The sequence below is a fragment of the Caretta caretta genome, chromosome 10 (assembly GCF_965140235.1).
Source record: "Caretta caretta isolate rCarCar2 chromosome 10, rCarCar1.hap1, whole genome shotgun sequence".
NCBI classification, from domain to species: Eukaryota; Metazoa; Chordata; order Testudines; family Cheloniidae; genus Caretta; species Caretta caretta.
In genome coordinates, this window is record NC_134215.1 from 8,301,862 (window position 1) to 8,878,577 (window position 576,716).

Below are 576,716 nucleotides of genomic sequence, written 5' to 3' on the forward strand. Positions count from 1 at the left end.
GGGGGAAGATGCCTGTAGTTGCATCCTCCAGCCGGTCTGATTGCAACTGTTTCCATGTGGGCACATCCCCTTCCCGGAAGGAGCTGGAGGGTTTCTCCTGAGCTGGCTGGATTGGGATTGGTTTGCAATGGGTGCCTGCTCTGGGTTGTGTTTCCCACCTCCCTCCCCCGGTACAGGCCGCTCACCTCCTTGCAAAGTGCGTTCGCAGAGGGGCGGGATTTATTATTATCATTCGTTGTTTGCAAAGGTTGAAGTTGCAGCCGGTTACAGCTCTCCTGGCCCCCCATCCTTATGGGATGTCTGGATAATGACCATTATTAGTTCCTGGCTGCAACCTGCTTAAACCCCCAGGCCAAAAACTCCAGCAGCTGCGGGGAATCTTTATAGAATAACATGATGGGTTTGCCCCAGGGGTCCTTGGTCAAAATTACCCCTCCTCCCCACACACTGAGTTTTGTGAAATTTGTTACTTAGCTGCTGCCCTGCCCTCCACCCCAGAGGTGGCTGCATGTCAGTGGTCTTTGGGGCCCAATCCTACACCCCTAATTCCTGGTCCAGTCAATGAGAATAATCATGGGAGGAAAGGCGGGAAGGTTGCAGGGTCAGGCCGATTGTCTGCAAAGCACTTAGGAATGAAATGTGGTATTCACATTTCAAGTACCATCATTTATTACTGTTTGGACTGTTTTTATTGTCCACTCTATAACATCACAGCTGGGAGCCATTTTTTAATAGTTCCTGTACTTCAAAAATAGGAAATGGATCCAGGTTTCATCATAGAAAATTACAGCCAGATCCAGCCCTGGTGTTAGGGGGAGAGGAGGCTGCGCAATGAATGCAGGAAAGGGCCTTGTGTTCTGTTTGATACTTCTCTGCACAAACTCCAGAGTCCACCATGAGCTGCACTGGGTCACTGCAGAACGGCTACCAGATGGCATCGTACAGTATAGGTCAAAATGTGTTTTGGTAAGAGAAAAAAATATGCAGGGCTAAGCAATAATAATATAGAAATAAAATTGTTTTGTGAGTCTGACGGTCAGGAGCCGCGCGTGAGCCAGAGAACCCCCAGGCATGCCTGACAGAGACAGAAGACCCTGCTTTTAAAAACAGAGATGAAATCTACGGGTTCCTGCCGCAGATTCATACTGGAGCCAAAAGACTGTGTTTGCGGATATACCGACAGGAACCACAGTACCAAATAACAAAATCACCTACTTAGGAAGGTGGTATAGCCTAATGAATAGAGTATTGGACTGGACCTTAGGAGAGCTCGGTTCTGTTCCCAAATCTGCTACTGGCTTGCTAGGTGACCTTGAACAAGTCACTTTGGCCCACATTGTCAAGTAAACCATTGAAATCAGTGGAAGTTAGGAGCCCTGATACCTTTGAGGATCTGGGCCGTTCTCTCTCTGCATCTCAGTTTGCCCATTTGTAAAATGGGGATAATGCTACTGCCCTCCTCTGTGAAGTGTTTTGCCCACTCCTGATTAAAAGTGCCACATAACAGCTAGGTATAATTATTAGGAAGATGTTTGTGAACACAACAGATTCAGTCCACAAGATGTTATCTTGTACTTTGCAATACTAAACATTAATATAATGTTCATGCACCCCAGTCATTCCCTCAGTCTTTGCTTTGTTACACTGCTATTTAGTCTATCTTGAATTCTGTTCTTTACAAAGGTGAGGGTGTTTCTACCAACTTGATAGTGTTCTGACTGTTTGCAGTACATCGATGTGCACACCCATTTGGCTTATTAATTAGAACAGATATTTAGGTGCCATGGGTCACAGTATGTATTGCAGAGTCCAAGAAGGACACAACCAGAAAAACAGAGAAACATTCCAGCTTTAAAGTCCACACCCACCCTGTGTTTGTTCCATACTGTATTATAACCCCTCTGGACTTAGACTATAAACTCCTTGGGGGAGAAAATCTTTTTGTTTGTTCAGCACATTTTTACCCTGTGGAAAGCACCAAATGTATCTACAGAGTAAATATAATCTACAGGCGGTACCATAAATCTACAGTAGACGTAATAATGAATATAAAGATTGGGTTATTGAGGGCCCCACCCCCACCCCAAAAAACTACAGGGTTCTTATTATTTATATTACATTAGCAGTTAAAAGTCCCAACCTGAGATCAGGGCCCCATTGTTTTAGGTGCTATACAAACACAGTGGGAGAAGCAGTCCCTACCCTGAAGAGCTGTCAATCTAAACAGAAAGGTGAAGGGACTTGCCCAGGGTCCCACAACAGGGTTGGTGGCAAAGCCATGAATAGAACCCAGATGCCATGGCGCCCAGGCAACTGGGACATCCGCCCCCCTCAGTGGGATAAGGCTTCTAAAGAGGTGATTTTTCCAAGCCCAAACATTCATCTTCTTCACACAAGTTCTGTGGTGTGCCCACCCCAGCCCCGCCCAGATCAATGGAGGTAGCCGTTGACTGATTAGTTCAACAAAAGGGAAAGGTACATTAAATGACTGTCTAAGGCACAGGAGCCAACTGACTAAACTATGGCCAAGTTCATCCAGGTTAGGGATCTGCGTGTTGGTCAACACTCCCCCACCATGAGAAGCAATGGTATCGTCTCCAGAAGGTCCTTCTTGGAAATCACAGCTGTGGTGATGAGACAGCCCTCATTGGCCTGCTGTCGCCCTGGAGAAGTGGAGCAGGATGCACGAGCCTGTTGTCTGCAATGGACAAATTCCACATATGATTATTGTCATTTCCTTGGGCTATTGCTATGTATATGGAGAATCTTAGGGCTTGTCTACACCACGCAGCTTTTAGCGGCAAGGCTGTGTCGACACAGCCCTGTCGACACAGCCTTGCAGCTCAAAGTCAGCGTGTGTAAACACTCTTTTGCTGACAAATTACTTCCCGCCCCTTGAGCGGCGTTAGCTTTGTCAGCAGGAGAGCGCTCCTGCCGGCAAAGCCAGGCTCACACTGCCGCTTGCCCCGGCAGAACTTTTGTCTTTCACAGGGGGGGCTTTTCGAAGTACCTGTGAAAGACAGAAGTTTTGTCGACAACTTCGCAGCGTTGACATACCCTTAGAGGCACCAATCCGGCTGTGGCACCATTAACACAATAGGAAGTGACAGGACCCAGAAATATCCCTTGCCCCTTTGAATAGTCACATGCAAACACCTCCTGCTTTACTAGAGCAGAGGTAGGGGATTTGGATACCATTAATTTTAAAATGAGCTGGATGCTTAAAACCCTTAGGCAGCTCAGGGAAGCTTAGTCTAGCCATTCAGCTGATCCCATAAAATACTGGCAAAACTCTGATTTGACCTCTAACCTTATAGATTGGATTTACAGCCTTGAACGACGAACAGAAACTCTTCCCAGGTGTTCAGGGTCCTGCCACATGTCCAAAGAGAGGAAACATGCCCTATCTCTCAGCAGCCAGCTGTCTAACCCATAGGGCCCTGCTATTAGGAGAATCTGTGTGTTCCTTCATTGGTTTATTCTGCCTGGTAAAGAACCAGTTTCCTTGAATTAAAAATAGCGCAAAGAAGTTGAGTCAGGTTTGAAAGGGAAATGAATCGAAAACAGAAGGAGTAGCCGAGCAGTGCAGGCTCGTGGATCTGTTTTGTTTCATTCATAACAAAAGCTCACAAGCTGATAGGCAGCACCTGGGAAGAGAGCACCTCATCTGCCCATCAACTGCTAGAGGAAAGAACAAACTGGACAGACAGGCCACATCCTCTAAGGTATATTGACCCTAATTGCCTGGGAGGATCTGAGCCCTAGATCCTACAGCTCAGCCACAGCATCTCTCCACACCATCTCTCCACTCTCACTTGACTTCCAGTCATCCAGCCCTGCTGTCCTCTTTGATGTAGGGCCCAGATCTTGCCAGACTGGCCAATCCATCTCCAAATTGTCCTCCTGCTAATAAATAAATAGTGCTGTGATGGCTGTTTGTTCCCGGGAGAGGAGTTTTACCACAGCCAAGCCTGTCTGAGCACCTCACGGATGCAGCCGCCGCTTGAAAAATGAACATCAGGCTCATAGATTCAAAACAAATCTCTTTATTGAAAGAAAAGCAGGCCTGCAAAGGGACACATGCTGCCACCCCTCCTGAGTCTGTCTCACCTGAGCCAGACTCCCACTGGAGCTGAGGGGTGAACACAAGAGACAGGCCCCGAAAGAACAGCGTCCTGGGAAATGCACTGACTGGGGCATTAGGGGAAGCAGCCTGTTGGGATGTCCCAGGTTCCAAGACAATTGGCAGCTTTCATCCCAGGATCTCAAAGAGCCTCAGAGACACTGGGGGCCCATGGCAGAGCCTATGACTCCCCGCTGGGTGCGAGTATCTCTCTGAATGCTGGAGCAGACAGGAATCTTTCCACACGGACACCTGACGGCTCTGTGGCTAATGTGCTCCTCCTCCCTGGGAGAGACAGCCCTGTGGATCAACACAGCCTCCGCGATGCTCCTTGCCCCATGTTACAGGGGAAACTGAGACAGGGAGAGGTGAAGGGACTTGCCCAAGATCCCACAGCAAGTCAGTGGCACAGCCAGCAGGAGAACTTAGGAATCCTGGCACCCACTCACACTGCTACCACCACTGTGCACCCCACTTGTCCACAGAGCTTGGGCTAGAACCCAGGCATCCTGACTCATGGGAGTGTGGTATCCCTTGAAAGGTGTTCTGCCGATCAGCTGGGCACATGCTGCCCTTGCGTTTGGACCAGGCTATTACCAAGTCACAGGGTTTCGCAAGCCTCCTGCCTTTTATTTCCTGAATGGTCTGGGCTGTAATTATGGGTAATGTGGGGGATGTTGGCCCTCGAGCAGATCCCTGTCTGGGTGAGCGACGGGCAGGGCAAGCCGGCCAGCGTCAGACACGCTGAGCTGCAGGCTCTGGAGCCATAAGCCAAAGTCAGGAGTTGGTCAGGAGAAAAGGCAAAGATGGCTGCTGCTGCCACCTGCGTGCAGGAAGTAAGGAATGTTCCATGGGGTGAGCCCATCCGGAGCCAGGGTCCAGATACCAAGGGGCAGGGGAGCCCCGGCTCGTTCCCGCCCCGCACGCCTGGCACCGGGCAGGGGAGCCCCGGCTCATTCCCCACTCTACATGCCTGCAGCAAGAGCTGGGGTTTCTGCAGAGGTGGTTTGCTCATGCTCCCTAAGGAACAAACAAAATGGCTTCCTTTGACTCTGGAGCGCTACTCACTCCCTTACAGTGACAGGCCTTGCAGCCGTGAAGCAGGTGGCTCAGCCAGGTCTGGCCCACCCAGTCCAGATATCCTACTGCTGCAGGAGCACATTGCTCCTGGCCTAAGGGCCCTTTCAGAGAACTGGGCCAGCTCCCCTCGCCTGCACCTGCCCGTCTCCTCCTGGCAGCTCTGGAACACGACCTGGGGCCATCTCTGCTCTCGGGCACTGCGAGTCAGTGACACACAGCGGCCCATCGCAGGGCCCAGTGACAGGGCTCTGAATCAGAGGCTTCCAAGCAGCAAACGAGCTGGACGCCGCCCGCTGCTTCCTCCTTTGGGGCTACGGGCTCTGATCTGGGGATGTCAGCCTCAGACACCCCTGAGCCCCCACGGACACCAAGCCTTTCTGTAGGGACGTCTGATTCTGCAGCCCTTTATAAACAGGGAGTTCACGCCCCAGCGGGGCAGGTGTGGTCCCTGCCGCGGGGAAGGGGGGTAGCTTTAGTTTATAACGGGGCACAGCAGCTCCCCCCACCCCTTACACACACCCAGACCAGCAGCTGCTGGGTGATGCACTCAGTCACTGTATACCTTAAGATCCCTGCTCCCAGCCCCTCCAGTCTCTACTGCTCCCCATCAGCCTGCCCAGCTGACGGCAAGCTGCGAACACCTTCTAGTGCCTCGGCTCCAGGGGAATATTAACCTCAGGATCCCCCTGCCAGTGTTTATGATGGCATAAAGCATGGGTGAGTCCCCCCCAACCCTTCAGCCCCATTTCACAGCTAGGGAAACCGAGGCACAAACCAGGGCAGCATCACACAGCACATCAGCGGCAGCACTGGGATTAAAACTCAAGTGTTCCTGGCTCCCTGCCCACACTTCTGCCTGGGGAGACCAGTGAAAGTTCCAGATTGTGCCATATTCCCCTGGGAGGGCAGCAAGGTCTCAGGTGTGACACAGGGCCTTGGCTTTCTCTCTATGCCCACTGCAGAGCAAGGCACTGCTATCCTGTCAGCGATACAGTTGCTGTACAGTCAGCAGTTCCCCATGTGGGTAAAAGGGGAGAGATCTGTATGGCAACGGCTGCCATTTCCCTGTCTTCTTGGTGGGTCCCACAGCGCCGCCCCACAGCCTAGGCCCCCGAGTTTGACTAGCCCATCCGGATTAGGCCAGACCAAGCCAGCTCCAGGTCCAAACAGCTGTGGCTTATTTGCCACAAACAGATACTTTTGTGGGGTTGGGAGGAGCAGCCGGCCTGTGCTGCATTACATCGAGATTTCCTGCGCCCCCCGCAGCGATCACTAAAGCTGTGTCTCACTTTCTTCACTAGACTAAGACTGTCCAGGTTGTTTTTACTTAGCTGCCTGCCACAGACTCTTCTCCACCATCTCTCCCTCCTGCCTTCCTCAGTGAAACAATTGGTGTTCCTTCTTGGGGGTTGATCCACACATCCAGACCGAACTGCGGGCTCATGAAAAGGTCAAGGTTGCTCGGTGGTAAGTAATCCCTAAAGGCTATGAGACATATTCTGCTTTTAGTGGCACCGATGTAAAGCCAGTGGATCTCCATTGTTACTCCAGATTCACAGCGGCCTGACATCTGGACCGGTGTTTGGGGCCCTATTCCCCATAATCTGCTCATCTGTTTCCTTCTCCTAGCAGAAACATGCACACGAATTTTGCTCTCAAGGGAATATTTCATGCTGAGAGCATTGTGTTGATCTCTGCCCCCACAGGACTCACCTACTCCTAGCAACAGGCTTTGGATTTCAGGCACCCCTGTTTCACTCTTTTCCCATTGTAAAGCTCTAACCCTCTAACCAGCAGCAAATATCGCCTGTTAGCAGAGCTTGGCAGGTAGCTGTCTCCAGCAAAGGTGCCCAGCCACCCCTCCACCACCTCAATGAGGTGAGCGCACCTGGCAGCCCCCTTTCATTCATTTGGCTTCGGAGCCTAATGGAGCCATTGAAATGCGCTGGTGGTGAAAGCAAGAGCCAGCCTAGTTACAAAAACCAAACAAAGGCAGTAAATGCCAGAACAGCTGTTGCTTCAACAGGAAGGTGGCACAGCTGTCATAAAACACACGAAATGCAAGAGTTCCTACCGGGAGCTTAACTCCACTGCACTGCACATCCTGGGAGTTGGGGGGGGGGGAGGCTGTACTTTAAAACCTAAAGGACCTGTTTACACTAGACTGTTTTACCTTGATTGCCAATTAACTTAAAAGTTAACACACCCTTGTCAAGGCTGAGTTGAAGCTCCCTATGTAAGTGATCAAGGCTACAAACCTTAGGGCTCAGGCTAGGAGACAAAAGGCCATACATTTGGTTGTATGTTTAGGGCCAGATTCTGCCCTCCCTAAGTCTGGATTAATTTTCATGTGTATACAAGCCCTGGCTCTGAATAGTATTTACGCTGTACATAGTGCCACTGGAATGAAAAAGACTATGTGAGGAGTAAGGCACTATTCAGACCAATTTCAGAGTAGCAGCCGTGTTAGTCTGTATTCGCAAAAAGAAAAGGAGGACTTGTGGCACCTTAGAGACTAACCAATTTATTTGAGCATAAGCTTTCATGAGCTACAGCCCACAGTCCTCCTTTTCTTTTATTCAGACCAAGGAAAAGTGCCGGAGTCCAGCCCTAAAAGAAACAGGAAGAGCATAAGTGCAACAGGGCAGCCCCCTGCAATTGTGACTGGCTTCTTAAAATAATGAATGTGGGGTTCTTTTTATTTGCTTCCTGGTGTTTCCACCTTTTTTGAGGGGAGGTCATATGAGAGGCAGCTTTGCCTTATGGATAGAGCACTGGAATAGGCCTCAGGAGATCAGGGTTCTATTCCTGGCTCTCCCACTGGCTTGCTGGGTGATTGTGGGTAAGTCACATCACTGTGTTGTGCCTCAGTTTCCCTGTCTAAAATGGGGGTAATGACACCCTACTTTTTGTATAGCACTTTGAGCTCTACTGATGCTAGGTAGTAGCCAGGTGTTCTTACTATTATTTTCAAGTTTTTTCCACAACCATGAGGGCTAGAAACATAATTATTTTTAAAGTGACAGTTGAGTTTCTCTCATAATCACAGGAGTCCAGGAGCTGGCGCTTTAAGAAAAAAAACACCAAATGCCACAGAATTGGGCAGTGCTGCCCTAGGAGCCTTTGTGTTTGCCGTCGCGTCTCAGAACGGCACCACCTGAATGTTGCAGCAGCATAGTTTTCTGCATGTAATTACGGACACGTATTTATCCAGCGTAACTCACTGGAGACAAGGCCGGAGGGAAGAGGAATACACCCAGAGGCCTGGGCGCGCCAAGCCTGCTCCCTCCCCTCAGTCGCAGAGGGAATTTAAATTGAGAACTTGCCAGCTAAGGGGCTCTGGGGCTAGGCATCCTCAGCTGAACCCCCCGCAACGGCTGCAGGACTACCGAGAACGGCCAACCACGGTGCAACCCTGCACAGCACATCCCACCTCTCCCTGCGAGACACTGCACTTCTTATGTGGTCACCTCTGAAATATCCTTCCACCAAGCAAAGTAGTCCTTCTTTCTCTTTGGCATTGGAGTCAAGGTGTCTTAGAAGCTGGGTGGCAAAGGGCTGGGGTTTGACTGTGTTTCTATGAACAAAGGAAGAGTTGGTTTAGATCATAAACATTTACTGGGGAGGGGGAATTATTCCAATGACCACGATTTGCTATAGCCCAGCTAGCCTTGTCCAGAGCACACAGGTCTTGCACGGACATCTGGATGTGGTGGGGGGCAAGGGGTGGGGCCTTCAGGCTGGGACTGAGGTGCAATCCCTGGCCCCTAACCCAGGCGTGCAGCTTTGAATGACAAAAGACTGGGTCCCTCCAGAGGGCAGGGCCTGGGCTCTTGACTCAGATGCGGGTCTGGGCGGGAACCTCTCTGGTCTCCCTCTCATCCCCAGGAGACCCAGTCAGGGAGGGAAAGCTCCCAGTTTATCACAGGCCTCCCCGCCCGGGCCCGAGGCAGGGCGCAGCTGACAGCTCTGGCAGTTTCAGTGGCACGGCTGAATGCAACCCAGCAGGTTTGCAGCGAGGCTCTTCCTGTCCAGCTGGATTGCTGAGAGAGTGCGGGCTGAATTCTGCACCGATCCACACCCCGGGAGAGACCACTGGCTCCGGCTGGGTCACTGTCTCTCTGCTGAAAGCACCAGGGTGCTTGCTCAGCCACACGGGGCAGGAACGGCTGGCAGAGTGGGAGACACACAATGAAGTTATATGCACTCACACTGCCCCACTGGCCTCTAGCCAAGGGCACTGGGGCAAGCCAGGCATATCCTGTGCTCAGCTCCAAGCCCATTCCAAACCCAAGTCTTTTAAGCAGCATTAAACCCAAAGTGCTGTATGCAATCAGTGCAGCACTCTCCGGGTTAATGATCTGAAGGACAAACTCAGTTAATTTCACGCTGCCCTCAGGTACTCTAGTTGTAATGCATTGACAGCTCATAGCTGCATGGAAAGTTACCAAGGGGCAGCTGGGGGGTGATTCAGCAGCCAAGAGATTGGAGTCACCGAAGGTTTTTTTTACTAATTGCTCCCCCACCCGCCCCTGAATGCTCCTGCTCATTGATGTCACAGCATCCTCCGGAGAGGTGTGACATCTGGGAATGGAAGAGGAATCGCTGGCCCGCCTGGCTGTAACTCCTCTATGCATGATCACTGCCACTGTATGGGAACCGGATGCTTCCAATGGCATCCAGTCTCCCTGCCTCACTCATACAGGGGACTGGGGGCCGAGCAGGGTGTTAGCACACAGGGTTTCCATTGCAAGCCCCATTGGGGGGATGCTGGCTGAGGTCACACCTGACACCCAGGTCTCATAGGCTCTCGACATAAGCCCTGTGTGGGGGATGCTGGCTGCAGTGCAGAGGCTGGGTTGGGAGTGGGTGACTCCAGCTAGGGAGAAGTTAGGTCTGCTGATGGAGCTCTGACCCAGCCTGGGATGACTCGTCCTGGGAGAAGCTGGATGTCACACATCAGACTCCTGGCTCCCCCGGGGCAGGGGGCAGCAGTGGCGGGGGCAGGAAATCAGCCGCAGGGCTGCCTGGGCCTTATGCCAGCCACAGGAGAGACTGAACGGGGTTGAGCAGCACCCCAGGCCCGAGGGAGATGCCCTGCTGCAGCTGGTGGTCATTGGCAGTGCTCGCTCCAGCCCATGCTGAGCTTCCTTCTAGCAAGCAACAGGACCCTCCGCACCATGGATCTGCTGCTGGAGTCACTCCTCAGGCATGAGGCAGGGCAGATCCCCGGGCACTAACTCAGCCTGTACTCAAGGGAAATCAATAGTTTCTCCCAGGTAAGGGCTGAGCAAGGAGCCTGGGATTTGGCCCTAGATAATCAGGAAAGATCCATTGCCACAGGATTGTTTATCTACCATAGCACCCACATGGAAGGGGGCTGCTGCTGCTGGAAGCACCCCAGGGACAGACAGAAGGTGGGGGAACATGCATTGTGTCCATCTCAGCTGGGCTTCACCAGGGCTCTCTGCTGAATTTTCTTTTGCAAACAAGAGGGATGCCCATTGAGCTTCTGGTCCTTGTCACTGGACCTGCACAGCCATCAGCCTAGGACAGCAGATTCTCTGGCCTTCCGCTAAGGCACAGAGCCAAGGTCTGGAATCCCTGTGGCACTAACCCTGGGCAAATCTCTGCAAGGTCGGTTAGATCCTGCCTCCCCATATTACCTCTGGAGCTAAAGAAGGACACAGCGGTTGGCTCCATTGCCTGCCCTGCTGTGTGGTGTGAAGCCTCCACCCTGTTCCACTCCAGCTTTGCTTCAAGACATAGGTAGAAGCTCAGGACAGTTTGGTCACCCACTAGGGAGTCTTTCCCTGGTTTGATGTACCAGCTGGGGCAGGGGGTGGCAGTTTTGGAAAGACGTTCATACAGAGCAGGCTGGAATCTGATGAGTCTCTTCAGCTCATACCTAGTGCTGCGCAGTTTTCTGTAATTAGGGCAATTACAGTAATGGAAGAACATCAGGTATTTGATGACGACGGGCAAGAACACGACGACAGGCAAGATGATTCAGCAAACCACCCAAAGCCAAAACACCCGGTAAACAACCTCCAATTCCAGAGCGTTAGGCATCAGGGTTCCAATGTCAGGGAATGCTCTGCTGAGGCAGGGGATGAAATCCTTCCCTGCTCCAGGAGTGGGAGAAGTGCACCGTCAGGGAGGCCCCACCCCAGCTACATTCACCGGCTGGGGAAGAGGATCAAAAGTGCTAAAGTGAAGAGGTAACAGAGAAGCAGGGACTCCCCCGGTCATTGCTAGTGCCTCTTAAGCACAGGCTTTGAAAGACAGCTCCAAAGCAGGCAGGAGACACAGGTAAGAAAGGCCAACATAGGGATGTGACATGAATAGACAGGTGCCGAGGTCTGAGCCCGGGGCACGAGAGTGGATGCAGCGAGAGATCAGCCAGGACCAGGGTGCCTTTGGTTTTACTCCTCTCCATCCGTTCAGACTTTGAATAGAAATAGGTCCATGTGTCGGACAGCCCAGACCAGCTGGGTGCGTGGAGCTGGGTCTGGGTCAGGCCCGGCCGAGTCCAATCTCTATTTTACGTGAACCCCCAAAGGTTTGGGGAGGAGGCTCCGTTAAAGGGTTCTGAGTTCGCCCTGACACTAACACAAAAAGACAAGGGGCTAGGTGGATGCAGAAGTCCAGGTTGGCCTAGAGCACGGCAGAAGCCCCCCAGGGGAAGTCTGCACCGCAAAGGGATGTGGGGGTTTTCCACTCCCTTATACCAGGGGCCCCAGGGAGCCAGGGCTGCCCAAGAAGTGGGTGGAGCTGAGTGGGGAGGAGGCGGAGCTAGGGTGCCGGAGGAGCACCCTGATTTATCATCTCCTGATGAGGAGGCCCCTGACAGAAGTCCAAGAGGTGCCCTGGTGGAAACCCCATCCTCACGGTGCTAGACCCTTAGCTGGCCCAGGCTGGAGTCTCTTACACCTCCCCACAACAGCCTATCAGAGCCCGGCCTGATGGGCCAACATCCAATCCAAAGGGAGGGATGTTTTGCTCCAAAGCCTCTAAGGGTTTGTCTACACTGCACAAAAACCACTGCGGCAACGAGTCTCAGAGCCCCAGACTACAGACTCGGGCTCGCACTATGGTGCTGAAAAGAGCAGTGTAGACGTTCCCCCTTGGGCTGGAGCCCGGGCTCTGAAGCCCAGCGAGGGGGGCGGGGCTCAGAGCCTGAGTGGGAACGTCTACACTGCTCTTTTCAGTGCTGGAGCATGAGCCCCGCAAGCCCCAGTCTGTCCCCCCCGACTCCAACTCGCTGTTTTTTGCAGTGTAGACGCACCCTCGGAGGACATTGCAAAGAGGGAGAGCAGAAGCCAAACAGGGGGGCCTCTCCATCAAAGTCCATGAGAACAGCATCACTGCGAGCCCACTGCCGGCCGAGACAGCATGGCCCTTTGGGAGAGGGTTCTCAGCCCTCCATGGCGCCCTGGCTGGGGCCAGTGTTTGAGTCGCCCACCTGAAATACCCTGGTGGGGAGCTGATCAGAACGCAGAGGGGGCTTGTGTGTTTGTCTGGGGCCTGGAGGGTGCCAGGTCAGCTAGGATCACAAGTCCTTGCCAGCAGAGAGGAGGCTGCAGTCTCGTCCAGAGGTGGTGCGGTGCTGTTCGGGATGCTAATTAATTAGCGGCTGTAAGGCCCCCGCCCAGCTCCTTGCAGATCTAGCTAGCAGCGTGTTATTTCCAGTGGCTTTCCCCTAGCTAGCAGCAGACAGAGCTGCTTTCAATGGCCCCACTTCTCCCCTAAAGATTTTAGTTGGCTGGGGGCTGGTCACATTGCGACCCCTTCCTGCCTTTCTCCGCTCCTTCCCCTCCTGTCACCCGCAGAGTGTTGTGGAAGCGTTTCTCCCTGCTGTGCACCTGAGAGTCATTGGAGGAGACATCTGCCACCGGAGTGTCCGGCCGACAGGGAGATAATGCACTAAGGCTGGCCCCGAAGTCCCTGGTGGGGGAGCCAGGAGCCAGTGCTCGGGGATGGCTTTGAAAGGCACAAGTAGCAGCGAATACAGGGCCAAGCTGCGTCTCCCCTGGCACCAATCAGCCCATCGCTGGCCAGCACTGCCAGGTTGGCCCATCTCTGATACGCGGGGTTTATCTCACACTGCTGCATTACTCTGCTTCACATTTACAGCCCTTGCATTGGATCCAAACTCCAAAGAGCTCAGCTTGGCAGGATGATACCCCCAGCTCAGCACCAGACAACACCCGCACCATCACACAGCCTCCTCGGTCAGCTTCTCCTATGTGACCCCCCACTGGGAATACCCTGAAAGGGATACACAGGCCCAGTCCTGCAGCCAGCTTCAAGTCTGCGTCTGTCTCCGCATGTACAATTTGGGGCACCCCCATCTTGTGCACTGCATAGGTGGGCTCCCAGCCTCTGGATGAGCCAGTACAAATCACTTTGCTGGTGCCAACCTGGCAGAGCCAGTCATAGCTCTCTACCCAGAAGGTAGAAGAGCAGCTTTAATAGGACAAGGGAGTCTCACAGAAGTGTTCATTGCAGGCTGCAGGGACTTAGAGGTTGGCACATGCCTGGTGGGTACATTGCTGCAAATGGGCGTGGCAACAGCTGATTTTGCAAGCTTCATGGAGAAGGCATCTTCCTTCTGTCTCTGTGCTGAGAGGGGAGCTCTGGCCAAAACCCGCCACAAACCAGTGAGAAGATCAGGGTTTAAAGGGAAGGCTGAGTGAAGGGGGAATCTGTTCTCCTACCGTGCATAAGTCCGAAGATCCCAGCTCCAGCCTCTGGCTCCCAGCTCCCCAGACTGGGAGCAGGAAGCACAGGTGAAGTGCTGCAGTGCAGGTCAGTTGTACCACAGCCCAGCAGTGGATAGAGCCCTCCCCTCATCCACCCAGGTCACCTGGCAGCCACCCCAGGAACCTTCCCTTCCTGTTGACCCAAGGGGCGTGGGCCATTCTGGAAAGCCAAGAGGCCGGCACGCAAGGAACCGGGAATCTAGATGTTCAGGCCCAAAGCCACTGAGCCTTCCCACTGCAGGCTCCCTGCTGAATGGGGATCATGACTCCAAAGTGTCTCCCAAGGAGCCTGCTGAATCTGGCCTCACTGCTTTGGATTTTGTTCTTTTCCGCTGAAAGGCCAAGGAAGCAGAATCTTTTCCATTTCCATGTGTTTGCACAGGCTAAGCCTGGCTTGGAGCTCCTGCCTGCAGGCTGGGGCACAGCAAGCTTCTGGCAGAGCTGCAAAGATCAGTGCATTGGACGAGCTGCAGCCCTGGGCTCCCAGGGCTCTAAGCCCCGATACCTAACGAAAGAGAATCCCAGCCCTCAGGGCCAGGTCTGCCTATTCCCTTGCAGCCAGGCCAGGGGTGTAAGCAGAGGCTGCCTTAGTCAATGGTGCCACCTGCTGGTGAGAACGAAGAACAACCAATCCCTAGGGCGGTAGACCAGGAGGCCGCTGGCAGGGAGCTGTTCTTTCTCCCTGAATGCACCAGACAGCCGCATCTCCCAGGGCCAGCCTAGCCTCTCAGCACAACCCTGCTTTTGTAACTAGTCTGGGACACTCTCAGCCTGGCCCAGACATGCTGAGTTGCATCCCTCCAGCAGCTTTTCCACAACACCATCTCCACCTGGCACGGTACAGGCTGGGGAGAAACTGGGTAGCTCCCCCGTACAGCCTCAGCATAGGGCCAGGTGCCCAGAGGGCATGCGCACAGAGTGGCACTCTCAGCTACACACTCCAGGATGTCCTACCATGCAGAGAGCTGGGAGGAAGGAACCAAGCAGAGCACAGAACGAGACACCGTCCTGGCCCACAGCGCTTGCAATTGTTAAAGAACAGAGACCTGGAAGGGCACTGGGGGCAGAGAGAGATGGTCGCAGCACGGCAAGCGACTTCTTTCTCGGATGCACACTAGCCTGTCTTAGTTGGGTTGGTCAGCAGGGGTAGGGCTGGCTGCAGCAGTGTGAATTAAAGAATTGAATTAAATTAAAATTAAAAAATTTAAAATTTAAAATTCATAGGTCCCCAGAAGGGACCACTGTGATCACCTAGTCTGACCTCCAGGATAACACAGGCCATGTGACTTCCTTGAATTACTTCCTGTTTGATCAAGAGCAGATCTTTTAGAAAACATCCAGGCTTGATTTCAAAATCGCCAGTGAGGGACCAGCCCCCATGACCCTGGGTAAGTAGTTAATCAGCCTCACTGAACCTCCATTTCAATCTGAAATTAGCCCCGCGCCCACGTCTGGAAAAATGAAGCTGAAATCCTCAACTGCTCGTGCCCGCCCAGAGTTTTTATGCTGTGCAAATTCCCGTTAGTGTGTGGCGAGAACGTGTGTCCCCGGGACCTGGCGGGCAGGACATTGGAAATAGCAAACCGGTTCCTGTCCCCCTTCCAGGAGGGCCCAGCCTGCAGCAAAGCAGAGAACGTTGCTGTTTCCTGTTGGAAGCAAGTATTTCCTGTTTGAACATGACAGTTCTTCTGCTGCATCATCTTCTGAGCACCCAGCCACCCCACGTGTGCGTGTGTGCTGGGAGGAGGTAGCGTGTTTAAAAAATGACTCTTCAGCCGTGGTGGTTTGGAGCCAGCTGTGCCGTCGCCCCCTCCTTACAGTTGCTAGTTTCAACCAAAAGCCCAACCCCCTACCCTCCCTCAGTGTCTGTTCACACTGCCAAGTGAGCGCATCTTGCCCTGGAGTGCAGTGTCCCCGGGTCGGCCCCAGATCGCAAATGGACGGGGGGTCTGGAGCTGAGGCGAGAAGAAAAATATCACTGGAGAGCTGGGCATTTCGACTAAGGCTGCGAGGCGCCCAGAGGAAAGCACCCAGGGCCTGCATGGAGACAGCATGTGTCCACAACACGCCTCGGGGTGGGAGCCGAGCCCGAGAGCCCCAAGTCCCTCATTCAGAGCATCACGGACTGCAAAACCCGTGTTTGGCCTGCCCTGGCTTTTGATGCTCCTGGTTCTCCCTGGCCCAGCCTGCCCGACTCGCCTACACGCGGAAGTCATGCCTGTAGACGACCTAGGTGGTTAGTTACGTTGACACTAAGCCTTTGGCTCTGCGTGTCACACTCTTGAACTGGCACAAGCAACATCGCCAGTGTCCCCACAGAGTAAGCATGTGCCTCTGGCCCAGCGGCATTCTGGGTAGTGTTTACAGCTCATTGCGGGATACCGGCTGCCATCCAAGGGAGCAACACCCATCACCCCCTCTGCCGTACCCCAGAATTCCCCAGGGTACCAGGAGAAGTGCAGGCGTCCAGCCCGTAGTTTGATGGGAAAGCAGATTCCGTGACACCAGAGAGGCCATGGCACAGCCCCTGTGATGCCGGCCGAAGCTGCAGGCGCAAGGAGTTGCCAGAGGACAGTCGGTGCGTTGATCGGCTCTCGGAGCAGCTGCACTCCGCGGCCTGGCCCGCCGGCACAGAATGGCGGAGCCGATCGTTCTGGGGAGCTGGGGTGACCACGCTCCTGGAGCCACAGGCCTGCTCGCACCAGCCCTGCAGCACCAGGCCAGGAGACAGGTGGTGGGGAGCCACCTGGGGCTGGCTCAGATTGCTACCGCTCAGCGGGGGCTGGGGGGGGGGGGGGGACACCAGCCTGCAGAGGGGGTTGTTTGGATGCACGCAGGGCTGGAGTGCTGCTGGGAAGGTGGGGCTTCAATTAGATACACACATGTAGCTGGGGGCAGGGCTGCTATACTGGGTGCCTGGATGGCGGGGGGGGGGGGGGGGGGCGTGTGTGTCAGGCAGTGCTGGGGGCCTGTGTGGCTGGGGAGGGGCTCGGGGCAGTGCTGGGGGCCTGCATGGCTGGGGGGGGGGAGGTCGGGGGCAGTGCTGGGTGTGTGCTTGGCTGGGGCTGCTGCGCTGGCTGAGAGTTGACATGCCGGTAGTTGAAGCTACAGTCAAATCACCAGATCTCAGCTCAGCCAGGAGGAGCAAACCTGCCCAAAGTGCTTCTCACTTCCTTGTTAAGGGCGCGAGAAGGCGGCTCCACAAATCACCAGCTGCTATTTACAGAGGCAGGTTTCCCCTGCCAAGCCCCGAGTCAGAGGGTGGGTGGAACAGAGCGTGTGCTCCTGGCCACACGCCCTCCCCCAGTTCATTCCGCAGTGCTGGTGCCCCAGCAGCTCACCCAGCCTCACTGCAACAGCTGCAGTCAGGCCCCAACCTTCATGAGACCGGCTGGCAAACCATGAGGCCTGAAAACCCAGCGGCTGGGTTCTGTGTAGTCACTTCCTGCTCTCTGCGCCGCCAGGGTCACGTTTGCAAACTTCTCTCTGCACCAGGGAGGGTTGGCAACTCCCTTTTATGGGTAAGGAAAGCCGAGAGTCCCCCAAAATCCCCTGCCTCCAGGAGGTAGGGATTGAGGAAACTCCCCAAAGATTGCCAGAACTGTGCTGAAATCCTGAGAGGTGGGCAGCACTGCACAGCTGGTGTCAGGCCCGCGTTAACCCCTGGCTGACAGGCTGAGCCCATAGCCAGCCCTTCCACAGGTGTGGGACGGGGACTCCGAATTTCACACAGCATCCACCCCACCCCACACCCCCCCGCAGCCACAGTGCACCCTGGTCTCCCGCCCTATGTGCTGTCCAACCCCCCATACATACAGTGCACCACCCACACTCCTGCAATACCCCCCTGACACACACTCACCCCCACACCCCGCTCCCCCTCCACCACTGAATGTATCTGGGATCTCTGAGCTGGGGAGTTCTGCTGCCCACTGGGATGCTGGGCAAGGGAAGCCGGGCTGGGTCCCTTCGATGTGCTGCGGTACAGAAACCAGCCTCCTGCATGGCACTCCTGGTCAGCAGGCAGCCTGAGGAGGCTTCAGGACTGAGCTCTGCTCTCGCCTGCCCCTTGTCCCTTCTGGCTCTGCAGGAGACGCCCTGGAAGGGCAATGCAGAGACGCTTGCCCCCCCCGCCGTGCTGCACCAGGTCCAGGGCACCTTGGCCAGCACTGGCCTGCCTTTCACTGGAGGGCTTTGCTCACGCACCCCCGCTGCCTGGACCTCCCAGGGGAAGCTGGGGCTGTTCAGCAGGGTCCCCCCGGCTCTTGTATGACGTTCTCTCCAAGGACTGGTGGGGTGATTTCTTCAAGCTCTGCCTGAGCTTGTCTCGGATGGGGGAAGGGGGTCTCTTCTAGCCCATGAGCCCCTCGGGCAGGAATCTCTCACCGTCCACAGCGCTGGCAATGATGCAGAACGGGGGCGGGGGGAAGGTGAAGAAAGCTCACGCACTGCGGTGAGGGAAATACTGACTTTACAAAGCCACTTGAGCTGGACTTCCCCACAAACACCCAACCAAAGCAGCAGCGCCAGGTTCATAGTCTAAGTCAAGGGCAGGCCAAGGACCTCTAAGAAAGTTCCAGAGTGAGCTCCATGGCGGCCCTGCTCTTCATTGCAGACATGTGGACCCAGTTCCGAGTGACTCCAGTGCATCCTGGGGCCTTGCGTGTCCCTAGAGGCACGCGCTCTATTTTATCCCTGGCTAGATGAAGGCGTAGCCTATAGGCCATAGGCCCAGCTCATGAAGTCATGGATCATGCCCAGGGCCCAGCTCGTGAAGTCATGGATCAGGATCTCCGCTTTCATTCAAAGTAAATTGTTACTTGCCCTCATGGGTGCACAGATAAGCTTGGAAATGGGATAGGAGTAACTGATGCTGCCGAAGTCTGCAGGGAGCCTAAAACTGTAGCTCCAAGAGGAATGAACTGCCCCATTCATCTGAACTGTGAAACCCACTGCCACTCCAAGGAGGGTGGATGGGACACTGGCATGGAGTTGGGGCCTCATGCGGGCCATTGTCTTAATATGGACTAGTTTTCTCCAAAGGAGGTGCCACCTCCAAGCTCCTGGCACATTGACAGTTCAGCCCCCACTGACTTGGACAATGCAGGAGGCCAAGGCCGAAACCCCTCGCTCCCTAGAGCAGGGGCTGAGTAAGAAGTGGCGCTGAGGGATCCTGGGCAGGAAAGGTAGAGGTTGTGAAGAAGGGCTGAGGGGAAAACCTGCCATAGAGAATGTTCCAGAGGCTCCACTTTGAGCCCCCGAATACCAAACCCTCTATGGCTGAGTGGCCTCGGGTTGGAGCCGACGCTCCTTCCCATCAGTCACTGCAGGAGCCTGAGCAATATTTGCCAGGTCTTTTACCCCTGTGGGGCTGGTGGTGGCAGACTCTGGGCTCTGCCGTGCAGCCAGGAGCAGGTTTCTAAGCTTTGTGGCTTTGTTTCCGTTGAGCAGGTTTAGCTTCAGACCTCCTTGCAACTGAGGAAAAAATAAAGATTTCTCTTTTCAGTTGAGTCAGAAAATGTAAATCTTCCGCCAAGGAGCTTGCAGGTCCCTGGGGAGAACAGTGCAGCTCTCCGGTGGGGCCACGTGGCTCATCCTTTGAAATCCCCTGCCCCCAACACAGGGCCTGGGGAATGGGCTGCATGGACAAAGCTGTCTCTTGAAGCTCCCGCTCCAAAGCAAGGGGGGATTGCAAGTGGCCCCAGCTTCTGCTCCCCAGCGGCTAGAACTGCCTCACCCTGCAGACCCCCCCGCGTGTTCTAGGGGGTCTCCCGTGGACCTCCAAGGGGAGTTGGATCATGCCCCAAGTTCACAAAGAGCCACCACAGAGCAGCCTCTCTACAGCCACCCTCACAGAGAAGTCCGCGTTCGCCAACACCTGACTCCCTCCCCCCACCCCCCGCCCACGCCCACCAGGATTTGCAAGGGAACAGACAGGAGCAGAGTGTTGCCTCTCAACCCCAGGCCTATGATGGCCTCTCCTGGTTGCCATGGAACCTGGCTGCCTGCCTCCACCCTGGACAACCAACACTGGCAGTGTGCCTTGGTCACAATAAGGGACTCAGTGACTCTTTGCTCCGTTCAAATCAGTGACTGGATGGTGCCTCGTTCCACCCCAGCAACAGAGCAACCGCCACAAAGGGAACAAGAGTCCTGGTGGCAGATACCTGTTTGAGCCCAGACCATGTGGCTGGATAGCTCACCACCAGTGCCTTGAACTACACCTGGAAATGAACAGCCGGCCAGCACACAGCTCTGGGGTGAGGAGCCACCTGAGACCAGTCACTGCAGCCGCCGAAACCTCATGTTCTTTCTAAGTGGGAAGTATTGCTGGAATGTAGCTTCATATATATGGCTGCCTGTCTCGCTCACTCTCCTCTCCTATTCCCTGCAACCTCTTGGCGATGGTAGCCAAACATTTCATGTGGCTTATTGCAAACCCACGTCACCACTTCAACCCCGGGGTATCACTGGTAGACACATGCATGAGAACTATACCTACAGCAGGAACCTAGCGAAACGAAAACTTTCCTCCATTCAGTTCTGCCCAGTACACTACCCTCCTGGCTGGAAGCGGACTCTCCGAGCTGCAATGGCTACATTTTAACCCCACCGGTGGTGCCTGCCCTAGGGAGAGGCACTTTGGTAAGGGCGTTTCGGGGGGGGGGGGGGGGCGGCGCTCCGGCCACCACTACCTGCCCTGTTCATGGCCCTGACCAGCTGAAAGAATTAACTCCCAGCGCAAGGGGGGAGGGATAGCTCAGTGATTTGAGCATTGGCCTGCTAAACCCAGGGTTGTGAGTTCAATCCTTGAGGGGGCCATTTAGGGATCTGGGGCAAAAATTGGGGATTGGTCCTGCTTTGAGCAGGGGGTGGGACTAGATGACCTCCTGAGGTCCCTTCCAACCCTGAGATTCTATGATTCTATGGACCAGTGGGATGCAGCCATGACGCGAAGGCTAGCCCTGTGCTGCAAAGCAGCATTCAAGCCACCAAGTCCTGCTCCCAGAATCAAGGGCTGGTGCAAAAAGTTACTTGCCCGGCACCAGCTGTGCCATGCAAGATTCAACAGGTCAGACTCTGGGGCGGGAGAGAAACAGGCACTGACAACCTAAGGGTTCAGAAATGAAACTCAAGGCTGAAATGAGCCTTAGGATTCGTGGTGTATTCCCCAAATGAGAAGTGGGTAAACTCCACTTACCTGTGTTTACCCTCAACTATACTACTGCCAGGAATGCCAGCTTAGCTGATGTTAAACACACTTCACAAAGGTTATGTGCAGAGAGGGAGTTTTGAAGCGAGTGGGGAAAATACCTTCACTCTCCCTAGAGATGCAGCTTCTCCCACACACACCCTGCAGAAACTGTCCCCCCCACACCACTCACTGAACTGCAGCCCGGCTGAGTCATCCTCCAAGTCACTGGTTTCTAAGAGCCCCCTGCTGCCTCACAAGGAAACTCGACACATCACTGCACCTTTCCCCAGCTGATTAGCTGGGCTGGAGGGGTTGAATTATTCACGTAACAATACAGCCAGCACAAACAAGAGTGGAAAGCTAGATGGTTTGTTTCTAGTCTCGCGTAGACTTGTCACAATCACTTGTCATTAACACAACACAAGTCCTGTGTGGGGTGATTTCAGGGGGTGAAGCATTCAGCAGCGTAGTGAGTGAAAAACACCTCTGCATCGAGCTCCGTATTCACACATTGCATTAGCACATCTAATGCCGAAGCTGCCCGGCTCTCTTGCCCAGGCAGTATTAAGGAAGGAGTTTTAAACCTAGTCACGGCCTGAAAAACCCCTCTGTGAAAATGGCCTCATGGGGTTCCACATTTACACTCTTTCGGCAACTTGCTGATCAAACTCACTCCATTTACAAGGCCAAGTAAGATTGTTCAGGCTGCCAGCAGTGCTAGTCGACCTTGCTCTGAAAAATCAAGCTGTGTTCTTTGTGCTTTGTACATCACCAGCCATCAGCAACCCTGGAATCAGGGCCGGGCAGCTAATTTTGCTGAGACAACAAAGCAGAGCAGAACCCAGCTTGCCTTCCTGCAGCTGCTCTGGCTCTGCAGACCTGTCAGTGACGACGAAGGAGACAAGAAGCGCTGTCTCAGGGTTAAAGCAGGAGGCTTGGCCCCAAGGGAGATGGCTGCGTGGCTTGCGCAAGTCACCCCCTTTCTGTGCTGCAGTACTATTGGGAGTCTCTACTAGTGGCCGATTCAGAAGTGAGTGACTCACCGGCTGGCGTGCCTCCTTGTGGCCAGGCGTGGCATAGCAGGCTCCCCTCATCTGGTGCCCCCTGGCAACAGCTGCGCTGGCGGATGGTCCACCTCTCGTGACTCAGCCCTCCGGCCAGGTCACATATAGATCCCCCACTTCCCGGGTAGTAAAGTCCCATGCCCAAAATAGATGCATCAGCATCCGCATTCACACTAGTTTCAGGCCCTCAGGACTTCCCCTGGGGTCCCCACAACAAACTCATCCCAACACATCCCACTCAGGCTGATGTCCCACCAAAGCCCTGTTGCAGGCTCCCCCAAGCAACAGCCTCTTGGCTCCTTGCTGGCTCTCTTGGGCTCAGCCGCAGGTCTTCCTCCTGGCCTCTCTCAGGCTTTGCAGGTTTTCCAGCCTCCTTCAGGTTTCCTGCTGACTCTGGGGCCTCCACCTCCTGCCATCCAGGCCAGGCTGGGCTGTGCCGTGCCAGGCTTCCTCACCCACCAACACTACTCTGAGGCCTTCCTTCTCTTTGGGCCCGCCCTCACAGACACACTCCTCCCCAGGTGTACCTAGGCTGTCCCAATTAAGCCCCTTTTCATTTCATTAACTCTTTCCTGGCTTCTGTTCCTTTTTACCTAAACTCCCTGGGGAGGAAAGAGTGTTCACAGGTTCTGCCCATGCAGAGAAACAAAAGCATTACATGTACCTCAGCTTCCCCAGCTTCCGAGAGGTGCTGCGTGGCTCACGGTTTGTAAAGCACCTGGAGCTCAGCAGGTGGACTGTGCTAGAGAAGGAGAATGATGTTTGTGGCTATCTAACAGTACATGGTACAAACATGGTCTCATCCTTTTCTCACCTTCTTTCAGTCCAGTCAGGAATTCAGAAGGGAATGCGACTTCCTGGCCTGATCCTCGGCAGGGTCCTCGCCTGCCTATAGAACTGGAGTCGTGATGAGCCCCCAGAATTCAGCCCATGTTCAACACAAGAGCGTGCGGTCGGTCACTTCAGGTGAACGCGCAGCACGCTCGGTATAGGCGGTAACCCGGTGAGGTCTTAATACTGAGCCTTACGGGGTGTTTATATGTTTACACGAGGACTTTTGCTTTCCTGCCCCCCATATTAAACCAGCCTTGGGTGAAACTCGGGGAGTTCTCCACTAAAACTGAAAAAAAGACTCTTCTGCTCCTGATAAATTACCCCAACCTCAGGAACGTCCCTAGAGAGTTATAACCACCAAGTCTGCACAGTAGAGACGTCCAGGCACTGGGAAATTAGGAGGACACAGAAAGAGAGTCAATAAACGGTAAGATAAGCTCTGACCAGCGTTTTAATGCTGACCATCTGCATGAGCAGAGAAGGTCACAACTAAGTTACAATTTGGGCATGAAAGATAAAATGTAAAAAATGTGGGCAGGAAGGAGTGTTATACCAATAAAATAAAAACCAGCAGGATCTTATTAAAGGGGAAAAGGCAAAATGCCACATTTATTGTGAATACAGAAAGAATCCTAGTAAGCAGTTAGTTATAGCTATAACATTCCATTCAATTTCATATTTATTCACACATTCATTCATACACACACACACACACACAGGTTCTGCAAGGTTGTTATCATAGTTACCAGCCTTAAAAGTTGCTCATGACAAGCCACTGGCCAGGTGGCCTGGACATGAGGAGGGAGCAGGGCCTCGTCAGATGCTCATCTGATGCTCCTGGAAGTTGGTTTGCAGAATCAGACCCCAAAGTTCTCACTTTCTAGAGTCCATTTTTATAGGAATTTCTTCCTATGCCAGTCTATGGGAATTGCTTCATCATGCTGTTGCTGAATCAATCAGCAGATAGCACATTCCTGACGGCTCCGTGCTGCCAGATGTTATCTTGTTCTTTGGTTCTCCCATTCTTGAGGCTGTTGGGTGGATTCCAGTCTGTCCTCTGGGGGGGTCCTCTGGTTATTTCCACTTGACACCTTCTTCAGCTGATGGACACTGGATTCTTAGGCTGGCACCTCCCTGATCATTCAGTTATTATCCACACCCAGCATCCATCCACATACATCCTCTATCTCTATTTTAATCACAATTGTTAACAAAGCGAGATGAATACGACAAAAGGGCGGGGAGTCTCTGGGTGCTGTTTCTGTTGTTACAGAGAATTGCTTTGAGTCTCTCTCTGTGTGAGTAGTTGTTGTTACAAAGAATTGCTCTGAGAACAGACTCTGTCTTAGAGTGTACTAACACAATTAGCAGCTTGCAAGTTTCACACATAGAGGGAGAGAAACAGTACCAAAAACCAAGAGACCTCTTAATTAGTAATATCCTGGAATTTAAACTATGGGGAATCAAACTCATTTGTGATTTTAATACAGAACTTCTTTAATATGACAGGAGGACACAGAGGTGCCAGTGTGTAACTGGTTAAATGTTTGTTATTGGGGCTTATGGGATAATGTGATCAGGTTAGTACATTTGAAGAAGGGAGCTAGTTTTATCTATATAATGTAAATGAAAAACAATGCTCTTTGGGAACCATTTCCGTCCTGCAGTGCAACATCAAGCTGCTGGAACTCTGACCCCTCTGCCCTACCGTGAGGTGCAGAGGCAGTGCCGGAAACCTCCAGATGAATGAACCCCTCACTGCCCATTGGGTGAAATTTGTCTGTATATTGGGAGTGGTGAGCAGAAGAGATTTACTTGGTATCCGTATTCTGTGTGTGTTTCTAATTAATAGATGTTTAGCGGACAACTGTGTAAGGCTCTTTCACTAGGAAAAGGTTCCGCAGACCCATAGAGCCCTGAGCCCCGAGGGACAGGGCATGTACTTAAATTGACCAGGTTTCTTGTGAGCCCCATGGGTAAGGATAGGTGCCTTACTCCCTGAGCCCTTGGAAGGGAAAGGGTGGAGGTGCCTAAATTGATTGGGTCATGCCTTGAGCCCTTGGTAGGATGCCCTGTTGAGTGAGCAACACAGGGCATAGCTAGCATAAATACCCCTTCACGTAGCCCTTCTCTATGTTAGATGACACAGTTTTCACCTTACGGTGGAGGGATTCTCCCCAACCTGTTTGGTTTTGTTTGACCTTCTTCCTCTGCAGCATCAGGGCTGGCCATGGCTGGAGATGGGTCTTTGGGTGGAGAGGGCCGGGGCTCTGAGGTGGCCCTGAGGACTCTCTGTCTCAATTGCTTGGCTGGCTGGTTCTTGCTCACATGCTTAGGGTCTAACTGTTTGCCCTACTTGGAGACAGCCTGGAATTTCCCCCAGCTCATATTGGTCTTGAACTTGGGGTTTTTTTTGTGTGGGTCACTTGCTGGGATTAGCTAGGTATATCTCACTTCATCATTTCCCTGACATTGTGGGGGCCTCGGTCCCTCCTATTCTCTGCTGGTGGCATATAATAATCTAGTCTCCTGCTCACTGAAATACTTTGGTCTAATTTCAGCTGCTGGGTTTAGTGGGCAGATAGTGGCAATGGCCAATGTTATATTTCTGGCATTACGCTCTGTAACCGCTATCATGTTGGTGGTGGCTGGCACCTCGTCTACATTATGGGCCAGATTTTCACCAGAACTCAGCATCCACAATCGGGGCTTGTTAGGGGAGTGCCTTGCATCTGCACAGAGGGAAATTGTGAATTACTAACGTGCCAGGAATTGGTGCTCAGGTGCACGTAGCATCATTCCTGAATTCTGTAGGACCAGTAAAACTTCTTGTGCATTGCAAATGGCTTCCCCTGGCAGCTGTTTCCATCCTGGCTTCACAGGCTAGATTGTCGAAAAAGCTCAGCTCCCATTTAGGCTCCAAATTCAGTGGCCCGGTAGATGCTGAGCTCTGCTGAAAATCTGGTTGCAAATGGGGGCATGGAGCACTGGAAAAATCTGATGCCCGCGGGTGGAGCTGGACCAGAGGTAGCAAACACAGGAGATTGTAGAGAAACATTCCCAGCACTCACAAGGCCTCAGCGTACCCATTCACTTCACTGGAATACAACCCGATCCCCACCAACTACATAGACCTGCTGCAAAGTGTGCTTTATGTAGCAAGACTTTCCCCCTTTTGTTGTCTTTTAAAGATGCACTATTCTGCAGTAATTTTAGTCTGAGACATTTTTTCTTGTACTGTGGGGGGAAGAAACCTCTCCCCCCTATTCTCACCCATCCCTGGGGGGAAAAAAGTCTCCTAAAGGAAAAAAAAAAACACTTGTTTTCTCTTAGTTGCATGTTTGGTTCCTGACCTAGGGGGAGCAGAGCATGGACAGGCAGACACCCACAGAGACGCCATAGTAGTGTGATGTGCCTCCCACAGAAGTCCCCTGCAGGTTCAGCTGAGCTGTTTTCCATGAATTAGCGACTCTGGGGTACCACCAAGCCCCTGTGCTGGAGGCGTCTTGCGGCAGAATTCCATTGATGAAATTTTGGCTGCTACAGCTGCTCTCTTCCTGGCGTCTTCGCAGCCACCACAACACGGCACCAAGCCTGCCGGGGTTCTGTGGCCGCTGCACATCTGGCCCAGGGATGCCCCACCGGAGTCAACTCAGTCATTCGCATGTCAGGTTAATTTGCGTAGAAAGAATGTGGGGGGAAACCCCAGGAAACACACGGCCCAGGCTCTAATCAAATCTAACTCTAATAATAAACCTCTTGGGTAATGAGCAGGCTCAGGGGCTGGAGCTCACAGTGAGATGGCAGGAGCTGGGGGAGACTAGATTTGACCTGAGACGAGACTGAGGGTGAGTATCCTGCCCACTCTTTTATTAGGCAGCAAGGGCTGGTGAGGGGAGTGGGCTGGGATTGGAGTAGGCAGAGGACAGCAGCGTCTGGTGCCATGGGGCGGCCGGGGAGGTACGTGGCTGGTAAGATCTCCTGCAAGGAGGGGAAGGCAGCCTCATTTGCTTGTTAGCCTTTAATTTACCTGCGTGCACACACCACTGCCATTTTGAAAACCCACCTACTGCTCCCTCGGGAGGCCGGGGGAGAGTGCACCCAGCCTGAGCGTCCATACAAGAGATGGGAGGGGAACGTAGCCCCTGCTCGTCCACAGCGGGGAGATGAAACTGGGGCCACTGCTCTGCTCTTTAATGTCTCTTCCTCAAGAGAGGGCAGGACGGTGTTACCCTGCTGCACGTGGCTAGGCTAGATCGGGCTCAGTGCCTGCGGCGAGGGGTTGCTAACAGTGCTAAGGTCCACGTGCTGTGCGTGCCTTTTTCAAACCATCGAGTACCTAGCACCCAGTGAGCTTGAAAAGATTTGGACCCTTGCCGACTGGATGATAGAGCAGGAGGCGAGGAGTCAGGCGTCCTGGGTTCCACCCGCAGCTCGGCTACTAGAGAAAGGCAGAGCATTAGGGCCCCAGAGACGGTGTTCGTTACCGGGGTGCAGATCCCCAGTCAAAGGCCACCCTTGGGCGACAAGAACTCAGCAGGTTTCTAGAGTTGTGTGTTACGAGCAGCTGTTTGCACACTGGGTGTTGTGAATGCTGGAAGCCATAGTCCCAGCCCAGGAAGGGAGGAGGTGCTGAGCTCTGCTGTGTGGCTGCAGCACTGAAAACCCCAGCTGTGCTGCCAGACAAGAAGCCGCACTTTTGTTATTGCTGAAGACCTGCCTGGGTGAGAAAAGATCAAAGAGATTGTCCAGGACGGGCAATAGAACAGCAGCTATGGGCCAAACCCACAGCCTCAGAACCAAACCCTTTCCAAATATCCAGGGGGTTTGGGATCAGATTGTAATTACCCAGGTGGTTTTGTCTTCATGTTCCGGTTGGGGCCTAGGTTCTGGTTTGGACCCCGCCATGATCTCGCAAGCACATGTTCATGGGCAATCTCAGGCCCACGTGGCACCGTCCAGCCCTCGTCACTGTCACATTCAAGATGGCAGCATTCTCCTCAAACCACAAGCGTCTGCTCTTGGGTAGCAGCTTCTTGCCAGAAGAGCTGATGAGACCAGAGGCCCCCTGAGCCCAAGCCTGCTCTGGATAGCAGCTCCTTGGCCATTCTCTATTTAAGTAGAAACAATTTCCGACATGAATGTGAACAACTGTGTTTGCCATTGCAGACTATCTGGTCAGATTCTCTACTGCCTTTCACCTTGTGTGGTTATTTATAGTCATGCAAAGCAGGGGTAATACTCCACCCTGTCAGAATGGGAGCATTTTACATCCGCTTGGCTCTGATATAATGGGCACCCCAAGGCACATGGTGTGGAGAATCAGGCCTCAGGCACCTTAGAAGGGGAAGCTCCCGGAAATCGCAGGGCACGCTAGCAAGTTCTTTGCCCTCAGCCTTAGGTCTGTTCCCTTTACAGGTAAGCAGACACTTTGATCTAGGTCCAGGGCCCCACTTCTCAGCTAGCTGACCCTGGATGTGATTAAAACCCAGTTCTGTTTGGCAGCACTGCTGGGAACTCGTTAGTCAGATCCACAGCCCTGGTTCTGCCCTTTGTTGGGTTCCCTGGAAGCAGCTGCATTTGCAGTACAGACCAAGGCCTCCTGCATTAGAGTAGCTTGATGGGGGCCCAGTTGATACAAAAGTGCATGGCTGGTTGTGTCTCACTGGAACACGGTTGTCTGCCAAGCCCTTCCTATTTGTAAATTTCACATCTTCATCATGCCTGACCTTTTCTTCTGTCAGCTTAGCCCTTACTGCATTTGTTCAATCATATCTGACGAAAAGCCATTCTCTCTCACACACACACAGACAGAACATGCAACTTGCTCACACAAACACAGGGAACATGCAGCTCACACACACACACATGGAATGTGCAGCTCACAAAGTGGAGCAAGGGAGGCCTGGCACCATGCCACTGAAATAAATGGAAGTTAGGTACCTAACTACTTTTGTGATGCTGGGCCCTTCTCATCTAAATCCCGAGGAGGATGGGAATAGGAAGGGGTTGCCATGGGAATCAGGACGTTCTCCCCAGGGTCACAGCCTGGACTGTCCTTGGAAGAATAAGCAAAGGCTGGGGACGGGTGGTTGCAGCTCCAGGCCCTCAGTTGATCCGACTCTGGAACAACTCCCCAGGAATACTCCTTTTGTCCAGTCTTGCAGCCTTGACAAACGCCCGGCTGGCGGCTCAGGGTACGCAAGGGACGGGCACATGTTCATCCCTAAGGCCCGTGCAGGAGAATATGTCCACCGCTCAAGCACGCTCCGTGCTAATTAACCAGGTGGCTCCTCTCCAGCCCTCAAGGCTGCCAGGTTTGGGGTGTCTCCAGATCTCCCCCCATCCCCTTCTGTTTTGCAGACATGCTTTCAATGTGCCCAAGGTGGAAGCCCATGACCAACTGCACAGAGCAGCAGTACTGGGACAATCTCCTGTGTCAATGCATCTCCTGCAGAGTTGCATGTAATCGGCCTATTGTGGAGAGATGCACTACCTTCTGCGGTGAGTGCCTAGGGAGCTGGCTAGCCGGCCGGCCAGCCATGCACGCATACTGGGCACAAGTGGCTGGTACTGCACCACGTTTGGCATGTGGGTGCATTTGTCTTCAGAAGTTTGTATTATCCCACTGGGCTGCAACAGGGAAGTGATTTGGCTGAAGGAATTTACCAGAGCGACACTGCAAGGGGCTGGGTGTAAAGGCTTTTGGATAACACAGAGGAACTCAGCCCCCACCCCTTGGGGCCAGTGCCTTCCCGCTGTAGGAATCAGGGAGGCTGGGGGCTAATCCCTGGTAGGAAGCACGGCAGTTCTGAAGGAGCAGCTAGCAACGGGGGCGATAGTGAAATCCAGCTTCTAACTGGCACTTGGAAAAAACTCAGTCAAAGCTCTGCATTGGCTTCAACGGCGTAGTTGTCATACAAGTATCTGAAGCCAGAATGGTTGGGGAAATGCAACCCCCTCTTCCCTGCCCCCATGGCACGGCTGGCTCAGCCACTCTTCCTTGGGGCCAGTCCCAGCATGCACCAGGAGCCAGTTTGTAGGAGCTCTGCTCTTTCTCCCACAGCTCCAGCTGATTCCCCTTCTCAGGGCCAGTTCATTGCAGACCCCTGCAGCTGCTCACCCCTCCTCCGTGCAGGGAAGAGGCTCTCTCTGTGAGATCTGCATCTTAAAACTAGAATGATAATCAGCAGCCCACAGGTTCCAGTGAGGGGGAAGGGGGCCCTGAGCTCACCAGCACCTGCATCTGGATGGGCCACCCCCGGGGCAGATTTCCCATTCTGCAGCCGGTGATAGCACCCGGTTATTAACTAAACAGCGACGTCGCACACGGGGCTCTCCTCAGCTCCTCCCATTCTCTGCCTGTGGCACAGAAGAGTTTATGTTGCTGAGGACTGTAATACTTAGGTCTAATTCTGGTGTGGGGTTTAGTGTGTAGGTGCTGGAGGGGATTGGTGCCCTCTGATATATAGGATGATGTGGTAGACCCTTCTGGCCTTAAACTCTAGGACTCTAAAAACAAAACTTTTGGAAGACTTTTCTTCTGCCTTCAGGTTTTTAATCTCTGAGGTCATCCTGGGCTCATAGTTTCAGCCTAGGCCTTTACTTTATTAGATATTCTTGTCTTCCTATGCTCAGGCTTTAAGAAAACCACCAAATATTGCAAGACTCCTGACAAAACTGGCAGCACTGGGCCCGCTCTGATAACAAGGCTACCCCGGCCCCTGTAAGCAGGCCCCAGGGCATAGATCTAGACTCTCCCACAGCAGTAGCTCCTCTTGTGACATATTGAGCAGGATGTATTTCTCTGTCCCCTCCACTCTCCAGCATCAATGGAATGCAGCAAGCAAGCCGGCTTCTACTACGACGAGCTCTTGAGAAGATGCATCAACTGCTCGGGCATCTGTGGGCAGCACCCAAGCCAGTGTCTCCAGTTTTGTGAGAGTAAGGCTGCAGGATGCACCTGACAAAGCGCCCTGGCAAATGCTCTCAGGGAGGGTGGGATCCAGGCTCCATGCTCATGCAAGCTTTGCTTTGGGGACATTCAAACCTGAGGGCCAAGGTAGGAGGACGCGTAGGTGCAACTTCTCTCCCTTGCTCTGGGCAGGTATCAGCTAACCCCAAGCCCTCTTAGGAGCCTTTGATTAGACTGTATTAGCTTCTCTAGGAAGGTGGGGAAGGAAATATTGGGGCATGCTCTTCCTCCAGCCCATGCTATCTGCCCTTGGCTCGCCATCTCCTGCCAAGAAGTGTGTGTTTCCCTTTCTTCCTTTGTGTATGTTTCTTTGATTTGCACTATTGTTTGCTGGATCGATCATGCCGTGGTGCTTCTCACATCGCTGTGCTGCCTTGGGGTGGGGAACTTCTCCATATTCTTGAGACTTGCATGCTGGGGGGGAAGGAGGGAGGAAGAACCTTGCCAAGGTGCTTATGTAGATAGGGGGTGAAGCTGAACAGGACAAGGCCTGCTCCACTTGCCCTATGGGAGGGGACACCCCTGCAGATAAGGGGATGCTTCCAAGGGAGGTAAAGGTCTTCTTCTGACTGCTGTATCCCCAGGGCAATGAACCCCTTCCTGCCCTGCACTGGACTACATGAATGTGGTTGTGTTTGACTTTCAGATAAACTAGTAACTACCTCATCCCAAATGGCTGCTCTGGAGCAGAAGCTAGGCAGTGATCAGGACCAATGGTTGGTTGTCTACCTGCTGCTGGCACTCTGCCTTTGCACCGTGATCTTCTCTTTGCTGGTGGGCTGGACCCACTTCAAAAGGAGGGGGGCAGAGGTCTCCTGCCAGCCCACCCCTGGGACCTGCCACAAGAGAGAGGATTCCTCAAAAGGTAAGTACCAGCTGCTGGAGAAAAGAGGTTATGGGATAAAGAGTCAAAGGGGGAGATCATGAATGGCTAGAAGCACCCACTACCGCACCTGAGCTGGGAGATAGATTCAGACAGCAAAGAACATGCTGTCGCAGTCTCTCTGGCTGGGAAGAGGACAGTGTTCCACACCTGCTACAGGCCAGGGGAATGGTTATAGGACAAACTGGTGCTCTCTGGCTGCTACCCCATGCCCCAAAGGGAGGAAAGAAGTGACTGAGCTCTTGGTCACGTACCCTAGAGGAAAGGAGCAGGAGGGTACCCAGGGAAGAGCACTGTCCTTCCTAGGGCACAGCCCTGATTTCTTGTGCCCATCTCAGTACATCACACAGTTGCAAACCAGGCAGGCCACTGAAGGGGGTGTGCTGCTTTTCAGGAGCAGAGAATGTTTCTGGGCATGGGTCAGTCCTGAAAGCCTAATGCTGAGTTCTCTCATCCATCCCTTAAGTGCATCTCTTCGTGAGCCTCTGAAAAGATTTTGTTCACAGAGGGGAAGGCCAGAAGGGACCATTCTGATCATCTGATCATCAGTCTGACGTGCTGAGCACAGGCCACAGAATTGCACCCAGAACTACGTTCCCGAATGTTCACTGGCAGAGCAGGCCAATGGATTAGTTGTGAACCCAAGAGCCTAGAGATCAGGGAAGAGGGTCTGTGGTTAAAGTAATGGACCGAGACCAGCAACTGTCTCTCAATTCATGACTCTGCCGCAGAGTTCCTATGTGAATTTAGGCAGGTCCCAGTCTCAGGGTCCTAGAGCCCTACCCGTAAAACTTACCTGCCTCAGACTGGCTGTTATACAGATACATTTATCAATGGCTGTGAGGTGCTCAGACACCACAGCTCTGCGGGCCACGCCGGTATAGAGATCTAGGCCTAATCCTGGTTCTGCCATTGGCTTGGTGCATGATCTGAGCCAAGATGCAGACTTTCTGCATCTCCGTTCTTGCTGTACCCACCTTGGTAAAAGCTTTGAGATCTTGGGCGTTTAATCCAAGCTTCTCTCTGGAGCCCTTTGAATGCTTATTAAAGAGGCCATTAGCACAAGACATGATCCCATCACCAGTGTTCAGCTCCCAAAGTGCAACCCCAGGTAAAGAGAAGACTCTTCAGAATGGGAACAAGGTGGTTTGTGGCACCCCTTGGACAGCTGCCACAGAAATGCTTGTCAGCTGAACCATATGAGCCTAGCCCGTCACTGTTTCAGGCTCCCCAGGCCTGCAGCTACCGTACAATCCTTACGCAATCCTCTCGTTCCACAGCAGCTCGCTGCTTGCAGCTATATTTTAAATTGTACAACAGCAGGCATGAAAGCAAGAATTGGCATCTAAAGCTTAGCCTGCTGTCTAGGAATAATCAAGCTAATACAGTGCTTTGCTCTTCTAAAGCACCATGCATCTGACGATCTCAAAGCACTTAATGAACATTAATTAATTAAATATCATTTATCTGAGGTTCATTTTACAGCTGGAGAAACAAGATCCAGAGAGCTTTAAGTCAATGGCAGAGGTGGGACTAGAACCCCAACGGCCAGGCTGTGCTGTGCATTGCCATTCCAAGGAGCAGAGCTGTGTAGCCACTGACTAGCAGTCTTGGGCTCTCCCTCCTCAGGCTGGCAAGGGCTAGGAGGCAGCTGGTGAAATTCCAGGAAGGAGAGGTAGTAAAGAATAAGTGTCTCTAATTATTCAGCCAGCCAATCAAGGAACAGGACTGACTGTCCTTTAATAATGATCACAGGTCTGTGCGCCTTTGGTCAGGGCGGCAATTTGGCTGTCCTGGGGCTAATTTAACAGTGGCTTCCCACTTGCTCATTAAGGGCTGGCTGGACCAGCCACTCCACAGGCTGAATTCTCAGGGACTTCAAAGGCAGATTGAGGCCCAGGGCAGCTGCAGTCTCAGGCCCTAAACACTTGCATGTAGCTTTGGCTGAGCAGTGAGCCAGCTTGTTTACAGGCCGGTGGGCCCTTGCTTTGAAAAACAGGTCCCTGACCTGGGGAGTAAGCAGCTGAACGAGAGAGAGAAAAAGACTAGGAAGAGCCACCCCTGAAGGCAAGGAAAGGAAAAGAGAATTGAAAACAGTTCTCCTCCGGTACCAGATTGATGGTAATTTAGGATCCATGCTAGCATGGGACTCAGGAGACCCAGTTCCATTCCCTGCTGTGCCACAGATTTCTTGTGTGACCTTGGGCCAGTCACTTAGGCCCAGATTTTTTAAAGCTATTTAGGTGTTGTGCTCAGCAACAGCCAATGGGATTTAGACCTCTCAGTGCCTAAATTCCTTTTTAAAATGAGATTTAGGCTCTTAAATCAGCTAGGTGTTGCGATAATGAGTGCTGACATTTACAGAACTGGGCCCTAACTCCGACTGATTGCAATGTGAGTTAGGTGTCTAAATACCTTAGATCAGGAGTTCTCAAACTTCTTTGCACCGTGACCCCCTTCTGACAACAGAACTACACAACCTCAGGAGGGGGGACTGAAGTCTGAGCCCACTTGAGCCCTGCTGCCCCAGGCAGGGGGGCCAAAGCCCGAATCCCACTTCCCCGGGCAGGGGAAGAGGGAAAGGGGGGAAAGCCTGAGCCCCACTTCCCCGTGTGTGTGTGTGTGGGGGGGTGCGCAAAGTTGACGCCCAAGGGCTTCAGCCCCAGACAGGTGGCCTGTAACGTGAGTCCCACCGCCCAAGGCTGAAGCCCTCAGGCTTTGGCCCCAGGAGGTGGGGCTCAGACTTCAGCTTTGGGCCCAGGCCCCAGCAAGTCTAGGCCAGCCCTGGCGACCCCATTAAAATGGAGTCACGACACACTTTGGTGTCCTGACCCATCGTTTGAAAACCACTGCCTTAAGACAATCTGGGCCCTGTTCTCTCTGTGCCTCAGTTGCCCATCTGTACAATGGGGATAACAGCTCTGCCCTGCCTCACAGGGGTGTTGTGAGGATACATTCCTTAAAAAGACTCTGATGTCCTCAGATGCACTAGTGATGGGGGCCAGAGAAGAACCTATGATTGATGGTCTCTCCCTTCCATCTCATCAATATGGAAAATCAGACAAACATGCAACATAATGGGTCACTTTTACAGTCACTTTTCAGTGCAGAAACGTAACTTAAAAAACTGTTCCTATCAGCATTTGTCTGAGGACACTGTGGCACCGGGGATTGATTTTAAAGGGCCTCCCTCAGGTTGGAAATGATTTATTGTGTTTTCAGAACAACTCCTCTTATTCCCCTTTGGCCTAAGAAGATCCTAGATGACGAAAACGGAACGCTCTACCAGTCTCATTTTTAGACATCTTTTAACTGTGGGGCGGTTTTTTGTGTTTCACTCCATTTGGACAGTGGACGTAGAGGCCAGTCACTTTCACTTTTGGGATCTAGTCCGGTTTCTCACAACGCTGCAGTTTTCAAGCTGCACACTCAGCAGCGGGAATGGCCAATCAAAGGGCAGTACAACTGGTTTGGTTTTTTTTAAGTCTCAAAGTTATTTCTATTCATAGTAGGATTGTAATAACTCCCATCACCACTGCCACCCACCTGTATTTGGGGACTATACTACTTGTTTCAGCCCCCTCAGCAGAGAGCTGGCTTTCCTTGAGTTCTACATCTCTACACAAAGTCAAGGTGCTGGGGTTAGACCTATGCAGCTACACAGCCCTTAGTTTGTTCAAAGGCAACAGGACACATACCATGCAACAGGCTTTGGCTCAGGCAGGGCAGGAATGGATGTCCTCTCCAGTCCTAAGACGAGCCTTGTAATTCTCCCATCCATTGGTGTTCTATAGAGCATCACATGGCACTGGCTGTCCTTGCTCCTAGCTGTTAAATCTCATTTAAAGAAGTCAATAGTACGTGGCCTTTTCCTACTGCTGCTCTTCCACCTCAGCAGTTGCTGTAGTCACAGGGCTGTTGTGTGGTCATGAAGGAGGTGGTTCTCCATCCAGGATCACACATGGACGGGGAGGAAGACATAAGCCAGCCTCCTACAAGATGTGGCACCTGCCCCATGGGAACCTTCGCTCTAATACAGGTTGTGTCTTTACAGATCACTTAGTGGAAGTGGGGAGCGTTGGAGGTGGATCCACTGGGAGCAGACTACCAGAGCCTGTGGAAACCTGTGGCTTCTGCTTCCCTGAACAAGGGCCTGCCATGCAGGAGACCAAAGCATGTCACAGCTCCTTCTATCATCCTGGAGCAAGGGCTACTGCCTTGCAGGCTGGGATATCCAGCACAGGAAGTGCTGGGGCTATCCCTGCCCCTGAGGATGGCCATTTCAAAATCATATGCTCTCCATCACAAGAGAAGACACCGATGACATGAACTCATTGAGCAATGTGGTGGTGATCAAGGAGAGAGGTAACACTCCCTGCACTCAGAATAAAGCTGCTTGCATTTGATCCTTGCTGTCCATCTTCAGTAAAACACAACTGTACCTTGCCTGCCAGTCACGATAGAAGCTACCTTCACACCATGGAAACAGACTGTGGACAGTCACTATTTTCCTCTACTATGGAAATAAAATTCTCATGATTGTTATGCACTCACCATAAAGTCTCTTGCATCCTTTCCAATGTAGCATCACACACATCCTCTAACCTGGCCTCTCCAGGTTCTTCTAAGACTCTAGCATCAGTGGAACCAAAAATTAAATCAGGCCTTTTCATGCTGGCACCTGCATCGCTGTTACTGGCTTTGTAAATGGGTTTGATGCACAACCTGGGACACGGCACTGCAGAGTGCAAGTCTCCTCTTTGGAGGACTCTGCCTGTAAACCAAGCAATTCTCAAGCAACAGTGAGTCAGTGACATGTATTTTATAGAGGTGACAGATGCAGAGAAACTGGATCCACTGCAGCTAGTCAGTGCTCGCCCTAATCCACCAGAGCACCAATAGTAAGTTCTTCATCCCCATATTTCATAAACCCCAGAGATATTGTGGATCTTGACACTTCACTCTCAGATTCACAGAAATGTAGGACTGGAAGGGACCTCAACAGGTCCTCTGCTCCATCTCACCACTGAAGCAGGAACCAAGTAGATGTACTCCATCCCGGTCAGGAATTTGTCTAAACTCTTCTTATAAGCCTCCAATGGTGGGGATCCTACAACCTCCCTTGGTAACTTATTCCAGTGCTTAACTAGCCTTAAAGTTAGAAAGCTTTTCCTAATATCTAACCTAAATCTTCCTGACTGCAAACTAAGCTGATTACTTCTTGTCCTACCCTCACTGGACGTGGAGAATAATTGATCACTGTCCTCTTTCTAAACAACCTTTTACATATCTGAAGAGGTTACCATGCCCCCCTACCCCAGCCTTCTCTTCTCTAAACATGCCCCGTTCTTTCAATCATCCTTCTGGGTTTCAGCCAGGAAACCCACCTTCTCCCAAAATTCTTTTCCTAATGATTAAAACAAACAGGGATTTTAAAGAGCTATTTTAAAAATTGTTTTAAATGTCTTGGACCAATATCTTCTAGTTACAGATAACGTTTGGCCTTAATTCTCTTCCTGCTGCCTACCATGAATCATAGAATCTCAGGGTTGGAAGAGACCTCAGGAGGTCATCTAGTCCAACCCCAGCTCAAAGCAGGACCAATCCCCAATTTTTGCCCCAGATCCCTAAATGGCCCCCTCAAGGATTGAACTCACAACCCTGGGTTTAGCAGGCCAATGCTCAAACCACTGAGCTATCCCTCCCTGCAAACTGAGCTCAGATCCAAGCTTCAGTAGCAGCCACTGCTGGCTAAGGAAGATGAAACAATACTAGCCTTGCGATGGGTTAGCTGTGCTGCCTGGCTGGCCCCTGCTGCCTTGAGAAGTCACCAATGGCTACGTGTTATGGTGACAATAGGAATTTTTCAGCTTCCACAAAAGATTCCTTGAAGCAGAGAAAGTTCCGCAAGGAGTTTGCGGGGAGCCAGATTGCCCCTTGCATTTCTGAGCTGCTAAAAATGGGCCGCTCGGGTGGGTGGGGAGGTGACTGGCTGACTGGTCCATGACACCGCACAGGTGGCAGCTAGAACAGGCACTAAACCCAGTTCTGACTAAAATCACCAGATTTGCAAATCTGGGAGCCAGAGACTCCAAAATGCCTCAACCCATTTTGTAAAAGTGTATTTTAGACATACCTAAAATCAGTCACTTCTGAAAAGCCAGGGCCCCTATACTTTAAAAAAATCCCTCACGTTGACTAATGATGAGTTTTAAGCTATGTGAAGTTTTGCTTTGATGAGGAGTCACGTGCCTTGAAGAAATCAGGTTTTCTGAGCTGCTGCTGGGGTCCTACAGAGAGGAACCAGCCAGACTCCAGCCGGGAAGAGGAGCTGGAGAAGTAGGGACTGCTGCGCTTGGGGATGGGGTTGTGGTAAAATCAGGCCCAGCAGGTCCACCCTCCCCCCAGAACTTTGCAAACTTCCCTCATTCTGGGGGAATGAAGACCGAGGTGGTGCCCCCCCCATGTGACCTTGGGGGGAATATGCTAAGAGAAGCCAGGCAGAGACTCCGGCTAGTAGGGGAAGAAGCAGCCAAAGCAGGGACCTTTAGCGATTCAGAGTGTTTTGTAGAGTTTTGACTGGACTTTCTGTGCCCTCTGCTGATCAGCTGTTTCCTCTAACCCCCAGCCTCTACGCCTCAGTTTCACTTCACACTTGCCCCTCCTACCCTTTTCTCCCCTGCCCCGTCCCCCTCACTGTCCTTCCCCTTCCTTTCCCTTTAGCTGATTCCCTCCTTACTCCTCCCCCCAAAATAAATACAGATAAATGGTGGCACCAACGTGCCATTTGCTGCCATCACACTGTTCACTCTGCTTGAGCATTCTACCCCACCAGTGACTGTTCCTACTCTGTCTGTACAGGGCCTGCACACTAAAACCCCATCCTGGACTGGTTCTTAGCACTACCATTAAACACTACAGAATGAGGGAAAACATAAAAAAGGAAAGAAAGCTAAGGAGATTTGAAAAACCCAACTGGTCATGAGACTGTATGCATAGTTTTACACAACTAAAGGAAAACGCTAGTGATTGGTTAGAATAGACCCAAGGAACACTTCTTTTGACATACAAAGCATTTCTAAAAATTATTTTGAAAACCTTCCCCATTTGAGTGGCTCCATTACTGTATGGGGCTCTTGTCTCTGTGGGGGCTACCATTTCAAAGACCCAGCAGCAAATAGACATGTCTGGTAGCACCTTAAGTCACAAAGAGGAGAAAATTCAGGACCCAACAGAAACCAATTAAAAATTGTTTTAAGTGAGTACTGTAACTACACACAGTTTGGTTTGAATTAACTGTTTCTATTTGGTCATGAATGTCCATTGTCTTAATCTGCCTTATGAGGTTCAAGAGACAAGGTGGCCCAACTTCTTTGGGTGACAGAGACAAGCTTTCGAGCTATACAGAGCTCTTCTTCATGAGATTCCTCCAGGTAGCAATTTTCTCTCTCGTTATTCTTGTGTGTTGTATTTTTGGCCCTTATATTGGTTAGGCATGTTCTCTTTATAGTGTAGTGACTGGGACATCTTTGAGATTGCATGGCATTTACATGTAGAAAAAGAAACCTTTCCAAACTTTTACTTAAAATCTTATTTTATCCTGCTGGCTTTCTCAAACACGAGTGGAGGCTGAAATGTTGCCAGCCTAGGCATAAAGTCTGCTTACCATGATGTTGAAACAAATTAACAAGATATTATCACCTGTTAAGAATATATATAAGTCACTTGTTCCAGGCATGAAGTCGTTGAACCACTGCAGTAACTATGTGATAGGTGCAATACAGAGCACTAGATCTTTTGTCACTGAGGTTTAGAATAGATAACCGGAGGATATTTCCTATCATATTAAGCAATTTCCAGCGTTCCATGCTTAATACACTCTCAATTTTAGTGCGAGGACAGTTTGCTTCCCCGCCCTCAGCTCGGAACTCAAGGTCCTTTTAGAAAGGAGGATATTTGTTCTTGATCGAGTTCCTTGAATAGCACAAGCCCACGGTATCCACTGGAGAGGGTGGGGGTGAAAGTATCACAGCCAGCACGAACACCATTTAAGGTCCAAGCGGTTTTAAACCAAGCAACTGTGGTTGAAGGAGAAGGCTTTTTCCTGACAACTGATGACCAGCTGGGGGAGTGGAGGGAATTGATACAAAATCAGCCCGTCAGGAGATGCCAGGAAAAGCCTGACCCGAAGGTCATTATTGGTGTTTCTAAACCAGGTGATGTTTTATAAACCAGGAAGATAAAACTGCAGTTTTATCCAGTTTCTTTACAGGACGGGGCTTTTGCTGGCAGCACTGGGAAAGCAGGACTATGAACTTTAAATGTCCTATTTGAACTAAGAGAAGTGACGTGAGTATCATTTGCAGTGATGCGGCACCACTGTTCTGTTTGTGGATGAATTTACTGCTGGTGAAAGTACTCCAGTGACAGCCCTGAAAAATGAAGCCCAGTATGCAGCAACAGAGCACTGTACAGGTACCATACAGCTGTGCCAGTGTGACGCAAAGCATGCAATGGACAGACTGCACTTAGGAATGAGAGGAGGCCTCAAGCGCCATAACAGTCATTTCTTGATCTCCCCATCCAGTCAGCGCCAGCTATGATGGTTGTCAGGATGTGGGTACTTGTTCATTGGAAACTCGGCTGAGACTACAGAAACTTGGTCTTACATAAGCTTCGCAGCCTTTGATGGTAATAACTTTCAGCCATCACCACCCTGGGCTGGGCTGGGCTGAATTGGCCACCTTCCGATAAAAGGCTCAATCTCCCATTACCAAACTCCCAAGATGTGGCACATGAAGTTGTAAAGATCTGACATGTGCCAGTTTAGCTCAAATGCTCTGGGTTCTCTAGTGCAGCTCTTCCCAGTGCCTGGGTGAGCATCCTAGTGATTTGGGGGCAAACTAGGGTTGCCAGTTTTGGTTGGAGATATTCCTGGAGGTTTCATCACATGACGATCTTTAATGCCTGGAGACTCCAGGACAATCCTGAAGGGTTGGCAACTCTAAGAAAAACAGCTCAGGCACCCGCTCCCCTGACTCCCAGGAAAATATCCTCATTGTTTAAAAAGAAAGGCAGAGTCCTGTGGGAAGGAACAAATATCAAAGAGCTCACTCCGCCGCTACCAACACGGTTTGAGTTGAGGCACCTGTCTCAAGGGGCCTGAAGCATTCATTAACAGTTCAGATAAAGCAAGGTTACAAACATGGTCAGAATGGCAGCACACGCCTCTTGACTCTTGTGAGCACAGGCTCCTGTTCACGAGGAGGCCAGGACACCGTTCACATTCATTCATTTGGAGTCCACTTGCCCTCTGGCAGGCCTCCTCTCTGGTTACCAGGCAACCAGAACGGCAGTGCTGTCCACTAACCACTAAGTTAAAGCAACGGAGGCAAAGAAATCAATATACTCTGCATCAAGGCTGCTGCTGCTGTCGTCTAATGACAGGTCCCATAGCTCTGACCACACAACAGAAGATACTTCCTCTTTTGAGACACTGGTTACGTTTCCCTCTATTACTAGGAATTGAGGTAGTGGATGCGAACAGTTCCTCTCACACTCCCCAATTTATAGTACAAGCCTCCACTAGGCACCACAATGAAGCGGTTGTCTCCACTAACTCCTGGTCTAGAAGCAGGGAGAGGGGGTAGGGCCAACATGCTACATTGTAAGATTCTCTGGGCTTCATTTTTCTGTCACGTGTAGAACCAAGCACACGGCGGGCACTATACACACCTCTTACACATTTTATTATGAACCTGGCTCTCCAATAGCAGTCTCAGTCATTGGTAAGTTCTTCTGATCCTTCATCAGAGCAGAACAAGCAACGCAAAGGAACAGATTAGCTGCTTAAAAAAAAGTGTTTAAGGTCAGGGGTTTAAACAACAGGATAACTAGTTGTTGAAGCAGGCAGGTTTTAGCTACTGTCTGTCAACAAGTTAGGTAGATATAACTTGATCAGTAAACTTATAAATCAGCAGTAAATATCTTATTGCATGGTAAGACTTTCTTATATAGCAGGAGCTCTGATGAAGGTGATGTGGCCCCCTCTATGAGGCATCCGGATTAGAAGTGGTGGGGCTGAAACGGGGAAGGTCATCTCCCAGTTCTACAATGTATGTAACTACAGAGTGTGATCTGCATGTCATTTATAAAGAGGTGATGAGCGAGGGTAGGGCCTATTGGTGTGTATGTAGAAAAGTGCATTCATCTGATGCAGCACTGGTTTTTAGAACAGTGGCAGGCCTTCCAATTCTAAAGGAAGAAAGATGATACCCCCTTCCCTCAATAATCAGGATTCAGTACTGTGATTTACCAACACTGAAGTATGACTTATGAGGAGAGGCTGAGGGAACTGGGATTGTTTAGTCTACGGAAGAGAAGAATGAGGGGGGATTTGATAGCTGTTTTTAACTACCTGAAATGTGGATCCAAAGAGGATGGATCTAGACTATTCTCAGTGATAGCAGATGACAAGACAAAGAGTAATGGTCTCAAGTTGCAGTGGAAGAGATTTAGGTTGGATATTAGGAAAAACTTTTTCACTAGGAGGGTGGTGAAACATTGGAATGCGTTACCTAGGGAGGTGGTGGAATCCCCTTCCTTAGAAGTTTTTAAGGTCAGGCTTGACAAAGCCCTGACTGGGATGATTTAGTTGGGGATTGGTCCTGCTCTGGGTAGGGGGTTGGACTAGATGACCTCCAGAGGTCCCTTCCAACTCTGATATTCTTAATGATTCTAAGTAGCAACAAGCCTTTCAGTACAGGATATAGAGGTGAATGTTACAGCAAAAACCTGCTTTCAATATGCCTCAAATTCTAGGCTCAAGAGCAGAAACAGAGCAGTGAAAAAGTCAGAGAAGATCCAGTAATGCAAAGGATGGTCCTTCCATAGTGCATGAGAGAAAAAGGGTAGCAGGTGGTTTGCAGGGCTGGCCTTGTCACCCAAACGCTTAGGCTGCAAACAATAAGCTCCAGTGGGCTAGTAAAAAGAGAATTAATTTGTTTGACGTCTAACAGCTCTCACTATCGCAAAGCAAATTGACTCATTGTACAATAATGCCTATACGCCACACGGTGGTGCCCCTTCTTCAGTAACATAGCAAGGTGGTGGTTTGAACTGCATCAGTAAACACAGGCTGGGGAATAGTGAAAGGCTGATTCTTGTTTTCCACTGCAAGCTTACTGCATTATTAAAAGGTAGCAGGAAGCCGCTGTCAAATGCCTACACAACAACACACAGCCCTGGCAGGGAGGGATCTTCCTTTAGAATCAGTGTGCCAGCCACCTGTATTGCTCTAGCAGGCTCTCACTTGCAACAACAACATTAATTTAAATGTTGTTATGCAGTAGCCAATTATGATCTTTACCGAATCAAGCTAGAGGTATTCTGAGTTGTTGCAGTGGAGGAGACAGGTTAAAAAACCCTAGAAAAATACTTACCATGCAGGAATAGTACTATCTAGCTGCCCAAACCCTTTAACACGAGCTTATTCTATCTCTGTGCATCTAATAGCAAGGTGCTCATTCCGGAAACAGCTTTACATGTTCTGCTCCCCCAAGTCTTCCATGAAACAGATCAACACACTCCAAGTCTGTCTTAAGCAGACAGACACCTGCAAGTTATCTCTGGGGTATACGGATTGGTCTAGCCTTTTCAAATTCTATGTTTAGCTTTGCGGCCAAGGTGTGTCTGCCTCGCCCTCCAGTCCTGACCCAGCCCCTGGAAAGGAGAGTATTTGCTACTACAATCAAAGCAGGATTGCTTTAGTATGTATGCAGAAAAAAATGACCTTTTCAGTGTGACCCTTATACAAAGAAATACAATGGCTAAATCCTTCAACAGACTAACATTTGCAAATTTTCCATGAGGAAGCAGTGGCAGCAGCCGAAAAAAACAATTTTTTTTTCTTTTTGAGCTCTACATTCTGAGCGGTTAAGAGGTGAATAAACCCTTTTCTCGTGGACTAAAATTCAATTTACAGCCCTGCTTCCTGGAAGTAAAACACACAGAGCATACAGACAGAGTTACAGCCAGTGTCTAGACAGGCAAATGGGCTGCTCTCAAGGGGCAGGGGGGAAGAGAGGAGGAACAGAAACATATTCTGTTTTGTCACAAAGTGAGCCTGCACACCAGCTGCTAAGAGTTAAGGACATACATAAGGATGGGATTCCATAAAGGGGAGAGGAGTCTTTAAGGAGTTAATAAATGTGGGAGGAGAGAAGGAACCAACAAAAACATAGCACATACCAGGAAAATGCTTTGTTTACTTTAAAGCCTAGTGTTACTGCAGAAGTGCTCAATAGCTGCAAATCTACGCCTCCATACTGGACCCAGCAGCAGCCATACCTAGCAGATGGCAGATTTGCAATACTAACATTCTGCCAAATGCTACCTCTCTTTGAGGGGACTTGGCAGAACTGGGGGAGAGAACAAAACAACCAGTAAACATCAAAACCGGTGATTTTAAGAAATCAAACTTATTGACAACGTTTAAAAAAAAGAACCAAGACCACTTTTACAGTATAAACACGCCAATTCATTCATTTTACTGATGGTTCCATTTATGAATTTCATTCTCGTGAAAAAAGGGAATAAAAGGAAAAAAAATTAAGAAAATAGCTATTTATAGAAAAAAACAAAACAAAACAAAGGGCTCAAACAGAAAAGAATCTGTGCAGATGCTTTGATGAGCAGTCTGATGGCAGATTACCACCTGTGCAGCAGGCATGCTTGAAAACCTGTCTCAGTACTGTAGCTTCAGTTCCACAATCCAGGATTTCTTTTACTTTTGTTGAAAAAAAGAGCCTAATAGTTTCATACTGTATTTATTTAATAACTAAAATTCACAAATAAAAAGATACTTGCAAAGTCCTTTAGTTGTGTCATCCCATCCTCCTCCACTTTACTGCTTTCAGACCCATATGCATCAAAAATGGGCTTGGATTTTTAATAATAACTGTTATGTGATTGGTCAGTTGGAGCTGAAGCACCAATGGAGAAGATGCTTTATGGAGATGATGGCACACCCCCTTGCCTTCCCACACACTTTTCGGAGAACATAGGAGATGTACCAGTGCCCGGACTCCTCTGCTCCCATTTCCCCCACCCAGAGCATTCCTCTCATTTTATATTTCCGCTCTTACATGACTGACTGTAGCCTCTTTTTTTCCCCCTTTCTGTCCTTGCGGGACTGCATACACGTTGGACATTGTTCATTTCTTACTCCGCCAGGCTGTGAGCCAGTGTCAAGTAGGTCCTGTTACAGCTCAGTGCTAGTTGTTGTTTAATGGGTCTTTTCATTTCAGGTAGGTTTGTGTGTCATTTCAGAAGGCTTGCTTATTTTCTTCCTTTCATTTATCTGACAAACTGCTGGATAAGGCTACTCATATTCCAGGAACTGTTTGTGATAGAACAGCAAATATCTGCAAAAAGGAAGACAAAACACAACTTTAACCTTATGCTGCACATTACAGATTTTAAATCCCAATGACCAATACAGCCAGGATAAAAACAAGGACTATTAGCACTATTTTATTTTGAAAGCTGGAACAATTCCAGGGACGTGAATTAGTTTCATAGGATAACCATGAAAAAAATCAGCATACAGAATTTGATCAGTAGCCAATATGCTCGCTGCCTGTCTGTCCTGGAGCCTGACCACTCTGTTCTGTAACCTACTGTCAAGTCTTGAAAGCTAAACAGGATTAGACCAGGTTAGTATTTGGATGGGAGACCTCCACGTAACACCTAGATGCTGGAAAAAGTGGTGATGATGATTCTGTAGATGTGTACAAGCAAGGTCTCGACCACTTACAATCATTAAAGATCTTATGCCACTTTTTTATTTTTTTGAACAAGACCATGGGTGGAAACCTTTGTGTCCCAGCCAAATCTGACATGTCTACTTATACTCCTCTTGGCAGGTTCAACTGGGTAAAATTCTTCTCCTCTTGTCCTAAACTACTGGGCAGCATTTCTGTGTACTACAACACAGCTGCTGAGTTCTATCCTGGAGGCAGCTGCATTTCAGTGGGGAGCAAAGTGATCCCTGTGCATCCCTTGCCCACTTCATATTGGCAGGGTTGCTGCAAGGCCAGTTAAAATACTTGTAAAGCACTTTTGATATCTCCACATTAAGAGGTGCTATGGAATGATTATCATCTTCCATTTCCCCACTCCACAGGGTTTCCTGAATCTTTCCTCTCCTTCTACAGGTGGAGGTCTAGTCAGAGCCATCATTATCTGAACAAGGAAAAAATGGGCAGGATTCCCTTCACAGTCAGTCAACGCTGTTTCTTAATCAGCTGGAGATGCTACTAGAGTAATACAAGTCACCTCCTATTTCGTTGGACTGGGTAACTGCCTCCACAAATCTCCCAGCCCCAGGAGCAATGCTACCTGTTTCCTAATGAAGGAAAACAAACCAATCTGGTCTACTGACCTTTTTGTTAAATGAATTAATTAAAATAATTTACACTAAAAAGTCAAATATCATAGAAGAGATGCACATTGCCCGGCTGAAAAGCAGAAAAGGAAAATATGAAAACCTATTAAAAATTCCAAACCAACTGCCTGCACTTGCAGCAATCAAAGGAAATGTCAGGTATAATTAAAAACTAGAGCAGAACAGATTTGATCTTTCCAGCACCAAATCCATGGCTGGAAATGCCAGAATGGAGGCGATTACAGATCTTAAGTGATTTTTTCTTGAAACCGAACCCTATTCCTGATACTTCTCAAATGATAAAGATGTTAACCTTGAAAAAATACTGCTCTATGTAGCATCCACAGTGCATGTTTGAAGGAAATGATTGAAGTGATACTGTCTATTTGAAATCATTATTAAGGGGGGATATGATAGAGGTCTATAAAATCTTGAATGGTGTGGAAAAGGGAATAAAGAAGTGTTATTTCCCCTTTCCCACAATACAAAAACCAGGGGTCATCCAATGAAATTAACAGGCAAGAGGCTTAATAAAAACAAGAGGCAGTACTCTTTTACACAACGCAGTCAACCTGGCTATATATATGTGTGCACAGCTAGATGCATCAAATTCCATTTCCCAAAAGAAAACAATGAAACAGAAACAAACCCTCAGAAGTGGATATCGGTAGTACTTTTTGGCTATGTATCTAACCACTGTGTTATACAGCCTGTTGAATAAACTGCCCTCAGAGGAGAAAGTCTAGTATAATATGGAATTGTGCCTTATGAAGCTTAAATAGGTGGTCCATATAGTTATGGTTGGCCAGTGGGATTACAACAAACCCTATTACAATGTGAATTCATTAATACCTGTATTTAACAATGAAAGCAACATGTGTAATAAGCTATCACACATTCGTCCCTGTGGCTAGCAGGACTGTGATGAGGCAGATATTACTGCAGCCAACTGGATTAGCCAGAAGGTGGGTGGACATACAAGAAACTAGTTATCTTGCTCAGCAGGCACAATGCACTGCAACCTTGTCCTTCCCTTTTCTCCAGTCTAAAAAACCCCAGTAGGTTAGACCAGCTTTCTGAAGCACTGATAAATGATCACTCTGGAGAGAAATTGTTCTACATGGTGAAAATCTGATAACTTGAAAGTAATAAAGGTTCACCCACCCAGAGGGGGCCCTTTATTAATGATAAACCTGCTCCCACTCTTTCCTCCCCGTATCCTTTTTGTTCACAACCTACCCTTCACTGTCTAGTACATCCTTAATGCTAGCCTTGGTGATGATGGCATCATCACATTTGAACCACTGGTCCTTGTGTTGCCGGATGAAGCTGGTATAGTGCCCACTCTCCAAGGTTCCTTGGTGATTAACTACTGCAAACAAGGAATACCTGGTGGAGAAACACAGTTAATGAACTCTTGGATCAAAAGAAAAAACTTAACATTTTTAGAGGAGTAGAAGCTTGTGATTATCTATACATTTGCAAAAAGAATGGATGCCATTTGTAAACACTGTAATTAAAACACCAGTACTCAACCACTGGTTGGGGATGGGGCATACTTTTCTCCCCACCATCTTGATATTGCCTCTAACTACTTGTTTTACTGCAACTGTTAGTTTTACAGTTGGAAGCTTTGCTCACAATTGAGTAGTTAACAGACTTTTCTTTTAAAATAAGTAGATTAATATTATGAATTCACAGATACAAGGATTATAAAGCCAGAAAGGATCCCTGTCATCACCTAGTGTGACTTGTACAACACAGGCTTCCCTGACTTAATTCCAGTTTGCTCTAGAGCAGATCTTTTTGAAAAATATTAAATTTTTGAGTTAAAAATGTCCAAAGATGGAAAATCCAGTACAGGCCCTGGTAAATTGTTCCAATAATTAATTACCCTGGCTGTTCAAAACGTGTGCCAGATTTCTGATCTGAATTTATTTAGCTTCAACTTCTAGCCACTAGATCTTGTTATATCTTTCTCTGCTAGATTGAAGAGTTCCCTATTATCGAATTTCTGTTCCCCATGAGGTATTTACAGACTACGATCAAGCCATTGCTTAACCTTCTCGTTGTTAAACTGAACAGACTGAGCTCCTTGAGTCTATCACAATAAGGCACGTTTTCTAATCCTTTCAATCATTCTTGTGGTTCTTCTCTTTCTTGAATTGTGGACACCAGAGCTGGACAGCATTCCAGCAGCAGTCGGCACTAGTGCCAAATACAGAGGTTATATAATCTCCTCAGTCCTATTCAATATTTCCCAGTTATAAATCCAAGGATCGTATTAGCCCTTTTGGCCACAACATTGCACTGGGTGCTCATGGTTTACCCATCAAGACTCCCCAAGTCTTTTTCAAAGTCATTGCTTCCCAGGATAGAGCCCTCCATTGTGTAAGTATGGCTTACGTTCTTTATTCCTAAATATATATGTTTATATTTAGCCATATTAAAAACATACTGTTGGTTTGCATCCAACTTACCAAACCATCCATGTCACTGTATTAGTGACCTGTCCTCTTTATTATTCACCACTTTCCCCATCTTTGTGTCATCTGCAAACTTTATCAGTGAGGACGTTATGATTCCTTCCAGGTCACTGATAAAAACGCTAAATAATGCACTGCCAGGAATTAATCCTCGCAAGACCCCACTAGAAACATATCAGCTCAATGATTCCCCATTTACAATCAACACTTAGCCAGTTTTTGATCCATTTAATGTGTGCCATGTTGACTATGTATTGTTCTAGTTTCTTAATCAAAATGCACGTGGTACCAAGTCAAATGACTTAAAGAAGTCTATTAGATCATCAATATTATTTTTACCAACCAAACTTTTAATCTCACCATCAATAAAAATCAACAAGTAAGGCTGATAATATCTATTGTCTATAAACCTATGTTAATTGGCATTAATTACATTACTTTCCTTAAATTCTTTATTAACCTAGTCCTGTATCAGCCATTCCATTTTTTTGCCTGGGATTGATGTTAGGTTGACAGGACTATAACTACTCGGGTTGTCCCATTTATCCTTTTTAATATTAGCACATTTGCTTATTTCCAGTCCTCTGGAACTTCCTCAGTATTGAGAGTTCCAACACTCAGTTGCAATAAATGCAGGAGTGTTTAAAGAAAAAGCCTTCCCTTTCATCCTGTACCAACGATTTTTAAATTCCTTCCCTATACTATTGCTGGTAATAACACTAGCAAGGCAATAGCTTAGTTGCTAAAAGCTATGAATGACTACGTAAACACGCAATATGATCTTTATTTTGCCAAAGAGCAGACTTGCTGTTCTGTAAAACATAGCAATGCTTTAACACTGTAGGACATAGAGCAGATTCTACTTCACCTTGCAAAAGTCAGCTACCTTTCACAATAGGAGAGTACTGGAAGGCACCACTTACTTATTATCATTGTTTAGACTATCCGTTGGCTGCTGGTACTGCCCATTCATTCTGCTCTCTTTGCTGCAATAAAAACACACAAGAATCCAGTCATTTAAAAGCAGTGGTTTCCCAAAGGGAGGCAGTGGGTCACACACGGCACAGAGAACCTGCATGCTACCTCCAGGGGCAAGTGCAATGGTGCTTAGTGGCAGAAGAAGATTGCTGACTAAGGTGTTACAGATACTATATTTGTGCCCACTGCTATGCTGTCTAGGAAGTTGATTTCTCCTCCTAACTAAGGCCCCAATCCTGCAAACACGCACATGCTTAAGTCACAACTTCCCATCCCCAAATCTTAAAAACAGATTGAGAGATTAATTTGGCTCTTAACCCTGAACAAAATATAATTACATTAACCTCTTAAACTCCTACGGATCAATCACCCTTCTTTTGAGTTGTGAGTTTACTCTGTGTTTTTGATTACAACAATAGGATTACCTTCCTGGTTTCACAGGTCGATAAAATTCTGATTACGGAGCCCCCTGCTGCAGAAAAATAATTTTCCTGATGTCATAGTGGCTATATTCCTTCATACCTGAAACCTTTCATCAGCACCCAGCTATTTTATCCACAGAGGACTCACCAGAGAATAGCAGGAAAGCCTCAAATACTCTGGAAAGTATTGATATAAACTAACCTTCTCTGATATCACACAGGCAATTTAGTGGAGGCTTGGAACTGTCCCTCTTTCTTGGCAGAAATAACTACGTTTGTCTGTAGTAAATAATTTTGAAATTGTTATTAAAACTGTATCAATATGGATCCTGAATTTAAGAGATGTGTTATTTTTGTGCTTTCGGTATTGGTTAAGATGTGATTTATGTAGTAATAATTTAATTAGAAATGATACTTAAGTATAATAATTGATAAGAATTTATTGTCTCAGGTCACTAACTGAACTTTTATGGAAGGATTTTTACACAAGGGTTTTGTTTTTGTGACTGAGATTTGAATAAAAAAATTAGTCTTACTACGTCTGGAGAACCTTACTAGCTAAACTGCTAAAAGCAGACACAACCCTAGTTGAAAGTATTTTAATTGGGCTTGAACTTTTTTGACTTTCTGTCATCTCAGGAGTGGCTGAAGAGGGCTTTACATAAAAAGAGGAAGGGAGATTTTTGCACGTTTTTCTAACATTAAAAATATTAGGAATGTTAAATTGGATCCTCCCTGATTGCGCTGAGGAACGTACTTGACTGAAAGGACAGGATGTGGGATCTCTAGCATTTTGAAGAAAGGACATCTCTGTTAATTATCTACCTTTGAAGTTAAACAGGTGTTAACAGAAAACTAAGATTTAAACAGAACCTTGTTTAAAACACAAGACCTGAATTGGTTTTACTAAAATCGATTTTGAAATAGATTTAGTTAAACCAGTGCAAACCCTTTCATGGACATATTTACATGGATATATCTGTATATACACTGCGTCACAGCCTGGTCTCAAAGGATATTCCATCTTCACAACATGCATGTGCAAGATTGGTATCCAGACTAACTTAACCTCTGTGGGATTTTTAACACTGTACATACCTGGAAGCCATAAATGGTGTCATGTCCAACTCCAGCGGAAAGGAGACATATGTAGTGATCTTTCGCCTCAGTTTGGCTGAGTGTTCAAACCGCTGAAGATAGAAAGTGGAAGTTTCTTTTAGAGAAGAGACTCCGATTTCCTTTCCTTGTACATGTCTTACACATTGGGCAAAGTGAGATGAAAGGAAAGTAGGGAGATTGTCACACAGCCACAAGAGGATGTGAATAAATTAGGTATTTTTCTGGTAGCTTTCAGGTATCAGTTAGATCAGTATATACAAGTGCTAACAAATTTTCCCTAGGAAATCCTAATTCATGAGGGAGCGGGAGTAGAGGGAAATCAAAGCTTAGAATGGTGACTGAATATCTAGGGAGATAAACTTATCCCCATTTATATTAAGATAAACGCTTATACTGTGGCCTCAAACAGTAACATCCAGCGTGATAGGCACTATACAAACATACAGCAAATGACAGTCCCTGTTCCAAAGAGCTTACATCTGCAGCAAAACTGGTGATAGACAAATGCTACCGGGGACAGATATGCCTTTAAGGATTCTGCCACCCGACTGGTGTGTTTAATCTACCAACATCAACAAGGCAAGAAATCATCTCAAGTGACTGGCACTGTTATGCCAGTTGTCTGTGTACACGAATACTAAATCAAAATAAGGAACAAACGGAAGGTAAAATTAAAAAAATAATCCGTCTCCTTTCTCCTAAAGGGAGAGATGAATTTGTGATACACGTCATACTTTCATCATCCTTTCTACAGAAGTGGAGAAAGGAAAAAATAGCAGAATGAGATGAATGAGTTTCTATTTAAAGAAAGCCCCTTTCCCCATTTCTCAGTACTCCTGTCCTATTTACACTCCTAGCTAATTATTCTCCCTTTACAATGCCATAACAATTCCCTAGCAACAGAACAGGATGTCAAAAACTCCGACTTATATCCTTTTGATTCTCTGTTCATCTTTCTAATTGCATTATTAACACTGTCAGAACATATGTCCTTTATGATGAATTTGATATTAGTTAAGCCATATTAAAATACCTTACAATTTATCATCACAACAACTTTTGGAATTGAGAGATATTGGTATCGTGCTTTGATGCATGAAATGTTATATCTTAACTTTTACCAGAGAGGACAACAAGATGAGTTCCCAAGATCACTTATTTTCAAAACCTTCAATCACCATGGCTACACAAATGCTAAATTGTACTAAAACCTCTTTTATATTGTTGCCCACACTGCCTTGCCCCTGAAGCAGTCTCACCTTCTGGGCACTCTTTCCACTTTGCTAAGGAAAACAAATAAGAAAGACACCCATGCTCTGCACTGGCTGCCTGCTTTCCAGTACGGCGTGGTCATATTACTTGCAGTTAAAGCCATAAACAATACAGGACTGGGCTGAGTGACCATCTATTACACGGTCTTCCATCACAGCATCTGCCATCAATGGTGAGTTGGAAGTTCTAAAAGCCGCCACAGTATGATCTTGAGACAAATGGTGGGGATGTTACAAGAAGCTTCTCCATTGTGGCCCTGTAACTTTGGAATGCTTTCCCTTCAAAACACAGAGTACATCTGTGGCATCCTTCCAGTTGAAGCACACAGTATTTTTATTTTCTTTCTCATTCTGTGTGGCTTGTGGGTAGTAGCTCTATTGTACAGGAGGAATAAGTGCCACTAGAGATTTGTTTTTGTTTGGTTCAGAAGTTTTTAGTACTTTTTCGTATTTTTGAAAAAAGTTCTATTTTGATAGGCACCCAGAGACATATGGGCAAGGCTGCATACATACATACAATCATAATGTCCTTAAACTAAAATCTAACTGGAAAAGCCAGCTGTCCTTTAAGTTAGTTTATGTTACAATAAATTAATTATAGTGACGTTAGAGATAGCAGAGAGATCTATAGAAACCAACTCATTGCCCGAGAGCAGAGTCTATATTCTTTCAACCACCTGTCCTTTGTGAACTTACTTTGAGATGAAAACAGGCCACAATGGGTAATTTCTTCATAGTGAGTTGTTTGGTAGATTCCTGGTAGCTATGGCAACCACTACATTTGATTTTGGCACTGCTTCCTAGATGTTCTGGCCTTGTAAACCTGAAAAATATTAAGAAGTGGAAGGATGCATAATACAGGCAAATTATTTTCAATGCATCTTGAAAACAGTTTTCATTTCCACTTGTAACCACTTAGCAGCTTGCGAGATAAACTTAAATCTTCTCTCAGGAAAGCCAGAGGTGACCTGCTGCCCCTTTCTCCACATATTTCTTAAAGTGAAAGACCCACTGAAAACCATGCACAATTTTGCACAGTGCATATTTATAATGTGTTCTAGAAAGATTAGGAAATTGGGCACAGAACAGAGTCATTAGTTATCGTTCTATTATATGAGATAAGTACAAGTCCTGTGCTGAGATAATTATACCCAGAGAGCAGATGCTAAGGAAATATGCTTTGTCTTTTTTCCTTTTTGCAAGATAAATTAGAATTTAAAAAGCTACCAATATAGGAGAGCCCTGTTTCAGATTTCCAACTCGGACATTTACATTTGCTTCCACTTGGGCAAGCTGCCCTGAAGTGCATCAGTGGCGGAGAAAGGAGAGCGAATGTTGGGTCATCCACCACAACAGAATAGCTCATTTTGAGATAGCTTGTGCAGACCTTTTGTTTTCAAAACCAAAAACGTGGACATGGGAATTCTGAAGCAAAGCCACATGCTTGCTGTGCTCAGTTACATGCCAGTCCCCAGGATGCTCTTCCAGCTCTCAGGCTGGGGTCAGAGCTCTAGAGGGAGAGAGGAAGGTATGGATGTAGAGTTCTGTTCAAGGTCAAATCATTGACAACTAAAGTTTTAAGAAATTCCAGCCTGTTACTAAAATCAGGTGGAAAGGAATGATTTATAACCACTTAATGGGGTGCAGGAAACTGTTAGAGGATGGGACAGTTCTTGAAGTAAACACTCAGCCACTGTGTAGACACTCACAGAAACACATTAAAACAAAAAATGTTCAGGCTCCGGGAATCCTGATATTAAATCTTCTGTTAAAAAAAAAAAAAAAAAAAAAAAAAGACTACGAGGACTGACTTCTAGTTTTTCTTCTAAATTTAAATGTACAAGCCGTATGCATTTTCCAGTCTCTCTACTAATGTTGGGTTTAAAGAAAAGGAGTACTTGTGGCACCTTAGAGACTAACCAATTTATTTGAGCATACGCTTTCGTGAGCTATAGCTCACTTCATCGAATACATCTGATGAAGTGAGCTGTAGCTCACGAAAGCTTATGCTCAAATAAATTGGTTAGTCTCTAAGGTGCCACAAGGACTCCTTTTCTTTTTGCGGATACAGGCTAGCACGGCTGCTACTCTGAAACCTGTCATTATGTTGGGTTTAAAGTTATTGAAGCTTCTTGTAATAATACATATTCAACTGTAATTGGACATTTTAGACTATGACAGACCTGACACATTCAAGTGCATTATGCTCTATATGAAAATTAAATGTACAACTAACTGTGCTGTGAAGCTTTGTTTAGGTGCTTGTCTAGCAGTTTTAAGCCTCAGGAGGCTGAACCAGAGCACAAATGTAATTCTATCCCAGATGCATCATTTCCCCCTGTACAAAATGGTACAAAGTCAGTAGGTCTGTTTTGTTTTTAAACAACTGTCATAAGAGTTATGAATTAAAGAGTATTCTGCAACTATTGTCTTGTCAGGCCACTGGGACAGTTTAAAAATATATATTTCTACTGCATGTTAAAACAGTAACCCACCCTTAATAGTAGCAGTTTTTTATAACTTGAGCCAACAAAGTCAAGAGATTCTGAGTTAAGGTGTCATCCTTAACCTTCACTCAACCATATCATGGTATTACAGCACAGAGCAGGCAAGATTAGTAACTATTCCAATACTGTGCAAGGCCAATCATAACAGTCTGGCTGAAGGACAACTTTACATTTTCTTATTTAATTTCTTTTCACTTATTAGGAGTGAGGTTAGTACCTGCAAGAAGTGCTGCACTGACAGCTCTTGAGACTGAAGTCCTCTATTCACATAATAAGCATTAGTAACACAGGCTCTCTCACAGTGCGCCTCAGCCAGGCCTGGAGAGCCCATCTATAAAGGTGAGTGGGAAGATAATTCTCCATGGCCCATTCAAACCATGGCTTCTCTGCAGACAGCACCAAGAAGGAGGACATTGCGTATCAATTGTGTCAGTGGTTTTTGCGATATGCATACATAGCCCCTGGGTGCTGGATTGAGAGCTAAACTAATTTCTCATAGAATACAACCAACAGATAACCAGATTGATTTTGGTCACATTTTGCTAGAGATTAAAATAAAACAAAAAACAAAAACAGCCACAACAAATTTAAGTGCATGTTATGTACTACAAGATGGCTGAGGAATACTGCTGTGGTAAAATGTTGTTAGTTTGCTTTATTAGTTGCCATTATTTCTTATTTGTGGACAGCAGAAGCGAGCAAGATTATTTCCCCTATCTACATTCTGTTTGCCATATGTTGTACCTTCGCAAGCAGTCTGTGAGCGTGGTGGTGCCCGATACATGGCTTTCCCCATTCACCACACTGCCGTCACTCCCTGGGCTCAGTGGCCAGAATGGTGTAGAGGAGCCAGGCAAATCCAAACTGATGTCCCAGAACGGGTCTATCGTTGTGGAAACACCACTAGGAAAAAGAAAGGAGTTTAGCATTTAACACAAGGAGTTAAAAGTAACAGTACAAAATGTATGATTTACTATATGGTATAAACTGGACATTTACTGGACAAGGCAACGAGTTCTACTTCATCTGTACAGGGCACTCAGACTACATAAAGTATGTATGACAAAACAGCTGTGCTCAATACTATATTTACATAGCCAATTCCTTTACTGGAGATTTATTTAAAAAGCACAAAAAGAAAAACCACAGATTTTAGGAAATTTATTGCATGTTTTGAATGCAGGATATAAATTTGCTACAGTCTACAGCTTAATGGAGTTCAGTGACTTAGAGCCAAATGGTTGGGTTGCTCTGAGATGCAGAATCTGGCCTGCATCCTGGGATGAAAGTGCTAAGGTGTTTCTATTTAGATTGTTGCACTATCTGTGTTCAGACAAAAAAAGAGAACAGAAATACTCTTGATATGCAATGGTGTGCTAGTTGGAACTTCAGAGTTCACTCTACAATCTGCCATGGCACTTGGAAATTGAGATCTTCGAGAATACCCGAATCAGAAAGTACATTATATTCCGGCTCAGGTTTCTCTACAAGACAGCTGAAGACAAACCCACTGGCTAGAGGTGACTGGAAAGCTCTAACCTCCATTCCCTTGAACCTTTCCTTCTACCATTCAGATCTGTACGTGATTCTTGCTTCCAAATGCTAACTTTTTTTGTTTATGAAAGAATGTTCTGCCTGTGCTCTTTATCTGCTCTTCTGGCCTCCTCCTTCCTCTAAATACCACTTCTTTTGGACTAAAAATCTAAGTTTACAACTTCCCACTTTCATTCAGCTTCACTAGTGCAAAATATTTGAAATGATCAAAAGAAGAAACATGCAACATTTATGGATACTAATTTCAATCTGCCAAACTTATTTTTATGCATTGAGCCTTTTTCTTTAACTCCCATCTTTCCTTGTTAATTTTCTTAAAAATTCTGACATAATATATTATTCTTAGTAGATATCAGCTGTGCTGATACCGCATCCAGTCAACCATTGTCACATACGGACTCTGTGGGGCCAAAAGACAAAGACTAACATTTCACACTTTTTTCCATGATGCTCAATCATTCCTATAGTGAGAACTCTGTAGGTCAGTCCTGAAAACTGAGTACAACAACTGATTAAATGAGCAGAGTACAACAGTCCATCTGCAAGACAGTGTAGATAGTTTGGGGAATGCAAGATAAGACCAAAAAATATGTAGTGGAGTTCCAACTCCCCGGGTGATGTCAAATAGCTTAAAGTAAGCCACCTTGCCTGATAACATAGAACAGAAAGGATTCTTCTCCTGACTCTAGCAAACCTTTATTTTCTCTTATTTAAATTTACCTAGAGCCAGACCCTAGAAACCTTTGCCACCAAAACCGAAAGCTCAGAACTGAAGAAAAATGATAATGTGGCTGCATATAAAAGAGTTCTCTTACTTCAAGTCTGGTGCACCTGCATATTCCCTATCAAAAGAAAATTTGCCTTGAAAGTTTTCTTATTATGAATTTTGAAATTAACCAAATTTTGGTAGGCCAATCAAACTCTAACCTAAAATGCAAAATCCCATAAACCTGTGATATTTTTCCAGGCAGATTTTTCAGTATATTTTGATCGATGACACTTGCCTTCTAATTGCTTGCATTTAGGTGATGCTGTAGTTAAACCATATGGTGCAAGAAAAAAGACTCAGTATGACACTGCACTGGTGGATCAGCCTCATCACAACTAAAACCTCTCCAGTGCATCAAAGATTTACAACCTATCCTGAAAAATGATTCTTCACTCTCACAGATCTTGGGAGACAGGCCAGTCCTCGCTTACAGACAGGCCCCCAACCTGAAGCAAATACTCACCAGCAACCACACACCACGCAACAAAAACACTAATCCACTAACCTATCCTTGCAACAAAGCCCGATGCCAACTCTATCCACATATTTATTCAAGTGACACCATCATAGGACCTAATCACATTAGCCACGCCATCAGGGGCTCGTTCACCTGCACATCTACCAATGTGATATGTGCCATTATGTGCCATCAATGCCCCTCTGCCATGTACATTGGCCAAACCAGACAGTCTCTACGCAAAAGAATAAAGGGACACAAATCTGACATCAGGAATCATAACGTTCAAAAACTGGTAGGAGAACACTTCAGCCTCTCTGGCCACTCAGTAAAAGACTTAAGGGTGGCAATTCTGCAACAGAAAAGCTTCAAAAACAGACTCCAACGAGAAACTGCTGAGCTTGAATTAATATGCAAACTAGATACCATTAACTTGGGTTTGAATAGAGACTGGGAGTGGCTGGGTCATTACACATATTGAATCTATTTCCCCATATTAAGTATCCTCACATCTTCTTGTCAACTGTCTAAATGGGCCATCTTGATTATCACTACAAAAGTTTTTTTCTCTCCTGCTGATAATAGCTCCTCTTAATTAATTAGCCTCTTACAGTTTGTATGGCAACTTCCACCTTCTCTGTATGTATATATTATCTTACTATATGTTCCATTCTATGCATCCGATGAAGTGGGCTGTAGCCCACAAAAGCTTATGTTCTAATAAATTTGTTAGTCTCTAAGGTGCCACAAGTACTTCTGTTCTTTTTGCGGATACAGACTAACACGGCTGCTACTCTGAATCCCATCTGAGTGCAGAATTAACCAAATTACACTTACTGGCAGACTTGACAAGTAACATCAGACTGCAGTCCGCCTGTGAAGATTTGGTCTATGATGCAGTTACAGTGGTTGGGGTTGTTGGCCTTCTTCCCATTATCGTCACCTGCAGGAAGGCAAATGAAATCTTTGTAATACATTCTTACATGTGCCCCATCAGTTCATATGGGCAGTTTGGAATCTCGTACTCATTGGATATTTCAGAAAACAAGGGATCAAGAAAATGCCTCTGGTGGAGTACAAAATATTATGGCAAAAAGTTTAAATGCAACTGAGTGTTTCAGCAGAGATGAGGCTTTAAGGTAATGTGAACAGCCAGACAATCTCAATTCTACTCTGAGATAGCCCACTCTTGCTTTGTAGAGAGATCTGCTTCGCTCTGTCACGTACGAGGGTTGATTCCAAAGGTAAAAGGTGCTGCCAAAGTGGTTAATGAAAACGACTATTTAAACCCCACTAACAGGGCCATTGAGTGGCACATGCAGTTGAATAAACGGAATGCCGTAGAAGCAGTGATTTCCACTCAGGTATAGCACATAAGTGTGTGCTATTTTCTTACATTAATTCAGAGGATAGGTTATGCAGAGATGAAGATAATGGCTATTTTTAACAGTTCTTCCTTAATCATCTTGCCAGAGCAAAAGACTAAGGTTGTGTTAAGGCTCCATTAACCTTCAGTCTGGTGCCTATACCATATCTTTTCATCATCAACACTGTCCTTGTGTTCTGAAGTTTTCATCAGTAATAAAATGAAAGACAGTCTAGCCTCCCAGAGGGCATTTATTATAAGGTAAAGCCATGTTTACGTCATGCTTATTCATGGAGACACTGAAGCTTCTCTGCTTTCCAGTAGGTGAAAGTGCATATCCACATTCTAAGCACTGCTGCCAATAATGTATGCATCGGAGGCATAGCAGTTGGCTTTATGACTGGGATCCTAATGGGATTAACTGAATGAAGCATTCATAAAGGTTTGGTCTAGCAATCACAATGCCAGTCTGATTACCAGGAACTCTAAAATACAAATCTCTGCACTGATACACATACATATTCTTTTTGCAGATTTGGGCAATTCTTAGCCTATGTGCCTCAGTTTCCCCATTGCTAAAATGAGGATAATACATTTACTTTTCTAACTTACAAGACTGTTGTGAGGATGAATCAAAGTCTTCAAAGTGCTTTCTCCTGTATCTACAGTAGGGTTTTTGTTGTTGAAACATCACATACACCTGGGTGAACCAGTTCACAACAGCTGGTAACTATTCCGGAAAGTAAGTTTTGAAAATTTTTCCAAAATCCTATTATAACAGAGGCTGCTAGCACAGCTAAAATTAGTGTTTGTCAGGTTTCCTCGTACCTATCCAGTTAAAAAAAACTGCAAACACTAAAAATTGGTTTTAGACTATATTTTAGTTTAGGAAACAAAATACTAAGGAAGCTTAGTACTCAAAAGCTCAACAAAGCTCCTTTTTTACTTACAAAAAAAAAAAGAAAAAGAAAAAGAGGCTTTTCAGTCATCAGGACAAAAGAGCAAACTAAAAGCACACAAAAGCAGAAAAAATTATAGCCACATTTCAGGTACTTTAATTTGGCTTTGGCTGTTTACAATAATCTAATAGCAACAGATTTAAAAACCGAAATTATGGAAAATTGTTGAAAATATAAATCGATTGACTCACAAAAGTTCCAACCTGTGCTAATGTGGAATAAATGAGATAAGAACGGCCACACTGGGGTCAGACCAAAGGTCCATCTAGCCCAATATCCTATCTTCCGACAGTGGCCAATGCCAGGTGCCCCAGAGGGAATGAAGAGAACAAGGAATCATCAAGCGATCCATCCCGTTTGCCCATTCCCAGCTTCTGGCAAATAGAGGCTAAGGACACCATTCCTGCCCATCCTGGCTAATAGGTGAGAATTACTTAGCCACACTGGGTTTTTTAGGTTAATTATATCCTAAATGGCTCGGAGAATATCTCAGAGATTTTGCAGCTTCTTGCCTTACAGTCAGTGATGAGCTGCCAAAATCTTAACAACCGGTTCCCTATAAAAAGTTCTGGTTTAAGGGATGTGCCACAATATGTATTTTTTGTACCAGTAGGGTTATCATACGTCCGTATTTTCCCAGGAGGGATTTTTAAAATTTAAAAATTCCTCCCGGACGGCGATTTAAGAACCAAAAAGCCTGACCTGTCTGGGACAATACGGATGTGTGTTAACCCTGCCTAAAGTTCTTTTTTAAAAAAATGGGCCTGAACTAGAAACGAGCTCCGTTTCACAGGTGTGGGTCCCCGCCACTCCCTGGGGGTGTGCTAGGGTGACCAGATGTCCCGATTTTATAGGGACAGTCCCAATTTTGGGGCCTTTTTTTTATATAGGCTCCTATTGCCCGCCACCCCCTGTCCTGATTTTTCACACTTGCTGTCTGGTTGTGCACATGCGTGGGTCCCAGCTGCTCCCTGCCCCCCTTATTGAAGCAGGTGTGCAGGGTTACTGCCCTGGGAACTGCAGGGCACCAGTGGACGTGGGGCCAGCTGAAGACGGGGGTGCGGGGCTGGCTGTGGGCAGGGCAGGGGGTGCAGAGCTGGCTGGAGACAGGAGGGTGCGGGGTTGGCTGGAGGCAAGGGGGTGTGGGGCTGGCTGGAGGCAGGGCAGGGCTGCAGGGGGTGTGGCAGGGGTCAGCTGGAGACGGGGGGTGTGGGGCTGGCTAGCTTCAGGCATGGGGGTGCGGCAGGGGCTGGCTAGAGACAGGGCAGGGGGTGCGTGCGGCAGGGGCTGGCTAGAGACAGGGCAGGGGGTGCGTGCGGCAGGGGCTGGCTAGAGACAGGGCAGGGGGTGCGTGCGGCAGGGGCTGGCTGGAGACAGGGCAGGGGGTGCGTGCGGCAGGGGCTGGCTGGAGACAGGGGCTGGTGCGGGCAGGGCAGGGCAGGGCGTGTGCGTGGCAGCGGCTGGCTGCGGGCAGGGGGTGCGGGGGTGGCTGGAGGCAGGGGCTGGCTGCGCGCAGGGTGGTGGGTGCCTACGGGGAGAGTGGCTCGGAGCAGCCCGAGCAACAGGACGCAGCCCAGGCCCAGCAGAGCAGCCGGGGACCCAGGGCCAGGGGAGCAGCAGCAGCACCATGGCTTGTGTCAGGGCCAGGCAGCAGCCCACGTGGCTCCCGCAGCGCAGCACCCCCGGCGGCCGGAGGAGGAATTACATCACTCCTCGGCCGGAGCCCATCAAAGCCTCAGCGCCCCCTGCAGGGAAGTGGGTTAACAACCGGATCTAAAACTGCTTCAAAATTTAACAACCGGTTCGTGCGAACCGGCTCCAGCTCACCACTGCTTACAGGTACTTCTGGTCACGAAAACATACTCAGGAATTGTTTGCAAGAAAGAGAAACAAATGGCTTAAGTAAACAACATTTTTTTTAAAAAAATTAGAATATATACATTGCAAGTAGATTTACAGTCTAGTTTTACAACAAAGTGCTCTCACCTGAAAGTGGCTTCAGCCCCTACCATGGGAATTTAAACTCGATAAGTTTATGGAGGAGATGGTATGATGGGATAACATGGTTTTGGTAATTAAATATTCATGGTAAATAGGCCCAATGGCCTGTGATGGGATATTAGATGGGGTGGGATCTGAGTTACCCAGGAAAGAATTTTCTGTAGTATCTGGCTGATGAATCTTGCCCATATGCTCAGGGTTTAGCTGATCGTCATATTTGGGGTCGGGAAAGAATTTTCCTCCAGGGCAGATTGGAAGAGGTTTAAAAGGTTTAAGTTATGCTCAAAGTTCAAGTCAACCTAATGAATTCTTAAAGAATATAAAACCTTGCTGTTCACCTTTATAAAAGACTATTTATAATTTGTAACAACACTACACGTGGATTTTAATAATGTTTTAAGATATTTTATCTTAGTTTTTAAATCTGCATTTCAATTCCCTTTAAAGACACTGTAGAGATAGTTACGTCATATTATCCAACCATCTGAAATTTGATTTCCCCCCCTTTTCTTGTTTTGGAGTGGGCAGAAGCAGAGAAACAGGCTCTACAGATTTTCATTGGCCTTCAGGTAACGTCCCTGCTGCATACTTTAATAGACAGCCATTTCTGCCCACAGGAGAATAAGAATAGTCCCTTTTCAATTACACAAGTCAATTAGGCTCTGTGATGAGGGGGTCTCAAAAGAATATCCTGCAAGCTTGTTCACAGCGAAACAAAGGGCATGACCACTCACATCATTTCCCATGACATCTGGTTGGAAAGAAGGAAAAAACATAATACTGCCACCTCCTCGTACTTGTCAATATTATATTATATACATATATATATAAAAATATAAAGGAACTGAGAAGAGGCAGGGAGAGGAAGCATACTATGCATCTGAATTCTAGCAGCTGCAACTGATTGTGCTGTTGTACTTAAGGTTGTATTCAGCATATTTATCATATCATACGGTAAATTCTACTTTCACAGGCTTATACAATAGTCATAGCAAATCACACCAGGTACAAAAGTAATTTCTTATAAAAGAAATCAGTCAAAGTAGGTAAGAGGTTTTTTTTATTTAAAAAACAAAACAAAACCTCACAATCGCTTGAATATTTGCATATACAAATTGCTCTGATTAAATCATAAAGGAGTCCCCCAGCCCCAGCATGTTAAACAGCTTGGATTTAGATTAAATGTAAACATTCTATAATCACTCTACTAGTGTAATCATTTCTTTAATTTGGAAAACTGAAAGAGTGGCTACAGTTCACAAGTAGTAGTTCCTTTAAGTATATTAGATGTTCCTTCATATGCATACTAGATAAGTTTATAGAAAGGCCATTAAATAATCAACAGCAAACATTATTGGTCCTGCTTTGAGCAGGGGGTTGGACTAGATGATCTTCTGGGGTCCCTTCCAACCCTGATATTCTATGATTCTATGATTATAGAAGTATTTGCATGTTCATTTCTCCAGAGTCTGGTACTTCTTGAAAAAGTATCACGACGCTTTGTTTCACAACCTCAATTTTTTATTTTTAACTAAAAAAGGGACACATCAGGAACTAATTCCCCCAGTTTAACTTTGGGGACATGTGCTATGAACACATACTTGTTCCATACCTCTGTTGAAAAGTTCCATTCTCACAAGCAGGCAATACATACTGGAATTTACAAGAAACTTAGAAGACTAGAAGTTTTGCAGATTTCTCTCCCTTACCTGCTCACAAGAACTGGGCAGTCTGGCAGAATGTGTGACAGTACAGTGCAATGTGCACACCCTTGATTCCCAAACCCAGAATTCTGGATTTGCTATATGTCATTTAGATAGAATCCAAACTTCTCAGCTATGTGGCAAACCTTGTTAGGGGTAGGTGCTGTCAGGTTCTTCAGAATCAGGAGAAAATATGTATAATGTTAGGCTCAACATCAGACCTGTCAATTTTGATAATGACCCTTTAAAATTACTGGGCTGTAAAAGCTAGCATCTAAACAGTAATGTTATTTGAACTTAATTTTTGTATGCACTATTCTACCGTATTTTGAAAATGCAATTACTGTAATGGATTACCAGCTTCTGTTCATAGTTCAATCTGCTCATCTTGTTATATGCCATCCTACAGCAATTTTTAGTGACTCAGGCATGCATCTGCTGCTACCAATTTGTGCCTGTGCTACTCTTTGCTGCTTGGTTGGGGATGTCTTTGGAACAAGAAAAGTCAGTCAGTCAGTGGGGGTTTTCATCTTTAAACTGTGGTCTTGCACATAAGGGCTGGCCTACATATGGAGCTATTCCAGTATAACTCTTCTACTGTTCCAGTATAACTCCACGAGGGGACTCTCTTATCCTGGGACTAGCAAATCCACACACGGAGTTATTCCAGACTAACTACTGTGCTTAAAATTCACACCCTACCTTAATCTGAATGAACTTTCAAGTGCAGCCAAGCCCTGAAGAAGAAAGAGAAACTAAATAGGTACAAGTATCAGAGGGGTAGCCATGTTAGTCTGGACCTGTAAAAGCGGCGAAGAGTCCTCTGGCACCTTACAGACTAACAGACGTATTGGAGCATAAGCTTTCGTGGGTAAATACCCACTTTGTAGGATGCAAGTCAGTCAGTCTATAAGGTGCCACAGGACTCTTTGCCGCTTAAATAGGTACAAATTATCCTAAATTCGGCTATACCATTTCTGGAATACATACTAGGTGGAAACAAAAAATGTTCAGATGTCATCAGCTCCATTTTTCAGGGGAGCTTGGAGGATGGGAGCTCTTAGGTGGATTTCTTTCAAAGAAGGGGTCATTAAGGTTAGACTGATGTCACCTAAAAGCTAATTTTACAATTTTCAGGCAGGGCAGCATTATGCAGTTTTACTTTTCTCTAATACAAGTTAGAGATTTGCAAATCCCAGAGAATCCCACATCAAATACTGGGATGACAAGTTGTAAACAATGCCTTTACATCTGGTCTACTGCATAACTGTATAAAAACATATGCAATAAAGATCCAGGTAACTGTTCTACACATTTTCTGTACCTTCTTCAGTTCACGTCAAGACTTCAAAGTCTGCAGATTAATTTGTCATACATGGTTATTTAGGGGTCCAAGTCTGAAATTTATGGTCTTAAGATATATGACAATGGACTGTCTAATGTCCAGTTTATTCCTCAGGCAAATAAAGTGCAAGATGGGAAAACAGAGCAAAATCTCACTGCCTGCCCAAGGCAGTCTGAGCTTTAAATCCACTTTGTCTTGTTGAGATGATAAGATCCAATAAAGAACAAAGCCTGAATTTCAACAGTCAACAAGGTGGTGGAAGTGGCCCTCAGCTACAGCATCTGCAAGTGCCCAGATACGTGGCCACCATAATAACGTAACCATTAAAATTACCCTGGCTAGTGATGCAGATACAAAGCACGTTGCCATTTAACAACCTGCATGATCTGGCTGAAAATGCTTAAGAGCCCAAATAAGGGTTTTTTAAAACCAGAGGCAGAAGACAGCAATGCACCATTCAAACTTCAGGTAAGGATTGGGTGCCACCATGAAGCTACTGGATTACCTGTTTTCAAGGACAGAGCAGTATGCATTTGGGAGAAGAGAAAGGGAAGAGTAGTAATCCACAATTCACCATTTTTGTCTTCCCAGAGGCTCTCTCTCTTTTGCTAATCCATCCTTTCGGCTGGCGAGAGCTCAATCTAGCTCCCTTTCCAACACGTCAACGCTGCTTTTTGGATTGGCCCATTGGAAAGGAATGGTGTACAAGGCACAGCTGCTAAACAAGTGGACCTGATTCTCAGTTACTCTAAGATACTTTTATGCTATTCTAGCAGCAGCAAGGGGGGTTTAAAGTGGGGGAAAAAACAGACCCCTGAGAATACCCCTGCTTAGAGGCCCTTCCTGGCCAGTGTAGAGTTGACATAAAGGCTCTCTACCAGCCCTGCTCCCTGGCAGAGGGGGTGAATCAGGAGAATGGTTGGAGTGACCTGGTGTACGATTATTCTGTGTTTCAGCTTCAGAGCTTTTCTGACTTATGTCAGGGGTCAGGCAGGCTCCTGCATGGCCTGAGAATACATGGCTTTTAGCCACCTTAACTACACACTTCCATGATTCCCCTTTCCACTTGACATAGAGAAAAGGAGTAACTCAAAATCAGTGCCGCTCTCTCCAGCTTGGGGCCCAAACAAATCCACACCAGCTAACAGATTATTCTCCTGAAGACCATCAGGCCGGCCTAGATATGGACCTTTAGCTGCTTAGGTGTGTACTGGGTTTGAAACAGAGCTGTAAAGTTTAATTTTTACTTCCACTAAATATTGGTGGCCTTTCAAAATGGATTGTGCACATAAGATACTCCAAACCTCCCTCTGTTCTCAGGGTGAAACCGACGGTGCTTTAAGAAGCTGGGGAGAGAGAGAAAAGATTAATCTACACCAAATAGCTCCACTACCCCTCATTATAGTAGTTGGGCAATTATGCAGTTTTCAGCATAAAGGCACCATAAAATTTGGGGGATTCCAAATTGATGGTCAGTAGTGACAGAGCGATGCCCAGCAGCAGGGGCTCTTGAACAAAGAAGTGTTGTTTGTGATATCAGATGTATATTGCTATGGAACTGCAAGCCTCAAAAGCTCTGTCTATCTAATCTGAATGTACACTACTGGCACAGGAGGAATATCTGATTAGTGCAGCAACAGTATGCATAATCTCACTAGCAGCAGTATCTTATGAGTACATAAATATATGTAACCAGGAAGGTTTTCACATTATATAGCTAAACCACCCATTTCCTCCTGAAACAGTTTAACGTGTGTCCACACTAGCCTCCTGGTTTGTGCAGGACTCAAACAGTTCAACAACTATCTGATTGTACCGTTTACCTTGCAATGACGCAGTCTGCAAACCTACACCATGCCCTAAGGCTGCCTCCATTTCTTCAGAAATTGAGCTTTAAAAAACCTTCTGAATGCATAGAGGTCATGGTTCTGGCATCTACACTTCACCATTTACAGTATTATAATACAGTTTGATCTACCTACAAGGATGTAACCAAACCTTGGTGTAACTGTTGCAGAGCACTGACCTAAAGCTAGCATTGGACAACATGGTAAAATATATAGTATAGTTAGAACCTTACTGACAGCTTGAAAAAGCATCTGAATGAAGTATTAGCTCTGAAGCCTAATGACAATTTGAATGTTCTCTGTTACCACTGAGCATTTTAACAGAGCTATGCAGCCACTATATTTCACTGCTTGGTTGAAAAGGGAAAACTTTCTCCTAGGCCTGTGGCGTATAACACCCTTGAGGGTTTAGCAGTGGCAGTGGAATCTTGGGGAAGGCTCATTCTAGAGTTAGTTCTGTAAGGTTTCTCACATAGGTATGTTACCTAGAGCTACTACTTGACTCTCCGTTGACAAAATATTTTCAGATACTTCAATATTAAACTTCAAAAGAGTATGGCAGCTGCAAGCTCTCTCATTACAGTTTCAGGGAGAAAGTTACTGTTCTCACTTAGACTTATCAATAAAAGCCCAAGAAATATGAAGGGGCTCATAGCTAACAGATGAAGAAGTGTCAAGATTTGTAAGATCAATGATTCAGAGCCTTTAAAAAGTTCAAAAGAAAAGAAAAATGTTCAAGTTTACAGCCTGCTTCTTCAGGATCAGCAGAAAACAAGAGGCCGAAGTCCAGATAGAATCTATTACTTACGTACACAGACACCCACCCCCTCTCTTTGGGAAGATATCTTGTCTATTATTAATCTGAACAAATACATTCACTGTAATTACCCAGTATATTCAAACTTGCATTCCATAACGTACAAGGGTATTTCAAAGATAAAAGCCAGACATCAAGACATTTCAGGGAAGCACTGGTGTTCTTCCCTCTGATAGTCCTCCTCTTGTAAACCTCAAAACTCATTTTTAGGTGTTTTGTAAAAGTACTGTGTACGCCTACAGTGCTCTACAACTTCAAAAATAACAGCATCTAACATTGAAAGCAGCAGATTCTTTTAAGTACAACACCACCTCATGTATCTAAATAAAATGAGTGACAAGATAATAAATATAGACTTATGGAGTATCAATTCCCTTTATGCACATCAAATAACTAGTTCAGCTAACCGTGGGTCAGACAAACAAGGTTACATATACAGTATATTCTCTTCAATTCATAGATTCTGTACCTTAAACCTTTCTTAAAATCTTGTTAGTTCAGCTTTAAAAATGTGCTAATGAACACTTCTACTGTAAATAGAATTGGCTACTTTATAACAATATTATTAAGGCTGAGAGACAAGGTCTCAAGACTGAATGGATTTTGAGGTAAGGGTTCCATTTGGTCTTTCATTCATAGTGCTGTTAAGATGTTGTGTATCACAAATACAGTACTGTAATATTTAAGCAAAACAGTCTTGGACACTTACTTTGCCTCCTTTTGTGTGTTTAGTCAGTACCTTACTGATGCATTGAATAAGAATTTAAAATACCTCAAATATAAATAGAATTTGGATGGCAATTTAAATTACAAGATACTGACTCACATAACCAATAAGAAAAGGGCAAGCTCGTGACTCAAACCAATACGTACTCTCTCTCTCTCTAAATGTGGGTATTTTGGCAGGAGGAAGTGTCTGTTTGATAGATGTATGAGAGAAAGGCAAAAACACATTTAAAAAGGAACTTGCTAAATAGGGAGAATACTGTATTGGAAGCCCATTTGCCCCACTTAAGAAGAGATCTCTAACTTTTTTTGATTCACTATTCCTTGCTCATGGACATGCCAGTACAAGCCTTACCTTTGCAGTGTCTGTGTAGCACATCTAATGCAGCAATGAGGAACTCGTGTGCATCCTGTTGCTCGTACCCTGCTAAATGCCGTGCGTGCGTCCATACCAGGTGCAATAACCTATATGGAATGTGAGGAGATCGGTGCCCAGAGTAAAACTGCTCAAAGCAAAGAAAAGGACATGATGGTTAACGTGATACATGGTCTCTGTGCATTCAGCCATAAAAGAAGTTAGTGACTGGAATTAGAGAACTGAAGTTATACGCCACAGTTTTGACAGTCTTACACTGAGATGTTCAGGTTTGTTTGTTTTTTGTTTTTTTAAACAGATCCTCCAAGTGAGTGGTTTGGGAACAGAACACACTGGACACATTTATTTAAGTTATAGGCACCTTTTATAGTTTTCATTCTTGCAGCTTCCTGGTTTTGTGGTGATCAGCCTGCATTATGAGTAATGTCATATTGAGGACAGAAATGAGCAGTACTCAAATCTGCTTACTCTGGACAGCATGCTGGAATCTCTAAAAATGTATTTGCTCTAGATTGAAGACATACCCACACATTTAAGGAGTCAACAAGCATATTTGTACATTATACACTTATACAGAATTAGGAAAAACAACAACAGTAGAGGCCACTGGGAAAAAAAAATATCAATGTTTACTATTAACTACCCCTAGACACCAATATATGGTAATTGCTGGTGAGTAGTGGCCACCACACACTAAAGGTTTGTACATATGGGGAAATTTACTGGGATATACATACCAGTATGTCACAGCAACATAAGCTAAACCAGAAAAGGGCATTTTTATTCCTGAGTAACAGTGTCCACATGGGAAGTTACACCGGTATAACTATACTGCTAATTATAGCGGCATAGTTGTGCTGGTAAATTTCCCCATGTAGACAATCTCTGTGTCAAGAGTTCCTCCTGTAAATATAAAAGTTCAATTTCAAATTTACTAACTGAAGTGACATTTCATTTCAAACAAGTGAAAAATATATCATTGGACCTCCCCTGCCCTTTGATGAAACGTTCTCCAGCAAGGGTGCCCTGCTAGGCCATGCTAACTGTTGACAAGACCTCATAAGTGACACTACTGTTTATGTTTGAGGTATATTTTCCAATAAAACTCTTCCATCACATAGAAAAGAATATGCAGCGGATTGAAAAAAAAAAAGTAGCAATGTGGGTTACTTCACTAGAAAAGTTTTTTTTAATCATTATTTCTGGGTTTCTCTTTGCGCTTTTCCTGTGAGCTTTTTCACACCAGTAAAATTGCAAAAACTCTGCTGCAAAGCTGGCTAGAGGAATTGTACAGTCTCTTTTGGGGTTAGCTGTAGGTGAAAAGTAGTCAAGATTATTTTTTCACTAATCCTCATTTCTGTATAAAGCTCTGTAGTCTTTTGTCAAATTTCTCTGCAAATAAAGTTCTCTTCTTCTATAAGCCCCTATTTTCTCAACAAGAAACTATTCTGCTGCAGCCCAACAATGCAAAAAACCCTTCTATAAATAAAAGGATCAATAGGTAACTCTGATGCCAACAAGAATGACACCAGGAGACTGGAGCGGTAATTGAAATCTGCTGATGCAGCTACTGCTCAACATTATTCAGGAAACTGCAGCAATAAAACGTCTCTGTTCTGTCACTCCTTGCAATTAGTCTCAGAGCTCTCTGGTCATTTTAACCAAGAGCACTCTCCATAATTACTCCACGGCAGATACTAGACCTGCCAGCAGATTTTACATTCTTTAGTGCTTCATTAGGATGAAAGGAATATAAAAGAAACTATCAAATTATTGGCTATTACCATATGGAAACTGGAAACACACCCAATCACAGTACTGTTAAATATACAGTACAAAAGCTTCACTCATATCATATTTAGTAATAGTCCCTATGCCTTTTTACTTAGCAAATTTTTACTACTTACAGACAAGGATGCTGGAACAATTTGTATAGTGGGGGTGCTGAAAGCTATTGAACCAAACTGTAAATCCTGTATATAATGGAAACCACTTCAAGCCAGGGTGACCAGATGTCCCATTTTTAAGCCCTCCTACAGGTGTCCTGATTTTTTCTTAAAAATGGGCAAATTGTCCCGAATTTTCTGTTGTCCTCCCCTACCATTACTAGCGGGTCCTGTTGCTGGCAAGATCCCTGCTCGCCAGCAGCCCACCCACTAGCAGTGAGTAGGGGGGCTCCAGTGGCTGACAATGGGGGTGGGTGTGCAAGGCTGGTGGCGGGGCAAAGATACAGCGTGTGGGGCTGGCCGCTCCCGCTGCTGGTCAGTCAGTGCAGCCCCTGCTGCCTGCTAGTTCTCAGCCAGCAAGGCCCCGCCCCCCATCCTGTTTCTGGCTGGCACTGGCTACATGCTGTGGTGGCTGGTGAATGCGGCCAGGCGCCAGACGGTGGCCAGTTATGTGTCGCCTCTGCTACCCACCCATCAGCCCTTTACGTGCTCCCCCTCCCGCTTTCCTCTCCCTGCTTTGCCCCTTCGCCCCCCAAGTCCTGCTGCTCCTCCATAGCCCACCCGGCGGGGCATGTCCCGCTCCCAGAGCTGTGCAGAGAACCAGCCCCTGGTTGGAGCACTCAGCTCACCAACAGCCTGGCTCACCTTCTCCTATGGCTGCGCTGGTGCCCCGGGAAAACCCTCCGGCCTGGGCGCATGTGCCTAAACCCCACACAGCCTTGGCACGGGGAACACTTCGCCCCCCAGCTAAGCTCTGGAGTGGTGGTCGGTGAGTGATTTTCAGACTGTTCCTGTCCCGAACCTGCAGGCTCCACAGCAGCCTCTGGGGCAGGGGCTTAGCACCCTCTTCACCCACCCCCACCCCCTGGGTCCTGCCTCCAGGGAGCGCGGGGCTGCTCCATCCCCTAGGCACCCTCCCCTGCTGAGCCACCTCTCTGGCGGAGTTCGCTGAAGCCCCTGCAGTCAGGTTCCCTGGGCCCTGGTGCACAACACAACCTTAGGGCTTAACCCCTTCCTGCCCACACTTGAGCTGGAGGCGGCTGGGTAATGTAGATGGCCAACAACAGCCTGGAGGTGTTAGCTGCCTTTCGGCACTGTGCGGGCAGGAAGGGACAAGCTGCTTCCAACCATATGCTGCGTGGGGGAGGAGGAATAGGAGAAAAGCTCTGAAAAGACACAAGCCAAGTCATCCCTTCCCCACCCCTCACACCCCTCCTCCCCTGCAGCTGAAAGCAGCTCCTGTCCCTTCCCTCCCACACAGTGCCAAAAGGCTGCTGCTGGCTACATTCTGGTATGAATCCTGGCAGAAATCTGGGGAGGGGGGCATGTGATCCTGCATGCTCCCCACCATGTGCTACCTCGGGAAGATGCGGCACCAGGTACCAGGAGAGGCGGGTCAGTCATGGGGGCCCAGCCAGGAATGGAGGGCGAAGAGCACCAGGCAGGGAGGGTTGGGTAGGTCTGTCACCCCCCACATGTGAGAGAAGTAGGGGAGTGCGTGTGTGTAGGGGGGTAGGAGCATGTGTGTCACCCCTCCCTGTGTGAGCCCATAAGCCTTAAAGATAAGAAGGTAAATAAAAAGAATCCATCTACGCAGTATTTCTTTTTAACAGGGACTCAGTCAACTTGATGTTAATTTGAATGTTTGTACTGCATAGTTCGGATTGATTGCTGTTGAACATGCCTGAAAATGAGTAATTTTACCAGGTGCCCCATATTCAGCACAGGGAAACATGGTCACCCTACTTCAAGCCGGGGAGTGCGGCAGCACCTCCCCGGACACCTAGTTCCAGCACCTATGCTTACAGACTACCAATGTAAGTGCAATTCTATAGGCACATTACCTTTTTGAAACAGAAACAAATCAACCAATGCCAATATAGATCCTAGAAGGATCAGACTAATTGCATCTTCAACTGTGGTAAATATATAAAATATATATTTTTCTAATTTTATAGTGTGCTTACCAAAAAAAAGTTGATGCAAGTGACAAAGTGTTGTCCCCATGTTAACTGAATCGTTCTTCAACCTACAAAGACCACTGTGTCCCGCTCCATGTTGAGAAACAGAAACACAGTTGTGCTTCTAAACCTTGAGCTCATTGGAATATAATTTGTGTGCTTATATCTAAGGACTAAAAGAATCTCACTAAGGGAAAACTACTAAAAAAAAATGTTCATCAATCAATATTTAAAGTGTTAGTACTATTGTATATTTAATACTTGGTATTTTAAAGTTTTGTCATTACTAATTTTTAATTATAACTACTGTAAGATTCTCTAGTGCTCTAAGTATTTCAGGAGACTCTACTGTAAAGCAGAACACGGAAAAGTGACTTTGCTGCATACAAACATATGCAGGCATTTAGTTCTAGAGCTCAGACACTACAAAGAGCTAACAGAGCATACCAGGTACAAGGCATGCTTATAAGCACACACTGATTTCTTCTGCACTTTTGAAGGTGACTAACAAAAATGCTAGGTTATGGCTTTTTTGCCTCTTTGTGATGTATAAAACAGCCTAAAAGATTGTACATTTTTTCCAAAAACCTTCAAAAATCTGCTCATTTATTCGCTTTGAAATATCAAGAATGTCAAGTCTGGTCTTCCCCAGTTTTATTGGCGAACACTTTGGGGGTCTCAGCGATGTGTATTGTGGGCTTTCCACAGACCTCAACTCAAGGGGTAGAAGTGCACAATCCTTAACAGAGACATCTATTTCTTCCAACTGTTCGTGGGCTGAGGTCTCCATGTTTAAATATGCCCTGCCCTAGTATTTTTATACTGGCTCATGACTACCTCTAGCAGTAATGTATATGGGATTTCTAGATTTCATCATACATGTTTTTACACAATTAGTACTCAGCAGCAACATACAGCAACCTCGACTCATCAGACAGAGCTAGAACAGGTAAGACCCCACAGGCTATACCACTGCGGGGATGCTCTTCTCCCATCAAAAATGGATGTGTGGAGGAGGTGTTCCAGCTATGGGAATAAACAAAAGTACTTGAGCAATCTTGCATATATACCAAATTAACATTCTTTCTGCAAGTAAAGAGTTCTTTTAGGCCTAATTCCTGTTTTGGACTCCATTCCAACTGGAAAAATTAAAAGTTTCACTTATGAATTATTTTTCAACTTAATAATCTTAAATAGACAGGAAGTCTACAGTGGAGGATGGGGGAAGAATATGTTTTGGCTTCTAATACAAATATCTATCCTAGGTCCCTTAACACTCAGTAATGTTTCATGTAACTTGGAAGATCCCAATTTCACAAGCACAGATATAAATTCTATACCTGTTTCAGATGCAATAATTTATTATGGTTTACTGAATGGGCACAAGTTCCATGGAACTTTACTGTGTATGGAACTTTAAGGATTGTGAGCTGTTTCTGCTGTATAAATCTACACAGATTCTTTGCTGAGCAGGTGGTATTAATTCCCACAATTTCTTCTTTCTACTTTTCTTTAACTCTTGACTTTATATAAACGTTGCCTAGACTCTCAAATAGAGGACAATACTGTATGTGCCCAGTAAAGCCTCAGTCTGTGATGTTTAGCATAAAGGCCTTCAGGTACTTTTTCTTCCCTTTGTGCAGGTTTCAGCCAAAATTTATTTACTTTTATTTTCTACGCAAACCATTTCAACAAGGCCTAACATCTTAGACATTAAAGTAATAAGTCTTCTCATTCTCCTTTTTCCTGTGCATCTCTGTTTCTAAACTCTCCCTACCTAGTTGTACTGTATTCTTTTGGAGACTCACAGGGGTGGGTGATGACAAGAGAAGGCTTTGTTCTTTACTTTGTGTGAGTGCATGCACCACAACCTGCAATATCCCCAGGTGTTCCTGCTATTCCAGTCACATAGTAGGTGGAGAGACACCGGGCTAATCATGCCATATTGTAAGGTCATTCTGTAAAGTGAATAAATATCCCTTAGAGACTAGACCATCACTGAACTCATTTTCATTGGTAAACCAAAAGTAAATAAAAGTGAAAAGCCATTAAGCTAACTAGCTCAATTAACGGATTCTATATATTTTCAGTCTTGATTTTTTTAAAATCCAGTTTCAACTATACTGACCATTCCCAAATCCTTTTTATTCTCCCTGCTATGCAGTACAACTGGCTTCATTACATTATTATTTTACTGAGAGGTAAACTGCATGAGCTAAAAAGTTAATAAATACAATTATAGATTTTAAAAACAAACACCAGAAATTTGATGCTGAAATATTTGCAAAGCTGCAACTAGTGAATTTATAGGGAAAGAACTATTCCCCTGATGTAAGCAGTGACAAACAACTGACACCTTCATTGCTCACCATCAATCTATTTCAACCAGAAGGAACCTGTCACTTCCAAACATGCAAATGCAGTGGACGTTTATCATGGAGAAACCACTGGTACAACCTACGCAACTGATCCTAAGCTGGAAAGCAGAACAACATTATTTCTTTATGGATCACAATGGGCAAAAATCACCCTGATTTTCAAATTGCAGATCTCACTTTTTTTTAAGTTTTCTAAGCTGAATTTATTTGCATGCTCTCACTAGAGTCCCTGGCATTCCATTTGGATAAGATCATGCCTTCAGGAAAGGGGGGTGGAGGAGCGATAAAATTAACCCTTGCCCTGATTATCTGACATTTAATAAGATGGCTTGAGACAACTACATCAATTAACCCCAAGGGAAAGCCAGGTAAAAACAAGATCACACTGAAAACCAGAGACAGAATTTGAACTGCAGTTGCCCTAGTAATTAAATTACAAAAGATTCCTTCATAAGAGTCACACCACTGAATCTCTATTGGTTAGCCCTCCCTGATCACTGGAAATGCAACAAGAGGGCTCCTTTCTGTATAATTAGTGAGGGGACTGGAGATAAGCAGTTTAGTGCGTAATTATAAGACATTAGATGGAAATGTGCGTGTGCAGAAATTCAAAATGCTCCCATGGGGAAAAGGGGACTTCTAACAAAAATGCTGAGAGATTTATCAAATGTAGCCAATAATATAATATTTACTATTCACAGACAGGAGGAAATATTCTGGAGTTGGGTAATCAACAGCACAGTTTTGCTTCTGAGGGACTGGGTGTTAAAATTTTTACTTCTAGGTAATTGTGGTAGTCGTGTGGTAATTCTCTCTCCCGTATCACTTACAGTATCCCTCCCTAACATTAGACTCTTACAATAAGCTAAATATCTCAACATGACGTATAAAGATGGACACAGATCACTGCAGTCCTGTCTCTACAATCTGGTATTTTAAACAGCTGCAATTCTATACTCGTTCATGGTATCGTAAGTCTCAACAGGAATTACACAAGAATCGGTGAAAACACAGGTATGGATTTTGATTGGAGGAAAATGTAGGCTGAAATTTTCAAAACTGTCTGTGGAATTTAGAAGCATAATCCAAACTGAAATTGATGCAAGTTGTGCACTTAAATCCTCTTTAGGACTGGGGACAGTTCTTTTGTTCTGGGTTTGTACAATGCCTAGCACAATGGGGTCCAGCTCCATGAATGGAGCTCCTATACACTACACCAACACAAATAATAAATCACCATCCCCCAGCTCCCCAGGCAGCTTTTGCAACCTCACCCCCAATTCATGACATGGTAGTAATTTCCCCCTTCTCCACCCACCCTTTTTTAAAAGGATGGTAGTGCTAACAGACCATCCAAATTATTACAAGCCAATGGGATGACATAACGTTTATATATCAATCTGATGAAGGCACATCGAGATGACTGTAGATGAGATCAGTACCTATATACTTGGCTTTTTACAATCAAACAGATACCAATTTCTATAGGCTATTTCCACTCAGTGCCTGGAATACTTACCTATGCAGACTGGTATCCCCTGCCCTTGCTATTCTGATTTACCACATCTAGTGTGAATTATCCTCTAGCTGCTACCTACAGGAGCACACTTCCCTTCCCTTCCTCCCCTCCCACCTCTAGTCCAGCATCCTCAGTAGTAAATAGGAAATGAACCCACATACAGGAAGTTTAATATGTAAGTAATGTTTGTAAAGCACTTTGAAAGTGTAAACTGGTGTATATAAGCGTTAAGCACTATTTCAGAAACTAATCACCCCCTAGTAGAACACTAAAAAAAAAAAAAAAAAAAAAAGGCTACTTCACTTCCCCACACAAGACTGACTGATCTACAATAAACAGGAGAGTGATCCTTGGCGAACTGAAACCTACTGAATAGCAGTAAGTAGATTTTAGGTGTGCCGGGACTTTTATGCCATGAAATATAAACAGATACTAAAATACACTCTGCCTACGGACATTATTTCGAAGCAACATGCACCTACCTTGTAACAGCATAAACTACATTTTTAACCAAGGAAAGAACAGTTATGAGCTTTTCTTTTGCTTACCATGAAGGCAGGTCTCTCATGCAGGGGTAAAAAGCACAGGGCAGATAAAGAAATTTCATCTTAAAACCTAAAATCAAAGTCACCTACAATCCTGTCATGTGGCCTTATATTTCTGAGTCAGAAATAAGACTGCAAAAGTACCTTCAACACAGTGACTCACAAAATAAAAATCTTTCAATGTCTATCATGCAGCAAAAGCCTACAGAGAAGAGGTGGAAACTTCAGAAAGGTATACTGCAAAGCCAGGTATCTTGCTGAACAAAGGGAAAGAGTAATGTACAAAAAGGGACTGGCCTTTGTTTTTGCTGCTGGGTGCTCCCTTGCGTGCCCCCCTCCCCCCATGCAAGCGGTGGGAGGGGTCTCAGGGGAAGAGGCTGGACAGAGGTGGAGCCCACAGAAGATTCATCTGGCCCTGTGGGTGCTGAGCACTGGCTATTTTTTTCGGTGGGTGCTTGAACCCCAGAGCACCCATGGAGTTGGCGCCTATGCATGTACACAGTGTACATACTGTACCAACATGGCTGCTTCCGATTATCCTCCTGCAATTATTGTGTTTTGGTATAGGAGAGGCTAGCAAATGTTTTTAAAGGAAAGAACACACACAATTAAGATCCTTACAGTATTTACACTAACTAAGGTAACCCAGTGCCTTAAACTACAATGGTACATATTGTAGTTTCGCTCACTCTCCTCTCCGCCTGTTACAGATTCCTCAGTTAGACCTTGGACCTTATAAATAAGATGCCCTCTCAGCTTTAACAGTGCTCTTACGAGGTTTCACACTGGGTCCTTACTCAGACAACTCCAGATGACTTCAGTGGCCGCTTTACCTGAATAAGGACCACAGGACTGCACTCAATTATTCGTTGACAATAAATTCACATTCCCTTTTTATTACGTATTTTGCCATCTGATAATGTCAATAGAATTTATTTATGATGCCTCTCTGCATAAGAAGAGTTGTGGAAAGTTACAGGGTGATGCTGTAGTGGTGAACAGCACTCACCTCCTGAAAAAGTGTAGACATTTCACAGACCAGACATGAGCTGGGACTTTGCATTTCACATTTGTGCCTGTCGGAGAGGAAGAAATCTCGCAGTAGTGGAGTGTGGGTAAGTGCTTGGACAATACAGTTCATAAAACATGTGTTCCCAAGATTGATTAGCCCTCGTAGACCTATAAAGACAGAAAGGGAAGGGTAAATATAAGTACTGCTGAGTTAAAAACAAAACAAAACTGAGCATTTCAGTCATTTTCATCTTTTAACATATTCAAAACGCTGCCCCCCCAACATCTTAGAAGATTTTATATCCTGTAAGAATTTATGACTAATTCAGCCAGCAGTAAACCAGAAAGTGCTACAAGTTTACAACATTTTTTTGCAATGCGGGTCTTGTGGGGCTAGGGACAAAACAAAACCCCACAAACAGAAAACTGAATTGTCGCTTGTGTTACTGATCAAAGAAGCTAATGGTTAAAGAGTATGGTAACAGGCATGCTCCGGACACCTAGAAAGACACATTTTGTCAAGATGCCATAATGTTGATCGACCGAATCAAATACAAATATTCACAGCTTAACACAAAAGGTTTTCTTCATGTAGGGCACTATGCCAAAAGATGCTTTTGTAATTTTATTATGCACCATTTTATCTTGCAATAACAATTTTCTTGTCCGAAACACATCGTAGATCACCAGAAGGTGGTTGCTTTTCCTACCCTACTGTGCAGATGAGGAGATGGTGCTGATGGTGGCAGACTGTACCCAAGCCATTAGGCCTAGTTTATAACAGTGCTGATTTTACAGAGTTTGGGTGTCTGAACACAGCACCTTTAAATTCAGTAAAAGATTCTAAGGATGTTGCTACATAACTCAGCTCAAATAAAACACAAGTGAACATTAATTAACAGCACAGAGGTCTGGGTTCAACCCCACAGAAGCCAAATGTGGTTAAGCCCTATAATGCCCAGAGATAGTATCTTGTGCATGAAAGCCGACATGCTTAAAGAAAACACCCTTTGTTGCACACCATGAAGAGGCCACAAATGGGGAACACTTTTCAGTTGTTTGCAAAGCTCACTTGAGAAGAAAATCAAGCTCAGCTCCTTGTGTTTGTCCCCAGGATTCTGACACAACCACCTCTATGAAGTAGTTGTGAGCCAGAAAGAAAAGCATCACGAGGATGAACATGATTATTTTAAATATACAATGATCCTCAAAGACACTACCACAAAACAAGAGAAAATGCACTGGTAGATCCCTCCACACTACTGATATTAGTGACAGGTAAAATGAACGCAGTTCCTCTTGTGCAATATAAATGGAGCTGTTGGAGGCACTGCAAACCCGAGAAGAAATGATCTGCCAGAACTGGAGAATTTTCCTGCCATCCCATGAAAAGACACCAGATGGCAATGCGGAGGTGATGAAAAATGCTGCAGTTCTCTTGCAGTACACCAGATAGTGCTCAAAAAGCTTTTTAGCTTCCTTCTCGAGGAGGGGCGTGTGGTCCCGTTGCTAGGTTACTGTAGACATTACTGTGTTGAACTGCATATTGAATTTAGGTGATGGATACACAGCTCTCCTAAATCATCCCTCCAGCAAGCAATATGACACTGCCCTGCCCCTCCAGCATCCTGTTGCTTCTGTTTATTCTGTAGTGCAGCGCATACAGTTTTCCATTTACATTACAGTAATTTCTGTCAGGCAGGAAGAACACTGTAATCACTTGTTTTATCATCACGCTGGGAGGCAGAGCAGCTGAATGAGCCACATTAGCAATTTGTTAAATAGTTAATTTGTCGTAGCAACACTGAAGTATAGTATGATACTGCAGACAGGACAACAACCCTCTGACTAGCTCACACGTCTCTGTGCATCATGTCGAGATACAGAGATATTCATGCTGGGGTAAAAGTAATTGTCTTTGATCAACAGTGCTTTCCTAGCCCCTCCTATTATCACTAGATTAGAACTAACTATTCGCTGTGCAATGACTGAGGCCTTGGGAAATCCCTGGTAGGGGATATTTAGCACTTGTCTGTCTGAGCAGCAGTGCTTGTCTAAGCATGAGAAAGTCTCTTTCCATTTTCCCTTTCAAACATTAGCCCCTATAATTAGTGACAGAACTGAAACTAAGTCTGTGCTGTACAGAAGACACTGACAGGATCCCCGGAGGCTCTCTCTATTTAGTAGAAAAAATGTATTGCACCTAGGTATTTATATCCTATTACTTTTGTTTCTGGTGTCTGATTTAGTGCTCCCAAATAAGGGTAAACAGTATAGACAACTTTTTTGAATTCATTTATTGAGCACTGTATATTACATGCCTCTGGCTGAACCTTGCTTTGCTATATCACAGGCAGCACCTTCTTCAAGATGGTCACCAGACGACAAGCTGCAGATTTCCCTATTCAGAAGGCTGGCTTGGTTACTCTCTACATGGTTGCACAAATTCTTTTGATGTCAGTTTTGCATACATCCGAACGTGGTGCTTCATATGGAGTCACAATAGCTTGACTGAATTGAGATATGACGACCTGTAACACACACAGATAGTGCTGAAATTTAGATACCCCGACCCTAATGAACATTCTGCAAATGGAGATTTGTAGAAAAAGATGTGAACTTACTTGGCTGGGGTGCATACTCCGTGTAGCCCTCAGGCAGCAATGAATGTAGCAGCCACAGTATGATTTGAGTTGTTTTCTGAAAATAAATAGTACAGTGCATTGAATGAGAGGTAAGATACTGCACCACAGATCAGTGTTCTCCTGTAATGATTACAGCATCCTTACCTTGGAAAAACACTATCAAATTTTATGTACATAGGGTCAACTGTAGCTGGGACTTGGTTCAAAATACTCCTGTTTGTAATTCCTGAAAAAGAAAAAATGACTTGTTGAAGATGTAACAGGTAGTGTAAAACGAAAGACTGTCTTAGTACAGAGATGCCTTATGCTGTACCCAGGCCATTTAAAAAAAAAAAAAAAAAAATCAAAGAAGGGCTTCTGCCTCTCCTTATAATCTGTCCCAAGAATTTTAGTGACTTGTTTTGTGATGTCTAAGCTGACTAAAATACATGGCAATATGTTTAGCATGCTTCATAGCGTTAGAAGAATAAATCCAGAAACCTCTACTGCATCATCCCTTCTTGCTTGGGGCAACCATTCTTCATCATCAGTGTCTGACCATAGGACAGTGCCTATAGGAAGGAGTGGATACATTTGTTAAGACTGCCCATGGTATTCAACTTTGAGCTAATATAACTGGCTGCTGTGTTGTGCAGACTCTTTGATGTATTTTACAGTACCTTAGCTTTCTGTGTTTCCATTCATGCTTGTGGTGCACTGTCTCTGGAGTGGACTTGAGAAATGCAGACACTGAAGATGTACAATACATATTATAGGCACAGACCTTTGTGTTCTGGGTGGTGAGCTCATTCTGTATAATGGCATTGATTTCCTTTTTAATCTTACTGTTGGAGAAAGGAAGAATTGGAAATAAATGAATAATACCACTGTGAAACAAGCATACCGTAATGCACGGTACAAATGCAAACACAGGAAAAAAAAGGTGTGGCCACTCTTCGGCACCATACAGCACGTGTCACTTTTTAGTGGTCCGTTACATAATGGACAGACGGGGTATGAATGAAGCTGGAAGCAGGGAGGCTAGCTCTTCAACACCTTGAGCATGGATTGTGCATCTGAGAAATGTATATCCCCCTTTTTCCTTTGTTCTCAAAATTGGGTGGCTAACCACTTGCTTTATCTGAGTAATCTGTAGTTCTTCACTCTTCTTCCATCAACATATTTTTAAAAAATTGCTTGTTGTTGAGAGACCTACAACATTGCGTTACTGTATACTTCACAAGAATGTGTGGAGAATCAGAACACTGGTTGTTCATGCCCACATATACAGGTAACATAAAACAGCAAGGGTTTCACTACTGAGAGATCAGCAACTGTGCAGATCAGCACTGGATTGATAGCATTTGAAACGAGGACCACAGCCGAAGCAATGCTATGAATCCACAAGCATTGCACATCCAATCAAGCCTTTAACATGCTTTCTGGTTAAGGTATAATTTGTGACCATCATTCTTGATACCAGTTTCTGGGCAGATATGTCAAGGCCAGAGGACAGGCCATCCTGACAAAGAGGTACCATGTTGAAACCTATAAGAAGCTCAAATTGGAGAGTCTGAAAGTGTGAAGTTTAAGTACAGGCCCCTGTGCAGTTACATTAGCATGAATAACTTAGTTCTGTGCCTGGTATCAGTGGCTTCTTGAAGCTCTTTCAAATAACTCTGGAAGCCAATACAAGTAAAGAAAGTGCCTGCAGAAATGCTCGAGAAAGTGATCCAAAGGTCATCCCTGAAAATAAACAGGAGGACTTGGCAATGAAGGTTTCCAGAAAACACAATTGGCCACCCACGATGGGCCTTCCAGACTACATCCATGCAATGACAAGTGCAATATCATTACTATACATCTTCCTGAAGCTCCATTTCAGGGACACTCTGCCCTACTACTTAGTAGCAAAGAACTCACAGGCTTTCCTCTGCCACTCCCACCTCTTCCCCACACTGTGTTTGCTTCAGGTGCAGACAATATATTACCAGACCAGATAAGCAATCACGTGGCTTGAACTGAAGTGGAGGCTGAGGCACCTGTTCCTATGTTATCTGTGCTAACGGTGGTTGATATGATTAATGGGATAAAATCATTTTCACAGAATCTGAAGAGGGAATCAGTAAACCAGTGTGTGGTGTTTAGATGCTGCTTGTAATTATTAGTATTGGGAGCACTGGCTGTTGGGAGTCTGAAAGGACAGGTTTCAGAGTAACAGCTGTGTTAGTCAGTATTCACAAAAAGAAAAGGAGTACTTGTGGCACCTTAGAGACTAACCAATTTATTTGAGCATAAGCTTTCGTGAGCTACAGCTCACTTCATCGGATGCATACTGTGGAAAATACAGAAGATGTTTGTTTTTGTACACACAAACCATGAACAAATGGGCGTTTATCACTACAAAAGGTTCTCTCCCCCCACCTCACTCTCCTGCTGGTAATAGCTTATCTAAAGTGATCACTCTCCTTACAATGTGTATGATAATCAAGGTGGGCCATTTCCAGCAGGAGGGTGGGGGAGAAAACCTGGGTTTGTGCTGGAAATGGCCCACCTTGATTATCATACACATTGTAAGGAGAGTGATCACTTTAGATAAGCTATTACCAGCAGGAGAGTGGGGTGGGGGGAGAGAAAACCTTTTGTAGTGATAAACGCCCATTTGTTCATGGTTTGTGTGTACAAAAACAAACATCTTCTGTATTTTCCACAGTATGCATCCGATGAAGTGAGCTGTAGCTCACGAAAGCTTATGCTCAAATAAACTGGTTAGTCTCTAAGGTGCCACAAGTACTCTTTTTCTTTTTGAAAGGACAAGGAACAGGAAGTGGGGGGGGAGTTGAGGAGGTGGAGTGAGAGCTACCGAGGGTGCAGCAGCAGCTTGGTAAAGAGGTTTCCACTTTAAAAATAAAGTCCTGTTGAAGTTTGTTACTACCTTGCCTGGTTACTACAACATTTTGGCGACGAGGATGGATCTTCTGCCTCAGAACCCACCTACACCCTTTCTGCAAAGCCCAGGTGAGCCTCCAATTGCTTTTACTGCCTGGAGCCATATGTTTGAGACTTATCTGTTTGCAATCACTGCTACAGAGATTTCTGAAGTAGAAAGCATGCTCTGCTAATCCACTGCCTTGGAGCAGAAGGGCAGCGTATATTTTACACTTTTCCCCTTGCAGATGATAAATATGAGACTGCACTCACTGCATTAAAAAACCTTTTTGTGCCAAAAATGAATGTAGTAGCTAATCGCTACAGATTTCGCCAGCGTGAGCAGAAAACAGGGGAGACTATAATGCAGTATACTGCTTCCCTGAGGAGTCCGACTGTAACTTGTGACTTTGGGAATATGGCAGATGAGATGATTAGAGACGAGCTCATTGAGAAAACAACCATGCTTCATTTAAGAGAACGCTTACTTCTAGAACCAAAACTTACACTAGAAAAAGGAATAACCATTGCTACTCAGATTGAGTCAGCTACAGCTGAAGCCAAAATAATGAGCATGGATACAGGAGGCACAGTCCAGGCTGCGACTCCTTTGCAGAAAAGTTCACTATCGCTGCAGACAAACGATTACAAGAGGAAAACTAATGGAAAACCACCGAATTAGCATATTCAAAATACAGTAAAAGCATGCTCTCGCTGTGGATCCTCACAACACCTTGCAAGCTATACAGGATGTCCAGCAAAAGTAGCTCAGTGCAATCATTGCAAAAATATTGGGCATTTTGCTAAAGTACGTCACAGCAGCCAGTTCAATCAACAGGTGCATGCAGTTACAATACCAGATGTTACTGTGCTGAGTGTGGACAAAAGCACTACTGCACGTATTCCAGAACAAATAAAGTGCACTGTAAATGTTTTCGCCATACCCTCAGGCAAACCACACTCTATTTAGCTAATGTTGGACACTGGCTCAGCAGTATCTATACTACCTGATTCCACCTATTTGCCTCTTACTGAATCCAAACTTCACTTGGTGTGCTATTTGAAAAACCATATTCCAGTACATGGCTGCCTGCCAGCAATAGTTACTTTTGGTGATTGCTGTGTAACTGCAGAGTTCTACATTGTCCACAAAGGCACTCCTATCCTTGGCAGAGATTTATTGGCTGCTTTAAATCTCAGGGTAGTTAATGGATGAATTGATCTTCCTCAGCAAAGCACTCTTACGGTACACACACCAGTTTCAGATGGGACCCAACACAGGTTGAGGAGAAACTCGGCTGTGCTTATGCATTTCTGCATAAAGTTAAAATTCGGAATAATGTGATGCCTGCAAGACAGAAGTTACGGCGCTTACCATTTTCAGTCCAGGGAGCTGTTTCAGAGGAACTTAGAAAACTTGTTCAAAAGGACAATATTGAAGAGATTGACTCCTCGGAATGGGTTTCACCTATAGTAGTGACACAGAAGAAGGGTGGAGGCATTCACCTTTGTGTGGACTTAAGGGAGCCAAATAAAGCTATTGTGATTGACAGCCATCCTCTTCCTCACATAGAAGTAGTATTTGCAGAACTCCGTAGAGCAAAGATGTTTTCTACTCTTTATTTGCAGACCGCATACTACCAGGTTATGTTGCATGAAGATAATAGAGACCTCACAGCATTTATTATACATGAGGGACTATTTCGTTTTAAACATGTTCCATACAGTCTCGCATCTGCCCCAAATGCCTTCCAAAAAATGATGTCATTGATTCTGAAGAATCAACATGGAGTTCAGTGCTATCTGGATGATATTATTGTGTTTGGAAATACTTCTGAGAAGCATGACAATAACCTGCAGTCTGTACTAAACTGCATCAGCAAAGCAGGCCTCAAGCTCAATAGGTCCAAATGCAAATTTAGACAAACTGAACTCTCCTTTCTGGAGCATACAATTTCACAGGCTGGACTAAAACCTGATCCAGATCATATCCTGGCAATTTCAAATGCTGCTCCTCCAACAGATTTGCAACCTCATGTTCCTTCTTGGGTCTTACCTCCTGGTATGCAAAATTCATTCCCAATTATGCTTCTGTCATTGAACCGTTACGAGAATTACTACGGAGAAGTTCAACCTTAGTGTGGACAACAGACGCACAAGCTAGCTTCAAAACGGTGAAAGACTTGATCGAACATAGTCCAGTACTTGCACTATTCACTCCTGCATTGCCCACAATTGTAACTACTGATGCTTCTGATTACGGACTTGGGGCTGTCCTCACACAACTTCATGAGGACAACACAGAGAGGACTGTTGCATTTGCTTCAAGGACACTAAGTAATGCTGAGAGGAAATATTCTACAGTTGAAAAAGAAGCACTTGCTTGTGTCTGGGCTACTGAAAAATGGAGAACTTACTTGTGGGGCTGCACGTTCAAGTTGCGCACAGACCACAGCCCTTTGACGATGTTGCTCACCATGAAAGGACTTGGAAGAGCAGGATATTGTATTGCTAGATGGTCTGCAAGACTACTCTCTTTCAATTAGGAACTGGAATATAAGCCTGGAAACCAAAATGTGGTTGCTGATTGCCTTTCTCGCCTGCCTTTGCCTTCACCAGATGGTCCACCGGAGGATGAGGATGTAGTAGTTGTGCTTATTACAAGCATCTTACTGCAGTTACAAAAGAACAAATTTCAAGCTGCTTGTTCAGCGTGTGCAATTCAACAAAAACTACGGGAATTTCTGACAAAGAGATGGCCCAGTAACCCTAAAAACCTTGACCCAATTTTGCTGCCTTATTTTAGAGTTTGGGATGAACTTTCTTTGCTTGATGGCTGTGTGCTACGAGGTACACACCAGCTACTTGTGCCAGAAGAATTACAGTCAAAACTCATAAACCTGGCACACGATACTCATGAAGGAATTGTCAGAACCAAACAATGACTACGGGATCTGTATTGGTGGCCAGGGATGGACTCTCAAACTGAAGCACTCATAAAATCCTGTGTCACTTGCCAAATGCATGATAAGACAGCAGTGACACGTACCCCTCCATTACAGCCTGTTCCTCTTCCTGAATCTGCATGGGAAAAAGTGGCGATTGACACTGTAGGACCCTTTGATACTGCTCCAAGTGACTGCCGTTATGCCATCACTTTAATAGACTATTTCAGTAAATGGCCTGAGATAGCATTTACATCACAAATCTCTTCTGCTACAGTAATTAAGTTCCTCTCTTCAGTTTTTAGCAGGAAAGGTAACCCCAAAGAACTGGTTTCAGATAATGGTAGTCAATTTACTTCCCTGGAGTTTGAAACTTTTCTAGCACAAAGAAAAGGAGTACTTGTGGCACCTTAGAGACTAACCAATTTATTTGAGCAGAGGAACATTTTACACAGAAGGTCATCCCTATATTACCTTCAAGAAAATGGGGAAATCGAACGGTTTAACAGAAGTTTGAAAGAGAGTTTGCAAACGGCTAAACTGGAAGGGCAGTTGTGGATAACCTTCACTACTGATTTTTCGTAAGCATACCGAGCTACATGACATGCCACAATGCAAAGATCACCAGCAGAGTTACTGCATGGGAAACAGATGAATACTAAACTGAACATTGCTGGATTGTTAAAGGTGCGACCTGATGCCCCAACTGAAGATGATGTGAGAAAAACAGTTGAACAGAACCAAGCAAAGTCTAAGGCTTTCACAGACAAGCGGCGGGGTGCTAAGGAACTGAAGTTTGAGTGTGGTTCCTTTGTTAGAATACTAAAACCTGGAATTTTATGCAAAGGGGACCATAAATTCACAGCTTCTCTTAAAATCATAGAGAAGAAGGGACCTTACACCTATCGACTTTCTGATGGGCGGGTATGGAATGCTTCTTATCTTGCACCTGCCTATGCACAAAGAGGAGATTATGCCAACACCCAGTCTGCATTGGATGACTTCACCGTAGTATCAACACAACAAGACATTGCACTGGAACCGGGGCTTGAGAGATGGCCTGTCAGACCCAGACGACCACCTGTCTGGACTAGAGATTATGTTATGTAGTATCTACAGTGTTTTCAGTGTAATATTTCTGCCAACAGTATAGTGTCTTGTTTCATATTTTTTCCTGTGGTTAGAACAACTATGTTTTTTTTAATTGGGAGAGTTTCTTAAGAGAGGAGGGAATGTGGTGTTTAGATGCTGCTTGTAATTATGAGAATTGGGAGCACTGGCTGTTGGGAGTCTGAAAGGACAGGAAACAGGAAAGGGGGGAGGGAGTTGAGGAGGTGGAGTGAGAGCTACCGAGGGTGCAACAGCAGCTTGGTAAAGAGGTTTCCACTTTAAAAATAAAGTCCTGTTGAAGTTTGTTAGTACCTTGCCTGGTTGCTACAACACAGTGCTCTCTGCTGGGGCATGCTACAGAAACTAGAAATTCATTGAATGACTGGCATGTAAGCCTACACCGGAAAGAGCATGACCTTTAGTGAAATTAGTGGTCATTTTGGCTGTCAAAACCTAACCAACATCATGCATTTTTGATTAATTCTGCCGCTTCTAAAACATTGTCTGGATGCTTCCACTTCTTCACTGTTTAGGCTGGTGTGTTCCTTTTGAGAGGGCCCGCTGTGGTTGTAAGTACTTACAACGTGCCAATCACAGTAGTAGTACCTGAGCACCTCCCAAGTTTTTTTTTTTTTTGTTTTTAAATTTACTGTACCCTCTCAAGACCCCTGTGAGGTAGGGAGGGTTATTATCCCCTTGTGCAAAATGGCACACAGGTCCAAATCACACAGGAAGTCTGTGGCAAAGCTGGAAATGGAACACTCTCTCCTGATCTCCAGTTCAGTGTCTTAACCATAAGAGAAGTCATCTCTCCCTCTGTGTTTAATGGTCACTTAATAAGGCCGCTGTGGGCAGAAGGAATTCTGCACACTGTGGCTAGGAGAAGAGATGCTTAGCAAAAGAAGTTGAGAATCAAGTTAGAGTAGATTTGTATCTAAGATTTCTTGTAGCATGGTTTGTGCGCAAACTAGAAGATGACTGCTGGGAATTAATTTAGTTTAACACAGAGCTATAGTAAAAATTTCACCACAGCCAAGTTTAAAAAAAAAATTCAACCACAAGCCTCTAGACTAAATCAGCGACTCACCTTCTTCTTCTAATTACTTCAAGAGAACAAACACCTTAACAGTCTGCTGTAAGGAAAAGGGGTTTCTGCATATGTCTGGTGTCTGGGAAGGTGCACTAGTTACCTTCTTTAAATGCAAATACAAATCTCTCTTATGCAGGTACGGTTAGGATGCTGAATTTGTTTATCACCACTATTTATATTACTCAGTTTATACTTCTAACAGGAGGCTTCTGCAAACAGCAGCCCACATTTTGATGTGGAAATTCCCCGCAATTAATTCTGAGATTCTACTGAGTTCTGCCAACATCGTAAGCCACCTGCTTTTGGAGAGATGAGGGAGGAAGAGTAATTTATTATTTCAGGGAAACAATAACCAGCAGGAATTATTATTAGATTTCATGCCCTCTTTACATTTCAAAATGTATTATCACCATCAAGATGGATGCTGTATTTTTTTACATCACAAAAATCAGCAGTGCCAGTAAAACTGCAAATTGACATACAATATATATTTCCAATCTTAAAAACACTCTGACTGCTTTGAGAAACTAATTCTCTCCTTCCCCTGTGTATGAAGGTAGGTAGGTAGAGTGAAATATATTGGATCTGTGCTTGTTGTAAGTTAACAGTAAGTTTAACTTCTTCATGCTTTCCCAGATGGTAGGACTAACTGTCATTGCTCCTGGTCAGGTCAGGAATTGCATAGTTAAATGGGGGCACTCTTCCAGAAGAGCCAGGTAAGAGCTGAGCTTCACTAACAACAAAAAATCCACAAAGCTTTGATGGGGGAGAGAGAAGATAGAAGACATTTGTGTGACCTGGTACGTTGCTGAACCGAAACACCAGCCAATGGACTGTACTGTGGTGCTTTACGAGGAGAAAGCCTGCATCAACCAGTAGGATACCAGAATGCTCACTGGAGGAACAGAGGTGAAATGGAAATCTGGGAGAATTCCCAGATTTCACGTATGCTTAAAAAATTTGGAGACCCCCCCCCAAAAAAATATTGTGCTGTTCTGTAGCCTGCCAGAGCAGGGGAAAAAAAAAAACAACCCACACCACCTCGAACAAGTGCCACCTTAACAGGCAAAATTGAACTGTTGGACATGCAAGCTATGTAAATTATATTTAACAACATCTGGATAACTGAACTTTTGGATTTTGTAGTTGTAAGGAATAAAATACAAGACAAATGATGTCTGTAGAATACGGGGTAGGTAATTTCCTCTTACTGGCAAATGTGCAAAAGAATTAAGTTTCAAATTGTGAGTCCACAAAGATCTACACACGAAACCTGCAACATCTGTAAATATCAGGCTGTTATTAACTGCAAGCCAATTTATCTGTACAGTGACCTGCAACCATGCAAAAATGCCCTGCAGACAGAAGGTAAGCTATAGCAGGAGGACAGTTATTTCCTATTCAGAGTAAGGTTAAAGACATCTAAAAATAATCTCAACGTGAATTTGCTGTGGCCTAGACGCAGCTTAAAGCCAGTTCCATTCTTCTGCAGACCTGGGTCCCTGGGGGACACAAACCACATTTGTCAGTCGAAGGGGCATACCCATTACCTAGTCCGCAGAACAGGCAGCCAGGAGCAGCATCATGGTTGTTGCCTAACCCCTGCTATCTTGCTGGGCCAGTCATCTACCAGCTGATCTCTCCTCCACCCACAGGTTATGTGTTGAGCTAGCTGGTGGTGGTGGTATCACAGAGAAGACAGAGAAAGGGCAGTAAACAATGCCCAAATGATCGCTCATAAAAGGCAAGTAAAGAAATTAATAAATTCTGTCAGATCAGAAACTGGTTACAATACAGAAAACTGAGTTCAGGTATAAATGGTCAATTTTCAACATGAAAGAAAGTTAACAGGGTTGCCCCAAACATTTACACTATGACTGGTGTTAGTTAGCATATTAGTGAACTCGAAGAAGAGTAGCAATGAACAATGAGATGTAAAAGTTTATAGATGTCGAAACTGTTTAGATTAGTAAGGCCTAAACGTGTCTCAAGGGAACTCCAAAAGGATCTAACAAAGATAGGTGATCTGAATGGCAGATGAAACTCAACATGGACAAGTACAAGAAAGTTTATGCCAGAAGGAACAATATGAACTACGCAGAGATGCTTATGAGTTATAAACCAACTGTGAAAGTTCAGGAAAAGATGACCGAAGCATCTTTGAGGACTGCTCTCTGAAGACATTAGATCAATGTGCAATGGCAGTCCCAAATACGAACAAGAAAAAAGGCCTAAGCAAGAAACTAAAACTAAAAATATTATACAAAACCTTGTACTCTGTTCAGTTTTGGTCATCGCATCTTTAAAAGGATACAGCACTAGATAGAAAAGGAACTAAAAAAGGGCAATGGATCTGAGTCTTGGAAATATTTCCATACAAGAGATTAAAAAGATTAAGATAATTTAGTTGGGAAGACGAGTAAGCGATGGCAAGATAGCGGTATATAAAAATAATGAACAGTCTAGAAAAAGTCAATCAGGAGCTCATATTATATCTTATATATATATATTATATCAGCTATAATACAAAAACAAGGGAATATTCAACTACATTACATGGCAACTAATTTATAACATATTTACACAATGAGTCATTAAACTGTAAATAACTCACAGCCACAAGATTATGAAGGACAGACCTTACTAGGCTTCACATAAGAATTCTCTATAAAATGTCTAGACTATCTAGAATAAAAGTTTATATGGGTATCAATCTTCATACTTCAGGATATAAAAATAAGTACTAACTGCTTGAAGTCAGGAATAATCTTTCCCACAAGCATACTATTGCCTAATCAGCTGGTATGGGGAATCTTATATTCTTCTCAGAAGTGCTTGTTATGGGCCACTGAGAGACTGCATACTAGTAACTGGACCTTTGGCCTGAAATGATATGGCACTACCTGTGTTTCTAATTCCTATTGTGCTCCAGTTGCAACAAAACATCCATCTCTCATTATCACTACTTGATTAAACCTAATCTAAGTACACTCATCTCCCATTCTTCTTACAGTGCCATGGAAGAACAATGCACATATCCAAGATAGGAAGCCAAATTAAAATTGAACAGACTTCGGCTCTTAGGATACCATGTTTTCTATTTTAGCAAGAGCAGCAGCTGTGTCCTTTGGATTGTGTGTGCTCCGATGAAGACAACTAAATGTCTCTTCATTCTTATTACGTGTCATCAAGTTAGAGGCAGCATCTACCAAGTTGTATGATTGTTAGTGTTTTGCATCACCCAAATCTATTATGATGCTGGGCTTGTGCAATGCAACTGATGAGTTTCAGTAACTTCCTTCGGCTGTTGCTACTTCCTTGGACATGCAAATTCATGAAGCGTTCCATATTTTTAGAAAAAAGAAAAAAACAGGGACTGAGTTTGATATATTGAGTTATCTGCTCAATATATCACAGTAAGGCATTCACAAGTAGTAGGCTGTTTGCAGACTGTTGCCGCTATATCTAATGGGAACAAGGTGATGAAATGTATAACAATCCTCATTGCTGGTTACGGGACACAGTTAGGCAGTTTAGGCCCAAAACTTAGTAACTCTTAACTTTTTTAAAGGGAGCAATGAAATAGTTTGGATTTAAATATCCCTTGGATGTATTTGCATTTCGCTGGAATGCCAAAAGGGTCAACTATGGTGAAGGTTTTCATCATTTTGACACTTGCCAGCTAGTAAATGAACCGAGACCACCAAATGCAGATTCGTTTTTATGAAGTCATCTCTAGTCAGTCAGAACACCTTTAACGCATACATTTTTTCATAGCCAGAAGACACATTTCTTTCACTGCTCTTCGAGAAGAGCTCCCTTAAAGTGTTATCTGAGTAAAACGTTCACATGTTGTACTCAAATATTTGATGAAGAGGCATTCAGAATGGATCTTACTTGGCTGGCAGCTGAGCTCGGACAGCCTTATAATGAAGTTTTAGGGAAGAGATAATACAGATGAGATTTCTGCCTTCCCATATTCCTTCCTTGCTTGATTTTCAACCACTTTTCCTTCCCTTCTGGCTCCTTTTCCTCTACAGTCAATTGAGCTCTTTCCCCCATCCATAGGGAGCTTTCACTCAGTCACACTGCCCTTTCTAGCTATGGCCTGTCGCGCCTACGTCCCTTCCTTCCCCTTTGACTTTCATCCAACCTCCCCAATGGGGCTCCTGCCTTCTCCCCTCCACTGAAATTACATTCCCCAAAAAGTCACTAACAGCCTCTTGCTTGTCAAGTATAAGGCTTATACTATGCTTATTCTCCCCGTTCTGCTCCCTTGATTCACTCAACTGTGGATGTTGTCATCACTCCTTATCCCTGAAATCACCTCCCTGTCCTAGGCTCCAACCATCTCAAATCCCTCCTGTAACCCTCTTCTTCTGCACAGCATTTAAGTGCAAACCCACCCGAATACACTTCTATCACCACTTCCATTTTTTAACTCAACAAACAAAACTGTTAAACCAACAAGGTAGTTCTGAAGAGCTTCACTAATTTTTCTGCTCTGAGCTGACTTGTGACTTCCAGCTGACTTCTGAAGCTTAGCTCACAAAAGAGCTCTAGAGCACTGTGGGAACTGAACAGGTAGTGTCCCTGTATTGTAATTAGATGAGTTACAGAGTAGAAAAGAGCTGGTTGGCCACTACCTGTAAAAAACATTGACCTGTTCCTAAATTTGGAATGGGTCCATTTTCCCTCTTGAATATAAGTATAAGGGCTTTAGTGAGGAAGACAACTAATGTAAGAGCTAGAAGAATTTAAAGGCAGAACAAGTCAATAGGAAGCACTATGAAGAACCAGAGCCAATAATAGATAAACTAAACTAGAGGACTATTTTAGAGCCATTACACTGCAAGCTGCATCATAAACATTACACACTTGCTCCACACTGAATATCTGCAAAGCAACTATATTAGAAAAGACACAGAGGAAAGAGTACAAATTTCAGTGTCCAAACTAAACATTTGGATTTTAAAATGAAATCCATCTATCTGAATTTTTAAACACCATGCAAAAATTTTTCTGTAACTTTTTTTTCCATTATTTGAGTTATGGTTGAAATAACTGATTGCATAATAGAAATCTTTTGCTAGTATGGGGGGAGGGAGGGAAGGATTCCGCAATGAATATATTAAGATGGTAGCTATGGAGGATCTTAAATCAAAATCCATCTAGAAAAAAAAACCACAGATATTTATAAATATACACCATGAATTGATATGTACCACCTACACACACTCCTGGCAATCTACCGCATCTGGATAGTAATAAAACATAAAGAACTCTCCCCTCCTGAAAAAATACGGGTGACTCCGGTATGCTGCTTAACCTGGAAAATACATATATCGTTAGATTCTAGAAGAAAGATTTTCCACATGGATGGACCAGTTAGCAGAATAGAAAGCTCTCAGTTGTTTTAAAAATGTCACAACCAACCAAAAACAATTGGGTTTCATTCTCATTACCAATTTGTTTACCTAATTAACATAATAAATTTTTCCTCCTGTGCCAGCTGCAGTTGACCTCAGTCAGTCCATTTAATTGAATTTACCAAATGCAACTTGTTCTGAAGCTGAGTAACTCATGGCACACACAAGCCTGGATATGTATCTTACATGGCAACTGCAAAGCTGTGACCTTACTAGCTGCAAGGAGGCAAGCTTTCAGATGCTTCACAATGTATTTATTTTTCTTAAAGAGTCATTCTTGCCCCCATGATTTTTTAAAGAAAGTAATTTCCCCACTTTTTAGATTATCAAAATACTGCACAAAAATGTTAGATGTATGTCAGGTCACATTTCTCAGTGTTTAGTCTGAAAAAGCCCATGTTAAAACGACAGTTTAAATGCACAACATTCAGGTACCTCAGTTAAGGTTCCTTTAGCAACGATAGCTTAAGCCCCTTGTATACATATAGTACTTTGTGGCATATATATGTGCCTTATGGCCGTGTTGTAGAAAACATAACTGGTTATGTCTCAATGAAGCACCCACTCATTTAAAAAAAAAAAAAAAAAAAAAAAAGTCAGTGGATGACCTGAAGAGATACAGTAGGCATAAATTTTAACTGGCTATTGCACTCCAATACAGTCGCCTTCTGACACCTACCTACTAGAACTTGGGGAAGAAACTTACTTCCACAGCCTTCGGCAGTGTTGAAAATCAATGCTGCAGAAGCTCTGCAGTGACCTTGCATCAATCTGTATCTTCAATTAAAATCAATGCCAAGGTAGTTTCACAGCACTGAACTACAGACACAGCAGGGCAAACCTGCAATGGTAGCCTAGCTAGAGAACCACAGTTTCTACTGATTACAAATAAACCTTAAAAGCAGATCTGAGATTCAAAGATTACCCTTAATATAGCCAGTTAGATACAGAAACTGATTTATTCCCAGTTATAAGTTATGTCTACACTATGAGTTGGGGGGTATGATTCTCAGCTCCTGCAGACTTACTCATACTAGCTCTCATCTGAGCTAGCATGCTAAAAATAGTGGCACAGCTCACATAGCACGAACAACAGCAGCGGCACCGGCTAGCTACGCTGAGGACAAACTCTCCTGTACCCTGTATGTATATGTATTCAGGGCAGCGAGCCCATGCCATCGCTGCCCATGCTACCGCGCCTATACGACAATTTTTAGTTTGCTAGCTCAGATAAGAGATGGCACAAGTATGTCCATAGGAACTAGGAATCACACCCCTAGCTCACAGGGCAGATGTAACCAGAGCTATGCAGGAAAAATGCATGTCTTTAACTATTATTATCAAAGAAGGCCTTCCCACAGAATTAATGTGTCTCAGTCAGGAGCTGGGATTTCCACATTGGGTACTCTGTTGTATATTAATGACAGAACCCATAGGCTGGTAACAGAAATGTTTTAATTATTTTAATTTTTTAAAATTCATTGGAGAATTGTCAACCAAAAGAAAAGCGGTTAGAAATTTTTTTATCCAATAAAGAAATGGAAAGAAGTGTGCAGTGCTAAGCAATTAAGGAATTCATCATCTGTATGTTGCAGAAGTTTACACACATTTCATATTATACATAAATAAATAAACAAACAAACATCCAGTGGTGGATTGGTGCAAGATGGATTTTGATAGGATAAGTGAATCTACTCCTTAATTTAAACAGCAGCTGATTTATTGTAGAGGTCACTATGGAGTAAATCAAAGAAATGCTGAGCAATCCTTCCCATGAGCTAGGCTGTTTCAGGGGGCAACCATGGAATACAGTTGAATGGATGCTATATTATGAGGTTTTTTCTTCTTAGGGCTGGTGTGCCAGGGGAACAGCTCATCAGTTAGTGGTAAGCTTTGCTGAAAATACAACTTGAGCAATACCACAAAGATGGCCACAATGGACACCACACGTAATAACCAATCAGATCTAAGAAATTTAACAGTACAGAATACCTCAAAGATAACCCACAAGATTAAAAAAAAATCCTAGCTTAAATTCTTAGTACTCATTATTTACTGGGGATGGGCTAAGATTTCTTCTCAGCACAGTGAACCACACTGTGTTTTTCTGAAAATGCCCCAAGTGGCTGCTACAACATGGAACTCTGAACACAAGCACACATACTAGCCCTGATCACAAATTTATGTACCAAAAATACAAAGGAAGCAGATAATGCAAATATATCTAAACTATATAACACAAGAACAGATGCCAATGTTCCTTTGCAGTTATGCAGTGTAGCTGTAGCTGTGTCGGTCCCAGGATATTAGAGAGACAAGGTGGGTGACATAATCTCTTTTTATTGGTCCAACTTCTGTTTGTGAGAGACACAAACTTTAGATTTACACAGAGCTATTCTTCAGGACAGGATTCTTTTTAAACCTTGGTTATCCAGAGAATATTAATCGATAAAACTCCCTGGAAAATTTGAAGTGGGTAGCATATTGTTCAAGGCATTACTGTTTCCCCATATTAGAAGGTTTGCACACCTGTGACATTAATATATGATGACATTCTATTCTTTACTTCACAAGAGAGAAAAATACCAATTTGAATGCACGATTCAAGCCAGAATCTCACTGACATCCACAGCAAAAATGGAAACTGAGGTAAGTCCATATTTCAATGCCAACGTCCTCACCAAACAATCCTGGGAGAATATTCTACACAGAACAAAAAAAAATCTCTAAAATACTCTTGCTATTTATTGATTCACTAAGACAGGGGCCTTCAAACAGTTTAATAGAAAGATAGTCTAACAGAGCAACTTCTCTTCCATTCATGACTGACCAATCAACCTACTTTCTTATACGCAATTATGAAACATCCCTTTGGAAAATACAGCAATTGCTTACCTGTTTAAGTAGTAATAAGAAAGTACTGAGGTATTTTACTTTTTAAAATCTATCTTTAATGCCATATGCATTTTATCCCCGGGGGGGGGGGGGGGAGGAGATGGGAGGGAAGAAAAATCATTACACTGGTACTTTTGCAATTCATTTTGTCACTCATTCTGTTCTTCTCTCCTTCTTGCACACACTTCCATGCTACTTGGGCATCTTCTTCCCTGTAAATGTTGTCCAGATTGCAGCTTTCCTTGGACCATGGGCTGGTTCTTCTCCTCATGGCAGCTCCTGTTTGCTGGCAGCCCTATTCCCTGAGTCACCACTCTACTTCCTCTCCTCTTTCTGTAGCAGTGGCCCCTAGAGAAGGCATCTATGGTGGCTCTTCCTGAGTTTCAGGAAAGGCATCTAGACACTTTTTCACCAGGAAGAACCTGGACAACTGGAAGCAGAAGAGGGAGCCAAGACCGTGTTATCTGCTAGCTCTCCATATCAGCTTCACTTTTCCCTTCTCCAAAAGCTGTTTTTTTCTTTCCCATTAGAAATGGTGGGTCTTGGCTCTGGAGGACAAGCAAACTAGTAAAATAAGAAAATAACAATAAAAGGAAACAGAAGCGGCAGTCCTCTGAGTACTCAGTTAAAGCAGGGAGGTGATATTTATTTAGACGGCCTAAAACTCAGATTTTGTCAAAACCTGTTAGTACTGCAATACTTTTTTTTTTTTAATGAAAACAAAATAATTCCGGGAAAAAAAAACTTCAAAGACATCTTTATATAGCATAAAGACACAGTTAAGACCACAAGTAAAAATAAAACCTTCCTCTGCAATGCACCTTTTGCAACCTAACCAGCTGCTAGTAGCACTGTGGTTTGGGAGTAACCACCACATTTCCAGGACAGAAGAAAAGGAACATTACAGGTGTAACAACTTCTGGGCTTCAAAGGATGAAAAATGCTCCATGAGCAACTTCTGCCGATAAGTTCTGATGCAGCATTCGTGTAGCTCTGATGATATCATGACTGCCTCATTTGCCTTCTGCCAATGAGGATTTCCCATAGTGTAAAGGGGGAAAATGGTGATTGTGTATAAACCAATGAGATCAGGTATACTACCAGTCAAAGGTTTTCTCTTTCCCACCCCCCGCTCTCCTGCTGGTAATAGCTCATCTTAAGTGATCACTCTCCTTACAGTGTGTATGATAACATCCATTTTTTCAAGTTCTGTGTGTATATAAATCTCCTCACTGTATTTTCCACTGTATGCATCCGATGAAGTTAGCTGTAGCTCACGAAAGCTTATGCTCAAATAAATTGGTTAGTCTCTAAGGTGCCACAAGTACTCCTTTTCTTTTTGTGAATACAGACTAACACGGCTGCTACTCTGAAACTAGTCTATGTTGGTTTCAGTTAGGCCAGGCAAAGAGAGAACATCTGTGCCCAGTTGCAAGGGAAGGGGACTGGCACAACAAACACAGTTATTTCTAAAGCTCACAATGTTTATTACTAATTATATAAAACCCAAGCTAAGGTCATATATTCAGTTAATTCTGCAGCTGAAAAAAGCTGTTAAATATTTATGACTGTAATAAACCGATATTGATTTACTGTGCAGTCTCCCAAACTCTAGTCTAATCAATTAGAGTTAACAAAAAAGAGCTCAAGCTAAGGATTTACACTTCAGGCAAAATTTGTTTTGAACCTTTTAGCTGTGTATATCATCTGGCAGAAGAGTGGGAAAGAGAATGGTGAAGACCCTGGTAAATTTAAAGACCACATTTTATTTAATACAAATAAAAATTAAGTTTCCTACTGTCACTTGCTGTTTCGTGCATTCTGCCCGCCTATATTTCAGACATAAAATTATTTTCTTATTTACATATACCATAGGGAAAGCTAGTTACCTGGGACTCTACTCCTTTTAAGACATTATTGAAGATTTTCATTGTCAGATCTTGTGATTCAGCGAGTATCAAATTCACAGGAACTCACCTAGCTCGTATGTGTCTGATGTTTTGATGTACCTATAACTTTGGCTCATTCACTTTTTGCTGTCACTTGGGAATGAAATTCCAAGTAAGAAACCTGAGTTCAGATGGATAGAGTTGCTGAAAAGAAAACTCATCATTTTTGGCAGGCTCTTTTATTAATGTCCAATGATTAAGGGATTTTTAAAAATAAATGGAGGCAGGGAGGGAAATCAAATGTATTTATCAAGCATATATCCAGTGCTAATGGGTCTATGTTTAAACAAACCTGACTAATCAAAAGGGTTGAACAGTTTTTCTGGGGGACATTCAAAAGGGAACCAGAAGAGCAGGATTCAGAGTAGCAGCTGTGTCAGTCTGTATCCGCAAAAAGAACAGGAGGACTTGTGGCACCTTAGAGACTAACAAATTTATTAGAGCACAAGCTTTCGTCAGCTACAGCTCACTTCATCGGATGCATAGAATGGAACATATAGTAAGTGTGTGTATACACACACACACACAGAGATAAGTTGGAAGTTACCATACAAACTGAGAGAGGCTAATTAGTTAAGATGAGCTGTTATCAGCAGGAGAAAAAAAACTTTTGTAGTTATAATCAAGATGGCCCATTTAGACAGTTGACAAGAAGGTGTGAGGATACTTAACGAAATAGATTCAATCTGTGTAATGACCCAGCCACTCCCAGTCTCTATTCAAACCCAAGTTAATGGTATCTAGTTTGCATATTAATTCAAGCTCAGCAGTTTCTCGTTGGAGTCTGTTTTTGAAGCTTTTCTGTTGCAAAATTGCCACCCTTAAATCTTTTACTGAGTGGCCACAGAGACTGAAGTGTTCTCCTACCAGTTTTTGAATGTTATGATTCTTGATGTCAGATTTGTGTCCATTTAGTCTTTTGCGTAGAGACTGTCCGGTTTGGCCAATGTACATGGCAGAGGGGCATTGATGGCACATATCACATTGGTAGATGTGCAGGTGAACGAGCCCCTGATGGCGTGGCTAATGTGATTAGGTCCTATGATGGTGTCACTTGAATAAATATATCAATATAAATATGGGGGTGGGGGGGATGTGAGAATACCTGGATCTATGCAGGAAATAGCCCGACTTGATTATGTAAAGAGTTGTCACTTTGGATGGGCTAGCACCAGCAGGAGAGTGAATTTGTGTGGGGGGGTGGAGGGTGAGAAAACCTGGATTTGTGCTGGAAATGGCCCACCTGTTGATCACTTTAGATAAGCTATTACCAGCAGGACAGTGGGGTGGGAGGAGGTATTGTTTCATATTCTCTGTGTGTATATAAAGTCTGCTGCAGTTTCCACGGTATATATCTGATGAAGTGAGCTGTAGCTCACGAAAGCTCATGCTCAAATAAATTGGTTAGTCTCTAAGGTGCCACAAGTACTCCTTTTCTTTTTGCGAATACAGACTAACACGGCTGTTCCTCTGAAACCTATGTGGACAGAGTTGGCATTGGGCTTTGTTGCAAGGATAGGTTCATGGGTTAGTGTTTTTGTTGTGTGGTTGCTGGTATTTGCTTCAGGTTGGGGGGCTGTCTGTAAGTGAGGACTGGTCTGTCTCCCAAGATCTGTGAGAGTGAGGGCAGGAGAATAAACTCTCACTTAAGTAATAAGCTCTTCTTGGAAAAGACAGACCTTCACAATATACCTACTCAAACATTATGCCTCTAGAGCACTGCCCTGAAAGGAACCAGGCTGCCAGGCAGGCGCATTCTGGGTTGCAGGGGAGCAAGAGGTCTTTGTGCTAAGTGGTCTGTGGCCAGGCTTCCCACTCGATCAGGCCAGCCACTGCCATCTCCAGCTGGGTAAACCAGCACGTCAGGATCAGTAGAGAGCTGGTAAACTAATCAATCCTTGTCTTTCCTGAAAAGGGGCAATTTGGACACTTCTTCAGTTATTAAGCAAGTCAATTCACCTCTCTGCCTCAATTTCCTTATCTGTAAAATGGGGAATAACAATACTTACCTCTTTTGTAAAGTGTTCTGAGACTGATTGAGGAAAAGCGCTATAGAAGAACTAGGTACGATTATTATTATTTGTGTTCCAAATTATTGCTCCCTTAAGAGGCAAGAAAAAACACAGTGAGGACAAAGCTTCTTATGACAGGAGTCATGACTTTGCACCTCTTGCATTTCAATAAGAACAGAGATTTCACACTTAACAAAAAAGGATAGTGGAGTCAAACCACCAAACCTACAGAGACCCGATTGCACTGACAACCCCGGTAGAGAATCCTCTTGCTTCTGTTTAAATGGCCATGCTTTAGAACACTCCTGACTGAAAATACAGAGAAGGCTGATGTCTCAAAGAGTATCCCCCTCTCACTGCACCAGAGAGACGCTTGCATTAGTAAGAAAATATATACCCATATTCTGCCTGTCCAAATGTTTAGATATCCTGAGAATCTGTCAAAATCTCAGAGAGCTCCCAAGTTCTCAGAGGCTCCTGCCTGAGTCATCAATGCACATATCAAGGTGCTGGAAGATAAACACAGACATTAAAGGGGAGGTACTGGTGTGCCAAGCTTTACTGAGTGTAACATTCCACGCTCTACACTAGAGGATGCACTAATGTGCCAACATGCAGAGAAGGAGCAGATGTGTCAAATCTCACAGCAGCAGCAGGAGGCCAGGTTCACAGGAGGCACCAATGCACTGGAGTCTCAAGAGAGGAAATTGATGCAGTGCCAAGCCCCACAGAAGGGATTCTGTCTGACTGAAAGGGCCAATTAGAGTAAAGCTGGGAGCTATAAGACACTAAGTTCCATAGTGGGAGTTCTAATGATCTCCTCTGGAAGCACTCGGCACCAAAGACATATCAATGCACAAAGATCTAAAAGAGAACCAGTCTTTTCCTATATGTTTCAGCTGGACACCAATCTATACCAACTTGATTCAGGGTCTCCCATTATTGAAAGTGGGTATGTACATCTCTGGAACTCTCAAAATCTTGTGGTGGAAAAATGTTCCATCTGCTTATGTCACTGGAACTCAATGTTTTATTGTGATGCACTATGGATCTGCTTGTCTAATCCCTAGAGCATCAAGAGATGGAGTCCACTGGAAAAGAGACAGAACAGAAGGGGCATTGCTACATTCCATGCTGCATCCGGCACCAGAGTAACAACAACAAACATCATTCAGTGTACCACAAAGGAGTGCATTGAAAGAATCACATGTAAACATTTATACTGCACGAAGCACAGAGATACGATGCAGAATGGGGCAGAAGCCTTAAGGCAATGGTGTATCTCCATTCAATCTAAGGATGGAAATGCGTAAGAGCGGATTACAAAAATGGGGGAGTTGAATAAGAGTCTGGAGAAGCTTTTAATACAGCCAAAATTACTGAAATAGGAGCTATCATGTGTCAAACACAATGTAGCCCAATGTCAAAGACATCAAAATTCCAGGAACTAGAGCATAACAATTTGGTAATGACAGGAATTCTGGGAAAAGAGACAAAAGCTATCCAACTTCAGAAAAGAGAGGTGGGGCCGAGGGAGGTGGAGCTGTGATCGTTAGAAGCCAGTTGAATAATTCAGGTCTAGTTGTTTTGCCAGTCACATTTATAAGGGCTGGCATGTTCTGGGGCCTCTGAGGTACTTTTAGATGGAAAGTGCTTAGCAAGGAAAGAGCCCTTAAACAAGTCTGTAGGTAAATCAGAGGGTAAAAAATAAAACTCCAATAACCAAACTTAAATGTTTGGAGAGTTCCTGCATGATCTACACTGGAGGCAAGAATGAAAATTCTGCGCAGATGGTATCTTTAAAGAACAAGAGTTACTCCCACTAACCTGACAAAATAAAATTTACATCCACAGCCTTCTTTTTTCTCCCCAATATCACACCATATGCTGCATACAAGTTTCTACCCCCACTCAAAACAGATTTCACGTTTTAATAACTTAAGGTGTAGGCTAACTGCCAACGGCTTCTGTACAACAGAAACTATATGCATCCAAATGAATTAATACGCACAAATTATTGCCAGTGATTTGGCACAGAGCAACAACCAATAATTCACAACACATAAGCCATTCCACATGCTGTTTATACATTTTCCTAGTTCCAGTATATGGCATGTTTACCTTCTGTCCACGAGAGGACCAATGCTAACTGCAGATTTCAAGGAATGGAACAGCAGGTCATGGTAAATAAATTCCAAGACCACTCTCCATTTCAATTTTGTCCTCACAAGAGCTACTGGTCTACTGGGAAGCTCTACTCTATATCTAATGACTAGGAACTAAGTAGGTTAAAATTAAATGGTCTAATGTTTGTTCCATTAAAAAAAAAAATCTAGGAAACTACTGACTCTCATTATAGACATTCTTCATGGTCTGGCCATGTTTGGGAGGTAGCGACAGATTTATACTAGATTCAGTGGCGGGAAAGGTTGTTTTTAAGAGGGTTACTGGAATTGGCAACAGTCGGAAAGTGATGAGAACAGACAGCAGTGTAAGTATGTATGTTTATTTACTCTGGCATATCTGATGAACACAGGCTTGGTCTACAAAAGACAACAACAATGGATGTGGGGACGTCTGCATGCTTAATGTTCATTATTTGTAATAATTCTATTATTTTAAAGCTTAAGAGGTCCAGTTAATAACCCTTTATATATGCACTTGAAAACGATCCTTCACCCTCTACATTAGACAACTTCTCAGCTGGCAGCTCTTGGGTTTTTTTTGTTTTTACAAAGTCCTCCCAACAATTAAAAAAAATAAAACAATCCAAATAATAAAGATGTCCTAACAGGACCAGAATCTAAAACACTGTCCAGGTAAAGTAGCTGAAGCTCCTCAGGTAAAAGTTCAGTGACCAAGACTCAAATTGCCTGCACTCCCTCTGGAAATTGCTCAAATAATGAGGAATGGGTAAATCCTTATAGTTCAATAAAGCTAATAACGAATACCCAAACAGATTATAGTGCAACAAAGTATTACTGTAAAAATACAACTGAACTGCTTTACCACTAAATAACCATCTAGTAGACAAATAAGTGGATCAACAAGCATTTCACTCTTAGAAGTTTTGTTGGCATCTGTGGAAAATGAGGGAGTTAGCTGTATTATTTGTTATGAAAATTATACCTGCTCAGTTTGTAGTGCTACCTGCTTGAACTCAAACTTAAGCTGTGGTCTGGCTATATGCAGGAAGTGCAGACAATGACTTTCGATAAGCCAAATCACCATATTCCAAAGACAATACACATGTGAATTTCTTTGAAACTTCACCTCCCACTGAAGTCTGGCTGACAACCCCCTCCATAGAGGAATAAACTTGTTCTGCCAGGCTCCAGACAGAGAACAAATGGACTTGGAGGGTAAGCTGTTTTGGAGTGGGGAAGGGGGAAAGACAATAAATGTTGGGCCTCTAGCACACCCAGAGCATGCTGCCAAAGAGCAGTCTTTTTTCCCCACCCCAGAGACAGAGACAACTGAGAAGGACTCACCCAAGATGGCAAAGAAAGTTAAAAGGGGAAATTTGTGTAGAAACGTATTTTGGTTTTACTTTTTGTTCCATGTGCTATGTACCTTTGGGTAAATAAATAATGCCTGGTTTTGAAGAAGCTGATTTTGAGTCATCTTGCTAATCACTGGTCCCAAGAGGAAAAGGGCTTACAGGTGCCAAACCCAGTTTGGCCCATCAGGGTAACAGTTGGTAAACAGCAAGGCTGCAACCCAGAGATTCAGTCTAATGAGTCTAAGAGTCTCATTAGACTAAGAATGGAAGGACTGCATGGTAAGAGTGGAAGGACTGAGGGGTGAAGGTAGTGAAACCTGACTCCAAAAGGGGGAACTCTAGACAGACAAAGGATTATAAAGTGCAGCCTTCCCTGTATTTGTGACAGCATCCATGAATTAAGACTGAATCTTTTGCATTATGTCAGCAGAATCCCTTAAAAGGCTTCCAGTAATGTCCCGAAATCAAGGGCCAGCAGTCATCATACAGTAGAACCTCAGCTTTCCCACGGGAAATGCTATTACAGTGTTACTTTGGAAAGACTGTCCAACATCACATTGATCAGCCAACTTGGCCTTCTACATCAGGTAATCATCATAGATCGGATCCCCAATAATACACAGCTAGGAACCCAGATGACCAATTTGGAGTTAAGCCCAAGTCCTGGACTACCAGTCTACTGCTGTACATGCTGGACAAGGCTGCCTTCCAAATCATATCCTTTATAACATACAGAGATTTGAAGATGAGAGAGGGCGAGCTAGTAACCACCTCAGGTTACAAAATTTAGAATGTTTACTATGCAAATACACCCGACAGTTTCCCAATAGAGGAAAACAGGATAATTCAACCTCAATTTCATTCATCTGGTTATTTCACATCTAAATAATTTCAAGAGGCTCAGCCTCACACAGAGCCTTCAGGAGTTTTAGTACAGGCAGAAGCCCCTGCAGCAAGATATTTTCAGTTTTACTCAATTTGCAGCTTGTAATCCCAAATTTCATGCTCTGCAATGCACTGCAATATAGTACACATAAATATGAACCAAGCCTTCTGATGTCTGTTAGTCTTTCTTTACCGGTATCATTTCTCTCTGCTAAAACACAGATAAACATACAAATACTAAAGAGAACAATCAAATAACCTGTACTAGAATTCTTTATGACTTGTATGAAAAACCACAACTCCCAGGAGAGCACTGAACATGCTTATATTTTAAAAGAGGTCCTATTAAGATTGCTGTCTTGATTTAAGCCAAACTGTTCTGTGCAGAAGAAAACTGCCTCAAAGCGAAAAACCTACAAAGCAAAGCAGCAGCCAATCAAATCTTCAAGCATGACTCAAACTAAATATTTCTTGCTAGAACCCACGTGGTTAGCAAGTCATTTCAAATATTCGTTTCAATGCCAATTTGTTGTCAAGCTCAGACATTTATCCTCAGGCGTCAAAGCTTATTACCCCCTCGAACAGCGCTCCCAGACAATTGGCGAAGTTTTACAGACAATGGACACTAGCAAGTATGTAGGTCTCTTCCTGCAGGGAGCGATTCCAAGAATGCCACCTTAAAATGTATCTCGTTTCTAGGGGCTGCTAAAAATACTCTTGACCGATGACATTTCAAGACTGCCTAGCAACCTCCTCCCCAACCCATTTGCTACGAAGGGAGATCAACAAGAAGAAAAATGACCGGCAAGATGAACACTGGCCCGACCGACTCATTTTTTTGGAGGGCTAGAAGGGAGACGATAGTACGTAAAACTCAGAACTATTACTTGATACAAGAACGGCCACACTGGTTCAGCTCAATGGTCCTTCTAGCCCAGTGTCCTGTCTCTGACAGTGGCTAGTACCAGATGTTTCAGAGGGAGCAAACAGAGCACGGTAATTTGTCAAGTGATCCATCCCCTGTCATCCAGATCCGGTTTCTAACAGTAAGAGGCTCAGAGAGCATGGGGGTTGCTCATGGTTAAGTCATTTGTAGACCTATCCTCCATGAACTTCTTCAATTTTTTTTTTTGAATCCAGTTATACTTTTGGTCTGCACAACATGCCCTGGCAATGAGTTCCACAGGTTGACTGCACGTTGTGTGAAGTAGTACTTCCTTGTGATTGTTTTAAACTTGCTGCCTATTAATTCCATTTGGTGACTCTTGGTTTGTGTTATGTGAATGGGTTAATAACACTTCCTTATTTTATAGACCTCTCATATCCCCCACCACAGTCATTTATTTTCCAAGCTGAACAGTCCCAGTCTTTTTAATCTCTCCTCAAACGGAAGCTGTTCCATGCCCCTAAACATTCTTGTTGCTCTTCTCTATACTTTTCCAAATTCTAATGCACCTTTTTTGAGATGGGACAATTGGAACGGCACGCAGTATTCAAGGTGTGGACATACCATGGATTTATATAGTGGCATTATGAAATTTACCATCTTATTTTATTATCCCCTTCCTAGTAGTTTCTAAGCTTTTTTAACTACTGCTGCACAATGAGCAGACATTTTCAGAGAACTATCCACAATGACTCTAAGATCTCATTTTTGAATGGTAACAACTAATTTAGACCCTATCATTTTGTATATATAGTTGGGATTCTGTTTTCCAATTTACATTATTTTCCATTTATTAATACTGAATTTCATCTGCCATTTTGTTAGCCAGTTTTATGAGATCCCTTTGTAAGTCTTTGCAGTTAGCTTTGGACTTAACTATCTTGGGTAATTTTGTATCATCTGCAAACTTTGCCACCTCACTGTTTACCCCTTTTCCCAGATCATTTATGAGTATGTTCAATAGCACTGGGCCACTTATTCCTACTCTGTGTCCTGTCTTTCAACCAGTTGTTGATCCATGAAGGGACCTTCCCTTTTAGCTCATGACTGCTTACTTTGCTTAAAAACCTTTGGCCAGGGACCTTGCCAAAGGCTTTCTGAAAGTCCGAGTACACTATCGATTGGATCATCCTCATCCACGTTTGTTGACCTCCTTCAATAATTCTGGTGAGGCATGATTTCCCTTTAGAAAAGCCATATTGACTCTTCCCCAACATATCATGATCATCTATTTGGTTGAAACTATAGTAAAGAAAGAATTATCAGACAATCTGGTGGTACCAAAGTTAGGCATACCAGCCTGTAGTCGCCAGGATCACCTCTGGAGCCTTTAAAAATAAAAATAAGCATCATATTAGTTACCCATTAGGAACAAAGATGATGTTGAGGTCAATTGGTTTACATTTTAATTTGTTAAAACTCAAACTCTAGAGCAAATATTGGGATAAAAACTCGGTGAAGGAATTGGTGTCCTTCCTTCAGCCGAGGCTGAAAAAGCTGCCACTCAGATTTCAGCGATAACACTAGCTCTTCAGTCCATCAAGCAAAAGCAGGGGAATAAAGATTTGATACCGTTATTTCTAAAAGAGAACAAACTTTGAGGGGGAAGAGGAGTGCAGAAAAACACATACTTTGAGGTCATCCTTAAACACCAAACAGGATCAGTAAACAGCAAAAGCATTTCACAGTTACAGTTTACTGACTGTAAAAGTAGATTCAGAAAAAAATATGTAATCATATGTCATTAGCTTAATATTTTCTTTTATCAAGCACAATGAGATACACAGAACGGAATAGAGTTATTTACTACAGCCACTAACACAAGACTCTCAAAGGATTATTTTTTCTTCCTCTTCTTTGCATTGGATAGATTAGACCCGACTTCTTAAAAAAGGTTTATATTTAAAAAAAGATTTATTTACTGCCCCCCCCCTTTTGTTTTTAAACCTATGAGCAACTGGATCATGGTCTTAGCTCTTCCCTGGTTTTGCTAGACCTAGTAGGTGTCAGAGGGATATGTACTGTTTGCTCCTACACCTTAACTGAAGGTAAGAGGGATTCAATATCAAGGCTTTCTTTCTTCAAACTATTAATAAATGAAGCCAAATACATACAATTTTTTTTAAGATGTTTTAGGTCCCAATCAAGGTGGGCCATTTCCAGCAGGAGGGTGGGGGAGAAAACCTGGGTTTGTGCTGGAAATGGCCCACCTTGATTATCATACACATTGTAAGGAGAGCGATCACTTTAGATAAGCTATTACCAGCAGGAGAGTGGGGTGGGGGGAGAGAAAACCTTTTGTAGTGATAAACGCCCATTTGTTCATGGTTTGTGTGTACAAAAACAAACATCTTCTGTATTTTCCACAGTATGCATCCGATGAAGTGAGCTGTAGCTCACGAAAGCTTATGCTCAAATAAATTGGTTAGTCTCTAAGGTGCCACAAGTACTCCTTTTCTTTTTGCGAATACAGATTAACACGGCTGTTACTCTGAATAAACAGTGAGAGTGATTCAGCAGGTACAGCAGCAAAACAAAGATGTTTAGATCCTCTGACTTTATTCCTCAGTGTCAGACTGAAATATTTATATCCAACATAAACAAATCACCAGCACCACCCCTGGCAATCCCAAATGCTCTGTTTGGACCTATCCTCAGCTCTGTAAGCAACTGGATGTGGAGTCCTGCTTGCTCCAAAGCAATCTCTCTCTTTGCCTCCCAAGCAGTCTCTCTTGTGGAACCTCACTGGTCTTCAATCTTCAGCCTTGCTTACATTTCTTCTCTTGAGAACTTACCATCATCAAGGCTGCTCAAAAAAGTCCCTTTGCCACAACAGCCACAGCCCAAGAGACAACACATTGGCTTTGTCATAGGAACTGTAGCAAGGAAGACATGTAAGCAGCCCCAGTGGTATTGGGGAAGCCTGTGCGCGTGATGCAGCAGGAACTTATGCACCTACTCACATCCCCATTTATTCTTTCAGGTAAGACTGTTGTGCAATTTCAATACTTTATCTTCCACAATCAGGTGAGAAAAACATAAGGGAACCTCAGCCAATTCCATCTACAATCCCTGTGTTCACTACTTCACCTGCTGTATGAAGACTTCTGAAGTAAGGAACAGACGCATCTTCCTCAACTGCTATCACTTATTTAACTAATTCAAAATAGCCTTCTAATTGCACCCATGCACACTAGTTATTACTTCCATTTTCTCCCCTGGAAAGTGTTGAACTGTGAAATTAAGTTTATAGAAGATTTTGCTTTAAATACATCCACTTCCACCTCACAAATACATTCCTGTGCTTCAAATTTTGGCTGTGTAGTTATTTCTTTTCTTCAACCCACCACTGTCTTGAAAGATTGGTTCTCAAATGCAAGGTGCTATTTTTCAGAGCCAAGGAACCGTAAGAAATCCATTACCAAGAATTTTGTTATGTTATGGGTTTATGGTGAAATACAAATATTGTTATTTAGAAAAAGTCATGTTCTACTTTCACAGAGTTTTATTTTATAAACTGACATGTTAAAACAACATCTACGGATTGTTTAAAGTTTGGGCATTATAGCAATGGAAGTGATTCACGATGAAAACTAATTCATATTTTCTACTAAATGGGAACGAATGAGAATACAAAATAGAAATAAGCACCCAGTTTGCAAAACAAAATTAGTTCTTTTAAAAAAAGGACACTGTCAAATAAGTAATTTGCCATTACCTGGAAAATATTATTTCTTTCCCTACCTGCATTTCTAATAGCGTGCAAGGCCACTTTTTCTGTTTATTTCTTTATTTGTACACCAATTTTGCCATCTCAAGAAACACACACAACTCTAGAGAATCATAGAATCGTAGGACTGGAAGGGACCTCAATAGGTCATCTAGTCCAGTCCCCTGCATGCATGGCAAGATTAAGTATTATAGACCATCCCTGACAGGTGTTTGTCTAATCTGCTCTTAAAAATCTCCAATGATGAAGATTCCACAACCTCCCGAGGCAATTTATTCCAGTGCTCAACTACCCCGTTAGGAAGTTTTTCCTAATGTCCAACCTAAACTGCCCTTGCTTCAAATTCAGACCTATAAGCCCAGCGAAGGTTACTGTAATCAGAAGAGGAAAACAAACACCGGTCCCTTATAGAAGTCAAGGCGTTGCGCTCATATTAGCGTGTCCAGCAAAAGCTCATGAGGTACGAAACTCTCCATTTTAATAAGCGGTGAGATCAAATATGAAGAGAAGTGCAAGTCTTGGTTTCTGCTACGAAATTCTGGATTCCCTTAAAATGCAGGAGCAAATAAATGCTCATTTGCCTTAAAAAGTGATGATGCAAAGGTGTTATCAACTGCTAGATGTAACTTCCCTGTAACAAAGTAGCACTAATAAGCTATGTCAAGAAAAGATAACCGAGTTAAACAAACTAAATATCAGCTGTTTCATTTGGGAAAAATGCTTGTTTATCTCAAAAGATTAACATCTAATTTAAAAAGATTAAAATTATTTTTTTCTTCAGCTCAATTTATAACCGTAGATGGTACTGCAGTGATTTACAAACATTCTTTATGAAAATTCAATGCAATATTTCTGATAGTCTGTAAAGGACCCATTATAGTACGGGGGCTGGCTATTTCCCTTTCCCCAGACAGTACATCATGCTTTTCTACCATTACTATTAGTTTAAGATGGGTGTGTGTGTCTCTTTCTATCTCTGCCCCCACTATGCTCGGTATACTTACAGCTGAAGAAATGGCTCACAATTCTATTTGCTTAAAAACTGTTTGTTTACATGGATCTCCCACTGGAGATTAGTAGCCTACTTAATATTTTATTTGAATGATTAAAAAATGTCCCACCAAACACTATATCCAGATGTGAGAATAGAGTTTGCAGTAAGACACGCTTCTCTAACTTCTGAAGTTTAATTTGATCGTAAACTACCATGATGGATGTCCTAATGAATTAATCTGTTTCCAAAGTTCAAATAAAAGCCTGAATTCTATAAAAGTCTTCTCCTTCACCCCTTGGGGATAAAGTTGGACTACTGTCGTTTCTCATGCTATAAATCAAATGAAGAGACAGCATTCAACATTTACCAGACACAGCAATCCTCTTCACTGAAAATAAACATTTCTCATTTCAGCAGTGAAACCATACCTTTCCTTTTGTCTCGTTGTTGGAAATCTTTTCCTACAAAAATCTCAATCACGTGGTGAAAAGAATGCTATCTTGTAGAGCTGAGTTTATGTAAAGTGCACAAAAATACTAGGCACAAGTTTTGAGACATTATGATTCCCTAGTTTTTGTTTTTTGGCACTTTCACATCACTTTTGTGCCCACATTCTATGTACAACAAATAGAACTAAAAATAATCCTGGTGATACCTCCGAATTTAATTTCTTATCATATCTTTTTTTCACTCTAAACTGAACAAGGTACATATTTACATCAGAGCTAAGTGGTATTTTGTTTGCTCTGTGCCCATTTTGTATACTGCAAAATAAGGTGAATTCTGAGGCTGACAGGGTTAACATCTAGCAGAGATTAACATAAATGCACATGAAAATATATGCTTCTCTGTAACAATATTGTCAGTTACTGTCAGATTCACTCACATGACTATAATGATCATGAAGGGAAAGTTCTCCCATAACTTTGATTTATCTGTTACTGAAACCTGTAAATAGAAATCTATAAACTGCACTGCGAACCTGTGGGATTACATCAGACACCTGAATAGTTTCTGGAGGGTCGTCAGATTTGGCAACCAAGGTGAAGTGCATTCAAATGACCAAAGAAATACAGGGATTCTGTTTAACAGGAAATCTGTGAGTTCTTCTTTTACAAACTGTTAACAAGAAAAAATGTTTCTAGAAGCAACAAAATCTTTTTGAACTTCTAAAGCAGCTACTTTGGTTCTTCCTTCACTGATGGCTGTTCAACTGGGTTTACTGCTGTAGTTTACCTTCAGAAAGCCTGTCTAGACATCATACATGTGCCTTTTTGAGTAAATAAAAACAAACATTTTTTGTTTATTTTAAACAACAGGCTTTTTTCCTTCATAGGGCAATACTCAAAAAGTTGATGGGAGGACGTAAATATTCGGGGAAAGAGAATATTGCAGCGAGTGAAACCTGCCTCCCGCCCCAAAACATAAAAATTCATTTTCTGCCTTTACACCTTTCCCTGAGGGAAAAGGAATGTTTATTGTATAAAACATTTATCACTGTATTTGGTGCTGTATCGCAGGATATTTTAGGATTGGTTAATTAACGTAGGGAATAATTAACAATTTTCCAGATGGATGGTGGATGTAGTTACAAGGTAAGATGAGTGGATAGTATTTATGCAGGAGGCATGTATTTGGGTAGCACTTAAGAGGACATTATGCACCCCATTTTGACTGATTCAAAATGTTGTTTAACCCGACAAAGCAGAGGAAAAAAAAAAGTTAAAAGTTAGAGAACTGAAATCCATTTTAAATGCATTTCATAGGTGGCCACATTTCAAATATGTGCCCACTAACGTGTCCAACTCACAATTAAAATTTAAACCAGTGTTAAAAGTTCTGTACTGTGTCAGAGTGTTTTCGCTCCCCTTTTCCATCTGTGCTAGTTTAAGAAGTCTTAGACGAAAAAGCAAGTACACCAAAAAGATAGCACATTCACAAAATACTTTAAAGTATTAATGCAGTCCACAACATCTTCAAGTCTTTTCTAGTTAGGCCCTTGTGCATGGCTACTCATGCATAGTTTATGTAACATTGAAAGATAAAGCAATGCTTCTGGTTGCTTGTCTAGAGAACCAGATATAATTTCCAGGCCACTGTTCATCTCCCTTAGCCACCTTTACACTGAAGCACTGCTGCAATATTTATTCCACTCATGCCTCTCTTTCTCACGTCATCCTGCTTGGTGTCACACAGCTGCAAAAACCACCTGCCACTGCGATGTAGCTATTGTTTTTGTCACCTCCCCCACACCCCATCATTCTTTCTGAAAAGGATTTGCTCATTCTGCTCTAAAGGCTCCCCCCTCTGCCTTTTTGAAACACTGAAAATGGGAATCCCAGGTGGCTCTAGCTAGCTAATTATCCATGTGCTTTTAGAGTCTAATTCTTTCTACTGGTAATGTAGCAGAGTCTTCAGCCACAAAGTCATTTCATATGCTAATTAGAGACAGGCTAGCTAATACCTCAGTCTGCTCAGGAGTACTAATCTTTTGTAGGGACTAATGATATGAGAAGAAGATGAGCTATGAAAATGGCCCCCAAAAGATGCTACATCTCCTTCCTACCCAGCCCACCCCCATAATAAAAACCTCTCTTGTACATCTGAATGTAGTAGTTTGATAGGTTAGCTGAGTGTAGTGCCTCCATAGAGCAACAGGAGACTGACTTAAAAATTGAGTTTTCCCTTGTATGTCTGGAAAAAAAAATCCAGTAGGGTGGCATTATCTAAATTTTATCATACACAAATTGTCCTTAAGGATTTTTGGGTGTAATTAGCACGTCAGAAATTTATCAAACCAAACCAGTACGTCTTGAATCCGAAACCAAGATGTTATTTAATTCTGCAAAGACTAAATAATGACTATCAACATTTCAAGTTTGCAAACTCACCCCATGTATTATATGCCTACTGAACTGCCTGTCTAATCTAGATTAGATCCTTAGGGCAGGGACCATGTGTCATTATTTGCATCAGCACTGAGCTCACTGTTGGCTCTTAAGCAATTTGTCCCAAAGTCACTTCACAGATAGGCAAATGTAACTGTGAGGCTGATTCTTCGGTGAACATCCAGAAAGCAAGAACCAGTAAAAGTTTAGGATTCTCCAGCCTGCACCACTGCTAGAACTATTTTAATCTGCACAATGGCACAAAAGTGATTCAGCAAAAAATTTACTGTGTGTATATTCATGGTTAGGACGCAAGTATCTGGTGAGAGAGATACAGATATCCAGTTTGAAGAAAAATCAGAGAGACTGTAGGGCCAGTGAGATCCAACAACTCTTGGAGATCAGTCTTTTCATGATGTATATAAGAGGTTCTTTACCCACTACTGGTCAAAATTTTAAAGTTACTACGTACAAGGAAATATAATTTTATTTTGACTGAAATAAAAGGTAGATGGAAGCATTCCCACTGGTGAATTATTAGTTCTTAGTGATAAAAACCTCATCTTATGGCAGTTCATTCCACATAGTTAATTTATGGTGCCAGTGCAAGACTGAGGATACTGCTGTTGTGCTGTTCAGCCAGTTCAGAAAAGCTAGTCCACAGAGCCAGCTAGCTACTAAAGAAGCCACAAAAGGTCATTTCTCAGCACTACAAGACGAGAGAAGGAAAATAACTTGCAGTGCAAAGCAGACTTTGCCAGGGAGTTAAAAATCCACATGACTCTGGAGTGATGTGTTTTAAAGACTAATGGTGTAAAACCTAATGGGAAACCACACAGATGGTTATTTTATACCTCTGAACCAGCTTCCAGTACATTACAATCCATATTAGTGAAGTTCTCACTATGGCAAACCCTCCTTTTCAAAATTCCCCCATGGATAACCCACAAACGTACATATTTTTCCAAGCTACTCCAAGTCTGTATTGTCTTGGATTCCAGGAATACCATGCCATCCTCATTAGTTACAGTACAAGTATACATCATTTAAAGCTATACAGAACCAGTATGAGAGGCTCAATAACCATTTCAACATGTCATACCTGAGAAGTTAAAAAAATCCAAAATGCAATTCCCATAATCCAGCTGGGCATACACCAGGAGGAAGGGAGAGGGGGAGAAAGCAAGCATCTGCCTTTTTTCTTTTAAATCAGCTTTACAAAAAGGTAAAAGACATTAAGTTAGTCTAAACTGGATTCTCCATGTTACCAGAATCAATCAATAGGCTTGCGACACATACAGCTGGTTATCAGCATAAGTTTCATTATCAGAGCCAATACAATCAGACATCTATGCATGTTCTCTGGCTCATTTATCTACCTCAGAAGAGGAAACAGAGGTCTATTATGGATCAATAAAGACCTGATGTCTGAAGAAATGAGCATCAGAAGAGAGAAATGGGCACGTCCAGGTAGCTGCAGCATTTCAGTCTGCACACAGGTACAGATTTAGCAATAAGCCGGGGATACAGAGAAAAAGCTTAAGGACAATGACCATTTTATTCCGTTAAACCCCTAATGTATTTTGGTGAAAGAAATCAAGTCGTTTGCTTTTAACTGTAGCCCAAAACTGCATTAAGTCTCTTGGGTGCTTTGATTTTTTTCTCTTTTTAAATCTTGGCATACGGACAGCTCCAGGGCTCAGTAGGAGAAATTATTAAAAGCATGCCTGCAGAAGTAAAGACATCAGTCATTGCCCTTATCCCCTGTGTTTCATGAGCACTTTCCCCCCCATGCTGTGTGTAAAAGATTTCATGCAGTCAGAACCATCCCTTTTAACAGACTAAAAATTAGAAGTCTTTTAAGAATGAACATCTCATTCCATCAAAATGGAAAGAGAAACATCCAAAAACGTTTCATCGTTCAGAAAGGTCAGATGCACCTTAACAGTTTATCAAATCCACTTCCATTTGTCCTGTAGAATTCATTTAGCCAAGTAATTAGTAATATAGTGCTTATACAATATATTACAGTTTCATAAAAAATCAAGTCCAAAAATGAATAAGCATTAGAGAGAACAAACCAGCTAAGTTTAGAATGCTTTCCTAGGCTGCTTGAAGTGTTCAAGGTCCAGGTGTGTTTCAACCCTTTTTTCTGCTCTACTGTTGCAAAAATAGATGTCCTTTCCTTGACATTACCGTTCTATCCCCAGATCTTGACTTCTTTTCTTGAAGTCACATTATTGCTTCTCAATCCAGAGTTTCAGGTACTGTATACATGTATTGCATTATTTATGCACTACTGTATTAGAAATATGTATATAAAACTATTATTTTATTCATCATTACCCCCAAAGAATTTTGGAGGGTGAAAAGGTATGAACATTAGATGATGCACTTTATGACAACATAGTGCTTACAGTAGTTTTGAAAAATGAGGCAAAATTTAAGGACTTCACAAACTGCTTCCTGCTTCTAGTGACTACAGCACAGATTTTTAAAGGAATCTAGTCATTGCTCCGCTGAGCATTACAACACTTAACTGACTCAGTCTCATTTCCAAAAGTGACAGGCACTTAAGAGTCTAAGTCAGATTGAAAGAAATGGAACTTAAGCTCCTAAGTCACTTTTGAAAATGAGACTTGGGCGTTGCAATGCTGAACAGAGCAATGCCTAAATACCTGTAAAAATCTGGGCCTACGGTTATCATCCTAATCTCAGAAATCTTCATACTTCAAACATTCAACTGAATGTTAGCATGCATTATACTGTAAAGAAAACACAGCCACAGGATTATTACTGACCAGTTTAGTCAACATTAGAGCTGGTCAGGAAGTTTTGATGAAAAATAGTATCTACATTTTGTGAGAACTTATGCATGTTTTCTCCTCTCTTCCCCAGCTGTTTCCCAGTCATCTCTCATTATGCCTGCATTTCAGATAGCTCTTGGCTCCAAAGTGAGTATACTAACTTTGTGCGCTACAATATTTGATTTGTACATAATGATCCATTCTCGCCTTGGAATCTGTGAATATAGGAACTGAAATCTAAAACAAACAAGCTGGAGAACAGACTATGTGATTTGGGTTCAAAATAGGAATCTGAAAGACCCCTTCTGGAGTTTTCAACATACAATTATACAAATGTAAGGCCCGAAGGGACCTCGAGAGATCATCTAGGCCATCCCCTTGTGCTGAGATAGGACCAAGTATACCTAGACCATCCCTGACAGGTATTTGTCTGGCCAGTTCTTAAACCTCCAATGATGGGGATTCCACAACCTCCCTTGGTAACCTACTCCTTAAAGTTAGGAAAAGCTTTATAATATTAACATAACCCTCTCCCGCTGCTGACTAAGCCAATTACTTCTTGTCCTACCTTCAGTGGACATGGAGAACAATTGTTTACGATCCTCTTTATAACACTACAGGAGACTATATTAAAGATGTATTAGGTCTGCCTTCAATCTTCTTTTCTCAAGACTAAACATATCCAGTTTTTTTTTTTTAAACCTTCCTTCATAGTCAGAGTTTCTAAACCTTTTATCATTTTTGTTCCTCTCTTCTGGATCCTCTAAAGTAGAAGGAAAAAGTCAAAGTTCCCATCTGGTAAAAAGACTGAAACTCCTATTTGGTAAATAAAAAAAGCTCTCAAGTGAAAGGATGATGTAATTTGGACTATGTTTGAACAAGAGAAATCCACTGGTGCAACTGCCTTGGTGGTAGCACTAATGGGAGCTCTCGTGTAGATTAGTTCTCGTAGCTCCCATTGTTTTTACCATGTCAATTAAAACTTCAGCTGAACTGGTGGTACCATCAATGGGTATTTTTTCCCCATAGAATTTCCTAGTATACACAGGGCTTAAGAGTCTCCTACTTTGAAGGTCTCCTTTGGAAATTACTATCTTCAGTATCTGAAATGACACAGCACACATCCTTCTATAGAGAAGAGAGGATGGAATTCAGTACACAGTGGTCATTCAGATGACATGACACATTTAAAAAGAAAAACAATTGTAAGAGACAACCCAAGCACATGCATTAAAACCTTGAAAGGCAAGAAGAACATCACAGGGCTTTGAAAGAGCTGTTGGTGAAGTAATCATCTGAAAAACTGTTTCCTTGACTTACCTATGGTACAATTTGTGGTTATTTTTCTCCGCTTGGGGTTGTGTCGTAGCAATTCTAACTCTCGTTTGGTTGGCTCCCATGTTGAATACTTCTCTCCAATGCCTGAGCAGATGAAAAGAAAGTTTCAGGGTGCTGTTAGCTAGAACAGCTGAAAGGATACTTTCAAGAAAAGGTTGTGATGCACTGTCCATTAGGTTGGATTCAGTATACAAAAAACGACAATAGCCAGCTTGCTTTTTATTACTGTTCAGAAAGGCAGCAATTGACCTTGACAATATGTTCCCATAAACATGGGCTAAAAGTACACAAAAGCAGTTACTTGTATAGAATTCCTATCTATCTGTTTCCAAGTAACAGTCTTTCCACCAATGGATGAAAAAACCTCCAATTAAAAAGGACCCCAGCATGAAGGCCAATCCAGTATTATCTATTGTTTCAAGTGTCCATGATTTTCTTTGGGCTCAAGGGGGTCATATTGCCAGCACAACCGCATGTCTTGGGGCTAAACAGAGATTGGCTGAGATACAGGGCAACTTAGACAATTGTCCCCATATCTCTTCAATGAAACGACAAATATGGTAAATAAGCCAAAATAGATCCAACGTACCGGACAGCTACAGCCTTACTCTTAATAGATGCAAAGCAGGTTTTAGAGGATTTGGAAAATACTTAATAGTGTATTCCCTCATCACGTATTAGGGGGTATGTTGCTATAACTCTCACTATGCCATTGTAGTATTGGGTAATAGCAAACAGAGACTCTAGTAGAATGAAGGTCGAATACCCTAACATTCCCCAGAAATATAGCTAGATGTAGTGGGGGTTTTTAATTTAACTCCCCACTACCCAGAGAAAAACTTTATTTTCTCAAGAGCTGTAGTTGAAATTTGTCATATTAATTATTTTCTTAAAATAAAAGCCCCCAATGCTATGTTTCAAAAACATTTATTTTGTTTGGGGGACTGGAGGGTAGGGGGGAGTCAGGAGAGCCAGTAATCAACAGGACAGATTAGATGTGGGCACAAAGGTGTCTACAGTATAATATGAAATATGAAAACTACAGCAACAATAAAAGACCCAAGAGCTGACCAGCTAAAGGCTGCTGCAGCATTCTATGCAGCAAAGAGAAATTGCTATGCAAGGCTAGTAAATCACAAAAGCATTTTGGCATATTAAAAAAAAAAAAAAAAAAGACAGGCAATCTATTCTAAAATTGAGGATTAAAGTCAATTAGAGTTCATCTTATTCTGTGCAGAATGCATATCGATGAAACAGTACTGTGCTAGAGAAAATAAATTATAAATCATACACATGAAAAGAAGATGAGTAGAAAATATAGCTGGAGGCTTACATATTCTGCATGGTACATGTTTCATTTTTAATAGCTCTTTGATCTTCATTTTCAGAAATAGCTCTGCCTGTCAGAAGTTACCCATCCAAAATGTTTGAGTCATAGTTACTCTTGACCCTCAAGGTTCCTGCATATGACTGAGGTCGCATTCTTGGATTCATGAAGACAACAAACTTCAAATCTACGTAGATTCATATATCTCTTTACTTTATTTGACTCAACAATTTTTAATGAAAGAGCACAAGAACTAACAAACACCCCTTCCCTTTTCCCAAGGTTCAGCATTAACGAAAAATACAAGGAAAATAAAAAGGGAAACTAATTACCATGTAACAGATTGAGGAGATTAAACAGCTGCAATGCTTTGAATACACTATACAGTATGCACAGGCAAATGCTGAATGAAGCAGCATTACAGAGACACACATATGGACAGTCCACATATGACAGAACATTGGCTTGCAACAAGCTTTTCAATAGACAGCTTCAGCAAATCTTTTCAGATTAACAATATTTCTGTATTAATTTATAACATGGTTTTGCAAGCAAACTGTCAGAATTTTATATTATTTCCAACATTTTAGTACTACCAGCTATTGGACTGGCCAGTTGCAAGCCTGGTAAGTCTAAAATTCAGTTATGCTACAATTTAAAAATGACCAATTTAGTATACATTGTCAATAGGTGTTGTACAGGACTTTGGTTAATTATTTAATGGGACTGTTCAAACAATAAACACATCCAGTATGTTCAAATATTGGGTTTACTGGATAAGAGTGAAAATATTAACACTAAAGCCCCAATCCTGCACTCAAAGGTGGTTTAACTTTATGTGTGTGAATAGTCCCACACAAGTCAATGGAACTATTTATATGCATTAAGTTAAGCATGTTGCCTGAGTGTTTGTAGGTTTGGGATCCAAACGCTTAACAGCAAATCTGAGTCCTCAAGTAATTTTAAAGAAGTCAAGGTAAATAAAAGATCTGACAGCTTTGCAGGATTCTGGGTGAAGCAATTAAGTCTTGTTTAAGTAGTAATTAAAAAAAAAACAAAACAAAACACACACACAAAGTTAAATGCCAGGACAAACATCAAGAGCAAAACAGGTGTGACATCTCTTTTACAGGAAACCTCTCACTAGAAAGGTCACAAGTTTTGTTCCGCAATAGAGTTTAAAGCAGAGATAGGGAGCTGAAGGAAGCAGATTCAAAGCCTTCCTGTTCCCTTTACACTTATTCTTTTTATAAAATGTAAGGAGAAAATCGAGTGTGCCCCCCAAAACATATGGAAAAATTGATCCCACTCTTTGGCAATGGTTCACATTTTCCCAGGAATGGCGGGGCGGGGGTATGAAAATACACAAGAGTGCACTAAAATCTGCAACATGAACAATCTTAAATAGACTGAAAATCTCAAGGCATGTACAAATTCCCACTTATGGTTAAGGGAAAGCAGTGTTACTACCGGAGAGAAAACTCACTGTTTTCAAAATGGTGTTGTAAAATAGGTATTAACAATTGCAGCTTGGCATATGAGATCTCCATTCAGAAATCGTTTTAAAGTTTATTTAGGTATTTTAATGAGTGGCCATATATCCAGGTATTTAGAGTTTTCAGAGGCTTTATTGGGTTCTAGTTTTTAAAATAAAATTAAAAAAAAACCAACAAAACTTATTTTGCAGGCACTCATTAATATAGATTAATGATTTTGGTATTCTGAAGTAAATCCAGATTTTGAACATTAGTTAGGAATTGAGACACACAGAATACCCAAATACATTTTCTTCTCCTCACCATTAAATATGCAAACATTCAATACTTGAGAAATATGGGAGAATTACAACATTAACACTGTTTTGTTGCTTATAGTTGCATCTAAGAATTGAGGATTTAATCTTGAACTATGGCTGGACTTGTGGGTCTGGCTACCCAGAACATCCTGTCTTCAACTTGTTCTGATATTATTCCAGCGTTTCCAACTCTAAACATTTTAATCACAAGTCTTGTGATATTCAGGGTTTTTCTTAAAGTCTCTTTTCCTGGAGTCATGTTATTACATTAGAATCTCAGCTGTCTTTAAAAAAAAGTTTCTAGCTCTCATGATTGTGGAGAAAAGACTGAAAATGTGAACACTAAAAGCACAAAAACCAGAAGGCAAATACTAAACCTGAATTTACTATTCTTAAACTTCTGCATTTTTAAGCCCATCTCACCATTTGAAGTGTGCAGTGGGGGATGGAGACATTCAAACAGTTTCTGAGCAGTACTGTTAACTCTAGCATCCTATTTGGAGATTATTTATAACTCTGCTGTCTTTTAAATGACATGAACCACTATACAGTGCAGGTTCTTGTGGCTGAGGAGAAGACAATTCTCTGCCGTCCCTCCAGTATGCACATGTCTCTTCAACATTCCTCAATAAAATGTCTGATAAGTAAATTGCAGCACAAAGGAAAGTTACAAAATGAAACATTTTAAATGGAGAATCCTATGCCACAGCTTTAAAGAAAATATCTATACTGCATATTCCTGTACTTTAAATTCAGGAACAGAAGTAGCTACATTTTCTATCTTAACAGTTTATTACTGTTTTGGACTCCTGCACCTGAAAATGTGGTACATAACTCTTTCGGAACTATTCTAAAAATGCTAACATCTGTTGGAAGGCACACTGGTGTGTCTTGATTCAGAAAGTACAGAGGTACTGTTCCTGGGGACAGTGAAATTAAGAAAATGCTCTTTGAATTTACTCATTAAAATGAAGGAGAGAAAAAGTCCATAAAATTCCTATTGTGTCCTGAGCAACTGTTTTGCTCTCGTAATTGATTAACTCTTGGGCTCAAGACAGCAAATTATAAACAGATTTGAGGAGTTATTAAAGATAGAGGAGCACAGACCAAATGCAAGGTTTAAAAATACTTTCCCAGATAATTGCAACAAAATACTTTGTAGGAAAGCATTTCATGCCATGATTGTCTTGTTCTAAGATCCTCTACTACCTTCCCTTCCTCTGACTGAACTGCTTCAAAATATACTAGTATGGGGCAAAAAGGAGAATTTGGGTTTTTTTAGCAGTAAGTCAATATGCAGCTATTGTTTCATGATACACCAAGAATGTTCCAGTTAAGGTCTGCTTAATATACGTACAGCTGCTACTCTTAAAAGATGTCTTAAGTTCAGGGTGGGAATAGTTTATTTGCATATCAGCCCCTGGCTAGGTCTATCACACTGGAAAGGAATGTCAGATTCATTAAGTTCAGTGTATAATTGGGTATAAACGGTCTGGTCTGCCTTCAAATATAGACTTCTCCACTTTGAGAAAAAACATTTCTAGGAACCACTGAAAATGGAAGATGTTAAGCTTCCATGAGAGATCCTTTAAAGACTACTGAGATTGGTTAAGAGAATCTCTACGTCCTCTCCCCTCCAAAAAAGGAAAATATTTGCTTTGGAGTAGCTCAATCAAGGAAAGGATATGCGAAATTAAGTACATTGTTATTACTGGACCCCTGGAACATAACCAAAATAAGAGGAAAACAATCTGCATTATAAAACTGGCATTCTTAACCATGATTCATGTCTAACATGGCAGGATAATCAGCAAAGGGACGCTTGTTAGTGAAGTGCGTCGCTAGCCCACGCCTCTTACCTGTCATTGTACACTGGTAGTGAGAAACCACTGTTGGGGTGAAGGCTAAAAAAGAAAAAATTAGGGAAAGCAAACTGAATAACAAAACAAATGTGTGTACATATATTTGTGTGTAAATATCTTTACACATATACTGTGTGTGTACAATCAGAAGATGGGTGTGTATGTAAACTGGCACATTCTATAAAAAAATCACAGACAAAGGTGGCATTTCATGTGAGGGGAACAGATTTCTTGCCTGAGATACCTAAGATAGTCTAAGAGGTAGATTGTTACATTTTCTACCTGATATAGATCTCACTCTGATGACATTAGGTAAGTTGTCCATGATCGTGATAGAGGATTTTATATTATGTTGCAATTAAAAAAATAAAATTTTGTTATAATTTAGTGTGGTGCACATATTAAACTAACCGTCTAGCTCTTGGACAGCAATATCTATAAATCTGTCTCTCCCACAATCTGCACTACTGTCCCTAAAGATCTCTCTCTTCCCCTTACTGGTTTTTGCCATTGACAAATGGGAGGGACAGGTATGATTAAAAACAAATAAGAAATTCAGGCATGAAAACCAAACCTTGTAATTTCCAAGCCTTCCGTTGTTCCTCTTTGGCAATTTGTTCCATGTCTTTGTCGTATATGTAATCTTGACACATAAAGCAGTATATACCCCCATACAAAAGGTCTATGGCTGCAAAACAGAAAGAAAAAAAAAAAAAGAGAGAAAGAGAGTGAGAGTTCAAATCTAGAATAAAGGCTTCCAGGTTTGGCATTCTATCTTCCATGTACCAATGTCCTTCACAAAAATGTCTATACACATAGAAATTGGAAAACCTGTTGGGGATTTTTCAGTTACAGTACAAGTTATCTAACTGTTAAAGCCAGAGGAAGAAGCCACCAATGATAAAAAGTGTTAGCTGGCTCAAGTTTGCCTTGTATTCTGCAATACATAAGTACAATGCAAGATTCAAGTAACCAAAAGCCATAATTAAAGCAACTGATTACTAGGCATGCAGAGTTAGTTTTATACCACAATCTGAAGAGTTGATATGCTGGGGTGAATTTACTTTTTCTTATTTCTAAAACAGAAAACGCAGGTGTTTTTGTTCAAATTCATTAAATAACTTCAAAGTGTATATTAAAACCTGAATGAAAATTCAAACAGATCAGGCACTAAACATTCAAATATATTAAAAATTTCAAGTACATTTGTTCAGGCCAATGATCTTCTGCAAAGCTGTTTACTGCAAACGTTAGTTTTTCCAAATTAAAATTGAGAGAAAAAGCTAATTATGACCAATGTTACAAAAGTCCTCTTTCTTTCAGGTCAAATAGTGGCAGGACACTAAATAACTGAAAGAACTGTAATAAAAGGAAGTGTCAGGTGACCAGGCAAAAAACATTTTATTAATACACTGGATGAGATAGAAATAAATTTAATAATTTTAATCATAGCAAGCTGTTGATTCTCAGTCATTCAAAACAGATCAAACCATAGTGTACTTAGGGAAGTGACAAAATTCAAATGGGTGCTGCCAAATGATGAATTTGCTAGCTCTGAACAGCAACAGAGCATGACTTGCATCCTTAGGACAACTGAGAAGACCACCACTGTTTCCCCTAAGATGCTGGTTCCTCCATTTTTCTGATTTTGAATTTCCTTTATTCCCAGCTTAAGGTGACAAAATTAAAATTATTTTTCTACAATGGAAACCATTATCAAATTAAGAGGATTATCAGATTTTAAAAACAAAATGCAACTGGGGTTGTGCTGCTCACTGCCCCCAGACAAAGCGGGGATCTCCTTCTGGGGTTCCCCCATGCCCAGTGCACCAGGGTTCATACAGTTAGTTCCCTGCCCTGCCCCAGCCAGTCCAGTCTGGGAGACAAACTGGGTGGAGTCAGCCTCTTGTAGTCAAGAGGCTCCATTAGCTCACCTAGAACTTAAAGTAGCATCATTACCAGAACTTTTGGAACTTCCTGACCAATTCTCCATCCTCCTCACCCCCGCTTTTTTTTAATTCTAGACATGTTTTCTTCCTTGATGATTGCAGGACATTTTCTTCAAACCACCTCAACCCTTTCCTCAGTGTCTCTCTGCTGCAACTTCACTCTTTATGCTCGTCATATTCCCCTTTAACCTTCCCTTCCTCCCCTCCCCATATTAGTCTTCCTTTTTTCACTCCTAAGCTTTATTAATTCATCCTGATCCCCGATCACACTATAACTCACTATATATACTTTTAAAAAGGGAAACTTAAAAAAAAGGAATTGACTTGGTGTTTACCAGCCATCACTCTGCTTATATGCTACATCTTTTCCCCACACTTGTCTATCTTTTCTGTTAACATTGTAAACAATTTGGGGAAGGGACTGTTATGTTGTGTATGTGCCTAGTACAATGGACTCCTGATCCTGATTTGGGGCATTTAAACACTATCAGAAAACAAATTAATAATAACGACTTTATGAGAATATCATTAAAGTGGCTGAGAGTCTAACCTGAGGTCTAACCCAGGAACGAGACAGTAAGAAATGTTAGAAGGTCATAATTAAACTGGAGAAGTAGTGGTATGAATTGTACAATATCAGTTTACACTAGGGTTGTACTTTACCAGTGTTATCTATTGTTCATTTTCTTCAGCAACAAACAAACAATTTTGAACAATGTATGCTATTAGCCATCCTCTTTCAATTAGCAATGAAGATGATTTACTTTAAACCTACAGGTTTCAGAGGAACAGCCGTGTTAGTCTGTATTCGCAAAAAGAAAAGGAGTACTTGTGGCACCTTAGAGACTAACCAATTTATTTGAGCATGAGCTTTCGTGAGCTACAGCTCACTTCATCAGATGTAGTGAGCTGTAGCTCACGAAAGCTCATGCTCAAATAAATTGGTTAGTCTCTAAGGTGCCACAAGTACTCCTTTTCTTTTTTTTTAAACCTACAGTATGGGTTCTGATGCCAAAATCAGGTAAAGTTTTACAATTATTCAGGGCACAATAACGCTACAGGACCCTTCAGATCTATTAAGCACCCTATAAACACTAGCTACAGGAAAAGCTTTGTTATCTAACATGTTGGAGGAATGAGGGGTGGTGGTTAGTCAAAAATTCCGGTTAATTAAGAGTTATACTTACCAATGCAGGGACGGAGTTTGGGTGCGGGAGGTAGCTCAGGGCTGGGGCACAGGAGATGCGGGGTGTGGGCTCTGGGAGGGAGTCTGGATGTGGGAAGGGGCTCAGGGCAGGAGACTGGGGTGCAGGAGGGGGCTCACGGTGCTGGATCTGGGCAACTCTCACCTCAGGCGGCTCCTTGCAAGTGGCAACATGTCCCTACTGCTCCTAGGTGGAGGCGAGGCCAGGCAGCTCTGTGCACTGCCTCTGACCACAGGTGCCACCCCCACAGCTCCCATTTGCCATGGTTCCAGGCCAATGGGAGCTGCAGAGCCAGTGCTCGGGGAAGGCCAGGTTAGCGCCCATAGCCCCCTTGGCCATTCCTCCTCCTAGGAGCAGCAGGGACATGTTGCTGCTTCTAGGGAGCCATGTGGAGCCAAGTACGGAGCCTGCTGGTCCCACACCAACCAGACTTTTAATGGCCTGGTTAGCGGTGCTGACCGGAGCTGCCAGGGTCCCTTTTTGATTGGGCATTCTGGTGGAAAACCGGACATCTGGCAACCCTATCTGAAGATTTGTAATGGGAGATATCAGAAATGCCGGTTTCTAGAGCTTTATGGTTGGTAAAGTGCTGGATAACACAGCTTTTACTATATATTCAAACTATCATTAGAGCCAATAATCATGTAGTGCATAGAGAGTTTGTTTGCAGTTATATATTTGTCAACAATCTGATTCTACACAGCTGGGTGCCAAAGTACCAAAGCCAGTAGGGAATCCTGCAGGAGACATCCTTACAGAGGAGTCACTCCTCATTCAGAGCAGAGAGAAGAAAATCTATGGAATAAAAAAAACAGAGGACAACAAAACCACCAGGCTGGAAGAATTTCATAATCGTTTCAACGCTTGATTAAGAGCTCTTAAAGACAAGTCCTCCTTCAGCACCCCAATGTGCACAGTACAAAGTCTGCTGTATATACTCCAATACTTTATATAATTAACAAGATTATGGTAGATTTGGGGTAAATTATCTCAAGTACCAAGAAAACAGCTCAAACATACACACTTCATTACAACAGAATGGAAGGACAGGAAATTATAATATTACTATTAAAAATAATGGACTTTATCTTCCATAAAAAGTTTTAATTGGCAAATAATTTAAGGTTAGAGCTAGAGGCTTTCAACTTAAATTAATGAGTAAAAAGAGTCATAGCAAGTATCTGCCTACCCTATCCCTATGGAAATAAAATAAGCTATTTCCATTGGAAGGAATACTTTATAGCTTCCACTGTTAAACCACGTGAGTTCTCTTGCTACACATTTCTTCAGCTGCCAGTGTACACATCAAAGGCATTGTGATATAAATGTCTCCATTACAGTTCCCAATGAGGTCAGACTACTTTTATATACATAACCAAAAACTAGCGATTAATGCTATTTTAACTGCAATGATTTCACATTCTTTGCAGCTGAAAAGTCTATTCCTTTAAAGCACACAACTCATTAATTAGCATTAGCTGAATTTATGTATGCACACCAAGAGCACAGTATTTTAGGGTTACTTTTTAGTACTTCTTTCAAGCATTTGTAAAAAGTGTGTATTAAAATTCTTTTTTTAAAATGAACAAAAAAATTGTTTTTTGTTGCATCAAATCATCATCAGGGGCCAGACTGGAAAAAATAAGTGGTTTTACTCTCAAAAGCTCTGCCCACCACCACAGCTCCACCCACAACTAAAGCACCTACATAGAATGTTTTATTTCAGTCTGGAACCTAGCTGGTTGCATCAGTGCCTCAGGTTCCTTGCTAGGGTGCACTCTACTCTTTCTGGACAGGTTATCTGCTACTACTCTGGACAGGTTTCAGAGTAACAGCCGTGTTAATCTGTATCCACAAAAAGAAAAGGAGGACTTGTGGCACCTTAGAGACTAACCAATTTATTTGAGCATAAGCTTATGCTCAAATAAATTGGTTAGTCTCTAAGGTGCCACAAGTACTCCTTTTCTTTTTACTCCGGACAGCTTCTCCTCCTGGTTATCTGTTACCTGGCTTCAGGTAATGCTCTGGTGCTTTCAAGCCACTTGCAGGCAGGCACCAAGCAATCCTGTCCTTCCTTTCCCAAACACTTTCCATTCCTCCAGTACCACCACTTCCTACTACTACTACTATTGCAACTGCAACCAGCCCTCCACTAGAGCAGAAAAAGAACGCCTGTAGCAGCTCCTAATACTGCAGCTTCCTCACAATAACCACCCACCCTTGTAAGTGGCTCTGGTGGTGATCCCTCTACTGGCAGATGCTAGTAAGAGCATGAAAGCAGTTGACCTGAGCAAGGACTTATGCACAGTCTCAGACAGCTGCAGCGTTGAAGTTTTGCCCAGTGGCCAGCTGGAACTGACAAGGGTGGGGAGACATCAGCAGGGTCAGAAAGGTGTTGGGATAATGTATGAGCACATCCCAACCGTTTCTGAACTCTGACCATTACAACAACAGGATCTGAAGCATCAAAAACATAAGTTTCAGAGGAACAGCCGTGTTAGTCTGTATTTGCAAAAAGAAAAGGAGTACTTGTGGCACCTTAGAGACTAACCAATTTATTTGAGCATGAGCTTTCGTGAGCTACAGCTCACTTCATCAGATACATCTGATGAAGTGAGCTGTAGCTCACGAAAGCTCATGCTCAAGTAAATTGGTTAGTCTCTAAGGTGCCACAAGTACTCCTTTTCTTTTATCAAAAACATAAAACACTTTAAAACTTGTTTCTTCTTAGATATCAGATAATTTGTTCTTTGGTTGCCACTTAATTTTCAAATAAAACCAATACATATTTTGTTTTCAAAAATAAAGGAAACTTTATCGATTAGTGCTTTTTGTGTTTATACTGTATACAGTTTTTGTTCATCTTTTACTCCACTATATGTGAACATTTGAACTGGCCGCAGCCCTTCCAACAGACAGGGCAGAAAATATGTGGAGCTGATTGCATGGAAACAGAAAAGAGTAATATATTGTAAATCCTATAGAGGAATATGTTTTCCCCCCTCCATATGGTTATTTTATCAGATTTGGTGGATGTAATACCCAGACTATTCTCCCATGTGTCCCATAAATAGTTATTTTTGTAGAATACAACTAAAAAAAAACCAGTAAGTATGCAAAACAAAGCCTTTGATAGTGCTATTAGATGAGTCGCAAAAGGGATAGCTACACACTTTAATTCAGTTTTACTCGGAATAGTGCAGGCAAAGTGCTGAATTTTAACATATAGGAAAGGAGGAACTTTCCAACATAATATTTTTAATATCTTCCATACTAACATTTCCCCCCTTAGAACAAAAGGCACCACTTGATACTACTACATTTGACAAGATCCTCAACTTGATCTCCTAGTTCACTTTTATGTACACAACTCATAATAGTTTAGAGAAATGGTGCCCAAACTTTTCCTGTTGCACCCCCTCTTACCAGCAATGGAATCTGTCCCCAATCCCCCATTACTGTACAGCCAAAGCTTCCTCAGCAGAGGAGTTTGGGCTGACAGTGGAGCTGGGGGAAGAACTGAGGTTAGAAGAGAAGCTGGCCTGGGGGCAGAGGGAACGAGGGCAGAGCTGGGCTGGGGGCACAGCCGGGCTTGGTGGTGCTCTCTCCCCACCCCCTGTAACATTCCTGTGTTCCCCCCAAGTTCTGGAGAGTTCTGAAGGAAAGCAGCTCAGAGGTCAGTAGGGTTGCCACTTTTGCTTGCACGTATTCCTGGAGGTTTCATCACATGACATAACCTTTAATTAAATATTAATCTTTAATTCCTGGAGACTCCAAGACAATCCTGGAGGACTGGCAACCCTAAGTATTAAATTTATGGTGATGCATGCTGCCTCCCCCATTTTCTTCTTTGGGCTAACAGAAGTGTTGCATTTAGGCATGAGTTTTTTGTTTTGCCAAATGCATCTGCTGATGGCCCCGTGACAACGCTTAAGCGGAGAAATAGAGAGACTGTGGGAGTTAGGTTGCAATATATAAAAAAGCAAAGGTGACCACTTCCGAGTCAGTGGATCTCATTCTGCTCAGTCTTTCCATGCATTCAGGTCACACGATACTTGACAGAAACTCAACAAGACTGGCTCTGTACAACTCAACATGGACTACTTCACAGAGAAGTGTGTTATCTTTTCACCAGGGGGCTGTGTAAATCTTTATCATTCCAGTTTTAGTATGTGTTCCTGCAAATCAACCGTGACCACTCAATTTTTGTTGCAAAGTATTATTTATATTCATGTACTGCATAATATACACAGCAAGATAATATTCAGGTCTATGTCAGGGAACACCTCTTGGAAAGATATTTGTTTTTAAGCAGACAGTAAAATAATTGAACACATGAGAGAAAAAATGAATATTAAAAAAAGTGTGATTTGCAAACTAATTATGAATATTGGCATATCGGGTGAAAACATGTTACTCTGGCCTTTAATGAAGAGAGCTCAGTGCGGGATCAAGCACAACAGAGATAGAATTGAAAATTTACTGACATCTTTATTTACTGACACCACACCTCTGTCCCCAATTATATGCTTTTCTCCTCCCACTATGCTTTACCATGGCCTCAAAAATGTGTTTGATACATACTCAGTTTGGTAGCTACACATCTAAGAGAGTTTTTTGCTGAGTAACTCCATAATAATCAAACTTACCTTGCAAGCAAAAAATCCCCCACAAATAAACAAACAAAGAAACCTACCACCCTAAACAGGCTTCAGGAGTGGTTTTCAACCCCAATTCACATGTATTACAAATCTATAAAATATTTCACTTTTAAACCAGGAAAATTTTCATCATTTTTCCCTAAACTTTTTGAGTCACTGTAGGCATTGCCAAAATATATCATATATATTTTATTGCATCACAGACCTCACTCGTTCTATGGATTAACTATATTCATTTTTCTTGGAAGCTGCAAATCCATTTGTATGGCATGTGCCTTTCAGACCCAAGAGGAACAAATATAGTTAAAGGAGCATTGAAACAAACCTACTCCTCCAATATCCCTGTTCAAAACACCATTATCTGCATTCTATTTCCCTCTGGTGTTTAAAATACTACATTAAAGGATAGGCATCACTAATATAGCATAAAAATATGGGGACATGCTTGTCTGATATAACCATGTAACTCTGCCTGCATGGAAAAGAAAGCTAACATTGTGAGCTTGATGTCCTTCTTAAATGTTTGGAAACTACCTAGCACAAAGCGGACACTAAAGTAAATAAATAATAAAATTTTCCCCTCAGAAAAATAATTTGAGCCCATAACAATACCTTAAAGAACTTATTTTCCTTTGCAAGTCATCGCATATATAACAGGTCCATCTTGCTAGAAGAAGTTACCAAAATTTTAATGTGGTCATGATCCATGGATCTCTCCTTTGCAAAATCTCCCCTTTATGAATTAAGTCAAGCAGCTATCAACTTTATATGTGTCTTCGTTAGTTCTAACTATGAAATACAAAAATGTAGCTCCCTCCACATCTAATGTAAGAACAAAAGCCATAATATACTCTCCTGTTCATGTTTCTGTGGTCTGAGTTCCCTTATAACATTGATAAACTTGTGAGAACACCAAAACACCACCACTAACACTAAATCAATGCCTTCTCATTCTATCGAGAGCCCTCAGTATTGTTACAGACAGGAAAGACAAAAAGGTTAATTATGGTTAATGCTGTGAGTCTTTCATGGAAGTCACGGATTCCGTGACTTTCTGTGACCTCTGTGACTTCTGCAGCTGCAGCGGCTGACCCCAGGGCTGCCTGAGGTGCTGGGGCGGCCCTGGGGCCAGCTGCACCGGCCGCTGCTCTGGCAGCCCGAGGCAACTGGTCGCAGGCGCTACACTGGAGCAGTGGCCCGGGAGCAGCAGTGGCATCCTAGGTCACCCCCGCCTGGAGGAGCAGCAGCGGTGGTGGAGCCCCAGGCTGCCCCCCCAGCCCAGAGTGGTGGCGGCGGGACCATGGGCCGTCCCCACCCGGAGCGTCACTGGCGGGGCCGCGGGGCATCCCCACCCAGGAGCAGCAGCAACCACCAGAGCACCCTCCCCCCAGCACCTAAGATTTAGTTAGGGGTATTTTTAGAAGAAGTCATGGACAGGTCACTGTCCGTGACTTTTTTGATTATTGCCTGTGACCTGTCCGTGACTTTTACTAAAAATACCTGTGACTAAATCGTAGCCTTAATTATGGTAACCTTTTTACAAAATATGCATAGTCACTTTCATCTAATAACATTCCCCAAAACTCACCAAAGGTGTTATCCTTGACCAGCCTCCTGAACGACAACGCTCTGATATCCATTGGGAAGGACATTCCAAACTTTACCCCGCATTTTGAGGATTTGGTGTATTAGCACAATGATAGGCACATACTGGCCTTCTTCCTGCTTCCCTACCCACTGCAGAGAGGCTCGGAAACACTTTGTATTATTGCTAAGAATTCTCAGGTTGACTAAGTGAACCTCAGACCTTTAGCACAGTAAGTCATAAAAGGAATCTAAGCTTGTAGACAGATCCACCTGGTCTATCAACTGAATCAGAAATCTGCTTCACGATAGTCAAAAGGTAAGTAAAACTTTTGACGGCCTTCTCTTCCACGCTCTCGCCCCACTCTAAGTGTTAGGATATGGTAGGTGTCCTGTTGGCATAGAGAGGTGAGAAGCAAGGTTTCTCACACCACCTACAGGGATAGGAAGTCGCAAATTTCCATCATCATTTGTGGGTTAACAACCTACTTGAAAGCTCAATACTGCCCCCAGGCTATTACCAGAGTGATTAAATTGACAATACTAAAATTACAATATCATCCATTCTTCAAATTCTATTAACAGGGTTTAAAATATACATCTAATTAAGGTTGCTTTGAGTTACAATGAAGCTGCAAGGTAAAAAGCAATAGGAGTTACAATAAACACGCCTCCAGCATCTTCCAAAAAAACAAAAACAAAAAAACAAACAAACCCATTAAACGTTTTTAAAGCTCTTACATGTTTTTGAAATGCTCAAACTCCCACACAAACACACACCCCATTGCTATAGCAACTGTTCACTTATGAGTATGTCAGTGCTACATAGCCATTATTGTGCAATCCTCATTTCAAACAAGCATTGTCCCTCAAGTTCTGAAAGCATTACCACAGCCTATAAAAAAAGACACATTAAAAACCTGCTTCTCTCTCTACAGATTTCAGAGAAGCAGCCGTGTTAGTCTGCATTCGCAAAAAGAAAAGGAGTACTTTTGGCACCTTAGAGACTAACCAGTTTATCTGAGCATAAGCTTTTGTGAGCTACAGCTCACTTCATCTGAAGTAGCTCATCACTTTATCTGTAGCTCACGAAAGCTTATGCTCAAATAAATTGGTTAGTCTCTAAGGTGCCACTAGTACTCCTTTTCTCTCTACAGAAAAACTCACCTTCCTCTAGTCAATCTGACTACATGAAGGATTGTGGAATTCGATGGTGGGAGCAAAATCCATTACAGCACACTGAGGCTCTCCCTAGGTCTACATCTACACGATAATGTAAACTGTGTATGAAACTTTACAACTGCTACACAGCTGACCCTGCTCACACAAGCAGGACAACTGTTTTGCTACATCATTTGAGATAGGAGCTTGGGGAACAATGTTTTTCAGCCATTGCCAAAAAACTGTCCGTCACTGAACTACAGCCTATAAAAACAACCTAAGACTTCAAACTGCTGAATCCAGGGATTGAACTATGGGTGGCGGGTATAATAGGCCAGGGAAGGCTAAGCCTTCCCTGGCACAGCCGCCCCCAAGGGACACCTGGGCCGCAGTGGCCCAGCCCCTTCCCCAAGGCCCCCTCACCCGCGCCACTTGTTCCTGCCACCACCTGCCCAGTGCATACCTGCACTCCACCTCCCCCCCCTCCTCTCCCCCCAAGTCTCCGCTGCTCCACTTCTCCTCAAGTGTGGGAGAGTGAGGAGGGACTGTGAGCAAGTAGTGGGCACGGGGCTCTGGCGGGGGAGTGAGACGGCTTGGCCAGGCACTGGGGCTGCCGGCTTGGCCCAGCGCTCAGGCGGGGGCAGCAGCGGAGCGGCTTGACTCAGCCAAGCATTGGGGCTGGCCTTTCATGGGGGCGGGGGGAAGGGAGCAGCTCAGCCTGGTGCTGCGGGGGGGGGGGGGGGTGCTGGCCCAGGGTGGGCAAGCCGGGGCTCCTCTGGTCACGTAGGGGCATCTCACGGCTTCTCCTGTTCTGGGTGGGCAGATTTTGGGGTGCTGTGTGTGGGGGGATGGGGCCTTGGGCAGAAGGGGTGGGGCTGGTGGGCTAGCCTCCCCAAAGTGGGGGTTCACCCGCCGTCCACAGATTGAACATTGATGGGTACAGACTTAATATAATCCTAGATTGTTTGGAAATTCCTGGGAAAGATGAGAAACAAAAGTTTGCTTGTGGCTTTCAGTTTAAGAGCTCTATATAGGCTCGAAAGCTTCTCTCTCTCACCAACAGAAGTTGGTCCAATAAAAGATATTACCTCACCCACCTTCTCTCTAATCCTAGGACCGACATGGCTACAACAACACTGCATACATCCAGACTGTTAACAGTCAGTGACTGATGACCATCTGCCAGATTTCTCAGTTAACTGACTGGTACAGCAGTTCACTGCCCATCCTCCCAATTTCTTTTTAATTATTTTAGAGCCAGGACTCCACCATTTATATATCTACCATTTTTCTACCATTGAAAATTTAAAAACAAACATAACTAAACTAAGCTTGTTAAAAATGCATGTTGATCCAAAATCATTAAAAAAAAATCAGAAATAAACTATATAGAGGAGAACCTAGATCCAACATTCAGATCAGTTGGCCTTTATCTTAAATATGAGATAACACTGATGACATAAAAAAGTGATACAATACCTGCTGTTTAAGGGGGATTCAAAAGTTTGACTTGGTTTAAACACACTAGAAGGTTTAATAAAGCTCAGGCTGCCAGTTATTCTGGGCCTTCAGGTAATGGTAGCAATCCATATTTTTCTCATTAAATTTTACCTATTAGTTCTGTAAAACTTGCTTTTAAAACCTAGCTTATTGACATCAATTCTGTGCTTGGTAAGGCCTAAAACAAACTTCATTTTTAAAAGGAGGAAGCCACTGAATGACAATTGGAGATACCATTCTTCTGTCAGGACCACTAGATATTTTCTGTGTCTTTCAACATTTCAACAATACAAAATGGAACCGATTGTTTAGCTTAAGTAGATAACACATATTTCAAGGGACCATTCAAGGTGAAATGGGGGTGGGGAGGAAACTGGGGGTCAGGGTTTAAGTTGTGCAGGTTTCCTTTAAGGACAAGGAGAAATAAAGTAAAATTATAGCTTGATCGCTTTGTGAAAAGTGTTCACCCACTGGTGTTTTTGTCTTTTATCATTTTTCTCTTGGTGAATTCAGCCAAGAGCCTAGTGATTGTCTTATTTCACCCACGTAGTTACTGGGGGCATTTAGTGCACTTGATGAGGTGCTAATGCAGAGGTGGGCAAACTATGGCCCGCGGGCCACATCCGGCCCGCGGGACCATCCTGCTCGGCCCCTGAGCTCCTGGCCCAGGAGGCTAGCCCCTGGCCCCTCCCCTGCTGTTCCGCCTCCCTCACAGGCTCAGCTCACTGCGCTGCCGGCGCAAGGCTCTGGGCGGCAGGGCTGTAAGCTCCTGGGGCAGCACAGGTGCAGAGCCTGGCCTGACCCGGTGCTCTGTGCTGAGTGGTGGGTCTGCCTGTCCTGGTGCAGCCACACCGCCAACCACCAGTGCTCCAGACAGCGTGGTAAGGGGACAGGGGTTGGATAGAGCAGTGGTCTCCAAACTTTTTGGCTCGCGCACCCCCAGGGCGAAGACCGGAAGACCTGCCGCAGATGCGCCGCCAGAGGGGAACACCAGCCACGGACGTGCAGAGCTGCTGCCGAAGAAAAAAAAAACAGCGGTGGGCCAACCGGCGGCGCTCCTGATGCTGCGCACCCCTTGGGATCATCTCACACACCCCAGTTTGGAGATCACTGGGATACAGGACAGGAGTTTGGGGCTGATGGTCAGGGGGTGGGGAAGTCAGAGGGCGGGGAACAGGGTGGTTGGATGTGGCAGGGTCCCAGGGGGGCCGTCAGGAAGGAGAGGGGAGGTTGGATGGGGCAGCGGGGTGCAGTTAGGGGCAGGGTCCTGCACTTAGGATGGAAGAATCCAATGCACCGCTACAGACTAGGGACTGAATGGCTAGGCAGCAGTTCTGCGGAAAAGGACCTAGGGGCGACAGTGGACGAGAAGCTGGATATGAGTCAGCAGTGTGCCCTTGTTGCCAAGAAGGCCAATGGCATTTTGGGATGTATAAGTAGGGGCATAGCGAGCAGATCGAGGGATGTGATCGTTCCCCTCTATTCGACATTGGTGAGGCCTCATCTGGAGTACTGTGTCCAGTTTTGGGCCCCACACTACAAGAAGGATGTGGATAAATTGGAGAGAGTCCAGCGAAGGGCAACAAAAATGATTAGGGGTCTAGAACACATGACTTATGAGGAGAGGCTGAGGGAGCTGGGATTGTTTAGCCTGCAGAAGAGAAGAATGAGGGGGGATTTGATAGCTGCTTTCAACTACCTGAAAGGGGGTTCCAAAGAGGATGGCTCTAGACTGTTCTCAATGGTAGCAGATGACAGAACGAGGAGTAATGGTCTCAAGTTGCAGTGGGGGAGGTTTAGATTGGATATTAGGAAAAACTTTTTCACTAAGAGGGTGGTGAAACACTGGAATGCGTTACCTAGGGAGGTGGTAGAATCTCCTTCCTTAGAGGTTTTTAAGGTCAGGCTTGACAACGCCCTGGCTGGGATGATTTAACTGGGAATTGGTCCTGCTTCGAGCAGGGGGTTGGACTAGATGACCTTCAGGGGTCCCTTCCAACCCTGATATTCTATGATTCTATAGGGGGTGGTCAGGGGACAGAGAGTAGGGGTTGGATGGGGCAGGAGTCCCGGGGGGGGCAGGGGGGGGAAGGGCTGTCAGCTGGCGAGAAGCGGGGGGAGGGAGGGGGGTCGGATAGGGGGCAGGGGCTGGGCCATGCCTGGCTGTTTGAGGAGGCAAAGCCTCCCCTAACCGGCCCTCCATACAATTTCAGAAACCCGATGCGGCCCTCAGTCCAAAAAGTTTGCCTGCCCCTGTGCTAACGGGCCACTTCACCTTAAACAGTCCCTTGAAATGTGTTAACTACTAATGCTAAACAATCTGTCCCATCTCATATTTAGCTGTGACACACGGAGTACCTTTCCCACACCTGAAGAGCTCTGTGTAAGCTCTAAAGTGGTCTAGTGGACGAGGCACTGATAAGAATCAGGAGACCTGGGTTGTGTTCCCAGCTTTGCCACTAACCTGCTCTGGGACCTTTCCATAAGTTTGTTTCTCTTACCAACAGAAGTTGATCCAATAAAATATATTACCTCACTTCCTTGTCTCTCTAATATCCTGAGAACAACACTGATATTTTCCATTGTTGTATGCAAATTTCGTCATCTGAAATGGAAACTCCACAATACAAAGAAAAAGGAAGCAAAAAACTTAACAGCAACATCTACTTTCTCAGTACATGCAAGAAACAAAACATCCGCCCCAGAAGTTTCACCATCTATAACTCTCTGGCCACTACATATACATAACTTGAAATATTCTGAACAGCTCTGCAGAAGGACTTCAGAAAAATTGAGGAACCACTTACTGCACCTCACATACTTCAGAAGGGACCATCTCAAACAAGAAATCATTCATTTCCCACTCTGGAAAAAAAAATATCAGGAAACTTACTTGGAAATCTTGCAAGAACCCAAAACAACTATAAAAGTTGGATGACAGCCATCCAACACAAAAACAAAAAGTGAACCCAACTACAATAACTACACAACCACCTCCAAGAGAAACCAGGGGACCAGGACCCATCACATGGACACTACATGACACCCCAACATCATCAATTTATCAAGACAACCCCTAACCAGAGCAGAATTATCTGTATTCTCCAAGAGAATGAACTTCCACCCCACCACAGAACCCGATACCATACTAACATGTGGAGAATTAAAAGAATTCTTCCGCTGACTCTGCCTCAAAGAATTCTTTCACAGCAAAGACAGCACCACCAACAATTACCATGTCCAAACTGACAGTCATAAGAAAAAATAATCATCGGACTGGACACCCCATAGGAGATGAAACCACACTCTTGATCATTATAATTGATTGCTTCCAGGAGAAAAAAAACTGACTGTGAAATCCTTAACACACATCACATCCAACACAATCTCTCCACCATCTAGAGAACAATTATACAGTCCCTGAAATCGAACCACCAAATGGTGACCAAACCAGTGGATAAAAGAGGTGCCATAGTAGTCTTCAGCCATGACGACTACATTAATGAGACCAATTGACAACTCTCCAACACCACCTACTACAAAGAACTCAAAAGACTCCCACACCACAATTTACCCAGGAATTTAAGGATATCATCAAATCCTTCTCCAAACATCTCCAAGAAAAACTCTACAACCTCATCCCCGAAGAACCTATCCCATGGAACTTCTACATGCCTGCCAAGATACACAAATAAAAAACCTCAGTCAGACCTATTGTGTCTTGCCATGGCAGTCTTACTGAAGGAATACTGGGACTCATTTAAACCATCCTCAAATTACTCACCACACAAAGGGCCAGCTTCCTACAGGACACAACCAGCTTCTCCAGAAACTCCACAACATTAACTACCTCCCTCAGAACACTATCCTTGCACCTCCCTATACACCAACATGCCTCACAATGACAGCATTGCTGCCTGCCTCAAACTATTTACAAGAGAAGGGACAACACTCAGATATTAACACCAAACACACTGACAAACTCATCCATTCCATCCTCACCCATAAAAACTTTATATTAAATAACAAACACCTTGTCCAAACCATGAGAAGAGCCAAAGGTATTAAGATGGGTCCCCAATCTGCCAACCTCTTCATGGGCCATCTTGAAGAAGAATTTCTGCACATATGCATCACAAAACCAATTATATACCTGAGGTACATAGATTACATTTTCATCCATTGGACAGACAGACAATCTAAACTTCCTCATGGATTTCCACCACAACTTCAACAACCACCACCCATCCATTAAACTCTTTCATAACCACTAAAACCCAAATTGTCAATATCAGGTGTCAAACAAATATATTAATTAAATATTAAAAATCGATCTCAAGTTCTCAAGTAGCATTTTTAAAATGTTTTGCCTACCTGTAAATCTCAGTGACTACTGATGACTTTGTTTGTTTGCATATGTACAGTGAAATTGAAGCTTACCAATTAAAAAATCTAATCCTTCCAAGTCTATGCACAGTGAATGAAGTGGCTGAACTCTATTGAGTTTTTATCCTCCACATTCTAGGATTGTCCCATGCACTGGTCACCATCCAACCTGTGCAGAGGTCCCAAATCTGCTCATTTATGCCCCTGTAAATATCAGACTCAGTCTATTAGTTTCAGCAGAGCTACTTCAATTTACCAGGGGGTAATTGCAAACAAGATACCAACACCATCTAATTCACTATACATCATTCAACCTAGGCATTGAATGAGGCAGCAGTTCCTGTGGAAATAATAATATATGATTATGAATATATTCTAATTCACCACAAGGGAGAAGAGATGCACGGGCATCCTAAATTCTGATATTTGTTGCTTTGGGGCGTGGGGGGAGACCTAGGGTACCCCTTACTTCCTCCATCTCAATTTTTTAATAAAATAGAAATAAGCTGTTTGAGGATTTAAGTACTTTTATGTACTGCCTTCCTCTGTGTTTTTAGGCACTTTTGGGCCTAATAGCTATTATGAGCCTGTCTACACTACAGCAGTCCAGAGATCTAGGCTAAGAATCAAGAAAACACTTAAGCACCCATTGAAATCAATCATTTAAGTATATGCTGAGATGATTTCATAACTAGGGCCACAATTCACCAATGCGTGCCATAAACTGGACCTTAACTATGTTCTACGATCAGGTTAAACTTTGAGTATTTCTGGGTATGGAATACAGTTAAGGGCCTGTCTGCACCACAGTGGCTCTGAACTCTTGTAATTATCACATAGACAGGCCTCCTAGTGCTTCTTGATTTGGGGGACACAAGCGCTTCTCTGGACAGATCTTGTCACTTTGATTACAAATAAAAGATTTAATGTTAAATAGCCAGTTTGGGTTTTGAATACTTAGATTGGGGTTGAGTATTGCTTGGGAAAAAGATGCTTATTTCAGTTCACTTCTGATAGGCACATGCATTTCAAATAGGATGAACATGACAGTAATATAATTTGGGGGGGGGGGGGGAAATCGATCAGTCTCTGCTTAACTTGGCCTTTTAATTTCCAATGCAGCAGCATGAACTGTTCTCTCTTTTCTCCCCCCCGCTCCCTCCCCTTTTTTTTTCTTTTTCTTTTTTTTTTTAAAAAGGGCACAGCAATGGCCACTGGCCAGCTGACAGACAGCAGCAAAACAAAATTTTCTTCCCTCAACTACAAAGATTTTGATCCCATAGTCTAATAAAACACCACTTTGAAATGACATTTTCTCAGAGAAAAAAGAAGAGTGCAACTTCTTAGATCGCCTTGTGAAAGAAATAATAGTTCAAAACTGTGGCTATGCGTCACTGGTTAATGACACCGTATTTTGGACAATGAATTTAATGCCATAAAAGCTAAGCTGCTTCAAAGGATTATTTCAGTATAGAACTGTAAGAACGGTTACTGTTCTAGAAGACTTCAAAACAGGCTCGACAAATATTTTATTCTGGACTAAAGGAATAAGCTACAAAAGATGTAAAGGCTTTTGAAACCAAGCCCATTAATATACTCCATTGCCTGGCAAGGGAGTACATTAAGGCCTGATTTTCAATGAGTTGGTTGCACCATTACATAAGATGAACACATACCCATGTTCTGCTTGCAATTACCATGAATGGGTGTGGAAATTAAGGGATTTGTGCACACATGTAATCATAAAGTAGCTACTCAGATTGCCCCCTTTCTAAATGTTGGTAACTGGACCACCGAGGCCTCACCCCCTTTCGCCCCTCCCAAGACCCACCCCCGTCGTCCTTCATCACTGCATAGTGCCTCAAATAAACGTGGTAAGTTCATTTTTGTCACTCTTTTCTCTCTGAGAATGTCATTTCAAAGTGATATTTTAACTAATTTGTATTTTTGGTACTTGTATTAATTTTAGGGCTGTCAAACTCAAAAAAATTAATCGTGATTAATCGCACTTATAACAACAGAATACCAACTGAAATTTATTAAATATTTTTGGATGTTTGTCTACATTTTCAATATTGATTTCAGTTACAACACAGAATACAAAGTGCACAGTGCTCACTTTATATTATAAATATTTGTAATAAAAAATAAATATAAAGTGAGCACTGTACACTTTGTATTCTGTTGTAACTGAAATTAATATATTTGAAAATGTAGTATACATCCAAAAATATTTAAAATAAATGGTATTCTATTGTTGTTTAACAGCATGATTAATCGCTTGCCAGCCCTAATTAATTTGTAAGATTACATATACTTGTTGCTATATAAACATTTATAAAACACATAACAAAACAAAAAGTAATTTGTTCCTCATTTGAACTTCTGATGCCAACTTAAATTACCACGCCACTATACATGAATCCAAGTTACTGGGTTGGCATTTTGAGAGGGGGCTAAAAACTCGGGGGAAAGGCTTTCATTCACAGGGCAGTAAGAATATACTAGTACTGATTGTAAGTAAGCCTGTCTCCGAAAGATGCTTTAAAATGTGAGTTATTTTGAGGCACCGTGGTCTCTTGAAAGGCTTTAAATAATTTATTATATTCCAGAAGAGTTAGCTCCTGACTGATAGCTCTTCTGACCTAATTTAAAATGTAATTTTATGTATGTTCATAATATATACATACATGCTACATTCACGGTGTATTCTAGGGGGAGCTTGTAGCAACCCCCATAACACCCCTATATTTAGGCTGCCTAACACTTTTCATTTTAAAATATTCTTGCTTTTTTTTAAAAAAAAATTTAAAAGGACCTCTAATAACTCCTCTGTTTGCAGCACACTTTTGAAATTCAACAGAGAAAAGGCCTTTAGGCTAGAGAAGTACCTTTTCTTTATCCAAGGACATTTCACTCAGGTTTCAGCAAAATAGTTTTTAAAAAGGTTTCAGAGTAACAGCCGTGTTAGTCTGTATTCGCAAAAAGAAAAGGAGTACTTGTGGCACCTTAGAGACTAACCAATTTATTTGAGCATGAGCTTTCGTGAGCTACAGCTCACTTCATCGGATGCATACTGTGGAAACTGCAGAAGACATTATATACACAGAGACCATGAAACAATACCTCCTCCCACCCCACTCTCCTGCTGGTAATAGCTTATCTAAATTGATCAAGATAAGCTATTACCAGCAGGAGAGTGGGGTGGGAGGAGGTACTGTTTCATGGTCTCTGTGTATATAATGTCTTCTGCAGTTTCCACAGTATGCATCCGATGAAGTGAGCTGTAGCTCACGAAAGCTCATGCTCAAATAAATTGGTTAGTCTCTAAGGTGCCACAAGTACTCCTTTTCAGTTTTTAAAAAGTCACCATTTCCTTTATCTTGTTGTAGTTCTCATGAAAATTTTAGCAGAATGCCAAAATCATAGCTGTCAAGTTTTGTGCTGCTACACATGTGACATTTTATGCAAGCTATTTAATGAGCTGTTCGCATATTTTATATAACCACACATTTAAGCTTATGGTCAACACAACCTGGCCCCAATAGCAACGGTAGGCTATTGAAGGCACAAAACATGGCAGCTGTGGCTGAGGTAGATGGGTGGGCAAGCTGTGGCTCTTATAGGGAAAAAGACCTCCACCTAGGGCAGGGGAGCTATTCAGGTGGCTGGGAACAGGTGTTGGATGATGCTAGAAGGGGCAGTTGAGTGGGCACCTGGTGCAACTGGTTGCGGGTTGGGGGGGCGAGGTAGATGGACAACGCAGCCTGGGGCTAGTATCAGCTTCTCACCTTATGTGAGTGGCAGAGTGCTGCTACAAACACACCTAATCAGCTCCAATCAAGGTGGATAGATTGGGGCTGGCTGAAAAGCTTGTACTAATTTTAGGGCTGTCAAACTCATGTGTGCTGGCGAATGGCAACACCTGCCAGCCCGATAGGCAGGAGCTACAAAGGCTGGGAAGGAGTCAGAAGGAGGGAGGCAGCCAGAGAGAGAGGTCAGTCAGTCAGTGAGGGAGGGAGGCCCAAGCCCCCTAGCTGGTTACCAACGCAGCCTGTGGTAGGCGAGAAACCTGTAAGGATTGTATATAGTTGGACACTGGTGGTGGGAAAACATTTAAAGAACAAAGGGCATGGGTGTTACACAGAACTGAAGTCTCCCTGGATTTATTTGGGAGGGCAACCAGACCCAAAAGAAGAGGGGCCAGCCGTGCACCCCATGACTCCTGGGGCTTGTCCGGGATCCTTTTGTGCCTGAGCTACAGTTTGGCAACCTGGAGATGAAGGGAGCCCTGCAATGGGCTGACTCAGCAGCTGGAGGAGATGCAGAAGATGCTGCAGGCCTTCCAGCAACCCCACCAGAGGGAGAGAAAGGCTCTACTCGCCTGGCAGGCCGAGGAGCAGAGGACTTTACAGGACTTTATTAAGGAGCAGGTGTGGGTGCAGAAACAACTCCTGCAGAAACTGATGAGTTCCTCAGGGGGAGACGGCACCTGCATTACAAGGCTGGGCCTTTGTAAAAGGGGCCCCCAACAACCCCGATGCCTTCCTCTGCACCTTTGAGTGAGTGGCCATGGGTGCTGGATGGGACAGGGTAACCTGGGCCCTATGGCTAGCCTCATCTCACACCCGCAAGGCACAAGCTGCGTATATGGCCCTGACTGATGCACAAACCAGGGAGTATGACACCGTGAAGGTGACTGTCCTAGGCTGGGTGTGGCTTTCATCTGATAAGCATAGACAGAAATTTATGTCCGCCAGGTGGATGGGGGGCGTGCGGCACTGGGCCTTCACCCAGAAATTGACAGACTGGGGCACACAGTGGTTGCGTCCTGACATCCAAACGGTGGGACAGATCATGGACCAGGTGATATTGGAACAGTTTGTGCAGGGCCTCCCAGAGCGTATGCGAGTCTGGGTCTGATGACACCAGCCAGGCACGGTACAGGCTGCAGTCAAGCTGATGGAGGAGTATGCAGAAGCAGACTTCCCTCCAAGGGAAAGTGGGATACTGCGGGACCCAGACGAAGGGAAGAAACCCTCCCCCCCACCCCAGGAAAGAGTGTGCAGAGAAGAGACAAAGGGAGCCCCTTGTCGCCCAGGACAGCTTGTATGCTGGTGTTGTGGGTGGCTGGGACATAAAAGCTGGGGTTTCCCAGTGATGGAATGTGGCGTAACTGAGTTCTGTGGCTGGACTGAGCTTGGGGGGGTGAAAGAAGAGGTGTGGTTTGGCCACCATCCCCATGAGGTTGGGGAGAAAGCCCCAGAGGCAGACACAGCCTTGGCCTGCTCACACGTGCAGTGGAGGTTGGTAAAGCCACACTGGCTTATCCCCGAAAAGAGGACAACACTCAAATGCATCCACGGGGATAGGGAGTATTGTCCCGTGCCCAGGTGCCCCTAGAGTTTGGGGCAGGTTCACCTAGAAATGGGTGGGGGTAATAGAGGGGCTACCCTACCTCGTAGTCCTGGGGATGGACTGGCCACCTGTCCCTAAAGAGAAGGAAGGCAGGGGGAAGAGACCCACTGGGAGAAAGAGGGGAACTAACCCAAAGCAGGGAAGGAGACCCCTACAGGGGTGGACCCTAGGGAGAGGGAGGACCCACAGTCCCAGGGAGAAGGGGATCTAGACCCTAGACAACATAACCAGAAAAGAGACCGCACAGGAGTAGAAGAAGGGGGACCAAAGGAGCACCCTGCACTAGAATACACAGGGGAGGAGACCCTGGGGCACAGGGGGAGTGGCCTAAGGAAGACCTGAAGGTGGGACCCCCAGACAGGGAGGACCGAACTTTGCTGGGCTGGGAACCAGGACCTAAGACACTCAGCAGCCCGGGTGAGGTCTGCCCCAGCCCTAGTCCGCACCAGAGAGGAAAGGGGAACAGCTAGGATGACACATCTGAAGCTGTGACTGGTGTGAGGACCTCTGGGCTGCCGTAGACTTCTAGGGCAGCCCATCCCCTTCCCAGTGTACCTTCTGTAGGTGGGGGATGAGTGAACCCCACAAGAATGGGCCCAGGGACCCCATGAGGTGGGCACGAGGTGCTTCCCCAGAATAACTTCCCAGGCAGAGGGAGGTGGGCTGAGCAAGGCCATGCCTGACAGGAGCTTAAGGGGAGGGAGGTGTGTGGCAGGGTGCTGCTGCTGCTGCAAACACACCTAATCAGCCCCTGCCACACCAGCCCCAATCAAGGGGGACAGATCGGAGCTGGCTGAAAAGCCTTATGTCTGCTGCCTGGCAACAACTGCCAGCCTGATAGGCAGGAGCTACAAGAGCTGGGAAGGAGCCAGAAGGAGGGAGGCAGCCAGAGAGAGAGAGAGAGAGAGAAGTCAGGCAGGGAGGGAAGCGGAAGCGGAAGCCCTCTAGTTGGTTACTGACCCAGCCTGTGGTAGGCAAGAAACCTGTAAGGATTGCATATAGTAGGACACTGGTGGTGGGAAAATGCTTAAAGAATAAAGGACAGCGGTGTTGCACAGAGCTGAAGTCTCCCTGGATTTATTTGGGAGGGCACCCAGGCCCAGAAGAAGAGGGGCCAGCTGTGCACCCCGTGACAGGCTGCCTCTGCCTCCTCCTGAGTGATCATTCCTGGCTGGGATCCAGCAAGAGAAATGGCGCCTGTCCACTTGTTCAGAGCCACAGCAGTTCCTGGTGGCAAAGAGGCACAACTGCAGACAAATGCCTGCAGCTTTCCCCACACCTTTGTCAACTGCGTAAGATTCAGTCTTCATTGCAGGAATGAGTTCCTGGGATACCAGATTGTGTTGCATAACTGTACAACACTTGGCAGTTTGCAAAATAACAACTGAACATGAATATTCTAAGAGGTGGGCTGGCCACTACAGCATCACCAACACATTGCGCTGAGAACAATTTTAATTATGGTCCCTCATGCAGCCTTGTTATACAAACTTTAATTACACTGTTAAATAGTATTGTTTCCACTAGACCCCTGCCTTATTCAGTCCACAGGTTGGATGCACAAAGGGGCAGAATTAAAGTTGCACAGGCAACCAAAAACCTGCTATTTCCTAGTTCATGACTGCAAACTACAAAAGATCTACATTAAAAGAAAATGTATGTAATATGTAGACACACAACTAGTATACCCATTTTAAGAGACAGTTGTTTTGTAAACAATGAGAATGAATCAAGACCTTTTTCTTTTGATTAAACCCTTTCAAGATTGAGCTGCCCCTCCAAACTTACAGCCCCCCTACACACATCTTCATGGGCCCCAGCCTTACGTAAGCTTATTCTACTTGCTACTCTTATTAACACTCTCAACAAAAACCATGTAACTTGTTAAATAATGAATATGTTCTAACATGACCTGATTTTCAACTCAGAAATCAAGTACGTTTGAAGTAGCATTTACTTTTTAAATGGACAGGCAATATTCAAGTGTTCCTTCTTCAACCTTTTTGCTAATGCACCACAGTCCTGACATCAAGCTTAACTCTTCAGCTATTGTCCAAGTCCTGAGCCTTTGTGTAGGCTGCCACTTGCACCAAAAATTACATTGTGGCACTTTGATATATAGAAATAGCCACAAAATAGTAAGTTGAAACCAGATTTATGTTCACATGTCATTATAGCCATGATCAGAAGGTAAAGAGTTAACCCATTATATTACTTATTACCCTCCCCGCTCTTCTTTTGATCTCTTGTAAACTTTTCCACACACTTTAAAATATAATTCTTCCCTCAAATCCATTGTTCTAGAATTCAAAACCTCTATCCCCCCAGAGGGTTAATCAGAATGCAAAAGCAACAGAAAATTCCAATTACTGCTTGAGAGAGGTACTAAGACTTAATTTGATATTTGATATTTTCAGTACTGATCAAAGAGAGTGCTAACATTAATCTCTAAATTAATTTAAATGAAAACTCTCTCTTCCTCCCCCTGTTAGAGACATTGCTGGAAATCATCTTTTGTCAGTCCTCAGACTCAGGTGTAAGTTATTACGCATTTGCCTTTAGAAATGGAAGTGAAGAGAAAAATCTTTTGTGAAATGGGATAAAACAATGTTAAAGCCAAGAATTCTAAAAGCATTAGACTGCTACCATAAAACCCCCTTTTCATTCTTCATTTCCTTCCAAAATCTTCCTGAAATAACCATGTCCAAGGAAGAAGAAATCATTTTTCTTGAACAGCTGAATTTCAATAATTAGAGATCTACTCTATTAACCTTGTTGGATTAATTTCTCAAATTCCTCAAAGAGCAAGGACAGGGTTCTGCCCCTTTTAACTATCTGACAACTCCTCAATTTTCCATGCACCATTTCTGGGGCTATCTTTGTGGTGCTACCCCAGCCACACAACCTCATGGCGATGCACTATTTAAAAAAAAAAAAAAAGTTTACATCGGAAGATCCCTATTTCATCATAAAATAGTGCTGAAATTGGTATCTTGCCTTCCACAGAAAAAAGGATAGTTAAAATACTGTCCTGAGGAACTTCAACTTCACAAGGAGGTAAGCAGTGGGTGCTCCTTATACAGCTTTTAAAGGTTGTGTATGGCACAAGTAATGCATTGACTAGTGAAAATATTACCTTATCACGTTATTATGCTATTAGTTTTCTCTGTGCTAAATATAATGCAATGCAGAAAACAATAAAAGGCAGAATTTCTTTTGCTGGGCATAGTCTTATCTCTTGTTTATCTGTGTAGAAGCAACGGACATACTTTAATACAGTCTAAGCACAGTATTGTCAAATGAGGCATTAGACTGGCAGGCAAAAGTCAGTACAGGTATCGCTGTAGCCACTGGTCAGGACTTCATAATCCACTTCACAGTGCCTGGGGAACCAGACAACAGATATAGTAAGGAATGCACTGTAAGAGTGCTAAGTTCCTGTGGGAGCCTAAAGACTGGAGGTGTACCCTGTTGACAAAAACAGCATTTTTCAGTGCTCAGATGGCTGTTGCAGCTGAAATCTACACAACTTCTTAGAACCCTGATTAAGTCTGCAATTCCTGCTAGTCTCCATGGAGACCAATGCTGGCTCAGAAAGTCACTAAGGCCTGGTCTACACTTAAAATGTAGGTTGACATAGCTAGGGAAACTCAGGGGTGTGAAAAATCCACACCTCTGAGCACCATAGTTATGCCAACCTAACCTCTGAGGTAGACAGAGCTAGGTCAGCACAAGAATGCTTCCATCAACCCAGCTACTGTGGATTGGGGACATGGTGTTCTTACAGAGACAGATAACCTCATCTGCAGCGACAGAAGGGGTTTATCCGGGCACAGCTATGGCACCACAACTATGCTGCCATAGTGTCTATGGCACAGACATGGCCTAAGTGCTTTAAAATAATTCCTGTTCATTTTGAAGTTAAGCATTTAGCCCATTTTGGCCGATCAGACACTTTTTCCCATGGAAACAGTAGCAGCAGGAACAGCCAAAAGTACGGCTATAAGAATATTTTTACATTGGATTTCATCTGTAATTGCAACACTAAACACTGAAAATGGCACTTTAAAAAAAGCAGTCTTCAGAATTTAGAAGCCAATAAGCCTGTCGTGCCCTCTGAATTTTTAACGTGTTCAAATATCTTTACGAGTAAGATGTTTGTGTATGATTGTGCCATTGTATGCAACAGAACCCTTAATGGGTTAAACTCAGCTCTCCCCATTTTGCAGACAATCTATGTCCTCTGGGCAGTGGCCTACTGAAATTATCTTTTTGGTACTGGTCTCCTACTGTATAACACCATTAGTTGCAATAACAGGTGATGAACAAGACAGTACCCTAAAAGCACCTTCTACATTTTGGGTCTAACAACACTAACAGAAGGTGTATTTAGTTATACTGGATGCCAACAACTTCAGTATTCTGCACCACAGACCTGAAAGATTTCGATTTCCAGAATAATCAGATAAATCAGCAGCAATATGTTAGACACAGTGCCTTTTAAACAGTTTAATAATATTGCTCTTCTCAAACATTAGGATATTTTCAATATAAAAGATATTTACATGGTATCTATAAAATAAGCTTAAAAAAATTCAGGGAAGTAAGTTATTGATATCATTCATTTAGCACTGTAGTTCTGAATCTTGTACACAAGAGACTTGTACAAACCTTTATATACAGATTATTACAGCAATCTGCACTGCTGCCCTGAGGGTAGTTATCTAATCCTGGGCTCACCATAGACCTTAAAATTCTCTCAGATTAAACCTTGTACACCCTGACACAGACAGATATGCTTCTCCAGGCCAACAACAGTGTCCTCAAGCACAATTCTATCCTCTCTACCTCCTCTTTTACCCTCTAAATCTGGCACCACCCTTGACTCAACCCTCTTTTCCTCTCTCATGGCAGTAAATATGCCTATCATCACTGTAGCACCATAGCCTAAAATGCTACCCAAAATGCCTTAACACACACCATTACTGCAGACTTATGTTGTTCTCCCCTCATTCTATTGCAACTCCCTTCTCTGGCGTTTTCCTATATCCCAACTCTCAATGTTTCAGTTAACACTGAACTTCCTGCACATCTTCACAGAGCATTACAACCACTTCAATCAACAAAAGACTAGCAGCATCAAATTAATCAGATACACATTTCCATATTGCCCTCATTTTAAAATTTTGTTTATAAATTTGATTGCCATTACAAAATATAATATTTACAATCAGTGCCGTTGGAACAATTTTTACAGTGGGGTGTTGAAAGCCATTGAACAAAAAACTGTACACCCTGTATATGATGGAAACCACTTGAAGCCAGAGGGTACTACCGCACCCCCCAGTATCCCTAGTTCCAGCACCCCTATTTAAAATATTCTTGGGACTTCTAGAGCCTAAATTAATCTTCCTTACAACAGCTGCGTAAAAGAAGAAATGAGACAGCTATGAATGATCCAGTATTTTAAACCAACTTTCTTCAGTAAGAAATGGTAAATCAATATGCTGATTTCTGAAGTAACCAGTACACAGAACTATTTGTCTTCAAATGTTTCCTTGTCTTCCAGGAAGCAAAATGCAATTTGTTCCATGGGCAGGTAATAGTTTCCACATAGTATATAAGTAGAGAGAGTTGCTGTGGGTTCAGTGGTTTAGAGAATGGTTTTTACAAGGTCAAGAAACTGTTACATGCTTCCATGTTTTATTAATCTGCCTATCCCATTTTACCAAGAGGCACATCAGCATCTCAAGAAATACCTACATGAAAAATAACTTCCATTACAAAACCAAACTTGAGCCAGCTTTGGTTCTGAAATCAGTGAATGTATACACAATTTGACATAACCGAATGTTCTTTTTAAATAAAAGCATAAATATTTGATATTAAAATCGTATGTCATAAAATATGGTGACACACATAATTTATGTAAGATTTCCCAGGGGCATTACCTGTCAATGCGTGAAGGTTTTTATATACCTTTGCAGAGTCCTGTGCAATTGGCAATGTTCTAGCTTTTTTCACACTTTTGGTATAGTACATGAACTATTTTTATATTTTTAATACGTTACATCATGATGAACTATAAAAACATTTTCCTGGTTTCTAATAACATGGATCAATTTTTGATTTTAAAATATTATTTCATTAAAAGTATTCTGCCTGCAAATAATAAGGGGTATGACACCTGGATATTATTGTTTTCTTTATTTTCAAAATAAATAAAGTTATTTTCTGTAAGAAAAGCTTAACAATGAAATATTTTTTGTGCCATTTTTAATATACTGAACTATTCGTTCCTCTAGGAAAATTAGGGTTATGGACTAGTGGTACACAGCCACAGTAAAGGCCATTTATTTTGCTTTATTTTCCCCCTTTAAAATACTTTTCCAGATTTGTAGAGGTTTTCTAATCCTTTCAAGATATTTGGTTGTTGCACAACATAGCAAGTTTCCTAAATAGGTTTGATATGCAAAACACTACTCAATTTGAATGAAATTATGACTATAGTATCTTATTTCCAGTTTAGTTTAATACTTTAAGTACGCTTACTAAACATAAAATTTAATGTAGGAAAAACAAATCCCCCTTGATCTCTAAGAATAAAATTTGCTATATAAAATCCTTAAATTCTATTTAATAAAAATATGTATTTAAATCTATTAGGAAACATTTGTTTATTAAAGACTCTGGGTAAATATGCCATTTTTCATAAATTTCTTCTCACAAAAGACACAAGATTGACCCATCTCATGAAATCTGCTTTTATCTGTTAAATCAGAATTTTACTACTTATGTTTTGCATTTTTAAAGTAAACTGGAATGTTAATACCGAGATAAATCTAGGTATTTACCCAAGTATGTGAAATCTTACTTAGGTAATAAGTGCTTCTAACATTATGTCAAACAGTAAAGATAAATGTGAACATTCTTGTCTTGTTCCTCTTATCAAAGTAAATGGGGGAAAACATGACATTTCTCAACTGAGAAGTCCATGGTACTGTACAGAGTATGTGCTGCCATTGTTCAAATTCTGTATCGAATTCAAATTTGTCTTTCTAGCTTTTATAAGACGTACTTGCTTCATGATAATACTGGAGTTAATTTCCTATTCTATTAGCAAAGATTGTAGTTATAATTTGTGTCCATGTGAATTAGCAAAATGGGTCAATTGGAGTTGCAGCTAGCAAGGGATTTAAAGAGTAACAAGAAGGTGGTCAGGGAAAGTGTGGGACCCTTAATGAATGGGGGAGGCAACCTAGTGACAGATGATGTGGAAAAAGCTGAAGTATTCAATGCTTTTTTGCCTCGGTCTTCACAGACCAGGTCAGCTTCCAAACTGCTGCATTGGACAGCACAGTCTGGGGAGGCGGTAAGCAGCCCTCAGTGGTGAAAGAACAGGTTAAGGACTATTTAGAAAAGCTGGACATGCACAATTCCATGGGTCTGGATCTAATGCATCCGAGGGTTCTGAGGGAGTTGGCTGATGTGATTGCAGAGCCATTGGCCATTATCTTTGAAAAGTCGTGGCAATCAGGGGAGGTCCCGGACGATTGGAAAAAGGCAAATAAATATAGTGCCCATCTTTAAAAAAGGAAAGAAGGAGAATCCGGGGAACTAAAGACCAGCCAGTCTCACCGCCGTCCCTGGGAAAAAAAAAATAATAATCAAGAAATCCATTTTGAACCACTTGGAGGAGAGAAAGGTGATCAGGAACAGTCAACACAGATTCAGCAAGGGCAAGTCATGCCTGACCAACCGGATTGCCGTCTATGATGAGATAACTGGCTCTGTGGATATGAGGAAAGCAGTGGACATGATATATCTTGACTTTAGTTTTTGATATGGGACTTTAGTTTTTGATATGGTCTCCCACAGTATTCTTGCCAGCAAGTTTAAAAGTATGGATTGGATGAATGGACTACAAGTTAGATAGAATGGACTATAAGGTGGCTAGATCGTTGGGCTCAACGGGTAGTGATCAACAGCTCAATGTCTAGTTGGCAGACAGTATCAAGCAGCATGCCCCAGGGGTCAGTCCTGGGGCCAGTTTTGTTCAACAGCCGCATTAAAATCAGTAAGTTTGCGGATGACACTAAGCCGGGGGGGGGGGGGGGGGAGGGGGGAGGAAGAGGTAGATACGCTGGAGGGTAGGGATAGGGTCCAGAATGACCGAGACCAATTGGAGGATTAGGCCAAAAGAAATCTGATGAGGTTCAACGAGGACAAATGCAGAGTCCTGCACTTCGGATGGAAGAATCCCATGCACTGCGACAGGCTGGGGACTGACTGCCTAAGCGGCAATTCTGCAGAAACGGACCTGGGGATTACAGTGAACAAGCTGGATATGAGTCAACAGTGTGTCCCTGTTGCCAAGAAGGCTAACAGCATATTGGGCTGCATTAGTAGAAGCATTGCCAGCAGATTGAGGGAAGTGATTATTTCCCTCTATTTGGCACTGGTGAGGCCACATCTGGAGTATTGCGTCCAGTTTTGGGGCCCCCCCCCCACTACAGAAAGGATGTGGACAAATTGGAGAGAGTCCAGCAGAGGGCAACGAAAATTATTAGGGAGCTGGGGAACATGACTTACGAGGAGAGGCTGAGGGAACTGGGCTTATTTAGTCTGCAGAAGAGAAGAGTGAGGGGGGATTTGATAGCAGCCTTCAACTACCTGAAGGTTTCCAAAGAGGATGGAGCTAGGCTGTTCTCAGTGGTGGCAGATGACAGAACAAGAAGCAATGGTCTCAAGTTGCAGTGGGGGAGGTCTAGGATGGATATTAGGAAAAACTATGTCTCTAGGAGGGTGGTGAAACACTGGAATGGGTTACCTAGGGAGGTGGTGTAATCTCCACGCTTAGAGGTTTTTAAGGTCCAGCTTGACAAACCCCTGGCTGGGATGATTTAGTTGGTGTTGGTCCTGCTTTGAGCAGGGGGTTGGACAGCATGTTAAGGACATGAAATTAGTTATCTTGGAATACCATTTGTAAAATTATTTTTAAGAGTTGTTCATTGATTGTGTTATAGGAAATATTCTCAATTTTAATTATTTTACACTCCTGTAATTCTACCACCAATAAAATTAAGCTGTTAGTTTAAAATCTTGAAATAGGCATATCACGCATATGAGCACAGAAAACCCTAAATCAAAAATGCTAGACATGGATCCAATGTCGGATCCATGCAGAACAAAGGTTTACAATGGATAATTCAACCACGTCGGCTTAATATTTTTACATTTGAAACCACCTCCAGTTACTCCTTTTCAACATTTACATCAATCAGACCAATAGTTTTATTAAACATACAGATAGGGCATTTGCATAAGCCATTATAAGAGAGAAAATGACACACCCTTTGCAAAATCCTCACAGGGTGAGTATTTGACAATGATGAAGGCAGGAAGGCAGCAGGTGGAAATAACTCATGTAACGAATACATGTTGCATGCTGTGTTGTTGTACTTGTGTTGGTCCCAGGATATTAGAGAGACAAGGTGGGTGAGGTAATACCGTTTATTGGACCAACTTCTGTTAGTGAAAGAGACAAGCTTTCACGCTTACACAGAGCTCCTCTTCAGGTCACCTTAAAAAGAGCTCTGTGTAAGCTCTGAAACTTGTCTCTCTCACCAACAGAAGTTGGTCCAATAAAAAGTATTTAACAGCAAATACATAACATTCAAAACATTTTTAACTCATTATTTACATGAAGAAGTTCTCCACAGCTTTATTTCCTTATAATGTCAGCTGACTCAAAACTACAGTCTCATGAGATAATTACATATATTATACATGTTTTTATGCAAGGGTGTTAGCACATTTTGCATGCCTCTACAGCTAATCTCTGCTCCCTAAATCTGCCTCCTTTCTTGAAGCACTTAAATCCTAAAGGATAAGGGCAGTTATAAAGATAATTCTACTTATGAATTTATTTTTCATTTTAAACAAAAAGCTGTGCTCTTCTGATAAATACAGAAAGGCCACTAAGGATCTAGGAGAATTCAATGTTCTTTTCCTCTTCAAAAATCAATAAAAGTTCACTGTGCAAATGGAATATGTCAGAATCAGTGAGGATTGCATCAGTTTTGCTGGTGCACAACATGAAAGTCCTAGATTCTTTTAAAAAAAAAAATCCAGATTTTTCTTACCTTTGCCCAAAAGCAGCTGGTCATGCATTGTACTAGTCTGCTGAAATCTAGATACTGAGGTTCAACACTCAGTGTCAATTAGTCAGGTTGGATCTTACAAGTTAGTTTCTTGGTCTGAATGAAGTAAGGCAAATATAAGGCAAAGGACCTCTTTTTGGGTAGTCCTGCTTCAGGAGAATAGTATGTCATTGTAATGCACACCTCCAATAGAACGACTGTAACTATGGTGCAGGAAAACCTGCAGTAACTTCACAGTCCAATATAACTAGAATCTTAGTAGTAGAGAAGACCACTAAGTCTTGAAAGAGGGCAGCAAACATTTTTTAGGGCAGTGAATGGACCCCCATGGGCTACCTGGCTTCCTTCATCCCTATAATTGGATTCCACGTGCCAGACAACACTCAAATCCGTTTGAACAAAACTTTATGAAAAAGTGAGGCAGTGGAAAACCAGTTTTTTAGAAGCTTTAACCTGAAGTCTCAGTGAATTTGGCATATTTAAGATCGGTTTGTAACCCTGTATTTTCCCCTTTTATGAACATGAGCAGAAAGAAAGTTGCAAGCATGAAAAGTTAAATTATAACAAGGAATGCATCTATGTTGCAGTGAAAACAAACAAACAATGAGAGTTTAAGCTACACTAGTACACTGAGTTTAGAATAGTGCAAAAGGTCGAGTCAATATAAACATTAGCTGGACCTTGCTGTTTAAGGAGCTAGTTACTGGTATATGCCACGCAGACTGAAGCCCAGGGGGAAACAAAACAAAACAAAAAAAACCACCAAACATTGGGTTACAAGGACTAGTGAGGGATTCCAGAAGGATGGCTCACCCAAGTTGTGTCGTTTTGTCTTCGCGTGCTCGTGAATATGTTTCTTTGTAAAACAGCCAAAGAAGACACAATAGAGGCAAGAGTGGAGTCTGTTCAGGTGGGCACCACACATGTGACAAATGCACGACTTTGCCTGAAATACAGAAATGGACAGTAATTATGAACAGGAAAAACCTGTTTACACAGGTCAGCATTCTGTTAGCTTCTTTATAAATGTAACAAATAGATTAGAGTTATCTGGAAGTAGAAATAAACTCCAAATGAGCAGTTAATTGAGTGTCTGAAGTATGTCAGACTGACAGCAGGGATAACTGAAGTTCTGTCTCTACAGACCAAGTGAAACTACAGGCAGTGACAGTACAAACTACTCCACTGCCCCAACACATTTCAAAACTCTGATGTGGAGCAAGTCACTTCTAGGAATAGCTAACATCCATACCTGTTCACAGTTGCTAGCTTCTCTATTGTGTATACCAAAGATGGTGTCAATTGCAAGATGTTTTTGACATCTTGCATTTGGAGATGGTACATCACCAACTGACTTCATATAGGCCAACCAGCCACGTAAGTCTTTTGGTCACTAACTAATCTGGGTTGGGTTTGAAGCAAGCTTTTGGAGGATTAAAAAGACTCCATTTCCCTGCGCCATCCAGTCCAGCAAGATATTTAATGACAATTGATCTGGGTCATTTGAAGCGAAGAAGCACACAAATTTAACATGATAGTTTGCTCTCCTATTGCTACGGTACATTTTAACTAACAACCCTGGGAAAGAAGTGCTCAGAAATTGGAAGGTAGATTTTTAAGTCCTGATCTGATCAGAACTCTTATTTAAAATCGATATTTTTTATTCCATTAAGTGCCCAACTCAGATATGTCAATAAATCCCTTGAGAGACTATTATTCCTAGCTGGATGCAAACAAATACAAATAATTTAGGGATCACAAGGCCAAGAAAGCACAACAAACTATTTAGCAGTAAATATTTTAAGTTTCATGTTCTACCCTTGGTTACACACTGGTAGCCAAAATTATTCAAGCTTAAATCATTCCTTCGTATCAGAATGATGGGGACAACAATTCTAGCAACAAATGAGTAAATTAATCTAGAAACCAAGAGAATGGTGTTGAAATTCAGATACCCACTTCAATACGGTGGTTTAACTATTCTGTAACAGCTCAAAGCTACAAAATCCACTTCAAGATAATAGAAGCGCCACTACAGTCAATGACTGTGGAGACAGCACTTTTTTATGCTGGAATCCAACGATAAATTTTCCAGATGTTAACTGATCAAATACAAAACTCAAGGCTAATTTTTTAAAGGCAATAATCCACTAATCTATACAGTATGTATGATCCCCAACAAATCCCAAACAGTCCACCATTAACAGTATTTGCCCAGGCTGCCATAATTGCTGCCACAACACTCGGTGTAAAAATCAGCCAAGTAGTTTACCATCTAAGGCACTGTGACTTATTTTTAGCTCTTTCAAAAGTGGTCTTAAATCTTGAATCACACATATTGTGAGTTCAAAGTTCCCAAAAGTCCTGTTAGATTAAAGTAGATCAGTTAAATCTAACAGCGCACACATACAATAAAACATTTTAAATTAGGACAAAAACCTACCACCACCACCATTTATATGTAAAAAAAAAAAAAAAAAAAATGCTGCAAATCTGTCAAACTGATATTTAAACAGTGCTCTTTGGCTGCAAAAGCTAAATATGATCGACCTATCCGTTAGAGATTGTTGCTATGACAACAGCTCAGACTCAGACTAGCAACTGGCTATTTTACTTCTTAGCAAATTGTAGATGAGAAGTCTTTTAGCATTAAATGTATTGTAAATACAAGACAGAATGAGTGTGCAGAAACTGCTGAGCATCTTACAGTTTTACTGCCTTTTAACCCATCCCATCATAAATACTCTTCAATTAAGTCATTTTAATTCAGTCAAAATTAAGCAGAACAATGAAACAGTAAATTAATCTAGTATAATTATGGAGGTAATTCACAATCTTTTTTAAAAAAATACTACAACCTATGTTAGCGTCTCAAGAGTTAGAAAGTCTTCAACATGGCTGGGCACTATTCATGTACATTATTGGTACAGAAGACAGTGGTGACTAAAAGTAAGTCCTTACTGTTAAAATATTCTTCTGCCCAGTCTCCAAAAAAGACCTACTCCACAAGGCATAGTAAGCTATGAATGCAGAGCATGGCACACATAAGGAAACTGGTAATCACAAGTTTCAGAGTAGCAGCCGTGTTAGTCTGTATCCGCAAAAAGAAAAGGAGTTCTTGTGGCACCTTAGAGACTAACAAATTTATTTGAGCATAAGCTTTTGTGAGCTACATCGGATGCATGCAGAGGAAAATAGAGTGGGGAAATAAACATGGGGAAATAGTTTTACTTTGTACACAAGGCACTTTATAAATCCTTCATTAGCCCAGGATAAATAAGCCAATTTCTCTATGGCTGCTATTTTCTACACTCGGTATTGCAACACACTCAACAGGAGTTAAAGGAAAATGGCAGGCATGACAAATGAATTGGGTTGTTGACACACACTGGTGTCTTCAACTGTTGGAAGTTTGTTATTAATTTACCACCTAAAGGATAGCAAATCATCAAAACACTGGTGCAGAAAGTTAATGTAGCAGCCTGACAGTGTCCTGAATTGACAGTCTTCCTTTGCATGCCAGTTTCTATTCCAAAATCTCTTTCTGGAGTAGCATGGGCTTCAACTGCAGTGAGAGCAGCATGTTGGGTACATGGTGAATTGGTATAGAAAGCAGTTTGTGTCATTTATCAGCGGCCCCTAAGCAATATAGAAGATTTGAACAGCAAAGTTCTGTCCATGTCCATGTGGACAGTGGCTATAATATAAAAGACAGACCACAATAAAGTTGTGCTGTTGTAAATCAGTCCTCTATATTGCCAGCTATTTGAGAAGTAGGTAAAAAACTCAATTTTCACTGAGCTGAAAGTCAGAATAAATAATATCCTTTATTTAAAAGTTTTCAGAGACAGAGATTTAAGGAATTTTGCCCTTATTTCCATGCTAAACAATAAATTGAAGCATATTCGGAAGTCAAGCTGTTTTGAGACCTGGGTTTGGAAATCACCCAAAGACTTTAGATCTCCTGTGGCCAGTGACCAATATTTCAACAGATTCATTAAATGAGAGGAAATAGATAATACAATCAAGAAGAATGGGGGCAGCTTGAGGGGTAAATGATCTCAAGCTAGACTTTTCAATACAAGTACATGGCGTAATATTTAAAGTCATTCCAAGAGTCACGGATGTGCTGGTAATATTTTAGCAAGGTCTGCCCAAAATTCTTTTGTCTTGCGATAATTCTCCATCAGTGATGTGTGCCATAGAAGACAGGGAAGAACCAGAAATCTACACTTGTTTCTCCCATTTTAAACACATTCCCAAAACCACCCAAACTAAACACCCCCCATATACACAAACACAGAATAAAAGGTGTGAGGGGATAAGAAGGGAATAGCACTTGCTTTTTTTAAATGTATGTCAAAAGCACCTAGTGCCTTTGGATGGGTGCTTTACTTCTCCAAAGAATAAAAAAAGTTATGCACACTTCTTATACCTAAGCCCAGCAGATAAAAGTACTCGTTACAAGGTGGTATTCAGTAGTTTCCAAAGAGGGGTGAACTACAGAGACAAGGAGGAGCCACATTCATTTTGGTAGCAGAATTTTGACATGGGGTTCTTCTGAGCACCCAACAAGTATTACAGTAATTATTAGGCACGAGAAAGGTGTAACTCCATAATAAAGAAGGGAAACTTTATCAATATACATTTATCAAGAAGCTAAATGGCGCCTGGCAGTAGATTTTTTTAAAAAAAAATACCAAACCAGCAAACACCATCATAATACCAGGAGGGAGAGTACGTTTAAGTTAAAAGTTCCTTTGCTCTAACATCAGAATTACTGCTACTAAGGGCTTGGCTACACTTGTGAGTTACAGCGTAATAAAGGAGCCCCGGGCACACTAGCTCACTACCTCTCCACACTGGCAAGGCACGTAGAGTGCTCTGACTCTGCGGCTACAGCACTGCTGGTACTCCACCTTGGTGAATGGAATAACATTTGCTGCGCCCCCGCTGGAGTGCCGCAATGCCAGTGTGGACAAGGTGTTGCATTACTGCGCTCTGATCAGCCTCCGGAAACGTCCCATAATCCCCTTAAGTCAAGTGGCCTCTCTGGTCATTGTTTTTGAATCACTGTAGGAATGTGGATATGCCCTTTGAAAGCTCCGTTTCTGACAGCCAGCATGCTTATCTGCTCCGAGACAAAGCAACCATTAGTGGGTGTGAGAGTGTGTGTGTGTGACAGAGAGAGAGGGGGGGGGGAGCGGGGGGGAGAAGGGGGGTCTGCTGCTGTCTGAACTTACAAGATAGCAGGCTGACATGTCTCAACCCCCAAAAACCCACTCTCTCCCCCCGCACATACACTCAACACACTCCCTGTCACACTCCACCCTACCCCACCCCATTTGAAAAGCACATTGCAGTTACTTGCATGCTGGGATAGCTGCCCATAATGCACCGCACCCAATGCCACAAATGTGGCCACACCAGTGCACTTGAAGCTGTCAGTGTTGACAGACTGCAGCGCTTTCCCTACTGCACTCTACGAAGGCTGTTTAATTCAAAGCACTCTACATCTGCAAGTAGTTTGCATTTCTCTAGCACCTTCCATCTGAAAATTTCCAAGGGCTCTACTAACAAGCAAATTCAGCCTCAACACCTTCTGAGGTGGGTAAATGTTCCCAATCCTTTCTAGCCCTAGCCCCACACCCTTGCCAATTTTCCAGATTCAAGGCATGAGTTACAGAGAGGTTAAGCATCTTGCCCCAGGTTGCAGAGGAAATCTGTGGCAGAGCCAGGAATAGAGAACTCAGGTTTCCTGAATCCCCAGTCCTGCCACTCATGTGTAAACAGAAATGAAGAGCACTGTATACCCAAGATTTTGTTTTTTTAATTGTCAAGCTATCTGGAAAACAGATTCAATCTGAGAAAATACACCTAGTATCTGAATCAAATAGAAAGACTCCCAAATTGATTTCAGTGAACCCTAGGTCAGGACCCTTGTGGGAGAAATTAAATGCTTCCTCAGCAGATAGTAAGACCTCAACTGATCATAAGAGTCACATTTACTTTAGTATATATATTTTAAATAAAATGCTCTAGGTTCATCTATACTGTTTATTATTTATAATTCTTTCACTAACCTTCAACATGTAGATTGTAGTATCTGTAAGCACTTTTTAAATTCTTTTGTAATTTCTTTAGTCATTCATATTACAATCAATATCCTTGTGTTTTGTACAAGGACAGTACACAAGATGCAGCGGGAGGCATGTGAAGCTGGATCCTTTTCCCTGTGCCTCTTTCTCAAATGACAAATACATAAATAGTCACAAAAGACTATGGTACAACAGATCATTGGCCCTTTCTACACACTTGAGATGCAGGCCGAAAAGCAATCCTAATGGTGACTTTTCTTTTGCGTTAAAGCCTTGGGGCAGGAGAAAGTCAATATTAAACCAAGGCAGGCAAGATTTATTACCCTGGAGGTGACAGGAGTATGCTGAAAATAATGAACTCAGGTCAAATCTGCCTTGTGATGTTTCTGGCCATCTTAGCAATCACCACTTTGCCTGCATTTATCACAAGACTCTTTGCATTGCTTCTTTAAAAGAGATAAACCAGAAGCCCTTTCTTTTCTTTGCCATTAACCCGTAGATTATATTTTATAGGTGGATTACATATAGCCAGGAACTGAAGAAAGATTTGAAACCTAACAATTGGCTTTTCACTTCTGAAAAGCAGAAGTAATTTTCTAACAAGGAACTGATTCTATAACTATTTTGTGATCTGACATCTCACCACTTCTAGTAAAATAAGGATGATTCAGAGCAGGTCCCGGAGACAACATGTTTTTCATGCCTCAACATTTTTTTTTCTAAACTCGATTAAAAAAAAAATTGTTCACTCACTTCCTGGGAAGAAGTTAATCACCACTATCCCTCTTCATAAGAGAAACTAATGTATATGTTTGGGGAAGACTTTTCCCCTATATGTAATGTCTAATTTTTTTATCCAGTCCTACTAGGGTTGTATATGCACTGCATGCCCGTAACAGCGTATTTCATGTGCATTTAGAAAACACACAGGAAGTCTGACTCCAAAATAACAAGATGATTCAATGAAATATAGTTACCTCCAAAATTGTCTTATTCAACAGATTTATTCAGATTTTTTTTTTTTTGCTGTAATAATGGATTAGTTATAGGTAGCAAAGGAGTTTAGCCATTTCAGTTCCACTACAAGGCAAATCTAAAACTGAATAATTTGTTCTGTACTGGTAGGTTTGTTCCCACTACTGTAACACCAGAGACAAAATACATCACGTGTATAATACACTGTCAACTTTCTGCTTATGAGGGCAGGATGGGGGCAGATGGAAAGTGCTCTTAGAACTTTCCTGTAAAGAGAACATCTGGCTCCAATCAGTTGTGCACAAGTTAGAACACCGAAATGCTGTTAAGTTTATAGTTAAAAATGAAACAGCCTACCTTGTTAAGTCACATCATATTTCTCAATTTAAGCATGAATTAAAATATACCATTTCAGCCACCAACACAGCATAGTTTGCTCTCCTGTTCCAATTTCTGGGGTCAGTGAAACAGAATATTCTGTCTACAATGAAAAGCGAAAAAAGGGAAACAAAGTGTTGCTCATCATGCTGTGAAAGAGGCTCAAGTACAATGTTCTCAGGCAACTCCTTGTCTTCACCTTACAGAGACCGTCAAAACTTCTTCCTCCAGTACACCCTCAACCTACAGAGAACGCATCTCGGCTGGGGTAGGTTGCGCCTGCCATTATAAGAGAGACAGAATTCCAATTCCTCCTGTAGAATAATACCTGAGTGAAACTTAACTATTGGAACTATTGGAGGGAGGGAGAGAGAGAGAGAGAGAGAGAGAGAGAGAGACAGACAGACAGACAGACAGACAGACAGACACTGACCGACCAAGCCAAGGGAGACCACAAGGAAGACAAAATTCATAATGCTGGATGCTACTGCTGGAACATCTTGGCGAAAAATGCCCTTAGTTCTAAAGAAAGATCTTGGGTTAGGCTACAGAACTGGGAAACATGAGAATGGCCTTCCATTATCAGTTCAAATAATAAGTCTGGCTTACTATTACAGATCTTGGGCAAGTTATTTGAGCTCTGTGACTCAATTGCCTCACCTGTAAAATGCCAGAATTCATTAGCGTTTGTGAGATGTTCTAATACCATGGTGATGTGTGCTACAGAAATACTCACAAATTAATAAAAATCAGGAAAGTGTTTTCTGTACCTGCAGTTGGTTTGTTATAATGGTAGCATTCACAGCTGGTTTTCCTTGCTCACCCGCCATCCACAAAGGCAGTTTGGTTGAATAAATCGGTTTGGTCCAGGCTCACTCCCTTTCTCCCACCCACAGCTAGAGATCTGCTGTTGACACAGAAATAAGAGCTGTCTTGAAACGATAGAGAATGGATTCCGAGTACTGAGGCTCATTCATATAAAATGTATCACAAAACTTAAGATGAAAGTTAAACACCCAGGTCAGGTGAATCCTTGTGTCTTTGGACAAAGAAGTTTTAGCTAGGTCATTCAGACAATGGTAAATGTAGATGTTTTCTCTCTCTCTTTGAAAGGTAAACTGTTCATGGGTAATGGCCAAAGACTGAAAAGGCACTGCCACTAATTGGTGGTGTTGACCCTGGATTGAAGATCCGGAAAACTCAGTGGTGGCAAGACGTAGAACATGCAGATAAACCTCTGTTAGATCTATGGAACACATGTAGTATAGAGGGGCTATTTCTTAACATGACAGTGTAAGAAAGACTGAGAATCCATCTGTTAAACTGTCTTCCATAAGGATCAGTTGAGAGCAGATAAGATTAGATCCAGTCTGGTTCTTCAATTCTAAAGGGCCACCAACACCTTTTGAACAAACACCTCTGTTTTGCCGGAGACCATGACGAATCTGGACTAGTTACTCTGGAAACCTTCACGCAAAGAAGAATTCTCCCTATGTCCAGCAAATTCTGAATGGATCGATGATCTGCTTGCTTTTCTTCACCAGACTGAGCAGGAGAATAAGAGGAAGTGAAGTGGGCTACTGGCAATTATAACCTACCTGAATGAGCCTATTGGTTGGTTGTGGTGACAGCCCAAGAGAAAGTATTTCAGCCCCTCTGAGTTGGCAAGGATTCATTGTCTATTGCTTTTATAAGGAGATTCTGGGACATCTTCACTGAATGGTAGCTGATCTAATTTCTAAATACTACCACGTAACAAACGGACAGATTGGCCTGGTTTGGAAGAAGGTAGATTATAAGATCTGGTCTACATCTAAAATTTAGCTTGACCTAGATACACTGCTCAAACGTGTAAAAAACTTCACACCCTGTGCAAAGCAGTTCAGTTGACACACAACTAGGTCAGTGGAAGAATTGTTCCGTCAACCTAGCTATTGCCTCTCAAGGGGGTGGATTTACTACAGTGACGTAAAACCCCCTTCCATCCCTGTAGTAAGTGCCTACACTACAGTGGCATAGCTTCAGCTGTGCTGCTGTTATAGTGTAGGCAACACCTCAAGTAGTCTGAGCCCAACAAAAAGAGGCTGCAACAAGGTTCCTCTTAAAAGTTTTCATGTAAAAAGCTCCACTGTCCACATGTTAGGGTATTACGAAGAAGGAACCTAGTCCTAAATTGGTACTATCACATGCAATGTCACATAATAGGGCTGTTTTGATAGATTTCATATGCTGTTTGGAATTTTCCAAAGTATTTCTTTAAAAGGATGACAGAGTTAAGAGAACACGCTCCTTGTTGTGATCAAACATGCCACAGCTTCTTTGAGGCCAATGAAGGAAATTTCAATGCCTCATTTCACAGAGCTGTCAATCTTTTTTGTCTACGAAGATCTTTGTGTGCTCTGGTCCAGCCTACATGAGTCACTAGGATCTTCCAGGAATCATTATTTTGCTTGCTTAGAGTCAGGAAGAAGAATCAGTCCTAACGACACAGGGAAATTGTTACTTTTGTCCTGATACATGTGGTACAGTGTTAGAAACATTCTATTAATGGAGCTTTCCCATTCCACATGGGACATTCCAGGTTCACCATTTCCCCCCCCCAAAGATTACTGGAATACGGATATGCCTCTCTTTTTTCCCCATTTTAAAGTGGTCATATTTAATTCAGCAAAACAAGGCCCCCAGTAATCCTCTACGCACAAAAAAATCCATTCCTCCACAATGAATATCAATTTGATCATCCAGTTCATCCCCATGAATCAGCCTCTCGTAACCACCTGAGTCAGAGTTCCTAGATTTGCGGGTAAAGGTGAAAAAGGATCAATTTATGAATTTGCCAGGGTTCCAATTAGATTTCAAAGCAGAAATCTAACAAACTATGTCTGCCAATATATTAAAAACCAATAGGCTAACCCAGTGGTCCCCAAACTTTTTCAATCGCACCCTCACCTACCCAGTCTGAACCTCTCCCCCCTGCGAGCTGGAGCAGGGTGGTGGAGGGGTGAGTGGGAGCCATGCTCAGGTTGTGTGGGGTTGAATGGGGCAGAGTTGGGGAGGAGCAGCCGCACTCAGGGCAGGAGAGGTGAGCTGCCGGTACCTCTCTTGCCGGAGCCATCCCTGAGTGCTCCTACAGGATCCAGCAACAGCTGCTACTATTCCTGCTCCCAATAGTAGAGGCTGGTTACTGATACTGGGTGACTGGAACTGGAACCAGAGCTGGAGCGGAACTGGGGGCAGAGCAGGGCTGGGTGGTGCTTCCTTCCTGCCCCGCCAGTGGCTGGCCCACCAGGCCCCACCCAGATGTTCCTCTGCACCCCCCTAATGGGGCACGCCCCACAGTTTGGGGACCATTCGTATAACCCCTTTTACTGAGTTGAGGGAGCTTTAGCAGACAAGTTTAATGCTGGATTCTTTTCAGGTCAACTTTTAACTTGAACAGTATTTCTTAAATCAGGAAATTTCCTCATTCTTAACCAACCAGCAATTTATTAATTCACCCAGAAGCACATTAGTATACAATTAACAGTTCACCACAACTATAGACATAACCAATTGTGTACACTACCCACACAATACAGTCCTGCAAGCAATTATCACAGACTAGAGTGGAGGTTCCATAGTTATATCAAAGAACAATGCCAATTAGCAAGATTTTTTATGACATTTTCTTATGATCAACGATTCTCAATTCTTTAGTACTTAACACATTTATCACGCTTCTAAGGCTGCACTGGCCTTTACGGTACTTTGAAGAATGTAATTACTTCTAAACTTGTCACTTTTGGACCAATCTAGCCAAAGAGAATATTAAAAGCAATTGCTTAAAACAATTCTGTTCAACCTCCCGTAGGCCAATTCGCTTGGATTTATGAAGGATTTAAAAATCTAAAATATGCTTACTTGAGGTCTCAGAGAGTGTAGATGCAACAAAATAACCTACAGTTATTTATGTTAAAGATCAGAAAAAGAAATACAATCTTTGAGATGAGATCTCACCACTTCTTATCCTCTTAACCCTGGGATGGGAAAGAGTCCTTTCCACATGGCTGTTCCAGGCATCAGTTGCACTTAGGATTCCGCATCTTCTTGTTTTGGGTTCAGTCAACTCTTTTGAGCTAGGGTTACCATATGTCTGGGTTTTCCCGGACAATGCCTCGTTTTTGAATTTCCGTCCTCTGTCCGTGCGGGACCGGGATTTTTTTCCAGAGCAGATGCTGCAGCTCAGAAAGAGCCCCAGTTGGTCTCTCCCCTACATCCGCAGCTGATTGGTCCATTCCCCTGCGGCCACAGGTGCCAGATCCCGTCCACCCAGGCTCCAGCTCCCAAGCCCTGGGGAGAGGGTCTTGCAGGGAGGGGCTGACAACTGTCGCTGCATCCTGGCTTGCATCAGCCATCCTGCCACCACGACAGGGAGTGACACTACCCCCCACCCATCTCCAGTGAGTAACCCCACCATGTGTACCCCCCCTCCAGCTGCTGGTCCTCCAGGCAATGTCCTCTTTTTGGAAACCTGAAATATGGTAACACTATTTTGAGAACATGGTGACCTTGGTTTATACACACTGGTTTCAGGGCTCATTGGAGGGGGCCACCTTCCAATTCCTACGGCACACATGCCAAATAGATCCTCAGATTCCAGCTCCTTTAGTTTCTTTGCTTCTTCCACTGGTGTCCAGAAGACCGTGTTGGTGTATAACAAAATTTCCTTAATCCTTTTCTTATTGGAGGCTTTTTAAGTTTGATTTCAAGGATTGTATTTCATTATTTTCCCCAACTATCAATTGGGATCCCCTTTTAAAACAATTGCTCTTAATATCCCAAAATTATACCACGGTTTACATCTTTCAACACTTCTTTCTCGTGCCATACAATTCCTAATACTTCCAGAGTGCAACAATTATTTACAATGAAAACCAACAAAATCCTTATAATCTTCTTAATTTGGAGGACATACTCCATATATTCTTTGATCATACTAAACATTTCACATTTAGGATTTAGACTAGAAGAAGAGACATTTTCCACATATAAAAAAATATATATCTGACTCATAAGGCAAACAAATATGCAAATTCTAATATACCATAAATAATCTCTCTTTAATCCCATATTTGATTTACAAGGAAACAATGTATAGTTTATAATTTGAGGTGAAAACATATGGCTTGGATTTCTAGAGGTAAAAGTTTGCCCAATTTGGCCTTCAATCTTACAGCCACCTTTCTAGTTTGTTTAACCTGCAGCTGCATTGCCCATCTCTTCTTGATCCACTGACTGTGCAATAGGCCATTTTGCAGAGGAAATCAGATTGTGACTCACTTGGTAACTTTGAATTTTTAAGCTAGGCTGGGACGGACAAAGATTTATACATATGCAAATAATAAGAGATTAATGCCTATGTCTTTAACAATACCTTCATTTAGCCATTTTAGTTTCTATAGTGGGGGAAGGGAACACCTGATCTTGGCTGATCTGGGAGTCCTTAGACAAAGTGTCTCTCACTATTTCTTATTGTCTTCATAGGGGATCTTATTTTGGGATAAAAAGTGAGATAGCTTTCCTGATTTTTGAGGGCTAGAAGGAATTATTAGTTATCATTCCAGGTATATCAATCCAATATATCCCTTACAAGAGAGATATTTCTTTCTGAAGATGAGGACTTGTCCTTTTGCTGGGGGAGTTTTAGATTTAGAATCTAAAGCTTCTGACACTGGAGTTTGATCTTGTTTGGATTTCCTTTTAGATCCTTCAACTGAAGATGCAGAAGGATTTCAGTGTCCAGATTTATCTGCTCTTTTCCTTTAGTCTTCCAGGGGAATGGAGTGGAGCTTCCTAATGGCAATGCACTGTTTACAAGCTCTGGGGTGAGGATGTAGAGACAAGAAGGACTTCCTATGTTCTCCAGTCTTGTTTCAGAGTCTGACTGCTCCCTTTCAATCCAGATGTTAGCCATACACTTGCTAGCTGCAAATAGTTCTGAAAAACAGACTTACTACCTTCTCTCTCCCAATTCTTTTCCCATTGTTTTTTATTTTCAGTTAGACATGCACTTGGGTACAGATTTTAAATCACTTGGTAGAATAATTTCAAAACTATCTACAAATAACTAGGAAGTCCAGCATAACTGAAAAATAAATCTACAGTAGATTTGTGGTTAAATCGGTCTCTCACACAAAACTGTATCTATATAGCGATTCCACCTTACTGGCGAAAACAGTACATCTAGCTCACCTGATAGTTACGCTTTACATCAGTATACCTAATTCACACTCATATTGGCTCCTGAATTTACAAACTAAATACGGAAAGGTAACGTTGCTTAATTTAATGTTAAAATCAGGTTACAATACAACAGTGAGTTAGTTTTCTTAATTTCACCACAAAATCCCAGTTGACTGCCCAATTTGGGCATTTACAGTGAAGAATATAGGGCTTGTTGCTAAAGCAAGCATTGAGACAGTTAAAGCACCAGACAAAGACTGGCATTAAGGACCGATAAAACTCAGCAATTTGCAATACCTCCTGACTGAAGAAGAGTGTTGGCAACACACTAGAGACGCACCAGAAGAATTTGTTGTAATATTAAAAATAAAAAAAAATTATACTGGATAAAGTTCTGTCCATCCTCCAACCCTCTTGAAACTTTGGTAAAACTTGCCCCCCAAAATTTGGGCCTACAGAGGATAAACTTGACAAATTTCACCTTGAAAGAAAAAACACTAACAGTTATTTGTGCCAGATATATACAATATCCAGGACAAACCTTACCGAATTAAGTTAGTTTAACATCTTTGAAGTTCATTGTATTAAAAATGAATATGTTTATGTACTATCATGGGATGGTAGGGAACTTCCTTAGCAGGAAAGAGAAGACTAATGCAATCTCTGGGATATATTAGGAACTTCAAAGGACTTTTGGGGACAATACACATGAAGGGAATTTCCTAGGAAATACTTGTGGGTGACTGAAATGCAAACGATCCTGTTCAAATCCATACTTTTGAAGCTACACCCTGGGGAGAGAAACTGAGGCTATGTCTGCAGGGGGATAAAAAACCCACAGCTGCCCAGGTCAGCTGACTTGGGCTTGTAATGCTCAGGCTCTGGAGCTGGGGTGGGGGTGAACTGCTGTGCAGATGCTTGGGCTCAGGCTAGAGCCTAAGTTCTGGGACCCTGCAAGGGCAGAGAGGTCCCAGAGCTCAGGCTAGACTGAACATCTACACATTGATTTTTAGCCCTGCAGCCCAAGCCCGGCGAGCCCATGTCATCTGACCCAGGCCAGCTGCAGGTGTACCACATGTCTTTTATCCCTGAATAGATGTACCTTGTGTCTACTGATTACCTCTTCCTGAAAGCTTGTTCAAAGACCTCCAAACTGTATAAAGGAGTGACTAAACATTTCATGAGCATGCTAGTTCTCAGCTGAGGTTTTTGTGAACTTGTGACCATAGAAGAGACCCCTTTGTGGGATATGAAGGACTAATCACCTGCCAGAGCCAATGACAGTGCTGGGATGATCTCTGGTAAGGTTTATTAGCATGTGTGTAGGTTCTTTTATTGTTTTTAATGTTTTCTCTGAAAAGCTTTTACCCTCAGAATAAATATGCTCATACAGAAAGGGATGTGTGGTAACTTATAACTGTTGGCAATCGTTCTGTTATTAGTCTCTGAAGAGGCAAGAGAAGCCTGCTTTGGTAGCCTGTCTTTTTCTGGGAATAACACAGTGAAGGCAGGGAGCCATTCAGTCTGGAGATACTCCAATCAGAAAGGAGAGAGAGGTCTCTCTCCACCCAAGAGAGATGGTGGACAGCGGTGCTGGAACCTTAGAGAGATGCCCTTGCTGTACTGTGAAGGAAAATACAGGAGCAGTTGCCCTGAACTGGGACAGTTATAAGCAGCTGAAAATGATCCCTTAGAATGGAAGTGTTTGTGCAGACTTAATGGAGTCACTATATGCTTTACCTAAAATGTGTAACAGTAGTTCTATTTTTTACACGTCCTCCATCCCTCTCACAACCCCCTTCAATCCCTCTCCCTTTCTTTTCTCTGCCTCTTCCATCTTTCATTTCTCCTGTTCCCTATCATAACAAATATAACCAACATTTACTGTCCTGGATTCTCTCCATACTATTCTCTCCCTTACCTCATCCAAATCATCACACAGTCATAGGACCCACTAACTTCCATCTTGGGTGTTAGTGGAAGGTAGCAGCAGGAGGCTCCTCAGACTTCTCCTCCTCCCCTCTTGCACAAGTTTTAGGCAGTGAAACAATGGTGCTATGGTTCAGCCTGGCAGCTCAAGGACCCCAAGTCTTATGCCACAGCTAGTTTGGGGGGTGGGGGGGAGGAAGGAGGAGGAGAAGGAGAAAAGGAATTGAGTGCATTTGTAGGATTGGTCTACACCTAAAACCTAGGCTGATTTAGCTACATTGCTCAGGACTGGAAAAAAATGTCAAGGACTGCAAAACATAGTTAGGTTGACCTTACCATTGCTGCAGAAGCACCTAGGTCGACAGAAAGGGATGAATTTACCACAGCAGTGGAAAAGCCCCTTTGGTTGCTGCAGTAAGTGTCTACAATACAGCAGCATAGCTGCAGCTACAAACTAAATATAAAAACGACACTGACTAAATATAAATTCCAGCTAATGTTATGAAGGAACTAAAATCCAGCCACAGAGAATGGGGAGAAGAGCACTTCAAAGAAATAATTTGGTTTTCAGCAGTAACAACATGAGTATTATACCTTTACTACAGACAGCAAGTAGTGATCACTGATCTTAAAGCTGAATGAGCAAGCTCAAATTCCACTATTAGCTCTCTTTTGGCAGACGGCCCAGCCAGTGCACTAGGAACTTACACTACACACCCATTATTTACAGGTGTCCATAACTTGTCATCTACTCTAGGAAGGATACATTTAAGAGCCCATGGTGCTTTGTAAGCATCCATTTAAATAATGGATATTGTTTAGGGGAAATCAAATCTTTTTATACTGAAGGAAAAATTCTCTTTACATAACAAGAGATGGGAAATATTGTATCATAGAAAGATGTATAGATGCTTTAATCTTCAAATGCAAGTCTTTCCTTTCAAAACCAAGTTTAGAGAATACATAATGAGGCATGTATATATTCGCTGTGTTGATTTTATCTATTTCCTGCAATGCACCACTGCAGTAGCCAATTTCACATGAGCACAAGATGATTGCCAATACTGCAGTAGTGTGTTCTAAGATCTAGTACAAAATCTATTACTTTACCTCACCATTCCCCTGTGTCAGCAAATCATGAAAATGTTTTTAAATGTCCTATTAGGTAATGTATTGATCTAATCTTTGACCACATGACTTGAGAAGTAATTCAGTAGGCAAGGTAAGCAGACATGCACCCTGCACAATATCATGTAGGTATTATTCAGCTCTCCCCATGTTGCAGAGATACTTTGAGCAAGGCAAGATACAGAGAGGAATTTGATTCCTCATATGAAAATAGGTAAGCTCTTGGGAAGTCTACCGTGCTACTTTGATGAGAATACTCTAGGCAGCATTTTTTCAGAAAAAGAAACTTAGGGATATATAGATCAAAGCCTACCAAGGCCTAGAGAGTCTCATTTAGACAAGCATAGATATTTCAGCTCTATTTTCTTTAACCACTCTAAACTGTCCATAAAAAATGTGAACTTAATTAGTCCACATCAAAGTCAGTGCAGTTGTGCTAGTAGGAAAGGCTGATGGGAACTGCTACAGTACAGATTCTCTGCAGCATGACTTATTTATGAGACAAATACACTCAACAAAATAAAATCAAAGGGGGGGGGGGAAGATGGAGAAAGAGAATAGAGAGGACGGAATGAGTGACATGCTGTTCCTATTAGCAGCTATTTGTTTTTATTAAAAAATAATGCTGTTTCAAGTAGGCTGGACCCAATATCTGGCCTAGCTATAAAGTGTTATTCTGATGGAGAATACCCTGCAAGTGTTTGGTTTTTAAAAAGCTGTATACAAACTATACACCACTCTATCAAGATTTTTAAAGCGTTCCCACAGGCTGCTGCCTTCGCCCCCTCACATTTACTGCTGCAGAGCAAGCTAGCGGAGGGTGCACAAATTAATCCCATTCCTAGAACTGTTCTAACAGCTGTGGACATTAGTGATACAGGTGACAAATATAAAAGTAAACAAGGTAAAAAATGATGTTGGCTTGTGCACGGTAAGAGACTGGGAAAAAAACATGTCCTTTGCTGAAAACAAGTTCTATGTCCCTCCATCCCTCAAAGAGTCTCCTAACAATGGAACAGAAAAAAAAATGAAATTAATTTTCCTTCATGAAAGCTATATTTGCACAAGAGATTCTACCATTATGAGCTGCCCCTACTTCCCGTCTCCCAACAGATTGGCCAATTTGCTGATATGGATTTGGGCATCTCACCCACTGAGCTCCCTAGGCGGATACGTCCTTAGCAATAACCTGAAATATAAACTGCTAAAACTGTTGATAATTACTGAACAGGCAGACAGTCAATCATGGGAAACCATCCTGATATCTCAATTGGATAAGCCTCCCACAAAAACACAGTTTTCAGATGGTGATATATATTTATATTTTATTCTAGGGCTCCCTAGACTGAGACCAAACGGTTTTGCTTATCCCATTACTCACACAGTGGGTCCACAACAGGTAAGCTGGAGGTCAAGGTGTTAGGATATAGATATTCAGGCCTGTCTGTAAAGGCCTGTACTTTTAGAATTTAGGTATATGTTTATCATTTAGCTAGTTACAGAAGTATAAAAGAAAGAATCTGTGTAAGGGCCTTCTCTCACTGTGACAGTCTGAGGCCCTGTTCTTAGGCTAATGCCTTTGGCCAAGCAGCAGAGGAAGCCATAAGCTGGGAAGCGTACGGTCACATCCTCACATTTCCAACTAGTCATACTGAAATAAGGCAATCTGGGGCTGTTAGAAAGGTGATCTGATCTATCACGTCCAGAGAAAGGGAAGAGCCTAGAAGATGTAAAAGGAAATTTAGTTTGATAGTTTTCTGTTTGGTAAGAACTCACTTATCAATAGACACAGCTGGGAAACCCTTATGCCTTTATAGATGTAGTTGTGAAATCCTCACTTCTGTATTGTTTTGTCATTATAGTTCCCCCTTTACTATTGTTTATTTGCATGTTCTCTGTCTGGTTCTGTAACTGTTTCTGTCTGCTGTATAATTAATTTTGCTGGGTGTAAACTAATTAAGGTGGTGGGATATAATTGGTTAGCTAATCATGTTACAATATGTTAGGATCGGTTAGGTAAATTTCAGTAGAATGACTGGTTAAGGTATAAACTATATAAATTAGGGGCAAACAGGAAAAAAGTTGGGATTCGAAAATAAGGAAAAAGGAACTTGGATTTAAGCTTGCTGGAAGTTCACCCCAATAAACATCAAATTGTTTGCACCTTCAGACTTCAGGTATTGTTGCTCTCAGTTCATGCAAGAAGGACCAGCAAAGTGGGAGAGTGAAGGAATAAGCTCTCTAACACAAGGTACCACTGTCTTGGACTATTAATGATACTTCAGCCTAATACAGCATCTGAGGAAGCACCTATACCTGCCTTGAAAGTTAAAACCTGACCACATGGCTGCTACCTGGCAAATCCATAGAGTGAAAGCAAATTCTCAAGTGGCCTGAGAAGAAGCTGTGTTCTCCGATTAGAGGATGATTTGACAACAGAGAGCCTCTGCAGCCTTGTATACCTCAATACAAGCTTTATTAATTCACGTCACTAGGGTACAGCAAGAGGCCCTTTGTTCTTTCTTCATATCTTTGAAAAATAAAAACTCATGATCCTGAAATCCTCAGTTCTCTGGAAATATCAACACCCCTTTCTTTTCAGAAGATATAAGATTAAGGCATATTGATATCCCAATCCTTACAGAACTACAAATCCACCATGGGCACCATTCTCAGAGTCACTGTGCCTGGGGAAGAGATGAAAAGGGGGGAATTTTCCAAAGGATATAGCTACCTATTACCACTTGTTGAGCCAAATAAGGAAACTGATATTAAAATGTGGGTGGATGAAGTAAAATCTTCCCAAAACAACTCAACTGATTCTCTGGGAAAGGGAAATTTCTAGTGACAAAAATTTAACTTTTCCCTCACTTAAAATCTTCACTAAGGTCACATAGTTGATGAAGAAAACTTCATTAACTTGGAATGAGGTGAAAGGAAGATGCTAGTTTCCTGTGAAACATTAACTAATACTGCAATATTGTAACACCTGATGCTGCACATTAAACATTTATTTGTTCTGTAAAGCTTGCATTTCAAAGAGAATATTTTGTAAAAAATATTAAAATCTTGAATTAGAAAGTTATTTATCCTTGGTATCAAAATGGCAACAAACAACATCAAAATATACAAGAACCCAGGCAGCTTCTATATATTTATGTTTTGGAAAATATTGCAAAATTTACTTAATTTCTCCACACCAAAAGGTTATATTTTTAAATTTAAACATGTAGCAGTAAATTCTCAGTTACAGCTTTGGTTAGCGGTCAGGCCCCAGCCCAAGGGGGTGAGTTTAGAACTGACCCCTTGTCAACTAACCCATCATCTGAAAAAATTCAGAGGTCTGAGGGCAGAATAGTTCATGGCTTTCTACCCTCTGGCATCACACCAGGGGGAAATTTCACCAAGGACATGGAGTAGATTAAATACTTCAGATGAAGGTATAAGATGCAGGCAGTGGGCAGATGTGGGATAATCTGCACCTCCACGTATATCTCATCCTGACCTCTAATAGCTTAGATTGGCTTACGTTCTGAAGCACGAGGTTTAATATCCTTTCCAAAATTCTTGTTTTGATTCATTATAGCAACTCTGATAGTCTTTATATCCATATAAATAGCCAATTCTTTTAAATTTTTTAATTTATTGGCCTCATCGACTTCCCAAAGCTGTGAGTTCCATAGTTTTGTCACTTTGGAAAGTTTAGGCTAAAGGCTCTTGGTATTCCACCCCACTTTTGAATAACGTGGGGAAGAGTGGAGTGATACTGGACTTATTTGTTGGTTCAGAAGTTTGCACTCCCTCTTCCCCCATTTCACTAATTGCACACCTCATAGACTCATAGACTATCAGAGTTGGAAGGGACCTCAGGAGATCATCTAGTCCAACCCCTGCTCAAAGCAGGCACAATCCCCTTTTTTTTTTGCCCCAGATCCCTAAATAGCCCCCTCAACGATTGAACTCACAACCCTGGGTTTAGCAGGCCAATGCTCAAACCACTGAGCTACCCCTCCCTCCACCTGCATCATATTCTTCCAATCCCTTTAAAAAAAACCCTAAATGGCATGTTTAACTTACCTAGGGAAAGTGTTGTCTCCACTACATATCTGAATCCTTAAAAGCCTAGAGAACAGAGGCCAAGGTCATCCTTGAAGTGAGGTCTCCACAAAGTTTCCTTCAATACTGATCAAGCACAGATCTGACTGATGTTTAATGAATTATAAGTGAACGGAGCTGACAGTCAGGCCCTAAATCTGTCTTCTGATATTTATATAAAAACTAGTTACACAGTAACACAGTATTTTTGAGACCTCTAGAGTCCACTGAGTAGGCTCAAGTCTTCATCTCACCAGGAAGCCACAGCAATATCTACAATGAGTACTAGAACAGAGTGAGTATACATATATGAGGGACTTGAAAATTTCACCTCACTCCCGCAAAGTAGGAAACATCTAGTGATGTCAACTACTTTAGATCCTAGGTTTTTATTTTTTATTTTTTAAATAAGAATTTAGTCCTTAAGGCTGTGAAGACAACCTTCCAAACAGGACTTAAGTTTAATCAATAGTGCTGGCTCCAGACTGTACTAATGCCTCTGCTGCTTTCTCAAGCCTTAGTGTGAACACTGACCATGGCCTTGTCAATCTTAATGGTACTACCCAGATTCCTGTGGGTGGCAGAAGAACTGAAATCAAGTCTATTTAACTATCACCTAGGAAACCTCTGAGCAGCTGTGGCAAAGGAAGGTACCTATTCACTGGGGAGGATGCCTCAAAATGTAGGGACAGAAGAAAAATAGATACCCCAAGCCACAGAGACCTGTATTAACAAGGAGGAAGGGAAAACTGTAGAGTAAGCCTGCCTCCTGGCTGCGAGGAGGGTCTGAGGTGGGAGTGAGAACACAGACAGAAAATACTCCTCTTTTCCAGTAGCCCCCACATTTAGGGGAACAATGAATTTGGGAAGAGCAAGGTTAGCTTACAACTAAGTTACTAGTGCCCAAATGATGCCTGTAAACTCTAATGTATCTAAATCCCCTTTCAAAATGGTTTTATCATGCCTCATACCTTTAGTTTTTTATTGTCCACCCATTACATGGGCCAATCAAGCCTGAAATGCAAATGGCTGGATTTTCAGAGGTTCCCAATATCTGCAACTTACACCAACTTCAATGACAACTGCAGGACCTTAGCACCTCTGAAAATTAGGCCAACAGTGCATCCCATATAAATGTGTCACAATGAAAAACAAAAAAATCACTCCTGATGTATGCAATTGTGGAGATCTGACAAGACATCTTGTGCCAAGCTACTAGACAATGTTAATTCTCCTGCACTAGTCTCCTGTATTTATGAGGTGGGGGAAGTAGTAAATAAATCTATTGTGCCAAAACCTTCAGCTGAATACAGATATTTGCTTCAACAAAGGCTGAACACTTCAGTTTTAGTATCATTTTACATCCCACTAGTATTATTTCCAAATCTTCCTTTCTACTAGGCTGTCTGATTACATAATACTACACACTGAAAACAAAATTAGTAGATTACAGTGTTTGGTTTCATTTATGGACATTGTACTTGGATTGTTATCTAATGCAGAAAGCCTAGCTTAAATTAAAAATGTTGATATAAAATTAGTTAAGACAAAACAAACACAGCCTCTGCAGCAGTCAGCTGGACTCAGTGGCTAGGAAGCTTCGGAGCCACTGCACATCATTCTTTAGCAAGGAGTTTCTACATATCTGCATTCCAAAAAGTCAGGGCAAAAACAGTAAGCTTTGCAACAGGAAATAAATAAATAAAAACCACCATGGAATAGGCCTGCACTAAGAAGAAAGCCCCAAACTAGCTTCTCATTTTCCTGTGGCTCTTATAACTAGGCTCATTTTTTGCAGTTTTATTGGCAATTGCTCAGAATTTGTTTCTACAGAAATGACAGTCTCTAAAAAAAGTTCCACCTACTCTCAACTATTCCAAGGGAAGGAGGCGCAGGGCTGAAGGAAAGAAAAAATAATGAAGTGCAGGTTATTATTTTTAGGACTAAGAGCGCATTCTCACTCCTTGGTACCAAGCAAAGAGTCTACTCAAGATCCTAAGCACCATACAATCTGCCAGCTTAACACCAGTTTCTTGCTAGATAATTAGGTTTCACACGATTCTAATGCTACTTAATACCTAAATAACAATGTGGGGAGGGGAGCGGGAAATGACATTCTGCTGAAGCGCTACCCAAGCTTGGCAAAATAAAAACTAAAACACCCTCAATAAATCAAATAAGAATGATGCTCAATTCTTCTAGAGGGGTCTACAGAGGAGGGTGAAGAGAAGAAAGCCAGGAAACAGTTAACAGCCACAGTGAAGATTGTCATCACCTGAAAGTTTAAGAACTCACTCAAAGCCATTTCAGGCAGCTAGCTTCAAATGGTCCTGTTTGAAGCACTGTTTGTTGTTTAAGTTGTTGAAAGGCATTCAAGGCTAATGACTTTAAGAACTCTTTTCCAAAACTGTTTCAAGTCTTGAAACAGTATCAATTCTCCAGTATTGACTGGGTCAAAATATCAGCTGCGCCCCCTGGGACAGGACAGAACACACTACAGTTTTATTCAGTCTATGTGTTATAGATCAGAGTATATGAATTAATGTATATCATTCTTACCACAAAAGTTTCATTGAATAATATAGAACTAGAATCCAAATCTCAAGACAGCAAAGAAAGAATCTGGGAAAAAAAAAAAAAAAAGAATACAAGAGAAGTTACTTACCTTGGACAGTAACTGGAGTTCTTCAAGGTGTGTGTTCCTATGAGTGGTCCGCGTCAGGATGCACGCATGCCTGTATACTATTGAGCAGATTTTTCTCAGCTGTGCCTGCGGATCTGCGCCTGCGCAACTTATACCTTGTGCTCCAGTATGAGGGCACACTGGGAGGGGGAAGACCTGCCGCCATTTTGTCCAACAAATGACTGAGGCAGAAGGGAAGGAGGGCAGGTAGTAGTGGAGTACCCATAGGGACACACATTTCAAAGAACTTCAGATAATGTACAAGGTAAGAAATTTCTCCTTCTCTTCAAGTAGTGTCCCTATGGGTGCTCCACATCAAGAGATTTGCGGGCATTAATGAGGAAAGGCCAAGGAGGTGGATTCAGTACAGGTCATAGAATAGTGTCACTGAAAGCTGGAACAGCTTTGGAGGCAGGCACAAGAGCATAGTGTTGGCAAAAACATGTGCACCAAAGACCAGGTGGTCACCCTGCAGATGTCTGAGGTAGGTATGTAATCTGACTGAAAAACAGAGATGGAATGAGCAGTCACTCTCAGAGGGGGCAAACCTCCAAGACTTCACAAGAGATTAAGATGTATCCTGAAATCCATTTGGACAACCTTTGGGTGGAAATCAGATGTCCTTTCATTCATTCATTCTGCCATTGAGATGAAAAGGCTCGGTAAATTCCTAAAGGGCTTAGTCCTATCTAGGTAAAAAGGTGAGAGTTCTTCTTACATCCAGTGTATGAATGCTGTTTCTTTTCTTGAAGAGTGAGGGTTGGGGTAAAAACACCAGTAGATGAATCTCCTGATTCATGTGGAATTCTGAAGGAACTCTAGGTACAAAGAAAGAGTGTGGACATATCATCCCCTTATCGTGCTGAAACACCACGTATGGTGGATCAGCCATCAAGGCTTCAAGCTATCCTACCCTCCTGGCTGAGGTGATAACTATCAGGAACAAGGTCTTAAGGGACAAATGAAGGAAGAAAAAATAGGTTCAAAAGGAGGTCTCAGTGCATTGAGGACTAAGCTGATCTCTCATAGTGGAGTTGGCTCCTTGACAGGACGGAGAGGATAAAGAAGTCTTTGATGAACCTCATAGTGGCTGGGTGGGCCAACAATGAACAGTGTGTGTGAGAGAGGGGTGGGGGGCTGCACATGCACGGCTAAGTGAAACATTAGCAGAGCTTAGCAATAAGCCTGTGGTTTTTAAATTCGGCAGGTACCAGAGAATGTGTGTCAGATAAGACCTGAGAAGGTATAGATCGGTGGCTGCACCAAGTATGGAAGCATTTCCATTTCTGCAGGTAAGTTTCCCTTGTTGTGGGTTTTCTATTATTAAGCAGTATTATTTGTACCTGTGGGGAGCAGACTTGTTCTGTACCAGAGAGCCATTTAATAGTTCTGCCCTGAGATAAAGCACCAAGAGGCTGGGGTGCATGATAGGTTCAGTTGTCAGGGGAAGCTCTGGGAACCACATCCGTCTCAGCTCCAACAGTGCTACGATTATGGTTACTAATTTTTCCTATTTGTTTTGGCTTTTGAGCAGGAAAAAAGTGTGAGGGGATAAGCGTAAGCAATATGTGAGGCCAATGAATGACTAGGACATCTCCCATTGAGTTGTGGCCGTGCCTCCACTTGAGCAGAATAGCTGCACTTTATGGTGTCATAAAGAGCTCTCTCTCTGGGTGACTCCAAGACAGACATACCTCTTGGTCAATGCAGAAATGCCTGATGAGGGAGTTTGCCACTATGTCCTATAGTCCTGGTAGATAAACTGCTGAGATCTGTATGCAATATGATATGCACCAGTTCCATAGTTTTACAGATCTGAAAAATAAGGACTAAGATCTTGCTCCTTCTTGAAGGCTGATATACACTGCTGCTCTATTGTCCAGGATTATTCTGATTGGATGGCCCCTGATATGGGGTAGGAAGTGCTCACAAGCGTAACAAACCCTTCCGACCTCTAATATGTTGATATGGAGGATCGCCTCCTGAGGGGTTCATTTGCTCTGAGCTGTGAGACTTTGGAAGTGTGTGCCTCAGGCCAATCAGGGAGGCGTCTGTAGTCATAATCCTTGTGGGAGTAAGCTGCACATTTTTTGTAGCTCCTTCCAGCAGTTTAGAGAATTGAGGACCTTTCCAGGCATGGACTCCTGCTTGGAAAGACTACTATTGTTCAGGGATTAGCCAGTTCTCAGCCAAGCTTGAAGACAGAGTATGGTCTTGCAAAGGAAGTCTCAAATGTGAAGGCTATTATATGGCCCAGATGTTACAGATAAGTCCTTGCTGTGTTTTGTGGACTCTGTTGTATTGTTGAGACAAGACTGGACATTGTGGCAAATCTGTCCTTGGGTAAGTTTGCTGTGGTGGTAGATGGGTCCACAGTGGTCCCGATTAAGTCTATGTATTGAGCAGGTTTGAGGGCAGACTTTTCCTGCATTGAGGCTGAGGCTCAGTGAGTGGAAGAGATAGGGCCATGATGGTTACCATCTGTAACTTGAGAAATGAGCAACCTTTTAGGAGCCATTTGTCTAGGTAGGGAGAAACAGTTATTCCCATTTTAAGAAGGGGGACTGCAGTGGCCAAGACAACCACTGATAACTATTCTCTGAGTATGCTTCTCCCATCAGTTGTGTACCCACCTTATAGTAAGTTCACCTAAACAAACTAGAGAAATATAGCTTATGAGAAGATCAGGTGGGGACAGTGTCAAAAGCCACATTAAAGTTGAAATATACCACATCTACTGCTTCCCCCACCGACAAGGCTTGTTACTCTGTCAAAGGAGGATATTAGGTTGATTTGACGTGATTTATTCTTGACAAATTCATGTTGACTGTTACTTACCACCTTATTATCCTCGAGGGGATGGGAGCTTCCGTGATACTCTTATCAGGACATGACACTTCCTAAGACACAGACTCAAGGGGTGACTTTCCCTTTTTCTTATCCCATTCTGGAGCAAAGTGTCATTTCTTCCTTGAGGATCTTGATAATTTTGAAGTCCTGTCAGGGGCTTTGCTTACTGTTGCAGCAGAGATGGTTACCGGAGCTCTCTCAGCAACCGGATCCAAAGTACAGGTGGGTGAATCGGATCCCAGGGGTCTCAGAGACCACTCCATCGAAAGTATGTATTGGAATTTGTATGTATGTACAGGAATTTTAGTCTGCCCACCCTCAATTTGTTAGATCTGCTTTTAAAATCTGAGCAGATCTTACATTTGGAGACGATGTGGGTCTCTCCCAGGCAGCGGAGGCAATCTGAATGTCCCTCACTAAAGTGGGGGGGAAAATCTGTGGCAATTCTGTCAATGTTTGAAGTCTGGGCTCTTGAACACAGCTTGTACTCGAGGCTGAGAATCAAGGCCCGAGGGAAAAAAAACAGAGGCTCAAATTGGGCAAAAGAAGAAAGGGGACAGGAAACCACCTCCAAGTACAAATTGTGCAAAACAATAAAAAGAAAAGACTAGTCAAGAGACATAGCAAGCTGTGTAATCAGCTAACAGACAGTCTCAACCTGCAGGTGATTGAGAAGGAAATTGAGTGGTGGCAGGTCCGTCCCCTCCCTATATACCCCTGTACCAGAGCACGAGGGTGTCTACGATGCAGACTCACAGACACTGCTAATGAAAATCTCCAATCAAGAGCACACAGGTGGTTGCACATCCTGACGTGGAGCACCAATAGGGATGTTACTTGAAGAAGAACTTATTAAAATCATACCACATTTCAGCCAATATTTCACTGGTTAATGAACCTCAACAAAAGATAAAATCTATCCTTCAAAGGGAAATGCTAATGGACTCTACTTCAGTGAAGGTATTCAGCACAGTTATAATTAATGCCATTAAGTGTTTCAGATCAGCAAAGCTTTCAAACACAATAATTCTGCCTTTCAGATGCTCTGTCAGAATCTCTGTGCCCTGTAAGGAAGTAAACTTAATATGCTGTAAACCGTTTTCTCCTTTTTGGAGAAGAATAAATGAAAGGGAGATATCTGCTTAAAACTTTAAATCTTATGTGCACAGCTAGAGATTTAGAAAGGTGGCATATCAGGAGCACAAGAGACTCTCCCTACCAAACACCTTGAGCAACTCCAGCTTTCTGAACTTAAACTAATAAAAATAGAGGATAAAGGAATCTCTCTACATAAAACAGGAAAATACTTAAAATTTTACAGACAAGATTCAGTTATTTTAATCATTATGACGTACAGGTTCTTTGGTTGCCCCACAGGGACTCCCTGAAGATAAAAGGCATCACACACAGATAATGCTCCTAAGGCAATGCCAGATTGTGGCACAGGAATAACTGGAGTTAAATCACAGCAGGTTTTCCAGAACAGGTTTTCCGATTCCACTCTAGGACTGCCAACCTGAGCACAAGGTAACTGGGAAATGCCCCGTCAGCCCTAAGTCAGTCAAGGGTAGCTAAATCTAACTTAAGCTCAGTGCCTTAAAATTCATTCTACTCTGAAAATTGGCAACTTCTCACTCCAAAGATTTATACCATGTAGATCCATTCATCTTTATGGATTTTAGTGAGTGAAAAGTTCTAGAGATTGTTTACATATTTAAAGATCTGTTTCTATTATTTTCCTCCTTCAGGTTTCACAAAAACATTTAATCTTAAATTCTATAGAAAAAAGAAGATATTGGGCCAAAATTGATCACTGTAATTTGACTCCCTTATTTGAGAAGGGCAACCCGAACGCCAAATTTCCAGGGCTACATTTTTGTAATATTAAAAGTATTGAAAGTTATTCATTCAAATCACTGCTATGTGCCTGCAACCTTAATTTCAACTTCAAAAAGTGGCATGTGTGAATTTCCTTATATTATCCTAAAGTCAGAATGTCTTCTCCAGCAGACCTTCCTTCTGCCAACCCAAAGGGTATGTCTACACTGCAATAAAGAACCCGTGGCTTGCTTGGGTCAGCTGACTTGGGCTCCAGGACTATAAAACTGCGATGTAGATATACGGGCTTGGGCTGGAGCCTGGGCTCTAGGGCACTCTCCTATCATGGGGTCTCAAAGCCTGGGCTCCAGCCAGAGCCTGAAAGTCTACATAGCAAATTTATAGTCCAGCAGCCTGAGCCCTGCAAGACCAAGTCGGCTGACCCAGGCCAGCCACGGGTGTTTTATTGCAGTGTAGACATACCTTAAGAGATTTACAGTAAGAAAAATGAGGAATGCCTCGAGTCTATTAACTACAACATAACCTACTAACTACAGTTCCCACACACTATTCTGTAGAGGGTAGTTCTTATGTGGCAGACCTCTTAACACACATTCTGCCCCCTACTTCCTGTCCACTTTCCAATGTTCAGAGAACTAGAGCTTTCCTCCCAAAGTGCCTGGGGGGAGTGTGGAAGAAGAGAAGAGAATGGCTGGCTGGTAGGAAGCATGGGAATCAGCAAAGCCACAGGAAAAGTATGCTTGCCACCACTATCCAACTCCCATGGAGTGAGTCATGAAGAGCAATGAATTCCTTCCCCACTCCATATGCTGCTCCCTGGCCCACACGTAGGAGTTTCAAAAGTAGTAACAAATCTCCCTCCTACCCAAATCCTAATGCACTAGGGCCTCCGAACAGTCACCATCACCAAGCCAAAACACCAGGCTCATCACCTCAGTTAAACTAAAACCAGGCTTTGGGATCAGGAGTGGCCCCCAACAACCTAAAGTTCAGAGGTGTTGAACATGACCCACTCAATGGGAGTTGGATAGTGGTGGTGAGAGAGTGGCAAGCATACTTTTCCTGTGACTTTGACGATTCCCATGCTTCCTACCAATAAATCTAAGTCTCTTAAGAGGCGATAAAGCATCCAGAGTACCTCAGTAGATCCATGGAGATAAGGGACAGAAGAAACTAAGAATGTCTTGGGTTTATAATGCTTGATTATGGAATAATTACAACATTCCTGAAAATGTTGTTACCCTTAAATTAGTGATACACACTCTCATCCTTAATGCCATCTCAGAAGTTTTTTGCCCATAAATACAATTACACATGCTTTAAGTCCTTGTATTTCCTGTAAAAGGTAAGAATAAGTATAAGTACTTTAAACGTATCATTTTGCAGTGACTTCAGTTTGTCCTCTGGACTGGACATGAGAATTTCCCAATCCTCTAGTTTTCGTGTCTCCATTCCAAGGGAATGAAAGATCTTCTCTATGCGATCTTTTAAAGGTACTCAGAAATTTTCTAAGCACTGAACTGTTTGTTGGGTTGACATTAAAAAAAGATGACAAAAAATTTGAATCAAAATGTCTTCCTATTCAAAGTAATGAAACCAAATCACCTAGCAGTGCGGTAGTGAAGTGAGCAAGGTTAAGCGGTAAGTTGTTCAGACATGCTAAGTTTTGTAAGTCAGCTTGAAGGAGTTTTAACATTTCAGAAAATAATACAAAAACAATCTATCCTCGTCCCTGCAAAAAAGGGATGCAAAAAAAAAAAAAAATGAACAAGAGAGATCAGAACTGTTCAGACATAACAGTAAGACAGAGGAATGAAACTTATTCTCATGTCTTCCTTTAACCATAGCATTTTTAAAAAGATATCTTTGGAAACAGGGGCCTTTCATTTCAACAGCAAGCTTTAATTGGCTATACAATGTCCATCTAAACCAAAAAATGCTTTGAGAGAAAGGCAGATAAATCATTCTATTTTGAAACAGGAGAGAGGAAAGAGAATACTTAATCTAAAATTCTGAAAAGACAATATGAGAAGATAATTAACACTGAACTCCAGGAAAGCATTTAAATTTTGAACCTAGAAAATACAATGGCTGAACATATGTGTATTTTCTACCATGGAAAAATATCTACTGCTTTAGTAGATACCATGCTCTATTTATGTCTGCTTAAATTAATGTATTAAAGTTCAAATGTGTAAAGATTATCTACTGGATTGAAGTATGTCAGCTTCTATACAGCAAAGATACTTTTAGAAGGCTAAAGAGACATCAAAAGAAACTGAGGCATTTATCAACTACACAGAGCGTTATTGAGAGTGTACACCTGACAAATTAGTAGCATGTGGTGCTTTAATACTGGCAGCATTTGCACAAATTGCTTCCAGGAGGAGGGGTAGGGGAGGAAGACAGCTTGCTGCTGTATGTGTTATGGGCAATAGCCGATAGGTGCTGGCTGCGCTGCACGTGACTGTCCACTGATTCATTCAGACAAGACAGCAACTATAGTTCTGTCACATTTGCAAAGTAGAAAAAAGAAGAACAAATTCAGATTCTATCTGACATCACTATCAGAAAGTACTGGGCCCACAGGAGCATCTTCGTTACCACTAATGACGGCCACAGAAATAGTGTTTCATTTACTACAAAAACTGCTGAATAGTAAAGCCACCAATAACTTAAAATCTTGTGTTTAGAAAAACAAATTAGCTCTAGAAAGGAATTTACTAGTTAACTGAACAAACCAATCTTGGTTAAGCCTGTGCACGTTTTTTGTTTTAATAAAGAGCCAGTAAAATTTTTCTTAAATTGTGTAATTAAAGAAAAAAAAAGTGATTGTGCAGCTTAAAGTCATCAATTCAGAAATCAAGTCTGTGGAGCGCTGAGCTGTTTGATAACTGGAAGGTGACAGAGCTAGAAGAAAACTGGAGTATTTTGGTGAAATGCACATGAACTGGGTTTTAAACTTCTGAAGCAAATTGTGATAGTTGTTTGGATACCGGTACAATTAATTACCTAAAAGTCAAGACATTTAGGTAAAACTCAGTGCAGCAAAGCAGAAACTGGGTGTATCTGGGTAGCTCTATCAGGCAATAAAGTACAAGGCCAGGTTTGAGTCTGAGTCAGTGACCTGAGAATTCTGTTTAGTGGAATTGTGCTCTGAAGAATATATTGGATGTTACTGAACATTTAGAGGCGCTTTAATTCCGATGGCCACAGGACACCAAGTTCTGTTAATATCAGATCGTATCAAAAGCTTGCTGAGGAGGAGATTGCTGATGAGAAACTGGGAAATTAGGAACAAAATTTCCTAAGGATGAAAGGTAAAAAGAAAAACCCGATGTCCTTCCAGACAGAACAGTGCAACTGTTAGTTACATTCTTACCACTATGCAGAAACTGTTCCCCGGAAAAGATTGGGGAGGGGGGTCTACTTTTTGACCCCTGTGTATCGGAGTGTAAATTGGCCAAAAGCCAATTGCCTGTACAAATAGAACTGTACATGCCATGGAATTCAGTTATGTACTATTTTCAGATTGAATACATTTTTTTCCTACATCTGTGAAATAAGAAGATTCTAACACCGGCTTGTCTTGGAGGAGACCACCCTGCCAGCATGCTGCCAGCTGGCCTAAGGCCGATACGTGGGCACAGGTATCCACCCAGAGACAGAGGTAAAAATCAAGGCCAACTGAACTTGGACCTATAAAATACTTTAGTGTAAGACTGGCTAGCTGAGAAAATGGAAGAGATGAACATCACACATGAAGTAGCAAGCAATGCTGTGAGAAGATAAACACCCAGGACAACAACAATCTGTTTTGTTCAGGGTAGAAGACTTGCCCATTTTAAGATGAGCTAGAGCAAATCTGATTCCATCCTCTGTACCCCGCTTGATGTACTCCTATTTGATAGCATGGAAACACTTCACAACTTAGTCATAAGAACAAAAACAATAACGAACCAGACAAACCATGGGACATGAAGAATAAGACCCAAAGAAGCCTGATATCTTGTCAGTGTGGAGGAAAACCAGATTCCAGCATGGCCAACCTGCTTAGGTGGAAGGAAGCGGGGTATGTAGCTTTTTACTTAAAATTTACCAATGTGAGCTGATTTTTCCAGCTTGGGGGAAGTATTCTGGGTTCTTATGAATGTCACTAACAATGGCATATGTAAAAGGACAACATACTGCCTCATGATAGCAGAAGTGTCCCCTATCTTTCTGCCCATGTGGTGCATGCAGCAGCTGCCAAGCCCATCTCCAACACTACCAGTTCCGTTCTCCTTCAATTCCCAAGTCCTGGAATCCCCTGGGATATTCCCCTTTCAGCTGCATGGCCTAGGCAGGATGAGAGTGCCCAGTTCACCATGTGCAACAGCCACATGGCTCAATTCAAAATGGCAGATTAAGGGTAAGAGAAGGGAGATAAGAGAAAAAAAAAGTTATTTTATTGCAAAAATTACATATGAAATAAAGCATTTACACTGAATCTACATTGAACCATATGTCAGAACCAGTGTGTAATTAGGTTTCTAAACCTGCAACCACGCTTCATCTACTTGAGATATGAAAAATATAAAACTAAGATTTATTTTATGTAATACCTTTTCAGCAATCTAAAGGGCATTTAGGAATCAAACTGATATGCAACTAAAACAAGTTATAAATAGCAGGGGGCAAAAAAAACAACCCTCTCCCCCTGGGCAACAGGAGCTAGCTACAGTGGCAGTTCGGAAAAGGGACAGGGAATCCCGAAAAGACCTTATTTCATTTCCTACTAAATGACCGGAGGCTTGCTGGATGCCATAGCGTAAAAAATACAACCAACAGAAAAACAACAAACTAGGTTCAGGAAAATGGTACACAGTCAGGTACTTGTGGAGGAGAAGCCCCCTAAAAAAACCTATACAAGCTGAGTGAGGGGTGGCTACCAGGGTATGGAATGGAATGCAAGAACAAGGGACCTATTAGTGTTGCCCGATGGTCTTTGCTCAACCACTAGGTTATGGAAGTCTCCAGTCTTCTTCAAAGTGCTCACCTAGAGAAGATAATGGAGGGAGAATCTGGGAAAAAAAAAAAAAAAAACCCCGAGGGAAAGAGTCCTCAGAAAGTTGCTAAGGAAACCTCTGCCCTGAGCAAGGAAGAAGCAGTACTAGGGAGCAGTGTAAGTGCAGTTTACCAAGTATACCTGGAGAGCGTGCTGACAGACTGCACTTGGGGGTAGGGAAATAAACAGAATTAAGAACAACAACTTCTAGCATACCCCAAATACTTGGCAAGGACCAACGGCTTGTCTACGCTAGAAAGTACTACTAGCCTTGTACGGACCCCCGTCATGTGAATAGTTATATCAGTATAAAGGTGTTATCACTATTGCTATTCCTATAGGGTGAAGGGAATAAGAACACTGGCATAACTGCATTCACACTAGGGCTTTTACCAGTATAACTATTTTGATGAAAAAAATATAAAAATGACATCCCTATGCAATATAGTTATACCCATAACATTTTCAAGTGTAGACCCAGGCCTGGGGGGGGGGGGGAACACGACACACCACTGCAGAGTAGCAGATTCCTATGCTGAAGAAGTACAGGTTAAAACTTACTTCACTGGTCCATTCCCAATTTCCATCATCAGTCTGGGAGTGTATGCCTGCAGCTTTTCTAATTTGGGTAACATGCTGACTACAAACTGTAAACAGCCTCAGGTTCAGCCACTTGTTTGTCTAGCTGTGCATAGGCTGATGCCAGTCTGGCTGGCTGCCTGCCTTGCCACTCTTTTGTTCACTGAAAACATCACCTTTGCTTTCACGGACTATGCAAAATGGAATACACTGATATGAACAGACACTGCATGTTAAATATCTCTCAAAAAAAGCACACACTATCACTATCCTGCACCTGCTGAATGTATTCTTAAAACTGAATCTGCATCTCTGGGTCTGTGTAATTAGGAAAAGTTCCCATTAGCGATGGCTAAAGCAGGTACACAAGTTCAACCAGCACCATGGTAGTGAGAGAAACATCTATATCCATGTAATTCAGTGGGACTGGACCTCCCATTCCTGGTAAGTATAGTTTTTTAAAATTCTAGCATAATGCACTTTTGCCGATTATCTTATATATACACACACATCCATGAATTCGCTGATTATCAAGGACTCACATCAGAACTGATCAGTATCCCTGTTAGTATACTACAGGGCTTGTTTCAGGGCCAGAGGAAAAAAGGGGAAATAGAATAGGCAAATGGATTCCATTAATGTCTCCTGTACAGCTAAGGAACTCCAACTAGCTAAAATCCCAGGGATCTCCAGCACATTGATCACATGCCCCTACAAGACAATACACAGTATTGCAAAGCCTCCACTGAACTGGTGCCCCATTGTCCAATAACTGTTTGGGGTAGACCGGTTCCACAGGGCCACTGATATGGTCTTCCATGGTGAGGAGACTGCATTTCCTTGCAGTTTGGAGCTGCACTTTCAGAGATAGCTCACTGCAGAGGTACAGAAATGTGGTATTCCTCATCCAGGAGGCTATTCAGCTATTGCTGCTCACCCCAGGCCACTGGTTTTCAAACTGTCGGGTGTGCATGAGGCTATCAGAGGGCAGGTGGTTCAGATCTTTTTCTTGTTTCTTCAAAATCGTGTTGATAAAATAAGAATTCCTCTCACTAGCTCAGTCTCCTGCTCCAGTTCCTGCTGCTGCTGCTGCCAGACTGGAAGAACAAGGAGGGGGAAGTGATGAGAAGTGAGAAAGGTAGTCTCCTCGCACGTGCGGCGGGGAGGTGGGGGGGGGCAATTCCAGTTCATTCACTTCTCCAGAGGCTGATGCACATGTGCTCCCTTGGGAGATAATTCCTCCCGATCCACGCAAGCTCTTGACCATGCGTGCTGGGGATCAGGGGAGGGTGGGAGAAGCCTGCAGCCAGAGGGATTTTGGTGGGTCCCAGTAGTGGGGGGCACGAGGAGTGGGGCTGACTGGCTATGTCCTGTTGGGGCGGCCTGGCCACAGCGTGTCTCAGGTAGAACAATGCTCGCAGGCCAGGTAGCAGTGGGGCACACTGGTCAGGATGGGCTCCCAGGCATCTGCAGAAATGGTGTTTCTTATGGGAGGGAGGACTGGCGGCAGCAGCACAGCAAAAACAAATTTGGGAACCTCTGCCCTAGGCCTTAGAACAACTGGGTCCCAGTTTGTGCTCATGGCCTGCACCCAAAATCACTGCTCCATTTGCTGAAGATCTGCCAATAGAGCACACAGCAGCCTTTTCGGTTGGTGATGGGTGCAAGATAATTACACCACAAACTCTGAATTACTGTACTTGTGGAGAGCCAGAGAATGAGTCCAACTGGACCATCTTTTACTACCTCACTACAGTCAACTCAGAGGCTTTCTAACGGTTATTCAAAAACTGTAGCTAAAACTTCTCTTGCTAATCAATAAGAGAGTGTTAACTGCTCAACCTGGCCCCTACTTTTAGAAGAGAACTAGGAAGTGGTGCTGACACCAGATTTATGGCAGTCTCCCCATGGACTTGTAGGAGTTACTCAAGGAACACTGAAATGGACCCCACGTCCTACAGTTCCCTTGGGTTCCCAGAAGGAGCTAGGGGTTAACAGAATGTGGATATGGCATATCTAATCTGCCATATTGTGCTCCAAAATCTCAGCTAGTCCTTATGGATGCAGATAATTTTCTAAATTGTGAACTATGTAGCCAAGCCAACCCAATGATGTCTGCCTGACTTTACAAGAAGTCTGACAACAGCTGAGAGGTAAGAGCTGTCCCTGTACATCTCAGTGCAAGTAAAACTCAAATGCGCGATGATAATTTAGACGTCCACATTGTTATCTCTAACTGATAGTCAAACATGTAAAAGAGGAGGAGAGGATCATATTTTGAGCATCCACACAAATTACAGCATCTCATAATGGTGTCTCATGTTGGCAGGGCTTGGGCTAGTACCACTGCCATCCCAACCTCAATTTGACCCACGGAAGTGGCTTCAAGTATATGAGAGCCATATAAGACAAATATGGAGGAAAAAACATGCGAAGATGGGGGCAAAGATACAAAGGGAGCAGTCAGTAATGCTACTTGGCTGGGGTAAACTAGGGGTAAAAAGAAATGGTAGCAAACCAGCAGACAAGCGACAGGCAACCTATTTTAACATGCCTTGTAAGCAATAAGTAGTTTAAAATGTAATGCTATAAGCAAGAAGATGACAGTGAAGAGGTTTTGAGAGGAGCTGAATATGGTCAGAACAGCAGGCAAGTTACATATCATCTGTGGCATTTGGAGTAGATTGAAAGGGTAGGGTAAAGGAAAGTAAGTCACGGAGACCGGAGAGTAGGAGCTAGCAATAGTTAGATTTAGACACAAACAGGGCTTGAATGAAGACTTTGATGGTACAAAGTGACACACGTTGAAGATGCTGTGGAGGACAAGCATGTAGGATGTAGCATTAGCAACAAATCTAGGGTGAACTGGAGCAATGTGAAGGACGGGGAAAGAGCATTTTTGTGGGCTGAGAGATTAACAGGACAGCAGCGACAAGCTGACGTCTCCAGAACAGTCTTTATAATCTCTCTCTGTGGCAGAACTACCACAAGCGGGATCCTCCTATGGCTGATAATTTAGTCAGGACATGGAATTCAGGGCCTTGGCAAAACAGGCTTTTTAGCATGACACCCACTTCCCTAAATGCCAGCCTCTACACACAGTCCTAAAACACTATAATAATGGCAGGTGACAAGCTATTACAACTGTATGTGTATTGGGCATCAGAAATACATACAATGCTTGAACTGGCATGTTTTTATTTAAGTACCATGATAACCACACATTGTCTCAGATACTGCTATTTTGGTGTCATTAATCTTACACCTAGTTCAGTTGTAACATAAGGCACTCTAAGTATGTCAATCTACTGTAACTGCACATTCTGGCATCTTATTTATTCAGTAAGCCGTGACTGTATTGTTTTAGAGAAATAGTTAATTTGTTCATCACTATCAACAAACCCTTTGTTACTATAAAATAGCATTTTCATTTCGAAATTTTGTAAGTTACCAAAGCATACTCTCAGTCTTAAATTCCAATTTAATGTAGTTTTTAATCTGGGAATTTGTAATTTAAGTGTGTAATTTAAATCAAACATTTCAAGCCAGACAGACATTCATAAATTAAAAAAAAAAAAATGCACACAAAAACAACCCCCCCACACCATTTATTAAAGAGCGTAAAAATCATTAAAAATAGAAATTAAGAGGCATTCAATTTTATCCTAATGATGTTTACGACCTCCTGACTTGATTCATCAACACACTGGACAGTGTTCAGTTAGAGCAAAATCAGTTTTACAGAAACTAATGTTTTATACTCAAAGTAGCCTGAAAGTGTGAAAATGCTATTACACGTTATGAAACTATTTTCAGCTTAGGAGACAGTCATTACTGTCACTGAAAATGCGTAATTGGAGTATTGCTTAAATTCAAATAAAAATACAAAAGAATATAACTTTAGTTAACACCACAACAGGGGTGGGAGAGTGGTGGGAGGGAGCGAGGGTTCAGAGTCAAGTCCAAAATATCGTATTTAAACCTCTCCAGGATCCTTAGTAATGGGAGGAATTGCTGAACAGAGGATGATCTTACATAAAAACACACTGTAGTATCTATGCATAATGGAGTGAAAAAAAAAGGATAGAACAGCAAATTTAACTGAAGCCTTATTTTGGTCTATTTAATTTAGACCTTTAGGTCAATTGAAATTTAAAAATTATTAGAACACATTCTCCACTGCTTTGAATATTAGATATCCATAGATTTTATTGGGTTCTTCAGTTGTGATCGCAACTGAATTCTGAGGCAGATATACATCTTGCTGTGTTTGGAAAACCCCATGCAAGTTTATGGTGTCATACAAATTAATAATCATAATGGAACCATTCCAATTCAGAGATATGACTGGCGGGAGAAGGGAGAGAAGCGCTGTCACAGAAGACTAGTTTCTGCTGGTGAGACAGATACCAAGCCAAAACAGAGACCTTTATTTTCTGAGCAAGACACACCAATCTTACAAGAATATGACAATTACTTCCTAGTTTAACAGGCTAAATGACAGATGTAGGTTTAATCATTGTATGATAGATGCTAATGCAGCAATGTAACTATTGTTCACTGTACCGTTACTAAATAGCTGTATTCTGATTAGCACAAACAGCCCTTTCATGAGAATATAGTTTTAAACCCTATTCTTTTATGATTAAGAAATGTTTGGGTAAAAGTTTTTCCCTTTTTGTCAAAATACATGGGCCAACCAACTATCTGACTGCCATGCATTCTATTTAGCATAATTGTATCCATTTTTAAAAAGTCATTATTAGTGATGTATATATAAAATACCTAGGTATCTATGATACACCAGGCTTCCTCAGAACTTTTCCCAGAAGTCTCTCACCCAGCCAGGCCAAGACTAGGATGGAGGGCCAGAGAGAACACAGCAAAAATTAAAGAGGACAGGCCCTTGGAAAAGATCAAGGAAACCTCAGCCTTCAAGCATTGAGGCAACTAACAAATTTTTTCAGTCTTCCCCTATGCCCAAGTATTTGTAAACTAAATCATATTTAGAACTGTAATAGTGTGAATTTTATTTACAAATACACCAATGTACTTTTAGCATGCGTATACATTTTTCTACTAATTTTAAAGAGAGATATACAATAATGTCCAGGTTAAGCTTCCAACACTGCCTCACAAGTGCTGACAAACATATACACTAATCCTCCCCCTTGGAAACTGCTGTTCCCTGGAAGGGTATACTCACTTGATCTTCTGATGTAAAAAAACATTATTTCTAACTGGCTTTCCATCAGTGAAACTAAGATGATATGGAGATTTCCTCTGAACAAAGGTTGGTCTTGGAAGCAAGAAGGCCTTGTCTACATGGGAAAGCGTTATACTAGTGCAAAACAGATAGTCCAGATTTACTTTACAAACTTTTTGGTCAGGGATGTGAAATGGTGTGATCACTTATTAACACAGTTGTGTCAGCACAAGCCCCTAGTGTAGACCGTTATACCAGAAAAAGCGCACTTTTGCTGGGATAACCTCACTCACTCGTAGGTGGGGAGGCTGGAATAAGTTACACTGGCAAAACACCGTTTTGTCGGTATAAGGTACGCCCATACTAGGAGTGCTTTGTCATTACAGTATGTTAGTAATAGCTATACTTCCAGTGAGCTCCTAGCCTAAACCTGGCCATGGTTAAATGGCTGCAAGCTCCTGTGTGAACACACACACAGTTTAAGAGGTTTATTTTGGTTTAAACTTTAACCTATTCCTAATCAATTTAAAATTAACAGAATTAAGCCACTCAAACCGAAACAAGAGTGTCCATAGGAGTCTGCACTAGTTTAACTAGTGGTTTAAATTCACACCTTAGGTTATACTGGAGCAGCTTTCCTGTATAGACAAGGCTTAACGCAATAGATTACAGAGTTTCAGACCAAAAGGGACCATAACACATCAAGTATGACCTGCTGCATATCACAGGCCACTAAAGTTCACCCATGTACCCCTAAGCTGAGCCCAGTGACTTTAGTTACACTAAAGCATTTCAGTCTTCAGGAAACTAAACTGACATGTGCCACAGCTAGGGAACAGGAGAGACTGAGGTTTTACGATTTTCCGAGGTCCCTGTAATGGTAGGGAACTGATTAGGCGATTAGGTCTAGATTAAATTTTTGTTGCTTGTAATTTGTGTGAGTGTGTGAGAGAGATGTGCAAGTACAGTATATTCCACTTAATACCAATTCCAATATTAACAACTTTCACTGAACCGAAACATTTTGCCAAGAATCAATTCTGTCCTATTAACTTTGATGTTAATAGGATTTGGATAATGGCTACAGGCATGCCACCTATTAGCAACTTTATCAGGAGAGAGGTCCGACCTTCACTCAATACACTGGCTCCGAGCCTGTGCAGCAAACATGTGGAGCTGTCTCCCACGGACAAAGTTAGGGTTCTGAAGTCTCTGTGTAAGCCTGGCGCTAAGCAAGTGTGAGCATCTGAGAAGTTTGGTGCATGAAACAGATTTTGAGACATTGTTAAGAATGGAAGTAACGTTTTACAGGAGCCCGAGGTCAGCGCAAACCAGGGCCAGGAGCAGCAATGTAACAGCAAGGATGGCAAAATTTTGATTTCTTTAGTTTGATTTTAAAACAAAACATTTTCTGTTCATAAAATTGTGTTCTCCTTCACTGTCAAACGTGGAACATTGACTAAGTATATATGATGCACAGTGTACCAAGATTTAAGTTTGCTCTACTTACAGTTTTCAGAGTAATAGCCGTGTTAGTCTGTATTCGCAAAAAGAAAAGGAGTACTTGTGGCACCTTAGAGACTGACCAATTTATTTCAGCATAAGCTTTCGTGAGCTACAGCTCACTTCATCGGATGCATACTGTGGAAAGTATAGAAGATCTTTTTATACACACAAAGCATGAAAAAATGGGAGTTTACCACTACAAAAGGTTTTCTCTCCCCCCACCCCACTCTCCAGCTGAAGAAGAAAGAATGAAATATGCGGCTTTCCTTTTTTTAAAACTTGTTTATGTTTAACACAGTACTGTACTTGCTCTGTGTGCGCGCATGCTGCTGCCTGACTGCATACTTCCAGTTCCAAATGAGGTGTGTGATTGACTGGTCAGTTCGTAACTGAGGTTCTACTATAGTGGTTACAGCACATGACTAGCTGTCACAAGATCTGGGTTCTTTTCTCAGACCTCACAGTGAGACTTGGACAAGTCACAATCTCTACATCTCAATTTTCCTAATCTGTAAAAACAGGACTCGCATATTGGCTAGCACACCAGGGTGTATCAAGTATTTATTATGAACATTTGTTAAGGATGGAAGGTGCAAGAGAAGTGTAAAATATAAACTTATTCTTGGAATCTTAAAATCTAGGGGTTTGCATATTTTGTTGCTTCTTTAGGCAGAGTTCATTGCACACACCAGGAGTTCCCTGCATTCCTCCATTCTCTCTCTATTTCAGGGAGTTGCTCCAGGACAGGAGGGCAACACTACTTACACAGTTTTTTTACAGGTGACCCCAAAAAGGCTGCTTTGCCTTTGAACGTTCATACCTAAATAGAGTGTTATCTTCACCTTAAGTTCTGTTTTATATCATCTGCAAACATGTACAAAGTGCACTGAAAAATAAATAAATAGGAGTTCTGTAGTAGTTGTTCAGAACCTAACGGGTTAACGATGCTGAGAATCTGTTTACAGATGAGACTGTAAGGCCCCCACCTGGGTGTTTTGATGTCTCACTTTGGGAAATATACCTCATAAAACGCTAACATAGCTGAAATCTCATGTGACTGCTCAAACTGTGAAGCAAGTATTTTTTATATTGCATTGTTTTTCCTGTAACTGACATATCAATAAATGTTCCTCCATTTCAAGGTTATTTTATTATTATTTAAAAACCACTGGATGCCACTAGCTTGACCAGGAGTGGTCAACCAAGGGATCGGAGTAGAGAATGTGAAAGGGTCCAGGAAAAGGGGGTTGGGATGCTGGCAAGGCAGAAGGCTGTGGAAAATAAATTCCTGCAGAGCTGATATTCCCAGGTGTGGAGGCCATTTTGAGCATGTGGGGAGACGAGCTGCTGGAAGCAGAGCAAGCTTGGAAAGGCTCTTACTTCACATCCGCTAAAGTGGCAGCATCCATTAGGCACTTCGAACAAAAGTTTGTTAAACCACTTGTACAGTTATATTGTAATGCACCACCATAAATACTCTCACTGGCAGAGGTTCCCTCCCATCATAATCAGGCTTGGTGTCCACCTGGATTTTGGGAGCTGTTTGTTCCCCCATGTCTGCCTTGGGCTCTTGTTTGCGGAAAAGATCCTGGCTTCAGAGGAAACTGCCTCATCCTCAGAGTCCTGACTGGGAACTGTGTTCACCGCTGTCCCTGAGGCACTGTCCACAGCATAACATGGTTCAGTGGTAGTCTCACTGGCAAAAATCCAATCCAGTTCCTCAAAGTGGGGACAGGTACTTGAGGAACTTGTCTCTCTCTCCTTGGTTTTTCATAATTCTGCTGGAGCTGTTTTCCTTTACCTTCAGCATCGAGAAATGTCCTGTGAGCGACCCCAATGGTCGTCTGCATTGCTATCCACTTGTATAGCTTCATCTTATAGTGGCTGCTGTTAAGGCAGGCCTGGACTGTCTCCTCTCCTCAAGTCCATGACTTCTTACACAGCTGCATATAAATGCATGATTCATGGCTGCTATAATACTTCAAGAGTACGGAATGACAAATAGGATGCTCCTGGCTAAGTGCCAGCATTTAAATAGGGAGGTGATATCTGGTCAACATGACCCCAGAGAAGCAGAGGGGACACTGGTAAAATAGACAGGTTGGTTCTGTTGTGAAGCAATGTAGTGTGCAATTGAGTAGTGTAGTGTGAGGGCTGAAAAGTTAATCCGAAATACAGATGTGTCCACACAAAACTTTTTTCCCCCTGCACTAATTCATTCTGAAATTAACTTCATTCACCTTGAAAATGATTATCCAATTAGCAAAAACTGGGCAGTTAGTTTGGAAGAATTATATTGTGTGGATGCAGGACACTAATTAAAAAACAATTTAGTACACAAAAACACCCATGTAGACAAGACCACCCTTTGGTATCTTCTAAATTAATCTTTGTTCACATGGTTGCCAAAAGGTCAAGCAAAAAGTCTAACATATTAGACAAGTGCTATGATAATGAGACCCAATCCTTCATTCACAGGCAGGTCAGCAAGGTCTGGAAGTAGTACAAAGACCTCAGCCTTTTGCAGTTAGCCTAGATCTAAGAGCAGCGCAAGCTACCTCCAAAGGAAAAGTAGAACTGTCTGGGTTCTGGGAGCCACCGGAGGAAGAAAAATCCAAAGGCTAATGGGACATACCCAGAGTACAATCCAGACTAATGAGTAGCTGTGTCACCCATTCCATCGGACCTGGGGGTGCCCTTTACAATGCTTTATGGCTGTATCTTTTAAATGAATACAAGTAATGAGGCATAAAAGTCAGAAATGGTTACAAGAAAAATAAAGATAAACGCAACTAATGCCTAACTTAAACTGTGTTAAATTCAAAGCAAAGTTTTTCTCACCATGTGCTCTCAAACAGTCTTACTGGTCAAACTTCTTAGGCCACGACCCCTTCCTCTGTTTAATGGCGGTTTCCTTTGTCCCTTCTTGTGCAGTGACTCAATGGAGAGAGAGAGGGAGAGAGAGAGAGAGAAGGGGCGTCTGCCCTTTCTTTTTATAATCCTGTCGTCCCCCCCAGAAGCATTTCCAGCTGAGAGTAAAGGCAACAGCCAGTCTGTGTGGAAGGGAATTCCATGCTGTTCCTTTGCTAAGATGTAGATTTTTTTTGCTCCGTCCCTTTTCCTGCCAAAGAATAGCCATTTAGCAGGTAATGACCCATTGGTCTTGTTTACACTTGGCTAAGCCATCAGCTTGCCTTTTGTCTCTGAGGAACTGGCTTGATGACTCTGTTCATTGCTTAAATGCAAATTAAGTAGAGCACACATTCTTTTGTTTGAGAAAGGCCTGTTTGCCAACTTCTGTTTGGGCAGGGCTGTGGTTTGGAACATGCACCACCACATAGTGGCCTCTTCTAACTTCATATACAATGTTGCCATACCAGGACAATAATGACCAGCAAATTATGAGTTTTCAAGTGATACCTTGTACAAAGATTATTACAATAGAAAACACAGGGGTATATTCTGTCATAGCTAGCAATAAGCCAATAGCAACACGACATCATGCAGACATGGGTATGCCATTAAAGTGTTACTGTGCAAGACAGTATGATGGTCTGTGTCCCAAATTACAGCAATCAAGATGGAAATTAAAAATGGGGGGGGAGAAAAAGGGGTGTACAAAATACTCCTGGGTGAATTCTGTGCCAGAAAACTAAAAATTCTGCATATGTTACTTGTAAAAACAATATAATCATGCCAGTTTCTCTTATTTTGGTAATTTATTTCAAAATACCTGTATGTCAGTAACAATACAAAACAAAAATTCCGGAAACATTTTTTGACAAATAGATTCCTTACTAGGCATATTAATACAGAACTTTGAATAATAATTCATTTAAACTACAATATAGAAACATATTTCCAGCACCTCTCAGAAGCAGTGCAAAGGCTTGGAAGAATCAAGGGTAATGGAGTAGCTGAGGGAGAAGGGAGCAATTGCTGGGAAGGAGCCTGGGAGTGAACCTAGAGAGCTGCTGGGTGTGGATGGGAGAAGTATGGAACAGGAGGGTTGTTTTTTTTAAGCTGCCCCTGTCCCATGTGTCCCTGCACTCCCACTCCCATTCAGCTGGGCATAGCTGCCCTGTCCCCATGTGGCGCTGTACCCCCACTCAGCCACTGCCCCTCCCCCCGTCACCAAGTGGCCCTGCACTCCCATACCTTGTTCCCATGTGGCCCTGCACCCTCACTCCCATTTGGCTCAATGCTGTCACCCCACCCGCTTCTGCACCCCCCACCCCAGTCTGTCTCCCTCCACTAGCCCTTCTGAACCCTGATCTGAGAGACCCCCAGCAGCCATGGCTGCCCTGCTCTGTCCATCCTCCCCCCCACATCTGTGCCTCCTCACCTGGGCTTGCGAGCAGGGTGCTGTGAGAAAAGCAGGCTCTGCCCCATCCCCCTCTGCAGCTGGCTGCACCAGCTGCCCTCTCTTCTGACACCACATCAGACCCTGGTGGGCAAAAGGTGTAATTACAGCTTCCCTTCACCTCCTTGTCAGGATCAATTATTCTTCAGGGGAGGGGAGGATATCTGAAGGGGACATTCATTCTGCACTTGTATAGTGGTGCAGAATTCCCCCTGGAGTAATAAAATAAGCTTCTCCACCACACCCTTTTGCCTGAACCTTGACCTAGAGGGATTACCTCCAAGTAGTGCAATGGCAATGACAGTCTCCTCAGAAATGCACACACCTGGTCCCTAAAGCATCATGGTAGTTAGGATAAAACAATATGCTTTTTCCATTTCTACCTATATGCTGCCTGACACCACAAACTTCAGTCACAGTCGCCATACTGGTGACTAAGCAGTGACATTGGTTATAGGATACAGTTTTTCCAAGAGTTATCCAGACTCTCAAAATGTATTCAAGAGGAAGTTACTTAGGGTTCTTGAGGACCCCTGCTCCAGGACAAGAATGCCACTACCCGTCTCTTCTTCAGATCTCCACTGTACACCTCTCTGCCACAATGTTCAAAAGACAATTCAGACAGCTAATGATGGCTCAAAGGGCAGTTACTAGGGTTAGCTGACAATATATAGCCAAGACCACCTTCCCTCATCCTTTGTATGTCATTTGCCTTCTTAGGGCCTGATTCTGCAAATACCGTTGTACACACTGGATTAGCCCAACATGTGAGTATTTGCAGGATTAAAGCCTTAGATTGTAAATTCCCAGGGACAGGGCATGTATTTGTGCAGCATTTAGCACAATGGAGTACCAATCCCAACTGGGAACTTTGCAATAATTACAGAATAAATTCATAGGTATCTCATGATGAAAAATATCTATGTTAATGGCCAGTGATTGGATATGCTGAGTCACTGTAAACTGAAAGTGAGAAAACTCACAAAATTGTATCCTTCTTTCATCTGGAAAAATATACAGAAGAGCCACAAGGAAAAGCAAATGAAGGTGCTGTAGACAGACTGACCACCCTGGGTATTAGTATACAAGTTAACAAAGAAAATATAACCCTTCCACAAACATTTACTGCTGCAGAAGGTACTACTAAGAAGCAGTGAAAGGGAAAAATGTTTATTCTCCTTAAATCTAAATATCTTCCTCCACCAAAATATAAATAAACTTTTCCTAGGACGACAAACCATAATTTTACATTATTCTCTCTCTCTTACTAGTACAGCAGCAGGATGTTTCACTCTAATAGTTCTTTACTAAAGCCAGAACGTTCATATTGCTTTTGATTGCACTAGTTTTACTGCTTAGCTTTCTGGCCATGGGACTCTTCAAATAATTTTCTCCAGTATAGCATATAGCTACCAAAAGGCAGGCTAAAGCACGTGCTGGTTCTGTGACAGCAATGCATTATCACTCTCATCTACAACAAGATTAACACCTACAACCGTGGAATACAGAGCAATGATCAGGCCTGAAAGGTTGGGTGAATAAATAAAGAGAAATTAAGAGGGAAGGAAGAGAGAGAGAGCGCGAGCAATGCATATATGTTTGCTAAAACCATAAGCATCACAACTAATAACCTTTAGGCAAGATGCAGTGCTATAGCTCATGCAGTAGGAACACTAACTGACATTTTAAGAAAGAAGAATATATATGAAAAATGATTATAGAGGGAACTACTGAATTTTAGGTAACAAAAGTTATCCAAATATATAGACCGGGGGGAACGACGACACACACTAAACAAAAAGTTGAGTCTTGATAAGCAATAAAAGTTTTCTACTGGCTAGTAGAGAAGCAATAAAGGCAATTGGCAAATTTTAAGTATACAGTTAGCATATTAAGACCGACAATAAAATGATCACCAAATAATTCCGACTTGAAAGGATATTGTATAGCATCATTAAAAGGAAATTCTAACTCTGTATTACTACTCACACCAAAGTGCACAGATAGCTAGTCATATAATATAAAGGATTTAGTTAAGAGTCTATTCAATAGCACTATGCACCGCTACACTGAAGAATGACCTTGGGCTGGCAGGAAGCTTTGAGATGACACTCCAGCCCATCTCTGCAAGAGAGGACAAGTGAATGGTCCCATTGCTTGATACTATCACAATATTCTGTCCCAAATGGTTCTGGGATAGTGAAATCAAACAAATGGCCCCAAAGAGAAGAAAATTGAAAATTAATCTTCATAATTTATTTTATCATCTTAGATTACATTACTGCTAAAACAAAGATTTCAGGGAAAACAAAGTATGCAGTTGAAAGAAGCAAGCACAGTGGGGCTGCCTTTCTGTTTGAGAGTCTACTTTGACTAGCACCCCTTTTCTGGGCCTCATGAACCAATTGGTTCTTTAAAATCTTATCTAGATCCTAACCCAAAAGCAAGGCTGCTGATCTATGGGATGGTTTCTTAGCAAGAGATAGAGTTTCAAAAATGCTTCAGGGTAAACAGATTCCATCAGGCATCAGCTAGTCCTTTTGTGCAAACACTGTTGTTTCATAAACCAGAAGGGACCTTTGAGGATCTACTGTTGACAACACAGAAAGCACATATTAAGTGATCCTCTTCCAAGATCTTAACTTGAAACGATGAATTTGTTCTTGTGTATGGAGTAGCTTGGAGCAATGAGGTGAGCCAACATTAGGCCTGAAATGTCATCACACTATGTAGTACGGACTGGAGTTACACTGGTCATTGATGAAACTGCTGTACAAAAGAAAAAACTGTATTCTGCTCAAATAGAAACTAAAACCTCAGTGTTTGTCAACCTGATTGATTGTATACATCAAGTACCTGTATCTTCTGGAAGAGAAGCTTCTGAAGTTTTATTTTCAGATGGTATTAAGAAAGAAAATAGACAAACTATAAATATTTTTAAAAAGTATTTGACAAAAAGCACTCCGTTGCCAGAGACAACCGCTATTTTTCAAAGCTGATCAATCTCAGTGTGGCCAATGTAGTTTTCACTGCTTAATAGTGTATCAAAAAATCAGCATATTTGCTTGGTATTCAGGCTGGGAAGTTATGTTATTGTTCTGACCCTATATGCAAGATATGGTAACAAAATCCTTTCAATAGTGCAGGGAAGTGTTAATGTTACAATTTGATTTTAAACAGAAGTATGCACAGCTTTCTGGGTAGGTCCTACATTTTACACCCTTCTCTCTAAAACAGCATGAGAGATTCTCAACCCCTGCTCTCGGGTGCTCTGCACTGCTGCAACAGCACAAAGTAACCAGAATACCAGCATAACCAGTCACCTGGGGATACCATACATGGTGTAGAGCAAGCATAGCTATCTGCTATGTAACCTCTCTTCCCAACAGTGTATGGGGGTTGTTGTTTTGCTGGAACGCTGTTGCTCTCCAGCTATCACTCTTTGGTATACTGGCCACCTGGGGACACAGCCAGCTAGAACAGTTTAGTGAAGACCGGAGACTGGGCCAGAGCAGAACCAAAGACCAGAAACAGTTATTTTACAACCCCCTGGGCACAGGTGAGAATCTGGACCAGACACTTTAAACCAAACTTTTATAAAATATCATAACTGAGTTTTATTAGCAAATATATTACTAGCATAAACAATTATTATTTAAACTTGGAGTCATGCTGATGTGAAAAGCTTTAGAGGGTAGTGTTAATAAATAATTTTTTTCTTTAAGATACTGGTCACTTTATTTGATTTACTAAAATAAAGTGCTATTTGAAATGCAGATTTTCCTCCTCCTAGTTAAATCACAGAGAACAGGCACTTTGCACTCCTGGGTTTGTTAATTTTGAAATGGAAATCCGAGTAGAGGCAGGTTGTTTGATCACACACATCTAAATATGCTCTAGTGACTACACATTGTAGAACAAGTTTTGCATATTCTGGCCTCTGCACATGAAAGTCCAGTGCATCCTAGAAAATGTGCAATATTTAAAATTGCAGGTACTATCACCCAATAAATATTACTTTGCATTTATAGAGCCTTTCAAACAAAGCTAGGTGTTGGCCTTATTTTACAAAAGGGGAAAACAGGCACATGGACAACGTTAAGTGACTTTTCCAAGATCACAGAACAAGTCAGTGGCAGAGTAAGGAATAATACTCAGGATCAGGACTCACAATCAACTTCAGTAACCTCTAGCAAGCCTGCCAGACCCGCCAGGCCCCATCCAATGTCATCTTTGACTCAGACTTTAAGGTCAGAAGGGATCATCATGATTATCTAGTCTGACCTCCTGCACATTGCAGGCCACAGAATCTATCCACCCACTCCTGTAATAGATCCCGAACCTCTGGCTGAGTTACTGAAGTGCTCAAATCATGATTTAAAGACTTCAAGCTGCAGAGAATTTACCATTTACACTAGTTTAAACCCACAAATGACCTTTGCCCCCATACTGCAGAGGAAGATGAAAACCCCCCAGAGTTTCTGCCAATCTGACCCAGGGAAAAATTCCTTCCCGACCCCCATATATGACAATTAGTTAGACCCGGAGCATTTGATGAGCAACACCCATCAGCCAAACACTAGGTAAAAGAATTCTCTGTAGCAACTCAGAGCTCTCCCTATCTAGTGTCCCATCACCAGCCTATGGAGATATTTGCTGCTAGTAGTTGGAGACTGCCTACAATAGCACATAGGCAATCTCATAATACCACCCATCCTCTGTCCACGAATGCCTCCCAGTGGCCAAACATCCCCAAACCCTCCTTATATCCTCCTGCCTGAGCCATCTGTTTGATCACCATAATCTTGTCTTGCCTTTGTTCTCCTCCCCCAGTGACAGGTAGTTAAGATCACCTGAGCCTTCATTTTCTTAAGAGTCTTCCCCAGCCTGGCATAGTGTCCCTTGATACGTTTCAGCAAGAATCTAGCTGTATCATTTGTTTCCACATGAAGGACAATCATTAGATTCTTTCCTGCTCCTGCTGACAAAGGCAGGGAGATTCAGGGGTTCATGCAGGGGAGGGAATTGTTAGTTTAATGCAGAGACTACCAGGAAATAAACACCTACTTACTTTGTAAGGTAGGCCATACTACACACTGCATGGCACTTTCCTCAAAACTGTTTTTTCAGATTTGTGTGTATCCATGTCTCATTGAGAGAGACTTACATAACCAGTTTTGAAATCTTCACTCTAAACTATTAAAAATTGTCAGACAGTATCTGAATAATTTCTGAAAATATGAAGGACATCCCCTCCCCACACCTTCATGTAACTTTAGCAGGCTTCCTCTATCCCTTTTGAAGATTATGTTTGAACCACAAGAAAGCATAGGATATTTCCCTAGTTAGGCCTAGTCTACATGCAGGTATAACTAAAGATGTGACTTTAAATAAGCTTAGTTAAACTGGTACAGCTTTGTATATAAGCACCTTTAAATAGATTTAAACCTGATTTATCGGTTTAGATTACATTTACAGGGGCAAGCTAGACCAATAAACAACAGGCTTAAACTGCTAAAAGTAGTCCACTTAAGGGACTATTTAAACTGGTTCAAGTTTGCATGCAGACAAAGCCTTAGAAGCACCTGAAAAGACAGTAGTTTATCACAAAAAAGTGTATCCTCAACCGTAACATACTACAGTATAATGCCACTACCACAACACTATAATACAAGGGGGATGGGGAGAATAAAAAGAGTTACCCAACCAATATTTTTCTTTGTTCCCTTTAACGTTGTTAGAGATATATTTGCAAGATTAATTATGACTTCTCTGCAGGATCAAATCAAACTAAAGTGAATTATTCTGAGTAAGAGTGCCCACACAGGGGTTTACTGCAGTTTAACTAAACCACTTTAAAATTCACACCTTTAGTTAATCTGGATTAATTTTCCCTGAGTATCCCCATGTAGACAAGCTCTCAGTCTACTAAATTTGGGAAGAGAACAGTACAAAACACCTGCCTGGTATTAGAGCCCTCTCTGAATCTTCGGATAAAATATAAAACTAAAGTTTAAAACTCGTGTGTTCCAGTGATGACGTGCTCTTTCTGCAGCCTCTGGCAAATTGTAACCTTATTCCCTCAGGTTTCCCCATCTGTAAAATATTTACTGCAGGGATGACTGAGGATTAGCCATTGTTATGAAGCAGTTTCATTAGAGTTCTGTTTCATCAGAGCTCCATATATTTTATTTTTAAAGTGGCAATACTTCAGTGGACATACAATCCCTCAGAAACAAAGCTACTCCACACAATCACTGAGGAATTTAAATCAGTCCAGACTTGGCACAACCATCGTCTCATTTTAGGATGCAATAAAGCAGGCAAGTGTTAAAACAGATTGCTCTGTTTGCACGAATTTGAATCTTAACCTTGCTGAGACACTTTTGAAAGTGGTATTAATGAGGTATTAAAGAGACCCTGGACTCATCTGTAATGGCAAATTTTAAAATGTTAAACATTAGCAAAAGCCTTAACAGCAAGATCTATTAGGTTGGGAAGAGCCACCAAGGGAAGTGATAGTGCCTATCACTGCATAATATAGATCTATGCTGGATAAAGCACAAGAAAGTAGGTTAGGGAACAATCCTATGGTGGCCCAAACATGATTAAGTTACCTCATAAGCCCTGTCCAGCTTTACATCCTATGATTCACAAAGAGCCTTCAAATTAGTGTCAGTCCTTGAGACTAGGATAAACGCTCATTCCTCTAAAATAAGTCTTTAAAAAACGCAGATCATTCTTGAAACCATTACCAGGGTATTTTAAGGAAGTCTGCACTTTCACATGCATTTAGTATACCAAGGTAGTAGATAAATAGATTCCTTTAATGCCTGATATCTTTGTATCAGCTCGAATATTTAAGTGACTTAAAATCCATATTAATGTCCTAATACTGTTCTAAGTATTGCTTGCATACTTGCTTGGTAGAACAGTTATATAAATGTAACTAATGACTTTTTTTCTGGGAAACAGAATGCACCCCCTGATTTAGACAGTGAAACATTGCAGTCTTAGTTTCCTCTAGCCTTGCACAACAACTCTTGGCACATGCTCTGCCTAGAGAAAAACCAATTCTTGGTGCTAAATTCATAAAAGATTTTTTTTTTAAAAAATCCTAAAATTACATACACACAGCACTATGGTCATCTTCTTAGATTCTGTCTTGCACAAACAAAACGCTCAGAACATCTCACCATTGGTATATTTTAAGTACTTATTTAATTTTATTTTTAAATTTCTTAGAAGCTCCTCCCAGCTTACAGAATCCCTCATACACATGTACTCACTTCTCAATATTCACATTGAGGAAACCGACTCAGACACTGAGGGCAGAAGTGACCATCTAGTCTGACCTTCTGCACATCACAGACCAAAGAATCTCACCTGTCTCCTGCAATAGGCCCATATCCTCTGGCTGAGTTACTGAAGTCCTCAAATCATGGATTTAAAGACTTCAAGTTACAGACAATCCACCAGCAAGCGACTCATGCCCCATGCAACAGAGGAAGGCTTAAAAACCCCAGGGTCTCTCCCAATGTCACCCAGGGGAAAATTCATTCCCAACCCCAAACATAGGAATCAGTTGAATTCTGAGCACATCAGCAAGACCCACCAGACATGCAGCTGGGAAAGAATTCTCTGTTGTAACTCGGAGCCCTCCCCACCTACTCTCCCAGCTCTGGCTGTTGGGGACTTTTGCTATTAACAATCTCATCATACCATCCTCTCCATAAACTTATTGAGACCAGTCTTGAAACAAGTTAGGTTTTTTACCCCCACTGCCTTGGAAGAAAAGGAGTACTCGTAGCACCTTAGAGACTAACCAATTTATTTGAGCATAAGCTTTCGTGAGCTACAGTTCACTTCATCAGATGCATCTGATGCTTATGCTCAAATAAACTGGTTAGTCGCTAAGGTGCAACAAGTACTCCTTTTCTTTTTGCGAATACAGACTAACACGGCTGCTACTCTGAAACCTGCTTTGGAAGGCTATTCCAGAACTTCACTCCTCAGATGGTTAGCAACCTTAGTCTAATTTCAAGCCTAAACTTGTTGATGGCCAGTTTAAGTTAAGTTAGCCCTTAATTTAAATAACTTCTCCCTTCCTGGCATTTATAGAGAGTAATCATATCTCCAGTCAACCTTCATTTGGTTAGGCTAAACAAGCCAAGCTCAGCTCCTTGCGTCTCCTCTCCTAAGGTTGATTTTCATTCCTCTGACCATCCTAGTAGCCTTTTTCTCTGCACTTCTTCCAGTTTTAAATTGATCATTCTTAAACATGGGAGACTAGAACTGCACACAGTGTTCCACATGAGGCCTCACCAGTGCCTTTTATAATGGCAATAATGCTTTATCATCTCCACTGGAAATTCCTCATCTGATGCATCGTAATATTACATTAGCCCTTTTTTTTTTTTTTTTTTTAATATAGCCACGTCACATTTGAGACTCAGTCATCCTGTGATCAACCAATATAAGCAAACCTTTCTCCTCCCCCTGTCGCTTCCAACTGATAAATCCCAAGCTTATAGCAAAAATTCTTGGTGTTACTCCTTAAGTGCATGACCTTGTACTATGCACTATTAAACTGCACCCCATTTCTATTGCTCCAGTTTTCAAGGTCAACCAAAACTTTTACGATATTTCAGTCCTCCTCCATATTGGCAATATCTCCCAACTTTGTGTCATGCACCAAATTTTATTAGCACACACACACACTTTTTGCACCAAGGTCATGAATGAAAATATTAAATAAGACTAGTCCCAAGACCAGTCCCTGAGGAACTCCACTAGTAGCCTCCCTCCAAACTTGACAGTTCACCTTTTAGTTTGATCCACTGTAGTCTCCCTTTTAACCAGTTCCTTATTAACTTTCAATTATCATATTAATCCCCATCTTCTCCAATTTAACTAATAATTTCCCATGCTGAACTGTATTAAATGCCTTACTGAAATACAGATTGATTAGATCTGCATTTCTTTTGTTTAAAAAAATTTTAAAAAATCAGTTATTCTCAAAGAAAGATCAGGTTGGTCTGCCACAATCTACCTTTTGTAAAGCCGTGTTGTATTTTGTCCCATTTGCCGTTCACCTCTATAGCCTTAACGTTCTCTTTCAAAATTTGTTCCAAGATCTTGCATATAATTAATGTCAAACTAATGAGCCTGTAGTTTCCAGGATCACTTTTCTTCCCTTTCTTAAAAATAGATATATTAGCAATTCTCCAGTCACAGGGTACAACTCTCCAGTTTAGGGATTCATTAAAAATCCTTGCTATTGGACTTGCAATTTCATGTGCCAGTTCCTTTAATATTCTTGGATGGAGATTATACAAGCACCCCAGTGAGGTCCCATTAAGCTGTTAGGCGAGACACAGCTCCAGATGCAGGTAATGAACACCATTCCTACATCAACTGAAGAGGCTGATGCAAAATACTACGTGGCACACGGATGCCTATTGAGGAAGAACATACTGGCTTTGTGATGCTCTTAGCCCCTGCTGGCCAAGAAACAAAGTACCACATTACAGAAGAACACCTATTCTACACATTAACACATTGTGCTTTTAGTATACACATCCCATTGGTTATCACGTACCATGTCAACAAAACTGTTGAACAAAGTAGTCCATGTTGCAAGTAGTGGCCCCACGTCCTGAAACACAAGTATTTAAGAGGATGTGAGCAACCCACCACTTTCTTGAATTCAAGAGAGAAGATGATCTAGGTTATCAAGATCTCCTACATTACTCAGAATGTAGAAGATATTTTGTACTCAATACAAAAAAAAAAAAATACCCTTTCTTCTCTCCACCTATTTTCTTTAATAGGATGTTTTAAAATAAAGCTGTGCCCCTATTTTGGTGCACATAAGTGACTTCCTTAGCAGCCAAATGTTGTCTGTCTCTCTCTTACAGACACACACAAAACCAACAGCGTAACCTCTTAGAACAGAGGCTGTAACGCCCTGATCCGAACTCTGAAGAGCCACAGCCAAATCCAGGAGTCTGTGCTGATGCTGCAGAAATGTCTGTTGGGAATGTCAAAAAAGATTATCATCCATCTACACAGTGCCACAGATGCATTTGGTGCTTTACAGACAGACCCCTGCCCTGAGGCATTTACAATCTAAAGTTAGACATACATAGCAAGTGATGCAAGGAATAAAAGGGAGAGATATGGGAGGACAAGGGTTGCAAGTTAGAGATCATAAGATGTGCCTAGTTTTATGTACAAATCTCACTGGCTCCTTGATCTTTTTTAGTTTGTTCTATTCAAGGTTGGACAGCATGTCCAAGATGGAGGCCAGCAATGAAAGCTAACAAAGAGCAAGAGTTGAGGATTATTTGAACAAGAGAGTTCCCTTCTAGGACTAGTTCTACTAAGAGATTGGATACAAAATTGAAAGCACAGTGTTCGTATCTGGAGATATAGGTACTACGCAGAGCTCTGGATCAGAAAATATGGGCAACTTTTAAAACCAGACACATGGCAACAAAAAAACAGAACTTCTTGGTGTAAAAGGAACTTTTTGGATCAGGGGCTGCCACTGGATGCTCAATAACAACCATGAGCAAAAGCATTTCTCCCTGCCTGCATCTGCACCTCTAAGATCAGTACAACAGTCTTTCAGATAAAGAACTTGCTACATGAAACTCCCTGAAAAAGCACAAGAACAAATCCGCACAGACACACCCCTGGAACCCCGACCTGGGGTATTCTATCTGCTACCCAAGATCCATAAACCTGGAAATCCTGGGCGCCCCATCATCTCAGGCATTGGCACCCTGACAGCAGGATTGTCTGGCTACGTAGACTCCCTCCTCAGGCCCTAAGCTTCCAGCACTCCCAGCTATCTTCGAGACACCACTGACTTCCTGAGGAAACTACAATCCATTGGTGATCTTCCTGAAAGCACCATCCTGGCCACTATGGATGTACAAGCCCTCTACACCAACATTCCACACGAAGATGGACTACAAGCCGTCAGGAACAGTATCCCCGATAATGTCACGGCTAACCTGGTGGCTGAACTTTGTGACTTTGTCCTCACCCATAACTATTTCACATTTGGGGACAATGTATACCTTCAAAATCAGCGGCACTGCTATGGGTACCCGCATGGCTCCACAGTATGCCAATATTTTTATGGCTGACTTAGAACAACGCTTCCTCAGCTCTCGTCCCCTAATGCCCCTACTCTACTTGCGCTACATTGATGTCATCTTCATCATCTGGACCCATAGAAAAGCCACCCTTGAGGAATTCCACCATGATTTCAACAATTTCCATCCCACCATCAACCTCAGCCTAGACCAGTCCACACAAGAGATCCACTTCCTGGACACTACGGTGCTAATAAGCGATGGTCACATAAACACCACCCTATAGCGGAAACCTACTGACAGCTATTCCTACCTACATGCCTCCAGCTTTCATCTAGACCACATCACACAATCCATTATCTACAGCCAAGCTCTACGATACCACCGCATTTGCTCCAACCCCTCAGACAGAGACAAACACCTACAAAATCTTTATCAAGCATTCTTAAAACTACAGTACCCACCTGCTGAAGTGAAGAAACAGACTGACAGAGCCAGAAGAGTACCCAGAAGTCACCTACTACAGGACAGGCCCAACAAAGAAAACAACAGAACGCCACTAGCCATCACCTTCAGCCCCCAACTAAAAGCTCTCCAACGCATCATCAAGGATCTACAACCTATCCTGAAGGACGACCCATCACTCTCACAAATCTTGGGAGACAGGCCAGTCCTTGCCTACAGACAGCTCCCCAACCTGAAGCAAATACTCACCAGCAACCACACAACTGAACCACTAACCCAGGAACCTATCCTTGCAACAAAGCCCATTGCCAACTGTGTCCACATATCTATTCAGGGGACACCATCATAGGGCCTAATCACATCAGCCACACGATCCGAGGCTCGTTCACCTGCACATCTACCAATGTGATATATGCCATCATGTGCCAGCAATGCCCCTCTGCCATGTACATTGGTCAAACTGGACAGTCTCTACGTAAAAGAATAAATGGACACAAATCAGACGTCAAGAATTATAACATTCAAAAATAAATTGGTTAGTCTCTAAGGTGCCACAAGTCCTCCTTTTCTTTTTGCGAATACAGACTAACACGGCTGTTACTCTGAAACCATTCAAAAACCAGTTGGAGAACATTTCAATCTCTCTGGTCACTCGATTACAGACCTAAAAGTGGCAATTCTTCAACAAAAAAACTTCAAAAACAGACTCCAATGAGAGACTGCTGAATTGGAATTAATTTGCAAACTGGATACACTTAACTTAGGCTTGAATAGAGACTGGGAGTGGATGGGTCATTACACAAAGTAAAATTATTTCCCCATGTTTATACCCCCTCCTTCCTCCCCCCCCCCCCCCCCCCACTGTTCCTCAGATGTTCTTGTGAACTGCTGGAAATGGCCCACCTTGATTATCACTACAAAAGGTTTCTTCCCCCCACTCTCCTGCTGGTACTAGCTCACCTTAAGTGATCACTCTGGTTACAGTGTGTATGGTAACACCCATCGTTTCATGTTCTCTATGTATATAAATCTCCCCACTGTATTTTCCACTGAATGCATCCGATGAAGTGAGCTGTAGCTCACGAAAGCTTATGCTCAAATAAATTGGTTAGTGTCTAAGGTGCCACAAGTACTCCTTTTCTTTTTGCGAATACAGACTAACACGGCTGCTACTCTGAAATTTACCCATGCCTGTGTTCCTTCAAGGTGACCATATTACAGTACTCCAGGAGTTCCCAAACTGTGGCACATGAGCTTGTTCAGCATCCCTCTGAAGCAGCCATTTTGTGCTTCAGAATCTCAGCTTTCATTTACAAAAGTAAGTTGCTATGGTTATTTAGGTCTAAGGTGGAAACTTTTACTGGCAATTTTGGTTAGTGGTGTGAGGTGGGGTTTTTTTTTGGGGGGGGGGGGGATGACAACGGGACACTTCTATACTGGTAAAAACCCTAGCATAGGCACAGTTCTACTAACATACTGACCCATACTACGTCCGACCAGTGGTCCACCAAGCCTAACTATCCTGTCTCCTGACAGCGACCAGTGCCAAATGCATCAGATAGAATGAACAGAACAGGGCAATCATCAGGTTGTCCATTCCCTGCTGTGCCGGAGGTTTAGGGACACCCAGAGCATAAGGTTGTGCCCCTGACTGTCTTGGTTAACAGAGGTTTATGGGCCTATCCTCCGTGAACTTATTTAATTCTTTTTTCAACTCAGTTATACTTTTGGCCTTCACAACATCCCATGAGAATGAGTTCCACAGGTTGACTGGGCATTGTGTGAAGTAGTACTTTTGTATGTTTTAAGCCAGCTACCTATTAATTTCACTGGGTGACCCCTGGTTATGATGTTACACAAAGGCATAAACAACATATCTTTATTCACTTTCTCCACACCATTCATGATTTTATAGACCTCTATCATATTCTCCCCCTTAGTTGTCTTTTTTCAAGCTGAACAGTCCCAGACTTATTAATCTCTCCTTGTACGTAAGCTGTTCCATACTCCCAATCATTTTTGTTGCCCCTTTTCTGTCCTTTTTCTAATTCTAATACATCTTCTTTGAGATGGGGTGACCACAACTGCACGGTACAGTTTATTTCACTCATCAAACTGGTATAACTTATATTGGCAAAAACACTTATGCCAGTATAAGTATTGTGTACGTAGGAAGATTTGCCAGGATAGCCCATCAGCAAAACTTTTCTAATGTAGACCTGGCTTAGGAAGACCTCAAAACTGTGAGGTCAATGCAATGCAGTTCCTTCTCCAGTCTCCAAAAAGCCCTAAACAATAGCTCTGAAATGTAAACTGCTTCGTTCATCTTGATGGGTTATAACTGTTTCCAAGTAATAATAATTTGGGAGATTTTTCAAACTCATGATTGTCATGGCAATTGGGTGCTTCACTTCCTTTTGTGCCTTAGAAAGACTCCCTCTGTTGCCATGACCAAGAGTTTGCAAAATGCCACTTATTTCTCTCTCACCCCACATTCAACAAAACCATACCCAAAAAGGCTAGTAAAACATCTGAGCCCCATCAAAGGAAAGAAAAGCTAAAGGTGCCCAGCAAAGCCCACAGGCTTATTCAAACCCCATGGAAGGGGGGAAGGGGGAGCTAAGACTCAGGACACCCAGAGAAGAATGTCATTTTGAACATCTGCACAATCTACTGGGGACAGTACCTGATCTGAGCAACTTGCATAGGCAGAACTGGGAAGAGTACCTCCACTATATCTCCCCTCATCGTACTCCCCAGTTCAAGCCCTGTCTTCAACAGAGTTGCATTTTCTTACCAGAAAGACGGGGCAATGTACATGGCAGAGGGGCATTGCTGGCACATGATGGCATATATCACATTGGTGGATGTGCAGGTGAACAAGCCTCTGATAGTGTGGCTGATGTTATTAGGCCCTGTGATGGTGTCCCCTGAATAGATATGTGGGCACAATTGGCAACGGGCTTTGTTGCAAGGATAAGTTCCTGGGTTAGTGGTTCTGTTGTGTAACATCAGCCACACTATCAGAGGCTCGTTCACCTGCACATCCACCAATGTGATATATGCCATCATGTGCCAGCAATGCTCCTCTGCCATGTACATTGGTCAAACTGGACAGTCTCTACGTAAAAGAATAAATGGACACAAATCAGATGTCAAGAATTATAACATTCATAAACCAGTCGGAGAACACTTCAATCTCTCTGGTCACGCAATCACAGACATGAAAGTCGCTATCTTAAAACAAAAAAACTTCAAATCCAGACTCCAGCGAGAAACTGCTGAATTGGAATTCATTTGCAAATTGGATACTATTAATTTAGGCTTAAATAGAGACTGGGAGTGGCTAAGTCATTATGCAAGGTAGCCTATTTCCTCTTGTTTTTTCCTACCCTCCCCCCTCCCAGATGTTCTGGTTTAACTTGGATTTAAACTTGGAGAGTGGTCAGTTTGGATGAGCTATTACCAGCAGGAGAGTGAGTTTGTGTGTGTATGGGGGTGGGGGGGATGTGAGAGAACCTGGATTTGTGCAGGAAATGGCCCAACTTGATTATCATGCACATTGTGTAAAGAGTTGTCACTTTGGATGGGCTATCACCAGCAGGAGAGTGAATTTGTGTGGGGGGGTGGAGGGTGAGAAAACCTGGATTTGTGCTGGAAATGGCCCAACCTGATGATCACTTTAGATAAGCTATTACCAGCAGGACAGTGGGGTGGGAGGAGGTATTGTTTCATATTCTCTGTGTATATATAAAGTCTGCTGCAGTTTCCACGGTATGCATCCGATGAAGTGAGCTGTAGCTCACGAAAGCTCATGCTCAAATAAATTGGTTAGTCTCTAAGGTGCCACAAGTACTCCTAGAGTTACAGTGACCAGAGTGCTGGCTCAGCTACTGTTGCCAGCACTCTGTCACACACCTGAAAAGGGCTTTATACTATCCGTATGTAGGTGAGTGTTTATGGGAGGCTGAAGTTTTGCTCATTGCATGATTTCTGTTCTTTAACATATAATTGTTTTTGAAATTTTATGGTTTTACATTTACATGGATGGCAGATCAGCTCAACATGTCTCCTTAAGAGCTGCAATATTCAACACCAGGCTAGATGATATATACAAAAAGATATATCATTAAAATACACAAAACAACAGCACACTAAAATAAATCAACTCCATGATCTTTATTTCCAAATGGAGACCACGACTCTCTGCTTAAAAGTGATACCTATATATTCTGGAGAGCTGAGTTGGGTGCATAAAGTTTCAGAGTGCAAATGCTACATAGTGTACTAGACTAGCATGCAATTAGGAGCCAAGAACTCCTAGTCCTCTTCCCAGCTCCGGAACCGAGTCACTGTGTGGACTTCAGCAAGTCAGCGCTCCGTACCGAGTATAAAATGAAGTTACTTATGTCACAGATTTATGAAGATTAGTTGGTGTTATCAAAATTGAGCACAGTACATCATGATTATTATTTGCATTAGCCCTAATACCTACACTAGCATATCTGTATTTATTTGAAGGGGTGGGAGTGAAGAGTAATGTCTGACTTACTACTGTATCTGTTACCTTTTGCCAGTTCCACCTTGCCCATCACCTGTTTTTCAATAGCACAACAAACCACAGTATTAAGCCATTCTAGCACTATAAAGTATGTGCCACAATTAGAATACTATAGACCGCAAAGGAAATATTTCTCAGAGATGTGCTGACATCACCAACGATGCTACACAAAAGGAGGTAGACAAGAAGAGTCATGTTAATTTCAAGCTCCATTAAACACAAGGAAGGTGGGAGAGGAAGAAATCAATCTCTGCCAAGTGGGAAAAGAACTGAGAAGATTGGCTAAGGAAAGAAGGTTTAAAAAAAATTTTTTTAAAGAGGATATTACTAACAATGGAAAGGTTAAAAAAACCTAGGTGGCAGACAATTTTTTGTTTGTTTTTGCAATCTGCTGTACATCCTTCTTTGTCTTTCTACACAGCAAGATGCTGGATATTTCCTATATAGCATGCAGTAAAGAATGTGTCACATCAGACTGCAGTTGCTCACTGAGAAGTCAAATCTAAGGTTCTCTGGCACCAAAGTATGCTTTGTCTGTGCTATTAAATAAACAGGTCTCTCGGCTGGATAAGGCAAAAATCTGTACTTTAAACCAATCAGAATGCAGATCTATTGTCCAATGAACAGCTGTATACAGCATCAATATTTGGTTGTAGAACTAAACTGATGTCTCAGAATTGATGCCTTCACCTCATTTTCCATAAATATTTAGAATGTATAAAATCAGAAATTCATTATTCTGTAACATTCTATTCCATTTCTGTAAATATTATGGGTGTCTCACAAGGTGAGCTGGCCTTTTAAGGGTACCTCTACATTGTGTTTTCAAACCCACAGCAGTAAGTCTCAAGAGTTTGGGTCTGTAGACCCAAACTCACACTATGGCACTAAAAACAGCTGTGTACTTTCAAGGCTGTTTTTAATACCATAACACAAGCCTGAGTCTGTAGACCAGGGCTCTGAGACTCAGTATCCTGGCTTTTAAAACAGTGTAGACATACTGGGACACCCATGGCTGGCCTGTGTCAGCTGCCTCAGGCTAAGGGGATATTTAATTTCAGTGTAAATGTTGGGGCTTGGGCTGGAGCTGCACTCTGGGACTCTACCCCCTTGCAGAGTCCTAGAGCCTGGGCTACACCCTGAGCCCAAACATCTATATCACAATTAAATAGCTCCATAGCCCAAGCCCCACGAGCCCAAGTCAGCTGAAGGGCCAGCCATGGGTGTTTAACTGCAGTGCAGACATACCCTAAGTCTTACAGCTCAGTCTTACCTGTGCCAGGTGCAGCCTGCCTCCCCAGGTGAAGGGAATGAGTCCAGGGGTCACGTGATGGTAGCATGTGGCTCAGAACCAAAACTGCTGGAGAACGTAAGAGCATCCTGAGTACAAAGAGAGACTTTCCTTAGCTCCCAGGCAGAGCCTGGAGCGAACAGGTACCAGCTAAGGCAGCTAAAGTTGGGGAGCAAGTTTGCTTCAGAAGAGAGAAAACTAAGATCACTGCACATAGGCTTTGAGGAAGTTAGTGTTTCCTTTTGAACTTGTTAATAAACCAGACACCAAGAAAGGGTACTACCTGACATACAGGAGCCCATGTGAAGTTACTAGGGAGCCCAAGAGGGAGAAGCTGAGGCACCAGACAGACCTGAAGTCAAGGCAGCTAAATCCTTGCTACAACAGGCCAAATTAATCCGGTGGGACTTCATTGACCTCAGAGAAATTACACCAAAGACGGATAGAACTAACAAATCTAGTTAAAGAGAATCTCAAATCTTGGAAGCTTCACTTACAAATGTATTCGCAGTTACATCTGTGAAGCACACATTTTTATCCAGAATCTTTCTTGTAGTGACTATATAAAGGGAAGGCCATCTGATTCACAGTTTGGACAAGAAACTTTATGAAATCCGCACAGCTGCATACAATGCACCGAATAAGAGGCATGAGCATTGAAATATTCACGTGATAATTATGAATTATGGTTTTTTAATTTGTAATTTGAGGGTAGAACGAATGGTGCTAATGTCTACTAAAGCTATCTGTGCTGGTAAATGAATGCACTATAATAAGATTCATTTTCTGTGATGGGATTTCTCTCTACTGAAATGCATTGGAAGGAAATCAGACTTCAGGAAATGTTAACTGTTCCACTGTATATTTCTCTCTCCAGATTCTAATGTGGATTATCATGTTATACAAGATCAGGGTACTACTATTCACATCCACAGCTCTTGAAACTATTGATATAGACAATTTTCAGTTTTAGGGTGAATTACTTACATTTGTTGTAAGTGAAATGAAATTTGTGGTAATTAGTAGGCTCCACTGTAATAAATGGTAATTTAAACCACCAAAATATATCAATTGCTGGAGCAATAAGCGGGAGCAAGTCTGGGCTTCTACCACCTCCACCCCACCCAGGATATGGACTTAGGCACCTGCAACCCACCCTTTGGGGAAAAGAGAGAGAGAGAGAGAGAGAGCGCGCGCACACGCACGCGCACAAGCATGCCACATGGGACACATACTCCTAGCTCCTCTCAGGGATATGCCAGAACTGGCAAGGAGAAAGACATTTTAGGGGACATCTTCACAGATCTAGAAATCTCCCACTCAGACAGAATGCTTATTTCAGTTCAGTTAAAATAAAAGAATGATCACTGAAGAGGACACCTAGGGGATGGCAACTGAATGTATGTCAGGTAGGTTATACGTAAAAGTATGCTTTAACAAAGGAAGGGAAATTTGCATTTTAGAAATTAAGATGCCCAGAGGGAACATTAAAATCCTCCTATTGACTTATGTTTGATCTGAAATAAAATAAATAAAGCATGGTCAAGAAAGACTAAACCTACCAACCTCATCACTTTGTAGGTTTTATCCCTCTGCCCCACTCCTCCCCTGGACATGTACACTGAGTGACTGAAAAATTAAGATTGTTCACCTGTAACTGGAGCTCTTAGAGATGGACTCTACCCATGAGTGAGCGCGAATGTGATGCATAGGCATTACAGTTCTGACGGTGGAACAATTCATTGCTGTGCCCATTGGGGCACTCAGACCCTTTTGACCCTCCCTCACCATTCCGAGTGCCAGGCTCTAGTGGGGGCATGGTGGTCCAGCAGCCTCAGTCCCTTCACTGCCTTATAAGTAAGGCTGCGAGTCTGCCATGGAGGTAACAGATTCCATGACTTTCCATGACCTCTGTGGTGGCTGGTGCTGGCCCAGGAGTTGCCCGCAGCTGTTTGGGTGTGTGGGAGGGGCTCAGGGATAGGGGCAGGGGTTTGGGGGGGCACTTACCTGGGGTGGGGGAGCCCCCTGCAGCTCCTAGAGGCGGAGGGGTCTCCGCACCACAGACTGGTGGCACCCACAGACCCCGCCCCTGCAGCTCCCATTGGCTGCGGTTCCCAGCCAATGGGAGCTGAGGCAGCAGGCACTTGTGGTGGGAGCAGCAGAGGAGCCCCTGCCTCGGCCTCTGCCTCAGAGCTGGAGGGATGTGGAGCCAACTTCCCCATCCCCAGTACCAGCAGGGGTCCCAGGGCACACGCCTGGCCTGCCCCCCCATTCGCTATTTTTACTAAAAATACCTGTGACTAAAACGTAGCCTTACTTATACAGTCACAGATTATAAACGGGACTTGAGGAGAAAGTGAATGAGGAGTGTGAATGTGCAAAGTCCATCTTGAAAAACTGTAGTTACAGGCAAGTAACCTTAGTTTCTTCGAGTGGCCTCTGCATATTCCCATTCAAGGGGTAGTTTGATAAACAGTACGGCCATCTGAGGAAGGTAGGACGTGGAGTCCTAATTGGACAGTGACCAAAATACTGCTCTACCAAAGTAAGCATCTGGTCAAGATGGTAGGACTCTTTTGTAAATTGCGTGACTAGAACTCCAAGCAATAGATATACAAATTTCTACAATCCGAATACGTTTGAGGCATGCCAAGGAGGCCACCTTTGCTCTTGTGGAAAGTTATCTAACCCCTAGTGGGAGACGGACAGAGGCCGATTTGCAGCTCGTGTCGATACAAAATCCAATTCATATAGTTTGAAGTAATTTCCTGTCTTTTGTTATTTAATATATGAAATTAAAATATTGTGATTTTCTACATAAACAGAACCCAAGATTTTAGAAAGCAAAAGCCCTTCTTACGTCTAACATGTGAAGCTTTGTTTGGCCTGAATGAGCATGGCGTCCTGGAAAAGAATACTGGCGGATTAATGGATTGAGATAGGTATCAATTACCACCTTGGAGCAGGGGAGAGGAGAGAACTAGGGAGAGCCACTTTGTCATTGTGGAAAACTGAAAGATCATCAGCCATCAGGGCTTCCAGTTCTCTTACTCTTATGGCAAATGTGATGGCTATAACGAATAGGTGAAACAGCAAACAGGCAGAGGCTCAAAGGGAGGCTTCCTAAACTGACTAAAGTTTCTTGATGGAGTTAGATCTTTGATTGGTGGACAGATGTTCACTAGACTTTCGTAAGTCCCTTTACTGTGTCCAAGTCCTATTTTCAGTTACTATGCAGTAAGATGAAATGGCTGCTAAATTGACTCAGCTGAAAAAGAGATTAGAAAGCTACAGGTGAAGCAAGTATTCAAGTACAGACTGATGTGATGGGGTGATGTGTCCCCTTGAGGGTAGTGGTGCCTAGGTCAGCCCATTCCAGTTATGTGACACTGCCTCTTTAAGATTCTGGGGAGGAGGAGTGGGGGTCTTGCCTTCAAATACCAGTGGAAGATTGGGAAAGAACAAAACAATCCTAAGAATAAGTAGTTTTTGGGAGGAACCCCATTACTGTCTCTTTAAGAGTCTGAGATCAAAAGCCTTGAAAAGTGGGCAGGGCAAGGCAAGGCTCCCTCTTCCCCCAGCCAATTGAGACATGCTTCAGGAAGGGAACTAGCATATATGCTGCCTCCTCCCTCATCACAGGGCAGTCATCAACAGAAGGCTGGCCTGCTGAACCCTGCAGGAAAAAGATCCATCTAAAGGTGAAGCTGGCTAAGGACCGAGAGCTGGCCTTAACCACAGCCCCAGCTTCATGGAGGAGAGCTGGTACAGGGGGACAACTCCTGCCCTAAGAAGCATACTACCTGCCTGAACCATGTTTTTAGCTCCAGGAGGAGGGCTGAAGGGAACTCCTGTCTGAAGAAGGCAGCTATCGACTGTCTTAAAGTGAGAGAAAGAGGGACTGTTGCGCAGCAGTGGACTGTATTTCAGAGGGATTTGGAGCGCCTCCATAATGGGCTAAGCAGCAGTGAAGAACCACAAATCCAAGGTGGGGACGGTGGAGTCCACAAACCTGGTAAAGATGTTGATGAGCAGGGCAAAGGTAAGGGTAGCACAGGGAAGTGGCGAAGGGGTTGAATGAACATTCCTCAGGCTTCCTAAAACAGGATCCCTGGGTTGGAAACAAAAGAAAGCAGAGCCTGGGTTCCCGAACCTATTCCCCAGTCCAGGAGTAGAAATACAGGGGTCAGGAGTGGAAGTACAAGAACTGAGTCCCAGATGGAGGCCAGGGATCGGTGTTAGAGGCCACTAGACTTTGGGTTTTCTTCTTTTTGGACTTTTCTGCTAACCCTGAAAGGTGAATGGACTGGGGGGTAACTTGGACGGAAGGCCAGACCACAGAAGCAGCTGACTTTTGGGGAACCTGGATAAGGGGGCGTTAGAGTGAAAACCCCTGCAACCTCACATCCTAGCATGAGGGGGCACTCTGGGGATGACTGCCCACCATAACTGGAGTGGAGCTGAAGTTGACGCTATGTTATTGTGTGCCCAAACTTAAAACCTTTTCCACTTGAGGTGAGCTTACTTGCAAGTGGATTGTTTCCTGGAATTTATCAAGACATCTTGCACTTCGTGAACAGGATCTCTTTAGATCTCAGTCATATGGCTCACACTGTCAAGTGCAATGACAGTCCAGGGTATAAATCCAGCAGTTCTGTGGTCAAAAGGTGAGATAGGAGGGTCTGGAAACCATTGCCCTAACATGGGCAAGAGCAGTCAGTTACTTTGGCTTGCTTTAACCTTTATTATTCTTTAGAGGAGAGAACAGGGAAAGGGCACCAGGAAGACCTATTCTTAGTCAAGTATGAATGCATCCAAAATGGACTGTCTTCTTCTGCTCTTGAGCACAACCCAGGGTACTTGACATTGTGTCTTGCTGCGAACAAATTTCCAGATATACCTGCTGTCTGGAGTGCTCATCTGTCGCTGTCTTTAGAGACCATCTGAGCAGTTCTTTTGTCCTCGTTCAGTTGATCTGCTAGGTTGTCATCTTTGCCTATTAAATTCAGGGCAATGGGGTAAGTGTGATTGAGACCAGTCCCACAGCTTCCTTCAATAGCTGATTGGAATGAAATCCTCTTTTCTTGTTCACATACTATTGTGTTGTCCATAACACTTACTCACCTACAAGACAAGGTAGTCTAAGAAATTACTTGACATCCAGCAAATTGCCCTCAAGTCTACTATGTTGTTATATAGCTTCTCTAAGTGGTTCCAATGACTGAACTGTTAGATGTCTGAAGTGGGCTGCCCACCCCAAGTTGCAAGCATCGAAGATAACTGCTGATGGAGCTGGTGGATTGGAGGCTTTCCTTTTCAGGACACTGAAACTGTGTCCATCATGACAGACAGAAGCCCTTCTCTTGGGAAAATCCATTTCAAGAACTTGTTAAATAATGCTTGCTGGACAATGTTGTACAGTTCTCATGCCGAGTACTCCTGAGGAGGTTGCATCTGTAGCTCAGGCCACAAGGCCCCATCAGTCTCAGGAAGAGTACTGTCAGGTTGACGTTCTCTTGTTATCTCATCATAATTGATACACTTCTCAGAAATTGTTCCTCTGGAAGGAAGGCTCTTCCTGCTTGAGAGTCCAGAATTGTCCAAGAGGGAATTCTTTATGTAGGAAGTGACTTTTTTCAATGTATTCTGAGTCCCAGCTCTTGAACAGGGAGCATGTAAGTCACCCTTGGACAGACTTTTTTGTGGGGCTCTCTTTACAGTTCAGTTATCTAAATAAGGTATGTATATCCCATGCCATTTTAGATGCATGGACACCACCACTAGGCACTTTGTAAATACCCAAAGGGCACCAGAAAGGCTAAAGGACCCTGTATGACAACGGTTGCCAACTCCCACACGCCCACCCCACCCCCAATACAGAATCCAAAGTATTTCCAATATGAAGGCCTGATAGCTATCTGGAAATACATATCCTGTAAATCAAGAGAAGAGAACCAATCTTGGGTGGAGGGAGGAAACATGAACTTTCTGAAAGAGTTTCACTTTCTTGGGTCTAAGATGGTATCGAAGTCTCCCTTCTTCTTTGTAATCAAAGTATCTAGAATAGAATCCCCTTGGAACTTTCTCTGTGGCTCCTGCTTCCAAGAGTGGACAAAGCTCTATTCTTAGGAGGTTCTCAGGACAGAGGTCCCTGAATAGGGAGGGGAAATGGGTGGTGTCAGATTGTATGGAATAAACTCTCTGTACTGTTTCTAGGATCCATTTGTTTGTGATGGCGGTACTCCAGTTGTTGAGAGAGAGAAAATTGGGGGGAGGGGGGGATAAATGGCTTAAATAGCTCTTTCTCCTCTACTGCAGCTGAGCAGGAGGTTGCTGGTGTTGATATTGACACAACAGGGGCACCAACCTTCTCCTTGAGGGTTGATAAATTCCTAGCAACCTACCTGTTGATCTAGTATCCTTCTTCTCTAGGATTTCATCCATCCTTACCCTTAAACTATAACCTTCACATTTGCTCTAGTCTCAGGAGAAAGACCAGACACTAAGCCATATATGTCATCTTAGTGATGACTGAAGCTTCTGTTCTTGTAGTATTTAATGAATCAAATGAGGTTCTTAGTGTTCATCTACTAGTAGTCCTTCTGCTACTAAGGCCTTAGCCAGTTTCCTTTGCTCTTCAGGAAGGTCCTTACACAAAGTGGTTTTCTCCTAGAGATGACACTAATACCGAGATATTACACCCTGGTAATTTTAAAACACCCATGTCTAGGGCAGAGAGTCTCAAAATGTGGTCTGTGGACCACCAGTAGTCAACAAGCTCCATTCAGGTGGCCCGCAGACAGTTCCCTCTAAGGTTCGCACCTGGGCAGCTGCACACAAGAGAATGAAGGGCCACCCACAAAATCAGTGGAACTGCACAGGTGTGGCTCTACTAATTAAGTGCCTGGACCCTGGAGAAGATGTACATGTAACGTGAGGTGGTTACAGGAGGAGGGGGGAAGTAGGGGGCAGTGGGGTGAGAAGAGAGGGTGGGGGAATTTGGGATGTGCAGGGCTGCAGCTGCTGGGGAGAGACCCCGCTCCTTCCCAGCCCCAGCTCGGGAGCTGCCGCAGCAGAGGAAAGAGGGCACATCCATCGCATTAGAAAGGTAAGACTACCGATGAAGTGAGCTGTAGCTCACGAAAGAGACTAATCAATTTATTTGAGCATAAGCTAAGGTGCCACAAGTACTCCTTTTCTTTTTGCGAATACAGACTAACACGGCTGTTACTCTGAAACCTAAAATAGGAGTTGTGTGCTTTTATTTGTAGAACAAAAGTATTTTTTTTAAAATATAGCACTTTTATCCAAAGCGCTTTACAATAGATGGTTAATGGTACAAACAACATTTGGAAAGATAATTAAGCGGTCCGCCGAGACCCTCAGCAATTTTCAAGTGGTCCACAAAGAAAAAAAGTTTGAGAACCACTGGTCTAGGGAGGCAGAGGAGAATCTTCGCTCAGAGTGTACACATCTTTGACCTCCCTGTCAGACTGTGCAAAATGCACTTGGCCTTTTGTCCTCTGAACTGCTGTAACCACCAGAGAGTTGAAAGTGGGCGTGCAGGGGAAATCCCTCATATGTAACCGTTAAAGCTTGTCGTATCTTCTTTAAAATGGTCTGGTTAGACTTGGCTGCTTTCAACAACTCTTCTAAAACAGAGATCGTACAGCGATCTTGCTGTTAGAAGGGGACCCCAGTGTATCAAACACCAGATTAGCTATCTCCTGACATAGATAGGATTTTTCATGAAATGGTAGTCAAAACATCTTCCACTTTAAAATGAATGGCATCTTCAGAAGAGGAAGATGCGGTTGCAACTCCTACATTAGAAGACCTCTGAACATTAGGCTCCAGATCAGTGTCCTGGTATTCAATAGCTCCCATCAGCTCTTCCTATGAGTGCTTTATACTCTGGTGATGTAGACAGAACTGGGAGCACTGTATCCAGTGTATGAGGCTTCCCCCGACTTCTAGGAAGGGATTGATCCCTGTAAGGATGAGTTTGTTCCGTGTCCACATAACATCTAGACAGGGGACAATAAGGCCATCTGGCTGAGGGAGGGAAGCTGACAAATATGCCAGGTTCCTTATCTTAGTACCGAACAAGCTAAGATTATTGTCTGTTTATATGAACAGTGTGTAGCATCTGTGTAGTGCTTGCTCTGTTTCCCACTCTTTACAAGTGATGGGAACAGAAGTTGTAAATTAACCCGTCACCATTAGATTTAATACCAGATTGTGGATCTGCTCTCAGATCTGAAGCAGTAAGTAAGGGGAAAGCTAGTGGCTTTGTCTTCCCCTTTATGTTTTAAGAATGCCAAACTTCCTGGTGAGCCTGTAGGAGTTCTAAGGAAACAGAGTGAAAGGTCTGGGGAAATCTGAATCTGCTCCACGATCTTGTGTCTTTCCACCCTTGAGGAAGCTAGAGCTGTAAGCGGCCCTGCGGCTTTTCTTTTATTCCCTTTAACTCTCTGACCATGGGATGTATGGATCTGCACAACCTCCACCTCAGATTCTAAGTGCCAATGTGAGTGATGTACCTGGACAAATATTGTTATAGATACCAATGGCACTGTATCAGAACCAACACCCACAGCCATTTTGCTGGTCACATTAGGGGAACGACCCTTCTTTAAGTATTTGCCCTGTGCCATAACCTTTAGCCTAGGTTCCGAGGGTATCTTTGGAACTGACCTCAAGGGATCTGACAGAAACCCAGAACTGTGCTTGGCCCTGCTAATAGGAGCAGTATTTTGTACCATACTCTTACCTGGAATGGGAGGAGTCTGATCCCAAACGGTGCTCCCATTAGGAATGGCTCTGCTAACAGAGGCAGACACCTGTAGGGATCTACTGTATCTGGAACTAGGATCTGATGGCTCAGGAACCCCTAATACTGGAGGTTTTGCATTCACTTCAGGAGGAGAGGATGGAAATTTTAGAGCGATCTTGGCGTTTTTATTCCTTGAGGGGCTAGGGTACAATCCAAACCTCAGTCTGACTCTTGGATCCACTGGTTACAGAACTGGAGCTTTGGCCTCCTGAAGTAGTAAGGCTTGGAGCCTGTTCTGATGCTTCTCATGAGCTCTTGGGGAGAAAGTGCCTCATTCTCTCTTTTACAGTGCACAGTGAGTCCCTTCCCCAAGCAAGCTAGACACCTCATATGGGCATTCAATGCAGGAAATATAGCAGGATAATGCACCTACCTTGAATCCTGGCCTCTTTTCCTTTGGATCAGCCATAGCATGGGCGGGGGGGGGAGGAAGAGAGGAGGAACTGCAGAGGAGCCAACCCATTGGAGCAGGAGCAGCCAAAGAAGGGACTGCTGCACTGGGATGAGGGGGATAAAACGGGGCCCAGCTTGGGCCAATCCCCCCCCAGATACACACACAGAAACAATCTGGAGGCATTACGACCTGTCCTGCCTCCACCATGCAGCTTTGGGTGGAAACCTGCAGAGAGGAAGCCAGTCCCAGATACTCCAGCCAGCAGAAGCAGCCAAACCAGGGACTTTCAGACATTCAGAGAGCTTTCTACAGTTGAGTGGACTTCCTCTGCCCAGCACTGATTACTCCAACCTTCCCCTTCCCTACCTATCCTGTCCTCCTCACATACATTCTGATCTCTCTCCAGCTAGTTTATCCTGTCTTAAGTAAATTTAGACCCCAAAATCATGGCACTCACATTATATTTGCTTCTATGGTATTAACATGATGTTTGCTTCCATCACATAGGTATAACACAGTGAACAAAGACTACGATTTTGTCAGGGACACATGACTTCAGCCCCAGCAGCTGGAAGCTGCAGGGTCCCACCGCCTTCCACAGTGGCGGGGAGCTGTGAGTTACCCCCACGGTCTGAGGCAGTAGTCCCACAAGCTCCAAGCTGCCATGGGCAACAGGGGTACCCCACAGCTCCGTGGCCGCCACAGCGAGGTAGGGGGACCACCCCGCAGTTCTGAGGCCCCACTTGTGGTATGGGCCCTGAAGCCCCCACCCACCATACAGCTGCCCAGCCCCTTCCCATTTTATCATGGATATTTTTTGTAAAAGTCAGGGACAGGTCAAAGGCTTCCATGAATTTTTCTTTATTGCCCACGACTTGTCCAAGACTTTCACTAAAAATATCCATGACAAAATCTGAGCCTTAGTTATACCCCTTCCCCCACAGTGTGCCTATGTCTATCTAGAGTGTAAGCTCTTCCATTTACTACTCTGTTTCTACAATGCCTAGCACAATGATGCCCCACTCTGGGTTAGCCCCCCAAGAACTACTGTAATAAACTTAAATAAATCATGTTTAAGATAAAATTTCTTACAATAATCCTAAAACTTCCATGGAGCTGAGTCTTCAGAGAGGTTCCTGGTCCATCTGCTGCTGTATCTGGAAAGAACTGAGATGGCTAGAACACGCATTCCCATAGCGCCTCTCTCTCTCAAAGTGTTCAGGAACGCTGACGGGAGGAGCAGTGAGTGTGCTACTCAACACCGCATCATCAGAACCACACTGCCAAAGCATGCCATGAGCGGGAATGTGCACAGACCACTCAAAGAGCAAGGATTTAATAGAAATTGAGTTGAATTGTGAACTAAAGTATCTGCTACTTTTATCTGTCAGTACATGCACAATAATTGGTTCCCTGCTCTAAGGTTATGGTTAGGGAATGGTGGGCAAACTACAGACTGGGGGCCACATCTGGCCTGCCAGACATTTTAATCCGGCCCTCGAGCTCCAGCTGGGGAGCAGGGTCTGCCCTGCTCCGTGTGTGCCGTGGCCAGGAACTGTGGCCAATGGGAGCTGCAGGGGCGGCGCCTGCGGACAGAGCCACCTGGCCACGCCTCCATGTAGGAGCCAGAGGGGGGACATGCCATTGCTTCTGTGAGTTGCTTGAAGTAAGCACTGCCTGGAGCCTGCACCCCTGCCCCCTGACCTCCTGCCCCCGCCCTGATCCCCCTCCTGCCCTCCGAAGTCCTCAGTCCCAGCCCAGAGCACCCTCCTGCACCCCCAACCCTTCATCCCCAGCCCCAACCCAGAGCCTGCACCCCCAGCCAGAGCCCTCACCCCCTCCCGCACACCAACCCGCAATTTCGTGAACATTCATGGCCCACCATACAATTTCCATATCCAGATGTGACCCTGGGGCCAAAAAGTTTGCCCATCTTTGCCTTAGAGAGGGAAAAAAGTCAATGCAGTCTTAAATACACAGGAATTAATACTCTGGGAGAGTAAAGAGAAATTATCTGAACTAGAGATATAGGGCCTGGAAACCTTTGCCAGGTGGGACGTATGTGAAAAGGACACCTTTCACAGGAGGATGCACTTAGAATGTTTCTTCTTGTTTGAGAGCTTATATTAGTTCTTCCAGTATTCCCCCCTTACATGTACAGGAAAGATCTCTCAAACCAAATGCTTTCAAAACAGGCAGAAACATTTTATATGCACTCACTGTCCACAACAGTGCCTGACCCCTGACTGCCAGTGATGCTTTGATTGATCAGCGTAAGCGTGAAACAATCATGCATTAGAGAACAAACAGGACCCTAAGTACAACAAGACTGTGGCAAAACAAACGACTACAAGCTTAATTTTTATTATACAGTATTTGCCTAAAGAATAGAGGTAGTCCGAGCCTTGCATGATGGGGTGGGGGGAAGAAAATTTACCTGCAAGATCCAGCAGTCTTGCCCAAGCAGAGCTGGGGTCCAGCTGTTCCTTGAGTTCAGAAGGCCCCTACTTAGCACACTAACTGCTCAAACCACAAACATCCAAGCATATGATTATGATGAACTGACTGCGGGCCTCCACCATAGACACTGAATTTAAAGCTCCAAGAAACATTACCGAAGTTTAAACTTATGTTTCATCATTTAGGCATTTCACTTTTATGTATTTGAGACTAGACAAATAATGGATTGGTCTGTTCACTTTTGTTTCTAGTCAGTTATTTTGTTTTTCATTCACTAACACAAAGTTAGATTTGGGGAGCAGATAACAGATCATGTCCTTTTAAAGGACCTATGTAGAGTCCCATTTAATTGTAAATATGACCATTTCCAGGTCTAAATATATTGGTGAAAATCCAGGCCTCACTGACTTGAACAGGGCCAGAATTTCACCCACTGTCACTGTGAGTGAAAAGTCACTTGGTCACATATTTGTTTATGATCTAACAATGGTTTGACAGAAGCTTGTACACCTTTCAGCATAAATTAATCTGCTATTTTTTCATCCGCAGAGCCCTAGCTCAAGTCTGATTTTCAAGACATCTTAAATTACTCTCTCATTCCTCATCAAGATCCTGTTTGAAGACAAGTGTAAAGACCTAGTTCACATGTTCAATCCCACTCACCACAACTTCAAAAAGATATTTTTCTCTGGATTTTCTCCCCACCTTTTATTTGTATTCTTCAAACCCCTGACAGCCAGGTCTGGTCTCCAGTGGAGTTTAGCCATCAGCATAGCTAAACTGATGCATCTGCACCAATGCAAACCCTTAACTCAGAAATGGTACACTGGTGTAAACTGTGATTTGCACCAATTCATCTGTCCCAGAGCAATCTTACACCAATGTACCCTGTCTACACTAGTGGTTTGCCCTGGTGCAAATGCATCAGTTAGCTATGCTAGTGGCTAAAAAACCACAGTGTAAATAAAAGCCACAAAAATATTTGAGGAGTCTGTATACAAGACGCCCTACACAAAACCTGATCGGTTTTAACTGTATGTGTTATAGCCATTGCTTGTTTCTGATTAAAAACATAACCAGGAAATACACTCAGATTCTTTAGAAAGCTACCTCTTTAAAATTCTAGCTGTTCTACTTAATATTCTGTAAATTTAGAGTGTATTGGATTAAGAGTTTAAGACCATATAAGCGTATTTGTAAAAAAAATTAGAGTAAAGACTGGAAACAAATGGCAAAAAGCAAGCAGTGTTGAAATGGTCTTTTAAAACATAATGCAGCAAGCAGTATAAGTAACCTAGTAAAACAGCAGAAATGGACAGTTTCTGCCCCCTGTAGTTTCTACTGCTATCTGGATTTTTAAGACTCAACACTCAAAAAGTAAAGGTAGTGTCCGAGAAATCTAAAGAATGACAGACTGGACTCACTGGATAACCAACTGTGCAAGACAGTTTTCATGGTAGGTTCTTATGACCAAGAGAAGGTTTATTCAATGAATCTTCATATACAACTGTAATTTTGCATGATTTCTACAGCAATAAACAAGATTTTATGATTGTTTTCTCAAATTACGTCACTGAGTTATCAGCAGAAAAAAAAAATCAAAGGTCCCGTTTTTCTGAAGTCATTTTTCTATCCACTTCTACATATTGATCAGGATTCAGAACAAGAACTCTCATTCATGGAGGAGCACATTCTTAATATCAAAGCTATACCACATTCATAGTAGCATACCACAGACGAATATGGAATTATTTTCCAATTGCTAGAATACTCATTCAAAATTAGTTTAATTATTCTTAAAAGTAATTTCTAGGTGAAGAGGCAGGAAGTATTCATGTTATTAATCAAAACAAATCAACACTCTAGCAGTAAGACTCACTATCTGATAGCGGTCAGCCTTCCTACCTCACATTTGCCTTTTGTCTTTCACAGTATACTAGACATAACTAACCACCATGAATGTATGTTTTCATTTAAGCCATTATATCCCATATAACAAGTCATGTTTTGGTCTACTTTCCTCCCTTTAACACAAAATTATTACGGGGTATGAAAAAGTTTGTTACTGAAGCATTAGGCTACATTCAATGACAAGAGGAGCATAAATATTCAAATATGCCAGTAGCTAGATTTAATAATGCTTGAACATGAAATGACTAAATAGTTTTACTAAATATATAAGTGTGGTTAAGTGTCCCATTTACTGCCCCTTTAAAAAAAAAGATCTTATAAGTTGGATAGCACACAAGTTGCACAGTCCTTTTATCAGCCCTTTTAATATATCTAATTTCTGAATGCTGTCTTTCATTCTATAACTAGCTCTATTTTTATGAGTGATTTGACCAATCGAATGAAAAGAAGTTATGATCACAAGACAGGTAATTGACTGCTTCAATATTAGGCCCTATCCTTGCTGCCTTGAAGAACAAGCTTTACTCCTTGAGTTGATGTTGCAGTCTCCTTTTCGGTCATTAACGTGATCACGGAAAAGAAATCTGCAAAGTCACTTTGAAGTAAGAACTAGTTAACTCCAAGGAAGAGAATCTGTGAACAGTTAACAGACCAACCTTGCAGAAACAGGTCTGTGTACATGACTGATATTTTAAAAAAATCAGTCAAGTAGTAACTGACTTGTTTTACACAAATGTTCTGGCCATCAGTCTTCTCCAATATATTCATTATGCTATTTGTTCAGTACATTCTCTATACATTTGCAAGAGCAAAGTACCCTCACTCTTACTGTGTATAAAATACTGATTAAATTCTTTCCCCCCTCCCCCCACCTTCTCCTCACACCAAACTAGGAATCTCTTTCTGATTCTGTTATCAGTGGATGCATTAGATCATAAAAAAGTCATTCCACAGACATAAAAATCTGCAAACGTATTTCCAGTCATTGTGTCTTTAAGCCTTTTCTAAGTACACATTATGTGCAAGCGTGATTTGCAAGCGCCTCTCTCCTTTCCCACTGCTCCATAAATTAGATGCAGGACAAGCCTCAGTCTCTGTATCCCATGCTTCCCAAACGCTGGCCTCTATCCGCTTAAGTGCCTATGCAGTAGCTACATTTAATAATTTACCAGTGGGTGACACACTGAATTAAAGATCCACTTCTCCCTCTCGGCTTCCTTATCCCAGCCTGTCACTTACTGTACAAGACCCTGATCGGAAGCAGCCTATTGACTGCAGGAGGCTGCCTCCCAGCGCTCGGCTGCAGGCCGGCCATGCCCATCTGCCCTGGGAGCTCTCCCTCCCCCGCAGAAAAGCAATGCGGTTGCCTGATTCCGGGAAACCCTCACTCCCCCCAGCACCTGGGAGGCGGAGGCGGCGGCGGCGGCGCTCGGCCCAGCCTCCCACCCCTGGACGGGAGAGGAAAGCCCTTGCGGCAGCTTCCCCCACCGGCCCAGCCCCTCCGCCCAGGGCAGGTGTCGGAGGGGATCCCCTGCGTCCCCTCCCGTGCTCCCTGGGGGGGCTGAACGGCGCTTCCCCCGCGATTGTCCCTTCACCACCTCGCCCCGCGGCGGGGCTGGGCAGCCCCTTCCCCGCCCCAGGAGGCCGGAGACGATGCCGCCCCCCCCCGGCCCGGGTGCGGCTCAGGCAGGGGCGGAGCCGCCCCCCGGGATCGGGGCCCGCTGGGTTGGGCGGGGCGGGGTGTGGCCCCGCGCGGGCTGAGGCGGAGGGACGCGCGCCGCTCCCCCCCCCCCCCCCCCAGCCCCGGTACCTTGCGCTTCCTGGTCTCGGCCGAGCCGCTCCACACGAAGCACTGGTAGATCGCCCGCAGGTTCTGCTTCCAGTTCTCCACCTTGAAGCCGGTCACATGGCAGCACCCGGCGGCCGGCGGACTCATGTCCGACCCCCCCTCATCAATCCGCCCGCCGACGGGCCGGGCCGGCGGGCAGCGAGCCGGCCCCTTCCCCCTCGCAGCCGCACGGACACGGGACGGGGCCGCCGCTCGCGCGCTCGCTCCCCGGCGCCGGCCCCCTCACGCCGCCCGCCGCTGGCTCCGGCGGCGCGGCGCGGCCTCCCCCGCCCCCGCGAGCTGCAGCGGGGCGCGGGGAGCGGCTCGCCCCGAGGGCCGGGCTCCCCCCCGGCGCCGAACAAAGCGCGGCGGCCGGGCGGCAGCGCACAAAGATGGGGCGCGCGAGGAGGCGGCGGCGGCCGCTGCCGCCCCCAGAGTGGCCGCCGCTGCCGTTAACTCATGGAGGCCGCTGGGAGGCGGTGGGGCTCGGGGAGACGCTGGCGGCGGAGGTGCTGCCGCGAGGGGGAGGGGGCTCGTCGTCCGCCGCCGCTGCTCCCCCAGCCGGCCGCCTGCTCGGCTTCTGTCTCTTTAAATCGCTCCCCCTCCCCCCGCAGCGCTTAATGGCCCTCGCTGCGAACTCAACCTAGCCCGCCAGGCCCGGAGTGGGACCGACCAACAGGGAAGGGGCAGGGGGCGGTGTTGGCCGGCCCCTCCGCCCCTCCACCATTGGGATGGGAGCCCGGGGAAGGAGCGCGACCGTTGGTCGGACGCCTGTCGCTCCAGGCTTGGGCTACGCCTCCTCCGGCGTCTCATTGGCGCGTCGCCCTATCCAACACGTCCCAGGGGGAAAAGGCGGGCACTGATAAGATGATGGACAACGCAAATACACCAATGAGGAGAGAGAGGCGGGGCCCGTGTTGCAATCAGCGCTGCCAGATTGGCCGCGGAGCGCCCGTGGCGAGGCAGAGGACTAAAGGGATTGGCTGAACGGAGCTGTCAGGGTGGAGCCGCCCACAGCATCAGGCTGCGTTGCGGGGCAGAGCTGCTGTCATATCCGCTTATCCCTGCAGCTTCTCTGTTACCCCAGTGATTTCCTGAAAGGAAGCAGGGGGAGGGGGGTAGAGGCTGGGCGCTGGAGCTGCTGCCCCCTTTCTCCTGCAGGGCAGGATACGTCCCCCCATCTACACACAGGCCATAGAGCCACTGTGCCCCACCACACCCCCATGGCGCCCACCACCGGCCTACAGCACCGCTCTGCCCCACCACGGGCCCACAACGCCCACCATGGGCCACAGAGCCGCTCTGCCCCACCATGGGCCCACAACGCCCGCCACACCCCTGCTCTGCCCCACCACGGGCCCACAATGCCCGCCACACCCCTGCTCTGCCCCACCACGGGCCCACGACGCCCGCCACGGGCCACAGAGCCGCTCTGCCCCACCATGGGCCCACAACGCCCGCCACACCCCTGCTCTGCCCCACCACGGGCCCACAATGCCCGCCACACCCCTGCTCTGCCCCACCACGGGCCCACGACGCCCGCCACGGGCCACAGAGCCGCTCTGCCCCACCATGGGCCCACAATGCCCGCCACACCCCTGCTCTGCCCCACCACGGGCCCACGACGCCCGCCACGGGCCACAGAGCCGCTCTGCCCCACCATGGGCCCACAACGCCCGCCACACCCCTGCTCTGCCCCACCACGGGCCCACGACACCCGCCATGGGCCACAGAACCGCTCTGCCCCACCACGGGCCCATGACGCTTGCCACAGCCCTGCTCTGCCCCACCACGGGCCCACAACGCCCACCACGGGCCACAGAGCCGCTCTGCCCCACCACGGGCCCACGACGCCCACCACAGCCCTGCTCTGCCCCACCACAGGCCCACAACGCCCACCACAGCCCTGCTCTGCCCCACCACGGGCCCACGACACCCACCACAGCCCTGCTCTGCCCCACCACAGGCCCACGACGCCCACCACGGGCCAACTTGATGTTCACTTTAGATAAGCTATTACCAGCAGGACAGTGGGGTGGGAGGAGGTATTGTTTCATGGTCTCTGTGTGTATATAATGTCTTCTGCAGTTTCCACAGTATGCATCCGATGAAGTGAGCTGTAGCTCACGAAAGCTCATGCTCAAATAAATTGGTTAGTCTCTAAGGTGCCACAAGTACTCCTTTTCTTTTTGCGAAGACAGACTAACACAGCTGTTACTCTGAAACCTGAAATCAGAGATGCACTGTAGCTTTTTTCACATAAGCTGCAAGTTTATGTACGCATGAGCCTTAGGAATTCACGTATCTTGATGTTCAGTGGAAACCAAAATGAGCTCAAATATTTTAGAATTTGTGTTTGTTTTCAGCCTTTAAGAACCATTTAATGGAGCCTAATACAATGAGATCTCATCATTTTATGGCACTGATATGCTAAATGCCATACCATGGCAAACCATGATATGATCAGTGCTGGTATTACTTCAGCCCCATCCTCTAAATTAATACATAAGGAAATGACACGCCAGTGAAAAAACACAAAAATATTTGGACCTATACACAGCTCTTACAGATTGTATTCGCCACACACTACAGAGTTAATATACTTACAGAGTTACATAACCGTGGAGGGAGACAACGGGCATAGATAAGAGGGGGAAACGACAGGCTTTTGGCAGAGATTTGTAGAGACAGAGGTAGAGAGATACCGGAGGCTGTTTCAGACAGCAGGTGCTGCAGAGGACATCGCTCTTGCACTAACAATTGGAAGATTGTGCAATAAGAAAGGTAGTGCTAAAGCACTTGGTTTGTCAATCTTTTTCAGTTCATGCTATTGTTTAAGCACTTTTGGTAGGGATCCCAAACATTAAACTCAGCTGAAACTGCTATATCAGGCTTTTTAATACATAAAGCACTATGAGGCTTAATTCTACTCTCAGGCCTGTGAGTTCAACTCTCATTGAAGTCAAAGAGAATTGTGACAGCATATCACAGGGCAGAATTTTGTCTAATGTTATCTGGAGTTCCCATTTGAAAAAAGAAATAAGGGATACTTAGTCACTGTTGTGTGAAAATTATTGCAAATTAATAAGCTATTTGCAAAATAATATGTATATTTCCATTTTAAAATAATTGTGGGATTTAATACTGGTGAAATGCATTGTGTTGACAGCCCCAGTGAATGAAGTTCTCTGTTTATTTACAGGCCTGCGGCAGAGCAAACTTCCCACACTCTTCCCTGCCACTGTGCCCATGATCTGGGGGTAACTTCCTGTAGGGATAACAGGAGCAGTTCATGCAGTTCTTAGCCTCTCTGCTGAAATTCCTATTCCACAAAGCCAACGGGCAGCTGAGGATGATACCAAGTCCTTCCGTTGACCCCCATATAATAACTATCACTAGAAGGCCATCACTGTGGGAGTACAGGTTATGCTTTTTAAAATAATAATAAAATAATAACAATAATAATTATAATAATAATAGCAAATAGTGCTGCTGCACATGCTTCCCCCATAATGCCCTCCATCCCTGATATAATGTTTGCTTCTGTCTTATGCAAAAACAATACTTTCAGTCACAGTTGCTTGAGCAGTACACCTCTTCCACCACCCACTTACCGTAACACACCAGAGCCCCCATGAGTCATAACTAGATTCCTAGGCCCCAATCCTGCAATGACAGCTGTGTGGGCAGTCCTCTGCATCTGTGTGGCACCCTGTTGACTTCAATGAAAACACTAATTTGATGGTCTCAATGTTAACCCATTTCACTGTATCACAAAACTACCATATAGTTTGCCAAGACATCTCACAAGGACCAGGAAGGAAAACTACAAATTCACTAATGGCCCGATCCTGCTCCCATAAAATCACTGACAAAATTCGCATTGACTTTACTGGGAGCTGAATTCTACCTTAAACACATTAACTATTGAATGTTTCTCTTACCATCACAAAGCAACACAAAACCAAAGAAATGTCTCATATTCCATGCTCAGGCATGCTGTTTAATAAGCATACTATCTTGATCTGAACAGCAAATCTGTAACAGACATATTTGAAAGAGACATTCTCACCTAAGAAATGTCAAACACAGTTTTTTAAAATAACCTTGATCTTAAGATCTATAAATCTTTAGCAATGAAAAAACAACAGAAAATATACTATACATTTATTAATCAAGCGACTAGCAACTGCCTCAAAAGAAAATTTAAGCAAGCTATGATGGCACTCAGATATCATCTGTTAAAATTAAAGAAGGAAATAAATGATAAAACTGAGTTTTCTTGGGTCTTTCTCATCCAGCTACAAAAGAGCCATCAAATAATTTTATCAATTAGTTTTAATTCAGAAGCCAATCTTTAAACTTCCAGTGGTCTCTCTCTCTCTGACAGTTCTCCGTAGCCTTAAACTAGCTAGTCATCTATCCCTAGTTCCCCTCACTGTAAATCAAACCAGTACATTACCTGTGATCATTTAGGGGGGAAAAACTACATGTTGTAGAAGCACATTCACTGGCAGAACTTACCACATGTGACATTATTTCATCGGTAGCTGTGCTTCTCATCTGTCATCATGTGGTGTCAGCCTACTGACTGCAATAAACAGTTCCCTCCTCCCTTCAGTAGGTGCTGCAAAAGGAATAGTGTATTTTGTGTGCTGGTAGAACTCGCACATCACCTTTCACTAGCAAGCTGTTCATACATGATAGCATGTGCTTCAATGTGATGGACAGGCAAACTGAATAATTAATTTGCCAAATCGTATGAATATCAGCTGCATTTAGCAAGCCAAAAACTTTCGGCAGATATCTGTGCTATTCAAATAGCAACGTTTTCAACACTGCTGATTTTGGGTGCTGAATGTGAGACACACGCTGCCCAATCTTCATTGGTACTGACAACACCAGTGATGTCAATGGGAGTTGAGGGTACTCATCATCTCTGAAAGGCAGACCTGAAGAATTTTATGTCAGGTGTCCAAAAACTGAGACACTGAAAATTAGTGAACACTTTTGAAAACGTTGGCCTATGTTTTCAAGCTTTAAATCCCCTGAAATTCTTTCTGGCACATTATTTCCTCTGCAGTGACCTCCTCCACAGAGAACAGAGTCAACCACTACCAGCTATAATAATCTGGTGTGGTACTGAGCTACTAAATCATAGAAATCACAGTAAGAATTTGTCCCAAAATTATATATAAGGACAGCTCCTCAGGCTTGTTGAGATCAAGTGCTTACTCAATGAGTGCTGCCAGAGCTTGAACAAAGATCTAGAAGAAGGGATCAGTGGTCCATCAAGTTGTTAGTCCCTGTGCTTTCTATCTTGAGAACACATCAGTAACTTTGCAGTATAAAAGTTTCTCATTCTACTAATATCTTTCAGTTGTTACAACCCACACAGTGAAGGTGGCATAACACAGCTAAATGGCAGTCAAAACAAAATAAGAGTAGAAAATGGTGACATATTTTTGTCATGTAGTAATTGTCAAATCACAACCTCCTTGCTATATACACAAGAGTTTACAAGCTTGCTCTAGTTTAAGTTACTCTTGGGCATAGCTCAGGAACATTTCTAGACTGTAACCTTTTTGGTGCAGCAGACAGATTGGGAAAAGATTTGCCCCGGGGGCAGGAAGCGGCACCAGTCACACTTAGGTCTGTCGGAGGAATTTTTAATTTTAAAGCCCTGAAGATTATGCAAATTGGTGCTTGCCCCTGAATTGTGATGGAATATAAATGTTGACAGTAGCTAAGCATATGGCAAACATGCAGTAACTTTGCCTCTAGAGAGCCACCGGTGTTACATGATATCTCAGCTGGGAAGAAGCAAAATTATTCCATATGGGAAAGAAAAGCAACTGAATCCTAGAGCCATGCCATCCCAGGGGGCAGGCTCCTGGGCTTTGCGGATCAACGAGGGACATGAAGCAGCAAGTCTTATTTTATCCCTTAGACATGCTTTTCCGCTGAGTGTTTACACAATTTTCATACACAAAAAGGATGCCCTGTTTTAATTTTCTGAGGTGAAAATTAACCCTGTCCCTTGGAGGCTCCTAGACATTTGAACAGCATCAAGGTTTTTGCTAGGACTTTTGACTGAAAACCTTAACTGAGGTTGAGAAGCGTGTGCAGTAAAGCCTGCATTTGGTCTTTTTAGGCTCCATCCTGCAAGGTGCTGAGCACTCTGGACCCAGTATTGACTTCAATGGGGCTACCAATGGACTTGTGTAATTTGCTGGCTTGAGGCTAGTGGGCTCAGCATCTTGCACAAGTCTTTTGCACGCCACTACAGGATGGTAGGACTGAGACAATGAAGCTGTTAGTTTTGTTAGGCACAGATTGTCATAAAGAAATGTTACAGAAGATTATTTTTTCCCCTGTGCCAGGGTGCTGCCGGTGAGATTAGTGGAGGCAACTGAGCAGAACCCCCTTCAATGTCAATTGGAGGGAGCCGATAATAGGACATTCTCCAGTGACAGGTGTCGGACTTTGAAACTCGCTCTCCCTTTGGTACTCTGGGACCTGGATTTGTTATGCACGCAGGAACACTGCAATGCCCATCTCTTTTCCTAGGCTTCAGGGAACAGGGTAGGCTGAGTCAGAGGCAAAGCTAGGCATAAACAGACTAAGCAATTGCTTAGGGCCCTGAGTACTCACTTTTTATTATAAGACCTGGCCTGTTTTAGTATTGTGCGGGGGAGGAAATATTCCTGCTTAGGGCCCACAATGGGCTCGCACTGTCACTGAGGGGTGAGGTTGCTTTTTGTTATTCTAATCCTATTAGATGATGGAAATTGATTTGTTGTGCTAAGCAGTCCATTCTACTGTGCTTTGTGTTGGGTATTCTAATTCATGGGACAGACACTCAGATCATTGGAAGGGGGACTAGAGATTTTGATAAATCTAACTAAATAAGCAAGTATTTTCAGTAATTGGGCTATGCACGTATCACCACAGGCATAAACAGCCTCCTTCCACAGGTAGGGGGAAAACAGACATTATCATGGATTCATATGACAAAATGTGATTAGATAGCACCCGGTATTCTATAGAAAGCACCCAATATCCTATGCCTGCAGGTCACACACAGTTCTGACAGCAACGAGCAGGCAGAATGAGCCAGTGAACAAGCCGGACGCTGCAAAGCTTGAGATCCACTGGAAGGAATAAAGGATAATCAGACCTGGCCCTGGAGATCTGCAAAGCCTGCTGCTATGGTCCCCACTTCTGATTTGGGAGATTGAGGAATGTCGGGGCTAACCACAACTGTTATTTTTCAGTTATTTTAAATAAAAACAAAGTCCCTAATTTGTTTCTGTTGGGGAGATGTCCATCAAACTATATGCCAATAGAACCCCATTGCTAGGGTTGAATATTAGTCTCTGAATTTTCACTAAGGTTCCTGATCGGGTTTTCAGTCGGGTTCCTGATCCCCATCCATCCATGAAAACCATGGCCAGAGGCTCCTCTACTTTTGGGAGGACCCCCGATGAATTCGTGGCCATTGGGGCGTTACTGATGGCACGCCCTCCAAGATGGCTGCTTGCAATTGAGCTGACTCTGCTGAGCAACCAGTTTGACTTCTGGCTACCCGGAGTGACAGCTCAATAGCTTGAAAGCATGACACTAAATAGGGGACTGAGAGCAAAGGATTTTGCATTCTAATCTCAGCTCTGACACTGACTCCCTCTGTGGCCTTTAGCAAGTCACTTCAATTCTCTGCCTCAGATTTCCCCTCTATAAATGAGATAACACTACTTACCTATCACACAAGGGCATGAGTGCTGATGTTTGTAAAGCACGGTGTAATCAATACAATTAGTCAGATCATTTCTACCAGCTGAGGATCTGGCCCCTATGAGGAACTATAGATGGGTAGCTGAGTGCAGAATTTAGCTCCTCAGAATTTAGCTGAAAGAAGGTGTACGTTGGAGTTGGCTGCATGGGAGGCATATGAACGCCTCCTTCATGGAGGCTAGCTCCCCCAGCCATGCCGCTTCTGCCCATCCTCACCTCAACCACGTCTGGAGGAGCACTGGCCAAACCGCTGGTTTTGGGCTGCTAGTGGCCCCCGAGCACCAGCCCAACCCCTGGGCCACCTTCTGGCCCCGAGTGCCAGCCCAACCCCTGGGCCGCCAGCCAGCCCCGAGCACTGGCCCAACCCCAGGGCCGCCGGCTGGCCCTGAGTGCCAGCCCACCTGACCCCTGATTGTCCCTCCAGACCCTCAAGCTGCTGACTGGCCAGCCCTGAGCCAACCCCTGGCCTGAGCTGCCCTGGGCTGCCACTGGCCGCCAGCTAGCCAAGCCCCAGCTCCAGGCCACCGACCCAAGCTGAGTCCCCGCTGGCTTAGGGGGAGAGGGGGAGCCAGAGCGTGGCCTTGGGCCGGGCTGTGGCCACAGCCTGGGTTAGGGGATGCTTAGCCTTCCCTGGCCTATGATACCTGCCACCCATGGTTGGCTGGAAGGGCTACATTCACGTATGTGTAGACAAGGCCTTATACTCAGACTCCTTTATCTTGTCAAACTAGTGTGCAATTTACACGTCACCTCTGAATTTGGCCTGTTTACAATTCTTTTGATCAATTTAACATTGAATCTTTTTAACGAGTTTCTTTACAATTATCACTTGTTTTTGTTTTTTTTAGAGTATCCTAATACTGCTAATACAAACCCATGTCTATTTAAACACAGAAAAGCTAAAGTACAGGTTGCAGGAGGGAGGAGGAGGAGGCACTAAGAAGAAAAGTCTGTGTGCACATGGCTGGAATGCTAGCCGCTGCTGCAGCATCTCTGTAAACAATTCTCTTAATAAAGAATCCATTTAGTTTTACAAACATGGAGTCCTTTCATGTTAATCCCCAGCTTGCTGAACAAGAAACACAGCTAGTCCTCCAGTGCCTTCTCACAGTTCTCCACACTTGGAAAGAAAGGACAGACAAGTTCTCTTAAAATTCACTGGGAAAGACGTCATAGAGTGGCTCAGCTTAGGCAAGCACAAAGAACCATGTGATGTGCCCCCAGAAGCCTTTGAGACACACATGAATGACTGCAGTGCCAATGTGGACACAGCAACTCAAGTGTTATTTCTAAGTGTGGCTGATCTCATTTGAGCAAGGCTATATCAAAAGAAGTAACTCAAGTGTAGATAACTTGAGTTAACTCTGCAGTGAAAACATACCCTAGGCGTTCTACATTCCTGACTGGCACATGTAGCATTTACAATCAGGATGGTGATGTGGCCATATATGACATTACTCAACTGGTTGAAATAGTTTGAATAAAAAGTTTGTGATGGAAAATGGCCTTTGTTTCTAAACAATTTTTTTGTGAAAGGTTGTTGACTTTGTTGAAATTTTTCAATTTTGGCAAAAATATGTGAGGTTTTTTATTTAAAAAATATTTATTGGAAACATGATCTGAAATGTTATTGACATGAGTATAGAATATTTCCTCTGGTTTTTGGTAAATGAGCATTAACCCAGTTACTGAGCTAAATAATCTTATACTAGTCCCAGCTTTACCTTCTTCCCATAATTAATTAATTTTTGTTTGCATTCTGATCCATTAACAGAAGCATCTGATGACCGCCAGATTTCCACGTGGCACTGTCATTGTACAAAGGGGAAGAAGAGCTGCTTTGGAAATCTACCACACAATGAGTGGGGCTCCATCCAAGCTGTACAGTCTTAGCATCATCTGCACAGGTACCACCAAGAGGATGTTATACTCTGAGGGATAGGATGGGAGGATGAGTGAAATGCTGAAGGATGTAACCAACCTAGATAAGCAGAAAGTGTTGCCCTTCTTTCTGGAACCCATTCATTAGAACCTCCTTAATGCTGTCCTGGGGTGAAATCCTGGCCCTGTCTGAACTCAGTGGGAGTTTTGCCTTTGATTTAAATGAGCCAGAATTTCACCCTGGTATTAATCAAATCAGTTACACCCAGACAATACTCCAGGATCTGGCTCCAAATGAACACAAAGTAAAGTTCACTCAGAAGACAGCACAGGGTATATGTCTAGAAGAATTAAAAAATCTGTTTCTCTGCAGGCTGTTTATATGGAGCTATGGATCCATCAGTGATATTTAAGGAAAGATGTGGACAAACTGGGAAAGGTCCAGAGAAGAGCAACAAAAATGATAAAGGTTAGAAAACATGACCTATGAGGAAAGATTGAAAAAATTGGGTTTGTTTAGTCTGGAGAAGAGAAGACTGACAGGGGACATGATAACAGTTTTCAAGTACATAAAAGGTTGTTACAAGAAGAAGAGGGAGAAAAAATGTTCTCATTAGTCTCTGAGGATAGGAGAAGACGCAATGGGCTTCAATTGCAGCAAGGGTGGTTTAGGTAGGACACTAGGAAAAACTTCCTAATTGTCAGGGTGGTTAAGCACTGGAATGAATTGCCTAGGGAGGTTGTGGAATCTCCATCACTGGATATTTTTAAGAGCAGGTTAGACAAACATCTCAGGGATGGTCGAGATCAGGGGTTGGCAAACTATGGCCCGCAGGCCAGATCCGGCCTGCAAGCTGTTTTAAGCTGGCCCACGAGCTCCTGCTGGGGAGTGGGGTCTGGGACTTGCCCCGCTCCGGCACTCCAGCCGAGGTGCCAGGTCAGGGGCCGCACCATGCGGCTCGGCCCCGCTCTGGCATGGTTGGGGGCTGCACTACGCGGCTCCCGGAAGCAGCCGCATGGCCTTCCTCCACGGGTCAGGGGCCGCTCCACGCATAGGAGTTGGAGAAGGGACATGCCACTGCTTCCAGGAGCCGCTTGAGGTAAGCGTCACTTGGAGCCTGCACCCCTGAGCCTCTCCCTATGCCCCAACCCCCTGTCCCAGCCCTGATCCCCATCCCACTCTCCAAACCCCTTGATCCCAGCATGGAGCACCCTCCTGCACCCCAAACTCCTCATCCCCAGCCCCAACCCAGAGTCTGCACCCCCAACCAGAGCCCTCACCCACTCCTGCATCCGAACCCCAATTTTGTGAGCATTCATGGCCCGCCATACAATTTCTATTCCCCGATGTGGCCCTCAGGCCAAAAAGTTTGCCCACCCCTGTTCTAGATAATACTTAGTCCTGTCATGAGTGCAGGGGACTGGACTGGAAGGGACCTCTCTAGGTCCCTTCCAGTCCTACAGTTCTATGAACAGAACTGATACCATTTTCTTTAGGATACTAATATTGACCATGACATCAGTGGATCCCCATCAGCCTTTTTTGGGGAGATTTTCAAAGGCACAAGGGAGTGTTAAGCATCCATCTCTCTTTGAAAATCGTTATGCAATAAAATGTTTGTTTAATATGATGTCACAGTCACTGTCTGTGCTTTCCCACCTGCTCCTCCTAGCATTATATCCCTGTGCATTTCCTATTTCTCAAGACAGGGGAAGATCTCTTTGCTAGATTTGCTAGCCAGCACTGCTCAACCCGAGTCCTCCTCTGAGCATAGTGATTGTCAAAGGTAATGCACCATCCCAGAACTTTGTGAGGCTGGAGGCTTGTGTATAGAACACTTGGTTCGCAGCAAGCTGGGATGTAAATCTACCTTGCACTAGCCTTCCACACACTAAGTGTCTGTGTAGACCCTACTGCCATGCACTCAAAGTTCCACAGTGCGCTTTGATCTACTCTGCTTTGAAATGGGAGGCTAGCATGTGGCAGGCTTGTGCGAGATAGATTCACACCCCAGCTTGCCATCAACTTCGTGTTTGTATAGACAAGCCCTCAGTCTTCACTGCAAAAGAGGTGGTTTTTACAGCAGCTATCCAACATGCTATGTGTCCCACTGTAAAATCACAGTAGAGATAAGGCACTGTAATTCTACCACAAGGGCACCTATGGCAGGGGTACACACACCTCTTTTTTTTTTGGGAGGGGGGGCGCTGAAGTGAAGACAGCGCCATAGGGCCCCTGATCAGCAAACAGACAAAAAGCACAGGGAAGAATGGTCACTATAACAACACAGCTACTCTATCTGGCAAGAGAAAGACATTCGAGCTTGTGACAGAGTGGAGTCTGAGGACTGCTACTCCCTTACTGCACAGTCACATGGTATCATGTTGCACACCTGTGCAAAACCAGGCTCCCTGCCCCCCGGGGGAGCAAAACCAAAATCTGTCTCCAGTATCTGATGATCTTTAATTCCCACCATTTAAATAATTAGCTTCCCAAAACTATGAAAAGAACCCTTATTTTCTGGATTAATGAAGGAAGCTGGGTTCCACCGAGTAAGCCTATTAAGAAGCTGCTAATGCACTGTTTGATTTCATTGCCTGCAACTGAGCACAGAGCAGCGTGGGGCTCCTGGGAGGACATGAATGCAAGGAGGGCAATGCTGGAGGGTTAGAGTAGAAGGCAAGCACGGAATCCCCAGCAAGAAAGTCAGGGCTTTGTGGTTTTATTCTCAGGGTGGCTTTGTTTGTGTGTCTGGAGGGTTTTCTTTGAGGTTGCTGGAAATACCACGTGGCCTGTAAGAAGGATAAAATCCTGAGATATCCTAAGGGCTGGGTAATTTACTGCAGACATTGACCAATCAAAGTCAGTTTACAAAGGGAACCCATAAAGCAGGCTAACAAACAGAATTAATAAAGAGAGACAAAGAAGCCTAGCCTTTGGGCAGGCATGCAGCAGCTTTTGCCCAGGCTTGGAAGCTAGGACAGTAGTGCTGCAAAGTGCTTTAGTACAATGGCTTTCACACTGTGGGATGCTGCAGCTGAAACATGCTTGCCCTCCCTACATTTGGCTTGCCAGCTGGTTGTAAACTGGTTCCTAGGAGCACATTGTAAGGCCTTGCTTCATGTTTCCTGCTAGCAGGTGTTGATTTAAAGGTTGTGTTGTTTAAAAACAACTCTTAATTCTTTGTTTTCTGTATACAGGGCAGTGATACGCTAGGAACTCAGTGATCCCTACAGGAGGAACTAGGGTTGGAGGGTCTGAATAGCCCTGTTCTGTGCCCCAGAAACCCCACGTAGGTTGACCAGATGTCCCGATTTATAGGGACAGTCCCGATATTTGGGGCTTTGACTTATATAGGCGCCTATTACCCCCACCCCATCATGATTTTTCACACTTACTATCTGGTCACCCTGACTCCACACCACATCACAAACAGCTCAGTACTAACAGCACCTCTGCCTTGCACCTCGTTCGAACTATTCAGTGCATTGTCTTAGGCCCCACTCCTGCAACCTCTTTTGCACGGGCAGACTCCAGGCCCACACAGAGCCCTAGTGAAATCAATAGGTCTCTACACAAGAGAGCATAAGGGCTGCAATACTGGGTTAGACCATAGTTCATCTTGCCCCAGTATCCTGTCTCCAACAGTGGCTTGTACCAGAACTTCAGGAGGAGTGTACAGCACAGGGCAATTATTGAGTGGTCCACCCCAATCTTGACCTCCTGGCTTCTGGTAGTCAGAGGGTTAGGGTCGCCCTGAGCATGGGGTTGTATGCCTGACCATCTTGATTATTAACCATTATGGACCCATCCTCCATGAACTTCTCTAGTTCTTTTTTGAACCCAGTTATACTTTGGGCCATCACAACATCCCATGGCAATTAGTTCCACAGGTTAGTTGTGCATTATGTGAAAAAGTATTTCTTGTTTGTATTAAACCTGATCCCTATTAATTTCATTAGGTGACCCCTGGCTTTTGTATAGTGTGAAAGAGTAAATAACATTTCTCTAATCACTTTTTCCTCACCATTCATGATTTTATAGACCTCTATCATATCCCCCTTTAATTTGCTCTTTTCTAAGATGAACAGCCCTAATCTTTTTAGTCTCTCCTAGTATGGAAGCGGTTAGATACCCTTGATCATCTTTATTGACCTTCTCTGACCTAACCTTGACCACTAAATCCTTTTTGAGATGGGGTGACCAAAACTGGACACAGTATTCAAGGTATGGGCGCACCATGGATGTATAGAGTGGCTTTATGATATTTTCTGTATTCTTTTCTATCCCCTTCCTAAGAGTTCCTAACATTCTGTTAGCCTTTTTGACTGCTACTGCACATTGAGAGGAAGTTCTCATCGAACTATTCACAGTTACTCCAAGATCTCTTTCTTGAGTGGTAACAGCTAATTTAGAACCCATCATTATATAGGTGTAGTTTGGATTATTTTTTCCAAATGTGCATTACTTTTCATTTATCAATGTTGAATTTCATCTGCCGTTTTGTTGCCCCAGCATCCAGTTTTGTGATATCCCTCTGTAATTCTTCACAGTCAACTTTGATCTTAACTATCTTGAATAATTTTTCATCATCTGCAAACTTTGCCACTTCACTATTCACCCCCTTTTCCGGATCATTAATTAGTATGTTGATCAGCACAGGTCCCAGTACAGATCCTGGGGGGACCTTGCTGTTCACCTATCTCCTTGGTGAAAACTGACCATTTGTTCCTACAGTTTGTTTCCTATCTTTAATCAGTTACTGATCCATGAGAGCACCTTCCGTCTTATCCCATGGCTACTTAATTTCCTTAAGAACCTTTGGTGAGGTACCTTGTCAAAGGCTTTCTGAACATCCAGGTATGCTATATCGGCTGGATAATCCTTGTCCACATGCTTGTTGACTCTCTCAAAGAATTCTAATGGGTTGGTGAGGCATGACTTCCCTTTACAAAAAAGGTATTGACTTTTCCCCAACAAATCATGTTCATCTATGTGTCTGGTAATTCTGTTCTTTACCATAGTTTCTACCAATTTGCCTGGTACTGAAATTAGGTTTACCGGCCTGTAATTGCCAGGATCTCCTGTGGAGCCCTTTTTAAAAATCGGCATTACATTAACTACCTTCAAGTCATGTGATACAGAGGCTAATTTCAGTGATAGGTTACACAGTTAAGAGTTCTGCAATTTCATATTTGAGTTCCTTCAGAAATCTTGGTTGAATACGATCTGGCCTTGGGGCCTTATTACTATTTAGTTGATCAGTTTATTCTAAAATCTTTTCTGTTGACATATCAATTTGGAACAGTACTTTAAATTTGTTGCCCAAAAAGAATAGCTCTGATGTGGGTATCTTCCCCACATTCCCTGCAGTGAAGACATACATGGGTGCAGGGATCAGGGAGCGTGGAATGACTTGCAAAATCAGGGATTTAGAGGGGAAAAAATAGTTACTAAAACAAACATCAGGTCAGGCATCTCTTGAGACTCCAGAACAGGGAATAACCAGAAGCTGTTCAGGAGGATTTCTCAATCTGTTTCTCCTCTGCCTAGTTCTGTTGGCTTCTTCTTTTGCTCTGGTCTATTTGCTTGGACTCACATTCCCTTCCCTGAGAGTGTTCTTTGCACACACTTCACTCTGTTAGCTTTTCCTCCCTGCTGACCTCTGGAAAAGTACCACTCCTTGCATACCACACCCTATCACACTCCCCTTAGCATAACTGTGGACTCTCACTGCAGCAGCGGAAATTACCTCCCTCTAATGACATTGCATTTTCCTGTCAGTGTTCTCACATGCTTCCCCTTCATCCTTTATTAACATTCCCTCCTTGTTTCTCTCCTCCCTGCAAGGTAGGGGCATGTGTCCGTGCACGGACGCTGCTGTCTGTTTTCTATACTTTCTCCAACTGCTCAGTTCATACTGCCACTCTGCAATCATCCAAATTGAACTGCCGTAGCCCACGTCCAATCACCACTACCCAACAGCCACTCCCTAACTGCCCCGTTCAAACTGCCACGTCCTGACTCACTCCCCAGCTCCAGCTAACAGGGGACCTTCTGGAACCTTCCGAATCCCAAGTTCCCCCCATTTTCCTGTCAGAGGGACATCACCCAAAACACTCTGCCTGCTGTCTGACTAGAACTGCAGAGAGAAAGAACATCAGTCTAATCTGTGACCCCTGCTGCTCTAGCTGTATGAGGGTCTCTGTCCATCATTAAATAGAGTTCACTCTCCAATTCTTCTTCTGCTCCATTGTCTCTTTAGTTTCTTCAGTCTTCAAGAGGCCTGTCAGTTTGCTTCATACTGCTTACCCATCTACTTGTTCTCCTCTGTCTCCAAATCATATGACAACAATCACAGCAAAATCTAGCAAAGAGACTCAGCACTTTTGGACTACACAGATTTTACTCAGTCATACATTACAAAGGTGAAAATCAGAGCATCCACTGCGGTTCTTAAATGGGTTCAGGACGAGCTAGCTTCTCACAATGAATTGCAGTGCCGTCAGCCTTCACTAACATCTCAATATTCATACGTACACATCATCTACCACCTGATAGCAAATTGCCATTAGAGCCCTGCAGAAAAACTGAAATTATAAGTGCAACTGTGATGGAAATGTTGGGTTACATGGAGAATCCCTGGCTCCTGCACTAAATTAGGAAAACTTTAAAGGGACACTATCACCTTGTTTAACATCCAAGTGTGACTATTTAAAAAAGGCACACCTCAAGAATCTACATCTCTACAGTATTCTTCTTTAGATATTCCACTCCCTTTAGATCCCACTGAGGTATGTGGAAAAAAAAACCCCTCAGGTCCTGTCATTATATGGTAAATGGCATGGCTTTGGAGTGGCAGCCGTGACAGAGGGAATACTGTTTCCAGAACTTCACACACTGATGAGGATATGATCAAGCATGCTGAAGCACAGAGGGAGAAGTAAACAAAAAGGAACCAACTTTGGCTTTCTGGTCCATTCGAAATCTCATGGTGGGGGGGAGGGAGGAATCAAAATGTATAAAATGAAGGACAATAACACAATAAAACTAATACTTATTATATCCATGTTTATGACTTTGCCTTCAAAGGATGACAGAGACATAGTCTTACATTTCCTTTGGGAGGATGGCCAAATTTTATTCCAATTTTCAGAAAGCAAGCATGTCTTGTTCAAAGTTGCAGAGCAAGTCAGTGGCAGAATCAGGATTAGAATTCAGGAATTCTAACATCCTGGGCTAGATTTTCAAAAGTGGCAACTAATGTTGAGTGCTTCCATTTTAGAAACCTTCGGGCACATCTTCAGCTAGTGTAAACTGCCATAGCTTCATTGGGCTACAACAATTTATATCCCTAGGGCCTGATTTTCAGAGATGTTGAACCGCTACAGCTCTCATTTTGAAAGGTAAGTGCTCAGCACCTCTGAGAATCAGTCCCTAGGTTTCTAAAGCTGACCACACAAAATTAGAGGCCACTTTTGAAAATGTAGCCCTTTCAGCTCAGTCCATTGGATCTTGCTATCTCCTGTGCTATACCAAGACATGTTGAACCATTTATTTCAGGGAAGTTACACCAGGGTGAATTTGACTATATTTGTCCAAGAATCTGAGAAATCATTACAAACAATAGAGAGCTAATACACAATTGAAGTCATTAAAAAGTCAATTCCTATTTTGGAATGATGTCTAATGTAAATGAATCACTTATTAGACAATGCAACAATCAGCTATTCAGCTGCTATTCATTATCAAAAACAATACAAGAGGATCAGCAGAGCAGAGCCGTGTACCAGAGGAAGCCCTTTAGGAAAAGCCACAGAGCCAGGACTGGCTTCCCTGTCTGCTCTTCCATTGTAATCTGACAATGGTTTGCTAATGTCCAATGTCACTTACGTTAATCAATTTTATCTTTTTTCAAACTCAGAAAGAATCAGTAGTAATATTGGCCTTCAGAAATGAGCTGAGACTCTTGCTTGTGTTAGGAAGAACTACGTGCATTAAGGCTGAGATTTTCAAAGCCCTCGGGTGATCTGAAAGTCCAATTTCAATTAGGCAACTTGACAATCTCAGGCTAGATGACATAACCAAGACCCTGGGTACAGGTGGGCACTAAGTTCTGTGGCAAAGTCCTTGGAATCTGGTAGAAATCTATTAAATTCTACGCCAACATCAGATACGTTAAAGTCTTGAAGCTTTTATTTAATTCAGTATTTAAATGAGTAATAGAATCAGTACAGCGGCCCCTGTGTTATTTAGTTTGATATTACATTGTATTTATTCTAGGCTGTCCCCACATTTTCAGTTTCCACAAGCTTTTTGCACTGGCAATGCCTAATGGCATCTTAAGAATTGTTTGGGCAGATGGATGTTTTGGGAGTTGGTTAGAGGACAGTCCAGGCTTTTGGCATCTGGAGAGGATTAGAGATCTGGGAAGCTGTTAGGAACCTGGGAATAAACATGTTAGCTAGATTCCTCTGTTACAAGGCTTGGCAGTAAAAATTTTAATGTTAGCATTTTAACTGTCATCCTTAATTTTCAGAGTCAATGACCCATTGAAAGGAATGGGGCAGTTCATACCGCTCAGAGATATTCACAGAACCATGGAAATGTAGGGTTGGCAGGTTCCTTGAGAGGTCATCAAGTCCAGCCCACTGAACTGAGGCAGGAGCAAGTAAACCTAGACCATCCCTGACCAGTGTTTATCCAACCTGTTCTTAAAAATCTCCAATGATGGGGATTCCACAACCTGCCTTTGAAGCCTATTTCAGAGTTTAACTATCCTTACTTAGGTTAGATGTTAAATTTAGGTGAGATGTTAGTTTTTTCTAACATCTCACTTAAATCTCCCTTGCTGCAGATTAAGCCAATTACTTCTTGTCCTATCTTCAGTGGACATGGAGAACAATTGACCACAGCCATCTTTACAACAGCCCTTAACATATTGTTGTCAGGTCTTCCCTCAGTCCTCCCTCCCTTTTCTCAGTGTCAAGGTTTCTAAACTTTTTATCATAAGAACATAATTATCATTTTTGTGGCTCTCCTCTGGGCTCTCTCCACATCTTTCCTAAAGCCTGGCACCCAGAATTGGACACAGTACCTCAGCTGAGGCCTCATCAGCGCCAGGTAGAGAGGGACAATTACCACCCATGTCTTACCTATGACACTCCTGTTAATACACCCCAGAATGATAGTAGCCATTTTCGCAACTACATCAGATTTTTGATTCATATTCAATTCGTGATCCACTATAACCCCAGATCTTTTTCAGCAGTACGAGCACCTAGCAAGTTATTCCCCATTTTGTAGTTGTGCATTTGAATTTTCCTTCCTAAGTGAAGTACTTTGCACTTACCTTTATCGAATTCCACCTTGTTAAATTCAGACCAATTCTCCAATTTTTCAAGGTCATTTTGAATTCTAACCCTGTCCCCCAATGTGCTTGCAAACCTCCTAGCTTGCTGTCATCCACAAATTTAATAAGAATACTCTCTGCTACATGATCCAAGTCATGAATGAAAATATTGAATAGTACCTGGCCAGATATTATTTCAGGCTGTCTGCAGAATCAGGCATGTGATACTGCACTGGTTCAAGTCCGTTCACGTTTCAAGGTTATCTTCCCAACCATGAGGGCTAGATTAAAAAAAAAAAAAAAGATTCTGGAGCAAAATTCTACAGTAAAGGATGAATTGCATGGCACAATCAGTGGCTGTGAAACATGAGGAGCTGTGGTTATGATGCTGTATAGAATCTGAACTTTAATGTACACTTTTAAAAAAACAACATCTTACTCACTCAACTATCTAGTACTAGCCTACTAGATAGAGCAGATAGCTAGATACTGCACTAAATCCCACAGCCCTTATACATGCAAAACATCCCTGGAAGTAGCTGGGAGATTTGGCTTGCCATTGGTTGTGACTGAAAGTGAGCACCATGTGACAACAGCTTGGTGGTTCTCACGAGGTGAGTTGCCAGGAGGGGATCCTGAGGGACAGTTATTCACACCACAAAATCCATCGCTGCTATTGGCTCAAATTGGCATCCTGTGGTGGAAGATAAACATCTTAAGGATCCTTTTGAAAAGAGAACAACACCAAATTAGCACAAGAGTAGTATTAATACACACTACTATATACCATTAATATATTACTATAACACTAATAATTCAGTGCAACCCGTACAAGAGACCAGTCTATTTGGCACCCCCTTTTTTACAAACTTGGCTTCAGGTATCTTGACATGAACTCAGTAAAAGGAAATGATTTTTCTTGGTCCCTTGACTGGTCTTTTTTAGGCAGGTTTCACTGTAATTAGGAACCACACAGCAGTGCAGGGAGACTTAATTATGAGAGTTACTGTGGGTGCATTGTCAGACAGCTCCAATCCAGTCCTTTTGGCTAAGACACTTGGATCTGATTGAGACGAGCCTATTGACGAGATAATTAAAGTCTGTGAAGTGTTTTAAGATCCTCATGTAAACCGCAGCATGGACACACACACCAAGCCAGGTTTATTAAAAGCCCCTTGACTCCACCAGGGAGCTTGTTTTTTTAAGTCTTGCTGTACCCCTCAGGATACACACCACAAGATTTTTTTTATTTATTAATTTTTTTAGAAAAAAGTAAGTGACTCACCAGTTTCAAACTGTGACATTTCAGTCCTGAACTATTCTCGGAGCAGCTGGCTCCATGACACAGAGACGTGGGGAAGGGGTGGCGGAGAGAGTCAGACTGAAATGTGAAAGCTACTCAATCTCTTCCCCCACACAGGTATGTTGCTTTGAGCCATGTGATTGCGGACAATCTGGTAAATTCTACAGAGGACAAAAATTAAAATCATACTTTGAAAAAATCTTTCTGAGCCAGAGATAAAAGTAAACTTTTGCTAGGCTGGTTTAGCAGCATGGTTTGATCTCTGAACCCCAACCAAGACAGGGAAATTCACTGTCCCCAAAAATCTACCCCTTGAATTTGGGCATTGTAGTTCTGGGCTGCTCTTTCAAAGAGCCATCATACGATGCAGACGTAAGGCTTAGTCCTCAGCAGCACTCAATTAATGTTGGGGGTGAAGCTTGGGTGGGGAGGCGGGGGAGTCAGAAGAAACCCATTTGCAGTTCCCCAATCCCCTGGGTCGTTCTACAACATCCCCGGTGTAGTCTGGAGCAGCCTCAGTGAAAGTGCAATATCATCATAAGCATAACACCCTGCATGTGCGCATGGTGTCTCTCAATGCACATCAGGGGTGCGGGTACATCGGTATGTACGTGACATGGCAGTCCTAGCGGCATGTTGCAGACATGGGCATCAGCATGGCTGATCATTGTCTCACCGGAGCTACGCGGATTAAATTCATTAACATTCGGGACGCCCTCGGCTATCAAGGTGATAGATGCAGAAGCGGATGCCACCGTGCTGCCACACGTGCCTCAGGGGCAGGTTTGCAAAAGTGGACACTATAGTTTCTATTGTTTTTAAGGTCAGGCTTGACAAAGCCCTGGCTGGGATGATTTAATTGGGGATCGGTCCTGCTTTGAGCAGGGGGTTGGACTAGATGACCTCCTGAGGTCCCTGCCAACCCTGATATTCTGGGATTCTATGACACACCAGCATGGCATGAGATCACAAACTGCAGACACAAGGTAGGTGGCGTGAGCATGTCAGCATGCATGCAACGTCACCGCTGTACGTGTCAGAGAGGGAAAACCTCCGGGCAGCTTCACATGGGCGGCTGCAGGATGGTTTTCTACTGGGAACATTGCACCTGTACTGATGTAGAGGGCAGGGGATGTATTTACCCTGTAAAGTGCTGTCTAGATTTACAGCAGCTAGACAAATCATTGCTCACAATGAGGCTGTAAAAGCACACGCCTTGCTGTGCCTTGTACAGTACAATCTAGTGACAGATTCTGGTGCGGGAAATAGCCATGCCGAATTGCATTCAGTCCCAGTTGCTGGTATAAACGAGAAGGTTTCTTCTGTGGCATTCTTTACACAACAGTGCCCCTGGTGCTGAGTGGCAAACTCAAGCCCATTCCAAACCCGCACCTGGAGGAAGCCTTATTAAAATCAATGCTCATTCAGGGAAGACGAGCGTGCCTGGCTGCTCTGAACAGTGAGGCATGCAGCACCGGTGACCTTGAGTAGGTATTCGCCTCATGAATACAAAGATGGATATAAAAGCCCTGGGCTCCCCCCCCCCACCCCTTTTTAAAAACAATTTCCTGCTCAAGGGAGGGAAGTGCAATGGGTTATTAAAGGAGTGGCTCCATCAGAGCTGGATTTTTTTTGTAACTTCCCTAAATGCCCTTCACCAGCAGGGAAGGGGGAGGGGATTTGCTCTTTGAAGCCATTTCCTTGTGGGAATAGAAAACATGGAAAGAATTCAATTCTCCACCACCGCCAAGCACCATTGATACATGATTCAAAAACCAGAGCCCACAAGGCAGGCAGGCTGGCTGGTGGATGGCTGCTAGATTACTGTAGCAGCAGATTGTGACGGTCCGCCATCCAGCATCATTAATCGTCCCCCTACAGTGTTAGAACAGAGAAGGGAGAGGAGGAAGAATGGAGACCGCACGAGAGAGAAAGGAAAATTAGGAAATTCAGTGCAGAAAAAGAGTTGGAGCTAGTCAAATCTTTGATCAAAAGCACCATCTAGTGGAAAAGAAGAATGCTGCAGTTTAAACCTGTCCTTGGTGAGGCTGCTTACACACATAATGAATGGAATGTGGCTTTCTACAATGCTTCTCAGATGACTTACACTATAGGTTGGCCAATAAAAATGCGCCACAGCGATGGACAAGAACAGGGGCAATAATACAAACAATAAAAAGCAGTCATAAAAGAACTCTTAATACAGTCACAAAGCTGTGTCTGTCGCTAGCACCTTCCATCAGAGGATCTCAAAGCACCTTAAAAACAATAATGAATCAAACACCCCAGGAAGGCTGATAGACTTTAAGGCCAGAAGGGACCATTGTGATCATCTAGTCTGACCTCCTGCACATCGCAGGACACAGAAACTCACTCCTGTAATAGACCCATAACCTCAGGAAGAGAAGCATCGCCATTTTATTTCATGAAACTACGGAAGAGAAAGGTTAAACAACTTGCCCAGGATCACACAGGAAGTATGAGGCATATTTGAGAACAGAACCCAGGGACTCTGACTGCTATATCTGAATCACAGATCATTCTTCCTCCGTTTTGTCAATTGTGAATGAATCTTAACCCCTTAATAGCCTGGGGGTGGGGGGGAGAGGGAGGGTATTAGTATTTATACAGTTCCATACGTATGCTTGATGCTTTTCCAGCATGCTCCTTCCTCCAAGAAGTTTTCACAATCTAATGTCTTGTCTACATGGGGAAGTTAGTTTACTGTGAACTAAGGTGTGAATTTAAAGTGAGCTAGCTATTCCTCACTAACTCCCCATCTGGACACTCTTATGGTGCACTAAGGGCTTGGCTACACTTGTGAGTTACTGTGCAATAAAGGAGCCCCGGGCGCACTAGCTCACTACCCATCCACACTGGCAAGGCATGTAGAATGCTCTGACTCCTGGCTCGGCGAGCGGAATAACGTTTGCTGTGCCCCCGCTGGAGCGCCGCAGCGCCAGTATGGACAAGGTGTTGCATTACTGCGCTCTGATCAGCCTCTGGAAACGTCCCATAATCCCCTTAAGTCAAGTGGCCACTCTGGTCATTGTTTTTGAATCACTGTAGGAATGCGGATATGCCCTTTGAAAGCTCCGTTTCTAACAGCCGGCTGCTTATCTGCTCTGAGACAAAGCAACCATTAGTGTGGAATGCTATGGGGGGGCGGGGGGGAAGAAGGGGGGTCTGCTGCTGTCTGAACTTACAAGATAGCATGCTGACATGCTCTCAGCCCCCCAAAAACCCACTCTCTCTCCCCCCACATACACACAACACACTCCCTGTCACACTCCACCCCACCCCACCCCCATTTGAAAAGCCCGTTGAAGTCACTTGCATGCTGGGATAGCTGCCCATAATGCACTGCGCCCAATGCCGCTGCAAGTGCCACAAATGTGGCCACGCCAGTGCGCTTGAAGCTGTCAGTGTGGACACTTTACAGCGCTTTCCCTACTGTGCTCTACGAAGGCTGGTTTAACTCAAAGCGCTCTACATCTGCAAATGTAGCCATGCCCTAAGAGTGCCTTCAGGAGGTTTAGCTTAGTATTAAGCTAATGCACACAAAAGGCACTCTTAGTGCGCAGTATGAGTGTCCACACAGGGAGTTAGTGCAGAATAGTTAGTTTGCACTGGCTAGTGTGCACCAGTTACTGCTGGCTTTTTTCCTTTTGTAGATAAGCCCTAAATTAGACATAACACAAAGAGAAAGGGGGGATGCAACAAAAAGTTATGTGATGTGTTTTGTGTATGTATGGCACACTGAAGTCAAAGGAGCAGTACGTGTTCAGCACCTCTACAAATCGGCCTCAAGCTGGCATTCAAACATTAAAATACCCAGAATGAGTGGGCACCTCTGAAAACATGGGCCTCAACTTTTCCATGTCTTCATTTTTTGATCTGTGCAATGGGGAAAATAATACTTCACTGGGCTATTGTGGGACTGTGAGTCTAGGTGCACACAGTTCTGCAGTATCCATGATCAGAATTCTTTTCATTCCATTCCCCAGCCCTTGGTCTCTCTCTCAGTTCTGTTTTCATTCATTCATTCCTTCTCATGAGCCCAGAGTCTATGCAGGTGGAGGGGAGGAGAAATCTCAGTTTTACAGCAGAAGCTGTGATAAGAAAAGCTCTGATCAAGCTCCAGCCCTTTGAACATTTACATTTTCTAGCCTAAGACATTGTGAAAACTGGAACTTTCAGTCCAGGCTTATTCAAGGACCCTTACCCTGAGAAAGACTTTGCTAACCTGTGAGGGATCTCTGCAAAGACTTTATCGCTTAGCAGGGTGTCATAAATATAGGGGGAAGGGTAAACACCTTTAAATCCCTCCTGGCCAGAGGAAAAACCCTTTAACCTGTAAAGGGTTAAGAAGCTAGGATAACCTCGCTGGATCCTGATCAAAATGACCAGTGAGGAGACAAGATACTTTCAAAGCTGGAGTGGGGGGGGAGAGACAAAGGTTCTCTCTGTCTGTGGGATGCTTTTGCCAGGAACAGAAAAGGAATGGAGTCTTAGAACTTAGTTCTAGTTATCTAGCTAGATATGCATTAGATTCTGTTTTGTTTAAATGGCTGATAAAATAAGCTGTGCTGAATGGAATGTATATTCCTGTTTTCATGTCTTTTTGTAACTTAAGGTTTTGCCTAGAGGGATTCTCTATGTTTTGAATCTGATTACCCTGTAAGGTATTTACCATCCTGATTTTACAGAGGTGATTCTTTTACTTTTTCTTCAATTAAAATTCTTCTTTTAAGAACCTGATTGCTTTTTCATTGTTCTTAATATCCAAGGGTTTGGGTCTGTGTTCACCTATGCAAATTGGTGAGGATTTTTATCAAGCCTTCCCCAGGAAAGGGGGGGTAGGGTTTGGGAGGATTTTGGGGGGAAAGACGTTTCCAAGTGGGCTCTTTCCTTGTTATATATTTGTTAGACACTTGGTGGTGGCAGTAATAAAGTCCAAGAGCAAAAGGTAAAATAGTTTGTACTTTGGGGAAGTTTTAACCTAAGCTGGTAAAAATAAACTTAGGGGGTTTTCATGCAGGTCCCCACATCTGTATCCTAGAGTTCAGAGTGGGGAAGGAACCTTGACACAGGGGTTCTCAAACTTCATTGCACCAACCCCTTCTGGTATAAAAAAAATTACTAAGTCCCCAGGAGGGGGAACCGAAGCCTGAGCCTGCCCGAGCCCCACCCCCGAGGTGGGGGGGCCAAAGTCAAAGGGCTTCAGTCCCAGGCAGAGGGAAGCCCTTGGCTTTCAGTTTTGTCCCCAGGTGCTGGGGCTTGGGCTTCGGCCCCAGCAAGTCTAAGCCAGCTCTGGCAACCCCATTAAAATGGGGTTGTGACCCACTTTGTGGTCCCGACCCACAGTTTGAGAACAGCTGTCTTATAGGGACAATCTCATGCTCTTAAAGGAGGCTGCCAAAACATTTCTTAAGGGAGCAGCCACATTTTAGGCTCCTGCTAAGAGAAAGATGACGAACAAGAGACTGGAAGAACTAGAGCACAAAACTGTGGCCTTAGAGAATCAGATTAAAAGACTGTGTATCCAGCTCAATGATGCTTGCAAAATGAATTAGACGTCGCTAGAACCACTTATAACTAGCTCCTTACTAAAAAAGAGTCGAGGTTGCTCTTTTGGTTTTCATAAACACTTTCTGTAAGGGGAGGAATAGAACTGGCAGAATGCTTGTCAGAGAGGCACTGAAAATATTAGAAGGCTTCCAGCTCTTCACAGTTCTGGAACAAAAAGGTTTAAAGAGAGGCTCAGAAGACAGAATAGACGGTAATAAACGTTCCTGCAGAAATTTTTAAAGAGTATACTAATTCTTGCCAAATTGCCATGTGTGTTCTCCAAAAGAGAAGCCTCGGTTACAAGAGATTGCAAGCACCAGAGATTAATGTGATGCTATCAGTGGTATTACTCCAGGGATTAATTTAACCCAATGGGTTTGATGTTTAACACTCTAGGGAATCCTGAGGCTGCTGATATCCAGAGCCTTCTGTTTCATTTTGCTGAGTTTCCATCTCTAACTGCAAACACAATCTAAAATGTAGCCTTTATTCCCTGGATTGCTACTGGCAAAGCCCCGATCAGGGCTATCCATTTTGGAAAGGTGCCCCTGGGGCGTTGTTGAGTTTCAATCCGACTTTGCCAAGCATCTGAAAGGCAGACAGGTGGTGATGCAGTGGTGACCTTGGCTTTTTCCAGTTAAATGAAATAGGGTGGCAGATGTTACGCAGGTTACCATGGAGGTTAGAAGTAATCAGCTGCTCAGTGGCCTGTGAGAATGGAACTGGGTTATGGGTGGAAAAGATGGATCAAAGGTGACCTTTGCCATCTCTGAGATCTAGGAGTCTGTAATGACCATTGCTTCCAATGGCGTTACCACGAAATAACTTGAGTTGTTTTGACTTAAGAAGTTGTCATTTGTGGGATTACATATAGAATAGTATGCTATTCTTTCCTGTCCTCCCCCCAAAGAAGGACATCCGTCACAAAAGTTTTTATAGTGAAATGAATCAACCTCAGTCCCATTCCCTTTCTCTCCAGAATTTTATTCTCTTAATTATGGACAATCCCTAATTAAAATTAATCCATGTTACCAGTGTATCTCCCATATCTGAAGAGAGGAACAATACAAAATAATCAGAACATAAACTGTCCTTCAAAGACAGAACATAAACTGTCCTTCACTGGTGGAGAGCTAGTCTACCACTTGCTGTTATCTATGGGAATACACACTTGGGATTAGCTGGCTTGGCATATGGATGGTGCTGCTATGCCTCTGGAAACCGTCTGCAAACACACTTTCCTGGCTTTAACTAGGAGAGACCAGAAATTCATGGGGTTGTTTAGTCTCCGAGGACCAGAAATAGGAAATGGCTGTTTGAGAGGAAAATGCTCTGAAGTATTTAGTAATTAAAAGTTCATTTTAAAATTGGAGCCACATTTGATGCTGTTGAAAGAGAAGGACTAATGATATGGCTGGGTAAATGAAGAGAGGCAGGCCCAGCCCAGCAAAGTGCTGTGAAAGAGGTCCCCTCCCTCCATCTCTACCACTGCATCTCAATCCTATTGCAAACCTGTCGTTATTCCAGTCACGGGCTTCTTCACAAAGCTCTGTCAAAATGTCTCAATCCTGACTCGCAACCACCCCTCCTTGCCATTCCAGCTCTGAGGCAATGCACAGCAGCTCCAAAGCAGGTCTGTTCTCTGCAGCAGCACACCTTTATATGGGTCCCGGTCTTCCTCAAACAGCTCTGCCTGTGCATCTCAGTCTACAAAACTGAAATGAATTTTTGAAGATAGCACTAAATGTAGTGCTAGTGACAAGTTATGACCTGGCAGTCTTGGAGACTGGAAGCTTCCGTTAATCCACAGAACATGTACATCATGGGCAGTAGCAGGACAAGCTTTTCACATAATGACCAACCCATGGACCTTAACCCTGAGAGAGTCCACCATTTCTGTGGTGCAAGGGCTATTCACAATACTCAGCCCATTCAGTCTGAGGGGCTGCAAGGAGTTCCAATAATGATAGGGACATTGGTGTCCCTTCAGGGTCGTACTGAGACCCTCAAATTCATTTCACATAGGACACTGGGCAACCACTAAAGACCTAGGCTGGAGTCAAACTGCTGACCTAGTGTAGAAAGGCTCCACATCCCATTACCAATACCCTGAAGTTTATTGCTGAGCAGGGAGATTTAATTAATGGAGACAAAGCTGAAAACCCACCTTTGTGTTTGCAGGCCCCATCCCGTCAAGAACAGGTTGAAACGCTAGTGCTCCAGAGTCTGGATTATGAGTTGATAAGACTACTAAGTGAGTGTAGAAGACTCTCCAAGGTACAAACACCTAGTCCTGTAGTTTAGGTAAAAATTGTCTGTGGTAGAAAACAAAGTATGGTACCTCTTTTGAAACCCACAAACCTAGCAATCTTTGGGAGTTTCTTTTCTATGCAAAGATGAAGTATGGGGTTCAAACAAGATTCTTTAAATATCAACTGGGATCAAATCCATGCAAAAATCTCTTATTCAACCCAGCTGCTCTCCTTAAGTGAAGAGAGAAGGTGTTGAAAACTGGTTAAAGATGCCTCAGCACCAGATGGTGCTCCTGAAGTTTGTCTCTGGGATGTAGTAGTCTGAGTGAAATCTGTCTATCAGGTGCCCTGTATTTAAAAATCATCTTTATATAATGCAGGACATTTGGGGCCATTTTTTAGGCCTATGTGTCATTTTGTCATTTCCAATTCAGTTGTTTTTCAAAATTCTGCTCAGGGATCATTTTGCCACACCTTGGCATTAGCCCAAGTCACATGAGCAGGAAAGTGGGAGTCAGTTTATGTAACAGTGTGTTAACTCCTGTTCAGTTCATCACATAAAAAAACCTCAGAAATTGCCTTAGAGCTCTGAAAATATACCCCATGGCTTCAGATAAGCAGTAATGTTATTTGGCTGTTAAAACAAAATAAATGCAGTGGGACAAACATATGAAACCATGTATATTACTTTTAACTTGTCTTTCCTTTACGTCCTCTTAACACTTATCATTCTAGTTATTGGGGCCTCAGAACTGACATAGACTGCAGGCTGCTCTTAAAAACTCATTTTACAGAGGGGTGCTGGAACTAGGAGTGCTGGCACACCCCCTGGCTTGAAATGGTTTCCGCCATATACAGAATTTACAGTTTAGTTCAGTGACTTTCAGTACCCCCCACTATAAAAACTGTTCCAACACCACCGGTTCGAATATCCACTGATATTCTCTACTCCATATGTAGCACTGTGATACTATCTCCATTCAATATGAGATTCTGCTCCGCCTCCAATGGCGAATCCTCCATAACAACACATACCTAATAAGTGTCAGGAGCCCACAAAGTGGGATCCGTTTGGACGCTTATTTAAACCTACAGCAGGCCCCATCCCAATGCCCCCATTACCACACCTCTCCTTCAATAGCTACTGACTTCCCCTACCTGGGCTAGCCTTTTGGGTCTGGGCGAGCCAGGCTGGTGCCCTGCTACCCTTTCGTCTGAGTGTGATTTAGGGTGAGGGGGCAGACCCAAGGCCTACTCCTCCTCTGAAGTCACTGCTGTCTTTCTCCCCCTTCTCTCTCCTCTCTCCCCACGTGCCCCATTATTTCCCTCCCTCCATTAGGGGAGGCGCCACTACTCTTTCTGGAGCCTTGGCTCCATTGCTGGCTCTGTCGCTTTTCGCGCCGGGAGGGCCCAAGGGGCCCCTAGCTGCCCGCTCCGCCCTGCCGCAGAGGGGCAGCAGCAGGAGGAAAAGGAACCGCAGGCCGGGCGGGCTCGGCGGAGGCTGCAGCTCGCAGCGCTGGGAGGGAACCCCCCGGAGCTACCAGGGGCTGCCCTGGAAATCCCAGAACACGTTTCCCGGAGATTTTCAAGCCTCCCGCCTTGTAGCACTGACACAGGCCCCGCCCTGGGCCTAGGTCATGTACGGGCAGCCGCCGAGTTTTGGGACCCCAGCGAGGCAAAGGGCCCGTCTTTTCCCGCACACGGGGCAGGGGAGTGTCTTTCTCTGCCTAGCGGAACCCCATGAAAGAGCCTATGTTTCCGGGCCGGACAGTAAGTGCGGTGGGACCCGCTGGTCCGTTCCTTCAATCATCCGCTCCGGGCCGAAGCAGGCAACATCCGCCTCTCCCCCAGCGAAGGAACCGCCTCGCTCCTGGTGACGCGAGGGGGCGGGGAGCGCGTTTATTGGTCGGCCGGCGAATGCCGGCCACTTCCCGGTGTGGCCATGGTGACCGGGATCGCCAGGTAGGGTAGGAAGTAGCGGGCGAGGGGTCCGGCCCCCGCCCCCGCAGGGCAAGGTGGGGGCCGCGGGGCTGGCCCCGGTCTCGCGGCCAGGTAGGGCTCCGTGGGGGGACCGGGCTGCGCCAAGGCTACGGAGCGAAGCGGCGCAGCCTGGGGCGAGGCGGCCCGGACCCGCGTGGGGGCCTGGCCCTGGAGAGCGGCTGGTCTGGCGGGGCGCAGCGAGCCCGGCTGAGACTCCTCGTGCAAGGCGGGGAGTTGGGGACGAGCAACGGGGCGGGGTCCTGGCTGATGTGCTGGTTCCCGTTACCTGTAGGCGCCTGTCTCCCTCCAACAGCCCCATCTCGGGGGGGCTCGTAAAAGGCCCCTGCCGAGGTTCACGACGCTGCAGCTGCAGCCTGGCCACCCCTAGGACGTTGGGCAGAGGGAGACGCGATCTTCTCCAGGGAGCTACCAGCTGTGGTCCTCCTTGCAACTTGGGGCTTGTCGGCCCTGGGGAACAGCCTGGAGTCGCTATTGTGGAGTAGATGATTCTTTACAGTCAAACCCGAGTTTCTGTGTATTTGTTTGCTTGTTTTTTTTTTTTTTTTGCAGTAGCTTCTCCCTGCAGCCAAGCCCTTCGGGTGTAACGCCTAGGTGTTACTTCTCTTCCCTGCACACTTGTTGGTCATAGGAACTGAGAGGTCGCCAGAAGGGGCAGGGAACGGAGACATTCCAGGGAAAGTAGCCCCAGAAATGAGAGGCGCCTACAGCTGTGCTGCAAAAGCAGCTTCTTGGTTTGGCAAACATCATGTGGCTCTCCCGCGAGGAACCCTGGTCTGCTTGACATTAGCAGAACAACTTCTGCTGTCAGATTAAAAGTAGGCTAAGGGACTGGTAAAGTCTGTTGTCTGGAACCTGAAAGGGAGACTGGGCATGAAGACTAGTGAGTTGCAGAGGCACCACTGGAGAATGGAGGTTGATCTCTCCAGTTTTGTTGGCTTTTCTTTGCTGAGTTAAATTTAGTTACGTCAATTAAGGGGGCTAGTTCTGTAACTAAGTGTAAAATTTGAAAAACTTAATTCTGAGATAAGCAAATTTATTAGAGCATAAGCTTTCGTGGGCTACAGCCCACTTCATCGGATGCATAGAATGGAACATATAATAAGGTATTGAAAGCTTATGCTCTAATAAATTTGTTAGTCTCTAAGGTGCCACAAGTACTCCTGTTCTTTTTGCGGATACAGACTAACACGGCTGCTACTCTGAAACCTGTAATCCTGAGATGTAACTGCAATCTATGATATGAAGAATTTGTGTGTGGTAACCAGTTCTTTAGCTACAGGAGGGTACAAAGTCAAATTACTATGAACAGACAGCTGTTAATAATTTATAGTCTTGGGTAATGGGATAATGAACATTTTGAACTCTAGGTTACACATTCAAATCCATCCCAAGACAGTAGTAGTGACCAAAAGTCATTGCTGTCTGATGGCTGTTCAATGGCCTATATGAAATAGAGCTGCATCTCAATCAGGTCTACATGAGAAACTTTTGTCAGTATAGAAATATTAGTTTGAGGGGGTGGCTATTTGCATTTGGGGTTTTTTGACATTGTATGCTGGCAAAATTCTTAGTGTAAAAGCAGTTATGCCAACACAAAAATGCTTTTGCTGATATAGTTTATTTAATTTGGGGAATAAACTAAGCTTTGCAGTAAAAGCACTCTTTCGACAGTGTCTACACTAGTATGGTTTACCAGTAAAGCTATACTGGAAAACCTTTTCTAGTGTAGGCCTGGTCTTTGTGTAGGTCCTAGTGGATACCTGTCAACATTAGAAAAATCACAGTTGGCACCTTTGTTGGTAGTGTCAGCAAAGAGGCTATGAACAGAATGAGTTGTACAAACTTGAACTACCTATAGATGTAGTCCGTAGAGGTCAGGAAGACTGGTAAGACAGTGTGTGAGGAGGGAAGGAAATTGCCTCACTGCTGTGCATACTGTATCTTAGGGCTTGTCTACATTGGCACTTTACAGCACTGCAACTCTCTCGCTCAGGGGTGTGAAAAAACACTCCCCTGAGCACAGAAAGTTTCAGCACTGTCAAGTGCCAGTGTACACAGTGCCCCAGCGCTGGGAGCGACGCCCCTCGGGGAGGTGGTCTTTTTAGAGTACTGGAAGCCTCTCTCCCAGCGCTGTGTTGCAACTACACAAGCCACGTTAAAGCGCTGCCAGCATAGACTAGCCCTGAGTCTGTGAATAAAGATAAGTGCAGGGCTCTCAAGCTAGTACCTTTCACTGCTGTTATACTCACTAATTATAACTTAAAGAAAACAGGGGAGGAGGGTGAAATTGGAGACAGGTTAATTTCCCCAAAATGTTTCAGGTGGTGTTTGGTCTGACAGAATAATTTTTAGCAAGATATTCTTCTTGGCTTTTGAATCTTTTTTTTCTGTATTTGTCGGTGTTTTAGCTCGTGCAGTACCCCAAGCACCTCAGCAGAGGGCTTAGAAAGGGGGATTTAGAAATAAAGTTGAATGATCAAGTGAAGGGGGCTTAAAAAAGGTTGCTGAGATTGGGAATGATCTGTCCTAAACTCCCAATCTGGCAGTCATGTCAAGTGCTGAAAACATTCATTTTTTTTCCTGTCTCACAAGGAGATCACTGTATTGTATAATGACCACATGTCAAATCATACACAATACCGTGAAATTTCCTATTGAAATACAGGTGTTTGTTTGACTTAAGATATGGTTTGTAGTAATGTCTACAAGATGAGCAGCTTGTAGAAATAAAGGTGCAAAAACTCAAGCCTCAAACTAAAATTAATACAACTATGTCCATTTAAAAACAAAAAGCCCCAAACTACTGATTTATTGCTTTCTATTGTGTTCCACTATGTACAACAAAATTCAAACCCAAGATCCTTTCCACTTGTGGCTCTTAGAGCATCCATGGCACTTTTTGTAAGAGTAAGAGAGTTAACCATGTTTCAGAGTAGCAGCCGTGTTAGTCTGTATTCGCAAAAAGAAAAGGAGTACTTGTGGCACCTTAGAGACTAACCAATTTATTTGAGCATAAGCTTTCGTGAGCTACAGCTCACTTCATCGGATGCATTCAGTGAAAAATACAGCGAGGAGATTTATATACACACAGAACATGAAAAAAATGGGTGTTATCATACACACTGTAAGGAGAGCGATCACTTAAGATGAGAGTTAACCATGACATCCTGGCCAAATTCCAACTTGGGTTATTGCATTCTTTCTCCCTAAATTCCCTCTGTCTTTTCAGTTGGATACAGAAGTTTTCAATTTCTGTGTCATGTTGGTGAATTCTGTGGAATGGCCACTGAGTGCCACCTTTGACGTTTTAGTGATGGCTGATTGTCTCTGACAAATGTTCACATTATTTTCAGTTCATAGAGTCCTTTGGAACAAATGGTGTTATGTAAGTGTAAACTACTGTTTTTAGGTAACTTAATTGTTCACATGTGTAGGAGTGCATGGCCATCCCTCCCTGTCAGTCTCAGAGGGAGCCCACGCCCCCTCACTCTTGGGTCCCTAGCAAGGCAAGGGTTACTGGGGAAATAGCAGTTTCTAAGGGCTTGTCTATACTACCGGCCGGATTGACCGGCAGCGATCAATCCAGTGGTGGGGGGTGTCAATTTATCATGTCTAATATAGACGCGATAAATCGACTGCTGATCGCTCTAGCATCGACTCTGGTACTCTACCCCAACGAGAAGTGCAAGGGGAATCGACGGGAGAGCGTCTCCTGTTGACACACCGCGGTAAGTAGATCTAAGTATGTCGACTTCAGCTACATTATTCACGTAGCTGAAGTTGCGTAACTTAGATTGACCCCCCCCGTAATGTAGATCAGCCCCAAGGCCCTTGCCCCCTAGGCAGGGCCAAGCTCCAGAGAGTCCAGGGGCTCAGGCCCTCAGCACCAAACAGTCTGACATCCTGGCTCTGACAGACAGCAGCCAAACACTAGTCTGTTGGCCTCAGGTGGGGAGGGTGCCACCCCAGGGGTGGGGTTGGCAGCAGGGCGTAGGGGGACCCAGGCCCACCCTACTGCACCAGGTCCCAGTCCAGGGTCCTAACAGTGGTAGTGGTTTCCACGACATGGTAGGTGGGGATCCAACTCAAACACTGACCTGGATTCAGGCAACAACGCAACCGGACTATCATCTGGTGTCCCTGGGCTACTTCCTATGCTTCCCTCATGGTATACCTGTTGTTTGGAGTTCTCCTCCAATCCCCGAGGTACACTGCTAATCGCAGCTCTTCTGGGTCCTCGTTGCTGTAGAGGTCTCCATTGGGTTCAGCCTTCAGCAGGAGTCATCTGTCTCCTCCAGCAGTTCCAGCCCAACTGAGCTGCAGGGCCTGCCTTTTATTCTTCCTGTCCTGCCCCTCTGCTTCTGGCAGGGTGGGCGTGAGTGTCCTGGCTTCGCCCACCAAGGGGCAGGCTGGGGAGGCCAAGCCCCGTTGCTACAACATAGATTTAATCACTTCACGTTACACCTATGTTTTTCTTATCAAATTCTGAATTAGTCTTTGAGCCTCAGTCTGTCATTTGCAGAGAACTCTCATGTGGTCACATGGAAATTCTGAGTTTGTTACCAACTAAAAATTGCTGTTCACTTTTCATGAGATCATCATAAAAGTTTAATAGGTGATGTTTCTACAGCAGTTTTTTAAAGTCTTAGGTGTGATTTAAATTCCTCTCCAAAGTGGTTGGCTCAATAAAGAGATTAACTGATATGAAACATAAACAGCCCTGGGCCAAGCACTTAAGATACTGGGACATCTCAAGGCTGGAGAGAAAGGAGGGGTTTGTTTTTGTTTTTCAAATGTAGTGTGATCCAGTTTCAGGGTGTCTACTCCACTGGAGAGTTGAACTACATTTGGAACATGCTCCCACTCTGCAGAGATCTCAGCTGGTCCATGAGTCTTTCCTTGCCCCTGCAAAGTACATAAAATTCATTATTCTTCCCGGTAGACGTTCTCTTCAGCCCCATCAGCACCAGCTTAAAAAATTAAGCTGCTCTCTCTTCAAAGGTTATTTTTGTTTTTTTTTTTCCTCATTCTTCTCTATATCTATATAAGCAGCGGGATCTAAATGACCCTCACATCTCCAAGGTCACAGACAGTGTTCCTGAGGTCTGTTGCTAGAGGCTGTTCTTGGCAATTTCCTGCCAGTGTTGGAGCGAGAGTGGCTGCTTGGCCCCCTGCCACTTCCCAGTTTAGATCTGTCTGCCCCGTGTCACCAGACCAGAGGGAGACACTATCCCAGAGAGCCACTGCTGGCAAGGAAGCTCTTTTCAAAGGTAGGAGATTGTACTTTCTTCAGACCAAAGACAGTAGCTCTCACAGGACAGGGCTGCACTTATTTCAGCACAGTCAGTCCCCTACATAGGGGCTCTTCTCTCTTTTTGTTTTATTTTTTAAATGAGACCCTTTGCTTTCTAAAAATACCCTCACAGTTGCTACCATTTGTCATGTAAAGGACAACGTGATTCTAGGAGGCTGGAGTTACAGGAGAATAGGTATTATGAGAGACAGTTCTTCACTGTACAACTGTCTTAGTTTTGCAGTTTTTCATAGAGCCCCTTGGTACTTTAACTTGTCTCTGTTGCTTTCATGATCTCTTGTACTTGATAGGCAAGCCCTTTCACTCCTTCTGACTTCTACAGGCTTCTATTACCTTTCGTTTGGTTTGTTTTGAGGGGAAAAATTATTTGCATGTGTGGATGTGATCTGTTTTATACTATTTAGTCTTTTTGACAAGTTCCCAATAATTTGTATTTGTTTATATTCATTACAGTTTTTATTTGCCCTCCTGTTCAAGGTCCTTTCTCTTCCCCCACAATCTGTATGTTCTTCTGTGCTTTTGGGGATCGTGAGAGATATGATCAGTGATTTGCGACAGTTATGAGCTTGGAGTCCCCTCTTTTCCAGATAATTTGGTGTCATCTTAAACCTTCCTTCTAGCTGTCAGGAAAAGGTAGTGGATCCAAGTCTTGGAATGATGATGGTGGAATCTTGAACTTTGAAGCTGGAAGTCTGGGGAGTGCCCATTACGTCTTAAATTAACCAGCAGGGTTGATATATGGGCTGCCTCCTTGTATCTCTTCCTGAGATCCCTTTTAGTTACTCTGAAATTTCATCAGGTTTTAGGCCTTCTGACCTTCTTTCCATAACCTTTTGAATATTAATTTTGTGCTGTGGATAAAATCCTTGTTGATTCCTGGCCTGTATTCCTTCCCCAGTTCACAACTACTCATTCCTTCAAACCCCCTCCACCAAGTAAATCTCAAGAAAAATGGTCAGGGCACATTCTGATACCCTGTTGTGTCAGCAAAGATGACTGAAACTGATAGTACCTTGCTTAATAAATGAGAGCACACCCTGTACTGAATTCCTTGGTTTCTGTGGCCATCCATTCCAGGTTGGGTCTGCCTCCACGCTAGCTGTACCTAAACTCTCACAGCAGGTCATTGCTGGGAGACTGGACACAAAAACTAAGGGCTAGATCTATCACCTATTAAAAGGGAATTCTGTGGACTTTAATGGGAGCTGCAGTAGTGCCCAAGGTGAGAGGTATTCTTGCCTTTCATGAACCACTGAAACCCTTTCTATCAGGAAGTTAGTCTAACTTGCAGCTATTAGGAGCTACTTCTGTCCACCCCTTTTATGCATTTAGGAACTATCAAGCAGGGTCCAGGTTCCCTCGGATACTCCACAGTACATGCCATTCCATATATAGACCAGAAAGCAAGGTAGGATAGGGTTTTCTATTCAAGCTATGACTAGTGAGCGAAACCCTCCCTGGAGTTTCCAACCCCATATGGCCAGGAGAGTAGCTCCCTCCTTGAATCAGTCTTAAAATGTGCTGAATGGTGGAGCCATCAGGCCATGCATTCTGTCCTTATTTTCATAATTCATTTCCTGGGCTACTGGGCAATTCCTTAATGGTTTTAAATTCCACTGGCGGTGTTGGTCCCTGATGATGATCTTGATTGAATGCAGGACCTTTGCTCTCCCCATAGAAAAATAGACTGTAGAACAGAATGGAATACAGCTACCTGGTGCCGTGTTTACTTGGGGCAAACTGTCCTCCAGCACCAAGAGACCCAGAGTGGACTAAGGTATTTTCTCTGTTGACCATGGAATCCAAGACGGTTGTTCCTTGGGCGCGGATGTTTACAAGATGGTTTGTAGTTTTTTACTTCTTATCCATTTTCTATGGGTGCTACCTTTTGCTTTAATTGGATTCTCAAAAACCACAAGTGAAGAAAACAGCAGATCGCTGGGAGCTTTCACCAGCCGATAGGGAGCCACGTATACACAAGTCACCTTCTTCTGCAAAGCCTTTTTACCCCAAGACATGTGACTGTGAGGAACGGGGATAGTTGCTGGTATCCATGTTATGTTTTTTCATCCTCTTGTCTGATTAATGGTTTCACCCTTGGCCACTGCTGCAACTCTTATGCCATAGTGATGCTTTCCAAAGTGCTGAAGTGTTCCAGCACTGCAGATGGGATGTACTTGGTACATAATGCAACAAAGAAAGGGCTAAAGTGTGTTTGTGAGCATAAACAAAAGCCTATGTAAACATGACGTCTTGGCATTCCTTTGCCATATTTACTGTTTCAATGACTTCTATATTAAGCGTCTTCAGTTTTACAATTCAAAGAAATGATTGGGGTTTTTTTTACGTGTAAGTTGACCCTGAAAATGGAGCAGAGCTTAGCAATCTAGGTCTGAGGTACTTTAGCAATTTTTTCCTATGCTTATACCTCTACATTAAGATCAACCCTGATCTCTGTCCTGAGGTTTCAAGCCTGACTGAGTTGGGGCTTCTTTTGTCCTGGGATTCTTTATAGAATTCCATTCCAATTCCATCCTCGGAGTCTCTCAGTGGCTGGCAAGCCTTCCTATTCAGGTAGGTATCTCTGATCATTCATATCCCCCCTATTTCACCAGTTCTTTCTTCCTCTTTTATTTTCCCCTCTCTCTGCCCTGTGTGGGAGGGAGAGTTATCCAGCGATTGGAACACTAGACTGGAAGTTGTAAAATCAAAGTCCTGCTGCTGGTTGTGCAGCTGGTTCACTGTGATCTTGAGGTGGAGATTAGGTGACTTGTCCAGTTTCCCCATTCATAAATATGGAAATAGTAGAAAAAAGGCAACAAAAATTATTAGAGGTACAGAAAGGCTTCCAGATTCCAGTTTAGAAAGGAGACGATGAATAAGAAGTGATATGATAGACAAGAATAAAAAAAGTGTGGTGTACAGAAAAGGTGAGTCAGGCACTCATTTATGCTCTTTCAGAATGTAAAAACAAGGGGATGCTCAATGAAATTAAAAAGCAGCTTATTTTTGTGGTCAGTAAACCAGATGACTGATCCCCACAACAGTCTGGTGCAGTAGGTAATTCTAATCAGTGTGAACTTGGACGCTGCAGAATTGCTATAGCTAACACGGGAATTGTCCATATGCTGTCGAACAGGGTGGTTAGCACAGTCATTGTAAAACTGGTTAAAAGGTATTCTAGCCCCACTGTACATATGGGGAAACGGAGGCAAAGAGGTAAAGGGCCAGATTTTCAGAATAGCTCAGCTCCCTTATAGGCACCTCAATTAAATGGCCAATTCCCAGTGAAAACAGCTTAGATGCCTAAATGGGAGTTGAACATCTACCTTGCCATAACTTGTTCCAAAAACAAGGGTCAGTGCCAGGGCTCTTGCCTCCCAGTTTTGCACTCAGACTCTAGAGCATGGCTTCCTCTTGTTCTCTGTGGGTATGTCTACACATTAAAGAAAAACCCGTGGCTGGCCCATGCCAGCCAACTCAGGCTCATGGGGCTCAGGCTGCGGGACTGCTGCATAGACTTCTGGGCTCAGGAGCCTTCCCACCCCACAAGGTGGACTGGTTTATATCCACCTGGAATAATGCACAGGTACTTGTCTGTTATAGTCAGCATTTCGAGACTGTGGTGATAAATGCTATAGGAAAATCTAAGATGTTTTTATAGCACCACAGATGTGCAGACACTTCCTAGCCCCAAGGAGCATGTCGTCCAACTGCTACGTGCACAAGAAAACAAATGCAGAGAGTGAAAAGAAATGTACAATGAGAGAAAAAGAGGCTGTTGGAAATGGAGTTTCTGAGCCTAACCGTGTAGCAAGGAACCTTAAGATGCCCAAAACCAAATGTCCTTGTGTGATGCTCAAATGGGCATTTAAGTATCTAAAATGGGCATTTACATGATACTACCAATTTTGTGCAGGATTTTGACATTTTCCTGAATGTGTCCACATGAAAACTGGGTCCTGTGTGCTGGAAAGGGGCCAGGGTAGGGGGCAGAGAGTGGGTACGTGTATGTTAGCTTCTTACTCTGGTCAACGTCCTAAAGGGGAAAAGGGACACCAACAGATTTCAAGCTCTTCCTAGCTTTTCTAGCTGTGAAGTGCTTGTTTGCTTTCATTTTGTTGCTCTAGGAAGAACATTCACAAAGGGAAGCTCATGGATCTCACCTTCACAGCCATTGTCCCACTGCTTCTCGGAAGCGTGGGGCTCTTCGCCCTCTTCAGGCTGCTGCAGCGAATGAGGATGCGAGCCTACCTCCAGGATGCAGTAGTGGTGATCACAGGAGCTACATCTGGCCTGGGGAAAGGTGGGTCTCCAAGTGCACTGTAAGGTGGCAGGAGGATGGGAGTCTGGGGCGCAGAGGGGTCTGAAGAGGAATTGTTTGTTCAGAGCCACACCCTTGTGAACATGTAACAGCACGGAGCAGAACGTTTCTGTGCCTTTGCACCTTGGAGAGGTAATGGGAATAGCCATACATCCAAACCAATCACAGCCGCCCAAACTATACGCTTCCATGTAGGATACCATACCTTGGCACTTACTAGTAAGGCGCCTATTGTTTGTTTATATAAACTTGAGAGCTCATTGAAGTGAATGACTGGTAGCAGAGACCCTATGCTGTCAGGGGTCTTTGCCCACCTAACATACTGGGAAAGCCAGGAGAGCAGACTGACAGATCCTACAGATACATGGAAAATTCAAAGACTCTTATGTCAACTTTATAAATGCTAGATGTATTTGTATGGGCTGGGGTTGTATTCTGGCTCCATGGGAAAGTTATAGGAGTTTTATACAGGAACTAAAATCGTTGGAGGAGGGGGGCAATTTAATGCACACCTCTAGGTTGGTAATAAGTCTGGAGAAGCCTCACATTGCATAGACTGGTTTGATGGGGAGAGAACGGCCACTCAGATCTGATCCAAGAACTTACATGGGACTGTGAGGGACAGGCCCTGCAAAAGGACCTGGCATCCTTTAAAACTTGCGAGGGTCTCTGTAAGGTAGATGGGTGACTCTTGGTAAGATAGAAGTGTGTACAGGAGTTGTTCATTGTTTTAAGATTTGTCTTCTCTGAAATGCCGTTGTTCTGAATAAATACTTTGCTTTATGAAAGCTGGCTGGTCCCTGGTTAACCCTGTCATTGTCACTGAGAGAACAGGACTGCAGGCACTGAACTAAAGTCAGACCTGCTGAAAGGATTTCAGAGAATTGCCAGAGAATTCAGAGAGTTGTGGGACTCCCTAGAAGCCTGAGACCTAAGTGGGATGCCCTCAAGGAGGACACGAAGGGCTTAAAGGTGCAGTTACTCAAGAACTGTGACACAGACCATTTCTAAAAGACCTTCTGGAGCTGGTGGTCTGGACTCGTCTCCTCTTGTACTTCCAGATTATATTTTCCGCAGTCTGTTCCTGTCCACAGTTATGGGGCATGATTCTATGCATGCTTCTCTCTCCTTGGGTGCAAATTCCAAGTGGGCAAATTTTAAGTTCAAACACTCCACCCCACCACTGTCAGTGGGAGCCAAGAACTTTAAGAAATGCAAAGGTGGTTCATTTAAACAGCCATTAAGTATGTGATCTGGTAGCTTTTGTCAGTGAGAGACTTATGAGCTGCCTGGGTGGATGTGCTCTATAATTCTTCTTCCCAGAATTGCCTTAAAAAAGCTTCTTGGGCTTACAGTGTCCTTTCTGCTGTCTTGTGACTTCTCATTGCCACTTGTACAGCTTGTGTGTGTACTACCTTTTTGTGTGGATTTGTCCTTGAGGAGCAGCAACCTCACTAGCAAAATGGTCAAAATATACTGGATGCCCATCTCAGACAGTCAGAACTGAAGACCTGCAAGTGTGAGGGGGCAGGAGGCAGGGAGGAGTATCATGTTTCATGTTTGGAAGAGAGACAGAACCAGTGTCCTGGGAGAGACCTTTGAAGTCCAAGTAGCGTATTACAATTTAAATGCCATACATTTATTGGGAGTCGCTTTCCTACTTGTTGCTTTTTCAACTAAGGAGCAAGAAGGGATCCTCCCAGCCAATGTTCCCTCTAATTTTTGACATGCCATGTGTGCAAAAAATTTCTTCTGTGCAAATTTTTGTGTGCATGGTGTTTCACCGTGTGTGCGGGGTTTAGGATCTGTGTGTGCATGCGCACACACACACACACACACACACAGCTTGGAGGGAACAGTGCTCCAAGCCCAAAGTTCTTACCCCCTTTTCAAATTTTAGTTCCACCCATTATGCAATCAGTTTTCCTCTCTTATAGGCTCTGCTGCATTAAAATGCCAAGAAGAGCTTATGCCATCTTTTTTCTCAGGGCTATTTATACATTGACACATCTAATTACCCTTGGCTACGTATTGTTCCGCACCCTTAGATGTCATCACAAAGCAGTCCAGTGTAATGAATAAGGGACTTATTTCATTAGGTCATGATCAAAGGGCATGGAAGAACATAAAGCTGCCCTAGTAGTTAAGAATTACACCAGAAATAAATAGCCCTGAGAGAGGGATAACATCACGTTATTTTTTGTTGCCTTTTCTTAAGGATTAGAATAATAGTAGCTGGGTGGATAAGAGTTATCATTAGGGCCCTACCAAATTCACGGCCATGAAAAACATGTCACAGACTGTGAAATCTGGTCTTGGGTGCTCTTACCCTATATTATACAGATTTTACAGGGGAGACCAGCATTTCTCAAATTGGGCATCCCAACCCAAAAGGGAGTTGCGGGCGGGGGGTCACAGGGTTATTGTCACCCTTACTTCTGCATTGCCTTCAGAGCTGGGTGGCTGGACAGAGGCAGCTGTTTGTGGGGCACTCAGCTCTGAAGGCAGTGTCCCGCAAACAGCAGCGCAGAAGTAAGGACGGCAATACTATACCAGGCCATCTTACTTCTGCGCTGCTGCTGCTGGCGGTGGCTCTGCCTTCAGAGCTGGGCTCCCAGCCCGCAGCTGCCGCTCTCCAGCTTCCCAGCTCTGAAGGCAGCGCCGCAGGCAGCAGCAGTTCAGAGGTAAGGGTAGAAGTACCGCAACCCTCCCTACAATAACCTTGCGACACCCCCCTGCCCCCCCTCACAACTCCTTTATGGGTTAGGACCCCTAAATTACAGCACCCTGAAATTTCAGATATAAATAGCTGAAATAATGAAATTTATTTTAAAAATCCTATTACTGTGAAATTGACCAAAATGGACTGTGAATTAGGGATGTAAAATAGTAAACTGTTAGTCAGTAAGCATTAGTCTTACCGGTTAACTGTCCTATCCATTAACCACAGCTGTGCCGACCGGCTGGTGGCCCCAGCAGTTAATCAGTTAAACAATATAATTTTAATCATTTAAACGGTTAACTTTTTTAAACAATATTTACATCCCTACCGTGAATTTGGTAGGGACCTAGTTATCTCACTGCAATGCCAGGCTGTAGTCTCCCTTCATAGAGAATGAAGCTGCCATTATTCATGACCCTAGTGCATTTGGCTAGGAATGATTTTCCAAGGCCCCTGATGTTTCAGATGCCTGAAGAGGCAGTGTGTCCATTTGTTATGTCCCTCCTCCCCATCTCTCTCCACCTTCCAATGGCATAAGGCATTTGTTTCTAGTCCAGGAATGTTAAAATACTGGACCTTAAACTACAACTTTGATTTACAGAAAAACTAGTTTAGATCCTTTTTTGAGGCAATGATTTCCATTGCACTGGCATCTAGAGGCTAAGGCCCCGGTGTGCTAGGCACTGTATATGCACAACAAAAAGATGGTCCTTGCCCAAAAGATTTTACTTTGTTTTAAGACTAGGGACAACAGGTGGACATGGGGAACGTAAGGGGACAGTAACATAGTTATGAGCAGTGGTCAGAACAGGCCAACTGCCTAACCATTGTTAAGTGTTTCTAAAAGACAGAGTTTCTCTCTTACTCCAAGGCCTTTCTGCTGGGACTCATGCTTCTGAGGCAGCCTGGCTTTTCAGACAAAAGATGAAAAATTAAGATACTACTGTAAAAATAAAAAGCTTTTATATTAGAAATGTGGTATAAAGAAAATGTGTCTTGCTATGGGTTTAAGATTCTGTTGGCGGGTTTGTGAGATGATTTCGTCACGTGATCAACATGGCCATCTCCAGCCCATACTAATGGGATCTTTAGTGCATGTCTCCAGCTATAAAATAGATACAAAATCCGTTTCCGGCATTAAAACGTCTGCTCTTCTTTTACCCCCTTCCTCCAAAGAATGTGCAAAAGCTTTCCATGCAGCTGGTTCCAGACTGGTGCTCTGTGGCAGAAATGGTGAGAGACTGCAGGACCTGGTGCAGGAGCTCTCTGCCAAGGCAAATCACGCAAAGAATGTAAGTGTAGGGAGAGAATGGGCTGTTACATCCTGGTGCTGGGTTTGCTGTTCATTCCATTACAGGATATGCAGAATTTCTTGTTGGCTGTGTTGAATGAGAGAGTTGCAATCCTGCAATTATCAGCAGTTTATGCTGCATGTATGGGAGTATAATCTAGTGATGTGTCCTGTCTTGCAGAAAATGTTCATGAGTCAACCAGCTTAAAAATGATGCATGATTTAACAAACCAAGTGTGTGCATGCAGAGTATAGACCTGTACCCCGGGCAGAGTAACTTAACTGACTTTAATTTTGTTTTTGATCTCTCCCTATGAAATTGGTTGGATAAAAGAATAGTATCTGGCCACTGAAGTTCTTCTTAGTGGTGCAGGTACAATCCCAGGATAACAGAACGGGCTGGGACTCTTTGACCATATCCGACTTATTTTATCTAACAAAGCAGTAACACACAGGAGCAAGAGAGATTCCAGGGGGATCGCACTTGCTCACTGCCTGGTGTTGGGAGCAGACCAAAGCGCAGTGCACTCCAGCTATTCTGTACTGATTTATTGGCCCACAGAGGACTGTTACATGTTGACACAACTTAGAGCTGCCGTAGGGAGGTGCAAAGGTGATTTAGAGCTGCCTTTTGATCCTCTCTCTCACCTTGTTCCTGCACCAGGTGCAGAAAAGGAGCAACATAGAACTGAGGCCCTTAGTTGTATCTCTCTCTCTGTCCTAACAACACATCCCTCCCAAACAGAACAGAACAAACTGGAGGGATGTGTGTATGGTACCTCCATGCACTCTGGCATTTACTTCCACAACTCTAACAACACAAGAATTTTCTGCTGTGCTCTTGGGCCAGATAATAATGCCATTTCTGTTTCCTCATTAAATAGCTCTTTGTCTCTGCTACTTCCACCCTTCACATTGCCACAAACCCTTCCCTAATGCAGAAGGGTGATCCATGTTTTAAAGTGTTACCAGTCTACTGCGGCTCAGATCCCCAGTAGATTGAGGATGGGACTGCTAGGAGGATGTGGGTAGGGAAGAAGAGTGGACCCTTCCCGATAGGGACTGTCCTATGGAAGTCTGACAGGATATAACAAGTAGAAGAAAATTGATCTCCGCACCACTCCATTTCATTACCCTTGTTACTTCCAGTGCTGGGAAGATCAAGAGGTGGCCCAGTTGTGAGGATCATAGAGTTCTAAGATCTGGCCAGGGGCAGCTACCCTCTCTACCAGTAATACTCAGACCTCAGTGTTTCAGGATCAGCATTACCCAAAAGAGTCACAGTAGTGTGAATTCATTGTTTCATTTACCAAGCCTCAGTCTAAAGTATCACTGCTCGATGCTATGGAAGTGTGATCTGAGATTGACATGGTCCCAGCATACGGTTCTTCAGATTAAGATGGAACATTGCATGCTGGAACCTGTGGTTTCTTGAGTCCATACCAAAGGAAATGGAAATTTTCCTCTATTGATGATTGTGGGCTCCTTCCAAGTAGCCACTGCAGCCTATGATCGGACAAAGATTGGGTGATCCTGCCTTCTCAGCTTTGAAGGTACATTCCTCTTCTTTGCACCTTCTCCCTAAGAAATGGGAATGAACGGGCAGAATGTCCAAGAGCCCAGAAGAAGCCTTTTGCTAACATGTAGTTTGTTCACAGATACACAAACCTTTCACTGTGATCTTTGACCTCTCTGATACTAAAATGGTAGTAAGTGCTGCTGAAGAGATCCTGAAGTGTGTGGGTCATGTGGACATACTGATCAACAATGCAGGGATCAGTTACCGAGGAATGATATTGGACACGGGGATGGATGTGGACAAAAAAGTGATGGAAACCAACTACTTTGGTCCTATAGCATTCACAAAAGGTACATGCTACTTCTCCCTTCCTCATGCATTCAAGTGGGGCTGTTTCTTAGCTCTTCAGATCAGGATTACCTCTGCCCCTTGTTCTAATTGCCTACCCATTGCTCTCTGCTTTACATTGCCACCCCATTCTTAATCCTAATAAGATTCTTCAGAAAAGACCTCCTGAACTCTTTGCTCTCTCAATTCTCAGAGGCCCTTGCACTAAAATAGTTTCTTCCGTAATTGTTGCGTATCCATATTATTTGTGTATCCCTGGTGACAGCCCTATTATGTTTGTCTGGTTTGGAAAAGTTTCTATATAGACAGCAAAACTGGGATCCATCTGGGGAGTAGGTACCTGACACGAGTTTAGAAATATTGAAACCAAGAGCAAAAGCACTCTTTATCACTTCCGAGAGGCATTTCCTTCTGCCAAGCCATAGAGGGTTAGAAAAAGACAGACACCTTTATTGATAGCATATCTTAATCTACACAGAAGTAATTTGCCTCTCCTCCTTTAGTAACATTTCTGTTGCTCCCTGCCACTTTTGCTGTAGAATGTAAACCGTCCAGTCCTGCCTAAAATTGCCCAGAGTTTAGATGGGCTCAGCAGAGCCGGTCTTCTGTGAACTGTGCTTAGGTGCTTTGGCTTAACTAGAATCCCAGCTGAAGCTGCAGTTAGTGTTCAGGTTTAAAATGACAATCATGGTGCACGCAACCCTTTTGACCCCAAGGAGGGTGGTTCATGAGTCATTAGGAGTGTGTAGAATAGTTCATAATGGAGGGTGCCTCTGGTATTGCAGTCTCAAGTGGAGCTGGAAGATTGGGGTTGGGGGAGAAGAACAAGGAGAGAATGGACCTTCTTGGCATTGCTTAATCTGGGGCCTAACAAGGGGCTTTCACTTCAACGTGAGCATCTTGTTAACCAGTGTCCCCTGGCCCTGCTCCTAAATTGGATCAGCAGACCTTAGATGACCCCAGGTGTCAGTGACATGGCTCTTATAAACACTGATTCTGGTTAGCAGTAACAGCAATTATTAATCTCTCTCTCTAGCTCTTCTGCCCTCCATGATCAAAAGACAACAAGGCCACATTGTGGTGATCAGCAGCGTTCAAGGCAAAATAAGCATTCCTTTCAGATCAGCATGTAAGTAGCTGTACGCAGGACAGGGAATAGGAGTCCAGGGCACTTGAGTGGAGGGCTGAATATTTGGATACTATTTCCACTGCTCCCGTCCTTGGAGGAGGCACTATGCATGGAATGCAAGAGCTGTGGAACACTCTCAGTGTGGCTCAACCCTCTGACAGTGGTCAGAAGTGTTCAAGGGAGGGGAGCCTTGATCATAAGTCTTAAAATCTTCATAGACTGAAGCGCTGGTCTAAAATTCTCATGGGAGGGCAGGTAGACCCTCCTTCCTTCCTGACAGCTTCATGGCATCGATCCATGCTAATGTCTGAGAGCCCCTGCAAACTTTAGTTACTAGGATTTAGCTCCATAATGGTATTGCCGTTTATCCATGCTCTTTTCCTGGCTGCTGCGTGACAGTTCTCCCTGGGTGTAGGGATCCTGGGAATGTACAAGCGAATCCTGTTACTTAAAGAGCACAGTATTTTTATCAAATCCATAAGCAGATAAGGTCTTTGGCATGAAGAGCCTGCAGTCGAATTTGGACATATAAGGGTAATAATTCAGACTCAAGACGAGCCATCTGTGAAAAAATTAGTGTAGGAGACCTCAAGAAAATAGAGATTTAAAAGGAGAGAGGGAGAGTGCTTGAAACATGGGAAATTGGAGACCATTTCAAGCATAGACTGCAGGATGGAAAGAAGATACAAAGCTGAGAGATAAGAGGGAACAGCAAATAAGGAGGAATGCTCAGACGGGTTGTACGATGAAACGAGTGGGACCGTAAAGAGTCTGGTAGGGGAGGAGCTTGAACTTGATATAGAAGGAGCGGGGAAGGCAGTGAAGGGTTTCAAGAAGGGGTTGTGATGTGTTCAGAGCAGCAGCAGCAGAAGATAACAGAATAGAATAGAATTAGGTTGGGGGAGAACAAGATAAGCTGAAGTAGTTGATAAAATATGCTCCAGGCCTGGACCCAGTTTTTGGAAGCTGGGATGAATGAAGAGAATATGGATTTTAGAGACCACATAAGTGACAGGACTTAATGAGAGCCTGAATGTGGGTTGGAGTAGGGAAGAAAAGAGATTCCAATTATCTAGTCTTGCAGACTCCATGATCGGGGAGAATTAGAGTGTTCCTATTGGACTGGGAAGAGAGACTTTGGGCAGTAGCTCAATTGAGGGGAGGGGGATGCATGGAAAAAAAGGTGAATAAATCCTGCCCTAGGTGGTATGACTTGTCTTTGCTCCCACCTAGTTGTATGATCAGGTTTTTAATTAAGTAAATGTATTTGAAAGAAGCCACTCCCTGAGCCTGCTCTATGCCTTGTCATATCAGGCCCTGCTGTCCTGCTATTGGGAATTATATTCCTGCTCTGCCTCAACCATGTATTTCCTCAATTGCTCTTCTATGCTGAACTCCAGCTCTCTTATCAAATGTGAGAGGCAGTATTGATTGTTCCAGGGCCTTCAGCCCACGTCCGATATTAAGCCCTGTATCCTAGCCAGCTTCCAATTTGGGTAATGACATTTTGCCTTTTGAAAATGCCTCTAACTTCCATTAAGAGTTGCTGTTCTTTGCTTCTTGTAACGAAGCAATATAGTGTTGCAGTGTGCTGTTAAATGGTGCTGTGCTCTAGTGACAAAGGGGTTGCAGGTGAAAAAATTTGCCTGAACCCTGCTCCTCCCCCGTCTGACTGCACGCCCAAGTTGTGTTTTGCAGATGCAGCGTCCAAACATGCCACCCAGGCCTTTTTTGACTGCCTGCGAGCGGAGATGGAACAGTATGAAATCGATGTGACTGTTGTGAGCCCTGGCTATATTCAGACAAACCTGTCTGTCAATGCTGTAACTGCAGATGGATCTCGCTATGGAGGTGAGGATTGGCCTTCTGCCAAATTAAATGTAAAAATTTAATAAGAGCCAAAAACTCAAAAGGTAATAACAAAATGTTTAAGTACATCAGAAGCAGGAAGCCTGCTAAACAACCAGCGGGGCCCCTGGATGATCGAGATTCAAAAGGAGCACTTAAAGATCATAAGTCATCGCAGAGAAACTAAATGAATTATTTGCTTCAGTCTTCACAGCTGAGGATGTTAGGGAGATTCCCAAACCTGAGCCGTCTTTTGTAGGTGACAAATTTTGAGGAATTGTCACAGATTGAAGTGTCACTAGAGGAGGTTTTGGAATGAATTGAGAAACTTAACAGTAACAAGTCACCGGGACCAGATGGCATTCACCCAAGAGTTCTGAAAGAACTCAAATGTGAAATTGCAGAACTATTAACTATGGTTTGTAACCTGTCCTTTAAATCAACTACTGTACCCAGTGATTGGAAGATAGCTAATGTAACACCAATATTTAAGAAGGGCTCTAGAGGTGATCCTGGCAATTACAGACAAGTAATTAGTTAATTACGGCAATTACAGTACCGGGCTAATTAGTTGAAACAATAAAATTGTCAGACGCTTAGAAGAACATAAATTGTTGCACAAAAGTCAACATGGTTTCTGTAAAGGGATATCATGTTTTACTAATTTATTAGAGTTCTTTGAGGGGGTCAACAAACATGTGGACATAGTGTACAGTAACTTCTCACTTAGTCGTCCTGGTTAACGTTGTTTCATTGTTACGTTGCTGATCAATTAGGGAACGTGTTCATTTAAAGTTGTGCAATGCTCCACTATTATGTTGTTTGGCTGCCTGCTTTATAATATACCTGTAATTAAATTGCTTGTTTAAAATGTATATAATGCCTTTTGTCTGGCAAAAAAAAATTTCCCTGGAACCTAACCCCCTCCAGTTACATTAATTCTTATGGGGAAATTGGATTCACTTAACATCATTTCATTTAAAGTCGCATTTTTCAAGAACATAACTACAACGTTAAGTGAGGAATTACTGTACTTAGATTTCCAGAAAGCCTTTGACAAGGTCCCTCACCACAGGCTCTTACGTAAATTAAGTTGTTATGGGATAAGAGGGAAGATCCTTTCTTGGATTGAGTAAAAGACAGGGAACAAAGGGTAGGAATAAATGGTAAATTTTCAGAATGGAGAGGGGTAACTAGTGGTGTTCCCCAAGGGTCAGTCCTAGGACGAATTCTATTCAACTTATTCATAAATGATCTGGAGAAAGGGGTAAACAGTGAGGTGGCCAAGTTTGCAGATGTTACTAAACTGTTCGAGATAGTTAAGATCAAAGCAGACTGTGAAGAACTTCAAAAAGGTCTCACAAAATTAAGTGATTGGGCAACAAAATGGCAAATGAAATTTAATGTGGATAAATGTAAAGTAATGCACATTGGAAAAAAATAACCCCAACTATATATACAATATGATGGGGGCTAATTTAGCTACAACTAATCAGGAGAAAGATCTTGGAGTCATCATGGATATTTCTCTGAAGACGTCCACGCAGTGTGCAGCAGCAGTCAAAAAAGCAAAGGGGATGTTAGGAATCATTTAAAAAGGGATAGAGAATAAGACGGAGAATATCTTATTACCCTTATATAAATCCATGGTACGCCCACATCTTGAATACTGCATACAGATGTGGTCCCCTCATCTCAAAAAAGATATACTGGCATTGGAAAAGGTTCAGAAAAGGGCAACTAAAATGATTAGGGGTTTGGAACGGGTCCCATATGAGGAGAGATTAAAGAGGCTAGGACTTTTCAGCTTGGAAAAGAGGAGACTAAGGGGGGATATGATAGAGGTATATAAAATCATGAATGGTGTGGAGAAAGTGAATAAGGAAAAGTTATTTACTTGTTCCCATAATAAAAACTAGGGGCCACCAAATGAAATTAATGGGTAGCAGGTTTAAAACAGATAAAAGGAAGTTCTTCTTCACTCAGCGCACAGTCAACCTGTGGAACTCCTTACCTGAGGAGGTTGTGAAGGCTAGGACTATAACAGGGTTTAAAAGAGAACTGGATAAATTCATGGACGTTAAGTCTATTAATGGCTATTAGCCAGGATGGGTAAGGAATGGTGTCCCTAGCCTCTGTTTGTCAGAGGGTGGAGATGAATGGCAGGAGAGAGATCACTTGATTATTACCTGTTAGGTTCACTGCCTCTGGGGCACCTGGCATTGGCCACTGTCCGTAGACAGGATACTGGGCTGGATGGACCTTTGGTCTGACCTAGTATGGCCATTCTTATGTACTCATAGGAAACACTATCGCTTCTCTGCTAACAAACTACTCTCAACGCCTCCACCTTGGCAATTTGCCAGATCTCTATGTTGCAGGCAAGAGAGTGATTGCATTAGCAGAGTTCTACAAAAGGGTTGCATCGGCCTCAGGAGTTTGGGGAATGGGGTTTTCCTCAAGGAATGGCTTTGATGCTGGCTGTAGGGGTGTCTCCAAGGAGTAGCACAAAAGCTGAGATCTCTCACAAAGAAGAAATTGCTATGTGGGGGTTACACAGGGACCTCAAGGGGCTTTAAATGGTACATATGAGCAGGCATTTTTAACAAGCCAATTCTGTGGCAGTCCACACCTGTTTGAAACAAGCTTAATTGACCGTATTTCTTACAGTGTTGCTGTAGCCATATTGGTCCCAGGATATTAGAGAGAAGGTGGATGAGGTAATCTTTTATTGGACCAACTTCTATTGATAAAAAAAAACATTACCTCATCCACCTGGTGTCTTTGTTTCTTACAGGGATACAAAGACTATCCAATAGAAAGGAGGCTGTTAGTTAAGAGGGAAGGAGGAAAATGAGTTCAGATTATTGAACTATAGCTCCAGCTGAGCTTTGGGGAATGTGGAAACTATCCTCGTCTCCCTCATTTCAGCCAGTCAATATGCACCTGGCATTTACACAGTAAAGTAACAGCAAGTGAAACTTGTGAGAGTGTTCAACATTGGAGCCTCCATCCATAACTGAACTAAAATGTCTAATAATGCCTCTGGTGAACCGCATGGTTCAGTGGTGGAGCAATGGCCTGGGATCTGGGAGGACCCCCTCTACTGACCCGAGCTCAGCCATCACTCCAAACTTGGACTCCCAACAAAGCCACCTGAAACTGGTTTAAAAGCAAGAATCTCACTGACAACAAAACGCTGAGCTTTCCTGGGGAAATAACCCTTCAGAAACGAGTGCTTACCTGCTGCGGTCCATGCTGATTTCCCTTTGCTCTTTACAGTTACGGACAAGAACACCAGTGAAGGCAGAACAGCTGCAGAGGTGGCTCAGGTGGTTCTTAATGCAGTGGGGCAGAAGAAGAAGGAGGTGCTCGTAGCTGGCTTACTGCCTTCCCTGGCTGTTTACCTGCGAACTCTGTCCCCCAGACTCTTCTTCACCTTTATGGCATCTAGAGCAAGAAAGGAGAGGAAAGCGAAGGACTCTTAGGCAGACCTCAGCTCCCACAGGTATTGACTAGGGAAAGGAAATGAACTCAGGCATCTTGGCGTTGTCTATGGATGTGTTACTTCAAGAAACAAATTTAAAAGGTTCCATCTTACCATTGAGTGCAGAGTTGGAAGTTCCATGCAGACCACAGGAGGCCCACGGTGCCAGAAAACAGTGCCATACCATCACCTAGAGAAGGCTTCCTCTACTACAGGTGAACTGGCTGAAGCTGCAAGGGATAATACCTGAGGAGAATCTTTCCCACTCTCCCCACCCTCATTTTGAGTTTTAGTGCTCTCCATTGAGTAGGAACCAGTGCTGGCTAAAGCCAAGCACAGGCAGACAGATGTTAGCTTTCCCCCGCAGTGCTTCCAGTGAACTTCAGTCCTCACCCAGGAGCTCTCCAGAGCAGAGTCTGCCCCCAATCTGATCCAGAACTTATCCCTTGGGTTGGAATGGTCTGTGTCCCTAGTACACAGCATCACTTGATTTAAGCCAAAATTAACGGTTCAGTGCTGCTTTTTAAACAGTTTAAAGTGTCCAGGTCCAGTCTGGGATGACACCATGGATATCTGTACTGGATGGAGCATGAGTAACCCATTAAGCCACCTAACCTTCAGATCAGCGTTTGTATTCGCTTTTTCCTAAAGTAGCTCTAGGAAGACAAGCCCTCCACTGCCGTGTTTGGCTGCAGTGCGTGTTGCTGCCAGGTAAGCACTGAACACCTGTGAAAGATGGTGGTGGCGGCAGCAGCATCAACGTGAACCTTGGACTGTAAAACGCACCCAGCATTGTTCTGCTGCGTGCCTAGAGCAAGGAATAAGCTGTGACCCCTCAAGCCTCGTGATGACAAGGGGTGGGAAGCGAACCTGTAGGTTCAGCTAATGGAGACAGACCCATATGGTTTTGGCTTTAAAACAGGTATATTAATTGGGACCTATTACCCCAAAACACAGTGTGGAAGTAGTATCCTGCTAAACAACTTCAGCACTGAGGCTCCAGGGAGAGGACACTGTATCTGTCCTCCTCCCATTTTCCCTGTGCCTAGTGGAGCGTCTCCCTCACAGAGGGAGGCAGGACCCTCATCCCTTCTCCTGAACACTGATTACTAGTGGGCAGGTTAGAATCTGTACCCTACAGGGTGGCAGTGTTGCTCAATTTTCCACTTGTTTGATAAAGCAGGCAGAAGCGGAGCTGAGTCATTCTTAGCTTCCTTATTTAAAAAAAAGACCCTGATAGCAGAAACCGAGTAAAATCCATCCACACCCAATCCCTGCACTCAGCTGTTAAGACCACATCCTGTTCTTATTCTGAGTCTCCATTTCTCCGCACTTTACCACTCTTGTGTGCGTCCTGCCTGTAAGTGCACCACAACTAATGGGAATAAAAGTTGTACTCCATGTCCCTCCAAGGTTTGAAATGAAGTGTTTTGTGCTGCAGCCCATGTTGGGCAAGGCAGCTGAAGCTAATTTGGGGGAATTCCTGTGCTGGTGCCTTGCCAAGGGGGAATCAAGATGAGATTGTAGCACATACACCTCAGTCCCAGCCTCTGCTGGCTTGGGCACAGTCTCACTTGTAGAGTAGCCCTCTCCGGCTTCTATTCAGGCAAGGGCTAGTTGTTGTGAAGGGCAGCCTTTTGCAAGGGTGAGGGGCTGGGCGGGCCTTCCCCTCAGAAACTCGCTTCAGGTTTTCACCTTAAAGTACTGAATTGCTTTGGCTCTGTGGTGACCCTTGCCCCTGAAAGCCCTAGCAAAGTATTACATTGCAGAGCTGGTAACATAGGATAAACATTACAACTCCTTGGATGGCTGACACCACAAGCTTCTTGTGCAAAATCTCAGAGCTGAAGTTGTAGCTAATGGAAGCTTTCTGATTTACTAACTAAAGCTGAAGGATCTCCCCGCTAAGACTTAAATCCAAGGCATTATTAAGTACTGTTGTCCTTAGCCTTGGAAGGGGAGCTTCCCTTCTACGAGGGGAACTTGTTCTGTGTTTGCTAGCTTAAGTTTTCACACCTTCGTACAATTGATGTGTTTTGCGTAGTTCTTGCTACACAGCCAGTATGTCATTTAACCTGCCTGGATCCTTGCAGTGTTAGTGGAATATAGCACTTCTTACTAGTCTTTCCCACCAGCACCATCTTCAGCCCCTAACAGTGGTTCTAACAGAGCCCAAATTGGCAAATTACCATTCTTGGTGCCACTTGTGATCATCACAAGGCTAGGTACACTCTGGCACATCACACCAAGGAGGGGGAAAAATGTTACCTGATGATATAGTTTTAGAACTGCACTGTACAATGAGATGAATGTATTTACAGCAAAATCATTGTAGCAGCCAGCTGGAATTTTGCACATTATTCATATTTATAAAACATTTTCTCCTCTCCCTCATGAAGTTTAAGAAGATACTTAGAGCACCCCATGGCAGCTGAGCATCTGACCTGCAGGAATGTTGGCCAGGCAGCAGTAGGGGCTGGAGTACTCCTTCTGGGGAGGAGGCTGCCCTCGGAGGATTCTAACCCCTGCAGGACAAGAGAACCTCACATGCAAGGGTTACGAGCTTTACACAAAGGCTAGTGGGTAGCTCTTGTAAGCAGGGCTGGTGCAGAGCCCTGCTGGAATGTAGTCTTAAGAGATGGCTATGGCTACCTGCACATCTCATTCCATTGTGCAGGTTACTGAACATGCTTTACACTTGTTTTAATCCCCTAACTTCCCTTGGCTGAATCATCTCTATCCTATCTCAGTTAACTGAATAAACGAATTGGGGGGGTGGAAACCAACACAGCCATCCTAAACCTCAGCTTCTGTAGTGACTCCTCGCTGTCTCCATTGTTGATAATCCCATTACAGGCAGAACTGACAGTCTCAGCACAGGTCACTGCTTCATTCATGTCTCACACTGTGGCTTTCAGATGGCACAGAATTCACTAGCAGCCAGGGGATGGTGTTACACTCTGTCAGATCAGTTCTCAGGTTATTAAACTGACACTTGAGGTAGTTCTGGGCTGTTTCTCCCTACACATACCATTGTAGAGCATTGTCTTCCCCACATCTACCCCTTCTATACAAAGAACTTAAACCCAAAGATTACTGATGCTTAGGAGGAATTTAGTACAGGAAGTCAATTTTTAAGCACACCATCCAGAATCTTCCCCTTCACCTGCCTTCACTGTTTATACCTGCACATTTCTCTTGTGTTTGAAGCACTGAATTCTTCTTGTGACTAAGGTGCAATCTCCATTTTGCTGGGACAAACATTCATGGTAGTTGCTGGCTTTCCTTGATACTGACCTCTAAAATACAGAGATGAAGTGAGGGGTGTTTCCACATGTCTTCTCAGACCTTAGCTGAGAGTGACAGCTCTCAGTTACTGTAAAAAAAATGGAACCCAATTTCTCACTCTAGCAAGTAGGTCGAGCTGTCTGTTCACATTTCAGCTCATAATACCCCACCCACCCCTGATTTTTTTTTAACTCACTAAACCTCAGCTGATCCAGATGCACTAAGGAGAGGCAGGTAGGGTTTAGTTCCAAGTCATGCTGACCCCTCGTGGGCAAGAGAAGGAGTGACACTGACAGGTACCAGCACAGAGGCTCCTTGGCAGCAAAAGGAAATGAGTGGTCTTGCCAGTCTTCCCTGTCAGGCAGGAATCTCTGCTTTGTACAGCATTGCTAAAGGAACTAGGTGCAGAAATATTTCAGCAGCAGAAGTCCATGCCAGCTAGATCGCACCTGCCAAGTGGTATGTTCCAGATGACTTTGATTAAGGCAAGACTTGAGAAATGAGAGAGAGAGTTGGAAAAGCACAACACCCAGGTTGGGCACAGACAAAGCATTTGTTTCTTCTCCCCCTACCCAAAAAAAAAAAAAAGCACAGGCAGCTGCTCATTGGTGCTATAAATAAAACAGCTCTGACATCTCAGCTACTTTTAACCTTGGATGGAGATAGCTGTATTAGCAGCTTTTGTTAACACAACAAAGGCCAGGGCTTTCACAACGGTCTTTGTCTAGTGAAGCCAGCCAAGGCAGGAAGAGTCAGAAAAGTGAATTGAGTCCTGATACCACAAGAACTCCCTTTAAAGCCTCCATTTGGCATTGTTTATCGGCATTTCTAAATCTGAGCATTGAGAGTTACTCAAAATGCTGTTTGCAGACTGTGAAATGTTAGCCTGTCATTAAGGCTAAGATTTTGTCATGGTTATTTTTAGTAAAAATCATGGACAGGTCACAGGCAAACAAAAATTCACAGAAGCCGTGACCTGTCTGACTTTTGCTAGTGCAGCTCCATGGTTTCCTGCACCACCGTGGTGGCTCGGAGCTTTGAGGTTCCCTCTCTGCCCATGGCCACTGGAAGCTGCAGGGTGACCATATTTCCCAAAGAGAAAATGGGACACCCACAGGTGTCCCGCTCCCCCTGATGCGAGGCTGTGGTCAGAACCCTGAGGAGGGCCCCCTCAGTTGTTTGTCCCCTGTCACTGGAACCCTGCCAGGGCCCCACTGGCTGTCAGCTCAAGTCCTGCAGCCCCTGGGGCTGAAGCAGAGAATGTCATGGAGGTCTCTGGAAGTCACGGGTTCCATGACTTCCATGACCTCTGTGTTATAAACATAGCCTTACTTGTATCCGTGCAGGTAGAGGACATATGCCTGGAACAAAAGCTTTGCCTTCCATACCCGATGCTTAAATGAAAACAGAAGACTACAAATCCCAGCCCTCGGCCAAAATATTCTGCTGAAATTTCAATGTGATAGGGAGTTTTCTGGCCTGCTGTGCCATATGGATAAAGGTGAGTTTAGTTTGGTCTCTGACCTTGTGTGACTCCATTCCAAGGTCAGTACCTGAGCTTTGGAGGTCAAGTTGCAACAGCTATTTAAGCAGGCAGTACACCTGTTCAGGTTACAGGGCTTTGCTCTCAAGTCCAGGACAAACACCAGAAGCAGAACTGCCTTTCTATAGCAGACCACACGTACCATCACATCTGGCAGGAAGAGATAGGAGCCTGTGTCTACTCCTCTTTAAAATGCAGTTTTGCAAGATTGGTCAGTTACAAATGCTTTTCATTCAAGCAGAAGAGGATTTTGAGTGTTTCCAGCTAGGCATTTATGCACTAGATTGAATTTTTAAATTCCAGAACAGGGCATAATTACTTAACAATTACACAGTTAAGTAGATGGCCTCTTGCATTAACGGCAAGTTCCTCTAGAAGTTACCACCAGTGCCAAAGGAAGTAAATGATCAGGGCACATGTTGCTAATACTATTCTAATTTCACATAGTGGAATTATGTGCATGACAGTAACAAATGCACATGACAGTAACAAAATATGACAAGGGTCATATGACAAGGGTGAAGTAGTCAGCTGCTCCCCTCTGGAGCCCTCAACTCCAAAGCAGTTTAAGACTTACCTACCACACCAAGAGAGCTTAATCTTACACCCAATGGAGAAGTGTCCATAGTGGAGAAGAACCTGTATGCAAGTTGAGCAGGAAGTACTTGGCACCAACAGGAAATTTAGATTAATTCCCACTGAGCTCTGGAGGAAAATGGCAGGACAGCACTGCAATCTAAGAACAGAGCATCAGTGCTCGAGACAGATCATCATAAAAACTGTCACAACTGGCACCCTTTTACCAAGAAGCAACTGGTGATGCACAGGAAGTCAAATATCCCATTGCTCACCAAAGCCATCCCTTCATCAGATTGCAAGGTCACATGGGCACTGCTGCTGTGTATATATAAAGTGTGAATTGCCATGGCTCCCGTGGCAAGATGTTAGGTCCCCTCCCCACTTGAACCGAACTCAAAAAGGAGCCACTTTAGTAGTAAAGAGCGCAAAAGCATTTGAAATTCTCATCTTTTAATGGGCAATGATAACTTTGGGCTGGTTCTGTGTATACAATTAAACAATATACTTAAAGGTTCCCCCACCCCCCAAAAAAAACTTTCACACCCCCTTTTCTTCCATCAACGTTCCACTGCTGGATTTGGCTCCCACAGCCTCGCATACAGCTCTCAAGTCACTGCAGATCCACATCTTAAGAGTAATGAAGAACTGAAAACCCTTGGTGCACCAGTGATGTGTTATTTTAAAAATAACTCTATTAAACCAAATGCCTTCCCAGTCTCCACTGCTTCTCAGAGGAAAAAAATGTTACTGTGGGAGTCTTAATACACTTGTCTTTGTGGCTTTCTCTTTTCCCTACTGAAGTCATACAACGTAGAGTTCATAGATCTTCTTTACACAGTACACCAGGGCAGCAAGTGCTATTGTGTTATGCAGTCTCTTTCTGTGCAGGTCATCCTTTCTCACCAGCACCACAGGAGTGGAGGAGGTGAGTGTATGCAGGGGCAGGCGGGAAAGTTTATAGGCATCATACTCCACTTGGTACTTGCAGCAGGGGTCGAACTGCCAGGAGATACCGTAGAGGGTGCAGCAGGCCATGCTCAGCACGCCCGCAGGCAGGGAGATGTAATGGGAATAATCTACTGGAAGTACCAGCGGGGTAAAGAGACAAGCGGTGCCTGCTAGGACAGCGGTCTTGTGCAGGCAGTTCCCAACTGTGATCCAGCGAGCAGTCTCGTCACCGATGCGAGTGGGCTCTATCACTATATATTTGTACTGTGCTTCCAGGGCCTGCTCCAGCTCGTACTCAAACTGGTCCTGAGCATTCTCCCCATTGTAGATTTCATGCACAATGTAACACTCCGTGGAGGACAAGATGATCCTGTTAACAGAAAACACAGAATTAAGCTACAGAACACAGAGACAACCCTACCCCTACATTAACCCAGTAATCTTGAAGTTTGAGAGATTGACAACTGAAACCAGGTCAGCACCTCATGGTCACTTGATCACTGCTTCTTCCCTCAACAAAGTAGTACTTTTTCTGATCAAAACTCATTTGAGAGCAGCTGATTGTTCAAGGGAAACTCGGAAAAGCTCTTTCATTTAGGCTTAACTATGCATTTTACATACAAGTGAATTTTACTTTCCTCACTTCGGGGAATTAAGAACTTTTCAAGAAAACAAGATCTTGCGATTGGTTGAATCCTCCTGAAACAGATTCCCCACCTGACTTCTGCCATCAGTGACATCACAGTCAGCTGCTGTGGAGATGGTGTCAACCAGCATTTAATTTGTAATTAAAGAGGTGCTGGGGCTCAAGCAATTTTTTTTATATTCATAACTGATGCAGCAAGCCCAGAGGTGCCAGGGCTATGAACTGCCAAGCCCAGAGTTCTCGGGAATCAACCCTGGCAAAAATTAAGCACTGGTGTCAATGTCACAAAGAGGAGACTGTCAAATGATAGAATGAGCCACCAATAGAAAAAAAAACAAAAACTATGGATACAAAAACAAGTTGTCCCCTCAACGAAGGTGTTGCAAATTTTCAAAGAGACGTGCGTTTTGGCCACCCTCTTTCCTGGCACAGATCAGAACAACCTATGCTAATCCCCACATTTCCAGATCCACACCTCAACCATGTTAGTTCTAGAACCAACAGCTATGCAACCTATACTCCAGCTTGCTAGAAGACTGGATAATTTGTGGGATCCAGCCTGTGGTGATAAGGAATGATACAAATGTGTAGCTAGAGGGAGAGGTGATAGCAGAGCATCACTCAGAATTTGTTAACACATTTGGTTCCTTCCTCTTGCAACAGGGGAAAGAGGTGGGTTTTACTGCAACATTGGTTAAATGCTAAGAAACAGCTGCTCGCATTACCCTGGAGCAGTCTCCCTATCCCTGCCACTGGACTGCATTAGGTAAGTTCTGTACACACAGACTGCATGTAAGATCTCCAGCCCTTTGTAAAATAGCTATAGGTAGCCTGGACTAGTTTCCAGCTTCCTGCCCCTCAGCTGCATCTTATCCTTTATCTTGTTACTCTAAAGTCCACAGATACGTTCGCTTATCTGTGCAGTAGCCTCACATCTGCTCTGCGCCCTCAACGCAAAAGCAGAACAGAGCAAATGGTGTTGTCTGTTACACAGGGTGGGTTTTACCTCCTTAAAAGAAACTGATTTCAATATGTTCTCTTAGAGCCCCAGTGTCCCGAGCACATACGCTCCCAAGGATATAGTTATTTGGCAAATTCCTTTAGCAGAGCAAGAGCAACCAGTACACAACTTTGTCCTACTCGCAGCAGACATCGTTCCTGATAGTACTGGGACTCACTTGGTATTAGTGATCTGGCAATGGAGAACTCTGCAACGAGACCAACACTAACCCTTCTTTCTCGCTCCATTAGTACAAAGATATAGTGGGTTCGCACTGGAAATGGCAAAGGAAGAGAGGATACATGTTTGCAAGCTCCTGTTGTACCAGCCATTACCCTTTAAATTCTGTTTTAGTCACACTGTGAAGGGTATTGTGCAGCAGCCACCTGCAATCAAGAATATTGTTAAATTACAGGCTGTTGCCTGAAGTAGCTTGTTTTCAGTGAATGGTGACCAACAATACCAAGCAGCAGTAGCTAAGACTTATCAGCCTCCTTCTTTAGGACAGAATAAGCTGTTTCTGTAAGAGTCTGGTTGGCAAGCAAGGTTTTCCGTGTAAGCTAGACATTGGGCATTCTCTGGTTACATTACATTTGCCTTGAGCATGTCTGCACTTAGAATAGGAGAGTCTGCCAATGCTGCCTAGGACAAGGACTGGTTGGCACATCTCCTATGAGATTCTATTTATTTGGTGATGGAAACAAAACATTTCACTGTGGAGCTTAAGATTTCTTTTCCAAAAAACAAAACAAAACAAATGTTCTCTAGCAGATTAACCCCTTCAGTTTGTCCATTGCTGAGCCCTGGAGCTGCAAACTTTTACTAGAAAACATTTTTGCTAATTTAAAGGGATCATGTCTAGTGAAAGTACAATATTTGCTTTAAAACATATTGAAACATGTATTTGTTTTTCATTTCAGAAAGACATTCCTAAGGTTTAAATGCCAAACAGAATTGGGTTAGCATTACAGCACCAGGAAAAGAATTTGAGCAACCTAGTTTCGCTGCCCAAATAGAGTCAAATGTAGTCATGGCATACAGGGTGAAGTTAAATCTTTTCACCAACTGTTTCCCCCTTGAGTAAGTACTGAAGACGTCTTAAGTGCTCGTGTAGCCAGGACAGAAGAATTTTCAGATCCATTTCAGAATGCATCAGGGATGGCATGATATTTACCAGAGATGGTTTTTACCTGGTAAAAACGTTTTTTAATCACCCCAGAAAAAACGAGTTAGCCACAGTTTAAGGCATTTTCTATTTTAAAAACCGTTTAGTTAATGCACACCACATTACACTTAGTTTTAGTTATATATTCAAATTGTGGTTACACAAGGGAGTAGATTAATCGATTAGGTTTGTACAATTAAAACTGCAGTGGGCAAAATACTAATATATTTAATTAGAATACTGAACATTAGAATGCCTATGCATTTTGGTTTGATATGTTCTCAAGCCAGTTATGCATGTCACGGCTCATTTCTGTTTTTAATACTCTATAAACAAAGTCAAAACCATTGGATTATATGAAAACGACAATAATACCGTTGTAGGCTTGAAGTGTTAAGCAGTCAGAGGTACACAGACTTGCAGACTACCAGGTTCATCTGGCCATGCAGCATTCTGCAGCAGAAGACCTCCTTCGATGTAGTGGACAGACTGAGCCCATTCCTCAGTTTTGAATCTATGTATCCAAAGCTTGAAAAGGATTTGTTCTATGCTTGCTGAACTAGCCGAACACTGATGCAATTATTTCCCCTGGTTTAAACCATATGTATGCCTGTATTTACCAGCGCCCTGTCCTAAACTAATTTTTTTCTGGGAAACTGCGAACCCTGAAAGGCACACTTGAGACATAGGCTTTGTGAAACAGCAAGTGGTTTCACCCAGTTGGTGCGAACACTTGACTTCAATCCAGCTTCAAGGGGAAATGCTGCTGAAAGCCATTTTCAGCAATGGTTCTGCTTCCTAGCTAAAAACAAGGCTCAAGTTTCTTACATCAGAAATGCCATGTCAACCAAGTGAAGTTACGGGAAGTGTTTATGTTGAGAGAACCACCCTACCCACTGTTAAACTTCCTATAATTTTGTTGGTTGCTCAAATTAGGTCTCTGGCAAGTTAAGAGGCAAGGGCCCATTCTCAGATTGGAACACACAAACCCAGCTCAGACCCCAACACTCTCGGGGCATGTCTACACTTACCTCTGGAGCGATCGATCCAGTGGGGGGTTGATTTATCGCATCTAGTGAAGACGCGAAAAATTGACCGCCGAGCGCTCTCCTGTTGACTCCGCTACTTCACCGGAGAGAGAAGCATAGACAGAGTTGACAGGGGAGCGTCAGCAGTCGACTTACCGCAGTGAAGACATCGCAGTAAGTAGATCTAAGTACACCAACTTCAGCTACGTTATTCATGTAGCTGAAGTTGTGTAACTTAGATCAACCCCCCCTCCCCCACGCCAGTGTAGACCAGGCCTCAGGTTTCAAGTGACTTCTTCCCTCCAGAATCCTTCTGGTCCTTGAAGGATCTTTGAATATTCCTCCTCCCCTGCCTTCCTTTCCCCACACTTTCTATACCCTCATAGACCCACTTGGTCAATAGCCTTCCAGTCAAGGAAAATAGGACAGGAACACATTAAACATGGACTGAAATTACGATTGGAAAATAAGTTTATTCAAGCCCTCCTCTCTCTTCAGAAACTTTATGCATTCTTGGGCTCTAGGCTTTTATAGGTGTGAAGTCAAAACATGATGCATGGGAGCAAAAATAAGCTCAATAAAACTGTTCCATATAAAAACAACGAGGAGTCCTTGTGGCACCTCAGAGACTAACAAATTTACTTGGACATAAGCATGGAGTGGAACATACAGTAGGGAGGTATAAATACACAGCATTTGAAAAGATGGGAGTTGCCTTACCAAGTGTGTGTGTGTGTGGGGGGGGGTCAGTGCTAATGAGCCAATGCAACTAAGGTGGAAGTGGGCTATTCTCAACAGTTGACAAGAAGTGTTTGCTGTGTGGTATACTCTTGTGGTTCCAAGCACAGCAGCTGCTGATCCCTTGACCAAATAATCCCTGTTAGAGCAACTTATTCTTCCATCAGACAGTGCTCAAGATGCAATTGTTCATCTTGGCAATTGACTAGATAATCCTAAAAACAAGGGATTGGGGGGGAGAAGAGAGGATATGAACTACTCAAACAGTAGCAGGTATGAGGAGACAGTGGAGTGAGTAGAAATTACATATGGGGCAAATGCAAGGTAAATATTACACTAAAGTTCAGGCAGGTGGGAAGTTAAATTCAGTGTGCGTCATTCCCACATTCGAGGCTGGCTGCAGCAGGTGGAAAGCCTGGGGAAGCCAATCGCACACAAAAGAAGAAAAATCCAAAGAGTGTGTAATGTCCCCCCATAGCAGAACTCTGCCTACAAGACTTACCAGAACTTGTTGACATGCAGAACAAGAAAGGGGTTCTTGCCTCAGAGACCTCAAGTACAAAGACTAACAAAACTGATTTTCCATGACATAGAGCCTTTCATTTGAACAAAACAGCACACACTGAAGCCTGTGAAGTATGCTTTTTGGAACTCACCACCACCCCTGGAAAAAACACAGCCAGGGTTTAAGCATTGTCAGTGCTATGCTTGTATGGACCTAGGTGGGGGTATTGATAACTCAGTTATTCTCAATTTTACTTGGAAGTGCGATAAGTAACTAATGTCAGAGGGAATCCATGTTCAGACAGCATGTAATGATGCCTGACAGCCAAAGGCTGGATGTGCTAGTTATGCTTAAAAGCAGGTGTTAAACTGGAAATGTTAAATGATTTTCTAGAGCCCTTCTTCCAAGAAGGAAGGGCTTTGCCACAGGAAAGTTTTATATTCATTCTGTGGTAGTTGTGTAACTTGTATCTTGAATGCTCTTTGCATATCACTAACGGATGAATCCCATTTCCTGTCATTTTTTTTTTTTTAAGTGTCTCATTCTTGATGCCTGGCTTTTCAGTGTCCTTATAAAAAAAGGCAGAGGAATGCTCTGTTCTGATGGTTCAGTAGATTAAATGGCTTTTGTCACTAGTTTTATAAGTTTCGGAGTAGCAGCCATGTTAGTCTGTATTCGCAAAAAGAAAAGGAGTACTAGTGGCACCTTAGAGACTAACCAATTTATCTGAGCATGAGCTTTCCTGAGCTACAGCTCACTTCATCCAAAAGCTCACGAAACTCTTATGCTCAAATAAATTGGTTAGTCTCTAAGGTGCCACTAGTACTCCCTTAGTTTTATACGGTAATTTACACTGATTTCTGTACTTGCAGGATTACAAACAATGCACCTCAGCAGATGATACAGCAACCACCAGCAAGAGGGGCAAAAATGCCCATGTTAACCACATGGTGAGTTTAAAATTAAATTTGAAATTTATTCCCCTACTAAAAACATCACTGAGTGCACCAAGAACACATTGCAGCTAGCTAGATGCTAGGCACTCACAAAATTTCCCGGTTAGGGTTCCAAAATCTGCCCTCTCTGTCTCCCCTAACAAGTTAAAAAGCCTCTGGTGGCCACCTAAATGTCACAGGATGCTTCTCAAGCTACCCTATGAGCAGTGCTGTCTAGCCTGTTTTCGTGGTCTCCTAGTCACAAACACACGGTCTGTTTCTTTTTCACCACACATACCTTTAATCCCCAGTTTCCAAACTCGGCAGGACATAGCACAGGTATACAGCAGGAGGAGCCTTTCACATCTTGCTCTCTTGCCAGCTCTGCTGAATTTGGGATCCAGGACAATGTCCTGGAAGAACTCTCCCAGCATCCTCCTCCAGCCAGCAGCTGGGAATGGAAAGGAGGTAAGTCTTCTCATCACTGGGGTGCCCCTGGACCTCACTGGTGGAGACCCCCTCCCTGTCCCGTCTATCATATATACTTCTGGCTAGTAGTTTTAAGTTCTGACTGGTTGGTGTCTGGAAAGCATCTCCACTCCTGATCAGAAGTATCCCCAAATTGTGCACAGTTCACGATTCCTTTCTTGCATTTATTGTTCAAGTTTCTGAACCCCTTTTATATACAACGTGTAAGCCCCAGGTTGGCCTTTTGAAATAGCAGATACAATTAGAATCATAGAATATCAGGGTTGGAAGGGACCTCAGGAGGTCATCTAGTCCAACCCCCTGCTCAAAACAGGACCAATCCCCAACTAAATCATCCCAGCCAGGGCTTTGTCAAGCCTGACCTTAAAAATATCTAAGGAAGGAGATTCCACCCCCTCCCTAGGTAACGCATTCCAGTGTTTCACTACCCTCCTAGTGAAAAAGTTTTTCCTAATATCCAACCTAAACCTCCCCCACTGCAACTTGAATCATAAAATATCAGGTTGGAAGGGACCTCAGGAGGTCATCTAATCCAACCCCCTGCTCAAAGCAGGACCAATCCCCAATTTTTGCCCCAGATCCCTAAATGGCCCCCTCAAGGGCTGAACTCACAACCTTGGGTTTAACAGGCCAATGCTCAAACCACTGAGCTATCCCTCCCCTCCGTTGCTCAGGGACAACAGAATACCTGTGGTTCCACCATTCAAAGAGGTTTGACGACTGTAGGTAAACAGTACTAGGCAGAAATTCATGAGAACTGCAAATGCAGAGAGACCTGTTTGGGTGGTGACTGAAAAAGATGGGCTTCCTATTGTGTGATAATGCTTGTGATTTGCAAAACTTGCATCACATGCAACATGCACAAAAGAAATGAGTACACCAGTGCAACTAAGGACTGAAGGCTGGCGTGTGAATGAATTCCAATAGAGCCACATCACAGATGGCCAAAAGCACACAGTGTCTAACATCGTTAGAGTCCCAGCCAAACCTGAATAAGTCAGTACTGCGTGGACAGGCCAGACTCAAGAACATTAATGCACCAATCTTTTATTTCTAGATCTGGGTTCAACTCTGGTTACTTTCAATTATGAAAAATGAGTTGTGGTCTCACCTTAATCCCCAGTGTAAAAATTCCACATCACAAAACCATCATACAATTTGACAAGTTTGTCCATTTCAGCTCAGGAAAGGTCCAGGACTGCAACAACAGGGGTACTCCACATGAGAACTGAGGTATGGCAACAGCGCCGTCCCACATTCTAGCATTCTTAACCCATTACTATCAGTATCTCAGCACAGAGATAGTGTGTTCGACCACAACCTTCAGAGAACAATAATCAATGTGGTCAGAACAAAGAGGAGAAGAAGCAACAGCACAGAGGCAAAGCAAATTTCCATTCAAGGGATGCAACTTAAATGCAATAAGATTATAGCCAAATAAGGAATTCTATATAGTTCTCTTTGGAAAGAGGACTGTGGGGAGGGAGGGGAGAACAGACCAGGGAAAATGAGTCCGAGACCCTCAGAGCTGCACCAGTGATAGAAGACAGTACCCATCACTGAAAACATTGCAATAGCATTAAGGAGACCACACTGAGCAGGAGAAGTGCCACTTTTAGTTTAACAAAAGAATTAGCTAGACTAATGGAAGCAGATCAATCACTGCTCCAAGCAAGCGGATTGCTGGAAATCCAAGCAGTACAGGTAGTGAAAGAAAAGACCTTTAAGACTGCCCAGAAACATAGCTGGGATGACATTAAAGCTGCCTTATTGCATTGTTTATTCTGAGCTGTACAAGTTGGTGAGAACATTTCCCCAGGGAACAAGTGGCATTCTGTTCTGTGCTCTGGTGGTCATCGTGCAGAATTTTAGACAAGAACTCCAAGTGCACTCAGTAGCTGTTCTCCATTATAAATTGCTTTGGGCTACGGATTAGCAATTCCCTTTAGATACTCTGCATAAAGAGTCCCTTTGGAATGAGGGAAAGCAATATTTAGTGGGTTCTCTGTAGTTTGTTTTTCAGTATTTTAACTTTTAACCACCATCATAAAACCAGCCCAGAATCGACAGCTACTATACTGTTACATCCTTAGCCATATGCCCCACGAATAAAGTATAATCTGGTAGTGACCAAAGAGACCTTCCATGTATCAATCAGATCTTTTATGGAAGGATATAGTCTTCATAGTTACAGCTGCCAATCATTTTGCTACATTTGACTAACTTTCCTAACACTGGACAGTATTTTATTCACTAGCTATTCCCTTGACGTTACCCCTCAGCATACACTCCTTTTAGACTAGCTGGCTGACAGCTACAAACTGAGCTACAGAAATACCTTAAAACAGCTCTTTGATGAGAAAACTGGATCAGTGTTCTCAGTCAGTAAGAATTTGTCTTTGAACAAGAATCATATTCATGAACATAAGAAAACTGTATTTGCTATATATAACATATACATGTCATTGTCTGATGATAACTGATCCATCACCATTGCCCTGTACACAAGCCGTGTTCCCAACACCACACAAGATGGGAAAAGACTCTTGAGAGTCTGGCAGTGGATATCTCCAATTCCACAAATGGGAGAACAACATCACTTGGCTAAGAAGATTTACACTAAAAGCAGGTGATCTTACCATACAAAGTTATTTGGAAGGGGAATTGTCTGACACCTAATAAGACTAGCCCTTTACCAGGTTTGTGTTGGGAGGGAGTGTGTAGTAGTGGTTAGAGGTACTCTAGTCACAGATATATTATCTTGCTGTGTCACCTCTGTGCCTATTTTCATGCCCAACCCCCCCCCCCCTCATTTGTAAAAGTTAGGATCATATTTAAACCTCAGAACAGGTCAGTTAGGCAAGTAACTCGTTTGTGTTTGTAAAGATTTCAAAGTATCTCTATACAACATTATCACCACCACCCCACCTAGGGCTGTCAGAGTCTTTAAATTGGGCTGTAGAACAAAGGACAATTTTGCTACTCCATAAAAAGACAGCTGCTTTCAAAGGCTGTTGGTTACACTAGCTAGCACCAGGGTGGGAAGAAGGAAGGAGATGCCAACGGAAGGGACAACAGGATTGAGCCAAAAGTTTTAAGAAAGTAAAGAATTATGCATACAGATTTTAAGGTAGTGCAAAAAGATTTCTCTCTTTCCTGTCTTTAAAGTTAGGCTTCCAAAACTTCTACAGCTACTCCGCACGTAGTTCCACCATGTCCCAGTTGCTCATCCATCCTGACAGAGGCAGAAACAAAGCTGGTGACCAAACATGCATTTTAGAAAGCTCTTTGTGAGTGCAGACACTACAAAAGCCAACAGCAGCAACCGCCACCAGAGCAGCCAGGCCAATTATACACCCTTCCCTCCCCCTAAAATTACTCTGCAGCCTCCAAATCCAGGGAGAACAGTAGTAAAATCCTAACGACACAACCCACTCAACCAGCATTAAGCCCTCTCCAAAGGGAGGTCACTCTGAAGGTCTTCTGTTGCCTCCACAGCCTTTCAACAGATTTTTAAGGCACGTCCTAGTCTCCAGAATGCTCCTACCACTGAGCAGGGTCACGAGGCATCATTCAGCCTAAGGGTTAAAGCTGCCTTTGGTAACGTGCAGTAACGTGCACTGACCTTCCCCCTAACGCTGCCTCTCCTTCCCTTTCCCTCCCCCGCCCCGTGCTCCTCACTCCCGTGGAAACTCGCCCCCAGCCAAGGCACTCCAGCTGGAGCCAGCTGCAGACCGTGCCTCCCTCGCCGCAGCTGGACTCTGCCCTGGATTTACCCGCAGGCTCGGGACTACCGCAGCTCTGTCCTGAGCTCACGCTGGCAGATGGTGGCTTGAATTCCTCCCATCACTGCCCTGTTCTCCCCCCCCCCAGCCCCACACCCCCCCTCACTGTCCCCTCCCCCACCCGTTCTTCCCCTCTCCTCCCTCCCCAGCCCCGCACCCCCCTCACTCCACCAGCTTCCCGCTCACGGTCTCCTTCTCCCCTCCCCCCACTGGTCTCCCCCTTCTCCCCGACCTGCACCCCCTCACTCCACCGGCCTCCCATCACGGTCCCCTTCTCCCCTCCCCCCACTAGTCTCCCCCTTCCCCCCGTTCTCCCCTTTTCTCGTCCCCCCCACACTGTGCCCTCCCCCCATGACCTGCAGCCCCTCACTCCACCGGCCTCCCCCTTCCCCCCCCGACCTGCACCCCTCGCGAGCCCAGCCTCCCCATCTGTGCCGTGCCCCCCGCCCCGTCCCATCCCGCCCTCGGGGAGGGGGCCCAGCCTCCGCCCAGCCCGGATCAAGCAGGATCCCGGGTCCACTCCCCATCGCCCCTGCTCAGGGCCCTCTGGCGGCGCCCCGGAGTCCCGCCCTGCCCGCTGCCCGCTCGGCCAGGCCTCACCTCTCCCTACCGCCACCGCCGCTGCTGCCGGGGCCAGCGCGCCTCCTTCCCCACGCCGCCATCTTGGAGACTCTCGGCTCGAGTCGCAAATGTCTCTCCGCCAAGGGGGCCCGGGCCCGCGCCCGAGCCTGCCGGGAAATGGAGTCCAGGCCGCGGGGCTGGCACCGCTGCGGGAGCGCGCCCTCCGCTGGAGCGGCCTACGACCCCCACCAGGCCCTGCGCCGCGCTGGGGCCCATGGGACATGTAGTCCTGCGGGCCGCAAGGCGGGGACGCTTCCCAGCTGGGGACGCGCCGGGCGGCGCTAGAGAGGCCCAGGCCCTGAGCTCAATCCCGTGGCCTCCCCCTAGCCTGCTTGTCTCCGCAGGGAAATACCCAGGGGAGTGGTTGGGGAAGTGGACTACAACTCCCACAAAGCACCGGGGCAGCCTCGTGGGAGCGGGCCACGTGGGGCTCCAAGTGGGGTCGGGAATGTGCTCTCAGCGTTGGGGGCAGGGGCCGAGCCCCTATAAAAGCCTCCTCCGCGGGCTTCCCTCCCCCACTTCTGTAGGCTTGTGAGCCGGCTGCCCCAAAGCCCAGGCTAAGGTCAGGGAGAGGCTACCCTGTGGGATACTGCTCTGGCCTCAAACAGGCCTGACCCCACCCAACCCCAAGGGCAGGGTCCAGCTCTGGGTGGAGCAGTGGGGACAGGCTGACCTGGCAGAGGGGCTGGGTAGGGCCCGACAGAGACTCCTGACTGCAGCCCCAGCACGGTACCCTCCATGTCCTGCTAGGAAGGAGCAGGAGGGGACAGCAGTGTAATAATACATGCTGTAGATTACGAGCCCCCAAGTAACCTGAACATCGCACAGCTGCAGTGCAGGTGCTAGATTTCTTTAGCTCCAGCAAGCCAGGGCTTCTGCTACTGAGCTAAAGAGAAATCTCCTTCAGCTGTAGGACTGTGGTAGCGGGTTTATGTCAGCTGTAGGCGGGTAACCAAGAAGGGGTGACATATCGCTCTCAGTTGGGCAGGTCTGAGATTCCATGCAATAGAGGCAGGTCTATTGGCATCCTGGGAAGAGAGAGTCGAAACCCACCCAGAACTAAAGACCTGCCCCATCAAGTGAGGGGGAGCAGTCACAGAGCCCAGAAAGTAACTAATTCTGGGGGGCAATGAATGACAAAACGGGGAGAGGCATGAAGGCCAAAGGTTCAAAGCAAAGGCTGCAGAAAGGGAGACTAAGCAGAGAACTCTGAACACCATCCACTGCCTCATGAAGGAGCCCCAAGAGTCAGTGGATGCCATCTGAGGAACTCTGCAATCGAGGCAGGATTGACGCTACACTGCTGGGAACCAGGCGTTGTTGGAATTCTCAAGGCTTTGGTTCAGTGCTGCATTGAAAACAGTAACGGAGCAAGAGAGCTGCAGGCTGCAGAAAAGACTGTTCCTGAGCTCAACACCCTCCATTGTGCCATCACGTAAACGCCGGGAATACATTATTTTCATGATTTTTTTTTTTTAAAAGAAATCCCTTTTTATGTCTATTTTTCTGGATCAAATCACAAGGAAAACTTTAGGGAGGGGAGAGGTGACAGCACCCAAGATGCGAGTCTCGGGGTTTCACTTGCAGACAGGTCTGATTGACACATGGAGATGGATTACCGTGTGAGGGAGAAGGATGGAGGGCACGCAGGGAGCTGGTGCCCTGGCAGGGAAGGACAAGTGGGTGACAAGAGCTAGCTGTATTGTGTATGGATACTGTCGAGATGATAATATTTGTGCCTGAACTGAATCTGAACTAAAGATTCATCCCATCTTTTGGCATGAGCATGGAATCTCTGGGAATAAGCCTGCCCTAATAAAAGGAAGTGGACTAGCTGGTTTAGCAAATTTCCGTCTCCAGTTTCTTACTATCCCAAAGCATTTTGCAGATTTAACAAACTGACATATAAACTTGGCAAAAGGATGACCTCACCCACCCCCTGAAATACAGCTTCCCACAGGGTGAAATGGGAGAAACACCACCACATAACAGATTAGGAGACTACAGGGGTGATTTTTTTTTTTTTTTTTTTTGGTTCAGATTGCCATCTGTAAATTACCTGAGATGGAATTTGGCCAGGACCTACAGAAACCAAACTCACCTCATACCTTCCAGTATGTACTTAGCGCCGATCACGTGGACAGAAACAGAATAGAACAGGAGGCCAACTGTAACAGAAAGTAGGTGGAAGGAGTACCAGTGCTTGGCCACACCCTGCCTACCCTCCAACAGGGGCCAGTACCTCTCAGGAAGTGGGTAGTGCTGGTGTGGAAGGGGCTGGGACTAGAGCAATTCGGGGATGGGTTAGATTCAGCGCATCCTCTCCGCAGCCTCCCCTAGCAGAACTCCCATGGAAATGAAAGCTGCCATCCATCCCACGGTGTAAGCACTAAGAGGAGGGCAGTTTTAGGAACAGCACCCATCCTCCCTGGGTTATAGGCCCACTGCCCTCTGAGAACAGCAGCCTTGTAGTAGGTTTGGTAAGCTACAGTTTGCAGGGGATGAATCTGGTCCACTGTATTTGTGCTAAAAAGAAGAGGATCTTTTCTATCATTGACGCTTCCCCGTCTTAGGTTACAGCAATGCAAAAGTAATCTTAAACAAGATTTTCCAATGAAACAACGTCCTTTTCCCCCAGCTACAGCAGAGTTCACAACATCCGCAGAGAGGGTGGTGAAACACTGGAATGCGTTACCTAGGGAGGTGGTGGAATCTCCTTCCCTAGAAGTTTTTAAGGTCAGGCTTGACAAAGCCCTGGCTGGGATGATTTAATTGGGGATTGGTCCTGCTTTGAGCAGGGGGTTGGACTAGATGACCTCCTGAGGTCCCTTCCAACCCTGATATTCTATGATTCTATGAGGGTGGCCAATCCCAGCTAAAGAACTTCAGTGGGGCAATACCTGCCCTACCCTGTCCTCACACTCAGTCAACGGAGGCCCCTTCCCCTCAGCAGCAGGAGCAGCAAAACTCCTGGTCCCTGCGGTCCCTTTGGAGATTGCCCAGCATTTCTCTAGTCCATTTACAGATGGCTCAAAGGGATCTGCTCTTAGCTTCTCTGATGTTACACCTCTTCTCCTTGGATCTGATGGCGCTCTCCAGGACATGCCACCTTGGAGCAGTTCGGCCAAGGTTCAGGAATAACAGCAGAGCCCTTCCAGAGAGAGGTGCTCCTTTCCTTCGCAACCATTTCCCCCTTCGGATACAGCAGCTCTCGTGTGCTGCAGCGTCCGTAACCCAGAAGTTCATTTTTACTTGCTTGGCGGCAGCAGTTCACAGTCTTTGCTGCTTCCATCACAGCATCAAAGAGAGCGACCACATCAGCTTCTGCTCCCTCCGCAGCCACCAACTGTCCTGTTCTACAGCCACAGCACCTTCTGTTCGAATGGTCCCTCTTAAAAGGGCTTTGGCCCATTCACTTTTAAAATTCCTTTCTCCTGCTGTTTCACTCGGTCTGCAGGAAGAGTCCATCACCGAACGACACCTAACTCCTACAAAAAGTGCCGCGAGACCTTTAGAGGCCACAAGAGGTCAGGGCGTTGGCTTTTGGTACATGTGTGAAGTAACTGACAGTGAATTTGAGAATAACGTAAGGAGGTCTGTATAGCTCCCTGCTAGGAAAATACCAGTGGTTATCAATAATGGTATTGATGAGCAACATAATGTAAATAAAGATAATGTAACAACTCCTTAGTCACCTACAACTTTACAGATGTTGGCACATAGGGCTTAGTTATGACGTACACAGGATAAGTTCTGATTTCTTCCAGCCGAGGGCAGTGGTGCATATACACTCTAGCCACGTCATTCCAAACAACGTGTTTAGAAAATGCCTACAGCACAGCAGAAGTCCATTCACTATGGACTGTACTGTCAAACAGCAACATTACCCTTTGTGTGATATCGGGTCAGTGGAAATACGACTTTCTGGAATGTGGAATGTAAATAGAAAGAGTGTACTAGCAACAGTCCAGCTTTTGTGTTATAAACCAAAAATGACGATACAGCTCAAAAGGTGCATCGACCAAAACCTCTGGTGCGTGCGTTTGAAATCAAAGCCTGGAACCAGACTTGAGTTTTACAAATGACCACCGGTTTTACAATGGATATAATCCAAACCCTACGACCAAACACAACCCCTCTCCCCCAGCCTGGGGCATTTGAGATCTGGCTTCAGATTCTGTGGCTTGCACCCAGCTCTTTTTGAAACAATATCATAAAAACAACTTCTCTTCGGGGGCCTGGAGACCAAGTACTTGAGCTGTGCTCCCAGGGCTTGTGAAGGCACTAGACCCCTTGATGGAATTGCCTTGTGTTTCGTGGTGGAGCCTGCCGGTTATCCTTGCTGTGTACAAAAATTGCAGGGAGTAAATCTTTTTCTCCAAGCTATTGAAATACTATTCATGCATTCTAACCCCAGAACACAAGAACGCAGACCCCCAGGTCAAGGGACAGGCTTACAATTTACCAGGCCCTTGTAGGAACCCCAGATGGAGAGAACTCATCTTGGTGGTCCTGCTGCTGGATGGCAGCGGGGGGTCAGGCTGTGACTCCAGAAGCACTGAGCTTGAAGCAGGCATTACGGCCCAGTTCCTCAGAGGTATTTAGAAGCCTCATTTACATTGAAATCAGTGGGAGTTAGGCTTCTAAATACCTTTCAGATTCTGGGCCTGGGTGTGTACAGCCAGCCTTAACTACGACCCTGAAATATTCCACAGCTTCAGTCCACAACTCCTTGAAACTGGATGGGTTAGTTGCAAAGGGGAGCCTCTCCTTCCTCCCCATTAGTTGGGTTTGGGTCCCTGTCCTCAGGGAGGGTGGTTTACCAAAGAGCTTGGGTAGCCCTTGTTATAGGAAAGGAAAAGACAAGAGCAGCCACAGAGCATCTATGACTATACCGCACCATGTTCAGGTCAGCAGCTCAGCACCGGGACCAAGCCTCACCTCTTATACGGAAGTGTCTTTCTGAATAAAAATCCAGCTATGTATTTACATGTACTTCAGTCCCATAATTTCTGAGTACCCTCCCACCCCCCATCATGGATTTATCCTCCCAACAGCGCCTGTTGGATAGGGAACTAGCACCCCCATTTTGCAGATGGGAAAATGGAGGCACAAACCGTGACCAGCCCAAAGTCACACACCAGGATTTTGTGACAGTGTCAGGGATTGAACCCGGATTTCCCAAGTCCCAGTGCAAAAATTGCAAAAATATCCATCCCTTTCCCCAAAGTAGGAGCAGCCCCCATCAATGCAGATTGGTTAAGCCACACCTTTTATTGTATTGTATTCCATGCAATATGTTCATGTTTAATAGTATGACAGATAGGGAGGGAGAATGTTAGACACAAATGAAAGCAGAAAGGTCATTTGTGTCAGGTCCTGAGTAGGAAAGGCACATAGTTACCACTTAATTCAACAGGAAAAAAAACACAACCCTAGACAGAAGGAAACACAACACTGGAGGCCATACAAGAAAGAGGGAGCTTCAAATTGGTTGACAGGGAAGTCAGTTTGACAATGTCCTATAGAGTCCTTAGGTCTTTAGTTCAAATGAGCTTTGTGATCTCAACACACACCTGAAATCACTTTCTCATTCTTGTTCTAAGAACGTCTAGGAGTCTGAGATTCCCCAAGTTCAATCAGCACCATCGAGCATCACAAGGTGTGTGTGTGTGGGGGGGACTCCTTCCCACAGGGATGAGCTAGGAAAGGATGGGTGACGGAAGCGGAGTAGGGGGAGTCTTCCATCACCAGGGACCTGCAAGTCACATCCAGCTGCCAATGATGGATTACTGTAGCACGGAGGACTGCAGCAGCACCAATGACTTGCCTTGGCTAGTAGGTATTGCTATTCCCAAACGTCAAATAATACCAGAAATGAAAGGTGGTGGATGGATACAGCAGTAGAACTGTGAGCACAAACACTGTCAAATGTCTCTATGGGATCAGAAACGGAAATGGTGACAGCACCTCAGAGTGAAGCAGCAGCAAGTCCCTGTACTGCGCTTGTTTTAAGGCAGGGGTGGCCAATCTCGATCTGATCTAGGAGGCCCAAGGTTCCCAGGGAAATAGCTCAATAGCGTAATATGTGATAATGATAACACCATAGTCCTCCAGTGGGCATTCCAGCAGGAGACATAACTTTGCATGTCTGGAAGCTGTACACCCGAGAGAAGTTAACACCAAAAGTGGGATGAGGTTTTCCATGATGGGGGTGGTCCAGCACTTTGCTTCTACGAGGCAGCCATGTGGGCGAGTCTCAAGCAACTCTGCTGGATCACTGTTACAATAGTGTCTTCTCATCTCAAGCAACAGGAGAAGGAGATGGGGATGAGCAGGGCAGTTCTACCATTCTTCAGTTTTGATGCAGCCAGATCTGCCCGTGCCCATCTTAACTAGGCCTTATCTGTATTTTGCCAAACACAACTCTAGTGTGTAGCACCTTAGATTCCGCATGAGCACTGGGCCTTTAACTCTGTACCCATGCTGCTTTTCAGATTCCCCCTATGATTTCCTAGAAGCAGCAGTCAAGACTCCCCGGCCTCTGAAGCATGGAGAAGTTCAGGGCGGTCTCTCCAACAATATACTACCACGGACAGCATGAATCAGAGGCATTTCTGTCACTGTCATCGGCCTCGTTAGACAGGACAAAGGTCCATTCACTTTGGAAGCTGGAGTTGTGACACGTTTGAGGGGTTATTCCAGCCAACGATGTTGCGGGTGGGGGGAGGGGTATGAAGCTGAGACAGTGACAAGGAAGGATGATATCGGACATTGTCAGCTAAACCAAGCCAGTTAGATTTCAACCTGTCATTTTAAGATGAGTGAAGGAAATGCTGGTGCCAGCCCTGGTGTCTGAAGTCCTAGGTCTGCAGAACAGATACAGTCTGGTTGGCAGCAAGGCCGACTACCTGCCCTGTAGCCCCCACACGGGGCCTCAACCTTGGCCTGGAGTCTAAGGAGGATAGTTCAGTCTTCATGCTGATTCAGTCACTGGATGCTCTGCTGAGACTGCTACCAAAGAGACCAGCTGAGCAGCCAGCGATGAGGACACCTGTTCTGTGCTGCTGAACCACGGTCTAGTGAAGTCAACAAGAGTCTATCCATTGACTGCAGTGGGCTTGAGCTTAGATTCCAGGAACAGAACTGGAATCCTCTCTCCACCCATCTCGTTTCTCTTAGACCCCTGAGCAGTGATCAGATTGTAACTTTCAGACACTACCAAAGTAGGGTGGATTTGAATATGGCCCAGCGGTGAAAGGCTCCGTATCACACTATCAATTGCCTGAGACACCTACCCCGTGGGTGCTCTGTCATGCAGAGAACAGCATCGACACCCCTCCTGAGTGCCATTCCCTGGTTCTCTGAAGTCTATCTAGTGTCCTGAAAGATATTTAATGAGCCCTGGCTATAGTTTGGGCCTCTCAGTGCCATGATGCTGAGTGATAATGGGACAACGTCTTGTCAATAGGGGAGGATATGGCACACAGATGCACAGTCACCAACCACTGATGCAGCAGCAGGATGTGAGGGTGCAAGCCGTGCATAGCCATGGTTCAATATCTGAACTGGGTTATTTCTTCCCCACATGCCAAACGGAAAGGGGTGGTGCCCCGGCTGTGGCCGAAGAGCCTGGGAGCAGTAGTGAGGGGCTGGTTAGCAGGAACTCTTGATCTGCTTCTTCACTGCCTCACATGCCTGTGCACAGGACAAAACAGACCTCCCTTGCTTCCTAGGTACGGCATTGCATGACGGGTGAGAGAGGGAATAATAGCATTTCAGAGAAGCTCTACTGACTGGTCTGTCTCTGCAGCAGAAGCCAGCACCAGAAGGGTTAATTTAAAAACAGAGTAACTGAAGAAAATAGCAACTCGAATTAATGCCAGAAGACATATATAATGTCCAACAAAAGCAAATGAGATCGCATAGGCCAGGCCTCCATTAGGAGTTTAGGACTTTGGCCTTCACGATCTGGCCCAGAGATAATAATAGGGTCAACTCCAAAGTGGTGTTGCAATTTCTGCTGGAGTCAACGGGTGTTGGCAATACTCAGCACCCCTCAGGATTTAGCCTAATATAAATACAGGGGCTCCTTGCAGTTCACTGCAGCCATTCTACATCAGCAGGGTGAGCTAACTGAGGGTGCTGGGGGAGAGTCTGCTACAAGTTTCACCCAGGCAACCCCAGTGACTTTCCTGATGGTGCCCCGTGTGACTTGGAGCAGAGTGTGGCCCTCCACATCCCGAGCACTGAGAGCTTCCTGAAGGGTAACCCCCCCCACACACACACCCCAAAGTCTAAATGATCAGTGTGAGACTGGGATGGAGCAGAACATGCCCCTCGCTCCCTGTCTGGCATGTCAGCCACCCGCTGCTGCGCTAAAAGGGGAGGACAAAAGTCTGACACCTTTCGCTTGGGCGGGCAGCTCTTGGATTCAGCAGCCAGGGTGCCTGGGTTCCCTAGCAGTAGGGTTTAGCGGACAATGCTGGGCAGGGGAGCAGAGAGGGAAGTGACCACTGAGTGATCCCTGGGCAAACCCCAGGCCTATGCTATTTACTGAGCAGTGGTGGGAGCAGACGCGCCGCATCTGTCTCCCTGACCCCTGCCCTGCAGGGACATTCTGCTCCTGGCCCCAGCCTCCCAAAGCCTCAGTAAGTCAGTGGAAGAGCAGAGCTTGGGCTGGGGAGGCAGCATTTGGCATTGAGTGCAACAGCCTCACCCCTGCTTCTCCACGGGGATTGGACGCATTCCCTTCTCCCTCCCCCCGGCGTGGCCTGAACACCTCAAGGATCCATGTCCTGCTTGGCTCGGCGTGGCGTGTACGTTTGTGCGGTTGGCTGGGATGGTGGAGCTTGCTTAGCTCATCCACGGGACCCCTGCCTTCCCCTTGCTGATGGTGCTTCTGTCCCTTCCTTGTCACTCACCTCCACTTGGAATCCGAAAGAGGCAGAGAGGCAAAGCCCATGGTGATGGCAGGTATTCCTAGGGTGTGCTCCAGCCACCTCTGCTTTTCTCCCAGCTGCCTGTTACTGCTCCAGCCCCAGCAGGGAAACGTCCCACCCCCCACTTCAGGCTGGAGTTGAGGATCCAGCAAAATGACAGACTGGCTCAAAACACTCCTGTCCCTGACGGAGTAACGAAGTTTATAATCTCCCTTCCCTTGCCCACACCTCAAGCCACTGGACTTCTGAAAGGAGGTCTGGGCTGAGCAACTGCTCTTCAGCACCCCTACATGATGCTGCCCGCCCCGACGGAGGCTGACCACAGACCATCTCACATTGGTCCCCTTTCTGGGACAGAAGGCATCCAGGCCCCAGTGTCTCTGGAGCATGCAGAGAGAGTCCCCTAAGACCCAATCCTCCACCCTCTGGGACTTGATGCTCATGCGCCTTGCTTTGCCCGAAGAGAGCTAACCGGCCGGAACTCGCTCCTTTCCAGCTCCAGCCCACACAGCAAATGGCACCGACTGGCTTGTCACGCTTTATCATCGGACTCTTCCATCCCCTCCATGATGAAAGGTGGGTAAGACCCTGTCCCTCTCCACAATCCCCCTTCAGCTCAGGTTGGCTTCATCTGCAGCAGCCCCGCACATTCCCGGAGGAGAGGTGGAGCCCAATGGCTACCCCAAGCCGACATCCGCCCGCCAGCTTCTTGCTTTCGACGAGGGGTGAGGACGTTGCTGAAGGAGGCCGACAGATGCCATCGCCTTCCACCCTGTGGCACGGTGACAGGGGAGCCTGCTGTCAACAGAACCCTGAGCCAGCCCAGCTGTGGAAGGGCCCGGCTGCCGTGCGTTACCAGGGCCCAGGTGCTATTTGGGAGGGTCGCAGCCCCCACGTCCGCACTTAAAAAAATAAGGATTCTGAGAGCGCGTGGGGCTTCCTGAGACCGCGCAGAAGCGAAGGCTGCATCAGACAGTCAGGGGCAGGGCGTGCTACTGCCAGAGGAGTCCGGGCTCTGCAGCCTCCTGCCTTAAGGCTGTAAGTGTTCCAGGTATTGCGGCAGGGGGTTCTCCTTGACGTATTTCTGAATGTACCAGCACGTCAGGTGAGCTCGCAGGTCCTCTTCGACCACAAAGTCCAGCGCTGCCTAGAACCACAAGAGAGGACAGATGGGTTTACAAATGCCACACTCCCCTTGGAGCGAGCTACAACGGGATCCCGGCTCACACCCGACTGACTGTGACCATGCAGGGGGGAGCGGCCCTAGCACCAGGGAAGTTACCTCAGGACTACTTGAGAGCTGGGGCCCTTCGGGCTGGTGCCATGAAGGGAAACCTGCCTGCATCTGGCCATCTCTCAATCCTGGGCGTGCCGAGCCGTTTCAATGACAGCCCCCAGTGCCAGGCAGTAGGCCACATGCTCCCCTCTGGGGTGAGGAGCAGGAGGAGCAACCTGGGGCAGAAAAGCTGGACTCTGCCCCAAGCAACTGCCCCTCAGGGCGCAGCAGAGATGGGGCTTTGGAGGTGGAGCAGCCATAATCTATGCTTCCTCAGGACTATGTGGAAATCAGCCGAACCAGCAGCCACTCCCTCCTGCGCCAGCCACTCCTGTCAGCGGAGGGGGGCCCATGTAGCCGCTGCCCGGAATGGACAGCCATCGGGGGACAGCCTGGCACTTGCGTTACGCTGCAAAGGCCCCTTACAAGGGACAGTTTGCTGGTAACTCACAGAGTCCCCCCCTCCCCCCACGTTTGGGGTCGGGGGCCCCTGCGGCGGGAACAGCCCATTGACTCTCACTGAGCCTGCTGCGTGCCTGTATGAAGCTGGCCTGTGTGTCTCACTGCCCCAGCCTTCTCCCCCTTTCCCACACATGAAGCGCTGCTGGTGGGGAGAGCCCCCCGGCATTGGAGCCCGCTCCAGGGGTAGCAGCGAAGTTGCTCTTGCAGCAGATGCTGCGGTGGCAGACAGACCCGCCGCTGCGTGCATGAGAGGAAAAAAACAAATGTGGTTTTAGCCGAGAATGGGGACGGGAATGGGCAAACTCCCCCCCCCCCCCCCCCCCAGAGCTAGGAACCCGCCTGCTGCTGCTTCCCATCAGGCTGGGAAAGTCCCTGCCCCTTTCAGAGGTAGCAGCATCCCTTCCCCTCTTCCCTGGCCTCATGCAGACAAAGGAAGCTGCTAGTTGTCCCCATCTCCCCTCTGTGTGATGCAGAGGGGAGGGAGGCAGCGGGATTACTGCTCTCTGCGCCTGCAGTCCCTGGAGGGTACAAGCAGAAAAGCAGCAAGCTAGCTGTCAGCTCTGTGCCTGGACCGTCAGTTTAACAGAGCTGGTCCCATGTGCTGGGTTCAAAGCGACCCACCCTCCATCAAAGACATATACAGAGAGAAATCCCCATCCACTGCCCCTTTGCCCCTGCCATGAAGCAGTGCTGGAGAGGGCGAGCGAACTCCCACACGGCCAGGGCAGCCAACAGCCCCTCACGTGTTCTAATCCTCTCTGTCCCGGGTTGTGGGCATGTGGGGGGAGGGGAAAGAAAGTTGACAGTTGCTCCTCCCCCCCGTTTTATTTTTGGACGTAGATTCACAGATGATGCGATTAAACCTGTCCAGCTGGAGTAGAAAGGGCACACGTTCTGAGGTGGGAAGGAAAAAGGGCTTCATCTGACCCAAGATGCGGGATCACCCCCGCAAACACCTACAGCCGAACACTGGCAGCTGTAAGAGACGTGTGTGAACTGCAGCATAAAGAAGGATTTACCCTCCCTATCTAGCAACCTCTGCAGGAGAGGCATGGATAGTGCAGGGGGCCTGATTCTATTCTTGTGCCTCTATAACTCTATTGGCTTCAAGCTTTACGACAGATCAGAATCAGGCCCGTTGCAAGGATATTGAGCTTTCATCTGCAACACTCTTTATAGGCATTTATGTAATTCACCCCGACGTACTCCTGTAGATCGGTAGGCCCTTTTTACAGGGGGAAACTGAGGCACGGAAGTAAAGGGCCTTGCTCAAGGCCACTCACCCAATCAGGTCAAAGCCGGAATTAGGGCTCAGGATAGGAGTTATGGCTCCTGAAGGTCAAAGGGAGTAACTTGTATGCTGCAGTGGGAGAATGGAGCCCTTAGTTCCTGGCTGCTAGTCCCATACTCATACCATCCCTCCCGCGTCCGCTCTCTGGGGCCAATCTGAGCTGCTGGGATAGAAGCAGGGTATTTTTATTTTCAGATGGAAAGAGGAGGCGGCTGGATTAGTAGCTGGCTGTGATGGGACTTGCCCAACAGCATTTGGAGGCCAGAAATAGGAACCCCTGAATGCAGATTTCCATACCTATAGCCAGTGCCCGAGAAGGACGAGAACTCGGCTGGCTGGTCACAGAGTCATCAGTCACTCATCACAGAAACCAGCTGCTGAGAGCCCCCTGTGCCTGAAGTGGAGCATGTGGAGTGAACTGTCTCCCAGCCAACAGAGCAAGAGTTAAGTCCCTGCTTCCATTACATGGCTGTGATTCTACAGGGACCCTCTTCCCGGCCTGGCTAGGGGACAATCATGCCAAGCTGTCAGATGCCAGGAACAAAACAGGGCTTCCAACAGTGCCAAGGAGGGTAAAAGGGGCATCTCTCTGCTGATGGAGCAGTGGTGCAGTGTCACTTAAGAAGCTCATGTGGGGGTGTTTCTGGGGCAGCCTGCTTATCTCTGAAGGATACATCTCACCTCGTTCCCCGAGCTTGGAAAACCCGGTGGGAAGCCAAGTGAACATAAAAACGGCCATACTGGCCATCCAGCCCAGTAATCTAGCTTCTGACAGTGGCCAATGCCAGGTGCTTCTGAGGGAATGAACAGAACAGACAATCGTCAAGTGATCCATCCCCTGTCGCTCATTCCCAGCTTCTGGCAAACAGAGGCTAGCGACAAGTGCCTCAGTAATGAGTACTAGACACGTCAGGGAAGTGCTGCTCAGAGACTCCAAACTAGCGCCCCTCCGCCTTTGCAATTTGAGAAGCCTCCCAAAAGCCAAAGAGACACCCACTTGCTGGGCGCCAGCTCCATCTGCATCCAAGGTGGGGCAGGCTGTTCTCAACATGCGCGAGGCTTTACAATATCTACTGGAAGAGGAGAGTTGTCCTGCAAAACTGCTCCCCTGTCTTACTGTCCCTGCCAGCAGCTCTCCCCCAGGGCAGGAGCCACACGCTCCAGGAGCCAAGCAGTGGGTGGGAGAGGTACAGCTTTACGGGAGAAACAATAAATGACTAACAACGATCACGAGCTGGCTGAGCATCTCAGTCGTTCAGCAGCAGGCAGGGGACGAGCAAGGGGCACGTACAGCAGGGAGTATGGGGAATGCAGCAGGGCGGGTGTGAATGGGCAAGCGCGGCAGGAGGGGAGAGTGGGCACGGCAGGAATTAGGAACGTATGCAGCAGGCCACGTTCCCCGCCACACAGAGCCCGGGCCTTGCAAACAGGTTTGCCTCATGGAGGAGGAGTGGATGGGTCAGGGGAAGCAGAGCAGGGAGCAAGCTCCGGAATCACCAGGCTAACACTCCCCACTCGCAGAGGGGAGCGTGCTCTAGGACTGGGAAGAGCGGGTGGAAGCAGTGAGGGACCCACCCCAAAGAGAAGGTTGGTGGTAACACAGTCTGTAGCCAGGGCGATCCTAGGTTTGTAACGGGGCTGGCTGGTACCCACCAGGGACAGAGCCCAGCAGTGATATCTAGCAGGGCCCAATGTTTCTTGCTCACTCTGCAGCTAACCTAGAGAACGTACCCCCACCCTGCGTCCATGGAGCGCTCGAGCGCAGCTGGCCACGCTGCTGCAGACATGCCATTTGTCTGTACTTGTGCCTTTAGACACCAAGTGCTGTGGGGCAGGCACAGACTTACTTCAGGGCTTCATCCTGTAGATTTACAGCAGTGCGGAAAGCAACTCTTTATTAGGGCCAATGCGATAAGGAGGAGCCACTTAACCCTGCCCTGCACTGCAGGCTGAAAGGCCTGGTAGGAAAGGCCAGGCACAGAACTTCTAGGGATTATGTTCCTAACTGGGATGCTGCAGTATTGGTGCCTTGCCTGGAAGAAAGAGGGTTCAACGTCTGGAGGCCTGGTTGGAGCAGGGAGAGTGGGACTCCTTAAGCAGTGCTGGTGACGTGGCTCATTACTCCTGCAGCAGGCAATCCAGATAAAAGACAAGTCACCGGTGGCCTTGGAGGGAGAATCGATGTAGCAGTAAGGAGTGGGAAAGCAGAGGCTGCCAGGAGGGGGAGAACGTAGGGTAGGACAATAAGCAGAAGGAACGCACGGAGGTGTATGAGTGATTGAGTTAGGCCTCAAGAAACCAGCACAGAGGCAGGCAGGCTGGGGTGCAGGGAACTTAATATCCAGGAAATTTAGTTTGAGGGCAGAGCATTCCTGAAATAGCTGAAGACGAGGAGTTTAGCAGAGAATGTCTATCAAGCTGCTTGAAGCCATCAAAGGGGAAAGTAAATCATGAGCATAAATCCAGAATGGGTGGAGGCAGGAGAGAGTAACACCGACAGACCCCAGTTGTTGGCGGTCGGGATCGAACCTGGGACCTCAGTGCATGAGCCCCTACTGCATGAGCTAAAAGCTGGCTGGTTGTTAGCTAAGGCTGTGGAGCAGAGTCATTAATCTCTTTCTCTCTAAGTGGTCCACAGTGCCACTGGCTGGGATAGAACACCACACCCGGGAGGTGTGTGGGTTACAAGAGGATGGGGGTGAGAGGATTTCTAATAGAGAGGCAGGCTTGTGCCACTGAACGTGGAGCCCTGCTTGTAACAGAGGAGCTGGTAACCCCTGGACGGCAGGGGGAGGAGGAAAAAAGTATGAGAAAATGGTAAGAGATCATTTCCAAGGTCACTGTTGTGAGAGAACATGCTCGAGGGTCCCCCGGCCTAGAACATGGAGCATGAACAGACTGGGCAAATGCACACAGACAGTCTGGAGGAAGGGAGAGGAGACTGTGACATGGAAGAGTAAGCTTGGAGGTGTACACGCAAATCAAACTCAGCTTGGGCATCAGCCAAGGAGGAAGTGAGGAACACCAGCTGGGATTTGTGCCGGGGGAAACCAGGGCGTGGAGGCAGCCGAGAACATCCCTGGCATTGCAGCCTGGAGAGAATGGGGCAGACAGGAGGACGCTCTGCAGAGCGGCCATCACAGTCCCATTCAAATCAGACATTGGGGGAAGAGCCACCTTCGCAAAGCTTTTCTTCTGTTAAGGACGGGGTGATAGGCTCTGGACTCCTCCAACCCCCAGCAATGCTGAAAACCCCCCACTCCAAATCCCACAACACCAGATCCCCCCAAAGTTATCATCTCCCCAGCTTGCTGCCTACACAAAACTCCCCGTCCTCCTTCCCACAACACACACAGGCAAGAGGCAAAACACTTGCCAGCCACTTTTGAGAGTCCGTGATGACACAGGAAGGACACCAGTGAGAACGGAACATGCCCCCAGCTACATTATTGCATCAGGCAACAGAAGGAACAGCTGAGCCACGAGCACGGCCCCTAGAGACTCCGTCCCGCAGAAGGCCCACAAGAAAGGAGTTTATCATCAAAAATCCATTCATTCCCCATGCCTGTGCATTCCCAGCACGTCCCATCCTCCATGGGAACCTTCGATTGCAAGCTGGTTGGCTGATTTGTTTTTGTTTTTTTCTTCTTGGTACCTTAAAGGGGAAGAATCAGCGAAATGAACAAAGAACGCCAAGATTAGGGGCAAGGAGGAGAGGTTAACGTGAGGGTCGCAGCGCCTGTAATTTGGGGTGGTTTGGCTCTGCTCCCACAAAAACGTCACTTTGACAAAGGGTGTTGTTCCAAAGCTTTGTTGACATGTTAGAAAATACAGCGCATGGGGAAGATACAGCGATCAGACACAGAATGCTTTGGATCCATTGCGCTGCAGAGTGGCTCATTAGCGTGACAGAATAATGAAGCAAAGAGGCTCAGGGAAGGAAGAGCCTGAACCAAAGCTGCAAACGGAAGGGGGAAATAAAAGGTTGTGTGTGAGAGAGATACCCCCACCCCTGCAGCAGACTCACCATAACACTGCAGCACGCCAACAAAGAAGGTCTTGAGGAGTCTACACTACGGGAAGGAACATAAATCAAGGGAAGTTATTCTCTCACCGGAGAAGCCAGGAGCCAGAGCACGTTTGCACCGTGGAACGCAGCTCTGGTCTCCATACTACAGGGAAGAGATGGAAAGATCACAGCAGAGAGCAATTGGAGTGACGTGTGCATCAAGGCATGTGAGTTAGGAAACAATATGAGGCCGATTCAGCCGACGGAGCAGGAAAAGGAAAAGGAACATTTCCTGCCAAGAAAGAGGATCCAGCGAGAAGACGAAGGACAGAGCAGCGCGAAGAAGCCATTTCAGAGAGTAACGCATTCAGGAACAGCGGAAAAGCACTAGCCCAGAAGCAGAAATTCCTTCATAGCCTGGGGCGGTTGAAATTGCAAACTGCCAAAAGTCAGCAACCACACTAATCGCGAAGGCAGCTGGGCCAACTGCTGGGAAAGGAGAGCGGAAGGAACATGGCCGTTCATCAGGATTTATTAGAGCAGGCCCTAATTGGCCAGATGGCCTCCCCTGGCTCTGAGCATTGCTGCGCCTCTCCACGCCTCCCCTTGCTCCTTCGGCAGCTTGCTTTTTGCAGCGCCCTTCCAGTGAGTGTTTCTGGGCAACTTTGGTGCAACCCACCCCCTGTTGAGATGGCCTCTCCCCTTTCTCTGGTGTTCCTGCGTGCCACCCTTCTGGAAGGACATGGTGCTAATCCCTGGAGTCACAGGCCTGGGCTGGAACAGACCCTGGCAAAAAGGCTTTATTTATTTATTTTTTTTTTTGCAAAATTTCATTAAAATGCCTGTTCACAGATTCAGTTTGTGGCTCAGGAATGTCAATTTTCACAACTTTTTTTGCAAAGTGTTCTGTTTTGCATCCAAACCTCCAAGATGGAGGGGATTTTTTGGGAGGGAGGGGTAGAGAGCCAGGTGAGGGTTTTTGTTTTGTTTTTTTCCCCAAGATTTGGAAAAATGCTAAGGTTTTTGCTCTAAATTGGTCGTGTTTCACAGGTTGTGTCAAATGGGTTACTTGAGTGAGTTCTAAACACTGCAGAAGCAAACTGCTGCTTTTAGCCATTTGAGAGGCAGCATGGTGCAGGGGTTAGGGCACTGGATCTGGCTTCTTGTCCTTGCTCTGCCACCGATCTGCTGCCTGACCGTTGGTAGCTCACTTCACATCTCTATGCCTCTGCTTCTTCTCCCACCCTTTGTCCAACGTGTCCCTTTAGCCTGAAAGGTCCCCGGGGCAGGGACTGCTGCTCACTCTGCATACATACAGCACCCAGCGCAACAGAGCCCTGATCTCAGTTGGTCTCTAAATGCTATTGTGAGAGAAGTAATATTAGTCCATAAAGGAAGGCAAAATGTCTCTAGAGGCTGGTTGGGTCGTACCTTAGCCAGGTGCTTGGCTATTCCTCTTCCTCGGTAGGCGTCTGGTACCTCTGTGTGCTGCAAGTCCACTATCCTCTTCCCCACGTACTCGTAGAGCAGCACTGCCCTGTCGTGGCAACCTACGGAACGCAAGGCAGGAGTTTAGTTACAGAAATGCCTTGGGGGATAGAACTCTCTGCTCGGGGTGAATGCAGCTCACAGTGATGCTAAGCTAGCACGGGTGTCTATCCTAACTCCTGGCATCTAGGGATCAGCTCTGCTGAAGGAGCTTGCAACATCTCTTTGTTGGAACAGAAGGAGGCCACCACAGTCTAGCACACTGGAATGCAATGGCTCAGATTTTGCTCCTAGTTATACACCGATTCCCCATTTCATGGAAATGAGGTGAAACCGAGGGCAGGATCTGGCCTACTGGGATAGCTTTGAGGTTTCCCCACCACACACACCCCAGGCCTTGAATTACCATATTATGATGAAATGATTTGTAATATGTACAAATATTGTTCAAATCCTGTGCTGGCTAGAGGTTGTGGGGGAGGGAGGGAATGGGTGGACTAGGTGACCTAACAAACAGATCTTTCCTCTCTAATATAATTTTTTTTCCCCTGTGGCATATAAAATCTGCTAGCATTTTCTGATCTGGCAGCCAGAACTGGCATTTCAAACACTTTGGATCTAGTAGAGGATAAAAATTCTTCTGTGAATGAAAACAGACAGACAGACACACACACACACACACACACACACCCCTTAGGAAAAATTAAATGTTTCCATCACAAACATGCATGACAAATATATAATAACAACACTGTTAATTTCTCTTCGTAATTCAAATACAAGGGAAAAGGTCTCAGTACGTGGAAAGTGGTGTGTGATACATTTGAAAGATTCTGAGATTTGACCAATATTAGAAGAGAAATCATTTGAATTCTGCATTTCCATAGGTTATGCTTAAAGTTTCTCAAAGGGATTTGAACCAAGGATTTAGATCAGCCTTGCCGAATGGTCATGAATGTTCACCAGTCCAGACACAGAGGGCTCTCCCCCTTGTGCAATCATTGCACTGGCCTAAGAAATCAGTATAACACACTACGAGATCAGAATGGTAGCATTTCATACCCATGTTGTGCGAGCGTGATTACAAACTGGGCTGGACTATGCAGGATCTGGCCCAGGTACTCACTCATTCTTACTGGGATGAAGAAAAGTTAGTGACTGATATTTTGCACAACTGTCAAAAAAAAAAAATCCCCCACATCAAATGAGTAGAATTTTGCACACCCAAATTAGATATCGGGGTGTGCAGGGGGCAAGTAAAGGCAACTACCATTATTTTCTCAGCAACAGCTCACGCACTGCAATTTGATAGTAATTTAGACAGAACAGAGAGATTTTGACATCCGTGCATAAGAAAGTTTCTGAAACCCACAAACAGAGCTGATGGATCAGAAAAGACCGTCTCCCTCACCAGCCAGTTGCAGTTGGCTGATCTACATGAAGTCACATTGTGAGTATGTGGGCAGCCACCGGTTATTTGTGAAAGCGTTTACCATACCTCAAGCTTTGCATGTTTTAGTACAAATGAAAATTCATTCACAAAAATCACACCAGAGCGACAGGGCCAGATTAACCTTCTGTGGGCCTGGCGCCAAACATATTTGTGGGCCCCCATGGAGGCAATGGGGCATAGCGCGGGGAGGTCAGTACCTGGAGCGAGGGGTCAGCCAGGGGCAATGGGGCATGGCAGGGGAAGCCCAGCTCCGTCCATGGCGAGGGCACTATTTACAAACTGGCAGTTGCCAGACGCACAGTGGCCTGCCCGGCCCTGTGCTGCCAGCATTACCCTCCTCTTTGGGGGCAGGCCCATGTCACACCACACAGCCCGCCCCCCTGCCCAACACCCCCTGACTCCCTATGCCCAGAGCCTCCCCGGGCCCACTATGCCCAGTGCTCCCCCCCAGGCCCACCCACAAATGCCCAGCGCCCTGCACACTACCACCTGGGCCCAGTGCCCCCTTGCCCCACAGCCCCACCACAACTGCCCAGCACCCCCACAGAACCCCCACTCCCTAGTGCCCCAACACACACAGATCCTCCCCGCCCCCTCACAGCCCAGCACCCCCCCCAGACTCCCCACAGACCCACTCCCCCCAGCCCTGCCTCCTGGCCGCACTCACCGACCCTGCTGGGAGGTGACCGTGTCTGCCGGGCTGAGCCAGTAGCGCAGCCCAGGGCTGGTCCCAGGGCAGGGAATCGTTCTGGCCCCTCGGGAGTGGCGAGATCAGCCAGGCCAGGACCTGCCCCGGCCGGGGTCCCTCAAGACGCATTTGCCTGGAGGGGCCCAGCCCAGCCAAGCCCCCCCGACATCCCTCCCCACCTGGCCAAGACTGGCCAGGCTTCTGCACCAGTCCCAGGTGGCTCAGCTCCGGGGAGACACGGGGGCCCCCAGAGGTGGTGTGAAGCAGAGACTGCCCGGAGCTGGAGGTGCACTGGGGTCCAGCCTGGGGGCTGAGAGGAGCAGGGGGGTGGGGCCAAGGAGCGGAGAGGAGCCCTTGGTCGGCCAGCGGGCAGGCGGAGAGGAGCAAGTGGTGGGCGGGGGGAGCCAGCGGGGTCTTGGGGCGCAGTGCAAGAGGAGCAGGCTGGGGCCCCTTCTGAGCATGGGCCCGGCTCCATGGAGCCGTTGTAAACCCGGCACTGCAGAGCGACTGTGGTTCACCACGTGTCATTTGCACGTTTAGAAAGTTTTAACCATCCAGTTAGAGAGCAACAACAATACCATGTGATCTGAGTGACCAATCACACGCCACAAATAGCTGAAGCAAAGAGCTTACAAACAACAGATAAATGGAAAATTCTTGGCTATTTAGGAACACAGGACTGGAGTCACTGAGGTCACTGAGTCCAGTCTCCTGCTATCACAGGCAATCCAGTCTTATCAATCCATTCATAAACTTATCAAGCTCCATCTTAAAACTAGTTAGATTCCCGGCCCACACCACTCCTGCTGCAAGGCTGTTCTAGGACCTCACTCTGACGGTTAGAAAATTTCTTCTAATTTCCAGCCTAAATGTATTCATAGCCAGTTTAACCCCAATTGTTCTCAGTCGACTTTGTCCTTTAACTCAAATAGCTCTTCTCCCTCCCTGGTGTTTACCCACTGGTGTTTTGACAGAGAGCAATCGTATCTCTGCTCACGCCGCATTTTGCTAGTTAAATAAGCCAACCTTTTCCAGTTTCTGGCCAAACCTTTACGCTTGAAGAAGTCAGGCTTGGGAAATGGACTGAAAGGCAACTAAGTTTATAGAGAATCCTGGTCCTGATCCTCCACTGCCCTGCATCTTCTGAAGCGCAAAGTGGCAATAAGACCCTACGAAAACAGAGTAGTAGCCTTGCACACTCGTTCTGCACTGGTGGAATGACCCACATGGAGAATCAGGCCCATTGTTCACAGTAAAGACTTCAACCAGCTCTACCTGCAAAACAGGGATGGAAATTATACACAATTCTCCCACACTGGAGGAAACAAACAGTCATGTATTTGGAGCTGCTCTGTGATAATTTATGAACACTGGGGTGTTTACTGTATGAGATTGGTTTAGTTTAATACAGGGGGCTGTCAGGAAAAACAAACAGGAAAGGAAAGAATGTCTTGAGAAATGCCTCCCTCAGCGTCCCCCAGCCAGCCCATCCACACTGCCTGGCCCATGCTGCCTGGGGCTCCAGCAGCGATTTAAAGGGCCCAAGGTTGTGGCAGCAGCGGCCGGAGCCCCGGGCCCTTTTAAATCGCAGCCCTGGGGCAGCCGCTCCTTTTGCCCCCCCAGCCCTGTCAGCAGCCGGGGGCGGGGGGGGGGGGGCGGGCAAAGGACCAATGACATTAAAGTGGCCCTTTGCCACAGCAGTGCTTTAACGTCAGCTGAGTACAGGCTGGTACCTGGCTGCCACTTTTTACTGGTACGCTGTACTGGCCTGTACCAGCTGACTTTCACTCCCGCTTTTGGGTCAGGACCCCCAATTTAAGAAACGCTGGTCTCCCCCGTGAAATCTGTATAGTATAGGGTAAAAGCACAAAAAAACACTAGATTTCACGGGGGAGACCGGATTTCACAGTCCATGCTGCGTTTTTCATGGCCGTGAATTTGGTAGGGCCCTAATTAAAGCAGTCACCAGTAGCCAGAAATTTAAAGCCTATAATTAAAGGCTTTAAACAGTTTGTTATAAGTGCTCTGTTCACACGCTCCTAACTTTCCACCACACTCGTCTTCGGGGTTGAAAATTTCCATGGTCTCTGGCTGATTTTTTGGAGAGTTTAAGCAAAATCCTTTCAGCTGTGGCAGAATGGGGGAAAAAGTTACATTTCTCATTCTATAAAAACCTATTACGTATATGTGCGTGTATGCGCGTACAGAGTACTGCAGCAAAAGATGTCTTAAAATATGAAACCATGGCCTGGGCAGCATCTTTATTGAATATTTGTATTTGTTATCACAGTAGCAACTGGACACTCCAGCCAAGACTGGTGCCCCATTTTGCTAGGTGCTGTACACACACCTAACAAGAGACAGTCTTACCCTTGAAGGATTTCCAATCTGAATACACAGAGAAATAACCTACTATCCCCATTTTAAAGATAGGGAACTGAGGCCCAGATTAGCAAACCATCCTTATTCAGCCAAGCATGCGAACACATGTTTAACTTTAAGCACATGGGTGAATCAGACCATAAGGGATTTGCAGAGCCAGCAATTGAACCAAGATGCCCAAGTTTCAGTCCAGCTCCTTAAGTGCAAGGCCATCTTTCTTCTCAGGAAGTGTTAGGCTTTTACTCACACTTTTTAAATGAGTGTTTCATCTGTTGTTTGACTTTTTGAAAATTATGCCCCAAGTGCGTAGTAGAAAATGGAGTTGTTTAGTGGCGCTCAGGTAAACATAGGTGTACGCTGCATGTGTCCACGGCCAGTTGAGCGTGCACAGGCACTGATCCTGCGTGGAAGGTCCATGAAGAGCCCCACTGAAGTCCATGGGGGTGCAGGCATCCACCCGGGCATGCCGTGGCTTTATTGCTTAAAGCAATTTACAAACTGGGGAAAGTCACGGGAACTTGGTCCCTCCAACAGCAGAACGGCTCTGGAGCAAGGGCCTGACAAGCTTCACTGGCAAGATTCGGAAGCTTTGGTACCTGAATAGCTGGATTGGTCTCGTTTTGCCTTTTCTTGCTTTATCAACGTTTTTAAAAAGGGAGCAAATTAAATGCAAAAGACGGTGTGAGGGATGCACAGTTAAGCGTTACATAAAATCAGGAAATTAAGAAATTAAGGTTCCAAGTGACCCACAAAGGAAATAGTTGATCTTGTGTTTTGTTTTGTTTTGAAGTGTTGGATAAAGGATGCCTGGATGGTTTTTTTGTCAGAGTAAAAGCTTTTGTCATGCTTTTTCCTCCCCTTCATATGATCAATTTAGAATTTTCCAAAGTAGATACAATATTATGCTGATTGAAGAGCTAACAAAATTACTGTCGAAAAAAAAAAGTATGTGAACATGTAATTAAAGACTGTATCATAATGCATTTGCAGAACAGAAGGTGGCTGAATTAAGGTTGCACAGAATTATTCTGGCTTTGCCCAACTTCTGAGTGCATGACTTTGCAACCTGAATGTTCTTTTACCTGTTTCTGTGTGTGTGTAATTTCCTAGGGCAAAAACACAAACTGAAAATACACATTGCTTCATGCAGCATCATATTGACAGCCCCATGGATCATCAGCAGCTTTGCAATCTTTAGATCCACTGCACAGACCTCTACTACTTGAGCTAATGGAGTCACTTATAGCAGTAGTATGTTGTCATCCTCTCTGTGGACCAGCACTAGAAGGGAATAAGACACACACTACACACTTTGCCCCAGTGGGTTTCACAGGTATTTGCTGACAGCAAAGGAACGGTGAGACTCTGCAATCTTGAGCTCCATTCCAGCCTCTAGAAGTGGGCACAGACCCTTTTTTCTCCAACTTCCCCCAAAGCTTCATCCTTTCTACCCACCTCTTCCATCTTGTACCTGGCCCAGTCATGTCTCTTCCCAAGCCCTGGCTCCTCATCCCAGTCCTGGCATCCTTGCCCAGACATTTTTACTCTCCCCCTCCAAATCCCATTCTCTCCACTATTTCCAGTCTTCTTGCCCATCCAGTCCCAATTCCTCCCTCCTGGCTCTCTGTCTGAGCCATCTCTCCCCTTCCAGTCATGGTTATATTCCCCTCCCTTCCCAGTTTCCTCCTCTCCACTTCCAATCTCAGTCTCCTCAAACCCCACCCCAGTCCAGGGCTTTTGTCCCTATGAATTTGAATCAGGCAGCTACCTTCTCCATGCTGGCTGGGTGCCGGTGTGGGTGTAATTGAAAACACTATGTGATGTCCTAGGTCTTGAACCCAGGGCTGGGAGTCCCCAGACAGCTGCCACCACCACATCCTGGTCTCCACCCAATGTCTACTGAAACCTGGTGGGCTGAGAAGTTACTAGGACTATAGCTCCCGTCAAGGCATCATCCATGGGAGCTCTGATCGGAGGAGTGCATGGCTCCACTGATTGGTCCAACTACACTATTTAAGCCAGGAGGAAGTTTGTCTGAACAACAAGGTGGTTTCTTGTTGTGGCTGTGTTGGACCCTGCTCGTGCCTGCCTCCTGCACCCAACCCTGTTCCTGATTCCTGCTCTGCTCCTGCCTTACCCCCTGTTCCCATGATGCTCCTGCTCCATGCTTGTTCCTTGCCTTTCCTCCTGCCCTCACACCTCGCCTCCAATCCTCAGTGACCAGTCCTGGCTCCAACTCCAACTTCTGACTTCGACTTTGGCTTAGCCCTTGGCTCTGGCATTTGGCATCTGACCTCGGGTCTGACCCTCAGCTTCGATTTCTGGTTCTGACTCTGGCTTGACCCCTGGCTCTGGTGACTGGCAGTTGACTCTGGTGCTGACCCTTGGCTTTCTTCCCCAGTCTGGACACCTGCTTCGCCCACTAGACCTAACTCCTGCTCTGACCACTAGGCCAGACCCCCTACATCCCACTCCATAACACACAGGAAAGAGAGTGTGAGACTCTCTACTCTTATATATGGTTGCCAGCCCCATCCATGCCCGCTGCAGCCCCGCGGAGAAGCATGCTCAGTCGTTCTGATGGGATGGCACACTAGGAACCATGTGAGGCTCGAGCACGCTCAGTGAGGACGGAATCTTCATGAACGTAGGCATTAAACTCCAACAAGGCTCTACTGGGCATGCGTAAGTAGAAGTTTTTCAAAGGCCGATAACTTGGCCAGATTTGAGCAGATTTTCCTAGGGATGGCAAAAGGCACATCTCTGACACGAAGACCACCCTGCTACCAAATTTCAAGGCACTTCTCAATGGCATGGAGGCATTACAACTTTTCAAAGGAAAGGTTGCCAGAATTTTTTTTAGATGGCAAAGCAATGTGTTTTCCCCTAGCCTCGTTCTTGGAAAAGGCCGAGCTGTTTTGTCTGATTTTATTTATTTTTTAAATTCTTCCAGAGGCAGAAACCCAACATGGAAAGTTTCAGCCCAAACGGTTAAAGTTTGGCAAAGTTATAAGCAATTGACAACAGTCTTATAATGGGAAGTGTCAAGCAACCTTAACAATAGGCAGAACTACCAGCCCAGCTTGTAATTTCACATTTTCTTGAGTCAGCAGAATATCTCAGGCTCCATTAAGGTCAATGGAATTTAAGCACATGCTTCAGGTCTTTGTTTAATCAAGGCCCAAATGCTTATGGTAGATTAATATGGTACTGCATAAGGCCCTGATCCAGCAATGGCTATGCCCAGCAGCTGTACGGTTTGTCCTTCACAGAATCCCATTGAAATCAGCAGGACACATGCTTATGCCCCTTTGCAGCGTCACCACCTGTGTCATTAAACATATAGCATAAAGATACCAAAATGGAGTGTACAATACAATCCCATTCACATGGCTGTTGAGGCCTTCTCTTTTATCATTCTTGTCTTTTTGTGTGTATGCCATTTCCACTTTGCAACCTTAACGTTGCACCAACCCCGTTTCTTGTGTGTAGCGCAGGGAGGTGGGGAGATGCATGAATTGGTTATTATTATTGTCATGTGTCCCCTGTGTGACTGAATCTGACACAGCCACAGGCCAGAACATGAACTGCATTTTTCAGATGGAAAGAAACATCGAAGAGATGATTTTTCCATATTCATTCCACCCACAGCAATAAGCACATGCATCTTGCCAGTCTGCCATTACCTATCCCCTCCCCCCAGTCTCTTGGGAGAGAGACTTACAGAGAGGTCTTAGCTGTTCAAATGAAAGCTTTACATAGCATGGAAGTGCCCCTGACGATGCTGTGAAATGAGACGGGATTTTTCTTCAGTTTATCTCTGATGCAGCATCTGGTTTTCAGTGGGGTTCCTGCCTTTTCTTCCCCCTTTTTTCTCCTCTCTCTTTCTCCTGCCGTTTTTTTTAAACATACATGGTTTTTCAGCTGCCTGGATGAGGCAGAGGGAGGTCAGGCGACTTTCCTGAGCTCACACAGCGACTCAGGGGCTCAGCAAGTATTAGAATCCAGGCACCTCCTTTGTTCCAGTCACGACACTGCCAGACTGATGGTGCGTGTGCCGGCTGCAGCAGGGCAGTGCTAGAGCTCCAGAGGCAGGAGAGGAATGGACAATCTCCTTTGCAAGAATTCAGAGGACAGGGTGGTTACAAGACACCCGCACCTGGTCTTCACAACCCTCCCACCACGGTCAGAAGTAGCGGCACTGTACCCGTGCCGAGAGCAGCAGGAGGAGAGTTGCTGAAAAAGCCCCCATCCCGGACACTACAGAATGAAATGAAAAATGATTCTGAGAGGTTGTGACAGAAGCCCCTTCCCGACTCCACGATGGCAAGAAAGGAAGCATTCATGAGGCATCAGCTGAAGCAACTGGACCCCAAGACACCACGAAGTTCAGCCAGCCTGAATAACTAGCCATCTGCAAGGGGCTCTCTCACCAGCGATCCCATGTCTTAGCAAGCCCGAGAGTATCTTGTCTTGGAGAGGATTTAATGCTGCACTTGTGGTGTTTGATCAGAGCGCGCAAGGGTCTCTTCTCCACAAAGGAGCCTTGGACAGAGGATGGACCATCACATGGGCTGATTACATGTGCTCTTCTGGTTGCAATGCAGATTACATAGCTGATGGAGTAGAGAATAAACCTTTCTACCCCAGTTTAGGGAAGGCACAAAGTGACATGAACAGAGTATGTCCCTGGTTTCTGTTCTCTTCAGGAAGCGTGGAGATTAACTTGCATAAAAACCACGACTATTCAGGCTTCAGAGGAACCAATCTCCAGCCCCTTAGACCATGCAGACCTACAGCACAAGCCCCCAACCCCTGTTGCTTGCCACCCACCACACCAACAGCTTATGATCAAAACAGGCCCTTATGCAGCGGTGGAAGCAAGGTGACAAACTTAGGGTTTAAACCAGCTCCCACAGACACTCCTAGAAAACTCCCAAAGTCTTCAGTGTAAGCTGGGGCAGCACCTAATGGGGCAGATCCCCAGCAGACCCAGAGGAAAGTAGCTCCAGTTTGCACACGGATTGGGTGTTGCCAGGGTGCAACTGTAGCTCCTGTTCATTCAGTCTGGTGGGGTTGACAGGGGGATCAGAAGTGGGAAGAAGGTTGGCACCAGCTGCCAAAGGGTGGTAGCAACGTAGCTTCACGGCTGCTCAAAGTGCCAAGTCCACTAGACCCAATTCACCCCAGGAACTATGGATGTAGCAGGTTCCGCAGGACACTGCGCAGGATTTCAATGGATGGACTGCAGCCGGCAGTACCAGGGAAGACATTAACTGCCTTCCCCCCGCAATCTGGGCATGGGAAAGGCCTTACCCTATGGAATAATGGGGCAGCTCATCAGAGGGCAGAGAATGCCACATCAGCAATCAGGGGACATCCTGGGGTGGGTGAGCATAAAGCCATGCGAGGTAGGCAGACGTTAGGCCGGATGAGTTTGCGGTTCCCTAGTGAGAAGTGGGTTCCAGACACTAGAAAGCATTAGACACCCCTTGCCAACCATCCTGAGAGACATGCCCACGAACAAGACGCCATCAGCATGTGACTGGCACGAGTGGGCTAACCTGGACTAAGCTCTGCCAGCCCTTCAGCCAGCAGGGCAATGCCTCCTGCTCTCACCCTCTGAACAATGAGGGCTGATCTCGGCAGTATCAATACTAGGAAGCCTCCAAGCAGGGAAAACAATAGGACAGGCAGCGCCATGGTGGGGGATGGAGCAAAAGGCTGCTGTGGTCCAGGGAACACCAGGGATCGCGGGCTGGGCAGCCCTGGAAGGCCAGTTATTGTCTCACATGGGCTTTCCCTTCAATCCCAGGATTTTGCTTAACACTTTTGTACATTCAGGTGCTAAAACCCAGAAGAGATCAAATCAGGAATGCTGACTAATGAGGAAGCACATGGCGAGGGGGACGGGAGGAGGGGGGGGAAGGGGAGAGAGACACACAGACAGCAGGAGACCAATAACTCTGCACCTTTGTTACTTTGCATTTATTCAAACACTCTGGATTCACAGTCCCTTTCTGGGCCAAATTCAGGAGAGAGTCTAAGATGATATGAACACCACCTTCCTCCACCCCTTCAGCTTGCATGTCACATGAGCAGAGATTCCCTGACAGTGTTCCCAACCTCTTCTGTACTGGGACACTCCCCACTTCCTGCCATGCAGGAATATGGGAAGGGCAAAGAAGTCATGAACCCTCCCTGCCCCATCAAGTCACAACTGGCAGGTTGAGAACCTGTGTCTTAGACAAACACACATCACTTCCGAGTTTGGCCCACGGTGCCTGACAGAGGCTGACCTGGTGTAACTCACACAGTGCACAGCCACAAGGAAGGTGTGTAACAAGATCAGCAGCTTTGGGCAGGTGTGAGAAGGTGCAGGTCATGTTATCCACATGCTGAGGGGATCAGCCTGTCAGGGACACCGTGAAGGTCTTTGTAACCCACCTCTGGGAATCTATCTGCCAACCCCCAGTCACTATAGTACCTGAGCACCTCACAGTCTTCAGTGTATTTAGCCTCACAACACCCCTGTGAGGCAGATCAGAGCTATTATCCCCATTGTACTGATAAGGAAACTGAGGCACAGGGAGACGACGTGACTGTCCCAAGATTCACACAGGAAGCCTTTGTTGGAGCAGGGAATTCCGAGTCCCAGGCTAGTGCCCTAACCAGCAGGCCTCTCTACTCCCAGTGGAGTTTCTGACAGCTCCTCCACATTCTGCACAGAAACATCACTCTAATAATGATTTATCACCGTGGGAATCTCCTCTTCATCCAGCCCAGAGACTCTACTTAAGGGCTTCTGTCCCCCTACACAGGATTAGCCAGAAAGTTGTCCTTACCGCTGAGGTGTGTTTTATAAGCTGCATGACTGAAAAAAATGAATAGGAACTTCACTAACGCCACAACACCCCATGAAGAGCCTCCTGATGTCAAAGTGGGTGGGTGGGGGTGGGGGAGAGAAATCAGAAAAAGGCAAGATCCCCTGAGACTGCAAAGAACATAGAATGGCAGCCAGGGAAGTTACAATTCTGCTGTAACAGGGAATTCACAAACCAATCAGGGAGACAGAGGCATTGCGGGGTTCCAGCATCCATCCCCTCCTCTAGCCCAGGAAGGCAGCTCCAGCTGTTACAGCTTACTCTGAAACCTAGCTTTACTGCAGGGGAACTTGGCTGTCTGCAAACCCAGGAGGGGAGTCCAGCTGGAATGCACAGGACGCCTCCGAGCCCGCCCCACAGCCCGGGGTCTTGAGATACTTTGGCACAACAGGCCTGTTGAACTCAATCAGGAATGAAAGGCTGCCACTGTACACGCACTATCAAGTAGCTACCACAGTGCTATATATCCTACAATGTCTATAATAATATCCCTACAGTGCGCGTTCCTGCAGAGAACCGGACCTGGGAGAGGAGCTAATTTAGGAGGAAGACCAGAGATGAAATGTTAGATTTAAAGGTTACCGGGAACATCCCCTTAACCCCCTAGGTAGGTTTGGGAAGGTAAAGGTCCGGTAAAGGTCAGACCATCGGTAAAGGTCGATTTCACCGTACGCACACAAACTGACCATCAAATATTTTCAGCGATGATAACTGAAATCTACAGAAAAGAAAAGGAGGACTTGTGGCACCTTAGAGACTAACCAATTTATTTGAGCATGAGCTTTCGTGAGCTACAGCTCACTTCATCAGATGCATACCGTGGATTGCAAAGGAAGAAAAATGGTGCTTGAGAATTTAGAGTCAAAATCCAGCGAGTCAGACTTTTGAATTCGGCTTGTTACAAAAAGGACTAGCAAATGAATGGTAAAAACAGGTCTGATCCATGCCACCCCCACCAAATGCGTCCTGCAAAGCTGCTCGCCTCTTCTCTCCCTCACCCAGTGGTGGCTCCTAACCCAGCAAGCCTTGGGAGCGGCTCATATATACAGGTCTGCAGTCTCCTGCTGCCCCAGCCTTCTCCTCTGCTCCCATGGCACTTAGCTGAGCCAGGACAGCATGTGCGGCCCCAGCCTGATGGGGCCCAAAAATGGGCATCCCCGGCCTCTGTCCTGAGCAGGTGGGAGGAGCAAAAGGAGGAAGAGATCTAAACACTTGTGAACAGAAGAGAGAAACATTCCGCCTCCCTTGCTCTGTTGTGTGTGCAATGAGGAGAGGGAAGGGTGACTGTACAGGGCACGGCAGTTGAGGGGCACAGGAAAGATGCATCAATTCATAGCAAGATGGGCTGCAAGAACAACTGCCTTAATAGCTTTTGCATTAGCTTACAGGGTCACTGGGTGCCCACTACCTAACTCACCCCTTTGGGACAGCATGGAAGATACAAACAGTCTATAAAGACAACCACCAGCATGTGCTACTCCCATCCAGGGCCCTTTCCGAGCTAATGGGGCAAAGCACAGACATTTCTAGCCAGAGTCTGGATTCTCTTTCTTGATTCTTTCTTGTTTTCCATCTCCCAGGGCTCCAAATTTCCCTCCCCATCCAGCCCAAACAGCCACATCCCAAAAAGATGAAGTTATATGGCCAAAAGCTTCCCAGAGCCCTCTCACCTCCAGTCAGACTCCTGCAATTCACAGTCCAGGATTCCCCTGCAGCAGTGACCCTGGCTGAGTAAGAGACTGATGGCTTTTCATTGCCATGTTGTAAAGCTTTTCCTATGAGGAACTGAATGGATTGAAACCCACTGACTTTGGGAATGAGGGGTGTAGCCATTCAATTAACTGCCCGGAGATCAGCTTTGGAAGTTGTGGCAGAAAAGGGAGTAGCCCTAGTGGGCTTTTTAGGATGCGGACGTGCTGGTTGACTGAGTTTGCCATGGGTAATGAAGTATCTCTACGTTTTACATGTAAGACATAGCCTCAGCGTCTGGTCCCTCCCTGTTGCTATTGCTTGACAGAGGCACAGTCTATCAGGGGCAATTTACAAAGGATTCCCACCGGTGCTAATGCTGCGTTAACATTAATGTTGAATCAGTGCATTCCTGGCACTGGCAGGAATTTTTTGTCTAAGACCAAGACCTTTAAACTCTCCAGTGAAACTTATCAGGCAAGTTTCCCAAGCACACATTCCAGCCAGTTTTGGATGGTTCCAGAAACTAGCCTACGGCAGAGATGATAAATTGGAAATTAACCAAGCAGAGTGGGCAGGAAGAGGTGCAACGTCGGCAGGTACGTTAGGCAGGATGACCATGTCAGGGATATAAACCCTCTTGCATCAGGGCACAAACAAACAGCTAGCTGACGGGGTGAGGAGGCAATTCCCCCACTATGGGGATCCTTCATCATGTCTCATTTCAAGACAAACTAAGAGCACAGGGGCACAATCTCTAGGAAAAGAGGTGTGTTCTCACCACGTTAGCTAACACCTGGTAACTAATGAGGGAAACACCTAGTGCAGGCCAGGTCAAAATGCGCGACTGAGATTCAGGCTGCATCACATAAGTGAGCTCTGAATAGCTTCATAGTTCCTCGGAGAGGAGTTGGTGACATCCTGGAGCAGGGATCGTGCTTAGGAGCAGATCTAAAGCCTACAATTGAGCCTTGCAGAACAGATGCAGGAGTACCATCTCCTTGTCCCAAAAGAAGTCACCCTGTCAAAGCAGTCCCTGCAGGATGGAGGAAAGCTAAGAGACTGGGCCACCTTCTCCACTCCGTCATGCTCCAGGCCTTGCTGCAGTGCAGAGGGAGGGTGGAATCCAACGGGGGAGAAGCAATCTCCAGAGCTAATGAATCCTGAACTTGAGTCAGGCAAGCTGAGCAGCACCTCACCTTTGCAATCAGTCATCAGCAATATTCAGTTACAGCCAGGTAAACCAACACTTTCCAAACAAGACAGTCAGGTGCTTTGGCTTCCCATCACAAAACCCAGATTCTAGCAACGTTATCTTCTCAGCCATCCCCACAAGCTGTGGTCAGGCACTTAGTGAGTTGAGAGATCAGCTTCTTCCATGAGCTAAACTGTTACAGAAGGGACAAGAGGCGGGGCAGAAGAGAGGGAGAACATGTATCTCAAAAATCTGATGAGCAGGTACGTGACAAACTGCCATTCACTGATTAGCTATCAGATCAAAAGGTTCTGCTCTTTTATCAACTCTGTTCTTTCGGTATGAAGAAAGCGTATTTAGCAGATCTAGTCTTTGCATCAGGACAGTTTCCTCTTGCATTGCTGTCTTGTGCAAGTACCCTGGGAGTTTATTGGTTTGTCAGGTACCCCCAGAAAGAAAAGAACTACATGCATATATTTCTCTGAATGAGAGGTTTTCCCCTCCAGACACAAACAGCAACCCTTCCATTCAGAATAACCTCCATTGTACACGGAGAATACCCACACAAGAGAGAACACAAGTAAGATCCCTCGGAGATAACACAGTGTGTTTATGCCATCTGCAGCAGTTTACACCTGAACACGGAACAGCTGCTGAATTCTACATGTGGGTAGAGCGATAAGAAACGGACAGGTTCAGAACACAGAAAACAAAGAGCCATCATGATTTCACAGGTAAAGACACCCACCAGGATTTCAAAAGCTCTTTTCCTTTCAGGGCACTGGTTTAAGAGAATTACACCGTGCAATAGGGGTGAATGACTCAGATAAGATAGAATCAGAACTCTTGAACTTTCACCAAGAAATAAAATGGAACCTGAATCTTTGGTTAAATTAACTAACTCTGCTGAGTCACCACAATGTCATTTTCACATACCTCTCCTGCCTCTGAATGGGCTCTGCTAGCACTGTAGGAGACTGGGGATCAGTTACAAACTCTTGGGTTGAGTGTGCTGCAAACAAATGTGACTGAAAAATGAAGTATGATTCTATTTGGTGCCATCCCAGCTCACAGTTAAGTTTCCCCCTTGGCCAGCTGAGATGTTGAATCCTTGACTTCCCTATCTGTGCAAGGTCCACTTTGATCCTCTCTTATACAGATATGCCAAAGCAGGAATCTCTCCCTCTCCACAGTACGGAAAAGTAATGATCACCCGGGATGGGTGAGGTCAGAACAAGGTGCCTAAGCTTGCTACCAAGGCAATTCAAGCATTTATTTTCATCGCCTGAAATGGTGGCAGATGCACGGGGGAGTTCAGAGGGGACTCGAAGGCCATGCTTACACGATGGGTACTTTGCCAGGACAGCTATATGTGATGGGGTGTATGCCCCACATCAGCCCTGAGAGAGCGGAATTAGGCCAGGCAGGCCCAATCACAAGTATGCAGCAAACAAGGAAGATTTAGGCAGTGTGGAGAGCTTTGATCAGAAAGAAGCTCACCTGTGAGGGAATAGGCAAGGGATTCTATAAAGCCTGGAGGCCAGCAATAGTGTAGGTGGCAGCAAGGAGGAAGCCTGCAGTCAGTGATGTGCTGCCAAAATCTTAACAACGGGTTCCCTCCTCACCCCATGAGGGGGTCGTTGCCCTCCCCCGCCCCCTGGGACTCCTGCCCCATCCAACCCCCCTGCGTTCCTTGACGCCCCGCCCCCAGGACCCCTGCCCCATCCACCCCCCTCCCCTGTCCCCTGACTGACCCCAGAACCGGGCAGGAGGATCTCGTGGGCCACCGTAGTGGGTGCCCACCCCACCCCTAAGAGCCAGAGGCACCTGCCGGGGGACGAGGTGGGGAATCCCGGCGGTGCTTACCTAGGGCAGCTCCCAGGAAGCATCCGGCAGGTCCCTCTGGCTCCTAGGGGCGGGGGAGCGTAGCTGGGGGGGAGCGGCTGCTCCCCCACTGATCACATCAAAAGTGGCGCCTTAGGCGCCGACTCCCTGGGTACTGGTCCCAGCTCACCTCACCTCTGCTCCACCTCCTCCCCTGAACACGCCCCGCTCTGCTTCTCCGCGCACCCCCCCCGCCCGGCTTCCCGCGAATCAGCTGTTCGGCGGGAAGCCGGGGAGGACTGAGAAGCAGGCCGTGGCTTCCCGCTCAGACTGAGGGTGGCGGAGGTGAGCTGGGGCGTGGAGCGGTTCCCCCCTCCCCCCCCCCCGGGTTACCTGCTGCGGCACGGGCGGTCCTCCTCGTGCCGCCCCCCCCCGCCCAAGCTCACTTCAGCTCCGCCTCCCTGGGAAGCCCAGGGTGGGGGGCTGAGAAGCAGAGCGGGGCGGCGCGTTCAGGGGAGGAGGCGGAGGTGAACAACCGGTTCTAAAAGGGCTTCTAAATTTAACAACCGGTTCTAGCGGACCGGCGCGAACCGGCTCCAGCTCACCACGGCCTGCAGTCTCTCTCCCTGGAGTAAGGGGAGTATTAGACACGATAATTCGACTCCCCCACTGGATCGATCGCTGCCTACCGATCCAGCAGGTAGTGTAGACAAGCCCTAAACTCTCCGGGGCCAGGGATGGCATTACTCTGCTTGTATAGCGCTCGACTCAGTGGCGCCCCCACCCTGGCTGGTCCCGAGGCAGTAAACATGATCGTGTGCAACTTGCAGACACTCCTTTCCTTTGCACATTACCTCCTGAATTTGGCCCTCTGAACATAAGGGAGTCTGAGTCAGTGCAACTAAGCAGCTGAGGGGTCAGAAGAGAGGAGTGAAGCAACTAAGAGGACGATGTAATGAGGTGCATAGCAGCCCTCCCACCCCCGGCTTTTTCTGGCTCCTTGGCATGTGAATCACGGATGTATGAGTAGGTCTAAGGGAGTCTGACCAAGTGAACTGGAATCTAAGGCTTTGTCTACACTGCGGGGGTTGCACCATTACGCTCCTTTACACACCTCCTCTGAATTTAGTTCCTAGTCTTACAAAACAAAACAAATCGAGCCCAGCCCGTCAGGAAATGCTCTGTGTTTTCAGTAGATCTAATACAGGCTAAGCACACTAGCGAGCTGAGTGCAGAGGTGCTCAACGGCTGCAGCCTTCACTGCGTCGTGGGTGCTCGGCCCCTCTTAAAATCAGGCTGTAAGTGCATTCAGCACGTGACTCTCTCTCTTTTTTTTTTTTTATTATTATTATACAAGAGTTTCATTGAGTCAAACATTATGTGGTCACTTAGCAGCTAACCTTTCCTCACAAAGAGGAGAACACATGGCATCTGTTCTGGGTCTTAAGATCACAAGCCCATCCAGCTCCACCTTCCCTTAAAGATAAGGCCTTGTGTAAATCATGGGTTATTAAAATAAAGTCATCAGGGCAGCCCCATGGGTAAGTGTTGGCATTTCACGGGAGATGCACAGCCACTAAGTCCCCCCTCCCCACAAACTGCTGTGACTTTTCCAACAGTGGATAGATGGAAGCTGGCGTCCCAGCTTCCTCCTCCTGGCTGAGGCCCCAGCTGCTAATGGGGGGTAGTGGGTTGGTTCTGTCCCAGAGAGGGGTGGATAGGTGGCAGGCCAGTCCCAGCCCAGGGGATAGAGCGTATGTGGTATGATGGGTAGATGGTGTCTTACACACGGCACTGTCCGTATGGCCCAGCTCTAGTCCAGGCTGCTGGTGCTGCTTCCTGTCTGGCCAGCCTGGGATGGGGGGCAGCACCGACAACACACAGAATTTAGGAGCCCCAGATCACCCTGCAGCAGCCTCCAGCAGGCCTAGGGGAGACATCGCAGGAGCTGAGATTAGCATCTGCCACTTGGAGCACAAGGATCCGGGCGAGACCAGGATCCAACCCCCCCACACCCTGCTGGGGAAGGTCCCTTTCACATACACACCCTGATCCACCCACCCGGGGAGGGCCCCCTTCACACACCCGCTCATGCGCCAAGCGGGTGCTGTGGGGTGGGCCAGGCTGGGGCTCCGAATTGCCTCACCTTGTCAGTGCCGGCCCCCTCTCCCTACTGGCTAGCCAGACAGGAAGCAGCTGGTGCCAAGTGGTTAGAGTCCCCTTCCCCTGCCACCAGCGGCCATATTACCCCAGGGCTGTGATTTTCTCAACAGCAGGGAAGGGGAAGTGGACATTCCCACTGCTGCCTTCACGCTGTAGGAAAAAGAAATCACGATACTGGGCTAACTTCACTGTTTCTGGGCAGTCCGTGAAATTGGGATTTACTCAGAGCTGACAGATGGCCGGCCGGCCAAAATGGATTTTGTGTGTAACAAAAGAGCACTGTCTCACCAGCTCCTCACCCTCTCCACTTTCAAACAGCTCTCAGGCTTTAAGATGTTAGTCGCTACTACTGCTTGAGACTTTCATGAGGAGCATGAGGCCACGAACGAAGGATGGTCCAATGGGTAGGGTGCTAGCCTGGGACTCAGAAGACCAGGGATCATTTCCCTGCTCTGCTACAGGCTTCTTGCGTGATCTCAGGCAAGTCATTTAGCCTCACTGTGTAAGTTCCCTGTCTGTGCAATGAGAACACTAATACTTCCTTCCCTCCCAGGGGTGCTAGGGGATACGTTAAAGATGTGGGAGATGTCCAGATACTAGACAGATGAGACTGAAGGCAGGTGTTCTCTGCTGCTTGCCTCCCATTTGCTTCTGCATGTTCCAGTCCACAACAGAGCATTCTGTGCACCCAATGTAATGAAGGGTAGGGCTGACGTGAGCTGCTGCCTTTGGGCCAAATTTTTATCTCAGTTACACTGGTGTAAATCCAGAGTAACACTCCCAGACTTTGTCCGTGAATCTGACTCCTACTTTGGTAAACTGGCACAGTTCCTTAAAAATAGGTAGAAGCCACTCCCAGGGAATGGTTTTATTTTCTCCTCACTAGATCATTCCCCAGCTCTCAGCTCAGAGAGGACACTATTCCTAAACTTTGATGGCTGGGGAGTTCAAAGAGGATCATTAAAGCTGTTAGAGGAAGTTACTGCAGAAGAGAAAGGCAGAATTAAGAGGAACAAGTTGCTCTAAGAAGCTACTGCATCTGTCTGATCCAGGGAGCACCTTACCAAGAGCAAGACCAGATTTCTTAGCAATGACACTAAGCAACTGGCATGTTACTACGGGAACAAACAGACCACGGCATACAGTGTTAAGCAGAGACAATGCAACTGCCACTGAAAGGGACTTACTTAGAAAACAGAGGGGCTCACTTTTTTTTTTTTTTTTTTTTAAAAACAGTTTCCTGTTGAGAATTTACCTCAAGATTAAGTAGTTGGAGAGGACAGCTGTGGTATGTTACAGGAGCTCGGTCAGCTTAAAAAGAACGTCATACTGTGAACAGTTTTCTTCGCCTGGGTTTCTAACACAACCTTAGCTGATTAAAAATCCAGTTAGCTCAATGAAACTCAGTGAAGTCTGTTTACAGCCAAATTCACTTTTAGGTCCCTTCAGCATTTGGGAGGCAAAGAAGGAATGGGAATGCATTAAAATGAAACAGCTGCTTTTATTCAGAATTTTATAAGCCATATATGGCAAAGAATTTTTTTGGGAGAAATGGGGTGAAGCTAAGAGTTCCCCATAAGATGATTAATATGCCTCATGTGAGAGAAGAGAATTTCATCATCAGCTTAGGCACAGGGAGCAGATGGAAACAATGATGAACCATGAACAGCTTTAGATACTGACACATTCTTAACCTATATACAGTTACTTCTGTGTTTCAGGCACAGCAGTACCATTAGGTGTTTTTGAACTAGCAATGGCTCCTGAAGTCCGTAGATGGTATGTGAGGGGATCAGGGAATTGTTGGTATGCCTGCCTCATGTTCATAGAATCATAGAATATCAGGGTTGGAAGGGACCCCAGAAGGTCATCTAGTCCAACCCCCTGCTCAAAGCAGGACCAATTCCCAGTTAAATCATCCCAGCCAGGGCTTTGTCAAGCCTGACCTTAAAAACCTCTAAGGAAGGAGATTCTACCACCTCCCTAGGTAACGCATTCCAGTGTTTCACCACCCTCTTAGTGAAAAAGTTTTTCCTAATATCCAATCTAAACCTCCCCCACTGCAACTTGAGACCATTACTCCTCGTTCTGTCATCTGCTACAATTGAGAACAGTCTAGAGCCATCCTCTTTGGAACCCCCTTTCAGGTAGTTGAAAGCAGCTATCAAATCCCCCCTCATTCTTCTCTTCTGCAGGCTAAACAATCCCAGCTCCCTCAGCCTCTCCTCATAACTCATGTGTTCCAGTCCCCTAATCATTTTTGTTGCCCTTCGCTGGACTCTCTCCAATTTATCCACATCCTTCTTGAAGTGTGGGGCCCAAAACTGGACACAGTACTCCAGATGAGGCCTCACCAATGTCGAATAGAGGGGAACGATCACGTCCCTCGATCTGCTTGCTATGCCCCTACTTATACATCCCAAAATGCCATTGGCCTTCTTGGCAACAAGGGCACACTGCTGACTCATATCCAGCTTCTCGTCCACTGTCACCCCTAGGTCCTTTTCCGCAGAACTGCTGCCTAGCCATTCGGTCCCTAGTCTGTAGCTGTGCATTGGGTTCTTCCGTCCTAAGTGCAGGACCCTGCACTTATCCTTATTGAACCTCATCAGATTTCTTTTGGCCCAATCCTCCAATTTGTCTAGGTCTTTCTGTATCCTATCCCTCCCCTCCAGCGTGTCTACCACTCCTCCCAGTTTAGTATCATCCGCAAATTTGCTGAGAGTGCAATCCACACCATCCTCCAGATCATTTATGAAGATATTGAACAAAACCGGCCCCAGGACCGACCCTTGGGGTACTCCACTTGATACCGGCTGCCAACTAGATATGGAGCCATTGATCACTACCCGTTGAGCCCGACAATCTAGCCAGCTTTCTACCCACCTTGTAGTGCATTCATCCAGCCCATACTTCCTTAACTTGCTGACAAGAATACTGTGGGAGACTGTGTCAAAAGCTTTGCTAAAGTCAAGAAACAATACATCCACTGCTTTCCCTTCATCCACAGAACCAGTAATCTCATCATAAAAGGCGATTAGATTAGTCAGGCATGACCTTCCCTTGGTGAATCCATGCTGGCTGTTCCTGATCACTTTCCTCTCATGCAAGTGCTTCAGGATTGATTCTTTGAGGACCTGCTCCATGATTTTTCCAGGGACTGAAGTGAGGCTGACTGGCCTGTAGTTCCCAGGATCCTCCTTCTTCCCTTTTTTAAAGATTGGCACTACATTAGCCTTTTTCCAGTCATCCGGGACTTCCCCGGTTCGCCACGAGTTTTCAAAGATAATGGCCAATGGCTCTGCAATCACAGCCGCCAGTTCCTTCAGCACTCTCGGATGCAACTCGTCCGGCCCCATGGACTTGTGCACGTCCAGCTTTTCTAAATAGTCCCTAACCACCTCTATCTCCACAGAGGGCTGGCCATCTCTTCCCCATTTTGTGATGCCCAGTGTAGCAGTCTGGGAGCTGACCTTGTTAGTGAAAACAGAGGCAAAAAAAGCATTGAGTACATTAGCTTTTTCCACATCCTCTGTCACTAGTTTGCCTCCCTCATTCAGTAAGGGGCCCACACATTCCTTGGCTTTCTTCTTGTTGCCAACATACCTGAAGAAACCCTTCTTGTTACTCTTGACATCTCTGGCTAGCTGCAGCTCCAGGTGCGATTTGGCCCTCTTGATAACATTCCTACATGCCCGAGCAATATTTTTATACTCTTCCCTGGTCATATGTCCAACCTTCCACTTCTTGTAAGCTTCTTTTTTATGTTTAAGATCCGCTAAGATTTCACCATTAAGCCAAGCTGGTCGCCTGCCATATTTACTATTCTTTCGACTCATCGGGATGGTTTGTCCCTGTAACCTCAACAGGGATTCCTTGAAATACAGCCAGCTCTCCTGGACTCCTTTCCCCTTCAAGTTAGTCCCCCAGGGGATGTTGCATATGACAAGAGCATTGTGATCTGGGTACCCCTTCGAACTCACAGGAACTCCACCTATGTTTGCAGGTTTTACTGTGTTAGGGAGAATTCAAACAAGGGCATTAAAGTGCCGCTGAGATTAAGCACAGCAGAAATGGGACAGATGGAAGGTCTCTCACTGCTAGGGATTTATTGGAAACAAGCACCAAGCCACATTCTCCTAATAAGAGACATTTATCTTGTGACTGCATTCTAGGTTTTGATTTTATAAACCAATGGCTAATAATGATGTGAAAATAAAAATAGATTGATTGACATTGGAGCAATAAACATGGAGCATATCTGAATGGTTAGGACAAGTTTGTGGTTTTATTCCCAGCTCAGCCACTGATTCATTATATGAGTCACCTAATTTCTCTGTATTTCCATTTCCCCATCTACAGAATGGATACAATACTACTAAATTTCTATGCAGTGTTTTAAACTGTGCAGATGAATGGTGGCATAGAAGTACTTAACAGTAATAGGAGTAGCTCACCATACCATTGCTGAGATGTTGCATTTGGAATCATGGAGGACCAAGTTTTCAAAAGAATCCAAGCCAGATTCTCACATGCCCCATACTCAGCAGCAACCACTGAGGCACTGACAGCCAGCACACCCACCTCTTGAAAATCTGACCATTGGGGCCCAATCCATCTCCCACTGAAATGATTCTCATTGACCTCACAGGAGTTAAATCAGTCCCTTACTGAAGTGACTTATTTTGTGTCAGGCTGAAATTAGCTTATCCACATTACATTTTTGAATAGGTGGTTTTCTGTTTGTTTGAAGTGTATTCTCCACCAGCCCCCTTTCCAGCTGCTGAGGATCACTTGCCAACAACCTGACTGCCAGAGATTTTAATCTGGAGTACTCTGATGAGAAATTAAATCCCTAATAATCTGCTGCCCATAGCCTTCCCCTCACTTTTTGCATGTGCAAACAAGTTTTAAACAATGGCACCAATTTATGACTCTGCATACAGGTTTCAAGTGGGAACCCATCACAATGGATTTATTTTGATCTCTTGCAATTCCAAGAGACCGCTTGGCTTAATCAGTTTCTCTATCTCCCCATACTCAGCTTGCAACCTTTAGTGTCCGGTCCTGCTCACCCATTGCTGAGCCTGAAGACTGCACTTGTAATTAGTGGTTTAAAAAACAAACAAACAAACAGACAGACAAACTAGAATAAAATGTAGGACTATTCTTGTTATTTTATTGAGAATGCCTCCTACTGCACATATAATTTCTGAACTATCCATTGACATTTTTAAGCAATCTACCCTGCAATTTCTGTAGAGCCAGAAGACAGGCTATTTTGCTCAACTAAACAAAACAAAAAACAAAACAGCCTTTGGGATCTTTGTACATTTGGAACTAACCATTAAAACAGGCTGAGAAAATCTTTGCCTGACAACAGGAGATATTGTTGGGTGCCTATTTCTCATTCTTACAGCTAACCAAATGCAGCAAGAGGGATAGCTACTAGGGTCCACATTAGAACCAGATTGTTGTGGCATTACTAACTATAACAGGTTCTGATCTTGCAAACATGCCCATAAGTAGTTCTGCTGATTTCAGTAGGATTTCTCCTGTGCTAAGTGGTCACAGATTGGGCCTAAAACAGATCAGATACAGCCCCTCCCCTGGCCTCGTGCCAAGAGCTCTCTGCACTTTTAGGATTGGGGTCTTGGAGAGGACTTCAAATTTATTTAGCTACATCAAGCTTTAATTTCTATTATCTGAATGTTATAGGCCAGCTTGTAGCCTCTGAGGTCCTAATCCTGCAAATACTTACACATGTGCTTAACTTGACTACCACAAGTAGTCCCGCTCAATCAATGAAACTGCTCACAGCAGCCAAGTTAAGTATATGCATAAGTGTTTACAGAATTAAGGCCTAACAGTTTTCTTCCTCCCCCTACAACTCTACACTCCAAGGTAGAAATTACTTCTTTTTTTAAATCTGCAACCTGGCTTCTTACCACGTTCATTATGTGCAATTCACCGAGAGCACACCAAAGCCAGAGAAGTCACACTCCAAAGTTCCCATCCGGCTTTAAAATGTTGTTTTGTAAGCACCTATCAAAATTATCTCCCCTGTCCTGAAAACAAAAAGCTGTGGATAATCTTTCACATCTCAGAGTAATTTACAGAAAGTCAGTTATTTCCACTCTGTGCCTTCCCATCACCAGTCTAAAAAACAAAAGGAATTTAACCAACAACCTGCTATCTGCTCCTGTTAGTTTTGAGCACATGATCCAGGGCTAGTTAGATATGTCAGTGAGGGGAGTTTACATTTTTTTTTAAACTGTGATTAGTCAGTATATAGGGAGGGCTTGGCAATCAAGGCAGTTAACAGAAAAGGGAAGAAGTGGGTAGTATCAACCTTAGTGGCCTGTTTATAAATAGAGACAAAGTGGTGAGAGAATATCTTTTATTGGACCAACTTCTGTCGGGGAAAGAGACAAGCTTTGGAGATTCACAGAGCTCTTGTTCAGGCCAGACAAGGTAACCAGCTGTGCACAGCTAAAAATGTTTATAAATAGATCTTAAGGGACAGGTGTTCCTCTACCAACCTGAGGGGGAACAGACAGAGCAGTAGTTTACCAGAAAGTAACAAAGACAGGCTAGAGGAATGGAAGGTTACTGAGAGAAGAGCTTGCAGGGGAATAGATTGAGGCATGTTCCTTTACCTCCTCTATCGCTCTTTGCTATTCAGTGGCTCTTTGTTGACACCAAAACTAATCTGTTGCATAACCACCCTCGATGTTGCTGTAAAACAATTTAGGAAAAGGAAGAAGGAGAGAGAATTCCCTAGCTGTGAGAGGAAAGCCAGTCCCTGATTTAGCTAGAGGGCACTCTTCTCGTTACCAGCCTCTTTGCTTTACTTGCAAACAAAAGATAGAAAACTGGTGGGGTGAGGGTGGAGGACAGCGAGAGAAAGGGAAGAAAGAAAAGTGAGATCCCAGGGTCAGCCGGAACCTTACCATTCAGCCGCACTGTGAATTGTCTCCTCTTGCGATCGTGCTCCACCTGGATGGGGCAGTTCTGCTCCAGGATATTGAGCTGAGCGGCATGTGCCATGCTGCTGGGTGGGTGGGTGGTGATGGTGGTTGTTTTTTTTTTAACGGGGGCAGAGAGATGTCGTTCGTTCTTCTAGGGCTGGACTCACTCCTTCTCTCCCTGGTCAGCAGGGGGAAGGGACAGGACGAGGACCGGCGGGGAGAGACATGGTGAGCGCCTGCTGAAACTGACACACGGCAACACACACACCAAAAAAAAAAAAAAAAAAAAAAAAAAAAAGCCAGGAAATCAGCTGTGAACTCACGTGCTGACCTCCCAGCCAATGCCCGAGCAGCCTTTTTGTTTTGATACATTCCATTCGACTCTTAAAGGAACACTGCACCTTGAAACCCACCCCCCATTCCCGCACCTTCTGCGCCTCCCCCATATATAGAGAAGTGAACTTCTCTGCTGAAGGGAAAAGAATCATGCTGTCTTAAGCAAGGGGGTATTTTTATGATTCATTTCTCCCAAGTGATTCATTTCCTCCTCCGAAATTATTACAGAGCCTGCTGATTGTCCTCAGGGGGCAGCTGAACTCACCTGGGGTCACAGGCTTCCCTGCTCTGTGTCACCCAAAGGAAATTCGAAATCATTTCCATTCTTTCTGTGGGCTCACCTACACGGGGAAATGTTCCGGCACAGCTATGTCACTACAGTTACACCTCTCTAGTTACATCCGGGTAAAGCCCTGTGTGGACATTCTTATTAGGGAATGAAAGTGCCTTTTTCTGGTTTAACACACGTTTGAAAGCAGTTGAGGGAATACACCTGTTTCCGAGGAACTCATTTTCCTCTGGGGGTCGGGAAATCACGATGAGTGATGCCACAGGGCTCACTTTAATTTACAAGGTAAGTGACGCTATTTTGCAAAACCAGAGCGAGAAACAAAGTTACATGTTGCAAGGACAAAGTTCCTGTGCAATTTGTCTAGAGAGTTGAACAGGCTCACAAATATTAAAAGAAAACATGTTCTTTGTCTTGGCCACCTTACAGGATACAAAGATTAAAAAATAATTAACCTGTACAGTCAGTGATTTGTACTGTGGTTTCAAATCATGCTCCATCTGAAGGATAAAGGGCCCGATTTTCCACTCACTTACAGCCAGTTGCTGCTCCCTGGCCCTGGAACAAGAGCTGGCCCCCTAGCCCTGGAACAAGAGCCGCTGCCACCCTTCCCTTCCCTACTGTGCTGGGGAGGCTGTCACAAGAGGCAACAGAACCATCTTCCCCAGCTTTTTGCCAGCAGTGAGTTCCCCTGCAGGAGGGGAATTCTTCACTGGTTCTCTCCAGCTGCTTTCACTCCACTTTGTGCTGTGTTCACAGTGAAAAGTGAATTTAGCAGACCAGACAATCCAGGTCCTTTATTTAGGCCATGATCCTGCAGTGAACTCTATGTTGGAAACCTCTGTGTCCATGCAGCACCCTGTTGGTGCAGGGATTTGTCAGTGCAGACCTCATTACAGTATCCCAGTCATGAGAGAATCTCAACCAGATGTTCCTCCTCTATGCCCTGGTCTCCATTGGACACTAGATTAGACTTCATTTGATGCTGCATAAATCTAATCTAATATGCTCAGATGGGGGCTATGTAAGTACCTAGGTAGAGAACTAATACAAGTTCCCAGTACACATTTTTCTGATAGTTTTCACACAATGCATAGTTAGACTGTGGAACTCATTGCCAAGGAAATTGTGCAAGCCAAGAATTTAGCAAGATTCAAACAGGAACTTGACTTTTATATGGATATCAAGAATACCCAGAGTAATCCTCAGACTTCAGGTTTTAGTCCAAGCTTTAGCTGCTAAAAATCAAGATGAGACCTAATGTGGGGGGCAGATTATCCCACATTTAGTGCTGGCCACTATCAGACTGAATACTGGACCAGATGTCCACAGATCTGATCCTGTATGTATGGGCATTCCCATTTTTAATCTCTACCAGTGAGTGTGATACATTTGAGTGAAACTGCTTTGGACGAACTTAATAAAATACAGTTTAAAAGATTATTGGAGAAGACTACATTATTGTTATTCTGTATCAAATGGTAGGGAACTGGGAATAATAATATTTAATAATTAGTAATACTTTGACCATCTATAGTGCCTTTAAACCAAAGATCTCAAGGAGATTAACAAACTTGAATTAATTAACTTTGTCAAGTTTTTGTCCAAGGTCACACCCCACATAAGTGAGGCAGGATGGTCCAGTGGTTTGCATGTTAACTTCAGGCTCGGTAGACCTGTGTTCAATTACTTTCTCTGACACAGACCTTTTGTGTCACCTTAGGTATGATACTTAGTCCCTGTGTCTCTTTCCTCCGTTAGAGGTGTTGTGAAGATATATGCAATAAAGATTATGAGGAGTTCAGACACTACAGTAATGGATGCTTTATATGTACCTTAATAGAGCTAAGCTTAATAGTCCTGACTAGTAGCTGACTGCTATAACTAATAGACAGTGCTGTCATCTGTGTAGCTCCAGATGGTCCTGTGAAAGATTTACCAAGAATCATGTGAATTAAATGAAAGGGAGAATTTGATTTAATGTGGACAAAAGCAAGTTCCACACACCTGGGTTCTTTCAGCAGCCCCCTGAAAATATGTTGCAATATTAGATGCTATGGATTTATCTTCATGTTGCATGAGGATTATACCCTTGCTAGGATTTCAGAACAGGTACTCAAATGCCAAAGCAGCATCTCTGCCAGCTGAACTAGGGAGAATTCCCAAATGCTTTTGGTAGTTGATATCTTCTATCAGGTTTCCAGTCACTGAGAGGCAAGACTGTTGCATGTCACTGTCTGAGATCATGGAGTGTTTAGCTGGATGATCCACCACCTAATCACACACTGATCTCTCCATCCCAGAGCCTGCAAATCTACACAGTGATCCACAGCATGTAATAAAACTTTAGAAATGTGTGGTGGCCTTTTAGGAATGTTAAAAATCCATCCCCATATGGAGAATGACAAGAACATTTGAGCTCTGTTGGGAATTTTGTCTGTATCTCTGCCTGGTTGCCTCTGCCTCAGGCCAGCAATTAGAGCTACCTCTGACCTTCCAGATACACTTATTCAGCAAAGCAATAGCTGCAGCCTATGACAATCAGCTCAGACAGACAGAAGGAGTCACAGGCCGCAGAGAAGGTAAAGGTGCTCAAAATGGGATCTCATCCTGGGAAGACAATGGGAGTTCTGCCATTGACTTCAAAGATCCCCAGCATCAATCCCAGAATGCCTGCCTGTTATTCTGTGTCATCAGGATTCAGGCCATGAAATTCTTGCTGGATATTTCTCTTTATTACACTCGAGGATGTTTTGTATGTTCTTATACTCTACCTAGCAATGACATGTTACCATATCGAATTTTCATGATAAAATATTGTATTGATACTTCTGCAGCACCTTTCTCATCTGAGGATCACACAGCACTTTAGGAACAACAATTTAACTAAGCTACACAGCAATGTGGGACTTAGATGAGAAATACAGAGGGATTGTTTCATTCAGCCCTTTCAGGGAAACCACCGCTGGTGTGGAAACCAGTACATGATTAACAATGTAGAGTAACGCTGCACAGCGGTTTGGGAGAGGAAACGAAGAACAACACTTAATTTGATTTAAACTGAAAGGGAAATTCAAAAAGACTAAATATAATTACTGGTGATGGAATTTGCCAAGATATGAAGGTTAACACCTCTACACTTGCAAAAAGCCCCAGAGGCTCCTTAAGACCACGAATGGTCAAGACCTCACAGAATTTACTTTTAACTGGAAAAGCAGCACCTCCAGGAGCAGAATTACTGGTTCAATATTGATGCAGAGGGAAAAGTGGCCCCTACTATGTCACCGGCACCACTTCCTGCAGTGTTTCAGAGTAGCAGCCGTACTTAGGAGGTTTTTTTCCATTCAAATCGCAATCAAGCCCCGTCCTGTTCAGATTTGGGATCACAGGAGAAGGTGGAGTGGCTGCCAGTCTCGAGTTCAGACTCTATTACTGATTCATAGACTCATATGTTTTTAAAGCAGAAGAAATTATTATGATCAACTAGTTGATCTCTTGCAGACACAGGCCAAAGAACTGCATCTAGTAGTTCATGTGTTAAGCCTGATAACTTGTAGTTGAACAAGAGCAAATATCTAGTCCTGATTTAAAGATTTTAAAGATGCAGAATCCACCGTCTTCCTTGGGAAGTTGTTCCCAGGGTTAATCACCCTCACTATTAATATGTGTTTTATTTCCAATCTGAATATTTTTAGCTTCAGCTTCCAACCACTGGATCTTGTTATGTCTTCTCTGCTAGATTAAAGACCCCTCTAGTACCAGATATTGTCTCCCTCTGTAGGTACTTGTAGACCGCCATCAAATCACCTCTTAACCTTCTTTTTGATAAGCTGAATAGATCCGGCTCCTTAAATGTCTCACTATAAATCACGTTTTCCCGTCCTTTAAACATGCTTGTAGTTGCACTCTGAACCATCTCCCATTTTTCAAAATCCTTTTACAAGTGTGGACACCAGAATTGGACATAGTATTCCAGTGCTGATCTCACTAATGCCAAATACAGAGGCCATATCACCTCCCTGCTCCTATTCAGAATGCCCCTGTTTATACATCCAAAGATTCCGTGAGCCCTCTTGGCTACAACAGCATGTTGAGAACTCAGAAATTCGGTAACAGAGAGCTTTTCAATCTAGCAAACAAAGGTGTAACAAGATCCAATGACTGGAAGTTGAAGCTGGATAAATTCAGACTAGGAATAAGATGCAATTTTTTAACAGTGAGAGTAATTCATCACTGGAACAATTTACCAAGGGCAGTGATGCAGTCTCCATCACTGGAAATTTTAAAATCAGGATTGGATGTTTTCCTAAAAGATACACTTTAGTTCAAACAGAAATTCAGGAAAAACCCATGACTTGTGTTACACAGGCAGGCAGACTAGATGTTTTCAATGGTCCCCTCTGTCTTTATAATCTATTAATCTATGTTTAGATGGTTTCCAGCCTGCCTCCTTTTCCAGAGTCACTATTTCCCAGAATGCAGACCCCATCCCATAACTTTGACCACGATTCTTTGTTCCAACAGTTATGCCCCTGAATTTAGCTGTATTAAACTGTACCGTTATGAGCTGGGTGTAGGGTTACCACCCATCCCAAATTAGGCAGGACAGTCCAGAAATGCAGAGTTCAAGTCCCAGTCCTAGGCTGAATGACTCCGGGACAGCATTTGCTCTGCATCTGACTGAGGCTCAGGGGTGTTGCCAGCTTCTTCCTGGTGGTGGTGGTAGCAGGGGGCTGAGGTAGGCCTTAGCCCCCCCTCACCATAAAGCCCCACCCCCTGTCCCTCCTCTCCCCTGAGGCCCTGCCTCCTGGCCAGGCCAGAAACCAGAGTGGGGCAGTAGTAACAGCTGCCCTGGATGGTGTGTCTCAGGGGGGCGGGCACACAGGCCGAGAGCTACTCTCAGACACCCTGGCCCCCTGTCCAGAGCAGGTGGAGGGTCTGAGGCTCCCCACAGTGGCCCAGGCTCCCTGGGTGGTTCTTACCATGGCCTGGCTATGGCTTCTGGCCTGGCTATAGGGTGGGACCTTGAAAGGAAGAAAAGGAGCAGGGAGTGCGGCCTCAGGGGGAAGAGGAGGAGCAGGAGGCGGGGTCATGGAGGGGGTGGGGTTCCTACATGTGTCCCTCTTTTGCCTTTTGAAAAGGTGGTCACACTAATTCAGTGGTTCTCAAACTTTTGTACTGGTGACCCCTTTCAAATAGCAAGCTCTGAGTGTGACCCCCCCTTATAAATTAAAAACACTTTTTTATATATTTAACACCATTATAAATGCTGGATTTGGGATGGAGGCTGATAGCTCTCGACCCCCATGTAATAACTTCACAAACCCCTGCGGGGTCCCGACCCCCAGTTTGAGAACCCCTGCACTAACTTTGTTATGGGTTCCTCACTGAGACTGATAAGCTTGAATACACTCTTCAGGTAACATAATTGTAAGGATAAGCCCCATCTAGGAGAAAGGAAATATGTGAACACACCCAGGAATGTTTGTTGAGTATTGTTTTAGGTACAGCTCTGTGTGTTGTGTGTGTGTGTGAAGGTGGAACACCGTGGACCAGAAACCAACACAGCCAGCCAGAAGGAGCTGCTGAAAATACAGTATCTAACCCTGAAAGAAACCTGGGGGGAGGTTTTTGGTTCAGGATGCAGGCTGAAAAGAGCAAAAGAAACTGTTTTCTGCTATTTGCTTCCTTGTGTGTACATTCATTGTCAATGAACAAAACTGCATCAAAGAAATACCTGACTACCACAATTTCTGCTCCCAGGGGCCCAAACTAGCCACTCAGGCCAAAACAGGACCACAGCATAAAAAGTAACTGATTTCATTTCAGACAGCAAATTACACTCCTACCTACTTCAGGCCATCCCTGTGTTCTACTGGACTTAACTTAGCTATTGTGAAAACCATAGTGCATTCTGAGGTGTCAGAGCCGAGTGAGGGGACAGGGGATTGGGACAGGGGATCAGGACAAAGTTGGTCCTAAAAACCAAATAGTCTATTTTAGAATGTCAGCTGACAATGGTAAACTCATTGTAAATGTAAAGTGCTTGGTAAGTTGTTCCAATGGTTAATTACCCTCACTGTTAAAAAATGGTGCCTTATTTCTAGTCTGAACTTGGCTACCTTCAGCTTCCAGCCATTAGATCCCCTGTAAGCGCTAAGCGTTATGACGCTGATTATTCATGTGCTGAATACCCTTCTCATAGGCCTGGCTATTGAGGACATTCAGCACTATATGGCTGCCAATTCCCAGGATGTGGCAGTCTCCTCTGAACATAAGGTTTAGTGAAGCCTTTGTGACACCTTAGACCTCTCTTCCCATTGGCTTTCCCTTGGTAGAGATGCACTCAGCAGGACTGTCCCCTCCCACCCTGCGTGCATTCTTCATAGAGACCAGGACAATAAAAGAATTTGTGGAATGAAGGTGGGTGGAGAATATCAAAATCCTTATGTGGGTGATCTGTCTGTGCGTATGTTACTCAGGCAGCTTACTCAGCTTGTCCTTTAAGGCAGAGTTTCTTAGCCTATGTTGCCATTCAAATATGTGGAGGGAAGGTACAGTTGGTTAAAGCTCAGGGCAGAGAAGAAGGTAGGTTGGCTAAATCACTAACTTTTCTCCACTGGATTCCTAATGGATTTGAGTCCTCTGTGGCTCACATAAAAAATGAGTTTGGTAGCTGAAGCCTACAGATCCAGTTTCAAAAGTGGCCACTAATCATGAGACTGTACTTCCATTCTTGGGTGTCCTACCTGAGGTACTTGGGGGCTGATTGCCAGAATGGCTGTGCATCCGAAACTCCCACTCTCTTGATTTGGAACTATAGGTGCTTAGCAGCTCTGAAAAGCAGACATGAGATGCTGTCAGGGTTCCTTCCCCATTCTGAACTCTAGGGTACAGATGTGGGGACCCGCATGAAAGACCCCCTAAGTTTATTCTTACTAACTTAGGTTAAAAACTTCCCCAAGGTACAAACTTTGCTTTGGCCTTGAACCGTACGCTGCCACCACCAAGCGTTTTAAACAAAGAACAGGGAAAGAGACCACTTGGAGACGTCTTCCCGCAAAATATCCCCCCATGCCCTACACCCCCTTTCCTGGGGAAGGCTTGATAAAAATCCTCACCAATTGGTACAGGTGAACACAGACCCAAACCCCTGGATCTTAAGAACAATGAAAAATCAATCCGGTTCTTAAAAGAAGAATTTTAATTAAAGAAAAGGTAAAAGAATCACCTCTGTAAAATCAGAATGGAAAATACTTTACAGGGTATTCAGATTCAAAACACAGAGGATCCCCCTCTGGGCAAAATCTTAAAGTTACAGAAAACAGGAATAAACCTCCCTCTTAACACAGGGAAAATTCACATAAAACAAAAGATAAACTAATCCGCCTTGCCTGGCTTACTTATACTGGTTGCAATATTGGAGACTTGGATTAGGATGGGTTGGAGAAGATGGATTTCTGTTTGGCCTCTCTCAGACCCAAGAGAGAACAAAAATGTAAACAAAGAACACAAACAAAAGCCTTTCCCCCCCCCAGATTTGAAAGTATCTTGTCCCCTTATTGGTCCTTTGTGTCAGGTGCCAGCCAGGTTAGCTGAGCTTCTTAACCCTTTCCAGGTAACAGGATGTTCCCTCTGGCCAGGAGGGATTTTATAGCACTGTGTACAGAAAGGTGGTTACCCTTCCCTTTATTTTTATGACAGATGCCTTAAGTTGGGCTCCTTAAACATGAAAGTTTTGACCTTAGCACTTGCTTGATATTTGTCCATAACATAAAACCCACCACACAGGGCTGAGCCAGGGAGCAAAGCAAAGGGGGAGATGGGAAAGAAGAGGCACTCATTTAATTAATGCTGCAGACCAGGACAGAGATAGGAAACAGCAGCATGCCAGAGGGTGATGTCAAAGCAGAGGAGCTCCTGAGGGCTTGTGTGAGCCAAGAACAATGGCAGGGATGACGAAGGAGCAAGAAGGAGCACGGGGAAGTGTCTGATTTCTGTCTTTCATTTTCTCTTGGAAGAAATGCTGGCATTCAGCTCCTGTTGGAGCACAGCTGCTGCAAGCCCTTCCTCACTATGGTCAATGAACTGTGGCCATTAAAATGCAAAGCCAACATTTGTGCTAAAGAAACCTGGAAGGGCCAGCTTTAGAGCTAAAAGAGAGGTTCTCTAGAGTCTCATTAGTTTCTGGCCTCTCTGCTGAGTTTGCCAGTACCCACAAGGGGGCCAACTGATGCAGTGATTTTTACCAGGTAGACGCTTATCTACTGGCAACTGAGGGTGAGGGTGGCCTCAGTCTGTTATCAGACAGTGACAATGCTTGGTTACTCCCATGCTGGATTTGAACCAGTGACCTAGAGGTGGGAGACTTGGTATCTCATTATCAATCTCTGAGCCATTCAGCGACCCTTAAGATATGTCATTTAGCATGTCAAATCAGATCCATTTCTTGGCCTAACTGTGATCGGCTTAATATTCCTCCCACTAGGTGGCACAATCAGCACAACTGAAATGTCAGTATTCCCAGAACAAGTCTTACAAACAGCCTTCCCATCAATTCGATTCTGAGGAGGTCCTGGGAGCAAGCCAGGGCGTTCTTCCTGGTACCTGGGGTGACAGTGTGGTGAAGCAGAGGATGGGGAGTTATGGACAACCTGCTGCTCCTTTCAATGTGCATATCTTAAAAGCGTAAACACGACATAGCTACGCATGGGGGATGATTGTTGAATCCATACATGATGCCAGAATCTTGAGAAGGAGACAGTAAGAGCTGGATGAGAGAAGGCAGCAGTGTGTGGAGGGACTACGAACCATTAGGGAATTGCAGGCTCTGGAGAAGGGTGGCAGAGTGAGATACATGAGGAAGGAGAGGCACATGGTACCCTAGAGACTCTTTCAGGCTGTGGAAAGGAAGGAGATGGTGGGATTGACGGGGCAGGGAAGGCAGCAGCATAAGGAGTGATGGCGGGGGGTGGGATTTAGAGCAGAGAGGGAGGCTGTGGGATTGGGATTCACCAGGGAGGGAAAGCTGCAACGGGAGTGAAAAACACCAGACTTCCTGTGGCTGGTAACTCATCTTCTTCCAGCAATGTTCCTTGAGGTACAAGTATCGGCCTGAAAGCATAAACTGGCATCTTCCCTGAAATCTGCTGTCCTGCATATTTCGGAGGCTGTTTGTGGAGTGTCACTGTGTTGTGATGATTTGTGGTGTAGCAATGACAGGTCCATGGAATTTGATGACATCTCACTGCCATGTGATTCAGCTTGATGCAACGGGGCAACATTTTGAAAGCAGTACGATGACACTCTGATGACGAAACGCAGGGATGCTTTGTTGCAACGTGATGTTTTGCTGCACGGTGCCCGCGTTTTCACAAGATTCAGCCATGTTTTGCCTCGTTTCCGGCCACGTTTTTGATGCTCGGGGGCAGCGTTTTGCCGAGATGTCGCTGCGTTGGGGACGGGAGGTGCCCGGCACGTTATAGACCTGGTGCAGTCACATTTAGCTGCCAGGTGGCACCGTTGTGTGATAACCGGCCGGGCCGGCCGGCGGTCTTTTGCCATGTCCTTGGCCACGTTTTGAATGGAACGTGGCCACGCTTGCCACAGGGCGACGATGGTTTGACGTGACACGGCCACGTTTTGTGGCCCTAGCTGATGTGGCCCCCGTGGACCAGCCTCCCTAAGGGGAACCAGTGACTCTCCGGGGCCAGGAAGCGGGTGACTGGTGGAATTTCCCGCCCTCCCCCAAACCCCAGCATCGAGGCAGGAGGTCAGAGCCGTGTGGGCCGGGAGGGCGGGGCGACGGTGGCCACGCCCCCCTCTCCGAGGACCCAATGGCGAAAGCGTTCCGGCTGTGGGGGCGGGGCTGGCTGCGCTCGGCCCAGCTGCGCGACTCGCCAGCCCGCGGCTCAGTGTCTCGCCGTTCGCCAGCCGGGCTCGCGCCGCCCGGGGACATGCTCCGGCCCCCGGCCTCCGCCAGCGCCTAGCTCCGCTCAGCCCAGCGACCGGCCCGGGGACCAGCCATGTCCCTCCCCAGAGGTAGGAGAGAGCGGGGGGCTTCACCCCAGCTGCAGCCTCCCCGCTGGGCTACGGGGGTCTCCGGTGGGCCCCCCCACTCCCTGCGCGGTGCTCCGCTTCTGGGCTACGGGCTGGGAGAGGGGGGTCCCCTCAGGGGGCTCCCCGGGGAGTGGCCCTGCTGCGCTGGGGGTGCCCCCCGCCAAGTTCCGGGGTCCCCTTGTTCTCTATGCGGGGTGCTCCCCCTTCGGGTTACGGGCTGGGAGAGGGGGGTCCCCTCAGGGGGCTCCCCGGGGAGTGGCCCTGCTGCGCTGGGGGTGCCCCCCGCCAAATTCCGGGGTCCCCTTGTTCTCTATGCGGGGTGCTCCCCCTTCGGGTTACGGGCTGGGAGAGGGGGGTCCCCTCAGGGGGCTCCCCGGGGAGTGGCCCTGCTGCGCTGGGGGTGCCCCCCGCCAAGTTCCGGGGTCCCCTTGTTCTCTATGCGGGGTGCTCCCCCTTCGGGTTACGGGCTGGGGGGGTCCCCCCAGTGCGCTCCCCGGGAGGTGCCCCTGCCGTGCTGGGTTACAGGCTGGGGGTCCTCCCTGCTGGTTGTATAGCTCCCTCCTCTAGCCAGCATCGCGAGCCGGGTATATTCTGTCTTTCTCCCACTGCCCCATCTGCATCCATTGCAGAGTTGCCCTGCCAGCATGCTCTCTGGTTCTCCTCCTCGGTTACAGAGCTGCCCAGTGTGTGCCTGGTTCACCTAAAATCTTCTGCCCACCTCCTTCCTCATCCTTCTCCCCTGTAGCCGCGTGGAGTTTAGATTGACTCTGCTCCAGAGCTCCTTGACTGAGTGCAATTCTCCAGCCAGTGGGGCAGATTTTGGTGTGTGCTCTGTCAGCAGGGTGCCTGGCCAGACAACTGCTTGCACCTGGTGCCCGATGCATGTTTGGACGTCTCACGTTGCTTATTATTTTTCCCTCCCGTAGAGATGGGGGAGAGTATCTGCTACCTGCAGGTGGAATGTTGCTGCAGGAGACCCTCTATACTAGTGCTACTCAAAGTGGTGGTCGCGGACTGGTGCCGGTCCGTGAGCCATCGGCTGCCGGTCTGTGTGCGCATTGGGGAAAAAAATTGCCGGTCCCCCACATTAGCTAGCTTGAGAAGCACTGCTCTATACAGGGCTGAGATTGGCTGAGACTGTGGAGGATGGCATTAATACAACAGGAGCAGCCAAGAATCAAAGAAAGAGAGTGGGTGGGTGGGACAAGGCTGGTTCATGGACAGGGGGAATGAGCAGCATGACAGATCAGATTTGCATGTGTTTTGATACTGCTAATCTGATTTACAGGAATATACCGTACTAAGAGACCTTTAATGCAAGATAGATTCACAGTAGTGTTGGTGTTACTTGCTCACGGGTGGGGATGCCACCTGGGGAAACTTTTGCAGCATTAGCAGCCAGAGTTGTATCCTGGTCACAGCAAGTGTTATATCTGCAATTTTCCAGTTCTTCTTCTTTTTCAACACTTAGCCAGACGGTCGGCCGTAGCGATCGTTCACCATTTGGTCAATTCCTGTGCAACTGCAAAGGCTTGATGGCCTGAGAGTCCAACATCGGAACAGACTTGATGAACCCATGTAATTCCACTTGGATCAGACTAAATGTTTTTCCACTAGTATTCCAACTTGGGTGCTGTCTGAAAGCCAGGGGCCTGAAGGTGTGATTGGAGAAGGTGCTATGGCATTTCTGAAGCTCTGGCCTTCAAACGTGTTGAATATGGTGTCGGAGCATTCAGAGGGAGGGCTTTGCATTGGTCTCTTTCTGGGAGTAGAGAGAAAGAGACAAAAAACCTTTATAAGCATATTCCTCAGTCCTGACTCAAGCATTGAAATATGGATTGGATGGACTGTATATGACTTGAGTAAAGTTACATAAGCTGGGAAGATACCTGATTGTTGCCTAATCTTTCATGCGTAAATTACCTGTTATCTGCATACTTGCTTTACAGCCAGAAATTAATAGGTAGCAATAATTATGGCTCTTTTACTTTACCTCAGTTATGTAGAATAGAATCTTTAAAGTTCAACTCTCTTGTAATCAAGTTCTTTGTAAAGAGCCTAGCAGGATTTTAGAGTAGCAGCCGTGTTTGTCTGTATTCACAAAAAGAAAAGGAGTGCTTGTGGCACCTTAGAGACTAACCAATTTATTTGAGCATAAGCTTTCGTGAACTACAGCTCACTTCATCTGATGCCAGTCGGAGAACACTTCAATCTCTCTGGTCACGCGATTACAGACATGAAAGTTGCGATATTACAACAGAAAAACTTCAAAACCAGAGTCCAGCGAGAGACTGCTGAATTGGAATTCATTTGCAAATTGGATACAATTAACTTAGGCTTGAATAGAGACTGGGAGTGGCTAAGTCATTATGCAAGGTAACCTATTTCCCCTTGTTTTTTCCTACACCCCCACCCCCCCCAGAGTTCTTGTTAAACCCTGGATTTGTGCTGGAAATGGCCCACCTTGATTATCATACACATTGTAAGGAGAGTGATCACTTTAGATAAGCTGTTACCAGCAGGAGAGTGGGGTGGGGGGAGAAAACCTTTTGAAGTGATAAACACCCATTTTTTCATGGTCTGTGTGTATAAAAACATCCTCACTGCATTTTCCACTTTTATGCATCAGATGAAGTGAGCTGTAGCTCATGAAAGCTTATGCTCAAATAAATTGGTTAGTCTCTAAGGTGCCACAAGTACTCCTTTTCTTTTACCAGGATTTTGGTTCTATATAAACAAATATGAAAGACTGGTTCCCTATTCCAAGGAATTTACAATCTAAGGCCTTGATCTTGCTGTCACTTACATAATTGCTTAACTTGAAGCGGGTGAGTAGTTCCATAGTAGTCAATGGGACTATGTGCGTGCACACACAAGTGTTTGCAGAATTGTGGCCGAAGATGTTAGAAAGCTGCATATGATTTAAGTTGCTCATAGAAATACGCTGATTACAAACCTCAGTGCTTTGGTTTTACTGCACTAAGTCACTTACTTGCTTTGGCTCAATTACTGCCGTAAGTTTGTGGCTGAATTAACAGACGAGTGATTTCCACAGGTGGATCAACGGGGCAGTGTGCTTTGTCTGTCCTTTGTTGAGGTGTTACAGTCTAAAACTGAGCAAGACTGACTCTGGCTTTCATTGGAAACGCTGGATTAAAATACAGTAACTAAACCTACTGGTTAAACAGTCTGCTCAGCTGAGTAACTGTCTACTAGAGACAGTATGAGATATAAAAAACAACAAAATATTAGTTTTAAATGCACCCTGGTATATCAAAAGTAAGGGTTTGTATTGCAGTGCACACACCAGTTATCACTCTCTTTCATTCTGACATCAGTTTGTAGCTAAGCTGCGTCAGCATTTTCATATATGCAATCTGATTAGTGATCTGCATCGTCGTCATGATGCAAAATCATTATTTTTGTGTATTTTATACTTTTTAGAAAAATGGGGAGTCAGGCCAGTTTGCCATTCAATCCCAAAGATTTAGTTGCAAGTTCTGGAGTAAGTGTCCACTCGAAGAACAGCATAGGCAAAAGTACAATAAAAACTGTGTTTGTTATGACTTCATGACTGCATTACTTCAATAGATCTATGGGAAAGATGATAGCAACTGTTTCCCCCCACACCTCACCCCCCCCAAAAAAAGAAAAATAAAATCACTGTTGCAGCTTAGTTAACTTTGAATGTAAATTTCTGTGGATGAGAGTGGTGCAGGTACAGAGCAGTAGCATGTGATGTAACTTCAATAGTGTGAAATAAAATTGCATGTAAAGGAAATACACAGGAACACCTGTCCCTCTAGTACTCCTGGCTTTTGAGCAGAGCTGTGTTTGATCTTTCACTGGACCTGGCATTGATTCTGAGTTCTGACACAGCCTGACTTGACGAGTGTATGTCTGTCAGGCCTTGCCAGATTTTCCCATGTGTCCTTGTTATATGCAGCTAACAAACGTGAGCAGGTGTCATGGACATTATTATTTGTATAGCTCCAGTGGTATGCCTTGTGCCTTACCGATGAGTAAGAAGATAAGCTCTCTACCCTGAGGTGCTTGCAATTCTAAATTAGGCAGCTAACATAATAAGAAATTACATTGGGCTGGGTTGAGGAGGAAAGGAAAGGGGGGAGGTGGAGGTGGAGAGGAGAAATTATTCCTGACCATTCTGGTGATGCCTTGCCTTGTTAAAGATGAAGAGGGTAAGAGCGGGCAGATCACTCCAGACCTGTGATTAGTGATGGCCAGTAGGATGAAGGCAGGAAGGGAATGCATGAGATTTAATTGCTGCTTCTCGTTTCTCACTGGAATAAACTGGATTTAGATTTTGGGGGACTTTTCTTCTCCCAGGATGATGCACAGGAAACTTGAAATCAGGGCTCATGTGAGTGGATGAACAACACATAAATATGACTTTGTTTTAAATGACTGTGTCTGAAACGGGGGGAATGTGAACTTGAGTTTCCTGTTTGCTGTGTAACTGCGGTATGAATCAGCAGCAATATAATGGTTCTGAATGGAGCTGCTGAGTCATATGCAAGGGAACATATGCTAGAACTTGCTTCCTGGGTGGAAGGAGGTCAGCTATGGTGCTTAAAGAGGCAATAGTGAGTTGGCCTGATGGAAAGGGGAGGTGAACCCCTCTCTTTGCTTAGCAGCCTTTCTGTCTGATCGTGCTGAGAGTCTGTCCTCTACTGAGGAGCTGGATAAGACTAGGGCATGAGCTCAATACAGGAGAAGGATTTGCAAGGAATCATGCACTTATTTGCAAGGTTCTTTGCCTGTCGGCAGATACTAACTGCAGGGAATATGCTTCCTTCAGAACATACCCATGCTTGCTTTGGGGAAAGTGGGTATTTTAAAATGATCCATATTTCAAAGCTGCTGGCTTCTACAGATTGACATTTCTAGTCTTTTGAGAAGAGCTGGTGCCTGCCTGAAATATAATTGCTGCTAATGTCCTTCTGGGTGCTCTTCTGTGACATATAACATGTGCATGACCTGTTGCTTTCTAGTATGTATAGTTAAATTTTGAGTCCATTCAAGTATACTGATTACCTGGTTCTCTTATTGGTCTGAGATTGACAGCTCCATCTCTGTCCATATCATTTACCACCCTTTGTCTGATCTGAGCGTTTTCCTTGTCTCCCCTTATGCTGCGATCTATGTTCGGATCAGCTGCCCAGTTAATTGACCAAGCAACTGCTTCCTCTGGAAATCTCTACTCCAGGGATTCTCAAACTTCATTTTAAGGTGACCCCCTTCTGACAACAAAAATTACGACACAACCCCAGGAGGGGGATCAAAGCCTGAGCCCCGCTGCCCCAGATGGGGGAGGGGGGCCCAGGTCCAAGGGCTTCAGCACCAGGCAGGGGGCCTGTAACCTGAGCCCCACGGCCCAGGGCTGAAGCCCTCTGGCTTCAGCTTTGGCCTAGGGCTATGGGGCTCAGGCTTCAGCTTCAGTCCTGGGCCCCAGCAAGTTTAAGACAGCCCTGGCGACTCCATTAAAACAGGGTCGTGACCCACAGTTTGAGAACCGCTGCCCTACTCCTATCCCATGAGTGCTCAGCTACCATGACTGCACACCCTTCTTTTCTCCTCTAACTTGCTTTGTACCTTTGAAATATAGGCCCTTCAGGACAGGAACTTATTAGTGGGTGAGCACTGCTTGCCTGTTGTCTGGTGACATGTTTGCTCTGCAAGAAAGACTTAGTTTGATTAGACTGCACAGGCTCCCTTTCATTGACCATCATGGCGTTAGATCACTGTGGCCATCCTATTGGGTAGGCTGAATTTCCAGAGTTCGCTTCTGTTTGGGGAAACTTGCTGCATGGAGTCTGGCAGAGTCAGCTTCCTCTTGTCTGTTGCTTCTGTTTCTTGGTCTTAATCTGATCAGGATATGAAACGGGGACCGTTTCTCTGTAACTCTCAAATGGAATAGCTACATATATCCCATTGCAGCTTTCAAAATTAGACTGTCATTTCTGTTTACTCATAGCATCGTCTTCTACCCCTGCAGTTTCTTTAGATGCTGTGTAACTTCAAACTGTTGCGTGTAACACTTGTCAATGGAATGATGTTGGGTAGGAGGCTTTGTCCAAACATAAACCCCTTGCATGGACTATATTTAAAGCATAACTATGCCTTCAGCTTTGCAATTGTGTATAATTCACCCTTCCATAGATTTAAGTGGGATGCTGTCACCGATAAGAGGCTCAGAATGTGGCTGGCTTTTTACTGTGCTTTGTTTTTGAAGTCCATACTGCTCTTTGTTCTGAAAAGCAGATGCTTTAATTAAAAGAATTAAGGGGATATTTGGGTCCTAAAACTGGGAGGGGAGGTGGAGAGGGAAACAAATAAGGTGTTTTTATGTGTCCTGAGAAACAAAGGTCTTGGTTGATTTCCCCCAATAAGGTAGGTAGAAAGTTACAGTATTGAAATGAGGAGAAATGCAATTATGACATCTGGAAGAGAATCTGTACGAGAACTGGACTTGGGGGAGTTTCTGTAGCACCAGCAACAAGGTAGCAAAAGCACATTCTTCTCTTTTGGTCTGAGATTCTCCTCTGAGACAGGAAGGAATGAGTGTCAGAAATGTAAGGTGTCATTCATATGAGCATCTGCTTTTCAAACCCATCTGCTTTTACTTCCCTTTTCATGTACACTTATGTGAAGCCGTGGATCTGTCTTTCCTGGAGCAATGGCCCTCTATGTGGATTGCGGTTATTGTGGCTTCAAAATTAGATTATAAAAGAGAGGGTTAGCAAAAAAAAAAGTGTCAAATTTTTCTTTGCAGTGGGGCTTGAATTGAAACCAGACTTTTATTAAAAGGCAGCTGCATTTCAGAAGATACAGAAAAATCATCTGTGAATGAACTACTGCTTTCCTGGCAATATGCTCCACTCAAGTGTGGGTAAATAAGTAGTGTGATTTTTAGCATTGACTCGTCCAGCCTGCATTTTTAGGGACTGCACCCTTTGGTTTGATGATTCACTTGTCTTCCATGTGGAATGCAGCTTGGTTAAATGGTTATGCAATTCAGTGGACTTAGATTCCTGAGCTGTCATGTGCAGTCCATACTGTTCCTACAGTTATTGCACCTGATAACACCCAGTTGCGGTAAAATAAAGGTCAGGCCAAAAATAAGGCATTCATATTCGAGGCTCGATCCAGGTTTTGCAGTGGGTCGCTTTATATATAGTGTATGCTTTAGTATGGAGGCACAATGGCGAATTTTAGTTCTGAACCCGCAAAAGCAGGAGCATTCCTATTTTTCAGTTTGATTGTATTTTAATGTAGTGTATGTGATTCATTTAACAATTATAAGGCATAGAGAAGTTCTCTCTGCACTCCTGATGACACTCTGTTGCACTGTGTCTATTGCCATTTCATAGACAGGAAGAACTCCTTTGGAGCCAGTAAAATATTTTGCTTAGACATCCCAGTATTTCTAATCACGTGTTGATCTGTTTTGCTGGCTGGCTGGATACTGCTTAATATTCATAAGGGCCAAACTTAGCCCGGGATTTTGACTGTGATACAGGTGAAGGTAAGAAGACTGTCTTAAGCATCTGTTTGGATCTGAATCCTTCCACTGCCTTTAGACATTGTTTAGGGCATGAGGACTGTACTGTCCCTTCCATCATGCTGTTTACTGGAATGACTGCCTTGTTGTGTCTCTAGAGTAAAACTTTTTTTTTTTTTTTAACGGAGAACAGGTTGTTGGTCTGTCGGTCAACCCCACCCTGGAGGACCAGTGGACTGCTTTTTGTCTGGCTTGGGTCGTCCTTCCAGGAGTTAAAAGCTCCTGCCAGCAGAGCTCTCCGGGTGATTGGAATGTGCACGAGCCTTCCAGTTGCACCAAGGTGCCATCCCCGGGGAAGGAATCTGTTATGCTGACCATTAGATACTCCTATTCTCTTCCCACCATGTCTGGTCAGAAAACAGTTCCCCTTCCTCCCCATCAGTCTTCCTTCGCGTCTGGAGCATATGAGACATGAAGGCATTGTTTTCGCTGCTAAAAACTTATTTTTCACCTCAGGGTAACTAACAAGCATGAGCAAAGACAGGAAAGACCAGGCATGTTACTTTTTCCTTTTTCCTCAAGGTAAACTCACCCAGGTCAACCCCAGGCAGGGTATAGTGCTGACCTTGTACTGTGTCTTCACTGTGTTTTTTACCTCAGGATAACACCTGTAGTAAAAACCACAGCAGTAAAGACAAGTCCTAAAACAGCGCAGTCATGCTACATGTCAAAACACATCCCTTTGAAGCCCTTGAGAAGGGTAAACATTCAGTACAGTCTCACCGCTTTGCACGCAGCTGCTTTCATAACACTTTCTAAATGAGAAATATGAAAATATTTTTGATTCATTGGTTTTAAGGCACAAGATCTCCTGGTCTGACCTCCTGCATTGCCCAGGCTGGAATTCCTGCATGAAGCCCGGTGGCTGTGGTTGAACTAGGGCATATCACATAGAAAGACACCTGATGTTGATTTTAAAGATTCCAGGTAATAATAGCTAGGTCTCTTATATAGCACTTTTCATCAGCAGATCTCAGTACTTACCTTACAATACCCCATGAGGTATGGAAGTACTATTTTCCCTATTTTTACAGGTGGAAAACTGAGGCTAAGTGACTTGCCCAAGGTCATGCATGAAGTCTGTGGTGGAGCAGAGAATTGAACCTAGGTCTGCCATGTCCTAGGTTAGTGACCTAACCACTGGCCCATCCTACCTGTCTAATGGAAATCAGTGATGTAGTTTAGACTCTTTTGGAGATTATCTTAATCCAAAACATTCCTCCCACCCCCAAAATTAAACACAGCAGATTCAAGGAGTTGTCTGATTTGTGCTCTCTCTACTCTGGGGTATGGCAGCAGCAGACTGGGAAGAAAATGACACCACTTAACTACTTTTCCCGTTCTCCCTCCCATCCCCTTATGGGATGACATCATGGCTCCACCTACCAGGAAGCAAGGAGAAGAAACTCTCTCAGTGATGTACAGTATAAAGGTGATGGCCCAGCTGGTGCCTGGTCTGGTAGAAACTTCCAGAGTGAAACAAGATGATGTGGGGTGCATAAAACAACTGAATTAGTTAAACGCACTATAACCTCCCTTCTTCCCTCCAAGGGTTCATGTGCACTAGGCCTTTTAGTTAACTGAGTGCCTTGATAGCATCTTTTGTAGAGGTTGGTGTGTAGACACTCCCCAAATATTTGTTACAAGCCACATATCTTAAAGCCTTAACAAGTTTGCCAGTTAACTGGATGTATTTTACAATCATGTTAACTCCAGATTTAAAAAAGTCTAGTGTAGACCAACAGAAGGCAGGATGGGGAGGAAACAAAACTCACCACAAGGTTACGTCACCCCCCCAAAAAAACATTCTAATGCTGGAAAGAGATAAACCTCCACAGTGCACAATACAAGTAATTTCCCAGAAGAGGTGGCTAACCATAGGCTGTGGTTTGGCACCAGTGTCTGTCAAAACTGAGTCCAGTTGCTAGTGCCAAGTTCCAGGAGTGTGATGTCACAGTTGCACGTTTCCAGCAACGCCATGGCTCTCCTTGCCCAAGGAGCTGGTAGGAGTAGAGAGGTTAAGGCAACTAGTGATGCACATCCTGTTTGTATACCAAGCTAATGTACTCTTGTTCATCATATTGACATTGATGTTTTTGGCACCTTCTAGGGATATAAAAACAGTAATGCGACTTTTGATTTTTCAGGAGCTCTTTTTGGTTCCAGCAGATCATGAGGATGAATATCTGATTGGGGATGGGGGGACAGGTTGATACTGAGTTCAGGACACTAGATTTGGGTAAAGCATCAGGTAAAAGCTACTGCTCCTTCATTTTTGTGGGAGGTGGACACTGTGTGAGTGACGTGCAGGTGAAGGTCTCTTAACACTGGGAATTGAGCTGCAAACACTGTATTTCGCCATTGGGATCCAACATAGGATCGTGGTATCTTAGTCTTGGGGTAGAGGAGTGAATTTGTAAGAGATTTTGCCTATATCTTCCTTTCCATGGGTGTTAAAATGTGAGAGGATAAAATGCCCTATGTGATTGTACTGAGCCCTGGTCTATACAGTGTTCATACTGATTTGAACATATTTTGGGTAGGGGGTGCTCTTTTTTTTAAATAGTGATCTAGCTAAGGCAGTTCAATCTCCTAGTGTGGGCATAGCTATTCCGATGGAAAGGTGCTTGTAGTCCAGTCAATTTATGAAATAGCATGCCAGTATATTTACTGGTATAACTGCAGTCCCCACTAATGGATTGTGCTGCTTTAACTAGATCTATTTCTGCACCAACACAGTTAAAGCAGCACAAAAAACATGTGTGGACCAGTCCAGAGTAGCAGCACATCCTGGGGCTCCTCTGGTCCAGTTGGAAGCCTCTGAAGTTTATTATAAAGGTGGTCAGGGCCTTGTGTGATTAGTAAATATAATGCACAATGGCAATTCAAAGTACGAGCCAAAGGCTGGGGAGGTGGTGATATAAGGGGGAAAATGTTCTGCTGTAAGAGCTGGCAGGTGGTCGTAATACGTTTGACAAATTATAAACGTGCTGGGTCAGGTAATTGCATGAGTCAACCGTGGGGTTGTCTGGGAATTATCTGCAAGTCTGGACTATTTGGCCTGATAAATATCGCTTCATGATGCATATGTATGAACACAGTCTTCCTACGGACTTAATGGGGACAGCTGAAAAAGCAGCTTTCCTGCATGGGTCAAGAAAATGCATTTCAGCAGATTCTGCAACAAGTGCAACTCCCTGTCAGGGATGCTCTCTGGGCTCCCTTGCTGTGTCTGCTGATACTAATTGTTCAAGAACAGAACACCCATATGTCCCCTACGCGGGCATTTCGCTGTCTGCATACCGCAATGCAGTCAAGTAGGTATCTGCTCTTACTGTCCACATCTTTCCATGCAGGGTTTCTCTGTGCTCTTAAAGCTAGTGTGATTATTCTGTCATTGAAGAGGAACACTTCCATTTGGTTAAGTGTCTCCTTTGTCTTTTGGATCAAGTTCTCTTCCCTGGAGCCATAGTGGTTGTTGGATCTTGCGAGCGGAGCAGGCTCAGACTCCGACTCCGTCAGTGCCCAGGTGGGAGACCTGCAGGGATCAAAACAGGAGATGGTGTTGATCAAGGGCATTTCTTCTGAGCCATTACGATACCAGTGCCTTAGCATCCTGTGCTTCTGCAGGGAGCTGTGATGAAAGGCAACGAAAGTGTTTCTTACTACTAAAGATGACGTGACTCTTTCCACACGAGACCAATATGCTAACCCCACAGTCTGGCTAATTAAATTCCCTCTCCAGGCTGTGGTGGCGGCGGTCAGTTCCTGTCCTGGAGTGCTGTTGCGAATTGCATTGCAGCAGTGGGTGAAGTGGTCGTTACAAAATCCCTTGTTTACCTAGTGCTCAACTAATATTTGAAACCCTTTGAGATCCTTTGTAAGGTGTCCTAGAAATGCATAGCTGTGAGTTCTGCCCCCGCCACTCTGCCTCAGATGGCACAAATACAGCCATTTGACTGCATCCAGAAAATCATTTCCATTAGCAAAAGTTGCATCTTAATGAATTTTTTTTTTTTTTTAAATGTCCCAGTGTATTGGCTGGCATACTAGGTCTCCCTGGCCTTGCTAGAAGTAAAGTTGGTCCACCATTTCTACCCAGCATTGCCTGTTTAAATCAGACCCTGTCAGCAGGCTGTCCTTCCTGCACTTCCTGTTGACTCCCTTCCCTATTGGCTGACAAGCTCAGTGTTCACAGAAACCAAATAAAGCAACAGTATAAAAGAGGATGCAAGCTGTGGGGATGAGTGGTGTGTGGGTGGCGGTGCTGTGAATGGGATCAGTGCAGGCCTGAGCGTAAGAGCCTCTGCTGGAGTTTAGCTTTATCTCTCTGGCAGTGTTTGGATTTCTTAAAGCTTGAGGCCATGCTGCTATTCTGGTTGATGGCCTCTCCCTGTGTTTTAATTACTTACGTTTTAATTCCTCGAGTATACTGTGCTCTGTTAAGGGAGATTACTGGTCTCTGGCCTGCACATTCCATTCATTAACTCTTTATTACCTTTTCTCACTGGTTTATGGTCTCCAGCATTATTGAGGTGTAGAAAGCCACAGCCGGCTTTGAGCAAGCTTGTCGCGTACCTCTCGGCATGCTGCGTGGTGGAGAGGGGCAATTTTTTAGAGCTGAGAGAACTGGAACTGCCAATTCAATGCCTAGGGTGTTCCATTGGGGGCCAGGCATAGCCCTGGTTTCTTTGCCCTAAAGTTGCACTAAAATCAGGCCCTTTCCCAATTGGTGCTTCTGTCACATACTTAGAGGGCCCTACCAAATTGACAGCCATGAAAAATGCATCACAGAACGTGAAATCTGGTCTCCTCCTATGAAATCTGGTCTTTTGTGTGCTTTTACCTGATACTATACAAATTTCACGGGGGAGACCAGTGTTTCTAAAATTGGCGGTCCTAACCCAAAAGGGAGTTGCGGGGGGGTCACAAGATTATTTTAGGGGGTTGCGGTATTGCCACCCTTATTTCTGTACTGCGTTCAGAGCTGGGCGGCTGGAGAGCAGTGGCTGTTAACCGGGCACCCTGCTCTGAAGGCAGCATCCTGCCACCACCAGTGCAGAAGTAAGGATGGCAATATCGTGCCATGCCTCCTTTACTTCTATGCTGCTGCTGGCAGTGGCTCTGCCTTCAGAGCTGGGCTCCCAGCCAGCACTCTCCAGTTGCCCAGCTCTGAAGGCAGCATCGCCACCGGTAGCGGCACAGAAGTAAGGGCAGAAGTACCCCAACCCCCCCTACAATAACCTTTGGACCCCCCCAACTCCTTTTTGGGTCAGGACCCCTAAAATTACAACACTGTGACATTTCAGATTTAAATAGCTGAAATCGTGACATTTACAATTTAAAAAATCCTCTAACTGTGAATTTGACCAAAATGGACCGTGAATTTGGTAGGGCCCTACACATACTAAATAGATCTCAGCCACTGCCTTCTGTGAGCATCTGAAGTCTTGGGTCAGTAGTTGTAAACATGGGCAGATGACTTGAGAATAAAGATGTTGTGGCAGAAGGTATCTTAATATAAGTACAGAAAACCTCAGCATTATGAACACCAGAATTATAAACTGACTAGTCAACCACACATTTCATTTGGAACCAGAAGTACGCAATCAGGCAGCAGCAGAGACCAAAAAAAAAAAAGCAAGTACAGTACTGTGTTAAATGTAAACTACTAAAATATAAAGGGAAAGCAGCATTTTTCTTCTACATAGCAAAGTTTCAAAGTTGTATTAAGTCAATGTTCAGTTGTAAACTTTTGAAAGAACAACTATAATGTTTTGTTCAGAGTTAGGAACATTTCAGAGTTAGGAACAACCTCTGTGCTGAGGGGTTCGTAACTCTGAGGTTCTTCTGTAGGAGAAAGTTGTAAGTGAATTTTGTATGAATCCAAACTTTATTGGCCTCAACACATTCCTCATTTAGACACCCACCACATTCCTTCTCACACTGGTTGTCCTTCTGCCACCATACAGTTGCCGTGTGTGTCTGACTCCTTTTTTTGTGTATGGAGCCCAAGTCACCAGGAAAGTTTGCACTTGAGTTTTGCCTTCACAAGGAGTTTCTTGTGCAGTGATTGTGGGTTTTCCCACTTGGGATTTTACACGTGGCTTCCCCTCAGTGAGCTCTGCCTGTAATAATTGCATGGAAGAAAGCCAACGTTTTTCCCTTTTAATCTTTAAAACTTTGACTTCTGTACATTCCATTCCATTCTACATTCCTCTCGACAGAATGGCCCCCCGTGGCACTTCTGATTCTGGGCTTCTTTCATATGGGAGGCTTTTTTTTTTTTTTTTAAAGGAATGCCTCGTATAGGGTCTGCCTAGGACATCCAAGTGGCTGTAGGCTGCAGCCGAGAAAGCTGTGTTGACTCACAGCCTGTTAGACCTTGACCCAGGATATGAGCTGACATGTTGGGACTTGTCTGTTTGCCCGGCAAAAGCTATTTCCACAGAGCAGAGTGACGGTTGTTTGCATGGGATTTGATACAAAACCATCTGCAAAGCTTATAGCTTATTTCCACTTCACTTTGAGAAACACTCTGTGCAATTAAAATAAATTGATTTGAGAGACAGAAGCAATAGGTGCAGTAAACCATGACACTGGCACAGTGAATTGTGTTGCTCTCTATCCTCTTCCCCTATCTAGGATAACCTAGTGTGACCTGGCTCTGCCGTGCAGGCTGTGATGTTGGCATTTGGAAACTCGCTGTTTGAGGGCTGAGGTATCTTTTCATGGACATGCAGCAGGAGCTTGCAGTCCCACCGCACGGCTGGAGCCAGCCACGCCGCCCAGAGCACTGCCCAGCAGGAGTGGTGGGCCAGAGGACTGGTGGCGTGGCGAGGTGAGGCTGCGGGGGAGGGGGAACAGCAAGGGAGGGGCCGGGGGCTCGCCTTCCCGGCCAGGAGCTCAGGGGCCAGGCAGGATGGTCCCGCGGGCCAGATGTGGGCCGTAGTTTGCCCACCTCTGACTTAGACCCTGATTCACCAAGGACTTGAAGCAGCTTCAAGCACGTGAGCAGCGCTATTGACTTTGGTGAGACTACGACTGTCCTTAATGTCACGCCTGTGTCTAAGTACCTTTCTGAGTTGAGGACTTGCTTTCTTAATTCTTGTCGCCTCATTGCTGGTGGGGTACGTGGGCCAAGCTTGTCACCTACCTCTTTCATTATGACCTGGTAGCATTATTTGTTCAATGGTTCGGATTAATGCTTGTAACCTGGCAGTTGTTGAATACAGAGCTTTGTATGTGAGAATGGAGATGCTGATATCCTAAGGTGAAGGCCAGTGGCTGCTTATGGAGAAATGGACCAAGTATCACCTGTTCCGTTTTTTTCTTCCACCCCCGCTATCTCCTCAATGATATGGGAATTCTCCAAACTCCGACAGCTGACGGGGGGTAGAGAAATCCCTCTTGAAAGGTTTGTGGGGAACCTGGGGGCTAAGCAGGAATTAAAACGAACTCTTGTTTTCTCTATTATGCATAGAGCCAAATAGAGCTTAGTGTATAACTTGACAGAGCCTATTAAAGTGTCTGTGCGTAAAAGCCAATTGGAATATAGTGGGGACCTGGAAATTTAGTCACAGTTGGTTTGATATGGGAATGGAGGAAATACAGTGTCTAAGATATAACTACTAGTGTAAATGGGGAGGGAGTTATTCAAGATATTGTCACTTATAAATTAAAGAGAAATGTAATGCTGCATTGGTTTGTCATCTTCAATGAACTATCAGTTCAGCATCCCAGTTTGAATTCTTTTCCGCTATAATATATAATCAAAGCCTCCCACTGGATTGAAATGATGACGCAGCCAGGTGCAAATGAATATAGTTTCTCCTCTGAAGATGTACTCGGGGTTATGTCCAAAGAAAAGTAGCAGCAATTCGTTTGGTAGATTGACAGTGAAAGCAGGAAAAAATCCTCTGTAGTCCCACTAAAAGAACAGGAGGACTTGTGGCACCTCAGAGACTAACCAATTTATTTGAACATCAGCTTTCGTGAGCTACAGCTCTCTTCATCGGATGCATTCAGTGGAAATCCACTGCAGCGGATGAAGTGAACTGTAGCTCACGAAAGCTTATGCTCTAATAAATTGGTTAGTCTCTGAGGTGCCACAAGTCCTCCTGTTCTTTTTGCGAATACAGACTAACACGGCGGCTGCTCTGAAACCTCTAGTACCACTGTTAACTAATGACGACAGGTTTCAGAGTAGCAGCCGTGTCTGTATTCGCATTCAGTGGATGCATCTCCCCGCTGTATTTTCCACGGTATGCATCCGATGAAGTGAGCTGTAGTTCATGAAAGCTTATGCTCAAATAAATTTGTTAGTCTCTAAGCTGCCACAAGTCCTCCTTTTCCTTTTACTGTTAACTAAGACTTTCACTTGTGATGAGGTCTGTCAGGCTTGTGTTTCTTCTCAGCCTGTCCTGGTTGGAGAAGGCTGCCTTAGTGATAACAGAATCAGACAACTGATCGTACAAGTGGCACCTCCTTGCTTCTTGAATCTCTGGAGTTTCATGCACAACTATACTTGTTGCTTCTGACAGGCTTTCTTTTACTGCAGGACCCATATGCCTGTGAGAGTGAGCTGGACTCACGGATCCCAGGGGGCATCTGCAAAGCCAGCAGTTAAACCAAAACGTGTAAACTGTGTGTTGAGCTGGAGTGTTGAGAAGCAATAACCACAGAGTCCAATGATGCCACAGTTATGACTCCAGAGGGGGAAACTTTCCTCTAAATGCTCCATGCAGCTGCCTGCCTTGTTCTCAGACTGGAAATTGCTTTTTCTGAAGAAGAGCCTGACTGTGGTCTCTGGGCCAGACAGAACACCTGTGTTTGTTTTCACTATGCCTCTGACCTCTGTTCAGGGAACACAGCTGCAGATGGGAAAAGTTTGCTTATTTTTCACCCAGCTCCATTTGCTAGAGCAGGTGTCTAGTCAGCTTTAAACTTGCAGCAAAGATGAAAATCCCTCTCTGCCTGTCTGGAAGGATTCAAGATATAAATGAGCTGCTGGCTTTTCTGACTCTCCATGGCTATCACCTCTGTGCTTGTGTACCTTTTTGGTCTAGGAGCGAGGTGCGAGGCAGGGAGAGAGAGGATGCATAGGACTTGCTTTTCTCTTAGTCTCGCTTGCCTTTGCTTAACAATTAAGATGCATTTGGGCTGGGATTGCTTTCCAGATCTTTGTCTTGTGGCTGCATGCCAGCCCCCTTTCTGCTCCCCCCCCCCCCCCGAAGTGTGTGTGCAGCTGGGTCAGTGCAGCCTGTCTTTCGGTCCCAAGTTTCATAATTCTAAGAATATTTTACTCTTTAGGGTTAGCTGTTTGATGCAATTGTGCAGACTAGAGGCTGCATGAGGGTAATGAATCTACCAGCTGGGGCTCTGTACTGCCTGACTAGACCTTGCACCACAGAGCTGAGGGGTTGGGTTCTGGAGTCAGCTGCTTCAGAAGCCTGTCAGCACGGGGCATGCTTTTATCCATGGCTGGGTCTGCATTAGGAAGATGCTTAACTAGGTCTATGTGCGAGCTTTAAGCAGAGGGACAGTGCCCAGCTGGATGGGGAGCGGTATGAATAGGAGAGGTAGGCAGGTGGTTTAGTGCTGTGTGCCGCTGTAGAACAGTCACCGACGTCCGCTTGAGTCTGAGTCAGAGCACTTCTGTTTGTGGGAGGAAGCGTAGCCAATGCTGCTGCTCTGAGCAGGCCCTTTGGGAAAGAGATCTCCTGCAAGTGCCTTCCTCTCAAGTACTGAGAACTAGCTTGAAAATCCAGCCACGGAAATGGGCATTGATGTAAGGAGTCATCGAAAGAGCTGAAGATGCGGATGTGCGTGGCTGGCCTGTGTCCCGTGAGCTGCGCTTGGCTCTCTGCCTTGAGCCTTGGTGCATTTTTAAATGCAAGCTGGGACATTATCTGCCATTGCCATGCATCTAGTCATCTTATTGAGCTTTTGTATAAGCCCTTGTTGCAAATTCTTAGCACATATATAGCAATGTTGCATATTTAAGGCATTGTACAAACACCAGCTAGTGGTTCCTCATTTCACCTTCTCCTAGAGGGGTGACTGGTCTCCATTATAAGTGGGAAGCTTCCTCACAGCTCTGGGTCTGATCCTGGTGGTATGATTGCAGCCCTGTGTAGGCCATAGTGCTGCAGCTGCAGAACCAGCCCTGTGCTTGAGAGTCTCAGCTTGCATTTAAAAAACAAACCCACAACGTTTTTTTTCCCAACGCTTGTGGTTGTGCAGGTAACCTGGACACTGAGACTGTAACCAGTGCAGTGGTGTCTTCCTGGAAGTCAGATGGACCACACCAGTAGCTCAGACAGGTGTTATCTGGTCCATGCATCTTAGGGGGATTAACTCAGATTTAAAGCAGGCAATTTAAATGTCAATATCGTGAACATCTGATGAAGTGAGCTGTAGCTCACGAAAGCTCATGCTCAAATAAATTGGTTAGTCTCTAAGGTGCCACAAGTACTCCTTTTCTTTTTGCGAATACAGACTAACACGGCTGTTCCTCTGAAACCTACTTTACAGCTGGTCACATTCAGCAGGAACAGCTGCTAATGTGCTGTTCCCACAAATCCGGTGCTGCGTCCAGGTCCCCAAAGCTCCAGCTAAATCTGCCAAAGTCCCCAGGTTTCCCCTGACTTCCAGCCCCTGCACTGCAGTCAGACATCGTCAGTACAGTGATCTGTTGTATTGAAATGTGGAAGTGGGAATGTGGGCATGGCATAGCATAGATTTTATAATCCAAATAACTAACCCAGAGGTGACTGTATTTTCATATTGGATTCACTTGAAAGCCTGCATATAAATAGAGCTACTGGAGAACTTCTAGTCCGCCACACTAATGTACAGCAGAATCCCCAGGCCTTGCTGTGAAATTGAGGTGCAGCTTGCCGGAGCATATGAGACTTCGACTATGACCCATTGATTGTTGGATTTCCTTTGCATGGGGCGCTCTCAGACCCTAGGGGGCGTCAGTGTTGCATACGTACAGAGGAAACTGTGGCTGCCTAGTCAGTGCGCTAAGTGCATATTACTGTAGACTGTTAGAAGCCCAGCACAGTGCAGCATCTTGTAACACTGGGGATTGTCTGGCTGGGAATAGACTGTTCTCTCTGTTACTCGGCTGTAGGGAGGCACAGAAATGTCTGCTAAGAGGAATGTTAATTCATCAAGCTAGAACACTGGATTTTTATTGTAGGATAGAGAAATGTTAAGAGGTTTGATTAAAACCAAACCCCCTTTCCATAACTAGAGCAATTTTTGGGAGGCTGGATTATGGTCCTTTCTATGAAACCTTTCTGCGCAGTTATGGGTTCTTGAATGCAGCCAACTTGATATAGACATGGAAGCTGAATTTTCTGCTATGCAGTCTCTAAGTGACCATGAAATTTCCCAAGTGGAACTTTTAGTATTTTAATTGCAAGGTCTTTATCCCATCAAGAGTTTAAGGAGTCTGTATAATGTTGGTTTCTTCTCTTGCTGAACTCCGCTTGGCTGTTTAACCCTCCGTCCGCCCCAGCCTCCTAGATAATCAATTCCTACTTCTATCATGCTAGCAACTAGCGGCTCCAATCTTAGACTCCATTATGCTAGGCCCTGGACACACACACACACAACAAAAATACAGTCCCTGTCAGTTTAGTCTAAACATTCCTGTGTTTGGATATAAAACTGGATGAAATTTTTGGTCAAAAAAGTGCAGATTTGGGTCCACCAAAAGATTTCATGAATCTCTGTCAAATTGGCCAAATTATTCCATTTGAAAACGGGACATTTTGACATAGTTTTGACATTTCTGAAACAAAGCTTTTTACTTTTTTAAATAAAACAATTAATATTCCAGACAAAAAGTTGTTTAAAATAAAAAAAATCCAAGACAAAACAGTCTTCTCTCCCCCCCCCACCCCCCCCGCCATTAGTCGAAAAAAATGTTTTGGATTTAAATAAATGTTTAGTTCAACTCCAAGCTAATTATTTTTAACTTTTTGCTTAGTGACCTGAAATACTGGTTATTTGCACAGCTCCTGTTGGCAGATCTGTGTAGCATTGCCTTATGTTTCTTATTTTAAGGGACTCTTAATCCTTTCCCCTCCCAAACATTTAAGAGGTGGGAAAGGGACCCGTCTTACCATGCTAAAGTTGTTGGTGTTTAAGGGGCGAGCTATTACTATTTTCTCTGATTTCTTTCAAAAGCCCTTGCATCTTCCATACGTGTCTTCAGTTATCCTTGATTAGGTATTAACCTTGACTCAGTATTTCCAAAAGCATATTTGTCTGCAGCTGTTTAGAGGGGAAGGGTGATGGAACAGGCCTTTGTTGGGAGGGCTGTTCTAGATCACTGCTGTGTTTAGGGTGTGCTCTTCCACTTACTGAGGGTTGCTGATGTACAGGAGATAGCATGGACTCTGAAAGCCAAGAAGACTGCAGTGTCGCCTTCTGGCTAGAGCAGATTGAGTCAGGACCCTTGCTTTGTATTCCCAGCTCTGCCATGGACTCCGCTGGGCAAGTCCTTTTAACCCACCCGTGCCACAGTTTACCCATCTGAGAAATGGCGAAATAACTTACCCACCTCATGGGGACGTCATGTGGCTAAATTAATTTTAGTAAAACACTTACAATGCCTTTTGTTCAAGGGTCTAACTCAGGTGGGCAAACTTTTTGGCCAGAGGGCCACATCGGTGTTCTGAAACGGTATGAAGGCTGTGCCTCCCCAAACAGCCTGGCCCCCACCCCCTATCCGCCCCCGACTGCCCCCCTCAGAACCTCTGACCTATCCAACCCTCCCTGCTCCTTGTCCCCTGACCGCCCCCTCCCAGGACCCCCTGCCCAGAACCATCCCCCCTGCTGCCTGTCCCCTGTCTGCCCCGACCCCTATTCACACCCTTGCCCCCTGGCAGGCCCCCCAGGACTCCCACACCTATCCAACACCCCCGCCCCCCCGAGTACTGGCGGCGCAGTGAGCAGAGTCTGTGGGGGAGGGAGGACAGCCAGCAGGGGAGGGCCTAGGGGCTAGCCTCCCTGGCTGGGAACTCAAGGGCCAGGCAGGACAGTCCCGCGGGTGGTAGTTTGCCCACCTCTGGTCTAACTGCACAGTATTAAATGTTGGATGATGAACATCAAGTTACTTTGCATCCTTTGTGGTGTGGGAGTCTGCAGTGCATTCAAACCTTTGGACTGGGAGTTTGTGTAAATAATATCTGTCTCGCTAACTAAAACATTGACTGAGACTCTTCTCAAGTTCCCCACATCCACTAAGGTTGAAGTTTTCTCAGCTTCGGGAATAAGACATGAGCGGGTGGATTTGGCATTTCTGTTCATTGTCTCATAACACAAAAACAAGGGGACATTCAATGAAATTGAAAGTGTTAACTTCAAAACTGATCAAAGGAAACGCTTTTTCACACCAAGTGTAAATAGACGGTGGAAGTCATTGCCACAGAAAGTTGTTGAGGCCAAGAACTTAATAAGATTAAAAGATGAATGGGATGTTTGTATGAATAACAAGAACATCCAGAGTTGTTAGTTATTGCTAAAAATTGGAGAAGGGATACTAAACCCCATGCTTCAGGAGCTTATGTCAGTCTCCATGTTAAAGATCAGGATGAGATCAAGTATAAGCGGCAGATTATCCCACATCTTCCTCTTAAATCATCCAGTGCTGAACAATGTCAAAGATGAAACTGGATTAGATGGATCTCTGTTCTCATCCAGTTTGGCAGTTCCTGTTTTAAGAAACTTTGAAAACCTCAGCCTGAATCTATAGCCTGCGGTGTAAATCTCCCCCCCCCCCCCCCGAAACATCCTCGACGGTCCTTCTGGGCCGTATTATAAACACTACTTAAAATTAGAGCAGCCTTGTTAAGTATGTACAGTTATCTCCATCTCTGACCTTTCTTCCTTCCAGTGCACGTGGTCCAGCATAGCCTACACAATTAGTGAATATTTCATGAGTGAATCAGGCAGGCGCGTATTTCTATTATTAGCTTAAGGTAAAGAAGGAACTTGGTGCAATATCTTTCCTAGGCTGACTCGTGATGGAAACAAATAAAAGCACGTGCTTATCAAAGCTTGAAGCTAAAGAGTAAGTACAAAACTGGCTTTGGTTGGCCTGATCTGAGGGATGGGAGAGAATAAACATGCTTTGGCCCCTATTTTTTACATACACTTGTGCAAAAATATTGAGATTTCCCCTGCAGCCTCCAACTCTTTATTTACAAGTACAGTCCGTACAGTGATTTTTATTTCTGAGATGCCACCACGGCTGTCATCCTGGAATGGCTGTTATCCTGGCATTGTAATGGAACAATGTTTGCATTATTTGTTGTGGTAATAGTTGTCAGAAGCGCACAGCAATTTGGATGTCACCTGCTCTATAAATACATACAAGCATCTTTCTTCCCTTTGCACTCTGCGCACACCCCCCGTGGACCAAAAGCAATGTCTGCTTTCTTCAATGTAACTACTGCATGATTTGGTGCACCTTCATCTTATTAACTTTAAACAAGCCCTTTGTTTTCCCCCACCACAGAGTTATTGTCATGGCAGTCAGTTGCACTTCTTCCCTACAGCAGCTGGCACTTGCCTGCTCCAAGGAGCTTCTAAGCTCATGCTCAAATAAATTGGTTAGTCTCTAAGGTGCCACAAGTACTCCTTTTCTTTTTGTTCTATTGCTGACACAGGTTGCAGTGCGGGCCGGACTCCAAGCTGGCATGCAAAGCTCCGATAGGTGAGGTGAACCACTAGGAGGGCAAGGCATTTTCCATGAACAGAGATTTCATAGTTGGACAACGGTGTGTATGTTAAAAGACACAATCCTGGTTTAAAATTTTTGGTTTAAAAAAAAAAAAAAGTTTGGTGCATTGTCAGGTTCTGTTGCAGTATGTCTTGAATTCAATGAAGCCCCTTTAAGAAGACCGAAGTGGAGACATAAGCAATCACATAGCTTTATGTTTATAAGCCTTGTCCTTGTCTTGCATTTTCTTTCTTCTTTTGATTAGTTCTCACTGTTCGCATCTTGCTTTATTTAGAGTGCAAGCTCACTGGGGCCGGGGACCAGTCCTCCTTTCAAGTGAAGCACGCGCCATTTCAGTAATGGGCCGTGCTGTGTGGCTTCGGAGCCCTGCAGCTTTGTGGAAAGCAGGATAGAATTCTGATCCGCTGTTCTTGCATTGTGTCCCGTGGTTGTGCGCGGGGACATAAAAAAACGAATTAGCCTGTCTGCATAGCTGTCATGTTTAACTGTTTCGTTATTGACCTTGATCTAAAATCGTCTACATTTGGTTGGAAGGGGTGTGTCTGTAAAAGCTGCCTTTTAAAATCCAGCTTGGGTTTAATGACCACTTTGTCCAGTAATGTGTCCTGATGGGATGCATTTTAAAAATCCTGTACTTCAATGGCCTCCATAATTGGCCCTGGTCCAGTTTCCTGTTTGACGTCATGTGCTATTTCACTGCTACAGCTTTTACAACTGTTGAGCTTTCAAAGTGTAATCTGAGCTGAAACTGGCCAACTTCAGCAGCTGCCTGTGAAGGAACACTGCACTCTGCCATCTCACTATCTTTTCCTCTTTCCTCCAGCACACTCAGGCTAGAAAACTTAGAACGATCTGATTGCTTCTAGTTTGTGCACGGGGCGTGGAGGGGAGGAAAGAGAGGACATCGAAAAGGGCTGTTGAGTACTTTGGACCATGCATGCTTTTTTATAATAAGCAGTGTTGTTTGCAGCAAGCTCTGTGCACTGGATCCTGCAGACCTCTCCCCCTTCTCCCCCCCCACCCCCCAGCTGCTTCAAGGCGTGCTGTTTCTGTTCTTCATTTCTGGGAAACCATGGACAAGAAACAAGGTATATGTTGCAATTTCCAAAACACGTGGCGGGAAGCTCTAAAGAGCAGTTCAGATGGTAAAAGGGGCGGTGGAACTTTCTGTCAGTTCATTCTGTGCAGTTTTGCTTTGTAACGTTGCTCGGAGGGGTCTGTATTTGCGGACAGTTAGCTAGTTTTAAAGATATTGGAGACTTGCAGGCGTTGGGTTGAAATGCCAGCTGTAGGTGTACAGGCTGGCATGAGTATGGAAAAATCTGCAGGGTTTGCAGCTAAGCGTGTGTTGTTGTTTTTTTTTAAAGCATTTGCCAAACACAACAGGCTGTTTGTTTGTTTGTTTTGCACAAAAAGTCCTTTTGCACTAGAATTGAGTGCCCAACAGGGAACCTGCTGCAGTTCAGAGCTGTGATTCAGCAGAGGTTAACAGGTGACTGTTTTTTGTTGGTCTGTGGGCGGCTCTGACTATAAGGGGCTTTTTATGAACTGCCTGTTCCTCCTCCTGGTTGACTTGTTGCGCTTTTTCAACTTCTGCAAAAATTCTACAAAGACGGCTTCTCAGAAAAATTGCCCAGTGGGGCGGGTAACTGCACTTAGCATGCCCCCCGCCCCCCCCCCCCCCCACTTTGATTGCTCTTTCCAGGCTGCAGAGTGGTGCAAATATTGCCATGGCTCTCTGCTGGAGGAGCCAACAACCCTCTTTGCTTCAGCTGGCTGTGCCTTTATCTAAGGAGATTGTCACCTGATCTCTTATCTTGCCCTTAAAGCTGACTATTATCTGACTGGTTTCAGAGTAGCAGCCGTGTTAGTCTGTATCCGCAAAAAGAAAAGGAGGACTTGTGGCACCTTAGAGACTAACCAATTTATTGTTCTTCTGTGGCTTGGATGAAACACTGGGTTTCCCATCCTTCATTTGCCTTTCTTCATCCCCAAATCAGTGCTCGGACTGTCCTGTCCAGGGGCAAACAGAACGTGCTGGATACAAAATCAAACCCTCTAGAGAGGTGTTGCTAACTTCCTTTCCCGAGCCCTCAAGCCAACTATCTTGTTAATGCTCCAGTTCTCGTCCCAGTTCCCCCTGTATGGTAGATTCTGTAGCGCTGCTGTCTTTCCTCTGCACAGTGCCTTACCTGGGGCTGGCACATGGGAGTACAGAGGCCATGAGGCAACAGAGGTTGCATTTCAAAGGTCAGCTCAGTCAAATAGCTTTATTTACAGTTCTTAAGATTTGTCCTGCTAGTTTCCACCCACGTCAGCCAGTAGGGAGAGGTACCACACACATGCATACACCGAGGTGGAATTAAACAGCTCCAGGAAATGCAATTGGCTGGTTTTAAACTTTATCAAGGTTGTGGCAGGAGAAATTCAGTCGGTGGCTTTCTCTAGGGAGGGAAATAGTTCCTCTCTCAGCATGAAGGATGCAGAGATGTGCCTGTGGCGACATGCTGGGGACTGGAATCCTGCCTCCGCAAGGAATTCCTGCCAACTTTTCCCCTACACTGGTGCAACCAATGGCGGCTCCACTCAGAGGACACGGTAGTCAGTGTGCCTGTTCGTGTCTGTGTTGACCATTTCCTCTGTTGTTAGCATCACATTAGGAGAGCTGCACCAGTGCAAGAGAATACCTTACTATTGTTCCCAGTGTAAATGTACCCTAAGGCAGCTGAGTACTTGCTGTTGGACTGGGAGTGGGTGAAAGGGCATGGATCACGTAATGATCACGTGTTCTTTTCATTCCCTCTGGGGCACCTAGCGTCGGCCACTATCAGAAGACCGGATTCTGGGCTAGGTGGACCTTTGGTCTGACCCAGTGTGGCCGCTCTCATGTTCTCATGGACATGTGTTGTTTCTATGGCTCTGAGGGGTTGCCTGAGTTAGATGAGGCTCACAAGCCTTTTGAGCTCTGCATCCCTGAAATCATGTCATTCCGATTACCATCTCTTTGCCTCATTTGAATTCTGACATGATCCTTGCAGCATATGTGCCCGATCTTTGGCTGGCGTAAATCAATGGAGCTATGCTGAAGACTGTGGGGCTACTCGGGTTTACAGCAGCTGAGGATCTGACCCCATGTTTCTCAAGCTTCTCGTGCTAGAGGTCAATGCACTGGGGAGCTGGGATGAGTCCAGGGTTTTCAGGCAGCAGGAAGCATTTGTTTCTAGCTCTAGCGGAAACCTTGTTGGAATTAAAGTGTGTGGGAGAGATGGTAATCAAGATGACACATGTGGTTAAGAGCTCATATGTAGCCACCTGCTGGGGCTGGAAATGGATGCTTTGCCAGGAGTTGGCCAGGATGGAAGGTCTTGAGTTGCAGGGTTTTGTAATTCTCATCCCACTCTCTTTAAAAAGTCCTCTTTTCCCCCACCCCTTCCTTTCCCCTGAAATGGGGTGTCCGTCTGCTTGTCAGGAGGCAATCACAGCGCACCCACCACCTACCTACCAGGAGCAATCACAGTGCACCTGCCAGTGTCTGGCACTGACCTAGTCAATTCTTGTGCTTACGAAGAATGACACAGCTCTGCTGTGACAGGTACCCCTGGGGTCACTAGAGCCTGCTGTAGTGGAAGTGTTGGTCTCCGCTTGGAGCTGTGCTGGCTGATCTTGGCGCAGTGTTGGGCTTGAATATGCGTATGCCTCTGGAGCGAGAGACTCCTGCCAGAGTACAGAGAGCCCTTAGAGGGTTGCTGTTTTCCTCTTCCTGGGGAGAGCCCTAATGATCAAGCTAGAGGGATCAGCGGCAGGTCACCGGCTCCCATGCAAGCGGTGTGTTGTAGCAGCTGTGTACGTGGTCATCAGTGTGACTGTAGGTGAGCGCTGAGGGTACTTTGGATCGAGGTTAACGGCATTGCCAGAGCAAGGGAGTTGGGTATGGAGCCTGATAGTTTCTCCTCCATGCCTTGGTTTAGTCACCGGTTTTTAGATCTGAGCCAGGAAGTGCCTTCAGGGTGTGCCTAGAGGAAGGGGGAGAGTCACACTACCTCAGTTGCTTACTGGAGTAGGTCATTCCTGTGCATGCCCCGTTCGACACCAAGGTAGTGCAGCTATACTGCTGGTCTGCAGCAGAGAGCTACATTTGGAGAAGGGGCAGGGGAGTGTGTAAAAGAAACAACACAGCCCCCGTGTTCCCCAGTAGAGACAGGTCCTGTGCTTGGCTTCTAGAAGAGTGAGGGGCAGGGATGCTTATATTTGGGTTTTCACCAGGAGCTCTGAAACCATTCCTGAGAGCTGCCTTTTCAGTCTATATCTGGTTTCCCCCCCAATGGACCATATTGCAAGGTGCATCAGTCTTCAGTGTGTTTTGTCCTTGCAAAACCCCTGTGCTGTAATCTCCACTGTACAGATAGGAAACTGAGGCACAGAGGGATATGTCTGCACTTACAGTTACACATCTGCAGCTGGCCCATGCCTGCTGACTCAGACTCATGGAGCTTTTGAAGAGTAGAGATTCCAGCTCAGGCTGCAGCCTGAACTGTGGGACCCTCCCACCTCTCAGGGTCCTAGAACCCCGGGCTCCAGCCCGCGTCTGAATCTCGACTCTGCAGTTAAGTAACCCCCTAGCCTGAGCTTCTTAGCCTGAGTTGGCTGGCACAGGCCAGCTGTGGGTGTCTAACTGCAGCGTAGATGTACCCAGAGAGACTAAGTGACTTAACACGGGAAGGCTGTGGCAGAGCAGGGTATCGATCCCAGGCTAACCGCCTAAGTTCTTCTACACCATCCTCCCTCTGCCGTTGCAAGGGGACTGTTCTCTGCGGACACGCAATCTATTAAGTAACATAGTGCAGAGATGTTTGACTTGGCCCCAGCTACCTCTGGACTGACCCCTAAGTTCAGGGCCAAGAAGGGAGTGTGCAGCGAGTCAGAACGATACCTGGAGCTTGCCTAGGCACCAGCTGAATGCATCACTTATCACTGTGCTGCAAGCATCAATGAAGCCTGTAGCATAGAAGCAGCATTGTATGCGCTGCTGGTAGTTCCTATGGTAACTTCAGGGCAACAGTGGCTAAGTGGGCAGCAGAAGGATTAAGCAAAATAGCTTCCTTTAAACCAGATCCAGCTCATTTCCGTTTCCAGCAGAGATGGAGGCTTTTTAACAACCACCTTCAGCTCTGGCTCCCAATTGGAGGCCTTAAACCAGCCTCCCTTTTTGTGCCCACAAACGAGTACAGATGCAGTTTTATGGGCATAATGATTTTCAGGTGCACACACAGGCATGTGGGTATCTCATGGGGGTAGGGGGGGCATGCAGGCAGATGTTGACTCGTTCTCATTTGCAGGCACAAAAAAAGGGAAGCTGGTGTTTTTATAAAGCCACCCCAGAGCACGGGACTCATACTGGATCTAAAAGGTGGCAGGTCCCATGTACAAATGCAACAGGACCCTCCTAGAATGACACGTCCACTCCCACAGAACTGCTTCTCTGAGTGGCAGCTGAGTGGGGAGCTGGAGCTGGGCCGTGTACACTGCATAGCAGGGTGGCAATTTGAGACCTGGAATTTCACTCCATCTGAATTAGCCCTAAGAGGCTTTCACGGCTTTTATCAGTGCACTGGAATGGGTGAATGCACACTGCAGGAAGTGTGGGAGCAAAGGGCTCTCCTTTTGGGCAAGGTTGCATTCTGTGGTTGGGGCCGGGGGGGGTGGGGGGGGGTTGGGCAGGAGGAAGAGTTCTCTTAAAAGGCCCTGACTGAGCAAAGCACTGAAATCCCTTTGTTTTGATGGAACTGAAGTATGTGGATGGGATTTTCCAGACTTGTTGACTTTTGGCCCACTGAAAGGGAATTCGCCCCCTGCAAGTAAATGGGATTTGTACTCCCAAGTCACTTAGGGTGGGATTTTTCCAAATGGGCTTAAGTGCTAAGTAGCGAGTTAAATGTGTGCTAAAGAGTTTTGCTGATTCAGGGCCAAAATGAAGTGCAGGAGAAGCCAGTGAGTCTTGGTGCATGGTCTGTGCTGCTGCAGGTGAACTGGGCAGAGCAGAGAGGTGATCTGAGCTGGCGTCAGCGGGCTCTAATTTGTGGCTCTGAGGTGAGCTCTCGGTACCTGGAAACACGTGACTTCTGGGGGTGGGGAATTTCAGAGCTGGTGAATGGATTTGTTCTTTGTTTCGTGTTTGCTCCTGTGGTACTCAAGAAAGTATTCAGAGAAGTATCATCAGAGTGTAAATCTCCCAGGGTTATTTATAGCTTCTCTCACCCATCTGGGCTCCAGGAGGAAAAGCTGCATGCTAGCAAACCTGAAACTGTGACTGCTGCGGTGTTGACAGCTCACTAAACAGAAGGCAGACTCTCAGCAGAGCTTGCTCAGTTAGGAGCTGGCCACTTGCTGCTGAGGCTAGTCAGCGAGCTTGCACCCCCCTCCCCCGGGAGTGTAGGACTCTTGTTGGCTAAGGTGGCAGCGATTTTGTTGTGACGCAAGTTAGGTTCCTTTTCCTTATCTCCAGGGTTGCAACTGCACAATGGGAATAAATATGGGAGCTGCCAGGCTGGTTTTGTTGGTGCATGATGGGGAAGGCGAGGCTAATAATAAGGGGCTACTGATTGAGCCCACCTCCCTCTGTGGGACAGGACGGGCTGCTGGTGCAGTGTGCTTTGGTACTGGGCGTGGGGAAAAGGAAGGGGGTTGTCTTGCACAGCAGCGCCCTGGTTGGTCTAGGAGCAGAAATGACAGTCTCCAAAGAGGGTCTCCACCAGGTCTCTTTAGGGCCTGGACAGAGGTAGAAAACACCCCTGGGGGAGCCTTGACCTCTCCATTGCACGGAGTAGAACCAATGGTCGTTAACCGAGCATGCCCTATGGGGCAACTCCTGGTGTAGCTGCTGCCAGTGAATCTTCCTGTGATGAACCCTGGCAGCCAGAGGGCCATAGGGCAGTCGGCCATTGGGTGACCAAAGATGGATGGCTTGCCCAGCGCTCTAGCTCAGCGCTGTTGTGTACGTTCGCCAGATCACAGGGATTGCCTGTGACATAAGGAGGCTGCTGCTCAATTGAACTCTGGAGCAGGGGAGATGAAAGGCAGTGGGTGGTGGAGGAAGGGCCTCTGATATCCAGTGGCAGCTCTGATCTGGTGGTCTGCATAAAGTTTCCCTCCTGGCATTTGGTCCGACCCATCGTACAGCATGGTATGAAAGCAGGTGGCATTATTAAGCTTTGACTAGGGTGCCAGGGGCTGGAATCCAGCTCGGCCTCCTCTGCAGCAGCCTAGCAGAAACCTTCAGATCTGCTTTTTCCACGCTGCCCCCCTCTTCCATGTTCTGAGCCATTAGCAAGGCTGTGGTTTGCTGGAGGAGGGGAAGAGGAGAAGTGTATTTCAGGAGTTCTTATTGTCAGGGGCATCTGGTGCCGGCTGGCGACATGCACAGCAACAGTTTGTGTTGGGAACATTTTGTACGTCTCATCTGTCTGATCAGGATGCAGAGGGCTGTGGCAATTGCTGCCTCTCTGGGTCTGTTAATGCTACTGCAGGAATTCTCCTCTCCTGTATGCACAGCAGCCTTCCTACCACTCAGCACTGATATCCTGTTGTCTCCACTCTGAGATATCAATCTAAAGTAAGCTCTGCTCCCCCTCTGCTGTGTTCAGAGACGTGGTCACACTTTGACTAGGCCCCCATGAGGCAGGTGGGTTGGTACCATTCCCACTTCATAGGGAGGTTGTGACTTGCTCAAGGGCATTTAGCTGCTAGTAGAACCGGAGAGTTCCTGCGATCAGATCACTAGAACACCCCTCTCTTCAGGTATCTTCTAGGTCAATGTGCTAAAAGAGCGGTTGGCAGCAAACTGCAGTCTTCCTTTTGGTACGTTCATAATGCTGAGGTAGGTTGGTGTCTGTAAAACGCGGTTTTTAAACCTCTCCACAGCTGCCTACTAGCTCCTTCCGGATGAAATCAGCGATATTCTTGTGCTGAGTGAATCTTTTAAGATCTAGTGGCCTGGGCTTCTGTCATGTAACATTAATGGTGCGGCGACCTCATGTGGCCAAAAGATCTCCTATCAACCCAGCACAGTTGACGCATAAAATAAGAGGAGAGCTCGGCTTAGTGAACATGATCTTTTGCAGAGTCTCCGCTGTAGGCTGAAGCTTCCATGCCTAATGCATTCTGCCGAATTTGGTGGAACAACTTCATTGCAGGATAGTCTCTCCAGTTCTGCTTCAGCTCCATTTTGTGAGCATCTCCTACCTTTGTGGAAAATGCAAACAGGGCCCCTTTCCTTTTCAGATGTGTGTTGGGTGCTGGAATGAATTTTGTGTTACCCAATAGCATAGAGGCTTGATTTGTACCAAGCTTGGTCTAACTCCATTAAAACAGATCTAATCTTTCTTTTCTTTTCTTTTTTTTTTTTTAAGATTCCAGAGGATCTTTAGAGCCATCCAAGCCAGGTAGGTGCCCAGCAAAATGATTTATTTAAGCTGATCTGTGTAATTAAAAGTGTATCAGGGAAGTAAGAGTGGTGTGATCATGCACAGTTCGGCCAACGTGCTTTGCCATGCCCCTCTTTGTCCTGCTGTCCTTGGACAGTGGTGTTCTAGCCTGGGCTTCTGTGATGTGGACAAATGTCCGTTAATGGCTGCGATGAGACCCACAGCCTGTTTTCACTTGTGACTGACACAAAATTTAAAGGCAAGGGCTTGATCCTCCCCTGCCCTGTTATCACTTACAGCTGGTAGCACTTGACCCACTTTGATGACAAGGTGCAAGGCAGAAGAGAATCAGGCCTCTGGTCTCCCCAGAAATGAAAGGCTGGTGCATCCGATTCCTTGCACCACTTGTCTGTTTTTAAAGCCCTTCCAAGCCCAGTTGTGCTGGAGTTGCCCTGTTCCATAGGCTTGTATGTAATGGGACAGTCATGAAGAGAGCATTCCCTGCCAATTTGCTCTTCAGTGTCTCTTGCTGGCTACGTTCTGCTGTGACATAGACTGTCCTCGAGAGGTAGGAGGAGGAAACCACCAGAGCAATTCGGGAGAGGAGGAACAAAAGATTAGACTAAGGAGCAGCTGTGGAGAAGCCCAAGGTAGATAGGTTTCCCTTAGGGACCGAACGATTTGGGACAGAGAGGTTAAGACTGGGCTCTGATATCTGGCTTCGAACCATTTCTGAACCCCCGAGTTGCTTTCCACTATAGCTGGATTCTGCTTGGATCCAGCTATAGTGGAAAGCAGCCAGCCAGCCCTGGGGTTCAAGTGGCTGTGGAACTGGACGGTAACTTATCTCAGGTTTCAGAGAAGCAGCCATATTAGTCTGTTTTCGCAAAAAGAAAAGGAGGACTTGTGGCACCTTAGAGACTAACCAATTTATTTGAGCATAAGCTTTCGTGAGCTACAGCTCACTTCATCGGACAAATTCAGTGAGCTGTAGCTCACGAAAGCTTATGCTCAGATAAATTTGTTAGTCTCTAAGGTGCCACAAGTACTCCTTTTCTTTTTGGTAACTTATCTGTAGCCAGTCTTTTTGTGCAGGGTAGGAAGATGCTTTGAAGGTGGGGGAGGGGAAATGAGCAAACGTGTCTGTAGCTGTCAGATGTGTCTTCTCTCTTTCAGTGAAAGGCAAGAAAAAACGGGATCTGAAAATAACATGTGTCCCCATCAAGCAACCTGTCGTGAACCCAACGTAAGTCGCTGCTGCTGAATGCTGACTTCCCATGCTCCTGCAAGTCTGCCTTGAGATTTCAGGCTAAAGATTTAAAGATTTGTCAACGCAAGAGGAATATTCCATTTCAATTTTAGAAATCCAGCTTTCTTTTATTTCTATTCTTTTAGTGTAAACTTAATTTTTAAACCTTTTTCTCTGTATTGCAATAGTGCCTAGGCACCTGGCTCATGGTGGCATTGACCAATCCACGCAGCAAGCCATTGATCTCACTGGTGTTCTGCAGTGTTGTGTGTGTTAGGATTAGAAGCGTCATGTGACCTGTTAGCCAGCTGCGGGTGTCAGAGCTGGGAAATGTTGTTTAACGGGCCACTGGAATCTTGCTGCATCGGTGTTATTTTCAATCATTAACACTCTAATGCCTTGGTACAAGGAGGGCACAGAATATCTTGTTTGTTTTTTTGTTGCCACAATCCGATGCTTGTGTTTAGTGCCCACTCGTATCTCAGCTCACTGGAATGTGTCTCTCTCCTGTTTACTGTGGAAGTCATTCCTTGTTGCACATGGGATGGAGAGCCATTCGCAGCAGTGATCAGAGTTTGGCAGCATGCAGACTGGTACAAGGCCCTGCCTGTCCCTCTGTACTGACCTGCAGCACCGCACCTGGTTTATTCCTAAGCTGCTCCTAGCAAAGGCCGCCAGTTGGCGAACCATCAGGCTCATTCAGTTATGCTCCTTTCAACATTTGAATGCAAGTCTCCGAAGGGGAAAGCCTAATGTGTGAACATACAGTTATCTGCCTGTGCTTGTCCTCCCTCCCGGAGGGCTCCTCGTAAAGGGGATGTGACACACTTCATGAAGCTCAGAAAAACCTGGGTTTGGGGCCTAAGCTATTGTAACAGAAATATTTCCATGACCTTAGAGAGCAGTGCAGAGCTTTTGCTTTGGAATGAAACCATTCCTTGAAGGCAGACATTGCAATGTTATGCTAGCACACGAGAACCTGGAGGGTAAACTAACTGGCTGTTCTTATTCTCCAAGCTAAGTAGGTGTGGGAGCGAGGGGGGGAAGTAACCACGTATGAGCAATGGAAAGTAAACCTAGTTTTTAAAATCTATTTTAACGATAATTGAAGGTGGTAGATAGTAACAGGTAAGGAACTGTCTTTAAAAAAAAAAAAAAAAAAGAAATCAGCCAGATAGTGTTCATTGCAGCAGAATGCCACTAAAATGTTAGGCCTACTTGCGTGTCAGAGGTGAGTGAGACAGGCCCTTAAGTAGACAAAATGCCGCATCTAGGAAATAGCTTTTGTCTTCTATAGCTGGGTTTTTCATGCTACTTGGCAGTCGTGTTGTGTTGACGGGGGATGTCATGATGTGTCTGGCTGGGCTAGTCCACCATGAAATCATTGAATGTCATAAATCGGTGTCTTCTGGCTGATCTCCTGAAGTGAGAGAATCTCCACTGGCCCATTGCGTGGATGTATTTGACTCCTTCGGGTTGACTATGGCCCGGATCCAACAAACACTGGAGCACATGCATCGCTTGAATCATGCGAGTAGGCAGCAGAGGCTCTGTGTGTGAGGAAGGCTATGTATGTACTCCAGTGCTGGCAGGATAGAGGCCTGTATTTGTAAACGGGACCCTAAGGACAGGGGGTGTGTGCAATGCAAATGCTTCATGGGTTTGAGACCTGCTGTGAGATAGTGCACAGTCACTGATCTCCTTGCTAACGTCTCTTTTTTCCGTGCAGGCCACCAAGGAACTTGGACTCCAGAACCTTCATTACGATTGGAGACAAAGTATGTTTCAATGGTTTTTCCTTCTTCTGGTCCTTGCTTGTACTTCGCCACCCCCATACGTGCGTCAGACCCCTCTTGTCTGTCTGTCTGTCTCACGAATTGTCAAATGTCTACAAAAGCAGTCTTAAATTTCAAAGCACGCTGAGCTCAACCTGGTGGGAACCTGCACTCCTGCTGCCTGCAGTGGGGTTACTACAATGGGTTGATATTTCCGTCCACAAAACCTTCCCCACATTCAGTGATGAGTATCTGCACCAGGGTCTAAAAGATGAATGGCCAAATGGTAGAGCGGGTGGAGATGGGGTGAGGAATGGGTGAAATTTGAAACACTGTCACCAGTTCTGCTTAACAGTTAATCTATTAAGGCCAGAAGGGACCATTCCGATCTACCAGCCTGACCCCCTGCATGGCACAGGCCAGAGAACTCCACCCAGTTCATGGTAGGTGCCGGAGAGAGTGAGCAATGGGATGATGCAGCTCAGAGTCCTTGGCTCCCTGGGTGGGCCCCGCAGTACAGAAAGGAACAAGACCAGCAGTGATTCCAGTGGGAGGTGGGTGAGGATCTGTGCTCCAGGACTGCAAAACCCATGCTCTTCTGCCGTGTTGGCTGGAATCGAGTCCAGGCTGACAAAACCCATTGTTCTTCAGAGACAGACAGCCTGCTGCATTCCTTGCAGTGCACCACCTGTGGGGGCTCATCAAGATGGCACCTTTAAGAAGAGAGGCTCTCTTCTTCTATGCATGGACATGAGGGAATCCCCATGTCCCTTATTGTAAGAGACGGAGGCTTGCCCAAAATACTTCCCCCCATCTCACTGTCCTGTGCATCCACTATCAGCCTAGTGACACCCTCCACCTCAGAGGTGGGGGCCATTACCGGGGCTGTGTAGTGAATAGGTCTCTGGCACCTTCTGTGTCAGGGTCTCAAAATGCACCCTGTGAGGTAGGGCAGCATTGTCTCTGTTTTCTACATGGAGATGCTGAGGGACCGAGAAGACAAGAGACTTGTTCAAGGTCGCACAGAAAATCTGTGGCAGAACTGGGTCTTCTGAGCCCCAGTCTGTCTCCTTTAGGCCACCAGCCCAGCAATGCTCATGTGAATAGAGCAGGGCTCTGCGGGTTCCCTGCTTCTATCCCAGATGGCGGACAGCGAAATGAGCCATGTGGGTTTCAGGGACTTAAAAAAAAAAAAAAAAGACATGAAAATTAATGGGCTATGGATAGCATTATGGGATGGAGAAATTTGCATGCTGGGAACTTGACCCTTAGCTTCCAAAGATCCCTGGGTGAGTCATTTTTATCACACAACATGTTGCAAAAATTTCCCAGAAGACATTGTGCTTTGTATTGATGCAAGCGATTTACCAGCTGCGGTGGCTGAATGCCGATGTCACTTGTGTCGACCAAAGTTTGTGGTGTAGACCTGGCCTCCCTTGGTTAGATCACTTTGGGATCCTGCAGGATAGAAAGTCTTGTGGTGGGTGTGCAAAGCTATTGTGCTTCTAGAACAAATCCACGTGCTGCAGAGACCAGACAATTCCCCACCTGCAGGGCTGGGATTACAACCCTGATCTCTTGGCCCCCACACAGCAAGCCTGGGCTGCTGCTTGAGCAAGCAGAAATCTCCCTCCCCTGACAGTAGTAGCAGGGCCTTTATCCCATCTGTGGCTACAGGGCAATGTGGCAGTCACGTGGCTTGCTTCAATGCCTGCCTGATCACATTGCCAGTGGACTGCACTGAAGCCATGTGTGAGGGAATGAGCTTACCCGGCTGTGCGAAGCGCTGTGCAGCTAAAGGGCAGAAGGTGAAGGACCCTTCCTCCCAGTGTGCCGAGCTGCAGTCCGTCCGAGTGAGCTCCATGCACTCTCACTAACACAGCCCCGCTTGTGTTGCTCATTTCCAGGGCTGTTTGTTGCAGGTCTCTAAAGAGAAGCCATGCCTGGGTCTTGCACGGTGCCATAACCCTTCCATGACGCCATGCCTTTCCTCCCGTGCCTCCCTTGGATTTACCCTGCGATGCCTCGTGCTCTGATGGAAAACACCAGCTGGAAATAGCTGTTGTCTCTGCTCGTTCAGTCTCTGGTTACGGGCCCTGCTGGGGCTGGGTCAGGCTGTTTGCAGTGGGGCTAAAAATAGTGCCTTGGAGGAGAGCTATAACTAACTGTTTACCTTCCATCCTGGGCAGGTGGCAAGTCAGATAAGATCTGGATCTCCAGCCCTCTGTGTGTGTGTGGGGGGGAGGAGCCTGCGCTCGTTCCCACAAAATGGCCCAGTTGCCTTTGAGTGGCCGGTGGGTACTGCGCAGGTTAATAGTTTGAGGGAGGAGGGGGCGGGGGTGGGAGAGACGCTTTGTAGCAGCCTGGCAGTGTGGCGCTCTAAGGGGGCTGGAGCTCAGGGAAAGGACTCTTTGCCTGCTGGTCTGTTCCCTTGCCCTGTGGCTCTCCAAGCAGTCCCAGTGCAGAGCCACACGCTGCCTCCCTACCTTGAGAGATACTAGATGCTGCTGAGCGTGCAGCATACAGGCCGCTTGCCCACCTCATTTTAATTAAACAGGTGACAGAACTGGCTGGCCAGAAATGTCCCTCACCTGCCCCGGCAGGTGCATGCGGCCTCTTTCCCCTCAGGCTGCTGTGCTGTGGTATGAGCGTCTCTACAGGCCCTTGACTTCCCCTTTGTGTGCAGGAGTCTTGCTTTGGCTCCCTAGGACCCGGAGTTTGTGCTGCCTGCCCATCAGACTGGAGCAGCATGGGGCAGGGAGGGAGCATTGAGGCACCTGCAGTTGTGGCTGAAAAACTCAGCCGTAGTCCACTGTGTCTGCACAACCCATAAATATGTGTACCCTGGCCCCTGCGCTAACCCTAAACCAGCCCTGCCGGGCATTGGCACAGCAGCGAGGAGGGGATTAGTCCCCCTGAACCCTGGCGGGTGGGAACTCAGACCCTGGCAAGCAGCGGGGAGGATGATCCTGGCAGAACGCTGTGCTGGGAACTCCATCGGCTCTTAATGCTGGGGGGAAGGAGTCGCTGGCTTTTGGAAGTGGTTCGTGCAAACGCCCGAATAAAAGAATAAACTGGAGCGCTCACTGAATGGCTGCTCTGGAGGCAGCAAAGATGCCCTCTTGGGAGCTGGGAGCCTGCTGCTGCACGCTTCATCCGCTGGCACTGACGGGAGGCAGCCCCCTCGGGTAGTGATTTTGCATGGGTCTCCGGTCAGCCTAACTCTGCTTGCTGACCTGCCCCCTGCCCTAGCCAGCTCCTTCCAGGATGTGCTGTATTGCAGGGGAAGCGGCTGGCGTCTTCCTGTGCTGGGCAGTGCATGCCTTACGGCTGAGCTCAGGCGTGGAACTCCCCTGCTTCCTGGACCATATGGGGACCAGAGTCATCTGGCTTTAGTGGACGGTGTTGAGAGTTAAAAGGCACCGTGTAGCAGAGTTCTCCTTTTGACCATTACATGGCCCAGTGGCTATGCAGAGAGGGCTCTTTAGGCCCAGATGTGCACTGGCCGCCTGTCTTCAGCACACAGCCCTGTTCCCCCTCCGCTCTGGGTGTAACCTGCAGGCGTTGTTTCTGGAGCAGAGTCCCCCTTGTGCAACAAATGTCGTACCTTACCCGCCCTTCCTCACAGCTTAGCTTTGACTCCTGTGTAAATAGTTGATTTCCTGAAGACCAAAGCAAAACGAGGGGCCATTCCAATCTTGTCGCGCAAAGGGAGGGCTGCTGCTCGCTGGGCGGAGTGCTTGCAGCTTCCTCGCACAATTCGCGGGGCAAGGAACCGATTGGTCTTTGTTACTCTGAATGGGTGTGCAAATAAATCTTGAGGGAGTAGCTCATGATTACATAGGAGAGGAAGGATAATCTAGCGGATGGAGCTGTGGGTTGGGCTCAAGAGACTGGGGATCAGCATGGGCACAAGCTCCCTGTGTGACCTTGGGCAAGTCACTTAGTCTACCCTGGGTCTTTCCGTTCCCTGTCTGTTAAATGGGGCATTACAAGGATAAAATCCATTCACAGTTTTGAGGTGCACCGGTACCGGGGGATGATGGCCATATAATATCTAGATGGAAAGTAGGAGAGCCCTGGAGTGGGTGAAGACAGTACTCTGCCATCGCCAGCAGCCATGCAAGTGTCCTACTTCACCAGCTATGTTCCCCTATTTAAATTCTCCTTTGCCTTGTAGCAAGAGCCATAATATAACAAACTTGTTGATGCAAAGAGCAGAAGGGGGTGTCAGCCCTTTCTGCTCCTCACTATTTATAAAGATGGCTGGAAAGGTGTGGGTGTTTAAAAAAAGATCTCAACCCTTAGAAATATCAGGAATGTCAAGTCTAGTCTTCATCTCTTTGAAGGAAGCTCTGTTGAGTGACTCTCAGATGTGCGGAAAGCTATCCCAGCCTAGGATAGAAGGGATGAGTGGAGTTGTTGCTTTATTTTAGGTGTTAAATGCAACAAAGCTAAACACTCTCAATTAAAATCGCTTCCTTGATTAACCAGCTTTCACTTCATTGGTATGAGGGACATTACAGGAATTGCTAGACTGGATCAGACCATCTGGTCCAGGAATTTGGATCCAACAATAGCTAGTAGCAGTAGTTTCAGAGGAAGGTGCAGGAGGCAGTGGTGGGATAACCTGCCCCCAGGGAAGTCTGTCCCTAACCCCAATTAGTTAGAGGTTGGTTTATGCCCTGAAACCTGTTTGGATCCTTCTAGATCTCAGGGTTTTTTAATCCATATTATTATAACTGTGTACTCTTGTTATCCATCTCCAATCTTCTTTTGATTCCTGACCATCTTGCTAGTTCTCCAGCTGTCCAGAGTCTCCTAGGGTAGACAAGCAATTGCAACCTTAGGTATCAACAACAAGATGACTATTAATGTTTTTTTGGGGAGGTGAGGGAAGAGTCAACTTTCAGGCCTTTCTTCCTAAGAAGTGTAAATAAGGCAGAAGCCCCTTTTCCCCATTTGCCTTGAATATATGGGGTTATACGCCGATAACAATGCATTGTTCCTTTAAAACAAGGAACGTCTGCAAGTCTTAAGTCCGGAGAGTCAACATTTTCTCTCTCACATCGGTTCACCCAACTAGAAAAATGAAGGTCCATGATCAGTACTGAATGAAATTCCTTCTGCGTCCTTGGGTACATGTCAGTTTAAAGCGGCAGAAAGTGGAAGATCTCTTGGATAGCTGCAATGCGCATGCCCGTTGATAAGGGTCCCTAAAGGTCTATTGATTGCGTTTCTGTAGCAACACATTTGCTGCTTGGCCGGAGTCTGAAAAGTTTGCAAAGCAGAATGGAGCAGGGGATGGGGCAGGCTTATAGAGCTCTGTAGTTCCCAGGATTGCTGGCGGTCACGCTCAGGTCACAGCTGCACCCAAAGTTGACCTATGGCTTCCCAGAATTTCCTGTGGAACGCAAGATGGTGCAGGATAGAGCGGGCCCAGCGTTCAGCTCAGGTTTGCTGCCCCTGCAGCCACTATAGACACATCCTTGTACCAGTAATTCTGATACGGAGAAGCGTGTGTGCCGGGGGGGAGAAACCGACAGCGTTAGCTGCCTCCTGCAATGGCAGTTTGCCGTGGCTGGGCTCTGACTGCCAAGTGGTCGTGGGGCATTGGGCTTCAAACAGGTCCTGGGGAGGAAGGCAGCAAGGAACCTGCTTTCCCGTCTTAGCCGTTATCTCCGACATGGGCTGGGAAAATATACAGTATCCGGGCTTCTGTAACAGCCAGCATATGTCTTGGTATGTGTCTCCCTGCCTCGGGGCGGCTGCGGAGTTCACCTGAGGTGGCTGGGTGGCACCAGTGTGTATTTAATTGATTTCACATGCTTGAGCAAAGCCACTTAGTGAGACCACGGTGCGGAAGCGCTTGGTGGAGGTGCTGAGGCAGGGAAGGTGATGGCTCACTGAGCCCAGCTCGCTGTCCTGTTTAAATCACTTTACAAAGGCAGTAACCTAGCAGCGCGTGGTGCGGTTGCAGTCTTTAGCGTACATTGTGTAGCAAGTTATGTGCCACTCGCCCAGCCACGTCTGCTTGCAATGGCGCCTGAGTCTCTCATGTTAATATTGTAACATCGCAGACACAGTCTGGTTAGTCCTTGTCTAGCGTGGAGTGCTGGCCCAGTCTATGCTGTCTAAACTGTGAGGAAATGCTTTAGGTGAAGTGTGTCCCAGCCAGTGCACGCAAAAACCCAGTCTATGCCACCACTTCATGGATTGCAGCTCGCACCTAGTGTGACTGGATTTATGCTGGGAGATTGTCAAATGTGGATATGTTTCAATAACTTTGGACGGAGCCAACTTCACAGGGGTTTGGTAGGAGAAGGCGCTCTGATGCCCTGAATTCAGACTTCATTTCAGCCCATTGGATGCTGTTGGCCCTAAGCAAGTCTTCCCTTTGCATGGTAGCATCTTCTGTGCAGTGACAATGGGTACGGAACAGGACTAAACAGGATGGTGCTGGGTTTCCAGCATGGTTGGGCATATCCAATGGAAGCTCCACAGTGTTTCTCCTCTTATTCGGTAGGAAAGTTGGGGTGGGACAAATGAAAAGAGGGCTACTTAGCCTCCTGTGCCCTTGCCCGAGCAAAATGAAGTTGTTCGTCTGACCTACTTACAGACACAGTGGTCAGTGGGGACGAAACCTGGGACCAAAATTATAGGTCTATCACATGAGCCAAAGAAGTAACTTCACTAGCTGTGCATCGGCAGCAGGCTGTTATGGTGCTGTGGGCCACCTCTAGCAGGAGTCATGACTGAACTAAACCAGTGTGTTACGGTCTCGTCAAAGTGAATGTCTGGGGTGGACGCTTCAGGTCAAGGCTTGGTTCTGTGGTTGGTGTCCATTTTCACATGTGGCAGCGAGGGGAGGGATTGTAGCTCCTCCGCTCTTACTCATGTTTCGTCTATCTCCTGTCGGTGCTGGTGTAGATGGTGATGTGTCCTCTCTCCTACAGAACTTTGAAGTGGAAGCCGATGACTTGGTGACCATTTCGGAGCTGGGCCGTGGAGCCTATGGAGTGGTGGAGAAAGTACGGCATGCGCAGAGTGGCACCATCATGGCTGTCAAGGTGAGAACAGCACACTGGGGTCTCCCGCAGTGGCGTGTGAGGCTCGAGAGAGCAGGGAGCAGCTCCTCTGGAAACCCAGTCCAGCGCCTGTTGGAGTTTATGGAGAGAACCTGAGTGACTCCTCTGGCTGTTGGATTGAGCCCCCGTCTCCTTGGGTACCTGGATGTGAATGAGACCCTGCCTAGTTCCGTGTGTGACTCCAGCATTCCATTGGTGGGGCTGGATTTGGGGAGGCACTGACTAGGCGAGTGGAAAAGCATGAGCAGAACCCACCTTCCTGTAGGGAATGGAGTGCTACTCCTGCAGCACAGGACACTCTGAAGCATTTCAATGCTCAGTGCATGACATCCCAGCCCTCGAAGTTCATGCCCTCGGTCACCTGGACCTGCTGTGTAGGCCACTTGTATATCTAAGTGCCTGTTCAGGGGCTGGCATGCTTCAGGGGCTGGCATGCTTCAGGGGCTGGCATGCTTCAGGGGCTGGCACAGAGTCCACCAATGGTAGCGGAGATCCCACAGTGGTAACCAAGTACACTACCTGGAAATCTGGGACCTATGCGTCTAAATGACCTAAGGGGTGGGTGAAATTCTGTCCATCAGCACTGCAGATGCAAGATGAGGCCTAGTGAAGGTTAGGCTAACAATGAGGCCCTTTAAAGCTCCAAGAATGTAATGGGAGGTCTGAGGTGTCACGTGTGGGCCCAAGAGCATAACTGTTGGCTAACAGCTTTTTTCTGTCTCAGAGAATCCGAGCGACCGTGAACACTCAAGAGCAGAAGAGGTTACTGATGGACTTGGATATCTCCATGAGGACAGTAGACTGCTTCTATACAGTCACCTTCTATGGAGCCCTCTTCCGAGAGGTAAGGGGGCAGTATTAGATCTGGTGTGCTCTGGCAGCTCGGTTCTTAACCTGCTTATGGTACAGGGGTGAAATGGTTTCTTGAAGAACCCCGTATCCAGCCTCTCCTGGCCATTCTGCAGGGGCTGTGTTAGTGGCTGGTTGGACTCCAGCATGGCACAGATCCGTCAATTCTCCAGAAGGAGTAGATCCTAGGCCACCATATTACATTCACCAAGTGCCAAGGAGCCTGGGTGAGGAGGAGGAGTAGTTTCTCTCTCCTCCACTGTCCCACCTCCATACTAAGGCTCTGGTTCAAAGCTCATTGCATCAATGGGGATCTTTCCAGCCATATCACTGTACTTTGGAACAGGCCCTAAAACAGTACTTGCAACGGTATCTTAAGTGCAGCTTTGGCCCATATGTCTTCATCCCGCCCATGCCGCCGGCAAACATGGTGCTCGGATACAGAAGGAGCTGATGCTTGCAGCAACAGCTTACAGGTTTTCCTGCATCAAAAGGGCAGGGACTGCCACCTTCATTTGATCTCAGGGTGATTCTGTGCAAGGAAATTCCTCCTCCTCCTCTTCCTCGTGAACGGCTTCTCTCTTCATTAGGGCGATGTGTGGATCTGCATGGAGCTGATGGACACCTCTCTGGATAAATTCTATAAGAAGGCGCTGGAAAAGAAGAAGACGATCCCTGAGGATATCCTCGGGAAGATCGCTGTGTCTGTGAGTGGCTGGCTTTTGATTGGAGAATGCTGGGTGGTGTCCTTCGGTACCATCCCCCTACCGACCCCACCTTCGGTTCTGGAAGCTTGCACTGCCCCAGGGCTTGGCCCTGGGGCATGCTGCACAGGGTCCTAAGCATTGTGATATTTATGTGTGAATGCAAAGAGACCACGCGTTGCCGGCTCTGTTGCCCTGAAGCTAATGGCACACGCCACCTGTTCGAACACATACTCGTTTAGAAGCTGGTGGCGGTGTTGCTGGGAAAGGCTCACTCCGTGAGGTTCAGTGTGTCCGACAAGTTCTCTCTCTTCTGATCTCCAGATTGTGCGAGCACTGGAGCATTTGCACAGTAAACTGTCAGTGATTCACAGAGGTAAGTGCCGGGTGACTAGAATGACATGCCTGCGTGATTCTCTCTCCTTGGAATCCATTTTAGGAGGGCTCAAATCCTGTAGGATGCTGGGTGTGGCTGGCTCCTGGATTCATTTTGCAGAAGGTGCTTAGAATTCTGAGACAAGCTTCAAACCTACGGGCCTGACCCTAAGGGATGTTTTGCACCCACGACACATTGAAGTTGTTCCTTATAACTAAGGCTGCGTGTCTGTCACGGAAGACACAGATTCTGTGACCTCCGTGACTTCTGCAATGGCTGGTGCTGGCTCGGGGGCTGCTCGAGCCCCCAGCACCAGCAGGGATCCTGGGTCACATGCCCCCGCCCGCGCGCCCCCCTCCAGCACCAGTAGGGGGCCTGGGCCTTGTGCTGCTGCCCCCCCTGCCCCCCCGGCACCAACAGGGGTGCCGGGCCCCCCCCACCTCCAGCACCCATGGTGCTCCCAGATTGCCCTCCCAGAGCACCCGGCCCAAGTTTTAGTTAGGGGTATATAGTAAGTCATAGTCAGGTCACAAGCCGTGAATTTTTGTTTACTGCCCGTGACCTATCCATGACTTTTACTCAAAATGCCCATGACTAAAATGTAGCCTTATTTTTAACCCACCACATGATTCTGGGCCTTTTCCCCTTTCCAGCTCGAATGTGTAACAATTTTATTTCCACATACTTCCCACTCACAACTTCAGCTCCTGAAGAATGAGCATAAATTGCAGACTGTTAGAAAAATTCCCTCAGATTCCTTGCAGCTGGCCGGGGGCTGAAGGATAAACTCATGGCTAAAACTCAGGGACTGGAAGTCAGGAGACTTAGGTCCTCTTCCTTGCTCTGCTATAGCAGAGGCATAACCTTGGGCAAGTCACTTATTCTGTCTGCGCTTCAGGTTCTGCATCAGAAGAGATCTGTCTGTCGCCTAAGGAGGTAGAGCAGGGGTGGCCAACCTGGGGCTCCGGAGTCACATGCGGCTCTTCAGACGTTACTATGCGGCTCCTTGTATTGGCACTGACTCCGGGGCTGGAGCGACAAGCGCCAACTTCCCACCGTGCCAGGGGGTGCTCGCTGCTCAACCCCTGGCTCTGCCACAGGCCCTGCCCCCACTCCACCCCTTCCCGCGCCCTCTCATGAGCCTGCACTGCCCTTGCTCCTCTCCCTCCCGCCCAGAGCCTCCTGTATGCCACGAAACAGCTGATCGGGAGGTGTGGGGAGGGAGTGGGAGGTGCTGATTGGGTGGGGCTGCCAGTGGGCGGGAGGTGCTGGGAGTCGGGGGTGGGGAGGAGCTGATGTGGGGGCTGCTGACGTATTACTGTGGCTCTTTGGCAATGTACGTTGGTAAATTCTGGTTCCTTTTCAGGCTCAGATTGGCCACCCTTGAGGTAGAGGCTTAGCTCATCCTGGGGTATAAGGTGCTATAGAAGTGCAAAGTATACTAAAAATAAGAGCGTATAATATTAAAATCTAGGATCAGTGGGGCTTTTGACTTCTGATCTTGTTTCCTTTGGCTTATCCTCTCTCCCTTGAGTCAGCCAGGATTCCCTGCAAAGTCTCTGCCAGACAGGAACATTGACTTCCTGGTTTTAAGCCTCCTTAATTCTGTAGCCCACTTCTTTTGTGCTTTCTAAATGGAAGATGTAATCCGCTCCCTCTCTGTAATCCTGTTAGATGTGAAGCCTTCCAACGTTCTCATTAACAAGGAGGGGCACGTGAAAATGTGTGACTTTGGAATCAGTGGCTACTTGGTGGACTCCGTCGCTAAGACCATGGATGCTGGCTGTAAACCCTACATGGCTGTAAGTGTGTGTGGATGTGTAATCTGGTCTGTCATTTTGAGCCTGCATTCTGCCTTGGATCAGCTGTGGGTGGCTCTGTCCCCTCCCCAGCTCCTAATTTGAAGTAGGAACAGAATGAAAACAAACCACCTGCCCACTCCCCTTGGCCTGCCCTGAAATTGAACTGCTCACAGAATGTTCTCTGGGGGCCCCGATTCAGCAAAGCACTTGGTTTAACTTGAAGCATGTAATGGGCCCCACTCAAATCACTGCACATCTGATTAATTGAGTCAGCGGGGTTACCCGTGTAGTTCAGCATGGGCTTTGTTGGACTGGGCACCAAGCGTTGTCTCTGTAACCCAGGCTGCTCCCCTGCCATCTTCTGTCCTCAAAATAGCACAGGGAATCGTCTTACCAGCCTGGCCGTTGGCAGAAGATGCCTGTTGGCTGGCTGCCTCCTCATTGGCTAGACAGCATGCTGACATTTCTACTTACTGAGCTAATCAGGATTGTTTCACTGCTTGCCTTGTCCTCCCAGCACCCTGCCCAGCGTTACCCACCTGTTGCTGTCTTGTTATATGTGCGGACTGTACATTCCTTGGGGGCAGGAACTGTCCTTTTCTCAGATGGATGCACAGTGCCTCGCACCAGGAGGGCCACCATAACTGATGATATTGGCAATTGCAGTTGAAGCCATTTCTGGGAGTTGGAATGTGGGGAAAGAAGAACAAAATTAATGTGGGTAAGGCTGATCAAGACATTGCTTTGATCAGTCTTGTTTAGAGGTAACTTTTCTCGGGGGAGCCTATACCCTAACATCAGCCCATGGGGAGCCCACCTAGGCTGGGTTTCGTAGTGCAGAATATATGCTGGTAGGTGTCTGTCTGTCTTCTACGTTGGGCAAATGAGATTGAGTTGAATGCATCTTCCATCTTGTCATTACAGCCTGAGAGAATAAACCCGGAACTGAACCAGAAGGGCTACAACGTGAAGTCTGATGTGTGGAGTCTTGGAATCACAATGGTAATGGTGCTCGCGCTCTGTGGTCTGTATGACCACGCTGGGGAGGGCCTACCTCCAGCTTGTAGCCTGGTCATGTTTAAAGTGGTTTGGAAACTGCTACCCCAGGAGGATATGTTCCAGTAGAAGCCAAATCCTAAGGCCAGTTCCTGTTCCAGTCTATGGGAGCAGGACTGGATGAAGACACCGTAAGGGCCTTGGGGTTTGGCCCTCAACAGACTTCTCCTTGCATTCCCCGGTACAGCTGTTTTGCTGCCTGGGGCTGTGGTTTTCACAAGTACGTTGGGCAGTATCAGGTTAGCTCTGAGCCCCCCTCCACTCCAGAGGGGCTTAAATCCCTTGGCAGGCAAATGAAAATGGCAGGTTGGGCTGTGGGCTCCCAGGGGTGCTGGGTCCAGGCTGGCTCTGTTGATGAAGAGGGTGCTGGTGCCTCTTGTGGGAAGCCAGGATTCCAGGCTTTTAACACCACATTCACGGCCCTGTCCACCCTCCAGTTCCCTCGTGTGCTAGTTGGGGGCATGGTCTCCGTAGCTGGGCACAAGGAATGTGGTTCAGCTTGTACCCAAGGAGCGACTGTTCTGCCAACCCAGCTGTTTGTACCATGTGCCTGACCTGAGTAGCAGGGAGTATCTGGGAGTATCTGGGTCAGTCATGCCATAGTGCCCAGAGAACATGCACACAGAGTAGCAGGTGGGTCAATGCGATGTGGGATATGTCACTGCCCAGAGAACTGGGAGGAAGGAGGGCCAGCCCAACCAGTTACAGAAAGCAGAGCTTTGGGGATCTGGGTGTTGCAAGAAGTGAGTTGCACCCATCTCAAGACCTCTAGCTGGGGAGGGTGAGGAACACACAACTCTCATGATGCGTGGACACAGGGAATGTTTCAAGCCAGCCATGCTGCTCTCTGGTTATAAATCTGATTTGTAGTAGTGGTGGCTTAGGGTAGCTTATCTACCAAGCGTAAGAAACTGCTGTTTCAGTGAGCATCTAAAGCCTTCTGGCACCAATGGACGAAGGAAATCGCGGTTCGTGGCTCAAAGAATTTAAAGCCTGGGAAATGTTTTCTCCCCTTCCAAGAGATGGAGAGACTGAGGGGGTAGTGTGTGTTTGTTTTTTTTTTTTTTTTTTAAAGGATTTCCCCCATGCTTTTAACTGTGACATTCATGAAGTTGGTTTGTGCATGCGGCAAAGGACTGCCTTGGCAAATGTCGTCCGTCCCTGTCCCATCATCCCGTCCCCCCCACCACCCCGCAAAAGCAACCTCCAACACTTGCCTGTTCGAATTTGCGTTCAGTCTGGAGCTGAGCTGATTGGACACCTGCGCAGCAGCCTGGAAATGTGATCATGCTTCAGTTTTCCTCCCAAAATGCAGGAAGCCGTGCAATGAGCAATTGTGTGAATGAGGAAATCTATCGGCTTATGTAAAAGCCAGAGAGAGGGCTCCACTGAAATGTTGCCAGCAGGCCACTGATTTTTGCCCCAGCCTGTGTGATTCTTACTAATGTCTTCCTCTGGGCTGGCTTCCTGTTTTTGTAACCTAGGGGCCAGCATGTATTCAGGACTGTTGGCTAGTACCAAATAGGATCTTTTTGTGGGTGGGTTGCACAGAGTTTTCTGGCAGCAGGAATCCGAATCCAGACTGGTCACCAATCATGAGACCAAAGCCTCTTGGGGCTGCTGCATTGTGTGCCCAGTGTCCCTGCGGGGTGTCGGAGCTCATTGAGGGCTCCTTCCTGCCCTCCCATCCTGGCCTGTGCCGGGCAGTCAGTGACTCTTCCATCAGGTAACAGTGCCTGTCTGAGGGCAGGAATGAATCCTTTGTAACACGGTGCCATCCCTCGCAGCACTATAGAGAATTTTTACAGGGCAACTCTCATTGTAGTGGTTAAGGACATAAACAGCAGAAGCTAAACTTAGCACAGCTTGCATCAGGCCATGAAGCTGGCTAGACTCTGGCTTCTATGCATTCCAAACCCTTCCAGAGCTTGCTCTGCCGCTGGCCCGCAGAGTTCTCCTTTAGGAGCCAACCGCATGAGCCCCCTAACTGAGCTTAGCTACCGAGACAGGGTTCGTGGTGATGTACCTTAAAGATACAGCTGCGGCTGTGGACCCAGAGGAAGGGCAGCGAAGCTGTCTAGAGATGTGAGAGAACTTGCAATCAAAAGGAGAAAAGGAAGGCTGAGTGTTTAGGTCTGAAAAAAGAGCTGGAGGGCAGTCAGCAAGTATGTGGGCAGTACTTGGAGTGGGATCAATCCTTGTTCTTGTTTTGCTTCCATTGCACGAGCTCCAAGTTACCATCAGACTTAAAAGAAAAGAAGCCTCTGGAATGTGCAGGAGGCTGGAGATTTTTGTTGGGTTTGACTAGGCAGCCTGACTTTGACCGAGAACACTGGAAATTATGCAGGCCAGGGTAGAGGTGGTTGAATCTCCTGATTCTGGGCATAAGCCGATCACCAAATAAATATCCTTTCTCTATGTGGCATTACATGATGCCTCTGGGTGCCTGGTAGGATTTTGCCTGCCTCTGAAACATGCAGCAAAGGCTGCTGATAGAGTAAAGATAGCAGGTTTGGTGGATTCATGGTCCAAACTGGAATAGCCGATTCTCTGCTAACTAATTCTCTTCCATTGGCTTTCCTATTCCATGGGCGTGTCTTTTTGTGTAGTAATATTCCCAGTGGGGGTTAGTGTAAACTCAGGAGGGTGTTAGGAATCTTCAGATGCCCAAATGCCACGTGATGGACATGTTGAAAATGGGCTGAGTAATACCGAAGCGGCCAGCTGCAAAGCAGCTCAGAACTGCCTCGTTTTTCATGGAGAACCTTTTAAAAAAAAAAAAAAAAAATCCTGTTTTCAGAATTTCCTCAGAGAACATATAATATATGTGGGTGAGAAGCCAAAATCTGGAAAAAGAATTGGAGTTGTGGAAAAGCACTTTAGCTTCTGGTTTAATTTTTTAATGAAAAACAGGAAAGTTTTGGCAGGAAACTTTCATTTTGGTCAAAAAGTTCATTTAAAAACGTCACCATTTTTTCACCGAAACAGTATCAACTATCAACTGCTAGTGCCCAGTGTACACTTGGGGCTGTTGGCCTGAAGCTGGTATACTGTATTGCTGTAGTGTCTAGGAACCGAAGTCATGGCCCAGGACCCCTTGTGCTAGCAGAAACACAAAGACAGTCCCTAACCCAGAGAACTATCTAAGTACTATGATGCTGCGGAGCAGTCTGAGGACATGGACATGCAGTATAGCCAATTCCTCATGGCTGTCTTTTTTTTCTTCTTTTCCCTCCCTTTCCCTCCTAGATTGAGATGGCCATTCTCCGCTTCCCCTACGAGTCCTGGGGCACCCCCTTCCAGCAACTCAAGCAAGTAGTAGAGGAGCCTTCGCCCCAGCTCCCTGCTGATCGCTTCTCAAAGGAGTTTGTGGACTTCACAGCACAGTGGTGAGTGTCTGAACTGAACCCCATCAGTCTCCTGTCTGAGCCTACGGAGGCTTCCCGATGCCGAGTGCTGGTCTCCCGTATCAAAGCACAAAACTTACCTTTACTCTGCCTCGGGACCCCCGTAAGTCTTTCCTGTCCCCTCGTCCCAAATCACCACTGTCCTGCAATCCATGCCACAAACGCTCCACAGATCCATTTGGTTTTGCCTGGGCCGGCTGAAAAGGAACAGATTGCTCTTCTGCTTTGTACGGTTCACCCTGTTGGAATTTCGGTGCTGCAGAAACTCAACCCAGTTGCAGCATCCTGATGCATCTGCTGCCTGACGCTGTCTTTGGCTGCCACTTAGAATTAGGTGAAGGTTCATTGTGACTTTCAGAGGATAAAGCACATCTCAGCTATGCTGGGCTTCGCGGAACTTTTTAAGTGCACCTAGAATCTGCACCGCAGTAGCCTTCAGCTCTTAACTGGGCTATAGCTGGGCCTGTGATTCTGGCATAGGTATTGGCATGCAGCATCTGTCCTGTTGGGTGGTACCCAGACCCTCTTATATTGGGCATAGCTTGCACGTGTTCTGGCTGTACAAGGTGAAGGGTGAGGTTTTCATGTGACTGATTTGCCAGGCCAGGAACGTGTTTGCTGTCCGACAGTGCTTTCCTGTTTGCCTGCTTAATTGATTTGCTAGGCTCTTAGGTTCAAAGCCAATACGTGTGTAACCAAGGGGAGTTAAGAACTGGTAGTAGCCTAATAGAAAGAAGGGGATGCTGGCTAGTGATCTCCCTCTTCTGTCCCATCCTATTTAGTCAATGGACAGCAAAGATTAAGCCACTGTGTCATGGACATTTTTTTTTTTCTTTCCCCCTATTCCAGCTTAAGGAAGAACCCTGCAGAACGAATGAACTATTTAGAACTTATGGTGAGCATGGATTTTTATTTTTTGATCTCACAAAATCTTGGCCTGTAACTAAAGCTAAATGAATAGTCAGTAAGTGTTAGACCAGTGGTACAACACGCTACACAGCTTAGTTTAGACTCCGGGCTATCTGTACACTTTGAACTCTTTTGCTGAGTCCCAAGTCAGTGACATGGAACAGGTGCGGATTAAACAGGCATATTGAGGTGTCTGCCAGCCAGGTGCATCATGGGTATTCAGACTTCCATCCGTTCACCACCGTCTCCCATCACCTCTGCTGCTGGCTGGCTTGGAACAATCTCAGCTGTTGGTGTGACAGCTGCTATCGTGGCTGACACACCTGTGGTTGAACTGGGGACCTCCAGAGCTAAAAGCATGAGCTGCTACGGCTTGAACTAGTGAACGAGGGCTCCCTAGTTGGGGCTGTAAGAACCCAGATAATCTGCTGACCAGCACAGAGGAGGACCTGTAACACACGCCCATCAGCTGGTTACACTGGTTTCTGCCACCTGTGATGCTGTGTGGTTGAGTTGTCCCCGATGTCTGACTTTTGTCCTAGAATTTTGTATGTACTTTGAAAGCAGAGGTCACAAAGTGTGCAACGAATCTGTTCAGCTCAGTGTTCTCTGAGATTCAGCCCAGGGCCTCAGACCTGCTGTCTAAAAGGATCAATGTACCAGCCTTGGGCATTCTTGTTGTATTTGCCGGGGGGAAGGGGCAGGGGGTCCACCACAATGTATTGCTGACTTTGTGACTGCTGCCACAATTGTGTTCAGTGTTTGTCCTTCCTCATGCTCAAGCTGACTCCGTCCTGGTTCTTGTTGGCAGGAACATCCTTTCTTCACCTTGCACAATGCCAAAGAGACCGACATGGTCTCCTTTGTGACAGAGATCCTTGGGGAAGACGCCTAACTCACCAGACTCACTGCCACGTACAGTCACTTCAACCCAATGCCCTGGCTTCCCTGCACAAGAGAGGATGCGGACTCATGTTCACAGTGGTTTGCACAAATTGCATCTCCCCAGCCTGTGTGCGTCTCCAAGCCAGCTGGGCGCGGGGGCACTCTGGTTTTTATCACCTGTATGCTGAAAGTTACACAGGAAGGACCTTGTGGAAATTGACACACACAGTAGTCAGTGCTGTTACTGACTAACCCATGGGATGGAGGGGGCTCGGGAGATGACCTGCTGGTGCCAGACATTCCTCCTCAGTTGTGTCAGGGGAACCAGACTCCTGTGTATCTGAGCTGAGGAATCTGCTATGCCTGAGGATGGGGCAGGGGGAGTGTGAAATAGCCCTCCCCCAATACCATTCTGGTGCGGCAGTGAAGGGTCCAGAGAATATTTGCACTCGCTCCCTCCATTGTGCAGCAGAGTCAAGAGATTCTTCTGGCACTCTAGTCTCCTGTCCCCACCTCTCCGAGGCCTGGGGAAGGGATGGGAGGGTGTCTCTTCCTGAGCCACTGGGGGCCTGAGGGTGCACAGGCTGCCTCCATCAGAGTTCAATCTTGTTCTGCCTTCCCTCAAGCCCTGCCCTCCCCGCCCGGTACCCTCGCTGCGGGGATCCCACAGGGCTCTTCAGAAAGGGGTCTGTGGAAATCTGGGCACAGCTGAAGTTTGCTGCTGCTTGTGGAAGAGGTGGCGGGGGGTGTCGTGGCTCCAGGATCAGAAGCGCACGGCTGTCCAAGGCCGCTCCACGGCTGAGGTGCCCCTCCCTTCCCAGAGCCCTCTTGAGGCAAATCCACAAACTGGTCAGGTCTCCCTAGACTGTTACAGTAGACCCCCCTGTTCCCCCTCAAAAGCCTGTTCAAACGGTCCCAGCTTGTTCTAAGCTCCTGCACCCACGCTCCCTGGGCAGCTGCATTCTCGCCTCGGACCACTTCCCCACTCACACCGGCCAGTGGACCCCTGTCCAAACAGACACAGGCCCATGGCATTTGGGGAGAGGATTCCATGTGCAGCCCTTCCCCGCCCCAATAAACCGGGCTGAGATTGGCTAGGCAGTTAGGCGGCCAGCTCCCATTGGTAGTCAGTGAGTTAGGTGCCGAAATCCCACCCTCAGCGATGTTTCAGATGTTCATAGAGGCTATGACTTCTCCCCCTTCCCCTCTGCCCCCTGTGGCTGGGCCCTCCCACCCGGAGCTCAAGAACTGACCCAGCACTGTGACTCTTGTTCATTTCTGAGGTTGCTTTAATGCCTATTCGATCCCATGTTCACCAAAAAAAAAAAAAATCTATGTAAAGCCATGATGTGTCAAGGTGGTGCTGGTAATTGTACATTTGATGTGTATATATAATGGACTTTGTAACTCATTTCCTAGTTTTAATTGAACTAGCTATAAATTAAACCCTTTCCTTGTGGGAGGAGGGGGCCTCCCCCTTCCTTAACAAATCCACTGTGAAAACCAGATGGGTCCCCCCTCCCGCAGCCATAGAGGCCTTTGAATGGGCCAGGGAATGGAGGAGTTATCTGACTTCTGCTGTATGTGATCACAGAATGCACATGCCATATGTGGATGATGTTTTTAAAATGGAATGAGTTTTCTGATTTTTTTTCCTTTCTAATACATATTTGTGTGTGTGTGTATGTGTATATATATATATATATATATATATATTTTTAAATCACTGATGAACATACAAATGTATATGTGGCTAGTGGGTTGGTGAATGCAAGCAACTTTCTGGTTACATTTGGGGTGGCCGGGATGGGTCACAACAAGGCGTAAAAATTGTGGGGTAGTTTGGGTATTTGTTGATAAAAATGCATCTTTTTAACCAAACCTCTTTAAAGACACCTCTTGGAACTTTGTACGTGGGAGATCTGGCTTTCAGGGTGCGGCTCCATTAACTTGTGCTCTGCCCCTTTATAAATCAGGTCCCCTAAATTCATGGCTCTTGTTGTTCTGCTGCATAGTCAATCTAAGGGCTTCTCTACAAGGGGAAATTGACCGGAGTAGCTCCCCTTGTGGAGACTCTATACTGGAATGAGTCACTTGTTATTTATCACAATTAGTGCACTTCCAGAGCAGAGCAGTTATTCCAGGATAAGTGGACTGCACTGGAATAGTGTCCACAGTGGTGGTTTTATTGCAGAATAGCTTATTCTGCAATAGCTATTCTGGCTAATGTCCCATTTTAGACCATGCCTTCCACAACCAGCACTGTTTATTGACTGGAGATGGCTAAGCCCTGCTCTGTTCTATGGTTCAAAGTACCTTTTTAGATTTACCTGTTGTAAGAAAGTGATTTAACGCTTTCAGCTGCTCCTTCCTCTCACCCACTCTGCAAACCACCTGGAACTCTCATGAGACTTGTAGGTGCAACTCTACAGGCTTGGGACGGCAGCTTTGCTGCTAAGCTGTACGATTGTATTTTTCCTTGTTGGTTAGTTGGGATTGTTTTATTTTGACTTTGAGCTCTTTTCCCTCCTTTATTTCCCCCTCGGGTGTTTTGGGGATTGGTTATCGTTTACTGCGTGGGTTTTGGATGCCTTTCACCTTGCCTGATAAAGCCCTGGCTCTGGTTGGATTCCAGCTGTACTCCTGATGGCCTGGGAAGGACTTTCCTTTTGCCTGTGTATGGGGAAATCCCATCTGGGGAGCAAATCTCGCACCCTGTGACTGACGTGATGCCAAGGTATTGTTCTCACTACCTGCACCGGGAGTAAATCTCGCTCTGGGCTAGTTAAATTTTATTTCAGCTTTACCGTTCTGGTATGTGCCCTTGTTTTCTTCCGCTCCAAGGCCTTTATTCTTCTGGCTCTGTTGCTTTCCCTCCGTGGATTGGTGGAAGAACTCCAAGTAACTGCTTGGAACCCAGCTGAGCTTGGAGAGAGAGAATTGTTGCCATGAGAGAAGGCCCTCTCACCTTGTGCTTACGAGAATGGTCTGTAACCATTAACTTGGTCATTGTTTTCAATAAAATAAGCCCCCAAACCAGCTTCTCAAGAGCTTTTCTTGGAACATCAATACTTGCTCATTCTAGCTGCCCCAAACAGTTGTCTATTTTCAGTGTTGGAGTTGGTATTGAAACAAATGAAGTGTATTACAGGAATGCCCCCTCCGGTTGGAGCCGGGCCCCGTGGTGCTAGGCGCTATACAGACATAAAAAGACAGCTCCTGCCCCGGAGATTGCAGTCTTAGTTTAACACATGACAACACAGCCAGGCAACAAATGGGGAAGGTCAGGGCAACAGCGGTGTACGCAGTTTGTAGATGTACTGGTATAAGCAGTGTTGCCTAATGGATAGAACACTAAAGTGGGATGCAGGAGACCTCTGTTCTGTTCCTGGGCTGCTGAGGGACTATGGGCAAATCACTTTGCCACTCCGTGCCTCGGTTTTTCCACCTGTGCAATGGGGATAGTGACACTGAGCTGCGGAAAGCGCTCTGAAAACTGTGGCTAACAAGCTGTAGATAAGATAGGCTAGCAGAGCTAGCTGCTGCTGCTGTTAGTCATGCTCAGTAACCAGAGTCCCAACCCTGCCCCGGCCTGGCAGAATGGAATTTTAAGCTACTTTGCGGAGGACAGAGGTTAAATAGTTCAGTGTGTGGCCCGACACCAGCTAGCAGGGGTTCTCATGGCTGTTGATTGGTATTGTAGTAGTGCCTGGGGCCCTGCTCTACCAACATCGCACAGTCCCTGCCCGGAAGAGCAGGCAGTCTAAATTCTGTCCTCCAGAGCCAAGGGCTTCTGTGTTTCAGTTCTGTAGCTACCTAAACACCTGTTAATTCCTGCAAGGAGGAGCAGGGAGGTATAATAATGGGGCTTTAATACTTCCACTGGGTCATTGCATCCCCCAGACGCTCTGAGATCAGACACCTGCCGCCGACACCCCTCCATGCACTTAGTTGCTCTGATCAGAAATTGGGATCGGATTGAGGCTGGTGTAGTATCCCTCTGGCCACCCGCATCAGCTGTCAAGCAGGCCCCATTCCATTCCCTAGCACTGCAGACGCTGTGTGGAAACGGCACTGGAGCGTATTCATTTTTAACAGAGTGAGCCAGCATCGCTATGAATAAAAAAAAAAAAGTAGTGGATGGAGCTTAATCCGCTGAATCCTTCTGAAAAGTACCTTGGGGTGGGGTCAAGTTGACAAAGAAGATGGACAAAGTAGGCTTCGGAGGAAGTTAGGAGCAACCTCATTTAACTCTAGTCAGTGGTGGAGGATTCACTCCCTTCCAACCCTTGAGCTGTTCCAAGGCGGGGATAGTTCATGAGAACACTGATCTAAGAGGCTAGGGTTTTGTTTTGTTTTTTTAATAGGCTGTGAGAATAGGACTCCTGCCTGATCCCCCTCACTGCCCTTGAACAGCTGCATAGAAACTCTGGGACTAATCACCCACTTTCTAAGTTGCCCTTCTCTAGTGGGAATGTTGTGGGAGTTTCCCGTTGCCTTGTGGGATGAGCGTTCAGCTGATGTTGACTTAAATTTGGGGGTTGTTTCATGGGTGGGAGGTGCAACCCCTGTTTGGGGAGTCTAGTCCCTTGCCCAAGGCCCTGACCCGGGCCTACTGGAGCCAGAATAGTCCCGAGCCCTGCACCGCAGCACGAGCTGCTCCTGGCCACTAGCCGCCCCGAGCTCTGGGCTGCCAGCCTGAGCCGAGCCCCTGCCGGCTTTGCAGGAGAGGTGGAACAAGGGTGGGGCCTTGAGGCAGAGCCACAGCCTGGGTTTGCGGAGGCTTAGCCTCCCCTGGCCTATTCTACTCTCCACCCATGGTTTGTTTTCATGGCTTCTTACATGCGAAGTGTGTAGACAGGACCTCCCTCCCATCCCTAGCCAATCTCCTTTCCTGGCCCTCTAGCGCTGATCTTCTGCTTTCATCAGACCTTCCCTTCCCTTCTAATAGGGTTGGGGAAACCCTAACCTGACCTTTTGCGGAAGATCTGGGGTGCGGGAGGAGCTCAGAGATGAGCCTGTACCTACGTGCTGGGCCCCTAGCAATGGCTTTGGATCTGACCCGGCCCAGCTCCTGAGAGAGAAGACTATCCTCCCAAACAGCCACTAGATGGAGGTAGTGGCTAGTGTTTGCTGGGCTGGCTCTCTATAGTCCAGTGCTTTTTCATTGCTTTCCCCTGCTGCAATGCCTCCTCCATCTCCTGTGAGGCCCAGCGCTGAGCAATTATTACAAGGCAGGGGTCTTGGGCCCCTATATTCTGCCTGGAGTGGGGGAGATACCATGATCACGAAGGTGGTTTTCCCAGGGCAAGGCTCATCCATTGCACTGCGGGTGGCTGGCACCTGCCCCGTGCTCATTACGCCTTGGTCCTTCTACTCTTTTGGTGGGAAGAGACTCCGGCTTCCTGTGTTTAATGAGCACACCAAGGGCAGCAGAGGGAGGAACAGCCGGCAAGGCGGCCCCATCGCTGGGCAGAATCGTTCACTCCTTTGCCACCTGCTGCCCGGATTTGTATCTGATCCATCCCCCCTCCCCACCCTCAACACCCTTCTTGGCTATTGGCGCTGCAGGGGGCAGTCTGTCTGGGCAGGGCTCCCTCCCCGCTACTGCCTTGCTCTTGGGAACCTAAGGGGTGAGAAGTGCAGAGGCAATCCTCGGGGCTCCGCTCAGGGGCAGCCTCAGGAAACTGAGGGGGGAGGGATAGCTCAGTGGTTTGAGCTTTGGCCTGCTAAACCTAGGGTTGTTAGCTCAATCCTTGAGAGGGCCATTTAGGGATCTGGGGCAAAAATTGGGGATTGATCCTCCTTTGAGCAGGGGGTGGGACTAGATGACCTCCAGAGGTCCCTTCCAACCTTGATATTCTATGAAATGGGTGACTGATGTACCCACAGAAACTGGGTCAGAGGAGGCCAAGCCAATGCAAGAAGCCCTGCCCATCCCAAGTGCAGTAGCCCATGTAGCTGGTATTACTGCCAGCAGAGAGGGAAAGGAGGCAAGGTGGGTAGAACTGCTGACTCAGCATGAGGGTGCGGGCCAGCCTTCAGCCGCAGCATCCCTCTCTCTTCCCCGAGCAAAGGGCCATGTGCCAGGAGCTGCTGATCAGGGACTGCGCTGGCTCCCAATGGCCCCCAAAGGAGCCGGCGAGAGCCGTGATCAGGCTATTTCGCAACACCGCTCCTGTCTGCCTTCCTAACCAGGAGCTCGCTGTACTTTACAAACACATGCAGCCTCCCGCCCCAGGATGCCAGTGGTCCTGGCCCTACAAGGCCAATGGCGCGAAGGGCCCAAAGCTGCCGCTCAGTTTGGGGGCCCCAGTCAAGAGGTGCTGAACAGCCACCCTGCCTGCAGGTGCCTGGGACCTCTGCAGGATCAGGCCCTGTTGTGTCTCCAGCTGGGTACCCACTGCAGTGGCTGCTTTTGAGAAGTTGGCAGAGATCTTGCAGGGAGTCAGCAACGCAGAGCCAACAACAGAACCCAGCAGTCCTGACTCCCACGGACGGGCGTTAGCTGCTTTCCCCCTCTTTGGCCTTTAAAATCAAGCATCTGTCTGAAACATACCAGCCCTCCTATGCTCTTGTGCCCTGGAGCACCCAGAACCCTGAGCCTGTCCCTCCCCACCTGCCTCTGGGCCCAGCACCTCTGTCAGCTGTAGGAAAAGCGTGGTCCGTCTCTAGGGGATGGAGCAGAAGAGCAGCACGGGGCAATGTCAGAGAAGGCGGCCCCACTTGTGCTTTGGCCATAGGGGAATTTGCTTTCATACAAGTCATTTCATGTCAATGTCAAGGCCGTGGGGGTGTGTTTGTCGGGGGGGGGGGGGGGGGATCGGCCATTGTGTTTCCTAGCCAAAGGATTGTCATTCACAGATCTAGGAGGAGGGCTGCGGTGCAGCCACCAGACCGTGTAATTAGAGCCAGACTTTCTCATTGTCTAGGTGATTGAGGTTGCCATGAGAGGAGGGCAAATAACCCCCAGGGGAGAGCCAGCTGGGAGCAGGTGCTGGGGTCAGCTCCGCCCCCCCTGCTCCCTTTATCTGAGATTAAAGGCAAAGGAGCTTTGGGGTCAGGGCAAAGGCTGAGTTGGGGGGAGACAATTTCCCCTGTCCACTCTCCTGCCTGCATTTCGGGAGGGAGGGGAGAAGTGTCTCATCTCCAGCACTATCTGGTTCACTTCCTGCCTCCGCCCCTTGCAGAGCATCTGAAGTTCTGCTTTCAGCCCTCCATCCCCCTAATCTGCTTGCTCAGGGACAGGTGGGCCCACATGTGAGGCCTTATCTGCTTCCCATCAGTGAAGGGCGGGTGCTACGCGTTCACCCCTCTTATAAGGGTCGGGGTGACTTGTGCACCAGCTTGGACTGGGATGGCAGATGCTCAGACACCTGCATAGAAAGTCCAGCAGGAACGGCCCGGGTCATAGAGGGATGGCTAACCCCCGCCTGCTAGCTATGTACAGAATTTTTTCAGGGGGAAGTCAAGCTGGAAGGGACCTCATGGCTCCAGGAGCCCATCTAGGATTGGTGCCTATGAGTGGCTGTGCCACTGTGTTAGGGGGAGCTGGTTTGCTCTAAAGCGAAGCCACAGTGGGCCTGGTCAGTGGAAGAAAAACCAGGTGCTGCAGGAAGTGGTATCGGGAAGCCAGGCAGCGCTGCTCTTCTCTGTGTCCGTACAGACTCAGGGCTAGGCGCGGCTGGAGGAACAGGTCCTGCCCACAGGAGGCCATTGAAAGGTCCCAGTGTATCAGAGCATCTAGCTCCTTCTCAGCAGTAGAGCACAAGACACTTCACACAGGAGGTCACTCTCATTCCCTCCATTTTACAGATGGGAAAAGTGAGGGGCAGCGACTCCTCACCCAAGGTCACTCAGTGGGCCGCTGGCAGAGGCAGGCAGGGAACCTAGCTCTCCCCAGTTCTAGTGCAGTGTTCTGTCCAGGAGGCCGAAGAGAAGGGTGCTACCCCCAGCATCCTGCCCAAAACCCACCTCGGGCAAACACACTCTGCCTAGTACCTTAGGACCTTCCCCCATAGCATCATCTGGACGCAGTGTTCTTCACGTCCTGCCCTCAACTGCTGTGTCGCACGGCTGTGTGCTGTTAGAGAGCTGCAGGGCTGCACCCCAGAGGCGGCTGCATTTCAGCTGTAGCATTGATTCCCGTTTCATCAGCAGAATCCTAAACTGCAGCAGTAGAGACAGGCCAAGTATTATCAGTGCTTTACCAAGATGAGTTTTAATGTTGCTAGCAACAGGGTTGTCTCCCATGTGCCCGGAGCAGATCTCGTGCTCTCCCTGAGCCAGCCTCCACTTTCCCCTTAGCTGGAAGCACTCATCTTCAGTGAGCTTTTGCCAGGCTCTAATTATGGGAGGTGGGATGCCAGGGGACCCCTCCGATAAGCAAAGCAGGCAGGACGGTGCATGCTTTGCTGGAGGAGATCATTAGGCTGCTTAGTAATCAGAATGACCAGGGAGAAAGGCTGGCTGCCGGCTCTCTGTCCATCCGTTTCTCACCTTCTTCCCTCTACTGCTCTCTGCCTTTGTGGGGCCAGGAGAAGCGGGATCCCCCCAAAACACATGCAGCCAGCTCACCTCTAGGTAGGGAGTCTTACTCAGGGGTTTGCTTCTGGGGATAGACGTTTTGCTTTTGAGTCAGCCCCAAGCACGGTCAAAGGAGGGAGAAGCATTGTGAGGTCAATGGATAAAGGAGTGCCCGCATACGCAGGTGTGGCAAACGGCCCCAGACCCATGGCAAGGAGGGCATGCAGCAGGCTGGACCTGTGCATTTAAATTTGCCTCCATGTTGGCCAGAGGCCAGGAAAACCCCCAGAGAGACCGTCCATCTCCAGCACCCCATTACACTGAGAAGGCTTTGGGCATGCTTGGGTGAGATCAGTGCTGCTCTCTAGTGACTGGCTCCTAGACAGCCTACAGAACCTACTCCTCTACTCACAGCTGGGGATGTGTATTTTGCAGAAAGGAAGGAGCCGGGTTCTAATCCTGGCTCCCCACATGTGCACCATTTAGCCAGGGATGGTCATCTTTGGGCAGCATTCTCCCTGCCGGCAGTCAGAATGAAGGGAGAGAAGACAACACAAGCCTTATGGGAAGAAAAACGCTTTCCAGACAGGGGCTGAAACAATGTTAGCAACAAATACCAAGTGGGCAGGGCCTGCAGCATCTTCCGAGGGAGAACTCAGGGAGAAAGGGTTACACTGGGTCAAAGACAGAATCATAAATCTCCTGGGATGGCCCAGGGCTGGGTCCCAGATAAAGCCAGGGAGGACTTTCTGTTTCAATTACACTCTTAATAGCTACATCAAGGAGCATTAAAAATGTATTAGTGACTCTAAGGGAAAGGCTTTCAGCCAAAGTCAAAATTCATCCCTTAAAGTTACCTTATTAGGACAAAGATTTTTCTCTATTTCCTTTTGAACACCGGCAAAAGGAGGCTATTTCCTTCCACCCCCTGCCATCTGTTGCTTCCCTACTTGCTGGATTATCCCAGGCCTCCTGAGCCAGCCATATTGCTAGGGCCTTTTTGATCACCCTGGACATTAATGCGCAGCCTTCCCTCAAACCAACCCCTTCCTAGAAGGATGGGAGAACGTGCTCTTCCTTCAAAAATAGCAGGAGAGAAGAGCACCTCCCAACCCAGAGGAAGGGAGAATGGGAATATTAAGGCTCCAGCTGGCTGATTGTACTAGATTTAAAGGGCCAGCCCCGCCCCACCAGAAAGGCATGCTGGGAACAAAAGTTTCTATAAGAATGCAGCACTGCAGTAGAGCTGAGCTAATAGGGACTAAGTTATCAGCAAGGAAGGGGCTGCTTCTGCGTGGACCATGCTCACTGTATTGCAAAGGGGATCTCCCACTTTGCTGTAGCTGTTGTTTGTGTCAGTCTGATATAAATGCTACAAAGGGGGCATGTTTTCTGTCTCTTGCTGCCGGCTCTTGTGGGTTATTGCTGCTGAGATCAGAACCCTATTGATGAGGGTGCTGTACAAATGCCCACACGGTTTAGCTCTTCAATAGCCTCTTGCTGAGGGGGGGCATCTAGCTAACTAGTTGTGTTCACAAAATGGGGAACATTCTGGTGTCCTGGTTTATAGGAAAGTTGCAGAGTCCAGTTTCAGGGTATTTTTGCTGTGCAGGGGCTTTAGGCCCCTTTTCAGTAACCACTCTGCATTAGAGCATTCACACAGGCCAGAGGCTTATCCTATGTGTACAATTATCATTCTACTGCTCTCTAATCGCTATCTACCCTAGACACTTCTAACACACCCATCCATGGTAGCCGCTAGGTGCGAGTGATCTGACAATGCTGAATAGCAAGATTTCAGCCCCCGTGGATTAGTCTCTCAATTCCATCACATATTTGCACTCGGCCTTATGATAAATCATGATGGCCAGAACCATCCACCCCAAAGCCCATGAGATTTAAACCAATAATAGATGTGGTATTCTTATTGTCTTTGAGCCTTTCGGGATCCTGTTTTCAAGCTTTTCTCTGCAGACAGGAGGGCTAGAAACTTTTTTTTCCTTCCTAAACGGACGCTCAGAGTCTGATGCAATCACATGATTCCAGAAGTTGGAGCTTTAAGAAACACACCAAAAAATAAAATGGCGAGAATTGGCCACACCAGCACTGTACAGTGAGCTTTAGTGGCCAGTTTCCTGGCTAAACTCTATTTTGACCTACTTCTAAAAGCCCCTCTGACAAGCCTGGAAAGGAGCATTTTACCTTGCTACTGACTCAAGCCCTGACTCTGGCCTCTCCATGAGGAGGCAGGTTCTGTTGTCCCTAATCTACAGATGGGCAAACTGTGGTGCAGTTAACAATCCATGACTGCTTGCTAGGCTAAGACTTAGGGTGTGTTGATGTTAGACAGCACGGGCCGTGAGCTAGAGGGAACCACCCGGCCTAGGTGTGTCCAGCAGCTTCAATCAAGAGGCTTTTATAGTCCCCACGTTGGGGAACTTTGTGTTTCTTCTCTGCTGTGAGTGACACCACATAGGAGAAGCAGAGACAGCAGCAAGTGCAGTAAATGAGAACAGCGACAGGTGGGCTTGACCAAGGTCACGGAAGCAGGGGAGTGTCAGAGGTGGGATTGGAATTCTATGACTCCTGCTTCCCCTTAGCCCTGCAGCTCTCCAGCCAAGCCACTGCCCTCCCTTTCTGCCGCTTCCTTTGCTTGGTTCGAGCCCCGAGAGGGGTCATCAGGGGAGCTACTTTTAGGCGGGTCGCCTGAAATACCTGATGCTGAGGAATGTTGAGCTGGGACCCCTTTGACCTGATTCTGGGAGGGCCGGAGGCATGTTAGGAGTGGTTCAGGGCTGGGAGAGCTCATCCCCTGTGAAGGAGGATTGAGTACTCCGGCATGCCTGCCTGGTGGCTTGCCAGCGCCATGAATAGCTGCACCTGCTGTGTTAACCTTTCTTGAAACGCCACGGCCATTTCAAGCAGCGTTTGAAGGAGCCATTTATTTCCAGACCCCGGTAACTGCATTGGCCAGGCTGTCTGTGCGGGCCCCAGTCTGGCAACCCACTCTGGTTTGGGTTTGATTGATGGCTGAGAACTGTCTGTGAGGGGCAGACCCAAAGGATCCCGACCTATGGAAACCCTAATGTTGGTGCTGCTTGGGGCAAAAGGGGAGCATCCCACCCACTCCCTCGCCGCCTCCAGATAGTGTGACGAGGTCAGCCATTTCCCTTTGGCACCCCTATAATCACTGAATGTGGCTGGTGTTAACAGGCTGCCTGCAGGTAGTTCTGCTAGGGGAAGGAGTGTGAACTAATGGATGATGTTCTAGCCGGGGACTCAGGACACCTGGGTTCCGCTACTGGTCCGCTGAGTGACATCAGACTAGTCACGTCTCCGCTCTGTGCCTCGTTCTCCCCATCTCTAAAATGGGGCTACTGCTACTGCCCTCCTTGGTAAAGCACGTTGAGATCTACTGATGGCAAACGCTATCTAAGTGCTAGGTGTTACCATTATCCCAGTGCTCATGCTGTCACAGCTGACACGTTCCATTCTCTGCTGCTTCTGGAGGCTGTGGCCGGAGTTCAGTCTCTTTACAGGTGCCCTGGCTAGGTCACAGGACTGCATCCTTTGAGTGACCGCTCGGTGAGCGTGCCCCTCCCTCTCCGATCCCAGACCCTCTCTAAGTCGTGGCTGCTGTTTGATCTCGCTCCCGGCCATGCTGTCAGCAGAACTGGGCTCTGCAGCCACCTCACAGCACTGGCCTGCACGAGCCTTTCCCAGCCCGGCATCCAGATCTAACTGCAAAATTGGTTTAGCCAGCTGCTCCAGCAGGAGCCCTGCAATGCCCTGTGACCCCCGCAGCAGATGCCCCGTCGCGGCGTAACACAGTCTGTGTTAGGTGTACCCGCCAAGCCCGTGTGGCTATCGCAGTATCTGAGCACGGAAGCCATTGCTATGCGGGGCACTTCCGTTGACTCTCAGATAGATCAGAGGACGCACCAGGTCAGCGGCCAAACTCTTTATTTCTGTAGAGTCACAGACTGCAGATGGCTGCTGCCAGCCCATAATTTTCCAGCTGGACTGGTTACGCGATCCAAAGCCATGCAGAATGCTGATACAGGCAACAGATCGCTTAGTGCCTCTGCAAAGAAGACGTATTGAATTATGCAGAGCTACCCGCTGTGCATTGACACCAACACCAGTGTGTGTGTGTGGGGGGGTGAATGGTGAAAATGCTGGTGCACACAAGGCTCAGACGGTTTTATCACTTATTTATCTGACGGCATTTCATCTACAGAACATGCCGCTTCCTTCGTAATTAGTGGCTGGGCCCTCAGGAACAGGCCCTCTGTGCCCAAAAGGGAGAGACTGCTGCTCTAATGAAGCTCTAGTGAGTCGAAGCTCCAACTTTACAGCTTGGGGAAAGGGCTAGAGAATAAAACTGGCTTTACACTGGCAATTGCGCAATCCCAGCCTTGACACGAGGGTTTTGGTATTTTGCTCCCTTTCCATATTGGTCTAATATTCCACCCAGACTAAAAGCTTTGTGTACGTGGGTGGGAGGAGGGGAAATCTCCATAGACACAGGCTGGAGATGGAAAAGGCCTAGGGGATGATGTGGGTTAGCCCAGCTCCTGGCTGTGTGGGCCGGATCCCTGCAGAATAGCCTTGCGTGCTTTATTCAGGCTGGTTCTACCTGCCAGCACAGGTTCTTCTTCCCTGATAGAGATTCAGCCCATTTGCTTTTCCATTCTGGGCTGTGGAGACCAAGCCTTATCCTGGGATGGTATAAAGTGCAATTGACAATCCCCTGGGCGATACGCTGAGCCTCCTACCTTGTAGGGCATGTAACCGCTGTGTAAACACACAGCAGCTGCCATGTAAATCCAGCGGCTCCCCTCTCTGAGGCAATGGATCGATAGCGGGCTGGCATTGTGACAGGGCCAAGCCGGGATGCAGCGCTAGGTAGCACCATCCCACCGTCTGGAGCAGCCTGTTCTCTGGATGCTGACGGAACAAAGAGCAAGTAGGAAGCTGTGTGTCCCTACGGGAGCTGGTAGCCTGGAGAGCGGTGACGGGCCTGGAAAGGAGGGTGATGCACGGCAGCAGTGTGTGTGTGTGTGTGTGTGTGTGGAGGGGGCAGGAGAAGTGGGCTCGAAAGGGCGCAGCAGGCAATGCTGATTCAGGCAGGGAAGAAAAGTGGGGGCTGTGGTAGCCTGAGATTCATAAGCAAAACCCCTCTGAAAGGAACCCCCCCCCCCAGCTTAGCTGGAGGCACCTGCAAAATCTGAGCCTCATCATTGCCAGTGGGGGGCAGCGTGGTCCTGGGTGACGAGCGCAGTCCTACACCCGCTGACGAGACGAGTCAAACTCCACTCCGGCCGCATGAGAAGCTACAGAGAACAGGCCAAAGGATCAGGCCCAATGCTTGCAGGAGGCGTGAAGGTGGGATGAATGCTCCTCTCCCAGGGGAGTGGGGAGGGTCACCTAGGAGGATGGAGTGACTGCGAGTGTGAGCCTGCCTGGCACAAATATAGAGGATCTCCACTCACAGCAGGACTGGCCATCCTTAGCCTGCCGGAGGGTACTGAGGAAAGCCCACTGGGGTTTACAAGCCAGCAGGACACGGGGGCAGAGGCAGGTCTGTGGTATGTGGGGAAGGAGAAGGGAGCAATGCTTTCTCAAGGGACAGCATTTACAGCCTCCCCATGGCTGACACTTGAGCAATCAGCTCCACCAGTTCGGGGTCCAAGTGACCAAACGCCCCTGCTGATCCCGCTGGGTGCGTGTTGAGTAGGAACCAAGGGCCAGCATCTAGGAACGAGACATTGTCTCTCTAAAGATTGTGCTAGTGGGAGCCTTGGCCTGTTTGGACCTGAAGTTTGTCCCGCTCCCTTCCTCTGTCCACGGGGGCTGCCGGGACACGGCAGATGTTCTGCCTCATGTCTTGGGAGAAGTCTGAAGCAAGACGGAGCCACTCAAGGCATAATCCTGTGCAGTGCTGAGTCCCTCCTGCCTAGTGCTGTGGGCCCTGGACTCCTGCGGAAGTCGAGGGGAGCTGAGGGCGCCCGGCCCTTTCCAGGACCTGGCCCTGCTCCCACAAAGAAATGGAGAGAGGGGACTGGCGAAGTGGCGCCATTTACTTCCGCACCCGGTGACCCGGATTCTGTGCCGACTCCTGCCTGGGTTGTTCTAGAGCCAGTGATTGGCCGGGGGGAAGCGGCAGCCGGTCGGGTGGTTGTGGATGCGGTGACGGCCGCTGCTTACGGTACCGTTATTGAGTGACGCAGCCCGAGTGGCTGGGACAGTCGTGTCATTCTGGGCCACTCGCAGACCAGCCTGGGTCCGGGGGGAAGGAGCCCGGTGGGGTTAGCGGCCAGAGGGCTGCATGCGTCAGCAGCAAGGGCTGTCTGGCAGCAGGTTGGCTGGCTGACACCAAGCACGCTGGGCGTCGTGCGGCAGACAGCTGGCGCCAGTTTTGCTACAAGTCAGGGAGTGAGAGTGTCCCTCTAGGAGTGTGGGCCAGGAAGATCCCCCCCATGAGTCCCTTGCTCACATAAGCAGCAGAAACTCATCAAGCAAAATACCAGCCGTGCGGACTTTCCATGGACCCCAGTCATTTCCCCAGACGAGAGCCTGCTCCCCGCTCCTGGTGCCATTTCCCCAGATGAGAGCCTGCTCCCGGCTGGATCCAGGGGCCCCTGCTGCTCTGGGACATGGGTGGAGCTCGAGTTAATGACTGTGTTGGTGTTAACTGGCCTTCTCTGCTGAAAGTGCCCCCCCCGGCCGCTCATCGGGACAGCTCGCCATCCTTCACGCACCTAAAGTGGGCCAGCATGTGGCAACTTTGCAATGCAAATGATGTGACCGGGGCAGCTGGCGGCGCTGGTGAGAACGGGGCCCACATCGATCAGGCTGGCAAGGCCGGCTGGTAATGCTGAGTCAGGCACTTTGCTGCTGCTGTTAGCCGGAAAACAATCAGCTGCAATAAAAAGCTATCTCCAGTCCCTTCTGTGCCAGGCTCTAGCTGCAACCGTCTCAGGGGCATTCGCTTCTCTACCTAGTGCCTGGCTGCCGTGCCCCCGGGCTATGAGCTATTTATAAGCAGCGAGGGGCCAGAACCAAACAGCTCAGAGCTTTGGAAAGATTCTGATCTGGGCCTGTTTCTGGTTCTGCTCTCGACCCGCTTTTCCTGCCCGGGCCCATCACTAACTGCAAAGGGCTGCCCCTGTATGACATGCACCTGCAAAACTCCTTACAGTTCCCCGGCCTGCTGAGGAAGGAGGGGCTCACGTTCCTGTTAGAGACACAATCGAGGACAGGGGAACACAAGAAGATTAGGACTGGCTGGCTCCGCAGTGCATTGTAGGGAGGGAGTCAGACCTGCACCCTGCTCGCCCAGCGCTGGGTCGCCCTGATTTTGCTGATCCTCCTCAATCTCAACCCGCAGCCCCCTACAGTTACAGACCACCATGGTCCTGACAGTGCCCCTCCATCTCCTGCTGCTGCTGCACGTCCCCGCTCTTAGAGTGCTGGGCTAGGGCCGAGAGGGGCGTTCACTCTCCACGGCCCATTCAGTCCTTGGCCTTTCTGCTGAGTCTGCCAAGAAGGACGCCCGTGGAGCTGGTGTCTAGTCTATGAGCCTGATTCTCCCCTGCTTTGCACCTGAGAGAGAGGAAAAGTTGCACAGCGCGCAATCCTGTATGCATTGACAGTAGCTACAGTTGCAGGGATTTCTCTGCAGCAGTCGCTCACCGGACAGAGGTTCTGCCGGGCTTGGGAGGCTGCGATGCCCACGGGACCCTTTAGAATCTGGAGCCTAGTTTGCAAGGATTTTGCCAAGCGCCTACGGCCGCGGGTGGAGGTGCAGCCCGGGGAGAAGCTATTCATTTAGCAGCTCTGCAATTAATGTAAAGAATTCTGCGATGCCAGTGGGTTCTCCCGCCTCTAAAAATAAGGCAAAGAAAGGAAGTGAGAGAATTGGGAAAAGCGGGGACCTGAAATCAGACGGGGGCGGACGCAACTTGCAAGCCGAGGAAAGGATGCAGTGGGGTACTGGAGACTGGGAGGCACACAGGGCATCAGGGTGTGTGTTGGGGAGAGGAGAAGGCACCGATGAAAGGGACTGACAGGTTGTGGCACTTTTATAGCTCTCTCACCTGAATATTGCTAATTATTATCATTTCCCAGAGGAAGTACCAGCCAAATATAGCTTGATTTTTTTCCCCTGTGAATTTAAGTGCTCATGAAATTGAGGGATTGGGAGCAGCAGTTAGAGCCGGGCCTGGCGTGGGGAGGGGGTGAGTGCAGGTTTTCCTCCCCCCAGCATGGCCAGATGCACCTCAGTCCCAGCTCGCATGTCCATGCTGTTCCAGTCCAGGGTCCCGCCAGCTGCCGATGTTCTTCAATCCCAGCGTCCCCTGTTAATTCCAGTCCAGGGTCCTCCCACAGCTCTGCCAGTGCCCCTCAGTCCCAACCCACTGCCCCCTGGGATTCCAGTCCCGGCTCCCAGCGTGATCTTGCCAATACATGTCAATCCTGCGCCGCTGTTACCCCTCCCTCCTGTTCGAGTCACCGGGGCTAGGGCTGAGAGAAGGATTCACTCTCCGGCGCCTTTTGGTCCTGGACACGCTGCTACTGGCAGGACAGACGTACCTGCTGCGGGGAAAGGCCTAGTCTGTGACCCTGATTCACCCCTGCCTCGCGCCTGGCGTCCCCACTGACACCAGGACAAGGTGGGTGTGAAACCTGCCCGTTCAGCGTGCTCCATCCCCTTTGCACAGACAGCGGCGAGTGGGCCAATAATTCATCCTCCTGGTCTCTCCAGCTGATCAGTGTGTCTGTCCCTGTCCCTCTTTTGACTCTGCCAGCTGCCGGGCTGGACAAGGCCCTGCCTCGCTGCAGAGGGGGCGTGTACGGAGCAGGCTTTCGAGAGCCCCTCTGGCTTTCAAACAGCCTTTCATCTCTCCCACGTCGTCTGCCCTGCTGCACCGGCGTGTTCCCAGGAGCCGGCAGGCCGCCCCGTCCCGTTCCTCCGGGGAGGCTCAGCCATGCTTGGTTTAATGAAGATACTGTAACTTTGGCAATAATTGCTCTTCGCCGGGAAGGAGCTGACTCAGGAAACCTGCGGCAGGGAAGGGGGGTGGGGGCGAGACACCGGGGGGGGGTTGAAAAGTACCAGGGGAGTCTGTAATTGGGGCATCGCTCAGATCAGCAGCACCCGACAGGTTCCCGTATTGTTCTTTCCAGCCCATGTGAATAAGGGCTGGCACACGGCCAGGCAGCTGGGCTGCACAAACCTAGGGATGTGAGAGCCTGGGGCAGGGGTGCAGCAGGGTTAACCCATGCACTGCCGGGGTCTGAGGCTGTGGGGCTGGACATAAGAAGCTGGTGGGGTTTGAATAGCGAGGGAAGAGCACCAGACGGAATAGGGTTGTGGGAAAGGTGTAAAGGGCTGAGGAGCAGGGAAGGCAGCGAAAGGCCTCTGAGGGTCTTACAGATCAGCTAAGCGGGTGTGGGATGCAAAGTGGCCACCGGCAGCCTCCCAGGGCGAGCGGCCTGAGGTTAAACGCCTTTGGGCGCTGCTCTGTACAGCTTGGCTCACGAGAAGAGTGACCTGGATCCAGCCTCTGTTCGGCCATGCAGCGTGAGCCGGGGAGCCCCATCAACACCTGCGCATGACAGGGGTTCTCCAGCCCAGATTGCCACAGCACTTAGTGGCTTATTAAGTGAGGCAGCGTGGCCTAGTGGTTAGAAGACTAGGCCTCAAGAGACCTGGGCTCTATTCCCACCTCTGCCACTGACCTGCTGCGTGACCTTGGGCAAGTCATTTCCCCTCAAGGCTCTGCAACAGCAGGGGCCCCTCCCTCTGGGAAAACCAGCATCCGGCAGGTCTTCAGCCCCAGAGATTGGGGCTCCGTATTCTCAAGAGTCTGTTGCCTAGGAGGGCACTACACCCCCACCCAAGGGGGAAACAGCCCTCTAGAGGATCTAATTCTCCCCACCCCACAGGCTGTTCCCTTTCCGGTTGGCACTCGTACAACTCCTGTATGGTCAGTGCCCTCGGAGCTGCTCCATATCGAAGGCACTCTGTCATATCGAAGGCAAAGTGAATTAAACAGCCAAGTTATCAGAAGGTGTGTCCGAGGAGATGGATTTTTAATGTGCCTTGAAGCACTTTGCTACACGAATTTGCTCTAGTCTAGGAGTAGCTGGAAGCGATGCCTAGGGGAAGGTTGCCCCACACTTTGCAGTTACCCCCTTCTCTTTCCAGCTGCCAAGATCTTTGATGAACTTTAACTGGTTGGATGGACAGTTTCCAGGCTTGCTCCTGGCCTCAGGTTAGAATTTTTCAGCCAGCCGGATCCAAACATGGCATGCGTGCCAAAAGCTGCTCAAAAAGCCCCTTCCTATGGACACAGCATCAGACTTTCCAAAGTTAGGCAAGGCCAGGTTTGAGGCTGACCGTGCCACCTCGGTTCAGCCCCTTCGTGCGTGCGCATGATGATACAGTCTTGAATTGTGTGAGCACATCCTGTTTGTACTAGGGGATCCCTGCCTCATTCATTCATGAAGACACAGGTGTGGGGAGAATCAGGGCTCAGCAACGGTCTGCCGAGCCTTTCACATCCAGCTCACTGGGTCAAATCTAGTCGTAATCAAAACATCCAGGGGAGACGATTAATGGGCTAACCGGTGTACTCAGGAGAAGGGCTTGCTCTGCCATGGGGACAGGCAGTTTTGGAAAAATACGGGTGGCCATGCAGCTCTTCGACTAATACAAAAAAGCAGGGGACCCTCTGTTTTTTAGCCGTTCAAAGCAAATGCAAGGAGGAGGTCTGGGGCCTATGGAATCTGGAATCCAGTGGTGTGTTGGGCAGTCGTATGGGAAGCTGTAAGCCATTGGTAGGGTAGAAACATTCATAGCTCATGATATTTATCGTCCGACGCAAGCTCGGGTAAGCCCCTTTTGAACAAGTGCCGCTCACCTCAGCCCTTACTGGCTTATTAAGTGAGGCAGCATTGCCAAGTGCTAGAGCTCTGGGCCAGGATTCAGGAGACCTTGGCTCTAGTCCCACCACTGGCCTGCTGGGTGACATTGGGCAAGTCACTTCCTCAGGCTGTGCCTCGGTTGCCCCATCTCTACAATGGGGATAATCACCATGACCTTTGTAAAGCGCTTTGAGAGCTGCGGATGAAGAGTACGATGTAAGAGCTATTTAATATTATGATTACAGTTGAGAGTCCAGATGTCCACCACACGCTGCCTCTCCTTTACTTGAAGCTGTGGCCCTCTTGTTCTGGTCTCTGGTTCCAGCTCTGTGAGCTCCATGGCACTTGCTCTCCTCTGTCTCTCTTTATAAATCACATTCAGATAGAAACCCAAGTGCCAGGCAGCAGGGGAGTCCTCCTCTCCATCTGCCCCGAGGGCCGAGACTACAAATCAAATCAATCTCCTCTCTCCTCAGTGCGCCCCTCATGTCCCCAGCTTTCCCTCACGCGCCACCTAATCAGAACGTACAGTTCTGCAGAGGGATGTTCAAGCAGCATTTGTGCTGAAAGGAGAATAAGCAGGAACGTGCCACAGACGCTGCTCTTGAGCATCAGCAACAAGAAGGGGCAAAGGACGGGAGACCACCAGCTCCCTGGTCCCCCTCTGTCTGCTGTGGGATGACTCACTCATCATGGTGTCGTGGCCTGTGTTTACCATGCCTAATATGTGCCACAGTGCTATCTTACGGCCCCTGCACTGCAGGGATCTAGCAGGAAGCAGGCTAGAGAGAGACCTGGACACAGATTCTCACTGAGTGGGATGCTGAATCCAGCTCCATGTGTCGCATTGGTGATGGAGTTGTTTGATACAATTGAAGAATGAAATGAATAGGCAGCAGATTTAAAACAAGCATAAGGAAGGACTTCTCCACACAACACACAGTCAGCCTGTGGAACTCCTTGCCAGGGGATGTTGCAAAGGCCAAAAGTATAAATGGGTTCAAAAAGAATTAGCTCTGTTCATGGAGGCTAGGTCCATCAATAGCTATTAGTCACTATGGTCAGGCCACAACCCCATTCTCTGGGAGCCCCTAAACCTCTGACTGCCAGCAGCTGGGACTGGAGGCCAGGGGATGGTTCACTTGATAATTGCCCTGCTCTGTTCATTCCCTCTGAAGCATTTGTCATTCACCAATGTCAGAGGACAGGATACTGAGCTAGAGGGACTGTCGGTCTGACCCAGTCTGGCTGTTCTTATGTTCTCACACAGTTTTTGCCCTCTTGCGATGAACCAGCTTGTTTGTGTGATGATAATAACGATGAATAATTAAGATCACTTAGCTCTTCCACGGCGCTCTTCTCTGTGGGCCTCCGAGTGCAAACGAGTGGTACCGAGATTCCTCCTGTCTTTGTACTCTTTTTTTTTTTTTCATGGCCTATTGAAGACAATCATTATCTCACCACTTAAGTCTCCCTGGGAAGGACAATTCCAGGCTAAGTTCACCAGGTGGAAGTGCATTAGAGGGAAGGGGAGCTCATTAGGGGCTCTAGGATGAATATTTAAGAGGCTGGTTCTATGAAGGAGCCCGGCTTCCATCACAGTCAAGTGCCACTGATTTCCCCCCCTCCACCTCCACCCAGGGAGAACCAGCATAAAACCGGGCCTGAGTGATAGACACCAGGGCCAGGCTGGGCCTGTGGATACAAGGAGCCTGGGATCTGGGGACCCCGCTGGCTTCGTTGGTTAGAAATGGGAAGTGGACAAAGAAAGGGGAAAGGGATGAACGTGTTTGGTGCAGGGGGAGCTGGGATGCTGCCAGCAGCATGTGCTGGGTTAGAGGGGATCAGCTTGACCCTAGTGAATGGGAATTTTGCTGTTGATGTTAATGGGGCCAGGCCTTTGCAGACAAAGTCTAAGCCAAAGATCCTCTGGGAATTCTTTGGCTGGGCCTCTTGCTCTGTCTTTCCCCTCCTTTCTCTGAAGACCCTGTGCCCCATCTCCTCACATGGCACAGCAGGCTGCTGGACAGAGCAACACCCCCCACAGCCCAGTCTCTGCAGCTGATACCCGTGGGCCTGGGCAAGCCTGCAGATGCTCCATCCTGCCTCCTGAGCTCCCTTCCTATGGGGGAGCCTGTTAGCATCCCTGTTTGGCTTCTGCTGCCCCCCCCGCACAACCGCCCAACTCCCTCGCTGGTCACCCCCCTCCATGCCAGCCCTCCAGGTTCTCCCAGAAGCCTGCACGGCAATTACTAGCAATGTGACAGCAATTAAACGTGTCCCCTTCCAGGGTGCTGGCACTTGCTCTGTGGCTCCGAGCTGTCACTCTGGAGCAGCCACGTTATTTCGCCTCTTGGCGAGTTTTATGCACGCGGGCTGCCCTAGAATAAGCCGGCTCCAGGAGCTGAAATGCTCAGCAGACGCAAAGGAAACGCTTTTCCACAGCGGTTTCTTCAGCTCCCATTCATTGGCAGCTCGGCGGCTTGTTCCAACGCCCCGGGACGCAGACTGTGCCCCAGGCACTGAGGAGCTGGCGTCTCGAGGTGTTGGTGATGAAGAGCTGAGGCTGTCAGTTGTTTCCAGGCTAGAATGGCCGGCTTTTCATTCACAAAGGGGCTCTGCACACCCAGGCACAGCGGGGAGGTGACAAAGATACCAAACACTGGGGCAGGGATTATCTTTCTACGCTACATATCTGTGGAGCACCTAGCACAATGGGGCCCAGATCCCTGTTTGGGGCCTTTGTGGTCATACCAATAAATAATCACAATTAATAATAATACATGGAAGCAATAGGGCAGAGTCCCTTTTAATTTGGAAGCAGGTCCTATTTTTATGGGGGCCTTCCTATATTGTTGGGTTTGCCCCAGGGCTCTTCCCCACACACTGCATTGCCTAACCCATCTGTCTAAGGGCTGCTGGCCTCGCTTGCAAATGACACAAGGCAGATGTTAAGGGGAGTACCCGGCTCAGTAGGTCTGTTTATGGTTACAGGAAAGTCAGTTGAAGTGAAGCTGAAGCCGGTGGCTGAAAGGGGATGTTGTCAACTTGGCTTAGGCTCAATAGAAAAGTTTCTTTAAGAAACAGAGTTTTTTTTTGCAAAACCTTGTAGGAATCGAAACGTCATGAGTTTAGAAGAAATAGACAATGAAAACGGCTTAGTGGGCCATAAACAGGCAATACTGCAAATGCCGAGCATTCAACAACCACGAGTCAGGCCCCCAAAACCAGGAGACTGGCTTCGAAATCCTGAGATTTTCAAAATAATCAATGTTGGGTTCTTTTTCTTTGCTCTTGGGTTTCGAGCTGTTAGAGATCCTGAGTCCAGAGCTTTTCTCTCCAACCTGGAGCACTAGACACTTCCCTTTTATTTTGTGATGAAAGCTGAGGTTCTTGTGAAATCGTATGATTCCAGCAGCCGGAGCTTTAAGAACAACAACAAATATGGTGAGGCTTGGAAGGAAATTGTGAGAGTTGGCTCTTTGCAGCAGCGGAAACCCAGATGCAACAGTATTGGGCTAGCGTCTGAGACCCAAGAAGAGAAAGTGATTGTAAATGTAGGGGAAACTGACCAGGCCCAAACAGCATCACTAGAGAAAAGTAAATGACACTATTAAAAAAAAAATCCCTTTCAGTGTTAATAATTGAAGGCGGCATTTTTAACCCAAGCCACAAAGATTCTCTTTCCAGATATAATTTCATCTTGACAATCTGCTTATAAAAATGTCTTTCAAAACTCTGGGCCTTTATTTTCTATTTGTCAAAGGTTCTGTGGACTTTTGGTGCCCAGCTCCAGGCTCCTTAGAGGGGCCTGATTTTAAGGAAGTGCTGAGCAGCTGCCCTCTGGAAATCAGACACTTTTAAAGGGCATCAAGTCAGGTTCACCAAATCACTGCTTGCTTCTGAAAGTCTTAGCCGAAAACTTAAGCTTGCAAAGGCCTATTGTGGGGGCTTTGGGCACTGGTAACACTTTGGTCTCTTCTGCTTTATGCCTGTGGAACAGTTGAATCTCTTGAGGACTGAAACGCTTTTGTCTAACTAAACTCTTTGGGCTCAATATAGGGGTAAGTTGATGAAATAGAAATGCAAAGAGCTGGCTGAATGCTGCAAATGCGCATTTCAATTCGGGGGCGCTGATTGGCTTGATCACGTGCTTCGTGCTCCTTGGTTAATCACTCTGAATGAGGGTTTGCAGAAATGTTTGGGCAATGGCTGCTCTTTGTACTACTACTTGAATTCCTGTGTGAGCAAGAATCCACTGTTCCATATCTGATATGCAGTATTTGTTATTCCCCTGTAGAAATCCAGAATGGTGTATTTAATATGCTCCAACTGGCCCTGGGAATGCATGAAAAGACTGAATACGGGCATGTGAGCTACTGACACTAATTACGGCACAGAGAGCACGTGCAAAAGGAACGCATGCAAGGATGTGACATAAGGTGTCATCTAGTTCAGTAATTACCAATAAAATGCAAGAGGAGCGAAGACAGCAAAGAGCTCACCTGGCACGTAGGAGAGATTCTGTATTGCAGCATGTGAACAGATTGACTTTGCAATCATCAAATACATTGGAAAGAGTCTCCCTGACTGTGTTTTGAAAAGCCAAAGCTGATGGAGAATTGCTAAGGGCTGGCACATTTGCACCTGTGCTAGGTAGCATCATGTAAATACCTGCTGCCAAGCACATGCCTCCCCACCCCAAGCGTTGTATTGTTTGAAAAGACTGTGCTGTTACGAGGTTCAGGATGCCATCCAGACCAGTGCGGGCTTGTGTCACCACTTGCCCTGCAACAAGGCTTAAATTCTCATAGAGTATTTCCCAGAGCCCTGTGTCTCAGGGCTTCAGCTCCAATGGCTGCACTGGGGCTCAGGGCTTCTGCCCTGCAGGAGGTGCCAGGGCTCAGGGCTTCTGCCCCACAGGTTTGAAAATATTTACCGTAGCTCCGCTCTGGATAGCTCTGGCTGAATTTAAGCCCTGCCTTGCAAGCCTGGCTGCCTTACAATGCTTTGCTCTTGTAGTGCCCAGCTTGGGATGCTGACAACCAGCCTACAATCATGAATGTCATGCCCTGAGTGTGTGTGTGCTATGCAGCCAACCTTGGGTCAGCAGCTCTCACCCCAGCAGCCTGCCCCATAGCCCCACTCTGGCCTCCATCAGCCTCAGTTACAACTAACAAGGTGACCCCAACACACTCCCAGGCCTGAATTTTCCCCAAACCACATGCTCTGTAATGCCCAGCCTTCTCCTGGACAGTTCAGAGAACTAATAAGGTTTGTCCCTCTAAAGACACAAAAGCACATCACAGCTTATTAACTTGACTGGAGTAAATATGCCCTTCCCTGCAAACACAGCGCTGAGCAGGTTTATAGGAAAAATAAAACCAGTGTATTAATAGTAGGCCACCCGGTAAGTGATGCCAGGTCAACGAAATAAAAGTAGAGACAGCTACAAGCAAATAGAAGTGAAAACACACATCTAAATGTCTAAAACTTAACCTAATGAGGTACAGGCTTTGTTCAAGATGGTTTCTCTCACCAATCTTCTCCTTCTTCCCAGCCAGGGCTGACTTTCCCTCAATCAGGATCTTCCACAGAAGTACAAGGTGCTGGCTTCCCTTGTCTTCCTAGGGGGAAAGATCTTTGCCTAAGCAGGTTTCTTACCTGTAAACTGTTTCCAGAGACTTCAACCCACCTGCTTGGTGGAAGGCCCCATCTTCCTCAGCTTGCAAGAGCTCTGTTCCCCTGTGTCTGTCTAGTGATGGATGCTTCTGTCCTTGCTTATATCTTCTGAAGTTCAATGACTTTGTTTCAAGAGGCGGGATGACTTCATGCTGTTCTTCCCTTCCTGTGGGCTTCCCATCCCCTTGCTGATTTCTAGGCACTAGCTAGGTGGAGAGACCGACAGCTACCTGCCCTTCTCCTCAGCAGAGATCTCCCTGCCTGGGTGAGAATTCATGCTCTCCCTGATCCTGTGCTCCCCCTGCTCATTTTAATCTCCTCTCCCCCTGCAAGGATGCTGTCTTGCAAACCCCTTTGGAGCCGGAGTCGAAGTTTCTGCTGGGTCTGAATCCCGGGTCTGACAGCAGAGGGCTGGCTCAGCTGCACCACGAAGCCTGTGGCTCCTGAATGCCCTGCGCGGGGTGGAGACAGCTGCTACGGTAAATGAGGAAGATGCTGAGCTGGTCCTTGGTCAGGGTGAAGTGTGCTGAGAGGGGCACAGGCTGGAGCGAACACGTGGTGCTGGCAGGCTGGCGGGAGCTGGCATTTCATAGTAGATAAATAAATCGTCTGAGCTAAATAAAGGCCTCGCCACGTGTTTGATGAAACCGACATTTCCAGCATGAATAATGAGTGGGCTGGTGGCACAGTACGTACCCAGGCTAGTCCTCCCAAGTCGTGAGAATGATACTACTCCAACAAATCCCTGGCCAGCTAAGGACTCCGCAGCTATCATCAGTTTGCACAGCACAGCCGTAACTTGGCAGCCATAAAACACAAACCCTCCTACCCCAAAGATACAGCCCCCTCTGCCACCCGAAGCAAAGGGGAATCTCCAGTCGCTCTTGGCAGGAGAAAGCCTATGGTGCATGGCTGCGCAGTTCGGATGCCACAGTGTCGAGGGCGGTGGTGTATACGCACGTGTGTATGCACTAGCTAGGACCCTGTTACGTTTCCCAGTCAGCAACTTTCCAAGGAGGGTTGCAAAGCACATTACAGACATGAAGGAGCTTAGCCCCTCCACGTTCCCGTGACGGAGGTAGATTGTGTTGTTCTCCATTTGCAAACAGGTAAACTGGAGCCCAGGGAGATGCTGAGCAAAGGAAAAGAACCCAGGAGTCCTGACTCCCAGCCTTCCCACTCTAACCACTTGAAGAAACTGCCACATCATGCCGTACCAGTGCGTGTGTATATCCTGCCTGCGGGCAGAGAGAATGGCATGTGCATATTCCCCTAGCGTGACGACATAGTGTGATGGCACCGAGCCAGACTCTGGTCCCCAGGTTGCTGAGAAAGGGGGAAACCTCTTGTCACTCACACGTCTCTTGAGAGCCAGCAGTGATGAGGAAAGGGAGAAGCAGAGAGGGCACACCTGGGAGAACTCCCTTGGATGATTTGCCTGAGGGGCTCTGGTTTTGTGGCTTGCCTCCCTGCCAGCAAATTGGAGGGTGGCGTAGCCTCTTGGCCACACACCTGGGCCATTCTGCCATCAGAACCAGGGCACGTGTTGTATAAACATCAGCCAAGTGCCGTCAGCTCCTCCTCCAGGCCAGGTCAGAGGAGGGAGGGACCTGGATCTCCCTTCAGAGTCCAGCCCCAAAACCCGACCAACCCGGATCTAACTGTGAATGCAGCCGGAGCTGCAGGCGAGGCCTCACACCCACCCTACAAAACAGAGACAGAGTTGGGTCTAGTGATAGGGACGTAGATACCAGACTGCACTTCCCATCCTTGTGGAGCAAGCCCTGCTGCATAACCGAATAGCTGAAACCAGATGTCCGCTCGGTCTCTGAAGCTGTGGGTTCTGCACCTCCTGGGACTGTGTGTCACACCCATGGCTGCTTCCCAGGGCACGTAGGCAGCCACCAGCCCTTGTAGTGGAGGGGTGGCCCCTTTGTCAGACTTGGCCTGGGAGGGGCCAGCATGGGATGAATGAATCCCTTGTTAGCATGCAAGGCCAAGCCTTCTCCATCGCTCAGCATGGAATCAATAGAAATAAGGCTTGATGTATTTTTAACGAGGCTCAAACACGTGCTCACGTCACAGTAAGTGAATCTGGCTGGAGAGCCGGGGAAGCTAAATGGAGATTAAAAAGTTGGGCCTGTGGACACAGAACGGTCTCTTTGACCCAAATGGAGTTCTAATACATCATTTCCTTATTTCTCTTGGAATTGGGTCTAACTTCCTCCAAGGCAGTACCTGGAGAAAGCAGACATTCCAACAACATGGATGGGAACCCAGCCTCTCAGTGTTACTGTCTCAGAATCCAGCTAAAACAAAGATTGTATAAAAAGGATACAGGCAGTGATACTTGCAAAGGTAAGAATTACAGGTGTTACCGATTCTCATGCTTCAGGGCATAAACTGATCATAGAATCATAGAATAGAATCATAGAATATCAGGGTTGGAAGGGACCCCAGAAGGTCATCCAGTCCAACCCCCTGCTCAAAGCAGGACCAATTCCCAGTTAAATCATCAAAGATCACCAGCCAGGGTCAGGAAGGAAATTCTCCCTGCCCTGCCTTGGGATAGCATTACACAATTTGACTCACTGAGTCCAGTCCTACAAAGTACTGAACACCCTCCTCTCCTACTGATTTCAAAAGGCTCTAACCTTTCCATTGTAGCATTCAGAAATGCTCACCACCCTAGAGAGGACACTGGATGTGACAGACCATGGGTGTGGCAACCTTCTATGTCCGTGTCCCTAACTGTGGGTGGGGTGGGTGGTGGGCAGCCTGCTCGATGCCAGAAGCAGCAGGAAATCCAGCAGGTGAAGTGAAATCGCCTCGAAGCTTAACTAGAGGCAATAATTACCCTTTCCGCTTCTAGGGAAACTGAGGCTGCCAACACACTTGACAAAGGTGGGGGAGTGTTATTACAGAGGGGAAACTGAGGCAAAGAGTGGTGCAGTGACTTGCCCAAGGTCACATAGTGAGTCAGTAGCAGAGTGGGGAAATGAACCCAAGTCTCCTAGCTGCTCCTAGTGGCCAATATTGTTTTGTTCTCTGACTCTCCCAGGAGTGTAGCTCGAGCACTTGTCTGTGCACCTACTTGTCTATCTGCTGCCCCCAGCCTATGGGATTCCCATAAGGTCCCGGGCCAGACACACCATTGCACATTATGATCTAGCCCAGCAGGTGCAGTTAGATAGAGGGTGCTAATAAAATGCCCCTAAAAACCCCGCCCAATCCCATAAGAAATATGGAAATAAAAATGACCTGCAATGGATATTTCTCTGGCATCTGATCTCTTCTCCTGGGTCGCTCTTAACCCCCTGATGCTCTTTGGCAGGGATCCAGCTGCTGTGTCTGTCCAAGGCATGATGGCTTTATAGTCCTTGTGGTGCTGTCATGAGCTGAGCCTTGACTATGGCCGCAGGAGGCCCTTTGCCATCCCTCCACCGCCAGCCATCTTTAATTAAAGCTTTGGAAAGGCCCTCCCCTGTTATTCCTCCTCGTTAATTAAAAACATCCATGTGGGCCAATGGAAGGGAACGCAGCACTGAGAAGCAGAGGTTGCCGCTTTGCTTTGTGTCTGTGCGTATGCCAAGCTGCTAACCTGATTGAAGACCATACCAGGTGGGGCGGAGGGAGCGGGGAAGGAGATGCCGCTGTACCCTGTGCAATCCAGCCGCTAGCTGAGCTGCTGTGTTCAATCCACACTGTCATTGGCCACAGTACGACCCATGTGGCTTTGCCTCAGTTTCCCCTCATTGCCTCAGTTTCCCCTCTGTAATAACACTCCCCCACCTTTGTCAAGTGCGTTGATAGCCTCAGTTTCCCTCGCAGCGGAAAGGGTAATTATTGCCTCCAGAAAAGCTTCGAGGAGATTTCACTTCATCTGCTGGATTTCTCCTTCTTTTTGCATCAAGCAGGCTGCCCACCATCCACCCAGCTCACAGACATAGGAGGTTGTGGGTCTCACAACCAATCCAGGCTCTCTGCTTTGGGAGGAAGCAGGGCAGATGCTATCTGAGACTGCAGTATTGCCTGGGACTTTGTTTTTTACTGTTAATGCTTCTAGAGATGTGGCTCAGGGTAAGATTCTTCACTTTAGCTGAGTTTATTTTACTGATGGCTTGGTTAAAACCCCACTTGTCCCAATCAATATCCAAGCTTCAAAAAGTCCCCCTCCAGCCCAGAAATAACATGCTACCCACTCAGGTTCTGGCACGTGGTGCTATGAAACTGGTTTTGTGTGTGTGTGTGTGTGTTTTGTTTTCTATATGCTGCCCCTTTAAATTCCAGAAGGGCTGTCCTTGTGTGCAGAGATAGCTGCCAGGTTTTTCTCAGAGCGTGGCTGCAGACTGTGCTGGAGGGGTGCACACACGGAGCTCTCTCCCACAGAGACTTCATGGTAGCTCTCTCTCTGTGCAAGCCACCAGGCTCTGAATGAAGAGAGCCCATGCATCTGGGATTAACAAATTTAGGCTGTGTTGGATCAGTGCGGGTAGTGAATTCCAAAGATGGGAGTGATTTGGCAGCCCTGCATGTGGAAATGTATTCATCCAGGCAGCAGGACTGCAAGCACCCTCTTCCCCCGACTCCCTTCCAGCCTCTGGCACCTGCCTCCCCTACACCCAGAGACCACCTCTAAGGAGATGGGGTAGTTCTCTCTGGCCCCGATCCAGCCAGGCACTTAAGCACATGCTTAAATTTAGGCAAGTGAGTAATCCCACTGAAGTCAATCCCAGATGGTTGCTGCAATTTATCGGAATATAACAGCTCTCTGAGGAAGCCAGTCAATGGAACGATGCACATGCTCAAAATCAGGCATGTGTTTTGCTGGATTGGAGCCTCAGTCCTTGGGTCTCTCTGTTGTGACAGCAATGGATGGTGCCCTGACTAGCCTCTAGAAACAGAACCAGGACAATTTGCTCCCTTCACACAGGCCACTGACCAGCTGGTAGATGGTAACAAGTTACAGCAACTACTGACCCGGGTCAGATGCAGACTTGTGGTTCGAAAGGCTCAGTAGCTTATTCCAAGCCCCTAAGCCAGCCAGTTCTGCATCTGCTACTTTTAAAACTAAGATCTCCCTTATGGATTGGCTTGGAGGTCATTATCAATGACACACTTAGTCCCATGGTAGGGAGAGAAAGAAGATGAAAAACTTTCTCATGCAGGCTGTCAGCCAGGTGTTATGGGAGACAGTGAGGAAACTATGGGTTTCCCGCTCTCCGGGCAAAGAGGGATTAGTGGCTGGCAGAGGTTACCGGTGCTTTGAAGACTTAATTGTCGACCCTGCTCTGGACAAGATCCACCAGCTGGCAAGCGGGTATTCATTGGTTTGGATGGGTGAACCAGTCTGGGTGATATCAACGCAGATCCTAGGCTTGCCCTGACACAGGGAGTGGCTTTGGAGGTTGGAAGAAGTTCCATCCCCTTTCCTTGATCTTGAGAGCGGCAAGTCACACTGGGCATTGTTGGAAAGTTATGGGGTAAGAATCTAAGACAGAGAGGCTGAGCTTTTCAAAGGTGCGTGGGGCACATAGGCGCCCACACAGTGGCGTCTGTCTAACTTTTGCATGCAAATGCCAGAGGTGTGCGCACACAGCATCTAGTAGGCACCGAACAGGCCATTGTGTGTGCAATTATGTGTTTGCATGACTTGGAAAATCTGGCTCCAAAGGCAGAGAGAGGTTAAAAGGGCAATTTGATCCAATAGAGCAGGTGACCTCTGTGTGAATATGGGGCTCCACAAGTCACTACAGCCCCGTGAGTGTATGCAACCTTTAATTAGTGACTCCAGGGACAACTGTTTCTGTACATTCACAGTCAGCACTATTAGCTGGGTGCTGCTGTCTGGCGGACGAACATTAGTGTGGATCATTATGTAAAGTGGATGCAATTTAGGTGATTCTTGTCCAGCAAGGTAGATCTCAGCAGAAAGCTTCTACCTGGCAGGTGGAAATATAAATTCAGCTTTCAGTCCCAGAGCCCAAACACCTGGAGGCAGAGTGCAGAGGAGAGTGTCGTGCTCTCCATCCATCGTCAGTGGGCATTTTCCTGGCACTTAGCAGACAGTTGCCTTATCTTTTCTTCTAGAAATAGACTAAATAGGTGACTTTCTTAGCTCTCTGTCTGACTGGAACATGTGTTTCTGGAGTGATCCATCATCAGAGCAACAGGGAAATGTCAGGAACAATTAGACAGAACCGGTGGCATTAACTTTTATCAGAGACAATATGTCTTTTTTAATGAACCTCCATGAAAAAGTGTTGACAGCAAAAGTATTCTTTCACCTCCAATTTACTGGCGTGTGCATTTTTCTTCCAAGGAAACAATGTATGCTCATATTCATGTAACTATTGTATGTGCTGCTAGGCAACACTTTGTATTTCTAAAGCTGTGTGCAGACTTTCACTAATTAGTCTTGGCAGCCTCCCTGTGAGAGATCTATCACTGAACTAGCCAGATCACCGAAAGAATCCCCAAACCTTGCCCTGACATTAGGTTAAAAGGACATTTCCCTCTCCACCTCTGCACAGATCCGTGCTCAGCACACTCAGTCTGACTCTTACAGTCATGGAAAGACTCCCTTTGACTTCAGTGGGAGCTGGAGCAGGCCTTGGGTGAGCTCATTCAGACTCAGCTCTTCTCCTGAGCCACTTTGGCTCCAGCAGCCCTTCATCAAGGGGCCAACTCAGTTGCCCTTGAGGCGCCATGGGAATATTTCCATTGACTTCAATGAGAGATAGATCGGGGCTTAAATCAAGCCAGCAGTTGAAGGGATGATCTGATGGGCAAACAGGCCTAGAAGCCATGGATAGAATGCTTGAAAGCACCTTATGAAAGTCAAAGGATTTAAGCTCCTAAGTCACTGAGGCACTTTTGAAAATGTTACTCCATATGTACACACTGTATTGTTTCTTTTTGTATTGTCAGTGGGGTGACACACGTCTCCCACCACAAGATTGGGGAAAGACACCCTCTCAAATCTAGCTTGAACTGTTGTATTTTTAGCTCCTTCCATTGATGAAACAAAACCAACAGAATGATTTGAAGTGTTCTTTCGCTCATTCATTAAGAACGAAGACGGGGTCTTCTCTGTTTGGTGTCGACTACAAACATGGCATTACATTATTTAGGCTAAAGCATCTCAGCAGACAAAAAATAATCATTGCTTTTTTCTGTGCAAAGATTGTTTTTTAAATAATAACAGGAAATTCTCGCTTTAAAGTCGTAGCATTCCACGCAGTAAAAAGATCTCCAGCCAACATTCTTGTTTCGATTAGCAAATGGGTCACCTTACCTCGTTTCGGTCTGGAGTCATTGATACAATGCAAAGCTAGCAGGCAGTTTCCAGTGCCGGGGATGCTATTTTAAAATAAGTCTAGTGTATGTGAAAATAAATATGCAAAGCATTTCGTAAGACTGTACACAGGGCAGGAAAGAGGAGACCAGATGTACTAAAATATTTAACAAACATTTTCTTGATTTCTCAAAATGCATATTTGATTTAATAAATGCCAATGCAATTTTAATTTGATCCAATATTTATTCGGTCAGATCATCCTAAGGCCTTTGCCCACGATGAACAGGTATGTGAGCCATTCAGAGAACGCTCCATTCAGCCACATTGTTGTCACTTATAAATGCAAAGCTCATTAAACATGTCCGGGATTTTTTTGGGTTTTGTTTTCAAGTTAGCTCCTGAAAGTGAAAGATGAAATATCAATCTAGAATTCCCTTTCATCTCGGGGCATGGTTTTAATCCATTGCTCAGATGACACTGCTGCTTTGTCGAAATTTCATTTGATTTAAAAGATGAGAGAGAATTAAAGGAGGCTGTGCTCACGTTGCTTTAGTGGCTCTTTGTGAACTGCAGGGGCAGGGAGCCCTGGCCTAGAGGAAGTGGAGTTCATTCCAAGGCTCCAGGCTTGTCACACTGTTGCCACCCGTTACGTTCGGGTCCAGGGTGCAGCCTTTGATTTTATTCGATTTTTACCCTGTTGGGTGAATTTAGTGCTGTTGAAAATGAGGAATGAACAGCAAAGGCTGGAACTATGGCTCAATCCAGTGACATCAAGGGCAAAACTGAACAGTGGGGCAGGTGCTTTAGTGCTGCCAATCAGCTTCAGTCCTGACCTGCAGCCCCCCTTGCTCTTGCAGCTTTAGGTTGGCAACACCAGCGTGTGCGTGCTCCATGCTAAGAGAGTCACCCTCAGGCCCCAGGACATCCAGCTGGTGCTGCAGGGAGCTAGCCTAGATCCCCTCGGCAGCACTCGGAGCCTGCTTGCTTCCAGCAACCACCTCAGAGGCTCCAGATTCCCTCCGACAACTCTGCCACTGCACCTCGTTAACCTGCAGCATGCCCCAGCTACTCCAGTATGGACCCTGGCCTGTGCAGAGACTGCAGTCTGGGCTGACCTGGGTGCTGAGTTTTGTGAGGGCAGCTCAGGTCTACGAAGCAGATGACTGAGGTGGCCAAACTTGTCACACTTGTGGCCAAACCCAAGGCAGCTGTGATCTTTGGCCTGCAGAGGTGAAAAGCCAGTGTAACACGGCACCATGACAGCACGGGACTGGACAGATGTTGGCCTGGTCTCTAAAGAGAGCGCATTCACCTCTAATGCGCAGTGTCGGGGAGGGTAAGAGGCGGTGACCTGTGAATTTCCCATCCCTTTCTGGCGGAAAGCGTGTCTTTCCCCTTTTCTGTGGGTTCTTCTCCCCAGATCCTCTTGCCCCTTTGTCAGGCACCAACAGATTTCAGGGCACCGGGTTTCCTGCTGAAGCACATCCCCATGACATGGAGTTGACTCAGAACAGCGGGGAGCGCAGACTGCGTACGAGCAATTTCCCCTTGCAGAAACCGCAGCCAAGGCACATCCGCCCTGTTATCTGCTGCCCTTGTCGCTCTTGGGCTCTCCTGCTTAACACACTGGTCCCTTCCCCTTCCTCGGAGGCGTTACCGCTGGAAACCACCTAGAGCAAAATTGCCCACGTAGGGCCACCTGGTCTTGAAGATAGCTTGCTCATTGCCTCCCCTCTCGTGTCGCTGCGCTGTACTGCAAAGGAAGTTTAGGAAAGGTGTCGCTGCCCATGCGGACGGAGGAGAGCGCTTTACCCTACCCCGTCCCCTTAACGACGGGCTGGGTTACTGCGTGGAGTATTCACTGGTTCAGTGCAGTGCCACCCTGAGTGCTTAGCCATTGACATTAGAGCCTCTTGATGTAACTGTACAAACGCACTTAGAGCCTGATCCAGAGCCATTGGCATCTTTCCATTGGCTAACCATGGACTTTGGGTAAGGACCTTAGGTCAGGTCTCCATTAGGAAAAAAGGTGTATTTTTAAAGTGTTAAAATCCTAGTGGAGACAAGACGTGTGTAGTTTTTAACACGTGTTGGCTGATCAAGATAAACCTTACGGTTTACACACATTGGGTTAACCCATGTTAAAAAAACCCATCTTTGTTCTAGTGAAGACAAGGCCCGAGTGACCCCAAGCCAGTTAGTTAGCACCCATCATTCAGGCCTGGCTACACACGGATTTTGTACTGGTATAATTATGCTGGTTAGGGGTGTATTTTTTTTACCATTATAGTTCAACCAGTGCAACCCCTAATGCGGACTTATACCAGTAAAACGTATTCCCCTTCCCTGGAATAAGTTCTACCAGTATAAACACCTTTATACCCGTATAACTGTGTCCACATTTGGGGGGTTACTGCTGTAACTAGACCAGCCGAGTTAAAGCCGTACAACTTTGGTGTTCAGACAAGGCTCTGAACAGAAGTTCCCTCACCAAGTATTTTGAGTGAACCAAGGGGTAAAGAGAGAAGACTGGAAATCTGAAGCGCTCCTAGCTCCAGGTCAATCTTTAATGCGGACGTCCTGGTTCTGCCAATAAAGCTCTGGTCATTTATTTAAAATGAATTGCCAGGATCCACAGACAACATGCTGGAGGGGCAAAAAAGAAAAAATAGAAATAGAATTTTCCTAAGCATGAAAATGCAGCTCTCACCTTCAGAGAAATCAAGTGCTGAGTAACGCATCAATCCCCCTTAACTGTATATTTTTTAAACCACTGTGGGACTTGCAGAGGTTGTCACATGTGTTCAGCGCTCTTCAGGAAAAGCATCTCAGGAGGTTTTGAATGCTCCTTTCTCTTTACTTTTTCAGATCCATCGGTGATACAGGAATACTGGGCTGAGACTTGGAGGAAGGGGAAATATTTGCCATGGATAATTCAATGCATAATTGATCACCAGGCAAGCTAAACTGCAAGTCAGCTAAGGGGGAAATATAAAGCTTGCTTGCTTGCTTTCTGAAAACTCAATGGTACAGTTTGTATGGAGTTCGAAAGCATGTCCTTACTGCTTCATGTAGGTGGGGTGACTAACATGAGGCAGGTCAGTACTGAGATGCAACAGTAGAGTTGGCTAGCATGGGGTGGCAGGGCTGCTGGAGATCAGGAGTGAAGTTAATTAATGGACTTGCATGTGGGTCCAAGTCTGGACTAGCAGGGCGTGTTGCAGGTCAGGTGCATTGGCAGCGATGTGGTAGCAGGGGCAGCTGCAGGTGGGTGGGTTTTCCCTGGATAAAATCAGCTGAGCTTGGGAGCAGCAGATGGTGGGAATGGTGTAATGGAGCTGTGATATGGCCAAAAATCTGGAGCCAACCCGTAACTTGTTTGGCGTCTGAAAGTCTCAGCAACCCAAGGGGCTTTGCATGCCAGAGACATGCTCTGTCATTGCCGGTGAGAGGCGCGACTCGAGATTTTCTGATGCAGTTGGGTCCGTCTTCTTGAAATCTGACAGCTAAGCACAATCTCCCCACTTCTGCCTAACAACGGCCCAGCTCTTTGAATGTCCACAGGGCATATTGGCTCTTTACAAGCTTTCCATTGCCAGAAGACACCGGCAGCTTGTCAGCGAAGTCCATTCAAGCCCTGCTATGAAAGGGAGGCCCAGCCAGTCCCACTGCTGCTTCCCAAGCTCCAAGCCATGAAAGCAGTTTCCCTGACACTCCCTGTAGCCTGTCTTTGTCTCCTCCCCAGTAGGGAGTGCATTAATGCTCCACTGAAAGGAGGTCTCCGTACATTAACCCAGCTTCATAGGCATAATTACCAAGGGCTGGAGGGGGGGTGGGGGGGGCTTTCAGAGCCCAGTGACACACAAGGTATGAAACTCGTACTGTACCCACAAATCCCGCCCGGCAGTGTAGTCACTGGTTCATTCCAGGACTGGTGAGTCCAGGCCGGACACTTAAGGAGACTCTGTGCAATACACTAGAGTAGGTCAGAGCATTTCTGATGCAAAGTCACTGAAATCTGCTGCTTTGTCAAACCCCGAACAGTTCCTGGAAATGGAGCAGTTTCAACAAAGTTGTCATTGGGGTTTGGGGAGAGAGACTCTATTGCCCGGGAGGGCTCAAATCCTGGTTCTGCCTGAATCAGAATCATGGGGGATGAAAAATTCTGCTCTGAACCAGGCAGAGCAGGGACTTAACCCTGGGTCCTCCCCCCACCTCAGCAAAAAACCCCCCAAAGCCCTGGTTTTTGATTGAAAATGAACATTCTGACCCAATCCAGGTTACACCGGAAAGATTTAAGCTTTGTTCCATTGTGGAGTGAAAACGAATTCCAAAACCTCTGAAGTTGCCCCCAAAGGGAGTTGTCATCCCCGGGTCAGCTCCACTGGCCGGCTGTTGGTCCCCCTGGGAGCTAGAGAGGCAGAGAGAGCCACAGGGTCACGCTGTGTCCAGCAGTCTCACTAAAGATACCCTTTATATTCCTAGCAGCAGTCGCTTATCCCTTCGCTCCCACAAAGGACACTCTCACTCCCCGGGGCCTTTGTCTGGTACGTGGAAGAGCCTGCTACTACCAGAAACCTGCTCGCCATGTAGGTACTTACTGCCCATGATGGAGTCACCTTGGCAGCTTCTCTTTGTTAGGCTGACTGCACGCCGCTTCTTGTAAGGCAGGTTTTCCAGACTTCTAACCATTCTGGTAGCTCTTTGTCTGCACCCTTTCCAATTTGTCAAGGTGCTTTTTAAAGTGTGGACATAAGACCTGGATGCAGTATTCTAGCAAAGGGCTCACTGTTCTACACAGTGATAATACCACCTCCCTTCTTATTCAATACTCCTCTGCTTGGCCATCCAAGGATCACATTTGCTGTCAGTCACTGCACCAAGTGGTTATCTGTCATGCCCGCCCAGTCCTTCGCTGAGTCACTGTTTTCCAAAATACAGCCCTCCCATCCTATACATATGACCTTGCATTTAGCTGTATCAAAACTTATGTTGTTCAAGTGACCTCAACTTACCATGTGATCCAGATAGCACTGTGGAAGAGACCTGGCCTTATCATTATTTACCACTCCCTGCAAGTTCAGTACCACCTGCATAGGGCAATTTCATTCTGCCAACCCTTGCAGCTTCAGCTGGACATGGCATTCTTCCCTTCCTGCCCCAAATCACTGGACATAGAATCACTTGGTGCCATTAAGCAACTGGCACATTCCACCCCAGAGGTGCCTGCCCTTTGTCAGGGGGTGAATCCATAATAGTCCAATGATTTTATATGGATAATTAAACAGAGATTACCCTGCACTAAAACAGTGGACTCAAACATTGGCAACCTTTGGATCTAGACCCATGTCTCATATTAACAGTCTCCAAAATTTGTCATCACCATGTTGTAGATGAACTTAGAGAACTTTCATCTTAAGCGCTTTATGCTTAAGATAAATACAGAACAATAAAATCCCGACACACATAAAGAGGTGACACCTCAGGCCACATGCTCAGTTGGTGTAGATCAGCATAACTCCATTGACATTAATGAAGCTACTCCAGTGTTGGCCAGGTGAGGATTTAGTCCCTTTCGTTATTGCATTGGAGGCATGTGCAGCTCCACTGGAAGTTAAACACCCATTAAAGGCAGAAACATGCCTTAGGAGAGCAGCGCTCCTCTCACTACGCTTGCCTCGCTGCGGAAGAGCCTAATTATGCATTTATTGCTTATGTAATTTTGATGTAAGTATGTGTCAAGGAGATTGAATCGGTGCTCGCGAGCAGCCCCGCAGACCTCGGCGAGAGTCATACAATAGCGGCTTTAATACAGCCTTAATGAAGACATCAGAGACCTCAAGCGGCGGGTGGCATGTGTTGGAAATGGAGCCTTGTGTGTGTGGTTTGTCAGGCGCGAACAAATTCCTCCCAGCTGTCCATAGCTTCTGCCATGCACTGTCAGGCCCCGTGGGTCTGGGCGGCTGCTCCGTTCCAGAGATGTCACGATGTTCCTCCTGTTCTCCGTCACCCCCGGTACTTTTTGTGCTAAGCTCTGAAGACTGGTGACTTGGCTCTCTTGTTGTTTGATGCCTCTCTCCCCTCGCCGGGTGTTTGGCCATAAACCCTTGGCTGGGACTGGCACGTTAAACAAACACAGGCATTGTCATCTGAGAAGTGGGCTTTGGCTGGGGAGGGGTGGAGGTGGGGGCGCTGGAGGGGCAGAATGGAAGACTTCCAGAGATGCTCAATGCTCTGATTATCTCAGCGTGGTTTTGTCAGGGTTTGTTACTTAGCGCTGGAGAAAAAAAATCCCCTTTGACAGCCAGAAAGATTGAGATTATCTAGCAGCGTTACCAGCTCCCTCAGCAGCCCCAAGCCAAAGCTGGCGGAAGAGGTTAGGCCAGTCGCCAAGGCTCTTGCAGTCCTTAGAGCCCTCTGCAGAGATTGCTGAGGAGGAGGTCAGCTACTGCCAATAGCTAGGGTGGGTTCTGTGCTTTACCTTTCAGTAAGGGACTGGACAAATGAGGACACCTGGCCATGGCTGCCTCACAGTCAGACCCTCATCCAACCTCCATCACTAGGTCCCTCCTCTACTAGGGTGACCAGATGTCCTCATTTTATAGGGACAGTCCCGATATTTGGGGCTTTTTCTTATATAGGCACCCATTACCCCCCCATCCCGTCCCGATTTTTCACATTTGCTATGTGCTCACCCTTCTCCTCTACTCTTGGCTGCTGATAGCAGGATTGTCAGACAACTGCCTGCTTCCAAGAACAGCCAGGAGAGGCACCCTGCAGCTGTGCACTGACCTATCCTGCTTGGGTGCTGCTGGCCATCCATGAATCACAGAGCAACCGAGCGCCCTAGGTTTGTTACGTAGGGTCGCCCAGCCTTGGGCAGGCCAGTTCCAGAGGAAAACTCCCCTTCTGCCTCCTCCCCACGCTTTGAGAGTTCGGGGTTCCAGGGGCAGGTGAAATGGGGAGGTCACCAACTTCGGACTGCTGGCGCCCTTCATCAGAAAAACCTTTAAGCAGTCGGCGGCTGCAGCTGTGACTCCAGTTCTCTATGTGCTATGACTGTGTGTGAATGGCAAACGGATCTAATGCTAGCAGTACAGGGCCTAGGACACACAGTGGAGCGCTGCTTCCATCCAGCAGAGGGCTCAGATGCGCATTAGCCAGTTCACGATACGATCTCTATTGGCCCTTCGGCCGGGGCTCTCAGACAACTTAAACAGCACAGAGATCCACAGGGGGTGGATTTCACCCAGAGGTCCTCCCTGTGGCCTAGCTGCAGGGCCCAGGAAACAACAGACCTATTGCAGCAGGCGTGCTCCACAGGGTTTCTCTCCTTTTGCTCTCCCAGCTGCTCCTGATGAGGGCTTTGAACTGTCTGTCTCCCTGAGAGAAAAGCTATACATAGCTGAGGTGATGTAAAATTTATAAAGCGCTGCTCGCAGGGCTGAAGCTTGCCTAAGAATCCAGGGCCCCCCCCCACCAAGGAATCACACTTCAAGGGCCCAGAAATTGCTTCCAGCTGGTGCCCTTTTTAAAAAGAGAGAGAGAGCAAAGAGCACATATCCTCCAGCACCAGTCAATCCACAGCACATCGGCCTCCGTCCGCTAAGCAACCCCTCCTGGAATGTGCTGCTTGGTTGTCTCCTCTTCAGGGAGTAGCTGAGTCCCACTGATCTGGCCCTTGGCTTCCGCTGCGGGCAGCAGGAGGGAACACGTCCCGGCTCTGGCTGATCCTCTCTGGTGCCAGGAGACGGTGGCAAGTGGGACATCTCACCATCCACGCCTCGTCTGGGTCCTGAGGGGGGTGACACGAGCTGGCCATTTCGTGCGCCGGAGGAGCAGTGTTGAGAGACAGAATCCTCAACTGGGAGACTCTTGAGAACCCCGCTCCTGATCGCGTGGAAACAGAGAGCCCATTGGCTACATTCTTCCCTGCTGTAACTTCATGGAGGTTGATGGATTTACCCCAGGGATGAATTTGGCTCTGTCTGTCCGATGGCAGCCCGTGTGGCTGACCCACCAGGGTCGGGAGGGGGGAACCTCCAGAGCTAAAAGTATGAGCTGCTACAGCTTGAGCAAAAGAACTGTGCTTGTCTGAGTGACAGTGGGGGTAACAACTCATATCCTCTGTGGGTCGACACAGCGGGGTCCGTATACCACACGCTCACCAGTGGGTTACATATGTTGTAGGCCTGGATGAACAGCTCTAGGAGAGAACTAGCTGGTTACTAATAAGATGTTATGCTGGAAACTAATCCTGATTTAGAATGGATCACTGAATTTTTTTTCTCAGTCCATGGTCTCCTTTATTAACACGATCCTTTGGGATAGTTTTGGGACAGCACACTATGGGTCCCTCTCTAGAAGGCGCTGGATGCCCTCAGATGCCATTGAAGTTAGTGAGGCTACTAGGCTTGGATCCTATTTTCCCTATATCTTTCCTTTAGGATTACAACTGACTCCTCCCACCCAGGGAGTCTGCAGAAACTTGCCAAGAAGGATCCAAGGATTATCCTTGACAATCAAGAACAGAGGAGGAAATGCTGCCATCTTGTCCATGAGATAAAAACAAATGGCCAAATTCACAGGGTTTATTTAGGAAACCTAATTAGGCTCAAGAAATAAAGTAGATCAGGCTTCCCTTTAAGCCAAAATTCCCCTTATTTGGCATATCACTGAGATGTGAAGGCATTCGAGAGCTTGTCAGGTGGTTTAGGTGCCATAAAAGAAACACATCCCGGTTTAGATGTTACCAGCAAAGACTGGCTCAGGCTAGTGGCTCAGCAGCACTGCTGTGTCCTGATATATGGTAATACCTTTCAAGTGACTTCGGATTCCTCCAGCCCCTTGGAGGCCAATGGAAGAATGGAAACAACCATCTCCATTTCAGGGGAGGGTTTCACCTAGGAGCCGCAGGTAGTGGAAACAATGGGCCACATTTCAAAATGAGTCTAAGGGTCTATAAGGAAATCGGTCTAACACAATGTAATTTGCACCTTCTTTCAGTCCAGCCCAGCCCCACTCAGCATATGAATTAAACTCCCCTTCGACTCAGGCCCTCTTACCAGCAAGTACAGTCATTTGCTCCTCTGAAGTGGGCCCACTGGATCTGAGTTGGGGAAACTCACATATCAGGAGGCCTGGAAGAAAGTGTAAGTTGCATCGACCTCAGTGCCCTGGGGTTCACCTGTGAACAAGGTCCTGACTAGGCTGGGATGCAAAGAGGGGCTGGGGAAGTGGTGGATACCAAATGCAAGAAAGTAGATAAGAATGAGGTGCTCCCGAGCCACATCTGCAGCTGGGCTGGTCCCCTGTTGGTGGCGGATGCCTCCTGGAAGATATGCTTTGGGCAGATGCTTGGGGGTCTCACTTTTGTTGGAAACAGCAGTAAAGGACATTAGGGGCTGGGAATAGCAGCCTCACAGTGAAGAAGAACGAGGAGGGCTGGAGTTGGCTGGTGGCACGGGGAAATAAGACTTAAATTAACCTAAAGAAAAGCTCTGGTTTGAGATCTGGGCTGAAGTTTGGCTGGTTATATTTACTCACCAGAAAACCTACTTCCCCGTGATCAGAAGGGTCTTTAAGTTTGATGCTATCTGAGCACGGGAAGTGACTGAAACGGAGAGGGGGAGCAGGCAGTAGGGTTTCCTAGGGGAAATGCTGAAGGCCTCCGTGCTGCAGAACCAGATGCACCATTGCAGGAATTAAATTGAAAGAATCAAAGCCGCAACCCTAAACCACACACTTCTCCACTGGCCTAATCTTCTTAAACAAATACCCGGCAAAGCACTAACAACCTGCCAAAGGAACATGTCCCAGGGCTACAGGGCTGATAGGGCTCAGTGCATATGAGCATGGAACCATGGCAATAGAATTGCCCCATTGCATTTTAGTGCTCATGCTAAAAAAAGACTGGCGTTTAATGGAGCGGGGGCAGGTAGAGTGGCACGTGAATACCACCCACCCAGCTCTGCTGATGCCTCTCCTGACTGGCAGTCCCCCTCTGCTAGTCCAGCCCTGGGATCCAAACACAGCTCTGATAATGCACCTTGCTCCTGAGCCAAAGCATTCGAGTTCTGGCCTCCCTGAAACACAGACCCCATATTGAACTGTGCCCCAAACGGGCACTGACATTCTGACACTGGGACGTCTCTGCTAGAGACCTGCCTGAAAGCACCCGTCTCATTTCACGTTGGCCACAGTCTCCATTGCTAGAGGACTGTCCTGTTTCAAATGCCTCCCCTCTGTGTTAACCTAGGGTGGCAACGGGGTCCAAATCCTCAGATGGTGTCAATAGCTAAATGGAGCTGAGGATCTGGCCCCTAGCCTCAGACTGGCAGAGCCCGGATCTATTGCTCTTCTGGGCAGCTTCTCAGGTGTTCAGCTCCGATATAAAGTGTGGCCTGAGGAAGCCATTTGCAAGGCATACGTTTTGTTGAGCCTACAAAACTCAGGAACTATGTTACGTATTCTTGAGCCCCATCTATTGGCACCTTCTCTATGAGCTCCCTACTCACCTATATCCAGATGCAGAGCGCTCTTGTCACACTGGGCCTTCTGGGGGGGCAAGGGGCACGGTGGGGTGGGCTGAACGGGCCATGGTGAGTGGGATGGGGAAGGCAGAGGGAAGGTTTTAGTTGTGGAGGGGCTGGTGGAAGCGCCTTGTGAATATTGCTCCACTTGGTCTTTTTTGTATGCGTTTAAACAAAAAAAGAACAGAGAAGGGCCTGATTCTCTTCTCATGTTGGTGTAAATCAGGAGTAACTGCACTGGAGTTGATGGAGCTGCAGCGGTCTGAGTGAGACGACTGAGAGCCAAGAAGCCTGCGGTGTTTAGCGCTGGAGGCTGGGAACCAAGGAGCTGGGTTCTATTCCTCACTGTGTGACTGGGGGCAAGTTGCTTGACCTCTCGGCCTCATAACAGCTGCAAAGCAAGAACGGTTAGTTCCCACATCTGTACAGTGCTTTCAGATCCTCAGATGGGAGGGATTACATAAAGGCAAAGCACGCTCATTCCTTTAATGAAGACAGAGGAAACAAATCTGTTTGGATTAAATCTAGCTCAGAGATTGCTGCAGAGCTTTACATAAGGCGAAGAACCACCAGACCCTGGAGGCTATTTAAATGCACCCAGATGGGCTTCCTGGTTGTCAGCAGCAAACATGAAAGGCTTGGAGTAGCTTCAATGGGTGGTGAGCAGGCCCCAAAACTCTGTCCCCTTGGGAGTGGGAATTTAAATCAATTCCTTGTTAAATGAAGCCAGCAAACCTCCTCCTCTCCTCCCTACCCCTCTTGAGTCACTGAGAGCAATAAGACGTAGAATTGAGGAGCAGCCACAAAAAGCTGCACCTGGAATAGGGCTGGCTGCAGAGCAAACCTCTGAGGATCATCACATGGAGGATCTTTGCATTCATGTTCTGAATGCAGCCTGTGGCTTTTAAAAGATATTGTTACTTGTTTTGACCCAAGCAGTTAGTCCGAGTTTGGAGCCCTAAGGGTTGTTTCCAGTAAGAGGAGAAACTAATAATGGTGCAATCCTATTTATTTACAAGAAGGTACAAAGTCTTGTTCTCCTGAACACACTGGAGACAATTTCTTTGCTCAGAGCTCTTAGCCCCTTTTTAGGCAGCACTCAGCCCAAAAGTGCTCTCCCTCTCTAAGTTTTTCTTATTACTAAACTCTCAGTGTTTGTTCAGGCTGTATCTGAGTTTCTGCTCCTTCCCTGTGTCTGTTTCTGGGAGTGGGGGAGATGAAGTCCGTGGGTGATATCCTTGCCTCTGCTGAAATCCACCTCCAATCTCTTGATGCTGTTGAATCATCCCTGCCAGTAATGACATTCCCAGGTGCATAAGAACCATGTCAGTGTTGCCAGCTCTCACAATTTCCTCACGAGTCTCATGATAGCATGATAAACCCCCAGCTCCGGGAGTCAAGTGATTGTCTGACAATCTCAGCTTTCTTTTTTTTAAAAAAAAAATGTTTCTAGCACTCATGTCTGCAGAGAAAAACTTGAAAATGTGACCAGAGAGCACCTTAGAGGTTCAAACCCCAGTGAAAAATAAATCCCATTTTACTTTAATAATTGAGATTAAAAGAAAATAAACTTATGAGTTTGGGAGTCTGACTCCTGATTTTTTAATGTTTGGGATTGGCAATACTGAGTGCTTTCAAAGAGCAAATTTGGTAGTGGATTGGATTGTACTATTTCCTGGGCCAGGATATTTCTGAGTTCTCTACTGGGTATTCATCCCACCTCCTATTTCATCCCTACTTTCTATTGCAAGTGGCTCAGCTTTGCCCTCAGCCGTTCCCTGTATAGTCTTCAGGAGCACAGGACGACACACTTCCAGCCAAGTGCATTATGGAAGAAAAGTCCGTTCGCCTCCTTTCTTTGTGGTTATAAGAAAGAGTTGTGTTTACATGGCAATACAAATAGATCCTCTCCTCCCTCGCCCCACTGTTCGGATGTGCATGCGCCGCTGGGAGATGGGGTTATTGCAGGGGCCAGGGGACCCTTCTGTGGGAGCACCTTGTTCGACTATTGGAAGCACCTCACTGGGCTTCATTGCCTCCTATAATCTCCTTGCAACTGTCCTCCTTTGCAGCATAGACAGCTACGTTTATGAATGCGGTAAAGAATTTCCTACTCTCAGCATCATTATGCAAATCAAGCTTCATAAGAACACTGTTCATTGGGGGTGGGGGCGAACTTCCACAAGGCCTGGAGAACTGTCTTGAAGTCACTAGGCCAATTCAGCATAGATCCATTAGAGTCAATGGCACTATGCCAATTTATACTAGCTCAGGATCTGGCCCGCTGCCTGAGAGAACTCAGAACTCAGCAGTCTCAGGGCTGGATGACCTGGTAGGGGAACTACCCCGATGTGCTATATAGCTTGCGACAAGTTTTGGGACGTGCTGCTGCTGAGAGTTTGGTGGTCTCCAGAGAGAAGATGGAGATGCAGATCCTTGGCCGCCTTCCTTTTTCCATTGTATGTGGGGAGAGGGTGGCCAGAGTATAGGGAGGAGAGATGAATAATCACAAAATGAGTATGGGCACCGGCCTTCGTGATGTTTGTAGCTTCTGTGTACAGTGCCCAGGGTGAATGAACTGGTGTCTGACAATATTATGCAGTGCAATCTGCGCATAGTACATTCTGCACAGGTCACTTCTGAGCACGTTTATGCCAGGGAGAGAACAATGTCGGGGAAGGGGGAACAAAAGAGGCAAATCTGTTTTGCACATCTGTCTGAAGGTCTGTGCAGCATCACTGCCAAGGTAATGGGCGGAAGCTGATGGGATTTCAAGGGAATTCTCAGAATGCTAGAGGCCAGCAGATGTCTCCAGACCCCTGACATGACCACTTACCAGAACACCACACCAATTAAGCAGCAGATATTTAACTGGACATTGCAGATGGGAAACGATGCTTTCCAAGAACTCCTTGTTCCTAATTCCCTGTCCCTTGAATTTATCTGATGTCTTTCTATTGCTCTAACTGGGTTTTGGATCAGGACCACTCATGTGGATGCTCTACTAAATCCTAAGACTTGGGCTTTTATTGATGCTTCTTTTCATCTCACCTGGTCTTTTTAGAGAGGGCAAGATTTCCAAGCTTAAGGAAATGAAACCAAGACAGTGTGGGCCCACTCCTGGCTTTATTCACACTGGCTTTACAACATTGATTCCACTGACTTCTATGAGGTTCGAACTGATTCACAGCACAGTGACTGAGATCAGAATCGAGCTCTTTGATTCCAAATTCCCTGACACTAATTGAGGAGCAGTCACTCCTCAGGCATATGGCTGTGGGTTTAGTGTGTCCAATCCCCTCTAAAGTACTTATTTGTGTTAATTACGCAAACACTTGTCAAAGGCATGCTTCTGGCTCTTCCTTTTTAGTGTATTTCTTCCCATGGTTCTTGCAAAACGTCCTCATTCCATCCCTTTAAACACAAGATTGAACCAGAGTTCCTCAGATGCCAGTGCCCCCAAACATGGAGGGAATTTGGATCCATAACCCAGCTTTGTGGCTGGCCCATATATCTATAAGGGGAGGAACCAAAATTCTGGATTTGACCCCCAAATCCTGCACTTTGGGGAAGCAGCTTGTGCCTATAATATCACCTATAGCCCCTTCTCTGACTGTGGGGTCAAGGCCAGGACTTAGAGAGACCCTGTTTGTTGCGGCTAAGCAGCACAGGCCATGTCACTCAGTCTGAGAGCTACAAAGGCAGGGAGAACAACAGGGTCTGTCGGCGTCCAGCAGCCTCAATGAACATTCCCCTTTCTGTTAACTCCAGCTGAGTCCCTTCTTGACCATGCAAAGACTACGGGGCCCATCTCTGCTTTGGACAGAACAGCAGGAGAGCGTCTTTCCAGTCAAAACTCTTAAGGCCGATTTGGCTCCCGTTTCCATGGGTGTGAATCAGGAGTGACTTCACTCAAGTCAGAGGCATTCCACCAGTCTTAAACTAGGGTGAGATCTGATTCAAGCTCTCAGTATCTAACAGAAAGCAGGATTCCCCACAGCTCATTTCACTGCTTCAGAAAAGAAACAAGGTCCAGTTGGACATCCACATAGGGTCAAGTCTTCCTGCTCTGGCACTGGCTAGACTCCTGTAGGCTTGGATATGATGGGGAGTTATGGAGGTTACACTGCACTCAGAAGTTTTTCCTACAACAGATCATCCTTTGGGGCTACAATTTATTGGCTAAAAATATGCTTACCCTTCCCCGCTTCCTCTCCTACTTCACGTTGTCTTTCAGCACATACATGCCCAAGAGCCAGAATAATAATGAGGAGGGGGCTCATAGAAACATAGCAAGATACAGCTGCTGCCCCATGATGCTTGCCGTCTAATAAGACTCAGATAATCAGACCCATTTAATAGGCTGGATGATGGTCGAGGGATCATCATAGAAGAAATGAAGGCGCCTAGAGAAAGAGTGGGAGGAGATAAGAGCTGATGCGTGGGCCGGGATGGAATCATGAAGGACCGTGAAGATGAAGAACATGGAGCTTTGCCTTGATGTGGGAGGCAGGAGTTAGCAAAGGGAACTGAATGGTATGGCTGGAGCTGCAGGAGAACATGGCTCTACCAACAGCCTTTGGAGCAGACCGAAGCTGAGTCCAGATGAGGTGTGGGGAGCCCAGAAAGGAAAGGAGGAGGCTGCAGTAGCCGAAGTGCAGAAGGTGACTGAGATGTGGCTGACCCACTTGGCGTTTGGCCAGATGTGTCACATGGAAGGCACGAAGGGAACCCACCCAGAGATGCCCAGCTTCTTGTGCCCCTCACATTTCATCGCATGGCCCTTAGTAGCGAGCCATCCTAAATGAGTTTCTAGGCAAGGTTGCAGCACCCAGACATGCTGGAGGAGCATTTCCTGCCGTGCCACTGGTTTGGTTTGGATAACTAACCAGATAATTAGTTACTATGGAAATGCAATGTGGGAGAACTTTGGGGAGGAGAAATTAGAGGTAATTTTTGTTTGTTTGAGCCCTGTTCCTATAGTAACAGGAGTCACTGTCACTGACTACCAGTTGGTTTCCATGGAGCTAGCAGCTAGTTCTAGGTTATTAATGGTTTGAAACATAAAACAACGCAACTTATCTGATAGCGCCTCCTTGTGGAAGCTTCTTTACCAGCTGCATGAGAAGTTCTTAACTACCTCTACCCAAACCCTTTTCACCATTCCTTCGGGTTGAGTAAGATCATTCAGAAATTCATAGAGCTTAAGGCCAGAAGGGGTCCGTTAGATCATGTCGTCTGACCTGTATAACCCAGGCCATTACATTTCATCCAGCTACCCTTGTAGTGAGCATAATAACATGTGTGTGAGTAATGTATAACTTGGGTTTGGCTAAAGCGTCTCTTCCAGAAAGGCATCCAATCTTGATCTGAAGATGTCAAGAGATGGGGAATCCACCACTTCCCTTGGCAGTTTGTTCCAGTGGCTACTCAGCCTCACTGTTAAAAATTTGTCCCTAATTTCTAATCTGAATGTGTCTGGCTTCAGCTTCCAGCCACTGGTTCTTATCAAGTCTTTCTCGGCTAGAGTAAAGAGCTCTTTAGTATCTGGTATTTTTTCCCCATGAATGTGCTTATAAACTGTAAATCAAGTCACCTCTCAATCTTCTTTTCGACAAGCTATAAACAGATTGAGCTTTTTCTATTGCTTCCTGTAAGGTCTTTTCTCCAGCTCTTGAATAAATGTTGTGGTTCTTTTCTGCACTCTCCCCAATTTTTCAACATTCTTTTTAAAATGTGGACACCAGAACTGGAGGCAATATTCCAGGATCGGTCTCGCCAGTCCTGTTTATAGAGATAAAATCACCTCTCTATCCTACTTGCTACTCCCTTGAGAGCTCATGTTCAGTAGCTTGTCTGCTATGATTCTTAGATCCTTTTCAGAGTCATTGCTTTCCAGGATACACGCCCCCATTCTGTTGGTATGGCCTGCATTCCTTCTTCCTAGATGTATAACTTTGCATTTGACTGTATGAACACACATTTTATTTGTATGGTCCCAACTGACCAAGTGATCCACATCGCTCTGTGTGTCTGCCCTGGCCTCATTCGTTACCACTCTGCCAATCTTTGTGTGGTCTACAAATTTTATCAGACATGATTTTATATTTAAGTCCTGATCATGGATGAAAATATTGCCTAGCATCAGGCCTACCTCGTAGTGATCCCTGCGGAACCCCATTAGAAACACCCCCATCCGATGATGAGTCCCCATGGATGCCTTTTTTACTATGCTACAGCGGAGAACATTCTGGCTGAGGCAGGCCCTGCAATCCTGATGTATGACCTGATGCTGAGTCCACTGAAATGCACGAGAGCTAAGTTTTGCTTTCACACCTGTATGCAGAAAGTCATTTGCAGGCCCAGTAACTTGTTGGATATTTGGCTGGATGGCCCCAAGAGATACCAATGTCTGGTGCCTTCACAGAAAGGCCAGCCCCCGATAATGCACATTGCCAATTATGCTGTGCTGCCCACTACTTCCTTCCTGACCCCTGTGGTCAAACAGCTGACACCCTGAAGTAGGAGGTTTAATTGCCCAGCTATGTTATTAATGGTCATATACTTACCCAGTCCATGACTCATTGATTTCCTGCTCCCAACAGTGCTACAGGTTGACTTTTTGCTACAGGGAGGAGTGCTTCCTTTTTATTGGTGCTAAAATTATTGGCTTTGGTTTCATAGAGCATCGCCTTGTTTTGGTATGAAAATGAACAAGAGTTGGAGCAGGGCTATGCTAGAGTATCACTCATTAGACATGTAGCACGGCAGGTGGCAATTCACCCATAGCCTCACCTGATCCTTCCCCTTCCCTTGTACCTTTCCTCCCCATAACCATTGCTGGCACAAACAGCTTTCTCCGAAGGTTTCGATCTCCAGTTCTGCCTTTGGCTTATGACTCTGGTTACCCCTTGGCTCTGGCACTTGGCTTCTGAACCTTCCTTTCCTGGACAATACAAGCTATATTAGGTCCATTATTTCTTTAAAAGGAATAATATGCACACAACTTGCCACCCTAAATGGAGTTTCCCACACACTTCAATTTAAGCACCCTGGATTAGATAAAACAAGCTTATTAACTACAAAGAGAGATATTTTAAGTGAACGCAAGTAATGAGGCATAGAAGTCAGAAATGGTTACAAGAAAAATAAAGATAAAATGCTACTGGTGCCAAACTTAACAAACTATGTTAAATTAAAAGCAAAGTTTTCTCACCACATGCTTTCAGCAGTCTTACTGACCAAACTTCTTAGGTCAGGACCCATCCCCAGACCAACAGCTGCTTCCTTTATCCCTTTGGGTATAGTGAATCGATGGGCAGAGAGAAAGAGAGAGGTGCCTTGGGGTGGTTTCTCTTCTTTTTATAGTTTCAGTTCCCGCTCTTGAAAAACATTTCCAGCTGGGTACCAGAAGGCAAAAGATCTATGGAAGGAAGTTCCCTGCGGCTTTTTTCTTACCTGTTTGAGCTTCCTTTGTTTCCCTTCCTGCTGGATGACTCTGTTTACTGCTTAAGTGCAAATTAAGCAGAGCACACATTCCCCCACCCCTCCACTATGATGTCATTCCTTACAGCACTGTCACTGAGAGCCAGAGCTGTTGGGAAATGATGACATCACACCATTCACCAATCACCCTGCAAGACCTTTGCACAAAGAATCCCAGAAGAATTCTGGGTAAGTCTCCTGGGAACAGTGTCAAGGACATGGTAGGCTCAGGTTTGTCACTTTTCACCTGGTGTTGAGCCACTGTATCACATCACCATGATGTTTTGTCATCACTTCATGACACAATGCTATCACCAGGTGACATCACAATGTAAAGTCACCATGTTGCAGTCTGATGACATCACACCAGCAACAAACCATTCTCAGACCATTTTAATTCATTGCAAACTCCAGGGTAGCCCTGGGGGTCAATCTGACAGATATCAGGATGGGGGTAGCCTGGGGCAGCAGGTCTGAGGTGGGCCAGTTAGGATCCAATCACCTCTACTACCCAAGAGACCTCCACTTCTGAACGTCCATGTGCTGGTGCCCAATATTAGGGGGAAGGGATGTCAGAGAGAGCCACTAAGAGTGATGCCAAAATGTTGCTCCACTGCAAATTTGATCATGAATAGCACAATTGTTTTATCATGATAATTCTTCCGGCTTAGTGGGTTGCTTTGTGGCCCTTGGAGGTCCCCAGGATCCTGTTACTGCAGTACCCCAATCAGGGATCAAGTCCCATGGTGCTAGCACACCTGTTTCTATTCAAGCTCTTCGTGTGATACAGCACACAAGTGGGTTGCACCAGCCTAGAGCTTAGCACAGCTGCACCTGGTGCAGGGGGCTCACTGACTGGCTACCTCCACTCAACCCGTCTGGCTTCCAGTTAACAAACAAGGTGGCCAAAAAGATGATCTTCCTATTGGAATTTCTCTAAAGCCAAGTGGCCATCTTGGGGTTCAACCCCCGCCCCGCAAACCATTCCCTGGTGGACACGCTCCCCAACACACACGTGCCTATCTTCCCTGCTGCTTTAGTCTGGGACATCTTTTCCTGCCATTTAGAGAGGATAACTGAGCTACCTTGGAGCACCCTGATACCATCCAAAATATTAGTGGCAGGTGTGGTGCTGAATGGAGTTGGGGGCACAGGGATAGTTATTATTACTTATTTGTATTATCATTGCATCTAGAAACCGCATTTATGGCCCATGGTAGGTGCTGTACAAACACAGAACAAACAGGTTCTCTCTGCCCCCTCTCCGTATAAGACAAGAGAAACAGATGGATCCAGCCAGCCCGACAGGGGAACACAAGCAAACAGTGAGACAATTGCTTTGTGTGGCATCTCAGCACTGCGGCAGGAGGTTATTTTTGATCTATCCAAGCATATGTCAATGTGACCGAAGCGAATCATCGCTCTCCTTGAGGTGAGGACACTGGGAGATTTGCTGGCGTAAGCAGCGGCAAGGGCTCAGAGTGGGGAAGAGTTTGAATGTGAAACCCAATAACTTCTCATGTGGCTAAAAGTGGTTGGCTGGGTGTCACCATGAGGAAAGCCAGGGCCTGTTAGTACTTGCTAAAGCAGATGCTCTCCAGGCTTCACTACACCACTTGGCTAATACTGCCCAGTGCTGCCTTCCAGCTCCCCTGCTATTTCTGGCTTGGGCCCCTGGAAAGCCCTGCTAGCTCAGTCTTGATTCCAGCTCTGGCCAATCCTCTTCGGTCTTCACTGGCAACATCCTGTGCTAGTCCAGTGCTGGGCTCCCGCAGAACTGTGAGCCCACCCCAATCCTCACTTGCAGCATCGCCAGCTATTTCACTCCCACGCTCCCACACAGCTCAGTGCCTCAGCTGCATCATTTCTTGAAGCACCCAGTCGCTGCCATTGTTTTCCATGGGAACTGCTGGTTGCTGAACTCTGTGTCCCTTACACAGCTATGGTATTGCATGCCAGTTCTTACCTGCAACACCCTCTGATATCCTCATGCTAGACCCGCCAGAACACTACCAACCCTGACCTGGAGCAGCCCCTGCTCATTAACATAACGTAAGAACGGCCCTACTGGGTCAGACTAATGGTCCATCTAGCCCCAGTATCCTGTCTTCTGACAGTGGCCAATGTCAGGTCCCCAGAGGGAATGAACAGAACAGGGAATCATCAAGTGATCCATCCCCTGTTGTCCATTCCCAGCTTCTGGCAAACAGAGGCCAGGAACACCCTCCCTGCCCATCCTGGCTAATAGCCATTGATGGACCTATCCTCCAGGAATTTATCTAGTTCTTTTTTTAATGCTGTTATGGTCTTGGTCTTCACAATATCCTCTGGCAAGGAGTTCCACAGGTTGACTGTGCATTGTGTGAAGAAATACTTCCTTTTATTTGTTTTAAACCTGCTGCCTATTAATTTCATTTGGTGACCCCTAGTTCTTGTGTAATGAGAAGTAGTAAACAACACTTCCTTATCTACTTTCTCTACACCAGTCATGATTTTATAAACCTCAATCATATCTCCCCTTTGCCGTCTCTTTTCCAAGCTGAAAAGTCCCAGTCTTATTAATCTCTCCTCATATGGAAGTAGTTCCATCCCCTCATCATTTTTGTTGTCCTTTTCTGAACCTTTTCCAATTCCAATATAAATTCAGTCCTGAGTCTTCAGAATCCTCAAATCCTCGAGAGTTTGAGTTTATTCAAGGGAATAATAACAACAATAATAATGTATCAGGGGTAGCCATGTTAGTCTGTATCCACAAAAACAACAAGGAGTCTGGTGGCACCTTAAAGACTAACAGATCATTTATTAGTTATAATAGATAATATATAATATAATTTGATAGATAGATAATTAGATATAGATAGATAATTAGGTTAGATAGAATTATCTAATCTAATTATGATTTTAGTTTATTGTTCATTTATTGTGTGATGTTATAATTAACTAACATGTTACGTCATATATAATCACTGTATGTTAAATAGAGTTAAATTGAAAGATTATAGAAGTATAAGATTGATTAGTAGTTAGGAGGAATCATGTATTAGATATCTAAGTAAGCAGGGCTGAAACGCAAGGCTTACAGGCTGAGGCCTGTAAAATTGTAGCTTAAGCCATACTAGGCCTAGAGATAAGAAATGCTGACATAAGTAAGTGACCGTAGAATAACCCAATGCCCTAAGATTATGGGAAAAGAAGTACCAACTGGTAATATAGTGAACAGTAAAATAAATTTTCGGCTTACAAGCTAGCCGGTACAGTAATCACATTTTTTTAACCCCTGCCCTAACCGCCGGGTGCATGATGTGCAGAAATGCTAATGAGGTATTGTCAGAATTACATTATAAAAGAGGGTGCCTAGATTAGGACTATTGAGCTCCCTATGGGAAAATCCAGCAGGAACCATCCCTCTTCTGATGATCAAGCCATGAGAGACCCATCAGACCCTAACACTATTGTTAAGGATGTGAGAAGAACCATATTTGTAACTTGCGCATAGGTCTTTATAGAATTTCTATTTGCTTGGGTAATCACAACTTTAACAAAATTTATAAAATAGATTAAACTTTGTACTTGTGAATGTCTGTGTGGTCACGGTCCTTGGTGTTTGTGTGGTCCTAGAGACTCTAAAGCCAAAGCAAGTAGCAGAGGTGACTTTCACTCTGTTAAGCTTGAAACTGTAGCCCCCAGAGCTGAACCCACGGTGGTGTAACACCATATTACAAAATTCACTTTAAATAAAATAAAAGGCTACAATAATAATAATAATAATTAATAAAAAAACTAGGGCTAAAACTTGGCTCTCTGACCTTGGAGCCGTGATTCTCATGTGTCCTCCAGCCAATCTGAGCTGGTTCATTAGTCCGAGTGTGCATTCCAGACAGTCCCTCGCAGATGGAAGGCATGAATCCCGGTCAGGCGCCAGCTTTCCAGTCATTAAAATGCGGAGGTCTGGTTACGCATTGTTTGGGTTTTGTGCAGTCCTGGAGGGCCCAGGGAGCGTCGTTGGTTTAAAAGCCTCACACGTGATTTCATAGCTTTATTCTCAACAAATAAACAGAAGGCAGGGAGTGTGGGCACATTGGGTACCACAGGCTCCAGGCTTCACACTAGAGTGGTACCACTTTGAGCTACACCCTGCAGGCAGCAAACGCTGGGCTGGCTTGTTCACCAAACAGAGCCGGCAGCTTTCTATTGCTTTCTTCTGTAGCTCGGATGGCTTTAGAATGACCGTTGTCTTAGTCATTTACTGGGGATTGACCCCTATCTCCACAGCAAAAACCGCGAGCCTTGGCAGAGCTGAAGAACCACCAAGTTCCTGAGCTAGTAGCCTTCTAGCCACTGCAGATCAGGCACAGAGGGGGACACACTGAGCAGTGGGTTGCGGCTTTAATGTCCCTGACTTTAAATCTCTTTACCCTCATCGTCTTGCACTGCATTCACCATCATTCCAGGTGAGCACTGGAGGGCGTTTTCTTTGGAGCCCCTAAGGTTCTGTCTACACAGGTAAAACACCCGTGGCTGGCCTGGTTCAGCTGAATCAAGCTTGCAGGGCTTGGCCTATGGGGCTAATGTAGAGGTTTGGGCCTGGGCTCTGGGACCCTACGGGGGGGAGAGTCTCTCTCAGAGGCTGGGTTCCAGTCCGAGCTCGAATGAATCCACTACTATTTTTAGACCTGCCTCCTGACCCCCATGAGCCCAAGTCAGCTGACCCGGGCTCGGAGTTGGTTCTCATCACAGTGTCGCCATACCCTGACCAACCAGCTGTTGGTCAAATCCTCTGGCAGGATTTAGAGACGAAAGCCTGGAAATGGTTGCGATGGGTACTAATTGCTGGCGTCACTAGGAGAGCTCACTTAAAGGTAAATCTGATCTCGTGTCTCAGGGCATCATCTGATTGTCACAGGGCTCAGGAAGGAAGAGACAGGTACAGGGTTGCGCAGTTGGCCAGGTGCATGATGGGGATGATGAAGCAAGGAGTGTCACAGGGAGACCGCAGGCCCGTGTCTCACCTGTCTGTAGGTGTGCATGTACAACACTGGGCTCACACAGATACCTCTCCCCACCCCTCCCTGCTCCACCGTCTGATTGGTTTATCCCCCCTCGGAGGGTCCGAATCTCTGCATGTGGGGGTGCCGGGGCGTTGCTATCCTCCCAGCTAATGGGACAGGCAGATGAGGACTACAGACGATCCCGATGCAGACCGGGAGCTCTGGAAAAGGGCAGGATGAGCCCCACGGTCCTGGCACCTTTCAAATCACACTGCCAATAGCTGGGACAGCTCCAGGGGTCCCTGGAATCCTGTTGGCCTCTGAAGACGCGTGGTGCCTGGGAGGAGAGGTTGTAGACAAATGTTGTGTCTGCCTGTGCAGTGTTGGCCATGGCCCAGGAAGTGCACTACTGACTGTACTATGTCAGACTCCCTCCTCCTCAGCAGCTTCCACATATCTGGCCACTAGGACGGCAGAGAATCTACCCTGGACGTGCTCCGGAAACAGCCACGTGATGATCTAATGCCTGAGAGAAGAGCCTCATGGGAAAGAGGAGTGGCCTCTCCTGGTCAGTGACCAAGCTCAGGGTATTTCAGCCTTCATCTTGGAAGGGGACTCTAGCTCATGAGGAACCTCCCACTGGCCAGGTCGTAATACACCATAGATGCCCAGGGATTTCCCAGCTGTATCTCAGAGCAGCTAGTGTTCCCAGACTCCTGGATTTGTGCTGAATAAAAGAAGATTGGGTTTGGGATCTGGCCACAGAGTTTGATGACCCCAGACTTCAGTGGAGTGGGGTCCCCGCACCAGCCCTTGCTCGAGCAGACCATCCCCAGAGCCGGGCTGGCAGAAGAAGTCGACCTGTGAGGAGCAGCAGCAGGAAACCTGATCCAGAAACATGGAGGGAAGTAAAGAGCCGGCTGAGAGCAGGCCCATGCATGCCTGTGTATAAGTCTGTGCATAACACCTGGGGCAAGCGTGTTGTGTGGCTGGTCCCCAGAGAGGACATGAGCTTAGCAAGCAGTGGAGATAGTCCTTTGTGGGGAAGAGAGTTTGGCTAACAGGTGGCTCTTTGATGTAGCAGGAAAAGGTAGGACAAGAGCCAATGGTTGGAAGGTGAACCTAGGACTGGACAGAGGGCACTCATTTTTAACAGTGGGGGTCATTAACCATTGGCAGGACTTAGTGAGGGATGTGGTGCATTCTCCATCACCTGACATCTTTAAATAGAGCCTGGATATTTTTCTGGAAGAGATACTCTAGCTCAGTCAGAAGTTATGGGTGCAAAGCAGGAATTACCGGGTCAGGTTCTATGACCTGTACATAGAGGTCAGATCAGTTGAATATAACGGTTCCTCCTGGCCTTAAAGTCTGTGAATTTAGCTCAACTACCAGAGGCCTTTGCTTTTGTAACTGAAGACCCCAGGCACAGTCTCTGCTGGTAACCCATGATGGGGGCCATGATGAGGCCATATGCTTGTGTACGGACCGGGTGTGGCCTCTTTCATGAGTTAGATCTCCTGGTCATCGCCCCAGGTACCGAATGTTTATAACAAAACAGGGTTGTTTTATAAGGACATAGACCCTTTGCCAGTTGAAATGTTTGCATTTCTTCATGTGTTACTCCACCGGCAAGGAACGAAGAAAAGAAGAGTGAGCTGGAAAGGGAAGGCCACAGGTATCTGTATCCGTCCGTGTTAACTATTGCTAGAGATATGCAGCATTGTCGAGTACCCTCGCTTGTGTTTAGAGCCAGAACCTCCTGAATTCCAGTCCCAGCCTTTCCACAGAGTCCTCCTCTGGCTTAGAGCAAGTCACTGAGCTTTTGTGTGTCTCTCTTTTCTCACCTGTAAAACAAGGAGAACTCCAGCTGCCTGCTTTGTGGGGACACTGTGGATCAGTGGGGGACTGTAACATGCAAAGAATTCCTCCTCCTCCCTCTTTTCTCCAGCGCTGGTCATTCCACTGCCCTTTCGTGTCTCGTGTTGACAGCATTCTAAGCCTCTAAGCTCAGGAAGGCTGCAAGGCTGGAATTCAGTAACAAGAACTGGCCGGGTGTCTATTCTGAGGCACCGTAAACAGATGAAGCTGCACTTTTGCAGGAGGGGTGCGGGGGGGGGGGGGGGGGAAGAGTGACATGATGGATATGTCCCTCTTCCTCCCGCCAACTCCTGGGAATCCATCTCGGGTTTCATTTCCTGCTGTTTATCACTGTGCCAATATTAGGTGCTACCTGGAACTTCCAGAGGGATCTATTCCTGGCTCCGCCACTTTGAGCAAATCCCTTCGCCTCCGAGCTCCTTGGGACAGTGTCTTGTGTATTTGGACAGCACCTAGCACAAGGGGGCCCTGATCTCAGGCTGGGGCTATTGCAATAATATTAAGCCACCTTCTGTCAATGCCACTCCGATGCCTGTGTTTAGGAGCCCTTGTAGAGCCACATCCTGGTGCGATCTGAAGTTGATGGGAGCTTGCCAATGGCTGCAGGATTTGGGTCCTTGGAGCAAGCCCCTCTCCTAGGGTGCACGTTTGCCAGAGGATGTTGTGAAGGCCAAGATTATAACAGGGTTCAAAAAAGAACTAGATACAGTCCTGGAGAATAGGTCCATCAATGGCTATTAGCCAGGATGGGCAGGGAGGGTGTTCCTGGCCTCTGTTTGCCAGAAGCTGGGAATGGACAACAGGGGATGGATCACTTGATGATTACCTGTTCTGTTCATTCCCTCTGGGGTACCTGGCATTGGTCACTGTCAGAGGACAGGATACTGAGCTAGCTGGACCTTTGGTCTGACCCAGTGTGGCCATTCTGATGTTCCACCCCCTGTCCTGTCTCGCTTCCCAAAACGGGTTAAACTTTCATGACCAAATCAGAGGCTGCAAAGAATCGAACGTCCCCTGGGAAATGCCATGCATAGATGTGGCTTCCCTTGAACAAGCTGACATGCACTGGTGAGCTAGGACAGATGCTAACCCTTTGCAGGTGGTTACACGCAGGTCAGGAGGCTGTCGGGTGTTTGGCACAGGGGGAGCCCCAGATCCAGATCTCGCCTGAGCTGAGATCCCCTGTGAGAGACTGGGCTCAGCATGCAAATTGTTTCTGAGAAGCAACTGCTGAGACTCTCCTTGCGTTGTTCAGTGATGGGCTGTCTCCAAAGGAGATGCCGAAGCCTCTGAAGGCAGTTTGTCTGGGAGACTTGGGTGAGTTTTGGTTTCACCTAGGGAGGCGTGCTGGCAAGCAGGTCTGATGTGGAAAAGAGGGGAGCTACTGGGACGGGGAGAGAATTAAGCGCTGACGATAGTGATATATCGAAGCTCTCGAAAGCGCGGTGTTATGGTGGCGTGACCGGCGGTATGAAGGCAGCAGTGCATGCAGCCTGCTTCAGTTATTCTCCTCAGATGTCATGCAGCTCTCCTTTAGGGCTGAGAGCCACTCAAGGTGAGGGAAATATATGTACATTATTAACAGCCCACCTGAAATTTGAGAAGAGAACCAGACACAGTCTCCTTCCCTGCCTGGCTACCCATATGGCCCCTTGAGCTGGCTAAGTCTTTGCTCAGGCCAATAGAAATGCCAGCTGGGGTACTTAGGCCCTTGGGATGAAACCGAGGTCACTTACTACTCAGCTGCCCTAATAACAGTGATATTTTACCATGTACTATTTGCAGTGGGCTTTAGAAATACTGAGCCAGATCCTCAGCTCTGCTCTGGCAGTGCAAAGGGGCTGTGAAGCGAGCTTAACTGGCTACCCCATTGTCGACGAGAATCACTGGGTGGCTTGGTACTGACATGATTGCTCTCGGTCCCCACACTTGCCGCCTTTGGAATAAGTGGGTGTAGTCAGAGAGGAAGGGTATGGCCAATGAGGAGGGGGTGCAGTCAAATAGGGGGTGCCTATTAAGTCCGGCTGTCCTTGAACACTGGAATGGTCCCCATAGGTTAGAGTAGCCTTGGGGCGTCTCTAAATTAAACTGGGGCCATGAAGCCATTTTTGGCCCTCGCACTTGGCTCCTGCTCTGAGGACCATAGACTAGTCAGTCCTCACAGCATCCCTATCCAACAGCTAGGAAACGACCATCTCCTTTTTATAGATGGGGAAACTGAGGCAGAGAGGGGACATGACCTGCCCAAGGTCACACAGGGAGTTGGGGGCAGAACAGGGTTACGAGTTTGGGAATTCCTGGCTCTTAGGCCTGTTACCAAACATCTTTTTCACTGTGATCGGTAAGAGAACTTTATACAAAGGGCGTGATTGAGGGTATAAATTAGAGCTGGTCAAAAAATTTCTTGATGAAATATGGTGGATTGAAACTGACATATTTTCATGGGAAAACGTTGATTTCATCAACACTTTCTCATTTTTCCAATGGAAAAATTCAAAGCAAAAAGTTTCGTTTCAAGTTTTTATTTCGATCCAACTTTGCCCCCCCCCCAGCATTTTTTGGAACTTTTCATGCCACAAAAATACTCGCTATTTCGAATTCTTGTTCTGTTTTGGGACTGTCAAAATATTGGCCTTTCCCGCCTGGCGGAAATGCCATTATCTGAATAGCTCTACTATAGGCCTTTGATTGAAAAAAAGCTGAATAATAAAAATGAACCAGATATGTTTATTTCTCAGGGTATTTCCACACTGCAAGAAAAGCCCCATGGCACGGCTACGGCTGGCCTGGGTTGGCTGACTCGGGCTTGGGCTGTGGGGCTACAAAATTGCAGGGTAGACGTTTGGGCTCGGGCTGGAACCTGGGCTCTGCGACCCTGTGTGTGTGTGTGGGGGGGTCTCAGAGCCGATTTGGCCCAGCTGCAGCCAGGCTGCAAGTTTTCTATTGCAGGGTGGACATTCCCTCAGGCATTACAGCTTACCATGTGATGGGTGATTTCCAGCTCAGGAAGAACAAAGAGAAGATTCATAGGGGTGCCAGGAAAGCCCTTGGGTGAACAGCACCAGTTTTGATCCCACTGGTCCCATGTGTCAGAGACTTCTTAGTCAGAACTCCCTTGTTTTATTAAAGAGAACTTCATTCTAGGAAATGAAGTCCTGCAGGAATATGTGTGCTGCGTTCCCAGCACATCTGTCTTCCTCGCCACCCTCCATATCCAAGTGTGCAAGCATTACTGTAACCACTTACTAGGATGTAGGCTATTGATCCCTTATTCCGCTCTAACGCCCCACTTCTCCACCAACGCCCAAGTTCTCCATCACCTTCTGAGTTGCTGAGAATGGGCCCCAAGCTTCAAAACCAGCCCGAACACGGCAGGTCCTCAGAAAAGCATCGGTGCCCACAAACATGGCCGTGGAGCTCCTTCCTGTAAAGGGGAGATGTTCTTCTGCACTTCCTGGCTCGCTTGAAGCCAATAAGACATGACGAGGCAGTGCATTTCTAGGAGAGAGGCATTCCTGGGTATCTGAACCAGGAGGCTAAAGAAAGGCTGGAGAGTCTGTACCCCACGAGAAGCACAAACAATAAATGGACGTGCGCCTGCTCAAATGTCTGATTTACTGTTATCAGGTGGACTATGGGCTTGAGTCCGTGCCCACTGGAGTTAATGGGAGATTGGGCCCTCTCTAAGTAAAACTAAGGGATCTTGTCAGACTCGTGTGTTTCCTGGCTGTTATTGACATGGTACAGCATCCCTGGCAGCCAATCAGAAAGCTGCGTCTGGGCCTAACCTGTGTCCCAAAGCCATCTCATAAGTTGGGCTGAGGCAGCAGCTCCGATTCCCTAGCGCTGGGGCCGGTGGGTTGGCTGTCTCCTGTCCTTCGAAGCTGTGCTAGGCCTGGCGACTGCAGTAGCCGAAGGTGACGAATGTCCCTGAGCCCGGGGCAGCTTTATATTTATAAACTGTTGTGGAGCAATGTGCTCTCTAAGAGCTTGTTGGCCGTAAGCCGCAGAGATCTTTCCATCCACCTGGCAGCCAGGCCTGAACCTGAGCTGCCCATAGCCCAAGCCTGGATTCTGTTTCCTTTGCAAGGGTGGAGGCTGCTCTTCTTTAATGGAGCATTTCTAGACAGGAGAAATGGCATGCGATTCCTTTGCAATGGGTATTTCCTGCTCTGTCCCTTATAACCCAGGCCCCCAGGCTGGCTTCCGTTAGCTGTGTGCTGGTAAGGTGAAATTAGTCTTTATTTTTGTACTCTGGAAGTGCCTCGAGGCCTCAGAGGAGATCAGGGCCCCGCTGTGCTTGGCCCGGTATGCACATGTAATGGGAGACAGCTTCTGCCCTAAGGAGCTCGCAATGTAAATAGGCAAGACTGACCCAGGAACGACTATTACCACCCTTTCACCCAGAGGGAACTCAAACACAGAGCAATTACATGACTTCCTCAAGGTCACATAGGGAGTATGTAGGAGAGCCGGAGATGAGACCCACATCACCTGAGGCCTAATCTAGGACCTTGACCACAAGACCATTCATTCTCTCAAAGGACAGCCTCAAATATTCCCAGTCTGTGTTTGACCCTGATCCTGCAACCCGTACCGACAGTCCTTACTCAAGCAAAGAATCCCATTGACTTCAATGGGTCACATCTGAAGCTACTCATTTGAGTAAGGGTTGTAGGACTGGGGCCTAACGTTGTTATGGTTCAGTAGTGAAATTCAAATGCATGCTGCTTCTGTGCCCCTTGCATTGGAATGCCTGTAGCAAGGCTCTGCATTCATCCGCTGTTATGGTGTGCAGGGCTGTATGGTGCAAAAATGACTCCAGCCTACACGTCCGTCAGACACTGTGCGACGCGGAGACCGATTTTATCTGCGGCGACGTCAAATGAACAATTAATTGACGCTTACAGAAGTGCTTGTGAGAGAATCGCTCATTTACTAAGACAAGCATCTGTTGCTCCTGCCATTCAGAGCAATTCTGTAATGTCAGGTCGTGCTCTGCATTTCTGGGCCGCTTCTCTCCAGGGATCTCAAAGTGCTTTACAAACATTACGAAATGAAGCCTTTATCTCACTGAGTCCGCACCTTCCTTTTCTTGGCTCCTCTCTACATTGTTGGAATGTTGTTTTTTTTTAATATAACTCAAGCGACAAAGCCTTATCAAAGAGGAACTTAACTTTCATCTGAAGGCGAATAGGTCCTTTTATAGGGCTCCCATTCAAGTCTTAACCAGGCCCGACCCTTCTTCAGCTTATGAGATCTGACATGCACTACGTTACATGCATAGTGACAAAGCTTCAGTCCTTTCCCTGTGGTGCTCTTGCTCTCGTGTTTACCTTGCAACTCCCTTTTCTGTTTGCTTGGTGGTTTGTTTTCGGAGCTAGATATGGCACAAATCTCCCCAGGAGTTAACCTGGGAACTTTGTGAAGGCAGAAAGAACTAGAAGATGGGCAGGAGATTCTGCTAACTTCCTTGGGTTACTGAGAATCCAAATAAGAATCATAGGCCTCTTCTGTCCTCCCAGGCACCGAGAGCCAGCTGGGTTTAGCTGGAGTTAAAAAGTGATCTAGAACAGGTTGAGTCTCTCAACTGCTGGCTGTGACTGTGGAGGAGAGAGGAGGGGAGGGGAACCACTGCTTCCAGCAGAGGAAGACGAAACAACAGCAACAAAATTTGGCTGCAAAAGAATTTGCAAGAGGTAAAGCAGTAACCTCTGCTGTTTATCAGACAGCAATATCGACACTTGTAGCAGGATCTGCATCTAAAATGAAGCCTCTGGAAGTAACGGTGCCATAAGCCGTGATTGTGTCTGGAGTCAGCCCCTCTGCTGGGATAGATCAGTGTACAGAAGCTCCGTGGACCTTTAATGCAGCTATGTGGATTTACACTAGCTGAGCGTTTTCAGGTTCAACCTATAAAGAAAGGCCAGGAGAGTGGATTGGAGGTGCCTTGATCAGTCAGTGCAATCTGCAGGAGAAAAGCGCTGTTTTGTCACCTAATGCTACCTGTCCCATTAAACTCATCTGCTACCACATTCACCCAAGCATTAAAAATTGGAGTCGATTTACCTGTCTGTGTTGGGCACTATTATACACCCCCTGGCTGTTACAAACTGAATAATATTTGCTAGATTGGAATGGGAAGTGCCAAACAGCTAAAATGCTACCTGTTGTTATGGCTGCATGCAGTGTTATTGTAGCCATGGTGGTCCCAGGATATTAGAGAGACAAAGTGGGAGAGACAATATCTATTATTGGACTAACTTCTGTTGGTGAGAGAGACACGCTTTGACCTACACAGAGCGCTTCTTCAGGACCTCTCTCACCAATGGAAGTTGGTCCAGTAAAAGTATATCACCACCTTGTCTCCCTTTTTATTGACAGGATCATGAGGCTCCAGAGTGAGATCCTGATCTCGGTCCCACTGGTGTAAATCTGGAGTGTCGCCATCAATGCAATTATTCTGGATTGATGTCAGCATAGCTGAGAGCAGAATTTCACCTGCTGCTGTCTCTCCACAGATGGAAATGTGCCGAGATTTGGATTTACCCAGGAAACTGCTTTCTTATGCACACTGGTTCTCCACTTGTAAGGTAACTCCCTTCTCTTCATGTGTCCGTATATTTATGCCTGCATCTCTAAGTTTCACTCCATGCATCTGAAGAAGTGGGTTTTTTACCCATGAAAGCTTATGCTCAAATAAATCTGTTAGTCTTTAAGGTGCCATCGGACTCCTTGTTGTTCTTATGCACACAGATTGCTCTGATTTCCCAGGCCAAGTAGCAAAGAAAAGCTTAGTAGAATCCACTTAGGGGTGTAACCTTGTGGCACAAACTATGCAGGGCTAAGTGTTCAGCTTGGCACGTAGTGTTGAGCAGCATGACTCCCATCAGGATATGAAATATCTAATTTATTTTTCCCATAAGAGGCATTGGCTTAAGGGGGAATATGCTGTTTCTAGCAAAGACCTATTGGTTTGCTACATTCGAACCATCAATCTCTTCTGCTGGCATGTCCGACTCACCTTTGGGGGCACCCTGGTTTATTCCTTTGGGCTGGCTTCCCTCCTGCTATGGGCCAGAGCCTCAGCTTGCGTGAATTGTCAGAGTTCAAGAGAACTGTGCTGGCTTACACCAGCTGAGGATCCAGCCCTGTATTGATGCCACTCCCCACCACAGGTGCTCAGATGACATGGGGATGAACCAGCCTAAGAACCTAAAGAGAACAGTGACAAAGCCCTGTGTGACTCACAGGTCGTGCCTGCCCTTGGAGTTAGGGTTGATTCCAGCTCGCATCCGAGCTCCTAGACCAGTGGTCTCCAACCTTTCTAAGCACAAGATCATTTTTTTAATTTAAGTGCAAGTTGCAACCCAGGATCTATCCTGCCCCTCCCCCGAGGCCCTGCCCCACTCACTCCATCCCCGCTCCCTCCATCGCTCGCTCTCCCCCATCCTCACTCACTGCCACTGGGCTGGGGCAGGGGGTTGTGGTGCAGGAGGGGGTGCGGGCTCTGGGCTGGGGCTGAGGGGTTCAGAGTGTGGGAGGGGGTTCAGGGCTGAGCCTGGGGCAGGGGGTTGGGGTGCAGGAGGGGGTAAGGGGTGCAAGCTCTGGGAGGGAGCTTGGGTGCGTGAGGGGGCTCCGGGATGGGGCAGGGGGTTGGGGTGCGGGGTGTGGGCTCTGGGAGGGAGTTTGGGTGCAGGAGGGGTTCAGGGTGCAGGAAGGGGTAGGGGGTGCTGGCTCTGGGAGGGGGTTCAGAGCTGGGGCAGGGGGTTTTGGTTCAGGAGGGGTGCAGGCTTCTGCTGGGTGGCACTTACCTCGGGCGGCTCCCGGTGAGCGATGCAGCGGGGCTAAGGCAGGCTCCCTGCTTAACCTAGACCCATGCCGCTCCAGGAAGCTGCCGGCTTGTCCCTGCGGCCCCTGGGCTCCATGTGCCGCCCCTCCCTGTAGGCATCACCTCCACAGCTCCCATTGGCCGCAGTTCCCCATTCCCAGCCAATGGGAGCTGCAGGGATGGTGCCTACAGGCAGGAGCAGCGTGCGGAGACCCCCGCCCTCCCCCCCATGCAGGGATGTGCTGGCCACTTCTGGGAGTGGCATGGGGCCAAGGCAGGCAGGGAGCTTGCCTTAGCCCCGCTGTGCGGCCGGAGACTGCAATTGACAGGCAGAGGCTCTGCGATTGATCTACCGATCGGTGATCACTGTCCTAGACGTAGCCTGAGTTTGGCACCAAGGAGCTTTGTCTGCTGCTGATCCATCTGATCCAAGCACCCAACTGCTCTGAAGTAGAAGGAATGCCGTTGCTAATCATTTTAGATACATCCAGGCCTTGGACACTGTCTGCTGAACACACTGCTTAAGGCGCATCAATAGTATGCTAACACACTGCAGGGGCGGTGCATGGGTTAAAGCATGGCTTCGTTCTGACAGGCCTTTTGAATCCAAAAGCTCAGCATTGCCGAAGAATGCACTGGGCTGGTGCAGAGCCATAGGGTCTGATCCAGTGCTTACTGCAGTCAATGGGAGCCTTTCCATTGACGTCAATGGGCTTTGGATCAGAACCATCACAAGCGTCTTCCAGCTCCCAAGGACATGAAGGTTTACATGCTGTTCTCAGATCATTTGTTAAGAACATAAAAAAGGCCATACTGGCTCAGACCCATGGTCCAGCTAGCCCAGTATCCTGTCTTCCGACAGAGGCCAATGCCAGGTGCTTCAGAGGGAATGACCAGAACAGGCAATCATTGAGTGATCCATCCCCTGTCCTTCACAACCAGCTTCTGGCAGTCAGAAGCTAGGGACGCCCAGAGCATGGGGTTGCATGCCTAACCATCTTGGCTAATAGCCATTGATGGACCTATCCTTCATGGACTTAGCTAGTTCTTTTTTGAAGCCCATTATAATTTTCTCAAGGGCATCTATGGATTCTACCCTGACCGCAGCCCTTCCAAGTCAATGGTGCCTCCTCTCTGGACAGCAAAGCTTCTTCTGTCCCTCTCAGTGCACACCCATCTCCACAAAGAGCAGCAGACCTGTCCCTCGGGCTGCCTCAGCCATCTGAAACAGCTTCTCCGGGTTGTGCGGGAATTCCTGGCTCTTTTTCAAGACCCACTTTTCCTCCCTGGCCTATGACTTTCTTTAATACAACAATTAAATCCTAATCTCTTATCCTCCCAATTCTTCTCAGAACCCGGCCTTTTGACCCTTCTTCATCCCTGTCCTTGACCGCTCAAGATTATTTTTTATTTGAAGCACAGAAGCCCCTGCAGCCCCACTCGAGATTGCAGCCCCATTGTGCAAGGTGCTGTACAAACACGTAGTGAAATACACATGTTACCAAAGGGTTTACATGCTAACTAGAGCAAACAGAGAAAGACGAAACCAAAAGGCACAGAGAGGTAGAGAAACTTGCCCATGGTCACGCAGCAGGTCAGTGGTAAGGCCAGAAATCAAACCTAGGGGGCAGGAATCCAGCGTCCACGTCACTGGCTCATGTGACCTCGCAACAGCTGCTGTCTATGGCAATGGTTCTCAAATGCTTTACTAAGACAACCTGCCAACCATGTTGTGTCATTGTTTGGAACTCACCCAGGATTCAGATTCATGTGGGGAGCCCCGAAATCACAAGTCAGCATCCTGCACCTCTCCACTGCTGCCTCCTCCTCCTTGCCCTGCCGAGGGGGCACTGACCACCCACAGCAGTACCCTCTGCCCGGGAACCACAACCCTAATCCCAGCCTGGTGCAGAGGGGAGGCCCTGAGGTGGGGTGCTGGAGAATGAGCCCAACCTACACTCACCCAGCAGCAGCTCCTAGCCTATGGAGCTGAGCCTGGCTCCCCGCTCCAGGCAAATGGTCTGGTGCCTGGAGCTGCAGCACCCCTCAGGTTTGGCCCAACCTCAGTGATGGAGGGCGACTAGGCCAAACCTGAGTGGTGCTGTGACCCCATGCGCCAGGTTGCAACACTTGGAGTGGGAAGCCGGGCCCAGCCCCTTGGGACAGGATTCGCCGCTGTGGGTTGGGTGTAGGGCAGGCTCGCTCTCTAGCCCTCTTCCCCTGCCTGTTGTCTTCTCTGCACCTGCCCTGCAAACTGTCTAGAACCTTCCCATGACCCATTGGTGGCTCATGACCTGCCTTTTCGTATAGATGCTCCTGACCTACATTCTTTTCTTCTATCTCCATGTCTAGGCTAATGGGGTCTGAAACGTACATTGTACTGCAGTGAACCATGGTCGTTACTTTAGCAAATGAGACAAAGGAACCCAGGAGCCAATAATCAGTGAACATCTGAGCCCAGCTCCTGTTGTTATTACCCACCATTGCTCCTTGGCCAAAGGTACTTTGCATCTGCCAAAAATTACCCTCCTTGGCTTTAGGAAGCAATGGAGCATCAGAACAGCAGGTGCGAGGGCTAGACTATCTGACCAGTGCTGTCCCATCTCCTGAAGACCAAGCCAACCATCCTTGGAACACTATAGCTACTAATGACCCACAATATCAGGACCATGTCCAGCTCTGGTTGACACTGCCAGGTGATCAAAGATCAAAGAACTTAGGGCATCTGTGGGTGAGAGACCATATTGGGTATCATGAGATGCAAATTTCAGTGGTGCTGGTGGAGGTAGGTGGGGGCTGATCCCAGGAGAAATTACTTTCAAAGCCAATGGGAGTATTAATTATTGAGAGGGAACTATCTGGTTCTTTAGGTAACAGGTGTTGGGTTTACTAGAGCTTTATTTATTTAACAGGGAAAAAATCCACGTGCCCTCCTGCTCACATTCCATGTCTTGGCACATGTAATGAGAGTGGATGTGCTAAACAATTGCAGAGGATTCATGGACACCACCTGACATGTGTCCTGCTATAAGAGAGATCCAATCTGGTGAATCAAACTGGGGAGCTGCGGGAAAGGCACTGGATTTGTTGGTGGCTGATTATTCTGTTGCCGGGTCATGACTGTCCTTGTCCAGCACAGGGCCTGGCCATCCTTTCAGCGCTGTCAGAACTCACTCTTGGAGAGCGTGGAAGGAAGCCTATTGATGAAGCATAGCTGGAACCAAGGAAATGCCATGTCCTGTGGTCACCGTTTGCCAACGAACATCACACAGTGGCATCTCATTTCCCCCATATAAGTAGATGTCGGAAACAATATAAGATAGGAAACAATTGATTTTTTAATGGTGACCGTGCCAAACTAGGTGGAGGGAGGAGAAAATTCCAGGGGCAATCAAGGAGTCTTGGATGTTACGGGAAAAGTGGTTGTAAAGAGGTCATTTGATATGACCGATTTTTCAGCTTCTCAGAAGGAAGAAATGAAATGGGGCTTCAAAGCAGCTGTTTCTTCTGCAGCATTACATATGAGTCAGTGAGATGATTTCACCTGCCCCCCTTATCTGCCATCACTGATGGCTATGAAGAATTGAAGCTGAAGGCTTCACCCAGGCCTCGAAAATTCACTACAATGGAAGCGATTTGCAGAATTGAGGACCCCGTTGACCCAGGGGACCGTCAAGTTTTTCCACAGAGAGAAAAGGGCTCTGAGATCCCCAAGGCCAAAACGGATTAGGGCGTTATTGGTTAAAGCCGTCACCTGCAATGGCACTGAGAAGGGAAGCGGAAGCCAGTGCAGGTCAGGGAGCACTGTTGTAACATGCTCTCTGCCAGAACAAACAGCTGAATTCTGCGTTAGCTATAGTTTCTGGGTGGTCTTCAAATGTAGCCTCCAAGGCTTATGGGCTAACGTGTGGGAAGGAAATAATCTGCACTTGAAATAGAAGGAAAATGAGGGGATGCTCCAACTTCTTCATCTTGTCTTTCACTTTCCTCCTTTTTATAAAAGTGGCAGCCTTGGGAAGCCTCAGGGGCACCAATCTGCCTCTACTGTCCCCGCCAGTCCCATACTAGTGATAGGAGTTGTTTGGCTTTCCTCGGCAGGGCTGCACACGAATAGGTCTGTGTGCCCATGTCTGTGGCCAGATCACCCTTGTGCTTGAAAGCAGTGTGAAGAGAGGAGTTACACTGGCATGAGGCCAGGATGGAAAGAGGGCATCAAAGCTGCACCATGGCATGCTGAAAATAAGGACAACTTGTGCATGTGGTTCTTGGGCTTTGCTGTACCCACCCAACTGCAATCAGTAGTGGGCTCCTCCACGTTTATACATATTGGGACTTCGGGATGTTAATCTGGGAGGAAGATGCCTGAAGAAGATAGGAAATAACCAGTCCATGGACCAAAGTCTGTTCTTGGATCCCATTCTATTGTGTGTCCGATGCATTTTGTATTCAGGGGCGATGCATCCAGAGCAGGATCTGAGACACAGGCCTGGGTGGGTTTGTTTCTAAGGAAGCACCTCGAAATCTGAGTTTCACCAGGATCCATTGACCACAGTAAAGCCCCTCCAAGCACCCTTGCCTGCCTGTGAAAATGTAGAGGAGGCTGGTGCTTTCTCGGAGGAAGGCGAGAGAGTGGGGAGAGAGTGGATTGTCTGAAATTCTCCACAGCAGGTTGTGGATCTGGCTCGCTAAGACATGGTCCTATGAGCAAACGCTACGGCTCCCATCAGTAAGGATGTGGGTAGGACCCAAGACCAGATTTCACTCCCCTGATTAAGTGGGAAGAGAAAATAATAAATGCACATTGTTCCTTCAAATATAATTACCAGAAAGAAGAGATTTTTCAAACTTTGGGTCCCTCGGCTGGAATGTTTTATTCATAGCCTGGCTGGGAAGTGCTCAGCAATGTCATTAATTACGGGAGCTGCTCTGGCTGCCGAGCCTGCCTCCTGAGAACCCGCCACGGCTTTATCATCCTGACATCTGGAGTTTATTTCGAGCCCTCTGTGCAGCGCGATGCAGGAGTCAGCGAGGAAGCGGGGTGGCTCGGGGCATGGAGTCAGCTCCTCGTCCACTGCAGATTTAATGAGATTAAAGTGCCCCTGCCCTGGAGACCTGGCGCTCAGGATCAAGATTTAGCTTCAGTGATCAACTTCACTTCTCCGCACTGTGCTGAGCGATCGCACAATCATCCGCTCTGCTACGGGACAGCTAGTCAAGCAGTAAAGTCATTGAGACTAACAAACATTATTCTGCAACAGAAAGGCAACAAATCATTGTCTTTCCAGCGCACCAGATACCTTGCAGAACGTGGCTACTGGGAAGGCAGTGTAAAGCTCATGGTTCGGTTCAGAGGCCCAAATAAAAAGAAATGAAAGAACATTAAGCTCACACTGCTGAGTTGAACGGGGCCTACAAAAGCAGGGGACCCAGGTCCAGTTCAGTGCCCACTTACTCCAGTTTCATCCCCATGTGACTCCGCTGAGTTTCCTGGAGCTGCTTCTGCTTGACACTGGGGTGAGCGAGGTGCAGGCCTATGGAAGCTGGATGACTAAGATCCACTGGGATGACTTTACAAAGAGAGGGGAATTTATCCCTGCCTTAACTCACCCCAGGTAGAATCATAGAATCATAGAATATCAGGGTTGGAAGGGACCCCAGAAGGTCATCTAGTCCAACACCCTGCTCGAAGCAGGACCAATTCCCAGTTAAATCATCCCAGCCAGGGCTTTGTCAAGCCTGACCTTAAAAACCTCTAAGGAAGGAGATTCTACCACCTCCCTAGGTAACGCATTCCAGTGTTTCACCACACTCTTAGTGAAAAAGTTTTTCCTAATATCCAATCTAAACCTCCCCCACTGCAACTTGAGACCATTACTCCTCGTTCTGTCATCTGCTACCATTGAGAACAGTCTAGAGCCATCCTCTTTGGAACCCCATTTCAGGTAGTTGAAAGCAGCTATCAAATCCCCCCTCATTCTTCTCTTCTGCAGACTAAACAATCCCAGCTCCCTCAGCCTCTCCTCATAAGTCATGTGTTCTAGACCCCTAATCATTTTTGTTGCCCTTCGCTGGACTCTCTCCAATTTATCCACATCCTTCTTGTAGTGTGGGGCCCAAAACTGGACACAGTACTCCAGATGAGGCCTCACCAATGTCGAATGGAGAGGAACGATCACGTCCCGCTCGCTATGCCCCTACTTATACATCCCAAAATGCCATTGGCCTTCTTGGCAACAAGGGCACACTGCTGACTCATATCCAGCTTCTCGTCCACTGTCACCCCTAGGTCCTTTTCCGCAGAACTGCTGCCTAGCCATTCGGCCCCTAGTCTGTAGCGGTGCATTGGATTCTTCCGTCCTAAGTGCAGGACCCTGCACTTACCCTTATTGAACCTCATCAGATTTCTTTTAGCCCAATCCTCCAATTTGTCTAGGTCCTTCTGTATCCTATCCCTCCCCTCCAGCATATCTACCATTCCTCCCAGTTTAGTATCATCCGCAAATTTGCTGAGAGTGCAATCTACACCATCCTCCAGATCATTTATGAAGATATTGAACAAAACCGGCCCCAGGTCAGGTCTCTCACCCTTCTGAGACCCCCGGCGTATGACCTGCCAACCAAGGGCACTGCATGTTAATTCTTAAACAGTACAGAGACACGGGGCAGATAGAGCTTACATGTAGCGTACAATAGCATTAGTGTAGCAAACGCCTGAGCCGGCCTCAAGCATCCTGTTCCATACCCCTATCAAGACAGTTCGTAGTCTTGGACTGTACTAAGAGCTGGTGCAAGGTGCCAGCCTGGCAGCCCCGGTGGGTGCAGTCCTTCCTGCACAGAATGAGTGCAGCACAAGAGGTGACAGGGCAAACGTCCATCCACACTGTCCCCTGCCCCCCTCCCCCTCCTCCACCGGTCCTGCCCTTGACTTTTGCCTCTAGAGAAGGAAGAGGGAAGCAAAATCTTCAGGCCAGATTCTGCACTCAGCTAGACCCAGACAGGAGGCACAGGCCTACCGCCCACGCACTCCTTTCCTTGCCAAGGTGGGTGCCAATTAACATGACATCCACACAGAGATATATGGAGCATCGCACACAGCTGTATTCACGTACACGCCTTTACAAGCCCCGATAATGCCATACAAACACTCACACGCAATAACGGCCAACCCACAGACATACCCCGGCCCACCCGTACCACACACACGTCCACAGGACGTCCGCCACACACATCCATTCGCTCTCCCTTAGGAATGCCTCTGTCTGCCTGTCTCTGAGGCCCCATGGCAGGTATCTAAACATTCCTGGAGGAGCGGTTTGTGAGGAAATCTGCAGAACTACTGTAGGGTTCGCGAGGCCTCTGCTTTTCTGGACAGCTAGCGGAGCAGTTAACAGAACCGGCAGTTACTCGCAGGCATTAAAAGACTGCCTTCTCTCCTGAGTTACACTGGCATAGTGTCGTCACTGAAATCAACGGCCTGATCCTGGTGTAAACCCCGTGTAAGTGAGAAGACAGAATTGCTTCAGACCCTCTCATCTAATCTGAGATTCTCATGCTGCTCTGACTGGTGTAAAGCGGGCACAATTCCATCGAAATCGCCAGAGCTGCCCAGCTGCCAAATGGAATAAAGGGCATCAGAACCAGGCCCAGAAAGCCTGAGGCTGCTCTGTTACCCCAATGTAAAACTGGAGTCAGTCCACTGGCTTCAGCTGGGTTACACCAGTGTCTCTGAGAATAGAAGCCGCGCCTTGGTGTTCCTGCCATGACAGTAGTTTTCACGCTTGCCCCCACATTTTACTGTCTGCCTGCCCTAGTGACCCTGGGTCTCTGACTTTTACTGCTCTCACTTCAGTGGAACCAAACCGATAAACTCAGAAAAAGTAAAGTGACTGGACTTGTCAGTGTGTCTAATAACAACTAATAATAATAAATAACTAATAATAATGCATTCGTTCCTAAGACTCGGGGAAATTTTCAGAAGTGTCTAAGGGATTTAGGAACAGAAGCCCTATGGACTTTCAGTGGGACTTGTGCTTCTAAGTCTCCTAGGTACGTTTGAAAATGTCCCTCTTGCAACCTAGAAAGGAGTGAGATCATCTCCAGGGCTTGCATTTTTGGCTCTGTCCCCACAACCTGTGCAGTGCCTGCCTTTGGATCCGCTTTGGGCTACCCTGTTCTGTCCGGCCCATGCTCTGTGGATGTGGGAATTCAGTTAGTACAAGCAAGCCTCTCCCACAGTGATCTCTGGTCACCAATTTTTAATGTTTTGCTTTACCCAAAGCTGGTGACAATGTTTTTTTACCATCTTGAGGGGCTGATAGGAGAGCGGGCGTGTCTGTGATCAGAGGTGTCTCCGATCACCGGCATGTGGCTTGGGAAATTCCCAGAAACGAGATCTATGTGTCCAGCCCGCTGCTAGCTCCAGTGGGTCTGTTAATGAAAGTGCTACTGTGACCAGAAAAGTAATAGTTTAAGAAATGGCAATTTCTGCCTCGCCACATATCTGCTCCTGCATTTTCCAAAGTCCCGTCAGCTCTTTTCACTGACGCAAACGCCTTTTTTGTTACTCCTGTTAGTCCTGCAGAACCACTCCAGCGAGGCCTCAATCTATCTCTGGCTTGTGCATCTTCAGCAAAATTGGCAGTGAAGCTCTGAATAGCCTTTGCTGTCTCAGATCCCAGGTGGAGTTTGCAGGCAGAGTGTTTAGAAAATCATCTCCTGACCTGTGAACTGCACAGATTGCTGAGGAATTTATAGTGGGCCTGATTCGAAACTCAGTGAAGTCAATGGTAGTCTGTCCTTTGCCTTCAATGGGTTTTGGATCAGGTCCAGAGAGACTCAACATGGAACCTCCACTATGCCACGTTTTCAGGTGCTTTTCGGACTCTACAGACCTGGCCCTATAAAATTCCTCTTGTCTTGCAGATAGAGGAGTGTCCCTTTATTGGGGACTCATTTCTAGTCAATGGAATTGACCTGACAAGGCAGGAAACCCTTTGCAAAACACGGAACAATTTTAAAGGGCCAGGATTGGAATTGCACTTTGACAACAGGGAGCCTCATTCCAAGAAGAGGAAAGAATGGAAAGGAGATGACGAATGGGGAGGGGCGGAGGGGAGGAAAGCAAGGCACTGGGGATGGAAAATACCCATCAAGTCGCAATAATTTTACAGTGGAATGATAGCCAGGTCAGTGTGGCATGTAACTCACAATACCTAGGTATAGCTGGTCTGTTCTCCTAGCTAACCCAATGTTCCCACCTCTGGGCTTTGCATTGAAGAACCAAAGCCCTGCAGAAACTAGTTGCCAATGGAGGGCACCGGGCTCCTGGGCTAGACATTATGGGCCTGGTTCTCCAAAGGGCTCAGCACCTGCTCCTCAGTGTCCCAGTCGGAGCTTTTGGAAATCTGGCCCTTATTTAGGTGCCCAGGTGGGAGCTGAGCCCGGGTGCAAATCTGGCCCCTCTTGTGGCTGCTGCTGAGCCCTTGAACATCTGGACCTCTCGTTCGATCCTTCTGAACAGCAGGAGGAAATTTGGCTCATTCCCAAAGTCCCCAAATAACAACCACCTGCGGAATTAGAACTAGCCTGAGCTGAACAAGGGAAGAGAAGTAGTGACAATAAGACCCAAACGGTAGAGCTGGATCTGAGCCAAACCCTAGGGTCTGAACACCGCAAATGCTGGGATAGTTCCGCTCTGGATCCAAATCCCCAAGCTCATGCTCAGCTGTCCCCATGAGTAACACTGCTCCCAGAGTGCTCCCTGGGGCATGCCGATAGCCAGTTATAAACTGTGCCCAAAAGGGGATTAACCATGCACAGAACAGGGCACCCCCTTTGCCTCTCAAAGAACATATCAGTGTGAGTGGCTCATGGTCTTTTTTGGAGGGGGATGGAGCCGGGCAAAAGCAGAAACTTTTAAACACCCTGTTGGAGCCTGGACTTATTTGAGTAACTGGTTCCCTGCTGGGATCGAGAGGTGGAGACGGAGTTTGTCCCAGCAGGTGCCCCCAGCCTTCGGCCCAGCTAATGTGTGTGTATTTTTTGTATGATCCAGGAAACCGCCCCAGTGACTTCCCGGGGTGTGATAAACACCTGGTATCAGGCAAAGGGGACCAGGCGCAGGGAGGGTGCAAGTGAAAAGAGACCTAGAAACAAACAGAGAGATGGCTGCCGGAGAAGGCCACATTCCTGTGTTTGAGAGGCAGGCTGAGTGCAGGGGAGTGAAGGGAAAAGCAGCCCGAATGCTCGCTGTGGGTAGCCAGAGCAGGGAGCCCCTAACAGGGTCTTGAATACAAAGCAATGGCTTCCAGTACAGCCCTTCACCCGGGAGAGTCAGAGAGTACTTTAGAGAGTGGCCTGCAAAGTGCAAAGCCAGGGCTAAGGTCAGCACCTGGGACGATTCGCTCCTTATGTCTGCCTGGCACTGGCCTCTTGAGTCAGTGAAGCTCCTCCCCACTGGGCCCCATTTTTCTGTGGAGGGATGAGGGGGAAGAAATGACCCGAGGATCCTCTGTCTGGCCCTTCCCCAGCACTAAGACTAGGCATGACTCCGAGGCGGAGGTGGCTCTGAGCGAGTTGCCAGCGCCACTTCCAGATGCACCCAGAGTTTTTCCATCCAAGCGCCGGCTGGACCCAGCGTCTGAGGGGCTGATATCCCAGAGCCGTTTAGCAGAACCTGTGACTTTCCAGGGTACAAGAAACCTGCTTTCAAACCCTGCGTCGATAGGGTGCTGGTGGAAGGTGCATCTTTGCTGTTTGCAGAGCGGGGTGGAGCCCTGAAGGGGCCTCCCCATGGAAACACTTGTTTTGCCCCCCTCAGGAGACTGGAGGGCACAAGGGGCCAGACTCACTCACGGTCCTGGGGCGCCGCATATCCCCAGAACAGGCACCGTACAGACAGTGACAGAAAAAGCTATTCACGCTGCCCCACCTCCATGGCCCAGCCCTGACCTGAGGGGCACACACCACGGGCGGAGAGAGGCTGCCATTCAGAATGCCAGCCTGGTTGCCATGCAGTGCCACCGGCTTTTGTTTGAGGTGGCCCCAGGTCCTCTGGGAACTTGGCTGAGCCTGGCAAACGGCCTTCAGAGCATGCTAGACATGAACCAGGGAGCTTGCAGCCCGATAGGCTCTGTCTCCCGCGGCAATCTCCTGACTGCCAAGGAAACGGCTTCCAATGGTTTCTGTTACTAACACATTTTCGAGGGTGGCTCCTGGCTAGGCTATGGGGCAGGAGGGAGAGTGGCCCAAGCTAACCCAGCGAGGCCCAGCTGTCTGTCCCTGGCCACTCACTTCATGCCTCCTCACGGGAGGGGAGGGGGCGACGTTGTGAGGAGGCGGTGGAAGGAGAGACTGCGCCTGTCCTCCTGCCACTGTATGGCCCTGGCAGAGTGCCATGGATCTCATGAGCGCTGGTACCATCAATAAATCTGCCAGGCTGGAACAGGGTCACGTTTCGAGGGTGCGAGTGTTGCCGAGGAAGAAGCCTGTGAAAAATCTGTTCCTCCAACAAAAGCAGCGCAATGCGCCTGAATCTGGGGCAAGCACCTGGGCGAGCAGAACCAAGACGGGCTGCTTCTTTAGCGCAGCACCAGCCGACGGAAACGGGTGCCGGCCACTCAGTGCTTAATTTCTGCCAGGGCTTGCCAGGGCTGAGCCCCGGCATGCTATAGCCCGGGCACCTCTGGTTGCCGTGTCAGTTATGAAAGTAAAAACATTGCTTCAATCCCAGCATCTCTTTAGTTATTAAGCCCTGCTGTCACTCCAGTGAGCAGGAGGGACTAGCCAGCCGGACACCTGGGTTGCAGCATTTACATCTCTGCATTCAGAGAGCTGGGGACTTTTTTCGTATGTGGCTTTTGAAAAGAACACAGACAAAGCAGAAGGTGCCATGAAAAGGGGCAGGACCGTTCATTACAAAGAGGCAAACACGGGTAAACAACCTCTCGCTCTGCTTATTAATGAGTAGAAAAGGCCTGAGCTGGGTCCCGTGCAATCATGGAAGGCACGGCAGCTGGCTCCCATGAGCAATGGGCCCACGCTGAATGGGGCTACCAGCTGTTCGACCACATTTACACTGCCAGAGTGGAATAAGGGGGCCTAAGTATAAAATGAAAATTGGGCCAAGTGAGCAGATTGAGTCAGAGTTAACTAGTTGCTTTGTACATGTTCAGGTAGGGCCATCCACAGTCAATGACAAGGATGGGGAAGCCAGACTGGTTGGATCTGCATTAGGTGAAGGAATTTCCACTGAATCTCCATCAGGAATCTCCCTGAGTCCTGGCTGACTGCCCCCATCTGCACTCGTCTGCCTTTGGGATGCCTGAAGACCAAAGCTCATGCAATATTTATGGGCTCAGGAGTGGAGCTTACAAGACTAATAAGACTTGGACTAAAGAGAGCTCGCTTGATACGTTCCCTCTCCCCCCCTCCCCCCCCCCCCCCCCCGTTGGGAGAAACCGAGAAACATCCAGCGTATGTGTGTTGTTCTCTACACAGATAACGTCTCATACCCAGAACAACCACCACCCATGTGTGTGGGGGAACAAGGGAACACTTGCGACTTTTGCACAAGTGAGCAAGCCTTGGAACCCTCATGGTGGCCCTTATGAACAGCATGAGTGGGAAGTCTGCACTGCCCAGCCTGTGCTGTGTCTGTTCCGTGGCTAGAGGAGACCTCTGCCCCCAGAGCCATCAGCTCTGCACTAGCATTCATTTCACGTACCAGAAGAACAACGTTTGCTCTTGCCGTTTCCCCTGCAGACTGTGGACTGCTGAGAGCACGGGGCTATAGTGCCATGGCCTCCCTCCAGATCCCTGCTTCCCAGCCACCTGCTGATCTCTTAGAAAATACCCCTGGCAGCTTGTCTGTGAGAAAGCTCTGCATAAACTCATATGCTTACCTGCCGCCCCTGCCCCTGCCTGGACAGACAGCTGTCTCCGAGACGGGCGTGTTGGCTGACATTTTCAAAAGTGACTAGTCATTTTGGGGTGCCTCCGTTTTTAGGTGTCCAATCTTAGACCCTCTCCAGGGCCTGATTTTCAAAGGGCAGGTGAGCAGCATTTCTGAGAGATCAGGTCTCTTTCAGTGGTCTCAAGTTGGGCATCCAAAACCGGAGGCCCCCCAAATCACTGGTCACTTCTGAAGAGCTCGGCCATTATTATTTTAGCAGCATCCAGAGGCCCTAGCTGAGATCAGGGGCCCATTGTACTAGGTGCTGTACAAACATCGAGCAAGAGGCAATTCCTCGAACTAGACAAGACATGAGAGAAAAGAGGGGAAATGACTTGCCCAAGGTCACACAGCAAGTCAGTGTCAGAGCCAGGAATTGAACCCCAATCCGCTGAGTCGTCATCTTCTACCTTAGCCACAGGACTAGCTGGCCTCTCGTAAGTGACTGGTGTCTGGATGAAGCGTGCCATTCTCCCACACGAAAATGGGAACACGTAAATGCTTCTGACTAGCCAGTGATAAGGGGCATAGACACTATGGATTAAGATCAGCTTCAGCGAATGTTCACAACCACTGGCCTTCAGTCTCCCCTCTCCTGACACTAGTGATTTCCAGGCAGTGACTCCCGATTTACCCACAGCAATTGAGAGCAGAATCAGGCCCATTGAATCTGGAGCCCTCGCCCATCGCTGTTTATGAGATGACCTCACTCCTCAGCATTTCCAAACACAGAGGCTGTTTTCAGTGAAGATGCAGTGAGCAAAGGGAGTTAATAATGTCCGGGCCGGTAAAGCACTGCTTTATGTTTGCACAGGACCTTTCTGGCTTCTCCAGAATCAGAACCGCCCTGAGAGGCTCATTCCTCACACCCGCAATTGGTTGTTACTTTTAGAACCCACCCTCTTTGTTTTAATGTGCTTAGACAACGAGCCAGGCTCCTTCTCAACAGTCGTGTGCATTAATGCTGAAGAAAATGATCGCAAATGTTTCCGTTTTGCTGCAGGTGGCTGGTCGTCACCTGATTAGTCAAGAAAAGGAAGCCAGATGCTCAACTATTTGTTCTTTGATTTTTCTGTTGGGTCAAGGTGAACTGGGTCAGTTTCCCCAGAGGCATGACCACTCAGACTTACTTGGGCTACAGGGACTTCCTCCCTTGTTCACCAGGAGCTCATTGCTAGTAGCAGGTAGAGAACTGAAGTAGGCTGGGGTCTGGGGTGAAAAGCTTATTTTGGGAGCCCCAGTAGCCAAGCGAAGGGTTCCCATGGCAGCCTGAGTGACCTGGGTGTGGATTTCTGTTCCCTGGGTTGGGATCTGCTGGAAACGGCTTCTCTCCAGGTCATCGCCATTTTCTAATAAACAGACGGTGTGTGTCAAGAACATTTAACTGAGGATCGTGGCTCAGATTGCCCTGGGGATCTCAGCTGGTTTTAACCATGGTGTAAATGGTGCCAAGTACCCTTTGTCCTTGGATACGCTTGCAATGAAACCATGTTCAGCCGCACCCACTGACCAGCAGCACCTGCAAACTGGTGATTTTGCTAGCATAGGCCAAGCTACCGGGAATCAGTAGCGACACCAGGAAGAGAACCCAGACGGACCAACTCCCAGCATGGGCCTTAATCACAGCATCATCCTCTCGCCCCTGAAAACGGGGGAGGCCAATGTGGCAGATGAACTACTTAGGGTGATCCAAAAGCGTATAACAAGTAGCCAGTCTTTATAAAGCACTGGAAAGCTAGGTTGGTCACCAGGAAAAGTGTCCCAATGGGGAGGGGATAATCTCCCAGAGAGACTGAAACAAATTCCCCCATGGCTGGACTTGTCAAAGTGCTAGAGAAAACAATCCTGTATCTCAGCATGGGCAGGGTCAGGTCTGCTATTGCTGCGGGGCTTTTCCGTTTCAGAGAGCTGCGATTTGCTGAGCACTGCACAGCGGTAGCAGGGGGAAGCTCGGGAACTGAGGCAACCACAATCACTCCTTCTTCCTGAGTGTGGCGTAAAGAGAACAGAAATTCGGGCCGGGGGAAAGTTAGCTGAAAGGAGAGATTCAAAGGGCAAAATCTGGGAGTACGTAAACCCGCCCGACCTCCTGGGTTGGTGCTTCAGTGACTAGTCCATGCTGCAGTGTCCATACCGCAATTTTTAACGTGCTGGCTGGAGCAGAGCTAGCGGGCGTCTGTCTACGCATGTTGGGAGGCATGCTCTCAGCTACAGGGTAGACATACCCGAAGTAGCTGAAATCCTGATTAAGGAAGCTGGAGCTAGAGCCTTGGTTGGCATGAATCAGCCTAGATGCACTGAAATTAACAGCACCGTGCTGATTTGCACCAGCTGATGTCCTGGTGGTGGCACAATTAGCCTTATTGATGTGAAAACCTGATAGGGCATAGAGAGGGGAGGGGTTCCCCCAGCTGAGCCTTATGAAAGAATATAGCTATGTATGCATGTAGACATTCCTGGGAAGGTAGGGAAGCTACGAGCAAAAGAAAAACCTGCAGGGATGGATGAAATGACCTATGGACCCAGGCTAGTGCTGGTGGGTGTTAGGTGTTGCAGAGTTAATAATTCTTAGAGCTTAGGTGCAGAGAGGAGAGAACACAGGAGAAAAGCATTCAGTGAAATAGAAGGGGTGTGACTAGGGGTGTGTGGCTGAACCCACAGGCAGGTGGGCAGGGAGAATGCAAGGGCAGAGCCCAGGGCGTGGAAGTGAGGTACACGGGAGCAGTAGGCTGTCTCTTGGAACCTGTCTGTCCTGGGTGTCCACTGATGTTCCTTTGAAGTCCGTGTACTTCGAGGCAAAGGATACAGCCAGCCATGCAGCAGGCGTGCTCTGCCTGGGGAGCTGTTCAGTTGCTGATTTTTAGTAGGCCTTTGTCCTATACTACAAATAGGCCTGAACCAAACGCCCCTGAACCTTACAGCTTAGGGCCAATCTAATCACCGACTCTTGGGCTGTATCCCATCAGCTGGTCCCAGCCTGGAAGCAGGAGCGGTTTGTTATGGAGAAGGGGCCTAGGGACAGGTTCCAAACTGCAGCTTGGGATTTCTCCACTGGCATTAACTTCCAGGGGGATTTTCACCAGGCTCTGCCAGGGGCAATGCACCTGGAACAGCTGAACCCCGGCAAGACACCCCATCACACCCTGCCCAGCCATGCTTCCTCTTTGTCATTCCCACCCCTGCATGGACTCAGAGGGAGGAGATGATGCCCTTGGGAAGCCAACCATTTTGTGGGGAGACAGAGGGGTTAAGGAAGTGAGATCTATCACCGCCCTCACACGGCTCAGTGAGGGGCAGCAGATGCTATTGACCCAGAATTTGCAAAGGAAAAGAGCTTATTACCTCTTATCTCTCCCTCCCTCTGACCTCTTCCTACGCATGTTAGACTTATTGCCTTAGGAAGGAATCAGTCTCTCTGGATCCCCCTATCCCTCATCCCCCAAGTTTTCATCCAGCCCATCCCTGATGCTAGGGCCTTGCTTTGGTCTGCTCAGTCACTTGGGGCAAGGAAGAATGGGAACGGGAGTTTGGTTGTCCTGCCCCCCTGAAATGAACTAGCCAGGCCCTGACTTCCATTGAGCGCCTCTTGCTCTTTCTCCACCCCTACCTGCCTTGTGACTGCCTTGACCAGGGTTCTCTATTTCAGCTGATGACAACCTCTTAGCAGCTGCCCCTTGGGTGGATCACAAAGCTCTTAAATACCAGACACGTCCAATTTTGCCGACCCAGCTGGAAGAGCAAAGCGGCTGGAGGTCACCATGTGGGAGTCCCATGGTGCTTCTAAGAGCTGCGATCTACACATCGTGCACCTCTCGAGAGTTTAGTGACCCTGGCCCCGAGCCACCGAGCAGTCTTGCAAGAGCTCCGGTACTGATTTCCAGGCCACGTGCACTATAGAAAAGCTATTAGCCAGAGGGAGAAAAGCCCATTAATTAGGGTTTCAGACAGACTTCCCGTATCGTACCTACCTCCCTGGGGCCACAGAATCATTCCTCTTGGAAGGGAAGCGTAATGTGTTCCAGAGATGCAGGAGCAATGAGGAGTGGGAGGATCTAATGGAAAGAGGACACGGTCTCCCCTCTTTGAGTCTCTGATTAATACCACTTTCTTTGGAAAGGGCCCCCAGGTGCCACGTTAATAGATGCTCTATAAATACTTGCTCTGTTAATGCCAAAGGCTCTATAGACAAGCTTAGCTGAGAATCCTCCAGGTACGGCCAAGTAGCTAACAGTCTGGAACCTCCTAGGGTAAAAGGAAGGATTAGAAAGGGAGCTTTTGGTCTGCTCTCACGGGGAATTTAACAGCCTGTGATTCGAGGCAGTGTCAGGCCAGCTCCTGCTCCTTCTCTGCTAATTCAGAACATGTCGTCCCCTGAAACTTTAATGACTCTACAATGGTGCTTCAATTATTAAGCAGGGTGATAATGGAGAAGCCAGGCCATAAGGAGGGCACTGCCAGGTGGGATGGGGTCCACAAGCATTCACTGCGCACGTGGCTCCATCTCAAGAAACTTCTGCTGGGCACAGAGTAGCAGATGGAGTCCTTGTCCTGCAAGGTTAGGGTCACAATGTGTTTTCTTGTGTAGGTCCCACTGCACATTACAAACAAGGATGAGGCTTAGCCTTGTGTGGGAGGGGGGGAATGGAGGGAAGCAGAGTTATAGAGGGGGTAAATGAGGCACAGATGGGCTTAAGTGACTTGCCCGCGGCCATCCGATGAGTCAGTGGCAAGGCCAATAACAGACCTCAGACTCCCTGTATGGTACTTGAAACACAAGATCATCCTTCCTCCCTTTCTTCCCTGCCCTTGCTTAGGCCCAGGGCTGTAGCATCCCTGTGCGGTGGAGCCATGCTGTGGATGACAAGTTCCAGGGGTCCGCTTGTCATCTCAACTCCCTCTAGGTTTCTATAATCTTTTCCCTGTGTGTTTTAATAGAGGATTGGGAGTCAGGACCTTTAGGGGGCTGGACTATCATGGTGAGGTCCAGAACTGTATTTCATTCCTAAACCATGGAGTAACTTCTCCCAGGATGGCAATGTTTGGCTAGGAGGTGTGCTCGGACAAGAGGAGTCCATCAGGCGTCTCCCATGGGCATTGGGTTATACAAGGTACTTTGTGCAATGAATAGATATGAGTCTGTTTACTGGGAGACATAATTATAACAGTCTGAGTTCACCTGGCTGCTGGTAGGCATGGCCCATCCCAGCAGAGGTGAAGAGATACACAGAGCCAGCCTCTTGGTAGTTAACACAGTGCAGCAGTTGCTTTTGGGTGTTATGTCATGGCACTATCCCTTTTAAATGCCAGAGTCTGCTCTCTCAGGGATTATAAAAGGCCCGTGTGGCTTATGGACCACTTTCTCTGGGTGAAATGGTCCAATTCTCATCAGTTTGTATGACACTCTGGGGTCGCAGTGGGTTCTGAGACCACATGCATGGGAGTGTTGTGCCCATGTTTTTAAGCCAGCCCTAACTTCAAAAGCCCATCGGCCTGTGTAAGACCCTGAAGAAGGAACCCCCCAAGCCAGTTACCATTTCCAGGGAAGATCCCCACAAATTTGGTAGAAAGGTTGTTCTGAAATGCCTGTCCCATATGAGGGGTCCCCTACTCTAAATCCCACGGTCCTGGAGAGGTTGCCTAAGATCTCTTTCCAAGAGGTGCATCTGATCTCCTGTGTCGTCTGGTCTCAAGGATGATGCTGCAAATTAGTTGGCACCTTGTTTTTGTCTTGTGGTACATTGTGCAACTCCTAAAACACCTGTAACAGAGAATGAGGCCAGGTTGTAGGCAGCAACCCCAGGATCTCTGTTTGATAGTCACTGTGGATAGCCCCAGGCTGCCAGTGCATGTTTTAAATCACATCTGTGTGTTACTGCATGTTTTATTACACGATGGTATCAAATCAGAGACCAGAAGGCCTTGATATGGTGAATAAAGCCAGCTCCACAGAGCAAATGGCCAGGCTTCCTCAACCAGTCTCAGTTAGCTGGTGGATCAGATCACAAGGGGAAGACTGAGACCTTCTGCACGAAACGGGGTTTGCTGGAAGCAATGACAGAAGAGTCCCCCTTGAGCTGAGTAAGAGCCTCCCAATAGCTATGAAATGGTGCGTGTTTGCCAAGAAAAATTTTAAAAACCCAACAGCCTTGTGATAATGGGGTAATTAATTCTAGGTCATCAGGGGAACTGAAATCTTGTCACTGCCTCTGGATCGCTGTCAGGCTGGGAAAAGCCCTTCCTTCGGGGCTGTGAGAGAGCCCACCACATCACACTGAATGGCAGCTGCGTCCGCTGGGGAAACTGCAGGGCCTAATGGCCCGGAATGTGGCGCCCTGCCCGGGCCTCCGGGGGCAACACCAGAAACACCATCGATAGTGCATCACGGAGCAATCGAGACTTACGCATTCAAGCACACAAGTCCCAGCACTTTCTAGTGTGCTCCAGAGCGAGGGGGGGATTCCAAGCATCCTTGATCCAGGGCCTTGTCTGAGCAGAGACTTGCTGGTTGCCTTTGGATAAGGCCTATAAATATCCATGATCAGTTATGAGCCCCAGTAAAGTCCCTGTGTTGAGTATCTCAGGGCCTGATCAGGCTTCGGATCAGGCTCTGATCCACTACGCCTGCTATTTATTTACTCTTGTACCTAAGAGCCGCAGTGGGGGACCAGGACTTTATTATGCTAGGCACTGGACAGACACAGAACAAAAAGACAGTCCTTGCCCCGGGGAGTTTGATTTAATCCCCAGCCTGGGTGTCTTTTCTCCCGCTTCCTTCAAGGAAAGCATGGCTGAAACCTCCTTCTGCAACCCGGTCGCTCTCCCTGCTCCCAGAGCAGGATGATCTCTTCCTTCAGCTGCTCCCACCTCCTGTGGAGCTTGTTGAGGAGACTGAACAAGTCCTTGCATTTTACAGGTCGCTGCATACAGCTGACGTGCTCTCTAGAAATGATCCTTCTGGCTCGTGTCTCTCCTGTGTGTGCGTCTCCAAGGAAGGCCTTGCCGGATGAGCTGAAACCTGCCTCCGTGTCTCATGCGGTGTCAGAGATTGGCATTTCCCCACAGAGACTTTCTCTCTGAATTTAGCCCCTCGCTGTCCCTTTGAGACAGGTGATTAACTCTGTTTGACCAGACCGGGGGAGGCCACTGAGGTGTTCCAGACCACACAGCGACAGCTCCTAGATCTCCTGGCACCCAGCCCTGTGCTCCAGCTCTTAGGCCATACTCCCTCCTGCCCCGTTTCTCTCGCTGACTTCTTAGAGCTCCATTTATTCTTCACTTTGTGCTGCTTGCACTTGCTGCTTGTTATTTCTTTGATCCCTGTAGTTTAATTATTTTTTTAAGTCAACTAATTTTTTTAACAGTCTCTGTCAGGAAGCTGAGGTGTGCGTGGACCTCGCTGGTTAAAAATAGCAACAGATAACGTTGCTCAAAGCCAGCATCCATGTACTTCGCGCTTTCCCCCTGCAAGCAGGCACTTCGCCCCTCCTCTTGCTGTGAGATCTGGCACACCGAGCTCAAATTCTTCAGGACCTTGGGCGTTTGGCTGAGGCTAATGCAAAGTCTCTCCCCGCTTCCTTTTTCAGAGCCTGCTGCTTGGAACCCAGTTGTTTCCTAACGCAGTCGCGCACCTCATGAATAAAGATTAAGTTGATTAAAAAGGAAAACCCAGAGCAAGATGGAATAAAAGTGATTTGCAGAGATTAGCTGCTCTGGCACACCAGGCGTTCCCTAAAGGGTTTAGCTAACATGTTCAAGCAAAAGAGCTTTAAACCTTTCACTCTGTTTTGTAACTAATGGCATTGGGATGGGATGAGTAGCTCACCAGGCTGATAATCATCCCCGGGGGACCACTGTGATACTTCACACACTGCATAATCAGCATCTTTGGGGAGAGCGGAGGAATGTGGGATTAACCGGTTGAGTGGCCTGGTGCACAGCATACTTGGGGAGCATGGGAGGGGCAGAGGACACATGCACTGAGGGGGTGGAGCAGACCTCAACCTTTGGGGAGCATGAGCGGGGGCAAAGTACACGTACACTCAGTGGGGGTGGAGCACAGAGCACCCTTGGGGGCAGCTTGATGGAGAAAACTGCTCTTGTGTTTCCCCAAACCTGCTGCAAATCATAGAATAGAATATCAGGGTTGGAAGGGACCTCAGGAGGTCATCTAATCCAAACCGCTGCAGGACCAATCCCCAATGTTTGCCCCAGATCCCTAAATGGCCCCCTCAAGGATTAAACTCACAACCCTGGGTTTAGCAGGCCAATGCTCAAACCACTGAGCTATCCCTCCCCCCCTTTTGCTGGCTGCAAACCTGGCCGGACTAGAAACGATACAGTTTTAGTCAATTACTGGTTTTGTATCAACAGCAAACAGAATCGTCACTTGCGAGCCGAAGTTATTTTCTTCGGTCACGAATGCAAGAGAAAGGACGTGACATGCACGGAAAGGGGCTGCAGCAAAATGAAGGCAGGGTTAGTTATCGGGATAAGCAGAGACGCTAGACTGCATTATAAAGGGCAGGCTACTGAGGCTTACCTCTTGTGCCTAGCGCTGAGAGAGTGCCAGACGAAAAGCATTATGTAAGAACAGCGGGTGTTATAGAAGTGATGCCAATGGTTGGGTTTTAGGCCTTTCCTCCCACTCGTTCCAGCTTTCTTACTACACTGCAGCTGTTACCAGTAAATCTCTCCCTTTCCCCTTAGTTCCTTTGTGCTTGCGAACCATTTACAAATTAAGCTCTGAATTAAGTTCGCTATTTATTGCCGGCGCGGTTACTTCTTTGTGGTGTCCCCGTGGGCCAGGCTGGTGGGTGTTACAGATAGGTCCTGTGTGTGTCGTGTAGGAAGCTACAAAGCTGGGATCAGTTCTGGGACAGATGTGGCTGTTTCCCCCAAGCTATTTTATTGTGGCTTCCCTGGACTGGGAATGAAGCGAGGGGACTCGTAGGCTGGAGGTTCATTCATAGAGCTTTGCAGGGTGTATGTCAATTGCAGGGTACTCCTCGGAACATCAGCAGTGTCTCAAAATTCAGCCTCGGAAGGTGACGCAGGTGCTGTGATTTTGGCCAGCCAGGCACAGAGAGCATGCTCTCCATGTGTGTTTGTCTGCAGGCACATGCTATGGCCTCCTGTCCATAATGCAGCAAGACCGTTCCTTCCCAAAGAGCAAGTCTGGTCCTCTAAACCAGGGTTTGACTCCCGATCCTCAGAATGGGGCAGTGGGTAGGGCACCAGCCCGGGACTTGGGAACCCTCAGCTCAGGGCCTTGCTCTGCCACAGGCTTTGTATGACCTTGGCCAAGTCACTTAGTGCAGCTGTTCCCCGTGTGTGAAATGAGGCGAAGAGCAGAGGTGTGGTGAGGATAAAGCCGTTACAGATCGTGAGGTGCTCAGGTGCTCTGGCATTGTTATATCAGTAGCCTAGATAGAGCGAAGCTATGCAGCAGAGTCCGTGCTACGCAGCCCCCTTTGAGCTCTGGTTTACATCCACCTATTGCTGCCTTCATAATTCACACTGTATGAATCAAAATCTCACAAAGCTCCAAGCTCTAGCCCAGTCTGAATGAGCCAGGCGCCTGTTCTGGGAGATCTCTGCTCTGATCCGTCTCACCAGGGAGAACTCTCTCTCTTTCATGCAGTGTTCTTCTTACAAAGCATTCCTTGTTGCATCAGCTTAATTTACAATTCAGCCAGGATAACTCTTCCAGTTTGATAACCCCGGCTCCTTTCCACCCACAACACAAAGGGGAGCACTCTTCTCCCCCTCCCCCCCTTTCCCCCCCCCCTCCGTGCTTCTGACAACCAGAAGAAAGAGACAGACAGACCCTCCTCTCTTTACTGTGTTCCCTTGTTCAAAGGCGGGGGGGGGGGGTGGGGGGGGAATGTCACATCTTCCATGGAATAATCTTGCCTTTCATTTCAGGGGCATGCAGAGAAACTGGTTCCTTTGGGCATGGATTCTGGCGTACAAAGTCTCCTTGCTAGAGAGAAGGGCATTTCTGGAGATGGGGGTGGGAGGGTTGTGTGTAACCTGAAAATCAATCATTCAGCACGGTCAGTGGATTCATGCCAGTGTCAACGAGGGCAGAATGTGGCCCACCCAGTTTATACATAAACTTACTGATTATAAACGTAGGTATTATTATTTATTTGTGCCGAGGAGCCCCATGGTGCCAGATAAATACAGAACAAAAAACGAGTCCCTGCCCCAATCTAAACAGCCTTTTAATTCAAGAGTGAGAAGAAGCTGCTTTGTACAGTAGCACTTTCCACAGTCCTTTCTCTGTTAGAGTTCTCAATATGCTCATTGAAATGACTGGGCCCCAGGAGTAGTAGCTATGCTTAGCTGCTAGAAACGAGTTATGAATCTCATGCAGGCACAGGTGCTGGAATTAGGGTGCGGGGGGTGCTGCCGTACCCCCTGGCTTGAAGTGATTTCCATTATATCCAGGGTTTACAGTTTGGTTCAGTGGCTCTCAGCACCCCCACTATACAAACTCTTCCAGCACGCAGATCTGGATTAACACTGTGATGATTCAGACTTCTGACTGATAAAATACCATTTTGGCCACTGCTCCTTATATAGAGCAAGAGTGAGGAAGAATAATACTAGGCTGTCAATTAATCACCGTTAGCTCAAACGACTAATGCAAAACAAACAAACTAGATTAAAAAAATTAGTCACCATTAATCAGTTTTAATTGCACTGTTAAAAATAATAGAATACCCATTTACATTTATTGTACATATTTTTGGATGTTTTTCTACATTTTCAAATATGTTGATTTCAATTCCAACACAGAATACAAAGTGTACAGTGCTCACTTTATGTTATTATTTTTTATTACAAATATTTGCACTATAAAAAGATTTTAAAAATAGTATTTTTCGGTTCCCCTCAGACAAGTACTGTCGTGCAATCTCTTTCTTGGGCAAGTGCAACTTACAAATGTAGAATTATTATTATTTTTTACATGACTGCACTCAAAAACAAAATAATGTTAAACTTTAGAGCCTACAAGTCCACTCAGTCCTACTTCTTGTTCGGCCAATTGCTCAGACAAACAAGTTTGTTCACGTGGACGGGTGATGCTGCTGCCCGCTTACGTCACCTGGAAGTGAGAACAGGCGTTCGCATGGCACTGTTGTAGCTGGCGTTGCAAGGTATTTACGTGCCCAGCAGGCACCCAAGGAAGGAAGGAATTCACCATCTCAGCGCTGATTCAACACAATGAGAAGAGCATCCCCTACCCTTTGCTGAGTGGCACATGATCCCCCTTGGCACTCAGAAACCCCCTGAAGAATACACCAAGAGGATGCTACCTTATTGTGACCCAAAGCCTATAAATGCAAGAGAGTTGGCCTGGGTCAGCAGGTGAAGAGGAGACATCCAAGGAGCACCCCACAGGTACAGGGAGCTGTGCTAGGGGAATGAGAAGGTTACACTGCTATCTCTGTGCTAATGCTGCACCAGTGACCCCGTGGGGCCAAACACCACCCGCAGTGTCAGGGCCGGCTCCAGGCACCAGCGTTCCAAGTTGGTGCTTGGGGCGGCAGTCAGAATGGGGCGGCGGTTTTTCCACGTCCGCGGCAATTCGGCGGCAGCGCCTCAGTCCCGCTGTCTGTGGCGGCAATTCGGCGGCAGCTTCTCCCTTTGCCGTCCGCAGTGGCAGATTTTTTCACTGCTTGGGGCAGCAAAAACTGTAGAGCCGGCCCTGCCCAGTGTTACCTGCACAAATTCTCCGTTACTCACACACTCAAGGGGCACCCACCTTTACCCAGTTCCTAGGGTTCAGACGTAACCCTCTTAATTTAGGCACCCACCCTCACCCTTCTGTGGGCTCAGGCGTAACCTTACACTCTAGGGCACCCACCCGTACCCAATTCCTAGAGCTCAGGGCGTCATTTTCTATGGATTTGCAGGACCTTTTGCCAGTGAAAGAGCCACGCTCAGTAATATCTTTATCCTCTATAAGAATGCACACACTACACGTGCAATGCTTACCACTCCCAATAAGACTGATGAACTTTTCCTGATGGCCAGCCAGGATCGCGTCCATCTGGGGGACTCCAGTTTCTGCACAGTGTCACTGGCAGCATTGAGGTCTGGCAGCTCTGTTCTTGGGGCTGTGTCCTGGAGTTGGTTCCCAACAAACTTCCTTTTGGACCGCAGTTTATACAGTGAAACTTGAGTCCTGCTTAGCTATACCTTAACCAATCATTTTACTAAAATTTTACTAACAAAATTCTCTAACCAATCATACCCCACCATCTTAATTAATTTACACCTAGCAAAATTAATTATGTAACAGACAGAAACAAACAAAGAACTAGCCAGAGATCATACAGACAAACAATAGGGAAGTGGGGACCATAATGACAAAACAATAAAGAAATGAGGATTTCACAACCACAAGTATTGATAAGTGATTTCTTGACAGACAGAATGCTATCAGCCTAAGTTTTCTTTAACCATCTTAAGTTCTGTATCTTTATCTGGTGATAGTGGTGCCATTAAGATGGGATCTCCTTCTTAACAGCCTGATATGACATTGTTTTAATGTAATTTAGATGGAATGTGAAGATGGGACTTCCTGCTTCTCAGCTAATAGCTGCTGCTCTTCTAATCTGGCTGCAGACAAAGGCCTTAGGCTTTAGGCCTTACAATATGGCTATAGGAAAATGCCTTATCCTTACACCAGGAGTCAGACAAGTATTATTCAAATTTTACAGGTATTTTTAAGGCAGAGGGAAGTAAAATGACATACCCAAGGCCATGCAGCAAATCTGTGGCAGATTTGAGAATAGAACCCAGAAGTTCTGACCCCTGCTCCAGGGAATAGGCCAAATTCCAGCATAGATTTAATAATTTTATTAAGATGATGTTGAAGTAAAAAGAAAATGGTACAGAGTTTAAGCATAGAAGTTTCTGGTTATCAGGGAATAAGGTACAGATTATCAAGGGGTGCGAAATTCGGTTTAGGAACGGGTGGCATAAGGAATACACAATCTGCAATCTCCCCGATTGGGGGTAAAAGTTTAACGGGTCAAAGTGCAGACATTGAGATATGGGGGTATGTTGTTCATAGAATGGCTATCAATACACTCTGCCTCTTTAAATTGACTGCTAGAAGCTGGGACTGGATGACAAGGCATGGATCACTTGATAAATTGCCCTGTTCTGTTCACTCTGTCTGACATACCTGACACTGGCCACCGTCAGAAGACAGGATACTGGTCTGATCCAGTATGGCCATTCTTATGTTAAATTCCTCTTGACATTTCGATGGGATTTGCTACTCTTCTTCATGCCTGAGCTGTTTAAAGTGCTGCGAGTGGTTGCTGTGCTCCAGGCCAGAGTTGGCTGCATTTCAGTGGTCGGTGGTGTAAGTCCCACGAATAGTTTGATTTTGAAAAATGCTTTAGGGAGCCTCAGGGCTGAACAGTGAGGTTTCTGTGCAAGACCTGATTGCTAATTATTGTACCCAAAATAGCAAATTGTATTGATTCTTCATCTGGGGCCAGCTCAGGCGTCTGTCACGGGTAATACAAAGAGAGCAGAGGAAAGAAAGTGGAGTGTTTGTGATTGTGTGTGCGTGCACTCCTCTAAGCCAGTCTCAGCTGCTGTAAACCATGGAGCTCCCCTGACTTCAGCGAAGCCCCACCGATTTACACCATCTGAGGACCTGGCCCATTGCCTCTCACATGTGGCGATGTCCATGCGTGCGACCAAAACACAGCAAATGAAGCAGTGCCTAGATGCATTCCCTCGTGCAGCCACAGCTCATCTTCTTGAGCAACTGGATCCAGTGCAGGACTCTGGCAGACATACAAGCCCATCAGCTCAGGAAGCTATTTTCCCCCCTAGGGTCCAGAAGAGAATAAATACAGAGTAGTTCAAATACCGTAACGCTGCGTATGGGGGGATTAGCCGGCTGACTATGGAAATATTTGACCTACATATAGTCTAGTTGTACCAGCAAAATCAAAATTAGTGGCATTTCTTCCCAAACTTCTGCTAAGGGCAGGGCTTTTTTTAAATTAGTTTTTATATGTGTTCAATATAAAGCAGACAGTTAACCATACCTAGGAAGGGGAGCCAATTACCAGATCTGAGAAGCGAGATGCTCCTGGTGGTTGTATTACTAAAGGAACAGATTACCGGTGACTTTTATGTTGGGCATGTGAGCTGCGCAGACACGGGTTGGTTTGGGTCGGGTCAAGGGCTTAAAATGCTACGCTGTAGCACTCAGGTGTGCAATGCCCTTTAGGACACGTGCAGGGTCTTTCTCAGCGCCGGGCAGGATTTCCCAATCTGGGGCTGTCAGTCAAAACAAACTAACGTTTATATATTCATCTATAAATCCCATGCTGTGCGACTCCTTCCCCACCCTCCCCCATCTCCAACCAACAGTCCCCAGGCCACGAGGGTTGGATTTAAGGATGAGGGCCCAGTAGGTGAGGAGACACTTCTCCGCAAGACCAAGCTTGGTCAGACACTGCAGTGGGGGTGCCCCGGGCCCCTTCAGTTCCCAGTGAAGTCAATCAGGATTGAATTGGCTCTTGCCTTCTGCAGGATCTGACCCCAGGGAAGGTTTTGACAGGGCTCCTTGCCCTGATTCCAGTTCAAGAGGAACTAAGAAACGGGCGCATGAGATTAAGATGGTGGCTGGTTCATCACAAGATCCAGTGGACTGAGTCAGGATCCCAAGCAGCGGTGCATGGAGAATGAAAAGTTCCATGTTGCAAAGGATTTCCACATTTCAAAATGTGATTTCTTTCTGGATCCCAGTGAAAACGGGGAAATAATCCGCGAAAGAAGATTCTGAAAAAAGAAAGGTGTGCTGAGCCCAGTTGAAACCTCCAATTTCAGTAGTGTCTTTTTACACATTTTTGTATTATAATAGATATTTTATATAATAGAAATATACAACATTCAAAATGAAAAATCAAACCATTTCCTTCTGAAAATGTTGGAATGCGACGTGAACAGGACATCTCGACACTGGTGGAATTTTTTCCTCCAGTTCTCAAAGGAAATCCCAGTGAAAGTGACCTGATTTTGCAGGTGGTTTCGATTTGGAGGGAACCACATATTCCAACAGAATACGGCTCAGTCGGAGTTTTTGCAACTAGCTCTAACCCCAAATGCCTCGCTGTGACTAACCCTCATTTCTATGTCAAATACTTTTGCTTGTGTCTACGAGCCAGGTAAAAATTCAATCACTTAGCTCGCCTCCCCGCAGCCACCTTGTTAGCATTGGGGTTTGTAGCTTTCCCTTGCGAGAGCAGAGGTGGAGGACACTCTGGGAGAGAGGTCCTGTATGGAGCCAAGATAGAGAACTACAGTTTACCACCAGGAAGCCACTTTATTTCAGGGGACATGAGCACATGCTCCATGTTGCTAGGATGAAACCACCATGTCCACCAGCAGAGAGTACTTTGTGTGTTTCTTTCTCTTTATAGGGAGAATCCCTGATGACAGGGCTGGGATGCCAGGAGCCCAATGCTGGCCTGGTTTTGACCAGCCAGCATACAGAATCAAGGGGCTCTGAAAAGAATCTTGTAGAGCCTTCAAAGAAATGCTGGAATTTATGAATGAGCAGCTCCCAGGGAAAATCTGTTGCATTTTGTCTGGCAGAATTGTATTTGCAGGCTAAAAAGACATCCTTACTGTACTATATACTTTACATACTGCATTCTTTATGTACTGTACTATACACTTTGTGTGTGTGTGTGTGTGTACACAGATTACACAGGCTACCATCTTGTCAACACATTGGGGCATTTTTTGCAGCGAAAGCACCTGCTATCCCACCGTAACCACCACACCACTACTGTGGCAAAGAGCATGCTAGCTCCACCGAGCACACTTAGGAGGTAACTCACAGCACCACAATGAGACTGAATGGAATGGGCAGTTTGTTTATTCGACAGATTTTGCCTTTTGTGTTCCTGTCTGCGAGTTGCTCCTAGACGATTCGGGATTGCCTTGCATTTTTTCAGCATTCCGAATGATCCCTCGGTTTCTGGGACTAATTCTTAGCCTGTACTAGAACCAGTCGTAAAAGGGCGGGGCGGGGCGGGGGGAGATGGCACAAAAATTATCACACATCCCCTTTTTTTTTAATTCAAAAAATTTCATCCAGTTCTATAGTTTGGTTAAAAAAACGGAGGAGGAAAATGTGGGAAAATGTTGCCAGGGAGTTCTCAGTCTTCAATTTTTGAATGTCAAAATTTGAATTTTTTCCTACCACGACCCTCGATTTCGTTTGCAAATGCTTCATTGTGAAGGGTTTGAGATTTTAAATTCAAGCTGTACTGGGTTTTTTTGTGTGGAATCACACAGTCTAGTTCTAGTTTCTTTGGATGAATGTAACTCTTGGACCCCATGTGCTAGGCGCTGTGCAGACACAGAACACAAAGATGGTCCCTGCCCCAAAGAGCTTGCAATGACCATGTTTCTGGGGTGAATATTTACAACGGTGTGCTCCAAATTCACGCCCTGAAAATGTTCTCCACTGTTCACTTAGTGCCAGCATGTTGCTGAACATTCCTGCCTGGAAACTCGCTCCCTCTAATATTTGCAGACAGTGAACACAAAAGGAACACCAGCATGGCCACTGCAAATTCTTTTAGAAATGTGAACTGAATGCGGTGATGGGCGGGAGGTCATCACAGCATGTACAAAGCCTGCTGAGACCGGCCTGACTGTAACTGGCTGTATCAGCGCCACATTAAATCACTACCAGCTTCACGTGACCTCCCCTTTCCATGAGCAAAATCTTTCGTGACTACCACTCCCGTCCTCTTTTCCCAGCCATCCCAGGGCTTGGCTGCGCTCCCATCCTTGAATCTGACCATTCCTGTCATCTGAGGTTGATGAAGCCCACCACCTGCCCCGCTGCTCTCGACCCTGTAAGTAATATCTCCAGTTCGATCCATCTCTAGCGAGAAGTGTCATTTAAAGGGAAAAGTAACAGTGTTTGTTACTTGCCCCTACTGCAGACAGTTTCACTGAGGGATGAACAACACTGAACATAGAGTGCTTTCCCCTTTAAGTGAATATCTTGCATACCGTGCCTTTCCTTCTAAAATACTCACTAATCCCTCTCTCTAGCTACCTATCTAATGTGCCCATTGCTGTATTTATTACCTGGGGAGCAAGCTGTATAATCCAGCACCACTCAAATGCAGCCATTTCTGGGGCAGAGGACAGCTGTCAACTCATGTCCAGCAAGCAGCAGGGTGAAGGAAATTATGACCAAGGACACTGGGCAAATCCTTTCTGAGAACAGCGGCTCTGGAGCTTGTCCAAATTTGACTCACCACATCCTTTGCAAGGCTGGGCTTGAGGCTCTGTGCTACTTGGAAGGACAGAGATCTAGATAACCAGAGCCAAAATATCCAGCACAAAGTAGCCTAGATCCCACGACCTGCCACCGGAAACAATAGCCTTGGCATGTCTACCTACAGTATATAGATAGCCAGGAGAAGGGGGCACAGGAGGACATGGGGCCTTTCCAATAACATGACAGCACAAATATTTGCTGATTCTCTCCTCCCAAATCCACAGTGATTATTTGACTACAAAGGCCAACATTCTCCATCCCCGAAGGGCTGGCTAACTCTTTTTTGTGCCTAAGCCCAGGGCTCGGATGCAGCCTGTTCACCTAAGGCCGGGGGACAATAGCTCCGATGCAAACGCTTGCTGTTGCCATTATCGCTGGGGTAGATTGGTTCTCCCTGCCAGCTTAACCTTGGTCCTAGGCTCCAGGTCTGGGGCTGGCACTGGCAGCCCCGCGTTGCAAGTAACTCCTGTTGCTTTTTTTAGCACAGAGCAATGGTGTGAAATGATACTTGTAAAATGCAGGGACTGACTGCCAGCAGCTACAACTCGGGAAGGGGCCCCATGCCAGCCTGAAATGAGAGGTCGAGTCTCATTTGAGCTCCTGCTTTCCAGCCAGAGGACCAGGAAGGGAGCAAAGCCTGCTTGTACCTCCAGGGACATGGCGCTGTCAATGGCATTGCCATCCACGGAGTCAGCCACGCTGCCTGGCAAGTCTCCATGCATCTGTGCCCCACGTAGGGCCAGTTCTCTGCTGGCTTGGGGGGGCGGTGGGCAGAGAAACAGCGAAGAAGCAGACAGTTGTGGGGCAGGGAGGGGAATGCTGAGCTGAAGAGAGAGAGTAGGCAAAGTGTGGCAAGCTCTGTACCTATCAGCCAGAGGGCAGAGGCCTCCTAGCACTGTTCTGTAGGTTAGCACACCCAGCAGAGCAAAAGCAGATCCACGCTGCTGGCACGGACTCAGGAGGCATGTATGGGATCTGTGCCGTCTCACTGCTCTCTCAGTGAATCGCGTGTGTTGAGTGCACACCACATACACACATATCCCCCATGTGCACACAGGCCTACCCACACAGGCTGTGGCCTTTTGTATTCAGGAGCCATCTGTGGCTTCCCTAGATTTCGCTCGCCCCTCCCGGCCCCATGACACACACAAACGGGTGGGATGAAGTTATCCGAGCTGATGCTCTGTATTTACCTTGAACTGTCTGGGAGCCTGCCAGCGATCAGAGGCTTCACCCCATGGCTAGCGGCAGGGCTCTTCGGTCACGACCCAGCATCCCTCCATGGGCTGCGTATCTGCGTCTTACCGAATGTCACAGCTCAAGAACCTTCCCATAATCCATCAAAAGTCTCACACAGCCCCTTCGCTCTCCTCCTCCGTGGAATAAATACACGCAGGGGTTCCTGGGCAGTGGGGGATGGCCTCAGCCATTCCACGCTCTATCTGCTTTGTGCGGGAGTCTATTCATATGAACTCTCCTCCCGTCCCCTTTGTTCTTCAGCAGCAGGTACCCGCCACGGTGAGGTTCATGGCGCTAACGGGGCCATCCTGAGAGCCAGCCCCACTGTGAAGGATTCATAACAGCGCTGGAGCCAGAAGTCCTGTCTCTGGAGAACAGGCTCAGCAGGGCTGGATACCCTGGGCCCCCTTGCCAGTGTACCTCAATCCGGACCTCCCTGGGGCTGAGGTACGTTCAGGCTCTGTGTGCATTCCAGAGCCCGGCTTCTCTGCCAAGGCTGCCGACAAGGGGTGTTGATTGCAGGGGTAATTTTTGCTCTGGGATCACCTGTGTATGGGGATGGAGGGGAAGCCCAGCAAACTCATCTCACACACAGGCAACCTGCCAGGAACTTTGAGTCTTTGGGCTGTACTTGAACTAATGACCTGGGGGTGAAAGAGCTGCCATTGCCCAGAGACCCTTGTATGACTCTCCAGTGTTTCCCCATGGCAGGCCTTGATAAATGACCCGTCTAATCAAGCAGAGCAGAGCCATTTACTACCTTGGCTTTTTTACCAGCTTTTTCCAATCCCTCCCCCTGCAAAATGAACTGCGGGTCCAAAGGGAACATGTCTGAGGACAAATAAGTATCTGCAAGCTCAGCGTCAGCTTCGGTTTCTGTCTCCAATCTTGGGGGAAATCTATCACTGACAATTAGATGTTACAGATGTACCCGGGCTACTGCAGCAGGCAGGCAGCTGAGCTGAATTTGCAGCATCCAAAGGTATCTGCTCCTCTGCTTGTAAACTGGGCTGCACCCACGGGCACCTTTTTGGGTTACGAAACCCAAATGACTGGCTGTGACTCCAGTGAGTTATGGGGGCAACCCTGAAGTTAATGGGAGCTTTGCCAGAATAAGGACCCCCACTGGTGCGGTGAAGTCTTAGGGGGTGATGGATCTGTTGGTGTAGGTGGTAAAGACCTGGCATTGCACAACTGCATTGCCCGTTTGTTGGGTGCTCCCTGCAGGGAGTGACTGCCCATGTCTGTGTTACTACAGCCACAGCTGGGGTTTCCCCTGGAGGGGCAGCTTGTACCACGACTGTCATGGAGTCTCGTAGCGCTTTCCTGCAAAACAAATTCAAAAAGCTAAGGCAGATTTCCCGTGACGACAAAAATGTATCCGGTTTGGAGACACACCACTAACTGCCGAGAACTTGCAGCCCTCCCCAGGTCCTGTCTCACCTACAATCTGCCTATTTCCTTTAGAAAGGAGCTGGGCTACCCCACGTCGCTGTTCTCTGAATCCAAGCTAGAACTGGTTCCATAAGATCTATACTGTATCGCCCAAGGCCTCCTTGACAAGGAGCCAGGGGGATCATTAGGTGACATTTGCTCGGCACTGAGTGAATTTCAACTTCAGAGCATCTGCTGCCCGGGCCAGTGACCTTGGGATTGGCGCCCCGAGGGCTTCTATGGAAGACACCGGCAGGAGCTTTACACTGCTGGGATGGGGGGAATACAGTCACCTGTAGCAGTCAGGTTTGTGGAGTTACTGGACAACTGGACTGTGATCGGAGGCAGTGTGTTCTCATGGGTAGGGTACTGAACTGGCATTCCAGAGAGCTGTTGTATTCCTGATTCTGCCATCGTGTGACGGTGGGCAAGCCACTGTCCCTATCTGTGCCTTTGCTTCCCCTCCCACCCTTTGTATTTCTCGTCTGTTTAGAGGGTAAGCTCTTTGAGGTAGGCACAGCCAATGGGATTTAGACTCCTACATGCCTAAATCCCTTTTGAAAAGGAGACCGAGGTGCCTAAAGCTGGTAGGCGCAGCCTAAATGCCTTTACAAATCTGGGCCAGGGTGCGCAGTGGCCCCAACCGGGTTGAGCCCCCCCCATTGTGCTGGGTCCTGTACAGACCTATAGGAAATGATGGTCAGTGCTCCGAAGAGCTTACGCTCCAGAAAACAAGACCTAATCAGCGGATGAAACAAACAAGGGAGAGACAGGACGGGGGTTCCCTGCTGTGCTGATTCTGGGCTCTACCCTGTAGTCCTGACCCACAGCCCCCTCCCCGCTATCCCATTCCAGGCTTTCAAGTGACAAAAGGCTACCAAAGTGACTAATTCTGGCCAATTCTGGGATTCTTTGGTGCTGTGGACAAACACCTCCGCTCTGAACTAGACTGAGAACCTACCTAACTCATGTCGCTTGTGACCCAATCAGGATTTGAATGGAGGCTCCCAGAAGGGGAAAGTTCAGCTCCCTACCACACAAAGCAAAGTTCCTGTAAGGTGACATGGGAGGGGAGTGATGTTGTAGTGGCTGGCGGTGATCTGAGAATCTCTCACACGAGGGATCTTTCTACCAGAGAGGCCACTTCTGCAATGGGAAAGCCACTCTGGGCCCAGCTGGCATGACATGAGGTTGGCATAAAGCTTGGGCAGTAGGTCCAGAAAATCCCTACATCTGTTGCCAGCCTTTTCAGCTGAACAAAATCCACCCCCACAACAAGGCGAGGTCACAATGGTAGCAGACAAGCTCTTCGCTTCCTGCTATTCCTAGCTCCTGGCCTACATTTGCTTTGCAGTTATACTGAGGTGACGCTGGAGTCCAAAATATTTCACGGGTCATGGCAGCCCGGATGGATTTGCAGTGCTAGCCTTTTGCCTCCCGAGACCCGGGTTACAGGTTGGGTTAGGGCACAAGTGCACATGAACTTGGTGGCTGCATCCCACGCTCTGAACGTGTGCCCTAGAAGGAGACGTAGAGAGTTGCATATGAGAGCAGGTAGGTGGCCCATCGAAGTGTGGCAGAGCTGTGGGCGTGGATGTCCAGGACTGGCACAGCAGGGGGAGTGGAAAATCAAGACTGAGGTGAAATGAGCGATGATGGCAGGGGTGGGGCTGAATGTAGCAGAAAAGGGATGCTGAGGTCTGGAATGAGGTGCAAAGGCATCTCAAGATCTCCACTTGCTCAGCTCTTTGGAACAAGGCCTGATGCTTTGTTATGTGTTTGTGCAGCTCCTAATACAATGGGACCCTACCGCGGTACAAACAACGATTATAATAGCCCCTCCTTGTTGGCGATTTGGGGATGACAAAGCCCTGGCTGGGATGATTTAGTTGGGGATTGGTCCTGCTTTGAGCAGGGGGTTGGACTAGATGACCTCGTGAGGTCCCTTCCAACCCTGATATTCTATGATTCTATGATCAACACCAATAAACCCAAGGTACAACAAACACAGAGTGATTTAGCTTAGGCCTAGGGTTGCCAATTTTGGCTGGATGTGTTCCTGGAGGTTTCATCACATGACATAATCTTTAATTAAAGACTAATCTTTCATTCCTGGAGCCCCTAGGACAATCCTGGAAGGTTGGCAACTGTACTTAGGCCTCCAGTTTACGGTTTTATTAAAACTGTTTAAGGTCTGGGCCCCTCCCTCCATCGTAAAAACTCCCGTGTGGTTGCCTCTGAAACAAGCCACCACTCTCCCCTCCCATATTCCAGCCTCTTTCCTGCCTTGCCCCTTGCCTGCTATTGATGAGAGGACACTACACAGTAACCAGGATAGAGGCTGCATACTGCTGTGTCTGATCAGAGGTTTGTGAGATGAGATCCAGCCGCTCTTTACCCCTTGCTGTGGGGCTGGGGAAGGGGCAGATGACAAGGCCACAAGGTTGTCTGAACGCATTGGGAACAATATGCAAATAGCCACATCGGTTTGTCTAAGGGGCACTCACTAGATTTAAAACTGTGTATCAATAATGATTCCTCGAGTTGATAAAGCCGCTGCTAAGGGATTCAGGGCCCAACGGCAAGGCTCCCTTGAAGTCAGTATGGTGGGACTGGGCCCTTCGTCCCGTTTTGAATCTGCGGAGAACCATTCAGAAATAGACCTGGATTTTCTGGGAATGGATTCACTCTTCATGATGCATCTGCCAAAGCGTCTAGAGGAATAAGTTTCAGGCCCTGGATCGCTCGTGAGCTACTTGCTTTGGGTCTGCATTTTGGGGAGATCCCAGTTCATGAACCACTGAGGGGAGAAAAACCCGCAGGCCTTTGTCCAAATGCAGGGCTTGCTCCTGCCGCTATAGAAGTCAGTAGGAAAACTCCCATTTGCCTGGCTGGGCCTTGGGCTGATGCCAGATCAGTGACGTCTGCATGGCTTGTATCAAGTGAACTCAATTTTATATAATGTAAAGAACCCACAGCCATTTGGAAACCCCCAGTTGAGGCCCCTGATCCATTCCCTGGGCCAGGGTCCCACAGAACATCGTTTTGACCAGTCTGTTGGTAAGTGGCTCAGGCAAGGGGCCCTCCGCCGGCTCAATGCTGTGAAACACTATGTACGTTTCTGCCAGAGACGCATGGGAAAAGCGCATTGAATACGTCGTCTTCACTGTGGCAAATGATGTCAGGGAATGACATACCCAAGGGGACGTGTTGTAACGGGACGTAATAGGATGAAATTAAGACCAGATAAATTTAGGCTGAATATCAGGGGAAATGCCCAACTGCAAGATCTGTTAGACAGAAGCACTATCTCCCAAGAGAAATGGCGGAAGCCCTGTCACTTCAGTCATTTAAAACTGGGCCCAACAAAGCACTGACTGGACTATACTCAAGGGCGTGGAACAATCATGCCCTGACCAAAGAGACCGTTAATGGTAAGATTTTCCCCCCCAGCTCTTGTATAAGCCAGGCAACCCCTGACTCCCACTGGAAGCCACAAGAGACATCGGTTAGAGCTGCTCAAATGAGTAACTGCTCCCCAGGCTTGGAGGCACTAAGTTGGCAAAATGGCACTTTCTTTTAAGGTGCCATCTTGTACTCCAGAATCTCAGCCTTTTTTTCTTTTTTAAAGTTAGTCTCTAGCTGTTCTGGTTGGGAAGAAAAATCTTCACAATGTGAAGCGAGTGTAACTAGTGCAGCGATATCTGCCTGAGTTTGCAGAGAGCCTGAAACAATAATTCTGAGAGGAGTGAACTACCCCATTCATTCCAATGGGTGCTAACTTCCATGAACAGAGATGATCATTTAAATGTCAGCATTAACAACTGTTCCACTGGTGATCAAAACTGGCTAGAAGTGAGAGGAATGTATTAGGAAGCCCTGCACAGCTGCCTATGAGTGGCATCTCCATTTGGTGTTTGGGAAAGTACCAGTACTTCCCCACCCCACACCTGACCACTGCTGCTCCCTAAAAGGTTCACAATCTGCCATATGGTTCTGTGATTGTCTCTAGCCTCAGGAGCAATAGGGATGACATATGTTGGGGAGGAGGGTTTAATTGCACTTTGAATAATGTGGTTTCTTGGGGCCTGGCTCTGTCCCTCCCCCCTGAGTGCTTTGTACTTCCCACTAAAATGAGCGGTTCTCCTGATGGATGCCGATACTGCTCAAGGTGAGTAAGGGCGGCAGGACCTGGCCCTTAGTCTGACATAGCTCTAATCACTGGGCACAGTGCAGGTGTGCTCCCTGTTTATGGAAGGTCTATTCTGAGATCAGCTCTCCCACCCTCACTGTAAATGCAATGGGTGGTTGAATCTTGCCCCATTCGCACTTTAATTTCCAGGGTTCTGTTTCCTTAGGGTGACCAGAAAAGAACCACAAGAAATGACTCTCTCTGTCCACTGCAGCCCTGCTCCTAGGAGTCCTTCACCACGGAAGAACCTCTCCATGTCCCGGATGACAACCCAAGCAGGGACAGTCCCTGAAAGTGCTGTGTGATGCCAGCCCCAGTGCATGCTGGGACAGAGACCTGGGACACAAGATGCCTTCCTGTGCTTAACTTGTAAGGAAAGAGAAGCCGGGGCTCAAAGTTTTTTTTAACTTTCGTAACCTGCCATGGCAAGCCCAGAGGTGCCGGGGCTCTGAACTGCCAAGCCCAGAGATGCCGGGGCTCAGCCCTGGCACAAATGAAGCACTGATGCTCTCCCCTTATGGGGTAAAGCTCTGCAGCCCCCAGCTCTCCTGGCTGCTCTCCTGCAATCCTGTAAGATCTCAGCACTCCGAAACCGAGCGCCAACCAACATGCCGGGCCACCTTGTGGTGCACACAGCTCACTGCACCATGGCAGCCTTGGGGGGAGAAGGCAGCACCAGACGGAGGGATGATCTTTCCCATTCCACGGTGCTCGCCTTTGGAGAGAGGTCAGGAGCAAAAAGGAGCATCCCCGCCCCTCCACCAGTAACTGGCATCCCCTTCACCTCTGTGCCTGGGACACCTGGGGAACGGAGGCAGCTTGGCTGCAGAGTCAGAGCCGTGGGCATTAATAGCACAGAGAGAATCTATTTTTAACTTTGATAGATGAGAGCTTATTTCCCCTCTCTTGTAATGTTCATTATTCTGATTGTGCAGCGAAGCTGTGTCAGCCCCAAGGCTCCCGCTCCCTGCACCAGAGAGAGGCCCGGCCCCGTCAGAGGCGACCAGCCTCGGACACCATGGGGTGCGGCGGAGGGGACAGAACCTGGGAGCAGGTGGAGGAATTGCCAGGCCTCCCGAGAGGGGACCCTCGTGGCTCGGGGGTGAGGAAAGGCACCTCTAGGCCACCCGTCCAAGTAAGCAGCGGCTGACGGTTGTTACCATCAGAGGGCTCTTTGGTGACCTACGTGCAATGAGTTTGGGGGGGTCTCAGCCCAGTTCCCTGTGGACAGGTGTCCCAAGTGTCAATACCCGGCTCCACTGTTGGCCCTCTTCACAAAGAGGCTGAGCGTTGAACAGACCATGGAAACTGCATGGCACATCTAGCAGGGGTCCCTCTGGTCAGGGCTGGGCACGTAATACCAGGGGTTCTGGAGGAAACAGCATTCAAAGGCCATGAAGCAGACCTGTGGGGTTTGGTCTGTCTTTTGATTTCCCCCACATGTGCATGTGACAATCAGTGTCGTCCCCCCCCCCGCCACTGCAGGAACTCTCACCCCCACATCAGTCATGTCCCATGCTTCCCAACAGGCCCATGTTTCGTGGGACAGTCTCGCTTTGACCCCCCTGACCCAAATGAAGAGGCTTCTGTCCCATGGCAATGGTTGGGCTTGGTGCTCTGTTCTGGGAGTTGCAAACTAGCTCCTGGAGCAGGGGGGGGTCTCACTGCCACTCATTCAAACTTGGCCCAGCTGCCCTGCCGGGGGCCGAGAGCGGGGAGAGGGCCAAGGCAAACAGGGCGGGTGCTGCAGGACGGGAGGCAGGATGATCTGCTGGGCTGTGAGAAAACTGCCAGCTCCAGAGCCCAGCCCAGCCTCCTGCAGGAGCCCTGAATGGCTGCCCTGTCCCATGTGGCAGGGCAAAGGGAAGGCAGCCAGCCAAAGGGGTTTTCTTCCCCGGCAGGGCTAGAGATTCTTGGTCATCGCCAGCCAGGCACCCGCCTGGCCTGAAATCCTGTCACTCCCTGAGACACAGCGAGAGCTGGCAACACCGAACTCAGCAGAGGGCCTGATCTCCAGCACCCTCACCCTTGAGGCACCTTCTAAAAATGGATCTGTAGCCACCTGCTGAAAATACCAGGCTGCCCCCCAGCCATGTGGCTAGTGCTCTGTGCTTCCAGGCCAGGGAAAATCCAGGCCACCAGCCCTCTGGACGCAGCACGCTCCGCCCCTGAGGGAGGTAGGGAACAAGTGGCCTGGCACTGCAGCCGCTTTTCAGCCAGGGGACGGGGAAGGAAATGACCAGCGCGGCAGGGGAGTCCTCAGAAGAAAGTGACCGACGATCTGGGCTATCCAGCGTCTTCCCAGGATGTCCTGTGTCTCTAGAGCCTATGATCACTCCTTCCCTAAGCCCGCCCCCCGTTCCTGGGGTGGGTTCGCCCACGCACGCCTCCTGCTCCGCACCGGGCTGCCGACCCCATCGAGCCGTCTCCTCGGTTCGCGGCCGTCCCCTCTGTAAACGCACAGCACTTGGGTAGCCTGAGCAACTTCTTGCATTTTTCTTGCCCCTCCACCCCTGGTATCTGTGACACTAGTGCAATGCCAGCCCTGGATTTGTAAGCAGCAGCCCTCCAGTCGGCCCATCCGTCTTTATGAAATTTGGCAGGACTAGCTGCGTGCTGGCTTGCTCCGCGCCGAGCACAGACTGAATGTGAAGGGGGGGGGATCGGCGTGAGGCACGCTCACCCCTTAATGGGACCGGATGAGGCCATCATGAGCGTCTCAAGGCGAGACCGAGCTGCTGTAATGTGATGTGATGTGCCCTGGGGTGTGGTGGTGAGGAGGGGGACGCAGGGCCTTGCCCGGTTTCTGGGGGAAAGTGGTCCCCACTGAATCCTCCTGCACACTGATGAAGAGGAAGGGTGCTGGCTGGTCACCGATTAGTTGGCTGCAGAACCATTAGGCAGTTGCCATGACCAGCCACGGTCCCTTTAACCGGAGTCGGCCTGGCTGCTTTTACCAGCTGGGAGCGGCACGCTAGATTTCTGGGGCTCAGATGTGCACTCCTGTGGCTGAGGGGTGGGTCCAGGGAGCTGAATCGCAGACCTTTGCTTCCGGGTCCACTGCCAGAGCAGAAAGTGCAGCCACACTCCTGTGCGGGGCTGGAGGCTGTCCCCGTCCCCATGTATCCTCGGGCGAGGGAGGAAGAAAGCGAGAACATCAGGCCTACTCGGATCCCTCCTGCCAGGCTCATCCTGGCTTTGCCATATGCCTTTAACCCTTTGTGCTGAGTCCTGCAGGGTGGGACCCGGCTGTCCTCACCCCCCCGTTACTGGAATTTGTCTATCAGCCACTCCCCAGCACCCCACAGACAGGGGGTGACTTGAGGCCACCGGGGGCTTTATGTGGCAGCTGAGCACTCCCCATGCTTTCCCGAGTGCAGCTGAAAGGGCGTCTCATTACATAAGAGAAAAGTCCAAGGATTTTATTGATTGTCCCTCAGCCGGAGAAATGTCCTGCTCTAACAGCCTTAAAGTGCTGTCAAGAGACCCAGCGGAGAGCCTGGCTGGGCTTGCTGCAGGGAGGGGGGAAGTAATAACATGATGAAAGCAGAGAATGAAATCTAAAAAGGGTTGGGTAATATGGAGCTGTGGGTTGGGTTTTTTGTTGTTGTTTTTTTTTCCTCTCTAGATTTCTTTCCACCAGGCCTTGGACTGCCGCCAGCTCTCCGACCTAATCGTTTAAAGTCCTGTAGCCAATTTCCATGTTGTCCAGCCACATAATTATATTTATGGTTAAAGTGAGAGAGTGAAACAGCCGGCTGGCGAATGGGGGGGACCTTTGTGTTGTATCTCGGGAGGAGGGGCGGGGGGGGGGGAGAGAAGGGGAGGTAAAAATAAACATGACCAGGGAAATGGGGAAAGACTAACTGGGCTGGGGGAGATGTTGGTTTATTTGATAAATGTTTTACTGTAGGGAATAGGTTCCCACCCCCCTCCAGATTAAAGGGCTTGAACCACATTGTGTTCTCTCTTGATTCTACCCCATTGACTTCAGTGGGGCTACTCTGCATTGCTGTCTGTATCTCTAAGGCTTGTCTATACACACACGTTGTACTGCAGGATGGGTCAAGTGGTCCAATCCTCCCTAGCCTGGCTGCAGTTATAGTGGTATAAAGGATGCTTATAACAGTATAGTTTATTCCCACAGGACAGGGGACTAAACTGTATGGGCAGAAGGAACCTTTACAACAGTCTAACTGCATGCACCCTTGGGGTTGTGTCAATTTAACTAAGTGGGTGGAAAATCATCCCCCTAACTGAGATAGTTACATGAATTCAAAAACTGTGAGTAGAACAAGTTTTAAACAGAATTTAGCCCAGAGATTAGAGACATGCTCCAAGCACAGCTGGATCTGGATTTTGAAAATCCTCCTAGGTCAGGATTGTTTGTATCCAAGCCCAATAATATTAATCATAATTAATAAAACCTAACAAACCCCAATAGTAATTCATAAGTTGCAATAATTCACAATCATTATCCATGCTGATATTTAGATTACTTAGCAATTTTGAAATTGCATGCACACATGAGGTACATAAAATGTACATAAGTTCATCACGCAAGGAAGAGCTGTGTGCAGTTTGAAAGCTTGTCTCTCTCACCAACAAATAAAAGATATTACCGGTCCAATATATATATGGTCCAATGGCACTCACCTTGTCTCTCATCATCATATAGTTCATGGCATACAGTTGTGTTATGTTATTTCAGATCTATTTCTGCAAATTATTATGGAGCAAAACCTACACCCCTCACTTAGGCTAAACTCCTGTTGAATTATATAAATAACAATATTTAGATCTTCTGGACTGAGCCAGAGCCCACTGAAAGCAATAGAATGACTCCCGTTGACTTCAATTCACTTTGGATCAAGCCCATACAGAGCTTTTCATCCAGAGATCTCAAAGTGCTTTTACACAGGAAACACTTTGCATTATCTGACTTCAGGGTTGGTCCTTGGGAATGCATTAGCAGAGTAAAGAGAGAGAAATAGATGCATGCTGGGGTGGAGGGAGATCAGAGCTGAGCTGGTGATGCCAAGTTTGGCCCTGCCTCTGAACTTTTCCAGACTCTCCCAGGGTTTTGAGCTGGTGTGGGTTATAATGCCCCACCTCTGATGAAATGGTGAAGGTAAATAAGCTGCTGTAGAGGAGTGGGGAAAGTCCACAAGAGAGAGGGGAGAAATAAACGGGAAGAAGAGAAATAAAGAGAACACTGAGAAACCCACCACCTTCTGCTCCAAGTGCAAGGTGCCTTTCTGGGACCCTGCCTTCTCCTACATAAACACAACATGTATATTAAAAATAAACTCATTAAAAAAAACCCTACCCAAACAAGGCTCTCCACTGCACTCGCTCCTTCCTGGGGGGAGGATGAGAGAACAAACAACTCTTGACAGATGTGTAGTCACTTTGATTCAGGCACAGCTGGAACGGGGGGGGGGGGAGCTGGATTCCGGTGCTGAGCATGGCGCCAGACCCCAGAGAGACTGTCATTTGGATCCTGCACAGAGTGGTGTACAGTGGAAAGGTTAGGGGGTAAGGGGGGGGAATGGTGTATGGGGGGGCACCAAGCCAAGGAAAGTGAAATCAGAAAAAAGGTGGAAATGAGAAGGAGGGGGAAGAAAATCACTTAATCAGTGCAGGAATTTGTGGGTGAAATTCTATGGCCTGGCTCTGTTCCTAGGGGCACAAGAGGTGGAGTGGGCTACATAGTGAGACGGGTTCCTCCCCCCGGCTTTAAAATCCAGGAAATAGGCAAAGATGGGGGCGTGGGGTCCAGCATAGGGGGAGGGGAGCCAGGCAAGGCCATGGAAGGGGGAGGTTTCCCCATTTCATTTGGATTTTTGAGTCTAGGCAAATTTTGCAAAACTACCTGTCAGGTGTCGCAAGTCACCACTAAAGACAGGACGCCTGGGGGGGGGGGGAGACCTGAGCCCCCAAACAAGTCAAACAAAGCCAAACAGACATCTCGGCGTTTCCAAGTCCCCCGGCCCACGTGTGAGTCCTGGCCCGGGGCCTGCCTCCCACGGGGAAAGGCTCCGTCCTGCAGAAATGTCCCCTCGGCCCCCCGTCCTGTCTGCGGCGCCTTTCGCCCCGTGACCCGCCCAAATACGCCCCCGCTCGCCCCCCCCCCCCAACCCCTCCTCAATAAACCCCGTCGGAAATCAACCTCCTCCCCCAGTCGGGAGAAATAAAGCAACAAACTGACCCCCCCCCCGGATCCTTTCCCCGAGCAGAGCCAGAGACTCCAGGAAAATCCACTCAGGACTTTGCTCCCGCAAGGCGCCCAGATGCTACGGGGACGGGCGGCGAGCTAGCTCTCTCCCCCGCCCCTCCCCAGCCAGGCGGCTCCCATGGGCCCGCGGCCAAGTCATGACAGGCCCGGCTGTTGCTTCCCCGCAGCCGCGGCGGAGCCAGCCCGGGCCGGGCACGGGAGGCGAACCGGCGGCAGCGGGGAGCGGGTCTCCGGGCGGAGTCGGGGGAGTTGCCGTTCGCGGGAGGAGGGAGGGTGGGCGCCCGAGGCTCGCTCGCTGCGGGTTGGGAGCCAGCCCCTGTCAAACGGCGGGGAAAGCACCGGCAGGCAGCCGCTAGCCAGGAAACCACCAGGAGAGGAGGGGCAACAAAACCCACCCTCCTCCTCGCCCAGCCTGCGCTCGCCAAGTGCCCAGCGGAGCGGCGGAGAAACTCCCCCGTCCCCGGCAGGAGCGGAGCGGCGCCCCCAGGAGACCCGATGAGACTTGCCCCGTGATGGGTCCCCCCGCATCCTCCCGAGCCCCCGTGCGGGCGAACGCTCCAGGGAGCGAGGAAGAGTTGGAAGCTCAATTCACCTGAGGCTGGATCTCTTGGGGGGGAGGGAGGGGGGTTGTTGGGATTTTTTTTGGGGGGAGGGGGAAACATTGTGGGGGGGGGACCAACCCTCTCTTTTATTTTTGGAGGGGAGGAAGAAGGTTTTTGTGGTTGGAATGGAGGGATTGGTCCTCTACCTGCGCCAGTCCTGGCCCAAAGCCGCGCAGACCTGGGGTTCCTTACCAGCCAACTGGCCAGGACTTCCAGCATAAGATCTGGGATTTGGGGCTCTCCATGCACTGAGAGGTAAGCGACTGCTCTAGCAACAGACTGCCTGAAAGAGACAGGGAGACGCAGCTGCGGTGGTCCTGTAGCTCTGCCTAATCCTAAAGCAGGGGCGGGGGGAGGAACAGCAGTTTCAGGGACACTCCAGCACCCAGTGAAGGCTGCACAGGCTGGCCCTTGCAGCCCAAAATGTGTGTGTTAAAATAGTCACGGGAAGGGGAGGGGGAAGTTTTGCAGCAACCAACAACCTCTCTAGTGCCCTGTAGGTGTTTGGGTTCCCTAAGATTGCTTTGCCAAGGTTGCTGGAGAGGTTACAGTCCTGGGCAGATTACAGAGAACGGCTGGCTGTGGGTTGCAGTAGTGTGCCAGATGCTGATTCCTGGCTTGGTTTGCTCTCTGTCCCTCCCAACCCTTGCTCTTTTGCGGTTGAGCTTGTGAGGCCGACCTTCGGCTTTGAAACTTTGCCTTTTGCTTCTGCTTTGGAACTTTCCACACAGTCTTTGTGAAATTCCTTGTGCCTATGCAATGCGCGCTCGGCCCGTTGGGTCCAAACCCCCGGAATTGTCTGTCCGAGATGGTGGCCAGCTTGTGACTCAATTGTGTCCGCGCGAGTGACTTTAAAAGAGAAATATTAAGCCACCGCCAGGTTTATTTTTAAAAAAGAAAAGAAAAAGCCACTGCACCACCCAAACCGTATCATCTCTCAGTGAGAACCAGTGGAGTAAAATTATTCTGAAAATGGGATATTATAAAGTGTCTTCAATTAGCACCCTCACATCTTACTCTCTCAGTGGATTAGAATACTTATATTTTTAGAAGTCACTCTTAATTATAACCCAAACAACACTAGGAAGGAAATGGAATGTATTTATCAGCATTAATTCCAGGACAGTTATGCAGTGTGAGTGTGATCACAAAACAGGCCCCCCCCCCATTTTGATTTCAAACCACCTGTTTTGTAGATGTATCTGCAGATTAAGTCTCTATTTTTGATGGCAGTTCTTAGAAAGAGCAGTGATAGCTTCGCTGTTTGCTAGTGTTACTTCGTTCTGGCTTTTAGAAAGAGTTAGTAGGCACAGGTGCCCCGAGCTGGGAAGTTTGGATCTGGATTCTTAACCCCCTTTCCCCAAAGTTTGGGGACTGTTTGGCGATGCCCATCTCTGATAGTTTAATGTTCAGAGGGGACAGTCAGACCTGGATCAAAAATCATCACATAATACACACACCCCCCAAAACCTAATGTCAGATTATATCAAAATATAAATACCACCTCCCTGCTTTAGTGATGGAATCGTCCAGATGAGGTGTTAATAGTTAGATGCTACCGTAATGGGTGTTCTATAGATACCTAAGATATGCAGCTAGAGAGATCACACCGTCAGAATGTGTAAGTACTAATTTTGTTCCTATCAAACTCCTTCCCTCCACTTTGAAAACTTTCCACTTGTGCGTTTCCTTTTAAAGTCCTCAGCACAGGTGAGATTATCCTCATTTTGATCTCTCTCTCTCTCTCTCTCTCTCACACACACACACACACTCCCATCCCGTGCTCCTCAGGCCTGGGTTAGAACAATCCACAAAATATGCTTACGTGATAAATAAAATATTGTATCCTCTTAGGTAGGCGCATTAGTGGGCATGCTTTTTTGTGTGTGCCCCCAGTGCTATGACACATTCTGAAACCCAGTGTGATCTCTGTTACTCCTTTCCTGAGGGAGTCGCATTCCTAGAAACTCAACAGCTGTGTTTTTGGAAATAATCCGGGAGGAATATGACAAATTCTACCTGGGGCCAGGGTGTTCCCTGCCCCTAACAGATGAGGGGCACTTTATCACTTTAGCATTTCCTGGGAACCAATGCATCCACTTTACCGAGTGAACTGCAGCACATTTCAATTGTGTTTGAAAACGCTTTGTAGTCAGACACACGCAAAGGAATGAAAGATTCAACTTCAGGTTTGCTTTTGTCACTTTGGAGGGCCGGCTGATGCTTAAACATCTCGCCGCTCCCTTAGCAGAGCATATGTTAAAAGGTGGCCCTCCGCAGATAAACTTGTAAATCAGTGTAAAGAAATTAGATGCAGAGTTTAAAAATTATGTGTTGTCAGGCTGACTAATGTGTGGGTATAGTGTGTGTGTATATATATAATTAGGCACCGCAGATACCAAGCATGTGTCTATAGCATGTATCTGGAGAGACCAAGGAAAAGTTTTGTCATTAGGAAGGGCAGTTTTTGCAGTGACTGTTCTATCCCTTCATTTCTTCTCTCTCCTCAGTGAAATCTTTACTAGTAGAATGTGTCCATAGCAGTCATTACATAAGCAAGGAAGGCAGCATGGTCCAATGGTTAGGGCTCAACGTCTGTTCTAGAGCCCACTCTGCTAGTGACTCGCTGTACTTGACCTTGGGAAAATCACTTCACCTCTTTCTCCCTCAGTTTCCCCATCCCCAATAGTGCAGGGTTGGTGAGGCTGACCCAGTTTTGTGGAGCGCTTTGAGGTCTCCCATCTGGATGACAGGTGTTGTGTAACTGCTGCACAGAATTAGCATGATGCCAGATGCTGGAGCGAAACAAGGAGATGGAGGTGACAACTTTCTCAAAGGGAATGGATCCTGGTCTGGAATCCTTCACCTCTCCAAGCCTGGAGGCTGTCTGTGTGTGTGGACGCGCCTGGGAGTTTGTTCAGCGTGCAAAGAAAAGGAATCTCAGAAGAGAGAGGATTCTGGACAGGGCTGGGGCATTTGGACCCACTGGGACTGGGTTCAGCCCCATCTCTAGAGTCTCTTGCATTGGCTTTTTGGCTAAGGTCCAGCATAGTATCAGTTTAATAGGGTGTGTAATCTGCCCCGCATCCTGCCCCAGAAAGGGACAGACCTCATGAGCAAACCTGTCTTGCCCATTTCTAGTGTCCTGGCTCTCTGGCTGGGGAGGAAGAGAAAGAAGAAAACAGCTTGGTTTGTTTGTATTATTGTGCCTACAGTTCACCTGGGTCCAGGACGAGGTGGGGATATGGCCTGGGTCCCAAAATGCCCTCTGTGAAACAGGGAAACTGAGCAGTGAGAGCTTGGGGAGGCTGGCTGCATTAGCTGTGTTTTGCTGTGCAGTGTCTATTGTGGCCTGCAACGCACCACCAACCCTATAACAGGTGCAAGGGTGGCCCCATCCCAGCATCCTCATCAACAAGTGGGCCCTGAGCTGGATGGCTCCTGGCAGGGAGCACCTTTGACTCTTAATGACTTCAGTGGCAGTCGGCTGGGACAGGGCAGGGTTTGTTCTAGCAAGAGGAGAGACTCCTGTCTTTGCATATGTCCCTCTCCCTAGCCTTGAGCCCTGGCTGCCTTGCTCCAACCTCTCCCCATGTGTCCTTTCTCTGACCTGTCCGGTGCTGAAAGCAGCCACACCATGTTTGTGGACCCAGGGCCCAGCTGTTCTCATTGCAGAGTGAAGGAAGCAGGTCCCAGCAGAGAGACGAGGAGCAAAGAGAGCTGGCTGGGCTAAAGGGAACTGCCAAGCCACCGGCAAGTCAATGCCGAGCCTGAGGGGCTGGTGATACCATTTTTAGGCATCAAACCGACATGCCGCTTCCCAAACTGAAATCCACTAGGAGCACGGAGCAGATGGCGAAAGAGAGGCAGTGTGGTGTGGTGGTTAGAGCAGGGGACAGTCAGTCAGGACACCTGTGTTGTATACTCAGCTCTGCCATCAACTCTCTCGATGACCATGGACATGTCACATTGCCTCCTGGTGCCTCAGTTTCCCCACTAGTAAAAATGGGGGTGATTATATCGCAGCAGGGCTGGGGTGCACAGTGAGTTACCACTTGTAAAGTGCTCTGAGATTCCCCAGGTAGGAGTCACTTGAAGTGCCAAGAAAAAATGTTTCAGCTTTATTCTGAATTATTTATTATCACTCCTTTAATTATCGATTTATAAATAAATATCCCTGGGATCAATACTTGGATCTTCTTGAACCCCTGACCAGAAATGAGCAGATACAGACCAAAGGTGTCCAGAGAGGAAGGGGGAGCAGGAAGAGGAGACGGGTACACCTTTTCCATTGCTTTGGAGGGATTCTTTTTGTCAAGCTGCACTGGGAAGGAGCGTGCTGCAGGAAGCTGTCTGCCAGCTGTTCCTGTCCTGTGGTGGCATTCCTCTGCCGGCGCAGCGTAACCTCAGGCAGGCACGTATGGCACTGACGGATCTTCCTCTTGCTGAGAAAGGCCCCCCCACCTCTTTGCAGGCTGGACGGTGCAGAGGGATGGCAGCCTGACAGAGGAGTTAGCCTGATTCTGTGGCACTGGGGGTGAGGGCATATGTCCTTAGGGGGAAAACAGCAGCAGGTCACCCTTGCCAATTCCAAACCATACCACCCGCCATCGTCCGGCAGGGCAACTGTCAGAGGCAGCTTGGAAGCATCCTTCACCTTTTGGTCCTTGAGCGCTGAATGTCAGACCGGCTACTTCCTCCGGCTTGGCTGCCATCCTGCTTAGCACAGACGAGTGAGGTAACCTGGCCAGTGCTGGAGCAGGCATCAGGATTAGAACTGAGCAGTTCCTGGTGCCCAGGGCTGTGTTCAGGCCACTAGACCACACTCCTCTTGCTGCCTTGCAGCGTCCTGACCGTATTCTAGCCACCTGAATGGGTGACGTAGCAGGGGTGGGAGTGCTGATTGTGGGAGAGGCAATACCCCGACCCCATGGGCCAGTTGCTCCCTGCTTCATGAGTTACCTCAAGTATTGAGTCCTGGAAACCCAGGTGAGAGAGCACTGGCTGTTTGGTTGCGTCAGGACATTGGTGCAATGGTAAAGTGAGGGTTTAGCTGACTCAAATGAACAGAGAGGACCTGGGTGAGGGGCCAGTTGCCCTTCGCTTGCCCACAGTGTACCCCAATAAAAACCTCCTCTAAGCATTGCAAATGTCACTTGTCACCTTTAAGACTCTGCCCTCTGGGAAAAAAGCCGCTCCCAGGTGTTACACTATTGCAACCTGGAGATCTGAATGTCTCCTGCATGCAGCATCCTGGACGCACCCAGGTATGTCTGCAGCACGACATGGAGAGGTTGCATACCCCAAATCAGTTCAGGATTCAACGCTGGCCTGCAAGCTTGGCAAGAACCTGGCTCAGCCCCTGGTAATCAGGCTGCCTCCTCAGTTCCGGGATGGGTGGCAACCCATGTGTCCCAGACCCTAGGAAGTCAGCTAACCTTACATAACGTACATGCTGCAGGCATACTGGGCATGTTAAAGGCAGAGCTGCAGCCTGGGCTGAGTTTCCCTGGATTTGGGAGTGGGTTCGGGGGAGCCCTGTCTGTTTGCAGGGACTGTTGTCTCACGACTGGAGTAGCTAGCCAGGTTCTACTCCCAGCCCTGCCACTCACATGCTTTGTGACCACTGGAGAAGAAATCACTTAAGCTCTGTGAGCCCCTTTGAAGAGGGGGGTAAAAGTGCTTTGAGATCCTTACCAACGGGTGCTAGCTAAATGCAACATTCATTAGTACAGGGGAGAGCTTTGTACAAGGACCTTGCTGTAGTTAATAAACATGAGTTACTCCTGTGAGGCAGGTGGGGCTGATCCCCATTCTACAGAGAGAGGAACAGAGGCAGAAGGTGGCTCGGGGGTTGCAGCCAGGGGCAGAGTCAAGAATTAGAGCCCAGAAGCCTTGGCTCTCTGTCTCCCACAGGAGCACCCATTCCCAGGTGTGTGGTCTGTGTGCATCTGGAGCAGCGGAGCCCTGAGATGCACCTTGGCAGCTTGGCCTGGAAGGAAATACAGGTCTTGAACTTTGCTGCGTGGTTTATGAACCTAGGTTACACTGGGCCTGAAATCTTAGCAGCAGCATCCTGCCCCAGATGCAGAGAGAAGGCAGCGACACAGCCAGCCTCTTCCACGGGTTGCTTTGTGCCGTGCTCGGGAGGGAGTCAGCGCGGATCAGGAAAGAGAGAATGGTAGGGACTCCCTTACCAGATCCAGCTGATGCCTGTGGCCTGGCCTGGCGCTGGGGGAGTAAGTATGAATGATTTGAATTAAGTGGCTAGTACTCACCTGTGACCCTTCCCAGACTGTGGCCTGGCCAGGCTCTGCAGGGCTTGGAAAGGGCCAGGCAGGATGGAAGGCGGGGCAGAGGGGAGTGAAAAAAGGCAGCCTGGGAATGAGTGGGAGGGGAGAGCGGTCTAATGCAGTGTTTCTTAATGACCGGTTCGTGGACCGGTGCCGGTCCCAGAGATCACCCTGACGCTGTTAAGAAGGCAGCAAACTGCTCCCTGGTATCAAAAAGGCAGAGAAACACTGGTCTACTGCGTGTGCTTGGACGAGGGGCAAGGGGTCACAGTTCAGGCAGCACTCCAGGGCAGTGCCTCCAGCAGAGCGGGGATGCAGGGACTGGTCTGATCATCAGTGTGCGTCATCCTCAGACCTCAGGGCATGCTGCTAAAACAGCCCACCCCGGTTTATGGGGCCCACCCCACAAGCAGCCCTAGCTCCCCACTCCCCACCCCCTTTCCCTAGATTCCCGCAGTTCGCTCTCTCCTGCCCCTATTTTCTGCCGTACATGCTCCAGCGAAGCAGGTCAGGGGGAAAAGGCACGAATGCCAAGATCCTTTTGGGGTGGGGGGAGTGCCAGGATTCAGGCTCTCTGAGCCGTGGCTTCCTCCGAGAGCTGGGCTGCAGCTGGTGTTCTCTGTGTGCGCCGTTTCGGCTCCCTTTCTGCCCGGTGCTGTGACTCAACACCCGTGACTGCCATCACACCGTGACTCTGTGCCCACTGTCTGACGGCATTGTGCCAGGACTCGGTCCTAGGGAGCACCCTCCTGCCACGAGCGTTCCCGGGTCAGCAGGCTGGAAGGAGCAGTGGAGTGGTGTCCTGCATGGAGTGTGTTGACCAGGCTTGTGGCTAGATGCACTGTGCCGTGTGGAGAGCCTGAAGCCAGGAACACAGACGCAAAGGGCAGGGCAGTGACAGGAAGGGTCAGCCGAATTACCTCAGGATTTAGGGCTGGAATTCCACACTGTTCCAGGAAGTATTTAATTCTCCAAATCCCATCTTGCACGGGGAGCTTGGGCAGCCATTCCACCTCTGCCACGGAACTGTCCGCTGCCCCCCACTCACTCGCTGCCTGTCTCCCCGGGGAGAAAGGAGGCACCTCTTTGCAGTGCTCCCAAGAGTTGAGAGAGGCTGTGTGGGCCAGGATGCCAGGGTTTGCCAGGCACCTAGATTGCTGAGAGCAGCCACGTTTTCTGGGGAAGAGCTCAGAGCTCTCAGAGGGGCTGCTCAGGGGTGGCTGAACCTGGGGACATGAAAGTGACTGGCACTTACCCCAGTAAAGATTGTTTAATTTTTGTCAATCAAAACTTGATCGTGTCCTATCGTGGGACATGCCGCAACAGACACGTGAATGGACATGTATTGGACTGGCAAGATGGGACAGACCTAGGGCATAATTGTCCCCTGGCTGGCACCTTGTTTCATCACTAATGCCTGAGTGAAGCGGGCAGGAGGTGCCTCCAGAGCAGGAAGTTGTCATTGCAGCCGGGGCTTTGCACGGGTGTAAATGACTATGTGTTGCCAAGTGGTGAAGATCCAGGCCCAAACTATCACAGCAGCTGCAAGGAGCCAGAAGATTTTTCTTTCTAAGATTCAATGTTGCCGGCATCAAAATGTGAGTCCCCTTTCTCGTGTGCTCAGGGGAGGAGAAGAGACCAAAATGAACCCCTTAAACAGGTCTGGTTCTCCTCTCACTGACACCTGTGTAAATCAGGAGTTACTCTACTAACATCAGTGGGTCTAATTCTGTATTTCTCTGCCCCCGTGTAGTCAAGTACACCAGTGCACTGGGTGTGTGTGTGTGTGTGTCTGAGATGCTACCACATCAGACTGGTAGCATTGCACACTCACTTTGCATTGGTGTATAAGTTTACACAGAGGCCCAGAGGACTTAGATCAACGTAAATGGGCTGCAAGAGAGAAGAGAATCCAGCCCATAATGACTGGATTGCACTTCAGTCTATTTACTAAAAAGAAAAGGAGGACTTGTGGCACCTTAGAGACTAACCAATTTATTTGAGCATAAGCTTTTGTGAGCTGCAGCTCATGAATGCATCCGATTCTAAGGTGCCCCAAGTACTCCTTTTCTCTTTGCGAATACAGACTAACACGGCTGTTACTCTGAAACCAGTCTATTTACTGAATCCCCACTTGGTCTCTGGTGCAGAGTTAGAATTAAACTATCTATTTATTTGTGGCTATGAAATTCCAGCTTGTGCGCTAGGTGGTCCAGGGAGTTAATACACTAGGCCAGACGTCAAGGAGGGAGGGGAAAAACAACAGCTCACAAACCAAGCTCCATCCCATGCCAAAAGGAGATGCTGGTCACAATTGCCCTCCCTTGTATAAGTGCAACTCTCCTTTGTGCTACGCTTTGATCAGCAGTGAACTAGTCAATGATGTTGACATTCAACTTTTTAGTGCGAGGTTTCAGAATCAGCCACCCTTGAAATGGAGAGGGGATCTCAGAGCTATTGTTCCAGGCAGGCTGCAGACTCAGGCAAACCCCACCCCATCTGTTACACTTGGTGCCCATGTTCAAGGTTTTCTTTGCCCACACAAAGGCCAGGGCCTTAGACTTCATTTTCAATTAAAGCTGAGATGCAATAGCACAAGATGGTGGGCTCTAGGAAAAGGTACAGCTATGATGAGCCATCAAGCATTTTGACCCCTTTCCTGTCTGCCAGCCTGGGGTCCACCTGATTCAGATAAACAAGGGTATCCTTGGGGGATGTTTGTCAGGGGTGCAAAAGCACTATGCATCTTAGCATGCTGGCTCAGCTGCTCACCACACCTTTAGCATCATGCACCTCGGGGTAGATGGGGCCTGTAAAGGAGTGGACTCACCCCTGCAGCGCCTCCTGCTGGTCATTGGGAATTAGCTCTTTTCCAGCCTGGAGCACCCTCGGCAGGCCGGTGATCCTCAGAACTCTGGCCCCCGTGTCCCTCACAGACCCCGGTGCCCCTTTCTCTGGGGTTCTGCCCCCTGGCAGTAACTCCACACTCTGCCTCTGGGTCTCCCCTTCCTGGGGAACCCCCAACTCACTATGCCCACCTTGACTCAGTCTGGGCTACTACCAGTCATCGCCAAGCCCCTGCACCCTGAGGCAGACGGCAGTGTAAAGGCCACTCATCATAGGCAAGGGGGTTCGGACCTGCTGCCTTCCTCTGCCTCCCAGTACCTCTATGGGCCGTGGACCAGGCCCTACAGCCTGGGGAGTTGACAGCCTGGAGTACCCCCGCTCAGCCTGCTCCTTCCCCAGCACGGCACAGCACCACCCTCAGTACCCTGTCAGGCAGGCAGCTAGACCCTGCTCTCTCCCAGCCTCAAGAGAGACTCCTTGGGCCGCTGGCTCACAGCCTTTTCATACAGGCCAGCTGGGGCCTGACTGGGGCGTGGCCCAGCTGTGGCTGCTTCCCCATAACGCTGCGTGCCTGCCCTACTCCCGGCTCTAGCCAGTCCTATCAAGTCTCTCACTCTGATATATGCCGAAATTCATCGAAACGTGAAAAGCCAAGCAGCCGGTTTACCCTGTGGAGCAATGTGAGGAATGCACACCCAGCCTCCCATAGCTGTATGACACGCCACCCTTCCCATTCCCTCCCCATGCCATATGTCGGGCAGCCTCTCCCCTTTCCCCTTTGTTCTGTTTCCCCCGGTGTGGATTAGGGAGTTGGCCATCAAATGGAAGGTGCATGGGCTGAGCTGCATGGGACTCAGCATTCTAAATCCCTGTATTACCTACGTACAGACACACTGATCAAATGCGTGGGACATCAGGACAGAACCCAGGACCTCTGGTTCCAGAGACACAGGCCTCTACCCCTTGAGCTAAAGGAAAGCTCCCTCAGCTGGAGCTAGCAGTTGATCCCTTACTCCCTCTTTAGCGGGTCAGCCATTAGGCAATGACATGATCACAAACCCTGAGCCAGCACATTACAGCAGGACTGGAATAGCAAGGGGCCTTGCACGTCAGGATTGAGGTGAATAGGCACAGGTGTGGGAGGGGACGTAAAGGTCAGGAGTGGCATACGTGGGTGTGTTGCAGGTGGTTGTTGAGTCACGCTGGCAGGGCTCTGGGGGTGTTGCTGAGTAGCTCTCTCACTCCCTGCCTGCTTTATATCTCGCTCAGTCACTGCTCTCAGTCCCTGCTTTCCCTAGGTAATAAAATGCACTGAGAATGCAAAGAGGACAGCATCCCAGAGAAGGGGAAATCAATGCCTGGGAGTGAAACCCCGTTCCTCCTCTGTGTCGCTGATCCTTCCCCTTCTCTTCTTCCAAGAAGCTTTACTCCTCCAGCGTAATGGCTGCTCCCATCCCAGGAGCTGGCCAGCAGGAAATGCTGTCACATTAGCATGAAAGCCCCCTGGAGAGGGACACTACCAAAGCTCCAGAGAGGAACAAGCCAGGCTCCTTCTCTCCCACCTCCAGCTTCATGTGGAGTATGCTACCGTCTTCTTATCAAGCAAGGGTTCGCTAAACTGAACTGATAAGGAACAAAGGCTTCCGTGGTCTAATAATCTCTACTCTGCTGGTGTGGAAAATCACAGCATTGTCTGCTCCCTGAAAGGCTCTGGGGGACTTTGGTTCTTCTTTGGGACACTGCTAGAAATAAACCATCAAAACAAATGCCAGGAAAATAAGGTTTCAATAGCAGCTTCCTTTTCCAAGCCAGCACAGGGCTTTGCAAGGCTCTCAGACTGTGGATCTCCCAGCCCAGGGCGGGATCATTTCTAACAGCGTCTTCTGTGAGGTTATGACATTCCCACCGACCCAGAGTCATGGCAGCCAAGTCTGCTGGAGAAGCTGCAGTTTCTTCCCGCTAAGAACCAGTCCAAAAGACATAGCAGCCCGAACCAAATCCAGCACCTCCCTCCCTAACCACCACATCCACTCACTAAATGCTGCTCAGGTACCATCAGATTCAAAAGTGCTGATGAAAGGGGCTGGCTCAGTTGCGGGGATGATGTCCATAGAGCAGCAGGTACCTGCATGCTGCCCTGCAACTAAGGTTCAGCCTATGGGCCCACCTTTAAAAATGACAGTGGAGTTCAGTCTGCGTGGCCCATGCAAATGTTGGCCTTCTGCTGAGCCTGTCAGCAATGGAGCCCTCAGGGATGCCAGAGGTGCTGCTGGCGGCTTTGCTAGGATAACTGTCCACGGCTGGCCTGAGACCCCCTGCAACTCATCTCACACTGAGGCCATCACACATCTGTTAGACAGGAATCCATGCATTAAAGGTTGCATCTGCCAGTTTGCCAGAGACTGTAGTTACATTATAGATGCACTCTGATTAAAGTGAAAATATAGCGTGTAACCCATGGAGTTAACCTCCCAGTTGTAGGATTCTGCAACAGGTCTGTGTATCAAAAAGTAAAACCTCGGGGCAATGTATTAAGTATGAAATTGAAAGAGAAATTATATGTACTAAGGGAAGTGGTGGATTCCCTGACTCTTGGAACCTTCTGATCAAGACTGGATGCCTTTCTTGAAGAGATGCTTTAATCAAACACAGGTTATTGGTCTAAATACAGCAGTAATGGTAAAATTTAGTGTGATAGCCACCAGGTCAAACAAGATGATCTAATGTTCCCTGCGGGCCTTAAACTCTATGAATCTATGACTTAGGACTTAACCCTACCCCCTAGGAGCTTCTATAACCCAATAATGGAGAAGACCCAGAAACTCTATGAATCCCACTGGGGACTTCACCCATTGCTGATCTAGTTTATGTGGAAGGTGCTCAGGAACTACAGTGATGGGTGGTAGGAAAAAAACCTAAGATAGAGAAAGAGAGAAAAACTGTATGGATTTTTCTGACAATTAAATGTGTCGGGGAGAGAAAATGTGAGCAAAATAAACTCACTTTCTTTTGGAGAAACCTGTTCTATGTGGTGACAATATGGGAGAAACATCCCTGTTTCTTTGGGGGCCTTTGTGTGTGTGTGGAGGGGCTGATCTGAACCCAGGAGGTGCTGAGAACCCTCAGCCGAGTGACACGAACCCAGGTGATGATGGTGCTCAGCACCTCCTCTGACTGGATCCTAAGTTGCCAAGGAGAAAGGGGGGAAATTATGACTGTCAAAAGCTCTCCAGTCATGTGGATCTGTCCCTCCACTCCCAGCGCCCCCGGTTATTCTGGCATGCTCGTCGCTGTGGAGAGGAGTCACAGCAAAGGCTGTTGTGTAATGAGCTGTTGCCTTTTTTGTAGTTAATTATATGGATCGGTGCCATAATCAGACAAATAAGTAGTGTTGTCCCAGATGGTGGAGTCTAATAAGGGCAGGGAGAAAATTGGGGAGTTTGACTCTATGCTATGATATACGTCCGTATAAAGATATTGTATAGCGTGTGTGTGTGAGAGAGACAGAAATATCAATGTGCACACAACTGAATGTACTTTGTTATCCCGTGCTCCAGAGATGGCCCGGCATCATTTGCTAAAGACAGCTAGAACGTAGCGGGTACTGCTCATCTACCCACTTTATAATTCCTTCAAAAAGTTGGGGGTGTCTTCCTGCCTCTCACACAGAGCTGAGGAGCAGATGTGGTGGTGTGATCTCCTGGGGCTAAGCTGCCCTTCTTTCAGCAAACACGTGGCTGTCCATTTACTAACACCGCGTATGGAGTATTCGCATCAGTAAATGAAGCCAAACTCCGATGGTTTAAAATCAATGGACAAAGTACGTTCTGTGTTGCATTGTTTTTGCTTTTTCAGTTGCCTTTGTTCACTAATTAGCAAAATCTGGCACTGCACACTGTTCCCCCGCTCATTAATGATTATTAATTATTTGTGAAGCAACGTGGATGCGCTCTGCGTTGTAGATTACACAAATGAAAACAGCCACAGATCTCACGGAGCTTATGTAACATACCATCCTCTTGGTCATCATGAGGGATTGAACCTGGGTTCTCTAGAGCTGAGGGCGTGATCCTCAGTGGATCAGGCACAGTGGGGAATGTTATACACATTGAACAGTGATTTACACTAGCAGGCACAGATAAGGTGAGATACACTGGGGGGGAAAGGTTAACTAGCAGGTAAACTAATGTTGGGGAGGAGAGGGGGGTTGATTGATTAGTGGGTTAGTGTTTGTGGCAGAATTTGAATGAAGAAGGGTGGGAGGCCCTTTTAAGAGGGTGGCATAGAAGAAGCTAGGGAGATGGGATGGGGAGAAGGAAATGACAGGGAATATGAGGCTGGCATCACGGGTCGAGCAGAGCAGGTGATAGGAAACAAAATCTGAGATGTGCTGTAGTCAGGGTGGAAGGAATTCTCCATGCTGCCCAGGGTCAGGATGAATTAGGCTGTCTACTTTTTACCCCTCCTTTACTGAATGCAGCCATTCCACCTTGGGCCGTGATCCCGTCCTTCAGAACTCACAGGCGAAGCAGGGTGAGACAAGAGCAGTGGTTGAGAGATTTTTGAAGGACCCCTAGATGCTTTTGGAAGTGGTGTTGATTGACTAGATGGCACTTTCTCCTCTCCAAGTAGGTATTGAGCCAATCTCCTAGCAATGAATAGGGGGATAGCGTGGTCTAATGGCTAAGATAGCAGCTGGAGAGTCAAGAGACTTGGGTTTTATTCCCAGCTCTGACCTGCCATATGACTTTGGGCAAGTCACTTCATCTCACTGTGCCTCTGATCTCCATCCCGCCTTTGGTCAGCCTCGTCACTCACTGAGTGATGGCCGTGCCTAGCACAGCGGGCAACCATTCTCAGGAGCAGTCTCTGGATGCTACTGCAGTATAGTGGACACTATATGGCTGGAAGAACCATATTTTGGGTGAAATGTACAACCAAGGCCCTGATTGCTTGTGGCTTTTGTTATTACAAGAGTTGGGATGGTAGGCAAATGATAACTCAGGGATTTAAAAAGGGAAAATAGGTAAATTGGAGATTAAAAAAAGCTTAAAAGCTCATCTGAATCAGCCTCAGTGGCTTTTTTCCAGGGAGAATGATACTGCACTGAGCTAGTTTTGTTCCAGAGACAAGGCCTTTGTAAAGAGCTGGGCTTTGCACCATGCTCTGAAGCATTCCCTGCTCATTATGCATGCCAATGCATTTTAGAGTTGCATTTGGCCAATGTCTGAAATAGATCTACACATGAAATAGATGGTGGTTTATAGCTATTGCCTACTGTGCATTCTGGTCCTAAAGAGCCATCCCTCTAAAGTGTTATCTTAGCAGAGCTGAAATTTGGGGTAATAAAGTTATTTTGGGGGACAACAATGCCATCCCAGCTCTAGTTCTAAATAATTCCTTGCCCAGCCTTGTAGCAATAAAATGATGGCTACATCTGTTCCTGCTAAGCACAACTGGTAGGTCATGGGCAGGTAGGTGAGCATCACCATAGGATACCCACAGTGCACTACCAAAAATATGTGTGGCACTGTGAAATTCTGCACAGGAAAGCACCATTCAGATTTCCCAAGTTGCCATCACTCATTCTATTCTCCTGTGGATTATTTGGCAAGTTACACATGGTAGGTCCAACCATAGTTCCCATGTCAACTGCACTCAGCTACTTTCAGTTTCAGGAGGTGGGAATAACCACATTTCCTCTCTTACCACCTGACACTTTGTGGTACTTCCCATGGAATTAAATAGTGAGCTGGTCCTTGGGCAGGTCAGGAGCACTGCTGGAAGACCCATGCCTGGTTCGAGCATTGGTGGTTCCTGGTTAGCAAGAAGCATGAGATGTTCAGGGCTGTACCTGTTAGTGGGAAGCAGATAGCATGCTAAGAGGTCTCAACGGCTAGTGTGTTTAATTATTCATTAGGAATTCAGCCCTTTGTTCTGTCCTTGGGCTGATCCTGATTCCTGCAAAGGTTTCTGTTTGTCCTAAGTATTCACCACTTTTTCAGCCTTGTTTGCTTCAATTGTTCGCTATTCGTTATGCCTGGTGTGTGATTGGTCAGTTACCCTAACTCAGATGGTGTTGCGTTCGCTTCCTGATTGGATGACGGAAACTTTTAAAACCAGAGAACAAACCACTAACAAATGCTAAATAATGAAGAGTGAATAACTCACTTTCTGGGATGACTTTCTGGTCAGTTCTCTTTTGGAGCTAAAGTTTGTGAAACGTTAGGAATTCACAAACACCTTCACAAATATGCTGGTGGCCCTCCAGATACTTGGGAATAATGACAGTATGGTTCTGGTGTTGGGCTGTATGTGCAGCTGCAGCCTGTATCTGAGTCAAGGCTGGATTTAGCATGTAGGCTGAACCAACTGCCTATCTCTAATAAAGTACTGAACCCTGCAGCTAACAATGTTTGCATTAGCTTACTCCAGATGACAACAGCATGGCCAGATTTGCAGCATGTATCATAAAATGGACTTTATAGTCCCGCTGTGAATGCACGAAGATTCATGGAGCAGCTGAAGGGGAAAGCAAGATGCTAAGGCTCTGCTCAGGGAGAGCAGTGACCAGTGAGCTGTCTCAGACCTGCCTGTGCACACCAGAGTCAGCCCAGCATTCCTCTCATGTATATGGAGCTGTACTGGCAGATTAAGTGCACTGGATGTGACAGGTTTGGACCACGTCAGCTGATCTCCATTCGAATCTGTGAGCAGACACGTGTGTTTTGTTTCACTTTCCTTCCCACGGGAAAACAGCTCCATCTTGGGCCTCAAGGAGCTGAACAACCCCAAACTCTGTGTGTGTGTGTGTCTGCCCTGGGTGGGTATATGTGTGTGTGGATATACACTTGTGTGCGTTTCTCTGGAATTCGAGCTCATCTCCTGTTCTGAAATTCACCAATGTTCCCCTATGTCTACAATGGTCCAACCCCGCCCCAATGTCCCCCTGTGTCTACAATGGTCCAACCCCGCCCCAGTGTTGTGGGGCTGTCAGTCTGGATCTACATCCAAATGTCATGTTCCTGCCCCATCGCTGCTCAGATTGAAGCTGGATGTTGCTAGCACGGTTCTCATACCACCATGGGTCAGGCTTAGAAACAAAGGAGGGGGGGAAAACAATGTAACTGGTAATGGAGCGCATCCTTTTCCACGCGACAGGAGGAAGCTCTATCCCCGAGGATGCAGACGGCACTGCACATGCTCACTCACATGGGTGCTATTTCCAACTTGCTGAGCGCTGGGCCAAGTTTGCTCCAACAGATTGAGTTTGGATTCTAAGTGATCCCCCCCTCCCAGCACCCGCTGTCTGCAGGCATTTGAGAGAATTCAGTGGCTGCTGAGCCTCTTGCTCCAAATATATGATTTGCTCCTTACATTATTTTTACAAGGGATACACACACACACACACACTCTGTTGCCCTCCTATAGCCACACACACTGGGGCATTCAGACCCACCCACCCCTAATCTCATTTAACACTGATGCTCTCACAAACAGATCTCTACATCTCCTGTGGCCCCACACACTTTAATGCATGGCCCTGCTCCTCTCTAGCCACACGCACGTCGATACACTCACATGCCCGTCCCCAATTGCCTACACATATACCATGGATGCACGCTCGCACTCAATTCTTTTCAAGTAGATAACATTACTTCTTCCTTCTTTTGCTTCCTCCTTCCATTCACCCCCCCCCCCACACACACACCATTGCAACCCCTGAAAGTGCAGCTGTTTTAGCGACTGTATCCTTCCCCTGTTTGAAACGCAGGGAGGAATATGCATGCAACTTATTGTCTCCAACCCCTATAATCATTTTGTCAACCAAAAGGCAGCTCTCTGTCAAACACCCACAAGCAAATTGGGAGATTTAATGAATTTGGGAGAGGCACCTGAGATCAGGCTGTGGGTTTCTTTTTGGAGTGGGGTGAGTTCGGAGGTTGGATTTTTATTCCCCCTCCTTTCTCCTTTCGTGAGCGATGCAGGAACTCTCCTCAGATGGATTTAAAAGAAAAAAGGTCTTTGCCAGAGATTTATAATGCTGGAGCAAATGGGTTGCCACCGGCTCAGCTCTCTAGAGAAAGTGGAATTATGCAATGAAGAGAGAAAGGAATTCAGCTAAAGAAGAGATGTTGGGGGGGTTCCAACAAAGACTAATGGAGCTCAGAGCTCAGTCACCTGGAAAGGCTCTAAGAATGGCCCTTCCTGTCCCTTTTCTGCTTCCATAGGGCATTCAGTGTTTCCTTTTGTCCTTTGTGTGCGTTTGTCTCCGGAGTCTTTGCCACACAGGGTTAATGTGACCCTTTTGCTCCGTTACAAAAGCAAATAAACCGGACAAAAGCCTTTCGCCCGCAAAACCGGGGACTTGTTCATTTTTAATGACTTGGCTGCAGCAGCTACAAACAGGGTGTTCTTTATGACAACACCTGCTCCATAAGGAGGAAGGGAGTTCGGCCCTGGTGGCCCAGTGCGGCCCACGGCCCGCCCCGCTCAGTTTGCTATCAAAGGCACCAGTGAATGAATGCCTGTGGGGATGGTGGCTGGCTTTTTGTGACATGTGCACCTGGGTCCTAGGAAATGGATGGAGACCACCATGAAACAGCAGGAGCCTAGGAAGTTCCTAGGTAGCCAGAGAGCGATTGTACAATTTGCTAACGCAGAATTCTCACTGGCCAGGCAGACTAGTAACTGGCCGGAGACTGAACCTGTGGGCTGATTATCTGAGTTCTCGCTGAAGTGTTGGCAGTGGCCTAGAGACGCCACTGGCATATCACCACCATCTACAGTGCCCCCCGCCAAATACAGGGACTGCCCAGCTTTCCTTCCTTTCTCTGGTGCCTGTTGGGGTCTGATCCGTGTCCTGTGCCCACCTCATTGAATTGGCCCCATGGGAAGCTGCCTCATCAGATATAGGCAATGCCCACATACATCACAGAGCAGCAAGAAAAGGTCTCAGGAATGGCCACCCTGTTGGGGTATAGGAACTCCTATTCCTAGCTTTGCCAGAGAGTTACCATGCGGCCGCAGGCATGTGCCTCAGTTTCCCTATCTGTAAATTGCAGTAAAGCCCCTCCCTGTGGCTGAATTAGAGTTTGAATATGGAAAGGTGCGAAGTGCTGTTTGTTAGGAGCTCTAAAAGGCAAGAACAGAAGAGCAGGAAAGGGGGAAACCTGGTGGTTTGCTCAGCACTCGCCCAGGAACCGTACTAAATCCAGCATCGCAGCAGACTCCCGCCCCAAGCCTCCTGAGCTCTGCCTGCGGCCCCCGTTAGCTCTCACCCCCTGTCTCTTTCCTCCTGTCCACCCACCCCCATTTCTTCTCTGCCAGGCTGCATCCAGAATCTCCTGTTCTCGCGCCGTGTCACAACGGCACGTTCTTGTCCCCTGGAGAAAAGCGACCCGAGGGATGGTGAGAGAACCTCACCTTAGGGGTTCTCTGCCAAGGACAAGCATCTCCACGCTCACCCGAGAACCTTCTGGTCCTCTCCCAGTGGCGGGGAGGGGAAGGCTGAGTGGCAAACTGTATTTGGTGGGGTCAAGTGCACAGACGGTCCCCAAAGGACTGATGCAACCTGCCCTGCTAGAGACCTGTGCTAGGCTCTCTGACCTGCGCACCTCCAGGGACTTGCACAGAGAAGTTCCTCTCTCTTTAACCTTCCAGCTAATGCCTGGGATATTTGTGGCAGGCCTGCAAAGCGGAGTTGAAAGGTCAAAGCAATCCCAGCCAAGGAGACATAGTGCATACGAAGGGCCACGAATCTGCAACCTGCCAGCACCAGATGCTTGGACAGGTCCCTGCAAGCTGCTCTTTGTTCACCGAAAGCCTCTCAGCCCTGAGGGAGCCAGGAAACAAGAGCAGTGAGAAGGAGCAAGGTACCAAAGAGCTGGATCCTGCAGCAGCTGATGTTACAATACAGCCTAGAAAGCTGAATGGAGGCAAGGGTGGGGGGGGACTTGCATTCATCAGCTGCTTCTGACTTGCCTTTCAAAGAAACCCAAGGCGTTTGGAGAATTCAGTAGCAAGAACAAGACTTTTGAGTTCTTTGCCTCTGTGAGAGAGGCACAGGGCACATGCCATAGACATTTGGAACAGATTGATGACTGTGAACCATACCCCACATCTTAGCATATCTGCAATGTTCCTCGGATGGCAGGTAACCAGGATTCATCACTGAATTTGGTCCACTGGTTGGATCATTAGCTTGCCCAGCTTGGGCCAGGTACTGACAGGGAGTCAACATGTACACTGATACATGCCCCCCATGCCCCACTGGCAGGGGTGAGCCCAAAGTCTGGCCCTCATTTCAAACCCACTTGAATGCTGCCTATTGCAAAGTTCGATTCAAATCTCATTGGGTTTGCCATTCCCTTGGGGTCCAGGGCTGGTTTTTCGCGTGTCCTTGGAAAAAGTGTTTCTGAGTGAAACTCACCCCTGTGCAAAGAGCCAGCAGACAGTCTTCCAAAGAGGGCTTAAGTGATTCACCAGTGGTGCCTGTGTAGTGGAAAAAAATAAACCTAAGGTGCCCTGTCGAGTCTCCGCCATATTCAGCCCAGGGTCATTCGAAGGGAGCAAATCACAGAGTATTTGCCACAAATATTGCTTTGGATTTCAAAGCCAGTTTGCTGTGGCTTTGCCCGCTCCTCTTCTGTGTTTGTGCTCACGAATATTCCGCCGAGTGAGTTCCCTGGCAGGAGAGTTTAGAGGAACGATGTATGTTCAGTGACGAGTGGAGAATATTCATGGAAAGTGGGGCCTGACTTCATAAACGTGGACTGCGAGCTGCTTGGGGCAGGGAGTGTCTTTTTGTTCTGTGTTTGTACAGTACCTAGTGCACTGAGGTCCTGGTCCGGGACAGGAGCTCTGAGGTACTACCACCCTACACATAATAATAATAATTAATAATTAATAAAACACAAATATTCACACCAGGAACCAAATTCTAAGACTTGTGCTTATCCAGTCAGGTATCAGAAACATATCCGCTGTCCTAAAATGTCCCAACTCCACCCATCAGTGCAGTCAGAATGTTGAAGATCAAACACTCACTGCAAACATCTCCCAAAGGTCCAGAGATATCCAGTAAATAATTTTCAATGCAGAATACATTTTGAGAAAAATTGGGATTTGTGATCATGGGCAATTCGAGAGCAGACAAAAAAAGGAAGAAAAAAATTGTCACATGAATGATTTGTTCTACATTAGTTGCTCAACTTTAATAATAAATTCCACACAAGTAAAAAGGGAAACTGACTAATTGATTGATTATACAAGAGAACCAGGAAACTGATTCTCCACTCCCATCTGAAAGAATAGAAAGAAATCATTTTTCTCTTGAATCCCTCACAGTTACCATTGTCTTGGGTGTTACTTGCAGTAACACTAGTAAAAATGGTCAGAAAAGGAGTGTGTTAGAAATTGATGGTGTCTCTTTAATTCATTAGTCTAGAGCCAGACCTGTAAGAACTGCCTGGAAGAATGCTGCTTTCTGATCTGGGTACACTGCTGCTATTTTGCTCACTTACTCCTTGGAATCTCTTTCCGCGGGGTTAATATCTATCAGCTGATCAATGGAGAAAATTCTGGCCTGCTTGCCTTCTGTTATTCTATGCTATAATAGTCTAGTTTGAATACATCTTACTTGATTAGTGAATCACTCCAGCATTATGGGTTATGACCTGCTGGCCATTATGTTTACTAAGACTTTGCAATCTATATTTATTAGTGAAACTGGGCAAAGTCTTTTTTGGCCTCATGCTGTTTCTCTGAGCTTACAGATTGTGAGTAACACTGTTCTTAAATGTGTGTGGATATGTCATTTTCTATTGCATTATGGTAGGTTTCCTGCCTGCTAGATATTGATAACACTATAAGCCACTACAAGGCAAGCCTGCTTGTGCTATCGGTTCTCAGTCCGGTTGCATTCGTCTCCTTCTTCAACCACCCAATGGCTCGGGAATGTAGGTCCCATTGTGGTGCAGTGATACTGGAATATGTTTCGAAAAAGGAGCCTGGAACTGGGAGCTGTACAGTTCCTCCTGATTGGCTTCCTATTACATCTCTGTTAGTCGTGGGGCTGCATTGCATATGGCTACCCTGCCTATAATCCGTCAAAGGGCTAGATTATTACATGGACTATGTGCACCCATATCCCTACACTGGCTACCCAGACTTTGGGTTCCAGCGTGTAGGAGTAAGTGGGTCTATGCCTACATTTGTGTGCGGTATGTGGGGTTCCCCTAGAAGCAAATAGGCAGAGAGTGGGTGGAGACAGGGAGGAAATTGGGTGGAGACTGGATGGAGCCTTGACTCTCCTCCCTTCTTGCTGGGCAGAGACGTTGAATTGATACAGACCAGCAGCAAATTACTCCCTCCTCCCGCCCGCAGAGGAAGCAGGGCAGGAATTGTGCCTCAGAAGAGCAAGTTGGAGTCCCTGGGCTTCCTGGGGACAGTATATTTCATACACCACCCCTTGCTCTGCCTACAGTCACAGTGAAGCTCTAAGCATGTGCATGACCTCTGAGCATTTCTCTTGGTCTCCCTTGGGTGTTTCTTTGCTGAAAAGTGTATTACCCTACCTAGGAGACATGCGTTTAGGGCCAAAGCCTCGGTCTGAGCCGCTGATCCCTCAGCCCAAGGGCTCTAGTGCGGACTGTGGAATCAGGCCTTTAATCTCTGCATGGGGCCAGATATTACCTCTCTATGCACATGAACAGTTGTCCCTGGGGCCAATGGGAGCTGTGTCCACCCATCCAAGAGCAGCATTTGGCCTTTAATTTGTTTATTGCCGCTCCAGAGATAGACGCACACTTTGTAATTAACTCCAATTTGCATAATACGGCACCTATGAATTGGCTGTGATTCTGTCTGCAACTCTCCTGTTCCCTGGGACTCGAAATGAAGGCTTATCTGCATTGGGAGAACAGAATGGAGATGACCTAGAATTCTCTCTGCTTGGACAATAATATACTGGCTCTCTCCTTGAAATTTCCTATTAATTTGACTCCCTGGGTGCTTTTTAATGACTTAGGATGGATGATACTCCTTGCGCTCTGGCTGCATACACATTAGATATTGTTAACACTGCCCAGGCTCTGCCTCTTGATCAGTTCAGCGCGCTCTTTGAAGAAATGCAATCTCTGGGCCAGATTCTGCTACGCTTAGCTCCTGCTGGGTGCCAGCCGGTCCACATGGAGCCACTTTGAAACCAGTGGGGCTGCTCAGTCTGAGCGTGGGTGGCAGAACTGGGTTTTCTGCCACTAATGATTTTTGTTTGCTAAATATCATTTGTCTCCTTTGTATTGGGTTAGTTATATGAGGGTGAAATCCAAAGGGCCAATTCTGATCCCCTTACTCAGGCTGAGCAGTTATGCCTTACTCCACAGGAGCTCCCATTTGACCTCAGTGGGGCTAGTCATGGAGTGAGGTGCTATTCACAGTAAGTGGGGCCATCAGAATCTGGCCCATGGCTATTCACGCCTTACTACAGCTGGTTAAAAAACTTTCTGAGGGACCAGTTTACCATTGGAAAACGCTGATTTGACAAAAATGAACCATTTCACGGGAATGTATCGATTGCATCAAAAGCTTCATGGGGAATTATCAAAACATTTCATTTCAACATGATCACTGTGCCATAATATATAATTAATGATAACATCAAAACAAAATGTTTCAACCTTAGCAATGTGTTCAAAACAAAATATGTTCTGAATATTTCATTTGGAAAAAATTCCCACATTTTGGACTTTTCATCCCTGATTTGGGACAAACCCAAAATTTGTAATTTCCTGAGTGATGGAAACTCCATTTTGCCACCAGCTCCACTCATTTCATTAAAGTCTCATCAAAGTGCAAATTTTGAAGCAGGTCTGTGATTGCTCCCCCTTGCCCCCATTCATCCACCACCTGATTCTCACCATCTGGATATACTTCTCTGCTTTTGGGAGTGTTGGCTTTCACCGTCTTCTTTGCAGTACCTGGGGTAGGGCCGGTGGGGCAGGGAAAGGGGGGGAACTTGTTACCAAGTCTTTCGTTTTCCGAGATGGAGTTTTAAAAATTTTATGATTCTTCTTTCTAACTCTCAGGGGGCCACCTTCTTTCCTGGCATTCCTCCATAGACTCCAGAGCAGTTGCTTCAGTCACAGATCATCTTGGCTCTATAATGACTGTATTTATTTATTTTGTCTCAGTCTAATAGCTGCTTAGATTTTGGTACGGAGGGATGGGGACAAAGCAGCACCCTGGACCGTCTATTCTCTTTCGGTCGTCATGTGACTCCGAAAATGCCTCAGCTCTCAGTGTGTTGGGATTTGCACCGATGGAAATGGTTCTAACATTAGGTTGGCCTGTGTGGTCTATTTTGGAACTTGGGAACTCTCCTGCCAGGAATAAGTTCATTGCTATCCAGATAAGAATTTGTTATCAGCAGGGGATTGGTATAAGTATGGGCCCAATCTTGCAAGGTACTTTCTGACTTCAGTGGGAACTGTGGGTGCTCAGCACCATCCTACAGATCAGGCCCTATGTTTGTTAGCTGACTAACACTCTTCTACATTGTCCTATAATTTTTTTCATTCGTTTAGACTTAGGCCCAGATTCTGGCCAGCCGTGCACATGGGCATGTGCGCACTGTACTAGAACCAGCAGGAGCTGGGTGGCTGGCCTCTTAGGGACAACTCAGACAAGCTGGTCTGCAGGCCTTTTGGAAGAGGAGCTGCAGAGGGTCATGGTGAGCATGGGCGTATGCTTCCTGGCCCAGGGTCAGCTGCTGTGCCCAGCTCCCTGAGTGCTCTGACAGGGAACAGATTGTGTGTGTGGAGAGGGGGGACAGTGTGCTGCATTGCTTAGAGCAGCTCCCCTCAAAACTGCCTGTTTGGAGGTGGTGATGCCGCACAGGTGCCAGGTGGGAGCTCATTTGCTCTCTTTGGGTATGTGTCTCCCCTCAGCGCGTGTTCATGGAGTCTGTTTTTAACCTCTCCTGTGCACTGTAACCTACTGGCTGGTGTGTATGCATCACCCCTGCCCTCTGCTAGATGGAACATCAGACTGGCTCAGGTGCCTGTACACGTGAGATCATGTTGCCATCCAGCCTATACAGATTATAAGCCCTAATACTAGAACTGCTACAGGAGATTCCCCTTTAGCTCAAGTGATCGCAGCCTATGTGTTTGGAAAAGGCAGTTCTGAGTTCTCCCCCAGCTTGTGGCCTACGTGTACAGAATAGCTGAGGGGTATGAAGTCCCATATGACCGGAGGAACATGACAGCCCCCTGGCAGTTACTTTGTTATGAGGTGCCATCTAGTGAAAGTTTTAAAGCCTGGGCAATTGCAGTTCTACTTCTGCTGGCCAGGAAGACAAGATGCAATCGCTGTTCCCGTACGCTCCACACAAGCCCTTCTCTCTGGAGTCGCCGTGTGGGCCTAGCACTGCGGTTCGTAGGCACAGGGGAATTGCACAGACTTGCACAGCTACAATTTTTATGAGTGAAAATGTTTAATTTTGACTCACGTAGGTTATGAGGTGGGAACACTGACATTTTTTGTTCAGCTACCGCTGAAAAGGACCCAGAGGAGCCTGATAAGCAAAGAACAGGCCTCCTCCCCCAAGCTCAGGAATTGACAGTACAGAACGGCAAGCCTGCAGCAATCACAGCAGCCTGTGCGTATGCAGAGCATAGATTAAATATATAGAGAGGGAAGAAACTAAGCATGCAGCTTATGGAACTGCACGGTCCAGGTACAATGCAAACAATAGCCGGTCAATAGCACTTGCAGGCGAGAGAGGGGGAAAATGCATGCAACATCTACACTGCAGTTCAGAGACAGGGCATGAAATGGGCAGTATGTGCACACCCACCCGTCTTTTGCCTTTCTTATGGAGTGTTGACAACTCTCCTCATTCCTTCCTCTGCCTCCACTCAGCCCAAGAGGAGCTGCAGAGTCTAAAGCTGCTCTTTATTTGGCTAGAGGAGTTGCTATTGAGAGTCCCGGCTAAGCCCTCCCTCCTTGCCTGGATTTGAAGCATACGGACTTCCTAACGCTCCTAGCCCATGGAGCAAGAAACTAGACTGTGACTTAAGCAGGGATCTTCCACCCAGCGGTGCAGGGAACTATAGCTAGGCGTAGGGGGCCACCCCACGTGGCTCCCTCCTAGAGATCCCAACACCCAGGCTACGGCTGGGAGAGCACCTGTGTGCTCCACACATCCCTCAGCAGAAACCACAGCTAAAACCTACAATGCCAAACATTTTCCCAAAAAGAAAAGGAGTACTTGTGGCACCTTAGAGACTAACCAATTTATTTGAGCATAAGCTTTCGTGAAGCTCATGCTCAAATAAATTGGTTAGTCTCTAAGGTGCCACAAGTCCTCCTTTTCTTTTTGCGAATACAGACTAACACGGCTGTTACTCTGAAACCAAACATTTTCCCGAGCGTGCCAGGCATGGAGAGCAGGAGCAAGCTGCCCCCGTTTTGCTTAGCGTGGCTGCAGCATTTAAAAGCTCTCCGGAGGAGAAACCCATGTTTATCTGCTGGAGCTGAGTGGATTATCCCTCCTGCAGTTCCACGACCAGCCTCTATAGTGCACCGCTGGGGGAGCAGCATCCCAGCGAGAAGAAGCAGGGGAGCGCTGTAGGAGAATCCCTGCCTGTTTGTGCCCTGCCCATCGCCAAATGCCCTGACACTACCTTACCAGCCGCGTGACATCTGTAGGGCTGCTGTAAACATTTTACCTCGGCCCACAAATGTGTGCACAAACTCACACGGAGCAACGGTGGCAGCAGCAGGGCCGGGGACTGGAATTCCCAGGCCGCTGCTCCTCAGGCCCCGCCATTTCTTCATGTTAAAAATTCACATGGCAAAAGTGTGGGGGAGGCTCTTCAGAAAGAGCTGCTGTGCTAACCCCAGCGGCCTTTCCCAAGGACAGCCTGCCTTTAGTTAATGCCCTCTGCCCACAGCACTGTGCCAACACAAATAGGTTAACCCGCAGCACTCCACGAGGCGAGTCAGTACTGTTAGCTCTGCTGGGGAAACTGAGGCACAGAGCAGGGAAGCAACTTGCCCAAAGTCACTAATAGAGCGGAATAGAACCCAGCTGCGTGGCCCCCCCCCCCATGCTCTAACCACTAGGTTATCCTTCTCACACGGTCCTGGGCTTTGCCCATATTCTGTGTCATAGAGCAACTCTCATCCATACATCCTAAGATAGGGAAAACAGGGTAACCAGAGGAGATTCCTGCCCCTTCTGGAACTCAGGCTCTGCCCTTACAGTATATTTTGGTATCATAAGTTGCTAGACTGATGGAGTGGAAATCAATTCCTCTGTCGAAGAATCAATATCACTCTGGGATGAGTGGAATCAGCCTCAGAGAGCTCATAGCAAGGGGAAGAGGTGTTCCTTCAAATGGGCCAGAGAAGTTAGACAAGGAGAAATCCCACCCAGGGTATGTAGTCAGGGCTGTCCCTAGGAGGGTGCGGGGCCCGGGGCAGAAATGACGAATCTGTCACTTCTGGGACCGATCCATCACTTCCAAGACTGACGGCACTGGCTCATCGCGCCAGCCCGCGGGGCCCCCAAAGCGCAGGGCCTGGAGCGGTCGCCCCGATTTGCTATACCCTAGGGATGGCTCTGTATGTAGTCCATGCCCCAGCCAGTGCAGGGCTGTTCTTGTGTTTTACTGGGCCCAGTCCCCGCCCTGAACACATGTCCCTGGGCTGTGATCCGTTCGGTCCTGCGGGCTCTGTGAGAAGCATCCCTCCACCTCCCCAGCGCAGCCTGCCGGGTGCCCCCATAGTGAGGACAGCGTCTCGCCCACGTGCAAACTGCAAATTGTCTTTGTAATTGAGCAGGGAGTGTTTTAAATTGGAACTGGCAGGTCGGAGCCGCCTGCTGACAGCGGCCGTCTCGCTGAAAAGCAAAGCGGTGTCAGGTCCCCACGTCTCTGTCACCCTGTTGCACTGGGTCAGCAAGTGGAGAAGAGCTCTGCATAGGCAGGCAAGGACTAGTGAAAGTGGTGCTGGGAGAAAGGGTGACTTTGATGGGTTTGTGGGGGGGGGAGAAAACCTGGATTTCTGCTGGAAATGGCCCAACTTGATTATCATACACATTGTAAGGAGAGTGATCCCTTTAGATAAGCTATTACCAGCAGGAGAGTGGGGTGGGGGGGAGAGAAAACCTTTTGTAGTGGTGAACACCCATTTTTTCATGCTTTGTGTGTATAAAAAGATCTTCTGTACTTTCCACAGTATGCATCCGATGAAGTGAGCTGTAGCTCACGAAAGCTTATGCTCAAATAAATTGGTTAGTCTCTAAGGTGCCACAAGTCCTCCTTTTCTTTTTGATGGTCCTGGAGACGCAGGCCTCGTCCTCTACACAGCAGGGCACTGGCAGGACAAGCTCCACCAACACCCTCCCTGGCTGCAGCAGGGTGGGAAATGGTTTTCTCATCTTGGGAAAACTTTTGAGAAGAATTTTCCTGTCCCGAATCAGGCCAAAGAGTCGAAATCTCAAAAATAAAATAAAATAAAATATTGCCAACCGAAGTAAAGAAATAAAAATTCAGTTCGGGTCAAATGAAATGTTTCGTTTTGGAATTTTGAGATGTTTTGTTTTGATGTCAAGCTTTTTAATTCAAAAATAATTAAACTATCACTGGCTTAAATTTCTAGCTGAAAAGTTGTTTCAACCGAACCAAAAAGGGAATTTTTCGTTGCGAATGTGTCGAAATGGGACCTGTCCACCATTTCAGAACATTCCCCCTCCCCCCAAACCTTTTTCAGAATGAGAAATTCATCAGAACGGAACCTCGCCCTCTGAAACCACCAACCCAATTGGATCACCTGGTTGAGTTGGTGGGTTTTTACAAATGACAGTTAGCATTTGGCAGCATGATTGTGTTGGGACTCAGTTTACCATCAATCCAAAGCTGTCCGTCCTGCTGTGGTGGTTTAGGTTCGCAGGCCTCATCCAAACACTTCTGGGAGCAAGTGACTGTGCTTAGGGGTTTCGAACTCTCTGTGTGGTTGGCTTGGCTCCCACTTGGTTGGGAGTATTGTAGGAATAGGAGATGGTTTGACGGCAGCTTCAGAGCACGACCAAAAGTTTCTCTCTCCTTTTGTTTTTTGTTGCTCTTCTTGCGTCTTTAGAGTGTTGCATCACCAAACGGCATGAAAGGCAAAAAGCTGGTCTCCTAGAGACGGCTGCCTCGGGTTGCCATGGTGATCGAACCTTCAGCCGTGCATCACTGCTACTCTGTCAGTTTGGACAAAGTTGGGGAAGTGAGTAATGCCCACCGCCCTGAGGTGAAGGGTGGGCCAGAGCTCTCCCCAGGCATTGTGGGGCAGGGCGGGAGGTGTCTCGGGGTGGATGAGGGAATGGAGGCAGAAGAGGGTGTTGGAGGAGGAAGCCATCGCTGGCTTTATGTCTGTGGGTGGCGATGGAGGTGGACACTGGCAGTGTGAGTGGGGGAAGAAGAGGCCAATGGTAATGGTGGGGGTCAGCAATAGTGGTGGGGCAGTTGGTGGCTCTGGGAGAGGCCCTGGCCAGGCTGGCAGTGGTCAGAAGGGAGGCTGGTCTTGGGTAGCAATAAGCAGCCAGGACCCCAAGGCAAGTCTGTCCGCTCTTGGGCTTGTTTTGTGGAGTCAGGAGCTAAATGAAACATTTCTAGGATGAGCCTCAGAGCATTAGTGTTTGATCATCGCTATGGCAACTTGAGTCAGCTCTCTGTGTGCTGGCATACTGTACTTTAGATACAGTGTGTGTGCGTATATATATAGGGTGAGATGGGATGATTGTACAACAGCGGCAGGAATATTCCAAACATTAGAATTGCCTGGCCTCTATAAGCACCTTGAAACTCAGACAGACCCCACCTGGGAGGTTGTGTGATGTAGTGGCCTGCACACATGTTGGGAGTCAGGACAAAAGAACAAAAATAATCCCAACAATGGTATTGATCCATTACTAGATGGAAATGGTAGAATTATCAATAATAGTGCCCGAAAAGGCAGATGTGTTCAGTAAATATTTCTATTCTGTGTTTGGGAAAAAAGCAGATGATATTGTCATATCGTAGGGTAATGCTTGTTCCATTTCACTATCATCTTGGGAGGATGTTAAACAGTAGCTGCTAAGTTTAGACACGTTTAAATCAGCAGGTCTGGATAACTTGCATCAAAGAGTTTTAAAAGAGTTGGCTGAGAGACTTGCTGGACCATTGCTGTTGGTTTTCCAGTAAGTCTTGGGACACTGGGAAAGACTCGAAGACAGCTCCTGTTGTGTCAATATTTAAAAAGGGTAAACAGGATGACCTGGATAATTATAGGCCTGTCAGTCTGACATAGATTCCAGGCAAGATAATGGAGTGGCTGATGCACGACTTGATTAATAAAGTGATAAAAGAGGGTAAAATAATTAATGCCAATCAACATGGGTTTATGGAAAATAGATCCTGTCAAACTAACTTGATTTCTTTCTTTTTTTTTATGAGATTACATCTTTGGCTGATAACGGTAATAGAGTTAATGTAATATACTTAGACTTCTGAAAGGCGTTTGACTTGGTACCACATGACATTTTGATTAAAAAACTAGAACAGTATAAAATTACCAAGGCACACAGTAAATGGATTAAAAGCTGACTAACCGATAGGTCTCAAAATGTAATTGTAAATGGGAAATCATCGTCAAGCAGGTGTGTTTCGAGTGGGTTCCTGCAGGGACTGATTCCTGAACCTATGCTATTTAAATTCTTTATCAATGACCTGGAAGAAAACACAAAATCATCAGTGATATAGTTTGCAGATGTCACAAAAATTGGGGGAGTGGTAAATAAGGCAGAGGAGAGGTCACTGATACAGAGTGATCTGGATCGCTGGGTAAGCTGGGTGCAAGCCAACAGTACACGTTTCAATTGGGCTAACTCTACATGTCTAGGGACAAAAAATGTAGGCCATACTTACAGGCTGGGGGACTCTATCCTGGGAAGAAGTGATTCTGAAAAAGATCTGGGGGGGTGGATAATCAGCTGAACATGTCCTCCCACTGTGATGCTGTGATCAAAAGGGCTAATGTAATCCTTGGATGCATAAACAAGGGAATCTGAAGCCGGAATAGAGAGTATTTAGCACTGGTGCGACTGCTGCTGGAATACTGTGTCCAGTTCTAGTGCCCACAATTCAAGAAGGGTGCTGATAAAGAGAAGAGCCATGAGAATGATTAATGGATTAGAAAACATGTTTTATAGTGATAGACTCAAGGAACTCAATCTATTTAGCTTAACAAAGAGAAGATTAAGGGGTGACTTGATCACAGTCTATAAGTATCTACATGGGGAACAAATATTTACTCTTCAGTCTAGCCGGGAAATGTATAACATGGTGCAATGGTTGGACTTTGAAGGTAGACAAATTCAGACGGGAAGTACGATGTAAATGTGTAACAGTGTGGGTGGTTAACCATTGGAACAATTACCAAGAGTTGTGGTGGATTCTCCCTCACTGGCAAATTTTAAATCAAGGCTGGGTGTTTTCCTAACAGATCTGCTCTAGGAATTTTTTCAGGGAAATTCCATGCCCTGTGCTATGTAGGAGGGCAGACTAGATGATCACAATGGTCCCGTCTGGCCTTGGAATCTATGAATGACTCTGGATTCTATCCTTAAGTCTGTCACTGATTAGCTGTGCAACATTGAGTAGGCCCTGAGCCTCAGTTTCCCCCATTTATTAAGTGAGGATAATAATGCTTACCTCCCTCATGGGGGGGGGGGAGGGCTGCGAGGGTTAATTCATTGCTGTGCTATGGAGGATTACCTTGGCTAACCAATGATACCTCTGTGTGTCCATTGAACTGCCAGGTGATCACCATCTCTTTGGGCTCTAACGTCTTCCTGGGGAATTGCGCTAGGAAATGATGCCCAAAGGCCTGGGGCTCACCTATGGGGAAGCATAAAGACCCCTGAGAATGAAAGGTGGGGGTCAGCAGGGAGCTGATGCCCCATGGGCGACGCTGAGGCAGCTTTGCTTTTGTATGGCTGGAACCTGGAGGTTGTGAGAGCGAGGGCCTGACAGCACCAGCTGCAGCCAGGCATCGGGAGCGCTCCCCATTGAAGGCGAGGGCAAAGCCTCCTTAGACTTCAGTGGGGGCAGGATAGGGCCCTTAGCTTCTAAAATTTCCCATGGCACTGCTGGCACCCCTCAAGCCCACCTGCAGCCCATAGGTGGTGCGTGATTCATCCATTTGGGGAGGCTGGGCACGTCCAGACCATGGCCCTGTCCCAAGGCCTGCCCCCGCTTGGCCTCCTCCCCTGAAGCCCTGCCCACAGTCCACCGCCACCCCTGCCCACCACTTCCTCTAAGGCCCCCCTGCCCACCTCTCACGCCTCTTTGCCCCCTCCCCTGAGGCCCCCATGTGGGCGAAGCAGGGAGGGGAAGCGGCAGAGTGAGGGTGGGGCCTCGGGGGGAAGAGGACGAGCGAGAATGGGGCCTCGGGGCAGAGCGTGGGTGGGGCCATGGTCCGGGCGCCCTTTTGGCAGCTGTGCACTTCAAAGGCGGCAGGCTGGCTGTTCGGGGAGGCTTAGCCTCCCCTGGCATCTTTACTCACCACCCATGCCGCCACCCCCCTGCTATGTCAGTCCTGGGCTCCTCACGCACAGCTTTGCTGATGCCCCTCGATCCCAACCTGCAGCCCCCTGCTTTTCCGGTCCTGAACCTCCTACACACAACTCTACCCTGCTCTTCAGTCCAAACCTGCAACTCCCTCTGCTCGTCCAGTCCTGCGGTCCGAAGGCCCTGCGCCCCGCAACCTGACCTGCAGCTCTGTGACCTTGTCTTGTCAACACTTCACTAGCCAGCCAGTGTTTCCAGGGCTGCAACATTCCCGGAGGGTGATAACGTTGCCACGGGCAGAAATGTGCTTGCACGCGCTAAGCCGGTGTGTCACTCAGGCAGCCGTCACCTAGTCCCCCCCCCCCCCCCCCGAAACATCCCATCGCCTCCCACCACAGTTCACCTTGTGAATGCAACTCATGTCTGAGCTTCCTAGCGCTGCCCATCGGACAGGCCGACAGCCTCTTCCCCGATCAGTACCCCAGCTCAGTTGACTCACGGCCCCTCCGGCAGAGCGTCACTGAAACCAGCAAAGGGACGCCAGCTGAGGATGCGGCCCGTGTGATGTGTCTGCTTCCTGGGATCCCAGCTGCCTCCTGTGCTTGGCATTTACATTTGTCTTGCGAGGCGGGAAGGAATCCATGTTCAGATTGCTGGGAGCAGTTGGTTTACATCAGAATGGAGGCGACAGTCCGTCACTCGCGGCCCAGGCTCCGCATCCCCTTGTCTCCCTCTCCCTGCTGCTGGGGTCTCACTCCTCCCCACACGGGAAGCATTGCTAGCAGAGAAGAAAGGACTACAGTGGCTCAGAGCAGGGGGACGTTGCTCATCTCGCAACGTTTAAGTGTGATGGGCGCAGAGGTGGCTGCTGCTCGTTGCAGGGAGCAGGGGGGTTGATGCCCCAGCCTGTCATCCCTAGTTCCAATCCCAATCACGGCTTGTCTACACTTGAAACCCTGCCGCTGCGCCACTGTAGCGCCTCCGTGTAGACGCTACCTAGACCAGGGGCAGCGCATAATGGAGGCTGGTGGAGGCTCTGCCTCTCCAAGCCTCCGCTAATGTTCCTCACCCCAGGGTCGGGCTGCGGTGGGGCTCAGAGCTCTGCCGGGTGGCCGGGACTCGGGGCTCCTTCGGGCAGCCGGTGCACGGGGTGGCTCAGCTGGGCTGGCCGGGCCGACTGGGGCTCCTTCGGCTGCGGTGGGGAGCTTGGGGCTCCACTGGACCCAGTGTGTGAGTGGGGGGCGGGGCCTTGGGCAGAAGAGGTGGGTGGGGTGGGAACTCAGGCAGAAGGGGCGGGGCAAGGGTCTAGCCTCTCTGAACAGGGGGTTCACGTGCTGCCCAGGACCTATGCCAACAAGAGTGCTTCTCCCATCACTGTAGGTAATCCACATCCCAAGAGACGGTAGCTAGGTCAACGAAGAATTCTTCCATCCACCTACCACTGTCTGCACCTGGGGCTAACTACGTTGCTCAGGGGAGTGGATTGTTCTCATCCCTGAGTGATGTAACTGGGTGGACCCAATTCTTGTTTAGTATAGACCAGGCCTCAGGTCACAAGTGAAAGCATGTTTGCATCCCAAACCACCACACCCATAGGATGGCCAGTCTTGGCTCAGGGCTGGACCAGAGGAGAGGCTGGGGGACAGGATTGAGGTGCATCGAGCTGAGGTGCATTGAGGTGCATCGAGGATTGAGCTGCAGTAGCAAGGTGGGAAGAGCTGTGTGTGCAGGGAGTCCCGGACAGTAGCACCGTGTGGAACATGTGGCTGCAAAGAGCAACTGGGCAGCCCGGTGTAACTGTGAGTTTGGGAACAACTGTAAGGTAAATGTCCAGCACTGGAACAAAAAGCAACAGCAAGAGGACACTGCAATCCATGGGATTGCTGAGATGACTCAGTTACTATCCTTAGCGCTATGGCACTTTAGTGCTGCTATGAAACTGCATGAGGGTGTCAGATCCTGGTTCAGACCCTGGAAATAGGATCGCTGCTGTAACTGCCTGTTTTGGTACATTTCATGCCTAAAGTCTAGTGAAAAGCGTTCTCAAGAGCATGCCAACAGCAGCAGCTGTTGGCTCAGAGCTGGAGATGCTGGAATAAAACCCGCAAAGTACTTGGTTTTCTTAGACCATTTGGGAGTCCTGTTTTACAGAATCACTGGAACCAGCTTTAAAAGGGTGCTGGCAATTACGTTTGTTCAATAATTAATGTTTGCTCTCTCTTAATAAACCCTTGGAATGTTCTCTTCTGTCTCACTTGCACACACGCAGGCTTGTTGTAGATTGGCTCATGAGTGCAGGGCTGTGCATGCTGGTATGTTATTGTAGGGCTGCTCCAATGGGTGGCACATACAGGTTTGTTATTGTAGGGCTGCTCCAATGGGTGGCGCATGCAGGTTTGTTATTGTAGGCTTGCTCTCATGGGCAGCGCATGCAGGTTTGTTTTTGTAGGGTTGCTCTCATGGGCGGCCCATGCAGGTTTATTATTGTAGGGTTGCCCTTATGGGCTTTGTTATTGTAGGGTTACTACATGCTACCAGTGACATGAATCCCAGCCCCTTAGCACGTGTTAGAACGAATGTGGAACGAGACACCGTCTAGCTGGGAGGGCTCCATACGTGTGAAAGAGATCTTGCTTCTTCCTGCCGGGGGGCGCTCCCAGGTCCCCCGCCAGAGCCTGGCGTAGTTGGCAGCCAGCTGCATTTCTTGGCGCTCTCCAGCTGAAGGTCCCCAAGGGCAGTGAATTAGGAAGGATTAATTGAACCGATAGCCTGATCCCCGAGGGGGGAACACAAACCCCGGTGTTACGTAACTCCCCGCATTAAGCAATAAAATCATCAGCTAAAGCAGCTCCTCTTGGTCTGAACTCATTAATACCCTTCCCCAGCCCCCTCCTTCAGGAAATGTTCCTCTGTGTAAATAAAACAAAGCGGATACAATCCGGGGGGGGGGGAGGGGGGGAGGGGGAGATTGAGCCCATATCTCTGAGGCTCCTACCATGAGCAAATCGTGTAAAGCTCTTCTCATAACAACCAGGTGCAGCAAGGAAGGGGTGACTGCCTGACCCTGTCTCCTGTCAGATAGCCCCTGGGAGGGAGGATTCATCTGGCCCAAGGGCAGCTCAGTTTATGCTGGGGGTGAATGAGAGGAAGGGAACTCTTGGTGAGCCACAGGTGCACAGAGGTTCTCAAACCAGGGTTGCCAGGTCCCCAGGGTGGGATGGGGAGGGGTCTTCAAAGTGCCTGGATTTTCCCCGACAGCAGCTGCAGCATCACCCAGCATTGCGATCGGCAATTTGCGGGACGGTGGGCATTCATTCTTTGTTTTGGCTGCCACATTTTTAAACAGAAAAGCAAGTGATTTCCCCGCCCCCACCCCCCCAAGGTCTGGGGAGCTGGGGTTACCCCTTCCCCATGCAAAGCTGGAGAAAACTCCCGATGCTTTGTCTCTGTTCACAGCCCAAATGGCCATGAAATCCCGGATTCAAAGAGTCCTATCCGCATCTTAGGCCAAGGTGCGCACAGCCCAAGTCTGGGCGGTTGGGTGGTTAGTTCTCTTAGCGGTCAACAAATGCACCTCCGTGATGTTCTGTCCTGAGCCAAACCTGGCGTGTTACGGGGTAGGATGCCGGTGAGGGACCAATGTCTTTTGATGCTGTCCGGCTATGTTTTAGGTCTTCCGGGGAGTCTTTTCCATCCTGCTCTCTCTGGGTCAAAGTCGTAGCTGATTCTTGCAAAGATGCTGCTAAGCCTGGTTGGGATGAGGTGTGAATTTCTCCTAATCTTCAGCTTGCTGCATGTGGGACTCATCCCTTGTGCCTGGTCCCTTTGGGCTTTAACGTCTATGAATCTCTGAGTTCCCTGTACATCCTGCTTCAGTCTAGGACGGAAGTTCCAGGAGATGAGCCTCTCACCTGGACTGCGCAAGTCAGCTCTTGGTCTTGGCTGCAGGACCTCAGAAGGGGATTGGCGATTCTGGGTTGGTTTGGCCTGTATTTGAAAGTACCGTGCTCTTCCTTCGTTCCTCTAGGATGCACCTCGAGTGGGAGCTAGCGGCAGCATTTGCTCTCTGGCCTTTCCTCAGAAAAGCTAGAGAGCAGGGGCAGGGTCAAAGGGCTTGTGTAGTCCCTCGTCCTGACAACTCGGTGATTCTGCTGCCTCCTGTGGCCCTGACGCCTTCACATGCTGCCAATTAAAAAAACCCTCCCTCTTATTTACACTGTGGTAGTGTAATGCCCCCAGAGCCCGTTCAGCGTCAGCTGGGATCAAACCTGGGCCCTCTGGAATTTAATGTATGAACCTCGACTGCCAGAGCTAGAAGACACATTTCTCTTAGGTGGGGCTGTAGCAGGCTCATCAAGCTCTAACTGGTTTAGCCGCCAATGGTGGGGGGCAGAGTGCCAGACCGAGCAGGCCTGGGTTACTGTAGCCGTTAGGAAACCGAGTCATGGGCCAAGCCCCCCATTGTGCCAGGTGCCGTACAGATACAGACCTAAAAGATTATCTCTGCCCCCGAATAGCTTCCAACCTAAATTGGAAACAATTTGCCAGGGCTCTTAGTGAAAGTAACCACAGCGCTGAGGTCCTGATATACATATCCTGAGGTACAGCTGTCTGTGATCACTGGAAGTCCCCTGTATGCCAGGGCCAGCTGCAGAGGTGGATTAAAGTTCTGCTTGAGTCCCTGAGATCCGTGTTGTGAGCTGAAACTCCAGCAATGCCAGTGGCATGTGGGGGCTCGCTCGGCTTATTTGCCATAAGAATAGAGGCTGCTGGCCAAGCAGAGCAAACCTTTTCCTTTTTGCACCCTTTGTACTAATGTTATAATTAGGGTTTCAAAGTGCCTTACAAACTGCTTAAGTATGGCACCCTGGGAATGCAGCCACCTCAAAGGTGGAGGGGTGGCAATCAACAGCCCTCCTCCCCCCCAGCATCCCACACATCACTGCATGGGGGAGTGGTAATTTTGTCAAGGAAGGGGAACAAACCCCTAGTCTTAAGCAAAGTGCTCAGGGATTTTTAAAGAGTGGGCAGAATAGATCTGGCAATGTTTTTGAAGACGTTCCCCCATATCTCCTACACATTAAGCTGCATCTTGGGACACCAGAGAAGGATGAAGTGGTGAGGTAACTATGCTGGGATTTGAACCTCCTTGTGGCTCCAGAGGGAGTCCAGCGGTCTAAAAGGGGGTGCACATGCATTCGCTGCTCCTGGGTGAATAAAGGATTAACTTCATTTCAGCTTGGGGCTGGAGTGGGGAGAATGCTTTTGGGAGGGTTGGGCTCCAGGAGCAGGGTCATGGGACAGACTTGACCCCACGGCTGGGGTGGATTGCTTTTATTCATTCCTGTTGCTGCTAACTCACTCTGAATCCTGGGGAGAAGCATCCTCTGTCTAGGAAGGCGGCTTGATAAGTGAACCTGTGTATTTTGTGTCCCCGGCCACGTTCTGTTCTCCTATCCACCTGCGACGGCTGGCAGTCGCTTTCAGTTACAGACGTGCATGTTCCCTTTACGCGCATGGTAACTTTGTGAAACACTCAGTGTTCAAGATGACATTTTCCAGGCTTGGGCTCAGCCCACAAGTGGCATTTTCATAAAGCACGAGCCCAATTTCTTCACATGTTTTAAAATGTGGCAAGAATGGGCTTGAAACAAACAACAATAAAAATACCTCGCTGTCAAAACCATGCTTTCCTCAATAGAGCTCAAAGGGCTTTTCAATCTTTACAGCCCACTACACCCCTGTGAGCCTGGGCAGGACTAGTATCCCCATTGTACAGATGGGCAAACTGAGGCACAGAGAGGGAAAATGATTTGCTCTGAGATCACACAGGAAGTCTGTGGCAGAGCAGGGAATTGAACCCAGGTCTCTTAAGATAGTGCCTAAACCACTGGGCTAGTACAAGCCTAACCATGCTCTTTCAGACAGGGCTGCCTTACATAGCACTTGCTGCCTTTGAGAAAGGAAAGTGGAGAACTGAAGTTCACTAGTGGCAACAGGTCGGACTGAAATATCCGGGGGTGCTTCAGTTCATGTGTGGGGTGCACTGGCAGGCCTGGAACAGCAGGAGGTGCTGCAGATCAGGAGTGGGGTGCCTTGGCAGGACTCCAAGAGCAGGGGGTGCTGCCATTCAGGTGTGGGGTGCATTGGCAGGACTGGAACAGCAGGAGGTGCTGCGGTTCAGGAGTGGGGTTCCTTGGAAGAGCTTTGTGAACTGAGGAATCCCTGCACTGAAATAGCTGACTCCTTACTTCTGCTTGGGGCTTTTGCCTTCACCCATTTAATCCAACCCCAGAGGGGCCGGCATTAGCAATATTAACGGCACAGAGAGTTTAGCCCCATCGCTCTGCAGCTTTATTTGGGTGCAGGGTGCTGCTGCTCTGTCATTTTGTGATGTTGTTGCATGGCTGAGTCCATGGTCCTGCCTGACTGCGAGCAGCCCTGGCCAGGAGCCGGGCCCTGCGCTGGGCATCCCATTCTCTGCTGTGATAAAACTGGCATGGAGATATTTGGCCTTTGCTCCTGCCTTTTGCATTGCTTCCCGTGGTGTTTTCTAGCTGCCAGCTGATCCCCATGGGACTGAGAAGGTGGGGGTGCTAAAAGAGCAGGGCACAAGTCTCCGCTGGGCTCTGGGAAGTCCCTCCCTGTGCTGAACTGGAACAAACTGTCCCCTGATGAGAACCCACGTCAATTCAGGGAGTGTTTCCAAGGCCTTGGGCAATGACACAAACCAATCCAGTGACCTATGGCGGAGAACAGAGCGGGACCTCAGGCAGCTATTTCAGACCCCGGACAGGAGGAACACATGGATGAGAAGGCCAGCAAACGGCAGGGTGTAGTGGAAATGAGCAAACGGGATGCCTCAGCATTGCAGATATATTAACTGTGCAGGGGCAGAAAGCAGGGGAGGCTGGGTGCTGCAGCTCCTCCTTCAGTGATACCCCAGAAGGCAGAGCCAGCCCCAAACTTCCCCTTCACCCCAGCACTGCATGCAATGAGCCCATGACTTAGCCATGCCTGGAGAGACAAGGAACTGGGATCCCTGGGGCGGGGGGGGAGCTAGGAAGGGTTGGGGAGTGGACAGATCAGAAGTCACTAGGCAGAGAGAAGCCACAAGAGACAAGGCTGCTGGGCGCAATGAGAATTGGTCCCGAACGCTGACATAGACGCAGAACAAATCCATCTACGAAGGCAGGGAAACAAAGACATGGAGCAGAAACGTCTGGGGGCTGTTGTATGTGTGCCGGTTTGAAAAGGGACAGTCTGCCCCACTTACACAGAGAGACACAAGCTCACCCTTATTCTTGGTTAGTGGGTGAGTTGGTGGGTTGCAGCCCCAGGGGGACCGTGAATGGCAATCAGCAGGGTCATGAGGCATTGGAAATGTTGTTATAATCTAAAGCAAAGAAACTCTTGCTCCCCGGCACTCTTCCCCTGCATGGCCAAGGGTTCTCTATCCACCGATCAAAACACACCCACAAACCAATTGTGTAGGCTTAGCACTGGAAGCCTTGAGACACTTTTACACTCTTATCTTTATAATATATGCTAGGGGAGGGCGTGAACATTTTTGACTTTGAATAAGGGGGTCGCTGGCCTGAAAAGGTTGAGGAGCACTGGGCTGGTGTATATGGGCTTCTCTGCCTTCTGCTGGACAAATCAGAAGGGCTCCATGGTAGGCTGTAGGTTCTGCAGTGACAGCAAAGATTCCCTCCCCATTAGCCCAAGCGAAGGGGATTTGTGCTTTTGGAACTAAAAGCCCCGGGTTCTATCTCCATTGAAGCCGTGTTGATTATACGGCTGGGGCATAACCGCAGTCACTAAGGGAAGGCACTATCTTCTAAACGAGTGATTTTGCTGGCCCGTGTCAGAAGATCAACCTCGCAAAGGTTCTCCTTTAGCTGCGGTGGGAGGGGCTGAGTTGTCTGAGTTAGCCCTGCAGCTGTTCTGGGAGGCCCTGGTGTCAGCCCAGGGACCAGTGTGGATTTGATGCTTTACTACAGTGCTTTGCATTGCAGGGATTCCTGCGTGACCAGGTTTTCTTTCCCATCCAGGAAAGGGGCCAATCTGTCTAGAACCAGCCTCTTCAGGTCTTTTTAATCCTCTATCATTTGGTTATCGAACAGAACAAATGCATCCAAGCCCGGTGCTTGCATTTAGGGGAGATCCTTCTCCTTCCAGAACATCTAGCTCAGCCTGGGCCCTGTCCTTACCAGATACCTGACAACACCCGAACGGGCTCTAGGGACAGCACAGAGCAGGTAACTAATTGCCTCCTGAAACCAGTACAACCCTTCTCCCAGGTGCCATTCTCTCAGGGTCTGAGCTTCAGGTGTTGAGTAACCCCACTTACCAGTGAAATTAACAGGACCTGCAGAGGCTCAGCTTCCCTGAGCAATCAGCTGTTAAATTGCCTGCGGAGAGCACAGCTGCAGAGCACAAACTCCCTGCATGTTAAGATCTGGGACCTCCAGGAGCCAATCCGTTCTTCTGGGCAAAGACGCTGCATTTGCTGAGCCTAGCCCAAGGCCCGAATCCCAGAGGACTGGTCACTGACGGCATTGCCAGGCTGGGAAATCTCCCCTCCCCCACGCTAAATCCCTTCCCCTGCACAAGGACAGTAGGTTCAGGGAATTTACAAGAGGTTGCGTTTAAGGCGATTACTTCTCTCGGGGATAATCTAGAAATTCAATTAAAACTCCCTGTGTCTCTCCTGGTCCGCAAGCAGAGCCGAGGGGTGGCCTGGGCGTGATAACCATGGCTACACCGCGCTGGGACTTGTGGCAGAGAAGGGAGCCCCTTACTTTTAATGGGACTGTGGGCAAATATCTGTGATCATTAGTGGGTGTTAGCGGATCTCTTTCCGCTCTGGCTATTTTCAGTCCCCTGGATCTTCCTATGGAATCTTATTGGGCACTAGCAAGTGTATTCCAGGCCTGGGCAGCCTGCCAGTTTGGGTGGGAAGGGACTCCCCTGTGAGCAGGGGGTCATCTGGGCTCAGATCACAGTGGGGATCTGGTGGGGGTTGCGGCAGGGAGAGCTAGATGGGGGGAGAGCTAGATGGATGGGAGACAGGCACCATTGAAAGCTCGGACACAGCGGCCTGTTTTGGGAGAACATTCCCGCGAAAGGCTAATTTAGCAACGTTTTCCCTGCGCTGCAGTGATTCCCACCCCTGCCAGTCCAGAGAGCACGGCTGTTCCTGCTAGCCCTGCCAGCACCCCCTTACCCTGCCCTAGCCCTGCTCCAGATGATTTCAGACGTGCCCCCTCTCCCTGCCTGCCAGCCGCCCTGCTTCTGCATATGAATGCAGCCTCTGGAGAGAGTAGTGGGGCCTCGGGCAGATTGACAGAGGCTTCCTGCCCTTAGTTAAAGGCTTTTCAAAGAGCCCAGCGGGGACAGAGCCAAGGCCACCCAGCATCCGAGCCGCATCTGCAAGCCATGGAAGGAGACGCCTGGCCTTGGGAAATCAACCCCACTCCTAACCTGCCAGGCCGGGCTGCAGGCCGGTACCCCGTTTGCTCTTGGCAGCGAGGGAGCCAATCCAGGTCACTGGATACCTGCCCGTAGGAGACTCTCTTGCCCGGTAATGGCAGAAATGGTGTAAAGGCTGCTGCGGGCCACCCCCTGGGTGTCATCTAAGCTACGAATGTGGCTTCTGTAGTTTGATTGGTGAGGCCTCATCTGGAGTACTGTGTCCAGTTTTGGGCCCCACACTACAAGAAGGATGTGGATAAATTGGAGAGAGTCCAGCGAAGGGCAACAAAATGATTAGGGGTCTGGAACACATGACTTATGAGGAGAGGCTGAGGGAGCTGGGATTGTTTAGCCTGCAGAAGAGAAGAATGAGGGGGGATTTGATAGCTGCTTTCAACTACCTGAAAGGGGGTTCCAAAGAGGATGGCTCTAGACTGTTCTCAATGGTAGCAGATGACAGAACGAGGAGTAATGGTCTCAAGTTGCAGTGGGGGAGGTTTAGGTTGGATATTAGGAAAAACTTTTTCACTAGGAGGGTGGTGAAACACTGGAATGCGTTACCTAGGGAGGTGGTAGAATCTCCTTCCTTAGAGGTTTTTAAGGTCAGGCTTGACAAAGCCCTGGCTGGGATGATTTAACTGGGAATTGGTCCTGCTTCGAGCAGGGGGTTGGACTAGATGACCTTCTGGGGTCCCTTCCAACCCTGATATTCTATGATTCTATGATTCTATGATTGATCCCCTGAGGGAAGCCTGTACTCTGTACACACACACAGGTGGGGGAAATGCTGGTAGAAGACAGATCCAGGAGAGGAGGAAATGATGGGTAATTTTAATGTAGCGGGGATACCTTAGATGTACCTTTCCTCCCTCCCCATCCAGGGGAAAACATACAACAGCAGAGCAGACAGCTGTGGTCCAGAAGCTTGATCACGGAGACAAGGAGACCTTAGGTCTGTTCCCAAGTCACTGATTTGCAGTGTGACCGTGGGCAAGTTCTCCAGTGGCCCTGCCTGTAAAATGGGTGTAGGAATGCTCACCCATGTGAGAGGTGGAAAGGCACTAGCTGAGTGCCATGGAGCCATGGTAAGGACGGACCAGAAGGAGGGTCAGCTGGCCTTGGAACAAAAACCAACCCCGTGGGGTGACTGACTTATCTGCTGAGCTCATCACTGACACAGACAATTCAGGAAGAATCCAAATGTCTTTCTGTCAGAGGCCTCCCCAGTCTGGACCCCCAGGGGTAATTCCGCTCAGCGTATATCTGGGGGGCGGGTGTAGAGCTGATGTGAAACTCCTGGGTATTGGCAAGAGGAGCAAGGGGAAGGATGATGCAGTGGTTAGGGTGTTAGCCTGGGATTCAGGAGACCTGAGTCCAATCTCCTCTTCTGTGACCTGGGCAAGCCGCTTGGGCCCGGATTTTTAAAGGTGTTTATTTAGGTGCCTAAAGAGACACATAGGCACCTCATGGGATTTTCAAAAGCGCTTACCCCCTGGGAGGGTGTAAACATCTTTAGCCTCCCTGTGCCTCTGCATTTCCCCGCCACACAGGGCTACTGTGGGGATAAATACATTCCCGGCTGCGGGGTGCGGTGGCAGCGAGGGCTGTACGAAGCCCTTCGCTAGAGCGAGGGAAGGGAAGCACGACAAACTATGAGGAGTTGCTCATGCCCGGGACTGTGTTTTATCCGGGTTCCTGCTGTAATTGATCGGTTTCCTCGCTATTCAGGAGATGCTCCCGCCTGTCCCCTTGGCCGGCTGAGAGTCATTTATCTTCCTGAGCTCACCGGGGCCTAGCCTGCTCCCATCTGCCATTAATTTAGTGGAAGTGTGCAAACAAGGAGTGGCGGAGGGAAGGAATTAGTCAGGTGGAAGTACTCCCCTTGGCACCGGGCAGACAGCGCCCTGGCTGGCTGCCAAAGGATTACATCTTAATTGTGGCAGGTTGGCCATTGTCTCTCAGCATCTCTGCTTTCACCCGTCTGCCAGCAAGCGGCTTGGGGGCGTCCACCCCTTCCCTTCCCCCATATTTAGTTGCTCAGGAATGCTCAGACTCAGCATCTGGCTTCCGGCCAAGTCCCTGATTTGCACCCTAGGCTGAAAGGGCACAAGGAGGTGGAGTGATTTGGATCCCAGCTTGGTACCAGGAGAGATCTGGGGACTGTTTGCTCTAAGTACTAGCCCCTGCAGAGGCACTAAAGAGACGGGCAGGGCTCAGTCATCACTGAGGTGCAAATTAATCCTCTCTAGCTCCTGCGAATCTGAACTCTGAGCATACGTTATTGTTTGCATTGCAGTTGCGTCTAGCAGCCCGAGTCATACACCAGGAGACCATTGTGCTAGGCCCTGTCCAAACATGTCACTCCCCAGAGAGTTTACAATCTAAATGAATATGGGAAATCCACATGGGAAAATCCGTGCTTTGGATTAGCTGCACTGGCCACTAGAGAGCGCTGTTGTCCTGCTGAAAACACAGGGGCAAGTGCACTTTTCTGGCTGTCCTGGGAGGGGATTTGCAGGAAGCGCTCAGCTGACTTTTACCTACGACTGTGATAGGGCGAGTTAGATGACAGGCAGAGGATCCATCCAGTCAAAGCTCCTTTCTCATAAACCCGCGAATGAGCCCAACTGACAGCACTGGTTTGGCTGGTACAGGCAGGCAGGCACAGTTCTGCTAGCATCAGGTGGAGCAGTCTGTTCTAAACTGGCTTCTAAGGTGAGGGGTATCTCCCATGTACTAGACGTGCTACAAAACTAGACCCTGAGGTGTCACTCTTGTAAGCGGTAGTATTAAGGGCCATTCAGCAGGATGCTTTCCACCTTCCACAGCCTCACACACTTCAAAGCTCTTTAGAAAATTGTGCATCGTTATCCCTATTGTACAGAGGGGGAAACTGAGGCATGCGAGGGGTTAAGTGATATTATCAAGATCACTCCATGTGCCTGCGTCTCCCCTACGCTAGGTCTACATCAGTGTGACAGGGTGTACACAACCCACACCAGACAGGAAGGGGTTCAGATGCAGACATGGGCTCAGTTAGCCCCCTAATGCTACACCAGCGCTGGGTGAGATGGCCTGGGAGGTGGACATAAAAGGAAGGAGGGATCACTGGGGAGGAGAGCAGACAGGCAGTTCCTGTGTGGGGCTAGAGGTGGGCTGGGACTGGTGGCCTTTTGTTGGAGGCTGAGCCTGACCCTGGCTGGCCTGATGGTTGGTTTGGTTGAAGCCTAGGAACCTGCAGCTGGATGTTAACACAGGCTGCTGCAGCTGGGAGCCTGCTGATAAGGAAGGGGGCTGAAAGCTGAGCCTTGGGGGGAGGGATAGCTCAGTGGTTTTAGCATTGGCCTGGTAAACCCAGGATTGTGAGTTCAATCCTTGAGGGGGCCATTTAGGGATCTGGGGTAAAAAAACTGGGGATTTGGTCCTGCTTTGAGCAGGGGATTGGACTAGATGACCTCCTGAGGTCCCTTCCAACTCTGTGATTCTGGCTGGCCTCCTTGAAGTGTCTTGGCTGAAGAGCTAAGCCACATCTATGGCTCAGGTGGGCTGAAGAGAATGTGGGGAAACTGAGGCAAAGCTGCTGCATCCATGTCATGCCATGAGGGTGTACACTGGGATGGCAAATCTGTTATACATCACTAAATGTAGCCATGTTACCTCTGATTTACTGGTTTCAGAGTAGCAGCCGTGTTAGTCTGTCTTTGCAAAAAGAAAAGGAGGACTTGTGGCACCTGAGAGACTAACCAATTTATTTGAGCATAAGCTTTCAGGAGCTACAGCTCACTTCATCGGATGCTTATGCTCAAATAAATTGGTTAGTCTCTCAGGTGCCACAAGTCCTCCTTTTCTTCTCTGATTTACTGTTCACCTGTGTAAGCGAGAGGAGATGCAGGGCTAGCGGAGCCATGGCAAAAGCAGAATCCCTCCTAGGGTTCCTAACTCCCAGCCCTCAGGAATGTAGAAACACTCCTCTACCCCATAGATGCGGTGCAAGGTATGACAGTAAATCCTGTAGGCAGGCTCGGGCAATTAGAACTAATGACCTCCTCTGCACCGAACAGATTCTCTGGTAGTGCTGGGTGCTCGATAGATTGTAACATTTACTCCTATTTAAAAAAATATAAAATTAGCAGTTCAGTTGGCAAATTGTTTGAGATACTTTGTGGGAAATGGCTCAATCATGGGGGGTTTGTTTGGTACAACGTGGCAGAAGTCATTAGCTTTCAGGTTGATCTATAACTCGATTTAAACGTGTAAGCAAACATTTCTGCATTCAACATCAATAGCCCTGCTAGGGAGCTAATGTTTATTCTCTCAGCATTAATATTATGATTCTGTTTTGTTTCCTGAGTGGGCTCAGTACTGTGCAAAAGACATTGCTTCAAGGAATTTACAATCTCAGGCCCTGATCCGGCAAACACCTGCTCATTGGCTTAACTTTACTCACTAGGAGTAATCCCATTAAAATTAAGCACGAGTGTAAGGTTTGCAGGGTCAGGTCCTAAATGAGAGCTGGTTACTAGTGGAAAGATTGAGTTTCTTCTCAAGGAAAATTGTGGCAACCGCCAGGATGAATGGACTTTGACCAAAAGACACATGGCTAGTGTCTCCTATTGCATTGATCTTGCAAGGTACTGGGCACTTCAGTCCAATCCACTAAAGATACAAATATCATCCAGTTCTGAGAATCACTTATGCCTTGTCCCCACTGAACGATCTCCTCAACCAAACCCAGGCCACTGGTCTTCTTATCTGGCATTGGTCCCTCGTACCCTTTCCACCAAGCCACGTTCTAGGGATTTCCAATCCACACATTCCCATAACGGGGCTCTACACAGGTGGCCAGCTGGTGTGCTTCCCTTTTTCTATATTTGGGGGGCAGCGTGGTAAGGCTCACATCCTTCTCGACACCAACTGGGGAGAAGGCTACCTGTCTTCTCAGGAAAGGCCCCTTTTCTTGCCATTTTCATTTCTCACTGAGCAGGCTGTGTCCTGAGGTGCCCCAGAATGCCCCCCAGTGGCTTGGGTTTTATCCAGTGAGTTTGTTCAACTAGGGCACCCCACAGTCAGCTCCCACAAAAGCATGAGGTTCATGCTGTTTGGCACAAGGATGACTGTATTCGCCCAACCCCACCACATCCATCCTGCATACAGGAAGTGAGTCCCCCACGCCAGCAACGCAAGGTTCAGATGGGCTGGGTTGGGCTGTTCAGAATGCTCAAAGAAAGGACCCTTTGCCTGGCCAGCGAGGGAGCAATATTCCATTTTGGCAGTCAAGCTTCCCTTCAATCAAAGGGACAGTGTCAATATAATAACACAGCACGTGTCCTTCCCTTGGCCAACTAAATAAGGCTGCTTCTGATTGGAACCACTGGAAGAGCTGGAGAAATCTGATTTGCTTTTCACCCATCCAGGGTTTTGCTGACTGTTTTTGCATTTTACTTAGCTTGACGCTAGTCGTGGTCAGTTTCACTTGTAGGGGCAAATTTTCAAATACTCATCACCCACAATTAGGGTTGCCACCAGTCCTGGCTTTCCTAGGCTGATCCGTTTTTTGAGGTAGCGCGGTGCCCAGGAAACCTGCAAGGGAGCTCAGTGCACGCTGCCAACTCTCCCGTTTTATGGGCTCAGCATCATCCCGGATGTCCTGGCTTTTTCACCCCTCAGAGGTGGCAGCCCTACCCACAACTGGGGCCAGGTTGACAAAAGCATTCAGCTCCCAATCAGGCACCAAAATATATGGCCGGATTTTCAAATGCATTCGACCCCCAGCAGCTCCCAATGTCACGTTTGTGGCCAGGTTTTCAAAAGAGATCAGGCTCTGATGTCCTGAGCTGTTTGGAAAACTGGGCCCTGATGGCGAGGACTGAGCTGTTTGGAAAAGTGCGGGCTACAGTCCGTTTCCCTGCCTGCATCGCAGGCATATCCCAAGGCTCCCCTGCGAAAATGTGAAAAACACTCCACTTTAGAGTGACATTTTGTTCAATCTTCTTCATACAAAAAACCCAAGCTAAATGAAGTATGAAACATGGATAATCAAAACTGTGGGGGCACTTTGTATGATAAATCCAATTCAGATCCATTTTACTTTCCTTGATTTAGCTGTGGTTTAATTATACCACTAGATGCAATACTGAAGGCTTGGTATTGTTCAGCCTGACGGTGTTTTTTCCTCCCTTTATGAGCATCTTTGACTAATTTTTAGTGTTGTATCCTAGCTTGTCTTGAGGCCATTTCTCTTTCTGAGAAGAAATTGACAACAGGCAGGGTCTGATTTTCCATTGCGGGATTTCCATGGAATTGTTACATTGGCATAAAACCAGCAGTGGAGAACCAAGGCCCACATTCTGAAATATTATTAGCTATTCTTTATGAGTCTTAGCATGGAGTTTTTCTATTATTTTAATAGCTTCTGAAATGTATAAATAATTAGTAAATAGAGCAGCAATAGCTCAATGTAGTAGTTTAATTGACATTCCCTTTTGGTAAAAACCTTTATTGCCTGGTATGACAAATACCTACTTCAGCACTTCCTAAAGTGTGGGGTGCATCCCCCTGGGGGGAGACTTATCGGACTAGCTGAGGGGCACAGACTAAGTCTCTCCTTTGTTCTCCAGGGTCTCAGTTTTCATTTAAAAAAAAAAAGAGAAAGTCTCTAGCTGTTATGGTTGAGAAGAAAACTTTGAAAACGTGACCCAAGTGCAACTGACGCGGTGATGTCTGCCTGAGTCTGCAGGGAGCCTGAAACAAGCTCTGTGGTGTGATCTGCCATGTTCATTTCAATGGGCTCTAACTTAGATGCCAATGATGATGCTTCAAACACCAGCATTGTTAACTGTCTCGCTGCTCATCACAGCATGTAAGCAAGGAGGAGACAGCTCAGATTAGGACGATCTACACAATCTACTCTGAGTGACCACTCCATTTGTGTAGGCCTTTAACAACACATGAGGGGGCTAAAGATGTGTGTGTGTGTGTTTGGAGGGGGTGATTGCTTTATTTTTCCTGGACGGGGGCTCAGCTTTCAGAAGGTTGGGGGATGCTAGCTCACTCTGTTGACATTTTAAGTAACAATGTCATTAAATATCTTTCTCTCTCAGGAAGCAACACTCTTATCTCTGTATCTAACCCGACCCTACATAGGGATGGTTGACTAGGAATTCCTAGCCCTATAGTTTTCCATAGACCTGGCCCAATGCACGGATGACAGGGGAGATAATGAGTGACATTACACGTTTCCTGTCCAATGGAAGCTGCAATGTGCCATTTTACTGTGTGAAAGAAGGAGAGGAAAATACTGAGCTAGATTCTCCACTCAGTTACATGACCACATTGTCTCCCTGTAATTTAGTGGATGGGAGGCTAGACTGGGAGTTGGAAACCTGGGTTCTAGCCCCAGCTTGTCTACGGGTTTGCTGCTTGGGTAGGTTTCTTCCCTGCTCACTTTCTCCATCTGTAAGCTGGTGATCGTGATATTTGGTAAAGTGTTTTGAGACACCTGGAAGACAAGTACTATAGTAGACTTCAGTATTTACAACCAAGTCTATGGAGTTATACTGGTATAAGTGGGAAAAGAATCAGGCCTGTTATATTGTATGGAATTATTTTAGTGGTATAGTCAGATTTCCTCTTCTTTCAGAAGCGGTGTGTTTTAAGTGTAGCACTTGAGAGGTCAGGAGTTCCTGAGTTCTAAACCCCCCCCCCCACACACACACACACTGACACAGACTCCCTTGGTGACTTTGGCCTGGCTGCCTCAGTTTCCCCAACTGTACGATAGGTGTAATAATAGTGATGTGATAGGACTATTGGAAGGATTTGTTAAAGATGAAAAGTTCTAGGTGTTGTTATTTAGGCGGAGGAATTTTTTTATTATTTTTTTTAAGCCTTTTGATGACACTCCACGGCTATCTCTGTCTGCATTACAAGGGTTCTCACAGACCGTTCCGACTCTGAACTGCTCCCAACACCTGCAAAGCCCAAGTGGATTCCCTGAGGGTACCGGCTGAGGATCTGCAGGCTGATGACACTGCAGATGCGTGGTGCCGTGTTTCTTTGGCAGAGCTGGGTCCAAAACTGGACACCGCAAAATGCATTTCAAAGGAAATCATTGTAGCCTTGTGAGATGGGTGATTTAGCCACAGGCAGCTTGCGTCTGGCACTGCTCCTCTTGCTGTGATGCTGGGCCAGCCAACCAATCCCCAGCCTACAATGTGATGGAAAAGGGTGTGCTTGTTACATTGTATCCCCGGGCACTAGTACTCATTGCAGGAATCGACTGGATCGATTGAACTTGCTGGCCCTGTGAGGTAAACACTAACACGTACAGCTTGGCCAGCTGAGTTCCATGACATTGCTCCTGTCTCAAGACATCAGCAGAGCAGTGGCATGTCTGGAGGGAACAGGGGTGTCAGGAAGAATCCCCCCCGCCCTCCACCTCTCTCCGTGTACAGTATTGCACATCTGGCTAGTGCCCAGCCAGGATCCTCTGAACTGGTCCGTGGCCAGAGCAGGCTGCTGGACGAGGTGGCTTGATGAGCTGACCCAGCATGGCAAATCCATGTGGTTGATTCGCAGGAGAGCAAATGGCACCCAGTGATTTTGTGAATGATGCTGCCCCCACTGCCAGTGTCTGTTGGATTTTTGACATGCCTAATGGATGAGTTGTCAGCGCTATCTGCGGCAAGCCCCTTCCGGGACGGATCTGGTCGCTGCCTCCCCCGGGTGTCACTGGGTGTCCCACCCCCTCCAGTTGCTGAGGCTGCCAGGTGGGCTCAGGCAGCTCCCTGTGGATTCCTTTGACCTCATGAGAGCTGGCGCTTGGGAAGGCAGGGGCTTTGTCGCTGTGCTGTGCTGGGCAGAGAGCTGTCTGGCTCATGAGATGGGAACTGATGGGCTGCTTTTTCAAGTGCACCTCCAAAAAGCAGCGTGGGCTAGTGGATAGTGCTCTAGACTATGCCTTAGGAGATCTGGGTTCTCTCCTTAGCTCAGCTGCCAGGTGACCATCCTGTGCCTCAGTTTCCCCATCTGTAACACAGGGATATGATCCTGAGCTCCTTTCTAGAGCACTTTGAGATCTACTGATCAACAGTGTTATCTAAGAGCTAGAGATTATTTATTAATATCTGTGCGCACTCATGGAGGAATGCATGCTGGCCTTCGGGCTTCCCTCTCCTCTTCCTCTCTCCAGTACCCTTCCCCCAGAGGCCCCTGTGTGAAAACAGAGAGCACTAGAGGGGAAGAGGTAGTTTTGAAAGACCCATCCTCCTGAATCTGCATGCTTGCTGGCCGGTCTTTGTCCCTTTGCATGGCTTAGACTCTCAAGCATCTTCCCAGTTATAGTGCTCACTTATGCAGTACAAAGGAGCAGTCTTTTGGACCTCTTAATTTCTCTCTTTTAATTCACTAGGAAAGGCCCAGAATGCCCCTAGAGGTAGAGTAAGTCACTTCACCCACCACCGAAATGCAGCCACCTCTGGGGAGGAGCACACAGCTGTTTCATACAGCAACACTAGAGAACACATATTTGCTTCCATTTTGCCCTGCTCAGGTTCTGTGTCTGAGTGGTAACGTGTGTCTTTGTTTTCTCATTGCAGAGTCTCTCACTGGATCTGTTCGGTGAAGTAGCAGCAAAGACTTTGCAGCCTTGGACTTCTCTTCTGCAACAGCAGTATTTGGGGGGGAGGGGGGGCAGGGACGGGGGAGGGGAACATCAGAAAAGGTGTCAGGAGACCTTTCACGTTCTCTGCATGCTTGACTCAGGGATGAGCAAAGGCAGAGTCAACGCATACAGCATAGTATCCTCTGAGGAAGACGGGCTGAGGTTGACCACCATGCCAGGAGTCAACGGCTTTGGGAACGGTAAGATCCACACCAGGAGGAAATGCCGGAATAGGTTCGTGAAGAAGAATGGCCAATGCAATGTCGAGTTCACCAACATGGATGACAAGCCTCAAAGATACATCGCTGACATGTTCACGACATGTGTCGACATCCGCTGGAGGTACATGTTGTTGCTCTTCTCCCTTGCCTTTCTGGTGTCCTGGTTATTATTTGGGCTGATTTTCTGGCTCATTGCACTTGTCCATGGAGACCTAGAAAACCCAGCCGGGGATGACAGCTTCAAGCCTTGTGTTCTTCAAGTGAACGGCTTTGTGGCTGCTTTTCTGTTCTCCATTGAAACCCAAACGACGATCGGCTATGGATTCCGCTGCGTGACAGAGGAGTGCCCGATTGCCGTCTTCATGGTGGTGGTGCAGTCCATTGTGGGGTGTATAATCGACTCCTTCATGATTGGGGCAATCATGGCAAAGATGGCCAGGCCCAAGAAAAGGGCCCAAACGTTACTTTTCAGCCATAATGCTGTTGTGGCCATGAGAGATGGGAAGCTCTGCCTGATGTGGAGAGTAGGGAACCTTCGAAAAAGCCACATTGTGGAAGCCCATGTGAGAGCTCAGTTAATTAAGCCTAGAATCACCGAGGAGGGGGAATATATCCCCCTTGATCAAATAGACATTGACGTTGGGTTTGACAAAGGCTTGGACCGTATTTTCTTGGTGTCGCCAATCACTATTCTTCATGAGATCAATGAGGAAAGCCCGCTGTTTGGAATTAGCCACCAGGACCTGGAAACAGATGACTTTGAAATTGTGGTGATCCTTGAAGGGATGGTAGAAGCCACAGCCATGACGACACAAGCTCGGAGCTCCTACTTGGCCAGCGAGATCCTGTGGGGCCACCGCTTTGAGCCCGTCCTGTTTGAGGAGAAAAACCAGTACAAAGTAGACTACTCACACTTCCACAAAACCTACGAGGTGCCGTCGACCCCGCGCTGCAGTGCTAAGGACTTGGTGGAGAACAAATTCCTGCTCCCTAGCACCAACTCCTTCTGCTACGAGAATGAGCTGGCCTTCATGAGCCGTGATGAGGAGGAGGAGGAGGAGGATGATGACAGCAGGGGTCTGGATGACCTGAACCCGGACAACAGGCATGAATTTGACAGGCTTCAGGCCACGATAGCACTGGATCAGAGGTCATATAGAAGGGAGTCAGAAATATGACCCAGGGCCCCTCCGCTAACTGATCTGAGGTTATTTTTCCTCTCATCTCTTCCCCTACCACCTGCTCAACTTATGCAGAACAATGCAAGTGCCATAGGAATGCTTGAGAAATTAGTATTGTTTGTAGTTTTAAGTTTCATTGCAATAACCACTGACCGGTCTGTGATAGGAAACCACAGCAGGCCACAGAGTGTTTTGAACTTCCAGTGTTGATAAAGCTATTAGAAAATGTACTGGAAGCAGATTCAGTATGGCGGCACAGATAAGGGAGAACACCGGGGGCGGGATCTGCAGGAGTACCTTCTTTGCACGCAGAGAGCTGGTGATTTTGTTTTCTTTCACTCTGTGAAAATGAAAGCATTTCCCTGGAGCTGAGCTCTGCGAGGTTCAAAAGGAGGAAATATCAGGAAACAAATCCTTTTGGTTGGTTTCGTTTTTTTTAACTGAACACAAACATTATATATATTTCTGGCAGGAGATGTGATTCGGTTGCACAAGAACGACACTTGAAAACATGTAATGTAAAGTACTCCTTTTTCAATTTGGGGGAAGGGAAATGAGGTTTGAATTTGTCAACTTAGTGCCCGGGAGATTGTTTACCAATAATAATAGTGTAATAATCATACATTCAAAATGTGATTCGATATATTTGTAAAACAAAGAAGGCAATGAAGAAGCTGCATGAATTGTTTTAGGGCTGACTCCCAGGGTGTTCAGCAGGCTGCCTCCTGGTTATTGGCTGGCAAAGCTTTGTAACCGGGTCGCAGCACTGACGGGCAGAAGCCCAGTGGCAGCAAAAGCAAGGAGCACAATTACTGGCAACGTAGCACAGGGAATGCTAGACTCTGGGATAAACAAACAATTAATAATAGTAATAATTAAGAATAATAATGAACACGCTGATGGAAATATTTATTTTTGGGGTGGAGTGGGATTGAGCGTGTCTGCTGGGTTATCATTTTTGAGCACTGATATTTTGTTTTTTGCACCTTTGGCTAAAATGAGCGGGATTCTCGTTTGGGGTAAATCAGCTTTGCTCCGTTGAGTAGCTAAGGAGCAAGCTTCTGTTCTGAGTCACTTGTAGTCAGTGGGGTTGTTACTGAGAATGAAAAGTGGCCTCATGGGCCAGCCTTTAAATCAAGGGTGGCCAATCTGAGCTGAGAAAGAGCCAGACTTTACCAATGTACATTGCCAAAGAGCCACAGTAATATGTCAGCAGCCCCCCGCATAAGCTCCCCCCGCCACTCCCAGCGCCTCCTGCCCACCGGCAGCCCCACCGATCAGCACCTCTCTTTCCCTCCCCACACCTCCCGATCAGCTGTTTCGTGGCATGCAGGAGGCTCTGGGGGGGGGGGAGGGAGAGGAGCAAGGGCAGTGCAGGATCAGGGGAGGGCGCGGGAAGGGGTGGAGTGGGGGCAGGGCCTGGGGCAGAGCCAGGGGTTGAGCAGTCAGCACCTCCCAGCACACTGGGAAGTTGGCGCCTGTCGCTCCAGCCCCGGAGTCGGTGCCTATACAAGGAGCCGCATAGTAACGTCTGAAGAGCTGCATCCGGCTCTGGAGCCACAGGTTGGCCACCCCTGCTTTAAATGGTGTAAATGGAGCAGCCGTCTACTTATTCACTTCAGATTTACACTAGCTTTGGATCTGCCTCCGTATCTCCAGTGGGACCATTCAGAATGTTTATTTTTTTAAGGAATGGAATGGAAGTTCTAGAAGTCAGGTATTGCCCATTTTCCCCAAAAGTCTGACTCTCCCTCCCCCACAAACAATTCCGTTGTTTTAAACATGAAAACCTATGTGCACTATTTTTTTTGGTCCTTTTGCACAGAGCAAAATTCACAATGCGTTGGTTGCCCTCCCTTGTATTAGCGTCTATTCTATTCTTGAGCGTGTTTGTAACTGATGAATTGGACACTGGACAGTGCTACGTGCAACGGCCAAAAAAGAGAACCAATGATTTCTCTGACTCAAACCTCACCTACTCTCAAACCAGGGGTCCCATGCCTTAGAGATGCAAAATTGTTCAGCTGTACACAGCTTTTCCCCAGCACCAGAATCCCTGCTTTGACTTGTTTCCTAGTCAAGCACTCTCCCTCCAGCCTTACGGCATGTCATGTGTCACTCCATATGGGTTCAGCCATGCAGCAAGAACACAGAACAGATCACGGGCAATAAACAGGGCCCACACTGCACACATTACAGGCTATTATTGATTGCCGGCTGCTTGTTATTCCAAAAGGCACAAAAGATCATGCCTGTACTTGCGTGGGAGCTTTTGCTCCCAGAGGGAAAGGACATCGGGCATTTCCAGCACTGCGCAGAGAAAGGATCCATCTAAAATCAGAATGAAATCATTACCGGGCCAATCATTACCTGTGTCCCAGTGGCCTAAGATTCATGTGGCCAGTTGTCACTTTCCTACATACTGAACTTCCCAGTGACAGCTAGTGTAGAGTTCAGAAACTCCTGCTCTAAAAATTCAGACTCCTCCCACTTCAACTAAAGGAGAAACTCTAGTAGCTATTGGCAGTATAGTGCCTATGACACACAGTTGCACAGCTTTTATTCTGTCCAACAGAGGGCAGTGGTGGGTGCACAGACCCACTAGCCAATTCATTTGCTGTAGCATCCAGATCAGTGAAAGAGGGAATGAAAGGGGGGGCCCTGAGATGTGGTCATCAGCCAAATCATTCATTACCCACACTCAGCTCTCGTTATCTTTCCAGGGCATTGCAAACAGTAATGTACATAGCCTCCTCCAGTGCATGTGAGGAGTTAAGTATTGTCATCCCCTGTGGCACAGAAAGGTTAAAGGACTTGCTCAAGGCCATTGAGGGAGTTGGTGTCAGAGACAGGATTAGTCCTGTGCTCAGATCACCTGTCTCTCTTGCGAGAGCTCCCACCTTTTCGTCAGCAGACCTGCTTCTCGGGTGCTGCACGGGCCCTCCTGTACTGCTGCGTACAAAGCACTGGCTGGAATGTGCAGCTTGGATGGTAACAATTAGCTCTAAAGAACGGGAGAGGTCACCAAAACAGAAGTTACTGCTCCGGGGAGTTTTCCTCCAAGTCATCCTGGTACCATTTTCAGCATCCGTTAGCCTTTCAAGCAGTGACTGAAAGCTCCATGCTGCTCACTCAAGGGGCTGCTTTATTTTTGGCTTCCTAAATGATGTGCAGTCCTGCTCTGTGGAGGAAGGGGGGAGAAAGCATCTGCTTCTCCTTGACAAATGTCAGCACGGCTGTGACTATTTTCGTCTGGCCTAACGCATGGGCCTCCTGAATTCTAATCCCAGCTCTGCAAAGGACTTGACATGTGGCCTTGGAGAAGTCTCTTAATATGTCTCCCTCATTCCACCTGTAAAATCAGGGTGCTTCAGAGGGGTGATTGGAAAGATTAACTGTTTCATGTGACTGTCACCCATGCTGCAGGGGTAGGGTTGCTAATTTTGGTTGGACGTACTCCTGGAGGTTTCATCACATGACACAGTCTTTAATTTAACATGCATCTTTAATTCCTGGAGACTCCAGGACAGGACTGGAGGCTGGCAACTGTTGCAATGTCACTGATGTCATGGGAACTCTGTATCAGTGTATGCCAGTGCAGGATGGGCAATGTTTGTCCAGTGCCCTGAAAATGTTCAGAGCTGAGAATTTGTCCCCTGCGTAACTGGAGCCATATGGTCACACAATCAGAGATGGGCACGGCTGCATAGAGACATAGTCACACCCACCCTACAAAGCCCCATGCCAGAGGCATAACTTTTTTGTGTTTCTAAGGCAGAAAATGCAGATGTGATCCCCCCCCCCCTTCCCTGCCCTGGGGAAGGAGGGAGGGCAAGGATCTTTCTTGCGGGTATTATTTATTTATTTTTATTTTTTCTAAAATGCTTTTTTTGGTGGCTTTAGGTTCTTTTGAGAAAGATGCACAACTTTGCTGCTGTCAGGTTCCTTTCGTACTATATATCACGGTAAATATTTGTATATAAAACTGAAAAGAGAGAAAAAAATAGAGATGTCTTTAAGTAAATTATTGCTTTTAAAAAAAATATTATATAATTGTACAGTCCCACCTGGGAGAATAGAATAATATATACATACATATTTTTAATCTACTGCATAGGAGGATGTGAACGAGCTTGTGGAAAACCCATGCAGCCCTAGTGAATTGAATTTCAAAGACTTTTCCTCACTCTTGTTCACACGCCCCCTAACCCGAACATCTCGCTCATGAAGAGCTAGCTCCAGAGAGTAATGTTATATATAATGTATAGTTCGAGAGATGGAATGTGCTGTTACATAATGTATAGATATTTTTTTCTGCCTACCTGTGAGTGCTATAGCTGGTCAGTCTTTTTACAACTATCAGGGAGCAATATAAGGATGTCCCGACAGTTTCCTCTCGCTAATAGCATTATTGCATCAGAACGCAAACATTCAAAAAGAAAATAAGCCAAACAAAGTCTGTGTATTTGACATTTGTAAAGAGGACCACCTCCCACCCGTCAAGAAGCTTGCGATGCAGTGAGCAGGCTACAAAAGGCCACGCTGAGAGCGCTCTTCATGCACATTGTATGTGTCGACAAGCCAGTCACGCAAAAAGTGTTTTGCTCTTAAAAGGGGTGGCCCTGGGTATGGTCTTGGGTGTGGCCAACCCATTAATGAACGAGGGTTTGCCTTTGAAAAGCGCAGCCTTCTGAGAGGGATGTGACACCACGCTGAAGGGCTGGAGTGGAATAGGTCAGGAGTCACTGGACGGAGTTACTCTGGATGTACACGGGTACAACTAAAGCAGAATTTGCCATGTGAAGAGATACTCTATCAACTTCAGTCCTGGTGTCTTCAACCTGGATTCCACACCAATCTCAGCCCGACTCAGGGATTTCCTGACAGGCCAAGCAAGACGGGATTCTCCATGTGATTGGACAATGTTTGGTCCAATCTCTGCCAAGCTCTTTGTGTTTCTTTGGTTGGTGTGTGGGATTGTTTCGTTTGTTTGTGTTTAATTTCCTGAGTTCAGGGACAAGTAGGAGACCTTCATAGCCAACCGGAGACCGACACCTTTCTGGAAAGGGCTTTTTGAGCAGAGCAGGTGAAGTGGTTGCTAGGCGGAACACCTGCCAGCCATTTCCTTGAAGCTTAAAACCCTGGTTATGTCTAGTTAACTCCCTGGTGTGAGTTCTTGGTCCTCAGAGAATCTTTGACATCAGAGATGGAAATGACCCACCAAGTCCTCTCTGCCATCCCGTCTGTATATAATAAACCCTCCCTTAGTCAGGGCTCGAGCAAATTTACATAAGTAACAGCTGCTTTGGAAAGGAATCAATTTGATTGGCTGGCTGGGACCCTAGGCCAGATCCTGCTCTCATTTCCACTGGTGCAGCCCCAGGGAAGTCAGGTTGCACTTGTGAAAGCGGAAACTGGTCTCTATCCTAAGATCCCTGGTTCAAGAGCATATTCCCTGCTTCCTCAAATACAGCTAAACCCTGAGGCTTTGCAGAACAATGGCTGCTCAGCCTGCAATGGGGAAATCGAATCCCCATCCCTCCCACCCAGGGGTTGGCAGAAGGTCTCCCTTCCCTCCTTGGATAGTTTCTGGGTGACTCTTAGCCCAGCTCTTTCCAAATGATCGGGTATACAGGATAATTCAGCTGTTGCTTGCATACAGGGAATGGAAACTGTTGTGATCAGCCTTAGCTGCTTCTTATTTAATCTAGTGCACTTAGTCTTTAGGGCTGGGACAATCACTTACTTGTAACCATTTGAGATTTGGTGCCTGCTTGACCTTCAAACCTTTTGTAGGAGATGAATTCAAAGCCACCTTTTCTATCTTTAATAAGGCAGAACAAATGTGTTTATTTTTAAACTTTCCTGCTCTTTTCTTTTCACTTGTGCTGAAGACCAAAAGAGTCACTCCTCTTTTCCTTGCACTGCAAAAGGCAGGAGTGAGTCTATAGAGCATATGTAAAAGAGAGAAGCCTAAAGCTGCACACGTCTGAGCTGGAGCCACTTCTCAAACCCCTCGCAATTCAGGGATGCTGGGATCTTGGGTGTGGCTTGTCCGGTTGTAGAATTAAAGCTCAGCCTTGAAATGTGGATTTGGGTTTGGATCTAGAGAACCCCAAACTCTCAAAAATTTCAGGTGTATTTCGATCTGGATATTCGTTTTAGGCCCATCTTCTAATAGCTACGATTAGTGCAGAATCCTCTTTGAGTCCCCTGTTCAGCAAAGCACTTTAGCATGTGCTTAAAGTTAGGTGCATGCTTAAGTGCATTGCTTAATCCTGTGGGTGTGCTATGGGTGAATCAGAGCCATAGGGCCAACTCCTGAAGCCCTTATTCATGCCTTCTCAAACTGACATCAATGGGAGCGTTGCCTGAGTAAGGAACATCCTGATTTGGTCCATCATGAACCATTTTCCTCCAAAGAGCTCAACTGGCAGATGGTGATGCAGAGAGAATTTGTTGAATTTTCATGTTCTTCTGTTCTGAAAAGAGCTTCATTGTCTTTGACTTTGCTGTTTCTCTGCTCCACCCTCCATGTGCCTGTGTGTGTGTACTGAAAAGCCAAATGGACGTTTTCTCCAGACCTCGCTGCCTTTGGCTGGTGCTTTAATGGTCCCCAGTTGACAATGGAATCTGGAACTGATTCTCCAGTGCCCTGATTCACAACTGAGCCTTGTGGAGTCACTCTCACTAGTACAAAGTGAGTGAACAATCCAACCATTCTGACCTGGATGCATTTGATGCTCACTTTGCACTGGTGTCGGGACTTGTCTAGACGGTGTGGCCATGTGCACTTAGAGGGATCTGAATTGTAAATTGCACCAATGTGTTATGCACTAACTGGCCCGTGTGGACCCTGCTGACATGCGGTAAATGTTCCCTAAGGCATGTTAACATAGTACAGTTTCAACAGTACTACGTTAATGCGAACTTTCAGTGCACACCAACAGAGTCAACGTAGGCCAGTTAGTGTGCAACATGGCGCTCTTTAGAATTCACACCTCTCTAGTGAGCATTGCTGTGCCATGTAGACAAGGTGCCAAGCGCTGGAGAATTGGATACTGTATCCTCAGGCAGGTCAGTTGCCAGAGAGCATTTGCTTCCTGGAGAATAAAAATTACGTGGTGATGGAATCATTCTTGGAGGATTGTTTTTATATATAGTGGTTAGAGACGTTGCCAGGCCTTCTGGGTATATCTGTATCATTTCCACCAGCACTGTTTGTTCTGTGTTTCATGGCACATATATCTGGGATATATGTGACAATATACATATGTAAGTAAAATGTATTTCATGTGACAAAACTGGCCAATTTTCCTGTTCTTTTAAATATATATAAATATAAAAGTATCCAAAAGATATAAATAGCATAGAGAAAATAATCTAAATATATAATAAATGTATTTTGATCTATTTAAAATATGGTGTATATTTCAAAGATCATAAAAATTGTCTGGTTGTATCGTATTTTAAATATATTTTATTACCTTGTTACTTGTCATATATATTATTTAAATGCTCAGCAAACTTGGTCAGACATTGAGCAAAAATCTGGGCAAGCTATGCTGATCAGTAGGACATTAACATGAAGAGCATCAAGTCAGTAAGAGCAAAGAAGGAAGAAAATTTCTTAACCCCTTCATGGCTAGGTTTCCCTGCATCCTCTCTGTAGTAGTAGAAAGCCCAATGATTGTTTGAAGCACTGATCTCTCAGTGGAAAGTTGGCATTCAGAGGTGATGGATCTGGTACATGGGGGAGCAGCTAAGTGGTTAAAAGGGACTTGCTTGTGCTAACAAAACAGAAATTCTCCATGAGCTTAACAGATCTATCCACTTGCTGGCTTGATTGAGATAGCAAAGTTTCAAGTGGCTGGGTTTGGGGTGGGGAGGAGCATTGTCAAGCTTCGAGGACAGGAAGTTGATTAAATATTTTGGGGGGCGTTACGTTCTAAGTTTTTAGAGCTTTTTAGGAGACTATTAAAATGGGACATTTCTTAAGAGATCTTTAGAGCCACAGGGACCGGTTATGATCTCATTTACACTGGTGTAAATCAGGAACGACTCAATTGACATCAATGAGGTTACGCCATTGAAGAAGTGAGATCAGCATCGGGCCCTACAAAACAACAGGGAAAGGAGTTTCAGCCAACTTTTCTTTCCATCTTGCTGGGAGGTTAAAAATCTCCCTCACTTTCAGCAGACACGGGGAAGGGGTCACAGGAAGAATCAGTTGGGCGGTGAAGGGCAGCACAATGCCAACAAAGAGACGCTATTGAAACACACAGAAGAGAACCTACAATAGACTGGGTCTCGTACTAAGAGGAA

The 576,716-nt window shown here is 46.6% G+C and overlaps 7 protein-coding genes and 1 long non-coding RNA gene across 17 annotated transcripts; 4 read left to right on the top strand and 4 right to left on the bottom strand.

Moving 5' to 3' along the window:
- The first annotated feature begins 15,841 nt into the window (after positions 1 to 15,841).
- On the top strand, positions 15,842 to 36,463 carry TNFRSF13B (TNF receptor superfamily member 13B). Of its 2 annotated transcripts, none has more exons than XM_075117582.1 (5): positions 15,842 to 16,546; positions 29,425 to 29,565; positions 30,889 to 31,005; positions 31,683 to 31,901; positions 35,974 to 36,463. In XM_075117582.1, exons 1-5 carry the CDS (start codon positions 16,501 to 16,503, stop codon positions 36,246 to 36,248), a joined length of 798 nt encoding a protein of 265 aa, XP_074973683.1. In that variant the 5' UTR covers positions 15,842 to 16,500; the 3' UTR covers positions 36,249 to 36,463. The 2 variants fall into 2 exon arrangements, with proteins under 2 accessions (XP_074973683.1, XP_048722913.1); XM_048866956.2 differs by lacking the exon at positions 15,842 to 16,546 and adding an exon at positions 25,981 to 26,909.
- Positions 36,464 to 44,730: 8,267 nt separating this feature from the next.
- On the bottom strand, positions 44,731 to 233,483 carry USP22 (ubiquitin specific peptidase 22). 3 transcript variants are annotated; one of them, XM_048866741.2, is made up of 14 exons: positions 233,246 to 233,483; positions 156,325 to 156,457; positions 124,059 to 124,172; positions 123,482 to 123,526; positions 118,483 to 118,584; positions 78,427 to 78,596; positions 69,048 to 69,195; positions 58,766 to 58,871; positions 55,893 to 56,051; positions 53,338 to 53,464; positions 51,350 to 51,441; positions 49,775 to 49,837; positions 47,605 to 47,754; positions 44,731 to 45,343 (listed from the first exon to the last, which is right to left on the bottom strand). In XM_048866741.2, the coding sequence occupies exons 1-14, from the start codon at positions 233,369 to 233,371 to the stop codon at positions 45,301 to 45,303; spliced, it is 1,578 nt and encodes a 525-aa protein (XP_048722698.1). In that variant the 5' UTR covers positions 233,372 to 233,483; the 3' UTR covers positions 44,731 to 45,300. The 3 variants fall into 3 exon arrangements, with proteins under 3 accessions (XP_048722698.1, XP_048722701.1, XP_048722700.1); XM_048866744.2 differs by lacking the exon at positions 233,246 to 233,483 and adding an exon at positions 217,817 to 217,835; XM_048866743.2 differs by lacking the exon at positions 123,482 to 123,526.
- Positions 233,484 to 237,804: 4,321 nt separating this feature from the next.
- On the bottom strand, positions 237,805 to 267,755 carry LOC142068420 (uncharacterized). Its single transcript, XR_012664257.1, has 4 exons — positions 267,593 to 267,755; positions 253,577 to 253,755; positions 252,472 to 253,015; positions 237,805 to 237,890 (listed from the first exon to the last, which is right to left on the bottom strand). It is a non-coding gene; the product is annotated as an uncharacterized LOC142068420 (long non-coding RNA).
- Positions 262,946 to 286,812, top strand: DHRS7B (dehydrogenase/reductase 7B). 5 transcript variants are annotated; one of them, XM_075117583.1, is made up of 7 exons: positions 262,946 to 263,187; positions 272,863 to 273,038; positions 276,955 to 277,070; positions 278,728 to 278,938; positions 279,973 to 280,065; positions 281,764 to 281,916; positions 285,196 to 286,812. In XM_075117583.1, the coding sequence occupies exons 2-7, from the start codon at positions 272,888 to 272,890 to the stop codon at positions 285,399 to 285,401; spliced, it is 930 nt and encodes a 309-aa protein (XP_074973684.1). In that variant the 5' UTR covers positions 262,946 to 263,187; positions 272,863 to 272,887; the 3' UTR covers positions 285,402 to 286,812. The 5 variants fall into 5 exon arrangements, with proteins under 5 accessions (XP_074973684.1, XP_048722706.1, XP_048722710.1 ...); XM_048866749.2 differs by lacking the exon at positions 262,946 to 263,187 and adding an exon at positions 263,260 to 263,379; XM_048866753.2 differs by lacking the exon at positions 262,946 to 263,187 and adding an exon at positions 263,446 to 263,469.
- A 4,431-nt stretch (positions 286,813 to 291,243) lies between these two features.
- On the bottom strand, positions 291,244 to 302,845 carry TMEM11 (transmembrane protein 11). Its single transcript, XM_048866755.2, has 2 exons — positions 302,650 to 302,845; positions 291,244 to 292,128 (listed from the first exon to the last, which is right to left on the bottom strand). Exons 1-2 carry the CDS (start codon positions 302,709 to 302,711, stop codon positions 291,612 to 291,614), a joined length of 579 nt encoding a protein of 192 aa, XP_048722712.1. The 5' UTR covers positions 302,712 to 302,845; the 3' UTR covers positions 291,244 to 291,611.
- A 5,080-nt stretch (positions 302,846 to 307,925) lies between these two features.
- On the bottom strand, positions 307,926 to 345,677 carry NATD1 (N-acetyltransferase domain containing 1). The gene is made up of 3 exons (XM_048866758.2): positions 345,370 to 345,677; positions 320,082 to 320,200; positions 307,926 to 312,759 (listed from the first exon to the last, which is right to left on the bottom strand). Exons 1-3 carry the CDS (start codon positions 345,464 to 345,466, stop codon positions 312,643 to 312,645), a joined length of 333 nt encoding a protein of 110 aa, XP_048722715.1. The 5' UTR covers positions 345,467 to 345,677; the 3' UTR covers positions 307,926 to 312,642.
- A 10,229-nt stretch (positions 345,678 to 355,906) lies between these two features.
- Positions 355,907 to 409,973, top strand: MAP2K3 (mitogen-activated protein kinase kinase 3). 3 transcript variants are annotated; one of them, XM_048866748.2, is made up of 13 exons: positions 355,907 to 356,053; positions 386,823 to 386,855; positions 388,014 to 388,083; positions 389,816 to 389,864; positions 396,818 to 396,931; positions 397,674 to 397,793; positions 398,389 to 398,505; positions 398,827 to 398,878; positions 400,553 to 400,680; positions 401,605 to 401,682; positions 404,986 to 405,125; positions 405,993 to 406,038; positions 406,864 to 409,973. In XM_048866748.2, exons 1-13 carry the CDS (start codon positions 356,038 to 356,040, stop codon positions 406,945 to 406,947), a joined length of 1,047 nt encoding a protein of 348 aa, XP_048722705.1. In that variant the 5' UTR covers positions 355,907 to 356,037; the 3' UTR covers positions 406,948 to 409,973. The 3 variants fall into 3 exon arrangements, with proteins under 3 accessions (XP_048722705.1, XP_048722703.1, XP_048722704.1); XM_048866746.2 differs by lacking the exon at positions 355,907 to 356,053 and adding an exon at positions 379,177 to 379,505; XM_048866747.2 differs by lacking the exon at positions 355,907 to 356,053 and adding an exon at positions 386,553 to 386,640.
- A 106,209-nt stretch (positions 409,974 to 516,182) lies between these two features.
- LOC125643688 (ATP-sensitive inward rectifier potassium channel 12) lies at positions 516,183 to 575,695 on the top strand. The gene is made up of 2 exons (XM_048866745.2): positions 516,183 to 516,362; positions 566,925 to 575,695. The coding sequence occupies exon 2, from the start codon at positions 567,078 to 567,080 to the stop codon at positions 568,386 to 568,388; it is 1,311 nt and encodes a 436-aa protein (XP_048722702.1). The 5' UTR covers positions 516,183 to 516,362; positions 566,925 to 567,077; the 3' UTR covers positions 568,389 to 575,695.
- The last annotated feature ends 1,021 nt before the right edge of the window (positions 575,696 to 576,716 follow it).

Coding starts and splice junctions, on each gene's coding strand:
- TNFRSF13B (XM_075117582.1), top strand. CDS start 16,501: ATGCCGGCCGAAGCTGCAGGCGCAAGGAGTTGCCAGAGGACAGTCG. Junction 29,566..30,888: donor GAGATGCACTACCTTCTGCG/GTGAGTGCCTAG, acceptor TCCACTCTCCAG/CATCAATGGAATGCAGCAAG. Junction 31,902..35,973: donor GAGAGAGGATTCCTCAAAAG/GTAAGTACCAGC, acceptor GTGTCTTTACAG/ATCACTTAGTGGAAGTGGGG.
- USP22 (XM_048866741.2), bottom strand. CDS start 233,371: ATGAGTCCGCCGGCCGCCGGGTGCTGCCATGTGACCGGCTTCAAGGTG. Junction 69,196..78,426: donor TGTCTACACTTTTTCAGGAG/GTGAGTGCTGTT, acceptor TGCTTTGAGCAG/TTTTACTCTGGGCACCGATC. Junction 45,344..47,604: donor GATGTACTAGACAGTGAAGG/GTAGGTTGTGAA, acceptor TCCTTTTTGCAG/ATATTTGCTGTTCTATCACA.
- DHRS7B (XM_048866749.2), top strand. CDS start 263,360: ATGGTGACCGGGATCGCCAG. Junction 277,071..278,727: donor AGGCAAATCACGCAAAGAAT/GTAAGTGTAGGG, acceptor GTTTGTTCACAG/ATACACAAACCTTTCACTGT. Junction 278,939..279,972: donor TCCTATAGCATTCACAAAAG/GTACATGCTACT, acceptor CTCTCTCTCTAG/CTCTTCTGCCCTCCATGATC.
- TMEM11 (XM_048866755.2), bottom strand. CDS start 302,711: ATGGCGGCGTGGGGAAGGAGGCGCGCTGGCCCCGGCAGCAGCGGCGGT. Junction 292,129..302,649: donor GGCGGTGGCGGTAGGGAGAG/GTGAGGCCTGGC, acceptor TTCTGTTAACAG/GATCATCTTGTCCTCCACGG.
- NATD1 (XM_048866758.2), bottom strand. CDS start 345,466: ATGGCACATGCCGCTCAGCTCAATATCCTGGAGCAGAACTGCCCCATC. Junction 320,201..345,369: donor ATTCACAGTGCGGCTGAATG/GTAAGGTTCCGG, acceptor TGCGTTCCGTAG/GTTGCCACGACAGGGCAGTG. Junction 312,760..320,081: donor TAGCCAAGCACCTGGCTAAG/GTACGACCCAAC, acceptor TTGTGGTTCTAG/GCAGCGCTGGACTTTGTGGT.
- MAP2K3 (XM_048866746.2), top strand. CDS start 379,355: ATGCTTTTTTATAATAAGCAGTGTTGTTTGCAGCAAGCTCTGTGCACT. Junction 398,506..398,826: donor TCGGGAAGATCGCTGTGTCT/GTGAGTGGCTGG, acceptor TCTGATCTCCAG/ATTGTGCGAGCACTGGAGCA. Junction 405,126..405,992: donor GTGGACTTCACAGCACAGTG/GTGAGTGTCTGA, acceptor CCCCTATTCCAG/CTTAAGGAAGAACCCTGCAG.
- LOC125643688 (XM_048866745.2), top strand. CDS start 567,078: ATGCTTGACTCAGGGATGAGCAAAGGCAGAGTCAACGCATACAGCATA.